The sequence below is a fragment of the Haliotis cracherodii genome, unplaced genomic scaffold (genome assembly GCF_022045235.1).
Source record: "Haliotis cracherodii isolate W230 unplaced genomic scaffold, xgHalCrac1.p SCAF_2, whole genome shotgun sequence".
Classification (NCBI taxonomy): Eukaryota; Metazoa; Mollusca; class Gastropoda; order Lepetellida; family Haliotidae; genus Haliotis; species Haliotis cracherodii.
In genome coordinates, this window is record NW_027266275.1 from 25,516,130 (window position 1) to 26,092,845 (window position 576,716).

The following is a 576,716-nucleotide window of genomic DNA, read 5'->3' on the forward strand; positions in this document are numbered from 1 at the left end:
AATCTCAGTTAATAATCATTCACTACCGATTAATGAAATACACAACTTTTTACATCGAAATTTGTGAATTAGTTCTGTATCTTTTTAAAAGATAACGAATAACGTGAATTGGCATCGCTAAAAAGGTCCTTAACTGTTTTTACACTGAAATATTGATCCCTGGTAATGAGTGAGTATGGTTTTGCGCCGCTTTCAGCAATATTCCAGCAAAATCACGGCGGGGGACACCAGAAATGGGCTTCACTCATTGTACCCATTGTTTTCGTATTGGAACAATGGCATCGCGCTAATAAGGAAAAACGTGTCATGTTGTCCAAATATCATCAACAATATTTAAAATTGTTTCAAGACATGACTTGGGTTAGAGTTTTAGGAGCTTATGGTGGATTGTTATAAGCTCCTGTTGCGGTGCCATGAGCTTGCCCAAGAGCAGTATTGAGCTCATGTAGTGAAAATACTTCATTGTATTCTTCACCATTATCAGAACTCAAATTAATCTTCTTTTCTTGTATATGTTGATATTTCTGAAACTTAGGATTATAATTGGATGATGAAATTCTTTTTTAGTTTAAGTTACACCCAACTTATTTGCAATGTCATATTTATCAATTAATATATTATTGCCATCTTTAAGATGATGAACACCAGAATTACCTTTGCCTTTGATTTTCTATATCATGTTCCACACTTTAGTCATAGGTGAACGTGATTTTATCTTTGATACAATTTTTGTCTAAGGCTGTCGTTGATTTTGTTTAAAAGTACGACGAGCATTGGCACTATTGACTTTTACATTATTTAGATTATGAACTGTAGGATGGAGCGAACATACACTGTTCAAAGTAAGAATCGCACAGGTAGATTTTTAGTAAATTTGTTTCTTCCTACACGTCCTAGCCTGTTTGCAATCAACATTAAACAATGGTTTGAGAATGTGTTGGCGAGCAGAGGACTTAAGAATAGGAACATAAGCTGTAAAAAGTTTGTCTGAGAACAACTGGATCAAGGACATTGATAAAAATCAGATTTCAATTCATCAGTACAAAGTGTCTGAATTAATGGCCAGTAAAATTCCACCTTGTTGCTTGTGGATCATCAGTCGGGTTAATAGCTGAAAGTATTGTATGGAAATGATCACTTCCACGAGGTCATCGTGGACTTACCATTCAAATTCGTTATGAATATTTGGATTTGAGAACAATAGATCAAATGCAGAATAACTGCCGGTAGCAGGATGTAAATATGTGTCTGATCCATCATTAAATATACATAAAATATTATTTGAAATGAAGTCTTCAAGGTTTTCCCCTGAGCGTTGGTACCAGCACTTCCCCTCAGAGGGTCATGTCCACTTAAATCACCCATGATCATACAGGGTCTGGGGAGCTGGTGAAACATATCCTGAAGATCAGACTGATGAAGAAGGGAAGATGGGGAAATATATAAAGAGCAAATTATGAAGGTTATGTGCAAAGAAAGACGGACTGCAACAGCTTTGAAGGTTGCATTTGGGAGGAACAGGGCTATGGATGACACCCTGCCTCACGACCAATGGCTTTATCACCTTGAGGTGAAAACGAATGGTATGAATTGTACTGACGAATATCAAATTTAACCTATTTTTCAGGTATATGTAAGTCTCTTGAAAACTAAAAGCTGATGGTTTTAATATCAAGAGTAGGTGTTGACAAGGGAGAAGATACCTCTAAATGATGGATAGCTTTTGCCCTTCGCAGCTGTCTTTTCTCTCTTTTTGTTCGATTGATTGATTGATTGTTGTTTAACGCCACTCTCAGCAATATTACAGCTATTTGACGGCGGTCTGTAAATAATCGAGTCTGGACCAGGCAATCCAGTGATTGATATCTAAGCATCGATCCACGTAATTGGGATACGATGACATGCATCAACCAAGTCAGCAAGCCTGACCACCCGATCCCATTAGTCGCCTCTTACGACAAGTATAGTATGGGCATCAGCATTGACTATTGCTGGTTTTGAAGTGGTTCTGGTTTTGGATTTTCTTTTGTCTCATAGTTTTTCTGTCTGCGAGGATGATGTGATTAAGTTGTGCTCATTGTGAGAGATTTGAGGGAGATGACCATCATCTGCTCATTTTTCACCCAAGCGATGGCTGTCTGTCATGAGGTTGAAACTTTCATAATAGGAACTGAAGCAGAAGCAAAAACAGCAGCTGAATACGTTCGAGTTGTAGGAACTCGAGAATGAGTGGGAATTAACTGTTTGGCTTCATGGTAGATTATTTGTGATTTTGGTTTTAAGAATTTTCAGCATTCAAAACATCGGAGTGGATTGGGTGCATGTATCTCCACTCCAATGCCTTGGCATTTCAGTTCATTCACAATTTCTTCCTCTGTCATATATGCCAAGTTCGGTCTCGGACAATACAAGAGTTCAGTGTCCTGTGCACTGAGACAGCAACCTGAATGTTAACAGATTGCTTTAATCCTAAAAGGTTAACAGATTGCTGCCTCTTTGCACATTCCACAAGTAGTGAAGCGGAACGAAGCCATGTGACTTTCTTCACCTCTCCACAGAAACCTTTGATACCCACGGTGATAGCAAAGGGGTATATTTTCAAAGGACTTCAGTCCGCAGTTTCGATGACCAAGATGCTTGGCCAAGAATCTGGAGCTGTTGGAGAGACTTCATCAGAAGAAGACGTAGAAAGATGTCTACGTTTATTGGTCTTTGGTCTTTGAACCAGAGGGTATGTTAGTAGCCATGGAAAAGTAATAATCACCCCTGCTCTCCACCCGCCATCGAGTGTCAACGAGAACGACGTTGCAGTGGAAGCTACAGTCCGTTTGACTCCAAATGAGAACGATGAATTGCAAAATAACTCGAAATCCAGAAAATTGTATGAAACATCAATACGGTACTTGACCATGAATACCCCGTACCCAACAAAATCTGAATTTTGTTTAATTTAAGACCCATGACGGATAAAGTTCTTTAAGATACTATCATGTAATTTTGTATAGAAATGTGTACATGACACGTAGGGGGACAAACCGTGGAAGGCACAGCGCAAGCACGGTCTGCACGTGCTACACAGTGACCGTGTTCATTCAATGACAAGATGCTCTACTCAGCAGATGTTAAACAGTTGATGTTGAATGTGTATGATTTCTTTAGAAGTAAAGCAGAAAGAGCAAAGCCTTTTTATGCAATTAATAAAGTCTTGAAACGAGCTTCAAAAGCTCTTGGTATGTCCCCTCAGAAACTTAAAAGATGCAAATTGTCAGGCCAAGGAGGTAGGGAACATGTCAAAACCACGCAAGGTTGATAAATTAGACAGTTTTCAGAGGGATCAAGTCAGACGTGCAATTGTTAAACTGCACTCAGAAAATAAGTACCTGTCCCTAAGAATTTTGAAGAAACACCTTGAAACGGACCATGATTTACGTGTTACAAAGTACAAACTATGGCAGCTGTTCCATACATTTGGTTACAAATACAAAAAGATAACTGGAGAAAATAGGGCTGTGTTGTGTGAACGGTGTGACATTGTTCGTCTCCGAAATCATTATCTTCGTACCATCAAGCAGAAACGTGAAGAAGGATATGAGCCCGTCTTTTTAGATGAGACATGGGTAAATGCGTCACACACAGCCAGCAGTCAGTTGGTACCCAGTGGTGACTGTAAGGAATCTGGTAGAAAGTTACCAATGGGAAAGGGTGAAAGACTCATAGTTCTCCATGCTGGTTCTGCTAGTCAGGGTTTTCTCCCAGACTGTGACCTCGTCTTTAGAGCCAAGGCCAAAGACAACAGGGACTACCACACAGAAATGAACGGCAATGTATTTCTGGAGTGGGTGAAAGATAAATTAGTCCCTGCTTTGCCTACCAAGTCTCTTATTGTCATGGACAATGCACCGTATCATAGTGTGCAGGATCCAGAAAGCAAGACTCCAACCTCTAATAACCGTAAAGGAGACATGGTTACTTGGCCGCAACGGAGGAACATTACCATTCTTTCTCGAGCGACGAAACCACAGCTCTATGAAATCATCAAAACTATGAAACCTGAGCCCGTGTATAAAGTTGACAGTTACATCAAGGGTCAGGGTCACGCTGTCTTACGACTGCCACCTTATCACTGCGACCTGAATCCAATCGAGTTGGTATGGGGCATCGTCAAGGGTGACGTTGGACGATCGAACACAACGTTCAAATTACCAGACGTTGAACAACTCGTAAAGGAATCCCTCGGTCGGGTAACAGTAGAAACATGGAGGCGTTGTGTGGCCACAGTCGTTGGCAAGATAGAGCCTCGTTATTGGTCACGAGATGGACTACGGCCAGCAACAGTCCAACCTATAATAGTGGCAGTCGGTTCAGGCACCAGCAGTTCCGACAACGAGATCTGTGGCATGAGCGAGTCAGATTGCGACTGAAATTATCATGAGACGGCCCCTCTAACGCTCTGTTATTTCCCCTACCACAGAACGTGCAGTGCTTGCGCTGTGCCTTCCACGGTTTGTCCCCCCTACGTGTCATGTACACATTTCTATACAAAATAACAAGATAGTATCTTAAAGAACTTCATCCGTCATGGGTCTCATATTAAACAAAATTCAGATTTTGTTGGGTACGGGGTATTCATGGTCAAGTACTGTATTGATGTTTCATACGCTTTTCTGGATTTCGAGTTATTTTGCAATTCATCGATCTCATTTGGAGTCAAACGGACTGTAGGCTGCAACACCAGGGTTACAGGGATGGTAGACTCCAGAAATAAAGACATGAATAGGTGTCGTTTATAAAAAGACAAATGTCAGGCTAGTTCGGACCATGTCATTTTCCTCAAAAACACAGAATTCAGCCACCGCCTTCTGGCACAGGACTCTAGGTAAAATTTTACTTTACATTTTCAAGGTTTTATAACCTTTTAAAAACTTGTGTTATATGATATTTCTAAATTAGCAAGTATTCAATGCACAGGGCATAGGTGACGTAAGGGTCAAAGTGGTTTGTTGGGCAAAAGGAACACTTGCCCTCAACCACCAGAATCCCACCCTCGACCGACACAGGCCAGGGGCGCAACCCACGGCAAACGGGTTGCCCATTTCGGTCGCCTTTTACGACCAGCACTCTTTCACCTATTTTCGTTATTATTACGACCTTTTAGTCATTCCTGTGAACACTATTGGTGTTCCTCCATGTTGTATGTGATTCACGTGATGAAGGAGTCAATGTCTTAGGGGTATCCGAAGAAAGATGAAATAAAATTAAAGCGGAAATTCAAGAACCTACACTCCGAGCTGGTTTGGTTTAACGACATTTTGAACAGTATGGTGGTATACGTTTAAGACTTTCCTCTCAAATCAAGCAGACACTCCGTCATAAAGCAAATTATTTATCTAATGTGGCCGTCCGGGTTCACGTTCAGATTTATTGCGATTTTACGAACGCATCAGTAGAAAAGCTCTGCTTTGCTACTGATTTTCCCCTTTTGATGAAAGTTCTCAGTACATGTTCTAATAAAGTATAATTTAAACTGAATGTTTCTGTAATGTTCCCGTCTGCTTCTCGAGTAATTAACTAAATGATGTATTTGGAACTCTTTGGGCACATGTCCAGAGGGGTCACACGTCGCTTGAGACGTCTCAAACTGTTGCTTAGATCTCTTGAACGTGGCAGGATCCAATCATCGTGGTATAAATCCCAAATTCACCCAGCTGATGATCCTATGGTTTTGTCATTACCATACCCTTGCGTGTGGATTCTAGAACATTTGGTCCTGCCAAACTCGTTACACGTGGTCCTTTGGCAAAGAGTATCAAAGAGTCGAAGATGCAATAGGTTTATCAGCGGTGCCGTAAACGACTTCATGTGACGGTTTGCTTGATTCGAAAATGGAGATGGTCGAAATACATGAGCCGTTTTTAAAAATGAATATTTTCTATAAAAAAATAGATTTGCAGATGTACACTTGACCGATAACTATTTGACCAAAGACATTTCGGAGAATGTGAAGACTCCCTAACACTGCAGCCTTCTGAATTTCCCAGATTGTCAGAAGGGCTGTATTCCTGGCATCAAACCCGGGTACTCACCCAATGTCAGTCAACAGATTGGGAGGTACCAAACCTAAGGCACCAAGAACGAAAACCTGCTACTTGAGATGCCATCGTGACATTTCGAAAGTGAGGTCCGTATATTGCCATATTTTTCCTGAAAATTGTCAATCACATTAGTATCAAAAGGGACAGAAGATTCAATGATATAAATGATTTCATTGGATTTATCAAAAGAGGACAAGATCAGGTTTGTTGGCCTGGAAAGGTCTGAGGCTGTACACGGGCCTATTCTAAAGAATTTTGTATTTATCATTTTCCATGACGCCCTCTACATATTCTGGGTCGTACTATGGATGGACCTCTGTGTCAAAACCACAACCATGGCGAAGACGGTAATAAATGATCGAGCCACTCCATCATGTCGCTTAAGATATACCAAAGCTGGGAAGTGGTCGTTCAGATAGCCTCTCCCTGAAAAACTGCCAAATTAACAATTTAATGTAAAATGTGTTTCATCTTCTTCATTTCCGTTACATTAAATTCAATCAATTTAGGGACCCTATTAATGCATTATGACAACGATCGAAAAGGTTGGTCACCAGACCCTGGTATTATGGTCAATTGTCAATATAATGTTAACTTTAAGAAAGTCAAAAATAGGATTTATATGCATATGCATTTTTTATTGCCTGATATTGTGTCGCATACCTTTAATGTATGTCATTCTAGTGTGTTCTGAAACACAATTAGACAAACAGAATAATATTTTTATCAACATATAAATTTAAACCTATTATTTTGTAACATGGTATAAACATTTAACTGTTTTAACAGTATCACAGTTTAACAGCTCAAATATAAGTAGATGTTTTAAGACTAGAAAATTAAATTGTTGCATTATAATGATTTTGGCTAAATCGTGATTGTAGTAAATTTGTATTGACAGTATAATGCGTCACATACAATGACTGTTGCAATACAAATTGAGCACTGTGAAAAGAAAGCGTCTTCTTTTTCAAAGGAAAATGCTGACATTTTGTATGGCTACATCATTATTTTGTTTAAATATATTAGTGACAAAACCTTTCCGTAATCATAAGAAATATCCGTTATATCATAGTAATCATGTGGTTGTGGTTCAGTATGAAATAGTGACGATACCAGGTCCATTCCCTTACCCGGCTTTGCACGTTGTTGCAGTAGAATCATAAATGAAAAGCACATGTCAACGTACGAGAATAATATAACTACGCCAAATTGTTTTTGCTCTCTCTCTCTCTCTCTGATAGTCGTAATCAGTGCTCACATTCTCAGACCAGGACTATTTCAGATATGGCTACTATATTTAGTAGTGCTGGGGTATTAGTGTACGTTGGCGGATTTAGAACAGATAAGGATAACACGTATTTAGGTTACATTTTCGTCTTCAGTAAGATAAAAATATTGATGTGATATACATGGTTAAATCAGACTACCATGGGCTTGTTCTCTCGGACCTCGAGTTGGTATTTTCATGTTACCTCACATGCAGCATTCAGGTTTGGGAAGCAACTCTGCTTTGTGTGACACGTCATCTCTTTAAATGACAGAATGACCGATGATGAAATCTTAGCGAGCTACTGTTTCTTCCAGGAGAAGAGAAGTCTTTACTTGAACAAGCCACAAAGATATGTTTTTTACACTATTACAATAGCAGTTGGACTTTGTGCCAATGGATTTATCATTGGTGTGATATCTGCGACGAAAAGCCTCCGAACAAAATTTAATTTCTACGTTGTCAACCTTGCTGTTGCGGATGTTCTTGTCGTAGTGTTTTGTTCATGGATTCACCTTGTCAGTGACCTAAAACAACAGTGGATTCTCGGATCGTTTATGTGTACAGCAAATACCTTTGTACAAGGTAAAATGTATTACTTCACATTTTCCTTTTATGTTATACTTCAGAGATTAACCAGAATGACTCAAACACTAATCTTATCGCTGTTATGATCTGATCAGTAGCCTCGAACTATGTCTTCTTCTAGTAGTAGTAGTAGTAGTAGTAGTAGTAGTAGTAGTAGTAGTAGTAGTAGTCGAATTAATGATGCTGTTGCTGTGTGTGTGTGTGTGTGTGTGTGTGTGTGTGTGTGTGTGTGTGTGTGTGTGTGTGTGTGTGTGTGTGTGTGTTGTTTAACGGCACGGTATATACTAAGTGCCCCCGACGCATTAGTTTGCAATCAAGCCCTTCGCCTCTCTCAGTTCGAAAGAGATTAAATCTAATAGATTTTCAAAATATCCCATCTCATACAAATATCTTAGAAAAGGTTAAATACTCTGCATACAGATCAGCGAACATCCTTAACACTCTGTTTGTAGTTGATCGATATTCTAATCGGCTTTACATGATTAACATTAACAGTGACGGTCGTATCAGCCAGAATTCTTACTCTTACAATAACTGTGGTTAACCGATACTTGGCTTCCAAGCATCCACGACTTCTACAATATACTCAGACATGTCAGAGCGGGGTGATCCTCGCCATCTGGACTGCTGCAGTACTGGTAGCCCTCCCCTGGGCGTTATATGTCAGACAAGTAGAATTCCAGGGGCAACTTGACTTGAAATTGACTGTGAAGATTTGTTTCCATCCCAGGATATCAAGAAAATGTACATTACTTTTTTTGCAGTGGTCCTGTATGTGATACCACTGTGTACAATGTTTGCCCTACTGTTCGCAATTTTAAAAACTCCAAAACTACCAACTTGAATCAGCGAACAAAGTTTACCACGGAACGAGTCGCAGAATGAGCACAAGGTTTCTATGACACGATTTTCGGACCAAGTGCACGAAAGAAGAATTAGTCTCAACATTGAACTACACCAAATGCAAAAAATGAGACAAAACGTAGGTCATAATTTGATACAGACTGCCTTTATTTCTCAAATGATACTGCATTCTCCAATGGTGATTATACAAAGCGCCATTCACAAACACACGCAAAGGTAAGTCAAGAGTCCACTTTACCAAATGACGCAAAGCAAAATAGAGAGTGAGTGAGTGAGTGAGTGAGTATGGTTTTACGCCGCTTTTAGCAATATTCCAGCAATATCACGGCGGGGGGACACCAGAAATGGGCTTCACAGCAAAATAGAGAATTGGACACATTCTGCTGTTCTGCACATTCTGAATTTCCCCATTACCCCACAGACGATTAGATTTCCTTGAGGTGTTCCTTAAGTTATTTCTTCACATTGTACGTATAATAGAAAAAAAACTTGGTTTTTTTATCAAAATGTCAACATGTAAAAGAAAATATTAGTGAAGAATGCCCTTTTTGAGGAAAATACAATAATTAGTCACTGCAAAACATGCGCTACCATTCTTTGTACCGTCTGACACTTGAACATGGTGCAGTGCAAGATTACGCGGGAATATACAGTGCCTGTATACATACATATATGTTCACCGTATGGCTTTTCAGAAACCAAATGGAATTGCCGCTTTTAAATGCATTGCCTTATACCTGGCCTACTCCTCCAGCGCAGTGTACCCAGTGGTATATATGATGTTCAACAAATGTTTCCGAATAGCTGCTTGGAAATCGCTACGCTTCTGGAAAAGGGGAGAACACTCCGCATTTACTGTTAGCCCATGCAAGTACCTTTCAAACCAGTTTTCTGGTATGTGTTGACGGAGTGTTTGGAGTGTGTTGACGGTGTCATATTTCAAGCGCTGTAGCTGGTTGTTGGTTGGTTTGTTGTTTAACGCCGCACTCAGCAATATTCCAGATATATGACGGCCTTCTGTAAATATTTGAGTTAGGACCAGACTATCAAATGATTGATATCATGAGCATCGATCCACGCAATTGGGATCGATGACATGCATCAACCATGTCAGCGAGCCTGACCACCCGATCCCGTTAGTGGCCTCTTACGACAAGCACAGTTGCCCTTTACGGCAAGCATGGGTTGCTGAAGACATATTCTACCCCGGATCTTCATGGGTCTCAAGCACTATAGAGTGTAAAGTAGCACTAAGTGTGGTGAACATGCACAATTCTCGATATCAGTTATAGTAATTGTTGAGTTATCTGATGACAGTTTCCATTTTATTTCACAAGAGACTAGGCAGTGATACTGAGTACCAATATTAACTATAGTTGTTTAATCATTTCAGCTGACCAAGCTGACACTCCATTGTGAAGAAACGAAACAATTTCAAGAACAATGGGTTACCAGTCTCATGTGCGGCTGATTCGAAAACCATCACCGGGATCGATTTCCTGCGTGCTGAATGATTAGGTTGTCACAGAATGCGATATAAACTATTACGATATATGAAATATGATATATTTGTTCAAATTTCCAAAGAAATGGAATGTGGTGTCAAACCAAGTGAGCATCTGTGGGATGAGCTAGACAGACAGGGTTTTTTTCAACGTGAACCAGGCTACAAGATCTGTAGCAATTACACCAGACTCGGGGAAAATGGGCTGACATACTACAAGGTGTCCTCCTCAGGCTTCTTGGTTCCATGGGCAGGAGGTAGGGGCAGTTATTTTGTCCAATGAGGGACTCACATGCCGGCACATTCAATAGCTTCTCCGTTAACATGAACTCTGTTTGACTTTGTAATCTTCCAAGCACATGCATGTTCCGCTATCGTGTATCCTGTAGGGCATACACAGTCAGATATCCTTATCTTAATTGTTGCAATGGTCACCCGACATCTTTGGGGATACAATTTTGAGTAAATACCCGATGGCATCTTCCAGGAAAACGGCGGTCAAGACACTACCCCTTTTATGTGCTGTTATATTGTTCAGTGGTTGAACAAGCAGAAATCAAAGTGTACGAGTTTTAATCTGGCACTGGAGAAGAAGTTCAGTTAGATTAATTGCCCAAAGATACCCTACCCTTTTAGTGCTACATACACAAGCAGAAACATAATGTGAATTAATGTGTATGTTTTGACAAAGCGACCACAGTTGTTGGCATGAAGAGGGTTGTCTTATACATGCACTGCTGAGATCAATATGTGCATCTTCCCCTTAACTTTCTGCCACGAAGTACGAAGAGTAAATTGTATGTCCAGAGGGTCGGAATTCATCAATGCACATCGTACTATTATTTAGAGCCTTTTCCCTCGCCCTTCTTCGGCCTGAACGTTCTCACCTCTATGGCAACAGAGTTTCGACTGGCAAATAACTTGGCTGATCAAAGAGTCCGTATGGCTGCCTTTCAGTCAATAAGGCTTCCGTCTTGTATGTTTGCGTGTTCGTGCTATATACTGATCCTTTCTGTACCTATTTCAGTCACAAATATGAAACCGATATCTCTGTGCAGTTAATATGTATCCAGCACTGGAATTCAGTTATGATTTAAAAAGACACCATACCATTTAATATCAATTTTATTACAAATTGTACATTTTATTGTATGCAAACAAATTGGTAAGAGGAACTTAGATCAACGTGCATGTATTAAAATATACATGTATTTGAGTTTGCAGTGAATTTCACAGAATTAAAACTTGAAACTAAAACAACGCATTTGAAACGAAATATGTCACTGGGCAATTTATACATGTGTACATCAACACCCGGAAATTATTTCGAGTTACATGTTACATGCGGGGTGTACGGGATGTTAGAACCTGAATGGGCTTCTGCAAAATGACACCGAAGGTCGAGGGGTGCACACGAACGTTCAGATCTTATGACCCAGTACACTCCGCTAATGACACATGGAATTTATCGTTGCGAGTTCACAGGTTGAAAATACATTTCTTCGGTGGCATACATGTATTTGTGTGTGCATGACAATTAGATCTATCATCTTATATATATATATAAAGTCATAAAGCATACAATTGCATTGGAAACATAGTTAGTAAACTCATTACCCAAATTGCTGTATATATCAGCTCTATTTTTGTAGAACATCTTGTCATTACTTACTCATCGAATGTGGAAGATTGAACATTACACTCTTAGTGGATGGGAAATGCACTTTATGTAATAGTCAGGTCATTGCTGACGAATTTCATTTTATATTAAAATGTAACTATTTTAATTCCACCAGACAGTTGTATATACCATTACACGTTACTGTCAATCCCTCACGGAATCAACTTATCCAGCCTTTTCAATGTAAAAAACATATCTCAATAAAGGAACTAGCCAAATATCATTATAAGGTTAACGCTTTTTTTTCAGGGCACTATCATTTGCAGAAGCCCGAGGTCTTCCATGAACTGGTTGAAAAAAACGAGGGTTTCTGCAAATGAAAATGCCCTGAAAAATAGCGTTACCGTTATTATAGCTAATATGGATAGAATTTGTTATCATTTAAAAAAAAAATATCGGTTTTGAAACATTTAGTGCAATCAACATGAATTTCACTGACCCACTTTACAAATATGGAAACGTCAAAGAACAAACAAGATGACGACACTATTGAACGTGACTTCACCTATTCCTATCCCTATGACGTCAACTAACATCGGGCGTGATAATGGCCCGTCATCAAGCAATATGAGGGCATTCACAAATTTACAGTGGCTCGCTCATTTCTGATAACATGCGGGTGGTTTAATGATAATTCTATCCATTTTAGCTATAAAAAATAGTAATGGATGCATTCAAGTCAATATTCCGATCGCCATTATAATTCTGATCTCCTGTAAACCCCAAAGATGTTGGGAGTAATAACGTTCTGCTCTGTTCTCTGACTTCCACCGGACTTCCGACCGCCTCCGTGGTCTAGTGGTAGAGCGTCCGCCCGGAGAGCGGAAGGTCCGGGGTTCGATCCCCGGCCGCGTCATACAAAAATACGTTAAAAGATTGTACCTGTTGTTACCCTGTCTGGCGCTCAAGGACTGGTCGGCTCGGAGTCAGTATACTGTGTCTGAGTGGGGTATTCATGTTAAACTGTGGCATGGTATCTCAGTGAGCTATAAATCGGCATCAGTCCGGACTAGTACAAGCAGCTACACAAACACATACACGTGCATGCACGTTGCTATATAAGTGCAATAATCTTGGACGCGACGTTAAACGTTAAACCCAGTTTCACCTCACCTCACCTCCACCGGACTTCCATGATCAGTATGGTAACTAAACCATTTCTGGGACCCGTGAAGTCTACCCGATACTTTAGCAGAATGCTGTGGAAATCAACCTAAATTGTCCACATTTTCTGATATGTATTAATCGCCGCAACATATAAGGACTGCGATAGTCATGTCGCTATGCCCAATGCTACATTTTTCAAATGAGACAGGCGAATATATTCATACGCGGTGAAAAATTATTTACTGGCTTCGAATCACATTTAAACAATGTGTCTCGCCCCCATTACAATTTCGTTTGACTACCGTTCATGTTCAAATATTTTAGTACATTGACTGTCAGTCACATTTCAAGTTCATTTTATTGAAGTGTTTGAATACTTTGTCACTATAATAGTCACGACACTTATATCTTCTAAATGTTCATTGGATGTGAAACACCACTAAAACAGTATACACCCATCCTGATCAAACAGAAATATGGCATCGTTTCTTATATAAATAAATTATCTTGATAACAATATGTATATTTGGTAAAATATGATAATAAATTTGCTATAAATGTACAAACAACAATCAACTGGGTACAAACAGGTAAATATAAGTTTTCTCACAGACAATGCAATATATGTAGGCTATATGTACATGTATTCAATTTGCGCCCTAACATACAAGATGTGTTCATCCGTAGAAAATATATAGATGTCTCAAAGGTGTGCATTTTCAGACTCTGTCCACCAGACCGAACAAAGGAAAACAATATTATCACTTTTTGCTGGAGTTCATATTCTGGTTCAAAAAGGTTTGCATTTCTAGGATAATCATTGACAGACGTTTTCCTGACCATATTAATTATGGTTTCTTTCGTCATTCGCCCAAACCTAATCTTCTACACATATAATGTTGAAATTCCCAAAGGATGTTTTCAATGTTGAAACCTAACCAGCGTAATAAATCTGACTCTCTTAGTATTCCTGTGTTAAACATAACTATTCCATAAACATAACTATTCCAAAACAAGAGATTATCATGGGACCACAAAACCATTACCTCCACAGCAATAATCTCAATGTTACGTCATAAGTCGGTAAGTAATACATTTTAGAGTCTACATACAGGCAATGAATAACGAATAATATTCTGTTTTAGGCAGCGAAATTCCCAAATGTTTACTTTGTCAGTCCTTCCGATGATATAAACTAACAATTGGACGATATTATAATATCACCCGAATTAGTTAAAGTGCGCAAAGTAAGTATTTGAATTGCGTTTATGTCTGTAATTAAAAATTTGAGATAGGACGTTACCTATTGGTGATTTAGTTAACCTGTACCATTGTGATAACTGCGTTTACTGTATCAGAAAGATCATTGTGTCACTGTCCTGAAATGAGATTCTGCTTTTGGAATATTTGGCAACGGTGTAGGTGATTATTGTTATAGACAAAAAAGAATGGTAATGTAAAAAATATCTCAGGTAACAAACATTCTGATTCGCATACACAGTTATACTCATGGAGAAATACTAATATAAATCTTGATACTGTTACGTTCTCGCCATTGCTTATTTTGTTTCTATTTTATGGAGACCAATTTGAATACTTTCTTTTAAGCATTTGTCTATCTTTGCGAAGCACCACATTGTTAAATGTGCCATTAATTCATAATGAACAAGTATCCTGAAATTACAGTGTGTTACTAATTATGATCACTGACTATTATAAACAATACAGGGTATTGTCCTGGTATATCATCTAGTGAGTTTTATCACAGTGTGTCATTTTAATTAGATGTGGGTGGAAAGCCCGAATAGATGCAGGTCATAGACGTTTACCACTTTGATGGAACCCACGGGCATGGGTATGGTGCTGACAAACATACAAACATAATAATGCCGAATCACGAATCGAACCTGCCAACACAGATGTTTGGCACGCTTAGGGACGCAGCTCTGCAAAGCGTATTGCGCCGCCCTCGACAACTGTGCCACCCGTGCCCCCGCCTGATATCATAGGTATATAAATATTTCTTAAAGTATCTTAGAGTGAGTAGATTAAATCGCTGTTCATATAATTAATAAATTTTGGAATATTGACAGATGAGTACATGAAATTGAACATAATTGATACCAGTTATCAGTTTGACGAATATTCTGAGAACGTTGACAAAAACTATGTCCCAATATTCTGAACACGTTTCTTACGATTGACCTTATATGTTTGTGACAGTTGTGGTTTATCACAACGGGTCCTCTGACTAAGACCGTGGTGTGCTAATAACGCCTTTTGCCTTATGACTGAAAAAGTCCAATTTTACAGTTACGGAAAAAATATCGATTTTTTTTATGTGAATAGCAACTCAACTTTTTTTTTCTCACTTGCTAATTTCTGACAGAATCAAATGTATAAATAAAAAGGTTGAAAAGGTTGATTTTACGATAAGCAATTGTGAATTGAGTGCATGTTGTTGAACGACGGAGACCGCATCATTCCAGCTATATCACAGCCTAGAACAATTAATGATTAAGTCAGGACCGGGCCAAAATCAACATCAATCCAAGCAGCCAGGGTCCGATGACACGCAATAAGTAAAGTCGCCGAGCCTGACCACTCGATCCAATTTGGTCGCATCTTTCCACCAGCATTGTCCACTGGGAGCCAGTACCACCGCTACTCCTCACGGGGATCTGAGAAGGCTTTTCACTACATGTTTGTGAACTGGCTTTACAACTTCGCATCACTACTTGTGTCAAAGGCTTGATCATATACAAATAAACTGGCTTCATCAAATCCTCTAAATCCTATAAATCTAACGTTTAGAGCGCATTTTAGTCTTACCTAGAGGCTAAAACATGGAAGTGGTGGAAAGTCTAATTCACATTCATTTGAACACATCTATAACTAACTCGATCTGGACACGTTCATTATTTCTTATGTGCACATCTAGTGGACCGATCGGGTCCTCGTCATGTACGTTGTCTTTTAGAAATGAAACACTTTTTTAATACATGCACGTATTCGATCACACTGTATGAAGTGCAACTGACGTGGGCGCAATGACAACGTCAGGTATAGTTCACATGACAGTGTCAACACCAACCGTCTATGTATGGTGTTACCTCGCACACTGTTGCCCCACATACATGGCGCACACATCACCCTGTTCATTGTGAGACGATATGTTAACAACAACCTACTGTGTGCACCTAAGCAAAGACTCCAGGTGATAGTAATCGGAGTACAACATGTAAGGGGGCACAGCTGCAGGCTGGCGATGGTGGCCTGCAGTGACTGCCGCAGGAGAACGACTGACTGGCACACATCCCAACGTAAATGATATCCCAGACATCGTGGTGCCAGAGAGGTCTTTTCTCACACTATCTCGGGTATGGACTTCTTTTTGCATATGGGTCGTATGACTCTACTGTATTCTTGGCCCCCCTGTCTCTTTGAGATGCACACTGGAATTTCGTCATCGAGGACTTGGGCACAGTATCAGTCCATAAAGGAACTTGGGGCTATTTTAAACCTTGTTTTCCGACATCAAAACGGCCCATATGAAAACAATAGCTGGTTGGCGAAGGTCATGAAATCTGCAACAACAAAAATGCTCGTAAAGTTTTTTTCCATTTCGTTTGGACTTTTTACGTGATGCTAGAACTACATAGACATAATTACAACCACAATGGTATAGCCATACAAATAAAACGCGGCAGCAACCAGTTTTATAATCAAAAGAAAAATCAGCTGAAAGCATAATCCATTGTACGATTCCGACTAGCATGTCATGAGCATGTGTTTATGAATCACTATCAAATAGTGATGACACCAGGTTTTCGCGAACGGCTTTGGGCGTCATTCATATTGCTGTAATATTGGCGTCAACAGCAAACAAACTGCCTGTTTGCATCAACAATGACATCGGGTATTCACAAAATAGTCATCTCGTATACAGTTAAGGAATGTAAATCCTTTCCCAGTAAGACTCATGCTTCAGTTCAAGAAGGTTCATACCTGACCTGGGCGGTGGGGTAGCTCTGTGGTTAAAGCTGTCGCTCGTCACGCCGAAGGCACGAGTTCGATTACCAGAGATATTGTCGGAATAATGGTATTTAGCGATGTGCAACCAGCTCATTCACTCATGCCTGTCGCTGGCTACAAATACTTCTTCTTTGCATCACTGTACTGATGTATCGAATAATTCAACACATAATCCACCTTCCCACACGTGTGAACTATGAGCAATATTAGTCGGGGTGCCGGAATGCCGGGGTTTGATTCACGGCCATGTTATACCGAAAGACTGAAACGTTTTGTTAAACTGCCCGGCGCTCGGCATTGAGATGCTTTGGACTGGTGGGCGAGCACTACAGAATCGGTGTAATCTGGATTTGTACAAACACACACACACACACACACACACACACACACACACACACACACACACACACACACACACACACACAGAGAACGCGTCACTTCACTTCACCTCACCTCACCTCACCTCACCTCACCTCACCTCACCTCACCTCACCTATGAGCACTGTTCTTTGGGAGTATTGACACAGCCAAACACATTAACTATCGCAACAGGGAACAAGTACTGATGCTGATCATTGTCCCTTGGAGTTTTGTTTGCAGTTTCATCCCGCTAACAATTCGCTTTAAAGTATCCTCTTACAGTCCTGAGTAGAAACAAATAGGCTTTTTTAAATTTCAATCATACCGTTTTCCAGTCACAGTTTATTTACTTTTATTTAGAATTTCAATTCTTGAAATAACGTGCTGATGTACTATGATTTTAATGTCTCGGTGTGTCGAATACACAATGTATTAATGGTTCTCATCAGCGGTTTAACTGCCGATACTCTAATGCGTTAATGTGCCTTTTCATTAACGGACATTTATCAGTCGCCTATTCCCATCTGTGAATCGACCAGCAATACAATTAAACGATAATACCATAGCCTATTCGTGTGAAGGAGAATACGTACGTGAGTTTCTGTGCTTTGCAGTTACAAACAAGATCGTATTAAAGTGTTGCCTTATCGTTTGTCGATACGAATTCTTGACCAGAACTGCTTCAGGGTTGCCGCAGAGGCATGTACTCAGAGCAGGATGGTTTACAGATTCTGTTTCCAGGGCGGTGGTGGTTTCCTGTTGATCGTAGACCAACCTTTTGCATATAATTGCACTTGGATTTTCATGTGAGAAGTTAGCGGTGTTTATCACATTAAGTTTTTGAGAGGCAGGCCTATTTATCCTATTTATCATGATTGTATTTGGGATTCCTAGGAACAATGGTTCCTCAGCTGCGGGTTGGCTAAACCTTGTCATCGTACCCCGACTAGAGGAGGTGTTTTTTTATCAACCATTATTGTTTCTGGCCCTGACAGGTCCCAGTGAATAGTCGGAATATTACGACGTAAAACAACACTGACTCAATTTCGTATGTAAGAACATTCGTCCGAGTAGACCGTGAAGTCAATTCGGAGACTGTTTGCACGTGCATTTTCAAATAATTGTGGGTTTCTTAAGATCAGATAAAAATTAAGAATAAAGTTTGTACTTGTGTATGTGAGTTTGCTAATGTGTAAAGATGCGTCATCTTAAGACACGGTGCATGAAGACCCTTAAATCTCTCCAGGTTTGTTTGGCTAACATATTGCAGGGTGTTATGTCAACAGTTATGCCCTGTAGATGCCATTACCAGATGTCATTATGACCTACGCTAAAATGATTACACAGATTAAATCAATGTGCTCATTGGGTGTATGGGTGTGGTGACGGAGCGCTCAGCCAATAATGAGAAGCACAGCTTCGGCTCGTAATCACACATATTGTCATTTGCCCTGTTGTGTCAACTATGTACCCTCATGGATGGGACCCATATTCCCACTGGGTAGACACAAGCCGTTTTTGACAATATTACACTATTTTACACTGTTGTCGCGATGCAATACGTATCTCAGGGTGTGTTAACGAAAGGATACTGAAAACAACTCAACAGTTGTGATACTAAGAATCAATAGTGACACAACCAAAACACACTGAATTACCTTAGTGAGCGAGTGAGTTTATGCTTCACGTCACATCGGCAATATTTCAGCCATATCGTGACGAGTTGAATTACCTTAAAATAATGAAACAATATATGTTGATGAAACATGAACATGCCGTTTGAAAATAATGATATACAATTTGCGTAAAATATGATATGTCCTCGTTGTTTATAAAAACGTATCGTTTTGTATTGATGCTACACCATAACATACTTCGGCGGTCCTGGGTCTTGTATTTTCCTTTCCGGCTACAGCTGCCAAACCAGATCTTTTCTCATTTTTGAATTAAAACTATGAGCGTAAAAGAAAAAAATTAAAACCGTTTTGCAACAATGTACTTTTGGTGATATTTTTTAAGCATTAATATTTTGTCGAGCATTATCTGGTTACGATTGATTTTTTCGATACAATCCGATACAATTCTGTTCGGACCCTAAGCTATCAAAGATAATTGGATTCTAAAATTTTAACAACAGTGACGTCACACAGATGTCGCCATACGTCATTAAATGTGAAGGACAAACACTGTCACTGATGTGATAATATTTCACTGTCGAGGATACACGACTTACGAATTCCCCATCGGACAGGAACTCGGTCAGATAACGGCGTTAAATGAACTTCATAAGCGCATGGAAATGATGTAAACACTGACATACTTCTTCCAGATCCCTGGGGAAGCCCTTGGGATTTCCTAGCGTCAATAAATTCATTCAGCAGCATTGTTCATGATATCTTTAAGATGGTTATTCATTCAGTAGCATTGTTCTTGATAACTTTAACGTGGTTATTCTTTCAGTAGCATTGTTCATTGTAACTTTAAGGTTGTTATTCATTCAGTAGCATTGTTCTTGATAACTTTAAGGAGGTTATTCATTCAGAAGCATTGTTGTTTTAAGGTGCTTATTCATTCCGCAGCATTGTTAACAACCTTAAGGTGCTTATTCATTTATCAACACTGTCCATGATAACTTTAATGTGCTTATTCATTCCGCAGCATTGTTAATAACTTTAAGGTGCTTATTCATTTAGCAACATTGTCCATGATAACGTTAATGTGCTTATTCATTCAGCGGCATTGTTCATGGTACTTTAAGGTGCTTATTCATTTAGTAACACTGTTCATGATAACTTTAGTGTGTTTATTTATCAGTAGCATTGTTCATAATAACATTTATGCGCTTATTCATTCAGCAGCATTGTTCATGATAACTGTAATCTTGAACTCAGGGGTTTTGCATACTTTTTGAAAAGGTTCTTTTACTTTTGATTTTTGTGTGAATGGCGGGTGCTCCCAGTGGGGCAGGACATGCTTACCTTTTTCGCGAACACCTGTTGCCATCACTGATTTCAGTGGTCCATTCAAATAATTTTCTCAGCTTATTTGACCTTTACGCCAAATTTTAATGTTTCGCCGGATAATCTAGAAATTTACAATTCAAATTTATGTCCAATGATAGAATATCTTCACAATGACAACGACGAACAAAATGAAGACATACATACATAATGCGATCGACTACCTACTACTGACAGCCGATGTCTACAGTGCACTATGATTGCACCTCTCGACCTCATCTCCTTTTTTGACCAAATCTTCCCAATCACCTTTAAATGATTGGCATGTGGTGACTTACAGCTTTGGCACACATTCTGTGACTGCACTTAAAAGTCCCTACCGTCGCGTTTTTCATGTACTCAATGTCAACACGATGCACTGTCCTTGACGTACTAGAGTAGCACAAAACACAAATCACCCATCTACTGATGATATTACTTATATCTGTTTGTTTTAACCTTACTATCAAGGAAATTACTGCAGGGCATTTTGTGCAAACATACTCTCACAATGTAGCACTTTTTGATAAAGTGTTTTTGTTCACCGGTACAGAGATTGGTGTAGGAGTTTTAATTAGTTATGACACCAGGTGTTCGCGAAAAGGTAATTATTTATCCTGACACGGCCGTCACAAACACATGCAAAAGCAAGACAATTGTTCACAAGAGGTCGCACGTACCAAATAGCGATTGAAAAAAGTAAGATAAGTGTGAGTTCATTGGGGTATGAATCTCCATAGATTGAGGTCCAAACAGTGTATACCTATCTTAGGTTTCGTAAAAGAAAATATCGAATTCATATTGTTGACAGATGAATGATATATACCCGAAAACACCGCAAATAATCAATTACATAATCATATCTCATATCGAGTTCAAACACATACTTTGCATACTTGCAGGCTTAAATCAGGATTGGGTGGGCTAAATATGTTGAATGGCTAATAATGTGTCATCGTACCCCTACGGTTTTCATCGTTGCTCATGCTGTCAACCACTGTCGTGCCTTGACGAGACTCGAATATTTACAAGCCGAAGTGAATTGCTTGAATACTGCAGAAAAAGGCGGTAAATCATTTTTTGCTCATGTACTCCTGGAATAGGGCATGTCCACAACTAAAAGGTCACCTACTAAAATGTATTTATAAATGTTGTGTATTAAATATTCATTATCAGTTCATTTAAGTAGCTTTGGACGATTGCAGTATCCTTTCCTTTCACTTTTAAATCCGTTTTTCAGCTGTCTTTTTTTTGGTGCACGTGAATAACAACCTGATACGCAGTGTATTAAAAATCCCGATTACAAATGCAATGCTTTTATCATGACTTCATGGAAATAGACTACATGTGCAATTCAGACAAATACAATACCATTATATAATTAACTATTTCATACGATAGGTGAATATGACACTTAAGCACTCTCTGCGGGAGTGGAAAATAACCATCACGCTATTGGTCAATAATGACATAAATTACCAAACGGCGTTCGTAGGAAACTATGTATGGGACGAAGATAATAACAATGGATGCAGTTACCGTCGTAGCTGATAATTCCATCACCGTCAACGTCAGCCTCTTTAATCATTTCATCTACCTCTTCATCGGTTAACTTCTCTCCTAGATTTGTCATAACATGCCGCAACTCAGCGGCGCTGATGTAACCATTTCCATCTCGATCGAACACACGGAATGCCTCCCGTAACTCCTCATCATTATCTGTCTCTTTCATCTTCTTCGCCATCATTTGGAGAAATTCCTCAAAGTCGATGGTGCCATTACCTGTGAAAATGCGACGGGAAGAGGATACGTTTGGTTTTCCCATCCTATTACACGGACAAGTGTGACACAATTCTAACGGGATGACAGCAGATTTGAGAAAGTGTTTATTATTTACATAATTCGGATCAACTTACGCCAATGACATTTAACTGAACATGTTTCAACTGATTGCCAGAGGAAGAGATATAATCCATGACGTCAAACAAACACCAAAATATCCAATATTAGTTAAGAGCGGCATTTGATATTCCACATGGATAATGCTCAAGAAAGCAATTTAATTGACTATAGATTTAATCTGAATCAAATATCACAGTGCAAACGCCCACAGATTCGGTAAAATCAGGAAGTGTGATTTTTTGCTAACGTTTTTCATAATGTAAAAAATTGGAATAGAATACTAATAGATTTATTCAAGCGCATGGTCATTATAATTTTCAATAATATGGACGCCAATGCTGAAATTCCAATAATATCAAATATGACTAAAAATACTTAACTTTTTGCTTCATAATGTTGTAAATAAAATAAATGATGCATGTCACCTCAGACATAATTAAGCATGCTGGTTGTTACCTAATCTCTACATTTCTCTTGAGATATGCCTCAATTAATTTCCTCATTGCTTTGTGCGGTCTTTCCTGAGTCAACTGAAATAGCTGAAGGGAAATAGTTTTAGAAATGAATTCAAAGATGCCCTTGGGCATAACTTCGATACGTCTGTAGCCCGTGTAATAATGTAATTAAATTAGGTGAATTAAACCTGATTTTTTTCTGAAAACCATCAGCAAACCTTTTGACATATACGGCATTATTCTCAATCAGTTCTGTAAATGTATGGTTTGAGGACGTATGTTATTAAGTTCAAATTTTTTCAAGAAAAATAAGAAGGCCAGGAGGACGTGGCTATATACTTTTTCTCTATTTCTGAACCAAATATTTACGAAGACTGGTTGAACATTTCTGGGCCTAACAACGAAGGATGCATGTTACACCCGTAACAGTCTGCATGTATTAAGGACGTTTGAACCAAATAAACAACCAGGCTGCATATCTCTGCAGGAATTACATTGACGTGGCATTCACTGTTGATGAAAATTTACCAAATTGGCGCCCGCGCAGTCATCACGTATCTCAAATTGAAGAGCTCCAACAGCCATCTATGCGGATATGGTGTCAACTTTAAGGGATGGTGCTCCTTCCTTTGCCCCAGAATTAAGCAGCGGGGTTCAAGAAGGTAAATATGAGCCTCGAAGTCAATCCAAGATCAGGAAGACCTTCAACTGCCAACGCTTAGGAAAATGTTGATTAAATACATGGTATGATTATGGATGCTGGATGACTTACTCATATGGGCACATAGCCAATACAGTTGGCATATCTCATGAAAGAGTTGAGAACATTCTGAGGAATGAACCATGACGAAGGTTTCAGCACACTAAGTTCAAATGGCACCAGGTTCATTATCTCTCAACTGATTTTGTGAAGCGATTTGTAATCATAGAAGGGTCTTGTGTTCACCACCGTCAGCCAGAGACAGTGGAACAACAGTCAAAGAGTGGAAACATCCAAAGTCTCTTCCATCATTTTGGTAAGGTGATGGCTTTGGATTTCTGGGTTCCTACTGGTGGAGGGGCGGTCGGTAGCCTAGTGGTTAAAGCGTTCGCTCGTCACGCCGAAGACCCGGGTTCGAATCCCGACATGGGTACAATGTGTGAAGCCCATTTCTGGTGTCCCCCGCCGTGATATTGCTGGAATATTGCTAAAAGCGGCGTAAAACCAAACTCACTCACTCACTCCTACTGGTGGACTACCTCCCAAAAGGTCAGGCCGCAAGTGGCCAATATTATGCTTATCTGCTTAGTGAACTATGTGAGTGTAGCATCGTCGAGGAAATCTCACTTGTAGTTAAAGCGTTCACTCCTCACGCCGAAGATCCGGGTTCGATTCCCGACATGGGTACAATGTGTGAAGTCCATTTCTAGTGTCCCCCGCCGTAATATTCCTTGAATATTGCTAAAAGCGGGGTAAAACCATACTCAATCACTTAAGGTATGATGTTCCATCAAGACAAGGCACTTGTGCACTTGCTTGATATCTCTCCAATGCATGACTGTGGCTTTGAACTCATAGAACAAAATATTCAAAAGAATCGGCACCATCAGATTTCCAACTCTTCCCAAACTTGAGGAAAGAACTGTTTGACAAGCATTATGCAAATGATGATGATGTCATTTCCGCTGGGTATGACACATCACACCACCAGGGGGACGCCTTCCAAACCAGTAGGATCCAGGCACTCCAGCATCGTTGGCAGAACCTCGGAGAGGTTATGTATAGGAGAAACCATTTCTACGAGGAATTACCAGCGACCACAATCGCTGGTAGTCCCGAGGAGAAATGGTTTGTTTAACTTATAAACCGACTCATCGCATAGACAGCGTTTTTAATGAAATAACTGGAATAAAATCTCTCAAATGTATAACCTGTATCGGAGATGAAATGTCGCCTGCAGTCGCAGTTCAATGAAACCGGTGACCTCATCACGTGGGTTTCGCAAAGGTGGGAAATCTGTACGTGCGTCTCGCAATGGCACGAAATCTGCACGTGCGTCTCGTAAGCTGAAACTATTACACGTTTTGCTTTGACTGACGCTCATTCATTGTACAGCCAGTGACGAAAGAGGATGTCTGACAGCGAGACAGACTTATTTTTGACTCAGTCAAAATTTTGATGCCAGGAGAAAGATGATTTTCAATTTCGTTTTGGGGAACCAATGACGGAGGAGATTATAAGAGAGAAGTTAAAAGGTACTGTTTCTAAGCGAACTAGAATCAAAAATGACTGGGCTGTGGGTATTTTCAAGCGATGGCAACAGGAGAGAATGCAACGCTCAGTCAATGAAAATCTTCGTTTGCTTCCCAGTTGTTTGACACAGCGTTTGCGGGATATGGAGAAGCCGGACTTGAACACTGCCTTGACGTACTTTTTGTTTGAAGCCAGGAAGCAGAACGGGGAAGTTTATCCATCCACGACGTTATATGGAATATATGCAACGGCAATTCTGAAAGAAAATTCTGCATTCTGCAACCTTTTTGATGACGACGTATTTAAAGAAGCGAGAAAATCTCTCGATGCAGTAATGAAAAGGATTCGGCACGTCAACACGCAGGTCGACAGAAGTTATATCCCAGGAAGAGGAACAGCAATTATGGGAGAATGGGATGCTTGGAGACTCTACTCCTCAGACACTACTGGATACAGTTTTATACCTAACTGGTGAGTGTTTATATCGTACTAAAGGGCAGCGAACATCTCTGCTCAGTTGAGTCGAAAATAGTCTTTATTCTCTAAATTTTTGTCTGTCAATTTCGAATATGTATTTATTTATTGAAATAAAATTGAGTGGTTAATTTGAAATTTGTTTTAGGTCTCAATTTTGCATTGCGGGGAGGAGAGGAGCACCGCAATTTGAGGATGTTTAACCAACCTCGGATAACTGGTCCCTTCCCTGACAGCAAATGTCGACGTTACCTGCGTTACTGTGAAGATATCTTTTAAACCAACCCTGGTGGAATCCAACAACACAAGGTCAAACCTAAGGACGCGAGAGGGTATGAGAACAAGGAGAGACCTGATCAGACTGTACGAGAAGAATAAGTCACTTTGGTGAGTCGAAACTATCTTTGATTAAAAATCTTTCTGAATTCTGAAAAAACTTCAAATACTACCAATATTGAAATTAAATGTCTTAACTTTGATCGCTTTGTCTCGTAAAGTATTCGGTTAAATTCCAAGTTGCACATTCTTAATGGTTTATTTTATTTCATTTTTATGTCTCCGTGTTATTTTAATCTATTTTAGCCCGAAAACTCTCCCAGAGAAAAGGTATGCTTTTTAATTGACACCACTTAGGAAGCCTGTCGACTCGCAGTCGTACCATAGTATGCCGGTTTGCCACAACACATTTGGGGTACAATCAAGAAGCTGTGTGTCAAGGCTGGCATCGTTGGGAAGAAAACTAACCACTCGCTTCGCGCGACTGCTGCCTACCGTCTATACCAAGCTAACATAGACGAGCAGACCATTTGTAACCAAACTGGGCCTCGTAGCGAAGCCGTAGGTGTGTACAAGCGTGCAAGTGAAGATCAGAAAGCGGTTGTTTCCGAAATTCTGTCGAAGGCCAGTAAAACGAAGTCAGCTCCCTCCGCAGCATCTTCAACTGTTTCTTCTGGTGTTGACCTGGGTGAACCCAGCACAGCAGGCGAAAACCTGGAACCTCTCTGACATTCAGCTTCCTTTGAAGTAAAATAAAGCTTGGCATCTCTTTATGTAGTTTTTGTTCTATCAAGGGTTTACAATGATTGTAAGCCCTCCTGCGAGCTGTTACAATCGTTGTAATACCTCCTACGAGGTGTCACCACAATTTCAAAACCTCCATATCGAGTTACACAAATAGCCAGAAGGTTTATAAATGTTGCAAAATAATTAGCAACCATTTCCATCAATGCAGTCCATCATAGTTAGGCCCAGAACTATTCAGCCACCCGACCCCTGAAGATCCGTGACAGAATTAGGCCTTCAGCAACCCATGCTTGCCGTAAAAGGCGACTATGCTTGTCGTAAGAGGCGACGAACGGGATCGGGTGGTCAGGCTCGCTGACTTGCTTGGTCGATTATTTACAGACCACATTCATATAGCTGGAATATTGCTGAGTGCGGTGTTAAACAACAAACTATTCAGCCACCTCTTGTAATTGTCATATGCGACTTATTGTTTCATTTAGGATGATTATATTAACTTACGTCACGGCACGTCAAAGAATGAGTGATTCATTGCTAGGCTTGGACCAAATAGCCTTTAAGCACATCTTCTTAATAGTTTTCCTAAACACATTTTAGGATGTACATCAAATTAGCCGCTAATTGCATACAGACAATGTTTCAGGTTCACACGTGATATTTAGTACAATGTCTAGACCTTGACTGGAGTGAGCCATAAAGGGCAAGGTTGGTCAACGCAGTTTTAAACAGTGCTTCAGTCATATCACGGCATGTCAGCTTGGTGTTTAAGGAAAGCCCAGACTTATGCAGGTCTTTGGTGAAACCTGCGGGAACGGGTATGGTGCTGATAAATCTAAAAACATAACCAGAGCAAATCTGGGAGTCGAACCAACGATCATAGGTTTCTAGCACACTTAACTAACGCAACTCTGCACAACCTATTGCGGCGCCTTAGACAACTGTGCCTGCCATGACTAGAAATGGACACCAGATTGGAGCCTTAACAGGCTCATAGAGATCCCTACCATCAGCGTCCACCTCATTGATCATCTCTTGCAACTCCTCCTCCGTAGGGTTCTGGCCCAGTGACCGCATCACAACACCTAGCTCCTTGTGGGATATAGTGCCATCCCCGTCTTTGTCGAACAGAGAAAACGCCTCTTTAAATTCTGAAAAGATTCAATTATCATCACATCAAAGACAGTGTTTCCAGTATTGTCAAAACTGAAGGACGTCTCTTAGGAGCCTTGATTCAAATAAGCTGTGGTCCTGATAAGAGTTGATATTAGTTTAAAAGGATAATTTGTGTTAATAATATAGTCGATTTGGTTGACATAAAAAAGGCGACAAACCAAGCGACAGACCATTGGACGATTCCGACTTTATCATTAGTATGTATACATGAGCCACGATAAATTAATGATGATACCAGGTGTTAAACACACTACCCAACTTAAACGTATTAACCATTGAATATAATAACTGAGAATAGCGAACGGACAGGTGTATGTTGAACAACAATTATATAACACAACATATTTACAAAATATGTATGTGACCTCATGACAATTTCATTTATAACTGGTTTTGTTCAGTTCCAAAGTTGAATACGAATTGAAAAATCTTGTTGAAATATAAATTTGATAAGAGGACATAAAACAAACCTCACAATGTCTCGAATGTCTTGTATCACTATCTGCTTGATTTTCGGTTTGGATACACAAAAAATAATACATCGTCATAATTTTTCAAATTTGAACGTCAAATACATGACACTGTGAAAAACACACAAGGCACGTCTCTGATGTTGTATCTTAGAATCCGCCTCCGTTCAGTGGATCGAGCGTCTGCCAGGAGGGAGGAGGTCGGTGGTTCCATCCCCGGTCGCGTCTTACCAAAGACGTTAAAATGGTAATTGTTGTTGCCCTGCCTGGCTTTCGGCGTTAAGTGGATAAAACAATGACTGTTTTGAAGTCAGTGTACTGTGTCATTGTGTCTTTGTAAGCTAACACTATAAACACCAGCTAGTGACCTAATACAAACAGCTACACACACGCACGCGTGCGCGCACTATAATAGATGCAATATTCTGAACGCAACGTTACACCCCATTTTCATCTCACCTCACCTGTATCCTAAAGGTGCGCAACATGACCACATAGGGTTATCATTTTGTTTAAACCCCACCAGTGACACCCGACAAATGCAAAGGTCAGTTCAGCTTAAAAGAACGGGAACATATGGCACAAGATAAATTAGGAAATTGCATCCGGCATCATTTTTGTCACGGATGCGTATGATTTGTAAATGTTCTCCACATTCGTCCATAAAACGTTTTGAAAGCTTTACTAAGGCCTTGATTGTTTAGCAATTTTTGTCCAAGATTCAAATGATGCATTTCGATGAAAGGCCATGATCGGTTGTACCTCCAAAGTTGTGAAATGTAGACACCAAGGTCTGGAATATTGCTCGATATAAGGGGAAAGTTGAAGTCATCCCTATTGTCATACAGTCTTATCTCATTTTGTCAATCTGAGTCTTTAAGCATATATCTGAATATATGAAATAAATTAGGCGGTTTCGCTGGCCTCCCTTATTTTTAGCTCAGGTCTGTAAAAAAACACACAACATACATAAGGGCTTTATAATATGTGTGTAAATGTCTGTTTTACATAGGGAAAATCTTTACAGTTTCTATGTCCCTGCCTCGTTAAACGGCTTTGTAACAGGTACGTTTTTATTCAATCCAAACTTATTGTCAATATATGATTAATTGAATTGCAATGGCAGTCTAACGATTGTCCTTTCCTAGCGAAGGACGTATAACTGAAGAGGAGTGATTAAATTCTCCGCTCGATCAGTCACAATGCGCCTGCGAGACTGCAATATAATGTCAACTAATCTGATTTACTGTCTGTGCTTTCATAACGAAATCGGAAAATATCAATTTCATATTACTTTTAAAAAAACCTCATTCTTTCTCGTTAGCAGAAAATCCGATTGGTTGACGTTCTTGCGAAAATCATCAATAGTGATTGATTGTCAAATAATAATTTAATGGACATGAATTGAAATAACATTTCAGGAAACGACAGCAATAGATGGATGGCTCTTTATGACCCTGTTATTTGAACTTATTTTAAGAACGCATCCATCACGGTTGTTTATACGGAAAGACCGTAGAACATGCTTTGTTAAGAAATCTGTGAAGGAATTCTCATTTTTCAGGGAACATTGATCCTATATATATATCCAATCGGAGCTGAAAGCTTTCATAACATTACATTGCTACTCACATTCACAAATTAATCAGACATGTACACATGCCAAATTATCGAGTCAAGTGTGTCATAGACTGTCCATACTTTCATTTACGACCCGTGAAGATCCGAGGTAGTATAGGTCGTAAGAGGTGGCTAACGGGATCAATCTCTTGATTGTCTGGTCCAGACACCATTATAAACAGACCGCCGTTAAATATATATATATATATATATATATATATATATATATATATATATATATATATATATATATATATATATATATATATATATATAAAATAAAATAATAAAGTCCACGTTAGTCCATCAATCATAATATAAACTATGTTTGAAACTGATATAAAGAAGATGATGGACTAACGTGGACTTTATTATTTTATTATATATTACATGTACACCGAGTAAACATTTACCTCATTTTTGTATATATATATATATCTATATATATATATATATATATCTATATATATATATATATATATATATATATATATATATGCTGGAATATTGCTGTGTACAACAAACAACAAAAACTTTCATTAACATTTTAGTCTGGAGAGACATTTAATAGATTTGTAAAACATTTCTTCATAAAATCTCCCTTTTGGTGCTTTAGCATTTGGTCCACCACAATCCGATTCCATAAACAGCTGTCTGTGCAAATATGTGGAAAAAAAGAGTGGGAAATGTTGCTGGAACGGCGTGAAATTCAATTTATTTACGGATTACCCCAGTAATCTATTCGTGGACTTGCATGACCATTAGTCAAATAAAATCTTGACATTATATCCTTATAAAAGGACTGAAACTGTTCACGTAGTCCGACGTTAATACGATAAATTCATCCAATGTTTCCTTGTTGAAAGGTCAGCCTCATCAGCAGTAATCTCCCTGCGCTGAAACGGAGCTGGAAAGACACAATTCCTTCACAGCAGTGCAATAAATTTAGCGTTTCATTGGTGTGTACAATAAAAGACACAACTCCTCTTGCATCTCAGGTTTATATCTGTGTCAGGTTAAACACTGGTTGTACCATATCTGGATCTACGAGAAACGTCAAGGTTCTTTAAAGGGAGCATAATTATCATATTAGGTATCTGAAAATACACAGCTGTACGTTTTTATAATTAATCATCGCAGTACGGTGTATTTTGGGGACGCATTTATAATGGGAATTTTCAATCGTTCGGCTGGAATTATGGCCGCTCGATCTAAAATAGGGTTTGTACATTTCATCAATCAAAACTGTTTGACGTTTAATCATGCAGTGACGAAGAGAACGTCGAACTAATGATGCTGACAGACTACAGTACCGAGAAGGGCGGCTTCATTATTGTCGCCGTTTCAAACATACTCCTGTTCAAGAAGGTATGAAACATATTTGGGATAACAACTTCTCTTATTTGTTTTGTTTTCTCGCGACGTTTCTACTTCTTGTCCCCCCATCAAGAAGGTATTATTCATCACCTGATGAAGGGGCACGACGTCGCCCTGAAACTACTTGACAAACAAAGAGGAAGTTGTTATCCACTATAGTTAGTGAGTGAGTATGGTTTTACGCCGCTTTTAGCAATATTCCAGCAATATCACGGCGGGGGACACCAGAAATGGTCTTCACACATTGTACCCATGTCGGGAATCGAACCAGGGTCTTCGGCGTGACGAGCGAACGCTTTAACCACTAGGCTACCTGACCGCCCCTTATCCACTATACGTTTCACGTCCCCGCGCTAATCCAACTTCTAAATGGACAATGAAAGATTTTTCACCCCGATTGGTAGGGATGATCCAATGGTATAGTATTAGTTATGGTGTCTTTAGTTGCCGTATACGGTTTTTATATTAGGTCAAATATTAGGAAAATATTTGGCGAGGCGTGAGGCAAGACCAATATTTTTTCTGCTACCCTAATATGACACCGTTTACGGCAACTAAAGACACCATAACGAATATATTATGCTGACAAGTGTATACTATGTGGTATCCTTGTCGCACATGAAATGTCAAAACGAAAACTTGACACTTACAACCGGTATAAACGACGGGACCACTACATATGTTTCCGATACAACGCTTTAATGTAAACATGAACGTTAACAATGGAATATATATAATGCACTAAATGTGACCGTTTAAAGTATTATAGCTAAAATGGATAGAACTATCATAAAAATGCCCGCATGTTAACAGAAATCTGTGGGACACTGTAACTTGATAGCAGTCCGTTTTTCCCTAACGATAGGCTGCTATCTATTCTATTGCTATATAACGTCATTGGCGTCACGTTTCTTGTTTGTGGCGTCATCCCATAGTATGTTCTATGACGATGCTATTTGTAACTCCGCTGTAAGCTTTTTTTCTATATTTTTATAAATAAAGTCACGAACGTGGTTTCTTTAATAAATAATGTCTCAGCTCATCACAACTGATGATATTAAAACACTAAACAGTGTCGAATAACGAATTTCTGTACAAGAATTTCCATGTGAAATGTGTGAGGTGAACCTCTTTCAGTTCATGTCCGGTTCAATGTTCGGTCCAACATCCAGTGCCATGTCTGCTGCCATATTTGGCACCGAGTAATGTCTATGCAATTAGTAAAATGACTTTGTGTTTGACCTAATTGGACATTAAACTAACGTTCATAGTTCAATATTCCAGTATTTCGGATGAAGGTTTGGGTAGCTTGGGCATTCCATCTGTTGATCGAAGAGTGTTTTCCTGGTATTTATACAACTCCATGGATTATTGAGCGTAAGTGACATTTGGCAACTAAACGTGTAAGCAGTGACGATAGGAATATTAGGATTCTTGAATCTCTTTTAAAAAGATAGCCGTAATAATTCCGATGCGGCTCAGAGCAAGATTTATTCACTGACTCGTTACAAAAATGAATATTTCTGCAACACGACGTTTCGATAAGCATATTGCAATGTTTGACAAATGGATGAGATACCAGTTGCGAAAAGCATACGGCAGTCTCCAGAAGTGGTTTGAACAATCACCAGATTGGCGATGGACATTAGTTTACTTCTCTACTAGTTACAGTTAATTTATATCGCTATCTGTAACTGCTTCTGTTTGGTTAATTCATAATAAATAAAGCGACAAAACCCTTTCCATATCCAATAGAAATCGCTGCATAAAGGAGAGTCGATTGTACAATTCCGACTATATCATGAGCATGTGTTTCTGAATCACTATCGAAAAGGTGAGCGTACCCTGTCACAAACACATGCAAAGGCAAGTCAATTGTTCACCTGAAAAAACATGGGAACATATGGTACAAGTCAAAGTAGGGAATTGCATCGGACATCATTTTTGTCACTGATGCGTCAAATTTGGAAATGTCCTCCACATGTCTTCCATAAAACCTTTTGAAAGCTTTCCTGAGGCCTTTAATGTTGCAACCTTAATCAAACAACTTCTGAGCAAGAGTCGTATGACGCTCTTTGAAATCTTGGTGGAAAGAGCATGCTCGATTGTATCTCAAAAGTTGCGAAATGTAAACACCAAAGACCGGAGCTGCTGGAATATTGCTCGATATGAAGGGAAAGTTGACAACTGGAAAGTTGAAGTCATCCCTTGTGGAGAGTGTTTTGGCACTCTGAATCTTTATGCATAGATCTAAATATGAAACAGATGAGGCGGTCTCACTGGTGTCCTTTATTTCTAGTTCAGGTGGGTAAATCAGTGGAAGGAAATTTGCTATTTGATTGTTATTGAACGATATCAGATCATCGATATACCTGCAGTATATGTACTCGCGTAACTCCATTGAAGATTATTGCACTACACAGCGAGTCTTATAGCGGACTTATGCTGGTTTTATGCAGTGCTAGCCCACTGAGTTTAACGTGGATACCCCAACACATTATACAAACTACGGGCCAAACCTTAATGCCTAGCGCCAGGCGGAGTGCCATCTTTTAACGCCTTTAGTATGGGATAGAACCATCGACCCATCTTAAACTGAAACACTGTAATCAGTGATTCTATCAATTGCATTGCAGGTACACCATACTTCACATAGTGTGTTACTACATTCGTGGAAACATTACATAAAACCCCATGTGTAATGCAATGTATGCACAAGTATGACATCAATTAAACTTATTTTATTAAATGGCATTGTGCAATGAAGAAATGTATTGGTGTAGAAGGGGAAAATAATAAGCTGACGGCCAAAATAACTTAGAAATTTTAGAAATTGTAAAAATTTAAAAGCACAACTTCAAACTCAATAAGTGCAAAACACATCGTCAAACACAACAATGCTCACTGCAGAAAGGGGTACACATACACGGCACTATATGTTTGTAGAAAATGCGAAAAAGTTTTTTTAAAAATCGCTTGAGCTGCCGAAACTACACGTGCAATAAGGGTATACTAATTATACGGGTGGAATATCAGACACACATGCTAATGAATATCCACCACAGAAATGACACGACTAACACCCGAACAACGCGAGTGGGCATTGGGTATGCTACAGATGGAAGCCACCCATGCTACGTTTGGTTTCACCCGTGTTGCTGTAACTAACTTGATAAAACCTTACAGACAGACCGGGAAGACATCATAGATCAGACGAACAGGCAAGCCCAGAGCAACTACGCCCAATGAAGACCTGGACTTGCGTGCTTTCCATCTCTGGAATCAATGCCAGAGAGTGACGTCATCAGCGACAAATGCTTTAGAGCATATGGTTAATCGACAGACAGTGGCCGGGGGACCCAGAGCTCAAGGATTTGGGGCTTACAGACCTTACAGAGGACTGTGCAACATCGTCGTCAGAGAATGGGATAGGCCCGGACTGTACGTCGTTTGCAGCGACTTGACTGACAGAGGATTATCATCACTGACGAAAGCCGGTTCTGTCTATTCAGAGCTTTTAATCGCCGAAAGGGGAGAACGAACGGCGACATATTGCGTTCAGGGGGTTGTGTCGTATGGTGGAAGGGGTGTTATGGTGTGGTGAAAGATTTGTAGGCAGGAGAGAACACCACTGGTCATTGTTAACGGAAATATGACAGCTCAACGTTACATAGATGACATTCTTCGATTGTCCCACCATGTCTACAACGGCTGCAACATGGTCTCCTTCATCAGCATGACAACGCCAGACACCATACAGCCCTTGGAGCCAACCACGTCAACGTGTCGCCGTGGCCTGCACGCTCCCCAGACATGTCCCTCCTCGGAGAACACCTCTGGGATGTCACAGATCGTCGTTTCCGACAGCGACCACATCTTCCAACCAACTGACAAGAACTGATCGAGGCACTCCAAGGAGAATGGCGACGTGACGTCATCAGACGAAGGACTTGTTCAGTGCATCGGAGAGTTTTTGCATGTCTTGTAGCATGGGGTGGTCATACACGGTATTAAAGTGACGTGTCATTGAACTTGAGCGATATGTGTGCCCTTTGTCCATTACGTTGAAACTTGTTTTTGCTACCCCAACTCAATTCTTATACTAGAGTAATTTAAAACTACAGTAAAGTATATTTTGGCCTCCAGTGTATCACACTCTGACGTATTCACATGAGGGTTGGTTGGTTGGTTTGTTGTTTAACGCCGCACTCTGCAATATTCCAGCTACATGCGTTTATAACGGCGGTCTGTAAATAATCGAGTCTGGACCAGACAATCCAGAGATTAATATCATGAGCATCGACCCGCGCAATTGGGAGCCTGAAATCCCGATCCCGTTAGTCGCCTTTTACGACAAGCATAGTCACCTTTTACGGCAAGCATGGGTTGCTGAAGACCTATTCTACCCCGGAATCATCACGGGTCTCACATGAGGGATATTGTAACACTTCTTAATGGAAATTAAGGACAGTGATGGAAAGAAAATGAAGGAGTACATTAACATATTGCCAAATGTCAATTACTGGGTTTTTGTCGACCAGCACAATGCTTTGTATCAACATACGTCGTATCTAAATGAAATATTAATAACCAGTGTGTTCCCTTTGTTTTCACACAAAATCTTGCGGTATACATACACAATTACATGTAAAACTCATGCTTTCAACAATATGTATTGCAGTTTCTTAACTTCGGTGGCGATTCTTACTCATTGTAGAATGCCAATATATGATGTATAAAACAGTATAGTGTGAGACATATAACATGGACGAATAAACATGTCAATTAGATATTTGATCACAAATTGTGAATCAAGGTGTTTTGACTTCCGCATCACAATACATATATAATTATACAATAACTATTTAAAGTGGTAAAAATACATTCCTAGAACAAGATCATGTCTATATTCGTTTAAGTCCAGTTCTCAATTAGTCAGAACAAGAACCAAACAATATCATTTAGCATTTATAGAATCTGACTCTCTTCGTCCTGAATCGTTTCACGATTATGAGACATATTCTAACGCTTATAACTGCATGTATGTGTCACCCTGTGACAAAGGAAGACACAACTTGCTATAGAAATAGATCTTTGTGACATACAAGAGATATTAGATGATCTGCTTCCATCCAGTAATCGATGGTGAATAGCCTGGCCGTAGCAATGAAGCCAATAATTTGAAATTATAACCAAGATATCAACGAAACTCAATATGGCTACCTTGGGCTGTGTCGCCAATTAGCCATGGTTCTATTCCATGATGTTTCATTAAGGTATATGCAAATGGGATTTATATATACCAACCTAATAGTGATGTATTTTCATGACCACACAAACATATATCTCACGTCATACAATGTAAAACGTTCTTCTTTCTTACGTTATTATTAATGCAGGGTAAACGCAAGTATGACAGATGTAAAGTGTGCGCTGGATAGAATACTGGAGGTTAACAAATACGCCATGTCAGATCACGCTATGTAAACATGCAGCTATTTACGACGTAACATTGCCCTCGAAGTCTAATGCGATGACGATCGCAGTGGCTTTTTAAATTGCTACTTACAAACGCACAGAATAAACAAGGGGCACTATCGCGTATTTGCTCACGTTTCTCATCGACCGTAACTGAAATCAAATAAATGCATGCGAACTGATTATAAACTGACGTCCAAAAGAAACTTTACCAACTGAAAATATAAATTTCAGACAAAGTATACATTTTTTTCGATGAAATCTATCTAAAACACATAACCTAAATACAACAATAGTGTATGCAGAAAATAATAATCGTCTGTTACATGTTTGCGAGATAACACTCGAAAAAGTGAAGAACTCGTGCACCACGGACAACTGCAAATGCACGTGCGGGTAAGGGTATAAAACGATTGCAACGGTAAGTCAGACATCCACAGTGATAAAAAATAACACAAAAGAAATGCCACGACTCACAGTCGAACAACGTGAACGAGCCTTGGGTATGGTACAGATGGGAGCCACCCACGCACATATTGCACGAACCTTCGGTTGCTCCCGTGTTGCCGTTACCAACTTGATGCAACGTTACAGACAGACAGAGCGGACCGCTGACAGGCCAAGAACAGGCAGACCCAGGGTGACCACGCCCCATGATGACCGGTACTTGCGTACCTTGCACATCCGAAATCGCTTCTTGACAGTGACGTCATCGGCGACAAATGCCTTAGGTCACAGGGTTAGTCGACAGATGTCATTTATCAGCGTTACATGGATAACATTCTTCGTCCAGTTGTCCTACCATTTCTCCAACAGCAGCCACGTGATGTCATTTATCAGCATGACAGCGCTAGAGGCCATACAGGCAGAATGGTCACTAACTTCCTCGCAGCCAACAACGTCAACGTCCTGCCGTGGCTTGCACGCTGACCCGACATGTCCCCCATAGAACACCTCTGGGACTTGATGGATCGTCGTGTTCGACAACGACCACACTCTCCAGCCAACCGGCAAGAACTGATCTTGGCCCTCCAAGAAGAATGGCGTCAAATCCCACGTGACCTCATCAGACGACTGACTTTTTCTGTGCGTCGAAGAGTTTTTGCGTGTATTGAGGCATTTGGTGGCCACACACGCTACTAATGACTTGTTATTGAACGTGAGCGATTGTTGATGCACTCTGTCTATTGTCCATGATTCTGAAAGCTCGAGTTTTGTACCACACCCAACTTTGAGGGGCTCTGACGTCATTCTTGGTCGCGGTATGATTGTCATTTTCAGTGTTGATTAGGTTATTATATTGATCTTCTCAATACACTTTACTTCATGCATGTATGTACTTTGGAGCAAGAGTGATTTCAAACTCTGGTAAAGTTACTTTTGGACGTCAGTTTATATTAAACACATTATATATGGGAACGAATTGTTTTCAAACAAGAAAAACGAAATCAACGTATCACAAGAGTCGGCATACAATGTATCTATCTGTGATGTATCGTTGATTGGTTGTATAATGAGCGATAGCATTTGTAATGATATAAGCAGCGGTGCATCTGCGTTGGTTCCCGGCGCAATGTGCGCTGCGACAACTTGTAACACACATGGATGGAGCCTAGTTAAAACGATAGCCTGTTACACCTTTATTGATAAAAGGTGTTTTACAACTGTATATCTTAAACTAGCACGTGTTTTGACAATAATTAGTAATAAAAAAAATCAAATCTACCATGCATCTATCAACCATCTATTCAGTCAATATAGACATACGAATCATCATGGTATGAAAACATACTGTTCTGTCCCTTTTATTAAATGTGTCTGTCATTTAGTCTGGATGTCGTTACCGGTGTCATTCGAGGTGAAGTCATTAATTGATTCATTTTCTACAACATTCTTATACTCATGTTTTAAAATTGAAGAAAAAGTAAGAGTTTCGTCCTAACATACAAGAAATAATGGTAACAAATTTCTCCACAAGATGTGTATGCTGTTACATAAATGGATGTGCTATATATGCTATGTGAAGCTTCTTCTTGTATTGGTATCATTATTTTGTTGTCTACATTCCTTACAACCCATTCAGTATCGTGCTATCCTGATTTTCATCACACAAGACCTCAAGACAACTGCTATGTTAAGTCTATTTATTAGTCAAGGTTTTGCAGACTTGATTTAAAAGCGTTTACAATTAAATTTTATTTTACGACAATTTAATATCAAATATTATTTATCATGACATAAAGGCAAACCAAGTCTTTAAAAGGCATTTAGAAGTGATACACATAAGGAGGAGAATTTATGGATGTCAACTTCTTTATTATGAGGAACACAACGTTTCGGGGCATATGCTTACTCCTTCATCCGGTTGTACTTCCTGGCAGCTTGGGTTGTATACTCCCCGGGGACCTGAGAATGAAAATCGAGTCCTCACTCATCCATTGACCGGGGTAATAATGGTGTAGCGCCATTTGGTGAATGCAATCTAACGCATTATAAATGCTATTATTATTATAATTATTATTCTTATTTACAGATTAAAATAAAAAATGCAGCAAAGAGGGTTTGGGTGATCCTAGCACAGTCAGACGGGTTAGGCTCATCATCAGCTCAGGGCCCTTGCCCCCTCTACACGCAGCCCAGACAGCGAATGGAAAATGTGAAGACACCCCAACACTGCAGCCTTCTGCATTGCCCGGGATGTCAGAAGGGCTGTATTCCTGGTAGCAAACCCGGGTACTCTCCCAATGTCAGTCAACAGATTGGGAGGTACCAAACCCAAAGGCACTGAGAACAATGGGGAGTCGTGACATTTCAAAAGCTATTATTATTATTATTATTATTATTATTATTATTATTATTATAGTATGAAGATATATATTGGAGTAAAGATAAAAAAAGAATAACATTATTGATTTGTTTGTATGGCAAATTGAGAGATTGTAGCGATTTACAAGATGGAAAGTTGACAGAAAATGGGGTGGTCTCATGACATTCAATGTCTAATGTAATCATCTGATCATTTCCAAGGCAAACTGGATGTAGATCACTTGAGGATCACTTGAGGATAAAAAATATCATCATCCACATAATAAAGAAAAATAATACACATATTCCTTTCTACTTCATGAGAGGAAAAAGACCACCAACCATCCATATTGCTAATTCCAAAAAGATTTCGATGATTTATTTCCATCTCTTTTGTTTTGAACATTATATAGTGATATGTAGTTGATGACATAATGTGTTTGTAACTGTTTCTTCCATAATCTCTTGGGCATATTTGCCCACCTCTTTCAGAAATATACCTTTCATATTCTTGTGTTGCTGTCAAAATTCACAATTTCTGAAAAACTTTACAAGCTGCAAGAGACCTTCATATTTCGCGAAGCATCACCTAGCCAACGTTCTGAAATTCATGCAAACAGCCTAATCGGCGATTATACGACATACATATGGACACGCACACAACTAATATATATGTCATGTTTAAAGGCGTTGAATTCAAACATCAAGAATCAGTTGATCCCACTGCCTCGTTTCGGGCGGCCTTCAAATGGTCTACTATCAGAATATAAGCAATCATCGCCATCCGTGATGTATCACTGGATCACAAAACATAGATTTCTGGACAAGTTAATAGATATAATAGATCATTTTTCACTATTTCAATACCAACCGACGGGTTTTGCCGAGTCTTTGGCAAGGCAAAAACCGATTAACAGGACATGGTTCTTACTTCCCAAAAGACAAGTGGCACAACGAATGTGTTGAAATCTTATGATACATTATACGTAGAGATACATTTATTCCTTGACATCGTGAAGCAAAACAAATAACCTCATTTGACTGAGGAAAAAGGAGATTAATTGTTATGTTTTAGACAGTTACATAATCAAAAAACAAAGTGCTAACGCCAGCAGAAAAATGGTTAATTTGAGTTTCCAGACAGATGCCTCCTTGCCACTGAACATAACATTATGCATGGGCCGCTATTTATGCGACAAATCTAGCTGTGATGTTCCTGTATTCAATGTGTTGTAACCAATTATCTGCATGTTTTGCGTTGATGGAGCAAGTGTTGCCATTCAAACTTTAAACGTACGCGTGTTGATGTCTGTAGCCTGAATGCTTTAACATAACAATGAATAGTTTAAGTTTCTCTGTACGGTTTCCAATAAACCCTTGGCCGCGACACATAGGTCTCATTGTTCAGCTGAGGTAGCCTTTCATGATGTGCACAGTTCTTTTTAAAAATCACTTTAGTTAGCTGACATAAATACACTCAGCAATCAGTCAACGCATTATCGGCTAATCCTTTGAACAAAGCATGTTGTTTTTACATAGGCACTTGAAGCCCAGGAATGGGTTATTCCGTCCGCTTTAGTAAACCTACATATATTAACACTTACTTTTGACAAATCCACTGTGCAAGATTACAGTAATTAATCAACGTATTATCGGTTAACCCTTTGATCGGTGTATTTTGCAAATAAGCTGACAATTCCTCTCTTGCTGCGCTGCCACGTGCATATTACATATTACATACCCATTTTTAGACAAGTTGGTCAACGTCCTGCGAATGAACCGTCAAGGATATATAGCAATCAGTGGTTCGCATTTGGGATCAAACGCAGGACGGTGACCAAATGCATTTTCACTAACTGGGACGTTGTACGAACTTTTGTCGAAATCAGTCATGCAGGTGTCTTGCTTAATACGGATTAAAAGGGGGTCGGCTTTAAAGAGAAAATAATTGAGTGTTCAACAAATTAGATGTTTTATTACAGAAGAAGATGATGATTTTTCACGCATTGTGACGAAATATTTTGGATGCAAATGTACAATGCCCGGACAATACGACTAATGAGACATTAACATGTGTAAGAACATGAAGAGCTAAAAAAGAAACTCTTAAAATAGAATATTGACATACGCACAATCTCTCGCTTGTGTTGAAGATTAATGTTGGTGTTTGGCACAACATTCGTGTGGAAAATTAAATAACAATATTTTCTTAATGGTGTGGGGCACATCATTCGGTTGTGTTGAAGAATGGTGATAGTATAAATAAAATAATACGTCGTCTAATTTCACCATATTTTATATTTTCTGTTTTAATCAGGGGCTTTTATTGCAGTGGGACTTATATACTATTTGGTATTATGTCCGGGTGGGCTTTTGACCTATGGCGCTTTTGTCCAAAGGGGCCTTTTTGTCCTACACTCTAAAACTCTAAAAAAAAATCCAAGTAAATTTACACATTTCGCCCGAACCAATTTGGAACGTTGTACGTTTGAAGAATTTAGTTCTAATCCATGTGATGCATTTATTCCCATCCAAAGAAACATGGGCAAAGGAATCATATTCGATTCTAGAGTGATTTCTTCATGTAAAAAGTGCCAATGGTTTACACAGACGGCCAGACAATTTCACATGGGCAATAATCTAGTGTAGCATTCTTGATTTGGCGTCCTCACTCTGAGGCACAAAGGCAATTATATATCTCTGTACAAAGACATTTGGGACACGGCCCTGGTACGCTTGGCCTTCTGAAAAGCAACCAACATCAGAATCGATTAGGATTTAACAGACTGACTGGAGCCATTTCGATACATCTCCAAATATTCCTTTATCATATTAGGAGCAGCAAGTTTACCAAGATGGAGGTCATCTTAGTTACGTAATACTGCAAAACAAATGTCTTAGCACCAGACATGATATATCAGCTATCTTCAGATGTTAAAGAAATTACAGCCGGTTGTACGCAACACGAGAGGTTTAATTTAATTTAGCCATATCAAACACGAGGATAACTATATCATGTTTCATAAAGAGGAGGAAATTAGATTTAATCAGTTATAATGATCAGACCTGGTTGTCCCTGCAAGACATGTTGTGTCAAGGAAGAGCACGTGTAAACACATGCAACATCACCATGATCATATTTTAAGTACTATAACCCAAAGAGGCATTATGGACACGCCTTCACGACTATTCTGATTACTGTTTTAAATGTATTAATACTTATATATACTGAGGGAAACAAATAAGGGAACACATGAAAATGCAAGTGCTCCTTTATTGTTTTCCAGGTTTTGTTCCCAAGCTATGGATGGCAAGGTATGGATGGCAAGCTATGCATAGCAAGCTATGGATGGCAAGCTATGGATGGCAAGCAATGGATGGCAAGCTATGGATGGCAAGCTGTGGATGGCAAGCAATGGATGGCAAGCTATGGATGGCAAGCTATGGATGGCAAGCTATAGATTGCAAGCTATGGATGGCAGGCTATGGATGGCAAGCTATGGATGGCAAGCTATGGATGGCAAGCTATGGATGGCAAGCTATGGATGGCAAGCTATGGATGCAAGCTATGGATGGCAAGCTATGGATGCAAGCTATGGATGGCAAGCTATAGATGGCAAGCTATGGATGGCAGCTATAGATGGCAAGCTATGGATGGCAAGCTATAGATGGCAAGCAATGGATGGCAAGCAATGGATGGCAAGCTGTGGATGGCAAGCAATGGATGGCAAGCTATGGATGGCAAGCTATGGATGGCAAGCTATAGATTGCAAGCTATGGATGGCAGGCTATGGATGGCAAGCTATGGATGGCAAGCTATGGATGGCAAGCTATGGATGGTAGCTATGGATGGCAAGCTATGGATGCAAGCTATAGATGGCAAGCTATGGATGCAAGCTATGGATGGCAAGCTATGGATGGCAAGCTATGGATGGCAGCTATAGATGGCAAGCTATGGATGGCAAGCTATAGATGGCAAGCTATGGATGGCAGCTATGGATGGCAAGCTATGGATGGCAAGCTTTGCATAGCAAGCTATAAATGGCAAGTTATGGATGGCAAGCTATGAATGGCAAGTCAGAAGGACGGAAGAACAATGACATCTTTATATTTATCGTAAAACATGTGTGCAGCATCGCGCAGTCTTATTCATTGATTGGTATTGATTTAATCTGCATTGAAATATCCGATAACTGCGCTGTACCAATAAAACAAAGAATAATGTGAAAGTAGTAACTATTTACTGTCCATTTATAACATCAGTTCCAGGCTTAAACTACACGCTTTGAAATTGTCCCTGGTGCCGAGAGCGATCGAAAAACAACTAGAAATGCCATTAGGTTATCTCCATAGATAAAGTGATTCTCATTATCATTAGACGAGATTGAGTTTTTGTCCCCGAACCCTTTGTGTTGTCAGCTTGCTCTTGTCACAAAATTAATATTGTACATGTTTGGTGACATTAGAATTAGTTCGACCCGTGTGGATTCCGGGTAACAACCTATGCTGGGGCGACTAAATGGATCGGGTGGTCAGATGACTTGGTAGGTGACGTGTCAACGTACCCTAACGGCGTGGGTCATTGCTCATAAAGCCAGTCATTTGACTGTCTCGTCCAGCCTCGATTATTTCAAGACCGCCATCAAATAGCTGCATTTTTTAGTGAGGCGTTAAACAAGAAACACACACACAGTCACATAAAGTCGCACACACACTCAAACACGCAACCACTCACATACACACTCGCACAGACACTCAACCACACTTACACACACTTACTCACAACTTCTTTGATAGGCATTTAGAAGTTGGAGTACTAAGTAAGGATAAGAATCTGTGGATGAACAAGAGCGACGTTTCGGTGTAGGTTCTTACACCGTTATCAAGCAATTGTGCTCACAGTCACACACTCACTCACACACACATTAACACACTCACACACACATTGGCACGCACGCAAGTTCACTCACACTCACACACTCTAACACACACACGGATGTGTGTACTCATCTATCTCTGACAAATTACAAATCACTAGGTCTGTGATTTGTTAGCGAATAGACATTGTCATATGAATTAAATACACCTTTGCCTATATGGTGTGACTAGCAGTCAAAACATATAAATATACACATATATACTGAATGGCGTGTATTGGGCTTTTACAAGGTCTCAATATGAGCACACTCGAGCAAATGCACCATGTTGTCAAAAACCATGTAAAACTGGTTCAGTTGGCGCCAAAATTAGATATTCAAAGCACCTTTGTGAAGAGATGTGAACGTGTATCGGCAAGTGAAAGGCTTCAAGTTTAATTAATTTCTCACTCAATCATTTCCTCTGAACTGAAGTCCCTGGACACCGAAAATAGAAACCTAATCCCTAAAAACAATAAAAGCAAGCTCCTTTGTGATCATTAAGTTAGTGGCGAACTGTAATTGGCAATCTGATCCAGTACGACAGCTCCTCATATCACCTGATGTCAAACTGACCCAGACGCTATCCAATGCGTCTCAGTATGTAGGCCTGAGGACCGTCTTCACCAATGATATTATCATATAACATAAACTCATAAGCATGATTTGGAGGAAATGCAAGGCAATGCCATACACCACTCCCGACCTATGCATTTCGGTATGGGTTAATATTTTTCCATCCGTTGTACAATGTGTGGTTGCTTGTCAAATCGATTAGAAAAGACACAATCTAATTTGCATTGGCAGCGTTGTAACATGATCTAATGATATCTGTCCTAGTATATGGCGGATGAATAGAAACATAGGTCATATTGCCATTAGAATAGGTGTTGAGATGTTCAGTCGAATCCCAAAGTCAGGACACAGCCAGTGTTAATATATTTATATGAAATATATATTGCAACTATTGCAACTCCCAGTCCTTTCGATACCTCAAATGTACTTGATTTGATAACTAGATTCATGCGACCAAGAACATCCCTACTTCAGCACCTACGTTAAAACAACCTGAACGAGTGTAAATGTTACATTAAACATCTTTCGAAAACCTCCAAGCCAACAAATAAATGTTCTACGATTGCAACATTGCTTCTGCAGCATTAAGTCTAAAACGATCTGTGACGAATTAAATGCCAAATACCTGAACGCAAACCAAATCCAATTTCTAATGAAGGAAACGGCGCCTTCCGGTATAACTCGGCATGATTTCAACAGACATGACACTCAGCGTTTCCCATTTAATCAGCATTTGACAAGAATAGCACACGAATATTCATGTGTGAATATCTGACTCGCTTAAACTCTTTCTGTGCATTGATATCTAAATACACGCTCGTTTTCTTTATGATTTCTACCCAAAAAAATGAAGTAAGCACGCGTGCATTCTATCTGTTGATAATCCTTGGTTATACACTGTAATGTTGTAAGAGCCATCAGAGGGAAAGACGTTAGTAAGGACGTAAGAAAGAAAAATCAAATACAAGTACTTGACAACGACATATACCTTGGTCTGTAGTAAGGACACTAGGTGTTCACTGTGTCCTACGTGTTAAGTATTGTTTGAACACAACATAATACATTTGCTTTTCTTTAATTATTCCTCAGCCACACACCGATAATGAAAGAATAGAGAGGCCAATACCAGAGGTGGATGGTACAGTGATTAAAGAGTTGGCATGTCAGAAGGCTGAATACCTTGGTTCGATTCCCCACAAGGGCACAATGCTTAAAGTCATAAGTGGTGTCAAAGTTATGGATGATATAGATGGAATAAAGTTAAAGCAGGGTTAAACACGCAAACTCAATGTCTCATTCAACGTTTAGTTTGATTCAATTATGCATTCCGATACTTTGGTTAAAGTTAGAGTGAGTGAACTGGAGTGTATTGAAAGCCGCTTTGAAGAGCATGTCAGTTATATAAAAGGCTGTCAGTGTCATCGTCATATGGGAGGAATGGTGAAACCCCTAATATTAGTATCAGAAGAAGAATGAATGAAGGCCACATGGCCCAGAGTTCATTTACATGAATAATATATGCTGTGCACATGTTCATATTTTCTTACAGCAAACGTTCATATTTTTTACATTTGTATTTACATAGGTAAATGTCTTTTCAAATATATAGACAGGTTTCTAATAACAGAATCTCTGGTAGACAGAAGCCTGATCAATTTTGGAACAAATGGTTGCACATGGTAACATTTCGGAATTAAACTTTCTCTACTACTTTTATAAAAGGGACAAGTTATTTATTAACAAAAATGGTATTTTGTATTTCATAGCGGTTACATTTTGTACATAAACTAAAGGATGACTCTGTGGTTGTATTAAATCGAGTTTTCTGTACAACTAGATTATGACTTAAACAACGGAATTTACATAAAGCTCTAAGAAGATCTCTTTCACATGTTAAAGTGGACAGATATTTTTCTGGTTCGAGTATTGATTTATAAGATGAATAAACATCACGGAATTGGTGAGTTTGTAAGGCCAGTTTTGGAATTCTATATCTTTACATCGTTGTTTGAATATAACCATAAAGCATTTCATATCGCCGCAATCCTGAGACAACAACACACATGAAAACCCAGTTTGAAACAATAATTGTCTTATATAAGAAACCCAGTTAGTTTGATCATTTTCGTCAAATGCTTTTAACAAATGGTAACATGCATACGGATGTCTTGTTTCATGTAATCTAAGTAGTCGACACCAGTACTTAATACAACGACTGTAATAGTGTACACACAATGATGTGTAGTATCATAGCATTGGAGTTAGGGTATTGACAACATGTATCAGTATTTGTCCTGCCATTATTTGAACGACGTATGTGCTAGTTTGCCCAAAAGGGACATAGTTTTACTAAGGGATTCTTCTTATCTCACAAACCTACATTGACATACATGTACCCCTGATACATTTCATAGGCCAACTGTTTTGTATACGAACTAATTATCAGATAATATCAATGTATTTTAAGGATAAATCACAAACTATTTTTGTTGATTTATATACTATTATATGCTCTTATTGTTGTATCAGTTATGCAAACTCATATAAATATGTATATGCAGCTAGACAATTGGATGGCACGGATTGTATTGACTGAAATTATGAAATGGAGACACGATCGGATTTGCTTCAGATGCAATTCAAATAGTATTTCGAGAACGCGTTAAATTTCGTATGCTTTGTTTCACTTGATCGAAACCTCAAGTTTAATGCAGATCATCAAACATCACAGTCCCCATTTTAGTAGACTCACACGACAAGTTTGACATACTCTGGACCATTTTGAACCAGGAATCTACTTGGATTTTAGAGATCCGGGTTGATTGATAAGTGTTGAGCCGCACATAAGCTTGACCTAAAGACATTAAAGTGAAGTATTCTTTTAATATAATCTCCCTCCAAATTGGTACACTTTTGCCAATGATTTTGGAGGGATTTTTTCTCAGTTTCCTTCTCTTTGGTTTTCATGTTAACGTTTTTCACAACCTTTATGGCGTAATCATTCGAGTCGAAATTAGATCCAGCCTGAGCTTTCGTCATGTTTGGGAACAGATGAGAGTCTGACGGAGCTAGAACAGGAGAATAAGGTGAGTGCTGAAGGAGTTCAAGGCCACACAAGTGGATTGAAGCCATGGCAATGACTGATTTGTGCACATGGGCATTGTGCAGATAGAAGAGCATACGCTTTCTCGGCTTCCCACTTCTCTTATGTCTTAATTGCAGCAAAGGCCAGCAAGATATGGTCCGTTTATTGTCTGGCCACGATACCACGATGACACCTTCGACATCCCAGGGGGCGGTGTGGTAACCTAGGTGTTAAAGCGTTGGATCGTCACGCCGAAGACCCGGGTTCTATTCCACACATGAGGATTATGTGTGTAGCCCATTTGCCGGTGTCCCCCGCCGTGATATTGCTTGAATATTGCTAAAAGCAGCGTAAAACCAAACTCACTCACTCACTCGTAATCCCAGAACACGGAGGACATAACCCTTTCTGCTGATGGAACATTCTTTGCCTTCTTTGGTCGTAGTAATGTCAAATGCTTCCACAGTCTTGATTGTTGTTTGGACAAGAGACATGTTGTGCCTTGGTGCGTTTTTTGTATCAGATGTCAGAAGCTTTGGAACCCAACGATCTGATACTGTCTTCATTGCCAAGACGGGGATCGTCTTCAAGACGCTCACACGCTTATACCCTGCTACCCAGCTCTTTACGTTGGCATAGGAATGGGCATCCTTCCATAGTTTTGAAGTTATAGCTTCATGGATGGCTGCATGCACTTGATCACTGTCCGTTCCTGAAGTTTGTCCATTTTCCAAAGATCTCAGACCCCTTTTTATTTTACTGATTTGCAATGGGAATATCTTGTTTTTCGAGCTGATTGGACTTGTGCACCTCGAAACTAAAGGTCGGGACTCGCGCAACTCTTAAACATCCGTACACACCACTTGTGACATATGTAACGAATGGATCATTTACAAACAAAGTGACCATTGCCAGATTCTTTAACTAGTGATAATAGTAATAATAGTTCCCCTAAATGATATATGTATAATACGTAGTCATGCGAACCATGGGGTAGATGATGTCATATCTGCATTCATGTATTAAAGAAGTAAACAAATAGTATAATATTTCTATAATATGCCTATCAACCTCTTTATTTTGAGGAACACAACGTTTCGGATTATATGCTTAATTTTTCATCAGGCGAAAAGGAGACAGCGAGCATATGTATATACATGAACAAATAGAAAATATGATAACAAAAGGTGGAAACTTAAAAAGGGAAGCCAACAGATAATTGGCGCTGATAGGCGATTAGCAAATGAATAGACAATTGAAGCCAACACTTTTCAGTAATTAGCGCTGATAGTTATGGACAACTTGAAGCCAAGACTAAATAATCGTTGTGTTCCTTATAATAAAAACCAAAAATTGTCTTCCTTATGTGTATCACTTTTAAATGCCTTTCAAACCTATAATATTTCTATAGCTATTTTTTCCTACTGACTCATAATACGGTTATCAATATATGCATTTGCATGTTGTGACAGTAAATGGTATTTTCATTTTCATGTTTACCCTGAGAACATTCTAAACGTAGATGACTAAACGGGATATAAGGATAGGTTTTCTTTTGTGTTACATAAATACTCTCGTGTTTCACTTATTTCAGAACCGCCTTCTTTCTTTAATGGATAGAGAGTTACTTCGGAGATTGGAAGGTCGGTGGTTCTTTCACACCAAAGACGTTCAAAAGACGGTACTTGCTGTTATCCTGCCTGGCGCTTGTCATTAAGGAGATAAAACAAGGACTGGCCGGCTCGGAGTCATTACCAATGAGCCTGAGTGAGGTATCCATGTTAAACTGCGCATTGTAGCTCAAAACAGGGTTATGTCCTTGCCAGTACAAGCAGCCACACACACACGTGCATGGACGTCGCAATGCCGATGAACGCGACGTTAACTCATTTCACTTCACCACTGACTTCAGAAGTAAACGTTGACTGTATCATATTCAGAAACGCATGCACGAGTGATCAATATTTAAGAAATATGCACATTTTTTAAAAAGTGATAGGGACAGGTTCATTTGTCATTGGTGTGTTATAATTTGTTATTACACTTACTTAAAATCATAAAGCTCCCCTGTACAATTTATATATCAAAGTATACTACATACTATCGAAAAGGCGACTAAGGGGATCGGGTGGTCAGGCTCGCTGACTTGGTTGATGCATGTCATCGATTCCAATTGCGTGGATCGATGCTCATGATATTAATCACTGGATTGTCTGGTCCAGACTCTATTATTTACAGACCGCCGTCATATAGCTGGAATATTGCTGAGTGCGGCGTTAAACAACAAACCAACCAACCAACCATCATACTATCGATGGGGCACTCACGATCAATTAATGTAATTAACAATATGAAGATGTGTAGTGATCTCGAAAACCATGAGTCATACCTTTAGATAATCCATCTGTATGTAGCTGAACTGTCAAACGTAGATTACAAATGCAACACCAATAGTTAAAAAAATAGTATTTGAAATTGCAAAGTATGACTTACTGTTGCTAATACCACATAAGATAGTGCAATGTCATTGCAAATGTGAGATTTGTGTCATTGCCAATGTTCTAACATCACTACATAAAAGCGAAAGGTTATATAATCCAGTGAACATTTTCGATGTCATCTGAGTTTTAAGAGGTATCCAATGGAATTAACAAAGAACATAAATGTACCTCTAAACTACAACACTTACCAGAAACCTGTTCTTCTGATAATGGTATGGGTTCTGGGTTCTGAAAAAGTAGAAGATCAATATTTTCAGGCTATTTCTGGTAACACTGCATTCAAGCGAAAGCTATCGTAAAACATGGCGTCCTGAAAATTAGACAGCTATTTGTCAAATCATTCCGAAGTTCCGAGAGCAGGTTCAGTGTATCGATAAACTAATTAAACCCGCCACTGACTTTTTGCAGCATCTGTTGACTCATGTTAAATGTTGCTGTCTCATCACTTGAAGTGTCCACGTAATACAGGGTTTGAAAAAGGCATACTATGAAGTAGATTTTTCTGCTTTATTTCCTTCTTTCTCCGATCTACACGAACAATGTAACACTTTGTTCGGGAAGTAGAGAGTGTTTTGTTTCAAAACCAGATATTTTTAACCATACTAAAAATATGTTAAAAGCAAAGCTGGAAAACTCACACACTAGAAGGCAATGTGAAATACGTTATTTTCGTTCCGTTTTGTCCCGTTAATGTAGTGCCAAAATTTCCCTATCTTAGTTAACCATAGCCACAAATCACATTTCGCCAGATATCTAGATAAATTATATTGATTATGATAATCACATCATATTACATTGTGAAGCTCTACTGCAGGAAAGAAATGAACTGTTTTCAATTTTTATTGAGCTGCTTGATGTTGAAACCTATGTCCAGTTGGAATTACAAGATGAAGAAGCTATGTTGTCATTTATCTTTGATGCTGATACTCACTTCTCACAATGTATTGATATAGTTACGCGGGAATCTGTTATACTGATATTTTCTGCTTATGTATTTACACTAAAGCCTTACCTGGATTATGTCATCTGATCTAACCTTTTGTACTGTGTGAATGGCATGACACTGGTGCTACTGTCTTGTATTGTATACATGTACAGGTAATATGAGTTTCTGTGAATACGTTTGATTAATTATGTATAATCTTCGGATTGACTCCTGGAGGAAATAAAGAAATAAAGCCACATATCACATTTCGCCAGATATCTGGATAAATTATATTCTCCACATGATCAAATAACGACCGCTCATTGAACATAATCGGTAGATATTTGCAGACGCCAGAAGTGACGGGATAATACGCTCATTAACGTATCTTGTTGCATACAAAAGAAACAATGACATCGAATTCACAGGAAGCAAACTCCTTTCAACCCATATCAATTTGATACAGTTATTCCGAGACAACATGTGGCCACACGATTCAATCAGACTCCCGCATCGTTTATTATCAAGCTAATGTACAACCTGGTCTTATTGTTATTGTCTTGTTAAAACCCATGACAACACTCCAGTCGGAGGCCTCTTGAGATTGACAATTTCAATTGCCTCCTTTGGGGCTACCAATTCAATTTGTAAACATATGTCCATAAAATATAAATTGCGCCGAGAACGTAACATCACATTCTATTACTGAAGCTAGACAGCCAACACTAACAGTGGCAATAAATATGAACATATACATACATGTATATGTATGGAATAATTTAATGGTAAGATATTCAATGATCCTACATGAAAAGGGGATGCGTAGCCTGTAGATTTAAGGTGTTGTGTGTCACAATAGCCATGCTGGCATCCGGCTGGATAATGTTCAGACAATACTCTACCCGTGATCGTTGCTTTCAATAACGTTGTAACCGTCTACGACTTGGTCCTCTTTTCATTTTTAGTGACATTAATAAAATGAATACACCTTCAATGTCAAACCAGTGTAACATGAAACATTACTCTCCCCGGGTGTTTCGAAAACTAGGGACTGACCGCGGATCCTTACAATGTGTTTGAGTGGGTTTACAACTATCATTGTGGATCGTTTCTTGTGCCTTTAACCAATGAAGTTTTATGTCGAGACTCGATAATTTACATGTCGTATTTCAGTCACATGTGGATCCGTCAAATGTTAACAATGCGCAGTTCAGCAGAATCAAAATGTTATATCAACCTGACCTATCATAGTTTAGCTTTCATTATATGGTCTTAAATCTGCCTAATATTGGACGTGATATGTGACATATGAAGATACCCATCACACGCTATATGTTGCGACCTTTGATCTATTTGATAGAGACCAATTTATCTGGCCATCGATTTGATAGTAATTATCATTCACACACCCAAATGTCAACAAAACTGCGGCCAAAATCTGTCTGTGGAAAGCTCAAAAGTTCTTTGATCACGGATAAAACATTCAAGGCCTCAGCATAACTCCAAAATGTGATATAACAGACACGCGTCATTCCCTACACGTGGCTATAAATTTGAGGCTTCAGTAAATAAAAAGTTGTCCGGCGAAATTAACTTGTACCATGTTCTCCGGTTTGCTTGGATGGATACTTGACTTGCCATGGCATGTGTTTGTGACGGTGCCACCGATATGGTGTAGGTACGCTCACCATTTCGCGAACACCTGGAAAAATCACTGGTTGATTGTGGTCCATAAAGATATGTTCATTATATAGCTGGAATCGTACAATTGTCTCTGCTTTTAGCAGAGAATTCCCATGTTTATGGAAACGGTGTTATTGCTGTTATATAGATGATAACAGGCATTTTCGTCCCTTTGTACAAATTCAACATCAGATACATGTACGTTAACATTTGTGATGGGAGGGATTTTTTCGCTTTCAGCAGAGAATTCCGATGTTTATGGAAACGGTTTTATTACTGTTATATAGATGATAACAGGCATTTTCGTCCCTTTGTACAAATTCAACATCAGATACATGTCCGTTAACATTCGTGATGGGAGGGATTTTTTCGCTTTCAGCAGAGAATTCCGATGTTTATGGAAACGGTTTTTTTGCTGTTATATAGATGATAACAGGCATTTTCGTCCCTTTGTACAAATTCAACATCAGATACATGTACGTTAACATTCGTGATGGGAGGGATTTTTTCGCTTTCAGCAGAGAATTCCGATGTTTATGGAAACGGTTTTATTACTGTTATATAGATGATAACAGGCATTTTCGTCCATTTGTACATATTAAACATCAGATACATGTCCGTTAACATTCGTGAAGGGAGGGATTCTTTAATTTTCAGCTTTGAAAGCATTGTACTGTTCATTTACATTAAACAGCGATATGAAGATGACGTAACAATGACGTTGACGTTTTCAGTGGTAACAAGCTGTTTCACGCACTAGTATACATGATCGCAAGCCAACGCCGTTTATGTTGATGGTAGCGATCCCCTAGCGATTTTTACTAACAAATATCATGACAAACAAATCATGATTTAGGGAAATGTTTCTGTATGTAGACGTTCACCACAGCAATCATCCAGTGGACGTCGTTTCCAGATTTGAAGGATCCTCTCCGGAGGTAAGATGGGATTAAATGGGGTTTAACGTTGCAAAGATTGTTATACTTATATAGTGACATGCTTAACGGATTATATGATGCTAACCCACTGAGAAACCATGCCGCCGTTTAGCATGGATACTCGGGGTCAGAGTCCAGCAGTTTTAGTCCGTTAATACCGAGCGCCAGGCAGGGTAACAACAAGTACCTTCCGACAACGTCGTTTAGTATGACGCGGCCAGGTGATCGAACCATTCCGCTCGCCTGACAAACGCTCTATCCACGACACCACGGAGGCGGGCTAACGAGGTCTTACAGTTTATAACATAATGCACATCGGCGGAGTAGAAATTGCTACATGGGCACTGCTGTGTCTACTGAAACCCATTCTATTTAGAAAGCGATTCGGGCAATCTGGTCGTTATTTGTGAAGAGTATCGACTTTTCCAAAAACAAATATTCAGTAATGCTTGTCGAAGGCAAAACGTAGATAACAAAACCTTGCCACCTAACGTCAAAGAGGAACGTTATCGTGACGGTTCCGATCTCTCCATCGATGCTAAAACCATGTTGTGTTTATTCTGCTCCTTCATTATACCCTTAGGGGTGATCTGGTAGCTGTTTTTGGAATGCGAACCATTGGAATTCATTATCATGTACAATACACGAAAAAACACTCCGGGGGTATGGTAAACAACCTGTCAAATTAAGCATGTAGCAGAGAAGTAGTCTCACCTACGAGTATAACTGCAAACTCTCACTGATCTCCTCTTACTGTTCATATGTAATGTACTATTTCTTCAATAGCTATAACAGGCCGTTGCTAGGAGACACTAGTGCTTAAGTATAACTCACCCTTCAATCAGAAAAATGAAGTGCACTTTGGGTTCCAAATAGCTGGCTAACGAAGGATATGTAGTGTTGAAACAGGAGAATCGAAGTTCTTGATTATCACATATCAAAAGAGTACCATACATTCCGAGACCCGATGTATGTCTGTAGTTATATATGGCATGCTATCCTACTTCCGTAAACGGCAAGTGTTTGACCACATTCATTACAGTGTATAGATTTCCGAAAGGTAATATCGGTGTTTTGTGTCGTGAACAAATACAGCTTGCCATCTTTGATAACGAAGGCATTGAACAAGATGTATCAATTGAAAGAAACATTTTGAAGAAAACTTAGAGTTCTTTTGTACCTGTACCGAAAAGGAGAGAAAGAAACATGTATACGTACATGTCTGCAGACCAAAGGGACTAAAGTAAATATTTGTTGTTCACTTAGACGGCTCATAGTGAGTGAGTGAGTTTGATTGGGTATTTCAATTAAATCACCGAAGTAATGCAAGTTTAGACGTTTACCACTTTGATGAAACCCACGAGCACGAGTGAGTATGGTGCTAACAAGCCTAGAAACAGAATCAGGCAGAAACTGGAATTCGAACCTACTATGCACAGTGCCTCAGACAAGGGTTTCAGCAAAGGGCATGATGTGACAAATAACAACAATATGTGTCACAGACACATGAAAAGGCAAGGCAATTATTCAAATGAATGAACACGGGAACATATGGTTCAAGTTAAAATAGGGAAGTGCGTCATTTGAAATTTGGTAATGCCCTAAACAGGTCTAGCATAAAACATTTTGAAAGCTTTGGTTGGGCCTTGAATATTGTAACGTTGATCAAACAACATTTTGAACAAGAGTCGTGTGACGTTCTTTGATATCTTGGAAGAATGAGAAGAATGGCAGTTATTGAACGATATCAGATCATTGATATACCTGAAGCTTAATAAAAAATAAATAGAAGCGACAAACCCTTTCCATATTCAAATAAATAAAAGCGACCACACCGATTTCATATTCATAAGATATCCCCGCAATAAGCAGAGTCTATTTTACGATTCCGACTATATCATGAACATGTGTTTATGAATCACTATCAAATTGTGGTGCCAGGTGTACCTACACCATCGGTGGCACCTCTCACAAACACATGCAAATTCCTGTGTTTTTATTTCACCCATCCAAGATGAAATTCCTAATGTATTCATATGCATAAATAACTATATTAGCAAGGGGAGCACAATTGATGGCCATGTGCATGCCAATTGCTTGTATGCATGTTTTTCCCCTAGATTTCACATAGATGTTATCATTTTGGAAGTCACATATTGTTTTCTCAGTAAACTTCAGACGACAGTTGCTTTCGTCCTTGATAAATTGTCCTATGCCTCACAAGAAAGATATGTAACTATATACTAGTATATGGTTACAACGTTTAATAACGAAAGCCCCATGGATCAAGGAATTAAGTTTTTCCTTAAGTTTGGCATGTGGGATAGTTATGTACAAAGTTGAACATCAAAATTGTTTACAGAATTGAACCTGTGTACTTTTCTGAGATTGCAAAAAATCTAGTTTCTGTTTACTCCACACGGTATAAATTCAATTTGTAATCTAATACTTTCGGTGAACATAAAGAAAGTACTTGCTTCATCGTATAAAGGATTATGGGTAATCCTTGAAACAGGGATTTTGGTTGCACATTTGCTGGACCCAACAATATATCACTCTTCGTACGGAGTGAGTTGGTCATAACGCCGCTTTGAAAAGTATTCCAGTTATATCACGGCGTGTCAGCTTAAAAGGGGAGAAAAGCCCGCATTGATGCAGGTGTCAGACATTTACCACATTGATGACACCCACGAGCACGAGTATGGGCCTGACGAACATAGAAACATTATCGGGGCGAACCGGAATTCGAACCCACAATAATATGTTTCAGCGAATTGCGGCACCTTAGACGACTCGGCCACCCGTGCCCCTTCTTTGTACGGATTTTAATGGAGCTTTGGAATCCAGTACAAAAGAAAAATGGTCTTCAGGTTTTTGATTCAACTCAAAAGTGGAAAGTGGAAACTGATGCATACTTTGGCAGATTCCTTCCTCACCTACTTTGTATAACACACTGGCCATATATGTGGTATTTTTTAATTGAAGGTTTTTCTCATCTGGCCCAGTTTTGTGCTTGTGCTTTGAATATGTATTCACCCCTACTTGTATTAAACATTCAGTATATAGAAATGCGTATACACCTACACAAGAAATAAGGTATTTACCTACACATATGCATTCAAGTCAACAGGCACTCTGTATTCCCTTGCACGATTAATATGTTTTCACCGACACAAGCAATTTCTATTCACATACATCATATGTGTCTTCTTACACGGCCAACATATATACAGCTATATTGGCAATAATCATTCATGGATACATGTATTCAATTACAAGTACAGAAAGCATCCATCTACGCATCAGGTATGTATGTATATGCGTAGCAATTTACTCTATATCACTATATAACCAGTATGTATCTAGCTACAGGATGAATATATATATGGTTGTCCATTTACAAAATACTACATGCATATCAACTATGTACAAGTCTACACAATATCTATGTATACTTTCCTAAGCATCCGCGATGAACTTGTCTAATTGCCTACATAACCATTATCAAAATACAAACCTGTGTAAATAATACGAAATTGCTTTCAGAATTTCCAGCTTCGACCAAATTAAAATCCACCAGAGCGCTTATTAACTTTAAAGAAAAGGTAATTTACAGTGTTTTGAGTTATGTAGTTCTTTTCATGTGGATAGTTGACTTGCCTTGACATGTGTTTGTGACGGGTGCAACCGATGAGGCAGGATACGCTCACTTTTTCTCTGCCATAGAATATTTGTATCAGTTGTCATGAAAGTAATTAAAAAATGTGAGCATAAAGAACAATAGTACTTTAACGTTCAGAACATGTTTCTCTTCCGCTCATGTTTCAATTCCATTTACCATATTTAAGATATTTATCAATAATGTTTTAATGTGTAATTAACACAATATACGGATTATTTCTATAACTGACGTTCATTATCAGGTGAAGAACACATTTTGACTTTCAAACATTTTGTTCAAGAGGCTGTATTCTTGAAATGACGGCCACACTAATAGACAACTGCCACATTCCTGGGAAATCCCCTGGGAACACTCCCGAGCACGAATAAATACAGAAGCATTGCTAATCTTGAACTCAACGTTTTTTGGTTGTTGTTTTTTCAAACAGAGGAATGACTGCCCTCGAATATCCTCGCTTCGACCCATTCTAGTGAGCAAAATGTACAGACGAAATTGCACGCCCAAATTGTCGACTCAATCCGTGCCTAGACTGACAGTGACAGTCAGAATATTCTACAGCAAGCCATGAATCTACTTCAGCACCTGTCCCAAACATCTTTATAATCAACTCTAAATGATTGGCCAGTTGATCAATGATGGCTAACACGTAATCGCCATAGGTTAATTAACAATTTCGGTCGTCTCATTGATCATGCCATCGGGCACTTTGAGGTCCAGCAGTTGAAGTAAAATGTATTAGGACGCACTGTCACTGTGACTAACAAGAGATTCTTCTAAGCACTGTCAGGCATTTCTCATCTAATGACGATTTTATTATGTATTCGTTGTGACCAAACTACAACATATTTAATTGTAGAACAATTAGACATGCGCTGAAGGAACTACTTTGTCTGCGAGACAGTTAGTTGTTGTAATGGCTGTCATTGTAAACATGTAGAGCCAAATTAAATCGTGTGCATACACACTTGGAAGTACAAAATAGGGATATTACTAGTTATGGTGTTTTTTGTTGCCGTATACGGTGTCATATTAGGTTAGCAGAAAAAAAACTATTGGGCGAGGCACCATAACGAATTTGTTATTATGAAAAGTTTATACTATTTGGTATCTTTGTCGTACGTGTCATGTCAAACTTACACTTACAACCGGAATAAACGACAGGACCACGACATACATGTATGTTCCCGATACAGCGCTTTAATGTAACCATAAACGTTTACAATGGAATATATAATGCACTAAATGTGAACGTTTATAGCTACAATGGATAGAATTATGATAAAAATGCCCGAATGTTATCAGAAATCTGCGGGCCACTGTAACTTAATAGCAGTCCGCTTTCCCCTAACGACGGGCTACTATCTATTCTATTGCTATGTGACGTCATTGGCGTCATGTTTCTGGTCCGTGACGTCATCCCATATTATGTTCTATGACGATGCTATTTGTAACTTAGTGGCCTCCGTGGTAAGCTATTTTCTATATATTCTTTATAAATAAAGTCACGAACGTGGTTTCTTTAATTGATTATGTCTCAGTTCATGACAACTAATGATCTTAAAACACAGAATAGTGGTGAATAACGAATTTCTGTACCAGAAGTTCCATGTGAAATATTTAAGGTGGGTGTTACTGACGGTATATGGTCTCATGTGGGGTCAGCGGCTCTGCTCTCTGATTGGTCAATCTCACTTTGAGGCATAATAAAACTTAATAAAAGACTTGACTTGAGGATGAAATTCATGAGTGAGTGAGTGAGTTGGGTTTAACGCCGCTTTTAACAGTATTCCAGTTATATCGCGGCGTGTCAGCTTAATGTGGGAGGAAAGCCCAAAGTGATGCAGGTCTCCGACGTTTACCACTTCGGTGAAACCCACGAGCAGGGGTATGGTGTTGACAAACCTAGAAACATAATTGGGGCGAACCGGGATTCGAGCCCACAAGCATAGGTTTATGGCGTGCCCAAGGGACGCAACTCTGCACAGCGAATCGCAACGCCTTAGACGACTGGGCCACCCGTGCCCCCTCAAATTTATGAACGTCGGAGCTTCACTGAAGGTTCACACTAAGTGGAAGTCAATTCGTAAATGTTTGCAAACTCAAGTGTCTCTTGAAAAAAAAATATATAGTTTCACATTTACTCTCACGATGTGAAGTTGATCTATTCACATAATGCATATATATATATATATATATATATATATATATATATATAATCACATATACACCTCTTCCTACAACGTTGTTTGTTCGTTTGTTATTTACACGACAATCAGCAACAATTCACCTTTATCATGGCGACCTGTAAGTAATCGAGTACGAATCAGGCAAACCCTTGGTTGATGGCATGATCAATGCTCCACGCGCAAACGAAGACACTTAATAAGCCAACTATCAATGTCTCATCACCCGATCCCTATTACAGTCATTTGAGGAACTCGGGGCATATTTTTGGAGATGCAACGTTACGACTGTATATACATCTTTATAGCTAAAATGGATAGAATTATCCTTAAACCGCCCGTGTGTTATCAGAAATGAACGGGCCACTGTAAGTTGATAATGCCCTCATATTGCTTGACGACGGGCCATTAACACGTCCGTTGTTAGGTCACGTCATGGGGATAGGGAAAGATGAGGTCACGTTCAATAGTGACGTCATCTGGTTTGTTCTATGACGTTTCCGTTTTTGCAAAAGTGGGTCAGTGAAATTCGTGTTGATTGCAGTAAATGTTTCAAAACCGATATTGTTGTTTATTATTATTTGGTAACAAATTCTATCCATTTTAGCTATAATAACGGTAACGCTCGTCGGGCAGTTAAGGGAAGACCTCTGGCTTCAGCAAATGATAATGCCCTGAAAAATAGCGTTACCCTTATATTAATGCACAGTCAATATTAACTTGCATAAACATTCAACATTTTCTTGCATAAGACGTGCTTGCATATACACTGAACGACTTTCATATACAACTCATACGACGCTCGTTCAAAAATTGTTTGATCAGGGTTAAAGCTTTCAAGGCCTCAGTTAAGCTTCAATAGGTTTTATGGTATCCAAGGAGGAGGACATTTCCAAATTTGACTCATCAGTACTAAAAATTATGTCCGATGAAAATAAGTAGTTTCCTAATAGTATGTTTCTGTTTTTGCTCGCGTGAACACTATATTTATATTTGAATAAGTTAGTGAAGGGTGTCATAGGGAGTGGGTGGTTGTGCGGGTCTTTCTTTACCTGTACAATATGTTTAGACAAAATAGTGGTCCAGACAATGTGTATATTTTGTCAACGTTCGGCTTATTCAAGTGAATATGCATTTTGTAAAACTTGAAATTAATGCGTGTGACACGTACGCGCATTAGTAAAGTGATGCATATTTATTTGGACATATTCTACGCATGTTATGGTCAAATTCAATTCACTACACATACTTGAAAGTAGAAACAATGACATTTATCGCATAACAATGCTCCCAATAAATGACGTAATTTAGCGCTCATAAAAGTGTTTTTTCCCTTTGTACCGTGTCAAGTTTGGTCATGATTTGTTCATACAAATTTCTCGAACAGATATAGCAGCTGCCAACCATGTTTAACGGCGTCATTGTACTTGGCAGCCTTGTCAGATAGTTTTATAATCATAGGGAAAACACTGCTTATCCACGTCGTGAAAATGTCCAGTTGAGTAACAACAAACTTAGTGATGCTTAGGGAATGTATCAATATTGCTTATTTATGTTCAAAGATCATGTTGAGTCTTGTAACACCACTTGGGGTCATTATATCATCTGTCGGCCTTTATCATGTTATAATGCCACGCTTGGCATTTCTTGTCATTGATTTCATGAAAGTTAGATCGCATTTCAAGCTCGAGAAAAGTAAACGATGCTATTCACTAGAATTGTTAATACTTAATATTTCATCATGGTATTCAACATCCCTTGTGTTTGCCGATCAATCAAACATCCAGTTTAGCTTTCAAAAATAGGGCTGCTTGCTTTAATTTCGTGACGCATTTCAAACTATGGATCAGTACTCGCATTGCTTAAGTTTCCTGATTTGTCTCAAGGGTAACGTCGACGGCTAAACACCAGTCAGTATGTCACTGTCAACAGCCATCGTACTTATGACTTCACATTCACTTACTTACCGCAGTCGCGATACATATATCTGAACAGTAACCTTGTCAGCCCATCCACAGTAAGTAAGTCAACAGTCAGCGTATGTATGACTTTCATGTTCACTTACTTGCGTGCATAGTGAGTACGCAGCTGTTCGTAACCTGACGTCGAGAGGGCCCCATTTGATTAGAGTTTTACGTGGAAACATGCCTGCGCCTATTTCTACACTGACCATATTCTCCATGTCCTCCAGATGACATTCCGAAGGTTTTTACGACAAAGTAATCAATTACACATGGTTAACACAATACGATAAAATGGCATAACATACGTACAACTTCCATCGACTTGTCGACTTATATCTATATATGGAGACAGATATAGACTAAAACATAAATGAACTGAAGCTGAAGGACATGTTGCTCCCCCGAACGGAATTACTGCGTCCTACCAGACGATTAGGGCGAGTGGGTGTCGCTACTGTCACGTCTCAACACACACCAATTACTAATAAACTCACAGAAAGATCTATGTAATATATTTCATGATGTCAAAGTGATAGCAACAGTCCAATAATGCTCCACATCACCAAATGTGTTGTATAACATAACGGTATATCATGATAAATATCATTGTAGATGACACATATCCAGATCAATGTTATGGTTTATGCAAACCCAGGGGCATCCAAATTGATTTATCACTGTCACATTTATCCTTACAGACAACATTAATTATCGTAACTGCTCCTATTGTCATAATGAAGTAATGAGACCCCTAGGTAGATACTGGAATATATCAATACATTACTAAATACAGTAATTCACTTAAAATGTCAGTTTATAATTACAGCTCATTTATATTACATTAGTTACCTAACCCACCTATTTTAGTAGAATATAAACCTCTGAGACACAAATTAAGTCCTAGGTAACCGTTGTGACCTGTTCATACGTGATATTGTGCCAGCATAACATATAAACAAATATTTAACATGCAATACATTTTAATATATCCAGAAAACAAAAGGTGACTATTTACAATCCCTCTGTCTGGCTTTTTATAAGCATATAAGAACATCCATTATGGAGTTTGCTTTACGTGATATTCAAAGCAGTGGGATCTTAGCGTCTGAATTCTGTAAGACTTTCTCTGGTGAATAGACACATAATCCATTCACACATCAACTACGAGGCCATAGCTAATGATTGATAAGGACTAACGAGATACATTATTTCATGGTGGTAATGAAAGGAGCCTGACTTTGACGATAATTGGGTGTTCATTCGCCTATACAAATATTGCAATGGTTAATACCACCAGGGGACCGAAGCACAGAGCCACATTATCCAATGAATGGACAAAAGTTGTAGATTGAATCAATATATTTGATACTAGATGCGAGAACAAAAATCGATTTCTGAACAGTTTCATTCACACTGGGTGTCTAATAGAATCCTGGAGACAATCAGTTAACACAATGATAATTTAATCATGACAAAGATGAATGATACTGTTATCGTACTTACCATACTATGGTGTGCTTAGAGCCTTGGCTAATTAATGTTTTCCAATAGAATCAAAATGTCCAGAAGAGTGTGTCAACTCTTTGCATAGTTGCTCCAACAAGAACTGTCACCACTTACTCCAGGTACTGTAGGGGTAATCCCATAATCGCTTCAGCTTTGCTCTATATTTTCCAGAGAGTTCTTTGCGAATTTGATAGAAAGTGCAATAATTACCATTTGCACAATATATCACCACACGATGCTAATTTTACCACCTGTGTAATACGCATCCGATACACGCCATTATTAGATCATGTCCAACATGCAGCACAGCAATGAGCATGCACACGTCGACACCAATTGCTTCTGCATTATCATCAGGAACAAGTCACGGGTAAACATAGAACTGGGGTCATTGGGATCTCAGGTTACAACTGCAACGGGAAACTATATTTCCCAGCTCCCGCCTGCCACGTTGGTGCATACCTTCCATCCGTTGTTCCTCGTATATATATCTGCCACTGACAAAACAAGACGCAACCATCTCACGGCAAGTGTCTGTCGCAGCATTGGTTCCAAGTCACTTGCGGCAGCAATGGAACGCTGGTTTGTTATCTTGCATCCAAACTTCCTAGTTACTCTTTCCCCACTGGCTTGTGCGTTCCTAAGAAGGGCCAAGCTTCCACTATGGCATCATTAAATCCAAAATCAATACTCACGTCGGAGAGATGTAAAAGCATAGCGCCTATTTTCCGCCAGAGCAAATGCTAAAATATGTCCACTGCCGAAAGGTGTACGATACGCCGACTTAACCTTTGGAATATCTCTTTATCTAACGAAACAAACGAGCTTTTCATGGACCCAATTTTGGTTTCGGACATTGTACGGTTTCAGATTTAACGAAACCTATACGGACCAATACATAGAATAACGCCTATCTTGAACTGTGTGGTATATTCTTGAAAGGAAATTACAGACGTTACCTTTAAGCCGTATGTGTAAATCGCAACATGGTATGTATGTGAGTGAGTATGGTTTTACGCCGCTTTTAGCAATATTCCAGAAATATCACTGCAGGGGATACCAGAAATGGGCTTCACTCATTGTACCCATGTCGGGAATCGAACCCGGGTCTTCGGCGTGACGAGCGAACGCTTTAACCACTAGGCTACCCCACCGCCCCTGTTATGTATGTCGTTTCTTACATTATTACTCTATTAGTTCTTCTGACAAAGGTCTCCCATCTTCATTATCAAAACGTTTATAGGAAGCAATTAATTTGCAAACTATTTGAATGCAGAAAAAAAGTTAATGGAACCATGTGCATGTGTGTAATTGACCTGTAACAGTTTTGGTAATATTAATGAAAACATCCATTTTAATTTTTTAATTTTTAATACAAATAATTACATGTTTGACTATGAGCACCGATTTCTGTCATAATTTGTGTATGGCACCAACTCTTAATAAACAGTTTATATTTAGCGCTGATCAATAATACAGAGCTCCTTGTTTGATCATCAGATCATAAAACTTAATGGAAAATATTTTAATAAATGTTCTTCGTGAAAACGCAGCGTTCTATATGGTGCGAGTGATGATGTCCGCATTTGTAAATAGATAGATCCGTTATGTGTGTTTATAACTTTGATTTGTTTCCTTTCCGGCATCACGGCGCGACATGGTGACGCTGACTGAAAGGAAAAGACTTGTTTTCATTACGCCAGGTGTACATTACATTATATAATGACGAATCGCATAGCAACGACAAACCTCAGATGATCTAAATTCGTATGAGTCATCTATCTCGCTGATATATCTCCAGCTTACGCACCGTGGCAGTCATGCATATGACAGTCACTCATCGTACCCTTTCAAACAATGCGTTTCGTTGTTATATATTTTCTGAAGATAATCTTTCCCCAGCGACTATGTAGAAATAGTATCTAGCTATAGCGTATTGCAACTCTTTGTGAACTGGGTTCCTTTATGATCATACGCGGGGAGTCTGAAAAGTTCTGAGCATAACTATTATGTATTTCGTTGATGGATGCTAATTCTTTTTCATCATAATCCTTGGATCTTGAGGCTTTCTCTACCTCTCTTGACCACTGCTGCCCACCTCTCAGAAGTTGGAAAGGAATCGAAGGAGCATCATACCCTAAAGTTGACACCATATATGGCCTATAGTGTTACACATATCAGTTGGACATACTTAGCTACATTTTGTCCTTTTTCATGAACGGAGAATACCCAGTCTAACTTGATTCCTGCAGAAATATGCCGCATCTTTGTGTATTTTAGTGTACTTAATACATGCAAACTGTTAAGGGTGTACTATGAATACTTCATAGTTAGGCTCAGAATGTTTCAGCCAGCCCCGTATTCCAGTCAGGTAAAGAGAACGTCAGTACGTTAGGGGCTAAGGACACACCCTTTCTGAACGACACCTCCATGCCAGGGGTACTTGGTCAAAATAAAGTTGTTGTTTTTAACAACGTTGATAAACATTCTCAAAACAAATAGTATCATGTAAAATGAATGTATATAGATTGTAATTACACAATAGTGTGTGTGTGTGTGTGTTTGTGTGTGTGTGTTTGTGTGTGTGTGTGTGTTTGTGTGTGTGTGTGTGTGTGTGTGTGTGTGTGTGTGTGTGTGTGTGTGTGTGTGTGTGTGTGTGTGTGTGTGTGTGTGTGTGTGTGTGTGTGTGTGTGTGTGATTCTTCTGTTATGACACGTGTATGTGTCTTGTATCCGTTATGTACACTCGCGTGTATGTTGTATTTCTGTCATGTCCTCTGTACACGAGTATTTTGGTGTGTATGTTATGTACCCGTGCATGTGTGTTCTGCCTGTTATGTACATGTGTGTGTATTTTGTGTCTGCTATGTACACGTATATGTGTGCTGTGTCTGTTACCTACGTGTGTTGTCTGTGTACACGTGTGTATTTGTTTCATCTCTATTATCTCCACGTGTATATCAGTTTCATCTCTATTATCTCCAAGTGTATATATGTTTCATCTCTATTATCTCCAAGTGTATATATGTTTCATCTCTATTATCTCCACGTGTATATATGTTTCATCTCTATCATATCCACGTGTATATATGTTGCATCTCTATTATCTCCACGTGTATATCAGTTTCATCTCTATCATCTCCACGTGTATATATGTTGCATCTCTATTATCTCCACGTGTATATATGTTTCATCTCTATTATCTCCATGTGTATATATGTTGCATCTCTATTATCTACACGTGTATATATGTTTCATCTCTATTATCTCCACGTGTATATGTTTCATCTCTATTATCTCCACGTGTATATATGTTTCATATCTATTATCTACACGTGTATATATGTTTCATCTCTATTTTCACGACGTGTATATATGCTTCATCTCTATTTTCACGACGTGTATATATGTTTCATCTCTATTATCTACACGTGTAAACATGTTTCATCTCTATTATCTACACGTGTATATATGTTCCATCTATGCCATGTACACATGTGCATTTGTTGCATTTCTATTATCTACACTTGTATATATGTTTCCTCTCTATTATCTACACGTGTATACATGTTTCATCTCTGTTATGTTCACGTGTGCATTTACTGCACCTCTATTAACTACACGTGTATATATGTTTCATATCTATTATCTCCACGTGTATATATGTTTCATCTCTATTTTCACGACGTGTATATATGTTTCATCTCTATTTTCACGATGTGTATATATGTTTCATCTCTATTATCTACACGTGTAAACATGTTTCATCTCTATTATCTACACGTGTATATATGTTTCATCTATGCCATGTACACATGTGCATTTGTTGCATTTCTATTATCCGCACGTGTATACATGTTTCATCTCTATTATTTACACGTTTACATATGTGCATGATCACTATTATCTACACGTGTATACATGTTGCATCTCTAGTATCTACACTTGTATACATGTTGCATCTCTATTATTTACACGTGTATACATGTTTCATCTCTATTATCTACACGTGTATATATGTTCTATCTCTATTATCACCACGTGTATATATGTTCTATCTCTATTTTCACCACGGTATATATGTTTCATCTCTCTTATGTACACGTGTGCAATTGCTGCACCTCTATTATCTACACGTGTATATATGTTCTATCTCTATTATCACCACGTGTATATATGTTCTATCTCTACTTTCACCACGTGTATATATGTTTCATCTCTATTATCTACACGTGTATATAGGTTACATCTATGCCATGTACACCTGTGTATTTGTTGCATTTCTATCTACACGTGTATATATATATAATTTTATATGTTTCGTGTCTATTATCTACACGTGTGCATCTGTTGCGCCTATGCTATTTCAACGTGAGTGTAAATGTGTTGTTATGTATATATGCGTGCATGTGTTGAATATGTGTGAATAAACGTCTCTAGCTGTGTTATCTCTCTCCATTTGTACAAATCTATGCGTGTAAAAAAAAATGTAGTGTGTTTCATCTTTGTATCTTCGCACGTGTATGCGTGTGCATTTGCCACGTCTTGCATGTGCATGTTAATATGTGTGCACTGATAGGTACGTGTATGTTCCCCATGCCTGTTCATGCAAACATATGCGTGTATTTTGTTAAATGTCAGTGTAATTTACTGTTAAACAATGATTGTAACTGTATGACATTGTTTCTGTTCCATTGTATTTGAGTTCTTTCCATTGTATTTGACAATGATTAGTTGTCAGGTATGTGGTACTATTTATATATAATAGTGGTTAGGAACATATTCTATTTAGATGCTCGAATTATTTGTAAACTTCCAGAAAAGCATTGATCGATGTCAAGCGTTATAGAAACATGTGGAATATTATGTGACGTTCTGATGACACTAGACTGGTCAAGCACTGTGTGGAAAGTCCTGGAAGTTAGTTAGCCTATATAAGTCGAGCGGGTGCGTACCTGTCATCTCACATTTCATCTCACATTTCATCTCACATTCTATCTCACATTTCATCTCACATTACATCAAAGATCACTCTTCAGGTGTCCAGCCTAGGCCTATCCCGAAAGTTTGACAACTGTTGAGGCGAGATAATTATTATTCTTGTCATTGTCATTTCCACTGCTCTCACATTTTATACTGCAATAATCATTGAATATTGTACTGCCATTGTAATTGTTGTGCGGTAATTTGTTTTGATTTGTAAACCTAGTTATTTGTGTAATACAATTGTTGATTTAAACCATTTGTAGGTTTCACATAAGGTTTCTTTTACGTACAAATTTATGGGTAATCATATTGTTCCAATTTGGGAATCAACCTTTAACATTGTACCGGGGTATAAACATGTATGTTTTTGTGCTTTCTTTATGCACATAATTTCATGAAGGTAGCAGCAGATGTGTGCTCAGTCTGCATCTGTGTCTGACCTAGTTATACATTTAACGATGCAACATTAATGATATCTCAACCTGTTAACCCCGTCACACTCCACACTCCTTGGCCCACATCCATGTTCTAGTGGATAGAGCGTCTGGCTGGAGAGCGGAAGGTCGGTTGTTCGATCACCTAGCCACGCCATACCCAGGAGACGTTAAAAGATGATACTTGTTGTTACCCTGCTACGGTAAGCAGGCCTCACCTCACCTCACCTCACCTCACCTCACCTCACCTCACCTCATTGCTGCATTGCCATTTCACATTGTCAGCAGATAATAAATATCATTGCTAACCATAATGTCATTGCGGTTTAACAATTAGTTTAGTAATAAAATATTAAATTATATGTTCTGCATCTATACGTTCTCTACGCAGGGTGTAACCACTCAAAAGCCAATTATGCAGACACATGAGCCTGAATGCAGAAGATAGTACATCAATAGTCATGATATAAGATAATAAACCAGGAGTGGCATAGTGCTGAAAACCATACTGAAACGTAAAGACCTATTTACCTGATGGAAATTCCCTCTACTCTACATTTCCACAACAGCCTTATAAACAACTGGTACACGTGATTAAGAGCAAACGGTGTAACACTGTATGCCTATCGGTTGTTGGCTTTTATCGCCTAATGGAATTATTACGTGTTCCATTACACCGTGGATATAGTGCATGTCCCTCTTCTGCTATATAGCACACAATCCGCTGCCATGGTGATAGTATCGTAAGCTGACGCTGATAGGGTTAACATGTGTAATACGACTTGCTGCTTTGTACACGTCAACGCTCATAGTATGTTTGACAAAAAACACCCACTTGGAAGCTTGGAAGTTTTTTTCTGACACACACGTTTTTACGTCAACGATATACAGTGGTGACGTTGTACCTGTCGCTGGCCTTCACAACACATACGTAGACAGATACGTAAAGGGTAACCTTTTGTGGGGTACTAATACAGTGTGAACTATAACATGAAAAATCCAAACGCAAATGTTTCACACTGATATTAACGCCCAAACTATTTATTGAAGCGAATTAAAAATACCACATGTCAATTGTTGTAATGATGTCTTTGTAGGGCATTTAGAATGGGTGCACATGCGTATTTATGGATGTCAACTTCTTTATTATGAGGAACACAATGTTTCGGAGTATATGCTTCCTCCTTCATCAGGGGAGTTGTGAATTCTCCCGGTGAAGGAGTAAGCATATGCAATGTACTCCGAAACGTTCCGTTCCTCGTGATAAAGAAGTCGACATACATAAGTTCTCTCTCTTATGTTGTAATCATGATTACAATAAAAATGTTAGATAAAAATTAGACATACTATTCTGTTAACCAGAGAATATCCCAACAACCAGGGTAACTAAATATATAGTAATTGTGTCAATGTTGAGACAGTAGAGTAAGTGTCAATGTTGTTCTCTGCCGGGGGGTGGGGGGGGGGGGGAGGGAGTGAGACCATACGCAGTAAGAATTTCAAACACAATACCATGATGAGGTCTTTGAAAGGCATTTAGAAGTGATACAAATATGTATCTCGACAGCAAGGTATACCATACCAATGGTACAAAGTCCATCATAGTATTAAGGAAGGGAATATATGGATGTCAACATCTTTATCAATCTGACGAAGGAGTAAGCATACACTCCGAAACGTTGCGTTTCTCATAATAAAGAAGTTGACATCCATATATTCTCTTCCTTAATACCATGATGGACTTTATACCATTGGTATGGTATACCTTGCTGTCGAAATACATATTCCATCGCGACTAAGTATAATATAGTGTTATATTGCAAAAACACATTGTTTGTGTCTTCAGTGTGTCAGTATGCATCACACTCCCGAGACAAATAGTTTATTTGGGTCATTAGGTCTAATGATGATATAAATGAGGAGGAACCGAAGCTGTGGTTCTCATTATTTGCTGAGAGCTCTGTTATAGCAGCTAGAAACACTATAAGCACTTTGCTTTGCTTTAATCTGGGTAATCGGTTTAGCGTAGATCCTAATGACATCTGGTAATGGCATCAACGGGGAATAACTGGTGAGATGACGTACACGCTGCAATATGTCAGCCAAAGCTGTATAAGTAAGGAGTTCTTTATGCGCCGACTCCAAAGATGACACATATTTACATACGGGCTCACTCAGAAACGCACACGCACACACACACACACACACACACACACACACACATTGTGTGTTTCATGTGGTACTTATATTCAAATTATCTGACAGAAAATATGTGTCAGAGTTTAGATGACATGCATCATGAAATGTGAGTGAATGCAAACCAATGCTGTCTACCGCTGCATTCAGCAATATACCTGGTATATCATGGCGGACTGTAAATAATCTATGTATGTGCCAGACAAACTAGTGATTGATATTATGAGCAGCGACAGACGCCGTCAGAATACCTCACCTCACCTCACCTCACCTCACCTCACCTCACCTCACCTCACCTCACCTCACCTCACCTCGCCTCGCCTCTCCTCTCCTCTCCTCGCCTCGCCTCACCTCACCTCACCTCACCTCACCTCACCTCCCAGGTACTCGGCATGACGATTGAACGCTTCAACGATTAGGCTACTGCACCGCCTCCGGCCAATTAAGTGTATGATAGTGACTATCTACTTGCACAGCCTACATCGAAAACAAAACTGTTGATCGTTGTGGCCATTTGACGCTTTAAGTACATGTGACGTCAGTGAAGATAATGCAGAATCGTCTCTCTTACATGCGACTTCATTTATCTACTTAATATATATTCTCATAACAACACCTAAATATACCCGTTTTTCCTATATAGGGAGTTATACAGATAGACAAAGTGCCATTTTGGTATTGATAATGAAACACATGCATGTGGAGCTTAATGGTTCCTTTGTCAGTGAGTTTGACATGCTATCCTTTGTAACCTTTAACCTTTAGATTAAAGAGCAGAGACAAAATTGAATGTTATCTTAATGGAATGATTTTTTTATGTAATACCGGATAAATAGCATGCAAACATTAGAAGTCAGTGCAGCCAGATGAAAACCAGTCATTGTTCCAATAACAAAACATTATAAAACTGTTACAAAAATAGATGCTCAGTTTATTTGAGAGAAAATCAATCTGTAGGTTGACGGAGCCCAAACATAATGTTATTTTCTTCATCAAGGCCAAAGGATGGTCACAAAATTTGCAATAAAGGCATTCCTTTTGACAGTTTACGTTGCATTCCTCAACTGTGGCCATCCAGCATTGACGAGGAAGTGATTACTTGTGAAGAGCCCGTGACAGCTCTTACGGAATGCCACGTTCACGCATAAAGCAGTCATTTGCAATTTATCAAGCGTTTGATCTAACCAGTAATTACATTCCCTTCCGTTTCCTTGAACAGAGTGAACATCTTTGAATTTGCACTGGGGACAGTGATTAATCTGTGGTCCAGTAATCTGATTAGGCATATTGACTTTGGTTGGTCGAAAATAAATTAAGCTGACACGAAGCCAAACCATGACCTACAATATTGTTCTTTATGTTTTAAATAATGATATGTTGTTAAACCAGCAAAAATAAATATTTTAATATGAAATGAATGAATACGTAGTCAGGGATATATCCGAATTTCTGGTCCATTTAATAGCTAGTGGTCTATAAATCTATACATTTTGCAAGATTCTAATATAGACAGAATCTGTTCAACCAAAGATATGCTAAACCATACCTCATATACCTGTTGTGATTCCGGGTTAGAATGCTTCCCCAGTAACCGATGCTGATCGTACGAGGCCACTTAGTGCATCTGGTGGTCAGACTTTGTGACCTGGTTGATTGCACGCCATCGTACAGCGTTGTGTGTGGAAGTTGCTCACAATATTAGTTACTGGATAGCCTGGTGAACATGCCACCATCATATAGCTGAAATAATAACACGGCATTCAACAACAAACTACACATGGCAAAGCATTGGGGTACTTAGGTTGAATTCTTTCCAATAAGGCTGTATGAGCCATCTTACCCCTAAGGCTTAACTTAAGGTCTAATGTTTCAACACAATTGCAGAAATTGTCAGAAAAATGCCCGAAACAAAAACATAATTCTGCTAGATTTGTCTACATATAATAATTGTGCTAGCTCTACCAGAACGTCATGAGCTTTCCAATGATTTAAGATTTGTTAACGTTTTGTTTGTTGTAGAACGCCGCACTCAACAATATTCGTGTTACATGAATATGACTGTGGTATGTAAATATTCGAGTATTGACCCGACAATCCAGTGATTGATATCATTAACATCAATCCACGAAATTGGGATACGATGACATGCTTCAACCAAGACAGCAAGTCTGACCACCCAATCCCTTCAGTCGCCTCTTACGACAAGAATAGTCGCCTCTTACAGCAAGCATGGGTTGCTGAAAACATGTTCTAACCCGGATCTTCACGGAACTCGATTCCTTCTGTGTTGTCAAGTTCGAACTGCTGGTCATTCCATTACATTCATCCCATCCTGCCTTCGCAGCAACTGCAACATCAAACATGAAACGAACGAATTTCTCATGATCAGATTCATTCAGATATTGTTTCATGTTGCAGCCCGCCAAGAAACATATGTCCTCAATGCCTCATAGCCAATGCTTTTCACCTGGTGAAGCAAATACCTACATCTGATCATCGTTGATTACGATTACTAACATTAATAATAGCCGTAATCTGAACTGTCTGTCGTGTCTGGGTACTGTTTCTCAATTGGATTAACTCTTGCTTCTTACTTCAATAAACCACCAGTCTCAAAGGTTGCCATAATGGAAAATGTAGCTTGCGGATTCAATGTTTGGAGAGCGTGTTACGTTACAGAAATAAGTGTGAATGATTGAAACTAGTAACTGCGTGGGCAGTACATCACCTCATTAGACTGTCTACAACAAATGAGACAAAGAGACTCACCTTAACACGAGACATTTGTGACATATGTGTATCATGTCCACACTTGATCAATCGGAATATGTTTCTCATTTTGAGGGGGTGGGGGTTAGGGGTGGGGCACGGATAGCACAGTCAGCGCCGTAATTCGCTTGCAGAGTTGCGTTCCTTGGGCACGCCAGAAACCTTTGAGTGTGGGTAGGAATCCCGGTTCTCGCCGATTATGTTTTAATGTTTCGTGTTGCCTGGATCTTATTCCTACGTGGATTTTGAAAGGTTGTCTGGAAACTTGTATTCCTGCAATCTCATCCTTGCTGAACACCTCACAAGCGAATGGATCAGTTCTGACTACCTTCATGCAAGCTACTGCTAAGGCATCATTAAAACACAGATGTGCTCAAGAACTATCGTTCTGTGTCCATCTTATCATTTGTGTCCAAAGTACTGGAAAAGTTAGTTCAAGCGGGAGTAAACCAACATCTGTTTAGTCATAATCTGAGTGAGGTATTTCAATCATCATACACTCTTTGCCACACAACTGAAACTGCACTGGTCAAAGTACACAACGAAATGCTCAGATCCGTTGATAAACAGGAAGTTTTTCTCCTTGCAATGCTATTCTGCAGTAGTCGATACGTTGACCATAATATCCTTTTGACTCGCTCAGTGGTGAGGTGAAATAGGGTTTAACGTCGCGTCTAAGATTATTGCACTTATATAGCGACGTGCATGCACGTGTGTGTGTGTGGCTGTTTGTACTTGTCCGGACTGATGCCGATTTATAGTGCTAGCCCACTGAGATACCATGCCGCAGTTTAACAAGAATACCCCACTCAGACACAATATACTGACTCCGAGCCGACCAGTCCTTGTTTTAGCCCCTTAATGCCGAGCGCCAGACAGGGTAACAAGAAGCACCATCTTTTAACGTCATTTGGTATGACGCGGCCGGGAGGACGCTCAATCACTAGACCAGGGAGGCGGTCGACTCGCTCAGAACACTCTCAGGAATCAAGGATACGTCATTATCCTGGTTCAGATCTTACTTCAGAAAGATTCATGCAAGTTCAGGTAGATTGTATAAAGTGTGATTCTCACAGTGTGGCATGACATGACATAGGTATGCTGATGATAATCGGTTATAATTTGGTATCAAACCCGTCAATGTGGATACATGTAAAAAGAGTCTGGAAAGTTGTGTAATCGAGTTCATCATTCTAGGAACTCATCAACAACTCCTTGAAGTTCCACAATTATCACTGGATTCCACTGATTCCACTGTTCAACCTTCTCATCAACATTGGAACATTGGAACATTGGAAACATCCGTCAATATCCTTATGCTGGAACCACAACGATACTTGTCTCAGCAATGTTCTGTCTAGGCTAGAATTCTGTAACGCTTCGTTACACGGTGTATCTGCAATTACCCACTTGCGGTGTGTTCAGAACACTGCACCCCGTTTCATTACCAGAACTAAATCTATAGAGCACATCACATCCGTACTGCAGAGTCTTCATAGGTTGCCAGTTAAACAACGGATAAAGTTCAAACTGCTTAACATTACCTACAACGCCATTCATGATCCTCAGTCTCTTCAAACTCTAAATCACAAGCCAAGTCGCAACCTACGCTATGTCGGTCAATTGTATTTCACTGTACCTGATACAGTTGGGTGAAAGATCTTTCTCAGTCGCTTCTCCCACTCTGTGGAACTCACTACCTCTCTTCTTGAGATCTTCCACTTACTCTGACATCTTCAGTCCTTTTCTTACCTCTTCAGAGAAGCCTATTGGCAATAGACTCCTAACTGCGCCGCTGAGCAGCATTTTTATTTGGAAGTCAGGCGCTATCTAACTTAATTGGTATTATTATTATTTCTAGGCTTGACAGCACTATACCCGTGCTCGTTGGTTCACCAAGTGGCAAACGTCTGAGATATACATCACTTTGGGCTTTCCTCCCACATTCACCAGACACGCCGTGATATGAATGTAATAATGTGCAAGGCAGCCTAAAACCCATCTTACTCACTCACTCACATTTTCAGTATTGATGAATTGTGTGTTTGTGTGTGTCACTTTGTGCTGATTCGCTCACAAGGGACATGGTTGGCCTTGTTGTCAAGCGCTGTGCATAGTTTCGTCCCTTATCTGTGCCAGGATTCATTGATGTAGGTTGGAATTCCTGATTATCCTCGAGTGTGATCCTTTGTCTGCCATTGATCTCATTGGTTAACGTATACATTAGATTAAACATTTCCCCAACGTAGTCTAACACATTTTGGCATTATATTTGACGTGACAAAGCAGCGTTAGAAACCAAACTCACCACCTAAATAATTCTACAAAGTAACTAGCACAGTACATGCCGCACAAATGATACTGAAAACATCAACATCAACACACCTTATCAGCATGGGTATACTAGAGAAAGCCACTTTAAACACATCCAAAAGTGAACACTTCCAAGCATGAAAACACAATGCTAAGAAGTCCCAGGCATTCGGCATGTTGAGTATGGGAACGCTATGTTGTCGTGAGTTTAAATGGTTAGTGTTCGGCTCAGCATCAGACGCCCTAGACTTTGACTTGTACCACATTTTCTCGTAGCTTCAGATAAAAAAGTTGACATGCACTTGCATGTGTTGTGACTGGTGCCACCGGTGGGGCAGGATACGCTCACCTTTTTGCGAACACCTGGTATCATCACTTTTTGAATGGGATTCATGAACATATACTTATGATATAGTCGGAATCATACACTGGACATACTCTTTAGTGAGATGAGATTTCTTATGATCATGGAAATGATTTGTCGCTTTTATTTTCATATCAAAACCTCAGTGATTACAGGCGTGAATCAGGATGCGTGGTCAACACAAAAGTTTCAGGCTGAAGTTAACTGCGTCTGTGTTCAAGGCGTTTATGATGTTATCTTCAGTAAAGTTTCATGATAATACCACGCCGCATCATATTTCATTTTTCTGGACGTTGTAGACAACCAAAAAGTGTAACTTAATAGACCCTGGTTTGAACCTGAAGTTGCGCTTCAACATAGTCTTTTAGTCTAAAATCAGGCTGATGATTCATCAGTGTTCCTAAAATTGGAGTGTGTCTGTCACGATGAATGTCCTCACTCATCTGTCAGATAACCTCTGCGGTCATGCCCCATATACGGCAACATTGGAAAGCTTCTTGAAGCTTCTCCCCTCTCGCCATATATGTGCTAACCCAAGGGAAATCAATAACCTCACATTAATATGGTGTATCTTAGCGAAATACATAGTGCTTTCCAATGTACCAAAGGAACATTTCGTAGGGCCAGTTTGTGACAACAACGCATTCATGTTATTAGTCAATGGATAACTTCTACGTTCATCCCTCAAAAAGTGGTGATGTGTCTGGCGACAATGAAGTGAGAATGCGAGTTCCGAAAGGATTACCCAAGGCACTGGTGGTCGTTCGAACAAACACAACAAGTCTGATGGTGATGTATGTGTTTGTACGAGAGCATTCCAATCCGTCCGGAACTATTTCTACGAACTACATGGTACAGGCTCGATGTAAGATCTATTATCCAAAGCGCTGTTAGTGGAATGAATGAAGTCATCACTTTCAGGAAGTAGCTTACTTCATCCCTGTCTGACCTCAGTGGAATTCAGACGACCACTCTGAATCTTAACATGCTGGATGACTGTGTGTATGTACAATGTATGTGTATGCGTGCGTGTATGTGTGCGTGCGTGTGTGTGTCAGCGTGCGTGCGTGTATATGTGCGCTCTAAGGCAAAGCAGACACTACCGTAAACCATATACAGTAAACTACGATTAAAACGAACTCAAAGGGACCACTAATTTTAGTTCGTAATAACCGTAGTTCGTGATAAGCATATATACAGCATTTATCAACAAATGCCCGGAACTAAAACATAAGTTCGTTATATCGGCCAGTTCGTTATAAGCGTGTTCGTTATAAACGTAGTTTACTGTATATTTACTTCTCAAAATCAATTAGATGTATAATCAAAAGCAATAATGTTCAAGTGAATTATTATTAACTTACAAACCTTTAAATGATTTTTAGGATTCGAAACAGGGAAAATGTAATTCCACCAAATAGTATTCCCACTCTAATGAATCTTCGAGAGAGAAGAGTTAAGAAAAACACTGCTACTGATCATTTTGATAATTTTCTACATGCCTAGCAAAGTGAAAATGGCAGGTGGCGACAGATAACAATGTTTGAATCTGCTACCTCGCCTCGTGACCTCATACGTTTATTTAAAGTCCACAGGAACACAACCGAACAAGTCAGACACCGTCCCCGTAGTGGTAGGTAGGTAACACCCCATAGGCAAGACATATAGATTCTAACCACGCTTCATAGACATAGATTCTGGGCAGAAACTTTCACAGCTCTACCATCCCTGGCAATAGATGTGCATCGTCTACGCATCTACGACATCCTCTACGCGAATACTAAACCTGGCGGCAGAACAATAATAGGACCCAGAGCAACGTTTTCCCACAGCATGATATTTGTTTGCTTGTTGTAGAACGCCGCATTCCGCAATATTCCAGCGATATGACGACGGTCTGTAAATAATCAATCGTGTCTACCAGACAATCCAATGATTGACATCATGAGCATCGATCCACGCAATTGGGAAAAGCTGACAAGTATCAACCAAGTCAGTGAGCCTGACCACCCGATCCCGTTAGTCGCCTCTTACAATCATAGTCGCCTTTTACGGCAAGCTTGGGTTGCTGAAGACCTATTCACGGATCTTCACAAGTCGAGTCTCCACTACATAAGTACACGGACCGCCTCCGTCGTCTAATGGTAGAGCGTCCGCCCGGAGAGCGGAAGGTCCGGGGTTCGATCCCCGGCCGCGTCATACCAAAAGACGTTAAAAGATGGTACTTGTCTGGCGCTCGGCATTAAGGGGCTAAAACAAGGACTTGTCGGCTCGGAGTCAGTATACTGTGTCTGAGTGGGGTGTTCATGTTAAACTGCGGCATGGTATCTCAGTGAGCTAGCACTATAAATCGGCATCAGTCCGGACAATTACAAGCAGCCACACAAACACACACACGTACATGCACGTCGCTATGTAAGTGCATTAATCTTGGACGCGACGTTAAACCCCATTTCACCTCACCTCACCTCACCTCACCTCACCTCACCTCACATGAGTACACATTACATGATGTATGTATTGCTTAAAAAAAGTGAATTAATTATACAGAAAAAAGTCTTCTTCGTATCTTTAATACATAATATTATCATATATTTGTTTTGTAATTATAGGAAATGGGCTTGGTTCGGGGGACTTAGTTTACATAATTATATATTGATCAACAGAAAATTTTCAATGTGTAATGATCACGTTGATATCCTGCTACAGATGACACACCCATTATCCAACATGGAGCCTTACAATGTATCGATTTTTCGAAATATGTTATTTGCGTACAATGGTGGTCTGAAACATAGCATGTTCTGTCTGACACATGTACATATTTCTATGAACGTTGGACAATAGTTATCAAGAAAACTGGAAGCAATGTTCAGAAATGCCTTGCTTTGTGAAATGCAACAACGTTGTTTATTAATATACCCTTAAATCCTTCAATAGTAAACACAAGGATAATACACACGTCAAACAATCACACTCTTGTATTATGCTGTATCCAACGCAATGCCCCCACATCAAGCTGACTTCCTATGATACATAGGTGACTAACGGGATAGGGTGGTCAGGCTCGCTGACTTGGTCGATGCATGTCATCGTATCCCAATTGCGTTTATCGATGCTCATGATGTCAATCACTGAATTGTCTGGTCCAGAATCGATTATTTACAGACCGCCGTCATTTAGCTGGAATATTGCTGAGTGCGGCGTTAAACAACAAACAAACAAACATAGCGGTACTGCCAAACCCTAGCTAGGCTAAGGGTGAGAATTCCATCTTCGTCTCTGGACCAAGACTTGTATGGCAAGGTGCTACAGTAACCTGACACCTGAGAAGTGACAGATGCCTTCTCATTCAGGTTGGCTGACAGTAAATGGGCGACGTTTTGCATACGGTGATAAAGATTAACAGTTGAAATGCGCATGTCATACATCTGTGGACTTCACCTTGACCTACACCACAACACAGGCATCTGTCTTATCATAATCACCTGACTCTTCATTTGTGTCGAGAGCATTAGTGTTGCGTACTCACATTTCAACGTACAGGACGTTGTTGGACAACACACGACTAACGGGTCGTATTTCGTTTCATCATGTCCGTAAGTAGACTGTTTAAAATGAAATTCATGTTATAAATTTTATGAAATGAGACTGAGGTTAAATTACCAACTGAATTACATGTCCAGCTGGTTTAGCTGAACTCTACACAGTTTTGTACGTCACATAACACCTCAACTTCATCCTCTGATCTGGGTCATTTTATTACGAGTTATCGCTTCTATTTCTTATTGCTCATGATTCTCAGGGATTACGCCTTAGTCTCCTCAATGGTGAGGTGAGGGGATATTAGATTTTAACGTCCCGTGAACTTGTATAGCGACGTGCATGCATATAAGTGTGTGAGGGGGTGGGGGGTGGGTGGTGGGGGTTGGGCTGCTTGTACACTGCGATACCATGAATACCCCACTGAGGCACAGTATACTGACCGCGAGCCGACCATTCCTTGTTTAAGACCCTGAATGCCGAGCGCCAGGCATGGTAACAACAAGTACCATCTTTTAACTTTTTTTGTATAACGCGGCCGGGGATCGAACCCCGGACCGAACCGGACCTTCCCCTCTCTGGGAGGTCGCTCTACCAATAGACCAGGGAGGCGGTCACTCCTCAAAGGTATTGTGATAGCGGCCGATTTGGGACAATCTGAATGAACAGCCATGACATGTATATGTCTTTAATCACTCAATTGACGTTATTTTTAAGATGTTAATCCCAAATTGTTAATCCCCATTGTACTGTTTATTGGCAGTCTGCCATCCTGAACGAGCTGTGCAGCTATGTCACTGATTAAATTCTGTTGCTTATCGTTATGACTTAATCTATGCCAGGTGACCTTAACTGTATAAGCCTAGGTCAACACAGAGAGAGGCGGGGTAGGTGGGCCTTACTCTCAGCCTAGCTACCGTGGACGTAGCGAATAATCCATGAGCATTATATGACCCTGAAATATGATTTCTAAACTTGTATTTCAAATGAATTAAGTTTTCGTATCCTTTCAGAAACTTCAAGATTTTTGGGTTGAGGGCACTATTACAGCTCCCCTGACACCGTTTAAAAAGAACGGGTAATGTATAAAAGAACCCGTACCTGACATCTTCAGGGGCTACACATGTTCCTTCTTATCGCGGACACCTGGTGCCCAGCATGTGCAGTAGTGTTGTCTTGTGTCAACTGTTTAGTCGTCTTGTGCAACGTTACAATACAGATATTAAAGTGATATTTCTGAATACAAATGGCGAAATTCATTTTAGTATATGTAAAATAAACTAATATCACTTGTTATCCATCACACCTACATTATCTGACATCAGTTGCCTCTATATGGCGTCGTCTGTAGAACTTGGGTAGATGGACGAGTAGCGCTTAGTCACGCGAAGTAGAATATATCTACTCTCGTATTATGTTTTGGTGAATTACTTTTTTCAAGCTGGGAAGGTTTTGCACACTTTGATCTTAATCTCCTTCTACGCAATATCAGATGCGCTTTAGAGTTCTGGACCACTGGCAAACGGACAGGGGAGGGCGGAGGGTGAGGTGGGGTAGCCTAGTGGTTAAAGCTCTCGATCGTCACGCCGAATGCCCGGGTTCGATTCCTACATGTGATATGGCTGGAATATTGCCAAATGTGACGTAAAACTGTAGGCACGTACCCACTGTGAAACAGACGTGGATTAAACTATACTGGGCAATTAAAACCTATTGCATTCGCATTGTGTTGGTAGATGACCTGTCGAATTGAACAATAGCCAACGACATATTGATTGATCCGAATTTAAAGCTAGGCTGCTTGTTTAACAGCGATCTCAATCCAGACATATTGGACAAATATGTGGATTTTCTGGTCAACAACAAAATCGATGGTGTTTTCGGTGAGTTAATACTTTATCACATGTTGCCTTTTAGTAATTGTATTGTAAATGTGTCTTTGTCGTCATGTGCAATCTACCTACAAATACAGGTGGATGGATGTGTAAGCTGTATGCATATGTCAGTCAAGATAGTTTCATGTATAATGTACAGAGTGAAAATGAATGTATTCGCCTCCCTGAATGTATATACCATCCTGTATATCATTACATCAAAGTGTCCGTGGATTCTAGATGTGCGAGGCACTTTCCAATTTTAACTCGTAACATGTGCTCCGGGATGTTTTCAGGAGAACATTTGACTTGCCTTTGCATGTGTTTGGGACAGTTTACACTTAACTTTTCTCGAACACCCGGTATCATCACCTTTTTATAGTGATTCACAGACTAATGCTGATCGTAATCGTCGTAAACGTACAATTGGTTCTGATATGTCTTTTGAGAGTGGAAAGGAATTTCTCGCTTATGTTTAGTAACAACATTAAATTGCACGCCGTATTAAAAGTACCACCGTGCTGAAACTTGGAATAATGGACCCTATCTTCCAAGTTTTGATAGGGATTAAATTAACAAAATGACGCCTGTGAAAGGACAGCCCTCGCGTGATCATCACTAGGACAGTGACACATTCGACTTGACGCATGAGTCCTTGACACCGACGCGTTCGACCAGGTTCGACAGTCCCTGATTGCCGACTTCATAAAGACCGCTATTTGGGTTCTTGGGCAGGTCCCTAGTCCCCCCTTATAATGAGGATCGGGGGGCTACTTGGTCCAATCGGGTGGAACCTTGCATATGATGTAACCTACCGATTTGTTTGCGAAGACTCTATCACTCAGTCTGTAATATTATAACATAGTTTTAAAAAGGCTGATTGTGATGTAAACTAACATTCACTCACTGTAGAGTCTAACATGTTAATGTGCTCGTGAAGATTTGTCTCCAAAATTATATTAGCAATCGTTCCAATATATAATGAGAATAAACAGTTACGTAATGCGACCTGGATGCCATAATTATTCAGTCGAATTTCTCCCATTACCCAATAACCAAAGCGCAGAAGGCAAGTAACTTTAATCTTACTCGGGGGTTCATACCGACCTTGCACAACTGATAAGTCGCTGCTGTAGGCTGTCACAATTGACGTAACCACCGTCACACATACAGACATTGAGTCAGCTTATCGCCTCATACCGCAGTTGTGCCTGTCATACACACGCCCTTGTAAGACCTTGCTTTTTTCTCCACAAATAATGATTGTATTGTTTCCTCAATGACACATGGGAACATTTGAAATCCTGCAAAGTATGTGTGGTAATGGTCAAATGTCTGATAGGTAATATTTGAGAAAATGCTGATTCCAACCTGATATTAGCTTCACAAGCGCCGCAATATACAATTATTTTTGTAAGAAGAGCGTGTCCTGTTTTACAGTGACGTTAGATGTATGGTTCACATTTTACGGCCGATTCGACGAATAAATGCTTAACGTTGTGTCGTCTGTCAATTAGCGAGAGAGAGTGAGAAGGGTTTTACCCCGCAACATTTTAGCAACATTCCAGCTACATATCGCGGCAGCGGGACACCGGGAATGGGCTTCACAAAATTACCCATGTGAGGAACCGAACCCTCTTTGTCGGCGTTACGACCCAACGCCTCAACCACAATCCTACCCTAGAGTTCCTGTTTCGTCTGTCATCTCTGAAATAACACTTACATAAATGTATCGGTATAAATAGTGTCGATTCCCAAATTGAAACAATATGTTAATTCAGAAATATGTACGTTAAAGAACTAAGTGTGAAACCAACAAACAAAAAGCGGTATACAATCAACAAATGTATTACAAAATTCAATGTTTACATATCAATACAAATTACTGCACGGCAATTTCAATGGCGGTAAACATCAGAGTGATAGTACAATATTCAATGACAATAAATAATATGATGGCAGTAGTCAGTATCAAATACAAAAATATAGTGGTGACAGCAAAAGTCAGTGATAATAATATATATTCACTCAGCGGTGACAATGGTCAACCTTCCGAGATGGACTCGGCAGGGAATCAGGGAAGATGAGCGTTCCTCACATGAAAGCTGGTCTTGACGTGATGAAAATGCGGGACAGACGAAATGTGTGAGAGATGCGCGAGGCATGCTCTTGTCCCCTTATATACCGTCCAACTAGCTTCCTCACTTTCTAGACAGTGCTGTAAGGCGCTGTACAATGCTGGACGAGTCTCGCCGTTTCCGGAAGTTACCACACCACTCTTGAATCTAAATATAGTAACTAACTGACGACTGCTTCCAATTTACTAGTACTACATTCCTGACGACTAATCACTGCCCAAATACAAAGCAATGAGCGTCTACCGAATATCTGTACAGAAACAATGTAACGCAATTACAATCATTGTTACCCAATATTGATCAACCATTGTTCGTCCGTCAGCATTAATTCGCGTAAAATATCCCGTGTCAACATTTCTACATTTCTGGGCTACTTTGCTCACATATGTCCATTCACTTAAGGGAGGGGCGGTGGGATAGCCTAGTGGTTAAAGCGTCATTGGTACAATGTCTGAAGCGTATTTCTGGTGTCCTGCTGTCGTGGTATTGCTGGAATATTGTAAACGAACGACGTAAAACCATACTCACTCGGACCTCGGACGTGTATAGTCACGACGCCTCCATATCCTGTTGTCTTTTGTTAAGAGAGTGAGTTGAGTTTAAGCCGCTTTTCGCAATATTCCAGCTTTTCATCAGAAATGGGATTCACACATTGTACCCATGTGGGGAATCGAACCCGGACCTACGGCGTGACACGCGAACTGTTTTACCTCTAGGATACCCACCAACCCTTTCCTTTCTTGTGTGCTCTTCGTTGGTCCCAGCCGCCGTGATTAAACAAGCAAACAGATAACTAGACAATTATCTGTCCGGAACGCTAGGCGGTTTAATAGTGTACGATTCGATGAGGTCATATTCCTTCGAGTGACCAATCAACTTTAAGAATCGCTAAAATGCTTGTATTCAAATATCGTTATCTTTCAAACCTGATGAGTAATACTTTCTGTTTCAATAACTAGCCGCGGGCACTATGGGGGAAGGCATGTCACTCACGGTAGCAGAAAGAAAACAAGCAGCGGAATCCTGGGTTCGAGCCTGCAGGAACAAGTTAGTGTCCCCCGATCTTCTTTGTAGTTCTTCATCATCCTTCAATTGTCTCTCAAACGCTTTACATCCTCTGTAGCTACCGTACTAGATCTATAAGGAAACATATCCAATTCCTCCTTTATGTTTACAGATGTCACAATGATCACGCTGTCTTGAAATTTAGAAACCAATTATATCCTAATCGATATTTATGGAAAACTCTGTTTGAGCATAACCACGATACAGGAAATGGTGTATAAGAGAACCCATTGTATCCAGTAACTGACAAAAATCAACACACTGATGACTACTGTAATCTTTCTTCCTCTGACACATGCCTAATTATTGACCGTTGTACTCCAGATTAAAGTACGTCATAGTACAAGTTGGCACAGAAAATCTACGATCTAGCAAGGAACTGGTAAGTTTTCGTCCGCCGTGTTAGTATCTTATCTACAATAATCCGAGATTATTTTCCCTTGCCCGTGGTATATATGTTCCGAATGCTTGAAAAGTTCCATGCCAGCAATAATTATCTCACAATGTATTTCCATCCACGATGATGTAAATGTTGTCACAGTACAATACCAGTGTTTCATCAAACGGGTAGACGTCTCCAATCTGCGTTAGATTCAGCTTGCTTCCACGTTAATTTCTATGAACATTCTGAGTGACTGGTGCTACTGGTAGAGCAGGACATACTTATACCAATTACCCTTTTCAAGAACACCTGGTGTCATTTCCAGTGCTCCATTCATATGTCAATATTTTGTGTTTTATCGATAGATAATCGAGCCTTATTCTGGCGCGGTCATTTCAAATTTGCCCAACCAACATACCTTTTAAAAAAGAGTTATCCCCAATACACGCACGGGCGTGGGCGATTTTTGTCACGTGAAAACCATGGGTTACATTCAACTTTCAACTTTCATTTGATAGGCCCAGCATTGTCAGCAGGTTGGCGTGACGGCCATTGCGTGTCTTGCACCATCGTACGTCAAGCCAGACTCTGTTGGTAAGACCTGATTTCACATGTGCATGAGTGTCCACTCGTCAGATATATGCTCGCACAGTTTGTAATTGCTTGTTACACAGGCGGAAGTTATAGTATATATAAAGCGAACATTAAAAGGTTTCGATATGTACGTTTATGTAATTCCCATAATCGACAAATAAGCATGCACGATCGTTGTACGCGATGTTTCACATTTTTTAGATGTTCACTTTATTTTAATCGTATTCACATGTTTACATTATTCTTAGATGTTCACTCGTTTCGGATCATATGTTTCAGACTCCCTACGTCGATGTACATGTATTTACATCTTTCAGATGCGCTTGTTGACTACATGGAGCAAGTGGCTGCATCTGCACCCGACCTTCCATTCTATCTTTACGATATCAACTTCATGACAGGAATATACCGTAAGTAAACCCAAAAAACAAAATGATTGAAGATAATAGTAATTCTCTTTGTGAAATATTCGATTATGATTGGTCAATCAGAGGTATCAAATCACAATAAACTCCCTCTGATTGAAACAGCCAATTTGACGGTTACTACAATATCCAGGATGTGAGGCAATACATTTCGTGAGGATCCGGGGTAGAATAAGTATTCAGCAACCCATGCTTGCCGTAAAATGCGACTAAGCTTGTCGTAAGAGGCGATCAGGTGGTCAGACTCGCTGACCCAAAGGCGGGGATCGATGCTCATTATGTCAATCACTGGATTATTTACAGACTCGATTATTTACAGACCGCCGTCATATAGGTTGAATATTGCGTAGTGCAACGTTACACAAACAAAAAACAAAATAGTTCGTGCAGAAAACATGAACGTAATCTTCAAAGAGAGCTCGCTATTTGACGCATTTCTATATACGACAATGACGTCATATCTCTTGCGTCAATATGAGCAATATACCGTTATAGTGATTTGCGGTGCAGAACGAAACCTGTGGAAGGCTTGCTTAGTTTTCTTTGGCGGTGCCCACCTCATCTTAGCTTACGAAGTTGCCGTGCAACATGCAATCAGTGTCTGTCATAAGTTCGAATGGAGTTTTGCGGTGTGAACAAACTGCTTGTGCATATAGAGCCATATTTTGTTAAAAGGCTGTTGTCAGTGATTCCGTGAATTCTGATTGACAACCCACCCAAAACACCCGACTCAACCCGTTCCGCATCACTCAATGTATTAGGTAACATCAAAGAGTTTGTGTTATATTTAATCATGTTAGAATGGAGTTCATTTAACATTTAAAACCGGTTCAAAATTCAATTTTGCACGGTTAATCTACAGGTAACCTAGCTCTTAAATGTTCATGTCTTAACTATAACGTTTTAGCTTTAATTTATTAACTTAATTTCAAACTGGTCATACTAAACGTGTGCGAACTCAGTCAGATATTGACCCACATGTTTAGTTTCAACCACCGAATTGTTTTCAGTGAACAGTGCCGAGTTCCTTGAGAAGGCAGGCAGTCGGATTCCCAACCTCAGAGGACTCAAATTTTCATGCAGGGAGCTTCCATATTTACTGGATTGTAAAAGTTGCTGTGGAGGAAAGTTCCAAGTGATGCTTGGCTCTGATGAGGTAAAGGAGTAAACAACGTGAGTGAGTGTACCTTTGAGTGAGTGAGTGGACTTACGCCTTTTTTGTAGTGCTCGCCAACGGAGATACCATGTGGCGATTTATCATTATACCCTATACAGAAACATTAAACTGTCTCCGAGCCGGCCAGTCCTTGTTGTGTGTCCTTTGGAGGTGGTTGTGTGTGTGTGCTCGGGTCGAGGCGGAGCTGAAAACTACCCTCGTCATATGTAAAATCCGTAGGCGTACTTGGTATAAAGATGGGCCTTGACGCGGTGTATCACGTAGTGAACATTGATCCCTGCTCACATGACACTTCAATTCTGAAACAGATGCGATTTGTATTATATCATACACCTTGAAGTAAATACATTGCAAGTTGAAAGCTTAATGTGATATGGATGTTATCACATTTATGTTCTGCCACTCACTTATAGTCGAATGGATTTAAAGTCTTTGAAAGGTATTCAGAAGTGGTACACACGAGGAAGACCATTTATGGATGTCAACTTCTTTATTATGAGAAACACAATGTTTCGGAGTATATGCCTACTCCATCAGGTGAAGGAGTAAGCATATACTCGGAAACATTGTGTTCCTCATAATAAAGATGTTGACATCCATAAATTCTCTTCCGAAAGGATTTAAGTAAAAATTCATGTCAATAAAAATCATGTAAACCGAGATTCAATGTCTTCCTTGATGTATTGTTTGACGCGGTATCCTGAAGGCGTGGGTGGCTACGTGCGCGATAAACCCATGGTGACATTAATGAATGCGACACAAAACACTATTTCCACCACACTTTATTACGCACTCACGTAATTATAAACTCCTATGTTTGAAAATCAACAGAATGTGTCTGTGTTAATATTTTCCAGCAATTCCTCACAGCACTGTCTATTGGAGTAGACGTGCCAGTACTGAATGGCTACATTGGACCTACGTTTGACAAACTCCGTACCGCATTTAGAAACGGAGATATGGACACGGCTCAACAGCAACAGGTTTGGATAACCTACCATTTCTTGTGCATTTTGCTAAATTACGGATTGTTATACTCATATTAGTTTCGTTTCAGCACCCATTACATTTTTTATTAGGTATAGACTTTTTCCATACACAAATTGTAATGCATCTCATAAATAACTGTTACTGTTACTGTCAATTATATTTATATTTATTTTCGATTTTTATAGATCTCTATTCATACAGTAGAATATTTACAACAATAAGACGAAAATGTGCTTTTTGCATGCTTAAGTTAGCAGGTGTCTTTAGAATTACATATTGTTTTCCAATTGTGGATAAATTAATATGGAGCGGCGGTTGGATAGCCCAGTGGTTAAAGTGTTCGCTCGTCACACCGAAGACCCGTGTTCGATTCCCCACATGGGTACAATGTTGTTAAGCCAATTTCTGGCGTCCAGCGCCTTGACACCTTGGTATCGCTGGAATATTGTTAAAAGCGGCGTAGAACAATACCCACTCAATCATTCGATATGGAAATAACAAATGTGCATTTTAAAAAAGGTTAGTTCAATGCAATGTAATTTCTAGTCCAGGGAATACTTAGCGTACTTAGATTCTGGTAATACTGGCCTCTGTTGATAACCGATGTTTATCGGTTTGTTATGCTTTTGTATATAGAACAACAGTTTCTTTGGTTTTGAAGGCAGTACGTAAACAATATGTAATCCGTTGATGATTATTTTTCAGAAATTTGCAAGGCAGCTTGCACGGATAACTGCAAAGCACGGTGCGTACGTTTTAGTTCGGAATCACGTTTCTTTCTATCCCGTATTATACTAACACAGAATAAGCTAATCTATCATAAATTCGTGTTACTTTGCAAGTACCACCGACTATTTTTCCATACACATTTTGTTTAAGGAGGCGGGATACCTGCTGTCAAAGCTATAATGGAACTGCTTGGATTGGATCTTGGACCTGTCCGTCTTCCACTTCTTCCAATCACAGCACAACAGAAGGAAGGACTTAAGAGAGATCTGCAAAACATCGGCTTCCTGTAACTGACAATAAGCAGTATACATACTCAGTTATTTGGTACTTCATAGATCAATTATTATACTATTTTATGTAAACCAGCAACTTACTGCTGTTCAGGGCACTGGCCCATGGTGCGTGTTGCAGTATTACAAATCTACACAGAGGTATAATGTAGCTAAATATGAAATGATCGTGCTGTGATCATGAGCATGCTTGTTAAATGTCATTTTAATTTGATACAGTGATCATCATATACAGTATATTGTAAAAAAGCTTCAAGCCAGTAAAGTTATTGCATAAAATGATGTTTTTTTTGTTGTCTTAAGAACAACTTATTTCTTTTAACTGACGGATCAGGAATACATCTACAAGTATCACAATAAGGAGGGTTATGCTCCATGATAGCAGGGCTCATTGACTTGTCTTAGCATGTGTTTGTGATGGGTGCCATCGGTGAAGCAGGATAAATGACACCAAGTGGCACTTGTTATAGAAATTGTAGGACAATCGGACTAAAATATCATCCATGTAACGCTAAAATGTCAAATTTCCGTTAACGATGACCATTGGTATTCTCTCCTGCCACATTCGTCCCTACACCATAACAACCCCTCCACCATACGGCACGACCTCCTGAACGCAATATGCCGCCGTTCGTTCTCTCCTTCGGCGGCGGTAAAGACACCGTCTTCCATCAGCTCTGAACAAACAAAACCGGCTTTCATCAGTGAAGACGACCCTCTGCCAGACACGTCACTGCTAAAGACGTACACCCCGAGCCCATCTCAATATCTGACGACGACGTTGCGCATACGATGTTAATGACTGTCCTCTGTAAAGTCTGTAAACACTAATTCCTGGAGCCCAGGATCACCTCGCCACTGACTGTCGACTAATCATATGCCCTAAGGCATTCGTCGCTGATGACGTCACTGTCAGGAATCGGTTCCGGAAAGTACGCAAGTGACGGTCTTCATTGGGCATAGTTACCCTGGGTCTGCCTGTTCTTCGCACGTCTGATGTCTGCCCGGTCTGTCTGTAACTTTGCATGAGGTTAGTTACAGCAACACGGAAGCAACCAAAAGTTCCCATCTGCATCATACCCACGGCCCGTATCTTTTATATACCCTTATTGCACGTGTAGTTTGGGCTGCACAAGCGGTACGTGCTTTTTACTTTTTCGCATTTTCTACACACACACAAAACGTGGAAGTATTTTACTTTCTGCAAAGAGCATTGTTGTCATTTTTAATGTGGTAAAGTTTCTTTTGGCCGTCAGTTGAAGTTGTGCACTTTCTCATTTTCTAGATTGCTAGACTTTCTTGTATAGTCCTGACAATTGTTCTTATTTTTTGCGACCGCCTCCGTGGTCTAGTGGTAGAGCGTCCGCCCGGAGAGCGGAAGGTCCGGGTTTCGATCCCCGACCAGGTCATACCAAAAGACGTTACGTTACTTGTCGTTACCCTGTCCGGCGCTCGACATTAAGGGGCTAAAACAAGGACTGGTCAACTCGGATTCAGTATACTGTGTCTGAGTGGGGTATCATGTTAAACTGCGGCATGCTATCTCAGTGAGCTAGCACTATAAATCGGCATCAATCCGGACTAGTACAGCACACACACACACACACACACACACACACACGTGCATGCACGTCGCTATATAAGTGCAATAATCTTGAACGCGACGTTAAACTCTATTTTTACCTCACCTCACCTCTTATTTTTTCCCTACATATGTACATAATATTCGCCGCTATTTTGCCTTTTAAGCCCAATGGAATAGGGTTCGGCGGATAATATCGAGACTGGTTATTTTCTAGTGTTGAAGTTAATATTTCAAAGTGATAGAAAGTAAAAAAGGTTCTTGGCAGCCGCATGACTATGTCCGATCATTTTTATTTCAATATTTCGTAGTTTTTGTAGGCATGTAGAAGTTGGATTTACATATGACAAGGAATCGTATGGTAAGCAGCTTCTTCATTGCATCTACACGACGTTTCGACTAATGAAGGGTCAAGAACTAGCCTTGAAACGTCGTGTGGATAGAATATAGAGGTTCAATAAGAAGTCCATGAAAGTATTCCTGTTTACAAATATTTCGGTGACTTGAAATTTTCCATAAGGCAATAAAGGCCAGTGTAGCAAAGCTCGTTGTTTACTCGATTCAGAAGTATGATTTACGTTATGTCATATGTGATAAGCATAAGTTGATATGATTTCTGAATATTTCAGTTCCACAAATGCATAAACAGGTACTTGTAGCAATAGCTGTACTTATAGTGCAAAGGTATCTCAATAGTGTTTTAACTATTACAATAGTAGAAAATGACCTGTATAACCACCCCCTAATGGTAAGCTCCGATATATCTCATCGGTTGATGGCAGTAATCAATGCATCTTATCTAAAAATATATAAAAGGAATTATTCACAATGTATGATATGGTGGTTTCGGTATTTTTTACAAATCAACAGTTACTATGCGAAAAGCGGGAATAAAGACAGGTTTATTCCAGTATGGACACAATGTGTGAACATCTGTTTCTGGTACCCCTGCCGTCAGATGACAGGAATATTGCTTGAGACGGCGTAAGCGACTACCCTGGCCTGTTTGTGAGGTGAAATAGCAGTGAAATTTTCGTCGTTTGTCATTCGCCATTGAGTTACTGTATTAACTGTGAGAGCGTGCTGTCTCACGGTAATTTTTCCTAAATATAGAATGGAAGAATTGAGAATAAAAGATGACATCAGAGCTGCTAGCGTCCCAAGATTTATTCAGGTGCAGTGTGTAATAAACATTTCAATTCAATTAGTCACATAATCATATCTAATAATCATAAATTATATCATTACAAATAATTGTCATAACGTCGTGGTTTCTTATGACATAACTACTCAGAATATAATTCAATAAGCATTTCGCTTCAATCTTATAACATATCAAATAATCATCATTACATTATACACAAATAGATAAGGATGGAACTTTAAATAACGGCGCAATACAAATACAACACATATGATTCACAATACCAATGTCAGCTGAAATAATGCAACATTAATGATAGACGTATTTGTAGATATATTACGGTAATGCAGTCTCGCGCATTACCGTAGTTCTTCTAATACAATTTTTTTTTAGCTACTTTATGCAGAGCTCGCATATGAGCATTGTGCATTCAACTATTAACATCAAGTTACAGGTATTTCATTCCCTTTCAAGAACAAAGCTGACTGACTATTAACTAAGTCCAGCATTACTGCTAGCAATGAATCTACACATATTGACATATTTTACTTTACGATGTTGTTGATACTTGTACTAGATTTCTTATTTATCAAACGGTTATCAAGATGTTGATAAGGAATAATTAATTTCATATTTTGGTGATCGAAATTACTACAACCTACATAAGTGATTACAACCTTCAGAAGTGATACCTATAGTGGCATAGTGCGCATTGAAAACATTCCTAATCGTTATTTGAAGATTTAAAATACATTAAACAATAACTTAACAATGAACCAACGCATGTGGTTGAAAAGATACAATGTTCCAGAATTCTAAGACAATAATCATGAAATACATTCAACATATTTGAAAACAACAATTAAAACAATCTGAGACAATAATCATAATACACCCTCAACATGAATGAAAACAACCATTGAAACAACGCATGAAAATGTCTTACCTTAATATAGAATGGAAGAATTGAGAATAACTAATGACATCAGAGCTGCTAGCGTTCCAAGATTTATTCAGGTGCAGTGTGACTTGGTAGTCTTACTTACTTACTTACTTACTTACTTACTTTGTAGATTTAACGTGCGCGTTCCGACTGATGCGTATTTCGCACTCGGGTCCAGCAGGCCATTTAATGTGTTTCCGAAAGGGGCGAAAGTGGTCTGTGCAACCCAAGATGGGGGTTGAGGGGCTGCTTATATAGAATTTGGGAATTTTGAGATTTGGAATAGATGCCGATGGGGTTGGGGAGGAGAACTAAGGGAGCTTGGTATGGCGGATGTTTGTTTGTTTATGTGATTTTGATTTGGTAGGTTATTGTGTTTTTAGATGCGTTTTATTAGTTCCGTTTTGATTAAGAATACGCCTAAGGCCTTGAAGTTTTCTAGTTTATTTTGTGGGTTTAGTATTGCTTCTAGAGTGAGAGACTTGTTTAGATTGAGGGTGGTTTGTAATGCGGTTCGATGTGTTAGGTAGTGTGTGCAGTGGATGAGTGCGTGTTCTGGGGTTTCTGGTTGTTTGCAGTGTGGGCAGATACCTGTAGTGTGTTTTTTTAATTTGTTTTATGTGGTTATTTAGGTTGGTGTGTCCTGTTTGGAGTTTAGTGATTACTCTGTCGATATTTTTTGATGGCTGGAGAATTTTTGGTTTGGTTAGTGGTTTGCTGAGCACTTTTTTGATTTGGCTATTTGAGTTTAGATATAGGTTATGCTATTTTGTTATGATTTTTTGCTTGTTTACACTTTTAATTTCTGATTTTGAGATGGGTGAGTTTAAGCTTATTTCTGGGATTTTGAGGGATAGTTTATCTGCTTTATCGGCGTTTTCATTACCGTATATTCCTACGTGGGCGGGTATCCACTAGAAGGTTATTTGTTTGCCTGCCTTAGTTAGGTCGTTGAAGCTTTTAAGTATTTGATTTATTAATTTAGGTCGGTGTTTGGTATTTTTGTTTTGGAGGGCTTGCAGTCCACTTAGGGAGTCAGTAAGTATTAGGATTTTTTGTGGTTTTTGGATTCTTGATTATGGAGGGCTGAGGCCATGCCCATTAGTTCTGCCGTGAATATTGATTGGTTGTTTGGGAGTCGGAAGGATTGTGTGGTTTTAGTTGGTTGTTTGGTATGGACTCCGAAACCTGTGTGTTTGGAGGTCGGATCTGAGGATCCGTCCATGTAAATGTGACACCAATTTGGCCAATTTTCGTGTATGTATGCTAGTGTGGTAGTTTTAGCTATGTTTGGGTCGGTTTGTTTATTTATTTGGCTAGCTAGTGTTGTGTCTATTTTTTTGGTATTTTAAGTTTAGGGGTTTACTTGGTAGTTAACCTGCCCCTACTTATATAGTGGAGCCAAGCATAGCAAACTCTGATTGGTTTAGTTTTGAAAACATTATTTTAATTTATTGTCACAATTACTTCCTTTGTTATTTCATGTGTTGTTCCGGGTTGAGACAATATTCGCATAGATTACCTAACTAATGTCTACCTATAGTGGATAAGGTAATAAAAAAACCAAAGGCTGGCATTTCGTTGATCCGTCGGCATTTTAGACTGACCGCCGACTTGTCACGGGGATTACCGTTATTGGTCAGCGAGTCAATCTGGAATTGACACGCAGCCGGTGACTGTAATGCGAACGGACATCTATTGTCTAAATTATGTCTCGCGGCATGCTTTTACAACCTAAGTGAGTTACTGCCATTTATGTGAGATGTGCGAGATTTGACTGTAAAGATACGTGAGTTAATTTTATAAATTTTGAATATTATTTTTATATTTTGATATGAATTATTAAGCAAGTTTGCGCACTATAACAACTGTTTCGATTTTCAGAAGACGAAAAACCGAATAATTACTTTATTCGACTTTCAAATATCACTGCTGAATGGACAATATATTTTTCATGTTTCGTCCATACATTTTTCATCAAAGTAAGGAGTGATTAGATGCATATTTCATTTTACAACACTCGGCAATCTCAGTAGAAACTCACTGGTGTTGCATATGGAGACCTGTCCCCCAAAGCACACTACATCTTGAAACGTTGAAGACATTTAACATCTCAGCAATGTTTCCCTTCTTCAGAAATCTAAACTCTACCAAATATATAGAAAAAAGGTCGTAATATATGTGAGAGCAGTCACAATTGATTGGGAGAATCATCTTCAGCATAAACCTATTGGTAAACGTTTGAATGGTTCGTGATTCGTCAATCGTCTTTCAAACGCCTGAGTAACGAACTAAGTTCAGGTTGCCGGACGAAACGCATTGTACATATTCTCTAAACCACACCTGTGTTTCTTGTTAGATCATTTGCGCAAAGTTAGAAAATGGCTTTGTCACACCCCTGTGACACAGGACGCTATCATATGAGCTTCCTGTCCTTGAAACTTAACATATAAACGCCATTGAAGCTGCTGTTCCACATGTATGTTTGTACCCTGTAAGGAAAGACTATGACCATATAACTCAATTGTATTTCTCACATACCTGTTACAAAACATGTGTATACACAATTGACTTTTTTTCGGTCGCCAACCTCTTTGTTTTCTATCCGGTACGTTTATGAACACATAAATTCAAAAAGATACCTTTCCATTAATTGTTTTCCATATTTTATACTTCAGTTCGTCTGTAACTCTATTGGCAGATATCTTTGATCCATTTAGAAAATCTCCAGGGTTGGGCGCCATTTCATAATAATTTGTAAAGCCGTTTACGTGATATTGCTTGCAATTACATCCAAAGCACACGATGCCAGTGATAAACGCATCTTCTATGGACACGTATCGGAACAATCTGGCAGTTTGAACAACGCATCTCCCCAGATCCATTGACATCACATAAGTGTTTCCCGATGCATAACGAGGGTAAAGTGTGAAAGGATAGACATATACCGAAACAGCCCATTTACCAGTCCTGAGTACAGGAGGGGACAAGTATATATGCCCAAGTACGGAGTTTACAGGTCGCAGTTTCTTCAGCAACCTCACAAGAACATCAACATCCGTGAATGTGTCCTCATCCGCCTTCAAGACGTACTGTGTAGAAGGGTAATACTCTGAAACGTAATTTAATCCCATTAGCACTTTCAGCGTTAGATTTCGATAAGTATCAATAAAGTTTCCTTGTAAAATATCCCCATGGGCGACATTCTCTTCACTAAGAACAGCCTGTCCTACTTCAGACCGTGTACGCCCCAAAAGAAAAATGAGCTTGGCATTCAAAATTATATTACTTCCAGGCCACCTTTTTCCATGGAGGACGCTGCCGTATGTCTGTCTAATTGCTGTTCTCTGATGCTTTGCAACCGATAAAACCATTATGATCAGGTATGGACTTTCACTTTCAAGTCGTATAGGCACTATATCATACGAAAATGAATATTTCGTCAATATCTTGTTTCTCTTAGTTACAAAATGTACCCAATAGATGAACGCCGTGTAATCCTGCATTTCTGAATGATACTGGAAAGGACGGACCCTTCGTTCCACATATCCACCTCGAACAAGCTTAACGGCTTGTGCTGGAGAAAGTGGTTCACTTCCGTTGTTCCTCTGTATCCATCGACTACTTGGCTTCTTGGCTTGAGATCCTTGCTGTCTGAATTCGTTGAAATCCTCTGACAATAATGCTTCATCCCCAGATATCAGCTTTCTGTCAGAGTAGATGCTTCTATTTGTGGTTACCATGTAACCCTGTACAGCACATTCCCTTTTTGTACATTCCCCGAATAGAGTTTTGATATATAGTACATCTAAGCACCAAACGATAACACAAATAACAACTACGACATGACATCTTCTCAGGTTTCTCCTGAATCTGGAAACAGAAAACATGTGGTATTATAGTTATCGTGTTTTGCATGTATTGGTAGTTCATTAGCTGGAAACATTAACCAATACAGACATAAGACACATTTGCCATCCAAACTACAGTCAAAATAAGACATTCCATCTGAAGATATGTGAGTTTCACCATCACACAGGTCCTTAGTCTCATAGATCTAAATAAATGGATTGCGACCTATTCAGTCATGACTCTGCAGTAAATGAGACCTGGGCCCACTTGCACTTGCGATCTAGCGCTAAGACTATCGTAAGCCTATGTTAAAGTACATGTATGGGGCTACGATCATCTTAGCGCTAAGATCGCTTTGTGCAAGTGGGCCCTGGCCAACATGACAAATCATGCTTCAAACCAGAACTGGAAGTGAGTGGGTGAGTTGGGTTTACTCTGCTTTAAGCAATATTCCAGAAATATGTTAGGCAATACTAATAGATGTTTTGAAATTCGCATTATTCCAGACATAATCATGCTGGCAGACATCTGTACTAAGTGTTCATTGGGAACTATATTGCTGAACGAAGTGTATACATTGTATTATTACGTTTCACATTATCTCATTGTGCTCTGGAAAACGTCTCTGGCGTAACTGTTAATCACACCCTAGATGGTTCTCAAGGTGCGACCTTTCATTACAGTGCGCTGCTCTCTCCGACATCAATAATAAAAAAAACGTACATGCAGATTCTAAATACATTGTGTATAATATCGAATACCATCAGGATACTGACATCTGCATTCAACGGAACATCTAGCTTCGCAATATCATATTTGATTCGAGTCAGAAGATGGTTTGAATGTGGTGAATTATTCCACTGTTAACGTTGGTCACCTATTTTTAAGGCTGCGAGAACAAGACGCCCCTCACCTTCAGTGAAGATTCAATCAAGAAACTACACGTAGAAAAACTACACGGTCAGATAGACAGTCAAAAGACGATTACTGGTGTTTACTATGCTGATTTGCTTCATCGCCTGAGAGATTCTATCAAAGGAAAGCGACTGCTGGAATTCTACTACTTCATGACAATGCCTCTTTTCACACCTCTCAACTTGCAAAGGCTGCTGTGCGACAACGTGGGTTCGAAGAGCTTTCTCACCCACCATACTTATCAGACCTGGGAGCAAATGATTTCCAGCTGTTTTCTAAACAGAAAGAACACTTTCGTAGAAAGCGCCATGACGACAACGATGACCTCAAAGCTGAATGGTTTTTTTCAGGATGTCTTCAGAAAAAACTTTTCTTACTGACTGGAACTGAAAAGCTTCACTATCGAGGCGAGAAGTGTATTGAGAGGGAGATTATGTTGAAACATTTAAATTAAAAACATTTTTACAATTGTTGGTTCCTTTTGTTAGGCTTAGAACGTTTGGACCAGTCAACAATGCATTTGCATGGCGCCGCTGTATGAATTAGCAAAATGGTCCCTTCAGCACATGTTATTGCAGGGTGTGTAATAAAGTTTATTCTTCAAATCACCAACGGCGGTACATGAGAAATACATAATAATACACAATGTATACAAAATGTGTATCAAGATGGCAGATATATGCAAAATGTTCAGTTTGACTTTTTCAATTTGTACTAAAGAGTCGATAACATTACAATGGTATGGGCCACTTAGACATTATAAACAGATAAAAACCTATTGGGAATTAAATACAGCTCAAAGCTGCATGTTTAGTAATCACTGGCATATTCAGATGTTTAGAATCATGCGGCACACATCATGTGAAAGTTTAAAAATATAATCAAAAGCATGAAATTGATTAAAAAAGTCCCGTAGGTAAGACACCCTGAACAATGACCTGTAATATAATTCGCTTATAATAATATACTTGGACTCATTTATTTCATGGAAATCAGTATGACATCTCCCAACGTAAGGGTCACATGTTGTAGCCGACATGAAGAATGCTCATTTTTGTCAAAAAGTGGTCAGTGTAACTATCGTTAAATTAATTGCATGTGTTCTGATATAGATGTGATCGTGTTCTTGTACAACGTTAACGTACCAGTTAGTGACAAAACATCTGGTAACGTTCCAATATCGAACTTATACAGTTCCAATGGGTAGGCTATCGATAGTGAGTGATTGAGTGTGGTTTTACGTCGCTGTTAGCAATATTCCAGCAGTATCACGGCAGGGGACACCAGACTACATGCAACACGAACTTACTGACAATTCCCCGAGGCTAAAGAGTTTTACAGTTTTTTCGAAATTTCGTTTCCAAGTAAAATAATTGTTATGACTGTGTGTAAAATCCTACTTGCATGGACACATATTAATATTATCGCAATTTATTGTTCTCAATCAACATACGCACAGTGTTCTTACTGCTTATCTATTCTTTCCTTCAATAGGGTATTGTTTACGTTTAAATTATGACGCATCTGGACTAGGTCACGCTGACGTTTTGACCGCTTTTCATTGCTGTATGCTATGGGGCATGCCAGAATCGTGGCGACCGGCTGATCCACCTTTTTCTTCTTGCATCGATAACAAAGTAGTCTGTTCTGAACTACAGTGATAACCAATGAACGGTTAAGCTAGTTTGTCCATGACATGCTGACATGTTAAACGTCAAAGGGGATTCTGTACAGAGCTGATATTTTATGAAATGTTCATCTCCCCCTTTTCTCTGATCATGTAAACAGAAAGGAGTGAGTGAGCTTTTACGCCGCTTTCAGCAATATTCCAGACATTTCACAGACGGGGGCGGGTGGGGGGGGGGGTGGGGGTTGGCACCAGAAAAGGGCTTCACACATTGTACACATGTGGGGAATCGACCCCGGGGCTCCGCCGTGACGAGCGAACACTTTAACCATAAAGATACCCAATCGCCTTCAACAGGAACGAATATAATACAAGAAACAAGGTGTTTATGTTCAATAATATAAAAGAAAGATCATCTGACTTCTGCAAAGAAATCAGTTATCGGATGGTGCTCCATTAATATTATTTAGCATGTTACAGGCAGAAAACTGTCCGTCACCATGACTGCCTATTTCTTTAGAAGTAATGAGCACATGTAAGACACAAGACGGAGAATAACGTTCACTCTAAACTGCATAATAACCTATGAACATTTGTTTGAAAGGAATACCGTTATAATGAAAATAATAGTTCTTGTCCATGGCTGCCTCTGTGGCATACATACAAATTCATCATAGGTGATGCATCGGATATAATTACATGTGAATAGTTGGGGTATTTCTATTAACGAGCTGTATACATGAATACCCGAACATGGCAGACTCGATCGTTCGATAAGCAAAGGGATTGAACAGTTTCTAGGAGGTTGGTTGAACCTTGATAAACCCTACACTGGCCACCTGTACGAGCACATATTGAGTACAAAATATTGTATTTGACGTACCATTGTATAAACAGAACAGCTCAACAATACATGCGGTGTCCCAGTATCAAACAGGGTGGTGTCATAGATCTGGAATATTGCTGAGTAAGGCGTTAAACAACAAACAAACAAACAAACAAATCAAATCAACGTCAATCTTTGAACTTTTGCTGGTAAATCGTTTGGACCTGTCGCGTTAATGAAATGGAATAAACTTCCAGACTGTCTCAAGAATGAAACATTTTTTGCATTCAAATCCCAGCTGATGACACCTATTTTTAAAAAAAGCACCTGCGACTTTTATATGTGTGTTTGCATGCGCTTTGAGCGTGCTGAGCCCTGGTGATAACCGCGATATAAATAGACCTGCAGATGACGCGGCCATCTCCTCGCCGGCGGGTCGAGAAGCGGCCTTTGCTTCGCTTTCCACTGTGCTCATGAACATTCAGGTACCCAGCAACAGGCATTGCCACCATGGGAGACATCAACATACAATATCAGAGTCTATAGATGAGAAAGATGTCTATAAAGTCTATAAAGTTGAATTAAACATTGGTACAATGTTAATACAAGCTAGAAAGTGCTGTCATCTTCCCTTTTATAACATCTTGCAAACCAATGATGCTGATACGTTCTTTTGTAATTCAAGTTGATTTTCACGTTGTTGTAGCTAACCCACGCTATGCAAAAGAAGCTCTGTACCTGACTAAGACGGCAGGTGTTACCGGTTGTTACACTGTATACAACAGCTGTCAATGTGAGATCAATATAAGACACAAGGCACTGATGTCAACATGTTGAATTGTATAATACATTTCCCGATTTCGCCGAGCCCAATGATAAACTTAATTGGATCATTTGGTCGGATTGGGATTTTAGAAATGACAGCAGAATAGTGAGAGTTGTCAACTGTATTCCATTTCGACGTAAACGCTGAGTCACAGATCCAATGTGTCGTTTCAAAATCGTTTATATATGTTAATGAATCCTGGATGTTTGATTGTACGGAAGCTCTTTAGGATAGAATTGTAATGTGTACTTTTGGATATATAAAGTGAATATTGGTATAATATTACCTACATGCGGATGTAGAGATAGCAACCTGGTATTCTTACTGCTTACCATCGACAGCCACAAGCATGTTATTCCGTGGATAGGATATGCCACAAACAGAACATACAATGGGCAGGATATATTACGAGCAGGTTATTCCGTGGGCAGAATATGCTACAAACAGACTAAACTATGGGCAAGATTAACTACGAGTAGGTTATTCCGTGGGCAGAATATGCCACAAACAGACTAAACTATGGGCAAGATTAACTACGAGTAGGTTATTCCGTGGGCAGAATATGCCACGAACACACCAGGGCAAGAATATACCATGGACAAGACTTACCATAAGCAGGTTATTCCGTCGGCAGAATATGCCACAAACAGAATATACCATGGGCAGGATATATTATGAGCAGGTTATTCCGTGGTCAGAATATGCAACGAACACACCAGGGCAAGATTTATTATGAGTACGTTATTCCGTGGGCAGAATATGCCACATACAGAATTATAGTATGGGCAAGATGTATTACAAGCAGGTTATTACGTGTGCAGAATATGCCACAAATAGTCTATACCACAGGCAGGATATATTACGAGCAGGTTATTCCGTGGGCAGAGTATGCCACGAACAAAAGATGTCGTGCGCAAGATATATCAAAATATACAGAATATACCATGGGCAAGATATATTACGAGCAGGTTATATCATGGACAGAATACGCCACGAATAGAATATATCATGGGCAGGATATATTACGAGCAAGTTATTCCGTGGGCAGAATATGCCGCGAGCAGAATATACAATGGGCCAGATTTATTACGATCAGGTTTTTTCGTGGCCGAATTTGCCGTGCGCAAGATGCATGCGGAGGATATACCGTTGCAGGATAATAAGAATTAAAAGCGACAAAAATAATTTCCATTTTCATAAGAAAATACGCGTAGCATATACCAAGAGCATGCTATACCCAGTGAAAGAAAAAACACGGGCAGGATACATCGCGGGTAGCACATACGAGTAGGAGGGACCGTCGATAGGATATACCACTACCAGGATGACCCACTTGTAGAACACGTCATAGACAGTGTTTACGTCGAGAATATAGGATGTATAAACACTTTCCATAAAATGTAGGGGATCAGATAATATAAATGTTATGATCGACCGTCAGAAGTGAATGACTACAAGGGAGAGGTATAGGGAGTTATTCTAGATAATTAACACAGTTAATTGTCAAATCGATCTAAGCCAATAGTATTGTTGATTTCCCAGGCCAAAAATGGTAAGACTGCGTGTCACTTTCACAAGCTTACGTACTTCTGTGAAGAAAGATATCTGTTTACGACAGTTAATTCTTAGACTTCCCTATAAAAAGCGACTTTGGTATAACATTATCTACAAGCAAGAAAATTGTGATGTCTTCTCACCTGTTAAGCATCTTGATATGATGATGCAGGTATGTTATTCTATAATTCAAGTTTATGTCCACATTGATGAAGCCACAGTATGCTATGTAGTTCCAGAGAAGCTCTTTATCTGTCGTTACACCGAAAACAAATTTCAACATAAGATCAATAAACTATATATGGCGCTGTTGTTAAATTGTCGATGCTGATGTCTCTGTGACGTTGCGTACATATATTCATGAGTAATGTTAAATCAATAAAATAGGCTTTGTCGGCTTGGGATTTTAGAAAAGAGAACTAAATGTACGTGGAGGATGGAATGATTTGTGATCAGATACATTCAAGCATTTGATCATGTAGACCAATCAAAACCTTGAAAACTACTTGCGTGTTTGACGACAGCTGTTCTGTGTTAATGTCTTCTGTCATAAGCTATATTCATAATATACAAATATAAAGTTATAATTAAGTTTAAGTCGATACCTGAAAACTACCCCACGCCAGTAAATGCGCTATCATGGATTTCCTGGTCCATCACTTGATTGTCTGGTTTCTTTTACAGGCGGCCGTCGCAAGGCAGGAGTATTGCTGTGCAGCGTCAGCCAACAAGCAAACACTTTTTGTAAGTGTGCTCTAGGTAAGACAGGACATGCTTACCATTCTCGCGAACACCTGGTGTCATCGCTGATTTTCAGTGATCCATTCATATACTTTCCACCGCTATTCTGCTTTTAACGCAAAATGGAAATTCAATTATTTATCTGTGGATAATCAAGACTGGTTATTTTCTGGCGGAGACGTTTTATATTGAAGTATTTCCCCATCGGTAGGGGAGCACGTTTGGCCCAGTCGACGTGGAGCCGCAAATCCTTTGTGCCGTTTTATCATTTAGGCACCCCAAGACCAGAATCCCAGATTTGCCCTGGTTATTATTGGTGATTTGTCAGCACCATACCGGTGAGTGTCACCTACATGGAAATGTGAGGCCTGCATCACTTCAGGACTCACGCCAACCACACACATACACATTTGTCTGACATGCGGTGACATAACTGTTCAAAGTAGATTTTACCGCCTCCGTGGTCTAGTGGTAGAGCGTTCGCCTGGAGAGCGAAAGGTCCGGGGTTCGATCCCAAGCCGCGTCATGCAAAAAGACGTTAAGACGTTATGGTTCATAAGTACTTGTTGTTACCCTGTCTACCGCTCGGCATTGAAAGGCTAAAACAAAGACTGGTCGGCTCGGAGTCAGTATATTGTGTCTGAGTAGGGTATTCATGTTACACTGCGGCATGGTATCTCAGTGTTATAGCACAATAAATCGGCATCAGTCCGGACTAGCGCAATACTCTTGGACGCGACGTTGAACCCCATTTTCACCTCACCTCACCTCAAAGTAGATTTAAAACCAAACTCGTTCATCAGTACAAGGAAAGGAAAGATGCTGTCGTTTATCAAGTGCTCTTACCGGATCCCGTTAGTCGCCTTTAACGACAAGCATAGTCGCCTTTCACGGCAAGTGTGGGTTTCTGAAGATCTATTCTACCCCGGATCTTCGCAGATGGAATGCATACCACGTGATTGATGTGCCAAATATGGAAGTGGTACCACAGCATATTAGACTTTCACTAATAATCGAAATTGCTGATAAATGCACACGAACGTGGTTAAAGGTAACTGAAGCATTCCTAAAATGACTTAACTCTGCATTCTTCTTTTTTTACTGTAGTCTTAATTAAGAGAGATCTGCAAAAATGGCTTCCTGTAACCTTCATTCGTGCGTTATTATACCCAGTTATTTTGATAATTCATTTTGATAATTTATTTTGATAATTCATAGATCCGTGAAGATTCCGAGTTAGAATAGGTGTTCAGCAACCCATACTTGCCGTAAAAGGTGACTATGCTTGTCGTAAAAGGCGACTAACGGGATCGGGTGGTCAGGCTCGCTGACTTGGTTGATACATGTCATCGATCCCAATTACGTGGATCGATGCTCATGATGTCAATCACTGGATTGTCTGGTCCAGACTCGATTATTTACAGACCACCGTCATGTAGCTGGAATATTGCTGAGTGCGGCGTTAAACAACAAACAGACATGAGTGTTATCATTTTGATAAGTATACAAAGTAGACCGATTCCTCTTCAGTAGCAGTCAGGGCCGTATCTGTAAGTGTGTAGACACATTCAGTGTCAGTAATGTTAAGACATTCAGTGTCACTAGTATTAGCAAATGTCTCGTCATTGTTTACATTTTCATCATAATTAATGTCAGCTCCTCTAAAGTCAGTGTTACGGCATTCAGTTTCATAATCATTAAAATGCATAAATATAGGGTCAATATTCAAATATATCAGATAGATACGCAATAAATCGGAAAGAACAATGAAGAGCGAACGTGGTTTATTTCACGATAAAACAGTGTTCTATCATGACGTCATTTCTGGAGATTCGAACTTGATGACGTCATAAATTGGACGACGATACTTTTTATAGAGAAGTGTCTTGTGAGTTGTTCCCATAGATGAAGCTGGGCAACGTAGATAAACGCAATGCTCGAACGATAGCAAAAGTAAAGAGATATGACAATCGGTATTGGAAGAAAAGGAACAGATAATCGACGGGACAATTGTGAGAATATCCGGGAAATACCAAACTTTTTCAACCTGTTCATAAAATCTCCTTGTCCGACATTGCATTGGTCAGATTGTATTCAGGGAGACATCATTATTTAAATACGGGTAAATTCTTTTAAAGCATGTACATTTATTTTAACATCCTTAAGAGGCTGTACATATGTTGATATCTCATATTAGATATAAACGACTCGTTGTCGTTGTTAATCGTACAATAAAACAAAAAAGGGAGAATAAACCACGAGGGGCTGCGTTTCTTTATTAACTCAGGCACCGTGCAGCTGATGTTCACTGTGGGGTCAATATTCACACGGAAGACAGAACTCTCGCTGGTTTGACCTACTGTTATTTGACTCATTGACTCATTTTTATTCCACGCCCAACAAAGTAGGCGGGGGATATAGAAACGGGCTCCGTCCGTCCGTCCGTCCGCACGTCCCTCCGTCACGTTTCGTTGCCGGAGCATAACTCAGAAACCGTTCAATATTTTTTCATCAAACTTTGCAGGTCTGTCAAGTACATGCTGAACTTGTGCCTATTGCTATTTAGAACTTTAAAAAAATATATATATTTTACGTTTCCATGGCAACAAGATGGACTTAGGTTCTGTGAGGGTAGGGTTCGTTTCCGGAGCATAACTCAGAAACCGTTCAATATTTTTTCATCAAACTTTGCAGGTCTGTCAAGTACATGCTGAACTTGTGCCTTTTGCTATTCAGAAATTTTTGAAAAATTTTTTTTTACGTTTCCATGGCAACAAGATGGACTTATGTTCTGGGAGGGTAGTGTTCGTTTCCGGAGCATAACTCATAAACCGTTCAATATTTTTTCATGACACTTTTCAGGTTTGTCAGGTACATGCGGAACTGGTGCCTTTTGCTATTTAGAATTTTTATTTTTTTACGTTTCCATGGCAACAAGATGGACTTAGGTTCCAAACTCTTCATTTTTCACAATTTCCATGGCAAGTTCCACCTCAGTTAAAAAAGGTTAGGGTTTGTTTAGACTTGATTATGTCATAAATTCTGCAACAGGGGCGGGGGATATAGCCACGATAGTGGCAAACTCTTGTTAACTTTCGGTCGTACATGTGTTGCACCGGTCTTTTAACAATCGTAACATTTAAAATATTGACGTTCGCCTTCCTGTGCACAATACGCTATTACGATGAACTATCGTCTTTCAATTTCATCGCCAGATCAATATACCATTACGGACGTGTAAAATGTCTCATTTATTCAGTCCTCAGTGAGCGAAGTTTGTTGAGTAGTGGTTGGCGTTAGAATGCTCCAAGCCGTCGTGGTAGGATGACACGCAATTAACCAAGAGAAGTAACCTAAAAATTTAATTCAAATTATATTTTTAAAAATAAAACTATGCAGAAGCATTCTTTGAGTTCTGACTAAGCGCCAGTACAGTTAATTGTTTTCATATAATATCGCTAACTTATTGACATATGAACTTGATATGTGGTAGGGAAGAACATATTCCCTGATATGTGGTAGGGAAAAACATTTTACCTGATATGTGGTAGGAAATAACATATTCCCTGATATGTGGTAGAGAGAAAAAGTGTTACTGATACGTCGGAGGAAGACACATATTACCTGATATGTGGTACTAAACAACGTATTCAATTAAATGTGGTCGAAAGAAACAAACAAGTATTCCCTGATATTTGGTGGGGAATAACATATTCCCTGATATGTGGTAGGGAATAACTTATTCCCTGATATGTGATAGGGAATAACTTATTCCCTGATATGTGGTAGGGAATAACTTATTCCCTGATATGTGGTAGGGAATAACATATTCCCAGATATGTGGTCGGAACAAACAAACAAGTATTCCCTGATATCTGGTAGGGAATAACATATTCAATTGTATGTGGTAGGGAGAAGGGTAGGGATATCACCTTCGGTACAAACAACAAACCTTTGAATCACAAAGCACAAAACTCTTTCGTGTTTCATCATTTGTATTTCACATTACTGAACAAAGTTCTTGTTGCCAGAGAGAATACAATGTAAATGCTCTGAAAATAAATGACACAACCCTTTCCATATTGACAAGAAACCTCTGCCGACAGCAGAGTCAATTGTCAACCACGCCAACATTGGCTGGTCACAACGCTGGATCACACAACACCAGGATCCGTGAAAACGAATGTTTCCATGTGGTCTTCCTTTCCTCGAACATGTATTAAAAATGAACAAAACAACATTATTACAGCTGTCGCTCCACATGTATATGCGTACACTGAAAGGAAGGAATATGAAGATGTGACTTACATTCGTTTCTCACATCCTTGTTACAAAATCTCACACTCTTGTTACAAAACATGTACTTGACCTAATTGGATGTATTTTGTGCTTTTAAACTGACTGAGATTCTCTGTTTCGACAGTCTACTTAGCAAACGTCATTGTCTTCTATCCGCTATTTTTATTAAGACACAAATTCAATACGACCGCCTCTGTGGTCTAGTAGTCGAGCCTTTGCCCGGAGAGCGGAAAGTCGGGGTTTCGATGCCCGGCCGTGTTAAAACAAAAGAGGTTAAAAGATGGCATTTGTTGTTACCCTGCCCGGGGCTCGGCAGTAAGCGGCGAAAACAAGACATGGTCGACTCGGTGTCTGTATATTGTGTCTGAGTGGAGTATTCACGTTAGCTTTGCGGCATTGTGTCTCTTTGGGCTAGCACTATAAAACTGGTATTCGTCCGGACTAGCACAAGCAGCCACAAACATTCACACACACACGTGCATGCACGTCGCTATATAAGTGCAATAATCTTCAACTCGACGAAATACCACATTCCACCTCACCTCACCTCACCTCACCTCAACTCACAAATTTAAAACGATATTTTTCCGTTATCTTTTTCCATATGTTATACTTGAGTTTATCTGTCACTCTATTGGCTGATATCTTGGATCCCTTTAGAAATTCTCCAAGGAAAGGAGCTCTTTCAAACCAATGTGTAAAGCCGTTTACATGATATTGCTTGCAATTACATGCAACACACATGATACCAGTGATAAACGCATCTTCTATGGGAGTGTATGGGAACAAACTGGCATTTTGAACAACGCATCTCCCCAGATCCATTGACATCACATAAGTGTTTCCCGATGCATAACGAGGGTAAAGTGTGAAAGGATAGACATATACCGAAACAGCCCATTTACCAGTCCTGAGTACAGGAGGGGACAAGTATATATGCCCAAGTACGGAGTTTACAGGTCGCAGTTTCTTCAGCAACCTCACAAGAACATCAACATCCGTGAATGTGTCCTCATCCGCCTTCAAGACGTACTGTGTAGAAGGGTAATACTCTGAAACGTAATTTAATCCCATTAGCACTTTCAGCGTTAGATTTCGATAAGTATCAATAAAGTTTCCTTGTAAAATATCCCCATGGGCGACATTCTCTTCACTAAGAACAGCCTGTCCTACTTCAGACGGTGTCCGCCCCAAAAGAAAAATAAGCTTGGCATTCAAAATTATATTACTTCCAGGCCACCTTTTTCCACGGAGGACACTGCCGTATGTCTGTCTGATTGCTGTCCTCTGATGTTTTGCAACCGATAAAACCATTATGATCAGGTATGGACGTTCACTGTCAAGTCGTTCAGGCATTATATCATATGAAAATGAATATTTCGTCAATATCTTCTTTCTCTTAGTAACCAAATATGCCCAGTTGATAAGAGGCGTGTACTCCCGTTTCACTGAATGGTAAGTGAACGGACGTATCCTTCTGTTCATGTGTCCTCCTCTAACAAATTTAACGGCCTGTGCTGCAGAAAGTGGTTTACTTCCGTTTTCCGCCTGTGTCCACTGTCTTCTCGGGTTATGGTCGCGAGATCTTTGTCGTCCCAAATTGTCAGGGTAAATGCTTCTATTTGTGGACGCCATGTACCCCTGCATTGCATTTTCCCAATTCGTATTGGATGAATGAACCATTTTATGTTTTGTAGAGTTTTTTTCTCTTAATAAACTTTCGGGAGATAGTACATGCAGGTAGCCAACAATTACCATAGTTACAACTATGGCATGGTACCTCCACCTTTTAAGTCTTCTCCTGAATCTGGAAAAAAGAAAACATGGTATTAAACGTATCGTGCTTTTTATGTTTATCAATTTCTGAAAATGTGTCTCTTAAAAGAGCCATTTTTCCTTACTTTCAAAAAGGAAATATAAGAGCAGCATTTCCGTTGGATCACATGTTGTTCAATAGTTTTGTTTTGTTTGTTTGTTGTTTAACGCCGCACTCAGCACTATTCCAGCTATATGACGTCTGTCTGTTAATAATCCAGTCTGGACCAGACAATCCAGTGATTAACATCATGAGCATCGATCCACGCACTTGGGATACGACGAAATGCATCAACGAAATCAGCTAGCCTGACCACCCGATCCCGCTAGTCGCCTCAAAACTTAGTTGATGGGCAAAAAATACAGGAAATGTTACAAGATCGAAATTTATCAAACATGTTAATGTAGCTCTAATTATTTATTGTTGTTGTTGTTGTTGTTGTTAAATTTAAACGCCGCACACAGATATATTCCAGCTACATGATGGCAGTCTGTAAATAATAGAGTCTGGACCAGACAATCCAGTGATTGACATCATGAGCATCGATTGGGATACGATGAAATGCATCAACCAAATCAGCGAGCCTGATCACCCGATCCCGTTAGTCGCCTCTTACGACAAGTATAGTCGCCTTCTGGGCAAACACGAGTCCATAACACTAATGATAATATCAGGAGGGATGTAACAGTTATCCTGTCCATAGATTCCTCAAGTCCCCCACATACAATAGATTCAGGAAATAAATGGGACTAATATCATGGATATCAGCTTCTTGGCATGGTACGAATCAATCTGAGGTGGCCTCTCAGCGCCTTGCCAAGATCGGCTAACGTAGCGAGTAACATTTGTACCCGATATAATTACAGACCCACCCAAAATCTGTCATGTTGCCTTTATGTTCGATGCCTCTTGACTGATCTGAAAACATTACACGAGATCTAGATTCCCCTAGTTTCAACGCTCTAAACACCATTGGCGCCTGGATAAAATGTGTCGATTCGTAACGCTGGTACAACACGTGGTCGCCGAGCATGAGGACGATTGTTAGTGTGATTGTTTTGGGGCGGAATTTGTGGTCAGGAGATGACCAAACTAGCCATTATTAACAAAAACCTGAATTCTCAGCGGTACAATGATTAAGTACTTTCTTCGTCCTGCCTTTCATACGGCACAGACATCTAATCTGAAGACATTTATCAACATGGAAATGGGTGAGTCGTATATAAAACATGTAATATGAGTGTATAAGGTTTAATCATATGGTTGGGAAGTATGTAGCAACTCATTGTTCATACAAACGTGTTAAACATGACAAAGTATGCTGTGAATAAATCTGGTATGACGCTCATCTTTGTTTTTGTTTTGTTTGGGAGTCCCCAGGTCGCCCCTTAAGAATTCAGGAGTGGGCTCTCCAATACCCACATAACCTAACTTGATAAACCCAGTTCAGTAATAAGTTCAGATCACCTGATTAATTGTACCTCTCACATTGGTAATAGTTAGGTGTAGTGGGTGGAGGCCATTTGAACAAATAGCAATATTTCAAGTTTTCGGTAACATTAACATTTCTTTCAGAAGATACATGTATATCCTTGACTTTCGATATGCAAAATTATGCTTGTGTGTATATATCCTATAGAGATCAGTATTGGACAATGAAATGACGACAATAAAAGACAACTTTTTCAATCTTTAAAGGACATTTAATTTAGAAACGGACAATTAATTATGTTCATCCTGGACTCCCTTTCACAAATTGTTTGGGAGGAGTATGCTCTTACTCCGCATCCGTTCATTCCTCAGATATCCACCAACACACCTCGGCGCCACGATATATATTACCAAGCTTACGAGGGGCGGTCGGGTACCCTAGTGGTTAAAGCGTTCGCTCGTCACCCCGAAGACCCGGGTTCCATTCCGACATGGGTACAATGTGTGAAGCCCATTTCTGGTATCCCCCGCCGTGATAGTGCTGGAATATTGCTAGAAGCGGCGTAAAACCATACACACTCACTCACTCACTCACTCACCAAGCTTAAGTACTCCCAACAATATCCGAGTCTGTTTAGAAGAAAGATATCAGATAATGATAGTTAATTCTGAGACTACCACATAAAAAACGGACATTGATATAACATTACCTACCAGCAAGAAATTGTGAGAGTGATGTCATCTTACCTGTTAAACATCTTGAAATATTTATGCAGATACGTTATTCTATAATTCAAGTTGATGTTCTCCTTGACGTTGCCATGGCACGATCTGTAGATCTAGAGAAGCTCTTTACCTGCAGGTTTCTATCTCTAACACCTGTTACACCCTTTACAACAATCTACAATATAAGATCAATGAACGATAATAGGCACTGTTGTTAAGATGTTGATTTCTAATTTTCCGCTAACATTAGGTGAATATATTCTTGGGTAATGACAAAATCAATGAAAAATGTTTAGTCTGCATGGGACATTAGAACTGAGAAAAGGACGAGGAGGGTGGAAAGAATTGTGTTCATCTGTCAATCATTTGATCTCGTGGACCAATCAAAACGCTGAATTTGTGAATGTCTTACACCATAATCAACATTCATTATGTGCAAATATATTGGTATATTTATAACATATTGGTTTGTTTACAAGCCATCCGTTCATATTACTTTCACGCTATTTTAACGCTATTTTACCTTTCACGCCTGTTTCGGTGGATTAACGAGACTAGTTTTTCTCTGGTGTTGACGTTTTGTAGTCGTTCCATCAGTAGGGGAGCATGGTTGGCCCAGTCAACTTGGACACCGCAATTCTCTGTAAGGTTGCGCCTATTGGGTCCGCAAAGGCCCGAATCCCAAAATAGCTCTGATTATAGGAGATTTGTCAGCATCAAATCGGTGAGTGTCACCTACATGGAAGTGTGAGATCTGTATCACTTCAGGACTCAGACAGGCAATGATATAAACATTAAATGTGGATTTCAAACCCAACTCGTTCATCCTTTAAACGAATGAGTTTTAATGTATGGCTACGGAAGGTACAAGTTAAGGGGAAATGCTGACGTTTAGCAAGTGCAGGAACTTAGCAGTTTCACACACACAGAGGATCTATAAGTGTATATTCTATACAAGCAGTCGCCAACGTCATCAGAACGCCATAGGAAGGGAACATGGCCCAGATTGAAGCATAACAGTGATGTATGTGTGTTCTTTAAATGGGTTGATGACAACTATAGGTAGTGCATTGATCTTGATCAACTCTGTGCTAACAAGGACGTCTTGGTTAAGACTTTAAACAAAATGGTTATGAAAACAGGGCCTGTTCTCTCCTTGGTTCATCGTTGCAATTCTGATTATTATAGCAATATATGTTAAAGCCCCATCTGCGGTAGTAACTACCGCACTCTAGTGGGCGGAGCTTATACAAGTGATCTGACAGGTCAATATGACGTCATGATAACACATACATTTCATTGGTTAATGCGTAAACGGGTGACGGCATGTAAACACCCACCCACGTGGGTCGTTTGACAACAAGGACGTAAGTTTTAATGGTAATATAAATATCTACCAAACGATTCCAAGACTTTTCAACAAACGCGTACGTCTATGGTTTCAAAACCTACCTGCCATGTCGTCTTCACATCTTCATAAAATGATGCCGTAGAATGTCCACGATTTATCCAACACACAAATTATAGTTCTAGATCTCTGGACTAGAACGAAATACGTTTGTCGTGATGCATATGAGCAGTGTAAATGAAGAAACATAATATGTGTTGGGGCACCAATCGCTATCCTGTTGTGTACGGTATATCTGCAGTTTATAAATAGCATTTCTCACAATATATACAGTAATCGGTGATTTCAATGTTTTTCTTCGTTGTGTTCGTCTTGCCTCATCTGGAATCTGGACGACAACGATCGTGTAAAAAAACCTGGTAATGGTCAAAAATATTTTCAAGTGATCAAAGTAGTTTCTTGTCGTTTTTTCATTGCCCAGTAGCAATGTTAATGTATTTTGGCAAAGTCTCACTTGTCCGATGAAGCTCCTCATGCCGAAGTAACTCGATCCGTGAAACTTGGTGGGTCCCAGTGACCCAGATCCCTGTTGATTGGCATGCCAAGTGTCATTTGCATAAAGCCATCCATATTTTTTGTATGTGTTTCTCCCCTCAAGCCTCAACTAATCAGAGACCGGGCGGACGAAATAAAAAAATATGACTTAACAAACAATGTCTTTCAATAATTGTGTAAGTTATTTGATGACATTTTAAAAAAAGGTTCAACACTTGGTACTAGAATCTAGTCTATGAATTAATATATGATGTAGATCGATTCGCTTTGCTTCGGAAACGAATTTTTGATAAACAACGGAACAAAGATAAAGTTGACCTGGTTCTTTTATGACGGTGCAATTGTAGATCTAGTAGTATTTCTTTTATTAGATCGGTGCGCAATTTTTCACACCGGCAGCAAAATTGAGACACGAAGACATTATATTATTTCACGTCGGAATGGAGATAAAAATATTCAAATACGGACAGCCTCACAGACTTCGAAACGATGTTCAGATAAATATTTGTTCACATTAATTCTGTCATGTGCGTGAAAATGGGTTTCAACATTACTTTCATCAAGCTTACATTCAGGTCGCTGGCTACTTCGGCATTAACACATGTTTTGTCTCGAAGCTCAAAGCAACAATGTTTCTCTCAGATACATTTTTCTCTCCAACCATGACGAACATCTGTCATAATGTCAATGCCTCAACATTTCTGGGCAGCTGATTTCAACAATGTAATACACACGGCCTCATTGCAAAGATTCCTTCCAAATACCCACCACGTGATCAGGGCTACGACCTTGGGATAAATTAATAAATTATTTTGCATTTTTAGAAAAGATTTGTTTTCGTGAATATTTAAAAAATAAAATATCCTGTACATGGTACTTTTGGATTGCACTGGGCATTTATTTTATTACTTTCTAAAACTTTTTATTTTCGCCTTTCTGACCACGCGATCTCCTAGCAACCACGCCCCATGAGCGCATCGAGTTGCTGCTTACAACTGTCAAGAACTTTGCAATTTCGCTTGTCTTCAATATGAGCGACAAAACATTTTCATGTGAAGCCTAATTTGACGAAGAATTGTTCGAGATAATCAGGGAGCCTTAGGTAATTTCGATTATGACATTGGTGACTTTATCGTGGAGAAAGTTCCAATTCAAGATGACATCATTCCGATTCACAACTCGAATCGACAAGATGGCGCCTCTCTTCCCGCCCTTGCAAGTGCAACAGAAACTTTGATAAATTCAGTGCCGATTCTTGGGATTAGTGAATCAGTGTCACAGCTAGATTTCATTGTGGAACCAGATTAAGCCGAATATGTATGTTCACATTTCTTTTGTCAACCATGCGTGACACGGCACAGGCAATCGCAGTTAGGGAATGGTGCGGCCACCATGTTGCAGAAATTCGTCGATTCAAACACATTGCTTCTGGACTGAGCTAAATAAACGAAGTGTTTGGAGAGATCGTAGATACTTAGACTTGAAGAAACGGAAATAAACGTTGCAGCAGATGAAGGATCGGTGTGGACAAAACGGGAAAGGGATCCCAGATTATATTTTAAAACTTGTGCGCGAAGTGTATCCTAATACCCAGAACAAAAAATACATGGGACAAGTGTGGAGCTAATGATCAAACTCAGTTTTGTGTGTGAAACTTTTGTGATAGAAAAGGAAATTCATAATTAAAGTTGTCTTGGATTATGTGTATTGGAGTTTTCGTTTATCGTAAGTACAATATTATCTGGATACGCCTTCAGTAGGTCAAGTAAGTACGCCTTCGTTACTTATTTACCAGTTGCTTACGTGCATTGTTATGTTGATACACGTGACATATTCATCTATTGTAGTCAAGCTGAGAAATATTGGCGCAACTTCTGGTGCTTCAAATTAGGCCCCTTCCTAAACACTAGTTGAAAAATCTGTGTAATAATTTAGGTTTTATAAATATAAACTGATTATTGTGTGGCACAAATCTAACTGTTGAATGCAAATGACCAAAACTAAACAAATATCTGTAATTTTCGGATTGAACTCAAAGAATCGCGTCGTCAATTTCGTATTTAAATATCGTTACTGTTACATTAACCGAAACTGATGTTCTGCTGCTGTTCTGCCGTAAAAATATGCAACACAATTCACTTTGACCACAAATGCATTGAATGTGTCACATGTACACATGACCATGTGCTTTGCTATTTATAGCGCAACCGTAAATAAGCTCCGCCCACTGTGATTGATGCAGACGCCAAACACGATCGATACGATTTTTTATGATAAAACTACAGAAAATCTAGTGACTTATATCTTGATATGGAGCCATTTGTTGTATCCATGGTTTGTCATTCAAGTTGATACGAAGTTTGACGGTCAATGGTGATCTGGTTCCCTTATGGTTTTCAAAAAACGTCTCCCGACACTCGGTTGTGTTTTCATTGTCAGTCATTGTTCGAAACTGAAACACCGCCACCTTGCGGGCTATTTATAGTCAGGGTGGGATCACACACGAATAATTCGGGGTAATGGGAATCATCAAGACATATCTTTTGATCTATATGGTATTGGCAAGTGGAAATTATATCAAATGTGTTGGCGCATGGGCGATCTAATTGGTTCTAATGGTTTATGTGATGAGATGGTGGCGCACTTGGTCGTTAAAGAGGCCGGTGGTCAAATTCGAAATTCGCATTTTGCCAACGCCACTTAAATAGGGTAAAACCACCTCTAGACATTGGTATATGGCAGTGTATTTTATTGTTGAACAATGATTGTAACTGTTACATTGTACATGTTTGTGTAGAGATTCGGTAGACGCTCATTGCATTGTATTTGGGCAGTGATAAGTCGTCAGGAATATAGTACTATTTAGTGTAGGCAGTCGTCAGTAAGTTACTATATTTAGATGCAAGGTTGGTGTGAAAACTTCCAGTCCAGTATATCGAGGACGGTGATAGTATGTTATAGAAACATGTGGAATGTTCCAGAGCCGTTGGACTGGTGGGGACACTCTGTAGACATTTCCAGTAGCTTCTTAGGCTGTATATATAGTGGGACAAGAGTGTGTTTAGGTATCACTCTCACACATTTCTTCACACATATACATCTGAGAATACATCAAGACCAGCTTTCGTGTGAAGATCACCCCTGATTCCCTGCCTAAGCCCATCTCTGAAGCTAGACTACCGTCGCCGCTGGGTAAATATACTATCATCACTGATTTTTGCTATCACAACCGTATTTTTGTATTTGATACTGACCACTGCCATCATATTATTTACTGTCATTGAAAATGGTACTACTACTCTACTGTGTACTGCCATCGTATTTGCTGTGGAGTACTTTGTGTTGATTTGTAAATCTAGTTAATTTTAGGATACATTGTTGATTGTATACCACTTGTTGGTTGTTTTTCTTTTACGTACATATTGCTTGTTTAACATATCTTTTCAATTTCGGAATTGACACGTAACAAAATACACGCAGTATTCGAGGAATGCTTCTGATGAGTCGACAAATATACGCTCCACTCATGTTATTCCACTCATCAGTGAGAGCAACACCGAGTTCATTGAGAGTCGTGGGTGGATTGTTACGTTTACGTCTGCCAATGACGTCCCAGACGTCTTCAATGGGGGAAACGTCATGACTGTGCTGGCCATGGCATGACAATGGATGTGTCACTGTTGGAGGAATTGGGTCACAATCCTGGCAGATGAGCACGTGCATTATACTCTCAGCCTAGCTACCTGTATATAGTAAGCCATCGTCTTGATGTTGTCACTTCCTACCGAGAATGGTACACCAACCCCTTGCATATACTGTAGGAGTATGCAAATAATCTTTAGAAACGTAAAGGGTGCAACCTACTCCTTTGGAAGAGTATATTTGGAAAAGTCTATCTTTGACATTCAAAAAAAAATAAACGGTATTGCAATGTTCATCTCAGATGATAAAAAATCAACACTTTTGAACACAACATTGACAATTCGTGAATTATACCGACGGAAGTATGTTCATGTTCATTAGACACAGCATTTTGTGTTCATGTCTTCAAAACATAATTTAAAATATAATTTATTTCTCCAACCTACAACACATCTTTTTCAGGACGTCCGGAGATGAATTAGTTTTTGTGTAAACCTCCAAGCCGTGGACAAAACCCGCAACCATCGGGCTCTGGTACGGCTAAGGGACGCAACTCTTTATCTCAGAGTGTCAGATTATAAATAGGTTTCATTAACGTCATTTATGGTCCTGAGCCACCCTAAATCAAAATGAAAAACAACAGATTATGTTCTCAAACGTCTTTATTGTGTTTGACAGCTTATAAACAAGACATAACAGCTACAAAGAACGTATAGTAGATGTAAGCAAAATTTAATGTGTGCGTGTTGAGTGAAGTACTCTTTGTGTGAGCTTGACATGATTATAAAACTGAGGTTGCATATAACTAGAGTAAATATAACCATGTTCTACCGAGTTGTTGATTATCTTTACAGTAATGTCGCTTTGAAATAATATAAAATGTCGATCCTGTAAATTCTGTCTTCCTTGGTACGCCAATTCTTAGTGCCACTTAAAGGTAAGGTATTGTAGGAAGGAATCTACCATGCACATGCGAAACATCATAGAGATCAGTCTTATTTAAATTGGCTTCAAAGATGCTCACGGATACAGCTTCCGCAACGCTTTCCAAATCTTATGCTTTAGTTTATCTAGCACGCCATTGCCAGATATCTTTCTTCCTTTCACAAACTGTATGGGGAAAGGAGTACCTTCCTCCAAACCTGAAAACCCATCAACGTGATACTGCGTGGCATTACACACAGCGGCCATTATGCCAGTTATGAATGTATCCTCTATGAAGACGTATGGAAGGAACTTGGCTTTTTCAGCAATACATTTTCCCAAATCCATTGCTAGAACATAGGTATGACCCGCTGCGTAACGCGGAAACATTACGAAAGGGTAGACATCCTCTGTGAGTGCCCGTTTGCCCACTCTAAGAACACGAGGAGACATAATGATATTTCCAAGAACTGAATTCACAGGTTGCAGACTCTTCAGTAATCTCACAAGACGATCAACATCTGTGAAAGTGTCGTCGTCCGCCTTTAAGACGTACTGTGTATCAGGATAATACTCCGCAACGTACTTAATGCCTGATAAAACCTTCAGTGTAACATTGTGAAAGGTATCATCAAAGTTACCTTGTAAAATATCTCCATATATTTTGCTTTCTTCTTTAAGAACAGCTTCATAATCATCTGAGAGTGTCCGACCAAACAAAAATATCAACTTTGTATTCAAAGGTAGATTACTTCCAGGCCACCTTTGCCCATTCGCAACACTGCCATATGTTTGCCGTATTGCTGTTCTGTGATATCTGGCAATGGATAAAACCATTATGATCAGGAAAGGATGTTCATTCCTTATCTGTTTTGGAAGTATGTTGAATGAAAATGAATGGCTATTCAAAATTATATCCCTCTTGGATGTAAAATATGCCCAGTTTATGAGTTCCGTATATTCCCGTGTAACTGTCTTGAAGCTAAACGGAAGTAAATCCCTGGTTCCCTTTTTGTTTTCACCTGCGTTTTTCTTGCCAACGGCCTTCAATGGAGACATGTGTTGTGAGCTGTTGTGGACATACACCAACTTATCCCTCAGTCTGTATGGCGTCTTGGACTTTGAACTGTTGTCCAAGCTGTCTGACTTTCCGGGAGCTGCCTTTGTGTCGTTGTGAATTGTTTTGTTTTGGACAACCATGGGCTGAATGACAGGTAGTTCATTTTTTCCGGGTACATGTAAATGATTTAAGGCTTTAATCTCTCTATCCAGTCCGACAGAGGGTGTTTGGTGTTGCGGAACAAGCAGGAAGCCAATTAGTACAATCCATGCAAAAATGATGCCAAAGCACCACTTTCTCCGGAACCTGGAAAGTAAGACGAATGTAATATTAAAGTAATATCTTTTAAATAGTGTTGGCTCATATAAATTGTGTTGCCTATTGCTGTGCAGATATTTACACTACTTCGGGACAGATTAATACTGCGAATATCAGATTTCATATGAAGTGTATTGTGTATCTTTAATTATATAATAAACGTCAACACCAGAGAGTAACCAGTCTCGACTATCCGACGGATCAGATTCAGTTGGACGTAAAAGGCACAATAGCGATGAAAATATACGAATGGATCACTGAAAATCGGGGATGACACAAAGTGTTCACAAAAAGAGTAAGGATATCCTTGCCCTACCGGTAGCCCGCGCCATTCACAATTTGCAGACAGACAAAAGTAAGATACTGACACCACACAGCAAAATGATTTTGTTTATTGCATTAGAACGGAGCGCTAATAAAAATTCTTGACCTTTTGAACTGAAAATGCTTCTCTTTGTATTGAAACGTTGTCATATTGGAACCCAGTTTTGGCATGCTGAGCGTAAATTTTGAGTCAATTGAAATTTTTCGAAAAATAATAAATGATAAGCCATTGGACTGTAAATACATACTAACATAAATATCTGTTTTAATGTTGTAAAATCAAACTCTTAGCTCACAACGTAACATGCACAGTAAAAAATTAATATCATCTGTGTCGTCATTCGTCTTGAACAAAAATTCAAATTAATTTACACTTGGAATGGATGGAACTAGTTTTTGTTTTTTTTACATTTTGACAAGTGAATGATTTCAAATTGTGTCGGAAACATGTGTCGCGACTTGCTAGCGGAATTTGAACACGCATAGTTTGAATTGAGGACGTCTCATTGTCGACCTCAGCTACTGCGACACATGACGTTATTTGTATACTCCTTAAACCCTTAAAATGTGGTATGTACTTGATGTTGTGTTACAGCTGGTTACCTGGTTAACAATGTTCATATTTAACGAAGTTAGATATAACTTTGACGAGAATAAAAAAATCAGGTAAATAATATATCCTTGTTCAGGACCCGTCAGCATGTATTTAGAAAGTGCAAGCGATTGATAAAATACTGGTTCAGGACCCTACGAAATTATGAAGAGCCGTGTACCATGCATTGTAAATATCAGCTCGCAAGGGAGCTTTGTGTACGCGCAACAGCGGCAGAGAACCCATTCTTTGTGCATCACGCAAGGCGACCCCCACAGTACAAATTCAGGTTACAAAGTTTAGAAGGTTGTTTCAAATATTTTCAACAAGATAACGTTTCGTCAAAGTGTAAAAGAAGGGATGTGTTTCAAGTTTAATTCTCGTAACTCTCCATTCTTGAAGAACAATGGGCCACCTCTATCTTATTTTTAAGGAATGGAGAATTACTCGGACATTCCCCTCTACAGAATTACTTATATTCCGTTTTATGATGTCCATAGATGTTTATGGATCGCATCAAAGAAAGCTTGCGATTGGTTAACATTACGCTAGTGCTGTTCCATGACAGTTGTGCTATAACCATGAAAGAGAAATAATCATTATATCTGAATCTTCAATAAGGCAGACTGATGGCGAAACAACATAACATCAAGCTTACCTGATAGTATTCATTGCAACTGGTGCAGATTATAACTACATTACCGCGATGGTAAATGTGATGAAAACACTCAGTAGTTCTAGACCTTTAATTGTCCGTCTTACAAGTGTTGCACCTGTTGCGGTCCTTGCAGATTATCACAATGAGATATCAATAAAATGTAGCATGGCATTGAAATTATTGACTATTACTTTTCCGTTAACTACAATGACTTCGTTTGGTGGGTCAACATGACATATTAATTGGATAGGACGTAATGACACGGACACGTTGCTGTATTCTATGTGCATAAAGCATGTAAGCTTGTGAGGATACAAGTCCTACAAAAGAAAAATGCTACTCACTCTGTGCAGCATGTTCGTTATTGGTTTCATGTGTGCAAGAAATCACGATGTAGTTGAACAAATATTTATTACTCTGAAGTCTTAAGATCCGGACGTTCAAATTGGACTTTTATTAAGCTTACAATAAGTGTATTAGATATGGAGCGGCCATAATGCCTGGCAGGCCCAGGACTTCATAGGGATGGTCTACTAGTATTGGAGAGGGATGTAACAATTCTATGTCTGTGTTTTATGATGCTTAAGGTACCTTTTGTACCTTGTATTGTACGTGTGTTTACCAATGCATTGGTGACAATTGAAGCAACGAAGAGTATTTGATCCTTAGTTGTTATCAAGAATCAGTCAATGGGTCAAATATATCAATGATACTTCCCAGCAAATTGAATTGTGACTGAGTGAATCAAACAAATGATAAAGTGACTACGTTTTCAGTTATTCAACAACTTTACTGAATTTTACATTGCCTGTAACAATGTACTGTGCCTTTTTAAAGGAGTAACTGTGCATGGTAAGTATATTTCCTCACCACCACGTGAACTTCCAACATGGAAATCCACAATCTATAGTCACTGTGCTCGAGAGTTCCATTTCCAACGATTTAAATGATTAATGAAAGATTTGTCCCCCAAATGGGTTACAATGTAAATTGGCGTTCATGGTTCAAATGAGAGTCTTTCGGCCTCCGACAATTCATTTACAAGTGCTTTCAGTCATCTGGTAATATAACAGTGTTCAGTGGCCTCCATTACATACTGAAATCTATATACTGGCCTCCATTACATACTGAAATCTATATACTGGACTCCAGTACATTCTATATACTGGCCTCCAGTACGTTCTGAAATCTATATACTGGCCTCCATTACATACTGAAATCTACATACTGGCCTCCAGCACATTCTGAAATCTATATACCGGCCACCAGTACATTCTGAAATCTATATACTGGCCTCCAGTACATTCTGAAATCTATATACTGGCCTCCAGTACGTTCTGAAATCTATATATCGGCCTCCAGTACATTCTGAAATCTGTATACTGGCCTCCAGTACATTCTGAAATATATATACTGGCCTCTGGTACATTCTGAAATCTATATACTGGCCTTCAGTGCATTCTGAAATCTATATACTGGCCTCCATTACATACTGAAATCTATATACTGGCTTCCAGTACGTTCTGAAATATATATACTGGCCTCCAGTACATTCTGAAATCTATATAATGGCCTCCAGTGCATTCTGAAATCTATATACTGGACTCCAGTACATTCTGAAATCTATATAATGGCCTCCAGTACATTCTGAAATCTATATACTGGCCTCCAGTACATTCTGAAATCTGAAATGGCCTCAATTACACTGAAGTCGGAACTTGGCAAACCAGTGACAGATAGCATGAGCATATATCGATTGATATGGGCACACATCTTGAGCCGGGTCACACATTTAACCACCATCTTCTCTTTTTAGCTCGGTTTTTTTATAAGAATTTGGAACTGGAGATTAATAGTTTTCTGTGCATGACTGCCCAGGGTGAAATTAACATTTGTAATTTGTATTTTGATCAGTGGATTTAGTAGTTGGTTCAAAGTTGAACTTCTGATATATAACGCATCTTCACACAGTCTATCAAACTTTATTAAAGAGGAAAACACATGAGTCATAACCTTTTAGTAAATAGTAATTAAGAGACATTAGGCACAATCCATCAGTATGGAATTCACATGACTTGACACCTAACGACGACATGAATTAATATGAGGACCCATAAAATAGAAATCATACTCCATTGTCACAACAACGAAAACAAGCAAAACCCACCACGCGTTACTCCTCCAATAATAGCATCATCACACCTTTACAATAGTGTACGCTTACAGGTTGAAAATCGCAGAAACTACAAATACAATACAGGAATACCCCTTGATCTAGCTCTCCCACCACACAAGTGTCCTGTTTACAGTCAGTTTCCATCACAGTCCATTAGACAGACAGCAGGTCAATGTGGACCAGATTGTAGATTTTTCAGGGGATTACAGGATGCAAAAAAAATTGCTCATTCACTTGTTAGCCATCCGATTTGTTTGTTTATAGTTATGTGATACTGCCTTATGTGAAGCGTGGCAGAGGTTGAGGAACTCTGGAATGTCTTCTGACCACACATGACTCACCTGCTGAAAGTTCCATTACATTTGCTGCGATCTGAACCGTGGCAATGGAGACTTAGTTTAACGTCGCTTTGGCTCTGAACCATAAAGCGTTTACAGCGAAAACAAACATTCGATGGAGATTGTGACATAAGGCGTTGGGAAACCTATCCATATAAATCTAATAACTGGTCCCATATCTCATGTTTTATTTCGTCCTTCACTCTATTTCCGGAAATCCTTTTTCCGTCCAGAAATGATTTGGGAGAAGCCGCCCTTTCCTTCCAGTGTGTGAAACCTTCTACATGATATTGTGTACCGTTGCATAGAACACACATTATGCCAGTTATGAATGCATCCTCTATGAACATATATGGAAAGAACTTAGCATTTTTAAGAACACATTTAACATAATCCATTGTCAGAACATATGTATTTCCCGCTGCATATTGAGGGTAGAGTGGGAAAGGGTAAACAGTCCTTGAAAGGCCCCATTGGCCTCGTCTTTTAACAACAGAAAACTTGTGAATGAAACCAAGAACTGTGTTCACGGGCTGCAGTTTCGACAGTAATCTAACAAGACGGTCAACATCTGTGAAAGTGTCGTCATCCGCTTTTAATACGTACTGTGTGTCAGGAAAATACTCCGCAACGTATTTTAATCCTGTTAAAACTTTCAGTGTAAGATTCTTGTAAGAGTCAGAAAAGTTACCTTGCAAAATGTCGCCATATATTTTGCTTTCTTCCTTCAGAATGGCATCATGTGCCTTGCTCCCTGTATCTCCAAATACAAATATCATTTTTATGTTCAAAGTCAGATTACTCCCAGGCCAGTTTTGTCCATGTGCGACACTCCCATAAGTTTGTCTAATAGTCGTTCTGTGATACAGAGTCTGTGATAACACCATGATGATGAGGTAAGGGTGCTCGTTACCAACCCAGGTCGGTCGTATGTTGAAGGAAATTGAATGATTATTCAATATTTTGTTCCTGTTATTAAAATATGACCAGTCAATGCGTGGCGTGTATTCACGGAGGACCCGTTCATATTTGAAACTGTGTAATGGGCGCTCTCTTCTTCGGTTTCTTTTGCCAGCAAATACAACAGCCCTCGAAGGTTTCCTGGCTTTTCTCTTGCGTTTAAATGCTCTCTTAGCCCTGAACTTATAAGATAGTCTTGCTTTTTTGGTTATGGTTTCTTTTTTGTTTTCTACTACACCAGATATGGGGCTTCTGTCAAAGTTGAGTTTCCTGATGGCTTCAAGGTTTCGAACATTCTTATGTTTTGCAGCTTGAATATTTCTGTTTGGAGCTTCAGTCGATAGCCAGTATTTCGAAACAAATAGGTAACTAGTAATAAGAAGACCTGCAACTGTTGCATAAGAGCGCCAGTTTTTCTTAAACCTGGAAAAACAAAAATGAGGTAAATAATCAAAACGTAGTTCACAAATGACTCTATGCAGTCTTGGGCAGGCTTCAACTTGTATATCATCACTGTGTGGTAGTAATTCTAAAACACCTTCTTATGATGTAGTCGGAATTGTACAATAGTCTCTGCTTTTTTCTAATGAGTGAGTGAGTGTAGTTTTACGCCGCTTTTAGCAATATTCAAGCAATATCACGGCGGTGGACACAGGAAAATTCTAATGATCTTGGAAACTAGTTTGTCGTTTTTATTTATACATAACCCCATTTTAGTATATCGTGCAACAAAAGTCGTCCTTGGATGTGGGTTCGAATCCCAGTTTTGTCTTCATTAGGATCATTGGTATGTCGGAACCATACCCTTCGCCATTGGTTTCGCATTATTGTTAATAGTCTATGACAAGCGTTATTTTTCCACACATACACCTAGCACATCCTTGTGTAACTGAAATACTCAGCAGGTGAAGATTAAGCTCAGAACAGCGTAAAACCTAACTCACTCTCGCATCAGAGAAACCAATGCTCATGTAATGTTATGTATGCACACATTTACAGTTATGTGTCGGGGGGAACCCAATCATGCAAAGAATCTACCCCGAAGAAAAGGTATGTCTTGATCCAGGAGCCATTTCATGCAAAGAACTTATCCCGAAGTATGGACACGACTTGATACAGGAGCCATGGCAGCAAGAACCTATCCCGAAGTATAGGCAGAACTTGATACAGAGCCATGGCAGCAAGAACCTATCCCGAAGTATAGGCAGAAGTTGATACAGGAGCCATGGCAGCAAGAACCTATCCCGAAGTATAGGCACAACTTGATACAGGAGCCATGGCAGCAAGAACCTATCCCGAAGTATAGGTACGACTTGATACAGGAGCCATGTCAAGCCAAGAACCTATCCCGAAGTATAGGCAGAACTTGAAACAGAAGCCATGTCAAGAAAATAACCTATGCAGAAATATAGGCACAACTTGATACAGGAGCCATGGCAGCAAGAACCTATCCCGAAATATAGGCAGGACTTGATACAGGAGCCATGGTAGCAAGAACCTATCCCGAAGTATAGGCACGACTTGATACAGGAGCCATGGCAGCAAGAACCTATCCCGAAATATAGGCAGGACTTGATACAGGAGCAATGTCAAGCAAAGAACCTATCCCGAAGTTTTAAATAGTTTTTTGAGTTCAATACCCGTGTATATGACAAGTGATGACATGCTTAATGCGAGTGAGTGACATAGGATACCACACGTATTAATCACAAAATGATAATCGAAAATACAACATTACCAAACATTTCAGAATTGTTATGTAGGATTATAAAATAATATCAAGATCAAGTTAAATTAAACGAAATGGAGTAAAAATATAATGAAACACGCCATAACTAAAGATTGGTAACAATATGCCTGAAATACTGCCGACGCTGGTGCGGTAAATTGATTAAGGCTACATAGGTTAATATAAAGTAGACAAACGCCAGTGTTTATAACAGAAATATGCGTATATTTAGAACCAAAACATGAAACTAAATATAAATGCGAAAACACCTCAATTAACGCTTGAGCATCTTCCTGCCTGTAGAAGTCCAATTTCCACTGAACTAGTATAGTCAGTTTACTACGTTGTCTCTGAAAAATGCCCTTGAGGGATACCTAATCAGCTTAATGAAAAACATTTACTTGCATGACTACATCTGAAATTGAACACACAAACATTGATACAAGATCACGCAAAGAGTACCTGAAAGTATTCATTGAAGAATGAGGCCGATTACAACCGTCCGCAATAAAGGTGTTGTAAACTGAGGTCGCTCTCCGGGCCTTGCTAGCCTGTAGTGTCGTTGAATATATTGATTTCTAGAGTGTACTTTAAGGGACCATAATGGACAATGAATAGATTTTCCATTACATCGCGAGATCAATAAAATATGTTAGAAAGGTTGGAGGTTGATATTACGACGTGTTTGATCATTTATTTATTTATCTATTTATTTATTTATTTATTTGATAAACAAATACAGTTGACCTATTAGTGTTTATAGGCATTGAGAAATAGGATGTAAGCATGACAAGGAGTATTAATGATAACAACTTATTTATTAGACATACACAGTGTTGTTGTGTATCGTAGAATAAATCACTGCAGGGAGAAAAAACCATGAGGGGCGCAGTCCCCACTGCATTATTCTCCCTGCAGTGTTTTATTGTACAAAAAACAACGACCACGAGTCATTTATTTCTTATGAGATATCAACAGAATGTACAGCCTTGACAGCCGATGACTGGCTACAGTGTCTCTACCCTGCTGACCCCACTCATGTGGATGACTGGCTACAGTGTTTCTACCCTGTTGGTCCCGCTCACGTGGATGACTGTCTACAGTGTCTCTACCCTGCTGGTCCCGCTCACGTCGATGACTGGCTACAGTATCCCTACCCCGCTGGTCCCTCTCACGTGGATGACTGTCTACAGTGTCTCTACCCTGCTGATGCACCTCACGTCGATGACTGGCTACAGTGTTTCTACCCTGTTGGTCCACCTCACGTGGATGACTGGCTACAGTGTCTCTACCCTGCTGGACCTGCTCACGTCGATAACTGGCTACAGTATCCCTACCCTGCTGGTCCCTCTCACGTCGATGACTGTCTACAGTGTCTCTACCCTGCTGGTCCCGCTCACGTGGATGACTGTCTACAGTGTCTCTACCCTGCTGGTCCACCTCACGTCGATGACTGGCTACAGTGTCTCTTCCCTGCTGACCCCACTCACGTCGATGACTGGCTACAGTGTCTCTACCCTGCTGGTCCCACTCACGTCAATGACTGTCTACAGTGTCTCTACCCTGCTGACCCCACTCACGTCGATGACTGCCTACAGTGTCTCTACCCTGCTGGTCCACCTCACGTGGATGACTGTCTACAGTGTCTCTTCCCTGCTGGACCTGCTCACGTCGATGACTGTCTACAGTGTCTCTACCCTGCTGGTCCACCTCACGTGGATGACTGTCTACAGTGTCTCTACCCTGCTGGTCCACCTCACGTCGATGACTGGCTACAGTGTCTCTTCCCTGCTGGACCTGCTCACGTCGATGACTGGCTACAGTGTCTCTACCCTGCTGGTCCCTCTCACGTCGATGACTGGCTACAGTGTCTCTACCCTGCTGGTCCCTCTCACGTCAATGACTGTCTACAGTGTCTCTACCCTGCTGGTCCACCTCACGTCGATGACTGTCTACAGTGTCTCTACCCTGCTGACCCCACTCACGTCGATGACTGCCTACAGTGTCTCTACCCTGCTGGTCCCACTCACGTCGATGACTGTCTACAGTGTCTCTACCTTTGCTGGTCCACCTCACGTCGATGACTGTCTACAGTGTCAAATAACCGCCCTCAGCTTGTGTCAGGATATCGACACTTCTCACACTCTCTCACTTTTATAATATCAGGGTTCTCATCCTATTTATCTCTAAATGCTGATTATGTGTCAAATCACTGGCAACTCCAATCCCCATATTCTTTAGGGTGGCTCTCATACCAACTATCTGCATCTTGTCCACCCGGTAGGCCAGTCTCACTATAAGTGGACGTGGTGTCCTGTTTCCTAAGAGGGGAGCCTGTGGGCACGTGCTAAATCTTTAGCAGATAGACGAGGCAGACCTGGATCTTTATCTCTAACTCTTTTGACAATGTCTAGTGTTTTATCACTGCACGCAACGTTGGCTTCCGTAGCAGATTCCGGGTCTCCAAAGAGAGTGTTTTGTCGACTGAAACGTTACACCCTACCGTATAACTGAGCTTCACGGATGCTATAAAGCCCCTAACATACAGAGGCATAGAGGGTTCAACAGAGATAAATCTGTTATGGTTCACTTCAGACAACATGGTATTAACATGTCTCTTTAGAATATTCCGTCTTTCATATGACATGGTGGTAAGATGAAAACATTAGAATAAAAGCAAGCTGTATGTGAACTTGCAACGTCTGCACGTCGTGTTCCCAGTGCACTATACTCGATGACCTGTGATGATTTCACATCTTTATACGACCCGTGAAGATCCGGGTAGAATTGATATTAAGCAACCTTTGCTTGTCGTAAGAGGCGACTAACGGAATCGGGTGGGCAGGCTCGCTGATTTGTTTGATGCACGTCATCGTATCTCAATTGCGTCGATCGATGCTAATGATATCGATCACTAGATTGTCTGGTCCAGACTCGATAATTTTCAGGCCGCCGTCATAAAGCTCGAATACTGCTGAGTGCGACATTAAACAGCAAACAAACAAACATCTTTATACATCTCAATTGCGCAACCAATATTGACCTGTGGTTCTGGGATATGGAGCAGAAAGCAAATAACCCAGTGCTAAATAGAGACTAAAATAAGGACTATCTGGTAGAGCCAGTTGACAGGTTGGTTGTTACCCTTGACCACATACTGACAACCTAGTAGAGACAGTTGACTGGTTGGTTGTTACCCTAGACCACATACTGACGACCTAGTAGAGACGGTTGACAGGTTGATTAGTACCCTGGACCAAACACTGACTACCTAGTAGAGACAGTTGACAGGTTGGTTTGTACCCTAGACCACATATTTACTACCTAGGAGAGACAATTGACAGGTTGATTAGTATCCTTGACCACATACTGACAACCTAGTAGAGACAACTGACAGGTTGGTTAGTACCCTGGACCAAACACTGACCACCTAGTAGAGACAGTTGACAGGTTGGTTGTTACCCTGGACCCCATACTGACTACCTAGTAAAGACAGTTGACAGGTTGGTCACACACTGACCACCCAGTAGAGACAGTTAACAGGTAGGTTTGTACCCTGGACCACATATTGACTACCTAGGAGAGACAATTGACAGGATGATTAGTAGTACCCTAGACCACATACTGACGACCTAGCAGAGACAATTGACAGGTTGGTTTGTACCCTAGACCACATATTGACTACCAAGGAGAGACAATTAACAGGTTGATTTGTACCCTTTACCAAACACTGACCACCTAGTAGAGACAGTTAACAGGTAGGTTTGTGCCCTAGATCCCATACTGACTACCAAAGAGAGACGATTGTCAGGTTGGTTAGTACCCTGGACCAAACACTGACTACCTACATGTAGCAGAGACAGTTGACAGATTGGTTTGTACCCTAGACCACATACTGACGACCTAGCAGAGACAATTGACAGGTTGGTTTGTACCCTAGACCACATACTGACCACCTAGTAGAGACAGTTGACAGGTTGGTTAGCACCCTGGACCACACACTGACCACCTAGTAGAGACAGTTGACAGGTTGGTTAGCACCCTGGACCACACACTGACCACCTAGTAGAGACAGTTGACAGGTTGGTTTGTACCCTAGACCATATATTGACTACCAAGGAGAGACAATTGACAAGTTGGTTGCTACCCTAGACCACATACTGATAACCTAGTAGAGACAGTTGACAGGTTGGTTAGTACCCTGGACCACATACTGACAACCTAGAAGAGACAGTTGACAGGTTGGTACCCCAGAACTCATAGTTACAAGGGGCGTTCAATAAGTTTTGCAACTTCAATATAAGATCAAGTCGCAGAATATCTTTTGCACTTTTATTTTTCAATATAATCTCCATCCACCTCAGTACACTTATTCCATTTGTCCTTCAAGCTTTTAATACTCCTTTTACAGAAATCAGCAGATTGGCCCTCTAACCACGCCTCTGTGGCAGCCTTTATGTCCTCGTCATCCTGGAAGCGTCTTCCATTTCATTTGCCGGAACAGGAAATAATCACTGGGGGCTAAGTCTTGGCTGTAGGCTGGGTGATTTAACTGTTCGAATCCACATTCACATATGGCGGCCTGTGCAATTTTCGACTTGTGAACCGGAGCGTTGTCATGCTAAAAGTAGAATACCACGTGTTAACATCCCACAGGGTTTCTGGCGCATAGATTTTCCCAATTCTTTCATTACATTAGCATAATACTGTCCATTGATTGTAGATTTTGGTGGCATGTAATCTATCTGTAACATGCCTCTTGCATCCAAGAACTTTCAGTTCTCTGCTGGCGATCTTGAGCTCTGAGGTTTCTAGGTACCTATCTTGCAGATACCTTGGACATACTAAGATGCTCTTGAATAATGATTACAACAGTTCCAACTGATATTTGGAATTCCCTAGAAAGTTCAGATACTTTCACTCGTCGGTCAGAGAAAATTCTTCTTTCTATAGCAGCAATGGTTTCCGGTTGGGTGGCATCTGAATACCTGCCTGACCTTGGATCATCGTCTATGGACTCCCTACCCCTTTTAAAATTGACATATGCGTTTTCTTTTGCTTTGCATCCCTCCTTGGTGAGGAACTTTATTACAGCGCGATGTTCATGTTTGAGAGAATCCATGACTGTAACCACCCTTAGGTGAATGAAGCCATCTAACTTATTGTTGTGTCTGGAACTTGTTATGTAAATTTATGACTTGTGTCACACCTGCCACAAGTTGACATTGTTTGTGTAAACAGAAGTGCCCAAGTTGCAATTTGAAGCGATACACTCGAGAATTATAGATTAAAAGTCAAACCGTCAAAGATAAGGCGTTATCTATGAAGTGAAAGGAAACCAGGTCGCATTATTGTTTGGGGCAAAAGTGAATGAGAGTAGCGACGCAACGTTCATCAGAGAATATATACACCATGCCTTAGTTACCTGGTGATGATACCTGGTGTTCGAAAAAAAGTGAACGTACTGTGCAAGTCAAAATAAGGAATTGTACAGGACAGAATTTTGGGCACTGGTGCGTCAAATTTGGAAATGTCCCCCCACATGTCTACAATAAAGCTTTAAAGCTTTTCTAAGGCCTGGAATGCTGTACCCCGATCTAACAAATTTAGCAAGAGTCTTTGGACCTTAAATCTTCGACGAAACAGCATGCTTGATTGCACCAAAAAGTTTTGAAATTTAGATACCAAAGGCTGAAGCTTCTAGAATATTGCTCGACATAAAGTTAAAGTTGACTATTGAAAAGTTGAAGTCGTGTCTCTTGTCAAACACTCTTGTGGAGAGTTTGCTTTCATTAGTAATGCATAGATCTAAATATGAAACAGGCGAGGCTGTTTCGCTGTTCTCTTTTATTTCTAGCTCAGGTTGGTAAATCAGTGGTAAGAAATTAGCTATTTGACCATTGCTGGAACGATTTAAAACAACGTTAATGTGATCACCCGTAAAAAATATCAGTTCCGTTTATTGTATTGTGTTAAACTCAGTGAAGGTTTTATTTACATTTAACAGATCTGTTTACATGCGATACTCTGTGCGACAGAACAAATAGCAAATATCGTGACTGAAATATTATACATGTCCGTAACGGTCAGGCTCTAGTCAGGTGCAACACGAGTTTATCTATCTATAATGATGCGCGCATTGAACAACATACATCCATAACATGGACAGCCCCGAGTTGAACAGTGCGCATATGTACAGAGAGGTCCACAAAGCATAGCTATAAATACTGTACTTCCTAGCACAAACAATCAGCCAATGAGATCGTATCTGTCGCAGGCGCGAGGTCACAATGAGCATTTTACTTCCTGCTCTCTGTACCGTCCTAGACGGGAGTTGCATCTGACGCGAGAAGAGGAGTTGTGTTCACGTTGTCAACAGGATTGTACGTGTGCATGCGGGTGAGGGTCAGTGTCATCGTACAACTAAATCTTTAACCCTTCGTCAGTTCCGATGTGGTATCGTTAAAGGTAATTGTTTTCTATTCTTTATCAAGGTTACAGGTGAACGGTTCATAGGTATGAATTGATTAGTGCATCAAACATATATATGTCAGTTGTAGTACTCCTTTCCTAATCTGACACAGTGTGTGTGTGTGTGTGTGTGTGTGTGTGTGTGTGTGTGTGTGTGTGTGTGTGTCTGTGTGTGTGTGTGTGTGTGTGTGTGTGTGTGTGTGTGTGTGTGTGTGTGTGTGTGTGTGTGTGTTATGTTTGGCTGACGTATGAATGTATGTGTACATGTCTGTTTGTCTGTCTTTCTGTCGGTCGGACTGTCGGTCGGTCGGTCGGTCGGTCGGTCGGTCGATCGGTCGGTAGACTCATCATTCTAACTTTGTCTGTCTGTGTGCGTCTGTCTGTGTCTATGTCTGTGCCTCTGTATGTTTGTCTGTGTGCGTGATCATCTCTGTACGACACAGTAAGTGTGCGGGTGCATGTCCACATATAATGCTCCAACAGGTAACATGTATATTTTTTATAATAACTTATCGAATGAAATATTCTGCCTACATAGATTGCGAAGATTCGGTTTTGTGCAATTTATGACGTTCGAGATATCCAGGGGACTAGGGAGATAAACAGAGATGTGATGGCGTATCACATTTATTAATTGACACCGTGTATGTGTCTCGAACACAAATATCGTTTAATGACTCCAAACAGAGACTAGTTCCAAAAGATAAATATGCATGTTGAATACAGGTCTCGGTGTCTGTCTCGTCTCTGCGGTAAACTGATATCAATGTCAAATGACACAGGAACAGGTTACGGCATATCAAACCATCAGGAAGGATGCAATTTTGCCAGGATGTATGTCAGTCAATATAAGCTTTACATTTGGTAACGTGCATGTTGATACAATGGTCATCGCGTTTCAAGTCTAGGAAGTTGTTTCGTGTCTGATGTGTTGCTATAATTGCCACACAGACATAGTACATGTACCTGGCACAGGTGTATTCATTGAGTAATAGTATACATGTTGTCCTACATTCTGCATGTCAACACGTGACTCGATCTACTTTTCAGCCAGCCCTCGTAGCTCACATGCCGATACACGAGCAACGAGGGGAAAATCCCCTCTGTTTCCCATGGCTGACGTCGTCACATTTCTCGCTCTACTTTTCAAATGCCACATCACATTAATTTATCGCAATTCTCGCATACATATGGGATGACTCGTTCTGCTCCTGTGTCTCTATTGAAATTGTTTTTAAGGAAATCAGGAGGGTTTGTTAGCTATATGAATTAGGAATATTTGTGTAATAAAGACAGGCATATTTACATTTTAGGGGATTCCCCTACTGAAGTTTAGGGGATTGTTAATTTAACCTATCCTCTAGTTTGGTCATTCATTGTTTTCAACCCCTTCCACGCTGAACACACAGCAATACCCATTCCTCCTACTCCTCCTTTTTCCTCCTACTCCTCCTAACCCTATTCCCCCTACACCCATACTCCTCCTACTCTCCTACTCCTCCTACACCCCTACTCCTCCTACACCACTTCTCCACCTAATCTCCTACTCCTCCTACTCTCCTACTCTCCTACTCCTACCCCTATTCCTCCTACACCCCTACTCCTCCTACACCCCTACTCCCCCTACACCCCTACTCCTCCTACACCACTTCTCCACCTAATCTCCTACTCCTCCTACTCTCCTACTCTCCTACTCCTACCCCTATTCCTCCTACACCCCTACTCCTCCTACACCCCTACTCCCCCTACACCCCTACTCCTCCTACACCACTTCTCCACCTAATCTCCTACTCCTCCTACACCCCTATTCCTCCTTCCCCCTACTCCTCCTACACCACTTCTCCACCTAATCTCCTACTCCTCCTACTCTCCTACTCTCCTACTCCTACCCCTATTCCTCCTACACCCCTACTCCTCCTACACCCCTACTCCCCCTACACCCCTACTCCTCCTACACCACTTCTCCACCTAATCTCCTACTCCTCCTACTCTCCTACTCTCCTACTCCTACCCCTATTCCTCCTACACCCCTACTCCTCCTACACCCCTACTCCCCCTACACCCCTACTCCTCCTACACCACTTCTCCACCTAATCTCCTACTCCTCCTACACCCCTATTCCTCCTACTCTCCTACTCCTCCTACACCCCTTCTCCCCCTACTCTCCTACTCCTCCTACACCCCTACTCCTCCTACACCACTTCTCCACCTAATCTCCTACTCCTCCTACTCCCCTATTCCTCCTACACCCCTACTCCTCCTACACCCCTTCTCCCCCTACTCTCCTACTCCTCCTACCTCTATTCCTCCTACATCCCTACTCCTCCTACACCCCTTCTCCTCCTACTCTCCTACTCCTCCTACACCCCTATTCCTCCTACTCTCCTACTCCTCCTACACCCCTATTCCTCCTACTCTCCTACTCCTCCTACCCCTATTCCTCCTACACCCCTACTCCTCCTACACCCCTACTCCTCCTACTCTCCTACTCCTCCTACCCCTATTCCTCCTACACCCCTTCTCCTCCTACTCTCCTACTCTCCTACACTCCTACTCCCCCTACTCCTTCTATTCTTCATATTCCCCCTACTCCTCCTACTCCTACTTCCCCTACACTCTTACTCCTCCTATTCCTCCTACTCCTCATACCCCTACTCCTTCTATTCTTCATACTCCTCCTACCCCTACTCCTCCTACTCCTACTTCCCCTACACTCTTATTCCTCCTATTCCTCCTACACCTCATACCCCTACTCCTTCTATTCCTCCTACTCCTCATACCCCTACTCCTTCTATTCTTCATACTCCTCCTACCCCTACTCCTCCTACTCCTACTTCCCCTAAACTCTTACTCTTCTTATTCCTCCTACTCCTCCTACCTCTACTATTCCTCCCAATCCTCCCCACTCATTCTATTCCTCCTACTCCTCCTATTCTTCCTACCCCTACTCCTCCTACTCCTACTTGCCCTACACTCCTACTACTCCTCCTACCTCCTCCTACTCCTACTACTCCTCCTACCTCCTCCTACTCCTCCTACCTTCTACTCCTCCTATATATGTTATTTCTACAGAGGCAACACTTCCACACAAATCTGTGAAGTGATGTCAGTTTGGCATATTCAAAAGTGTAGTTTCACCCATGTCATGTACATAGTGAGTTGCCTCTGTGACATCTTACTTCCTAGTTTACGTACCTCTAAAACATAAGTATGACAGTTTTATTTTGAGAAAGGGAAAGAATAATGTGCCACGGGTTGTCAAGCACTTAAACTCGTTGTTTCAAGTAGTTCGTCATCTGTCTCAATCGTACTTGCAACTCAGTCCCGACATCCCACAAAGCCCGCCCATCCAACACGCCCCGTCCAACACTGCCTACACATCCCACACGCCCCATCAAACACTGCCTACACATCCCGCACGCCCCATCCAACACTGCCTACATCTCCCACACGCCCCATCCAACACTGCCTACATCTCCAACACGCCCCAACCAACACTGCCTACATCTCCCACACGCCCCATCCAACATTGCCTACATCTCCCACACGCCCCATCCAACACTGCCTACACCTCCCACACGCCCCATCCAACACTGCCTACATCTCCTACACGCCCCATCCAACACTGCCTACACCTCCCACACGCCCCATCCAACACTGCCAACATCTCCCACACGCCCCATCCATCACTGCCTACATCTCCCACACGCCCCATCCAACACTGCCTACATCTTCCACACGCCCCATCCAACACTGCCTTCACCTCCCACACGCCCCATCCAACACTGCCTACATCTCCCACACGCCCCATCCAACACTGCCTACACCTCCCACAAGCCCCATCCAACACTGCCTACATCTCCCACACGCCCCATCCATCACTGCCTACATCTCCCACACGCCCCATCCAACACTGCCTACATCTCCCACACGCCCCATCCAACACTGCCTACATCTCCTACACGCCCCATCCAACACTGCCTACACATCCCGCACGCCCCATCCAACACTGCCTGCACCTCCCACACGCCCAATCCAACACTGCCTACATCTCCCACATGCCCCATCCAACACTGCCTACGTCTCCCACACGCCCCATCCAACACTGCCTACATCTCCCACACGCCCCATCCAACACTGCCTACATCTCCCACACGCCCCATCCAAATCTGCCTACACATCCCACACGCCCCATCCAACATTGCTAACACATCCCACACGCCCCATCCAACACTGCCTACATCTCCCACACGCCCCATCCAACACTGCCAACACATCCCGCACGCCCCATCCAACACTGCCTACACCTCCCACAGGCCAGGGCCAACACTGCTAACACATCCCACACGCCCCATCAAACACTGCCTACATCTCCCACACGCCCCATCCAACACTGCCTACATCTCCAACACGCCCCAACCAACACTGCCTACATCTCCCACACGCCCCATCCAACATTGCCTACATCTCCCACACACCCCATCCAACACTGCCTACACCTCCCACACGCCCCATCCAACACTGCCTACATCTCCTACACGCCCCATCCAACACTGCCTACACCTCCCACACGCCCCATCCAACACTGCCTACATCTCCCACACGCCCCATCCATCACTGCCTACATCTCCCACACGCCCCATCCAACACTGCCTACATCTTCCACACGCCCCATCCAACACTGCCTTCACCTCCCACACGCCCCATCCAACACTGCCTACATCTCCCACACGCCCCATCCAACACTGCCTACACCTCCCACACGCCCCATCCAACACTGCCTACATCTCCCACACGCCCCATCCATCACTGCCTACATCTCCCACACGCCCCATCCAACACTGCCTACATCTCCCACACGCCCCATCCAACACTGCCTACATCTCCTACACGCCCCATCCAACACTGCCTACACATCCCGCACGCCCCATCCAACACTGCCTGCACCTCCCACACGCCCAATCCAACACTGCCTACATCTCCCACATGCCCCATCCAACACTGCCTACGTCTCCCACACGCCCCATCCAACACTGCCTACATCTCCCACACGCCCCATCCAACACTGCCTACATCTCCCACACGCCCCATCCAAATCTGCCTACACATCCCACACGCCCCATCCAACATTGCTAACACATCCCACACGCCCCATCCAACACTGCCTACATCTCCCACACGCCCCATCCAACACTGCCAACACATCCCACACGCCCCATCCAACACTGCCTACACCTCCCACACGCCAGGGCCAACATTGCTAACACATCCCACACGCCCCATCAAACACTGCCTACACATCCCACCACCCCATCCAAATACTGCTAACACATCCCACACGCCCCATCCAACACTGCCTACACATCCCACACGCCCCATCCAACACTGCCTACACATCCCGCACGCCCCATCCAACACTTCCCACACCGCCCACACGCCCCATCCAACATTGCTAACACATCCCGCACGCCCCATCCAACACTGCCTACACATCCCACACGCCCCATCCAACACTGCCTACATCTCCCACACGCCCCATCCAACTCTGCCTACACATCCCACACGCCCACACGCCCCATCCAACATTGCTAACACATCCCACACGCCCCATACACATCCCACACGCCCCATCCAACATTGCTAACACATCCCACACGCCCCATCCAACACTGCTAACACATCCCACACGCCCCATCCAACACTGCCTACACCTCCCACACGCCACGGCCAACACTGCCTACATCTCCCACACGCCCCATCCATCACTGCCTACATCTCCCACACGCCCCATCCAACACTGCCTACACCTCCCACACGCCCCATCCAACACTGCCTACATCTCCCACACGCCCCATCCAACACTGCCTACACCTCCCACACGCCCCATCCAACACTGCCTACATCTCCCACACGCCCCATCCATCACTGCCTACATCTCCCACACGCCCCATCCAACACTGCCTACATCTCCCACGCGCCCCATCCAACACTCCATACATCTCCTACACGCCCCATCCAACACTGCCTACACATCCCGCACGCCCCATCCAACACTGTCTGCACCTCCCACACGCCCCATCCAACACTGCCTACATCTCCCACACGCCCCATCCAACACTGCCTACATCTCCCACACGCCCCATCCAAATCTGCCTACACATCCCACACGCCCCATCCAACATTGCTAACACATCCCACACGCCCCATCCAACACTGCCTACATCTCCCACACGCATCATCCAACACTGCCAACACATCCCCCACGCCCCATCCAACACTGCCTACACCTCCCACACGCCAGGGCCAACACTGCTAACACATCCCACACGCCCCATCAAACACTGCCTACACATCCCACACGCCCCATCCAAACACTGCTAACACATCCCACACGCCCCATCCAACACTGCCTACACATCCCACACGCCCCATCCAACACTGCCTACACATCCCGCACGCCCCATCCAACACTTCCCACACCGCCCACACGCCCCATCCAACACTGCCTACATCTCCCACACGCCCCATCCAACACTGCCTACACCTCCCACACGCCACGGCCAACACTGCCTACACATCCCACACGCCCCATCCAACACTGCTAACACATCCCACACGCCCCATCCAACACTGCTAACACATCCCACACGCCCCATCCAACACTGCTAACACATCCCACACGCCCCATCCAACACTGCCTACACATCCTGCACGCCCCATCCAACACTGCCCACACATCCCACACGCCCCATCCAACACTGCCTACACATCCCGCACGTCCCATTCAACACGCCCCATCCAACACTGCCCACACATCCCGCACGTCCCATTCAACACTGCTAGCCCACCCAACACTGCCTACACATCCCACACGCCCCATCCAACACTGCTAGCCCACCCAACACTGCCCACACATCCTGCACGCCCCATCCAACACTGCTAGCCCACCCAACACTGCCCACACATCCTGCACGCCCCATCCAACACTGCTAGCCCACCCAACACTGCTAACAAATCCCACACGCCCCATCAAACACTGCCCACACATCCCACACAACCCATACAACACTGCCTACACATCCCGCACGCCCCATCCAACACTGCTAGCACATCCCACACAACCCATACAACACTGCCTACACATCCAACACGCCCCATCCAACACTGCCTACATCTCCCACACGCCCCATCCAACACTGCCTACACCTCCCACACGCCACGGCCAACACTGCCTACACATCCCACACGCCCCATCCAACACTGCCTACACATCCCACACGCCCCATCCAACACTGCTAACACATCCCACACGCCCCATCCAACACTGCCTACACATCCTGCACGCCCCATCCAACACTGCCCACACATCCCACACGCCCCATCCAACACTGCCTACACATCCCGCACGTCCCATTCAACACGCCCCATCCAACACTGCCCACACATCCCGCACGTCCCATTCAACACTGCTAGCCCACCCAACACTGCCTACACATCCCACACGCCCCATCCAACACTGCCCACACATCCTGCACGCCCCATCCAACACTGCCTACACATCCCACACGCCCCATCCAACACTGCTAGCCAAACCAACACTGCCTACACATCCCACACGTCCCATCCAACACTGCTAGCCCACCCAACACTGCCTACACATCCCACACGCCCCATCCAACGCTGCTAGCCCACCCAACACTGCCCACACATCCTGCACGCCCCATCCACCACTGCTAGCCCACCCAACACTGCTAACACATCCCACACGCCCCATCAAACACTGCCCACACATCCCACACAACCCATACAACACTGCCCACACATTCCGCACGCCCCATCCAACACTGCCTACACATCCCGCACGCCCCATCCAACACTGCCTACACATCCAACACGTCCCATCCAACACTGCCTACACATCCCACACGCCCCATCCAACACTGCCTACACATCCCACACGCCCCATCCAACACTGCTTACATCTCCCACACGCCCCATCCAACACTGCCTACACATCCTGCACACCCCATCCAACATTGCTAACACATCCCACACGTCCCATCCAACACTACCCACACATCCCACACGCCCCATCCAACACTGCCTACACATCCCACACAACCCATACAACACTACCCACACCTCCCACACGCCACGGCCAACACTGCTAGCACATCCCACACGCCCCATCCAACACTGCTAGCACATCCCGCACGCCCCATCCAACACTGCCTACACATCCTGCACGCCCCATCCAACACTGCCTACACATCCAACACGTCCCATCCAACACTGCCTACACATCCCACACGCCCCATCCAACACTGCCTACACATCCCACACAACCCATACAACACTACCCCCACCTCCCACACGCCACGGCCAACACTGCTGGCCACCCCATATGCCACAGCGTGTAATATTTGAACATATCTACAATGAAACTCCGTTAATCCCCCTACCATCGTTCGTATCAACAAGGTTTCGGATAATCGAGCTATGGTTACAGAGTACTGTACATGTGAGCGTTCCCAGCAGTAATATGCTGGAAGGAGGGGTTTTCGGATTAACGTTGTCCGGACTATCGCGGTTTTGCAGTAATCTCTTTTAGCAGCTAGAGACATATCCTTTAAAACATGGTGATGTCTCCAACAGGGAAGTTAATTTAAGTTATAAAAAGAATTTAAAGCGTCTTTGTCTGCTTAAGTGAATAATGTACATCGACACAGCTGTTAATGTTTATCTCCCCATTTGACAAACAGCGTATAATCATTAGTCCATCGGCTGATACGTTTCCAAAGCAATAAACCAACCCAGACAAGGTAGGATACTAAACGCAAATAATTATATAATTATAAAAAATATATATTATTTCATTTTCATAGCATATTATTACATCCCCAAATTGTGTAAATAAATAGAGCATGTTCTCTATTTTCAGTACATTTATATTACGTTATTGACAACACTCTCAAATAGCAAAGAGTATTTTACCAAGATAGAACATTGACCTCATTACCTCAACGGAACCTTCTCAGTTCTGGCGTCTTAATGTAAATGGAATAGTGGTCAGGCCCTGTGACTTGGTTTATTGCGCGTTATCAATCCTGACGGCGTGAGACGTTACTCATAATATCAACCACTGGTTTGTCTGGGCCAGACGTGACCACTAACACGCCTCCGTTATACAAATGGAAAATGTCTTAATGCGGCGTTTGACAACATTCACTCACTCATTTTATATGTCTTAACAATACCACTAATGAATTCCGGTTCGAAAGCAATTACAATTGGGTTTTTTCCAACAATCGAAAGGGCAAGAATTAAAGTTACATAAATTGGAAATACCGTTTGACTGTTTTGGTTTTGGTTTTGACATTCATATCGTATATATTCAGAATGAGATCTACTCCAAACAATAAGGAAATATATGATGGTCTATTAAGGTCATGGGAAAGACATTTTATGTTTCTAACATTTGGATTAAGCAGAATCAGGTTGGCAAATTTTGTTTCATAACCTTCATTGACTTCTGGGGCGGTCGGGTAGCCTAGTGGTTAAAGCGTTCGCTCGTCACGCTGAAGACCTGGGTTCGAATCCCGACATGAGTACAATGTGTGAAGCCCATTTCTGGTGTCCCCCGCCGTGATATTGCTGGAATATTGCTAAAAGCGGCGTAAAACCAAACTCACTCACTCACTCATTGACTTCTAGAATATATATACTTTTCCCGGCTTTTTAAAACTCACAATCCGTATTTGCCGGACCAGAATTGCCAGCACTGTGAAACAAAATGCTGGTCCTCATAAAACACCACACCGTAACGGAACGGATTTAAAAACTGGGTTATGCCTTTGGAATATTTGATTAGTATGAGTTTTCATGTCGACAAATGATCCGAAAAATAGAGTGTTCATGCGAACGAACACAAACCGTGCCCTCTCAACGAGCAGGTACACTGTCTTCTCAATACGCTTGCCTGACAAACAGCGCCAAGTACAAAGTACATGTATAGGCTTTCTGTTGATTTCAGTCCCTGCGTGCGAGGTCTCGTAGGTTATTTAACAACTCTAAGACTCCTGGCAGGTTTGAAAGGATTGTGACGTCGAGCTATAGAAACCCGTACACGTACATACACATGCCAACAGAGGCGTAACCAACAACAGACGTTTTGTAAAGGGGATAGGGGGTAGTCAAGATGTTGGATATGCAATGTGCTAACCGGGTAATATTAAGTCAGGTATATACCATGTAATATTAATTACTTCGATCATGCATGAAATCGTAAGTTCGAGATCTGAGATCGTAAAATCTGATTAAGATATAGTCATAACAGCAATGCACGAAACTGTAGAAAAGTAAAATTAAATTTCATCCAATATATCCGTTGATGCCATTTAAATGTGTGGGTGATGCATATGGCTAAAGCACAAAAGGTCATTTTCACACGAAACAAAAACAGCTGCACATACTGCTGTGTAAAGGTTCGAGAGCTGCTCGTTCAATCAAGTCTTCACATGCCTATGACATTTTCCAAAGATCAAGTGCAGATACATAACATGCTCCGTCCATGTAACATAATTTATTAAAAACATAATTAGGGTTTAAACCAAGAGTGTTATGTTTGTTTTTTCTGTGCTCAATCTGTCATTAACAATGGATGGCGTGGGATGGAATGAGGTCTTTATGAAAAGCTCAGGAATTTTCAGTCGACCAATTCCAATGCAAGCTTCGTGCAGGGGTATATTACGCAATGAATCTGATGTGTCATGCTTGTTAAGTGCATTGTTGTTGTGACGGTAACATTTAGAGACAGAGACAGAGAACCGCCTGGTACACCTCAAAGATCAGCTGCAGCAGGGTGACAAGTCTGCTATTGAGTATTTAGATGCTTGTGGGCACTTACGTAGTCTGGGATAAATAAACTGTAAAAGTTATTAAATGTAAAGTGTACATAACCAAAAACTGTCACAAAGTGTTGTTACAAACTGTATAAAATTTATCAAATGTAAAGTGTCATTAAATGTTAAGTATAATATTAAAGTATCTATTTAAAGCTGCTTTTCTTCGTTTGTCAGATCTTATCTGGACTATTCCATTTGGCTGAGGTAACAAGCATAAGGATTAGTGTGCGCTCAACCGTTTAAAGTGTTGTTATAAGCTGTCTAACTATTGGGACGTCTAACTAATGGGAGGACACCAACAGTGCAGCTATTTTGCTTTGTTTGTTTGTTTGTTGTTTGACGCCGTCCCCAGGAATATACAAGCTACTGGTGGACTGTGAATAATCGACTCTGAACAGTCTAATGATATATATTGTGAGCATAGATCTTCGCTGTCGGGGTACGCTGACCCACTATCATCCAAACCACCGACCCTGACCATCTGATCCATTCGGTCTCCTCTTATGACTAGCATAGGTTGCTGGGGATTCTGTCCCAGGGGTCACCTATTAGAGGTACATGTTTGGGGGTCATAAGCCGTCAACAGCACCAGTAGGTGAGCTGAGGTGTGTTGAAGTGAGGAAAGGTGTAACGTCGCTTTCAAGATTATTGCACTTATATGGCGACGTGCAGCCACGTGTGTGCGTGCGTGCGTGCGTGCGTGGATGCGTGCGTTCGTGCGTGTGTGTATCATGGCAGCTTTAAAGTGCTAACACACTGAGATACCATGCTGCAGTTTAACATGAATACCCCACACGGACACAGTATACTGACTCCGAGCCGACCAGTCCTTTTTACATCCCTTAATGCCGAGCGCTAGAAAGGGGAAAGCAACAATAGATTTTGTATACAGGAAGTGCATGCTGACGAGCATTTTTCACTGATATCACCTTTCCCTTGGTAAATCTATCTGTATATGCGTGTCTGAATATACATTGTGTTTAGCATCAGAGTACATTGATTACCGTACTAACCAGGAAGAAGTATAGAGCTAGCGTGCTGTGGTAGGGGGCTTGGTGTGAGTGATGTTTGGGTATCACATACGCGAGAGTTTACATGTGAAGGGCGTTTATTGGTTTTGTATGACTGTTGACGTTATCGTACTTCGTTCGTACATGTACGTGAACAAGATCTGTTGATGATCAATTACTTATTTAAATATATGGCATGGACTGATAATTTAAATTTAGAGATATCGTGCACATGCTGGATTTAGGTTGATAGAGTTTGTCTTATATAGGTGCTGGTTGGTATTTGAAGACTAGCACAGGAGAGTAGATGGTTGGAGATTGACGGAGTAGAGTAGATAGTTGAAGATTGGTGGAGTAGAGTAGATGGTTTGAGATTTACGGAGTAGAGTAGATGGTTGGAGATTTACGGAGTAGAGTAGATAGTTGGAGATTTACGCAGTAGAGTAGATAGTTGAAGATTGACGCAGTAGAGTAGATAGTTGAAGATTGACGGAGTAGAGTAGATAGTTGAAGATCGACGGAGTAGAGTAGATGGTTGAAGATCGACGGAGTAGAGTAGATGGTTGGAGATTGAAGGAGTAGAGTAGATGGTTTGAGATTGAAGGAGTAGAGTGGATAGTTGGAGATTTACGGAGTAAAGTAGATGGTTTGAGTTTGACGGAGTAGAGTAGATAGTTGGAGATTTACGAAGTAGAGTAGATGGTTGGAGATTGAAGGAATAGAGTGGATAGTTGGAGATTGAAGGAGTAGAGTAGATAGTTGGATATTGACAGAGCAGAGTGGTTAGTTCGAGATTTACGTAGTAGAGTAGATGGTTTGAGATTGAAGGAGTAGAGTGGATAGTTAGAGATTTAAGGAGTAGAGTAGATAGTTGGAGATTGACAGAGCAGAGTGGATAGTTTGAGATTTACGTAGTAGAGTAGATAGTGAGAGATTTACGGATCAGAGTAGATGGTTGGAGATTGACGGAATAGAGTAGATAGTTGGAGATTTACGCAGTAGAGTAGATGGTTTGAGATTTACGGAATAGAGTGGATAGTTTGAGATTGACGGAGCAGATCGGATAGTTTGAGATTGACGGAGGTGAGTAGACATTTAGATTGCAGATTGCTAGCTAGAGGCAGACAGTGTAAACGAGATAAATGAAGATTTACAGTGTAGATTAGATGGTTAGAGTAGAGTCAAGTAGATAAGATAGTTGGAGATTGACAGAGCAGAGTGGATAGTTTGAGATTGACGGAGGTGAGTAGACATTTAGATTGCCGATTGAGAGACAGACAATGTAAACGAGATAGATGAAGATTGACAGAGTGGATTAGATGGTTAGGGTAGAGTAAAGTAGAGTAGATAGTTGGAGACTGAGTTAAGTAGATTAGATGGTTAAAGTAGAGTAGATAGTTGGAGACTGAGCTGAGTAGATTAGATGGTTAGAGTTGAGTAACGCAGAGTAGATAGTTGGAGATTGACAGAGTAGATTAAATGGCTAGAGTGGAGTAAAGTAGAGTAGATAGTTGGAGATTGACAGAGTAGATGAGATGGCTAGAGCGGAGAAAAGTAGGGTAGATAGTTGGAGATGGACAGAGTAGATGAGATGGCTAGAGCGGAGTAAAGTAGGGTAGATAGTTGGAGATGGGCAGAGTAGATTAGATGGTTTGAGTAGAGTAAAGTAGAGTAGATAGTTGGAGATTGACAGAGTAGATGAGATGGCTAGAGTGGAGTAAAGTAGAGTAGATAGTTGGAGATTGACAGAGTAGATTAGATGGTTTGAGTAGAGTAAAGTAGAGTAGATAGTTGGAGATTGACAGAGTAGATTAGATGGCCAGAGTGGAGTAAAGTAGAGTAGATAGTTGGAGATTGACAGAGTAGATTAAATGGCTAGAGTGGAGTAAAGTAGAGTAGATAGTTGGAGATTGACAGAGTAGATTAGATGGCCAGAGTGGAGTAAAGTAGAGTAGATAGTTGGAGATTGACAGAGTAGATGAGATGGCTAGAGCGGAGTAAAGTAGGGTAGATAGTTGTAGATTGACAGAGTAGATTAGATGGCCAGAGTGGAGTAAAGTAGAATAGATAGTTGGAGATTGACAGAGTAGATGAGATGGCTAGAGCGGAGTAAAGTAGGGTAGATAGTTGGAGATGGACAGAGTATATTAGATGGTTAAGGTAGAGTAAAGTAGAGTAGATAGTTGGAGATTGACAGAGTATATTAGATGGTTAAGGTAGAGTAAAGTAGAGTAGATAGTTGGAGATGGAGTCGAGTAGATTGTAAGTTGTGCTAGAAGTACTAACAGTAGTAAACCACAGTGAGATATACAGGTATAGAGAGATGATGAGATTTGTCCCACTTATTCATAAAGTTTCAGATCGATATGGAATAGGCAGAATCGACAGATAGATCAATAGAAAGATAGACAGACAGACAAGATAGATTGACAAATAGATAGACTGACAGATATATACCCAAATGTATAGCCAGGTAGATATATTATACAAGTAATAGATACACAGTGATTGTTAATGTGTTTACAATGCGAGACGTCTGTGTATCTGCACGTGAACACCGAGGCAACCAGGAAGTTGACTGCCAACCGATACAGTGATGAACGACCTATATTTGAAAGTAGGTCTGTTGACTATAGGTCATCAAGGAAAACAGTTATAGACTTCTGGCTGTCACGCGGGTTTTTTTTTTAGTTATGTCAATAAAGCTATAATATTAAATTTACAGTGTCTGTGGATGTAATCACACGGTCCACTCCTTCTGCAGCGTCTATATAAAACAGAAGTAGTAACAGACTGTATCGCTTTAGACTATGTCATCTGGTTGGTTGGTTTGTTTGTTGTTTAACGCCACACTCAGCAATATTCCAGCTATATGACGGCTGTCGATGTCATCTGGATGTGTTCATCACAGCTGACATCGGTAGGGTATCAGCAAGGACCATCGTTTAACGCTGCAAGGGAATCGACCACCTACATCGCGCTCTCCGGCCAGACTCTGTCCACTACACCACGAAGGCGGTCACATCTTCTGTGCATGTATTTTTATTGAAGGACATGGTCACTTCGTAAAGCCACATGCGAAGTTTGATGTTGACAAATCTCTCTGTTTATGTAGTGTCGGCCTTCTGTCATTTGGAAAATAGTGTCAACGTCTATACCGGATGACGTCACTTGACATTGTCAACTTGGTACACGCCACTGTCATTTCATTTACTCGATATTTAATAGATTGACATATTAGGGTTTACGCTTACTTACAATCGAACGAATAATAAAGCGATATTTCTCCCATGGTGAGTACATGCGTTCCCACTTAATGTACGTGCTGTTATGCGACATGAACTGTTAATACATTTGTCAATTCCTATAAACCTACATAACAAACAAAGGTAACCAACCTAAGCTAACCCCTTCTTGATTATCTGCAGATATGAAAAGCGCCCATGGAGTGAATTAACCTTCACTTTTGCACTTCCTGAATAATCAGGAAGATTTATCGTATCATGAATCCATGTCATTCCTGGCTGACATGTAATTTTAGTGCTTACTGCTCTAACTCGTTGTGCCTGGGTCAGACATTTGTGGGCGTGGGGTGGCATCACTGCGCGTCTCATGTACATCTAGGCAGAGAAGGTAGGGCCTGTTTCATATATGTGGTTGTACTGAGACAAGGCATAGTTGGTAGGATATGTTTCATATAAGTAGTTATACTGAGACAGGGCATAGTTGGTAGCATATGTTTCATATAAGTAGTTATACTGAGACAGGGCATAATTGGTAGGATATGTTTCATATAAGTAGTTATACTGAGACAGGGCATAGTTGGTAGGATATGTTTCATATAAGTAGTTTTACTGAGACAGGACATAGCTGGTGGGAGCTGTTTCATATAAGTAGTTTTACTGAGACAGGACATAGCTGGTGGGAGCTGTTTCATATAAGTAGTTTTACTGAGACAGGACATAGCTGGTGGGAGCTGTTTCATATAAGTAGTTTTACTGAGACAGGACATAGCTGGTGGGAGCTGTTTCATATAAGTAGTTTTACTGAGACAGGACATAGCTGGTGGGAGCTGTTTCATATAAGTAGTTATACTGAGACAGGACATAGCTGGTGGGAGCTGTTTCATATAAGTAGTTTTACTGAGACAGGACATAGCTGGTGGGAGCTGTTTCATATAAGTAGTTTTACTGAGACAGGACATAGCTGGTGGGAGCTGTTTCATATAAGTAGTTTTACTGAGACAGGACATAGCTGGTGGGAGCTGTTTCATATAAGTAGTTATACTGAGACAGGGCATAGTTGGTAGCATATGTTTCATATAAGTAGTTATACTGAGACAGGGCATAATTGGTAGGATATGTTTCATATAAGTAGTTATACTGAGACAGGGCATAGTTGGTAGGATATGTTTCATATAAGTAGTTTTACTGAGACAGGACATAGCTGGTGGGAGCTGTTTCATATAAGTAGTTTTACTGAGACAGGACATAGCTGGTGGGAGCTGTTTCATATAAGTAGTTATACTGAGACAGGACATAGCTGGTGGGAGCTGTTTCATATAAGTAGTTATACTGAGACAGGACATAGCTGGTGGGAGCTGTTTCATATAAGTAGTTATACTGAGACAGGGCATAGTTGGTAGGATATGTTTCATATAAGTAGTTATACTGAGACAGGACATAGTTGGTGGGAGCTGTTTCATACAATTGGGGTATTGGCGCATCATAACTGGAAGTATCTGTTTCATATAAGTAGTTGTACTGAGATATGATGTGTTTCATATAAATATACGTAGTTGTGATGTACGAAAAGACAATTATGATTCAGACCGCAAAAACTTAAAGCCACAAAAATGCATTTTGCATAGTGATTTTAACAAAAAATGTTTCAAATGAAAAACAACTGGTTTGGTGTTTTGTCAGCATCCAATCTCATACAAACGAATCGTCGGTCCCTTAGACATATTATTGTTCCGTTTAAAATACGCACAACGTTACATTTCAAGTAGGCCCACACTGTAACACATAATGTCACCGCTATGTAATTACATACTAACACTAATATCCGGAGACATTTGATGACATTTCACAACAGGGGGAAGTAAAACTGTATGATTAATGCATGGCTCTCCATCAAGTTCAAATATAGACACAAGTGTACGTCATTCGTCGAAAGGAATAACGGAAGGAAAATATGTTACGTGTATTTTAATGTACATGTTGTGAATTCTGTTTCTTCACTAAAATGTATATTTCAGATGATGGCGGCTTCTGATGACGGAGGACAGATGGTAGATGTCCAGTAACACGTTGTTGTGATTAGTACTAAAAGGCAAGTATACGCATTCACATATCTTTCTGTGTCATCTTTTCTCTGGATTAGTACCAGAGAGACCCGAGAAGATCCGGGGTACAATAGGTCTTCAGCAACCCATGCTTGTCGTAAAAGGCGACTAACGGGTGGTTGATACACGTCAGCGTTTCCCAATTGCGTGGATCGATGCTCGGGATGTCAATAACTAGATTGGCTGGTCCAGACTCGATTATTTACAGACGGTCGTCATATAGCTGGCATATTGCTGAGTGTGGCGTTGAACAACAAACAAACAAACAGACTTGTGGTGAATATGTTCATCCTATGATACATTATCGTCACTGTCAGGAACAAGAGGAAACAATCAAGTAACGGTGTCATTTCTACTGCCCTCTCCTGTTCAATACCTATGTATGACAAGTGATGACATGTTTAATGTGAGTGAGTGAATGAGTTAACGCCGCTGTGAACAGTGTTCCAGTTATAGCAAAGCGTGTCAGATTGATGTGGGAGGAAAGTTTGAAGTGATGCCACAATCATAGGTTTCTGGCACAACTAAGGACGGCGATATTTAAGCGTGAAGACGAATGGACCACCCATGCTCCTCCCCGCAGGGAATCCTTTTTTGTAAAATTGAAATAGAAGATTAATGTTATTTTGTACTCCCAGAAAACGTAGCTTTGTAAATATTTTAATTCTACGTATTTTAATGCTGTCAACACCAAATCGCATTTTTATCCAAGGTCCCATTTTTATGCTCACACGTGTAAGACGCCATGACGTTATCAAACCTCCAAGAGTTACTTCGCTCTACTTTTAACATACAGGAAATATATGAATGTTGCAGTGTAGATGGAACAGAAGCCCCTAGTACAAATGTACATTCTTTTACTTGGAACCTGGGGTGTCATAAGCTACTACTAGTGTGGATCGTGACTCACTGATTATTGTAAATTGGACATTTATATTTAACAGATAAGGTTGTACATAATTGGGTATTTTTGTGAAAATCCTTAGAGTTGAAACGTATCCTACTCACCTTGTCATTTGGGTAGTCTTAACACAGTTTCAACAAGTTCTTTATCACCCGTTATGTGTCGATCACATACTCACGTATCGGCCCAGCCATGGTATGCAGTTGTACTGTCATGGTGTCTAGTAGACGTAAAAGGTGCAATGTTGCTAATGTAATGTTATACCATAGCCGCTTGTTTTTGCAGAACGTGGAGACTTGGCATCCAAGATGTCCAAGTCGAACGACATTGTGGTATTCCACGTCCAAGATGCAGCAGAGTGGAGTTCGTACCTCATGAGACTGTTTGCAATGAACAAAACTCTCAGAATCAAATCAATGGACTTAGACTCAATGGAGTATGAAAACCCCCCAGAGGTGGATATGGCTGTGAAGGACTCCTATCTCGTCATCATTCTGGCATCTCCAGATATGCTGCAGTTCATGGCAGACAAGACGTGGTTCAGTGAGCCCTTCAAGCAGTTGCATGGCAAGACCACAGTCGTAGCGGTCTTGTGCTATGTGGACAGTGGGCAGTTTGATGATGCTGTCGCTGAGAATTATAGAGCATCGTCTTCGTGGAAGCATTATGTGATAGGCACCGATTACAATGACAACAGAAACATGGTGGCTGACATGATGGACATTGTGGACCAGAGTGACGCTCCGCCCCCAACTCCCCCTTCCAGGCCAGTGAGAGGGAAAGAATCTAAGTCCGGTTTTGATGTGAAGCTTAAAGTGATCCCCACTCGCGTTCATGGAGTATGTTTATGATTTTCTACATTGATCGTTACCATTGTTATTTTATTATATGTAATGTCTGTTGATTAATGATATTCTATGTTACTTTATTGTTTGATATATTTTAAATGCGATTAAGCTCGTCAGACTGAGTCAGGGCCCGATTGTCCCTGTGTAAAAATGTTCTCTTCGGAAACCACTGGACCAATGAAGCTGAACCTTGTCATGCTTGTTCTAATTGGACCTCCTCTAAGAGTTGCTCTATTGATTGTCAATAGGGCCGCCACGGCAATAGTGATGGTACAGTTTGTTATCCCCGACATTTCTGAGTTGACTATTCTCACCTCGCTTTCAGCCTCAGGATGACATTGTAATAGCTCTCAGAGAAGAGAAAAAGGGGACAATTCAAGTCAGCTTCAATGATCCTACAACCAAATACGACACCAAGAAACTTAACCCTTATACAGTCAAGTTAAAAGCACCAGGTACTTTTCCTTGTAATGTCAGCAACAATGTTATATTTTGCGGAAGTTTTGGATATAAACTTCCGTTGTTCTCCGTGAACCTGCTTGATATTGTTATGATGTCGATAACCCGGGCGTCGTCTCTCTAGATAAAAGTGTGCTTTGTTGTGATTCTATATACGTAATGCAAAACGCCATCATTACGTTAGGTACTGACGGTATAAACTAATACTCTTTTACGCCACACCGAGTTTTATCGTGCAAATCAGTGTTTAATAGCATGGCAACGATAAAGTTATGTGACAGGCTGACACATCAACCAGATGACACATTGTTATCATTCGTCCCTCATTATTCGGTTCTCTCATGGAACAAAATACAACACAAGTTTCAAAAGTCGAAATAATATTGAACATAAATACTCCGATCACTGAAATATACTACTGTAACGGTAAACCTTCAATGAATGTATTTTCTTCTCCACAGATCTTGCACCCGGGAACTATGTCATTCATATATTCCAGGATGCCAAAGAGATTTACAAGACACCATTTTACTACACGGCACCACAAGAGACCGCGTTCCATTCAGTGGAGTATCTGTCACAGGCACTGCAATGTGAAAACAAAGCGGCTCTGGACCGAAAGTTGGTGGATGCCCTCGAATTTAGCATTCCAGAGGATGATAGTCTTGAGTTCCTGTTTGAGAAGCTCAAGACCACCCTTTCTTCGGGTAATTTGCCTAATTGAAACTTATAGCTTAATCGTATATCTAAATTGTGCTGTGACTTCAAGAGAATAAGCAGCTTATATGAACTGGCATCCGTCCACCGTGGCATGTTTGATATCACTGAAACCCCAAGATTTATGTAGGACTTATCTTAACAAGTGCTCACGTCCGATCCGATTTTCAACAACGACAGCCATATCATTAAAGAATGTTATTCTCTTAATACCACAATGAGCACTTAACGTATCACCGTACAATCCTGAACGCAGTATGTATATATCATGTAATAACATGACTTTTGATTTTTAGTCTGCTTTGGCCGTCATGTATGCCCACAAATCTAATTTAACTACCAATTTGTTAATGAAAAAGAAATGTGTACGTGACAGTTAGTGTCTCTGAACCCTTCCTTTACACTCTCTGGGCAATTCGCTGTGCAGAGTGGGGTCCTTGAGCACACAAGTGTGTGCTCGAATCGCGCTTCGCCCCGAGACCACCTCCGTAGTCTAGTGGTAGGGGGTCTGCCCGGAGAGCGGAAAGTCCGGGGTTCGATCCTCGGCCGCGTCATACCAAAAGACGTTGAAAGAGGGTACTTAAAAAATAAAACAAGGACTGGTCGGCTCGGGGTCAGTATACTGTGTCTGAGTGGGTATTCAGTGGGTACTGCGGCATGATGTCTCAGTGGTTTAGCACTATAAAATCGTCATCAGTCCGCACTAGTACAAGCACACACACACACACACACACACACACATGCACCTCGCAATATAAGTGCAATAATCTTGGACGCGACGTTAAACCTCACCTCACCTCACCTCACCTCACCTCACCTCACCTCATCTCACGCTTCGCTCCGATTTCTATGTTCGTCAGTGGTAAACGTCTGAGACCAGCTTATAAACCTTGTAACTCCAACTGCGGATGTATTCATTCCCCAGGAAACCCCGGGCATACGGACGGAAATGCCCAAGCTATAATTGAATTGTGAGACCAAGGTTTTACAGATGAATTTGATAAACTTGTCTTTTGATATGAATATAATGTTGAGTTTTGATTGATTAAAAGTATATTTTTTTCTTATGAAACTACCAGCCCATGACGTGAAACGAACCTTGCATGCAATCTTACATATGGCTTTGTAAACCGCGGTTTCCCACTAGCTACGTCATCGGCGTATATATCATTGTGTGCGGAACTTTGCAATGTCCTTATGGAAATGTGTGAACCACGAGTGTATGATTATTCATGTACATCCGTGTGACGCAAAACGAAACTTCGGATGGAGACGGAAGATGTTTTGTGTAATCCCAGAAATGGCGTTATTGAAAGTCGATTTCCTATTCTCAAACAGTTTGACGATATCAGTCGTACTGGAAATTTGCCTCAACTTTTTCGAGCATCATTGTCTGATTTAAGCAACCCTCAGTGAGTATGCAGGATGTGCTTTCGTGCGATATTTACTTTAGATATTTTTTTATCTGTGACGTTATTAAACTACAGAGTTTTTAGAGAATTTATATTAAAACATCAGGACAATATTAGTCTAAACTAATTTCCCTTCAATGTTAAAACTGAAGAGCATCCTATTCAAAGTTAATGTCTAATGTTTCCTCGTGTTTCCTCAAAAAGTACACGGGAAGGGTGACGTTTTTCCTTCCTCTTTTTTGCTAAAACCTATTGACATAACCAGTCAGGGTTTTCCTCAAAATAGTACAATGACTTAAAATGTAAGGATTAATACACAAACAAACCAAAATAATGAATGAATAAATTGATTTACGCCTCATCAGCAAGATTTCGCGGCTAAAACAAAATAAAAAATGACATTATTTATCAATAAGAAAGCAGTAAGAAATTAAATGTCTTATTTTCTCTGACACGTTTTAAAGCATGTATTATCTTATGTTGCTCATTCGAACATATTTTGATTAATTAACTTTTCTAATAAAATATATCTCATACTTAATACTAAATATGTTAATTACTTTTTTATGTAAAAAGGTTGGCATAAGAAAATAATCTTACCCTGAAACTTATTCTTTGCAAAGTTGAAGTAAAATGTATTATTCTCGTCTTTCAGGAATCACTAAAAGCAAGAGCCAGTACCCCACCATGCTTCACTTCGCAGCTGCAAACGGTCTGAATGAGTTTTGTTCTTGCTTGCTCGATGTTCCGGGGTCACTGATAGCCTTCCAGGTGGAGAACTGTGATGGGCGAGACCCAGCCGACCTAGCAGATGTCTACAACTACCCGGAATTGGCTCAGTATATACGAGATTTCATGGTAAGCAAAATTGTTCTTTATGATTTTTTTTGTTTTGTTTGTTGTTTAACGCCGCTCCCAGAAATATTCCATCTGTATGACGACGGTCTGAAAATAAGCGAGTCTGGACCAGATAATCCATTGATTGACATCATGAGCATCGATCCGCGATGAAAAACGATGGCATGCATCAACCAAGTCAGCGAGCCTGACCACCCGATCCCGTTAGTCGCCTCTTACGACAAGCACAGTCGCCTTTTACGACAAGCATGGGTTGCTGAAGACCTACTCTACCCCGGATCTTCACGGGTCTTTATGAATATACTACTATAATGTAAAACATCAACGTCAGAGAAATACCAGTCTCGATTATCTGCCGAAACAGATTCCATTGCGCGTTAAAGTTAAAATAGAGTTGGAAATGACGGATGACTTCAGGTGTCCGCGAAAGGGAAAGAGTGTCCTGCCCTTCCGTCGCTCTCTGAGAGGTGTGTCCGTTTCTTTATTGGTCATTCGTGCCCTGGTGACATGGGTTACGGTCAATGCTTTAAGTCACTGGTTTGCTTGGTCCAATGTGTCAGAGGTCGTGATGTAACTGACATGTTGCTGTCAGTGCGTTAAACATTCAATCACTCTCCCTAATGGCTCCGTGGTGTAGCGTTAGATCTGCTTTGCGTAAGTTTATACAATCACTGTGAATTCACCGGATGGATTTTTGGATACAGAGATATATACCTTGCTCGTGGAACTGTCATTTTCAACTCTGCTGTATGCGTTCTCACACACAGTTTCAGATAATTATAAAAGTATCATCGTAAAGTCGTTATCTTTCACTCTCAAAGATGTATGTGTCTCTTACTGGATCCACACCAATCGAACTGCGCATGTTTAGTGCCTTAGGCGGCTATAATTCAGCTCTTCCAGGAAGCAGCAGTGGTTGACATACAGGTGTTTTACATATTGTAAACGGGCGGTCGGGTGGTCTAGTTGTTAAAGCGTTCGCTCGTCACGCCGAAGACCGGGCATCGATTCCATATTCACAATGTGTGAAGCACATTTCTGGTGTCCCCCGCCGTGGTATTGCTGGAATATTGCTAAAAGCGGCGTAAAACCATACTCACTCACTCACATATTGTGAACACAATAGCATGATCCCATTTCTTGGACGATCATTTGCTTGTCTTCCTGCAACCCTTCTGTAGCACACATGTATGTTAATTTGTGCTAACAGCAGAGTCCATTGTACGATTCCGACTAAATGGTTATAATAAGCAGGTGTTTCTAAATCACTGTTAAATACTGAAGCTACAAATGATGATGAAAACTTGTCCCGAACCTTTGCAGATGAAGATGTAACTGTGGGGACCAAATGTCCCATGAATCAAGGAATGAATTACTCCTTATGTCTGTCGTGTGTGTGTGTGTGTGTGTGTGTGTGGGGGGGGGGGGGGGGGGGGGCAGTTATGAAGGCAGAGTTACAATGTACAGTAAACAACGGTTATAACGAACACGCTTATAACGAACTGACGGATATAACGAACTTACTTTTTTGTCCCGACTATCTGCTGTAGTTATGCTGTATATATGCATATAACGAACCACGGCTACAACGAACTAAACTTAGTGGTCCCTTTGAGTTCGTTATAACCGTAGTTTACTGTAGTTAACTATTGTTCTCTCATATCTGTGCTTGTACTTCACATCCAAATGAAACAGGGAGGTACTTAAGTAACACTCGGCATGGGACTTTGGGAGTTACGATTAAACGTCATAATTCATTTCCCCATCTGGGTAAAATACACTCTTCCAAAAAAGAAAAGCACAGGTAGATTTTTAGTAATTTGTTTGTACCTAATAAATTCTATATAATTAATTTAATATCATAGATACAAATATGAAATTTTGAAGCTCGATAGTCACATGGTGTCATTGTATAAAGGCATTGAAAACTGTTCATTGTAATGTCACATAAGGCCACAAGGTAGCGCTGAACTCAGTATCTCGTCTGACCGCCCCAGGCTGCAATCACGGCATTGCATCTCCTCGGCACTGACTGGATAAATGTACGAATTCTGTCCTACGGAATTCTTCGCCATTCTGCTTGTAACGCGCTGGCCAGTTGTGGGAGTGTCTGCGGCGTGTTCTGGCGATGACGTACACGTCGATCGAGTTCATCCCAGAGGTGTTTGATTGTGTTGAGATCTGGAGATCTCGACGGCCAGGGCAGGGCGTTGATGTTGGCATTATGCAGGTAGTCTACCGTGACACGAGCTGTGTGCGGTGGAGCGTTGTCCTGTTGAAACAGATCCTTCTGGCTGCCAATGACTGGAAGAAGGTGGGGTTGAAGAATTTGATTCATGTAGCGATTTGCTGTCAAATTTCCCTGAACCACAACCACAATCAAGTCCTTTGCAGGGGTGGCAATTCTTGGTCGGCCGGTTCTCGGACGGTCTGCAGTAATAATGAAATAAGTGTAGTAGGATTGAACACAGTTTTATTAGGCTAGCGCTTTTAACTATATATATTGGTTTTGTCACGTTATGAAACTTTTAATACACTGACTGCAAATGATGTGACTATATTTGCATAATGATTATTTGCCCTTGTGTTTGCAGGAGACGGCCTATCTGGCGGACGCCTGTGATCTCTACACCCACATGGCGGCGGGGGTACCAAAACAGGATTCCCGAAGAAGCAACTGAAACTGAAAGTAAGTACTTTCAAACAAATTATTGATGACCTCCCATTACCACAAGTTAAGAGTATAGTCGACCACTGGGAAGAGAGACTTCAGAAGCATTCTCATAGGTATCCAAATGTCAGCCCTGATGGTTTCTACATTATATTTGTCTCTTCACGCTATGGAGAGAAAGACGTCTCAACAATTTAGTTCTTTATCTTTTGCCGTTATGTACTTGTCTAAAGCATGCAGGGTTACTATACGCGTTAAACAAGACGGGGTATGCCAAACCTCTATCAGCTGCTATATAAGTAGTAAGCATATGTGGCCCAGCCGTGTAAGGCGCCACAATTCAGTTGCGAACCTATGATTGTGTGTTCGAATCCCGGTTCGTCCCGATTATGTTTCCAGGTTTGTCAGCACCACACCCGTGCTCGTGGGTTCCACCGAGATCTGCATCACTTCGGTTTTGTCTCCCAAATTAAGCTGACCCGCCGTGATATAACTGGAATACTGTTCAAGCGTTCTAAAACCAAATTCACTCACTCACTATGAGGAGAATTTGTCGCATGGATTAACAATGTACCGGGCCATGTTTTGTACAGTTATTGAATGTTCTAATATTCCAAGACTTTTTGGAGAATTTACGATTTTTTCGTCTTTTTGTTTGCTTTTGTAAACAGTTCCTTCTCTCTCAATGTATCCTATAGGTTTCTACATGGATATGCAGGGTCGGAACTCTTCAATTCAAGAAGAACCTGAGGATCCATATTCCATGGCCCTTCCCCCCAACCTCGGTACCGCTCCCCCTCCCCCTTTACAGCCACGGGCGACCAGACTCCCCCCAGTACCCAACAGGCCCAGACGTCAGTCAGCAGATGGTAGGTACTCTTTCGTCAATACCTTATGTGCCACCATAGGTACTATGTTCATCAGTATTAAACGTCAAACAGTCAGAATAAATGAATTCTTTCATTATGATAAAACATGAGATCCACTGCTAGGACTTTGCGGAAAATATACCATGATTGTTTATCTTTGGCAGATAAAATTGTCATACGATTAGGGTTCACTATCGGAATTTTCTGAAATTTCCCCTATATGTGAAAATTTCAAACGTTCCAAAGGTACACGCACACTTGCCCATACAATACAATGTTAAAATACCCAATGTATTTGAAAATATGGCCCTTTTTCAAATTAAGGGGCTAAAAGCACAAGGCCCAACCCTAGAATCATCCCTGAGTTGCGATATTTCCTGTTATCTCGTTATTCTAAACCAAGGTTATCCGGGAACGTCACTTTCGGAAAAGGTCCATATTTCCTGCAAGCTCGTTATTCCATAAAGAAGTAATTCATTGAACATTTATAAATTAACTTTCTCGAAGGTCCCTATGTAATCTCGTTCCATAGAAAAATAATTGATTAAACATTAATAAATTGTTTTTCACGAAACTGCTTTCGGTGGTATTGATTAATGGTATTGAAATGTTAGAGAAGTTTGATGGTTGTTCTTGCCTGGCTGCAATGTCTAAGACCTGCATCACTTCAGGCTTTCCTCCGACATCAAGCTGACGTTCTCTGAGATGCTCTCTGTTTACGTATTTCACAAGTCGGAATGGAAGAATATTTTATCCAATTGTTTGCATATTAAAGATAAACAGAAATAATTAATGAATGGTTATTTCATGGTTTAATAAGACAGTTTGACACTGATCACCATAGAGTGACTTGGTATATCAACTGTCCACGTACTGATAGACACCGTTACAGGGAACGCAAGGCAAGACACCTGAATTGATCATGTAAAGACGATTAACTGTCGCATGATGTAAATATTTAGCTTCCGTTTTTAACACTTCTACTGTAGAGTTTGATTCGTGTTGTACCTAATTACGTAAGAAGAACTAATATCAAAACTTTTAATAATTATTGTTTCCATTTCCCGTGTGTTTGCGCTGAAGTTTATAACTTGCCTTGCGTCGGCATTGTTTTATTGTGCGTTTTTGCAGTGAAAGCTTGTTACCTTGATTTTGCTTACCATTGTCGGGACACCTGGTGGCATCACTGATTTTTATATAATTTTCGCCGCTATTTGGCATTGTACGCCCAATGGAATCTGTTTCGGCAGAATATGGAGACTGATTATTCTCATACGTTGACGTCGTATGTTTGATCGATGCATCGTTTTGGACGGTATAAGGTCAAGGACACGGCAGATACATTTTCTGACCTAGCATTGACACTCGGTTGTCTCGAAACCATGGATATCTCAGTGTGTTTGGTGATGCTTCAAGGTAACGTGATGGTGCTTTATATATATATTTGTTTTGTCACGAGGTAATATTGTGATATGTTGTAGACAGAAGTGTAGAATGTAATGTCATGCACATGTATGTTGTATTCGCACATTCATATTTACCCCTGTATACACCATTGCTTATGTTATTGTTTCCTTTGTTTCTACGTTTTTTTGTTTTTCCGTTTTATTTTTCTCCGTTTTATTGTTTCTACGAGTAAATTAAGTCTCAAGTTACCTATGTATTTATTAAAAGTTCAAATTAAATGTGGATCGGGTGGGTACAATGACTGAGCACTACTTGAAAGTGTATCCACTTGCGAACATCAACAAGCAGCTGGAACTAGCTGATTGTACTACGTATCTATGCCAGCTATATCGTTGATTGTTGGCAGAAGGCCACGCTATTCATGGAGGGCCCGGATCAGTTATAATATTGCTTATGTTTTAATACCTATAACGTGGGAGCTATATCAATCTCAAGCTTTATAAAATCATGGCTACGGCGGGGACTGGGACCCCAGTAACACACGAGGAAACCTAATATACCGGAACATCATAATACCATCATGATTAATAAACCTCGTACGTTACACAAAATCAGAAACTCATATCTCTCAAAGCAATTTTAATATCAGGAAACATGTTGGTTAAGTTATCACCAGATGACCACTGCTGAAGTCCACGTCTAGCTATACAATGGCGTGACAACGTATATGTATGGCTCACGTCCTTATATACTGAACAAACTATGTCGGGCGCCTTGAATATTTTTGGGGATATTTTGGGTTGTGAAGACTGAGCACATAATTTCATAAAAAAATGTCCCACAAAATATTCATGATCCCTAACCGTTTGTGTTCAGTATATCTGGCACATGTCTGGATCGACTGAAACAGCTTCTTATTTAGATCATTAACTGCAAGGATGTGGCAACAAACGTACTGTTATGCCAAACATATCCAATATGATGAACTACAGGACATGCACTAAAAACAGACATGAAATGTGTTTCAGTAAAACGGGCGACAAATCAAAGCACGCCTGTAGTGGAACCTAGTACGGATAGTGGTAGGACATTTTTTGTGTTTCAATTCGTCAAGATGATTTTCCTTAATATAATTAGAGAATCTCACTCAAGTGTCATCTGAGATCGAATATATCAAGACGAATTGATAAAAGTTACGATATGGCTTGTTGACGATGTTTATACTTTTATCAATAAAGTATGAATCTGGATATATTTGAGCTTGGAAGACACATGAGTGAGATTCAGTTTATCATCCAAGATTATTCTTCCATTTTTTTGTTTGTAAACAATAATAGCCAGGATGTTGCGTGTAAATAGTACAGCTTCAGCGCCAGAGACATTAGTGATATAATTGGATTGTGACGTCATGGTAACGATGACGTCACAATGGTCAGTAAAGCATAATGGTGCAATTTTACCAGAGCGATATCTCCTGTGGAAGCCAATTTTGGATGATAAACTATTTCAACGCCATATACAAACGTAAAGTGATTCTTCAAAACTATAGATGATATCTTTCACATTATGATCTAATGCAGAAATATACATTGAAATTATATCCAGTGAGCTGACTATCTACACACACCTCTAATCTATTCTGTTCCTGTCTTAATCACATCGGGATAGCTGAGTTGGTAGAGTGTCTCCCGGCACACAGAAAACCACATTTTCATTTTCCGCCTTGAAGACAGTTCTTGATATGGTTCGTCATTTTATTTCAAGCAGTTTACCCTACACTCTGCATGACGTTGTATCTTTCTGAATGGGCATCTTAAAACTGGGCGAATGATTTCTTGTGTATAACCCCGTCATTGCTTTGACAATGTTCCTGCACTTTCTTTTTCACATCAAACCTGTCATCACAATTCCTGCCATTCTTCGGAATTACCTGATCACCCGTCTGCACTTGCCTCATCTATGTCAATGTATAAGTTTCACTCATGCGAAGTTTCTGTGTAATCAAAGGCAAAAGTAACAGTGATGATGTTCACCTTTAGTCACGAAAACGAAAATCGTACATGTGTTATTTTTCGTTGAAGGTTTCATTTGAACTGGTGTTTAATTGAGGTGAATTTTGACCCCTTAAGTTTTATAGAGATGTAAAGCTCTAATAACTCAAAACATGACGATATATTTCAAACGGGCAGCAAGCTTTATGTTATTTAAACTATCCATGGTGTCTAATTGTTTCAGTTTCCATCATATTGTTCATAATATTGAGTGAGTGAGTTGGGGTTAATGACGCTTTATACAGTATTCAAGTCACATGACCGCGTGCCAGCTAAATATGGGAGGAAAGGCCGAAGTCATGCATGTCTCAGACGTTTACCACTTCGATGAAACCCACGAGCACGGATGTGGTGCTGATAAACCTAGAAACATAATCGGGGTGAACCGGGATTTGAACCCACAATCATAGGTTTCTGGCGTGCCCAAGGGGCGCAACTTTGCCTTAGACGACTGGGTCATCATCATATATACACATATGATTTACAATATCATAATTATTACAAAAAAATATTCTTCAGTTTCCAATAAGTGAACATGATCTCAGTTACTTTTGCTTCTTTGTATTCCTAACCGGTATATGCACTTCTCGACGCTGTAGCATCTAATCCGTGTCCTGTGTTCGTCTGCACGTACCCACCTGCACACCTTGCATCACTCTGCTATTTCGTTAGCACCTGACATATAGATATGTTCTCTGGGCGACGTCAACGTTTCTCTTCTCCTGTAGCGGCGTGTTCTCCAGCATCACGCCCCTCCCCACTGACCGCACCCCGATTGACGAGAGTTAATTCTGAACGAGCTTCAGGACATCCACCTATTCATGATTCTGAACCAAGGTCCATGACACTGCCAGCAGGATTAACACCCTCTGTTCTTATGGGTATAGTAGAGGACGAACGTACGTATCCATGACGTGTCTATTCATCTGATTGTCCAAAGTTCACTTTCCACACATAGGGGATTGGCTGGGTAACCTGGTGGTGAAGGATACCCACGAGATCCGTGTTCATTCTCTTGCAATTCGTTAAGTCCTTGTGTTCCGCATTGAAATTCATGAACAAAATCCCGAAAAGGCATATAGAACCTTCTTCGGCCATTCATTTCATTATAAAAATCCATATTTAAAAGGATCATCTACAGCTCTTATGGTCTAAGTTTGTTTTCCCTTTTTATCCAAGATATGCAGCTCAACCGTCAACCAATATATCGTATACATAATGTTTATTCCATGAGCATGAATTATTACTCAACTCATCACACATTACAACCCTCTGAAACTAAGCACTCATCCACTTATCGTCATTACCTCATGCAAATGGAAAAAGGACGTGCAAGTTTTAAAATCTCCATGATGTTTGCAGAGGCGCTACCACGAGTTGCAATGGGTTCCACAAGTCAAAATGAACTCTTGGAGATAATGGACGGTGTTAAGGAAGGTAACTTCAACCCTCACGAAGCCCTCATGCTGTTCAAAGCCTGGCAACAAAGGAACGGGGAACGACAATCCAAGTCCTTCAAACAAAGACAGGTAACGATAGACAGAAGTAGGTTGGAGGTTTTAGGTTTTAGCTTGGAGGTTTTAGGTTTTAGCTTGGGTTTGGAGGTTTTAGGTTTTAGTTTGGTTGGAGGGTACAGATGTTTGCTGGGAGGTCGGAGGTTTTAGGATAGAGCTTGGGGGTTGAAGGTTTTAGATTTTTCGCTTTGGGGTTTTAGCTGGAGGTTTTATTTTTTAGCAAAGAGGTTGGAAGTTGTTTGGTTTTAGCTAAGGGGTTGTGGTTTTAGGTTTTAGGTTGGAGGTTTTAGCTTGGAGATTGGAGGTTGTAGCTGAGAGGTTGGAGGTTCTAGCTTGGAGATTTGAGGTTTTAGCTGAGAGGTTGTAGGTTTTAGGTTTTAGCTTGGGGGTTGGAGCTTTTAGGTTTTAGCTTGGCTGGAGGTTACAGATTTTTGCTGGGAGGTCGGAGGTTTTTGGTCAGAGCTTGGGGGTTGAAGGGTATAGATTTTTCGCTTTGGGGTTTTAGCTGGAGGTTTTAGGTTTTAGCATGGAGGTTGGAAGTTTTAGGTTTTAGCTAAGGGGTTGAGGGATTTAGGTTTTAGGTTGGAGGTTTTAGCTTGGAGATTTGAGGTTTTAGCTGAGAGGTTGGAGGTTTTAAGTTTTAACTGGGAGGGTGGAGGTTATAGATTTTAGCTGGGATGTCGGATGTTTTTGGTTAGAGCTTGGGGGTTGGAGGTTTCAGATTTTAGCTTGGAGGTTTTAGATTTTAGCTGGAAGGTTTTAGGTTTCAGCATGGAGGTTGGAAGTTTTATGTTTTAGCTAAGGGGTTGGGGGGTTTAGGTTTTAGCTAGGAGTCTAAAGATTTTAGCTGGAAGGTTTATGATGGATGTATGTATTTATGATTTATACAGCCCTTCTTTCCATACCTGTGTGTACGCGGGGTGATCTCCCTATGTACAGGGTCCGTGCAGGTGTACCTGTATATTAACGAACCTTTCAGTTTCCTCATAGGAAGAGGACGGGCAGTGGGACTAGGACTTACGTTTATGACATTTTTCTCCAAACTGATAACACTTATAAGGAAAATTAAACAGCCATTATTCATTTGCTGTCCGCGTGCTGTCTCCTCTAGCTTGGGAATAGTAAACCTTTGCCCTTCAGGGTGTTATCAGAGTGTCAGATCAGTCTGTCCAACGCAAGGATACAAATGTCGGCCTGAGATAGGAGATCCACTTGAAAGATTCATTTCAAAGTTACCCCTGAAGATCTGAGTCAGAATTGTTCACGCTTGTCATAAGAGGCGACTAACGAGATTGGGTGGTCAGACTCGCTGACTTGGTTGATGAATGTCATCGTATCCCCATTGCGTGGATCCCAATGCACGTGGTGTCAATCACTGGAGTGTCTCGTCCAGACTTAATTATTTACAGACCGCCCTCATATAGCTGGAATGTTGCTGGGTGCAGCATTAAGCAAGAAACAAGGAAACATGAGGTTGTAGCAGATAGGTTCGTGCATTAACATCATCTAATATACATTCGACGTGTCAGCCTAGCATTAGAGGTCATCTTAGGGGAGTTAGTGAGCCGTTTTTATCAGAATTACAGTTACATAACTAAGTGGCGGATGAGTATGGAGCACTTGAGCTCCAAGCTGATGGTAGACGTTTACAACTTTGGTGCTGACCCACCAATGATCCTACTTGGCGCTCATCTTGGGTTCGATCACACATAACTGGGTTAATGGTTAAGGCGATGGCTCGTCCAGAATCCGTGGGTTTGATTCCCAACATTGGAACAACATTTCTGGTGGTGGAGAAACTCTACTCACTCACTCCCAGATATAGATAACTCCTGTCAGTTGAGGCTACTTCTCATGTTGATACATGCATCATTATGTTCATCAGAATACTCTGCGGATGATGCGCGAAGAGTACAACACTGTTATCGACACCGTGACGAAGACGGCCGATCAGATGTCCAAGAAGACCAGCAAACATGGCTTCTTCGCCAGACTCATCAGCAAGCGTCAGAAAACGCCAAGACACGTGCCTCAGATATCAGTACGTATGTGTGTGTTTGTTGGTTTGCTGTTTAAACGCCGGACACAGCAATGTTCCAGCTATATGACGGCTTGTAAATAATCGAGTCTGGGCCAGACAATCCACTGATTGATACTGTGAGCGACAATCCACCTTATCGGGGTACGATGACACGCAATCGACCAAGTCACCGAGCCTGCCCACTCGATCCCGATCAGTGCTTGCTGTGGTCCGGACTAATGCCGGTTCTATTGAGCTGATCAACACAGCTGCCGCAGTTTTACTCCAAGCCGACCAGTCTTTGTTTTATCACCTTAATGCCGAGCGCCAGAAAAGTACATTTCATAAGGATCATATAGATTGCATGCATCGCTCCAATGTTGAATAAAAATGTATGGATACAAGGTTGTATAGAAACGTATTGGTACAGAGTTGCATAGAAATATATGGATACATAGTTGTGTTGTAATGTATGGTACATATTCCAGCAATATCACGGCGGGGGACACCATGGAATATATGGTACATACATGTAGTTGTATAGGAATATATGGTACATAGTTGTATAGGAATGTATGGTACATAGTTGTACAGGAATGTATGGTACATAGTTGTATAGGAATGTATGGTACTTACTTGTATAGGAATATATGGTACATAGTTGTATAGGAATGTATGGTACTTACTTGTATAGAATGTATGGTACATAGTTGTATAGGAATGTATGGTACATAGTTGTATAGGAATGTATGGTACATAGTTGTACAAGAATATATCGGGACAGAGTTGTATAGAAACGTATGTATACTTTCATCATGATGGGAGTGGTATTAGGAACATGTCATTGGTATCTGCCACGTGTTGCAGGACCCGATCGTCTCCCGGTCAACCCGAAGAGGAAACACCATTTCGTCCAATGTCGTGTCGGGAACCCGATTCAGCTCCTTGAGCACGACTAGTGAGTACATCGTCTCAAAGACTCGTGTTGCAAATAGAAAGAAACAGCTTCTAGAAAAGCGCCTGCCCGTAGCCCCGTGTCAGGTAGATCTTGTGTCGGCCCGTAGTTCTTAATGAGGGCCTGAACAGATGGTCGGAGCCGGCAGCTTCTTAAGTTTGCGCACCCTGATGGCTAATCGCTTTGCAGATACAGTAAACTACGGTTAAAACGAACACGCTTATAACGAACTGACGGATATAACGAACTTACTTTTTGTTCCCGACTATTTGCTGTAGTTATGCTGTATATATGCCTATAACGAACTACGGTTATAACGAACTAAAATTAGTAGTCCCTTTGAGTTCGTTGTAACCGTAGTTTACTGTACATGTAATCACTTGGCCAACATCTACCCACTCGAAGTGCACTCGGTGACGGCAGCTGTATCAGGAAGTCGTTCGTGCACAGTTCAGGTAGTAAAAGTAACGTTGTCACTTGTGACAATATTGTGATAAATAATACTGCAGTGAGCAGTTTATACAGGCGCAAGATACCCTTCAAGTTTACAGGATCAGCAATAGTAAGATTGGAGACTGCTTGCCTGTTTGCAGAACACCTGATGTCATCACTGGTTTCCAGTGGTCCTTTCGTGCAGTTTTCACCGCTGTTTTGCCTCCTGTCCCCACTGGAATCTGTTTGGTCGGATAATCGAGACTGGTTGTTTTCTGGTGTTGACGTTGTATATTTACCAAACAGTTTAGAACTGTCACGTGATTAATACTTTATTGGTTAGCTGGGAACTGTTTATAAACTGTATGTCCATTTCACGACATATTGTTTATGTATAACAACAGCATGCTATTTTCACAAGTAGACGGATTACCAGTACATGTCCCGTTGTACAATCAAGTCCCGTTAATCCGACGTTGTTGGTTGCATATTATGTCGGATTAACGAGTATGTCGGATAAACGAAATTAGGTAGTATCTACGTTCGTGATCGAAAATTAGACAACTACACGATAGATAATGATACGAACACGTGATAAATAAAAGGAAAAAGGAAATAATCATATTGTTGTGGTACACTGTCAGCAGAATATGTTTTCTTATCATGCAACCTCTAAAGTTTAACACAAAACTACTGTAACGGACTGTATGACTGATTCAAAATACTTTTTAAAGCATAGTTTGGGGTGGAAGTCACCAATTTGAAACTAGTGTCGCAATGTTTAAGAAAGCTGGGGTTTAGTGGCTAATGTCGACTTCCTGTTAGTAATTTCATTGGTCGGTCAGTTCGTGAAAGGTCGTTCTGACGTGACCTGTAATGGGATGTCCTCAGCGGAAGCGAGAACTTGTATCCGATTTTAATGAGATTGAGGTAGTCTAGGCATGTGATAAATTCTGTTTATTTAAAGCAGTAATTGTTTATTGTTAAGTATGTTTATCTCTGCAGCCGTTGAAATATTCAGCTACTCGCCGACTCGTCTCGCAACAAAACACGGGGCTGTGTACTAGTAATTTGGTCTTGATGAGTGAGTGAGTGAGTGAGTATGGTTTTACGCCACTTTTAGCAATATTCCAACAATATCACGGCGGGGGACACCAGAAAAAAGGGCTTCACACATTGTGCCCATGTGGGGAATCGAACCCAGGTCTTCGGCGTGATTAGCGAACGCTTTAACCACTAGGCTACCCCACTGCCCCTTGTTCTTGATGAATAGTAGCCCGACCTCACTTCAATGCATTCATCAATAAATGTTGTCATTTTTCAAGGGTATGATTTAGCTTCGTCATTGCGATATCTATTTTTCAAAGAGTCCACAGAAGTAATGACAACATGATACATGCACATGTAGCTAATGGTATGTAGTCTGCACTTTCATACACAGATAATATTTTGTGTCTTACACCAGTATTCAAACCTACAAAAACAAAAGCGACAGAAACCATTTCCAGCGACAAAACCAGATTCCCGCCATATCCTAAACAGGTGTTAATGAATCACTATCAAATAGTGGTGATACCAGGTGCTTGCTAAAAGGCAAGCGTATCCCCTTCCACACGTGGCAGCCGTCACAAACACATGCAAAGTCCAGTCAATTGTTCATCTTAAAAAAATTAAAAAATTAACCTTCTTAGCCTCACCAGTCGTTATGGTAATCTGAAGGCACGTGACTGACGGACTGATGAATCACACCAATGAAGTGTCTCTCTAAGGTCCCGGATGTAGGAGGTTATGCTGTAAAAATGTATTTCATTGGGGAAAATTATAGTTAATACTTGTCTATGTAAGAAAGTCACAGTATGTAAATATAACTGTTTTTGTATATCTAGTATATTTAGGTTTACATACTTGATATATAGTAACAGTTACAATAACTGGGGCTTAACTTCACAGTCTCAGGGCTTTACTGGGTCTTTACTTCAGGTATGCTTGAGTACTAAATGTCCTCCTTATTTTCTTCCATAGGTTCATCCAGTTCTTCGTCCAGGGATAGTGCAGCCAGCATGGACAATACTGACCCGTTCAGCACCAGTGATGAGAGCGAGGTAGTATTTTTCATTTCAACATTTGAGTACCTGGGTTGTACGGACTGTAACGATTCACCGATATATCGATGCATCGTGATACTATGTATCGATATAGATATCAGGTGTAGGCAGGGGAAGGATATTCTATGGCCTAAAAATAAAATGTAAATGATTTTTACAAACTTTAAAGAGGAGATGAATATGGAATTACGGTAGCACTTCGGAAAGACTTGTGTGGTGTTTGTGTATTGTAAGGTGTATCGTATTTCGACACAGTGGGTCGTTTCAGTCACAGTACACTCAACATTGGCATCATCCTGATTTACTTGCAACGTTTTATCTTATTGCATTTGGTGGTAATTTGAAATCGGTGTAACTAACACTTGAGATATACTCTGCAAAAAAAGAAACGCAAAAGTAGTAAAATCGTAAATATCTGACAGTGTTTTGCCGACATTCATACAAAGTTAATACCACAAATGAATTGGTCATTGCTGCTTGGATTGGAATTGATTTGTGTGGAAGAAAATATAGGTACTTGAAAAAATTGGTAAAAGTTGAAAAATCGAAAAAACACAACGTGAGAGCCTGGCGCCGAAACACACCAACATGACATGCACGTGTAACATCACTTGTTGGGTTTTCATTTGCATGTCGGTATTCGGTATTCGCGCTAGGCGACCAGTTCGAGGTCTCATTTTGACGGACCTGCATCGTCGGCGGCGACATCAACGGTGTCAAGGTCACAGAGTATGGCCACAAGTTTGGTTCAGTGACGAGTCACGTTTTATGCCTCGCCGTCGTGTTTACAGGCGTCTCGGGGAACGTTATGCACGAATCTACATACAGGAAGGGGGGCGGTCGGGTAGCCTAGTGGTTAAAGCGTTCGCTCGTCACGCCGAAGACCCGGGTTCGATTCCCGACATGGGTACAATGTGTGAAGCCCATTTTCTGGTGTTCCCCCGCCATGATATTGCTGGAATATTGCTAAAAGCGGCGTAAAACCATACTCACTCACTCACACTCACTCACATACAGGAAGTGTACAGATTTGGTGGTGGTAGTGTGATGATGTGGGCAGCCATCTCCTACACTGTTAGAACAGACTTGGTGCAAGTTCTGGGGAATTAAACGGTACAATGTTACACGGATGAGATTCTTCGTCCACACATCCTTCCCTGTATGCAACAAGCGAAAGTTATATTCCAACAAAACAACGCCAGACCTCACACGCCAAGACTGACAACAGCCTTTTTCAGGAATCACAATATCCAGGTTCTGCCGTGGCCCTCCACGACTCCAGATTTAAACCCACTCGAACATATACAGGATGCACTGGATCAACGACTGTGAGCATGTCAGCAACAATCACAGAACCTCCGGCAGTTGGCACAAGCACTGCAGGCAGAGTGGGTGAACAATCCCCAGGCCACAATTCGGGATCTGATTGCTTCCATGGGACGACGATGTCAGTCAGTTTTAGACTCTAATGGTGGCCATACAGTGGGAGAGTGAGTGAGTTGGGTGTAACGCTGCATTTAACATTATTCCAGTTATATCACGGCCTCTCAGCTTAATGTGGGAGGAAAGCCCGACGTGATGCAGGTCTCAGACGTTTACCACTTCGCTGAAACCTACGACCACGGTATGGTGCTGAAAAACCTAGAAACATAATCGGGGCGAACCGGGATTCGAACCCGCAATCATAAGTTTCTGGCGTGCTCAAGGGACGCAACTCTGCACAGCGAATCGCGGCGCCTCAGGCGGCTGGGCCACCCGTGCCCTCGGCCATACAAGATATTGAGAGCAGATTACCTTCACCTTGAAAATATACTGTGCCATATGGAACGTGGGTCAATGCCAAAGATGTGTGCCAGTTTTGAACAATCGATTACCATCTGATGATAATTTGTATGATATATAACATATACATCTAAAATCAATTTTGCGTTTCTTTTTTTGCTGTGTATATTTCAATTTGCGCATGTGCATGATGGTTTATCATTCATTCGTAACATTGCTTTTAATGAACGTTACACTCAAGCGCTATCTAATGTCAGAATATAATCACAGAATTATACACAGATTCTTTGCATGGTCAAAATCGGTTATTTATGTATTTTCTTGTCTCAATATGATATGCCTGAGGTAACATTGCAAGTAGTCCAACACAGTCCCCATACCCACATTCAACCTAGCAACTCCGGATCACATGTTCTGTCATTAGTCATGTCGTGATAAAAATAGGTTAGAAATCATCGTCATGAAGAGAAATTATGTTCGTACTTTTTCTTTATATATGTGTATAGATTTATAAAGTATATAAATTTCCATCAATAATTGAATTGTGACGATTAGGAAATAAATATTTATGACTACTTATGACTATTGAAATATGATGCTGTCAAGTTTTGACCTGAAATACAGCAACCAACTTAGCAAGGGGTACAGCAACCAACTTAACAAGGGTTACAGCAACCAACTTAGCTTTCTTTCGTAACATTGCTTTTCGTGAACCCCAGACCTCTCCGGGCGGACGCTCTACCACTAGACCACGGAGGTCTGGGGACGATCTTGGTCTGGGCTAAGCAAACCGCTGATTAATGATATGATTCACAGGAAACGATGGCACACAATCAGCCAGGTCTTACATTTTTAACCACCGTCTATGTCGGCTCTTGAGACAAGATTCGTATACCGGGGCCCGTTGCACGAAGCGATCTAAGCGCTTGACTATCGTAAGTTTATGTTATGGAAGTTACGATCATCTTAACGCTAAGATCGCTTTATGGAACGGGTCCCTAGGACCTCATCAGCCCACGAATCATCACGGAGACACCGATCTTAGTGGATTATTTAGTATATGTCATACATTAACATACCATCCAAAAACTTGTCATTAGAAAACAGCGGCTATTACGCTAAGTTGACAAAATGTAACTAAACAGCTAAACATTCCCACTTTACCAACAGTCTGAACAAAGACGTGGTGTAACTTATCGGAGACAAACCAACTCAACGAGGTCCCTTAACCATGAAAAGGTGAGGAGGGGACAGTGGAAAGACCCCAAAGTTACAGGTGTCACACAAAGTCCTTATTAACTAGGCCACGTAGGAAAAACATATTTATGTTTGCATTTATGATAGAAAATGTTTCGCAAACCAATCAGATGAGAACTATTGTCAGTTACGGATCCGTTATTTGTCATGATGATGAGCCAGAGAGTCAGTTATGGTGACGATATACAATCATTCTTAACCTGTGCTCATGTTTATCTTCTAAAAGCATGCTGACCACCTAGTACAATCGCCACAATGTAGGAGGCGCTCAAAGGTCATTATGGTGGTGTTGACTGATTACATGCCAGTGATTAAACTGATCCTACAACCAATATCTATAACGCCAACATTACGTACATTTCCAATGCTTTGAAGGAAGCGGGCGTTCAGGTAGATTACAATGGCCTCCGTTACTCTGTGTGTGACCCCTGGGGCGTGGGCTTATAAGTGTCAGTGTGTGTCCCCCTTTCTGTCGGTGTTACCTCTAACATGTCAACGTCCATACATGTATTCTTCTCAATGCACACCAGTCTCCGGCTATCTGAACACTTCTGATGGCCCCCTTCTTCCTTTATACGACCGTGTATGCGTCAATATCACGTGTAACGCACAAAGTTGTATATCAAAGTTGTATATTTTCTTATCTCAGGTTTTATCATATCGATCGTTCTCCCTCTATTGTAAAATTGCATATGAACACCTTCATTTCATCAGAGCACGCTTACAATAACTGTTTTCATGCTTTCATGCCTGCTATTATGCATCATAACCTGTATATCTGCTTCAGTGATCCTGCTGGCGAGGCTAACTATGTTAATTGCTGCATGCGAGCTGTGTACTAGACCAATTGTATCGTGCATTTGAACTAAAATGTCCTTTATGTGTGTTTCCCCCAAAGAAGTCCCATGTTTAACATGGGAAATAAACGTCCGTCTTGGTTTGCTCACAAACGGTCCCAGGTATGCCTCATCATCCGTTAAGTTGCTGCCGCAGGTGTGCTTTACTTCGAGCACGTAATTGGACAGAATTGAGGCCAAAGTGAGTGAGTGAGTGAGTATGGTTTTACGCCGCTTTTAGCAATATTCCAGCAATAGCACGGCGGCGGACACCAGAAATGAGCTTCACACATTGTGCCCATGTCGGGGATCGAACCCGGGTCTTCGGCGTGATGAGTGAACGCTTTAACCACTACGCTACCCAACCGCCCCGATTTGAGGCCAAAAATCCGTCTTGATCGGATTTTATCACACTTTATTTTTATCAACTATATATTGTGCTTATTTGATCTTAGGGCCCTTTATAAGTATCACCTACATGGTGAGAGAAAATCTCTCCTTTATCGTTATCTTTTCACAAAGAAGGCTTCCCTACTTTAGCTCGTGAGGTTACCACCTGTGACAGATGCTCGCCTTTATCAGCGGCGTTTGCTTGGAGTGAACCTTCGTGATTACCTTTAAGAGCTGCTGCACATACATGTTTTGTGTGAATACTCTGACCTGTATTTCTACTCAACCTCATTGAATTACTACAATAATCAGAACATTATGTTATCTTTCACGTCTGTAGAGACTTGTGAAGCTGTGGTTAAATAGTAATGTTCGTTATTCATGACATGAACACATGCTATGTTAAGACCAGTTTGAGGAAATACAAGGTTGTTACCAAGAGAGAACAACAATAATTACAATTGTTTCTACATTATCATTACCCAGTCTTAATGTCTTCCTTTTTCCATATATATTGTGACAGAAATACGAATATGTACACACCGAAGTCCGCTTGTTTCCTTATTTAATCTGCTAAGAGGATACTTTATTGTAATTACTGGGCACAGATGATGATGATGATTATTGTTATTATTATTATTTATTATTATTGTTGTTGTTGTTGTTATTGTTATTGTTATTGTTATTAATAAATTCCAGCGTCAGTCACACCGGATGGAGTTTCTGGAACAGACTGACAACATGGAGACACTACCCCCTGTACCGCCTCGCACCTACACCCGCACCGACACGGCGCGCCCCGTCCCTCAAACACGTCCACCCAGATGAGCTAATCACCGCTCTTCCAAAGTCCATCTAAGTTATGTCCCATGTCCATGTCCAACATGGAATGTGAATACGTACAGTGGGGATGTCTATTTATAGAGCCATATATTATTATATGATGATTCTAGTTTATATAAAAGACGACGTCTAACGTTGCAATAAAACATGCCTTTTTCTGGGAGAAAAACGTTCGAATACAAATTGTAAGAAAGCATCGTCATGATGAGAAATAATGTTCGTACATTTTCTTTATATACTTAGCAAGTAGTACATTAACCAACTTAGCAAGGGGTACTGTAATCAACGTAGCAAGGGATACACCAACCAACCTAGCAAGGGATACTGTAATCAACTTAGCAATGTATTCAGCAACCAACTTAGCAAGGGGTACAGGAACCAACTTAGCAAGGGGTACAGCAACCAACTTAGCAAGGGATACAGCAACCAACTTAGCAAGGGGTACAGCAACCAACTTAGCAAGGGATACAGTAACCAACTTAGCAAGGGGTACAGCAACCAACTTAGCAAGGGGTACAGCAACCAACTTAGCAAGGGATACAGCAACCAACTTAGCAAGGGGTACAGCAACCAACTTAGCAAGGGGTACAGCAACCAACTTAGCAAGGGATACAGCAACCAACTTAGCAAGGGATACACCAACCAACTTAGCAAGGGATACAGTAACCAACTTAGCAAGGGGTACAGCAACCAACTTAGCAAGGGATACAGCAACCAACTTAGCAAGGGGTACAGCAACCAACTTAGCAAGGGATACAGTAACCAACTTAGCAAGGGGTACAGCAACCAACTTAGCAAGGGATACAGTAACCAACTTAGCAAGGGGTACAGCAACCAACTTAGGAAGGGATACAGCAACCAACTTAGCAAGGGGTACAGCAACCAACTTAGCAAGGGGTACAGCAACCATCTTAGCAAGGGATACAGTAACCAACTTAGCAAGGGGTACAGCAACCAACTTAGCAAGGGATACAGCAACCAACTTAGCAAGGGGTACAGCAACCAACTTAGCAAGGGATACAGTAACCAACTTAGCAAGGGGTACAGCAACCAACTTAGCAAGGGATACAGTAACCAACTTAGCAAGGGGTACAGCAACCAACTTAGCAAGGGATACAGTAACCAACTTAGCAAGGGGTACAGCAGCCAACTTAGCAAGGGATACAGCAACCATCTTAGCAAGGGATACAGTAACCAACTTAGCAAGGGGTACAGCAACCAACTTAGCAAGGGATACAGTAACCAACTTAGCAAGGTATAGAGCAACCAACTTAGCAAGGGGTACAGCAACCAACTTAGCAAGGTATACAGTAACCAACTTAGCAAGGGGTACAGCAACCAACTTAGCAAGGGATACAGCAACCAACTTAGCAAGGGATACAGTAACCAACTTAGCAAGGGGTACAGCAAACAACTTAGCAAGGGGTACAGCAACCAACTTAGCAAGGGATACAGTAACCAACTTAGCAGGGGGTACAGCAACCAACTTAACAAGGGATACAGTAACCAACTTAGCAAGGGGTACAGCAACCAACTTAGCAAGGGATACAGTAACCAACTTAGCAAGGGATACAGTAATTAACATAGCAAATAGTACGTTACCGGTAACGAAGATAGCAAGTGGGTGCAGCAACCTATTATTATACATATAGTATGACAGTCAACACTTTGGCAGACCATGAGGTACCACCATGAGGTGTGTGTGTGTGTGTGTGTGTGCGTGCGTGCGTGCGTGCGTGCGTGCGTGCGTATGTATTATCTTACAGTCTATGTTGTTTATATACAGTACAGATGCTGTGATGCACTTTGAGCAGGTCTCTCCGTGGTGTTGAACTTAACACTGTAGAGCTAGCCTTATTATTATACCCCAATTTTCTTTCCACCTTTAAAATGTGATATGTGCCCCAACATTAGACAGAATGTGATAATTCGAGCACCATGTGCAAACTCATTCATTCATTATTCACTGGAATATATATTGGTTTATACTGATCTGTTATTAAAAGCATATGTATATTATTGTAAATGTTTTGTATATAATTGTACAAAATTAAATATATATGTATATAGCCATTTACTGTTCTGCGATTGACAGATCTTGTCGAACGTCTCCATTAGCTTCAGCTGCTGTAAAGAATAAGCCATATCTTAAAGGGACTCTTCAAGCTTTAAAATAATCTTCCTGTTTTAGTTTGATACTATTGCTCTTTTCTATACAATATACAATGCACAATTGAGTTGTATGTATCATCAATGATATATGATACAAAAACATTTACCCGCAAATGCATTAACAGTGAAAACATACAACGTATGATAGGATCTAGCTCTTGAAGAGTCCCTTTAACATACTGGTGGCAACACTCTGGTCGCTGTTACATCTGTGTGATAAAATGTGATATGAATAAAAGCTTCATGGGCTGTTTGCAATCAGGATGTCTTATTCATTGTATTTACTCTCAAAAAACAGTAAGTGATCATGAAATATGGTTGTCATGATTGGTCGTCAGAAGAAAGATCAGTTGTTATAAATTACTTCCAGACTTTAGAATGGTTTGGGAGCCAAAATCCAACGCTGCAAACACCCGAAATATTGCATGTGGACCATGCAGTTCCTCTGTGCACGTGGGAAGGGGGGTCATTCTTAATTTTGATACTTCAAGGAAAGGTCGCCAACTCCCTATGATGTATTAGTATTGTTGATTTTCATTATCCACAGTAAGAGGTAAGACAGGGATTGTGATCTACAATGTGATCAACGCCAAGAGGCTGTTGACATGATCAAACTTGTGAAAGTCAGTAAGAGGTAGCCAATATGTTCAAAGTGTCTCAGTCTGTGATTTGCAGACTTTGGAACCGTTTTCTGCAGACGCAAAATTTTAATGACCCGCAACACACAGGGAATTTTATCAGAAACAAGGCTTTAATAAATGAAGCCCAAAAGCCAATCAGGTCGGTGTTCAATTGCGTCAGGCCACCTGAGTTTAAGTTACAATCCAGACCATCGTAAATCGTCTGCATACTCAGCAACGGGTTGCACCATCGTTAACAAATCAAATTAACACATTCTAGCCAGACGCCAGTGGCGTTTAGAGCGTGGAAACTGGAGGAGCCGCCGATGGTCTCGGGTAAGGTTCTCGGATGAGGTCAGATTTACTCTGGACTTTCTGAGGTGAGGTGAGGTGAAATTGGGTTTAACGTCGCGTCCAAGGTGAGGTGAGGTGAGGTGAAATTGGGTTTAACGTCGCGTCCAAGATTATGGCACTTATATAGCGACGTGCATGCATGTGTGTTTGTGTGTGTGTGTGTGGCTGCTTGTACTAGACCGGTCTGATGCCGATTTATAGTGCTAGCTCACTGAGATACCATGCCGTGGTTTAACAGGAATACCCCACTCAGACACAGTATACTGACTCCGGGCCGACCAGTCCTTGCTTTAACCCCTTAATGCCGAGCGCCAGACAGGGTAACAACAAGTACCATCTTTTAACGTCTATTGGTATGACGCGGCCGGGGATTGAACCCCGGACCTTCCACTCTCCGGGCGGACGCTCTACAACTCGACCACGGAGGCGGTCTGGACTTTCTGAAGGTGTCCTGACGAACGTCATGCGAACGTCAACGTAAGGCAACATGATAGATTGAGGGTGGATCTGTAATCATATGGGGCGGGATTACTATCACTACCGGAATGCCACTGCATATTGTCCATGGTAGAGTCCCAGGGCAGTAATACCGAGACAATATACTGGCGCCAACAGTTGTGCCGTTTGCGCACCATGCTGGTCCACATTTGTCTTTCCAGACAATAACGCCCGTGTATCGTAACTATCTCCAGTAGCAAAACAATCAGAATACAATGGCTAGCCATATGTCCTGACCTTTCCTCCATAGAGCCCGTCTGGGACATGCTAGGGAGACGTTTGTTGGCAATATATAATGTAATATATGTAGGTTAGTCACATTCGTGCAACAAAACAAGATAGAAGTGATGCTCTTCCTGTCTTCTTCTTTAATACCTTGTCCAAGTTCGTAATCCCATTTAGTAAAAGAGTTATTGCTCTCACATATTTTTTAATAAGTATTTTAAGGAAATACTGTGAACCTTTTTTCTGTTTGTTCAGATGATATATATGAAATGGTAAAAAGGGAGATTGCAGGATATTGTCAAAATTTGGCAATTCGTTGGCTTACCCTTTGTTTAAGAGCGTGAAGAACCGTCGTTGTAACAGGTTTTTATAGATCTTTTTAACTGAAATTGCAAAACCAAAAATAGTTTAGTGTTTCGTCTATAAATTCCCAATCAACTGCCTTTACAAACTCTACAAGTGATAATAAACCTGGTATCTGATATGTATCGGTTTGGTCCAGTATATCATATATTTGTCTTGTTATTTCACCCATGTATCTTCCAGCCAACAGTTGTTTTTTATCCTCGTTAGTCAGGAGGTTTAACACAGATTTTACACTTCGCGATATTGCTGTTGATGAGGTTTTATACAATACTGATAGTAAGCTTATTGGTCGCCAGTTTTTCATGTTGTTTTGGGATACACGTTATTAGTAACTGTCTTTGTGATATTAAAAATATTCCATTTGTATAAACGTCATTTATGGATTTTATTAGATATTTGCCCAAGGTCATTCCAGAAAAAAATATCAATTCCTCTGTATATCCATCTGGTGGGTTTAGTGTAAATATTTTTTTATTCACAAATGGAAAAGGACTAACTTATCCAACTTAGGTCACCCTCACATTGGTATTTACGTACATTACATACAAACATACACATGATGACGTAGGATGACAAGTACAATAAGGAATGATAAGATTAGAAAGAAACAAATATAGAAGAAAAAAGATAAATAAGACAAAGCGTTTGGTCTGATTGATGTTAGATTGCACTGCCTTGAATACATATATCATGATTTGTTGGTAGGTCTGCACCTCCCTCTAACCAAAGTTTCACAATGATAGAAACACTTGCCATTTTGCAAATGTTGAATAGCTTCTTGTACATCATTGTCGGTCATGCATAGTTGACAGTGAAGAGGACGTCTGTTGAAAATCTGTGATTGCAGCCATAATACAGAATTTATGGCAATGATGTAATAGAGGAAGAGGATTCGCAAGTATAATGTCAAGTTGTCAAGTTATACCTCCTTGCATTTCTGTGGTCAATTGTTATTTTTGAATGTCCCCAACGTTTTTGGAGAGTGTGGTTTTATGTGGCCCCTGTTAATGACACCAACTCAGAGCTGGCATGTCAAAGGTGTCATATTATCAGGGCAACTCGAAGCTTAATGTCAGGTCAAATGAACATGTCAACTAAACCTACAATATATGTGTAACGAAATACCTACGTTCCTATTACCATGTCAACTTGGTACAGAGTCTGACGAAAGGTCATGTGTTTAATGTTAAGTTCACACTTGTTTGAATAATCTGAGCGCCTAACACTGTCCCATCGAAAACCAAACAATGTATAGTTAGACTGGACAATGTTCTTACTCACGAGGGCCTTGTCGTTAGAGGCGCTTGGAAGAGGGGGGGGGGGGGGGGGGGGAGAGAGAAGAAGGGGTAAGGATTTATTGTGGTAAGAGAGACTCTGGCAGGGGAGAGGATGTTGTGGTGGTGGTGGTGGTGGTGGTGGTGTGGGAGGGGGGGGTTGTTGTGAGAGACTCTGAAAGGGGGCAGGATGTCGTTGTGGGGAGAGGCTCTTGGAGGGGTTGTTGTTTTGGGGAGAGACTCGGGGGAGGGGGGTGGGGGTCGTGAGAGACAGGGAGGGGGAAGTGTGTTGTGGGGAGAAATTCTGGGAGGGGGAAAGTGTTGTTGGTTGAGGGACTCTGTGAGGGGCAGGATGTTGTTGTCGTGAGGGGCCGGGAGGGGGAAGAGTGGTCTGAGGAGAGACTCTAGGTGGGGGAGGATATTATGGTGAGAGGCTCTGGGAGAGGGGATGGTGTTTTCATGGCAAGAGAATCTGGGATGGAGGCAGGTTGGCTAGTTGTTTAAGTCTTCACTTGTCATGCCAAAGACCCGGGTTCGATTCCCTACATTGGCACCATGCTGAAATATTGCTCAAAGCAGTGTTAAACATACATACTCACCCACTCACTCACTCACTCACATAATGAAGCACACGGACACAGGGTATATTTCTCTACCTTGAGTGTTTTATTCACAGTTAAAGCATACGTAAATTCTGTACAAGACACTGATAAAAAAGACAATGTATAATATGCCTTGAACAAATGAGAATGTACATGAAATTATACTACACAATTGCTAGATCAGACTGGGTGAAGGAAAATTGCTTGAACACATACAACTGGAGCTAGGCCATACCTATGGTAGTTGTCTCCCTTTGACACTATAACACAGTGGGATGCATCGCATAAGCTCCTATCTTTTATCAGTAATTCAGCTTGTGATGTTAATTTTGGTGCAAGTATCACACAAAAGAACATAACCTAAGAGTGCCTTGTAAAGAGGTGCATTGATTCCTTTTAAGAGACTACAATTGTACAAAATTTCCATTTAATTATTATTCAATCCGACAAAGTCAAAACAAAATACGCATATCCTAAACAAAAAGATACCAATATTGTTGAAATTATCCACCGAAGAGACCAAAGTTATTTCTTATACAATTAGCTTGATTTTTGGCCATAAAAATAACAGTCCTTCACCAGAGCATCCCACTGCATTAACAACCATTCACGGGAGATCATAAACTTTAAAACAACCAAACTTAACATTTTCAAACAGCATTCGCTATTGTGAACTTTTGGCACATTGTAAGAAACAATGAAACAAACTTCTTCTTCTCCAACAAACACCCATGCTAAAAACAGCATAGCTGCCTGCATCTACCTATTGCATCTACCACCTTATAGACTTCCACCCTCCTTCCTGGCTAAATTCTCTCAAAGCTACAGGTCCCTTACTCATCATACAGTAGTGTTTCAAAAACTAGAAAAGGTTTACTAAAACCTTGAGATCAAACTGGATGAAATATTATGGTAACATATCATAATGATTACTTTCTTCCAGAACATATCAATACCAGAATAATAGCACGAGAGGTTCACATCGTGTAACTGTCTGACATACCTGCACGAAATTGTTGTTGGTAAAGAGTTAAAAAATGTAGTTTCTGTATCAAACAAATGTAAAAATGAGTAAAAAGTTCAGTTTCTGTATCAAACAAATGTATGTCTTGAAGACATTTAATCTGTTGTTCACATCCTTAATACAAATCAAGAATTTGTCCCAGATACTGCCAGAGTACCGGATACCATTAATGACAACAGTCACTGTTAACATGATGTATTTATAAGAATGAAACCTCTTTTCATGAAATTGAATATGCATATGTAGTTCTACCTCTCATTTTGGGAAATACACTTTTAACATTTTAAAAGCATGTGCTTGCAAATTAAATGCTTCTCCGATCATTTGTAAAGTAATGGAATGATTCAAATTGCTTTGTTATCCTAATTTCGTATTTTCAGTTACTTGCTGATTACTTATATAAAAAGATACCACTCTTTGCCAAACAACATGCACACGCTAAATTAAACCCCTAAAATCAGCTACCATATCGAATAAAAGGAAATTCTACTCAGAAAGTATCCCTTTATAGACTAGATACTCAACCATACATCCTTACATAGCGAACACAAGATCACACGGTCAATGTTTGATGACTGAATGATATACATGACTTGTATGCCCATGTCTGTCATATATGACTCATTAAATGCTGTAGAAATGCAGTTCTAATCAAGCTACAAGAATTGTACAGGAAGAACCCAGTCAGAATGGTGTCTCAGTACTGCTATAGCCTACATATCTAGTCCTGAATGTTAGCTACAGAAAGCTGAACAACTCAACATCTTTCATTCCAGAAGGAAGACAAATCATACTTTAACATAACTTCTTCTATGTTCAATGGCAAGAACATTTTGAGTTTTTGATAGTAGAATATCATTCTGCAGGAGTCATGATTTCCTTGAGAATCAAATATTGTTAATTTATTAGATCATATACATAACCATGTTAGGACAGCTTCTCAACCCTGAGAAACACAGAAGCCGAAACTATTCCATCATTTATGACTTAAGAACTCTACTTTTGGTGGGAATGGTGTTCGACTGTAGTCGGAAACAAATCAGATTTATTCCATCCTATTTAAATGATGAGAATAAAAAATAATATCTTATTATAATGATAATCAAACTAAATTGATCCCGTAACATCAGAAACTAATGTCCATTGTTTTTTTCCATACAACGGCAACTGTTCAGATCACCACTCCAGGTTTTAGTGACATTGGTTTTATCTGTATACTAATACATAGTAGCACAGTTGGAATTAAGAATATGAGATATCTGTACATACATGTGACCAAGTTTGCAAGTTTACAATAAAGATACTACATATAACTTTGAAATATTTCATGTCTGATACCAAAAGATTTGTTCGCTTCAGTTTACAAAAATATTACGAATTTCCCATTTCTGCATCATCTGGCTGATAGCAATCCGAACAGTTTCCATTATAGGGTTAATCTATATAAATCAATGATATAAAAACAATTCTAAAACTCTGAACATCTTTGCCCATAGGCGTGGCCCAGCCCTCCTTGATATCTTGCATAGATTTGCAAGTGTAATGTAGTTTGCTACAATGTAACAAACAAATGCAATATCCCGTCTGGTATGTGAAATGACTACATTTAGCGAGCAGACAGTCAATCTGTACATAATGCACTGCCCAAGGTCATCTGTTGTCCCCGCCCATCTCCCGCTTTTATTGTCACTGATAATGGTCAGTCTGGACCATGTCCAAAGCTGTGAGATTCATACCAATGTTTATCAAAGGTTTTGATTTTCAAAGTGTTCAAGGGGAGATAACCCTTTCAAATACTGTCTCAAACGGCCATTTTGCTTCATCATACCACCATGTGGTGAGTCAGTGGCTTCAAGCATGATCATTGTTATCAACTGTTGCAAATTTAGCTATTTGCATAAGTAGGCTGCAAACATGGCCATTTGCTGCTTTAAACCTGTCAGTCAACAACAGGAGGCTCCAATGAGAAAACTGTGTTAGCACGTTAGATAGGTGGAGTCCATTCAAAACAGTATTAGTTCCGAGATCCTTTAAGGTTATAAGCCCACACATAGCACAAAACACTGTCCACTGACACGTCACAATCCTTGGGCTAAGAGTCTATGATGAGTATACATATTTCTGGAACAGATCCACAATGTTTCTCTGTTCTTTTATTTACACACACACCATCACAGAGTTTCCCCACGCCGACACAAATTCCGTATAGAAACATTCCTACAAGGTCAGCTGCTTGCGATGAGTTGCAGGCTGAGAACTGTACATAGCACCGTAGTATGTCCCCTCCCATCCAGGTGGGCAAACTGTTGTCTCTCCCCACTCTCTAGGATGGGTGAACCATATGTCCCCTCCCATCCAGGTGGGCAAACTGTTGTCTATCCCCAGATTCTAGGATGGGTAATCCATATGTCCCCTCCCATCCAGGTGGGCAAACTGTTGTCTATCCCCAGATTCTAGGATGGGTAAACGATATGTCCCCTCCCATCCAGGTGGGCAAACTGTTGTCTTTCCCCACTCTCTAGGATGGGTGAACCATATGTCCCCTCCCATCCAGGTGGGCAAACTGTTGTCTATCCCAACCTTCTAGGATGGGCATATGTCCCTTCCCACCAGGGTGGGTAAACTGAAGTCTACCCCTACCCATCTAAATGGGGAACTGAAGTCTGTCCCCTGCCCATCTGTGTGGATAAACGGTTGTCTGTCCCTGTCCACCTGGATAGGTAAACCATGTGTCCCTGCCCACCTGGGTGGATAAACTGTAGTCTGTCTCCGCCCACCAGGATAGGTAAACCATGTGTCCCCGCCCACCCGAGTGGTTAAACTGTAGTCTGTCCCTGCCCACCCGGATGGGTCTGCCATTCAGGCTCCATGGCTGTGGCTTGCCAGATTCGTGTGACAATTGAGAGATGGAGCCACTCCGCCGTGCCAGTTGTATCACAGATTGAAAAGAATTGCACCATTTGGGTTGTGATATACACTGGCCTGGTCTTCATACAGCAGACACTTGTTCATCCACATCTGAAAGCAGGAACACAACACTCAAATGAAACATTCACTTCCCTTTTTCATCAGTAGCATTCCAAATCGGTCCAAACCAAACTACTAAAATTGACATTGCAATAATCATTACATTCAGAAAGGAGGTTGAACAACACTGACATTTAGCATTCAACATGGAATAATAAAAATTAAAGTTGTCAATATGAAATAATTATCAAAGCACTATAACACAACTGACATAACCAACATGCCATGACAACCATCTGTAACAGTAATGCTCTAGTCTGTCATTGACAACATATCCACCAATAAGCCTCAACATTCATGACATCCCTCATGCATCCACAAAATGGTCCACTCAATGGTCAAAATTATCAACTCAATGGTCAAAATGGTCGACTCAATGGTCAAAAGGATCCACTCAATGGTCAAAAGGATCCACTTAATGGTCAAAAGGATCCACTCAATGGTCAAAATGGTCCACTCAGTGGTCAAAATGGTCCACTCAATGGTCAAAATAGACAAAATGGTCCATTGCACTGAGAGTACAAAATCAGCAATAGCCTGAAACACTCATAAAATCCTTAAATCCATCAGTCAGAAGCAGCAATCATTGACTGTCAATTGTCCCTTTGCATACTGACTAAATTGCACATGCTCACCTATCATACATCATCTGGGATGGCATAAAATATTCTTTGATCAAAGTTCATAGCTTTTAATTTGTATTATTTGGGAACATATAGCTTTGATAAACTAACCACAAAATGCTAAAAAATTTGAAACATGTCTACTGAAATTATGACACACTTCATGACAGACATCGAAGCACAAATACATCTGTGGAGTGACCCTCAACCAAACAATCAGTACACACACATATAACAAGCAGCTCCCAACAAGTATAATCCTTACTGCAGCACAAACATGCTAAACATATTCTCTATTGTCTCCCCTTGACTACTTCCCATCATGTGCATCTGTACACCTGGTATGAACATCTCCATACCTTTCACCCTGTCTAAAACCTCAACACAAAACAGCACCAATACATCTTTGTATCTTTTCAACACTCCTATAGAAGATACAAAACATCCTCCTTTTGGAACCAAATAAGGCAAAACTAATCCAAAATGAACACAGCTCTGAGGCAAAATCCCACAATAAAGGCAAACTTAGCTGCATTGGGCCTTTTTGCTAAACAAGCACCTGTCATCTGCTTTCTCAAACAAACATGTTCCTGGTTATCCTTACAACACAGAAAAGAGACTATTATTTCTAGAACCTTTTTTCTCTGAAGGCAGCATAAAACAAACATTCTTCAGAACACAACCACTTGACAAACTTGCAGTAACACATCCTCCCTAATTGCTAGAACCTGTTAGAACCTACTCCCTGATGCAAACATAAAGACCTCACTAAGAACACTACCCACTAACACATCGTCTGTTATTGCTAGAACCTATTCCCTGATAACGCCCTCCTTAAGAACAGGACCATTTGACACATAGTAACACATCCTCTGTTATAGATAGAACCTACACTCTGAAACTCGTGTAATGCCCTCCTTAAGAACAGGACCCAGTAACACATCCTCCGATATTAGTAGAACCTACTCTCTGACACCCGTTTAACGCCCTCCTTAAGAACACGACCCACTGACAAATTGTAACACATCCTCCGTTACTGCTAGAACCTACTCTCTTATACCAGTGTAACGCCCTCCTTAAGAACACGACCCACTGACACACAGTAACACATCCTCCGTTATCACTAGAACCTACTCTCTTATAACCATGTAATGCCCTCCTTAAGAACACGACCCACTGACACACAGTAACACATCCTCCGTTATTGCTAGAACCTATTCTCTGATACCATTGTAACGCCCTCCTTAAGAACACGACCCACTGACAAACAGTAACAAATCCTCTGTTATTGCTAGAACCTATTCTCTGATACCATTGTAACGCCCTCCTTAAGAACATGACCCACTGACACACAGTAACACATCCTCTGTTATCACTAGAACCTTTTCTCTGATACTCATGTAACGCCCTTCTTAAGAACACGACCCACTGACACACAGTAACACATGCTCCATTATCACTAGAACCTATTCTCTGATACCCGTGTAATGCCCTCCTTAGAACATAATCCTTTGACACACAGTAACACATCCTCCGTTATCACTAGAAACTATTCTCTGATACCCGTGTAAGGCCCTCCTTAGAACATGATCCATTGACACACAGTAACACATCCTCTGATGCCAGCATCAAACTCGTCTTCAGAATACGACCAACTGACACACTCTCACAGCCATTGGACACATACCCTGTGTTGAACTAGGACACATACCCTCTACTGTGTTATCATAATCCCCCTCCTCGTAGAACCCTACCCCCTCATGTGAGCGGGAGCGTTCTGCCTGCCATAATTGTTTCTGCCGTGCAAGTGCCATTTGAGTAGCCGCCTGGTAGTCTGGGAGTGGCAGCCGCCGGCTGGGATACGCTGGGGGATTGTAATGGCAAGACGCTGACAGGACAGGAGGAGAGAAAAGGCACGATGTTATTACATATCTCATGCTTGTTTCATGTTCAAGACATACATAAGCTGTGAAAGATGAACACCCACAGAGTAGAGAGCCTTACTTCATTAATCTCCTCATTCCTATCACATTAAAGACTTCAACCATCCTGTTCTTACATAATAAAATGGTCACCAATTTACAGTTACCATAAAATTCATAATTGTAAATCACATTTTTAATTTCTACATACATTTTTTCAAGCAAAATTCAAAATGAAATATGAACGATGCAGAATGCATGATTGGTAAGCCATGTTTCGATGTCGCTAGTAGCCCAAACCAAACACTGGTAGTAGGATATACTACAGAAAGTGTATGTGTAAGTATTGCAGCCAGCCTGGTTCTGTGTGAAATACAAGTAAACTCTCTGTACTGTGTCAGGTGTCATCTGGGTGTCCACGACACCTGCATGCATGGGGGTGGCGTACGCACGTCTCTATACCGGTCATGCAGGGTGTTACAGCACTCACAGGGGCAACACGACACACTAGGAATGGCACACTACATCTAGTACATCAGGAAAACATGGAACCTTGCTGAGCAAGTAACAAATCTTTGTGATCCCTATGAAAAATTCTATGTTGGTTCTTTGTGTTCAGAAATAGAAAAACCTTTTGTGACTAACATAATCGAAAGCTAATGATCCATGTCATGATACACATCACACCAAAGACACAGATCATCTGTGTGAGCACCATGGTGCTCGGAGGTAACTCATAGGAATTTTCAGTATTGACATACAGTATATGAAACTTTCAAACATTCTTAAAAACTACATATCATTTTTATCAACCTCATGAACATTTATGAATTTGATATACATTACTCAAAAGAAGTGAAAGAAGAACGGATTTCGTCATGTGACTAATGTGGCCATGGTATGACATATTAACTATAGTCATATGATAACAGAGTGTGCTCTCAACTTCTTTTGAGTAGTATATGTTAATTTGGCAAATTAAACAAAACAAACTAAGTACTATATATAACGCATATTATTGCCTAGTCATCATCTACTCACACACATGTATACATTGGGGTTGACCATGCATGTCTGTTGGTTATAAAGAGAGTGAAATGTTAACATCCCTCCCTCCAGCACATGCAGGCTGCTTGGTTGGTGGGTGTGTCTGTGCATGCCACGGGACTCACCTGCAGGGGCTGACAGCGGAGCATTCTGCATGACGGTGTGGTAGGAGGGGAGAGGGGGGCGGGGCATCTGGGCCTGGGGGTAGGAAACATGGTGGGGGTGGAGAGAGTTCATCGGCGCTGTAATCAGACAGGCAAGCATGAAGTTAGTCAAAGTTTGCAAAGAACAGAGAGAAGACACAAGTGCATGCTGCCAGAATGACATGTCTGAGAATATGATGTATAATAGAGAAAATATGTTAGTAATGTCCTGTAGCACATTGCATCTGGGTTTGTGGGATGGACACATTTGTGACGAATCAGCAAGTGTATCAATTTAACCTGAGCCTCAGCCTCAGTCTCAGCCATACAGAATAAGAAATGACAGAATTCTATTTCATCCTCGTGTGGAGTGCACCGTTTTCAAAGAGCAATACACAATTGATCTTGGTTCACACAGAAATAAACAACCATTGACAACTGTCTGCCACACTCAGCAATATTTCAGCTTTAAAATGGTGGCCTGTACATATTGGGAGTCTGGACCGGACAATCCAGTGATTGGTAGCATGAGCCATGCCCCATGCTGTCAGTGTACTATAGCATGCAACTAACCAAGTCACTGACAACCAGATCCATTTAGTCTATTAGGAGTTGCTGTGGGCCTATTCAAACACCTACAGGCTTCGTCTGACTACATTCCCATCCAAAGACTCCGTCTCAACTTGGTGCCGACTACATCTCAACCCACAGACTCCGTCTCACTTTGATGCCCAACTCCATCCCCAACCACAGACTCCGTCTCACTTTGATGCCCGACTACATCCCCACCCACAGACCCCATCTCACCTTGATGCCCAACTCCATCCCCACCCACAGATTGCGTCTCACCTTGAAGCCCAACTCCATCCCCACCCACAGATTCCGTCTCACCTTGAAGCCCAACTCCATCCCCACCCACAGATTCCGTCTCACCTTGATGCCCAACTCCATCCCCACCCACAGATTCCGTCTCACCTTGATGCCCAACTCCATCCCCACCCACAGATTCCGTCCTACCTTGATGCCCAACTCCATCCCCACCCACAGATTCCGTCTCACCTTGATGCCCAACTCCATCCCCACCCACAGATTCCGTCTCACCTTGCTGTCCCTTCCTGAGTACAGGTGGAGAGTTGTAGGACCCCACAGAGCTGCTACTGTGACTGTCGAAGCAGTGTCCGGAATCGGTCTCTGAGGAACTCTGGTGCTGGTAGCTGTTGACGCTACTGGTAGGACTGGCAGAGTCCGTGGAACCTATCGAACCTTGGGAGGAAAATCAGAAGTAGGTTAGTTGGCTACATCGGCAGCTTCACATCAGCAACACACATCTGTCGGACATTACAAAGTGCTCTCACATGATGTACTGAACAGACTTGATAAAAAGCTATCACCATCACTTGAAGAGAAAGAGTAACGTGGGCAGTGCCTAGAAGCATATTTAATAATACGTGAATTTATTAGGTGTAATGTTTGTCAACAAAATTTATCAGAATATTCATCATAGTACTTCACAGGTGCTGTAGACACAAATTATGCAGAAATATCATCTAAACTTTTTGTATGTTCTACATAGTGTTCCTGTTGTGTGTACGACTGAGGACAGTAAATGCCCACATCAGACTAAGCAGAAGACAGATCATCTGGATGTCGCCAGTCAGTGGCAGCGTGAAGTATTGTCAGCAGTTGGAAGATAAGACATGACAGACTTTCACCCTTGTTGAAACAGAAGATCAAACCCACAGAGCTGTCAAGGACATTCACTGAATTTCATTAGTCCTATCAGAGAATAAATTCTATCCATAATATTGAAAACATACAGCAATAAACACAACTCAGACACTGGCATTATCTGCCGACTTGTTTCAATGCTTAAAAATTCTTCTTATTTTTCTTGGAAATCATAAATCTATTTGAAACTCTACCCTTTTCATTACATCTTTGGAAGAATTCTTGGCGATAACAAATTAGGTCGCTCCACTAAACTATTTGTTCATTCCAACGATATCACATAAAATCTGCAAGGAAATCGTCAAGATTAGGATTCAGTAGAAGCAGGTCAACACAAACATTCATGACAGGACCACGACAAGGACATGACACATGACAACTACAGACGGAAGCAGACACACAAAGCTGACAGAAAGCCACACAGAAGCTGTGTATGACATGCATGCCATGCCCACACCCATCATAGCAAATCAACTTAATATGGCCAGGTTAGGTGAACAAATTTGCATGTACATGGTGAAATTAATATTAAATTGCAACTATATCAATATATACAGATAATGATTTCAGGAATGAAACCTAACAATGTGTGATTATGTAGGGGAAGTGATATGATTTGAATTTATGAAAATTCAAAATGTAATCAAATTTTATCTATAAGTCTGAGCAAACATACATATTTTTTTTCAACATAAAGAGCGAGTAGAAAAACAGCGCACAACATCAGCAAAGTTGGTTGCACATGTATATACGCAGAAGACTCAAGCGGCAAAACTACCGCCTACGTAATTACGGATACTATACAAAGAGCAGCACTGTTCAAGTACGTAAACTAAAAGCAACACTGGCCATGAAAAGTTAAAGCGCTGATTGACGAGGCGATGGGCAGACAGACGATTGACTCATCCTTACCCGTCCGACTGGGCTTGCGTATATGCATATTACTGAGACTGACAACAGAGGAGCTCTCAGACGATAGGTGGACGTGCTGCATAGCCCGAGCATGGCGCGGCGACGTTTGCCGACGACCAGACAATGGACTAGTGACAGGCGGGAGAGGAATTTTGGGGTTATGAGGACGAACTTTGTCGGTTAGTGCCATGATCTTTCGTACAGCCCCCGGAGATTCAGCACCTGATGGAGAACACATTAACTATGACGTACGTATGCATTGACATACGACGCACGGACGCACGCACAGACTTGCTAGCCAAGCATGCATGATCCTAAGCTGCCACCAAGATTTGCAAATATAGTAAAAACAACGGTGAATCTACATGGGATAAAATCAAACTGAACTTTTCCTGATAAATGCAATCAATTGTGATTTGACATAAAATAATTCTTTTTTCATGTAAAGTTGCATATAATTGATTAGGCAGCTAAGTGCAAAAAGCAGAATTATTTATTGTTTTCAGTGAGGTGATTTTCATAAAAGTACCTCCACAACTTTGCGAATGTTCAGTAATGTAGTGCAGTGAAACAAAAATCAATGAATTTCAAACAAACTAAAATCTTATTTTCCCCTTTCTCATTGTGACTAAACGGAGGCAGCTAAGGAAGTCAAAGAATGTCAAGGTCATTCGAAAATTACTTCAGTGAGTGAAACTAAAAAGATAGAGATGGTCACAGAAATTTACTAAACTCAAATTAAAGTGAACATTGATTATAATCAAACTTTAGCATACATAATAAAACTCATGCGTTGAGGTGAAATGATAACAATATGCCATTCCCAATCCCAGAGGAGGTCTTGTGAATAAATGATTAAAATGGACTAGTAAGAAACTAAAAATGTCGAAGATTTCATATCAACGTGTTAAATACAAGGCAGTATACATTCTGAGGCGATGATTGTGATTATATGGATGCACCAATCAGACAAGGGGATGCAGACTTACCAAACTTGGGCCCTGTGTGAACTGGAACCTTGTTCTCCACCGTGTGGTTCGGGGAGCCAGTGTTCACCCCTGGTGAAGGGTCACGTTTTCGAGCTGCTGAGGATAAAGGATTGGGACAGTCATACTCTGGGCCCGCTTGCACAAAACTATCTCAGAACTACCATTGTTGGAAACAATGTTTTGACAGGGGCAGTAACTGAGGAAGAGGAGGTTTTCATATCTGAGTGTATATAAACAAATAAACACCAAAATTAATCATTTTTCAGAAGCTGACCTTAACAAATGCTTGGGTAGTTTTCTTGACGCTCTAAAATTATGTTAAATTGGTAAAGGAATCCAAAATATTTTATATTTTGACCAAAAAATAACTCTCCATTTGGATCATGTGTGTCTGTATGTTCGTGTGGTGTGTGTGGTGTGTGCATGTGTTCGTGTGTGTGCATGTGGTGTGTTTGTCTGTGCGTGTGTATTTTACAATGGAAGCCCATTGAGATACCATGCCGCAGTTTTATCATGAATACACCACTCAGGGACAATATACTGACTCCGAGTCAAACAGTCCTTGATTTAGCCCCTAAATGCCGAGTGCCAGGCAACAAGTACCATTTTTTTTTACATGTTTTGGTATGATGCGGCCGGGGACGCTCTACCACTACACAATTGAGGTGGTGGTAGTATCAGCTTGACAACTCAGACTGCAGTCTCACCAGGTATTTCACAGTGGTTAGACAGATCCTTCAGCTTCTCCTCATCTGTGATAGTCTGCATATTACTCAGGTACGACTTGACTCGTCTCACCATCTGGGCCTGCAACAACATGTCCCTCTGTTATACCTTCATATTCTCATTTAATTATGTATAACTAAGGGTGATCGATCAGCAGCCAAATTTTATGAATCGATATGTAGGCTATCGACACTTAAAGGCTTAATATATATAAAAGGGGTTCCTGTAGCAAAAGGAAACCTCCAGTCTTATTAACAAATCAGAATCAAGCATTCTTCAATGTCATTGTAGAATTGTGTGTACGCCACTTTGAACATTATCCCAGTTATATCACAGCGTGTCAGCTAGATATGGGAGGAATGCCCGAAGTGATGCATGTATCAGACGTATACCATTTTGGTGAGCCCTACGAGCACAGGTATGGTGCTGACAAATATAGAAACATCTAGGACCCGAAACATTGGTTTCAGGCAAGACCAAGAGACACAATTCCACACAGTGAATTGTGGTGCCTTAGATGACAGGGCCACCCCTGGCCCCCTATAATTGTATGAACCAGAGGGATTAAATGTTTAAATGTAATTTCAGTAATATCACGTCCATGCTAAAGCAGCAACACCAGTCAAGTGTGGTGCATTAACCAGAGTCTGCTTGCTTGTTTAGTTAGAACCAAGGACTAGCTAGAGTCATGGAAATGAGTCAAGGCATCAAACGTTTTGATGACAAGTACATCAGAACCTCAGACTCAATTCTAAAGTCGATTTTCATCAAGCATACAATGAACACTGGACATACCTCTTCATACATCTTCTTCAGGTTGGGGAGCGTAGAGCCACGCCGGTTCTTGGTGCGCTTGAGTGTGGCTACTCCGGACACCAGCGTGCTGGAGAACATGGAGCCAGTGCCCAGGTACATGGTGCTAACATCCTGCAGCGAGAGACATAGTGGTCAGGGGGGGTGTTTTATCATTGGAAGCAGCATAGTCATCATTGGAAGGAGCATGCTCATCATTGGAAGGGGTGTGGTCATCAGTGGAAGGGGTGTGGTCATCAGTGGAAGGGGTGTGGTCATCAGTGGAAGGGGTGTGGTCATCATTGGAAGGGGTGTGGTCATCAGTGGAAGGGGTGTGGTCATCATTGGAAGTGTGTGGTCATTTTTGAAGAGGTGTTGTCAGTGTTTGAAGGGGAGCAGTCATCATTGAGGAAAGCATCAAGAATTTTACTAAAGCACTTGCGGAATTGTGCAGTATGAATGGGACACGCGATTAGCATTACACATGTTACACATTGTATCAATGTACAATCAGCTATATAAGAAGAAAAACAAATTTAACATGCCCAACACTTACATATCTAGCTGACGACATGTTGCATATATGTCTAATTTCTTTGGCAATCATGCGGAGCTTCTCAAAGTTGACCAGTCCATCCACCATTGTGTCATTGCCAAGGTGGATAAACGTCAGGTCCTTCTTCACCACTGGGAAGAACGGCAGCTGCAAAATACACATTCAACATTTGTCAGAGTAATTCAGAATTCAGAACTGATTATGAAAATTTACACAGTGTGCACATCATTTTTTACCTTATTGCCTCCACAGATTCAAAAACATATTAAGGTCAATTCTTATAAATAAATAGGTCAACTATCTAACATAACACAAATAAATGTAGACAACAATAAGAAATAAGTGACATAGTTCAGAGCCATAATGCATCTGAAGCCCTGTCCATTCTATTATCAGCCAATCAGGAAACAGTAGTCTCTATTAGTGGGTGAGGCCTTTATTGTCGGTTTGTGAACATAAACACAAAAATAATTCTTTGGTTAACAAATCAAATGCCACAAAATCACTTGAAATTTATTTATCTAAGGTGGATCAGATGTTTTATCTTTATCATCAATAACAGCTTAATTTTGGTTCTAGGTCATGTCCATTATTTGTCTTGCCAGTGCTAAGAAAACTATATACTATATCATTACTAAATTATAATTATTATACCACTACATTCACAGACACAAATATGTATGTCTACATCACTACTTACCATGGGAGGTTGTATGTGCTCACTGTTAATGAGATTTCGATATTTAGCCATGTTCCGAGAAGGATCCATCAAATTTTGAAGATCCTGAAAACATAGCAAGGAATATCAAACTTGGTTTAACAAAGAGTTAGTTGTGTTTTATGCCACTTCTAGCAATATTTCAGCAATATCATGGCAGGTGATACACGAAAAGAGCTTTACACATTGTATCCATGGGGGAATCAAACCTGGGCTTTGGCAGAACAAGCAAACGCTTTAACCATTAGGCTACCCTACTGCCCGGTTTTAGAAGAAGATGAAGTGACACAGTCACGACACAAACAGGAACTGCCACAAGTCAGGAGTTGTTATGTACGTACCTCGAACATCTTGTAGTACTTGCTAGGCAGTCTCTCCCATGTGTTACGTAGTCGTGATACTGACTGGTGACCCAAACCACTTAAGATTGCAAACATAGAGTTGAAGTTCTTGCAATCTTTACAATGCTCTGAAACATTAAAACCTCAGCATTAGGTTGGTTTCATCACTTTCTTTGATCTAATATTATGAAAACATACATCAGGCTGAAATATTCATTTTCAGTAATGACTTCAATATTTTTTGCACAAAACAGATTCACACACTGTAAATCTGCAAAGCACATCTGTTTTCCATTTATAACTCTAAGTTAAAAAATATATGCATAAGAGTGAGTGAGTGAGTGAGTGAGTGAGTGAGTGAGTGAGTGAGTGAGAGAATGGTTTTAACCCGCTTTAAGCTATATTACAGCAATATTACAGCAATATCACAGCGGGGGACACCAGAAATGGGCTTCACACATTGTACCCATGTCGGGAATCAAACCCGGGTCTTCGGGGTGACGAGCGAACGCTTTTAACACTGGGCTACCTGACCACCCCTTATGAATAAGAATTCATGCAGACTTCACATATGATTTGTGAAGTCATAAGAAAAGGTATTTCTATTCATCTCCAAAGCAGATGCTATTTACAGGTAGTACTCACTGGCTATCTTGATGAAGTGCTTGAGGAGTTTTGATCTCTTGACTAGACTTCCCTCACTACAGATCTCCGTCACCACCCAGAACATTTCCCTGTTGACCAGCTGAAACAAGATCAGTAACACTTTGTCAGAACTTTAACAACAAATAAGAGTTTTGATGAGAATACTTCCTTCACAGGTGAGGCATTAAGATCGGAGATACTTAAATCATTATAATATCAATACTACAGAAGGAATGTAATACAAGAATGTAAAAAGGAAACCATACCACAACTTTCTACCGTACATCGCCGTCAATAAATCGACTCCACGTATAAGGTGACCCCCCTGTACAGCCCTTCAAAATCGATGCTAATTTATATACCCCCATCTATAAAGCGAGTCTGAATGAAGCATGTCATCAGCGTATACACAATCCCTCCTTTTGCAATAAAAACGTGTTTGTCTTCTGCAGAAAAAAATTACATTGAATCCCTTCAGCGATCAGGGAAACAAACTGATCATAACAATTAAACTTGGTCAATACAAATTTTAAATTTGAGATAAAACATCATGATGAATTATTGATATATTTCCGCATGAAACTCAGAAATCTCTATCTACGCAAACGCAAACAAATTCTTTCATATTAATATAGTTAACATGTCATGCCATGCCATGACAGATCAACTTAATTAACTGGGTGGTCCTTAACTTCTTTTGAATAGCATATTTTTCAAAGGAAAATTGCTTAAATGTGCTCTTTGTAGGCAGTGAAAAGAAATATTTGATACAGGAACAGAACTATGTGACAAGTTGAACAAAAACCCTCAGATGATGAGACCCATGAAGATCCGGGGTAGAATAGGTCTCTAGCAACCCATGCTTGCCGTAAAAGGCGACTATGCTTGTCGCAAGGGATCGGGTGGTCAGGCTCGCTGACTTGGTTGAAGCATGTCATCGATCCCAATTGCATGGATCGATGCTCATGATGTCAATCACTGGATTGTCTGGTCCAGACTTGATTATTTACAGACCGCCGTCATATAGCTGGAATATTGCTGAGTGCGGCATAAAACAACCAACCAACCTCAGAGGATGATGTACACACATTCCTACAAGGCTTACACTCAGTTACACTCAGTTACACTCACCTCAGCGAACTTCTTGAGAGCAGGACAGCCATACTTGGAATCAAGCCCGAAGAGTTCGTCAATATACTCCGTGGGCTCGATTTCCCGGAACACCTTGAAGTCCTCGAGGGTGAGCTGTGAGGCCACCTCCGCGGAGTTGAGCTGCAGCAGGCTGATCTGGCTCTCCTTGATCAGCTCGCCACGCAGCTCATCGGGGACTAGAGAGTCGGTACTCATGTTGTTCTTTAAATAGTACCTGAGTACACGTGGACAAGTACGCCTGGATGAGTATGGGGGAAAGGGGAGAAAGTTAGCCCCGAGCAACGGCCTGTCATTGTTGTCATGGCAACGCTACCTACCAGTCTCCCAATATGGTGCTTGTGGCGTCAAGCTTTGTGCGACCCAGCTTGGATGTTTCTTGTTGCTTTGTACAAGTTTGTGTCAGTTGTGGCACATTCCTACACTCATGTGACACCTGGTTTCAATCAGCCATTACTTGCTTCACATTTTGTCAACAACCTTCTTTCACTTTATTAGGATCAAAATATTTTCAAGCCAAATCTGTCACATCTGTAGAAGGCCAGGGGTCTGTTTTCAAAGAAATGAAAGCATACTGACTGTTGTAGCTTCCATACTGTAACATAGATTTACAACAGTCATAATGCTAAGATCCCTTTGACCAGGAGCCCATGACTTGGGAATGAATCTCCGTGACACAGACTTAAACAAGCTCAATGCATGCACAAATGCCCACGGCCACAATGATTCAAGATATGAGAGATCAGTGATTTTTCTGGAGTCAAAGGCAAAAGGTTTTGATAGAACATTCTTCAAAATCATTACCAAATTTGGAATAATTCTTCAGGCCATTTTGGATGACAATCAGTCAATGTCCTAGAAAATGTTCTTATTTGTAGGCCTGAGAGATTATTGAAATTTACAAACAATGAGTAACTTAATAACTGCATCCAAATTATTTTAATTGTGTACAGAAACTGATTGCTATTCTCTCACATCTTAGTCCTGAGAATGAAGAAGGGAAGAGTAAGAACTGAACTGCTTCATTACTAGACATATAGTTCCATAGCATTTTCATATTTTATATAAACATACCCACAAGAAATTATAAGGTAACATGGTCTAAAAAAGGTACAATTCTCTTAGGCGCAGGTAATGTGATAACAATTTGCATTACTGATACAATTTCTTGCACAAGTAAAAATAAGTCTTTGAAAGGCATTTAGAAGTGATGTTCCTTTTAAGTTGACATCCATAAATTGTCTTCTTTATGGTAAAAATAGATAAAAGATGTTTCAATTTTTTTAAATATTAAAAGTGTTTGTTGCGTAGTTAAGAATAGCGAGATTAAATTCAGAAGCGCCTGCACACCTGCTACTGAGTAGACAATTACTGTCATTCCTACAATGGTACATCTATACATGTCAGCAGTCAGTTGTTACTCTTCGTATAAAGGTATGAATGAGGACATGCAATGACATACGGGTATTTAAGACTAGGCTACAGAAACAACTGGACACTGGGATTATTCAGTCTTCAAAGGCAGCTTTGCATCACTCTGATTACATAGTAGTGAACAGTGGACACTGCCACATGGAATGTCTTGTCTTAATACAGTGCTATAAATATGAAATAGTTGCAGCATTTAACAAGTAAGTATTCATCAAGACTTTGAAGACTGAATACAAGCATCTTGACATGCTAGGGAGATGGCAAATATTAAGTACCAACTGGAAACTGAGGGTGGAGGCCGAACACTTGTATGAATAGATAAACGAAGGGATTGACAATGATGGGAGTGGGGCATTGGACTTGATGGGGTGGGGCACTAGGCTTGTAGGTTGGGGTGGGGCACTAGATTTGATGATGAGTGAGTGAGTGAGTATGGTTTTACGCTGCTTTTAGCAATATTCCAGCAATATCACGGCGGGGAACAGCAGAAATGGGCTTTACACATTGTACCCAGATTTGATGATGAGGTGGGGTACTAGACTTGTATGGCAGGATGGGGCATTAGACTTGTATGGGGGTGGGGCAGTAGACTTGTAGGTTGGGGTGGGGCACTAGATTTGATGATGAGGTGGGGTACTAGACTTGTATGGCAGGATGGGGCATTAGACTTGTATGGGGGTGGGGCAGTAGACTTGTAGGTTGGGGTGGGGCACTAGACTTGATGATGGGGTGGGGTACTAGACTTGTATGGCAGGGTGGGGCATTAGACTTGTATGGGGGTGGGGCAGTAGACTTGTAGGTTGGGGTGGGGCACTAGACTTGATGATGGGGTGGGGTACTAGACTTGTATGGCAGGGTGGGCCATTAGACTTGTATGGGGGTGGGGCAGTACACTTATTGGTTGTGGTGGGGCACTAGACTTGATGAAGGGGTGGTGTACTAGACTTGTATGGGGTTGATAAGAGTTGTGTTAGGTTTGGGACATTCTGTGATCTGGTTAATTCACAACACCCCAGTTTCCCACTGATCTGCACAATATTGCCATCTCAGATATGGTTATAACATACCATACTAAAAATATCATAATTATTATTTTCGAAAAATAGTAACAGAAATAATAATTATGAAAACGTAACAAAACTTCCAGGGGATGACCAAGGTTATTTCACGGCACATTAGTAGTGCATACAACAAGTGCAAAACCACATCCGTGCAAACAGAACTACACCTCCCGGCTACCATGCACCACCAGCCTATCACTGTCCTAGCATCCATGCAAGTCTGTAGATTACCATCGACGTCTTGAGCACCTTCCATGCTATCATTCCACACTAAAACAGCTTGTTACATGATTCCACATCACGACGATACAATACACAATCTATCCCATTTATAGCAAGCTATGTGTGTATTTCCAGACAGATTAATATGTACTACTCTACAGAGTGCATGACCTGTGTACATGCCAAAGCATATCATCCAACAGCAAAGCCAACAGTAAAACACTGACAATGTTTGCATAAACCCAATCAGAGGACACATAATCTCAAGACTTGCATTATACAGACACTTAAGGAAAGATAACCCCACAGAATGCATGATCTCTTTATTAATACAATAAAGCTAAAAGATATGGTATTACTTTTCTTGATATTTTTTCTTTTTTTCTTTTTTAATCCGTATCATGCATTTTGTAGACCTGGATTAATTCTGATAATGTCAATACTATTGTCCCTTTGAACAAACACCACAATGGAGGCCATGTTATTCTCTTGAAAGGAGGCACAAATTGTCTATTTTTAGTATACCATTTTTCAATTAATCACTTTACCAAATGCACTGCTACAGTGTGTTTGTTTCAAGCATGACTACCCATTCATATTAATAAACTGTTCACTCAAACGTCAAACAATCTTACAAACTGGTCTTGATTCACAAACTGTCAATGGTGTGCCTCCCTCAAGCTTAAAGTGACCTTAAGAATCACATTACGTAAGTTTTAACGGAACTCAGTGTAGTGGAAGAGGTTAGCCAGACCTGGTAAGATACTACTCCCGTTTCCATGGTAACCATGTTTAGTGTGTCAATGACGATTATGGTGTGGAGGGTGTAATGATGATTAATGGTCAGATGACTGATGATGTGGAAGTACACAATGAATGACGACAGGGATGATAGGGTTCAAGGGTAGTCCATGCATACAGCGAAACGTTTTTCTCAAAAAGCAGCGAAAATCAAAATTATAGCCAGGTACATGCCAAACGTTGTACAAAGATGTACACTTGTACATACAACATCAAGAAGCACGCTTGGAGGCAAATTTTGGTTGTCAATTTTAGAACTACCGGTCGCTTCGACACTCTGCTCGGGGCTTTCATAGGATTCTGCAAAACGCTCAAATAATATGTTTTGAAATGTGACTCAAGGTGAAATGTAATATTACTTGGTGACAACGTGATAGACTACAATGTAGGTTTCTAGGCCGGACTCCCCACAGAAACAAGGCGGAAGAGTATAAGCTTAACTCCTAACCCCATATGGTGAACAGCACACAGTGTGGTGAAAGGTGTTGGTTTCGACTGTGATTGATTATATAGGTGAGATGGAATGCTGAAGAAACAGACACTAAGTCGTGAACACACGTTAAAACATATCTAGACATATTGTACCTCGCAGTGCACAGGATCTGTAGCAGTTTAACCACAACCTCAACCCATGAAAAACACATTTCACTATGATCTTTAAACATTATTATTAAAATACAGTGTTGTAAAAACAGAACGTTCAAATGTTGTTTGAATGTTCATCAGTACATGGTTAAGATGTGCATTGGCATACTATTAATGGTTTCAATGAAAAACACGCAAAAATAGCCATAGAATACCAAGGCGCAAATACCAATGTGTGCCAAGGCTCTGGTTCCAACTGCTACACATACAAGCAGCCTACCACTGAGGACAACCCCTTACATCTAACCTCCTGCAACTTCTAGAACACCAAGTCCCTGAGACACCACTCCTATACATCGAGGCCTGTTCCACACAGTGATCTAAACGATATGACAATGGTAACTCCCATATCTTCACAATGACTTACGATAGTCATACCACTAAGATCTCTTTGTGGAACAGGCACCTGTCTGAGGTAACAGATGACTGAGACGCCCTCTCACCTTCCGTTGAGACCCAGTCGGTCAGGTAGGTTCGGCAGTGTGTCCGGCAGTCGTTTCTGTTTGATTACTTCCTCGTTCTGAACTGTTACCTCACATAAGGAGTAGTTGCTGAAAGTATTAATTATGTATGAAAAGTTTGTCATGTAATGCCGCTCTCAGCATCATCATATCATGACAAGAAAGGAAAAATAAACTCTGGAGTGAGTGCATTGTGTTTAACACGACCTTTTGAACAGTATTCGAGTTATATGACGGCATTGATAACTCTGGAATATAGAACTGACTCTCATATGTGAACACTTCATTTCTGTTAGTTTTTCATCATGGAACAATTCATTTCTGTTAGTTTTTCATCAGTCCACTGCTGAACAATTCAGACAGATCATCGATACTGTAACTTAGTGATCCCTATCGTTTGGATCATAACCAAGAAATCGTCATCATCTATGTTACCAAATACTCCTACTCCTTTAGTGTTCATTTGAAGCATGTTAAAGTTTTGAAACAAAGATAAAGTATTGTCGAGATCACCTCTAGTTTGACACATCACTATGCTAATATTACTGTGTCTGTGTGGACACTTGCAGATCAATGGCGTCAACTCACCAGCTGGGATCTGTGATACCAAACTCTTGCAGGGCAAGCATAACCACTTCTTTCGAAGTTGTTTCCTGCAATAAAAATATCCCATTATTCCACGGTAAACAGAATTATCTCATGCTAAGAACAAAATGTTTTATATTAATAGTTTAAATTAAAGAACTTCAATTGAATAATCAAAATTGTCTGAACTTACAAAATACATGTTTGAGTTTTGATTTAGATTTAGATTTAAGTTTACAGAATTTTGGTCAAATTAGCAACAAATAGCAATGTGGGTCACTAATTGGTAACTGTCAAACAGAATATATCAAATTGAAGATTGTGTTTACCTTATGAATTGGCAAGTACTTGAATGACTGGTCAGCCTTGTAGACTTTGACGACGTGTTCAGGGAAGTCGCTGGCAGCATCGTTGACGGTGAGCCCGGCCAGGGAGAGGTCAGGGTTGCTGGCACTGAGATGGTTTGTCATTGTGCCGGTGTTGGAGGACGAGGTAGAGGACGTGGAGGACTTGCGTGAAGGGTTTGGGTACAGGCTCTCGTCGGAGTGGTTCATGCTACCATTATTACTGAAAAGTCATAAAAAGAGTGAGTGAGTGAGTTGGGTTTTATGCCGCTTTTAACAGTATTCCAGTTATATCACGGCGTGTCAGCTTAATGTGGGAGGAAAGCCCAAAGTGATTCTGGTCTCAGACCACTTCAGTGAAACCCACGAGCATGGGTATGGTGCTGACAAACCTAGAAACATAATCGGGGGGAAAAGGGATTCGAACCCACAATCATAGGTTTCTGGCGTGCCCAAGGGATGCAACTCTACACAGCGAATTGCGTTGCCTTAGACGACTGGGCCACCCGTGCCCCCATTAAATAGATGAAACATGTCGCATTGGTCATATGTGCAAAAAGTTTCATTGATGTTAATAATCTAAAATGGACAATACAAAATAGAAATAAACATGATGACTGAAATAATAAAATGAACTTCCACAATGTTTCTTCCCCAAGTATTTTCTTATAACTACCATTCCACTAAGCTGAAGTCATTTGCTTTAAAAACTATACCCACTGTTACCATTTTCACAGGAACAATTGATCATACATACCTGTTATTTAAATTTCTGGGTATTAAATTCATCTTCATAAGTGCTTTCTTTAATCGAGGCCTATTTCCCAGTGCCATAAAACCTTTGTCCTTTTTGTCATGCTTGTTATCCTTGGTGTTCACTATCACTGGCACAGACGCATCCAGATCAGGGGCAGATAACCTCTGCTTCATCGAAGGCATGATAAAATCAGCTTTTAATTTCCTAGGTGTATTCTTGTCAGCTGCCTGCAGCATTTCCTTGAATTCTAAACAGGAATGGAAAGAAGAATTAATCTTTAAGCATAACTATCAGTCTGAAAAAAGATTAAACTCAAGCAAAAGATGTACATGAACTTGTTTAATAGTTTTGTTGTTTTGTTATCATATTTTTATTGCTGTTGCCAAGGCCTTTCATCTGGAATCTCTGATGAGTACTTTTGAACTGCAGTATAAACTAACAATGCATACTGGCTTGAATCAATGACTCTACTACAGATTATGACGAGATCTACAGAAGGATGGACCACATGCACTGACCATGTAGGTTGGACTTGACTGTGATAGACAGGTGGGTCGTCCCACGAAGGATCTCTAGAGCTTTGTTGTGGGAGATCTGGTGGAAGTTTTGTCCATTCACCTCAAGTATCTGGAAGCATGACACAAGGGAGGTAACTCAACTAGTCGCACAATAAGGGCAATCATAGATCTGTCAGTGGTCAGTCTCCTTTCTAGTATTCCAACATGATTCCATTATCAGACTCAAACATCACATCATATTAAGACACCATTGTATTCATTCAAATTAATATCAAATAAAAAACTAAAAGTAAAACAATAATAACTGTTTACTAAAACATGAACAAGCTTGTTTCCCAAGACTAAGTAAGAACACAAAATTTAACAAACAACTGACATAACAAGACAAACACCTACAACGAGAACTGATTACCTTCAACAAGCCATTAGTTCAGGGTTAACCCTACACATAACCCATGAATATGTACTGTATGAGTTCAGAAAACAAAAATTATGAAACAAATGTGTGAAAGTGAAGAAAAAAAATCCCCCACCCAAACTCACCTGATCACCCCGTTTGAGACCAGCTTCAAAAGCTTTAGAACCTCTCTCAACTTTAGTAATAAATATGCCGTGACCTCGTTCACAGCCTCCGAGGATCTGGAACCGCAGGATCTCCTCTCGTGTGGCTCGGGTCAGCGTGATTGTTCGTACACGCGCCTTAGCAGCACATGCTATGTTCAGTAGACGCATTTGACCAATCATTTTCTGGAAGGAGGCAAGATGAGTGGAAAGGTTAGCCTGGTTAGTACATTAGTGAGCAGATAAAGGTTAGTTACGTACAGCGGTTACAGGTCGGGATGCACTGTGCAGCTCCACGCACTCGTGTCATGGCCATAAGCGAGCATACCTAGGGTTCAGAATTAACACAAGTCCACTCGACTGAGACCAGTGCCATTCAGTCTTACCAGTCTCGCCATTAAGTGGATGGCAACTACTATATCATTTTTGCGGGCTAGTAAAAATATAAATTAATTCCTAACAATGCCTACAGGAACGTGTGCAGTTTATTGAAATACTACCCAGTGGCAAATATATATTGTGAACTTGCATAATATATGTGCACAACAAAAATTAATTTTATACTATTAAGTTATGTTGTCTTGGTAAATGACGGAATTACGGAATTCAGTACTGACATATACAGGGTTTCAGTTGTAAAATATGAGGTATATTTCATATATAAGGAGGTTTATTTTGTATATAAGGAGGTTTATTTTGCAAAAGACCTATCCTGTAAACATATCTCTATGAAAAGCTTTAGAATACACAAGAAGGTGTTTTCATGAACATGATACCATCATTATTTTCACAGACATGTATGTACAGACACACAAGAGGAAGTATATAGTGTTTCATAATTAGCTCAAAAGCACTTGCATTAAGATATACATTAAAGCAGCATTGCAATTAACACTCAAAAAAGCAATTATGAGAATACAAGATATTTATGAGGTAAAACGCCTTGCCGGTGAAACAAATATTTGAAATTTAAAACATACAGACAATTGTTTGTTATTGCACAGAGGTCATCCCGACCTATAAGAGTGAAGGTTTAGAACAGAGAGAAGTTCCAGTTGACCCGATATGTCCCAGAATAATGTCTTACCTCAGAGAGAGCATCAGGCTGTAAAACATCAAACAGTATCTGTCATGTGTCTATACGAAGTACTCTCACAAAGAGTCCTGTACTCTTTGTGTTAGATTCACCCAAACATCTGTTATAAATAACATGATAATTAAAGGGACACCACTCACCTCCTTCTCCAATAAAGTTTCAAACTCTTCAAGGAATTCACACATTGATGTGTCTGTCTCGAAGTCGTTGAAATGATTGTTTACCCACAATAGTACAACTCTTGTAACCTGTAAGAAACAGCTTGATCATGAATTTGTAAAAATTTATGCAACAACAACAAAGTCCCAGACAAAACCACACGTAATAAGCCCTTTAATATGTCATAAGGTTAAAGGAATAGACATATCTTAAATTTCGAAGTGAATTTTTCATCAGCTTGTAACAGATGTGGTTAAAATGTCAGCTCACAGTTCCACAAAGCAAATGATGGGCTATAGAAAATACTTTAATTTCTTTTTTGCCTCATATTTAACATTGAGCAAAAATGCACCATGCTTAATCTATGACACAAATAACCTCATTCAGTCCCTTAAGTAACCCTGCTGCTAATGCTCTATTACTAACTGGAATATTGCTGACTGCGGCATCAAACAACAGTCACTCAAAGATTCAAAGTAGAAATTCATCTTCTCAGCGGGAAGAATCCAGGGTTTGAATGACAGAGTTACCTCCCTTAATACAGTGAATCTGCAAGTAATTTACCTTTGATCTGAGGATTGGTTGACCAAACCACTCCAGGAGCTTATGAGCCAGGAAGAATGGTGTTTCTAGAAATGTTCTGTATGTGAGCAGGAAGTCCTCTACATAGGTAGGGTCTATAGCCGAGTGGTCCTCCACAAGGTGCAGCATCAACCTCTCCGACGTGCCCTGCAAACACAGAGGAGCTTTCAGGCAACTATCATGGAAATCTAAGTCTGAAAAACACTAACCATGATACATAATCTGGAACAAGCCATTTTAACAACTGATTAGAAAATAACCACCTTGATTCCATTCTTGGGTTCTGAATGACTGGTCGAGATCAATAAATATCCAACAGAACTTGTTATCAACATAACATCTACTGACCCTGGACACAGTGTCTAAAATAACTGCTTGCACACCTGCCCATGGCTGGTAACTTTTCTGCCAGGCTGCACGAAATTTTCCTCCACCTACCTGACTGTCTGGCAGAAAAGTTTAAGACTACTTACATATTCAGATATATTATAACTCCTAATAGATTATCAAGTAATTGTTTGAAATATTTTAACTGCATCAAGATGCAATTTGAACTTATTTTTCACAATTTTTAAATATTTATATTGTCTGAATGCAGGCAGGTAACTTTGAAGAGGGGCAGGCAACATTTATGGGTCACCTGCCCGACTGTCTTGTTGGGTTTTTAAATTATTTTTGGAAACCGGGCTGGACACAAATGACAGCTGTATCTGTGTATCTGAGTGCTCACCCTGATGACTATATGCCCCCTCCTGTTGCCCCCGTCCAGCTCCCGATGCTCCGTCAACATCACAACATGGCCTTCCTCTTCATGTCGCTTCGTGTTCTCTTCTCCCTACAACATCAACATCATACATGTATTGGAGATTAAAAATGAATCACAATATTTTGCGATGCACAAGGCCGTATTGCCATACATATCACGATATATTGTTTAATTGTAAATTTTGAATTCAGAAGCAATGTAATACTTTAAGGTATGGATTGTAGTTCAAACATGGAACAAAACAAAATGCTGGTACAACATAATGTTTACTCAATCACTAAATTCACGACCATCTTGGGGCAGCGAAAGGCATTTCTCAAGTATACAACATTAAACATATCATAAAAATCGCTATTAGAAATCACCCGATATATCGAGCATGAAAAAATTATATTGTGATACGTACCGCGGAGAATATGAACCTCAATTTACCGATATACCAACAATACTGCATACCCTTAGTACTAAGTCATGATGAACACATTATGGACGCCGCACATTCTATCCTTTACAATTACACTAAGTAAAGCATCTTCAGGGCTGAAAATCATTTCAAAGTGGACAACCTTATCACTATGAATTGACTGGGAGATACATTTTGCACATTTCAAGGTATTTTGATGGCGCTAGCTACCTGGCTGAGGATCCTGTAGTAGGCCTGCTGTTCTATACAGACGAACTGACAGTCATCTACAAGGGTCTGCATCACACCCTGGTGGTACATCTTCTGCATAGTCGGGGTGATCCCGAAGCTGGAACACGAGGAGGGGTGACAGAGTGAGTTTTGAGCCACTTTTAACATATCAGCAATATCAATGTTTGATTACTAGGAGGAAAGGTTTATTGACTAAGGTTCACTAGCATGGATAATATGGTGCTGACATGCCAAGGAATATAATTATTGCAAATGTGGAATACCTTAACTCACAATAAGCAGATCCTGACATGGATAATGTGGCACATAAGACCACCTAGCCACCCATGCAACCTCAGTATGAAGAACAGACTGAGGAAGTGAAAGCTTAAAGAAAGTCTTAATCCTTACAAAAAAATATTTGTTCCTTGGAACAGAAAAAGACTCAACTAAATGGTAGTGATTTCGTGATTCACCGGTACACCAGTGCATCGTTGGCAAACTTTGCACGATATCTGATACACTTCATAAGGCATCGATTCACATTTAAACCCATATCGATTGTCTATGTTGATCTCACATCGATATCAATAAGCAAGTTCAAACTATTTTTTAAATTCCTCAAATTCCTGCCATGGTTGTCTTTTGGATGCAAAACCATAATACAGAATGTAAACTTGTTTGTTTCCTATTGTTTTCTCATACAGAATAGTTGATTTGTCATGTTCTTCACTTTTATGCATGAGTCTATGGACTTATATATGCAGTATTGAGATATGTATCATATCTTGGCTTCTGCATCGAGATATGTATCATATCTTGGCTTCTGCATCGAGATATGTATCAGATCGTGGCTTCTGCATCGAGATATGTATCATATCTTGGCTTCTGCATCGAGATATGTATCAGATCGTGGCTTCTGCATCGAGATATGTATCATATCTTGGCTTCTGAATCGAGATATGTATCATATCTTGGCTTCTGTATTGAGATATGTATCACATCTTGGCTTCTGTATTGAGATATGTATCACATCGTGGCTTCTGTATCGAGATATGTATCACATCGTGGCTTCTGTATCGAGATATGTATCACATCGCGTTACACCTGATTGTGACATCCCTCCTCAATGGTTGCTTCAAGACATTATGGCTTCAACAAAGCGCACCTTCACAAAACAAAATAAGGCCTAACTGTCTGCACCAATTTTTAAAGAGATATTGCTTGAGTTCCAATTATGCAGGGTGACGGTCCTGACGACCAATTTGAGTACCTGTCTCCCATGTGCAGCACTTCCACATCCCCGCTCATGTGCGAGACCTTCACCTCTCCGTTGACGATGACGGACCACGAGTCCAGCTCCTCTCCGTCCTTCATCACGATAGTACCTGCCTTCTCAATCACTGCGAACACCATAACTGCCGTCAGGGCCCGCCTGGTGGCTAGAGTCATGTTCGCAAATGCCTGCAACATACAACCAGTATATAAATAATGAGGTCTAAAGCAATCCACGTATTTTGAATATTCAAGTTTATAGCTGTATTGCAAAATGACAAGAAAAAACTTATTCTCATCACATAATGAAGTTATACTCACTCTGAAATGCTGCATAAAATCTAAGAGTATTTCTATATCATCCTCTTTTCTGTCTGCTGGTTCTTTCTCCAGACATTCTCGCACAGTGTCTCGAATCGGTAATGACTGCAACAAGTAATAAAAACTCATAAGACAGGGTTCAATTAAAATTAAATTATTATTCACATTTTTGCCAATGAAAACAGTCATGAATATCAATTTACCATACCAGATCAATTTCTATGACAAAATAGGCAAAAGTGCCAATAATCTGCCACATTGAAGCATGTTTACACCTACCTCAGTCGATTCGGCATATCCTTCCTCCTCATCCGAGTCCACAAGGCTCTCCTGCAGCCCACTGTAGTCCATCTCGGCTGCATCCTGGTCATCAATCGATGACTGCATCATGTCGGAACCAGAATATGCACTGGAAGTGTCGCTGGCTCGCGAACTGCGTTTGTAGAACTGCTCATTCCGGGGGTACTGCTCCATCCTGTACATGGCATTGGGCACTTGCAGGTCTCCAGCCAACTGAAACACAGACAGCAACATATACTACTGCAACACAGACAGCAACATTACCACCTGCAACACAGACAGCAACATTTCCACCTGCAACACAGACAGCAACATTACCACCTGCAACACAGACAGCAACATTACCACCTGCAACACAGACAGCAACATTTCCCTTGCAACACAGACAGCAACATTTCCCTTGCAACACAGACAGCAACATTACCACCTGCAACACAGACAGCAACATTACCACCTGCAACACAGACAGCAACATTTCCCTTGCAACACAGACAGCAACATTTACCACTGCAACACAGACAGCAACATTTACTACTGCAACACAGACAGCAACATTTACCACTGCAACACAGACAGCAACATTTCCCTTGCAACACAGACAGCAACATTTACCACTGCGACACAGACAGCAACATTTCCCTTGCAACACAAACAGCAACATTACCACCTGCGACACAGACAGCAACATTTCCATTCGTCACAGACAGCAACATTTCCCTTGCAACACAGACAGCAACATTTATCATTGCAACACAGACAGCAACATTTCCATTGCAACACAGACAGCAACATTTACTACTGCAACACAGACAGCAACATTTCCCTTGCAACACAGACAGCAACATTTACCACTACAACACAGACAGCAACATTTCCCTTGCAACACAGACAGCAACATTTACCACTGTAAGACAGACAGCAACATTTCCCTTGCAACACAGACAGCAACATTTACCACTGCAACACAGACAGCAACATTTCCCTTGCAACACAGACAGCAACATTTCCCTTGCAACACAGACAGCAACATTTACCACTGCAACACAGTCAGCAACATTTACTACTGCAACACAGACAGCAACATTTACTACTGCAACACAGACAGCAACATTTCCCTTGCAACACAGACAGCAACATTTACCACTGCAACACAGGCAGTTATGACATATGTTTCCATTTTTTGTCAACTAAGGTTCATTTCAAGGTGTCAAAAGCAGTAATATGAATGTGGTGGCTGTAAGTAACGGTGAGTTGGTAGAGCGGACCTTATGGAACAGGGCAAACGGAAGTTGTGAAATTAATGTAAATATTTTTGAATGAAAGTTTGATTAAAATTAATAAAATAGATTATGTAGATCATAAACATAAGTCCAGATATACAATTAAACACTTTTTATTACCGATGGTGTAGCGACAGGATAAACTTGAGTAATTCAATACGGGCATGTTGATCTTCTATTTCCAATGACAGATCACGACGAAACAGTTTCAAGTTGGGGGTCCAGCTTATCTACCGCACATAACATTTTGATAGGACCAAATTAATACCTCGGCTAATCTACAGTCATATATGGTAAACCTTTCGGCCATTTAGCCTGTGTCAATGTATAGTTTTTCATCTTTGTCGGAAACACAGAATCACAACTTCCTTGACTGGCTCAGCTATGTAAGTAGTCTGTTTTATTACATTCAATTGTTGCAGCCTGATTATCACAGTACACAAGTGTGAGTTTAGAAACAGGATGTGATCACTGGTTGACTCAAACATGGCGTAACCTAAGTCCACCCACTTTCACACTTCCTTTCCCTGTAATACAATCACAACAAAGCTTGCACTATTGACATAGTAAAAGTTGATTGTGTTCCACTTCCAAATCCCAGACATCAACATTGCATAACAAGGGCATGTCTTCTTGACGTGGTTTCATCTAAAGGCAGATAAATTAGCATCATGAAAAATTCATGCACGTTTCGATAAATTTACAGATTCTTACAAGAGGCACTCCCCAGAATTATCATTGACTAAGTTCTCATTTCCTCTTCCTGGTGTTAGGTCAACGTTTCTAACAATCTTATCATTTAATAAAATTGCAACAGATATTTCTGCTTTTGAAATTGTTCAGAATTTATTTTTCATACGACTGAATAATGTTTTAGAAACAATACAACAGGGAAACTGACTGTTATATTATTAGATTCGATATTATCAGATAACATTTCAATTCCTGAAACCATTTCAAACAAACAGAGTACGTTACTCCTATTTTTATATTCAGTAACAGTGTCTATATGCTTACATCCACTTGGTTCCTATATCAGGATGTTAGAAAAGATTCATGGTATATCATCACACAATGGTTGTTTCCGGACATGCTGACATTTTACATTGTATAACAGTATTTTAGTTATATCTTTCATGTCACAATCAACTTATATCCTGTAGAACATGTCACAATCAACTCATACCACGTACATGTCACAATCAACTCATCCCACGTACATGTCACAATCAACTCATCCCCTGTACATGTCACAATCAACTCATACCACGTACATGTCACAATCAACTCATACCACGTACATGTCACACTCAACTCATGCCACATACATGTCACACTCAACTCATCCCACGTACATGTCACAATCAACTCATCCCACATACATGTCACAATCAACTCATCCCATATACATGCCACAATCAATTCATCCCACGTACATGTCACAATCAACTCATCCCACGTACATGTCACAATCAACTCATACCACGTACATGTCACAATCAACTCATACCACGTACATGTCACAATCAACTCATACCACGTACATGTCACAATCAACTCATACCACGTACATGTCACAATCAACTCATACCACTTACGTCACACTCAATTCATCCCACGTACATGTCACACTCAATTCATCCCACATACGTCACAATCAACTCATCCCACGTACATGTCACAATCAACTCATCCCACGTACATGTCACAATCAACTCATCCCATGTACATGTCACAATCAACTCATACCACGTACATGTCACAATCAATTCATCCCACGTACATGTCACACTCAACTCATCCCACGTACATGTCACACTCAACTCATCCCACGTACATGTCACACTCAACTCATCCCACGTACATGTCACAATCAACTCATACCACTTACATGTCACAATCAACTCATCCCACGTACATGTCACAATCAACTCATCCCACGTACATGTCACACTCAACTCATCCCATATACATGTCACACTAACTCATCCCACGTACATGTCACACTCAACTCATCCCACGTACATGTCACACTCAACTCATCCCACATACATGTCACACTCAACTCATCCCACATACATGTCACAATCAACTCATCCCATGTACATGTCACACTCAACTCATCCCACGTACATGTCACACTCAACTCATCCCACGTACATGTCACACTCAACTCATCCCACATACATGTCACACTAACCCATCCCACGTACATGTCACACTCAACTCATCCCACATACATGTCACAATCAACTCATCCCACGTACATGTCACAATCAACTCATCCCACGTACATGTCACACTCAACTCATCCCACATACATGTCACACTAACTCATCCCACGTACATGTCACACTCAACTCATCCCACATACATGTCACAATCAACTCATCCCACGTACATGTCACAATCAACTCATCCCACGTACATGTCACAATCAACTCATCCCACATACATGTCACACTCAATTCATCCCATGTGTATAACTCAGTCTAATTGTAAACTCAATGCACCAGGCCAGACAGTGAACAGTGGCATGGTAATGCACACTAACACACCCAAATAGATCCATGATACTGTCAGGAAAATCAATATGCGAATACACATTTTCTACAATTTTGTCTGAGTAGCTTACATTATTATGGAGTATGATGAAGAGTCTGTTGGATCAGACAATGGAAGTGGATCGACGGCAAGATTTTGTTTGTTTGTTGTTTAACACTCAAGTCAGCACTTATAATTCCAACTATATCACAGCAGTCTGTATATAATTCAGTGTGGACAAGACAAACATGTGCCTGATATTATAAGCAACATTCCACACAACTGGAGTACGGTAACATTTCAATCCACAAGCTATTTTAATATATTAGACATACCCAGAAAACCTAATATGAAGACACAGAAAATGTTCTTGGCCACATTACAGCCGCAGTTAGTTTAAGTGACATTATTCACAAGATGTAAATTTAGAGATACCCCATGAAGATCGGAGTTAGAACTGATCTTCAGCAACCCATGATTGTTTAAGAGGCAGTGAAAGAAACTAACAGTATTAGTCCACTGGTCCTTATAATGATAACATATAGCAAACCACTTAAAAATGGCAAATTTCAACTAATCCTTATGATACCTTAACTTTTGGGTAGTTTGGCAAGGACTAAAAGACTAGTGACAATTTCTAACGCTGAGAGGTGACTAAAGGGATGGGGTGGTCAGGCTCGCTGACATGGTTGATGCATGTCATGGTATCTAATTGTGTAGGTCGGAGCTCATGATGTCAATCACTGGATTTTCTGGTCCAGAATTGATTATTTACAGACCGCCGTCACATACCCGGAATATTGCTGAGTGTGGCGTTAAACAACAAATAACCACGAGAGATATGACACAAAGGGTATAAAAAGAAGCTGACACTATCTTCTTGTCTAGTATATGAATTGCTAGTCTGTCCTACAGACCCTGAAACAATATATATTAAATACAGCCCATGCAAGTCCATAATGTTTGGCAAGTCTAGATTTCTGCAGAGAGTCTTTGGGCTCCTTTTTATAAAATTTGTATTAAGATAATTTAACAACTATTTTTTTTCTGTACGATATCTTCATTTCAGAGACTAGATGTTAGTCTAACGAAATACCAGTCCTGTCAGAAACATATCCTATGTTTCATATATCCTATACATATCCTAAGGTTCATACTATACATGCATGAACCATTCCAAGTCTATCCAAACTGACATGCAAAGGGACACATTGAGAGCAACTATTTTTTCCAGGTACAAAAGAATAGAAATTCATAGCAAGCAATTTATCCAGGAATGTTGAAATGGTGCTTGTGAAAGTCTTGTGAAATTTCTTGCCTCAAAGGCACAATAACAAATAAACAAACTTCAAAGCCGTTTTTTACCAAGACACACTTTGTAGGCTAACCTGGATGCCTCCAATGTTGACTGAAGAAATACCTACCTGTTCAATGCCACTGTCCATTGTTCGGATGCGGCTGTCTTGGTGGGGGTCTAGAGCTAAGAGTCTGTCCAAGCTAGCCGTGGGGCAGGGCAGGCGGTGCCCAGACTTCATCAACTGCACATCAGGGTAATCAATCTGAAAAGAAGGCAGTCAATTTCTTACACGGACTCCATGTCAACCAAGCGCACGACACTCCCCACCATGTTGCCACAGTCTTCATCTCTGTCTGGATCAGGTTTTGGAGAAGTCATATTAAATTTTCAATCTTTCTCTTCAGCATAAAACTTAATCTAATGGAGAATAAACCAAGACATTGATAACATGTTGACAATAATAAAAAAATGTCCATGAACAAATATTTCCATTTCACCCCTGTCATCCCATGTTGTGAGAGACAGAATAGGAGGAAGTGTTTACATGTGGCATTGGCTAACTGTGCTAACATACTAAACAATCCAGGACTGATTAATTAGTCATATCAACATGTACCACATGACGACAATCAAAATAGACATCAGAACAAATGTTTATGAGATTATTTAGGAAACATTAGTCATTAAAGCAGTGTTTTCTCATTTTCTCCCAATACTGCCCCTATGTCAGATGATGCCACCCTCTCCACTCCACATCATATAAACCCAACAAGGTTCTGTTGCTGCTCTATCCCCTTGCCTTTGACCACTTTGACTTAGTGATTAGGCCTGTACCATGTCTACCGTGTTCCATATCTCACACGTGCTTGTGAGGTTCAACAAAGCCACACAAACTTATCCAATGATATGTCTTAACGTTCTACTAACCTTCGACATCCTTCTTGCATAACGCAACATCTTTCAGAAAGCCAACACAAAGATAATCCAGGGTTTAATCCACAAGAAACAACTCCTCAAGAATAATCGAATTCCGAACACGGCATATTTTCCACCAAAGTGACCACAGATTTACCACATTCCACTACTGGACTCCGGTTTGTGACCAATATGTTAAATCCCCAATACAGGACTGAAACAATCGAGGCAACATTCGACAACACCAAGAGGATGTTAAACTAGGCTATTGTAAGTAGGCATCTAGGAGTGTGTGGCGACATGGACGAAGGAAGCAGCCCCCTGCCTACCAAGGAAGACTAGGATGAACTCACTACGAAGTCTATTTCATACAATTTGCCTGTTCTGGCCCACAACGGAACTAAGGGAAGTTAGTTCATCCATACACTGTCATTGTGTGGACTGAAACGGAACTGTGATGTCACAAAGTTTGAATGTGAAAATTAACGAAGTAAAATCTGACTATGAATAGCAAAAACAGATTTCTTAGAAATTCAATTGCATAACATCCAATCACAGCATATCAAGATACATAGCTGCTTCTGGGACATCCAAAGTGAGTGAGTGAGTGAGTGAGTGAGTGAGTGAGTGAGTGAGTGAGTGAGTGAGTGAGTGAGTGAGTGAGTGAGTGAGTGAGTGAGTGAGTGAGTGAGTGAGTGAGTGAGTGAGTGAGTGAGTGAGTGAGTGAGTGAGTGAGTATGGTTTTACGCTGCTTTTAGCAATATTTCAGCAATATCACGGCGGGGGACACCAGAAATGGGCTTCACACATTGTACCCATGTCGGGAATCGAACCCGGGTCTTTGGCGTGACGAGCGAACGCTTTAACCACTAGGCTACCTGACTGCCTGCACCATGACTGAGGAATACAAGTATGTTATGACAATAAAAACAATCTAGGTTGTACAAAAGCAAGTCTAGCTACGAGGGGTGTTCAACAAGTTTTGCAACTTAAGTATTTGTCTTTAAGTCTTTCCAAAGAAAGATGTGTAAGAAAATGTCTTTACGGGAAAATATTTTTTGGAACTATCATGATTGAGATAAAACAACACATGCTCTTATAGACAGAAAATATCTCACACCAAACTGAACCCTGAAAGATACACGAGTTAGAAACTATTGTCAAATATATAGTATATATCCATTTTTAAATATCCTGACCAGCATCAATTTGGAAACAAACAACCTTGGAAATTAGAGATTGAAAGCAACACAATCCAATCCAAAGATGTCAGCAAGATCTGTAAAAACACATCAAAAACTTTTTGGAGATTGCGAAGTAATTTTTTGTATAAATTTTCCATTCATATACTCCAGTTTTCAAATATTTATCTTAATACAAGGAACAGCAACTTCCATGTCTATGATGTGACAAGTTCAATCAGTAGGGCATAAACTGATCTCCTATAATCAAATGTCACTGAAGCAACAACATGCTGGTTACTAAAGAATGGATCTGCCAGAAAGAGGATCATCAAAATGTCAGGCGTAAATGTCAACTTCATTTTCATGTTTGTGTTTTTTTTAATCTGGCCTGGTGCCAGTTCTATATTGTTTGATGCAAGAATGTATAATGCAAGCTTTACTAATTCATACTAATTAGGCTGCAAAAACATGGCTCCAGTTGGAGACATTTGGGTAATGTATTTGTGAGTGAGTGAGTATTGTTTTATGCCACTTTTAACAATAATCCAGCAATATCACGGCGGGAGATATACCAGAAAATGGGCTTCACACATTGTACCCATGTGGGGAATGGAACCCAGGTCTTCGAGCAACCACTCTAACCACTAGGCTACCCTACTGCCCCTAGCGTATTAGCAAAGTCATCTTTCTATTCTAGCTAGTATCTAGCTAGTGCTCTGTCTGTCCCTCATGCAATCCATCCACTAAGACCATTTTGGTCATCAAATCCTCTGAAGCGAAATTTCCACAATGTTTCCAAGTCCTCGTTAGTGGTTTAACATGTATATAAGAACAGAGTAGGTCTTCTCCGTCCAGTTAATCAGAGCACTATAGGTAGTATGTTTTCCCTGAGGTATTATCTTGAAAATACATGGCAAAACCAGGGTCTATTTCAATCTCTAGAAATAACACTATTAACAGTATTTGGTCTCAACCCTGCCTCCTTCAATTGCATTGTCTAATGCTGCGGGCCATAAATCCTATATCGCCACATCAAATCAAGATCACGGCAGTCAGATCTCATTTATACCATGCAGTCAGATCTCATCAATAGCATGCACACATCCAAAAACACTTCTTGTTGTCTTGCCATCTACAGTTTGTAATTTCTGAAATCAAACCTTAGTCACTCCACAGTGTAAACCACCAGCTGAAGATATTATATATGTTAAATATGGTAAGTCTATTCAAAAGAATGGGATTGAAGATAGTCGTGCCACTGGGATTACTTTGTGGAAAATATCCTGATGTCACCTTCACAATATCTGACAAATTAAAAAATCCATTGGTTGTCTTTAGGCGAAGCTACCAAAAATCAAATGTTCAACACATTTGAATCTGACCTTTGGACAGGTGGGACCTTCACAGATGACAACACTGTACATACCACCTGGTGATTCACCTGGTAAAGGAGGAAGGATATACCAGGATACACTACACAGCAAGAGTTGAAAGCTATCAGCAGATTGACACACATATTAGGTGTAACTATATGATCATATATCCCCCACAGAACTGGGGGAACCAACCAAATGGTCTTATTAAGGTGGCACAACTTGCTTGCTTCTTGACTTATTGTCTTGTGATTCACTCATTTAAGTATTTGTCTCAGACAATCTATGCTTGTGCGATTACCTAGATCTGCTTTCACAACCTGCACTACACGCAACATCAAAAACTAACCTTTGCCATGGGATATGCTGAACTGATGTCTGACAGCTGTGTTCAACATCAAAACACTTATTCACTCAGTTAATCAATGTGATGTTTGTTTGTTCTTTTGTTTGATTGTTGTTTAACGCCACATTCAGCAATATTCCAGCTATATGACGGCAGTCTGTAAATAATCGAGTCTGGGGATCAGTTAGTCCAGTGATTGACATAATGAACATCAATCCACGCAACTGAGATACGATGACAGGCATCAACCAAGTCAGCGAGCCTGACCACCTGATCCCATTAGTCGCCTCTTATGACAAACATAGTCGCCTTTTACAGCAAGCATGGGTCGCTGAAGACCTGTTCTACCCCAGATCTCCACGGGTCCAATCAACATGTGATAAATACTGAAGAGAGTATGTACAACTTTTACTTACTGCTATCATCTCGGAAGGCTCGAGAGTGAGGCACTCGCTCGTCCGGCGGGCACATCCTTGTGTCCTCTTGCCAAAACTGCAACAAACAATGAAGCAATTAGCACAATTAACAAGCAGGCATAACAGAGAACAATAGTAGATGCATCACATTTCCACTCGAAACCCTGCAGTGTGTGTTCACTACACTATGTACTGTTATCAACAAGGAAGGGCTCCCAATGGGAAGGTATCACCACTGTGTCAGCTGTTCCAGAGAAATGTTAATTTATTGATACTACCTTTGAACAAGTCATGAATGAGTGCAAGAAGGACGAAGTTTACACCAAGTACACATTATCATGTAATGGGGCAAACATCTTAATCTGTTTATACAAACATATTGATAACTCTGTCCAAACCATAAAAAGTAGGGGAAAGTATTCAAAAACACTTGTTTATTTTTTTTTAGGTTAAGGTATAAATGCCATGAATGACCCAAATACAACTGTGGCTCTCCAGGTAATAGTTCGACAAATAAGTTAAAACACTGGTGCGAGTCAGTAAGTGGAGACAAAATTACTTGTCAATTAAGAAACAACAAAAATGATATGGCTGTTTGGGTTGTGATTGTACCAGTCCCAATTGGTGTATTGTTTATGATTGACATCATCAGTTGGCCTCGAAAGCTACGTATCAAATTTATCCCTGACTTTATCATCAAAGGTCAATTTCAGATAAACTACCATTATGTCACGTTTATCATTATCTAATCATGCACACACACTCATTTTCACAAAAAGTATTATCTGGTAGATCTATAAAAACAATCTTCCCAAACTGACTGATGAAAGCTATACAAATAAATAGTTTATTTCAAAACTATTTTCTGATTTCTGATTGTCCTGCAAAGCCAGATTTGTGTGTGTAAATCCTGATCTAACTTAAGCATAGTGACAACATACTGTTTTCTGACCCTTGCAATGCCCTAGGATTAACCTTCCTTAGCTTACTTCCGACTTCAAGTGCACGCCCACTGGGCAGGAAACAGACATCAGACAGTATAAAAATAGTATTTTACTGCAATAGTATCCCACAGTGGCCTGTATTCTAAGAATGCAGGAAAAGTGGGATTGATGTCATATATCGGATAAGATGATGCTAATCTTAAATGCAGGATCTTTAGATGTTACCATAAATAGCGATTTCAGCAATCAACACCAGGAATTTCAGTGCACTGTAGACAAGTAGTTCTTGATAATCCTTTCTAAGAAAACCCCATGAATAATATCAGATTTCAATTATTACACCCTATTCAAACATTTTCGACGCTAGTCTGAAAAACTTTCCATGCTTCGAACATGTTTAAGGAGCAGACATAATCTATTAAACATATCCAATTTCAGGAACCCAATTTCTAAACCTTAATTTTAATATTAAACTTGTTTAATAAAGCTCTCTTCAGCAATATGATCAGCGTTCTACAACAGGTAAACATGAACCGTTACGAGAGGTGAGAGCCAGTGGGTACTTGTGTGATTTTCCCACAGCAGCTGTCACTGAAATATTGTATGTAACAGATAAGACCAACAACCAACAATATAGGCAGCTACACCACGACTGTACACCCAACTTAAACTGGCAAACAAGTTAAACGCTTATTCAGCACTGAAACGGCTGAATGAACAATATTAAGTCCCCGGAGAAAAGCTGACAGTTTTATTCCCACGAGATACATCAAGCGGGAATCTGGTAGAGAACTCCGTTTTGTTGACCCGTAGCGTTCAGATTATGTGAAACATTTCCACATTTTGTATGCCAAAAATAACAAGACTCTAAAGAGATTAAGCTTGTTATTTCAAAATAGAATACAATATCTGCTTTCTTCAGTGGTTTATAAAAAATATTTTAGATATGAATTTCCTTCACCAAGTATGTCCTTCAACAAGGAATATACTTAAACCCACATCCATCATCAACATATACAGACAACATACACATATCATACATTGAAATGGTGTCACATCCTCAAAACCTCCACAGCTTCATCAAGGTACACATATCAGTCCTTTTTCAACATCGATCTTACCTCCCGAACAAGAATAAAGAATCGAACCACCCCAATCAAATCCACCCTGTCCAGTGTCCACCAACTCAGACTGTAAACACTTAAACCCTGGCCCCAATCAACAAAACCCCCTGTAGTTCCACACACTTGTTTGGTGTGTGATCCATATGTTACAAGATAGGTCAATGTTTGTGCTAGTTGGTCAAGCTATTACCACGCTTATTTGTCCCAGTCATGAGCTGTGGGCATGTGTTGATAAGGGCTAAACACACCTACAAGCACATCAAAGACCAAGAGTAGGGGGAGGTGAGGGGGATGGGGTGGGTGGAAGAGGAGCCGTCCCGCCTGATTAAACATCACTGGCCCTGGTTCTGATGTCCAGTCATGTGCTAATCACTATTGTGTAACGGTGGTAATAGCTATTGCGTCACAATAAAGTAACACTAGGCTGATCAGTGTCTGTGTTGACGACACAAATATGATGTCTACCAGGATAATTTGGCCTCAATAAACAGTTCTTAGGGCGACCTATCCCCATGGAGACTTGCAAAACACAAAACTTTCTGAAACTATAGAATCCACCAGGTATCTAATCACTGGAACGAGGTACTTGGGTACAACAAAGACATCCGTATTAACATGATTAAAACATCACTTACATATTTGACTTCTAAAATACTTTTTAATGCTCAAACTTCTTAAAACAAAGCCGCATTTCATGTAATTCAAGTTCAGAATGGAATATCTGCATCATTTGACACTAATTGATGCCTACCATCCTTAGGAGTAAGTAAAAACCCCTTTTGACATCATGCAGTTACTTATGAAAGTGACCAACCCCACTTGGGGCTTCAATCTGTCCTTGTGAAGTTCGTCTTTGTCTCCACATCTGCATACTCAAAATAACAAGAGAAATATCAAAACAGCAAGAACCACAAAAAGTCTTCAGCCTCAATCCATCAGTAGGCGGTGATTATGAAACATGTGGAAATTACTGACTCATCAAAACCAGAACAGCAACAGCATATGGGAAAGATGACATTTAAGACATAATGACATTGTAAACACCATCCAGAAAGGTGGGAAATCGATCTTTATCTTCACAATGTAATAACACCTTCCCGATCACAACCACTGCTTTCACTAATGTTTATTCTGGAAAACAACCACCAGAGATGGTCACTGCTGATTATTCCACCCAAACCTTTGAAATGATCAAATTATCTGTACATTCACGTTGCCGTGTAAAAGAACATGTAAGTAAAGAAGGGCTAGAGCACCCTATCATTATGGTGTGGGTTGCAAGCCAGCATTGTGTGAGCTCCTCCAAGAGCGTACCCTGCATGGGTCAATACCAGTCCCACCTGGCTATCTCGCTATCTGGGGGTAACTTGCCAACACCCTGGGGTTCAAACTGAGATTATCACTCACAACCTGGATCGTTTCTTGAAATGATATACCTAGATTTGATATGCCCCGATGTATATCTAGTAGGTAAGTGGGTTGGCTGACAATCAATAGGGGAGGGAGGACAAAGGTTACAAGTTCACAGGGTTCACTTTATCGACATTAATCAAATGAGCGACGAATTGGTCTTTATGGACATTCCAATGTAATTACAAGGCAGGATTAAACAAATTGTCAAGCATACAGAGTGAGAAAAACCTGTGATTATTTATATCCAGTGTTAGAAATTGGCACTAGTCCTGTAGTCCTTGCCAAACTGCCCAATAGTTAAGGCATCATAAGGACTAGTAGAAATTTGCCATTTTTAAGGGGTTTGCTGTATGTTATCATTATAAGGACGAGTGGACTGAAAATGTTAGTTTCTACAACTGATATTCACAAAGAAATTAGTTACAATTGTATGCTGTGGTGCAATTCAAGATGTGTCCTTCATAACATACACAGAGAAAGCAGATGGGTGATTTACCCAGTCTGAGAGTCTGATGCTGCTTTGAACAGCGCTTAAGTTATGTGATAGATTGTCTCCCAGTCTGTCAGCTCGAGGCGAGGGCAAAGCCCCAAGTGTCACATGTCAAGTTTGGTGAGTGGGTGAATGAGCCATCTTTTTATCTCTTTTTACAGTGCTCAAGCAAATCATAGCAAGGGACACAAAAGTCACTTTCACTGGATGTAATATATCAAACAAATGGTTTAAACACTTGGCTCCATCATGGTCTGTGATGATTTTAGAAGGTATCACTGATTAGAATAACATAAGTTGGAACATAAACTTAACATCAGTTTATAGTTTTTTGGCAAGCCATTTTTTTTTTATCTTTGAGTTGTCCTTTCAAGTAAACCATTGCAAATATAAAATCATTGTTAACCATTGCAAATATAAGTCATTGTTGACTGTTGCAAATATATGCCATTGTTGACTGTTGCAAATATAAGCCATTGGTGACTGTTGCCAATATAAGTCATTGTTAACTGTTGCAAATATAAGTCATTGTTGACTGTTGCAAATATAAGTCATTGTTGACTGTTGCAAATATAAGTCATTGTTGACTGTTGCAAATATATGCCATTGGTGACCGTTGAAATATAAGTCATTGATAACCACTGCAAAAATAACTGATTTATAGCCATTGTAAAAATGTCATTGTTTAGATTACACTTATAACCATGATAACAGGAAATCAGGCAGCACAATATTTTCTAACTGTAATCCAACAAGACACCAACACAAATATCCTGATATCCCAAAGGGAAGACGCAGTGTTTGTTTTCACTATTTAAGGCTTAGGAGCTTGTTGATTCCACTACACTAAACACCAAGCTTCATCCCACCGCCATGTCACTTGTCATGTACATGTCATGAGCTATACTTGAGTCATGTTGAGGCATACCTGACACCGGCAAAGTGTCACGCCTCAGAAATCACCTATACCATCTCGGCAAGTTGGCCAAACACTTCAAATATATACGTGAGCTTCCCTCCTTACAAGAGATGAGGTGAAACCACGGTGCAAGGCTAGTCCTGGACGGTTCAGCCTTTTTAAACAATAGAAAGCAATAGAATTCCACTTTACTTCTCCGAGGGGGTAACCCTGGTGACATTATACGGCAGTTTGTGTCGTGTCATACGCCCCATGTTTGTTTATTATTTTGCAGTTCGGATACTTCGTATATCGGTCTATTTAAACTGATGTTTGAAAAGCGTGACATTAGTTAGTGACAAAGTAATGAGCTTCTGAACCGTTTATCAATATCTGCGGTCATAATCTGAAAGTCAAACTTTATGAATCACCTGTCTTATTCCTTATACATTTTTTTATAGAAGATTAACAATACTGATGCAATGAATGATCCTTTTCTAAGGTTTTTTTTTAAGTGATTTATAACAATGTATGTAGGTGAGATAAGTTTTTGCAAGTTTCCTTGTTAATCGGGGGTACATATTACATATGCTGGATACAAATTTAGAACTAATCATGAAATCCTTATATTCTGTAAATTTAACAATGAATGAGAATAGCCTAAGCCAATAACTACTCATAAACTCCAAAAACATTCCTGACAAGATTGAGTCCACTGAGAACTAAACTGATGCATTATCACCATAACGAGGACACCCAGCATGCATCATCGACCAACTTACCCTAATCCTATAAGTGGACATTAACCTAGGACCTGCTTAGAAGCTGATATTCGACCCCAAGTCTAGAGCAAATGTCAGTAAAAACCATAGATGGAATTAAACATCCCAATTCATGATGTTAAATTTATAACTAAGGTTACGGCCTTGTAGAGGTGACTTGTATTTCACTGATAACAGTCAGGCCCAAAATACAGGGAAAGGTTTTCATGTTTAGTTTTTCATCATTGCATGGAATATTATGCAATGTTAACATTCAATGTATACTTCTTAATTTAAGAAAATAAGAATATTAAAGAAAAATCCCATTCATGAACAAAAACGATTTTCCCCTAATTTGTCTGTCAAGGGCACTTAGTTTGGAATCTGAGCTAAATCCCTGATGTACCGACCTGTCCTCTTCACCTTGTATGTATCCATGCCCACTGCAAGGGTCTGCACACTCCAAACACCCCTGCCCCTCAGGGTCCTGCCCCTCCACCCCTGGGTCACTAGGGTCATTTGTAACCCCTGGGGGAGGGACCAGCACCTCCGCATCCTCCTGCTCGGAATGTCCAATCAGGTAAATCAGCATGCTCAATACTATGATCTATATGAGGATTATGCACCCAAATCCGTTGTCCTTCATTGCCAGAGTCCTGATTTTTGAAATTACAGCAATTTTTCTGGTGTACTAATCCAATTTGTATGATCCTCTCAAGACAAAATGCCAATGCTTGATGTCAAGATTAATTCTTCCTTTTTTAGCCAAGTTTGTGCAAAGGCAATGTTGTCGGGCAATGCAAGTTAGACACTACCATCGCTTGTGTCATGTGCTTCACTGTTAACATAGCTTGTAGGCTGACAACAGTTTTGTTGTATATCACCTGGATTATCCTCTGATGTTAAGAGCCTTTATAAACAATGATAAAGTGTAAGCACTTTTTGTCATCTCCAGGCTCCCAAATCTGCTCCTCAAATGTTACCAAATCACGCACCAGCAGTTGCACTATCAAAATATCCTGCCCAACAGAACACAGTTGTGACTGTGAACACAAGGTGATAAATATTAACAACAATCAGCCTTGGTAATTAGAATCTGTCAGTTTAAACCCAGTCACATGAAACAGTACGGTACTGTAGCACTCCAAATGTTTCTCTGGTGACAGATCATCCCAGCACTATAACTTAAGAGCATCCAGTGTTGAGAAAAGACTGCCTATACCCGTCACAACAAAGGCCCGTCTGTTCAATGTTTATAAACATGACCGTATGTCCGAAGAATCCCATCCTATGACATCCCTCCAATGTTGTCGACTGTCATGAACTGGGGATGACACAGCAACATGAAATGAATGACATATGTGCAAACAAACCTCCATATTGCACAAAATTATGAATCATTCTTCATGTTTACTAATTATCTGATAACAGAGCCACGCGCCATATGACAACACCTCGCTCTAGTAGCGTGAGTCACCAACTACAGTGACCAATTACACCACCACAATGGGCACACACCCACAACACTGCATATCGATCATGCAGGTGGATGAAGACACATCGGTCAGTCAGTGGTCACAGAACTCTCCAGTCCCAGGTGTGAGCACCAGACTGACTCGGATCGAAGGTTGAAGTGGAGGTGAGCTTAGCCTACTACAATACCTGGCTGTCGTCTGCCACCTGACAGACCGAACCATTCATTCGTGATGGGCTGACTCATTCGGCCTCAGGGGGTGGTGGGCGGATTGGGCTAATTGATTATGAGCTCACAGGATGAATTACAATTGTATCTCTGCCATGGTGTACTCTAACAATGAACTTTGAAACCCAATTAACCCATACAGGCATCTTTATCTACACATACAGACATATTTGTTTCAAATCCGCCCTGCTCTCACCCCCTAGAGAAGACCAGATTACTGCCGTCTGTTCTTGCTTAAATGGATAAGCACTAGGCTGACACAAACTGGACAAATCATGCAAAGGTGAAATTATGGCCTCCACAGGAGAGACAGCATGTCATGTGAGAGACTAGTTGAGCTCACTTGACAATAAAAAATCATAGGTTATTCCTGACTGAAAACAATCAATTATAGGCCTGTTACTTCAGATCAGTTACAGTGTAAACTGAATTGGCAATGTCTTTACAATTTCACTTCAAAATGTTGCCTTGGCAGAAGAAAAGCTTGGCTGAAGCAGTTTAATGTTGATACTGGTGCTTGTATTTCAAGTAACATTTGGATTGAGAAAGAAACACTTTAATGTACATATACTAGTCTCTCTCTTTTGTACATTTCTTGTTATCTTTAAACTCATCTTCTTTTCTGTTTTCCTTGTATATGATTTACTGTACAAGCTTTGTAAATACCATGGAGAGGGAGTCCTAAGTTGGATAACTTGTTCCAAATCCATTTCAATCTGAATAAAATATGTTTAAATCAAATCAATAGTCTTAAAAAAAACAGATAAAGAAAATAAATCATTGTGATATTTTCTACAACTGTACCAATTCTCTGAAATACTTTTACAACCTCAAATGATTTCAAACATCCAATACTCAACAAACCCAAGTTTTTCCTGCTATTAACCCAGATAATATTGTTTTCTTTATTCAACAGTATGAGTCAGTAAAGCCCTGATAAGGTTGAATGCATATTAGAATATTCCAAATATCGCCTTTCAGTATGTGATATTACCAGGTGAACAGCCTGAACCATGTATACAGTAATTATTATCTTTCAATTTTTGATAATGTTGGTTGAACAGGCTTCATAAAGCATATATACAAAATGTTATCTTTCCATACAACTTAACCTGTTCTGCCTGACAACCCAACCACAATGAACACGTCACCCTTCACATCTCCCCCATGAGGCCTAGTCAAAAGGCAACCAAGGATTAGAATTTCATCAGGCAGTATCCAATGTTACACACAATGGGTTTTTTCTGTTAGATGCCAGCCTGCATGTCTTTACCTCTACACACATGGTCTTGCAGCACAACTGCCACCCATCAAACAGCCCCTCCTTACCATGGGGCATGTCTTAATACCTTAATCCATTAATCCCTGACACAATATTTTCCTCCTAATGTTGGATCATTACTGTTTTAACCTCATCTCATGACTAGGACTGGGACAATAGGAACTACAGGCAGGAGTGTTTCAATATTTAATGTTTCCTGAAACTCAAGCAGACCTGTTTTCCAGCATGGTATCAGTTATTACACTCAAGGTATTGTTTTACAGCTTTGATATCCACTATATGGACAGGATACTTTCAGCAGGTGATGTTGTTTGTGGACATTATACTAATCTTTGTATTTATGTACAAGATAAGCACTGGGAGACATAGGAGGTTGTCAAGTGCCTATCCCTGGTCCTGTTCAACTAGATTACAGCTATTGTCATATCCAGTGTCTGGTTTGTCATATACTAATATACATGTACAGGAGTGAGTGAGTACGGTCTTACGCCACTTTTAGCAATATTCCAGCAATATCACCGCAGGACACCAGAAATGGGCATTGTACCCATGTCGGGAATCGAACCCGGGTCTTCGGCGTGATGAGCCAACGCTTTAACCACAAGGCTACCTGACCGCCCCTATACATGCTAAACAGCTTCAGTGTGTGAGTGAGTGAGTGAGATTGGCTTTATGCCTCCTTTAGCAATATTCCAGCAATATCACGGTGGGGGAAACTAGAAACGAAAACAGCTTCAGAAAGTCATGCTCTGAACACATGCAATCCTGCAAACCTCATTCAAGGATTGCACCTTTCAGCTGAACTTCACTCTTTGTACAAGTGTGAGCGTGAACACGAGCATGTGTCTTGTTTGATGCCGCACTTTGCAATATCCAAGCTTTATGACAGTGGCCTGTATTTAATCAAGCCTGGACCGGACAAGCTATCACCCAAGTCACAGACAGAGCCTGACCCTGAACTCCCGATCCATTCGCCTCATATGACCAACCCAGCATCCCCCTTGGGTGAGTGAGTGAGTGAGTGAGTGAGTGAGTGAGTGAGTGAGTGAGTGAGTGAGGTTTTATGCCCCCATTAGCAAAACCTCCTGGCATATCCTAGAGGAAAACAAGGAAGGCTTCACACATTGTACCCATATGGTGATGACAGGCCAACACTATAACCACTGCACTTCCCCACTTGCCTATCTGACAAGAACTTTGTACCCAAGGGTGGCAACAAATACTCATCATGTATTAATATGGCTGATTGTATCAGGTAATAACACAGCCCTCTATGTTTATCAACTGCAACAATTACATCATGAAAAAAGAAACCGGTCATCATAGTGACGATGCTAAATGAGTTACAAAGGTCTTTCAAATGCAGTCTGTGCCGAAACGTTTGAGTCTACTCGTCCAAATCTGGCTCTCAGCATCATTTTTTGTACAGTTTAGTGTTATCATATGGTACATTATTAGCTGAGCTGCAGGATCAAGCAGAATTTTACATGACTCAGACTTATGACTAGTGGCTAAAGTCTCAGACTACAAATCTGTTAACTGCAAAACAGTAATAAACCACCTGTATGTAAAAACATCAACAAGATTTAGCACGAAGCAAAATGGTAGCTGCTAAACTGCACCAAAAAAAATTAACATTACCTGCCCACAAGATAAAGCTTCTAAAAGTCAATAACACAATAAGATCACAAAGTTGACATCAGACCATCAAACTAGGACTCTAAAAAACCCAGCGGGCTGTGTGGGTTCTGACAAAGGGATAGTTTCTGTACATGATCCACACACCAGTGGTTTCAGGCAGTATAAGATTGGCTAGATAACTACACACAAAGGACATCAAATAAACACATTTGTCATTGGTGCTGTGTATGAAAGCTGTCCTATCACCAGGAGTTGATAGAATACCGAGACAACTTATCATAACACATGGTCACATGTGGCCCAACAATGCTGTAATATTACATATTCTGTCAATATCAATCATAGATAAACATCATGCATTTAAAATACTCATAATGCATTCAACATAATTTCAAAACGATTATCATGTATTTAGATTATGAATACAGAAAAACAATTTGTGGTTTTGGAAGTCACCACAGACGCATTTGAGTAAAACAATCAAGTTATCTCTTTTGAAATTCATGACATCCTTGTTTTGTTTGTTGTTTAACGCTGTACTAAGAATATTCCATCTTTGTAATGGTGCTCTGTAAATTATCAAGTCTGGACCAGACAATCCATTGATTGACATGAGCTTCAATCTAGGCAATTGGGAAACAGTGTCATGCATTAACCAATCCCGTTAGTCATCTCTTATGACAAGCATGGGTTGAAGAAGACCAAACCTATCGCGGATCTTCATGGGGAAATTACATCCTTGTTGCACACAGGTTTTACATTACATCGTCATCACACCCATAAGTTACTAGTAACACTAGCTGACAAACAGGCAAAATTTATTTGTATTATTTTGTTACACCCCGACTGAGATTGATGGTGGGAAACTAAACACAAGTCGATCCATTAACTATCAAACACATTATCCACTCACCCACCTCATCTTCCCTCAACAGTTTTGTCCGAAAATCCTAAGCTTCTCATGGCAATAACTACTGTACCAAGCATTTGAAATCTAGTGCTGTGTCCGACTTTAACTCATACTCTTAGAATCAATAAAACAAATTTGGCCTCTTTAACTTTTTTGTCCTTGTGAAGATTCACTCAGCTAGTGTTAATCCCATGTTTGAACATCAACACATGGACTGTAAACCCTAGCATAGTATAGTTTATATTGTACTTTTTCAAACAATGCACAATAGGCACGACTTTGAATCAATGTGATTAATAACCGGAGACATACACTGTATGTCTGTACCCATCTCCACTGACCCACTACCCTACAGGATAAAACACTTGCACATGTAGGATTCATACACAACACACATACAGTTAAGTCTGGTCAGAGAATGCCGGTGCTTGTTTCCTGGAGCCTAAATATAACATACCTATAAACACAACAGTGGCTGTCTTTGTCAAAGGCTCATGTGAAGAAAAATGAAGCTCTTTTGATCATAGTCATAAAGGATGTAGAGTTATTTCATGCTTCAGATGTTAGTTCTTTACTAAAAGTTCTTTCTCAATAAACTGTTTGTGTCTTAACAAAACACGTCATAAAGTAAATCACATTTAGTCCATAATATTTGTTGGCAATCAAATAGCCACTTGACAGTTACTACTCAAAATAAGTTCAAGAACACACGATTCTTTCATATTACCATAGTTAATCAAGTAATATGAAAGATTGGGTGTTGTTTAACGTCTTTTGAGTAATATATTTAGTCAAAAGCACTATAAACAACTAAGAACACAATCAATGAGCAATAATGAAAGGACATGTGCAGAGATACAAATAATTTCAAAAAAGGTAAATTCCTGTACATTTTGACTTAATAAGCATTATCAAATCTTAACAATGAAAAATCTTAACTTTTGTAAGCAATAAAAGATGAAATGTTTGCAACTCATTATAAAGATGAATGGTTTACAGTTTGACAGCAGATGAAGTCATTGTATATTCATCCCTGATCATTAGCCACCAGAGATGGGTGAGTTCACTGACCAGTCAGCTCTGATATTGATCACAGAGTGTCATGTACAGTACTCCTGGTCTGTTACAATACGCTGTGTGCTGGGTGCTGCCCGGGGACCTCAGTGCCAAGTGTATCTATAGAGGTAGCAAATACAGGATCAGGGAGAAGATTAGGATGTTAGTCAAGAGAATCCTCACAAAGATGGCCAGGCGGATAGGCGAGGTAGGAAGTCAAAAATTACTTGGATAAATACACACCTTTGAAATGGAGCAAGTCTGACAAACAGTCTAAGATTTGGTAAAAGAAACTACATGGACATGTATCAAGCTCAGGAAGAAATTTCCATCCACCTGTATTGAACACTGAGTTCAACTTTATTCATTTTATACAATAATAACTGTATGTCCAAGTAAGAAGGCCATTAGGGCAGGGACAAGTCCAAATTTACTATCCGGTAACCCACACCCCTATTACCCGACCCTACCCGGGTACCCGCTGTTGGTTTCAAAATATAGGTTCAAAATGTCCGATTGGGAATAGTTTGACAGTAGCCTGAGCAAAATGTATTTAGATACACGTATAGAATGATCTGGTCATGCATATACACTGAAGTTGACTGAAGTTTTATCTTTATTCAAACACATATAAGTCAGAAGGAATGCGATCATAGTCATGAAGAAATGCGAAAATAAGTGATTTGTGTAACCATGTAGTTATAGTGAACTTTTGTCATGAAACAATATATCATGTGACTAACCTCAGGTCCGGGTAGTCCTTTGGGTACCCGGGTACCCACCCAGCCCAAGTACCCGAGGTACCCGTCCCAGCCCTAAAGGACATGATAGGGAAGTATAATATTCAAATGTGACACTGTTAAACTTACATTTTCAGAACTCAAAGAGTTCATTTACAATGTTATCAAATGTTACACACACCTAGATATGACTTTTTTCTTCCTAGTAAATGATATATTAGCAACATTGTCTATTAATATGGACAAAGGGAACACCAACTATCTCCTGGTTGATTATGGAAACAATAATTAGCTACATTATCATCAAACAAAGGCTAATGAAGACAGAGCACAAAGTGTCAAGCCCCAAACTTGTCATAGTGTATTTCAATTAGGTGCTTTTAACAATGGTATGTACCGAAGTGTCCTCAGGGTCAGGCATATTTAGTTTAGGGCGACTGCTGGATTTGATAGGACTGACAAGGATCATATGAAGGTCCTAAATGTCCAATATGGCAACACTTGATTGACATCCAGCCCAGTCCAGAGTCATGTTCCTGATTTTGAAACACCCCACTTCATATTAACATTAGGCCACTGTAAACAACACAAGATAGTGATGTGTGAAGGGAACCTGGAAGATGTTGGATGAGGGGTATGGATGGAGAAGTGTACACTTGAATGGTGAGGTGAGGTGAAATGGGGTTTAATATGGCGTTCAATATGAACATAAATGAGGTTTAATGTCACACTTAAGATTAGCCCACTTGCAAGGATTATACTGAAAAAACTTGACTACGACTACATATACACAAATATAATCTGCAGAGCCCTGTCCTGGTGCATTCAAGTAGACACTAGGAGAACACATTGGTCAGATATACCAACCAGCAGGGTAGTGAGAAGCACAATGTCAGGACAATTTGTTTGGATGCAATCAGGTTGAATACATGTTGGAACCAAAGCTCACATCCAACAATGATGATATTTTCTCCTGCAGACACCCAGTGAGGCTTTGTGGGATCTTCGTGTTCAACAAGGATATCGAGAACAGTGAGGACAGTATGTGGACTGTGAGATCTGGTGGGACCACCCATTCCGTCCAACAAGGATACCGAGAACAGTGAGGACAGTATGTGGACTGTGAGAGCTGGTGGGACCACCCATCCAACAAGGATATCGAGAACAGTGGGGACAGTATGTGGACTGTGAGAGCTGGTGGGACCACCCATCCAACAAGGATATCGAGAATAGTGGGGACAGTATGTGGACTGTGAGATCTGGTGGGACCACCCATCCAACGAGGATATCGAGAACAGTGAGGACAGTATGTGGACTGTGAGATCTGGTGGGACCACCCATCCAACAAGGATACCGAGAACAGTGAGGACAGTATGTGGACTGTGAGATCTGGTGGGACCACCCATCCAACAAGGATATCGAGAACAGTGAGGACAGTATGTGGACTGTGAGATCTGGTGGGACCACCCATCCAACAAGGATACCGAGAACAGTGAGGACACTATGTGGACTGTGAGATCTGGTGGGACCATCCATCCAACAAGGATACCGAGAACAGTGAGGACAGTATGTGGACTGTGAGATCTGGTGGGACCACCCATTCCATCCAACAAGGATATCGAGAACAGTGAGAACAGTATGTGGACTGTGAGATCTGGAGGGACCATCCATCCAACAAGGATATCGAGAACAGTGAGGACAGTATGTGGACTGTGAGATCTGGAGGGACCATCCATCCAACAAGGATATCGAGAACAGTGAGGACAGTATGTGGACTGTGAGATCTGGTGGGACCACCCATCCAACAAGGATATGGAGAACAGTGAGGACAGTATGTGGACTGTGAGATCTGGAGGGACCATCCATCCAACAAGGATATCGAGAACAGTGAGGACAGTATGTGGACTGTGAGATCTGGTGGGACCACCCATCCAACAAGGATATGGAGAACAGTGAGGACAGTATGTGGACTGTGAGATCTGGAGGGACCATCCATCCAACAAGGATATCGAGAACAGTGAGGACAGTATGTGGACTGTGAGATCTGGTTGGACCACCCATTCCATCCAACAAAGATATCGAGAACAGTGAGGACAGTATGTGGACTGTGAGATCCAATCTCATTCAAATCAGACCTTAGTTCTCGCTACCGCTAAACAAAGATCTGAGGACATCCCATTACGGGTCATGTCAGACCGACCTTGCGCGAACTTTGACCGACCAATGGAATGACCAATCAGAAACCAGCTTTCTTGTGCACAAATTTCAAATTGGCGACTAGGCTTTAAAACATATTTTGACAAATTCTCGATTAAAAAAATTTGAAACCTGAACAAAAAAACATTCGGGAATGACTAATAGATGGTCTAGAATGTAAGGATTCAGTTGTTAAACCCGTAACTATCGTAACTATAAGTTTTCGAGATTGCATGATTAGAAATCACATTCCGACAGTCACTTTCATAATCTGGTAAGCGACGCACTGATTGGTCGGATGAAAGGTTGTTCTGACGTGACCCCTAATGGGATGTCTTCAGATCTTTGCTTAGCTGTAGCGAAAACTAGGATCTAATATAAATGAGATTGCTGTGAGATCTGATGGGACCACCCATCTCATCCCACCCAACAAGGAAGACAGTGAGGAGGAGCCCCATGAGGACCAATGTGAAGGGATCCACCCATCCTATTAGGAAGACCACATGGACGAGGAGTCACACAATATCTTCCTGCTTGCCCACAAGTGCACACATAAATCATTTGAAGTCAGATATATTCAAGTTTGTTCACATCAGTAATTACTGTTTCTGAAAACAGTTTGTTTGATGTATTATATTGATTCACTGCATTTAGAAATCCTGGTGGTAATACATGTCTGTTGCCATGGCACCCATAAAAAGTATATTTAGGTTACAGAAAGATGTGACAGGGACTGCTATGTTATGGTTTGTATAGAATACAAGCCCAGTTATCAATCATGACAATACCTACAGAGCATATATATGTGAAATGCCACCAAAGGCTGAACACAAACAGCTGGCAACATTAAAATAAAAGCAACAATTGAATAAACTTACAATATCAATGTTACACTTACAAATCAACACAAATAAATATTCTTCTGCTGACAAGATTGATCGTGTTAATTCACCCCGACTGATTTCAGAAGTAATACAAACAATATCTCCATACTCGTTATAATAAATACACAACAAAAGTCCAATAAAATTATCCCACCTTTACATCATCTTCAGCATACCTGTGATGTGATTCTCTCCATATACCTAATGCCAGGTAGATCCAGATTCCAACACAATACACAATATTTCCAAGGTGGGAGACAACTTTATCTTAGTATCTCTCACAGAACACTCTGCAACGTATAAACAACACTGACTTGTGTAGATGCCATCTGAAAGTGTCAATCTCCCAGAAAACATGCAGGCTATTATCTTAAGCTGTTGCATGCCATGGAGGCCTTTCTCTCTGGCGATGCAGATATGTCAGATACCCCACTGTAACCACAGTGAAATGTAGCCTCGGCATTCCCTTTACCTCCCATCGCAGGAGAATATTTAGTTAACGTACATTCATTGTTAATGCTCAACATTGAATGAGGAAAAAATCAACACTTACTGCTCAACACAAAACAAGACATCGGGAAGATGAGGGTCAAAAGTCCATGTGTCTACAGTGTGATGAAAGTTGTCTTTATTCTGAGGTATGAAGGATGGGGTTTGGAGAACATGAGTGTCCACTGGACATGCCTGATGTGATGAATGGACATGGGATGTTTTTTTGACGACCAGACTTATTGACAGGTACTTGAGTCTACTTGACTTTTCTCTATAGATAGATGTTATGTTTCATTAAGCCCACTAAGTCAATGCAAATAAAGATTTTCTAACACACTCTTGCAGTACCATGTAACATTAACATCAGGTGTACATATGTTTATAGACATATGCCTAAAATTTTTTTACTCAGATGACTTCAAAATGGTAATAGTCACAACCAAATGTCAAACTAATTAAGATCCACTGTTTTATATGAACCACATATGTCAAAGCCATTAAACATTGTTAAATCACAATTGGAGTAATAACGCGGTCATTATTCCAGCTGTTCACAGCATGAATTAACTGGCCAATATGTTCAATTTCATTACTGGATACATTTATATTTAAACACAACTGGTCTTTCAAAAACCACAAACCAATAGTCAAAGGGAGATAACTCTAGCAGTATTACACCTGCATAGCCACAGAAGCATGGTGGCTAAAATGTGACACAAGATGGTTCATACAGTAATGGAACAGGAACTTCCTCTTGACAACACAGATATTTAGCCAGTGTAATAATGCACTCCAGCCCTTGGAAAACAATAAGTCAAATGATGCCAGTGGTGTGGGCACCAAGCAATGGTCCACAAATTAAGGCTGCTGGCGGGAAGAAAATGAGAGATTTTCCCGAAGGCTGTCCTATTGTGTACCGACACTGACGTACCATGTTCCCACACCAAGACATCCATCGCCCTCGCAGGCATCGCACTGTCCACTGTACTGCTTACTGGGTTAGACGGGAAGGCAGACATTTATTTTCCATCAGCGCCAAATGGCATCTCAGGACAAAATCACACAAAGGCTTAAGGGCCTGCTGGGGGAATCTTGCCTTGATTAAAGTCAAAGTTTAAAGTTTGTGGCGGGATAATTAGGGAATGGTGGTGCTGCAGGGTCTACTCAAGAGTTGTTTTCAGCTCACCAGCCCTTGGGATGTAATGGCCATCTCTGACATCAAACGTGAATTAAAGGCTTGTACAGCACAATGGCGATACACAATGATCACGTCAAATGAAAGATGGAGATGTTCAGTGTATGATTAAGCCAGAAATGTCAGGGTGCACATTACTCCAGTCTCCTTAAGGATAACACGTCTGCTAACATTTCTCAATGTCATTTTTTCCTTGCTGACATTAACAAAACTTGCAGTACCGAATCTCTCCATTGTCAAGCATCTCAGATGATAAAACAAACCCACAAGACAATTCATGACCGCATATGTAAGATGCCATTGTATTCAACCTTGTTAATGATTGGCGCGTTGTTAAAATGTTCTTCATCACATGTAGAGCAACCTTCAGAATTGTCTCCATATCTATCAAAAGTACTGCCCGACTTACGCCTTCGTAATCTACTACAAATACTTAGAATTAGTGCCTTCCCATCTATCTAGTCCTCGGCTTCAACAGAATGAAACATTCTTGAAACAATAATGTTCCAGATTCTGACATTGTCTGCACCATGTCATATAGGCCAGGATTCCAAACTAATACCCCCTTCACATGTCCCTCTATACATGTGTGTAGAAATACATATGTGAGTATACTTGTCATGTGAACGCAATTGTATATTTACACCAGGGACAAATTTGCATCATGTCTGGAGCAGGTGCAAATGTAAATGTAAATTTGCACTGTGTGTATATGTTGCAATGTGAACGTTTATGTCAATGTAAGAGGATAATCTAATTAATATCTGTTCTTTTGCCAACACAAAACAAATTGTCAACAGCTGCCAACTTTTATGCGTATATACAGAGTTGAGAGGACAGTGTTTTCTTTTGGTTTCAAGGAGTCAAAACTTTGTGTACAAATTAAATCAAACACATGTTGCTTCAAGTAGAAATTTTCGGTGAAGTTACTCTCTTCTCATTCAACTTTGATTGGAAAACAAGCTGTTTTGTGTTGAAAGTCGTAAACAGATTGACGAATATATGTGCCTTAGACAATTTACATACTTTATTTATACACCTAAGACGCTTTTCGTGTGAATGCATAGTAAATTTACATATACGCACGTATGTATAGTTACACATGTGTGAAATTACTTATGTTATGCATATGAGCGGGGTATTAATTCCCTTGGCATAGAAAATTTAAATTAAAACATAATTTGCTAAAGATCCTTATTTTCTTATATTTAGGGGTGTGTTGATATTGCATTGAATGCAAAAATGTAAAACTAAACATTAAAGACTCTACCTGTTTATTGGTCCAGTTGTCAGTGAATGTTAGACACCTCTGAAATGTTATTACAATAATAATTTGACTTGGAATTTTTACTGATATTTGCTTTAGACTTGGGGCTGAATATCGGCCTCTGCGCAGCCATAGATATATCCCTGCATATCTAATTGTGTCTGGGCATAGTTAAACTTGGACTGTGTCTGAATGCAGTGAACCCCCTGTCCCGGATCAGTGCCAGAACAAACATCATCAACTTGAGTAATGGTTGTCTCCCTTTAAGGACAATGCATGCACAAACAGCTTCCATTGCAATAACGATCCTCTCCAGGCAATGTTCACGGAGAAAAAGTACAAAAGAGGCTCCTGGTAAAATACATTACAGATTCTGAGACAGGAATCCCATAAAGTTTGTTAGCACCTCATAACTACATCAATATCGATCTGGCTAAACACATGACAAGATATATGGTACAAGTTTAGTCATGCCATGCAATTCATAATAACTGTGATTCAGGACTGAATCCCTAGCTTAGCTGACCATTTTAAATGATTCACAAACTGCTTTCAATGAATGTTTGAATCTATTCAAGTTTGGAAAGTAAGCATGCTGTGTTTGGTTAGCCATGGGCGCTGGTAATATACGTGATTTATACAACAGTTACTATTTCGAACTGCCATGCAATAAAGATCTGTCTCAATGGTCTGTGTATGACAGGCTTCATTACTTAATAAAGATATACGCTTGTTATAACATTCCAGATTTGATAAGAAATGTAGGCCATTATCATTAGTGTACATATATCACCATTACCAGGTCCCAGCAGTGGCGTTTACAACAGATTCTCCAACTGTGCAACATAAATGTTTATATTCAAACGTGATGCAGGCTGGCTAAATATCTCTCATGTCTGATCTGAAGTGTATTGAGCCTATTCAAACAGTGCTAGCAGTTGTTGGAACTTTAACTTACACAAGTCTCTAGTTTTCAGAAAGATTACCATGATAGTTATGATAAATTATTTTCTCTTTTTTTTTGTTCATTGCTACCATTTGTGTTGTGTTGAAATGTTATAAGCACCCACCACAGCTTCTAAGCCTGAAAAGGTCAATATGATGCCACCCTAATTGACAGTCAAGAAAAACTGGAAAGGTAATCCAAAACTAGAGTTAAAAAATCTGAACTTAAGATGTTCCTTTGTTCAAAGGAATTCCTCTTAGAAGAAGAATATAAGTCACATGTGTAAATAAGACTACATATTTGTGTGAGTAATGAACGGTAATTTCATTCCAACCAATGTTTACCCAGCCATGACAGATGTTTTCACTTTTAAGGCTCTGTGACCTGATAGTATTCTCTGAAAGCCAGCAAACTAATCTATTTCACTAACTAGTTTCTCCTATCACAGCCACGGAAAAGCACATATTTTGACCAGATACTAAAAGTACCATTTCCCCAAAGGCTTGTAGTCATCAGCATGGAGTGAACCAATCTGCCCTGACAGTGTGTGATTAATACATGTGTAGTTCACAGAATGACCCTGTACATGTCTGGCTACATCAGTAGTAGCAGGAAAACAGCATCACTGGCACCTAGGGACAGCTTCAAAGAGGCCTGTTGTAGGAATGGAGACACTTGAGGCCGTACTTCAACATCAATTATCTTTGAAGCATTAAATCGAACTGGAACTGCTTTGGGAAAGAAATACACTAAATGGTAATTTTGTCTTGCAAAAAGTGTGTGCATCATTCATGTACTTACAGAACTTAAATTAAATTCAGAAATAATTCTTCTTTGCAGTGAATCTCAAGAGAATCCTTAAATTGCACCAGGAATGTTTTTGGTACTTAAAAGTAAAACTAAATCAGTCTTCAGTTTCATCCCTATCAACCATGTCTGGTTGCTGGGGTCCTACTTCCACTTCTTACCCAACACATCTTGCTCCCAATGTGGTCCAGTTTTCACCCCCTACCTCTCAGTTTCATCTCCCACCACAAACAACATGACCTCTGACCCCTCAATTTCACCTCCAGTCTGATCTCAGACCCCCCAAATTCATCTCCCATCCCACAGGACTCCCCACCCCTGCAAACACATACACCACCCACATCCAAGTCCATACTCATCAACTTGATCAAAAGAGCTCGTTGAACTTTTGATGCAAAATCCTGCAGGCTATGTCCCCAGATAAGCAAGCATTGGGGCCAGGCTAATAAATACCCTTGTATAATAAGGGACCAAATGATGCCAGGGCCAGGCAGTGCTAGGTGTGACATTCTCACACATAAGACTGTGCAACTATTCCCTGCTAATTACTTAATGAATTGCCAACATGTTCTGGAGAGAGTTGAGATTATTACAACATGTGAACAAAGGTCATAGCTAAGATGGAAGGAGAGGACAGACATGTTGAGGGTTATTTATGACTGCAAACTAATCAACATCTGGCTTTGCGTTTTTATTGTTCTTATTGCATAATACAATCTTCCATGAAACTCCAACCTTTAAATAGGAAAGAGCCAACCCATGCAAGACAACATATCCCCTACAAAATCCATCACATATCTTAAATTTGTGCAGCAGCATCTCTTATAGAAAACAACAATCCATTCATCTCCAATCCTTATGCATAAATCCTACATCACAGTTTACTAGAAGACTCAGGTTAAGAGCTAAATCTCTAATAAAAGCTGTTACTTGACCAATTGTATAACAGATTTGTTTGTTGTTTATGCCACACTCAACAATATTCAAGCTATATGAAAATAATCGAGTCTGGACCAGACAATCCAGTGATTGACGTCATGAGCATCGATCCATGCATCAACGAAGTCAGCGAGCCTGACCACCCTACCCCGTCTAGTCACCTCTTAAGACAAGTATAGTTGCCTTTTACAGCAAGCCTGGTTTGCTGAAGACCTATTCTACCACAGATCTGCACGGGTCTCGTATCACAGAGGAATCCTTCATAATCCAGGAAAGGATACGTTCCGACATGTTTGAAATACCAGATTAAAAAGTATGCTGGTCAAAAACAGGGAACTTATGGAAGCCATCTCAAATGAATATTCTCACTGTCTACTACTTTGCTTAAGAACGAGTTTATCCCAAGTCTGCATTATAAGGCAATTACACTGATATCAGATGATATCATTACACACAAATTCTGTCAGGGAAAACAGAAAACTGAGTTTTCATAAAAGAGTAAATTACTGAATTATAGCAATATGCTGGCCTTTGATGACAAATTGACAAGTTGGATTGAAAAGACAATCATCACAGGCAATCATATTGGAATCCAGTTTGCTGGGAAGCCAGTTTCTTCAAAGACAGCAGTTTAATGGCAAAAATCAAAGAGAAGCCATCCAATCCCAAACCACTAATTTGATTCCATCATGAAGAAATTCTATCACCCCAAGGGAGATTACTCAGACAAAAAAATATGACATTTGTGCAAAAATATCTAGAAGCTTTATATAAATGGGTCAGCCTCACCTGAAGTATCAAGTAAATATCATATCCTTTTCTTTCCTTCATTAATGTTATCTAACTATCAGAACAGAGGTGACGCCTCGTCCATATTGTCTCTCATTGCACAATATAAGCATAATCTATCCTGGCAGAAGGAACATTGAATATCAATCTTTCTTCAAATTAAGAAACATATTTAGTCATAAAATCATAAACTAGTTGATAATTTTATTATGTATTGAGTACATAACTTAGTCAGAGAAAATAATTCAAACAGGTATACTTGGTATCATATTCAATAATAGTTTTTGTAAATGTCTACTTGATTCATATAGAGAATAAAAAAAATATAAAAATATCTAATAATCTTTGTGTGACAACATCAAATTGATCAAAATATTTGTTGATTAGATATGGGTCAAAACCAAATGCAGTTTTGTTGCACAATTGATTCTCATAGCTATGATTACATCAATCTTGGACATGTTTCTGTTTTCCATACTGCATTAATTATAACAAGAAACTTTTCAGCTGAAGTATTCAGGCAGCTCAAATTCTAATTCCAAGGAGCATAGTATAATTAAGTTGAGGAAACAGGAAGTTAGCCTCCCCCCACATGGCTTGCTTCACTGAGGAGCACATGGACGAACTGGAGGAGTTAAATGTTCCAATAACACCCTCCACGATAACAATGCATGTTTAATACACAAGTATGTGCAGCATAGTAGAGTGCAGCCATACAGTTTTATACATCAAGTTATTGAAAGTCATTTCCCCAGACCTGGTCTCCATTGAACCTGATCGGTGCCAGATGCTTTCACTGGCTCAGCCTGGCACTGAAGGCATGCCAAGTCTGGATAACAATGTGTGGAAATATGCTGTCAGAAAGCCTGACCGTTTTGAATCAGAACAGTCAAAACTCACCTTGATAACTGAAGGATATCCAAACACAACTCTTCACACACAAATAAAAGTACAATCCACAGAGAAAAGGTTCATCGAATCTCTGAAATGTCACAAAACACACTTGGCCAACATTTCTATCCCACTTTCCCTGCCAGCAACAAAGGCAGTAGTGTTGTTGAGAGTTGCCTCCCCTTGGCCTCCTGCTGCCCTGATCACAACATGGCCAGTGCCAGCTGTGGAGAGGATTGTGAGCTGTGTGCTACCAGGGCTGAGTCATCACACACATCTGATAGCTCACTCTCTTCACACCCGCTGGCTGGACACAGCACCATTAATTGTCTCCTTGCTTCAATTTGGGGGAATTTCAATGGAAAATCAATTTTGGTCGGGTGAAATTCTGACGGATGAATTACTGTTGCTTTTGATATTGATATGATTACTTCCTGGGTTTCTTACACCACCTAGTTTTCATGACCTCATATATTGTCTGTGTACATACAAAAGTGATTATGCAAAAACATTTTCCTGATCACTTCCAAAAATATCAGGGATACACAAATTGGCTTGTCAAAATAAATATCTAAAAAAAATATTATTTATCCTTTTTCTCACCTTCCCAAGGAAAATCTTTCTAAATAATATTTACTCTTTCTCTTCAACATTGTAACCATAATACGCTCCACCTAACCCTACTAACACTATTCATAGATTTTACCTATTAAACATGAACCTTGGAACTCATACTGTTATGTAAGTCTTTCCGGACATCTGATTCAACACTCTGGACATCCAACAGGTTGAACACTGCGTCCAATGTAACCATATCACCGTGATCACACAATCCCAGTATGTTAAGAGTTAAGCTCAAGTGGACTATTTCCATCCCTCCCCAGAATGGCAAACTGAATTCCATGCAAAACCACAAGGTACTTGAAAAGCCCTAGATCCAACACAAGGTGATCACATAACAACTGCACCCTTATTCAGCTCAGTATCGTGTGGTGTTTAAGTAAGTGCAAGGACTTGTGTTCCACGTCTCGGAGGAAATATTCCCCAACACCATTAGCTGTTACACACAGGGAGAGCTGTCACTATCGTACCACTATACAAACTGAAGTTGGTAACGCATTAAATATTCAACAATGGCTGTCCCTTAGGTTCAAACCCCATTCAGAGACAGATTAATCTTCAATCTTTTAAAGGGGAGGTGTTTTCAAGAGCTTGAAATATAATATTTCTTGAATTATACATAAAATGTTGGTAGATGAAGTTCATATTAGGTATCAAGGGTTTTAAGAGTACATCATCAAAAAGTTGTACAAGGACATGTATCATATAAAAGACACAAGTTCTATCAAGGAGATATGAAGTGATCCTTCAAATATAACCATATCAGACTAACCTGTGCCACAATTCCATTTTAAGCCTGCATAAAATGGTCAGATCTGGTCACACATGATGAGATGTTTTCAAATACTTTCTGTCATCCTTGGACACAAACTTGAACCAACAAGACAACTGACATTATTTTAACTTTTCTTAATTCAAACCTATTTTTTGTAACCTTTCACATATATTACTTAAGTACCTATACTTTCTCTACCCACAGCATCAATATTTGCATAATATGACTTCCAGGATAACAGAAATAGAAGCAGGCATTAGCACAGAGACAATGACCTTTCCCATGTCTGACAGACACCATATCAGATGTGTCTCCTACTCCAGCAAGTACAAAGCTGTACAGTGCTAAGTGGTTGTATTCTCTGATCTGTGATAGACAATAGCTGTAAGCCAGGCAACAGACACTGGGATCAATACTTCTTACGCAAAACACTCAGCGCAACTTCCTGGACAAACCCAGGTCAAGGCAAAGAAGCAACACAGCCATACCAGGAGGATGGACCAGCATTTGGGAAAAGTACTGACAAGATGAAATATCAGTAAAGCATTTTTTTCTCTAAGAGCAGCAGTCGACATGAATATTTGGAGGGAGTGGGGTTTCAAGAAAAGGTCTTAGCTATTTTAGTATGCTAGGGAGTGATGTCACAGAAAGACATTCATACAGAGAATTGAACCCATCAACTACCACATTAACCACTTGGCCACCCAACAACTCCATACATATTGAGTAAACACAGTACACATCATACTGAGGACAAGCAGCAGATTTCTATACACATTTCAATCAACAAGCCCTATCCAATATGATGGCAATGACATACATTGTATACTCCTTATCAGCATCTGCTGCTCTGGTGAGGCTCTGGCCACTCACTGAAAACTTCCTATCGACATACCAAGATCAAGATGTCCTGTATTTCCACATCTATCCCTGTCTGATCTGACACTATGATAACAACCATGCTGGGGTTCTCCCCTGTGCACAGCCACTGGGGAACCGTCCAGGGACCCGTTCCACAAAGCGATCTTAGCGCTAAGACTGTCGTAAGTCAGTGTTAAAGAATGGGAGTTACGATCGACTTAGCCCTAAGATCGCTTTGTGGAACGGGGCCCTGGCCTTCTTATGTGAAGATCATGCACACAACTGTCCATACCGCTTTAGCAAATCGCAAGGGTAAACAGACCATTGACTGTATCACCAGCCAAAGAGACACCCGGGACCAATTCTGGCCTTCTGATACAGCAAAGACATATATTTCATCATACCTTCCCATTGGAGTAAAGAAGGCATAAATAAATTAAGGTAGTCTCCGGTTGCTGAGTGAGTAAAAAGTGGTTTTGTCCTTGCAGCAACTGACTTCATTATTGCAGGCACTAACACCCAGCTTACAAACTGTACCCTTGAGGGACACTGAGCCAAGACCTTCATCCTCAGAGCCAAGGAACTAATCATCACTGTAGGCTGTTCACCCACCTCTCTGAGCATACCTCTGTCTTCATTCAATATCCATAGGGTTGTGATAATAGTATTGATCCACCCAATTACATCTCAGTCACAGACAATCAGAGATGCAAGTCTAGTCATCATATGCAATGAAGTACATCAGAGTCAGCAGGTGGGCAATGTTTATGATGATGGAAGCAATACACCAGCAATATAACAGTTGGGCTAAACCTAGTCCTGCACCAGGGCCCACTTGCACAAAGCGATCTTAGTGCAATGATGATTGTAAGCCTATGTTAAAGTATGGGAGTTACGATCATCTTAGCGCTAAGATCGCCTTGTGCAAGTGGGCCCATGGCTGTGGGAATGAGTATGGTTTTACGCCACTATTAGCAATATTGCAGCAATATCATGGCGGGGGAGACCAGAACTGGGCTTCACTCATTGTACCCATGTGGGGAATCGAACCCCAGCCTTCAGTGTGACGAGTGAACGCTTTAACCATTAGGCTAACCGACTGCCTGCACCATGACTGAGGAATACATGTATGTTATGACAATAAAATCAATCTAGGTTGTACAAAAGCAAGTCTAGCTACGAGGGGTGTACAATAAGTTTTGCAACTTAGGTATTTGTGTTTACACAAACAATGTCAACTTGTGGCAGGTGTGACACTAGTCATAACATCAGGTTGACAAGTGTCATAACAAGTGCCAGACACAACAATAAGTTAGATGTGATGGCTTCATTTACCTAAGGGTAGTCACAATCATGGATTCTCTCAAACATGAACAACGCGCTGTAATAAAGTTCCTTACATGCTCAGTTCACAAGTCAAAAATTGCACAAGCTGCCATATGTGAATGTGGATTCGAACAGTTAAATCACCCACCCTACAACCCAGACTTAGCCCCCAGTGACTATTTCCTGTTCCCGCAAATGAAATCAGCCCTACGTGGAAGACGCTTCTAGGATGATGACAAGGACATAAAGGCTACCACAGAGGCGTGATTAGAGGGCCAATCTGCGGATTTCTATAAAAGTGGTATTCAAAGCTTAAAGGACAAAAGGAATAAGTGTATTTAGGTGAATGGAGATTATATTGAAAAATAAAAGTGCAAAAGATATTCTGCGACTTGGTCTTATATTGAAGTTGCAAAACGCCCCTCATATCTCTATTTCACAAAAATCACCATATAGAAAAACATGTATAGAGGTGACAAAGGTATCGTGTAATTAAAAAATTTCATAGACTTTCATATATGTTAGTCAAGGCTAAACCATGAGAACCCTGACATTGTTACCTTGTGGGAAATCAAACCCATGTCATCAGTTTGAAACACCACCCACTAGGCCATCTCACCCTCGTCAAGTCAAACATCTATAATGTATGTTATTGTGACCTAGTATGTTAGACTGTTCAAATCAATGTTATGTATGCATGCATCATTAAAGACAATCTACTAATTACCCATAATCCATTAAGAGCTGCAGAAGAGACTATTTCTCATGCAACTGTCTTGCTGACTCGTCAGTTTCATTTCCTCTAGGCAGGCTTGTTGGAACTTGTTGAGACTAATAACGCTGACAGTTCATTTCTTAACCTTCAGCAACATTCGGGATAGAAGTGATTTGGTCATGAGATGTTCCAAAGGAGAATAATGAAGTACACATACAGTGGAGAGTAAAAAATAATTACCAAGAAAATGTGACCTATCATATTAGGTGAGTGAGTGAGTGAGTGAGTGAGTGAGTATGTTTTTACGCCGCTTTTAGCAATATTCCAGCAATATCATGGCGGGGGACACCAGAAATGGGCTTCACACATTGTACCTATGTCAGGAATCAAACCCGGGTCTTCGACGGCCCCTCATATTACATGAAAACACATTGATACCATCAGTATTCTGAGATGGTCTGCATCACATCTAACATCAACAGGGTCAATGTAATGCTGTTCCACGATGCCACAAATGTCTATTACAAGTGAAATGAACATTTGTTGCGAGTGTCCCTAGAGAAATCATTCAGTACCTTCACCGAGTGCATGCCACTGACAATATCGATCCACATCAGTTGGTGAAATCATTCACCCAGATACACAACAGAATCACACAGCTTACTATCACCAAGCCAGGCCAAGCAGGGACAGGCTGTGTCAAAGGTTTATCATTGGATTGCCACTAGTGGCAGATCAAGCCAACTCCTATTGGTTTGTGAGGTAATGAGACTCAGTATCTGGCTTCTGTATAGGAGAATCAAATTAGCCTCCTATTCTTACCAAAGGCTGATATGTAAAACATTCATACAACTGAATCAGATAGGATCAAAGTGGGAAACAATATGGCGAATCATGTTGGTCTTACCATGAAAAGGTTGCCTAATTTGTAAGTGATACATAAGAATTCCACTCTCACCCATACAAAGCTGGAAAAGATGTGTGCCAATTCCCTCTCTTAATTGCTGGAGTATCAAAGCCACAATTTGTTTCAAAATCACTCAAAGATTGTGTCATTTTCTTCCAAAACTTGTAGCAGTGATTCAGAGCATCTATCTAGTAGCTGGAGATTGGCTTTCCTCTCTTGATACATCAACCACCTCCTCTGACCCAATCAAACTATCGTTTCTCAGGTTATCTCACGAAAGAGGTTAGGGTGTCATAGGTTATCGGGATGTGTAAAACATGGCCAGGAGATGGAATGCTTTCGGTTTTGCCTGATAACTTCCCCTTCTCTCTGACATTTGTTGTGGGCATAAAACACCAAGACCAGATGCACACACCAATCAGTTGGTCTCATGACTGAAAAAGTGTTATCTTCAATAATAGATAAAGTTCTAAGACCTGCAAAGTGCATTGAGGAGGGACAAGGAAAGGGAGGTTATTCTTTCACATGCTATTGTTTATAATTTGGCCTGAAGTCGTTAGAATTCTCAGGAACATGATGAATCAAGATCTGTCTAATAGAATCCTGTTCTGATTGTAAAGAAGGTCTTTTGGAACTTAACGCTTTGTTTCAAGATAATAATATAAAAAAACCTGTTTGTGTCAGCATGATCAGTGAGTCCTACATTCAGTTTCATTCATTCTTTCAGAGACACAAATATAATCACGAGTGAAACTTTGCAACCATTACCATTATGCGCAATTCTCCCTACAAAACAATTGATATTCAAAGTTAACACATGCACACATTTGCATCAAGATTTCAATCCAGGGCACAGACAGACAACTGCTCCAGTGGTTCGACAGACAACTGCTCCAATGTACAGACAGACAGATAGATGGACAATACAGACAGATAGACAGTGGAAAGGTGTTTTCCTAACAGAAAAGCAGCATCAGTGTGAGATGATACTTCCTGCCCGTCACACAGGGAGAGGGAGAGGATCTGGCCATCAACACAGCCCCAGCAAGCAGACCCATACATCCATCAACATAGATGTTCAACTATCAACACGCTTGTTGTATTCGGCTTGTGGCCTGATGATCCATACTGAGTTTGTGAAAGGACCAGCTATATAGATACAGAAAGCTGCCTCTCTTTCCTGGATATCCTATTAGAATCATATCTTGTCTATGTGGAAGTGGATGCCTTGCCAGGTTATATATAAGTCTGCGAGTCTGGGTCCATAGGGAACGAAATAACAGTTCCATTCACTAGACTGAATAACTCTTCATTATGTTCATCATGGAGAGATATCACCGTGGTCTTACAATGTTGTTGTCATGAGCCACAGCTTCCTAACAAGAACATTGCAGTTTATACACAATCTGGAATATGAAATTACTTTGCTACTAAACGTACATCAATGATTTTGTCAAGAGAATTTGAAATAAACTGAACTTTAGGATATCAATTCAAGAAATATCCCTTTTTGTAGCTTATAGCTGCCAAGTTGTCATGATCTGTCTCATTCTGCTGGCTCATCTACACAGAGTTTTATCATTTTTCATCAAGTTATCAAACCTAAAACATGTCAATGTCTTTTCGTGCTCTGTTTTGTACATTTTAATTTCCTTGGAGTGCTGCAAGTACTGCAATGGTTGTTCCATTCATTTTTATCAAATCCAAAACTTTATGGGATTTTTCCAAGCACAAATTGAACCAAAGCATCCACACTAAACTGTGAGCCTAATTATTTCTTGAGCTTGACTGATTCCCCCTTGATGCTCAGCTATCATATGCCATACCTTCATTCTTATTTCTCTGATACCAAACAACTTGGGATAATTTTTGGATGAAATTCAGGTGAAAGTGTGTATGGGATCCCCATTTCCTTCTTACAAAGAGGTGTGTTGAACATGCTGAAAGGTAGTCTGGCATGATGGGATATATTGTGGCAGCTCACGTCAACCACTAGATCAGATCTGGTAGAGACAAGCCATAGGCTAGAAGTCGACAGATATAGACCTTCAGTGTTTTATCTTCGTACCATCACACTTTCGAAAACAATGGTTGTACAATGTATACAACAGAGTTAAACCCAACGACTATTGAATTTCTGTTGAAATATATTGCAAGTACCTCAAAAATAAACCCAAGTTCTGCCCCATGAACAAATAGAACAAAAGGATGTTCATTGTTCAAACAATCAGTGTTTGAAATCAAAAAGGATCCTCGTCATAAACCTTACGCTAAATATGAGTCAGTGAGTGAGTGAGATTTTACCCCGCTTTCAGCAATATCACTGCGGGGGACACCAGAAATTGGCTTCACACATTGTACCCATGTCAGGAATCAGCCCCAGGTCTTCGCTGTGACGAGCGAACGCTTTAACCACTCGGCTACCTGACTGCCCCCCCAAAACATGAACCATTGAGATGGCCCCAACAGTAAACACTATAGCAGCAAACATCATGGATCCCAGGATCCCTGATACAACTTCTAAACACTGCTCAGTACCAAATTTAATCTCTTACCACAGAATATAATTTTCCATTTTGTTAATTGTTTCTTCTCATGATGTGTCCATGGCAGTTCAACCTACAGAATCCAACCATCCGATGCTCCCCATCCTACAACCGTTTGGCTGCTACAATTGTCTTCAAATCAGCCCAATTTCCACCACACTTAGATCTTTATCTAAGCTCGTAATTTACCACACCAGGCTAACACACAGCAATTACAAACCCCTCTTTACAATTGTCAAACACTGTAAAACATGGCCTTCATTGCTTCCACAGGTTCACAGTTTGTTCTGTGTTTCCATGATGATCATGGGAAACAGCTTTTATTGTGGTTGTAAACCTTCACATCCAGCCTAGCTTAATCTGGACTGACAATGAAGTTGGTGGGATCATAGCATGGGCATGTAACATATTCCCAATTGACACATCTAATAGCATTTTAAACTGATTTAAACAGAGTTGTTACAGAATAAAATCAACATAAATAAAAAAATCACTCTTTTTCAAATCTGATAAAAATTTCAAATTTCCAACCCTCGTAAACTTCAAAGTCCTGTCTGTAAATTTTCAATCTGAATCTGATTTTAAAAACACAAGAATTTGAATATTCAATTATAAAATACTTTCAAAGAGCTCCCCAAAGGCTCATTCATGCAGGTTGTGTACAAACACTAGCATATCCCGTGGCCACGAGTCCAGATCTGGCATCATCTGGGACTGCGTGAGTCACTAGTGGGACTGCTGGGAAGCATGAGTGCTAGTACACAGTATGGTAACCATCCTGACCAGCTCACTCGGTTCCACGTCACTGGAAACTGTGATCCTAGCCAGCTGGTTCTGACTGAGGAGCTGACGGAACAGAGAAAGTCCCTGTGAAATGAATCACTGCATCTAACAATGCACTTGAGTCTTCACCTGGCCACTTTTCTCAATAGTCTTCACAACCAAGAGAGATTTCAAATCAATCATTGAAATGCTTCTAGCCTCCAATCTGCACACACCACCCAAGACCTGTTTCTGTTGACTCAGTGACAACATTTAGCCATGAGATTTAGCATGTTTAGTGTCCACAGTTCTCAGACGATCCCCACAGTGACAAGACGTTCACAACATCTCGTGTAATTTTCCTGACTTACAGCTTCTGTATGGAAACCAATTTGAGTGTAGTGTGAAATAACCACCCTACAACAGAACAATGGTCTCTCCCAGGAAAAACATCATTGAATATTTCATTATTCAAATACATTTTACACAAATAGCTCCACAACCAAATATTATTTGAAAAAATATTGTTATTTTGTTCAAAATTGAGATTCTTTTTTCTGTTTTAAGGTATTTTAACATTGTGATGTTACATTGCATTCAATGCAGTCATGTCAAATTAAGCATTAAAGCCACTTCCTCTTGATTGGTCTTGTTATCAGTAAAACATGAGTCACCTCAACCAAGACAGAACATTAGCAATTAAGAAAACTTAAACTTTATGGATAAGAACTTTTGGTTTATAGCGACATTTTGATGTAAATTCTAACACAGTTATCAGGCTGGAGTGAAGCTGTTATCCATGAAGACATAACCTCTAGAATGTCAATCAAACAGTTACCATAAGTAATGTTTATGTTGACATGAATTGGGCCATTTTTAATTTCCACTTGGGAATTTTATTGGCACTTGCTGCAGACTTGGGGCCGAATATCAGCCTCTGAACCCGTCTAGATAAATCCCAGTAGATTACAGGAGAAGGCACCTAGTCCTTCCAGCCTCATATTCAGCAGTTCTGAGGTGTTTCTTTGAAGGAAGAGAAACATTAACCATAATAAATACAATCTAAACCTACATAAACTGTCCAAATACCAAGCAAATATTACTCAAAATAGGTCCTTTTCAACCCAAACAGATATTTGAAACATTCTACTCTGCTATTAAAAAAATATTCCTCTTCAAACCAAAAAATATATTTGAAACATTCTACACTGCTATTCAAAAATAAGTCCTTTTCAACCCAAACAGATATTTGAAACATTCTACTATGCTATTGACAGGCATGAGCCAATCCTCCTGCTATTTAGACAACCAATACATCTGACGATAGTATCTAAAATATAGCCATAACAAGCACCTGTCACACAGCTTAGGTGCAGCCATCATGACTAGCAGGCCGGTATGGGTCTTACAAAAGTACACTCCTTGATTACTTCACTGAAATAACATGAGCCTAAAGAGTGCATTACCAGCTTTAAACACTGTAAACTGTAACTAAATGTATTGTTACAATGTACAATGAACAATGATAAATCTATGCATTCTTGACTTAAGATAAGATAAGATATATCTATTGCAAGAAACATTCCATTACTGAACCGAGGCAATTTTGTAGATATACACACAATCGATTGACATAAACATACATGTAATATTTAGAGAGTATTTACATAAGAAGCAAAAGAAACAAAATATGATTTATGTACATACATCTACTAGACTAACATGTGGAATAGAGCTAGCTTGAGCTGGCTAGACTGGCTTTTGTATGCATTTCTAGATTATTATTTTTCCATAAAATAAATATATTCCACGGTCATGGTGCAGGACTAATACATCCACATACATATCTATATCACTTGTCAGATAGGTAATTTGGCACATCATTATAATGACTTCCAACTGATGAATAATATTTGTCCTGTTGACATTATACACAACGGAAGGTGTGACAAGTTCCATCCTTTACCTATTGCTAATTTGTCTGGGATGTATAAGACCCTTATTAAACATGTCTGGAACAAGATCCAACTGTGGTCAGCATGAACTCTTGAAGTCTCTAGGCATACTGTGTGAGCACTAGACTTGACCTTTGGATGCTGTCAAAGACAGACAATATCCCACAACCTCGGCTATAGTGTCAGACACTCCACACTAGAGATAGTCATACTGCCTACACAACACAATACAGTATTCACAGGGATCAACTCAAGTACTCACAGTGTTGACTGAGTAAATTAGCCAACACAGTCTTGCATGGTAGTTACGAAGGTGGAGTGTATCAGGGAAAGTTGTAATTTCAGAGCTGATACAACAGAGATGCTTCATAAAACATTATGTTTTACTCATCTTATTGTTTAGCCGTTAAATTGACAATGCAAAAAGACAATATTGTGTATGATATTACTTGTCAATACTCTAATTACATCTCACTAGCAGTGAAGCAATGTAAGTAGCATTGATTTGTAGCTTAGCCTGGTAGACAAACGGATGGCCCTCTGACCTCAAGTACAAACCACATGCGTCCACATTCTCCAATAATCAATATATCTATATTAAGCATAGGCCTAGCCTATTGTAGTGGGGTTACCCCGTTAAAAGTAGACAGAAGCAATGTTTCTATGAACACATTTATGACAATGCATCTAAGATTGCATGCATCTCATTAACAAGAAATGTGGAAACCATCAAAGATGAAGATTTAATATGAGTCTTTATCAACAGGGTCAGCAAGTGGGGAATGGAACCCGGGTCTTTGTCGTGGTGAGCGAACGCTTGAACCACTTGGCTCCCACCTCCGATGATTACGGGAAGTAATGTTTCAAAATTACCATAGTTCTTTTTTTCTTAAGTGTTTTTCACACAAATCTGCTCACATAGACATGTCTCCATGACCCAATTTGCCAATAGTTGCTAGGTTTAAAAAAAAAGCATAAAGTTCAGAAATACGTTTCATCTAATCAGTAGTGCCACACTATTTAATTGAAACATTAAGAAAAAAGTATCTGTTCTCACACAGAAACTGCGATATGTCATTCCGTGCAACAGAGGTTTTCTTTCCAACAGATGTTGACTCTTGCTTGTTGATAGCATGTATGTTTCACATATGCTTTTATCATTACTTTCAAAGCGGGAACAGGAGTGATGTGAATATGCTTCCATTTGCTATTTAATTGCCCAAAAAGTATGCAATCCCTTTGGTGAAAATAGTCCTTAACATGCTGAGTGCCATTGCAGCGTGGAACCGAACAGTTTGTCTTAATGTCAAAGGATGTAAGAGAACATTCAGCAGAGACTCCATGCTAGCCTAGTCAACCTTTCGAACAATCTGAAAGTGTCACTTCAAGGTTTGAACTAAAACATATTTTCACAGCTTTGTAGTAGCTTTTTAGTGTAAGCAACATAAACAGGTTTCTTTCGGTCATTTCTTGTTAAACAGTGTTTAGATTGAGAAATGGAATCTGAGAAAAATCAGAATACAGCTGAGTGTATGCTGCATCCAGCCATATTTCAGCAAGCTGAGAGTGAATGCTGCATCCAGCCATATTTCAGCAAGATGAGTGAGTGAATGCTGCACTCAGACATATTTCAGCAAGCTGAGAGTGAATGCTGCATCCAGCCATATTTCAGCAAGATGAGTGAGTGAATGCTGCACTCAGACATATTTCAGCAAGCTGAGAGTGAATGCTGCATCCAGCCATATTTCAGCAAGATGAGTGAGTGATTGCTGCACTCAGACATATTTCAGCAAGCTGAGTGAGTGAATGCTGCACTCAGCCATATTTCAGCAAGATGAGTAAGTGAATCCTGCACTCAACCATATTTCAGCAAGCTGACAGTGAATGCTGCACTCAGCCATATTTCAGCAAGCTGAGTGAGTTAATCCTGCACTCAGCCATATTTCAGCAAGCTGAGTGAGTGAATGCTGCAATATTTCAGCAAGAAACCAATGGTTGATATAATGAGCAATGTCCATCGCCTTCAAGGTACGATGAAACACAATCAACCAAGTCAGCGCACCTCGCAACCCAGGAATATTTGGACCAATTCTAATCCAGAATCCTAAAGGGTTAATTTATTTTTTGTTAGAAATAGTAGATGAACACAATGAAGAGTGAATGTGACAGTCTGCACAGCTCATAGCAATATTCCAGCTACATCACAGTTCGAGCATGCCAGAATTTGGCTTTGCAATGTAGGGAATCAAACACAGATCTTCAGTGTGTAAGCCGGAGCTTTGCCCACTAGGCCCTCCACGTACCTCCTCCATGATGAAAAGATACGAGTGAAGTGACTATGAAAGTCATGTCCAGCAGTACAGGTGGAGTCACCCCAAGTACTTCAAGTGCTTCCTGTGGCAGTACCTAACGTATCATGTCCTGTTTACAAGACTAACAAGGAGGAGTTTCTAGTATCAGACAGATATCTCATCCACATACCAGGAACATGGTATATCAGCCTTATTATACCCAGTAATGGCAACATAGAAGAGTCTTGGGTGCTCGAGGTTTGCTGCAATAGGATTTCACTGATAGAAACAAATTCTTAAATTCACTAGTCCATATGCTACATACAGTAAAGTATGTTTATAACGAACACGCTTATAACGAACAGACGGATATAACGAACTGATTTTTTTGTCCCGACTATTTGCTATTGATATACTGTGTATATGCTTATAACGAACTACGGTTATAACAAACTAAAGTTAGTGGTCCCTTTGAGTTTGTTATAACCGTAGTTAACTGTAGTAATCACCTACCAAATGGTAAAGTGCTAGTCAACAAGGAAATGTGTCCATTGAAATTTACTTGTCGACAAATGAGCTTATGTAAATTTCGAACCATGTATTTAAATATATGGATGCCTTCTCCTTCTCTCTTTACGTTACAACATGAGGCTCATGCCCAGAGCCCTGACTTTCATGCCAATAATACTTTCAAACACTGGATACATAAACATCTATCTGCTAACAGCATTATGTGGCCTGCTTTCACCCTACATAAATCACCTTTTTTCATTGTAACTGTAAGTGTGTGCTTTTGAACGAGGTAACAACCAATTCTGATGGCTTAAATAAACTGAACTGAGTGCTCTCAAAGACGGTGAGCCCAAACAAATTATTGCCAATAGATAATACCCATAAAGAGAAGCTGTGAAATGCGCCCATACAATCGGGGCTGCGGAAATGTTCCAGGCATTGAAACTTGCAACAATAAGATTATTCGTCCGTGTATATGATCCCTACAGATTGAGAAGCATAGCTCAGAGGAATCTTGACAACATTACATGGGATGCGTGTTTGCTTATGTGAAAATATACTGTATTCATGGTGTTACCATTTCACAATTTACTGTGACTATACCATGAAGGGAAAAGGCTGATCCTGACTGGATCTAGCCACGTCTTTTGTGTCACTCTCTTCCATGGTAGCTCAGAGTTGGTTCTGGAGTTGGAAACAACCTTTAGAACATGACCAGATACATTAAAGGGAAATCTTTTCACTTTCAGAATTGAAGGCATAAATCATGTATATATTCTCACCACTGTGTAATTGTTGGCATTAACATCAAGAGCGGTGATCTAAAGTGCAATCCTTTCATTTTCAAATATATGACTGATTTAGTGGGTTCATAAGATGATCTGATAAAACTAAACTGAAAACCGAAAAGAACAAATTTTACAATCCAAATTGAATTTCAGCCAGATACTACAATCGACATGATTGAACATGAACAAGCTTTTCAAAGTAGCACTGTTTGTTACAATTTGTAAACGTCACAAGGTAAAGTAGGGAATACATGGTTGTGTGTGGCCACTGAACGACAACCTATTCTGCCCCTTCCCATATATCATACCTGTGGCCCCCAACTCTCCTGTCAACATGGCCAGTAGTCACCTCACTATACCACTCCAGAGATTACCCTGTTATAACACTCTGGACACAGTTCATGGCCATGTCACAAAGTGGACTTATGAAAGCTTGTTTACTTCTTCAACAGACATCTAATTTGATGATTTCAAGTAATTAAACAGATGAATTGGTTTCTTAATGTGGTAGTATTTTTTCTTAGGTTTGTCTGGATATTTGAGATATACTTTGGCATGTTTGATACTTTGTAAAAAGGAAAAATTCTTTATCATTTTTACCAACAGTTATATATTTCTTGTACAACATTATTAGAATTTTGCTCAATTCTCATACTGTTTCCATATCATGATAAACCATTACATTTGTGTATCCAGAACGTGCCTGTGCATATATTTTGTAGTTTGTAGAATACTGCTACATAGTAATCACCTACCAAATGGTGCCACTGTTTGTTCATGGGATGTTACGCAATAAATATCTTATCTTATCTTATCTTTGAGAAGAGCTGGTTAACTGATGTCATTGTCCCAACGGCAAAATGAACCTAATGATGAACAATGAATTATCACAATAAATCTGTCTGTTAATGTTAACGGTGATAAAGGGACATATGTGGTGTTCCATATATCCTTATAGCAGCTTGAGTCTGCATGTGTACATTCATTTGAACATATAATAGGTAAGGTGAGGTGAAACAGGGTTTAAAGTTGAGTTACAAGATTATTAGTAAATAATACACTTATATAACGACGTGCATACATGTGTGGGTACGTGGGTGTGGCTGCTTGTACTACTCAAGAATAATGCCGATTTATATTGCCTGCCCACTGAGATACCGCAGTTTAACATGAATACCGCACTCAGACACAGTACACAGACTCGGAACGACCACTCCTTGTTTTAGACCCTTACTGTCGAGCGCCAGGCTGGGTAAAAACAAGTACCATCTTTTAACGCCTTTTGGAATGACGCAGCCGGGGATCGAATCCCAGACCTTCCGCTCTCCGGGCAGACGCTCTACAACTAGACCACAGAGGCGGTTATAATAGACAATACCTGTAATTTCAATCTACTAAATCATGATGCATACAAGAGCACAGAGAATATAAACATACGCCCTGAAGAGCACTTAAACACTGTATTGTTTTTACTGGGTTTTAATGTGGGCAAAGGTTACCTGAATGTACTGGTGGATCTCATACACGAGCTAGCCTTTATATCAACACGAACATGTCAATACCTACGCACATATGACAAGTAGTGCCCATATTTACTGCTGTATTCAGTCTGTGTGAAGGAAAAAAACAGACATATCTCCCCAGCTACAATGAAGCCTGCTAACCATTCATGTAAGCTTGTTATCTAAGCTAACTCCACCCAGCCTATCTATTGACAACTTGAAAGCCTTCCGTGAACCAGAAAGCACTTATTTACACTGAAATATCTGCAACCCTTCACGGTAGCATCCATTATAAAGTTACCTAAATTCATACATTGTAACACTCAAACAACCTTACACATGACATGCTGATTGTTGAAAAGGTTGAACCATATTATACATGTCAGAACCCAAATTACACATCCCAAGATAGGCCAACACAACAGCAAACGTCATATGTCTCCAGCAACACAGTACAGTTATAACAGGTGTCATCTGCCTGGAGACAGCTCACAGCTCTTGCCAGTGGTTGCTGTCCACAAACTGACCTTCACCTTCAGTGCTCCACTCCCCCTCCTGGTACAACCCCCAGTACCCCCAGTACCCCCAGTACCCCCTGTACCCCCTTCAGTAAATCGGTGGTCAAACACAGTAATCCTGGGTCCTCTGTGGGGTCAAAAGAGACCCAAATGGACAATTTCTCTTTGAACTTCAGACCAACACTGACATCCCGACTGGAACATAAATCTCCACCAGCAAGATTTATGTGTCCCCCTGAATGTATGGGTGCCTCCTGTCTGTGTAGAACTCTACTTTATGTTTTCCCCTGTTGCACCTGGACTTGTGATCAGTCCAGGAAGAAACTAGCAAATTCACAGATGCTACAGTCTTTCTGAATCACAATGCCCTGCATTTTCAATTATTTATTTCAGAAATAGTCAAGTCTGAATATAATCAAGTAAATGAAACCTGTGAAAGAACTCCACTCAAAATGAAATTTATTTTTAGGCGAACAAAAACAAAAACATGAAATTGTTTGCATGAAATTGACTGATACACTTCAAATTCTCAAAAGTTAAAAAACACCTGATTCTTTCATATTACTTTAATTAATCTCCCCTAGATAATTACTATAGTAATATGTGAATATGAAACAATTGGCTGTTCTTAAACTTCTTTTGAGTAGCATAGATTTCTAACCCCAAATCAAATCCATGCTGATAATTATATTTTCATTCATAACCATATGACACAAATCCTCATATAATAACAGCTCAATTACAACAGCTAATTGATTATTCATATTGAAGAAAAATTCAAAGAAATCAATTTGCAACCACAGGAAACCAATGCTCTCCCGACATGCAGAAATCAATGGACTCCCAAGGAACACATCACTGTCATGCAGTATATCAGATAAGCTGTTCAATGCAGTACCCATGTCTATATTGATACCACTACATAGTTACAAAACACTGCACTGTCATGTTCAACTCCTTGCATTTCCTTATTGATTTCCTGCCAGAGACCTAAACTCAATGATTAAGTCACTACAAACAGCTGTGGTTTGACCACTTGCCACTAGATCATATCAAACAGTCATCACGTGACCCAGCTTATCTTTCCAACAATCGTTTGATTAGTGATCCAGCAATTAAAACCACTGAGACGTGTAAGCCCCTGCCAACACACACTTGGAAGTGTTTTATTGCCTCTGACCTGAATACCATTAACTGGTACAAACTTCACAACCTGTATAGAAACAATGCACAAAGCCTTAGGAAAGGTCACAATTTGCATATACAAATATTGAACCTGGACATGTTAATATGGGTTCAACAGACCACGAAAGGTCATGTCCATTTGTCCATCGTGTCTATTAATCTTCCAATGAAGTCATGTGGTCATAAGGGCCATCAAGATTGTATGACCCCAATAAAATGATTCTCTTTGACATGCATGACCAATAACCACACAATCTTTAAATACAGTTTCTACTCCAAAGAAGAAAAACTACTTTAAAAATAACAGATTGGCTTCCTTGCTTGACTTATAACACTGCAAAGTAAGTAAACTTATCTTGTTTGTTGTTTCAGCAATATTCCAGCTATATGATGGCGGTCTGTAAATAATCAAGTCTGGACAGACAATCCAGTGATTGACATCATGAGCATCAATCCACGCAATTGGGATACGATGCAAGCCTGACCACCCGATCCCGTTAGTCGCCTCTTACGACAACCATAGTTGCCTTTTATGGCAAGCATACTGGTAAATATTTTGTGCTATATTAACACTTCGCAATGGGAAATTTAGAAAGTGACACTTGTCTCATGGAGAAGTAAACCAGTATCGAAAATCAAGAGCTTCATGGCCTAAATACCACTAAATAAATGTAGGAAATATCTCAGTGTCTGCAGGCAGTTTAATGTCTTTTTTGAGTCATTATCATCCGATCAGAACATCAACATGCTCCTCGTTGTAGGTTTATCAAGCTTTATCACGAAAAGTTGGACATATGCCGATGTTCTTCCTTTCAAAAACTGTTAACTTCTAAATCAATGGATCCCATATGAGACCTTCAACAGGCTGTTGGAGGGGATGTGCAAGGCCTGTATCCAGCAGCTTCAAATTGTGTTATCACCTGATGTGTCTTCCCAGGGAGACAGCAGTCTTGTTTGAGAGATACCACCCATCTCCAGCCTCCTGTTCCCCAACAGCCTTCTATCACAGCTAATGCCCCACTCTTATCTCCTTAATCACGTCTCTGTCTTAAACATTTCAATTAATCTTGTGTAGAAGGATAATAGGAAGTCTAGGACAAGAGTCATCCACATCAGGCTTGCAGAGATCTGGTGGGTCCGCCTGGACTCATGCTCTGGTCTGCTGACCAGCACATTGTAAGGATTAATAGCTGTCGGATTAGGTACAACTTGATGAGGATATAGACTAGCACCTATGGGAGGTAACACTTGGTGAAGGGCACACATCATAAGTACTGGATCAGATAAACATCTACTGTCAGATTAGGGCAATAGTGCAACATTTCCTCTTTCTAGTTCCCACAAGGTTTCAATATAGTTTTTGATAGTACTGAAACTGATGCATCTACATATTTCAACATTTTCAGTAAACCTCAATTTCATTCCTTACAAGAAGCTAAGCATCCAAAAGAAACCCTAAGGTTTACATTTCCACAGATGTCGACAATAATGAGATATTAAAGTAAATCATCTTCACCTAAACAACCAGTCAAACTGATGATGCAATGATACAGGTTTCTTGACCGTACAACATACTTATGCAAAATCAAAATATCCACATTCGTCATTGACAGAACCCACAAAGAAAGTGATAAGCAGAAGCCACACACTCCATGTGACATAATGCTTTAAGGAGCATTCCCACAGCATGTCATTACCCTTCACATTACCTTCAGAAGTCCAATGGCGGAAAAAGGCACATATAGAAGGCCAAAGGTCAAAAACGCTTAAAGCTTTGCGGCAATGAACAAATACATAGGTAAACTTCCAAAAACTCCACAAACCCTACAAATTTTCAAGACTGCATTCTTCACCGACGCAGACATGAAAAAGTTTGAAAAACAAACAACGGTGAAACGCCTTTCTGTGTTTTGTAGGTGTGAGCATAATGGGGCTGTTGTTTCTCGTACCCTAGGTGTGAGGACACAAACCCAGACCAGGTAGGTAAGACCTCGTGGGGAAGAATGCACAGGCAAGTAAATGCTAAACACACATGTTCTCCTTTAGCTTCCTGACCAATCTAAGTACAGTGCAAATATGTCTCTTGTAGCCTAACCTTTAGACAATGATGGCCGAATTGTAGAGAACTTTTTTTAGGGAAAATGTTGATCAGTTTATTTTGTGAGAAAACTTTACGCTATTTCTAAAGGATGCTAGCTGACAGATACTGAGTACACAAGAAAGAGGGCAAATAGGACATATTGACATACAGAAAGCAGCTTTCTATTAACAACGGAGTTCATAAACCACAACTGTATTTCATACATAATTGACAATGATTAATATTTTGAATATGAAAATCAGTACTGAGATGATATGATAGAATAAATATATGCAAGTGGGTATGCATATGAAAGAAAATTGTTTTCTTATTTCAAAATCATATTTTAGTTCTATATTATCATTGAACCCATTTGAAAAATAACATGTTGTCCTGTGAAGTTATGTGGTCAGTATCTTTCCAGCACTGAAGGCATTCTGGCTACTGTGGCAGGCTGTGATTGAAATGTCAAGACCCAATGGCCTTCAGATCAATCACCTCACATATGTCTGGGACAGGTTCTGCTCAAATGCTCCCCATTTTTCCACTTGGGAGGCAAACACCCTATGATTGGCAAGGAGGACGCTAACCAAGATCTTGTACTCATTAACATTATTGATCTGCTTTGGACTAAACTTTGATGTCAATTTGTCGAAATAAATGACCGAGGGAGAAGTCCAAACAATTGCTTCTCCACACAAACGATAACCTGACTTGAGTTAATGCTATTTTTGTGCAATTTCTTTGTTTCCATGTGTTTGGGGAAAGGTCAGGGAATCTAAATGACAGCTGTGGGCAGCCAGGAATACAAATATTTATTTTCTCAGTGTAAATCCTAATCATGTGTTAACATCATTTATGTTGTAGGAACTGAAGTTTATTACTTTCACAGTTACAAACTACGGGAACCAAACATAGCAACAACAAAAAGTGCCAAATTAAAGTTGGGAAACAGCATGGACAGTGGTAGACATTTGCTGCTGGGATATTGGGGACTTGGCAATAGTATTACCGTATATCGCTGTGTATAAGGCGACCCCACGTATAAGACGACCCCCCTGTACACGCCTTAAAAATCAACCCAAAATCCTATACTCCGTGTATAAGGCGACCGGGAATCAAACACATCACAAGTCTGACTGATATAGAAGATTTAACGTGCGCTTTCCGACTGTAGCGTATTTCGCACACGGACATCACAAGTTAGTTAGTTAGTTACTTTGGAGATTTAACGTGCGCTTTCCGACTGATGCGTATTTCGCACACATCACAAGTGCGCACACAAACCTTATATATGCAATAAAAATATGTTTATCTTGCGTTGTTTTTTTTCTACAATGATAGGTCGCGTGTGTAACTCCAGCACACGTCGCCATTTTGTGTTTACACGGTACGACACCAAATTGGTGCCCGTAAAATAAAATTCATTTATGAAGTAATAACATATAAGAGACAATGGTGAGTAATTTAATCGCCAATTAACTATGTTGTAACTAACTAGGCTTATGTTTGCTTCACATTCAGCGTGTTTATTCCACAATCACTTGTACACACCGTCTCCAATACTTGTTAATACAACTGTAAAAACAGCGGGAATTGATTTCAGCTTCACCGGTTATCACATGTTAGGTCACATGTGCAATATGCAAATGCTTACCGGTACTTCCGGCTCTCTGCTCACGGATGTTGATTGTTTTACCGTGTCAGGTGGTTTGACAATCTGCATCGAGGCGAGGGTCATTTCAACTTTATTTGCAGAAATTATTAAACTTTATTCAAGGAAAAGAGATACAAATCATGTTTATGTATGGAAATAGTTATTGGAACAGTTATTTAGGACGAAATGCGAAGTTTTATTGTCAAATGCTGGGCTGGCTATCGGACGCCGGTTGACATCGCCAGTGGAAAAAAATGTGAGATCTTCGACTCCGTGTATAAGACGACCCCCCTTCTTAGCCCCCTCATTTTAGGTACGAAAAACTCGCCTTATACACAGCGATATACGGTAACACGTAAAGGGTATACATTAAAACTATAACAAGGATCACTGATGTCCTTTTGAAATGATGACTGAATGATTACAGAATTCACAACTAACCATTTAGGTACCTAAATTTACAAAGATGTTTAAACAAATATTTATGAACAATTAAGCATCAAGTATAACACCAGGTGAATTAAATGTGGAATCATTCTTATTGGATTATTGACTATGTATCTGACATTAGGGACCCCAAGATCTTTGATTTTATACATTAGGGCCATTACAAGGACCCCTTGACTTCCAAGCTTAATTTCAAACACAAAGTAACAGACATCAACTGACACACAACAGACTAGCAACCCAGGTGACTGTTTCAAGTCATCCATGACATAATAGTGGGTCTTCATGCAGAAGTAAGGTGACTCTTCATGCATCTCTACCTCAGGTTCTCTGCCCCTGCTAGTGTATCTGTTCCGCCTCTCTACTGTTGTGTATCTGTTCCGCCTCTCTACTGTTGTCTATCTGCTAGTGTATCTGTTCCGCCTCTCTACTGTTGCCTATCTGCTAGTGTATCTGTTCCGCCTCTCTACTGTTGCCTATCTGCTAGTGTATCTGTTCCGCCTCTCTACTGTTGTCTATCTGCTTGTGTATCTGTTCCGGTTCTCTACTGTTGTCTATCTGCTTGTGTATCTGTTCCGGTTCTCTACTGTTGCCTATCTGCTTGTGTATCTGTTCCGGTTCTCTACTGTTGTCTATCTGCTAGTGTATCTGTTCCGGTTCTCTACTGTTGTCTATCTGCCAGTGTATCTGTTCCAGCTCTCTACTGTTGCCTATCTGCTAGTGTTTCTGTTCCAGGTCTATACTGTTGCCTATCTGCTAGTGTTTCTGTTCCAGGTCTATACTGTTGTCTATCTGCCAGTGTATCTGTTCTGGTTCTCTACTGTTGTCTATCTGCCAGTGTATCTGTTCCAGCTCTCTACTGTTGCCTATCTGCTTGTGTATCTGTTCCGGTTCTCTACTGTTGTCTATCTGCTTGTGTATCTGTTCCGGTTCTCTACTGTTGTCTATCTGCTTGTGTATCTGTTCCGGTTCCTTTGCCTCTGCCTATCTGCTTGTGTATCTGTTCCGGTTCTCTACTGTTGTCTATCTGTAAGTGTATCTGTTCACTTTCTCTACTGTTGCCTATCTGCTAGTGTATCCGTTCACTTTCTCTACTGTTGTCTATCAGATAGTGTACAGGTGTTCTTGTATTCAGGTAAAGAAGGGCCAGTGAGTATGTTTGTTCGAAGCTGTGACAGTGAGGAGGTTTATCTGTGTAAATATGATATCTAGGTCGCACAGTATTTTTATCTTCACACCTCAGTGGATGTCAGGTATGAGATAAGAAAAGAATGTCTAAACCTGCTAGATAATATGACAAAATTAGTTCTTATCAATCCAGCATCTTGACACTTATGCAACCCAGGAAACAACTTCTAAAATCTATCTGAAACTGATTATTTTTCAAAATGCTTTGAGACTGACCCTGCATTAAAGTTGTTGCTGTTCACTGGACGTGTTTGTCTGTTTGTTTGTTTGTTGTTTAATGCCACACTCAGCAATATTCCAGCTATATGATGACGGTCTGTAAAATAATCGGACCATCCAGTGATTGACATCATGAGCATCAATCAACACAATTGGGATCTATGACATATATCAACTAAGTCAGCGAGTCTGACCACCCGATCCCGTTAGTCGCCTTTTACGACAAGCATAGTCGCCTTGTACACACTGGACGTGTATAATGGTAGAAATGGATCATTGTGATAACAATATCCATAAAGAAAAGGTTCAATTCCTAGGTTTCTTGTAATGCATGAGATTGTATGTTGGTTGAACTGGATCACTGATTGACAACATTACAGTTCACTGCTTATATGACATGCTTTGTCACAAATACACCTATTTTAGGACACAGGTGTTAAAAGTAGGTCAAATAAGAACTTCAAAACAAAACATCCCACAAAACATCCCACAAAACATAAACAACCACACATCTTCACATGGTTATATACAACACAGAACCACACATATGAAGATCTATTCCCCATCACTGATCACTACTCAAAGTACGCTGTACATCATACTTACCAGTAATAAATCCAAGTACTGTATGTAGACAGAAATGTAATTGAAAGCCGACGCGGTTAGTCTTGTTTTAATCCCGAAGTATCTGCTCGTTCACACACAAGAATCCATTAATGGTATCACTGATCCTAGAATGAAGAGGACAATCCAGCATCTGGTCGCCTAGTGACAACACATAAATCTGTCACCGATATCGACTTCTCCTCTGGTGCAGTAATGACAGTCACCATCCCTAATGCACCATGTGTAGGAAGAAGAAGAAGGGCATGTCTCAACCACTGAGTGTCCTAGATATGCCTGTGTCACTTGCTTTCCTTGACGTCTGCTCACTGCGCTCCAATATAGTATATCCTGGCTATGGCAGATGTAGGTCTGCTCAGTGACAACAATGGTTGACAGTGGAGCACACACCGTCTAGTCAACACTCTCAGTCTCTATGCATTAGCAGTAGCGGCTGACCCCAAGTAGGTCACTGTGGACAAACAATAGCCACAGTCCAGCTCTCAGTCTGATCAAGGCTCCTAGATGCTACACCATGTGAAGGAATGCCTACTATCCTGTTTTTCCATATGTAACACTCCACTGATCTTGAAGCAGCAGTCCTTAGGACCAGTTCATTATCTCTACAGGTGGGTAAGGATATGACAGCACAGCGCCACACACTGGATGATGGGGCTGGTAAGATGATACCCCAAAGCCCGGCTGCTTAATTAGATGTCTGCATGGACAAAGGACTGCTGGGTGATTAGGAGAATCTGGTGGGGTCTGACTCATATGAAAAATCAATATTTCACCCCTATCAAGCAATGGACTCTCCCATTTCTTACTATCCACTACACTGGCTTGTGACACTCTTCAATCAATGAGGGGAACATGGCCTGGAGGCAGAGATGGAATGTAAAACATGACAAGCTTCTTACTCCTGAAGGTAGTGGACAGTATAGTGACCTAACTTTCTCAAAACCAGCCATGTGTGACAGTGGGCCCCGTATGGCGGAAATATAGGACCAGAGGCTCAAGTTTCTCACTAAACACAAGGTGCCTATTCACGTCTGGCTGGCTTACTGTGTTGTGTAATTTAGGTAGCGGAAATATTTATGTTTGGGATTTATGCCTTTGGTGTAAAACTCACTGTTTACTCAAAAAGGATAGAATCCCTATTTAGCATATTCTGACTTCAAAGGAATGCTCTAATACAAACTGTAAACTCAAGTTGACTTAATGAACAAAGTAACAATCAGTTAATTAGTGTCATAAAACATGAGACATTTTTTTTTTTTACATTAGTAAATACCTCCATTCAGTTCATATTAATATTTTGATATACCTTTAAAATTAGTTTTAAATCTGTAAATATACCATTTATTTATAAATAGCTATGTCAGAGCAGGTTTACAGAATCAATAATAATTTATAATTTTGTTTATAACTAAAAGTTGTTCTTTTAAAACTCAAAAATAAATCAATAAATGTTCATATTTTTCCATAAGCTCCACATAAACCCAAATCACATACCACACAGATCAACACTCAAAACAGATTCAAACCCAATGACCCTAACACTTTCTCCATGTGGACTCAAGTCAGTATACTGTACACAAAAACCATCTTGCATAGTCAAGAAGTCCAAGTCACAAGCAACATGACAGATAATATGACATGTCCATCATCCTTGCATGACCTCCCTGTCATGGAAAACACACAGGCTCTTCCCTGGTGGTAAGTGCGTGAGCGGAGCAGCCAACGGTGATCAGCTGATAAACTGTAGCAGAGGTTGGAGGCAATGACAATGGCTTACAAAAGCCGACAACCACTGGTAACTCTTCAAAGGTTGGGTGTAATGAATGTCGTTTTCAGAGCCATTCAACCATGACAAATCTGGTTACAAAGCCAGGATTGTGGGGATAGCTCAGTGTCAAGGAATGCCTGTGGTTGTACGTGACCTAGCAATATGAAACATGTCAAACAGCTATTGCACATATTTTTTAAAGTCCATTTTTGATGTGACACATTGTACTCAGTTGGCTATGAGGTATGTCTATTTCTAAACATGTTAGGCCAATCCTTCATTTGTCACTGATTCTGACACCAAGTTTCTTAAATTGAACACTTGCAGAAACACAACTTCCTTGAAGTAATTAATTTTTACTTCTTGTGAAACACATCACTTCCCTCTTATTATCACAGACACTGGTTTTATTTCTTGTTGTTATGAAAAGTTGCCATGACATCCCTCACTCTGTATTAATTAGCACACAACTTCAGACTCAGAAGAAACCCAGTTTCCCCGAGGAGATTAATCTTGTTCTGAAACTTACAAACTTTAAACAACCCAATCTTAATGCTTCTTTGTTGTTTATCTTCAAACAGTGAACAAAAGAAGACATGTGTATTACAACCAGATAGATGTAAACATGGCCGTCAGACATGGCCGACTGTGCTCCACAAAATGTGCTTGTCATTAAACATTGACAGAGACATGATATGCGGTACATTTCACTTACTTGTGTTTGTCTACATATGTGCTTGGCTACAGAAAGCTAAATTTATATCTGAACAAACCTGTTAAGATTTTAGGTAAACATTCCTGTGTAATGCAGAAAAAAACTTATTTATGTTTGCATTGTGAGGAAATAATGTTCAGAGTAATGCACAGTGAACATGGGATGGCCTTACACTCGCATGTCTTCAAGCATAAATCGATGTGCCGCAGGTTAGGACTGCAACACAAAGGTTATTTCTTTTGTTTATTAAACTTGTAGATACAAATTAGATTGAACAAATTGGACATCAGGACTTGGTGGAAGTAGGGGCACAATGTATGTTTGTTTGTTTGTTGTTTAATGCAGCACTCTGAATTATTCTAGTTTAAATGACAGCGGTCTGTAAATAATCGAGTCTGGACCAGACAATCTAGTGATTGACATCATGAGCATCAATCCACACAATTGGAATACGATGACATGCATCAACCAAGTCAGCGAGTCTGACCACCCGATCACGTTAATTCTCTCTTACAAGAATAGTTGCTTTTTACGGCAGGCATGGGTTGCTGAAGACCGATTCTACCCCTGATCTTCACGGGTCAGGGGCACAATGGTTGAATGGTACGTTTCACACTTTCCCCTGGTTCAGACCTAATTCTACAGTATCAGTGCCATAAATGTGTTCCCACAACCTGAGTTCATCAAAAGAACAACTTTTAACAGACTGATCTTAATCCAAATCTTTTCCTAACATCTAAATTTTAAGCAATTAAAACAATTGAAAGATTGTACAAAGCTACAATTGTGTATGAACAAGACAACATTAAATCTTCCATGCCACAGGTGGACATTTAACCATGTGTATTGATAAGTAAATGAGGTCACATAGACTAATATTTAGTCTCTGAAATCTTATACTACACAATATCCTTCTTGACTAAAAATAAAAAAAAATTCCCTATGCTAGCTTGAGCTGGCTAGAATTGCTTTTGTATGCATTTCTAGATTATTTTTTTTTCATAAAATAAATATATTCCACGGTCATGGTGCAGGACTAGAGGCCACATTACTTTCATTCATTTCCCTTCTCCACATGGTCATGAAACCATCCTTACATTGGACACAATAACCCTGTATTCCTGTAACCAAACAGCTAAGTCAAACACTCCACTCATTGTGAGATACAATGGATGCATATGGCATGTGCCTCACTGACTCTTGTACTGTGTAAACCAAATGACCCATCTCCAGGTTATAATGTTGTGGATTTATATATGCTTCTACACTGCTGCTTGTATATACAATGGTCAGTCATTATGGGTGTCTACCTCCCTCCTGGGTGTAAAACCTCCAGATCCTACACATTAAACACACTTTAAGCTACAGCAGGTGTAGAGTGAGTTCCTGACCAGTGGGCATACCTTCAGAAAACGGTCATATTCCCTGTTCCCTGATGTACCTAGGTCCATTCTTGACCACTTGGTATACCTACAGTCTACAGTCGTATTCCCTCTTCCCTTATGTACCAAGGTCCATTCTTGACCACTTGGTATACCTACAGTATACATTCATATTCCCTGTTCCCTGATGTACCTAGGTCCATTCTTGACCACTATGTATACCAACAGTATACGGTCATATTCCCTGTTCACTGATGTACCAAGGTCCATTCTTGACTACACAGTATACCTACAGTATCCAGCCATACCTAGGTCCACTCTTGACCACTGGGTATGCCTGCAGTATACGGTCATATTCCCTGTTCCCTAAAGTACCTAGGTCCACTATTTAACTACTTGGTATAACTACAGTATAAGGTCATATGTCCAGGTGTTCTCTGATGTACCTAGGTCCATTCTTGACCACTCAGTATGCCTACAGTATCCGGTCATATTCCCTGTTCCCTGATGGGGTACCTCCAGATGGCCTTGGTCCAATTGTCTGATTCTACACTACCTCATTAGCAGAGAAACCCTGTGATTAATTTGGTAAGATACAGTGTTTGAAACTAAGTGGGAAAGTCAAGAGATCTTTGTCATCACCCTAATGTTGATACATTGTAGTTAGAGATTCATTGAGTCTCCAGATTCAAATACCAAGCGAGAAGACCTCAGGGTCCCTGGAACCCCTTGAATTTAACACTGAAGACAAAAACATGTAAACTCCCAGTCACTATTCTACTCAATTTCCAAAGCAGAGAAACACCCAGAAGAATTTGGTCAGACATTGTGTTGGCTCCCAACAGGATTATCAGATTCTACCAGGTTTGACATAGTGTTACTTTTTATTGCAGCAGGATTGTCAGATTCCACCTTGGCTGAAATCCAGGCTCATAAGTTGAAAAACATATATGCATTTCGATATTCAAACATCATGTAAGCTTCCTGCAGTGTTGTCAGATTCTGCCAAGGTGGATGTGCAGAAAAACCCAGATAAGGTTGGTTGGACAGTGTGTAAGCTTCCTGCAGTTTTGTCAGATCCTGCCAAGGTGGATGTGCAGAGAAACCCAGATAAGGTTGGTTGGACATTTTGTAAGCTTCCTGCAGCGTTGTCAGGTCCTGTCAAGGTGGATGTGCAGAGAAACCCAGATAAGGTTGGTTGGACAGTGTGTAAGCTTCCTGCAGGGCTGCATGGACAAACCCTGGCTGAGGCCCTCAGCTGAATGTGATGAGATGGAATGTTAGCACCCAGCAGGGTGGCTTGCTCTAGCCTTGACCACAGCACTAGCTGGTGTAGAATCCCAGTGGGTGGGAGAGGACTGATCAATATCTGGCAATCATGGTGTAACTAGCAATTAGATAATTCATTGTAATCCAAACACCTTTGTCCAATCATCCTTAAGTAACAAGTACCCCATTCTGTGTTGCCACTGTAGATCCTGTAAGACTTATTGATATCCGTGTATGTCCCTCCAACACCTTCACAACTCACTAAGGGTGCGTGGTATTACCGTAATATCGGTAAATTGAGGTTCATTCTTTCCTCGATACGTATCACAATATAATGTTTTCATGCTCAGCAACCAAATTAAGACTCAGTTGCCATAATCTGGAGATTGAAAGAGGCCGATACACTAACACACCTGTCGACCAGAGAATATGTAAATTATGTAACCTAAATAAGATAGAAGATGAAAAACACTTCCTTTTGTACTGTCCAAATTATCAGAATGAAAGGCAGATACTTCTTCAAACACTAGAATTACAAAACTGCCAAAATGATAATAAAATCTTAGCAAATATCCTGAACCCCTGTCCTGAAAAAGCAAAACATGTTTCACAAATTATCTCCGACATGTTTATTAAAAGAACCTCTCTTATAGACAACATCTAGATATGACCTTATGATTATTATGTCTTATCAATACAGTATAAACATCATTAAAGTACACGCTGCCAGCTACCTCATGATATATATATATTAAAATGTTTATACACTATGAATGAAAATAATATGCAATATTTATATGTATAATGTACATTATGTATATCTACCTTTCATGTTGATAGTTATATTTATTCCATATGTAGATAGTTTGTACCCTGCCCTATGAGGGTGTTCTGTACAATAAAAATTCTTGATTCTTAATTCTTGCTCAGTGTATCGGGTGATTTGAAATAGCGACTTCTATCCCATGTTTAAAGTTATACACTTGCCAAATACCTTCGCTGCCCCGCAGCATGCATCCAGGGACCCAAGATGGCTGCATATTTTTTTTTAAATTTTGTTGTACCAGCATGCTTTTTTGTTCTATTTGTGAACTTCTATCCATACATTGATGTTTCAGATTTTTCTGTATTCAAAACTTACAATTATACAATATATCATCACACATATCACATTACAGTCTTGTGCATTACAAAATATTGTGATACACTTTAAACCTCCAATACCCATCCGTACAACTCACACACTATTGTTGATAACCAACTAAACCCACATAAATAAATTTTTACTTGCTTCAGTTTGTTTGTTTATTACACTGCACTAAGCAATATTCGAGCCTGTAAATAAACCAGTGATCCATATTTCAGACAAACCAGTGATCGATATTGTGATCCACTTGGTCCCCTTTTACAACCAGCAAAGGTTGCTGTTACACCTATTCTACCCTGGAATACCCATGGGCTCCCTGCTTCAGTAGTAAACTGTGAAATTTGTGCAGTGGCACAAAGACCAATTGATATTACATTCGGACAGACAGATTTATTATCATGAGAATAACCATGTCATAAAAAGATATATACACTGAGTATGCTTATTCCAGCTGACATTTGAGGGAGAGATGATCTGGCTGGGTGTGGATTACATGTGTTATCTACATCCTACATCTGTCACACACACTTCCCACTTCCTTCTCTTGGATTTAGTCACTGCATCTGTCAACATGAAATGGACGCCCTTAATTTGTCATGTTCTGTTTGATCAGCTCTAGGATGATGGCCGACACATGTTAGATGTTGGACTGGATGTTGTCCTCATCCACAAGTTGATGGTTGTAGTCTCACAGCGAAGACATTCACATGATGAGGCCCCATTAGATACAAACATATTATCTAAGAAAACAACTTTCCATGTGTTAGTGTGTTTTGGTTTAAGCAAATGGATAAACTTGAATATTTCTATATTTTTTCTTAATCATAAAATATTGCAGCATTTAAATGATGATGTCAAAACAGAGTTGTGATATCCTGAATCCCAGTTAGAATATAGAAATCTGTGCTAAAGAATTTTGAGTCTACGAGCCCTATGAGGCTATAAACATCACTTTCTGTAGATTTTGATGTTATTATTAGGCTTTAAACACTGAACCTTTAAGACCGAACAGAATTTACAAGACATTGCATTGGACAAGTGATTAACATTGCAGACTGATAAAGTGACATCACAGTAAAAGAAAGTTCCAGCACAACTAACATTCACACTTGTTGTAAGCACAAGGGTATTATTCACTTGAGTCTTGACACAAATGTCACATCTGTGACTGTGACAATTCATCTGTGAGTCGCAGCTGCACTGGTTCACATCAGTGACATATAGACTTGAAATACACTGTTAAAGCACTTACATCTGCAATGTCTACAAATCAGATCAGTTTTTTCCATCTGCCTACTTGAGATGATCCCATGTATTATGTATGATATACTTAAGATGCCATGGCTACCATCTTTCATCCCCCAATAGATCAATAAAAGTTGCAACAGTCAGTAAGTTAGTAAGTGAGCAGACATCCATGCAGGTAATGGGTGCAACCACAGAAGCTGCTCATGTCATCACACATCCCAGTATAACACATACAACAGGTTTCCTCATCTACTTGGTCAGGTACATAGCTTCAGGTGTTTCTGTCCATACACCATGTGAACCTTACTTCTGTCTGTATGTACAGATGCATACCATCTCATGATCAATGCTGCATCATTGCATCCTTACAGCCCTCAAAGACAATCTGCAGCAGGATCAGCCTTCAACATTTTCATCCTGTGAAGAATGAGTGAGTGAGTTTGGTTTAATACCTGTTTGAACAGCATATTTGTTACACAATATGACCATTCAATTCGGAAGGAAAGACTAGTGATGCAGATCCTTGACAGTGTACTGTTGATAAACCAAGAATCATAACAGGATTATATCCAGGATGGAAACCCATATGATCCTGGCATGACAAAGGGAAGTAACTCAGTGCATCAAATTGCAACACCTGCAACCACTGGGATTTCTGTACCCCTCCATAATAAGAAAAGATAAAATGAGTATCAATCATTTATTTACGCACATCTGGACTGACTGTTATCAGCACCCAAGAAGGAATTATTCCAGGAAAATTTGAACCCCACTGTTCCTGCACATACTGTTTTCTGTAACCATAAAAATCATACCCTAATTACTTCGAAATACTAATTCATGAACCAAATAATCTTCTGAAAAGTAAAAACCACAAGCCAAAAACCTTTATGTCCCAAATCATAAATCTATCACTAAAAATTACCATAACTTGCAGACAATGTTAATGTCGACTTCTCCGATATGTCTGACCTTCTAAGTGACAAGTCAGATGACATTTTCAGGAAGAGGCCTCCCTCATATACGTACAGTTATCCATAACATGTCATAATTTAATACTCTGGCCCCATGACGTCAATGAGCAGGAGGATCTTCACTCCGACCCTGGCAGTCACCGCTGATCTGGCCTCCAGTAACCATCCTTTGAGCATGTGCAACATGTATTCAATACTATTCACGTCAAATTGGATTGGAAAAATCCAGATTACCATATTTGGTTAAAAGGTCAAATATTTCCCACATACATTGTAACCTATTAATCATTTACAAGTAATCATATTATTTAGCTATGATAATGTTGTTTAGTCAAACTGACATGTCATATAGACTGCAGTCATTGACACTGAGAGACTCACTTACACAAACATTTTCTCAGCAACACGTTTTACAATATGTTTCAGAATTAGGTTGGCCAACACTGTTGAATAAACAATTAAAACACAATCATATTTCAAACCCATGACCACACGATCCTGGCACAGCTAAGGGAGGCAACTTTGTATATATCTATACACCTACACACACATATTCATTGCTACTGTTAATACAGCTGCTTGTTTGTCCTGTGAGGCATCATATGTGCCTGTAATGGTGCTTCCTTGGTCTATGACAATATGGAAGATACCTGATCAATACGTAACTTTCAAACATGTTCCACTTTCCTGAACTTTAACAAGTATAATTTGACAGAAACATGTATAATTTAATGACAAAATGGACAGAAAAAAAACATTCATATAAGGAAATTAACAATGACGACATCAAGGATTCCCTTTAAGCCTAATGACTTCCAAACAAGGATATCCCACATTAAGGCTGAAGTAAACAAATAGATAACAACCAGTACAGATGATATGAAATGGACAGCCAACAGCTGATGTGAGAATCAGGATGTAAACCACAGATGAAATGATGACATCAGGAAGGTGACGTTCAAATATCACCGAAGGATTCACCACAAGAAGGAAATGGCTTCCTAACCAGCAGGATATACGTAATACGTCAAATAGATGATCATCAGCTGACCAGCTAGTCACTTTCTCAAAAAGGAGGGAATTTGAAACTTGAAGATGCTTTGCAAGTTTAATGCTGTTTCAAACACTATTCCAGTCATATCACAGCATTTCAGCCTAGTATTGGAAGAAAGCACAAATAGATGCAGGTTGCAGGTGTTTCCTGCCTTGGTCAAACTTGTGACAAGCATGGGCATCATAACTAAGGATCATAATCTATAATTCAAGTCCATGAATCCCCCATCCTGGCATGATAAAGGGGCATAACTCTGCACGACAACTAGCAGTGAATTTAGACAACATGTTAAAGTGAGTGAGGTAGTTTGGTTTAACGCCGCTTTTAACAGTATTCCAGTTATATCACTGCATGTCAGCTTAATGTGGGAGGAAAGCCCGAAGTGATGCAGGTATCAGACATTTACCACTTTGGTGAAACCCACGAGCATGGGTATGGCGCTGACAAACCTAGTAACATAATCGAGGTGAACTGGGATTCGAACCCACAATTATAGGTTTCTGGCATGACCAAGGGACCGACTCAGCACAGCAAATAGCGGCACCTTAGACGACTGGGCCACCCGTGTCCCCGACAACATGTTATGTGGTTTTGCTGTGACTGATGACAAGGGAGATAATGTTCTACATCTCATGGGATCCGGGTTAGAATAGGTCTTCAACAGCCAATGTTTGCCGTAAGAGGTGACTAACGGGATAGGATGGTTAGGCTTGCTGACGTTATTTATCACATCCCACCTGCCCAAATCGATGATCACTGCACTGTCTGGTCCAGAATCAATTATTTTCAGACAGCGTCATATAGCTAGAATACTGCTGCTTGGGACTCTAAACAATAAACAAACACACTAACAAACAAACATATCATGCACTGTACCTTAAAGACAATGGGATCAACCAAGCAACCTAACAATAGTTCATGAAAATATGGCATCACAAGAAAACGAATGAACTAACCTGTTGTGACACTGGGACAAGGAAGTGATTTGTCACTGTCCTGGACGTACACTGTACCCCCCCCCCCCCACAAACACACACACACACAGATGTAAATATACAAAGAGAAGAAACTGGGTTGATTGGGGGGAATTTTGATAAGCCACAAGAAAAATAGAGTTTAAAGTGTTTTAGTTTTATTTGACAAGAAAAGAATAGAAATTGTGTTTCGGAACTATCATTGTGTTCTCTTAAACATAGTCATCCCCACAAATCCTCCAAGATGGGGCCCATTAGTCTTGCTGATCAGAGTCTGTTTTGCTGAGACGACTTATTCAAACTGAAATATGCTTATTGTCTATCCTTATAACTTTCTACTGACAGAACATAACACAAACAATCAGAAATGAATGATCATACAACATTTTAGATAATTGTTAAATATCTTCCCTCACAGTTAAACAACTTTCTCGTGTCTTTATTTACAGAAATTGAAAAGTACCTCACCTTCAGTTGCTGTGACTGAACCAAAATACCTAATATAACTCGAAAGCAGAATTCAACAGAAACGTGAGAAACTGTGCTCTGTTGAAACAATCCCCGCATCCCCCTCCAATTATAGATATGAGTCATCCGCAAGTTTCTGCACCTCATTTCTCCCCTTTCTGAGACAGTCCTATATCTGCTATTTGGAAACACACAACATTTTTTTATGTCCCGTGCAACAAAAAACACCCTCATCAAACATGTAAGGTACACCGCGTGGGAATGTATTACTCCAGCCGTGATTTCAGAGACAAACTGTGAAATATTAATGCTTTACCACTGAACATTAGGCCCAAGCTGTGAGCCTGGTCCACAGGCTTTCTGCATCTATTCTTGCAGCATTAGACTAACAACTAGTCTCTGAAATGAACATATCGTACAGAAAAAACAGTTGTTCAGTTATGTTAATACAAATATGATAAAAAGGAGCCCAGTCACTCTCTTCATTTCCTGATACTGCAGTGATCTAGACTTGCCAAACATTAAAGACTTGCATGGGCTGTATTTGATATATATTTGTATCAGGGTCTGTAAGACAGACTATTGCAGCATCACAGTCAGTTGTTACAGCCATAAGTGGCAGGAGACAGGGGATAGGGCAGTAGGTCACAGCAGGTCACAGTAGGATAAAGTAACAGGTTACAGAGGATATGCCTGTAAGGAACAGCAGGTTAGAGAGGATATGCCTGTAAGGAACAGCAGGTTACAGAGGATATGGCTGTAAGTTACAGCAGGTTACAAGATAAATTAACATGTAACACAGGATATGGCTGTAGGTTACATCAGGTTACAACAGAATATGGCTGTAGGTTTTATCAGGTTACAACAGAATATGGCTGTAGGTTACATCAGGTTACAACAGAATATGGCTGTAGGTTTTATCAGGTTACAACAGAATATGGCTGTAGGTTACAGCAGGTTACAACAGGATATGGCTGTAGGTTACAGCAGGTTACAACAAGATATGGCTGTAGGTTACAGTGGGTTAAAACAGGATATGGCTGTAGGTTACAGCAGGTTACAACAGGATATGGCTGTAGGTTACAGCAGGTTACAACAGGATATGGCTGTAGGTTACAGTGGGTTACAACAGGATATGGCTGTAGGTTACAGTGGGTTACAACAGGATATGGCTGTAGGTTACATCAGGTTACAACAGGATATGGCTGTAGGTTACAGTGGGTTACAACAGGATATGGCTGTAGGTTACAGCAGGTTACAACAGGATATGGCTGTAGGTTACAGTGGGTTACAACAGGATATGGCTGTAGGTTACAGCAGGTTACAACAGGATATGGCTGTAGGTTACAGCAGGTTACAACAGGATATGGCTGTAGGATACAGCAGGTTACAACAGGATATGACTGTAGGATACAGCAGGTTACAACAGGATATGGCTGTAGGTTACAGTGGGTTACAACAGGATATGGCTGTAGTACTAGTAGTCAGGACTAATGTCGGTTTTAAAGTACTAGCTCAATAAGATACCTGCAGTTTCAATATGGATACCCACTCATACACAATATACTGACTCCATTTAGCTGACTAGTGTAGACCAGGAGACTACAGCAGCATGTTCAAGTCCCCCTGCAGTCAGCAGTATTCAGCCGGAAGTAGCAAGCAGCATTTTCAGGAAAACATTTTCCCACAGAAAAAGTTGGAGCAGATTGATAAAACATTTATAATGCAACATTCCTGAGTGTGGCATACATTTCATGAATTCCTGGAAATGTACAACTCATTTATGTTATCCAGCTTTAATCAAACCAGAAATTTATCTTTGGTGTAAAAACGTAAAAAGGCTCAGTAAAGTATCCTTTACTTGGCCTCCTTGAAGCAATCCATATTTTGTTGGTCCTGTCAAATCTTACATGTACTGATGAACAGTTCAACCAAGCTAATATTGACCTTCCTCTGGTCCATTTTCATCCACGGTACTGGGGACCTAAATTTCAAACCCTTCAACACAACAAACAGAAAATACTTAATTTCTTTTTCACAAACAGCCATAAAAACGAAAAGAAAAAAAAACTGTTCATGCAGGTTATACACATGAAGCATGTCCCCAGAAAAACACCATGTCTGTAACAGGGTTACACTGAAGATAACATCTGGAAGTACTTGGTTCTCCATCAGATTTACCCTAATCTCATCAGACACTTCACAAGGAACCAAACCCTAACAATTTAAGACTTGAGCATTTAGAAGTCACTCGACTGTAGTTATGCCTGATGTATACCTACTTCAGGCAACGGGGCCTGACATGATGCAATTGGAATCATGAGAGCAAAAACTCGATAAGCAGAAACAATTTTTTTAACTAAAAAAAATATATAAGATATTGAAAACAAATCAAAGTGGTGATCAAATGTCAGGTTGACAAAGCTGTGGCTTTTCTGGAGTCATTTTCCATTGATTTTGTTCAAAAACAGGGGAGGAAAAAGCAGCTGAACATCTGCAGGTCTGTATGAATGATGGAGAATCGGCCTTCTGGAGACAGAAAACAGCTGAGTCGGAGACCAGTGCCGGTACTACCCCAGCAGAACAGTTGTGTGAGACAATACGCTCCAGCTGAGAAGATGTTTGGACAAACACACCATGAACACAGCGATGACACGGTCTTATATCTTGGCATACAATACAATGAATTACTCATAAAATATTAACTCATACTTGCAGGGGGCAGGTCACAGGGCTTACAGAAGGTTGTCCATCGGTTCACATGATGGTTAACAGGGTTTGGATAGGGGATCAGCAAATATTCTTGTCTGTTTTCATCGAACACGATGAACTCTTTCTCATCTCGGAACAAACAAAAAGCTTAAATGCTGTGTAGGACATGACTGATATAGAACTATTAAATGTGACATCATTTACGAAACATCAGTACAGTCAATACACTGACAACTGAAACCAAAATTTGACATTTCATTTTCACACTTTTGTAAAGATTTAGAAATCAAATGTGAAACTAATTGTTGAGAAAAACTTCAATGCTTTTTTTTCAAACTTTAAGAAAAATATCTTAAATCTGTTTACCTAGTCTGTCATACAGACCCTGATACAAATATATCCAATACAGTCTATGCAAGTCTATAATGATTAGCAAGTCTAGATTACTGCAGTATCAGTATCTAAAAATGAAGAGAGGCTCTGGGTTCCTTTTTATTATAATTTTATTAAGATAATTGTTTACAGTATGTTGATTGCAACTGCATGTACTTGGTGGGAGGTTAGCCTAGTGGTCAGCACACCAAACACCCAGGTTCAGTTCCCTAAATGTGTACAACGTGTGAAGCACATTTCAGGCATCCTCTGTCCTGATATTGCTGGAATATTGCTAAAAGTGGTGAGAACCAAACTCGCTCACATATAATAATTGGTTCAAACAACCATATGAAACATAAAATTAAAGTGAAATTTAAGTCATGGTTTGGGTTAAAAAGTTTATAGTATTCTGCTTTAAAATTAAAAATATCCTGCCATACCTTAATCAAAGCGAAGTTTCTCTAGTTAATTTAAACATTGTGACTTTGTTTGTGTAAATCTAAAAACCTGCTGTGTCAGGTAATTCTTCACTGTCAAATCACGACTCAGTTAAACACAGCACGAGACACATTATCACCACAATGGTGCCAAATCTAGCATATAGTCCATCTTCCAGGACAGTCTTCTCTCCACATCACTGTGCACAAAGAAAGAACGGGAATCCTGATTGACAAGCTACATAAATCCACACCATTTAATAACTGCTTGAACATTAAGAACACAGAGCCTTTTATTAAAGGTGTGGGTCATTAATCCTGACAACTTCGGTATCTGACATGTGATTAGCCAATCAGTTAACAGCTTTACAACAACCTACCAATCAAATCAGACCTTGGTCACAATTAACCAATCTTGACACGTCATTGATTGTAATGTGACACACTTGTATTATCAACTTCCCCACTAATGAATTTCTACATCAGATTTGATTTCCATTTTACAACCACAGTCTTGGGAAGCAGAATCTCTGTCTATCATGTCTGCAGGAACGGTTAAAATGCTGACAACAATATTTATGTCACAAATAGGATCAAATGAACTAAATCCCTTCAGAGTAATACATCCATGAAGACTTATGTTTATGATTGCAATTCTTTAATGTAGAATAGTGAGTGAATGAGTGAGGTTTAACACCGCTTTTAGCAATATTCCAGCAATATCACGGCAGGGGACACAAGAAATTGGCTTCACACATTGTAACCATGTCGGGAATCGAACCCGGGTCTTCGGCATGATGTGCGAACGCTTTAACCATTAGGCTACTCGACCGCCCCTTAATGTTGAATAAGTAAGGGCTACCACAATGTTAATGTAGATCAAATCACATAGAAGTCATGATACAGTTCACCATAACAGACACTAAAACTGACCTCTGTGTTGACATGATCGATTTGACACTCACACTTTTAAACAACTAGAGACCCATGGAGTCAAAAGAACCCCGGATTGAGATTCAGAATGAATTCAACACCATGGCTTCACCATTGATACTGCATGGCTCTGTACATGATACTGACATAAAACAATTGTTGATAATGCATATGTCTTAGAAGCCTGTGATGCACATAATTTGATATCATGTGATGCATGTATCTGGATATCATGTGATGCATATATCTTGATATCATGTGATGCATATATCTTGATATCATGATATGCAAGTATCTTGATATCATGTGATGCATGTATCTTGATATCATGTGATCCATATACTTTGATATCATGTGAAGCGTGTGTCTTGATATTATGTGATACATGTATCTTGATATCATGTGATCCATATACTTTGATATCATGTGAAGCATGTGTCTTGGTATCATGTGATGCATGCATATGTATCTTGATATCATGTGATGCATATATCTTGATATCATGTGATACATGTATCTTGATATCATGTGATGCATATATCTTGATATCATGCGATTCATATATCTTGATATCATGTGATACATGTATCTTGATATCATGTGATTCATATATCTTGATATCATGTGATGCATATATCTTGATATCATGTGATACATGTATCCTGATATCATGTGATTCATATATCTTGATATCATGGGATCCATATACTTTGATATCATGTGATACATGTATCTTGATATCATGTGATACATGTATCTTGATATCATGTGATACATGTATCTTGATATCATGTGATTCATATATCTTGATATCATGTGATTCATATATCTTGATATCATGTGATACATGTATCTTGATATCATGTGATGCATATATCTTGATATCATGTGATTCATATATCTTGATATCATGTGATACATGTATCTTGATATCATGTGATTCATATATCTTGATATCATGTGATGCATATATCTTGATATCATGTGATACATGTATCCTGATATCATGTGATTCATATATCTTGATATCATGGGATCCATATACTTTGATATCATGTGATACATGTATCTTGATATCATGTGATGCATATATCTTGATATCATGTGATACATGTATCTTGATATCATGTGATACATGTATCTTGATATCATGTGATACATGTATCTTGATATCATGTGATTCATATATCTTGATATCATGTGATTCATATATCTTGATATCATGTGATGCATATATCTTGATATCATGTGATACATGTATCTTGATATCATGTGATGCATATATCTTGATATCATGGGATCCATATACTTTAATATAATGTGATACATGTATCTTGATATCATGTGATGCATATATCTTGATATCATGTGATACATGTATCTTGATATCATGTGATACATGTATCTTGATATCGTGTGATGCATATATCTTGATATCATGTGATGCATGCATATGTATCTTGATATCATGTGATGCACATCACATGTATGATCATGATACCCATATCTGAATATACCATGATAAACATGTCTTGGCATCAAAGATTTAAGTGAATTCTTACAGTTCTCCATTGTTCAATGTTCAAGTCTTGAACACATTATCTAACAACCAACAAGACTGAAGGCACAAGCAACTTGATTTGCTGGTGATAAAGTCTTTGGAATACACTTCTGGCAAGATGAAAGACATGGAAGGGGATACCTGTGGAAACGGGATCAAGCGACTTGTCTAAACATACACACACATGCTTATCTCCTTCCACAGCAGACAAAGACTCACAAGATGTACCGCATTCAATCCCATAACTTCACAATCCCTAATTCTCAAAACATTTAACACACTTACTGTGTTATGGAACAAGAATTCAGGCATATAACAGCTGAGTGATGGTATCATGTAAATAACTAAGTCTGGAACAGGCAATCCAGTGGTTGATATTATAAGCAATGATTGGGTGTCACATGCAATCAACCTAGGTACCAGGTGTAACCATGATCAATCCATTAACTCACTCCATATATGACCAGCATTGATTGAAACATAAAAACAGGTGTGGTTTGGTTGTTTGGTCGTTTGTTGTTTGACACTGCACTCAGCAATATTCAAGCTATATGACGGCAGTCTGTAAATAATCCAGTCTGGACCAGACAAACCAGTGATTGATATTACTAGCATCGAGCTACATGATTGGGATACGATGACATGTATCAACCAAGTCGGCAAGTATCACTACTTGATCCTGTTAGATGCCTTTCAGGACAAAGATGGGTTTGCTGGAGGCCAATCCTATCCCGGATGTTCATGGAAGCCTTCCTCGTATAACGAAGATAAATAGACTCAATGCTTACATGGTTTCATGCAGACCTTTTAACTACAAGGGCAACCCAACCTCCCCTTTCCTAGTTACAAAAACTTCTGTTAACAATCAGTATGTTATTCTATATTCCAGAACAGTTCCAACAGATCACTGAGTGAACCAAGAATGCTTCTTATACAGTCCACTGAATGAACCAAGAAGGCTTCTTATACAGTCCACTGAATGAACCAAGAATGCCTCTATACAGTCCACTGAATGAACCAAGAATGCTTCTATACAGTCCACTGAAGGAACCAAGAACGCTTCTATACAGTCCACTGAATGAACCAAGAATGCTTCTTAACAATCCACTGAATGAACCAAGAATCACCTTCTTATACAGTCCACTGAATGAACCAAGAACGCTTCTTATACAGTCCACTGAAGGAACCAAGAACGCTTCTATACAGTCCACTGAATGAACCAAGAATGCTTCTTTACAGTCCACTGAATGAACCAAGAATCACCTTCTTATACAGTCCACTGAATGAACCAAGAACGCTTTTTATACAGTCCACAGAATGAACCAAGAACGCTTCTTAAACAGTCAACTGAATGAGCCAAGAATCACCTTCTTATACAGTCCACTGAATGAACCAAGAACGCTTCTATACCATCCACTGAATGAACCAAGAACGCTTCTATACAGTCCACTGAAGGAACCAAGAACGCTTCTTATACAGTCCACTGAGCGAACCAAGAATGCTTCTTATACAGTCCACTGAGCGAACCAAGAATGCTTCTTATATAGTCCACTGAATGAACCAAGAATGCTTCTTATATAGTCCACTGAATGAACCAAGAATCACCTTCTTATACAGTCCACTGAAGGAACCAAGAACACTTCTATACAGTCCACTGAAGGAACCAAGAAGGCTTCTTATACAGTCCACTGAATGAACCAAGAATGCTTCTTAAACAGTCCACTGAATGAACCAAGAACGCTTCTTATACAGTCCACTGAAGGAACCAAGAAGGCTTCTTATACAGGCCACTGAAGGAACCAAGAACGCTTCTATACAGTCCCCTGAATGAACCAAGAATGCTTCTATACAGTCCACAGAATGAACTAAGAATGCTTCTGTACAGTCCACTGAATGAACCAAGAACGCTTTTTATACAGTCCACTGAATGAACCAAGAACGCTTCTAAACAGTCTACTGAATGAACCAAGAATCCTTCCAAACAGTCCACTGAATGAACCAAGAACGCTTCTTATACAGTCCACTGAAGGAACCAAGAACGCTTCTATACAGTCCACTGAATGAACCAAGAATGCTTCTTTACAGTCCACTGAATGAACCAAGAACGCTTCTATACAGTCCACTGAATGAACCAAGAACGCTTCTATACAGTCCACTGAATGAACCAAGAACGCTTTTTATACAGTCCACTGAATGAACCAAGAACGCTTCTAAACAGTCTACTGAATGAACCAAGAAGGCTTCTATACAGTCCACTGAATGAACCAAGAACGCTTCTATACAGTCCACTGAATGAACCAAGAACGCTTCTAAACAGTCCACTGAGTGAACCAAGAACGCTTCTTATACAGTCCACTGAATGAACCAAGAACGCTTCTTATATAGTCCACTGAATGAACCAAGAACGCTTTTTATACAGTCCACTGAATGAACCAAGAATGCTTCTAAACAGTCCACTGAATGAGCCAAGAACGCTTCTTATACAGTCCACTGAATGAAGCACATGCAAGTTTGATAAGCTGCAGTGAGTGAATGGAATGCCAACATATCAACAGTGCAATACACATACACACCACACATCTTGTCACCCCACAGCAACTTGGAGATTGCAGTGTATTTATTTGAACTTGACAAGCTACAATTTATTTTCAGTTTAAGATTCCCAGTGGCAGTGAGTGCATCAATTACGGTATGACTGCCACATGTGTGTGTGTTTATGTGTGCAGTCTAGCCCAGGTGCGAGGTGTAATGTGACAAGCATCAATTACGTGCAGATATTGTTATGCTTGAAATGCCACATTTACAGCCACAGCATTTACAGCTAGGAGGTTCCCTTACTCTTGTCTATTTCGGTAATTTCTGCAGGCGGATGGCTAAACTTACCTCAGTTTATGCTAACCTTGCATACTGGTGCATACTGGTGATGAAATCTACATCATTAATGTCATGGGATTTTAACCGCAATAAATAGTATCCTCAGAGAGTCTATACCTTTAGTCGTCTACATCTTCAGCACTGAAGGAAAAACTGATTAATAAGTACCTGCAAAACACCTAATATTCCACTTATTCAAACAGGGGTTCTTCGCCTTGTTAAAGGAATGTAGTCTTTGTCCTGCAAAGACAAAGCCACAAGTTTCCTCCTCCAAGACTTGTCCAACTTTTTTCCCCCACATCATTTCATATAAATTGAGGTCCAGCAAGATCGCCACCTAATATGACCATACTGTCACCAGGCTGTTCCCAGGGTGAAGATATAGCTAGGGTGATCTGTGTTTCAGCATTCTGGTGTTCATGGTGGTCTGTTTCTAAGTGGAGAACCAGCTGTAGTTCTTGTATGCATTGTCATTGCTGTATAAACACATCATCGGTTTGGGAAGCTTGACTTGGACGACCACACTGGCAGATTATTGTTTGTGTATCCTGTTTTAGTTGAACTATTAGTTTCACTTGCTTACCTTGATCTAGAAAGGTACCAGTATTAACCCCTATAGAAATTGAGCGTATTACAAAGATATTTTTTTATCTGAAAATTATCTCCTGAACTTTTCAAAATTGAGAGTCTTTAGTTTACTTTTTCATTATTATCATGTATATAGATACCTTTGAACATATCTTACCTTACAATCAATAACATATGCAAGTTTACACTGAGCAAACAGTTACTAAATACATAAAATAATTACAGTCAGCTGACCATGGTTGAGGCATAAAACAATGAGATAGAAATTTACCTTTTTGAAAGTAGAAATAATTTCTTATTCAAGTTTTCTCAGCTAGCATTTACAGAACTATGATAGCAGATTCCTGACATGCTAAAACAAGTTTCAAATATAACATACAAGTACTTGCTTCTTCTACATTACATTTAGTCTGATCAGTTCAACTTGAATTTCACAGTGAGTAAATTTTAGTGAAAAGACACTCGTCTCTTGATAATTAGCAAAGAAATGGGTTGACAGAAGAAATTTTCTTCCATATTAACTCAAATACAAAATAACTGTGACTATATGGATTTATTGATACTTAACATTAATTATGATGATGTAGATGGAATGACTTTATACTGATTGATCTTCAACCTGGATGTAAAAACTACCTATCAACACAGCCTATGTTCCTTTGATGTCACTTAATGTGTACATTGGTATAAAAGGAAGCCACGCTTCCAATTTCCTTCTGTGTTATATGTGCTGCTGAAAAATCAAACAACATTAATAAGAACATAATCACAAATACTTCCGCCTTTGAGGTTTTAGGTAGCAAAAGAGATTTCAAGGTGGCACTTCTGCTACTTACAACCACGAATGTCAAGCCCTTGATCATCAATAAAACCTACGAAGCTAGCCATGCTCCAACCCTTAGACAAACCTCTCAACAAAGTGACATAAAATCACAGTGCTTAGCATACCTCAAGCACTTGTGTCATACCCATGATTGATTAGCCTGGCTATCTACATCACAGAATACCTTTCCAGTATATTAGAAACCACACCTACAGTAACAGACAAAGCTGGTGATATTACCTCGTATATCATGTCTAGCCATGTACATAAACAGTAAATCAACCTACTTGGAAAAATCTTTTCTGACTTTGAGCCCTAAATGACAACGGCAAATCGTTAACATTTTAAGGTGTGTTCCTAAACATTTAAAGCGATTTTAACACCTTTCATTTAAAAATACATACCGGGGTACAATATAAATACATACATGTATCTAAAATAGGATAATAATACCTGATATCTCAGTGGCTTTAGGTCTGATGAAGACATATCAAGAATCACTGATAGATGTCACATTTTTATAATTGTTTATGACCTATTATTGATGGGAACTGATTAATCTGATGTATTAGTTGTGTCCAACACTGTGTTAACAATGTCTGGTTTCGGGAATTCTTTTTCATGATTTTGTGTTAACTCCATAACTCAAACTGACATGTCTCAGATGTACTTCAATAATATTTTAGTAATAAATTTTAAGTCAATCTATTGCCGCTATAAAGCCGAGAATCAAAAAGCACACACACAAACATAGAGGAAGATTTGCTTGTTTGTTTGTTTGTTGTTTAATGCCGCACTCAACAATATTCCACCTATATGACGGCAGTCTGTAAATAATCAAGTCTGGACAAGACAATCCAGTGATTGATATCATGAGCATCAATCCACACAATTGGGATACGATGACATTGATCAACCATGTCAGCGAGCCTGATCTGGGATCATTAGTCACCTCTTACGACAAGCATAGTCGCCTCTTACAACATCGCCTCTTCATGCATATATAGGTTGCCTATTCTACCCGGATCTTCACAGGACCACAGAGACAGAAATTATTATGATATCTTACAAATAAGATTTTTCCTACAGGTGCTGTACACATCTAGAAAGGTAAAATATCAACCAGATATCAGATACCATAATGCATATGTGATTTCCCTGCATATCTCTAAAGTAACTATGGCAACATTTTAATTTGACTTGTTAATAGATAAGAGTGCCTAGGTGAATACAATGCATAGCAAACCACATACTATTTTCTCAACATTGCATATTTTATACATCCCATTGAACATTCTCAACGAACATTTTTAGTGACAGTTTTGACATTAGAATATGAAACATGTACATGCCATTGCCTTATGATCAAAGGAGCAAAACCTATGTCAGCACCCAAAATCAGCAAAAGCTTAACACAAACAATTTACCTAACAACAGATTGAAGGAACAAACATCTTGATTTGTTGGTGATCAAGTCTTCAGAAAATTCACTTCTAAAGCCATATAATTTCTTTTAAGATCCATAGGTTTGAGAAAGTAAAATCAAATAATTCATAATTATTCGTTTGATCAGAAATAATGCAAACTTTGAACATAATGTTGTACAAACTTTTGTATTCACTTTAATAAAAAGCTGTATCTAGGAAATAAAATCAACCAAACGACCATTTTTATATTTTATATTTTTCCTCTTTTATTTGTCTTATTGATTATGAAAATCTACATAATAAAAATATATTTGATCTGGCTTAAGACAAACATAAAATTCTGTTGGCTTATTTGACTTTGAAAACAAACAACATGGAAGTATGCTTAGAAGCACAACATGTCTGGCTCCATGATTGAGTGTGACATGTAATGTGCAGGTGCTTCAGCTGTCACTCAAAGTGACTGACAGGTATATGCACATTCATTTAACTGAACAAACATTCCAGTAGATGTGGAGAGAAAGGCAATTACAAGCCATCACTCAGCAGCCATGGTCGCCCTCTACATTATGGCGCATCCACCTTCACAAGACACTATCTGCCAATCTGATCATGTCGACCAAGGGATACACATTGATGTGTAATGAACAAGCCCATGCTGGCATTTCAGGAATGTATGGTCTTCTAATGAGTGGAATTGAAAGTTAAAATGTATGCTTCACAATGATAAACTAGCCATGTCACATCTGAAGACATCTGCCTGGAGAGATTCATTACATTATTACATATGAGTGAATGAGATTTTTCAACAAGTAACCAATTTTGGGAATCCCAGTATTTAATTTCTCTTGGACTGTGGCGAAAAATCAATGCTGTAATTCAGCTTTATTCCTTCCTAGAACTACAATCAGGTGTCTCCAGTGCATTGTTCAATAATTAATGCCCTCAAAAATAATACAGAAAGTGAAAATGCACTTGTGTTTAAAGTTATAACATGATTTAAATCAAACATTTAAAAAGGATAGACTTCCTGTCTTGCTTTCTTTCCTTGTTTTGTCATTCCCTGGAAGATCCATACACAGAACCACTGCAAGTGATTTGCTTTGACCAGTACTTCAGTGATACCATAGCAGGTCAGCTTGATGTGAGAGAAAGCCCCAAGTGATGCAGGTTGAAAATTACCAATTTGGTGAAGCCCTCGCGCTTTGGTATGGTGCTGACAAACCTGGAAATGTAATCAGGGCGAACTGGTTTGAACCCACAATCATGGGTTCTGGCCGCCTTAAGGTGGTTGTGTTTGATTTGGCTGATTGTCATCAGGATAAATAAATGATCCCTCCTTTTTCAGACCACTGATCTATCTGGTCCAGACTATCACAAGCCACTCTCTTCCAAATGTTTCTAGGTTTGTCAGAACTATACCCATGCTCATGGGTTTCACCAAAGTGGTAAACGTCTGACACCTGTATCACTTCAGGCTTTCATCCTCCCACATCAAGCTGACACGCTGTCATATACAGTAAACTACGGTTATAACGAACTCAAAGGGACTACTAATTTTAGTTCGTTATAACCGTAGTTTGTTATAAGTACATATACAGCATGACTACAGCAAGTAGTCGGGACCAAAAAGTAACTTCGTTATATCCGTCAGTTCGTTATAAGTGTGTTCATTATAACCGTAGTTTACTGTAACTGGAATACTGTTCAAAGCAGCATTACCCCAACACACACACTCACTCACTCACCTGAGACTCATATTTACTACACTAACTGGGCTATAAAGTATCCTGATGCAAAACCAAAATGGCAGCTTTTCGAGTTTCTTTTCTCCCTAACCACATGCTCTAACCATGTTCAATATACTTCTCTTATAAGTATTCCCTGCAGCAGATTGATATCCTGCATCCCTTCAAGCACCCCTAATTAGCACCTCACCTAGTCACATGTACATCTACTTCACCTGCAATCCAAGGGTCATGATGGATCATCAGAAAGTGCCCCCGAGAATATAAAAGGTCAAGGTCCCAAGTCATTGTTTGTGGAGACGCCATGATTATTTTTAAAAAATATTTACAAATCCTGGTTGGTACTGAATCACTGTTTTGGTGCTAGACACTTGATCATCATCTAAAGATTTGTATGTATTACATTACACCAATATTCTTATCTTTATACAGTCAAGTCTCGTTAATCCGACATCGTTGGTTGCACATGATTGTGTCGGATTAACGAGTATGTCGGATTAACAAAATTAAGTGATTTGTGATCGAAAATCGGACGTCTTCGCGATAGATAATAACCGTGTGTACCTTGTAATAAAATCATTAAAAACGAAATATTAATATTGTTATGTTGTTTATTCATTCATTCCTTAATTTATAATTAATGACAGTGCAAAAATAATAATAATTTTCCCATTTATACATAACAATAGAGACATTACTCACTGAATTTATCACATCAATGACACACGTTTCCTCGTGTAAATGCAAGTGCTACTGTCTTAACAACTTGCTCATCTACTTAAAATAATCTGTCAGTGTTTTCTGTTTCTAACATTTTGAAGGCACATTTCTCAAAGTACCCTGCTCGCTTGACGTCAACATTGTCGAGGTGTAATTTCATTTGCTGTTTCTTATAATAAAGCTTGAAATTCTTTATGATCCCGGCATCTAGTGGCTGAATGTGCGATGTGGTGTTTGGTGGCAAAAAGTGACATTTCACATTAGTTATGTCGACAGTAGCATGGGATGGGGCGTTGCCCAACAGCAATACCACGTGGCGTTGCTCCAATCGCATTTGCCGATCCAATATCAGTAGCCAGGCTTTGAATATTAATGAAGTCATCCATGCTTTCTTGTTTACATACTAGTCGACCATGTTTTATATACCTGTTCGTATTTTAAACTGGCTTCATGCACATTTATCTGGCTTCAATTTGTAAACTACATTTGTATAGCTTTATACATACAGGTTTGAATAGCTTTTCCAGTTAATTGTTAAGTTAATCTCTGCAGCCAGTGTGTGTCAAAACACGGGGTTGTGTACTCGCGGGCAGATGACCACGGAGTACGCTGACCACTGTGTCGGATTAACAAGACTGATTAATGAGTGATTTCGGTAATTCGTTGCAAATTAGGTGTGTCGGAGTCGGAGTGCGAGAATGTCGGATTAACGGGACTAAATAGCACTGAATCAATCGGTTCCCATCATTTATGTCGGATAAAGCCGAGTGTCGGATTAACGAGTGTCGGATTAACGAGACTTGACTGTATTTATACAAGGAAGCACTCCTTTCACAACAATACCTCAATTAATGAAAACATACCAGTTCCTATATCAGGTCAAATGACTTATTTAATGAGAATATTATAACTTCCATGTGATACCTCTGACCAATGTTCCATTCCTTCAATTGGTCATCAGACCAGTACAACATACACTGCGAGCAGATCAGAGACTGTTAGTCTCGGCTCACTGTAGAATGTTGCAGCCACCTGTTAGACTATCACTAACCCCTGCTATATCTGTGATATCATAATTCACACTGTACTTCCACACCCTTGCTGCTTTATCTTTCCTTTGATGATTTCTGCACGGATATTCAAGTAGTTCCTTTCATCTAGCTCAATGTTGGACAACTGTTATCTCTATCAAGTAGCAAGTTGTAAGACATGAAACAGCTTGTTACAGACAATGTGATATTGTAACGGTATATATTCTGTGACATGAAGAATTTCAATACATGCATCATAAAACTCTCACTCATCTAACAGCAGGTGAGGTCATAATTTCTTCATCACTTTCAAGTGCATTCAATTTTAAAATGAGACCCCTTCCGTGGTCTAATGGTAGAGCGTCAGCCTGGAGAGCGGAAGGTCCAGGGTTCGATCCCCAAACGCGTCAAACCAAAAGACGTTGGAAGATGGTACTTGTTGTTACCCTATCTGGCGCTCGGCATTAAGGGGCTAAAACAAGGACTGGTCGGCTCGGAGTCAGTATACTGTGTCTGAGTGGGGTATTCATGTTAAACTGCGGCATGGTATCTCAGTGAGCTAGCATTATAAATCGGCATCAGTCTGGACTAGTACAAGCAGCCACACACACACGTGCATGCACATCGCTATATAAGTGCAATAATCTTGGACGCAACGTTAAACCCCATTTCACCTCACCTCACATTTCAAAATGAATTGTTGATTTCAATCTTTCACCTCAAATCTTTTACACAAATATTTGATCAAACACAACTTCACAGCATAATAAATGCAACATACTGGCAGCAAAAGCATTCTATTCCTAACTTCTATCACATGCATGATTTCTTTTTCCATATCTGGCAAAAGAATTGCTTTCTTTGTTCATCAGCTGGTTAAGATAAAAATATGAGAAGAACAACAGAGTAAAGAAAAAATATGGATATTAAATAAACAAATCCATGATATGTTAATCTCTAGATTCGAAAAAATATTATCCTTTGAAAACGGAAGTAGGATTATGAGAGACTAGAAAATTCCTCAGTGAATTACATCAATGGAAATAGGAACAGCATTGCCCCCTGTTGCAGACCATTATTGACATGTTACTTAGCGAAAGTGTATGTACAATGTCTTTACATTAATGCCTGCACCGAGTGAATCTTTGACTTCATGATGCAACTGATCCAGCTGTATGTCCAGGTAACCAAAGTCTACACGACGCAGACATATAATCTTCCCACCAGACAAACCATCTCCAACATCTCTTGACACACAACAAAACCTCTACCAAAATATTTGCATATACTTTCACACTAAAGTTTACGGTATACAAGAGTAGCTGTCACAATAAACGAGTAACATCTAAACCAACTGACGAGCATCCCCCATCATTTTCCACCTGTGGCCCTCCCTATAACAACACAGGTAGATAGTTACTGTCAACAAGCTAAGCAAAGCACATGGTCCGTTGCTACGACCACCCAAATCTCCCCGTAACATGGATTGCCTATAATTTGGTTCACGGTCTGAGTAAACCTGGGGCCACCCACCATCCCGTTGAACAACTTGCCAAGTTCTTGCACGTTTTTATGAAGGGCCAACTGAGCATGTGCAAATAGTCCTTCTTGGGTCAAGCGTGTTATAACGAGGGTCAAGTGTGTTGAAACGAAGAGGCAAAATGATGTTTTTCTTGGCAAAATATGTCTCACTGCTCAGCAAACAAAATGAATCACTGTGAACACCTTTTGTGTCTCTGTGGACATTGGGAATCTGCCGCCAGAATTAGAACTCTAGTACCAAGTTCATATTAACTTTACACACACCATTTTTAATTAAGTGATACTTGTTATCATTCATACAGAAGCCAGGACTTGCTCATCAAAACGATCATAATAATGTTGTTAAGGAGTGTGCAGTGTTATATTTATGAGAACGCAGCATAATAAGAGAAGCCCCTTACAGATGCCTTTCCATATTCAGAAGCAATCTCTGCTGGAAGCAGAGTCGACTGTATGTTTCAAACTATGGTGAGCATATCCTGCCCCACCGGTGGCACCCGTCACAAACCACATATCAAAATGTAAATATGAAACGTCAACACCAGAGAATTTTCTCGATTATCTGCTGTAACACATTTCATCAGGCATAAAAGGCAATATAGGACCTTTCCCTTCAGCAATCTGTAATACCATGAATTATACATGATTACTACACTACACAAAAACAGTATCACATTAAGCTTCTACTGTATCGAGATCACCATAATAATAATTTTGGAATTTCAAAGATAGGTGACATAAATTTTAGTTTTATTGATACATAATATTTAACAGTATCAGACTACAATTTTTGATCTCACTGCTCATATATCACTCACAAGCCCTTTCAGTAAACCCAATTTAAGATGAAAAATGCATTAACCAAATGCATGCACGAGCTTTGATTTACAGATTAAAATCATCAATAATTTAACGAGCCGTACATGTGTCAACACACTGCATAATTCACACATCAAACACACATCCAAGAGATTCCAGCATATCTGAGTGTAAGCTGCAGATCTGCCATATGCTGTCATGTTAAAGCAGGGCAGCCATTGACAACACACTGCAGATTTGTTTACAGAGTCACTGATTTCGTTTGACATACATTTGATACTTGGCAGCATGGGGACACATCCTGTTGACAAAACACTTCACATCTGCTGGCATAATCACATTAATAACCATACCAGATTGTAAATGTGCCTGGATAAGTTACAATTCAACATTAATTTTACAACAAAGCACTTCTGTTATGCTGGAAGGCCATATGTTCAAAAGTTAATGATTTGATCTTACCTGTCAGGAAGGTTAAAATATCATCTTTGTACCTCTGGCAATCATTTCTTCTAGTTTTTATTGGTTTTAACTGAAGTACCATGTATCACTTCACATCATCAATGGTACACAACGCTTAATCTCAATGACCAGGTCGACCTGTATAGTTTGGTTATGACACCACATGTATCATATGTATTTTACAATGTATCACCTTACATCATCAATGGTACATAACATATCACATATGCCAGGTCGACCTGTACAGGCTGGTTATGACACCACATGTATCATATGTATTTTACCATGTATCACCTTACATCATCAATGGTACATAACATATCACATATGCCAGGTCGACCTGTACAGGCTGGTTATGACACCACATGTATCATATGTATTGTACCATGTATCACCTTACATCATCAATGGTACATTACATACAATCTCATAGACCAGGTTGACCAGTATCATGTACCTGATTGTGGATCATGTATCCTCAATATGCCTTCCTATGTATCATCAATGTATCATCTTATGTATGAATATGTATCATCAATATACCTACCAGTACTGGAAAATCACATCCACGATCTCCTCAGAGACTCCTTCGTCCCAATTCATTTCGAAAGATGGCATCAGAACCGAAATATCAAAATCTTGATTTAATGGCTTATCAGATTCCAGATATGTCAGAAAACAGTTTCATATCCACCTCTGTCATCATCACTCCACTGCCTTGAATCTCGTCATTCACCAATACATTCACGTTTTCAGGTTCAGTGGGTTTCACGTTATTATACCACGGCAGAAAAGGTACAGAAATATATCAGTCTGGCTTGCTAAACACAGAAGCCTTTCATCTCATGAATGAATAAAGAACACAGTGTGCCCCTCCACCTATACACAGGGGTCTCAGTTTCATTTATAATACATGTGCTCCTCAATGACAGTTATTGTCCACATCAACATCCAGATCAACAACACATGTTACCAGCTACTGACGTAGTGGCACTCGCTGTCACGCATTAGTTCTGGCTTACCCACCCTATTCTGTCATTAAAGGAGCAGTTCCGGTTCGAGACTCCTTCCCAATTGGCAAATTGATTGGCTTATTTATGAGGTCAGATTCTGAAACACCACAACAATCAATATTCCTGGAAATGCATCACGTTTTTGTGAAGTCTACATTGTTGATGATGCAATCAACGTCAGCTGCAGTCTCGATCATCAATCACATCCACTGCTTGCAACCCTTCGGAATTAGTAGGAGATTGAGGAACTGGAGTACAGTTGCATGGCTTTAAAAATCCAAAATATCTGCCAAAAATCACAAGCAGGTTACATATGCATTCTGTATGGCAAGGTTTCAAGTGGCCAAAAATAGTATTCAAGCCCTCCTAGGATGTGACAAGCTCTGAGCTCTGTCTATCTTCTTCACAAGCACTGAGTGAAGGTGTAAGAAATCTACCAGAGCTCAGACTGTCAAGTTCAGCAAGCCACTATCCATCATGTTTGTCACCCTCGTAAAATCCAAACCTTGAAAACCTTGACACCTTGTGGACAAATCTGTGCCTTTCGCTCTTCAATAGAGAGATAGGAGGGAAGAGCTGAAATGTGACAACAATGTGCACAGTAAATGTTGAACTGCCATCCCTGCTGCTTCAAAACTCACATGATTGATTGAAATCTCTTCCAGTAAACACTTGTCTCAAACATAATCCATGTAGATGCCTACTTCATATCTCCACATCATTTCTTCAAATATACATTCTTGTTATCATGCTGGAGTGATATCAGTAAGTAAACCTGCTAATTCTGTTCATCTGTCCATAGATTGTCCAGCTCAAAATGCACAATACCAAGACTTGCTCCTTTTGGTGTTACAAAGTGCACAGATCATTTGGTTGAGTACGCGCTGCTCTTCTGTTCAATGTTGACTGACTGGCACCATTTCAAACACTTGGAGACGCTTTCACAAATAAAACGGCCCCGTTTGTCCAATCATTGTAACAGCGATTCAGTTGTCCATTTCAAATAAATTTCAGAGAGACTTGATTTAACCTCTTGTCAATTTCACACCTCCAGGAATACATTTCTCACGAACCATTAGAACCGACAAACCATCATAGTATAAAGGTAGAACAGGATTTTGTGATACACGCCTTTAATCTCAGTCCCATCTTAAGCGCCCCTTGACTCAGGAGAGGACCGACCCCTGACTGTTGACTCAGTGGCTACCCCCAAAAGGCAGTGCCCCTACAGATATGTGTCGTGATCAGCAAACTTCCCCAAGCTACATCAAACTTCGAACTGAGCAACGACAAACACATCATCGTCTTAAGCTCATGTCATGTTGTAATCTAGGTACTGAGGTGTTCGTCGACAGTCGCTCCAGCAAACTCATCATGGCACATGTGAGCAAATAACAGGCCTTTATTTGCGCAACAGAAAGTCAATTAAGAAACTACTGCGTGCACCTTTTTCTGCTGGATGTCCGAGCTCCACTTCCCACTCGGCATGAAGGAACTGGGTACAGAGGAGAGGTCAGGATGAGCCAACTGATTTTATTGGTCACATGTCACGACATCAAGGCATATAGACCTTGCAGCCGACATAAGGATATGCCATTCATACTTTCTACAAACCTCTCATAGTATCTCAATTTACACACTATCTAATACGTTGAGCTAAAATTAATAAATACTTCAAACATATACAAACTTTCATACAATAATTCCTGATAAAAACAACTCTGAACAGTTTTCAGCGATTTTCAACCAAAAAAGTAAAGTTCAAATGGTTCATATTCTGATTATCCTTCATGTTCGGAATACATGTATTATTAACAAAATTGGTGAAAACATTTTTGGATAAATATACCATATAAAATTTATGAAAAAGTTCAAGAGTGTCCTGTCATTTGACTCTAGCCCCTGAATTATCATATTACATGATTTACCGACAAAATTCCTAAGTCTGCAGACTATCGTATTCATTACCTGCTAAGAAGGTTCAATAAGATTTGGCCATGTGTGTTTCAACAAGCACATGAATGGGATGACTTCCCAGGGCGGTGTTGGTGGGGACAGACTAGCCTGTATTTACCTAGACTATCAACTGTAGCAAGATTAGATACTGCCACACAGATAGCTAGGTGCTGGGAAACTAGACTCCAAACCCTCACATCACAAGCAGAGCTATACTAGAACTGTGTGACAATTGAGAAGTTGGATGATGAGAGATATAATCAGTGAAATTCAGTGTTACATAATTCATGCCATCCTCATAAATCATTGTACAAGGAAGTAGATGATGTAGCAATGTTGCCTCGATCCAACATGGCCGTTAATGATGAAGCTGTGTCCCACTAATGATGTGCTAAGATGTACCTGCGCCAGTCCAACTAATGATGTGCTGGGATATACCTGTGTCAGTTCCACCAATGATATGCTGGGAAATACCTGTGTCATCCAAATGATGTGTTGGAATAAATCAGTACCTTTTTCAATAAAGTGCTAGCATAACTGGATGTGTTGATGGCATCCAACAAATCTCTATCAGTTAGTAATCACTAAATTCTGACACAGGGATAGAGGCTTAAATTTAATATTTAACTTTAAACTTAATTAATTCCTGTAATTCATACAACATCCCATGAATCATCATGTCCCTTGGTATAGGTTTAATTCAGGACCTATACATTCAATACACCACTGCTTTCTTCATAAATCAAGATGAAGCTCAAGACAATATCTTATTATTCTAAAGGAAAACATAACCTGAACAGACCAAAACCCAATGAAAATTAGGATTAATAAAAAACTGCATGATGTTCATTCATTGTAAAAAAACCGACAGTAAACACATTAAAAGTTCCCTCTTTGAGAAACTTATTCACAAATACTTGAAGCCCATAGTTCCCTCTTTGAGAAACTTATTCACAAATACTTCAAGCCCATAAATGATATCTTACAAACAGGAAATTACCATGTTACCTTCTAACCATCATGTCCACCAACACAGCAGAACTACTCTACACCTCCAATCATTTGCTTTGTAACAATTATAAACAGAATCCTGTATTTGTTTTGACAAAGTATCTTACACAATCAACAGAGGTCAAACACTGCCCCTATGTCTTAAACTGCAGCACAAGGGGAACGTATTACGTCAGCTTGCTAAATCGTTAAACCTTGAGCTTCTGCAGAATTGGGAGTTTCCAATTGGAGCACTCTAATCCCAACTCAAGTAACTTCTGGTCTGTCTGCCCTGATAACCTTTCAGCAATTAGGGATGGCCTTGATGAAAAACCAACATAAATGGATCATTTTCGCCATAATCATTTACACAAGGGTTTTAGTAATTCCACCTCAACAGCCAATTACAAGGGGAACATTCAACCGGTAGGACGGTGCCAATAGCCTTAGATTAACATGATACACAGTGGAAGGAATGACATGCATTCATTGTATCCTGAATTTGTTAGCTTAAGAGGCAGAAGAAGAACATCTTTTTATAGCACACAAAAAAGCACATCACAAGCAAAACTCCTTTTTAAGAGTCGTTTTCTGTATGAAAGGAGTTAAACTCAGTACACAGAAGTCTTTTTTTATATGTCAGTTTATTTTTACATAAACTGTTGCTGGATAAATAGCATATTAGAATAATCAACATCTGAGATTCATAAATAATTGATGCTTGTCAGATAAGTGCATTGGAATTTATAAAACTAAAATTAGAGCGGAATGGCGAAAAGATAAAATCAACCACCAACAGAATCGCTTTGGCTTGACATTAAATAATCTTTCTCTCATGCACATATCCGCTTATCTCCAGACTGTTACATATATATATACTACTCAAAACAAGTTAAAGAACACCCACAATTGGAAAGCTGTGAGTTGCAATACCCACCAGCCATGACAGATCTACTAGTCATATGAAAGAATTGGGTGTTCTTCAACTTCTTTTGAGTAGTATATATATCCATATATTACTATCAATCGTAGACATACAATTTATACACCATGAGATGCCAGATAGAAAGTATAAAATATAAAATTATCTCGTTCCGTTGCCATTTGCAGTTAAATGTATCGTCACATCACCATGCCTCAACTATCACATTTTCCACAATTTCACTTTCAGGTGGTAGCAGATAGGGGTCCCACAGAATTCATCCTCATCTCAACCCATTGCTAGTCTGCCTCAAACAAAAATGTGGCAATGTTCAAATAAGACTTTCAGAAGACTCCTTGACATCCAATAGGAAGACTCGGCAACGTCTGAGAACTGCTGGAAATTTTTCTTCATTTCTCAGATGGTCAGCGAGTTTTCTGGACATTTTGTCAAAGTTTACCCCCTGGCCTTGAATGTTGCAGCAGCTGTAAGGATAATCCCGCATCACAGCGCTCCCTTGTAAGAACACTGAGACTCCTGTGTTGAAGCTGCAGGGAGAATGCTCAACATGCCTGACAAGGGAATACTCCGGTGTTGACAAATTTGTGCAGAATGTGCCCACAATTGCATGTTGTGACTGACAAGAAATCGCCTTGTGGCCTACCTTCGTCTATTTTGGTATCAAGGAATAGTTCAAGCAGTGAATTGTAAAACAAAAAGGAGAGGTTATCTTCTGAATAGTTCCCTTAAAAAATCGGAAAGCAATAAGATATTTTTCATTACAAACATACTTTGTGATGAGTTTCTTAGAGATCTATTCAAATATACCCACATTTCACACAGATTCCATTTGTTCTAGCCTTCCCTCCCAGAACTTGAAGACAAAATATGCAACCTCACTTTCCAATGTTTTGCATCACAGTATAAATATCTAAGAAACAAGTGTCCTTTTATCACCGGAGAAGTAAATACTCCACTCATCTACTGTGAATCAAATGAGCAATAAATACAAATACTGCATTTCCTCTGTGAAGAGCCCAGTGTAGACCCCATGTATCCCCAAAATATACTTGCAATATTTCATGTACAGCACACAGTTGGCTGGACGAAAAGGATTATCTTTGGGAATATATATACGTCTGATTTTGAAAGTTCTGAATTAATTGACCATATGGAATTTTGAACTGTACAAAACTGCATCCATTAGAAGCTAATAGCTGCTGAAAACAATATTCGCTTTCTTTAGTTGATTTTTTAAAGCATTACATATTCAAAAATAAAAACCTGCCAAATATGTTTATATGTTGACATAAATCACTGGACTGAAACATTCCAGTGCAAATGGCAAATTCCACATGTCAATTAAACTACAACTGTGACACTAATTAATAGGCAAGTGTTTGTGTTATTGGAAACTGATACTGTCCAACTGGGAGTGCGGCAGTCCTGAGGGCAGGCACCATCAACACCACCATGGCCTCTTGAGTGGCTGGGGATATCAGGCGAGGTCCAGGGCTCAATGTCCGATGCTGACAACATGTGACAGTATTGTTTGCTACTGTTCTCCTATTGGTTTTTCCTTCTTTATAATTGCTGTGTAGCGGAGAGTGACCAAGAACTGACAAGGTGTGATGCCACAGTTACCAGTTTAATGTGTGTCTACACATAGACTACACCATGTTCAATCACTGCACCTCTGTATCATGCTTGGCCTTCACGACAGAGTGAGTGAGTGAGTGAGTGAGTGAGTGAGTGAGTGAGTGAGTGTTTATGCTGCTTTTCCAACATTCCAGCCATGTAAAGGCAGGCCACCAAGAATGGATGTCACATATTTTACCCACGTGGGGGAAATGGGTTTTAGCACCCCACTCCAATAAGTGCCTCCCCGAAAAGGAATCCCTTTTAAGCATCCCCTACTGAGGCTAAAACTTTATATGACTATTTCAAATTTTTGGTGTGTAGTACAGATTTTAAAAAGAAAACAGAAGAGTAAAAGGAGTAAAAAATACCTTGCATGTAACTATTTGTGAGAAAGTTTTAGTTTCATTGAACTAAGTATGTTCACTACTGCTTCATCTCTGAAAATATATTTAACTCGTGTATGGTTTTAACAGGCGCCCCTTTTGTCAGCTTTTAAGTGCTTAAGGTGCGAATTACAGCGAATATGGTACATGACCGATATCACGATGAATCAATTAACATTAGTTGTATCAAGATATATATAGTTACATGTATGTATATATATATTAACGCCTCATGACATATTGACATGCCATGACACATTTCATTTACATGTATGACATACTTCATGCACATGGCATGGCCTGTGTACCATTTTACCACTTGCCTAGGGAATCAATATACCAAACTACCTGACAGACAATCAAATGTTGCTCAATAAATAGGGTCAGTGGAAGCAACTGTTTTCAGAAAAGGTAGACAGCAAGCTTCGATGTCATCTTGTCAGGCTGTACACTAAATGACCATCCACTGCTCGTGGAGCACCTCCTCCCTCCAGTGAGACACTGGAGGAGACACAAGCCTTAAGGTGAGACTCCCCTCATCCCTGGATCAGCGGCACTAGCCATGTACATGTTGACCGGGCCCCCCACAGGGGTACGGCACACACAAACACAGCCAGGAAATGGGCAGAAGTGATCTGTGTGTACCACATGTAACAGTACCTGAACATTTCCTGCACAAACTGAGCCTGACCAGGATACTGGCCTCTGTAGATGCAAGCTACATGTATATGCCATGGAGAGACTGTTCATCTCACCCACACTCAAATAAAACCTATCACCATACACTGAAGGGAAGATTGAAAAGTCATACGAAACCACTTCCTTGCTTATGTTCTTTAACTTTTCATTTCTTGCAAAAATCAGTCCAAGGTTGCCCAATTGGTAAGATATATGTTTTTGTTTTGTTTGTTGTTTAAAGCAATATTCCAGCTATATGACAGCGGTCTGTAAATAATCAAGTCTGGACCAGACAATCCAGTGATTGACATGAACATCGATCCATGCAATCGGGATATACAAGTGACAAGCCTGACCACCCGATCCCGTTCGTCGCCTCTTACGACAAGCAGGGGTAGGTGAAAACCTCTTCTACCCCGGATCTTCATGGGTCTAGATAACTTTAATGTTTCACATAGATACCATTAAATCATCACGCACTAAAGGCAGTTGTGTTATTGCTGTGGGCGTGTAGTGTCTTCCGGTGCAGTAATAAGAAAGAGGTCCAGAGTAGTGCAACAATGTCCTCAAATCAGGACATCTCCACCATAATGTCAGGGAAGGTCTTATCAACCTCCGCATGCATACTCTCTTCCCGTTTGTTTAATAAAGCTTTACAATCAATTTCAACCCACCAATAACACTAAATATACATAAGTGAGCATTTTCACAGGAGACAACATGATGGTGGCCTCAAGGAATATGTGCTTTAGCCAGAGAACGAGCTTCTAGCTACGAGGAATTACAGATTATCTGTCCCAAGTGAACTGAATTTGAAACATTATTTCATGGGGGAAAACCACAGTGAGGGAGTACCACTAACACAACACTGACACGGCAACTCAGGTCAGTGTCACATGGGGACATCACAACCACATCACATCTTTTAGGACTTGGTTGATGATTGTTTGTTTGTTTTTTAACACCACACTCAGAAATATTCCATCAATATTCCAGCTATATGACAGCGGTCTGTACATAATCGATTCAGGACCAGACAATCCAGAGATTGACATCATGAGCATCGATCCACACAATAGGGATGCGATGACATGCCATTTACTGAGCCCAACGACCTGATCAACTTAGTCGCCTTTCATGATACAGGTTTTGGTGTCGCTATTGGCCAGTGATTTATTTTAACACCAAGGGAGCTCAATACACTAAATCGGAAAATACAATGAGGCTATTGCTTGTAATAATCTCAATATAATGAAATATGGAAAAAAAGGTCCATGATGATTAACTTAAATTTCCCAGGAGATTCTGGCCTAGAAGAGACAATCAACACTTGCTGTACAATTCAACGAGACCCGTGAAGATTCCGGGGTCTTCAGCAACCCATACTTGCCTTAAAAGGCGACTAACAGGATCAGGTGGTCAGGCTCGCTGACTTGGTTGATGCATGTCATCAATCCCAATTGCGTGTATCGATGCTCATGATATTAATCACTGGATTGTCTGGTCCAGACTCGATCTGTTCGACAGATCATATAGCTGGAATATTGCTGAGTGCGGCGTTAAACAACAAACCAACCAACCAACAATTCAACGAAAATTATCAGGTGGTCTGAGTCAGTGATTTTGTTGATTGCGTGTCATAGTACACAAATGGTGTGTAACATTGCTCATAATATCAATCACTGGTTTGTCTGGTCCAGGCTCAATTATTTCAGGTCTTCATCATACAGCTGAAATATTGCTGAAGTGCCACATTAAACAAACGATCAAACTTTCAGTATTGAGTTCTCCATCCTGACATTAACCCATCACATCCAACAACCACCCCTTCACAACCCTGTTAACATGATGAAACACTTCATCAACACGTCCCCTCTCTGTCGGACCACACAACAACTCCCTTAAAGGACACAGAATCTGTCCAGGAGATATGGACACTGTTCTAAAAGTTTAAAAAAGTCCGATGTTGTTGATAGTGAAATAAGACGCACCCCCTCAAAGAAAATGAAATGTTTCATGTGTAAAACACAATCCTAAAAATGCCTTTGAGAAATGAGTTATCACACATAGTGTCAGTACTGTGAGTCATGTGAATCGGTGGAGCGTGTACAGAGAATGGTGCCGCTACCCACAGCTGGGGGAACTCACTGAGGAACTGTTCACACTTACACAGTGTGATAACAATGGAAAAACTCCATGATATACAATACTGCTACAAAGAAATAGGACCAAACAAAATTTTAAATAAGTTGTGATCAGTGCAATAATCGAAAGTAAGCAAGAGAGTCGAGGTGCCCTTGTCATAACCTTAAAGTTAAAGATTAAGAGGGCCCCTGAATACAACAGGGGGAGACCTCAAGGACATAAGGACCCAAGGATCCACCTTACTTTCAAACGCTGTCAGTGTAATTTATTTCCAACATTGTTTTACATCCCAGACAACAATATTTAGCCAGTAAATAGTCCAGGGATAGACTCAGCACCAGTCCCTTAGTCCCAAACTAGTGAAAATCTAGATGGACGGATTTTCTCCCCAAATCTTGTTATTTTATATAACCACTAGTCCAAAGTGAACTGTGGACAAGTTGGACATGACCATTGGTGTCTTCCCTTGAACACATGTCCAGACAGGACAAACCAGTGGGGGATAGCACGAACACCATGAACACCAAACCATGTAACATCAATAGACAATCTGCTGAGTCAACATTGCAATAATCCCCAGCCTATGAGAGTTGGCTTTTACTACAAGCATCAGACACCGGATATCTATTCAACTCTTAAATCACAATGATTTAAAGACTTTTTTATAACAATTATCAAATGTATACTACTAAAAAGAAGACAAAGAACACCTATTTTGTTTGTTTGTTTGTTTGTTTGTTTGTTTGTTTGTTGTTTAATACAGCACTCAGCAATACTCAGCGATATCACGGCAGTCTGTAAATAATCGTGTCTGGACAAGACAATCCAGTGATTGATATCAAGAGCATTGATTCATTAAATTGGGATACGATGACATTCATCAACCTAGTCAGCGAGCCTGACCATCCTATTTTTTTCTGTTAGTCACCTCATATGACAAGCACAGTTGCCTTTTATGGCAAGCATGGGTTGCTGAAGACCTATTCAACCCCTGATCTTCATGGGTCCAAAGAATACCTGATTTTTTCATGGCTATTATAGTTAATTTGTTAGACAGATTAACTAACAATAGTCAATTGCATGTTTCTGAGTGCTAAGACATGTGTGTGTCCATTCCTATGGATGAGTGCTCTATGTGGAAGCTATAGTTTGGCAGAAAATGTCACCTAAAACGCTTCAAGCATGGTTTGTGAAACAAAGCTAAATTCTTGTTCAAAATTAGAAACATGTGTTCAACAGGCTTGTGGACCTGGTTGATGCATGTCATTGTATCCCAATTGCATAGATTGATGCTCGTGATGTCAATCACTGGATTGTCTGTTGGGACTTGATTATTTACAGACTGCCATCAGATAGTTGGAATATTGGTGAGTGCGGTGTTATGACAATCAACATGACATTCAAACATGGAAATGTGAGATGTCAAAGGACACAACAAAAAGAAGTGACAAGGATCAAAATAAATAGCCCGATTACAATCAGTTATTGATTAGGTATTTTGAATCCAACATCAATGTTCAGTTCCAATCAAATCATGCCCCCCAGTCTTGTATAGAAAGGAATAATTGCGTAACATATTCCGACAGAAAATATTGTATTTTTCTCTCTCCTCCTCTCACTACAAAAGGTCATGACAAAAAGAGGATTATTGCATGAGACGAATAATAATCACTCAAATATTTCTTTCACCATTATGAATAAAGCTACCGATCAAACTCTCCTTCAGTGTTACTTGAACTTAATCCTGAGAAAGAATGGCATTAATATTCATTTTTAAAGAAATGAAAAAACATCAATTCACATCAAACATAATGCAATTACCCCCTCAAAGAAGTCTAACTTTCAATCACCCAATAACGAATATTTACTCATAAACTGGGCAATAATTCAATGAGAATCACCAAAATCGGAACAAAAATTGCCAACACAAAGACCGCCATATCAGCCTACCAGTCTAACTGTCTCAGATCCAACCAAATTCTTCAGCTAATTTTGGCCACAGGAATCCCCCTAGACTATCAGCTTGCCTCCATAACTTAAAAAGTAAATCAAACACAACAATCATTTAAAATAATGCAAAAATAATCATGTCTTTGAGAAAGGGCTTCAATGTATGTTTGCACAAGAAGTTGAAGTAGGTGATCTCACAGCTATAGCGTTGACAGTTGAGAGTGGGTTATAGGCTCTGTAGAGCCTTGGGGCCGGGGACCAAGGCTAATATTCCCCACGTGGGGCTCATAACATGGCAAGAGCGTGGTGGCCTGGTTCAGTCAGCTCTTGGAGACACGGATGACTCATGCTCAGTGCCATGCTAACACACACTTTGGTAATTCAAACGAGTTCCTGTAACAAGATCTCAAGTGTTGCAAACAAATATAAAAACCCACGTGTGACATCGTTATTATCAAATTCCCATATCGGTTAATGTCTGGGATTGCTGGCGACTCCACCGCCTTATGTTGATAAATATGGGATGGAACCATCATGACAGGTCGTCTTTTCGCACAACTATGCATCAATAACATGGTGTCGAAACAATGAAAGAATTATTCAGTGTATGGTCGCCATTTTTTCAAAGCATCCACAATCAAGTGGCTTTCAACACATGTTGGAAATAAATTGTGGAATGTGAAACTGATGCAAGTGTCCTTACAAAGACGTCATTATAAGAATAACATTTATCACTGTAAGACAAGTAAGTGCATGCAGAATTAAAACAACACATGGAAAAGGATTTGTGCATTAATCAAATTAATGACACGATATGCTTTACAGTTGGAAATGCAAGTAAAATGTATGCAAAGCATAAATAGCTACACTTCCGTCAAATGTATTTCAGTGAGTGAGTGAGTGAGTGAGTGAGTGAGTGAGTGAGTGAGTGAGAAGGGTTTTACACCACGGTAGCAATATTCAAGCAATATATTACATCAATGACACCAAGCATAGGCTCAACACATGTACCCATTTAACACGACCATAGTCCTTCCATGTTTGTTTATTTGTTTTTTGTTTAATGCCAACTCAGCAATATTCCAGCTATATGACGGTAGTATGTAAATAACTGAGTCTGGACCAGACAATCCAGTGATTGATATATCATGAGCACTGATCCACTCAACTTGGATACGATGACATGCATCAACCAAGTCGGCGAGCCTGACCACCCGATCCCGTTAGTCGCCTCTTGCGACAAGCATGGGTTGCTGAAGACCTACTCTACCCCGGATTTACACGGGTATTCCATGATGTAGTACACAAGTATGTACAGCAGAAATGAAATGCCTCTTCAATATCACACCGATAGATGTGTCATAAATGTTTTGATGCCTCTATGCCAGTTTCCACCACTCCATCACCCTGCAAAAACCCATTGGAATGGCACGAACGTGAACTCTGACAGTACCAGATAGGACAAACTGTGAAACAGCTTTGAATCAAAATCACAAATACATAATTTACTGGTCTTCCTTCCACAGATTTTTCAATCCTAGCAAAGAATATTAGTATGATATCATAATTTATGATTGTCTATATTTGCAATATGTTTTGAATGTTTGATGTAAAGGGAGTGGATTTTGAATAACGTATAATTTTTGAAATGTTACACATTGTATTTCATTTGAAATGTGAATACAGATTTAAATTTTTAAAAATTGATTTAAAAAAATAAAATAATTTATGATGTAATTGTAGAGTAGCTGATTCAAACTCACTAGCCGAGAGAGACCGCTGATATCATTTCTGACCCAAAAGCTTGCTATAAATATACTTCCTTATAAACTGATCAGAATCATAAATATTAGGTTGTGGCTGAAATCTACCTTGGTTCATCATGACAAAAAAAGAACTGTATTAACACATAAAAATAAGCTGTACTTTCAACAAGTTAAGTGGAGAAAATGTGTCAAGAGTTGAAAATTGTGTTATATATCCACATGGGCCACAGACTTCAAATGCCAGCATGCCCTCTGCTGTTTCTGCTGGCCACAAGCCAAAGGACCAGAAGCTACACCAACCCCTGAACCTGATGACATTGTTTTACAACTAAAATTAGTTTCACTAACGGGTACATGCAGGGGTCCGGAAACCGTCATATGCGCCGGACATGTCCGATTGGGAATCTCAAATGTCCGGTTTAAAATATTGCTTACCGGACATTTTAAAAAGTATTGTCCGGACATTCTTAAATTTTGACCGGACATGATCAACAGTTAGGACTGAGCAGTTTCTGTCTGCAGTTGCAAAACAATGAAGATTATCTACACTGACAAGCTTTGTTTGTTTTGATTGCTGTAAATACATCGTCAATCAATAATTTACCGGTCAGTAGGGCCTATTAAGCAAGTTTAAATATCCTCGTATGGGTGCTTATTATTTAAATAACTTTTGTTGTTAAACCATTAATACTGCAGCAATTGAGAGATTTAAAGGTATTTTACTGCCACTTCATTTATTCAATCACGAATCAACACACATTTTGGAGATACATGTAAACACAACAGGACACAAAGAAACAATAAGGTTAGAAGAGTTATCCCCCTTTAACAACACCTTGCATTCATCGTGAACCTTCTTTTTCTGATTATGAGCAAGTAAAATCTTCGATTTGTGCATCATTTTTGGCAATAATGCAATCATTGGTGGACAGGAAATACCCAAAATGGTTTCTCACATAGTAGTACATTGCCATGTTGGGATTTGAACCACAGAACAAGACTGTACACATATCCACTGAGCTATGCTAAATGTGTAAAAGGATGACATCACAAACTGAAATAGTCTTGCACATCAGCAGGTTCATGTGTCTAACGTAAAATAACCATTGTAAAGAGAGACCATATACTCCACAGTTTCATGCAGGGCCCATTTCCAGCCATGTTGTTTGTTTGTATATTGCACTCAGCAATATTCCAGATATATGATGCCGGACTGTTAATATTAGAGTCTGGACCAAACAATCCAGTGATTGACATCATGAGCATCGACCCACACAAATGGGATACGATGACATGCATCAACCAAGTCATCGAGTCTGATCACCCGATTCCATTAGTCGCCTCTTGCGACAAGCATAGTCGCCTTTTACGGCAATCAAGGATTGCTGAAGGCCTCTTCTACCCCGTATCTTAACAGGTCAGCCATGTTGAATGAGTGACTTGTGTAAATAACACTGAGGCATTGCCACTGTGTGAATGGGGCAATCATTATTTGATAGATTCGCATACATGATAAATGTTGAGATTGCAGAAAAAGAAACTGTGTTCTGGATGATTGAATCAAACTTTCTGTGACTGTCAAATGTCCCAAGACTTCTATTTTCTGGTACCATGTTTGTGTGGAAGTGTCCAGTTGTTTCCTCATGAACTACTGGTTCTGAGTACTAGCATGAAGCTAATGCAGGCTTCACTCTAGGAATTTTCTGACATGGGCCCTTTACGTGAAAATTTCACATATTCCAGAGGTACGTCCATACAGCACAATGTTAAAATGCCCCAATGTGGGCGTTTTTAAATTTTGGGTCTGAAAACACAAGGCCCCACCCTAGAATTATCTCTGCAAATGGTCTGCTGAGAGGAGTGGGAGGTCTGTCTGGAAGGAGCAAGTGGTCTGTAGACAGCGATGAACACCTGCAGCAGTATCTATAACCATGTACCTACCTGGCTCTGGGCAGGAACATGGCTCCCTCGATGAACACCGACCCTGACAGCAGGATGTACCAGCAGATGGCAAGCTCCCCTTGGCTGAAACACAGAGCTTCTGCTAGTTATCAAGTTATCATTTAATCACCAGGAATAGATCAGGATTTATCTAGGATTCCAAACCAAGTACCCTCTGTAAGCAAATTTGGAAAACATGTAATGGGTGTTTTAACACAGCATTTTAACATTGCATTGAAAGCAGTAATCTTGAATTAAGTATTGAAGACTTTTTTGTTGGTCCTCTTATCAGTGAAATACAAGCACCTCGTCCAAGCCGTCACATTATTTATAACTGTACAAACATGAATTGGGAAATTTAAAACTACGAGTAGTGTGTTATATCTACTGGAAGAAGTGTCTTGATCTTGACGGGCTGTGCTGTCAGCTTCAACCAGTGTGACATATCTACTGGAAGAAGTGTCTAGATGTGGACGGTCTGTGCTGTCAGCTTCAACCAGTGTGTAATATCTACTGAAAGAAGGGTCTAGATGTGATTGACTTAGGCCTGCGATTCCACGATATTCTCGCAAAGTTGTCATAGATATCGCATCAACATTCAATTCAGCATGATTCAAAATCGAGTATATCTTTCAATAGTTTTATCTGCATTAACACTCTCATTTTCACCTATAAAAATAAAAAATGTTGTATTGCTAGAATAAATTTATCCACAGTACCTATAAATATATAAATGTCAATAAAAAACTTACACGCTGGTTTATTCAATCATCCAAAGTTGTCAATTGAAACAGCGATTTGCATACTAGCAACATTGCATGCTATCTCTTACTGTGCATAACCGATTCCTATATCACTGCATGGAGCTTTGCATCAGCTGACAATGGTGGAGTGCGTAACATTTTTTTTATCCCCGATTGGCAAAACGAGTGTTTGTTTTTACAAACTAAACACTTTGGTAGCGCATGAAAATCATATTCCGTGATCTACAACTCCAAGTCATTGAACATATTTTTTAAAGACTTAAATCCTAGCAGAAATCAAATATGTTGATCTCCATGTATGTGCATCTGTGCAGAATTCAAGGGAAAAAAAAGGCAATTACGGGTAAAGTTTCAAAACATGAGCAAATTACGATTTTGGAATGACAGCAAAACAAAAACTAAATGAACATACATACAACTCCATCTCCATAATAATCTACAAATTGTAGATCAGAAAGGATCGTATTTTAGATGAGACTCACCTAGCCAGTGACGGCACCAGTGGAAGAGTTTTCATGAACGTACCCTTGTGCAAGAATGGCCACCATGAGTGAATTACAAATTTTGAACTATTTCTACTGGCCAAACAGCAAGCTGGATTTAGAGTTTTTAGAATATGCTACGAAATGTTTGCTTCCAGATTTGTCCATTAAAATTGAAAACTGTGACTTAATCATTCAAATGTAACTCTTAAACATTGTGAATGTCAACAGTCTTTTCAACTTCCGGTTACTGGTAAACATTTTCTGGCTGCCTTCTAAGTGAAATAAATGACTTAATGGTTGCTAATTAAACAAGAGGGTGAACCTGGAGCAATAGTCATTGTATAATGAACTGTCACTTCCAATTAATTGAAAAGTCCAAATTGATAAGATTTCATTTGACTACCGGCCTCTGATATGGTACACACTTCAGATGAAAATAAGATGGCGAAATTGACGAAAGCACTTGAATGTTAATAATATATTTTTTGCCAACAAACTGTAATACCCTTTACAACAGTCGCTATTTCATTTCACCACTCTAAATATATTGAATTACGATCAAACACACATTGTCAAAATTTGGTAACTGCAGATTGTTGTCTCCTGCATACCAACGAAATGAACAGCTGATGGTGGTAAACATGCCTCCTAAACGGTCTATAATTGTCCTCCCGAATAATTCCCCATCAAGTCGACAATGAATAGAAATACATAAATATTAGTGTAATTTCTCCTCAAGTAGACGATGAACAGAAATATAAGTCGAATGTAATTTTTTGTTAACACTAATAATATTTTTATATACATGTATTCGCAGTGGAATAAATAATGTTCGAAAATAGGATATCCGAAGATATATCAAAAATCAAATACGGTTTCCCCACTGTGTGAAGATGGAATATCTCTGAAAATCAGCAAAATCTCATCACTCGGCAAAAAATCTCATTGCTCTTGGACCAGGGGAGATTTTCTCTCATAGCTAAAAATTTCCAGGATAATCCCTGTGGACGTGCAGTGCTGTCAGCTTCAACCAGTGTGTTTATCGACTGGAAGAAGTGTTAAAATGTGGACAGTCTATGCTGTCAGCTTCAACCAGTGTGTTTATCGACTGGAAGAAGTGTCAAGATGTGGACAGTCTATGCTGTCAGCTTCAACCAGTGTGTTTTATCTACTGGAAGAAGTGTCTAGGTGTGGACGGTGTGTACTGTCAGCTTCAACCAGTGTGTTGTATCTACTGGAAGAAGTGTCTAGGTGTGGACGGTCTATGCTGTCAGCTTCAACCAGTGTGACATATCTACTGGAAGAAGTGTCTAGATGTGGACGGTCTGTGCTGTCTGCTTCAACCAGTGTGACATATCTACTGGAAGAAGTGTCTAGATGTGGACGGTCTATGCTGTCAGCTTCAACCAGTGTGACATATCTACTGGAAGAAGTGTCAAGATGTGGACAGTCTATGCTGTCAGCTTCAACCAGTGTGACATATCTACTGGAAGAAGTGTCTAGGTGTGGACGGTCTGTGCTGTCTGCTTCAACCAGTGTGTTATATCTACTGGAAGAAGTGTCAAGATGTGGACGGTCTATGCTGTGACTATAACCAGGAAGTACTGTCAACATTAGCTTGTGATAGCCAGCCTCATAACATAAAAACGTCAAAGCTGTTCATGATCACTCAAGAAAACAGTTTGAGCTCAGTGATATTGGACAACTCAATTGTGTGATAGGTTGGGAGGCTTTTGGCACACATTGGTAGCAGAGCAAACTAGAAAATGATAAAAAATACCATTTTTAAAGAAATCGAAACTTTCCAAACAATCTCAAAAATTAAAAAAATCCATAATTACATTGCAAAAAGTGCATGGCATATTCTCTATAATATTATTGAAAACTCTTCAGTCTGCAGACTGCTAGTCTTGTATTGCATTGGGAGAGATGTCTTATTATGCTAAAGATCTAACATCTAATTCTATACCTCACATCATTCTGAATCCTAATTGTTTTCAATAAAAATTGTCTGGGAATAATGGTTATAACTGATGCAAGTCATGCCAATCCTTTTAACAAGTTTAACAGCATAGTCTATTTTAGCCAGAGTCACACCTCAGGGGCAACACAGGCATTCCAGCCTGAGAGTTTCAGACATCCTCAATTTTCTCGGTCCAACACTTGAATAATCTTGACTAACCCTCTTACTCATCATGCAGATCATCAATGTGTCGTCGTAACAAAGACTTAAATTAAAAGCTGTTTCAATGACAACACTTCACAGCAACGAAGTCTCCAAAGTATTTAATAATTGCAGGAACAGTGCAGCTTGTAATTATTTGTGTAACAGAAGGCTCAGTTGAGCTGGTAAATCAATGATTTGATACAGCTTCAAAACACAACAAAAACATTCCTCATTGCCATGGTTACCACAGCTTTGAAGGCTCAAAGATTGAAAATTAACCCCTTAAATTTAGAAAATAGTGTCCAGATCAAACTGCAATACCTTAGCTTCTCTGATTGATCCTCTTCACAGGTTAAACATAGGACATTTGGACAAAAATACAGGCGACCTTAGAGTAGTCTAACACTTGTAGCAAACTGTTCAACATGCCTGGTGCATTAGAACTAAATACCAGAAAACTAAGTCACACAAAAATAGTTTCAAGAACTTCAGAAAACACATTTTCTTTGCAGTAACATAAACGAAAAACTTCACTGTCATCTTTGACACAAGTAGGGCACATGTATCCATGGTTTTTTCAAGGTCATTCATTCTACTTCAATAACCAGTAGCCTGAAACTTCAATGGTACAATTTCTTCCAGGCTAGTAACTTCAAACATACTTAATGTTCAGTAAAATATAGAGTTAGGTGAAATGGGGTTTAATGTTTCAAAATTTTGCACTTATATAGCGGAGTCCATGTAAGTGTGTTTGGTTGCATGAACTAGTCCGGACTTATGATAGCCTACTGAGATACAATGACACAATTTCACATGAATACCCCACTCAGCCACAGTATACTGACTCTTAAGTGACCAGTCCTTGTTTTAGCCCCTTTTTGCTGATCGAGCACCAGACAAGGTAAAACCAACTACCAACTTTTAATGTCTTTCGGCATGATGCGGCCAGGGATCGAACCCCTTATATCTTCCGCTCTCCGGGTCAGACACTCTACCACTAGACCACGGAAATGGTCAAGTAAACTATAGGGAGAATTATCATGAAAGACATCAAATACTACTCCAAAGAAGTCAAGTACCACCTTATTCTTTCATATATGTATTACTTCAGCTGAAGCCAGTCACGTTCAGGGAAAGGATGAGTACTGCAACAGTCTGCAACTTTAGCCACACGTTGAAAGCCCTAGTCTAGTAAAATTCTGTTGGGTCTCGTAAGCTCAGCTAATAATAGTCCATATAATAACACTTATTTGAAGGACTGCACAGTATTAACGGTATACCGGTCTACTGCAACACGCTTTTCAAATGATATGTATTGCAATATTTTGTGCATTCTGGTATATTGGGTTTCGTTATTATTTGTATCCTTTCACCTAAGAATTTCACTCATAAAAGAAGTTAACCTTCAAAATTGATAGACAAAATGCAGAAATACGCAAGTGACATTTTGCTCGCATTGTTATCTCGCCTGTATCCATGACTACAAAATCTAGGTGACTGACCATGCTACGTAATTTTTACTGTTGTATGTAGAAATTAGGATCTGCATGTACAATCAGTGCCAATCACTGTCGAACACTTTAGCTCCCAATATATAGCAATACATATCGCAATATATGGCAATACAATCTTTTTGCCAATACATAACCCAACTGAATTCTACTGAATATTATGCTAGGGGCCATATTCGGGCTACAAATAGACTCAAACATTTTTGGCACAGACCGTTGCAAAGGCATCTTCCAATTTTTTTTCTTGTGGTAAATAATGTCTCCTTTATAACCTTTATACAAATATCAAAAGTGCCACATCACCAGATAAATTTTCTATGTAAAATACCAGGAGCTGTCAGAAGACCAAACTAAGCAGGCTGAGCATGGGTATGAGGCTGGCCAATGCAATAAGCCATCAGGATGTTGCTACTCACAGCCTTAGATGAACCTGTCCCCTCCTTCACTTTCTACACCGCTATTATACCAATACAGTATGTAATCGATCCAATGGAGCAGCCGTCTATCAGCCGAACCCAGTGCCTTGCATGTGTGCATGTGCATTGCAGTCTTTCATCCACATGCTCATGGCGCACGTCGAAAAGTGCAACATGTGCGTAAGAAACGTCATAAAAGACCTAGGATCGTGTTATTTCTCTTTTCTTGAACCAAGGTATGAGAAACAGCCGGGAGGAGTTTTTGTGTAGCCAGGAATATCTTCACCACTCTCAGAATAGATGCCAGAGAGGACTTGAGAACACGCTTTGGCGTCTCATACATCTCCTTAAGGCTTTACTGTAACAATGCTATTAGCTGGTGCAGTACTTCACGAATTATACCTGATCTACTTAATGTATACAACAATCCTTAACAAGTTCACTTGAGTACTGTGCCATTTTACCTGTCACTGAGACAAATTTATAATGCGATCAAATATGCCGTTAAGTGCAGTGAATATTGCATCTCTCTCAGAAGGGGAAGTGGCCGATAGATCATGGCGCGAGGATAATGAATTAGAAATGATAATGAATTGCCGTGTGGCGAAGGATCCGTCTCCTTTTGCCAGGAACAGGCACAGCTAATCTAGGATTATCTTTCCAAGTTTATTTCAGGAACCTACTTGGCAGCATCCCCAACTTAATTGTCCGCTGATGTTATGATGTCAACAACTCCACTTAATTGTTTGTGTGGTGGCTTGAAAGCTTGGTTTGGCTACATGCCACACCAGCTACTTATAGCCCCATTATCAGCAGTCAGTTATTGCATTCCATAATCAGTGATAACTTCTTCTGGTTATTGACAGCAAATCTGTGTTGTGACATCAGAAGCTGAATTCAGGGATACTGAGAGTGTCAATCATTAAGCATCCTTGCTCCCTTAGTGAACACCCACGTCGGTATAGGTCGGGCAAATCATGCATGTTGTTTTACACTGAAGTGGGTGCACTCCACTTAGCAATATTCAAGCTAAATGAACCGGTCTGTAAATACTCAAGTCTGGACCAGACAATCCAGTGATCGGCAGTGACAGCAATGATCCATGCCATCAACCAAATCACCAAGCCTGACCATACGTCCCATTAAGTCACCTCTTACAACCAGCATAGGTTGCGGGGGACCACCTTGAACTCGGAACTCCCAAGGGAGTTTATGCTCAAGTCAGCAATTAACCCGTAATATCATGGCAGACTATAAATGATTATGTCTGGGACAGAGAGACCAATGGTTGATAGCATGGACAAATATCCATGCCATTAAGGGCTGCAGTGTTGTGCAATCAGTCGTCAGACGGCCAAGGCACAGTTTAGGATTTATATACACCTGCTAAGAGGTCGATATTCAGCCCAAAGTCAGGAGTAAGTGTCTACAGCACATATTTCCAAATTGGAATAAAATAATTCCAAATTCATGCTAAGGCTAAAAAAAATAATAGTTGTGGTTCTCAGGCACCGCCCACATCATCAAAAAGTCTGCTGCACATTTCATTGTATTTCCATTTTCCAAAAAATATAAAAATCCTAATACTTAAACACAACGTGATCCAATATAGCACACAGTTACTTCCCTTTACATGTGCACTGCATTACTGCACATCGCGTGTCATGGTCATGGCAGTGATGAGGTCGTATGCTTGTTTATACAGGGAGGTCCTTTTCCAGGTTGACGGTACACAACTGTTTATTGGTTACATACTAGTTTGAAAAAGCAAAAAAAAAAATACCACCACCCACACGCACGATATTTTCAAAAGTCATTGCCGGAGAACCAATTCTTTTATTTTTTTAAGCCTAATATAGTTATAAGCAATATGATGGCTCTAGTGAGAATACAGGACCAATAAAGACAAACAGGTTTAAATGCTTAGTTATATATTTTTCATTGAATGCAATGTTGAAAATACAATGTAAAGATACATCTGAATTTAGGAAAGAATATTTTTTTTAAAAATCAATTTTTTTAACAAAATAAATCTTTTTCATAATTTGCCAAGGGCACTGAGTTTGGAATCGTAGATTAATTCTGCGGGTCACGTTTTGATTTGCTTTTTTCATGAAAAATGTTTGTGACTAAATGTATCTGAAAACGACAAATGTCCATAGTCTTAAAGTCTAACAATGTGTTTCATGGTTCAATATCAACTTCAATGCTTCACAGTTGTAATAACATTAAATGTTGATGTCACATCTCACAGCAGTGTGGCAAATTTTGCCTTGGAAACCTCACACGATCCTAAACAGAATGACAACTCAATCATACATACCAATAAAGAATATCATTTGCATCGTGGAACTCATATCTGACAGTGTGACAGAGGGATCGGAGTGCTGGTTCCCGCAGAGTCGACAGAGCTTCCATGCCATGTAGGTAGGCATAGATAATGTTGCAGTCCTGGAACACAGAAGCAGAATGATCAATAAAACATACCTGCAGTCTTTTATTTGTTTTTAAAAAATCCTCATTGCATGTTAAGAATTTCAGTATGGTGAGTTAGTTGGGCTTAATGCTAATTTGAAAAGTCACAATATTTCCCGAAATCATCTCCAATATTTTCTGACATGAATCAGTATCAAATTAAGTTGTGAGCTCTAAATTGTGAGGAAGGGACTATGCATGATGCTTGCTCAGTGTCAATGTCCTTTTTAAGCCCAGACAATGTAATTAGAGACTGGACCAACAAAGATCCGGGATAGACTAGGTCTTCAGCAACCCATGCTTGACATTAGAGGCATCTAGCAGGAACAGGTGATCAGGCTTGGTGACTTGGTTGATGCATGTCATCATATCCCAATTGCGTGGATCGATGCTCATGATGTCAGTTACTGGACTGTCTGGTCCAGACTTGATTATTTACAGACTGCCGTCATATAGCTGGAATATTGCTGAGCGTGGCGTACAACAAACAAACAAACAATTTTTTACTAAAGGTAGTCAGATTCAGACTAATTGCCCAATTGATACATTCCATTAAAAAGTCTACAGATTGGTATTGAAAGACTTGAAATACATTTGCTGTCTTCTAATTTTTCTGAAGTCTGGCTTTCCTTTCAGAAATAGATTTCGATTAATTTTCAAATAATACAAACCTAGTTTCAAATACAATTTTCTTACATCAATACAGATTCCAAATCAGATGATTCCTTGAGCATGTTGAATGCAAAGTGAAAAAAAAAGATTTAGAAAATCTATGAGGTATATTTTGAGACGTCAACATGATCAACAAAAGCAGCAACTGTTTGTGCAAACCTCCAAACATGCAGGCTGGCCAATAAAAAAATGATCAAACATAAAACCTCTTAACAAACACAACTAATCAACATGATAATTACCTTGGTATATGTAAATATTTACAAGTCCTGTGTAACTACACAGTCCGTGAGGTGTAATGATCAAAGGGAGGTAACTCTGAGGGTCATACACCTCCATAGCAAACAAGGTCATAACAGCTGACTGTTTTCACTCCAATCTCCACACAACTAAATAATTAAATAACAATAAAGGAACCTCAACTAATTCATAGATGCATCAAGTGTAACAATGTTGAATCGGTTTACGAAAACTCTGTCCATTTAGCAATCAGCAACAGCAGCATAACACGAAATAAATCAATTACTTAATCTACATGTGTCAGATTTCTGAAATCCCGCAATCCAATTTGACCGGCAATAACAAGCCCATCACACTACATGACTCATAGATGACTTGTGTACATGCTGTAATAGTTTCACTGATCCTAAGCTGTAATGATGTAGACTTAATTAGACTCTGGAATGTTGCAGACTTTCTCTGGAAAGCGAGAATTTCAACAGTTGATTGGTCATAGACGCCAGTTTTATCATCATGTCCTGTATTGTCTCCTCTGATGTTGAAGTATAGCAACTCTGGAAGCTGGTAAGGGAAGTTTTAGATCACGTTCATATTGTGAGTTTATGAATAAAAAATGTGCTTCCCTGCATTACCCATTCATTTTATTATGGTGAACAAGTACAAGGTGATTGAAAATGCAAAAAAATACCCTGATGAAAATGAATTTTTCATGAATCATTGAAATAGCATGTTTATGTAATCACCTTCAACAACTCTGACTAACAAATGAGAAAACACCAGATACTGAATGTTGATTTCATTGATGAAAGGTTGAAAGAAGTGTTGACACTGTTCACCCCTCGCACCAGCCCATGGTGAACGCTCCAAGCAAACATGTTCCCTGCACAGGTACATGCACTGCAGTCAATGAAGCTCTGCCAGGGTGGATGATACCATTGTAGAAGGTTCACACACAACACCAGGATTATCAATCACGGGATGAAGTCATCAGACTTGTGGTCCATGTGTTAGCAAACTGTGCTGAATACTCAATATTCCATTCATTAATACTATATTATTACCAATAATGGGCACATTGTGTCAGTCTCCACAAACACTCAATTAAATGCCGACTTTCAGTAAATGAGTTTATTTTCTCATTTTCATTCTGACAAAAAACGTACTGCACTTTTCATTAAATGTTTACTGACTTGGTACCTCATTAAGTTATTACATCCAACATTTGACAAGAAATACATTTAAGTCAAGTGATAATTTTCTTGTCAGTACTCTAGATCAATAATAAAGAAGTGAATTTTTTTTTCCATTTTTGAAATTAACATTTTAATTCATTTATCCTATATATTTGAAATCAAAGATTTAGGGGTTGCAAGATAAAAAAAAAAAAAATCAAGGCCCTTCGTCAGCTTCATGGGGTAATTGGGTAGCTTTGTGGTTAAAGCGTTCGCTCGTCACGCTGAAGAACCGGGTTCGATTTCACATTGTGTGAAGCCCATTTCTGGTGTCCCTTGCTGTGATATTGCTGGAATATTTCTAAAAGCGACATAAAACCAAACACTCACTCACTCATAAGCTTCATACAAGCCTCTTCACCCTTGATAAGGCATTTGTCTGAACTGCTAGTCTACAGGCCCAAAACAAGTAAAAATTGTGTTGGGCTTGCACATACAGGGTATACACCACATACAGCCAAGTCAAGTCTGCAGTAGTTCTAGTAATACAATGCTTTGACTGGAAGAAGGAAAGACATCATCAAGCTGACAACATACAACTAACAGCCACTCATGACCGTACGGCACGCAACCTCTCTCAGTGTAATGCAAGCTGGAAAACACAACATTAACATTCATTTAGCAGATAAGCTCCCATCCAAAAACAGCACCAATCACATTGGGCTAATCCCCTCCCACATAACCTACGCATGTAAATTGAGTTTAAGTACATACAACCTGCCTGTCTGAGGTGTTGTACAATTTTTGTTACAAGCGAGTCGCTGGTTCATCGTACCAGTCAGACATCCTCATCTAAGGGGCTATATACCCAGCTAGGGCTCAGTCATTACATACCCACTCAATGCTGAAACCTCTAATGCACAGGTGTGAGTGAATACCCTGGTTTGGCTGGTAGAGGCACCCTCGGGTGACGGTTTTGCACCATTGAAAGGGATACCAGAAATGGATAAACACTTAACCAACAGGCTACGCAAGTGCTTATCTAATGTAAGTGGAGTCCATAGAGTTCCTATAGCTGGCAAAGACCAGTGTTTGATCATGGCAAGTTTCACATAGCTTTTTTTTTTTCTCCATGCCCAACCTGAAACTTTCCTTCTCTCCATACCCAGCCTTAAACCCTACTTCTACATGCCTAGCATACAAAACCCTCCTTTGTGCTCTGCATAAAAATCCCTTCTCCACCTCTACCAAACAACCTTGACTTTCTCTCCATCTTTACCCAAAAACTCTGACCATCTCTCCATCTTTACCCAAAAACTCTGACCATCTCTCCATGTCTACCCAACAACCCTGACTCTCTCCCCATGTCTACCAACAACCCTGACTATCTCTCTCTATGTCTACTCAACAACCCTGTTGTCTCTCAATTCTACCCAACAACCCTGACTCTCTCCCTATGTCTACCAACAACCCTGACTGTCTCTCAATTCTAACCAACAACCCTGACTGTCTCCATGTCTACCAAACAACCCTGACTCTCTCCCCATGTCTACCAACAACCCTCACTGTCTCAATGTCTACTCAACAACCCTGACTCTCTCCCCATATCTACCAACAACCTTGACTGTCTCCATGTCTACCAACAACCCTGACTCTCTCCCCATGTCTACCAACAACCCTGACTGTCTCCATGTCTACCAACAACCCTGACTGTCTCCATGTCTACCAACAACCCTGACTGTCTCCATGTCTACCAACAACCCTGACTGTCTCCATGTCTACCAACAACCCTGACTGTCTCCATGTCTACCAACAACCCTGACTGTCTCCATGTCTACTAACAACCCTGACTGTCTCCATGTCTACCAACAACCCTGACTCTCTCCCCATGTCTACCAACAACCCTGACTCTCTCCCCATGTCTACCAACAACCCTGACTGTCTCCATGTCTACCAACAACCCTGACTGTCTCCATGTCTACCCAACAACCCTGACTCTCTCCCCATGTCTACCAACAACCCTGACTGCCTCCATGTCTACCAACAACTCTGACTGTCGCCATGTCTACCAACAACCCTGACTGTCTCCATGTCTACCAACAACCCTGACTGTTTCCATGTCTACCAAACAACCCTGACTCTCTCCCCATGTCTACCAACAACCCTCACTGTCTCCATGTCTACCCAACAACCCTGACTGTCTCCATGTCTACCAACAACCCTGACTGTCTCCATGTCTACCAAACAACCCTGACTCTCTCCCCATGTCTACCAACAACCCTGACTGTCTCCATGTCTACCAACAACCCTGACTCTCTCCCCATGTCTACCAACAACCCTGACTCTCTCCCCATGTCTACCAACAACCCTGGCTCTCTCCCCATGTCTACCAACAACCCTGACTGTCTCCATGTCTACCAACAACCCTGACTGTCTCCATGTCTACCAACAACCCTGGCTCTCTCCCCATGTCTACCAACAACCCTGACTGTCTCCATGTCTACCAACAACCCTGACTGTCGCCATGTCTACCAACAACTCTGACTGTCGCCATGTCTACCAACAACCCTGACTGTCTCCATGTCTACCAACAACCCTGACTGTTTCCATGTCTACCAAACAACCCTGACTCTCTCCCCATGTCTACCAACAACCCTCACTGTCTCCATGTCTACCCAACAACCCTGACTGTCTCCATGTCTACCAACAACCCTGACTGTCTCCATGTCTACCAAACAACCCTGACTCTCTCCCCATGTCTACCAACAACCCTGACTGTCTCCATGTCTACCAACAACCCTGACTCTCTCCCCATGTCTACCAACAACCCTGACTCTCTCCCCATGTCTACCAACAACCCTGGCTCTCTCCCCATGTCTACCAACAACCCTGACTGTCTCCATGTCTACCAACAACCCTGACTGTCTCCATGTCTACCAACAACCCTGGCTCTCTCCCCATGTCTACCAACAACCCTGACTGTCTCCATGTCTACCAACAACCCTGACTGTCGCCATGTCTACCAACAACTCTGACTGTCGCCATGTCTACCAACAACCCTGACTGTCTCCATGTCTACCAACAACCCTGACTGTCTCCATGTCTACCAAACAACCCTGACTCTCTCCCCATGTCTACCAACAACCCTCACTGTCTCCATGTCTACCAACAACCCTGACTCTCTCCCCATGTCTACCAACAACCCTGACTCTCTCCCCATGTCTACCAACAACCCTGACTCTCTCCCCATGTCTACCAACAACTCCCATGTCTACCAACAACCCTGACTCTCTCCCCATGTCTACCAACAACTCCCATGTCTACCAACAACCCTGACTCTCTCCCCATGTCTACCAACAACCCTGACTGTCTCTCCATGTCTACCAACAACCCTGACTCTCTCCCCATGTCTACCAACAACCCTGACTCTCTCTCCATGTCTACCAACAACCCTGACTCTCTCCCCATGTCTACCAACAACCCTGACTCTCTCCCCATGTCTACCAACAACCCTGACTCTCTCCCCATGTCTACCAACAACCCTGACTGTCTCCATGTCTACCAACAACCCTGACTGTCTCCATGTCTACCAAACAACCCTGACTCTCTCCCCATGTCTACCAACAACCCTCACTGTCTCCATGTCTACCAACAACCCTGACTCTCTCCCCATGTCTACCAACAACCCTGACTGTCTCCATGTCTACCCAACAACCCTGACTCTCTCCCCATGTCTACCAACAACCCTGACTCTCTCCCCATGTCTACCAACAACCCTGACTCTCTCCATGTCTACCAACAACCCTGACTGTCGCCATGTCTACCAACAACCCTGACACTCTCCCCATGTCTACCAACAACCCTGACTCTCTCCCCATGTCTACCAACAACCCTGACTCTCTCCCCATGTCTACCCAACAACCCTGACTCTCTCCCCATGTCTACCAACAACCCTGACTCTCTCCCCATGTCTACCAACAACCCTGACTGTCTCCATGTCTACCAACAACCCTGACTGTCTCCATGTCTACCAACAACCCTGACTGTCTCCATGTCTACCAAACAACCCTGACTCTCTCCCCATGTCTACCAACAACCCTCACTGTCTCCATGTCTACCAACAACCCTGACTCTCTCCCCATGTCTACCAACAACCCTGACTCTCTCCCCATGTCTACCAACAACCCTGACTCTCTCCCCATGTCTACCAACAACTCCCATGTCTACCAACAACCCTGACTCTCTCCCCATGTCTACCCAACAACCCTGACTGTCTCCATGTCTACCCAACAACCCTGACTGTCTCCATGTCTACTCAACAACCCTGACTGTCTCTATGTCTACCAACAACCCTGACTGTCTCCATGTCTACCCAACAACCCTGACTCTCTCCCCATGTCTACCAACAACCCTGACTCTCTCCCCATGTCTACCAACAACCCTGACTCTCTCCCCATGTCTACCAACAACCCTGACTCTCTCCCCATGTCTACCAACAACTCCCATGTCTACCAACAACCCTGACTCTCTCCCCATGTCTACCAACAACCCTGACACTCTCCACATGTCTACTAACAACCCTGACTGTCGCCATGTCTACCCAACAACCCTGTCTCTCAATACAATGTCTCTCTAGCTAACATTCCGATATGTTGCTGCAACTCTCTATCAAAGTCTCTCGATACAATAGATACATGTGATAAAGTTGGTCATTTCCCATGCTTACACAAAGTGAGAGTTATGAAATAAGGTCTATTTGCGGTATGCAATCATTCATCTCTCTATGCCTAGAAATCAATAACCCAAGTCAGCCCTCTTCCTGCTATCACAATTTGGTTCTTCCACTGCTACCCTATTCAAGGATAACTTGACATTGCATTTTGTCCTTTCTGTCCAGCTCTAAGTCACTGCAACCTGCTGTTCAAACGATTATTTCAATTTTATTGCTTTCATTTTCATCAAACCATAAATCTCAACAAAAACTCATCAGAATCTCAAAGGACTATTTCTATTCATTTACTGAAAACAAATTGAATTCTCTGTAAGGCCAAACCACTGAGTATGGAGCCACTTGCTCATTCCTTCTGCATCATTTAGCAGGCTGCAGTGACACTGAACCCTTGCCACAGCTTCTGCTGACTTTCACTGCAGGAATTGATTGCTTCATCTAAGATGAAATTAAAAGATTTTACATCAAATGTATTGAAAATACATCAATCATGTTTTAATCAAACATCCGGTATTTTTATCACATTCACAATTCTGTCACGTCATTAATCATATAAATTGTTCAAAACCAGTTCTATGAGGTTCCTCCAAATATCACAGAGCTCGATTTAGCTCTATAAAACATGCACCAGTGCAACATATTATTGAAAAATGCATCCTAATATTAATGTCTACATGCACCAAGTGAATGTCAATTTTTTTCAAATTTGTCTCTAACCTTTACATGTTCACACAACATCGATCTTTGAACACATTCAATAATTCTAAACTTATTTTCCATACTAAGTCAATAAACCCCTTTTAATGTGTAATTTGTCTTGCTTTTAGTGGCTTGATGTAGTCAAAGTGTGGGTAAATCAAGACTGTGCATGTTCAACTTTGATAAATTAATGGGAACAGGGTGCAACCTGTTTTTTATAGGTGCAACTAGGTTTTCATGTCAACATGCACCTGGTGCAATTTAAACCAGTTTCCTTCAATCGAGCCCTGTATCACTTCCATAGAAAACACCATGTTACGCTTTTGACACAGTAGTACTTCAATACATAGTGACATCTGTTAAGCTATCATTTAAAAATATAGTATTCCTTTTTAAATCGTGATCCTTGAAATGCTGAATAGGAACAAACAGGAGCAAGCTACATTCAATGCCTCAGGAAAGCCTTCAAAATGTTTTATAGTAGACATGCAGAGGACATTTCCAAATATGAAGCATCAGTGACAAAAATTATGTCGGATGTAATTCCCTATTTTGACTTATACCCTATGTTCCTATGTTTCTTTAAGTGAGGGGGCGGTCGGGTAGCCTAGTGGTTAAAGCGTTTGCTCGTCACGCCGAAAACCAGGGTTCGATTCCTGACATGGGTACAATGTGTGAAGCCCATTTCAGGTGTCCCCCGCCGTGATATTGTTGGAATATTGCTAAAAGCATCGTAAAACCATACTCACTCACTCACTCACTCTTTAAGTCAACTACTGACCTGCCTTTGCATGTGTTTGTGATGGATGCCACCTGTGGGGCAGGATACACTCACCTTTTCGCGAACACCTGTCATCACCACTATCATAATGAAAGTGATTCATAAATACATGCTCATTATATTGCTGGAATCGTACTATGAACTGACTGCTTTTAGAAGAGACTTCTTATGAATACGGAAAGGAATTTGTCGCTTATATTTTCAGCCCCGGTGAGCCAAACACGACTTCTAAGTATTTATTAAGAGTATATTGTAAATGTTTGTGTACATCTGATAAGGTGAAAGTGGTTTACAAGTACAAATGGTTTAAAGCACATGATGATCCCCAAATGTATTGTCTACAAACTGTAATACTCGTTCTATTGATGATGCGTTTTATTTTCTCTTGGAATGTTTTTGCCGCCTTATTATTATACTAATCCTTCCATTGATAAATTATCCCAGCTTCTGTCATCAGCGAACCCTGCAGTTGTTAAAAGTATATCTATATATCTGAAAAGTAACCTACCCAGATAAGCACCTTATTGACATAATATCAGTAATAATAATATTAACAGTGCATTGTATGCATTTTCTGTATATGCAGCACTAGGGGCCATGTGGCTCAAAATTTAAATAAAACTTGTCACATGTCACTTGTCACTTGTCACTTGTCACCACCAGCTGGTGATGAACCCCTTAAAACACTGACCTCACTGCAACCAAGAAATGTTTCATCATGCAAATATTTTAGTCACATGAATTGCAAAAACCACATCACGATCATAAAAAGATCACCCCAATTAACCTTGAAAGTCATAATAGTAGAAAGAATGTGCAGCATCTGAGTGCTTCATTGCCTCATGTGTGGACATGCTGTTGAAGCTCTAAAGTCACTGCAGTTTGGTGATGGCGCATGTTGGCCCTCGCTGTTGACACTAGCTTTTGGCCTGAATAAAGTTAAACAACCAACAACCAGAGTAAAGATGAGAATCACATTTCAACACTTCCTGATTGGCTTGGCATTGATTTCTGTTGGCGCCTCTCAAAAATCAAATATTCTCCTCAGATGAAAGTCAACTTGGGAAGAGTATTTCAAGTCGTTATTCACTATAGAAGTAAATGAATATCATTTGTGACATGGAAACAGTTCCTCGCTGAGCTATTTACCATGTTTACCATGAATCATACAATAACTTAATCCAAAAGTGGCGCTGCAAATGTGAAAAAAAAGCTGACGGAAAAAGATGTCATTAATTCATGACCATTTTTGCTCTTTAAAACATTACATAATCAAGTCCTTTATCATCATTAAAACAAAAAAATGCTGCCAATGTTTTAATTTCCACACTGTCTGCAGTCAGCAAGAATTCAAGGACTGGAACCATCAGTAGATTACGTAATACTTCCAGATGCTGTGTGTGCAGGATTCAGTCTTGTTTCAAATTTGGCACTTTGCAGAAATGTCGATGAGTACACTTGGAGATGGATGGGAGATTCTGGCATAATTCCTTGGGATTTGGATGCAATTGCCAATTGCAACATGCATAGTGTTGACATGGATCAAGCAGTTAACATCGTGGTAGACAAGAAGCAGATAACAATATGTCTGCTGCACCAGAGCTTGGCAAGCCGGCCCACACTATTGATCCTGAGGGGGTGGTAGGGACAGGGATGGGGGAGAAAGGGACAGAGAGGTAGGGGTGAGGAACTTGAGGTGGAGTCTTGCAGTAGTGGTTGATGTAGCTTGGGGCACTGACTGGGTTTGGGTTGAAGAAGGTGGACGCAAGGTTAATATCAGAAGGTGGGGGTGGTAGGGACAGGGTAGGGGTGAGGAAGTCGGGGTGGAGTCTTGCAGTAGGGTTGAAGTAGGGGGGACACAAGGATAATATCAGAAGATTGGGGTGGTAGGGACAGGGGTAGGGGTGAAGGGGTAGGGGTGAAGAACTTGAGGTGGAGTCTTGCAGTAGTGGTTGATGTAGCTCGGGGCACTGACTGGGTTAGGGTTGAAGTAGGGTGGACACAAGGTTAAAATCAGAAGGTGGGGGTGAGGTGGAGTTGAGGTAGGGGTGGTAGGGACAGGGATGGGGTGAGGAACTCGGGTTGAGTCTTGCAGTAGGGTTGAAGTAGGGGGAACACAAGGGTAATATCAGAAGGTGGGGGTGGTAGGGACAGGGGTAGGGGTGAGGAAGTCAGGGTGGAGTCTTGCAGTAGGGTTGAAGTAGGGGGGACACAAGGGTAATATCAGAAGGTGGGGGTGGTAGGGACAGGGGTAGGGGTGAAGGGGTAGGGGTGAAGAACTTGAGGTGGAGTCTTGTAGTAGTGGTTGATGTAGCTCGGGGCACTGACTGGGTTAGGGTTGAAGTAGGGTGGACACAAGGGTAATATCAAAGGTGGAGTTGAGGTGGGGGTGGTAGGGACAGGGGTAGGGGTGAAGAACTGGGGGTTGAGTCTTGCTGTAGGGTTGAAAGAGCTTGGGGCACTGACTGGGTTAGGGTGGAAGGTGGGTGGACAGAAGGTTAAAATCAGAAGGTGGGGGTGGTAGGGACAGGAACAGGGGTGAAGAACTGGGGGTGGAGTCTTGCTGTAGGGTTGAAAGAGTTTGGGGCACTGACTGGGTTAGGGTGGAAGTAGGGTGGACGCAAGGTTAAAATCAGAAGGTGGGGGTGAGGTGGAGTTGAGGTAGGGACAGGGGTAGGGGTGAGGAAATCAGGGTGGAGTCTTGCAGTAGTGGTTGATGTAGCTTGGGGCACTGATTGGGTTTGGGTTGAAATAGGGGGGACATAAGGGTAATATCACAAGGTGGGGGTGAAAGTTTGATGACGTTTGATGGAGAGAGTAAGAGTGAGTGATTGAGTTGGGTTGGGTCTAATGCCACTTTGAACAGTATTCCAGTTTTATTACGGATTGTCAGCTTAAAATGGAAGGAAAACCTGAAGTGATACAGGTCTTAGACGTTTACCACTTTGGTGAAACCCACGAGTACGGGTATGGTGCTGACAAACCAAGAAAAATAATATAGGAAAACAGGGAATTGAACCCATGACCATAGGTTTCCAATGGTGGCACCTTAAACAATCAGAAATGTTGTTTCAAGCTACAGTCCGCAATATTCCAGCAGTATCATGGGAGGGTGTCAATAATCAAGTGACTGAAAGCGAGCACAACAAATCAACAGGGCATGTTGACAGCCAATCAGAAACGTCACAGCCTTACCACCCAGTCCTCATGTCAAATGGCTCTTCAACCAGCATCACCTTCTCCGGACCGTTCTAAACTGGAATACAGTCACCATGAGATAGACCTAACAAATCTCCTGACCACCCATGTCTATCTCACACATACAAAACACGTGAAGATTCCGGGGTAGAATAGGTCTTCAGCAACCCATGCTTGCCATAAAAGGTGACTATGCTTGTCGTAAAAGGCGACTAACGGGATCGGATGGTCAGGCTCGCTGACCTGGTTGATGCATGTTATCGATCCCAATTGCGTGGATCGATGCTCATGACATTAATCACTGGATTGTCTGGTCCAGACTCGATTATTTACAGACCGCCGTCATATAGCTGGAATATTGCTGAGTGCGGCATTAAACAACAAACCAAAACCAATCACACATACAAACATGGTCACAACCAAGTCTGCTGTAGATTATTCAAGGCTATGCGAACTGGGCAAGTGGGGAACTTTGTTCTTTACACTACAAAGTACTTCATAACTGGTTAGACTAATCTACGCTTATCTATTTGCTATTGTAGGAAACCTGATGGTTTCCCCAGTCAGGATCATCTGGCAGATCCTTCCAGCTCAGACAGCCAAGCCACACTGTGATTAGTGTAAGTAGCGCAGGCTTCACTACAAAGGTACAACCAAGTCCAATTATCTCAAAATTGCCATGACCAAAAGGAAACTTCGGGATATCCCTGAACCAAGATCAACAGGATCATAGAGGTTTATCTTTGAGATGAGTGAGTGGATGGGGTTTTGTGTCATAATCACAGTTCAGCTGCATCACTTCTGACTTTCTAAAATATTGAATGTAATCAGTTTGGAGCAGACAAACCAATAGCTTTCTTGGTTCAACAATGATCTAATGCAGCCAGGCCCTCGTACTCCTTCCCAGGTGGGACCGTAATCCATCAAATGCTAGGACAACAGAATCGGAGGTCATCCGATGTCCATTTACCGTAGAGTACGCTCACAACAAACACTGGGAACACACGAGGCCCTGTCTGAGGCAATAGGCCCAGTATTAAAAGTATCCTTCGGACAAATAGAAAGTTGTCATTTTAATGAGCATGTCTTTAAGTTATCTTTTTTTTTCCAAACAGCGCTGAGGAGAAAGTCATTGTTTTTTGGTTTGAATAAAGAATTTGACACGTATCATTCATCAAGTCTTATGAACAACAGTTATAAGTTCTTGAGGTTTTTTTTTCATTTCCTGACAAAACAAAAATTGATTCTTTTTCGTTCCAATTTCAGGGATGGTCTTGAGTAAAATCATGATATTTTGTAATTAACCGAGAGAGAGAGAGAGAGAGAGAGAGAGAGAGAGAGAGAGAGAGAGAGAGAGAGAGAGAGAGAGAGACAGACAGACAGACAGACAGACAGACAGACAGAGACAGAGACAGAGAGAGAGAGCTATTAATGTTTCTAGCATCACTTCAGTCATATCATGGCCTAGGGGACATCAACAATATACTTCCACAAACTGTGCCAACGATGGAAGAATAGAAGTCACATGCAGCCTCTGAACAAGCAGCAGGACCCATATACTTGTATCAATGTGGCCACACTGTCTTGTGTATGGCTTCAATAACTTGCCAGTCTTCAAACTACATGACGCTGCCTACTCATTTAATTAAGTCTGCTACTCCATGGCATATCACTAAAGATTGCGGTCTTTTAGAGTATCCAACGGACCCTGATGTCTCAAAATGGCCCAAAGAGAAGAACCCTTGTAGGACAATGTAGGAGGCCTCGTTTCATACCGAGATGGTCTGCAGTTACATGTTAAGGCTAGGAGAGGGAAATGATATCATAAATGTTTGATGTGCGTGATAGCATGAGGTTTTATTTTCAAACAACAGACTTGACATGCTTGAAGCCCCAATCTAGGTAATCTGGAGCTGGAAAACATGCCTAGCAATATCCTATATATATATATGAGGAGTAAAGTCTGCCAAATTATAGATACAAGTTTGGTCAATAACAAAAGTTTTAAGAGTGCAATAGCTAGAGGCTTACCTTTAAACAACAACCTTGAAGCTAAGTTAATCTAGAGGTGGTGAAATTGCCTAGCAATAGCCAATACATATGTGAGGAATAAACTATCTTCAATGATAAAGTCAGGTTTGGTTAATAAGAAAGCACCACACAATACCAAAGACAAATCAGTTGAACGAGACACATTTGGATGAATACTGAGGACTATGAAGGTATCAGAATTTCGGTATCAACTTGATTACTTGAGCAGTAGGGAGACACTGAACCCTAGACACAAGATATGACCAAAACAACAGGTGTTACTATCATGACCTGGCAGACCACTGATCAACCTGGGTGTCGTATTGATGCCAAGAAGGATGGGATAGAAATTAAACTATGCAATATTTCCATCCAGACCTTGACGTAGTGGCTTCGATGACCAAACTCTGGCGGAATAAATCAATAATATTAATAGAATCAGGGCTGTTTTCTGGTCTCCCTGAGCAGCATGTGCTAGTGAATGTACACACAATAACAAGCAAGCAGCTCACCAATTATCTCAAGATATCATCGGACACTGTGTCTGTTTTAATGTGGAGTGTATCTCGTGTCTCTTTACTGAATCTGTGAGTGTGTACTTAAGCCCTGTAGACAAATATTGGCTAGACTTCTCATAAACAGTAATATGACGGGATTGTGTGAATGAATATTCATACTCTGACGAAAACAGGAATTATTTTACACAAGTATTTGCAGTTCATACGTCATATAAACAATCTTACAAAGCTTTCAAATATAAATCACTATTGTCAATAACGACACCTACAGAAACCTACATGCAATATAATATCTACATTGTTTACCACATGCCCGTCCTTGGCTCACACATATGTGACTGTCCCTCCCACGTTAAACCAATACAAGCAACAAACCATCCTTCATAATCCGCACAATCACAATAGTCTTGGTTCTCAGGCGCCGCCTGCATCATCATTAAGTCTGCCGCACGTTTCGTTTTTATTTCCATTTTCCCAAAAAAATTAATAAATCCATATATTTAAAAACAATGTGATCCAATATAGCATGCAGTTACTTCCCTTTATATGCGCACAAGTTTACTGTGCATCTTGTGTTATCGTCCTGGCGGCAATAGGAGTTTGTATTAAGGCTGGGACGGGTAACTCAGGTACCCGGGTCGGGTGGGTACTGAGTGGGACCCAGGTACCCACAGGACTACCCGGACCCGTGGTTAGTCACATGATATAATGACAAAAAGTATCTAGAATTCAATGGTTACACTACAAGTCACTAATGTTCCCATATCTTTCTGACTATGCACCCATTCCTTCTGATTTTTCATATGGTTGAATAAATATATAACTTAATCCAACTTCATTGTATGAAAGACCAGATTGTTTAATACATGTATCGAAATAAGTTTTACCAGGACTATGCTAAAAATGTTCCCAATCGGACATTTTGAGACATCCCCTGAGACCTGCAGTGGGTACCTGGGTAGGGTCGGGTATAGGGGGTACCCTGGTAGAAAATTTGGACTCGTCACAGCCCTAGTTTGTATGCTTCTTTATATATAAGGAGGCCCTTTCCCAGGTTGATAGTACACAACTGTTTATTTGGTTACATACCAGTTTGAACAAGCAAAAAAAACAACAACAAAAAACAACCCACACTATATTTTCAAAAGTCACTGCCTGAGAACCAATTCTTTTTTCTTTTTTTAAGCCTGATTGAAATATTATATATCTTTCCATGATACACAAAACTGATTCTCATAATATGTCAAGTGTATATAGAATGACATATCTGATTATCGTAATCAAAAGTTGAGTGGTATAAATCCTTCCCCATCATACACATCAACTAAGTTATCAACAAGGCTACACAAATTATCTAAAATTGATAACACTCCACTGTGGGCACCAGTCACTCAACACCCAACAGCATGAACAGGGCACATATTTGCAGGCACCTATTGTGGATGAAGCATAGCCACTGTCAATATGTTTTCCCATCTCCCAAGCATTTATACAGTCACATATCATGAAAATGGATCAGCTGTTCCAAGTCAACAGAGTGAGTGCTGTAGGCTCCAGTGATTGTTGGGCTTATGGGAACCTTAGAACTAGGTGAGGGTTATGAATATGGAAAACACCCTGTGACAATGTGTTGTAATTTTCTGGAATGCCCTATTGTTTACACTCCGGCCCAAAGTCTGTGTGTCCACGCACTTGAAAGACCACGATCAATTGGTATTTTATCAGTTGTGACCTGTCAACTTTGTTGTGGGGGTTGAGGTCGCGGCACGTCTTGTTCATTCACAGGTCAATATTAAGGTATTAGTTCAACTAGACCTGTTAACTCTGTGCAGAGATATGATTTTCACCTCAGTGTTATCTTTATATTTTGCCATACAATCAAATGATGAGTTTTAGAATCATTTCCAAGAGGTTACAGCAGAATCTCCAATCACTGATAGCCAGGATTAATGAAGTGTGGACGAAAGTGTGACGAGGAGTGTTGAAATGGCGTCTAACATCACTTTCAAATCTGTTTCACTTAAATAGTGACATGCATGCTGATGTGTGTGTGTGTGTGTGGCTTCTTGTACTACTTCGGAGTTATGCCAATTTTACAATGCTAGCCCAACTAGACACCATGCTGCAGTTTAACATGGATATCCCACTCAGACATGGTGTAATGACTCCGAGTTGAGCAGTCCTTGTTTTAGCTTTAATGCTGAGTGCCAGGCAGGTTAACAACAGGTACAATATGTTAACATATTTTTAACAAGCATGAAATACTCATATCCCCCACCAATATGACATGTCAGGTTGTGTGCAATGTGAACTATGTTCACTGGACCTTTTTGTAAATGGTCTAATTGCAGTACTAAAAAAAAGTTATTACTGGTGTTGTTTTGCCATCTGCAGTTTATGATAGAATAAGTAACTGTACTTGTAATGAGTAAGGATGAGACATATGGACTAACAACTTCTTTATTACAATTAGGAATGGCGTTTCGGTGTAGGTTCTTACACCGTTATCAAGCAAGTGAAGTACAGAGTATGGTTGACAAGAATATATACAGGACAGAAGGCAGTGTTTATACAGCTGAGTAGGTTTGAGATCAGTTACACTGTTGTATTTGTAATGAGTTGTGTTATTACTTCAACAATAATCAGAGAAGTAAGGGAGTTCCTACTTTACTTAGAGATCAATGAGACCAGGGGTCACCATGAGGTGTACTGAGAAGTACAGCACCAATCATCTGATAATATGAGTGGTAGACTGAAGTCTGGAATGCTACAGCACTGGCATGATCAGTGAACAACAAGTCCAGTGTAGCTCCAAGACAGTGAGTTGGAGTGTGAATGAGTTGAGTCATTTTTAGCACATTAAAGAAATCTTCAAGTTTCAGTTTTTCACTCAGATCACAGTTAAAATCTCCAGTATCTAGGACATGTTCACATTCATGCTGCTTGGAGAGATCCTGAAGTTTCTGCAAGAAGTTAGTAAGTGAATCCGACAACTGTGTCCATGACACTTTTGGAGGAACATACACACGAGCAATGCAGAACTAGCCAACAAGAAAGGAAATGTATTCAATACTGAGAGATGACATTATGTGCCAAGTTTGGTGAAGAAATATTGTACAGTTTTCAAGATCTGCTCCGGAAACGAGGACTACTGCCATATCAGTCTAAGTCAAAGTCGTTGCCATGGAAACTCGAAAAATAATTTTTTTTAAAATCCCAAACTATCAAAAGGCACCAGTTCACCACTAGACCTATCTATGTGCCAAGTTTTGTTAAGATATCGCTCATGGTTTTTGTGTTCTGCTCCAGAAATGAAATATGACGGACGGACAGAAAGAGTGAGTAAGTGAGTGAGTATGATTTTACGCCGCTTTTAGCAATATTCCAGCAATATCACGGCGGGGGACACCAGAAATGGGCTTCACACATTGTACCCATGTCGGGGACCGAACCCAGGTGTTCGGCGTGACGAGCGAACGCTTTAACCACTAGGCTACCCGACCGCCCACAGACGGAAAGACAGATGGACAGCACCCATTCCTATATAAAAAATAATGCGGTCAGGGGATTGAACCAACAACCTTCCTTTGTCTTGGTAGACACTCTATCCGCTACACCACAGGGAGGATTTGTCTCCGTTTTAATTATCATAATGAAGACATATTTATCTTGTTTTAGATAGTTTTGTGTAAGGTGGTGACACATGTTTCACTCTAAAGGTGACAATTCACAAAAAGAGTGAGTGAGTTGGGTCAAATGCCACTTTTAAAAGTATTCCAGTTATAACACAGCGTGTCAGCTTAATGTGGGAGGAAAGTCCAAAGTGAAGCAGGTCTTACACGCTTACTGCTTCGGTGAAACCCACGACCATGGGTATAGTGCTGATAAACCTAAAAACATCCTCAGGGATAACCGGGATTCGAACCAATAAAAACATAGGTGTCTAGCAGGCCCAAGGGATGCAGCTCTGTTAAGTGAACTGCAGTGTCTTAGATGACTGGGTCAGCCATGCCCCAAATTACAATTAGATAATTAAGATACTTTTCAATAACATATAAGGGCAAGCATGATCAAGCTTCGTAAAATCAGAAAAGCACAATGCTTCAGATAGCCAGGTGGTCACTGAAACCTGAAAATAATTTCAGAGCAATACTGTCCTCTGTCCATATATTTCTGAAACCTGGCCCATCCTTTAGCAGGTAATGTGTCACTTGATCCAGAAATATTCAAACCAGTCTGCAGCTCTGAAGGCAGCTTTGTTCCAAACCAGTAACGTGTAATGAGAGAGCAGTGGTGCTATATTATTACAGCTAATTGTCATTGTTCACTCATTGATGACATCATGTGTTCCACAGCACTGACATCACAGTACTGTCCCCTCGAACCTAGCCTTGACTCAAGCAATTTCTTTATTTATTTATTTTTTTAAAATATAACATTGCTGTAGTATTGTCCGTTTGTTGTCAGCAATATTACACCTATATGAAGCCTGTAAATAATAAAGTCTGGACCAAACAATTCAGTGATGAATATTTGAGTATGAGGACACGCTATCAACCAAGTCACCAATCCATTTGGTCGCTTGGGACCAGTTCTGACAGGAATCTAACCCTGAATACCCACGGGGTGATCTGTAGTAACTAGAATATGTTATTTTGTTCAACAAATAACATACAAGGGGTAACATTTCACCAACACATTGAAACACCATATTTAACTTATGAAGCACAAAATGCCTGATATGCAGTGATATCAAAATACATATTTCATTAGAAGTTGTTAACTCTTGCACTGCTGTAAATTTTCCGATCACAACATTTACCACTAGTCTGGATCACCATGACCTCTTCCACACACCAAGCTGTATCTAGAGGCCGATGTTCAGCCCCCAGTCTGGAGCATATGTCAGTAAAACTTCCAAAATTGAAATAAATAAATTCCCAATTCACGTTAATATAGAAACAAATAATGTTTTGGCTTGTTAGAGGTAACTATATATCACTGATAACAGACCATTAAAGAAGTGGTGGCTTTAAGGCTTATTTTTACATAATTGCAATGTATATATACCTCAGAATTGAGGAAAACAAGTGCTTCTAAAATAATCCCAACCTGGAGCAAAATAATTACTTTTTCCCAATTTGCCTGCCAGGAGCACTTATTTTAAGATTCTAGATACAAGTCTGATACATGGATTGGCCTGGATGTTTACATCAATTATCTATCACACAGATTCACTGGACAGTATGCAATGTATGTGGAACCTGTTGGTTGGGAGTTGTCACATGCCACTGTATGGTACACACCACGACACACACAATGTCATAGTATCATGGGTTAGATACATCTGATACTTAGCCTAGTATCACTGCAGTCTTAGTTATTAGATTTCCTCTAGCTTGTCATATATCAGCAAGTAAGTGAAATGCAGGAATGACACACCTGGGCCCTGTTCCACAAACACGACAAAGCGATCTTAGTGCTACGTTGATCGTAAGCCTATGATAAAGTATGGGAGTTACGACCAACTTAGCACTGAGATTGCTTTGTGGAACAGGTTCCTGGACATTAGGACATTCACTGAGAATGAAATCTCATAGTTTCGTTTCATCACTTTTATCATGTTTATTGAATTGTATGAAAGTATTTGATGGTATCAAGGGAATTGTACTGATCTAATAATAAAGTGTAGTTTGAAATGGACCCCATATAACATCCTCTATACCAAAAAATAATGTCTAAATAACATTTTCCATGATATTATTTTGAACCAATTTCTGTTTCTCAATCATTTTTAGGTCATTCAAGTGTAGTACCTAAACCTACAGTCTGAAGTTGATTAAAAACAAATCCTTTTCTAGAACTTCCACAAAACAATTTTGTGAATGCTAACAATCCCGGGCAGGCACACCTAAAACCGATCTGACAGCATCGTCGCACCTTTCCTGTGTGAACTAAGCCTAAAGGTGTCCCACAATAAGTAGCAGCACCTGAAGCCACAACAGTGATGTAAGTGTAGGTATGCTACACCTGGACAAAGCAACGCAAGACGTCTGGATGTGTACACTAACATCCCTCGTCACGGCTTCTTTCAGCTGCCGTCATTCGGGTGTCTCCTGATCCTCATCAAACATAGCATATGAAGCCGGGGCTGTACCCCCTCTCCTCTCAACTGGGCAAACACAAGGATGACAATCTCGACCTACAGACACATCACACACCTCCTGCCCTGTGTCTGGCAACCCTTGGACCCTCTATGTCAACTTGAGCTAGACTTCATAACACACTGGGTGTATCCATTGGCTGAAAATGGGGTAGAGAGGTCAGGGATGTGGAAGTGATTGGTTTTTTCACCACCAATAGCGTGTCAATGTACATGTTGTAACTGGGTAAACCAGACTGACGACTCGGCTGCAATCAACAGTGAGTTTGTCTTAGTGCTGGTGACAAGGCACGTATGTTTTATCTGGACATGTGCATGCCCTTGTCGGTGTACTGGTAGTGGTAGACATGCAACATCTAGTTCCTGAGGTGTCAGTGACAATATTTAACATGTTCAATCATTCAAGTTTGAGTCAAACTGAAACTAGGATTTTTGGGGTATTTCAGTAAAAAACACACAATTAAAGAAAAAACAAAGAGCTGCCTGCAAGACAGAGATTTTTAAGACTAGAGCTCAATTTTTTTTTTTTGGGGGGGGGGGGGGGGGGGGTGAATGTAATATTCTTAAATCAAAAATATCTAAAAGTTCAATTGTAGCTCAAAACATTTTCTGATGCATTTTCACGACAAAACTGTTTATTACAGAAATGAGCCACAAACAATACAATTGTTTATCTAAGAAAAGCCTCATCCATGCACAAAGTCAAGCTCTCACACTCAGTGCTAACTCATCTCTTCTCACCAGTCAGTGCTGACACAGTTCAATAAGCCTGTTCATCAATATCTTTGGGTTAAAGCAGTTTATTCTCACTCACAAAAACTGAAGACCCTCGTAACTTATACACATAACCAATATAAGCAGTACCAATATTAGCACCATCTGTGTACAATAGACTTTACCTATCAAACCGAAATAAGCTTCATAACACCAACACAGAGCTGTACGTAATCCCATTATTCCCCAACACAGCTATCAGCATAATACCAACATGACCTAAACAGCAAATAACCACCTCAGCTACAGCTGACAGCTAAACACGTCCTGCACAGCTCAGCACTCTTTAAATTCATCCTGCTTCCTCTCAAGCATGCAAGAACCTGCATCAATCTTGTATGTTAAAATGCTTATCCCTGCCTAACTGTTCAGCCTTCATTCTCCACATACACCAAATTCTAACATTTCAGTTGCTCAATGCAACACACAGCAAAGGTGCAGTGTATTCCGGCTAATGTCCCCGGTTCGTCAGTAACAACGCGCAACTCAAACATCGTCAACCAATTCACCAGCTTCGTGGCACAGTCGCAATGTCTGTGTGGAAAATACCTCATTGATCTCGGTTGTGTTTTTCAGCGACAAAGCTTTCTCACGACACACAGACAGAGCAGTGTTGTACATGGTCCCCATCAACTGCAGCATCAAGCTCCATCACATCCAAGTCAGGAGTTACCTTTGTGACCCAATACTCTGGAAATCTTCCTGATCATCATACTGACATATAAACTTCACAAGGGGTAATTGATTTGAATGACAACAGGATATATTTAATGAGGATAATTGTAGTTTTCGGATATAACCCCCTCTGCTAACAGCCAGCAAGGGCTAAAAACTTCCTCTCATGAAATATCATCAAACAGATGTGCTGTATTTATATAGATACCATGTTACAGACTGAGTGCTTTGTTTATTGGGGAGACGAAAGGAAATGATTAAAATAATTTTCTCCTCAATTTCACATTTTCTAATCCATTTATAGTTTGCAACTTCAGCCACTAGCTTGAAGCTCGGGTCTAGTAAGCTCAGCTATCAGCATCCAAAATATCAACTTCTGAATCTACTGAAAATGATGTCAAAAGATGGGTTCCAGCCAGTAGAAGAGTAGACTGGTACAAACAGCATATCAAGTTCTGATATAATTAAGTCAGAATAATGGAAACACAGTTGTAGTGATTTTCTGCTACAAAGAAGTGATTGTTTAGGTATTGTTATATTTGAGAAGAGTGTGTATACGACTAGAAAAGGTAAAGGACCACCAGATTCCTTCATATTACTTTTGTTACTCAAAGGAGGTATTGGGGACCTGAGATCCCCCACAGAACACAACCACATAACACCCCTACAAGCAGGAGGTATTGGGGATGTATTACAACCCTAGATCCCCCACAGAGCTTGACCACACAAAACCCCTACAAGCAGGAGGTATTGGGGATGTATTACAACCCTAGATCCCCACACAGAACACAACCACACAAAACCCCTACAAGCAGGAGGTAATAGGGGATGTATTATAACCCTAGATCCCCACACAGAACCTGACAACACAAAACCCCAACAAGCAGGAGGTATTGGGGATGTATTACAACCCTAGATCCCCACACAGAACACAACCACACAAAACCCCAAAAAAGGAGGAGGTAATAGGGAGTATTATAACCCTAGATCCCCACACAGAACACAACCACACAAAACCCCAACAAGCAGGAGGTAATAGGGAGTATTATAACCCTAGATCCCCACACAGAACACAACCACACAAAACCCCTACAAGCAGGAGGTAATAGGGAGTATTATAACCCTAGATCCCCACACAGGACACAACCACACAAAACCCCAACAAGCAGGAGGTAATAGGAAGTATTATAACCCTAGATCCCCACACAGAACACAACCACACAAAACCCCTACAAGCAGGAGGTAATAGGGAGTATTATAACCCTAGATCCCCACACAGGACACAACCACACAAAACCCCAACAAGCAGGAGGTAATAGGGAGTATTATAACCCTAGATCCCCACACAGGACACAACCACACAAAACCCCAACAAGCAGGAGGTATTGGGGACTTTTTATAACCCAAGATCCCACAAGGGAGCTGAACAAAAAGTTGATTGCAAAAAAATACTTTCAGCACTTCATAACCTCTTCATTCAGTATAAAATACTCATAACTGTCTCCGTAATGTCCACTCAGATATTAATTACCTCACAAACACAATACTTGCCCTAAGAGGATATTACTTGACAGACCATGCCCCGGTTCAGGTAGCTTGAGGTCAACCTGCATCTATGCCCTTGTTGAAAGCATTGAGGACAAATAGATAAGAATTGCCAGAGTTCTTGGTGCTTTGGTCGCCATGCCTACTGATATGGTAAAGGGAGTTTTGTAACAAATAATACCTGACTTGCTCTCTAGATCGTAACTTGATCTGACCTCATATATCCTGCTAATCATAAAATCACAAAACTCCTCAATAATATCAGAAAAGTACTGAATTTGTCGTGATAAAATAGAAATCGATTTCGAACAGAATGAAAAAAAGATCACTCTCTCTTGTTCCTGGTGCAACCTTTAACGTGTTTAAGTTCAAAACACATTGGTAGCTTGTGTGTTTTATAATCTCACAGTCCCATTGTGCTTTCCTTATGAAATCCTGATAAGGAGACCCCAACATTGTACATACACACCCTACTGAAAACTGTTGACAGTTATTGAAAGACGATATAAGCCTTTTGAAGGAACACCAACAGCAACTGTTGCCCTTTGACAGTCAATACATGACTTCTTCAATGCAGTAAAACTCTGACGAGACCTACATATTTTGGCTTTGTATAACCAAGGTTAAAGAGCGACGCAACTGACAAATTCTCCACAAAAGACACACACAGAGATTGTCGCAATTTACAAGATACACATTTGCTTGATTGACAGCCTAACAATTGCCGACTCGTAATAGTTGCCTTCAAGTCAACCCTGTCAATAGACCTAACCATGCTTATCTACTTACGGCCCAATCAAACCTGCGACATTGCAACTGCCATATAATTGACAGCCACTAATATAATGAGGGCATGAAATGATGGTCACCCCCAAACTTAGCACATCAACATGATCCTATCATTACATGCTTCATGAGACGCGAGGAAATTGTATTCATCCCACTGTTGTTAGAAATAACCTTGGCTCCAAACTGTAAAACATCTTCAAAATTAAAGACACTATCTGAACGCATTGTTTTGTAAATATTCAGATCAGATACTAAGATAAGGTATAACATACTTCTCCAAAGAGTGAGTGAGTGGGTATGGTTTTACGCCACTTTAAGCAATATTCCAGCAATATCACAGCAGGGGACACCAGAATGGGCTTCACACATTGTACCCATGTGGGGAATCGAACCTGTCATAACTCTGTCATATACATAAACATGAAGTGTTGGTTCCTATGACATTGGTAGAATCTGACTAATATCATGTAAGATTTTCAAAACATTTAACAAATTGGTTATAAGCACATATTAAAGAACTGTGAACACAGATTACAGAACACTTTTTATAATTACGAATTGTCAATTAGTTTCTAAATGACACTTATTTATAGTTGTGTACAAAAAGGAAATGTCCAGGCGCTGTGTAAATCTGACACACTTTGTATATGTCATTCACAGCACAGGTTATGACATAACTTTATCATAGAAGCTAATATTTTTTACAATTTTTTCCAGGGGTGTGTGTGATGGTGGCCTGGAACTAATCAAGTCTGGACCAGATAATATCCATTAACTTGCCTCATTTCGATCAGCTTAGGTTGCTCGGGACCAATTCTAAACCCGAATCTGCATGATGGTCACGGCAACTTGATAATCCTCATTACAGACCTATCAGGTTGGAACCGCTATGAATTGACGTCTCCTTCACGTTTCATTTATAACATTGATACATTTACATAAGACATATTGAAGATAATTGGTCTGGCACTTCTTCTTTTTCTGTTATTTAACATATACATGTACAAATACAGCAATAAGTGTCATATACATTGCAGAGTATTCATACCACCTTAAGCATTTTTATGTAGATCAGAGGGTATTTGTACCAACATACCACAGGCACTTCTTAATCTATCACTATTTTTCACCATCAATTCTATACATTTCGCATACTGGACAAACACTATTTCCGTATGTAAAACCCTGTCTAAATAACAGGCACTAAGGGACCAACAGGCTAAGCAACGATTCCATGTCAAGACTTAACTGCACATCAACTTAAAATATGAACTTCACAAATATTTCACACTATCGAATGAGATCCAATGTTTAAGAAATGACAGAAATAACTTGAGAAACAAACATGACAGTTAGTTCCTATTTCAAAGGAATGTCAATTGTAGCTAGGGTGTCGTTTCCTTGGACCCCTTCCACAAACCATCTCCTGAAACAGTTCAACTTTTCCCTGTTTGCTCTGTAGTTCATTCCCACTAGTATCAATTTAATTAGTGAACAACTTAAGCCGCACACTTCAAACAGCATGACCTAATGATTTTCAGAATTCCATCTACCAAGATTTAACATGTTCAGACAAATTGATCCAGCCTTCCTCGTAGGATTAAACCCAACCACAATCTCAGAACAAACACACGGTTCAAACATGCAGCCTTTTTAAAGAAAAGCAGCAACGTGAAATGTCCAAATCTTCAGATTAGTGTGGTTTCAGAGAAATCTATATTGAAAAGGAATACAGAAGCACCCTCGAACTTGAAGAAATGATCAAAAGAATTTCAGGACTTTGTGTGTTTCTTTAATTTTGACTTCAAATCTGAGTCAACTCTGTTACGCAAAGTCAACCAGACTAAAGTTGGGCCTACCTGGCTTAAAGCTACATGGCTGATTTTGCTGAAAAATAACCATTAAGTTGGAAGCCGTCTGAGTTTACACTGACAAGGGTTATCTGTATCTCTTAAAAAACAAAAACATCCTTCCTGTCTCCAGCATGGACCTATTTGCCATGGCTAACTAAACGTTTATCTTGTATTAACACAAGAAAGCTTCATGATACAATAAATACACAAACTGATGACTCAACTAGGGCATTGATAAAAAGTAAAAATACTCAAATAGAAAATCAAGACCAATCTATAATTAGACCAATCAGAAACACTAAATACTTAGCTCCGCTGTAACTGTCCTCAGAATAGGATTAAACAGGTTGCAGAATTCTGCATCCCACATGCTTTACATTAATGAATGAGTTGTATTTGATGTACAATAACTGTGAAATATGGTGAAACTAATAAATAATATGATAGTTGGTGGCATCTTGTTTGATCAGGATTTTATCTAAGATTTCAAACTAAGTTCCCTTGGCAGCCTAATTCCAAGGGAATTCAGGGGAAAAGTTGATAGATTTTATTCAAAATTGGATGTTTTTTACTGTTCATCTTCGTAAATTCTGTGGAAATAAAAAAAAATCATTCAAATTGGAAATTTTTACTTTCATTTGCTGCAGACTTGTGGCCGAACATCGGCATCTGAGCAGATCCCTGTTTATACTAGTAAAAAGTAGTTAAAGAACACCTGATTTGTTTATCTGACCATAGTTAATGACTATAGTTTATCTGTCATGACCATGACTATAGCCACATGAAAATAGGGCATTCTTTAACTTCTTTATAGCGGTATATAATGAAGACCTGACATCAGCTGAACAAAACACGACAAAATGAACAAACAATAATGAGTAACATTTCTTGTGTGACTCCAACCCCAAAAAAGTAAAACACTCAGTCTTTTCTCAACATTTTCTTGACAAGTTCTTGTTTTTCAAGTAACGTCTTTCTGTCTACTCTTGTTCATATCGTTTCTATCACAATCAGCATGTATTCTGATAAATGTATTGGCACCCAGTAATAATTAAACACATTTTATCGCAATCCCCAAAGCAATTTGTCACATTGGAAGAAAAAAATGTGAGAATGTGAGTTGAAATTTAATGTTGCACCTGCAATAGTCCAACAACATATAGCCACAGAAAATTAAAAAGGTATCAGGCTATATTGTACCGTGACTATAGTTATGATACACTGCCCTATTTCTATTACCGTATTCGACGTAATAAGCGCCCAGGGCACTCTCAAAATAAGAAATAGGGGGCTCTTATCAGAATATTATTTTGGAGAAAAAAAGATAAATTTTGTGGTTTATGCTGACTGCCTGAAATGTTTATATACGACAGATATGTTTTTCCAGAATTTAATTGCCCATAATTAAAGGTGAATATAACACACGAGTGTGTATTGATACGCGAATAAATAAGTCTTGTGCACTTTGATCAATCGGAAGGGGTGCTAATTGGGATTGTTCACTTACCAATATATTAGCAAATATCGCTGTGGGCGCTTATTAGAGCTGGGCGCTTATTATGTTGGATACAGTAATATGACTTTCCGAAAACAGGGTAGCATTTTGATGGTTCGTCCTAAAAGAAAGATTAACACATCAGAACAAATTACAGGAAAGCAACATCGAAACGTGCATCCTGGTAGTGTAATTCAATTTGTAGTTCCATGTCTGGAGGAGACCCAGAACCACTCTACTGCCCTAATTGTAGTCCTCCACTCCTGGGAATATCCCAATTGGGTTATTTCAAAGGCTGAATTTGCATGCAAGAGCATAATATTTCACCCAGACATAGAAAAACAAGGAGAGAAGTGTCTACAGGTAGCACTGCCTGCTACTGATCTGATACAGATAGTGTTGATCACAGCATGGTCACCAACAGCTGAGACCCCCAGGGGAGATATACACGATACCCACACTGCTTGCCGTAATCACCCAGCTCTAGCATGTATTCCTCTCTTTTGTTTCAATCATTATTTCAAAATATTTGCAAACCTGTATACTCATTACAGACCTAACATGGCATAGTGGCCTATCAGTTTCCAGAATATAACATTTCAAAAGGATCAACAATATATGGGTTATCCAATTAATTCACATCTTCAGCATTTGTATCTTGAAAACATCCTTACTTCTACACTATCTTCTTCAGGCTAATATTAATACATCTATAATTACAATTATATCACACTGCAATTAATATCATTTCTTTTTAAATCAGTAAGTTTGTTAACCTAACAACAGATCATTAAGAATAACTACTGTCAGGACAATTATTTTCTTATATTTCTGTTTCAAAACCCCAAAACTCAAGTAGCATCATAATGATAATAAATATCAGAAAACCCTTCAAGTACAAATTGTTTCCATCTTTGACAAAGCAGATTATATAACGTGTTAATCAGTGTGCATAAATGTGTTCTGGAGTGTCACCAGAAATCTAGTCTTAAATATTCAATACAGTACCTGTTCATTCCTTTGATAAGGATGTTTCTTCAGACAGAGAATAAACTGCCTGTCTCCGTACGACGACATTGTTACTGGCTGTCTAGTCACCAAGTCCTCCGCAAAAAATCCTACATCATAGAAATCAAGCACTCATCCCGTTAGGCATAGTTATCTTCATTAAGTCCTGGCGTACAAATCATCAATTATTCCACACAGCTTACGTAATCCGGATCATCTTCCACAGCGAGAGACTGCCGTCCCACAAATGAAACACATGACACATTTTCCGCGATTGTAATATCCAATAATCCTTGTAAAAAATGGCATCATACGAAGCAGCACATTACATGAAGACTGCTGCAGTGAAGTGGTCAGAGGCCTTATCATCCTGGTACGAAGCTAGGCGCTGTCTGCAAGTGCTGGACCGGTCTGCAGCCATCATTGTGGGTATCTGAAAGATGGAGAGATGGGAGACTGTGAATGTCATGCTAGTTAGGCTGGGAACATTGCATCAATACACGCTGCACTTTGCATAGAGTTATCCGCAGAGCCATGCATACATCATTGCAGCAATTTTCAGGGTTGCAATTTCAAACATTATTATTAATGCTATTTCATTCATATGCATCATCAATAAAACCTTGCAGCAACTCTGGATGTCTTTATTTAGTTGATTACATTATATCCTAACAAATGCCATGCATTCCAAATGACTCAAAGGTGATTTTTTATTTTTGTTCAAACATTTTAAACTAAAACCCATGGAGACTTTTCTTGGAATTTCAAGCAAAATATCAACACATCTAATCATTAAATGAAGATAAATGTCTAAAGTCAAGACTATATTCTCAACAGAGAAGTCCTAAAGCTTTATATGTAAATTGATTTCATGCACGAGTTAGCCATGTTTCCAACTGAATTATCTGTTGCGTATATATTTGCAAGAGATATTCCCAGTAAGCACGAACACAAAGCTCTCGACTATGTTCAAGATGCATAACCACACTCCCCAAGGGCTCCAAACAAATTAAAAAATATATCACTGCACAATTTGGGGTAAAATACAAAAGAGTAAATGATTCATCAATCAATAGTTTCTCATCCTGATTCATCGAGCTCCAAACCGATACAAACATTTTCAGATCTTTCCTTGAAAATTGATATGCTATGTATCATACACTGATCAATTATGGTAGGACAGAGAGTCAGCATTAACCTCCATTACTAATATTTCAGGCTGAAGCAAAAAATTCATCTTCAACAAGAACTTTCACAATTCTCAGGCAGCTGACAAAAACAAAAATACAGGACCAACCCAAAGAAATTGTGCAAACATAATTTTATCATAAATTATCTAGGTTTTTTAAAAAGTGACAAATTTGTACTACAAATATGCATGCAGCCCTCCAGTAAATTTTTTTTGTCAGATATTAATGTGCAAAATATTGGTTCAAATGTCCCTTGTTTAATGAAGGGCCGACCGTTTGAAATCACCAACCCTCTTTAAAGCGCCTTATGCTAAAATTAATCCAGCAGGCAGGGCTAAGAAGTGAGAAAACAGTTCAGCAGGCTAAAGGTTAATAAACATGATAAATCAGGCCACAAACTAGTATTCATATGCCTAACACTCAAGACCACTTGCATGAGACTATAAGTGCTCTGGCATATTTTCACACACAAAATATACTCGATCATACGAGACATCAAAGTCAAGAGAATTGACTCAGAATTTACTTCTACATCACTGTATCACCTGTTATACAGCCGGACTGACACAGACATCGACTGACACAGCTACTGCTTGTCCTGGAGATCGTGTCAGTGATAGATGGTGATAACACCATAACTGTACACCCAGATAATGGCATGCACCGTATTGAGTGATATCGCCTATAGGTCAAATAGCAGGGAATCGCTTGACTTTGGTTTCACTATGCTTTTAGCAATATTCCAGCCATATCAAGACAAGGTACGCCAAAAATTGGCTTCACATTGTACCCAGGTGGGGAATCGAACTCAAGTCTTCAGTGTGACAAGCCATGTTTAACCACTGGGCTTCCAAAAGGCCAAAGGACAGAAATCAAGTTGACACTGAAATAATTACAAGATATAGATGCACTCCCTTACAAGCTGACCATTCTATATACACCTCAGGATAAGCTGGACAGTGCTATAGACATCTCTGCCTGAATGAATATTGTTTTATACATACCACAGTCAGTAATATTCCAGCAATATCACTGGTGCCATCATTACCTTAAGAACTACTAATATTTCGTCTTTGAGATCAGCAGTTATTTCTTAACCATGTTTTAACTCAATTATTCAACGGAGTAAGTCTGTCATGAAAACATCCCAGATTCATTTTCTGAAATCAATTCTGAATGCACTGAAGGCTATGCAAGCCCTTGAGTTCCTGGTTCCGTAAGATCCTTCACTAAAGCAGCTGACACTAATCAAGGATGCTAAACATGAAGCAAAACAAACTGATTGTTTTGTACAAAACATTTCACCTCGAAATTACCTCAGTCACAAACCAGCAAAACCCCTATTCATAACACCAGCATCGACAAAATCTCATCAAGCAAAAACAACATGGATGTAACTCCAAAACATCCCTTGATGTTCGTGTAGGCAGCAAGGCCAAAGGTCAAGCACAAGGGATACAACAGAGGAGAGTAATCCTATTCTAATAATCTCCCCTGTAACCATGGTGATGGGGAAAACAATACTGGAAGCTGATTTGAGCAATTGTCTGTGGCATGAAGACACAAAGACTTCAGTGAGGATATCTCTCCTGCCCGTCAAGGCATCTATCAAATAACACAAGCCAGGCAGGTCTCTTTGACAGGGCTCCTTGACCATTGTGATGGACACTGAGCTATTATACCTTAAAACCCTGGAAGCATTTAGGCCCAATGGACTTCATAAAGAATATGTTAACAAGGGGCTTAGTCGTGAACAGATGATTTCTTCAAACTCTGCCAGAACACACTGAGAAGGTCTACTTAATACACATACATGCAAGACGATATCAGCTTAAACTAAACTACAGTAAACTATGTGTATAACGAACACGCTTATATTGAACTGACCAATGTAATGAACTTATTTTTTAGTCCCGGACATTTGTTGTATATATGCTGTATATTCAAAATTATTTTTTTCTCCAAAATACTGAATGCACATTATACTTGGGTGCACACTATGCTCAAGAAAATACAGTATATGCTTATAACGAACTACGGTTATTGCAAACTAAAATAAGTGGCTATGAGTTTGTCTCAACCGTAGTTTACGGTATCATAATATAATTCAGTTATTCAATGGTTGCTGGTTAGAATTGTAGTATTCTAGTAGAACTTCACTCAATCTACTCAAGTCATCTACTCATGACAGCCCATGCTTGAGGAGTAAAATCTACTTAAAAACAAGCGGACTGACAAGTTCAGACCAGCGTACTCATAAGATATCTGATAGTAAACTGGATAGTAATGTATAAATTGTAAGTAAGTTGCTTCAAAATCACAACTAAACGCTAAGTTCACATCTGCCCTGCTTTGAAAACATCCTTATTCATGTTTGTTTAATGTTTTTTTAGGTCTGATTTGTTTTTTAGATGGAAAACATAATATAAACATGTGTAGTTTCATAAACTTATCTAACTGTGAGAAAGATATTATAAACATGATAAATAAGAATAACTTCCGTGATAAACAACAAAATTGCTATTGATGATAATGAAATTGCCACAACAAAGAAGATGATTGTGAGCCTCTAAATTAAGTCCAAAATCAATTTTCTCTATCTAGGCTAACTGAATAGCATAGTTATCTTATGCATGGTTATAACACATAAAAACATTCGGACACCTTGACACATATACACACCCAGTCCTGTGTTGGTAGCTTCATGGACATGAATACGTTCGATTGTTGTTTAACACCACACTCAGCAATATTCCAGCTGTATGATGGCGGTCTATAAGAAAGGGTCCAGTGATTGACATCATGAGCATCGATCTACACAATTGGGATATGATGACATGCATCAACCAAGTCAGTGAGCCTGATCACCTGATCCCATTAGTCATATGGGTTGCTGAAGACAGATTCCATGAATAGCTAGGGATTACAGGTATTAACAAGCTTATATTTGACCACCCAGTGGACCCAGTGGATACATAATAACTTTACGCCAATACTGACAGAGAGACAAATGGAAAGAGAATGACATCTCCGGGTACAACATAATGCGTCAAAACAATTGTTTGCAAAATTGATTTCAGTTTCTTAAGGATGTATGGAAGTATTTACGTTTTTGCAAGCTTGAAAGGAGTCAAGCAAGTTAGACATTACATGAGACTCTGTAAACAGCCTTCCACAATTTCCTGTTATGAGGATTCAGACACAAGAAAAACAAATTAAGAATGACTTCAGTAAAAGAGAAGAAGGCATTACTTGAGCCATAATGACAAAGAAGCATTACTGAACCACAATACGAGAAGGAATCATCACTTGAGCACTGTTGAGTCACAATGTGAGAAGGAAGCATTGTTGAGTCACAATGTGAGAAGGAAGCATTGTTGAGTCACTATGTGAGAAGGAAGCATTAGATGAGCATTGTTGAGTCACAATGTGACAAGAAAGCATTACATGAGCATTGTCTAGTCACTATGTGAGAAGGAAGCATTACATGAGCATTGTCAAGTCACAATGTAGCAAGAAAGCATTATATGAGCATTGTTGAGTCATAATGTAAAGAGAAAGCATTACTTGAGCATTGTTGAGTCACAATGTAGCAAGAAAGCATTACATGAGCATTGTTGAGTCACAATGTAAGGAGAAAGCATTACATGAGCATTGTTGAGTCACAATGTAGCAAGATTGCATTACTTGAGCATTGTTGAGTCACAATGTAAGGAGAAAGTATTACTTGAGCATGGTTGAATCACAATGTAAAGAGAAAGCATTACTTGAGCATGGTTGAATCACAATGTAAGGAGAAAGCATTACTTGAGCATTGTGGAGTCACAATGTAAGAAGAAGCATAAATGGAAAACAATTGTGTAAGAATGTATAATACATGAGATGAACAACACCAACACGTCCAGAACCATAAAAGAGAGCATATGTCTGCACTGCCTTGCTGAATCTTCTGTAGTATTTCTATCACAAAAATACTTCACAGGCGCAGACCAAGTTGAGATAGAGAGAAAGTGCAGCATGACACAGAGCATGGTGCCATAATCAATACATGGAAGAGCTGGAACATGAGTGCACTGCTTCTATTTTAGCCACTCAGTCACCAGTTGTCAAAAATGTACACTAACATTCTGTAGGTAGCCAGGACGTTCATATTTCAACCCAACTCTGTCTGCTCTCCCTTTGTATGCAGAGCTCTGTCACAGTAACACTGCCAGCTTATAAATGGACGCTAGTTCAAATATCTTGATGATATTTCTTTGTCTGTTTTGTTTGGCTTTATATACATAATGTACAGATTGTCCCAAAGTTAACCTGTTAAGATGGACTCAGGTTTGTGCTATGGTTGACCTGTAAAAATGGACCTGGGTTTGAGCTACCGCTAACCGGGTAAGATGGACCTGTTTTTGTGTTATAGTTAACCGGTAAGATGGACCTGGGTTTGTGTTATAGTTAAGATGTGAAGATGGATTAGGGATAGAACTGCCATTAACCTGTTAAGATGGACCTGCATTTGAGCTACTGCTAACCTGGTAAGATGGACCTGTTTTTGTGTTATAGTTAACCGGTAAGATGGACCTGGGTTTGTGTTATAGTTAAGATGTGAAGATGGACTAGGGTTAGAGCTGCCATTAACCTGTTGAGATGGACTTGGGTTAGAACTGCCACTAACCTGTTAAGATGGACCTGCATTTGAGCTACAGCTAACCTGGTAAGATGGACCTGTTTTTGTGTTATAGTTAACCTGTTAAGATGGACGTGGGTTAGAGCTAAAATTAACTTGTTAAGATGGATTCGGGTTAGAGCTACAGCTAACCTGGTAAGATGGACCTGTTTTTGTGTTATAGTTAACCTGTTAGGATGGACTTGGGTTAGAGCTAAAATTAACTTGTTAAGATGGATTCGGGTTAGAGCTACAGCTGACCTGGTAAGATGGACCTGTTTTTGTGTTATAGATAACCTGTTAAGATGGATTTGGGTTAGACCTACTGCTAACCTGGTAAGATGGACCTGTTTTTGTGTTATAGTTAACCTGTTAAGATGGACGTGGGTTAGAGCTAAAATTAACTTGTTAAGATGGATTCGGGTTAGAGCTACAGCTAATCTGGTAAGATGGACCTGTTTTTGTGTTATAGATAACCTGTTAAGATGGATTTGGGTTAGACCTACTGCTAACCTGGTAAGATGGACCTGTTTTTGTGTTACAGTAACCTGTTAAGATGGACGTGGGTTAGAGCTGCTATTAACCTGTTAAGATGGACCTAGGTTTGTGCCATTGATAACCTGAATGACAAGCACAATTATAAGTAATCAAAAAAGTATTAAAAAAAATAGCAGAACTTGTTAGAATTAACACACTATCAAGCAAAGAGTATTTTACTAACTACTTAAAAACTCAATGGAAAAACAAATATATATCAACACTGTTTAGAATCTTACATACATATCTTACAAATATATCTATAGGCAGTTGTCCGCAGTACTTTAGAAACTGTGAAGAGAGATTAGAGTATGTGTCTACAGCCTAGCACTGCACACATTGTGGTGTTTTTCTATAATTCGGTACAAAAATTGGTTTGTCTCTCATGCGGTCCGACACTCCTGTGTACCCTGTCAACTGCATATATCAACTCTCTAGTGCAACCTGCAGTCAATACACATCCCCTATACACCCTGGAGAGCTGCTAATTAGTTGCAGCAGTAACTTACAGTAAGCTGCCTGACCCACCACACTGATTAGTTTAAGCTGGCCATTATGTCAGGAGAGCTGTGCCAGGGGTGGGGGGCTGATCTGAATGTGTTCATCCACCACATACAATCTCCAATATGCCATACAGCAAACATTTGCAATACAGGTAACCCAGCAGACCTATCAAGGAGTTGTGACACAACAGTTCACATATCATGTCTAAAGTGATAGAAATTAACAGTCCATGGGGCTTGCTGATTGAGGGTTGAATTTCCGTTATCTAGACCCAATTTATGGATAAGAACTTAAGTACATTGAGGAAACTGTATATAAATTGTGTCTGCTTCGTCTTCCCACAACTGGGGCAGTCGGGTAGCCTAGTGGTTAAAGCGTTCACTCGTCACGCCGAAGATCGGTTTCGATTCCCGACCTGGGTACAATGTGTGAAGCCCATTTCTGGTGTCCCCCATCGTGATATTGCTGGAATATTGCTTAAAGTGGCGTAAAACCATACTAACTCACTCATTCTTCCCACAACTTCTAAGAAATGCCTAAGAAACAATTGAATCTAGGTACAAATAAAACTTCGATTTTAAATGTTCAGGCTATGAAAAGGATCCTTTAACTTTTATTCTTAATTTCAAACAAGGCATATATATGTATCAAGTTATTGGCATATTCATTAGGAATAAGTGTCACAATAAGCTTGTTTAACTAAAATTACAATGAAAATAACTAACCAAAACCTTAAAAAACCAAACTAGAAAATAGTAATTCACTACATACCAACCAACACTTGTCTGAGGCACCCTAGACAACTATTAGAAGAAGGGGCCATATACTACTCACTGATCTCCCTGATAAACACTGGTCTCATTTATCTACTCCAGACATTCTCCTCTAGTATATATAACAAAAACAATTGCCAATACGCATCATATGAACACTGGTTAACAATCCCCAATAAACACCTCATTGACTTTCAGATTGTGGAAACCATCTCTTGCAAATTGTCTATGAATATCTTAGGTTTTATCACAATGTTTATTACGTTGTTTTCTGTATATTCATTTTGTATATAGATCTATATGATGTGATGTTGCTGCATGGATATATCTTATATTAAACATTTTTGACAGCAGCATGAATTTGCTTCTATATTCTCCATACCAATATATCATTTGATGGTGGGTTGTTTTCAAAGTGGCATCTACCTTAAAAGGATGATGGACTGTCAATTTTTACACATTTATAATTAGATTATCAACTGATTCATTACCTATCAATATTTTCATACATAACAATGAACATTCTTTGAATGAAAAAGCTATTTCAAAATTATGAATAATACAATGGAACGGCATCATAACAGTAGAGAAGTGAGTTAATGTTTTTTCTTACTCGACATCAATGCTACAGTCCTATATATGACAGTCTTGAAGCAATCATATATGGACCTGATTTAACCTATGGTTGATAGCAGATATTCAATTTCTATAACTATTCCATCCAAGATTAAGACAGCTCTAATTTAATGGACTTATAGGCCCATCAGCCCCATAAAAATACAAAATTACTTCAATTCTTTTTAACATGCTTACCTAAAATATATTCGTAATTTTAATGTTGACGCAAATATAACTGGGTCTTTTAATATTCGAATAACAATAATATAACATGCAGAACCTTCATAGGCGTTGGGACAAAATAATTAAACATAACCTACACACGAGAAACGACTCGGTGATTTGAATGGTTAACGTACCACGAACTCCTCCAAATATATTTGTTTAAAAGGACACTGTTTTTCAACATCATTAAAAACGCAATGTGACATTTGTGAGTTGTTAAACGGTAAAAGATTTCCCCCACTAAAAAGTCAAACTAACTAAACAACGAAAGGCTGAAATGTTTAGGAACCCAGGAATAATTAATTCACAAGATCACTCAAGCATCGGAATAACAATTTCTGGGGCAAGTCCACAGCTGAGACTGTTCCACTAAGTTTTAGATCGCGCTCCACGTCAAGGAAAGCGCCAGAGAACTTACCAGCGATCCTGTTGGACAGTTTGAAAATACGAGTATTCAAAATCAAGTTTGTATAACTTACAAACAGTTTTACCTTATGGATTATCACTGAAAACACAATACATCCAAGTCACCGAGGTGTCACACTCCATTTCGATGGCCTGTCATGTTTACAGCCAAAGCGAGGCGCACATCCGGCGCACCTGTGTCATCGTGACCCATATCGATTTCACACGTGTAAAGGGAGACGAACAGAAAGCGAAATTGTTTCTTCGGTAGAGTGACCTCAACGGAGGATGACTTTACTCTTAATAATGTTTTACGCGATAACTATTTCAAGGTTAACTAAAACTAATATTATATTTCTAGAAAATTACAGTTAATATCTATAGGTGGATGAAAGAGTGGAAATATATAATTATTTTAGGTTCAACCAAACTTTAACTATTGCAAGCTTCAATTAAGAAAGTGATCAACTGTAACAAGTGCTACTTAAGAGATAAGACTTCCCCAGTATCGTAGAAATTACAGAACTTTTTTTGTGTGTTGAGTCCCATCTGAGAAATACTGTTAGTGCCATAGCCAGCAAGGGAGGAACTTTTATAGATATCAGTTTTATTTGAATCAAGTTGGGGACAAGTGATATAATACTTGCCTTTAATGAGTTCATTTGTAAATTATTAAATAATTAAACTGTGCCCGGATTCATACAGTTTGCACATCGGTTTTTCTTTTCATACCTCAATGAACAAAAAAAAATACACAGTCAATCATTAACTCTATAATAGTAGGCTGTTCTCATAATCAAATATTAATGTAGTACCACCTTTGTGCTTATATAATGAAACATATGTAGGATACATGTATGTGTAAGCAACTATACTTCTGCCACCTGCCTCCAAACTTGTGATATCTAAAGGAATAGTGTCATTCCACAGCATAATTAGATTTCTGTTGTACTGGGTAACAGTTTTTATTTCTGAGCCTTATTTGACTAATGTTCTGTTATCCCTGTTATAGTCATACCTTACATAAATTGTCATACCCCCATTCCACATCCCCCATTACAAACCCCCATTCTCCATCCCCCATTACAAACCCCCATTCTCCATCCCCCATTACAAACCCCCATTCCCCATCCCCTATAGTATAAACCCCCATTCTCCATCCCCCATTATAAACCCCCATTCCCCATCCCCTAGTATAACCCCCCATTCTCCATCCCCCATTATAAACCCCCATTCTCCATCCCCCATTATAAACCCCCATTCTCCATCCCCCATTATAAACCCCCATTCTCCATCCCCCATTATAAACTCCCATTCTCCATCCCCCATTATAAACCCCCATTCTCCATCACCCATTATAAACCCCCATTCTCCATCACCCATTATAAACCCCCTATCTCCATCACCCATTATAAACCCCCATTCTCCATCCCCCATTATAAACCCCCATTCTCCATCACCCATTATAAACCCCCATTCTCCATCCCCCATTATAAACCCCCATTCTACATCCCCCATTATAAACCCCCATTCTCCATCCCCCATTATAAATCCCCATTCTCCATCCCCCATTATAAACTCCCATTCTCCATCCCCCATTATAAACCCCCATTCTCCATCCCCCATTATAAACCCCAATTCTCCATCACCCATTATAAACCCCCATTCTCCATCACCCATTATAAACTCCCAGTGACGTCATCCTTTTGTTCTCCAGTCAGGTTAAATCTCATAAACAGCTAGGGGTGTTATGAGGTCTGCAGGATTGTATATAATATCCCCGGGATTTTATAGGATATACCAGGCATATTTGCTCTATTACGGATTATAATATCCCGGGTATTATTATTTCAACTTCCGTTCATATTAATTTGTAATGTGTAATGAAATGTAAAATCAAATGACAAATGTTCTTTATATTCCCAAGGATTGAACAAGTAACATCACATCTGTATCCCATTGAGTGTACCACTAGGCTACAGAGACACTGATATATTGCAATTCTTTTTAGAATGTCTTTTTCAGGAACTGTACACCAGCAACAGATATTTTACGCCCGTTTCCTAAGTCTCATGGAAAATATGTTTGAAATATAAAAATGTTGATAAATGTTCTTTTAAGTCTCTTTTTGGGGTTTATAGGTTAGATAAAACACTTCCTCTCAGGGTCATAATTATTTTCAAATCTGTTGTAACATGGAAAGGAGATACTCGGAGATACTCCAATAAGTACACTACCATATTCCCTGTATTAACCACTACGTTCTGTGATCCAATAAGCATACTACCATATTCCCTGTATTAACCACCACGTTCTACGATCCAATAAGTACACTACCATATTCCCTGTATTAACCACCATGTTCTGTGATCCAATAAGTACACTACCATATTCCCTGTATTAACCACCATGTTCTGTGATCCAATAAGTACACTACCATATTCCCTGTATTAACCACCATGTTCTGTGATCCAATAAGCATACTACCATATTCCCTGTATTAACCACCACATTCTGTGATCCAATAAGTACACTACCATATTCCCTCTATTAACCACCACGTTCTGTGATCCAATAAGTACACTACAATATTCCCTGTATTAACCACCATGTTCTGTGATCCAATAAGCATACTACCATATTCCCTGTATTAACCACCACGTTCTACGATCCAATAAGTACACTACCATATTCCCTGTATTAACCACCATGTTCTGTGATCCAATAAGTACACTACCATATTCCCTGTATTAACCACCACGTTCTGTGATCCAATAAGTACGCTACAATATTCCCTGTATTAACCACCATGTTCTGTGATCCAATAAGCACACTCCCATATTCCCTGTATTAACCACCATGTTCTGTGATCCAGTAAGCACTCCCTATGCAAGCAACTGCTGACCAATCAGTCAGTAATCTATATAATTGCCCCATACAGAGAAAATGATACTTGACAGTGAGTATTGTTTTGTCTACATTACAGATTTTGTAACAAATGTTACTTAGGATAACACTTTCTTAGTAAAGTACAGCTTCCAGTACTTTTGGGGTTGAGTCCCATCTGGGTTGAGTCACAAGGGGTAAATAACAGACTAGTAAATTTGTAACAAATTACTTTTTTCATCAACATTTGAACTGTTTGTTCACTACCACAAAAAACAAATCATGGTTTTAATAAGCTTCCCACAATGTCAATTTTCTGTGTATCCAGGGTCACTTATTATGGCGATTACAGTACTTAAGTCTAGAACAATGATGATATCATGGGGGGAGAAATAAAGATAGTTTGACTTTATGATGGGTCCCAACCCTTTACAGTAAGAACTGGAGGTTCACAGAGAAATAAGGATAGATTGACTCAATGATTGGTATAAACCTTTTTGAGTGAGAGCTGGAGGTTCAAAGAGAAATAAATAAAGATAGATTGATTCAATGATTTGTATAAACCTTTTTCAGAAAGAACTATGTTAGTTTCCTGTGAGAGATGACTAACCAAAACCGAAAACCTGCTTTCCAGAACCTTCTTCCAGAAGCAGATTCAGGGTTTTGAAAACAATCTACACAAGTCAGAAAATTCACAAATACATGATAGAGGGACAGTGGGATGCGGACATGGAATGAATAGACAGTTAGTTTTAAATCAAATTATATTTAAAAATGAAACCATGTGGAAGTAATCTTTGATCGATGACCATGTGCCAGTACAGTTAATGTTCTGGATATAATATCGCTAACTTAAAATATTTTCGATTGAAAATAAAAAAATATTATAAAATACATTGAGAGGTCTAGATCTTTTTTGCTCCTCAGTTTATGTAAACATTTCTCCCCTGTCACAACTGAAAAAAAGTGAACTTAAGAAAATAAGACTGATTTCTATATAAATGTTTCCACTTGTTACTCAGCTTTGACTCCCTACAGTACACTGGTTCTGTAAGTGACAGAATCGGTTTGATTCTGACTCTGATTGAAGTTCAAATCTTGTCGAAATTTGCTATAGCAGGTTTCTGCTGGCTGGTGCTGTTGAAAAATGATTTCTCTCACTGGACAATGGAGCTAAGTCCTCCTTTAAGTCAGTACTCCAGTGGTCCTAGGCAAATGAAGAGAGTAATTTCTCTTCACAAATCAGTTCATGGTTGTTTTTGTGTTTGTAAACAGACGTTCTATACCATTTTAGAAATAATAAATATTTATGATTTAAAAAAAATATTTTTCATTCATTTTTTGTAGAAAAACATTGAATGTGAATGTAATTTATTTGTATCAACAAAGTTGATAATTGCATTTTGTTAAAGTCACATTTGCACAAGCCTTCATATACCAGCTTGTGTCTGATGAACACTGTATGAAAATATTATTACATCAAAGTAAATAGGGCAGAGTTTCTCTTCACTATGTTTACTATTAATGATTTCAATTTGCATGATTATTGAAATCATGCTTACAAAAACTGAGTTTTATATCATTGGAAAGGTCTTTAGAGACCTGTGCTGTTGAAACAGGGAAAATAATATGATTGTTTCAACATAATCAACAGAAAAAAGGTAAATACATTCGCATATTTTACATTTGTGTAAAATTTTAATTTAATTACAGCTTTTTATATGTTAATCAATAAATGTATACATAGCATGTATTGAACAAAGTTTATGGTTATATTAAAAAAAATAAGATATCATTTGTACAGTTTGCAATCCAATAAAGCCAAGAGATAAGTTTTACAAGGGGAGATAACTGCATCTTTAGCTTGAAAGTGATGTCCAGAGTGATCTTATGATCCCAGCATACAACTAACTCCCAAATGTACAAGTACCCTATGCATGAAAAGAAAACCCTCAACATTTATCAACATTTAACAACAACAACAACAATAATAATATGCTTGTAACACCCATAACTCCATACACAATGCATGTTGAAAGTGCTGAATTTTTATTACTCTGGACTGTTGATCAGAGTGCGCTCCATTTTCAATTCTCAGCTCCCTGAGGAGTATACAACCCAAGCTCCCTTTGAGGTGCTCGATGGTTAACAGTCATCCCACCGGGTACCCATTCTCTGCTGTGTGAACAGAGGCATATTTCAAACAATGTCACTTGCCCAAGGAAACGCCACATCTGCTGCAAGTTCTTCAGTGTGGGGCGGGACAGAAGCCCTAGAAACTCTCAGGAGAACAAGCTGCTGAATAGTCACCCATCAAAGGACTCTCCGAGATTAGCCTTGCTTTACTTCGCCAGATTTGTGACCTGTGCACTGTGCATAGAGCTTGTCCCGCTACTGAATGAATGCTTGGTTGAAGTGGCCTGTAATAATTGTTCCAGTGGTTAACCAATTGGGAGGTCAGGGCACCATGACACACAGACATGTATGTCACAGGTTGTAACAGTGAGTGAGTGAGTGAGTTGGGTTCAACGCCACTTTTAACAGTATTCCAGTTGTATCACGGCGTGTCAGCTTAATGTGGGAGGAAAGCCCAAAGTGAGTCAGGTCTCAGACATTTACCACTTCGGTGAAACCCACAAGCATGGGTATGGTGCTGACAAACCTAGAAACATAATCGGGCCGAACCTGGATTCGAACCCACAATCATAGGTTTCTGGCGTGCCGAAGGGACGCAACTCTGCACAGCAAATCTTAGACGACTGGGCCCCCCGTGCCCCCACTGATGTAACAGAAGTTTGGTATTCATTACAAATATTGCACAGCAAATCGCGGCGCCTTAGACGACTGGGCCACCCGTGCCCCCAACAGGTTGTAACAACCCAACAACATCAGTCTGCACTTACGACAAGCCTGGGATGTGTTCCCACCAGCTGGGTGATTAGTTACAGTGAAAGTGCCATTGAATCCATGTCCAAAAGAATAGATGGATCGATGAATGTATAAAAGATGAAACAGGGCTCTAGGTAGAATGATCGTCATACCACACATCCTCCACCCTCATCTGGCCTGGAGCAAACAAACCACTCTGTTTGTTGTTTAACCTAGCAATATGTAAATAATCAAGTCTGGACCTCCCAAACCAGTGATTGATATTATCAGCAACGATCCACACCTTTGGGATGTATTGACATTTTACCAGTGAGCCTGAACACCCAATCCATTAAGTTATCTCGTACAACAAGCTAGATTGCTGGGGACCAATCCTAAACCAGAATCTCCCCTGGCTGTGACAAACCAGTGGTCGACGGTGTGAACACTGTAATGACTCAGCTTGCAAATAGGAGCTGCTGTTTCCATGTGTTGCCCTACTGTGTAACACTTTGTTCAACAAACAAACTGAAATTAACAACACCAACTTACTCTGCACATCTTAACATGATGACAGCCAAAAAATACAGGATTTGTGTCACTGATTTAACAGTGTGTGTGAGTTGGGTTTAACGCCGCTTTTAACAGTATTCCAGTTATATCACGGCATGTCAGCTTAATGTGGGAGGAAAGCCCATAGTGATGCAGATCTCAGACGTTTACCACTTCGGTGAAACCCAAGAGCACGGGTATGGTGCTGACAAACCTAGAAACATAATCAGGGTGAACCGGGATTCGAACCCACAATCATAGGTTTTCTGGGGTGTCCAGGGGACGCAACTCTGCACAGCAAATCTTAGACGACTGGGCCACCCGTGCCCCCACTGATGTAACAGAAGTTTGGTATTCATTACAAACAATTTTGTAAATGTATTTACTTCTCTGTTAACAACAATCATAAATAAAGTTCAAGTTAAAACTGAATAAATCAGTAAGTTGGTAATTTCACCAGTACATGCATAAATAATATAGTGACATTATGTTTTAGATATACACCCTGATCTCTACCAAGCCCATCTTCTCGGGGGCAAGCATGTCCACTAACCTATAGCCTGGGATCTGAACCCACACTGCCGGGGTGAGGCACCAAGCCCATCTTCCCGGGGGCAAGCATGTCCACTAACCTATAGCCTGGAATCTGAACCCACACTGCCGGGGTGAGGCACCAAGCCCATCTTCCCGGGGCAGGCATGTCCACTAACCTACACCCTGGGATCTGAACCCACACTGCCGGGGTGAGGCACCTAATCGCCAGGACACAAAGTCAGCGATCTAACCCACTCTGTCACGAAAATGAAAGTCCGACAACTGGTAGTCTAGATCCTGTACTTCATGTACCCCTGTCAAGTGTAAATTTGTATGGATCCCATGGCCGAAAGCTATGAACACACAATGCCATTTAGAAGGTTGTCAAATGTAACAAATGTGATATTTGGGATAACATAATCTTGCTTTTAATTATTTGTTACTTTTGTCACATTTCAAATATTTTCAGTCGACAGATTCGTAAACCAAGTTTTAAAAAAACCTAGCCTTAGTATAGTAATGTGCCCCGATATCAACTACTCCTGACAGGTAACCGATATAACAAACGGATATAAATGGTTGAATATGATATAAAACTGATATAACAAAATGTTTTTATTGTTCAAATCTGATATAGTTCACTGAATTTGTCAGAATCAAACTGGATATTTTCTTCATAACTGACAAATATTCACAGTGTGATTGATACATGGTATATTGCTGAATCTTTTGCTGTGAAACATGTCAAAATGTCAGACACAAATAAATAGCAGTGAGTGAGTATGGTTTTATGCCGCTTTTAGCAATATTCCAGTAATATCACAGTGGGGGACACCAGAAATGAGCTTCACACATTGTACCCATGTCGGGAATAGAACCCCGGCCTTTGGCATGACGAGCGACGCTTTTACCACCAGGCTACCTGACCGCCCCTAAATAAATAACAGACAGTAAGAGTTGCATTATTGTTTTATTTCCATGGAGATGACTTGACAGAGCTGTAGTGATCTGCAGTCATGTAAAATGAAACATCTACAACAAAACATAAAGATGTATTCTCGTGATTGTTGTCTCCATTCCTGAGGCCGGACAATATGCTTCCTTCTCTTACAGATCAGCCTTTATTGAATATGGCAAAAGTAAAACTAATGTGTTTGATGGAACACATGCTAATGTTTAACATCTGTTTGTATTCATTTGGAAGAATAAATTATCTCAAATCAACTTTGAAACTGATTTAATGTTAGGCTTGCTGCATGTTTGTAAATTAGCCTGAAGATATGAAAGAAGAAATATTGTCCTGGCCTCCCTGTACTAATGTATTTGTGTGTCACTGGGGAACTTCCTCTCTACTGCATAGAAATCTCATTCTCATTAAAATCAGATCTATTACTCTGATACGATTCCTCTTTGCGCAAGTGAGTGAGTGAGTACTGTTTTACACCACTTTTAGCAGTATTCCAGTAATATCTTGGCGGGGGACACCAGAAATGGGTTTCACACATTGTACCCATGTGGGGAATCAAACCTGGGTCTTCGGGGTGATGAGTGACTGTTTTAACCACTAGGCTACCCCACCACCTCTCTCTCGGCACGAAGATGTGACAACCCTTGCATAGATTGCATCAGGGGAACCCTGAGTGAACATGGCAGGTACAGTCAAGTCTCGTTAATCCGACACTCGTTAATCCGACACTTGGCTTTATCCGACACAAATGATGGGAACCGATTGATTCAGTGCTATTTAGTCCCGTTAATCTGACATTCTCGCACTCCGACTCCGACACACCTAATTTGCAACGAATTACCGAAATCACTCATTAATCAGTCTCGTTAATCCGACACAGTGGTCAGCGTACTCCGTGGTCATCTGCCTGCGAGTACACAACCCCGTGTTTTGACACGTACTGGCTGCAGAGATTAACTTAACAATTAACAGGAAAAGCTATTCAAACCTGTATGTACAAAGCTATACAAATGTAGTTTACAAATTGAAGCCAGATTAATGTGCATGAAGCCAGTTTAAAATACGAACAGGTATATAAAACATGGTCGACTCACCATGGTCGACTGGTATGTAAACAAGAAAGCATTACATGGTACACACGGTTATTATCTAACGTGAAGACGTCCGATTTTCGATCACAAATCAATTAATTTCGTTAATCCGACATACTCGTTAATCCGACACAATCATGTGCAACCAACGATGTCGGATTAACGAGACTTGACTGTATCTTAATGGAGTAAAAGATCTGATCATAACGAGATTGCTATAAAACTTATTGTGTGCCCATGTGGTCAGTACCAATCACTCTGTGCCAGTGTAAGTATAAGTGAATAGGGTGGTAAATGATTTACTTCCCGGCTACCCACACCCATATTACCCGACCCTACCCGGGTACCCGCTGTAGGTCTCAAGTGATACCAGTACAAAATGTCCGATTGGGAATAGTTTGACCATATCCCTGAAAAAACATATTTAGGTACACTATGAAACGATCTGGTCATGTACACACTGAGGTTAACTGAAATTTTATCTGTATTCAAACATGTGAAAGTCAGAAGTAATGCATGCATAGTCAGAAATAATGCAAACATTAGTGATTTGTAGTGTAACCATGGACTCATAGTGACCATTAAACAATATATCACATGACTAACTACGGGTCTGGGTAGTACTGTGGGAACCAGTGTCCTACTCAGGACCCCCCAACCCGAGTACCCGAGTTACCTGTCCCAGCCCTATTACAAGACAGACAGCAACATCACCAGGAAGGACAACTGCTGTATGGTACTGGCGATGTGCCACACTAAATCAGCCAGGCCAACTGAGACTCACAGTCCCCCTCATCTGACACAGTGGATGTCTGATCCCCATTCTGGTCACCGCTAAAACTAAAAAGTACTGGTTGCTGGGCAACTATGTGCTGAGGTTCCCAGTGACAACAGGCAACTACACTATTGAGCTTGTGGAACACACACGTCTTTGATAGGCATTTAGATCTTGGAAGACATGAATAACACGTTTATGGAGAACAACTTTGTTATTGTTTGTGAGGACAGTTTAGGGCTACCTCTTGCCCAGGTGAAGATCCATTGGCTTCCTTGGTATAGTTGCATCTTTGTACTTACACCCTACTTGTGTAAAGATATCAGCATGTACATATGTAAATAAACTCATTACCAATGATCAAAAAGTTGTTACCCATAAAGCGTCATGTCTGGAATACATCAATTTGTCATGAGGAACATAATGTTATGAAGGGTTTCACAAGACCAGTTGGCTGAATTACTACCACAAACATTCAGTTGACCAACAGAAGCACTTTGCTAAAGCTGTGAGCTCCCATTGTCTGGGAACCGACAAGGTGGGCTTATTAGGTGAACAACAGTATTGACATATTTGTGACTTCAGCGGATTAGTCAAAATTTGTTCATATTAGCACATGTCATACATCAAATTGTAAACATATCTCAATTTTTCATAGCTATATCATAAAAAATGTAAATATATCATATAAAAACAAAACATTATTTGAAAAAGGTTATTTGTATTTGTCTGGAGAATTTATCACTTAAAGTATTACATCTCATGTTATTTTCATACACATTCATAACAGGTATGGTCATGATGATTGTCTCCCCTGAAACTCCCTTGGAGTTCTCACAATACATGTACAAGCAAGTCGGAACATCCAGCTGTTAAACAAACTGGCCTTTGAGACCTTCAATTTCAGTCATCACCTATCATGTAGACATGAGAATTCAAATGTCTTATAACACAGTAGGTGCATCTCCGAGCTAGGAAATATTTACTGGGTAGATAAAAAGATTTTACTGTAATCTCACATGTTCTCTGAAATCAAACCCTCACTTATTCCCTAAACCTGTTCAGGATGTATTTCAGTAAAGATGATGGTTCAATAATGTACATGTCTAGTGAGTGAGTGAGTATGGTTTTACTCCGCTTTTAGCAATATTCCAGCAATATCACGGCGGGGGACACCAGAAATGGGCTTCACACATTGTACCCATGTCAGGAATCGAACCTGAGTCCTCGGCGTAACGAGCGAATGCTTTAACCACTAAGCTACCCGACCGCCCCACCTATATACGAAGTATACTACTCAAAAGAAGTCAAAGAACACAAGTTTTCACATGACTATAGTTCAACTGCCAGGTTGTGATTTTCCTACAGTTTGTTTAGCACATTTGTTTCAACACAAAATATATGGTCCTTACATCAGACTATTGTACAGGTTTCACAGGTTTCAGCATTGTGTGGCACATACACTTGAACACAAAATGTGAAATTGCATCGTGGCAGAAATGATCAGGGTGCCCCAATCATTTAATGAATCCTTACAGTCCTAATGATTGAAGATGCTTATCTCACTAATCAAAACTGTGAAATACAAAATCTTATTGACAAATTATACAATGCATATCAATATGTTATCACATGTGGGGAATTACAGTAAACAATTCCTATGATGTCATCACAGTACAGCAGTAAACAACAGTTATATACAACAACATCTTGATACACATCACCACACCATCACATAAACAGCATGATCAAAGACAACTGCACTCATCAAACAGATATATACATGATATACACTTACATACAAACTGTGGGAATGATGTCGTTCTTTGTTTTTTTTCTTGAGGAGGATAATTAATCCCAAATTGTTAAGAAATGTACAAGGGATTCAGAAACCATCCATGAATATGTGTTTAATTGACTGCTTTAACTTTGTTTGTTGTATAATGCAGCACTCAACAATATTACAGCCATGACGGCATCCAGTAAATAATTGAGTCTAGACCAGACAGTCCAGTGATTGATATTGTGAGCAATGAGCCACGCCTTCTGGTAGCCTGACATGCACATGGTGTAATGTGTACGTGAAAGTATCTACCTTCCATAAATTACTGCTACTTATTATGACCACATTAATAAATCACAATTATGTGTATTCAGATGATTTGGCCAATGAGGTCAGAGCATGAAACAGATGTGAACATGATTTATGCTACATATGATTAACATGAAAATCTACTGGATTCCATGGAGAGTTGGCAAACCTCTGAGTGCAGTATTGCTTCATTTCTTCTCATTATCTGACCAAACCAAATGTATTGTCATCCCAAACAGAAGCCAACAACACCAACATGAACATACACTGAGATAAAGGAAACCTAACACTAAATGGGATGTTTCCAAGTTGCTGCTCTGAATTTGTGGAAAACTTCACCTCTAAACATCAAACTTTCCCCTGCACTGGACATTGTGTAATCCTACTTTACGACATCTACTCACTTTTGCTAAGTTATAAACCTCTCTTCTCGGTGCACAGTCCTACACACCTTACAGTCTTATGCATATATGTATATTGTATTTCTCAATCTCAGCGCTGTGGATTCAAGCGACTTTATAAAGACAAGAAACATCAAAATAATACCAATACATATTATGTGACAAAAGAGAAAACTGCATAAACATATACAGTAATATAGTCAAATGTGCATATCTACACGTTGGACAGCCCAACACAAGCATGTACATCATAAACATACCTATATACGCAGCTGCACACACAGACTAGATGCAGAAGAGCATGTGACCACATCTTTAGAGGCTTCTGTTGTATTGGCAATGATCTCACATGGGGCACAAGTACATTTATACAGTGATCACTCTGCTGTAGACAGGGCAATATGACAGGATTATACATTTCATGCAAAATGTCATATTTGGCTCTATTTGGTTAGTCGTCACAAGCTACATCAAACACAAGATACAATGTAAAACATTTCTTATAGCTGCTGAGAAATATTAACTTTGCAACCTAAAGTCACATTTCAAAGTGCTTTTCAGGCAGATACCATATCAAGCAAGTCAGAATCACAACTTTTTTCCTACAAAAACTTGTAGCTCTTATATTTTATAATATTGAAAAAATATTAGCCTAAATTCAGTAAATGTCTTGGAAAGTGGCTACCTTGAATTATTTGAACGCCCAAAACTAATCATCCAACATTATACCCACTGGGTTATTATATTCCAATTCTACAACAGGTCACTTTATATATTTGTTCATGTTCGCATTAACAGCATGATTACAAAAAAACCCAGCACTGTTCATTGTTTGATCATACTATGTGCCACTTTGGCTTTGATCATCAAGGACATCAGCATACCATGTGTGGTTATAACCTTTATATTGTTATAAGACCCCCTTTTATAACATTAGCATATTTTTCTGAACAAAACAATCTTAAACAAACATTGAAATTTAGCACCATGGGGCGCACATTAAAATATATGCCGCTCATTTTCCCAAAACTTTAAAAAAATATATTCTTACATATTTCTCCAATGTATGCACAAATGTCCGTTTTCATTTAATCTAAACTGTTTTACATGTCTATACATGTTCTTTTGTTATTGTGATAAACACATAACTGCTCAGTTTGTAAGAATTCCTGCGTTTCATTACCGTATATTTGACTGATTAAGTAAAAAAAATTTGTTGTTAGCGATCAAGCAGTAGTGTAAAAACTTGTTTTACGTGGCAATTATAAACCCTTTCTACACTGCTGTTTTCTGTCAAAAACATCTGTAATGAGGTCAAAGTGTCCAGGGTGAGAGAAGGTCCACCCAGACTGACCCTCATCCTTTGTAATAGTTACAGATAATCAGTCAGTTGCACACAATGCATTTGTGTATAGATGAGAGAGTGTCCAGGGTGAGAGAAGGTCCACCCAGACTGACCCTCATCCTTTGTAATAGTTACAGATGGTCAGTCAGTTGCACACAATGCATTTGTGTATAGATGAGAGAGGGTCCAGGGCAAGATGAGGTCCACCCAGACTGACCCTCATCCTTTGTAATAGTTACAGATGGTCAGTCAGTTGCACACAATGCATTTGTGTATAGATGAGAGAGTGTCCAGGGTGAGAGAAGGTCCACCCAGACTGACCCTCATCCTTTGTAAGAGTTACAGATGGTCCAGTCATGGTCAGTCAGTTGCACACAATGCACATGTGTACATAGACCCGTGAGGATCCGGGGTAGAATAGGTCTCCAGCAACACATGCTTGCTGTAACAGGCGACTATGCTTGTTGTAAGCAGCGACTAAGGGGATCGGGTGGTCAGACAAGAGAGGGTCCAAACAAGAGCTGGTCAACAATCAACAGTTTTCTGTAGGCTCACCCATTATCAGGTTTCACATGAAAGAAACCAGGTCATAAATACAACACAGAATTAGTTTGATCAGGAACCAAACCCCATTTGATTTACATGAAGCTGAGTCACAAATGGTACTGATGGAGGATATTCAGTCATGACACAGCGAGGGATAAGCACCTCGAAACACGGCAGCATGAGAACCAACAATGAGAACAGTTCAGTATTAAGCTGGGGGGCACACAGACCTGTCTGCCATCAAACATGTGTAGCACCATACCATACCATACCATACCATACCATACCATACCATACCATACCATACCATACCAGCAGTTTGGAGAGATCTTCATACTGTACATTACACAAATTGTCAATACAAGTACATAATCAGACTGGAGCAATCCTCATACAGTATATTACACAGTACAAGTACCTCATCAGACTGGAGCAATCCTCATACCGTATATTACACAATACAAGTACCTCATCAGACTGGAGCAATCCTCATACCGTATATTACACAATACAAGTACATCATCAGACTGGAGCAATCCTCATACCGTATATTACACAATACAGTTACACGATCAGGTTGGAGCAATCCTCATACCATACATTACACAATACAAGTACACGATCAGGTTGGAGCAATCCTCATACCGTACATTACACAATCCCGGACAACCACTTCCAACGCTGAAGACACCAGTCCTTTGTCCACACCAAAAATATGACTGAGCACCTTTTGAAAGTCAGTAGTAATGTTGGTCCATCATTTTATGGAATGGGGTGTTACTGTATGAGTTAAGAGGGACTTGTTAATTTCAATTACGTTTTGGGTGTCAGTGAGTAAATGCGTGAATGTTGCTTAGGTCCAGAATGCTGTTTATAACCATGGTGTCCATCTGTCATGGGTCTTAATCCCAGCTTATTAGCAGTTATAATTCTTTGTTGGCCCTGTATTACATTAGGATTACAACACTCATGATGATAACATACCGTGACAGAACCAATGTGATCTTTTACTTCCATATGATACCTCTCATCACATTCTGAGGACACCTCCTCAGTCAAACTGAACTCTGACCGTCCAACTAAAATGAAGGATGCTTGGGTTCCTGAGGGTTTTAGATGTCAATTTTTTTAAACGATTCGGCTTCATTTTTTTACCATCTCGATTTGTAAATTTAGTACTCGTCAAAAAGAAAACAACGCCCCCGAATACAAACATACCCTCGATAGTACAATTGTTTGGGTATAACATATCCACATGTTTTACCTTTTCCCCCCGATTATATTTGATTTCGAGATACAGAAATCAGATATGCTTGCCTGAATACTTTGCTCACTCTTATTGAGAACTTAAAAGCCAAGACGCTGATAAACAGATGTATCGTCAGTTCTTCACACAGAGATGTATCATATCGGAATACAAGATTTGATTTTAATGACACTGAAAGAGAATACTGTTCAAAAACCAATGTTACAAAGGGACTAGCCGTGGCCCATGGGCAGTGAAACAGGCTTAATTCAAGCCTTTCAAAGACACATTTTATTCGTTTGACAACAAACATTTGTATTTAGTTTTCAAAATTTAAGCTAGTGATAACCTCATTTGCACCGAGACGATATGTTTGTCTCACACAATGCAGTAATTACATCACCAAGCCCTTGACCATCTTCCCCGAGGCACGAGAGTTAACTGACTTAAAAAGTCCAGTTTCTACCCTTGCTGAACTAGTCTGGAATTCTAGGGCTCGATCGAAGCGCCACCAGTGGTTATTACGAGTTATGTCCCTTCTAAGTCTTTCCTATGGACCAATCATATTCCACCTCTCGTATCACTTGCATTTGCTTGAAACAAAATGACGGTGCCCAGTCAAGATTATCTGATCGATAATCAAGATCTATATTGTGATAAAACGGGTCTTACATCGCAAGGTGCATCAAATCACGTGAGCACCTTGATTAAAAACATGAAGAGATTTGGAAAACATCTGTTGACAAAGAGTTGGCGGTGCACATGCTTTGCAAATCCTGCATTCGACCGAATACTGCACGACAGTTTACGAACGGGATTTCGATTTCGTTGCACAATTTTGATTGGACTATGACTCATTAGTCCAGCCAAAATGTAACTCCATAATACCAGCCTAGTTCGGCAAGGGTAGAAACTGGACTTTTATAGTCAGTTAACTTTCGTGCCTCGGGAATATGGCCCTAGACTGGGAGCCATTCAAGGGAGCATAGTCCCTCTTTTAACTCACCCACTTAACTGCTAACTACTCAGGGAAAGTTTGGAAAAGTTCTTCATTTCCAAGATGACTCTAGCAAGACATCAGATCATGGATAAGCTAAATGGCAAAATTTGAATGTAAAAAATATATAGACGAAAACCAATTCAAAACTTTTTGGTATCAATGTAAAAAGAGGGGAAAATACAGTTTTAATTTTAAATGTGGTAAGAAAACAATCACAGGCCTCCTCGGCCCAAGTCTGACAAACACCTTACAACTGTGAACAATGTTCAGTATTACACAGCTGGTTGGGGCTAAACATAAAGATCACATCTTCATAACATTTAACACATATTCAAACACAACATTCAAGCTTCTCACCACAGATGCAGCTGTAATATTGTCAATTTCATAAATACTGTGACATTAGAATCCAAAATCTTTGCCAACATACATTATTAGACAAAATAATGCTGCCTGTTTCAATACTTCTCACAAACTGACTTTCACATACAAGACTTACATGAGCCCCTTGAGGACACTAGACAAGACTTACATAAGCCCGTTGAGGACACTAGACAAGACTTACATAAGCCTGTTGAGGACACTAGACAAGACTTACATAAGCCTGTTGAGGACACTAGACAAGACTTACATAAGCCCGTTGAGGACACTAGACAAGACTTACATAAGCCTGTTGAGGACACTAGACAAGACTTACATAAGCCCGTTGAGGACACTAGACAAGACTTACATAAGCCTGTTGAGGACACTAGACAAGACTTACATAAGCCTGTTGAGGACACTAGACAAGACTTACATAAGCCCGTTGAGGACACTAGACAAGACTTACATAAGCCTGTTGAGGACACTAGACTCACTCTATGTAATGACTAATCAACGATTAAAGCAAACTTGTATCACATGTGGAAAAAGCCAAACTTCAGTGACATGTAATAGAACTGCTCCCAGTCAAGTTCATTTTCTTATTATTCATTGCATATAAATATGAAGCCATAAAATTTATATCTATGAAATAAGGATAGGGGTTATTCGTCAGAAACATCATAGATTTATACATTTATATGTACCACATGATGCAATAAAATGTGCATTTCTTATACATTCATTTCCTTCCCTAAAAACGGATTTCTTGCAAAAGGTCTTCTACCTAACAGAAAATACACAACATTCATACACTTCTCCATAGACGTGAGAACGTCCACATTTTGCTTGGGTTGATAGAACGTTGTGAAACCATTCCCAACCATCCGGAATTGAAACAGTAGTAAATTCACCCCCCAGAAGATGGAGGCCATGTTGAGTCCCATGAGAGACAAATGCCACGCATTGCTGTGAAACAGAGTCATGCCTACTTCAAATATTGTTAATTTGGGGTATATTTCAAACAGATGCGATGTTGAGATGGCTAGAAAGATCACCATGGCGATGATGTTGAGAGCGATGAACCAGAGGAAACGGAGGTGGTTTTTCTGTGCGATACACTGTAGGAGGAACAGGCAGTGGTGATCCATGTCGCGGAAACACTTGTTGCAGAGGCGGCAGTGCTTGGTTCGGGGTGGACGCACTATCTGTAGGAAAATATGAACTGTGAGTTAATTACTAGAATTTGGGAATTTCGCAGATCATAGAATCAATGAGTGAGAGGAAATGGGGGTTCATGTGGCGTTTAAGATTATTGCACATATATCAACATACATGTGTGAGTGTGTGTGTGGCTGCTTGTACTAGTCTGGACTTAAGCCTGTTTTATTGTGCTAGCCCACTAGATATCATACCACAGTTTAACATGGATATCCCACTCAGACACAGTATACTGACTCAGTCTACCAGTACTTGTTTTATCCCATTAATGCCGAGCGCCCAGCACGGAAACAACAAGTACCATTTTTTGACAACTTTTGTATGATGCGGCCAGGGATCAAACCATCGACCTTTAAACGTTCAATCCTCTCGACCACAGAGGCTCTATCCTCTCGACCACAGAGGCTCTTTCCTCTCGACAACAGAGGCTATATCCTATAGACCACAGACCTCTATTATGGATTTGGAAAACAATTTCATAAGGCTACAGAAATTATTTTCTTAATTTTATGCATATGCCTACCATACATGATACAAATTATAACAAATGAAATAGGGTGTAAAAGAAAGTGTTTCTCTGCAATCTGGAGTGAGTGAATGTTGTTTTATGCTGAAGTCAGCAGTAATCCAGTAGTATCAGCAGTCTTCGACTGTAGCCACCAGTCCAAAGCCCATGTCTCGTAAAAATTCTGTTCGATCTAGTAAGCTCTGCCAATAAAAATTCCATATAACAACACTAACAAAACACTGACAATGATGTAAAGAGCCATGTTTTGGCTTGTGGACTAAAAGGTTTGGGGCACTGACTGTATCAGGGTGGCTTGTATATAGTTTGGGGAACTCACCTCACAGAAAATACAAAACTGCTCCAACTTTTTACCAGGAAGACAAAGGTCAACGATAGTGAGAGGCTTCAGTGTTTTCTCATCTACTTCCGACTGGGATACAGAACCTGAAGGAAGATATACACACCATGCAGCAGGGAGGTCAGTGCTACAAGACAGGCCCAGTCAATACACACAGACAGTGATTGATTTAAAACTTTATCTCTGCAGGTAAGTCAAGTGTTAATTCAGGTGCAGCAAAGAGGCTCTCTCTGCATGATGGTATAGATGTTTTCACTTGGACTTTGGATGTTGTTGTCAATGAATAGGTTTAACATAAAGTACCAATCTCATTGAAATCAGATCAAAGTTCCGCTATACAAAGATCTGAGGACATCCCATTAGGGGTCACGTCAGAACGACCTATCATCCGACCAATCAGAGCGTCGCTTACCAGATCATAAAAGTGACAGTTGGAATGTGATTTCTAATCATGCAGTCTCGAAAACTTTAAAACAGGGTATTCCAAACGATAGTTACGGGCTTAACAACTGAATCTCTACAATCTAGACCATATATTAGCCATTCCAGAATGTTCTTTTGTTCAGGTTTCAATTTTTTAAGCGAGAATTTTTCAAAATATGTTTCGAAGCGTAGTCGCGCCGTAAAGCACAAGAAAGCTGTCTTCTGATTGGCTTTTGTCAACTTCTTGTCAGTAATTCCATTGGTCAGTCAGAGTTCGCGAAAGGTCGGTCTGACGTGACCTGTAATGGGATGTCCTCAGATCTTTGTTTAGTGGCAGCGAGAACTAAGATCAGATTTCAAAAAGATTGCATAAAGTACCAGATAGATACACATGTCAACATAGGTAACAAGGAAGAGAATTTATGGATGTCAACTTCTTTTTTATGAGGAACACGTTTCAGAGAATATGTTTACTCCTTCACCTGATGAAGGACGTTATGATCCTCATAATAAAGAAGTTGACATCCATAAATTCTCTTCCTTATGTGTGTCACTTCTAAATGCCTTTCAAAGACTTAACAGAGATAATGCTAAAACACTGCAACTACTTTTCAGTGAGTAAGTTGGGTTTAACGCCGCTTTTAACATTATTCCAGTTATATCATGGCGTATCAGCTAGATGTGGGAGGAAAGCCCAAAGTGATGCAGGTCTCACACATTTACCACTTCGGTGAAATCCACGTGCATGGGTATGGTGCTGACAAACCTAGACACATAATCGAGGCGAAACGGGATTCGAACCCACAATTATAGGTTTGTGGCTTGCCCAAGGGACGCAACTCTGCACAGCAAATCGAGGTGCCTTAGATGACTGGGCCACCCGTGCCCCCACTACTTTTCAGACAACTGAAATCATTTAGTGGTAATTTTTAACAAACAAGTATTCTTCTCAAGCTTTTGTATTTTATATTCAAACTTTACAAGCAGTAAACAAGATGAACAATATAGTGTTCAGCAGAGGTTTGTGTTATCATGGTCACGTTGAAATTAGTTGTTAGGTGTATAGTATCGTCAACAGGAAGTCTTGTTACCCGTATTGTATTTCGTTCTCAGTTGTTAACTAAATGTCTGTCTGAATGCATGTCATCTTGTGTCTCTGTATGTGCTGTTGATAAGTCTAGTCTTCAACAAGTATTGCGTCTTGTCCACAAAATGTCTGGAACCAAAACGCTACATACAGTGTCTAACATGGTGGCATGCCATCAACCAAATCACCTAGTCTGACCACCCAATCCACTGAGTCACCTCTTACAGCAAACTTTAAGTTGCTCAGGAGCAATTCTAACCTGGAATCCCCAAGGGATCCAGTTGATAATGACTTACCTGGATCATTGAACAATACTGTCCAGTAGAGGTAGACGAGGCCGACTGCATACATCGGGGTGAGGCACATGATGTATAGATGCTGTGTCATGTCTGATGGAGAGTCAAGGCTGGCTGTTGGAAGATACATTCCAACATTGCTTCCCAAAAGAAAAAAACCCTCACAAAACAAAAATAGTAACACGTGTTACATCCTGGCTTGGTCAATGAGGTTTGAACATCCCCTTTTAAGAATCGCAATTGGTCACCAATCATATGAGCAATATACATGATAAGTTTAATACCTTTGTATTATTGAAATTCACATGTCCATTTAAATAACTAACAGGACATCAGCATGCATCCAACTCAGATAAGAAAAAAATATTGAAAACTGCTGGGGATGGATGAAACCTTTTAAAATGTATAAATACATGAAATGCAAATCCTATAGAGTGAACAGTGAAATCCTGTCTATCCAGACAGTACAGATTCCGCTGAAATCGCCAAATCAAATTTCTGGATTAACGTGTTCAAATATTGGCCCTTTAAATATGTGTTGTGTTCCCCCAAAAACGTCCAAGAGAGTCTTGCATAAACCATATCACAACTGGAAAGCCATGTCGAAATCGCCGTTAACACCAAAATGCTCTGCATATTACTGATCTGTGCCAATGTCATGGCTTCAAACTTTCATAAAATGTATTATCATGCATGTTACAATCATGTTATTTATGCACACAATTTAACCCCTCTTTACAGTTTACAATTTTACCTCAATAGATATGGATTAACTTTGCTATATTATTTTGTTCAAAGTAAAGTGAAGGTATTTGTAGATTTATTGGTACAGGAAACCTATATGAACGAAGAAATGTCGACACAGGCTACATTTACGAGACGTACATTTACTTTAATTCTTGTAATCTAAAGCAAATGTTCTAACAATACTACACTGCCAACAGAGGACTGTCCGATGCCTGCAATATTTCTTGTTTTCTGTGCCTACCGGTATAAACATCCTTTTAATATGCATCGAATGTTGATTTTTAAACTGGTTGAAGTCATGACTTTAGTACATGAAATTCCATTACGGAACCTGCAACCTTACATATCATGTATATTAGTGTACCCCACAGAGCCACCGGGGCAGGTGATGAATAGGTGTTCAGTCTTACATGTCATGACTTCAGTTGTCTGCAAGCTGCAAGTTGTCTTTTGCGCTCGTCATCATCAAATTCGTTCGATACCACAATGTCCTGATGTTCTTTATTCTTTCTGGTATTTTTTGCATTTTGACTGTTCATAAGTAAGTTGAAACACTCCTCCGAGGTCTTGGCTAAAATGTAGCATGGGAAACGTTTTCACTCCCTCATAGTTAACATTTTCAAACAAAACCTCTGAGGAGTGTTTTAACGGAAATGAACAATTTATTCAGGGAGGTAAAACCTGAAGACAAAAAGTTATTTTACAGTCCTGTCATGCCTACAGTAAAACCCTCAAATGATATGGACTGATACTCAGAAAGTGAAATAAAATCATAAACAATATGGGCTGTTGGCACAGCATCGGTTAAATGTGCAATACATCACTGTGCAACACACTGTATTTAGACAAGTTGCTGATAGAGTTGAACATCGCTTGTTTCTTAGGTCAAACAGTGCACACCTATAGCAACATGAGAGCAAAATCGGTTTTCCGGTGGATCGTAACTAATATATTCAAGGACCCCTAGACTAATGAAGTTTCAGTGTGCATGGATCTCCGTGTGAATGTTTCACATGAAGGATACAAGGCATGATGGCGACGAAGAAGTAGAAGGCGGTGTGGAAGAGGCCAGCTGCAAATGTCCCTGCATGGACAGGGTTCGGCCATCTGTCGACACAATCAGGCAAAATTTCAGAATGGGAACCACAAACTTGACACATTTTAAACTAATCCAATCTGTTCACGGATACTTTAAATAGATTAAATGTTTTGGAATTTAAGCCAGATCAGGTTATATTCTTGTCTTGCATTCTACCCTAATTCATGCATATTTGTTTGATTTGTTTTATGCCTCCTGCCTCTTACAATTTGACCCAAAACAAAATCAAATAATCAAGGAATTAAATTGGTCTTGAGTATTTAGTTAACTGAGCAAAGATCTCTCCACCTCACCTGCTAATATCTGTGAATCTATGCATCTGGTCTCTGAGATGGAACAGTAGTGCACCTAGGCCCCCAAACACGACCACGCCCTGATACTTGTCCCCCGCAAGCTTGGACACCAGGACTGACACAGCGAACGCAGCAGCAGGGAGAAGCAGGTAGAAGTACCACTTCAACACAGGGCCACGGGGGTGGGCCGTGGGGGCCCTCCGAAATTGCTTCAATAATGGAACAAGTTCTCTGTGCCTGGTTTATAGAAAGACGAACATCAACCAGTGTTATAGAAGTTTTTTTGTTTGTTTGTTTGTTGTTTAATGATTCACTCAGAAATATTCCAGTTTAATGACCGAGTCTGGACCACACAATTGGGATATGATGACATGTCAACTGAGCCACCAATCCTGACCACCCGAACCATTTAGTGGCCTCTTACAACAACCACAGCTTGCTTGGGATCTATATTCTCATCTTTTAATGCCATTGGGAAGTTATACACATAAGGAAGAGAATTTATGGATGTCAACTTCTTTATTATGAGAAACACAACATTTCACAGCATATACTTACTCCTTCATCAGGTCAACATCAGATCATCTTTGCCTCCCCAGGGAGCTGAGAATGGTTCACCGAATGAAAAACATCAGCTCAGAAACAATTTCTCCAGAAAAGTCATGATCATATAGAATATTTATATCCTACCCTGTCTTGTCCCTCATTGTTGCGAGGTCCCCAGGAGTGTAACCCTCGTTGTTGGTGACATTTAACACTTTGGTCCCCATGACCTCCAGCAGCAGCCAGGTCATGTAGCTGTGCCCCTCCTGCACCGCCATGTGCACCGCCGTGTTGCCCTCACAGTCCGTCGCATACAGGTTGCATCTCTGTGGGAGGAACACACAAGTCACAGATCTATCTACACAAGGGTGGATCTAGCATTTTGAAAAGTAAGGGGTCCAAAATAGAAAAAATCTTCTCTCAGTGTCTACAAAACTGCAACATACTATTTGGTTCTCAAAAAGGGGGATGGGGGTCCGGACCCCCTTGACCTCCCCTCTGGATCCGCCCATGGTACACCTGCTTAGCAGCCAATAATGAGCCCCAAGTCTGCAGTGAATGTCCACAAACATTCCCAAATGGGACTTCACCATTTCCCAGTTCAAGCTGATACCATGAATACAGTCAAGACAGTATAACTAATGTTATCACTTTGTGGAGATGGCTTGTATTTCACTGATAACAGGAGGGGCAGTCGGGTAGCCTAGTGGTTAAAGCGTTCGCTCGTCACGCCGAAGACCCAGTTTCGATTCCCGACATGGGTACAATGTGTGATGCCCATTTCTGGTGTCCCCCGCCGTGTTATTGCTGGAATATTGCTAAAAGCGGCGTAAAACCATACTCACTCACTCACTCACTGATAACAGGACCAATGAAGAGGAAGAGGCTGTGATGCTTATTTTACATTACTACCAATAACATATCATATCGACAATCTCTACAAATGTTATAATTTTCATTGGCGATAAATAAACATATGAATCAGAAGATGTCCCCATGGTTACAAGTTTAAGGCAATATTTTTCTCATTTTATTCAACTGACACCGTGTACACAGATTAAGAACTATTAAAGAAGTTACCCCTTTCTTGAGAAGATACTTCAGGGAGTCTACTTGGCCATGTTTGCACACAATATGGAGAGGTGTGAGATGTTTGGCATCAGGGTCTGATAAGCTGAGTTGCTGAACTTCCCACAGATAGTGGAGCATGTATCTGTGGACACAAGGACGAGTGATATTCATCATGCATATACTACAGTGCTCATGGAAACACCACTCTTTACTCTGACCTACTGAACCAAAGTAATCTATAACATGTGTAAATATGTGTATGTGGTCTCTTATGTATTGTTTTATTTATAAGAAGATGATTCGTTGCAGAGATATTTCGAATGCTTAGCCTTCACATTTTTACTGAAAATAGTAATGCAATATGCTTTAAAGCCAAAGGGTTTATAATCTCAAGCTAACAATTCCAAATTTACCATGAACCACTTGTAAAATGCCAAGTCTGTCTTTGAAAGTCAGTACATAAAAGTTTAGTATAAGGGGAGGTAACTTGTGTTACATGTGCAGCACATGTTCCTTCTCAGTGTGTGACACCTTCGTTACACTCTCTGTAACATCTCTGCCACTAGTGTGGGCGTGGCCATTACAAGAATCTTGAAATTTGGCCTCTAACCCCAAATGTAATAATGCACATACTTTTGTTTATGTCTTTGGGAATGCCATCATAGTTCATTTTGAAAAGGTTTACGGCGGACCATATTTCCCAGATGAATTTACCTTTTTGCTTGTTTGATCAGATTGGTTCGAGATTGCAGACTAAAGGAAAATCCCAAAACTTCTCCTTTACATTCTTACTATAGCAATACATGATAGTTGAAATGAAACCAAAATTCAAAGTGACAAACAAAGAAAAATTCAGCTTGGGTAAGCACATTCGGCGTCACGGCAGTCATCACTTGATTGTAAACATAGCTGTCAGCATGATTGTAGACATCTATATCACAGTGGTGAGCTTTGACTGGTGGCTCCACGAATGGGCTGTCACTGTGAGGAGCTTGTGTACATCAGTGTAATGGGGGATAACTCTAAAAGGATGTAGAACGAATGGCGAATGAAGGGGATGCGTAGCTAGGTAAGCGGGTGCACGGTAAGAATAGAATGACTGACAGGGCAGTTAGACCGGTTGGACAGTTGGGCTTGTACAGTAATGGCATAAAGACGTGTGTTGATTGTAGCAGTGACTTGGGTGTGTTCTCTAAAAACGTTTGATGATTTCAATATCTTCTGTGCAGAGAAGCAGCCAATCCAAAGCTAACTGGAAACCCAAGGAAGGCAAATTACATAGAAAAATCTGAACAAGTGTTCTCGCAAACAGCTTTGAGATTTACAAATGAGAAGTCTTCTACTCACACAGTCCCAGTCTCGGCGGAATGATGGATCATCCCTTTTCCATTCTTGTCCGTAAGTGTTGCATCCCCTCCAAACTGAACCAACATCTGGAAAACTTGCAAGTTTCCTCTCTTGGCTGCATAGTGTAGTGGTGTCTCATCAAAGTCATTGGGCTCATTTGGATTACTTCCAGCTTGCAGCAGCAGCCCAACGATGTCGGAATTCCCACCAAGGCAGGCTCTGTGTAGAGCAGTCTGGCCATGCCATGCTGATGATGACAAAACCATTAACGTTTACTCATTAGAACAATAGTACATCCAGTGTGGCCAGGGGAAAACAAAAATGTCTCGTTCTCAGAGACAACGGTATAAGGATCTATACCGAAACATTGCTTTTTACGCTTTTTTTTTATTAAAGAAGTTGTTATCCATAAAATTGTGTCTATCTTGTTCTCAGATCTTGTATCAGTGTCACACTCCTGCCTTCCCTCACCATACTCATTCATTTTAAAAGTATTAAAGAAAGTTAACTCAGTGAATAATGTGAGGACAAAAACATTTTGTTTACAGGAATTGTTGACTCCTTCACGATCCCATTTTCTGACATCCGGGTCTATACTGGAACTTGATAATTAAAATTTATGTTCATAATTCCGCATTTTGACAATTACATTGGGCGAAGAATATAAGATAAGTTCATTAATTTGAATGGTTCAATCCAGCAGCTGAGACTCAGTTTTAGAATGCAGGTCAGTCAAACATATCAACCGAATGCATATTTGTTCGATAACTATGTATGAACCGAACAAAGTTAATATTATTGTAACACTTTCTGGCTGCAGAACAACTAACCACTAATCATGCTAAAACATGTAATTTCACACACACTGGTGGGGAAACAGTGAATTAATAGCCACCCCCAATGCATAGACACAATTTACAGTGAACTTGTAGACAAACCTGGTGTGAATTCATGGACACATTTTTTTATATTGGAACTGATTGATAATAGTTACTAACAAGGGCAAAAGTGAGCATGGCTCACTAATACCACTGACCCGCCTAGTGTGTCAGTAGTTTCAAATTAAATAATGGATAGGGTTAGGGTTTGTAAAATTCATAAAAAAAATGAAAAATTAATCGAAACAATTTTTTTTCTTTTGACTGCACCCCTCCATATGACACAGATTATATGTACTAAGTTTGAGATGAATCCACTGAATAGTTTGAGAGAAATCGCGCGGACAAAGTTTTCAGATGGACGGACAGATGGACAGAACCTTGGTATAACTATACACCCCCTTCCTAAAAGGTCAGGGGTATAATAATTACTATCAGGGTCATTTACTTACCTCAACAACAGTAAGATAGACAAGAGGTTCATGAGGATATTGGTGAGTGGAGTGGATTACAGTATTAATATTTTGTTTTGACAGGATTTGCAGGATTCAGTGTAACTATTAGAAATAAATAATCAGGCAAGCATATTCAAGACTGAAGGACAATTAGCATGATTGGTAAGTGGAGTATGGGATTACCCACAGATTGAAGCTGAGAAGGGATTAATTAGAGCTTCTGCATCCATCTCTATTGGTTTAGTATTATTGCAACTACTAGGCTAATGTGCCTACAGCCCAATGTGCCTACAACAACATGTGTAGGCACTTTTGGATACTAGTATGCCTCAACACCCCTTTCTATACACAAGGATGGTGTCAATCAAAGTACCAGCATTTCTATGTACGAAATAACAATAAAGTAAACAAATAGACATTTCAAATTTATTTTATTCCACTAATAATAACAAGAGAGGCTGCAGTTGATCAAGTTGACACAAGGTTCACTGACAAAGTTCATTGACAGAAGGTCACTGTTATTGTTGCTTTATCAAACGTCAGGATGCATCGAGAAACTGCAGTGCTGTTTTTATTCCACTCATAAGATGCTCCTTTAGGCTCATCAGATGCTGGTCAAGGTCGTGGTAGACACATGGTCATCTCCAGGATGCAGCTCCATGATCCAGTTGGTGGCGCTTAACTCTGTCAGCATATTCCACCTACTTGATGTGAGTGAGAAACTGAAATACTGGTCAGGTACTGGTCCCAAATTTGAGCTATACGAGCATCATAGTGCAGCCAAGCGGTGGTCACATAATCATTAAACTCTTCAATGTTCATGACATATAACAAGGCATCTTGAACTAGCTCTAGTGGTAGGGGAAACAGTGCATCACCTCTTCTAACATGGCATTGTACTTGAGGATTGTCCTTGTATTCTTGGGAAAGTTCTTTCTCTTGACACATGTCACTACAAAGCCTTGGTGTAGTGTAAAAGCACCCAAGTATCTCAGCATCAGGGCAAACTTCTTCAATACCACCTGTCTGGGTGGCATCTTTTGGAATCTTGAAGAGTTGCCCGTAAGTCTGTTTGGTTTTTTTAGGCAACAGAGAATATGCAGCAGGGTACATCACACCATCTGCCATGCAATGAATAGTGTAAACCTGCAGCCACAAACTAGGACAAACATGGAATGTTCCATCCATGTACAGCGTATCAATGTCACTTAACATCCAACATTTCGGTTGTCAGTATCTTGTTTTCGTCACCATTATCGTTGTAAAGGAAATGACGACTTTCAGTGGTCTGAGTTTAGGAACCATCCAAGGCAACCTGTGCAGATGTCTGTGGCAATGTTGGTATATTCTTCCACTGATGGAGGCTGGACTTGACACTTGGGAAGGAATTTAAGCTATTCTTGCTAAATATATTTCATCAAAACTTGTACTCAATGTCGTAGTCAGCTACGGAAACGGATTTGTTCCTCGGGCTCTGAAGGCAGATGGCAGTGGTCTGAAAATGATGTGATGTGTTCTGCAATAGTGCTGCATTTACCCTTGCACCCCTTCTGTATCCATTTCACAGATATTAACATTTTTTTAAGATTTGAAATACAATATTTATGTGTTTTGTCTACAAGTTCACACTGAATTTGTCTACAAATTGCGAGTGGCTACGAATTCTAAATTGTTATGAATTTCACCTACAGCCCACTCGTGGAATGGATTATATGATATGTTTCATGGGTCATCTTGCTCTCTTGTTATGGAGACATTATTTCCTAGGTGACTCCCAGGTTGCCTGTTGTCGAGAGCTGTGATGGGGTGCAGTGAAGACATGACCCTTGTGGTCTATATCCTGGTCATGACTTCACCGTCGCATCCAATCTGATGCATCTCATCTATTAAGTATTATCAGTGAAGTTTGAGTGCATTTGCTAGACAGGCGGCTACGTCCGCTAAACCGTGTTCTTGACGAGCAACTCAAATTGTTCTACTACCATAAACAAGACATTCACCGTACCCTTTAAATTCACCAAGTCTGGGTTCTGCTTCAACATTTGATGAACGACCGGCCCCGAACAGTTTGAGATGGCATTGGCCAATATATTATAATCTGGAGGTATGTTTGGATTTGGTATCAAGCTGTGGGCAAACCTCATCGGATCGTCCGTCATTTTGCACAAATAGTGTGTCAGCTAATTAGAACTGTCAAAAGAAAGAACAAAACGTCCCTACGCAACACTAAACTTATCATTTACGTCGCCATTTTGAATAAATACAGGAAGTGCATAATTTATTTGCAACAATGAATCTCATTGGTTTAAAGGATCCCGAAAAGCCAATGAATAATGAGATAACTGAGAGAAACTTCCCCGGCGCAAGCGCGGCGATTTGTTTACCTCCTTTACTGAAGAAGTTGAAGTACAGCCGCAGAAGATAAGATTTTTGTCAGCTCTTTTAACAAGCTGAACAATTGTTTGTTGCTGACATGGATTTAAAGGTATAACCATTTGTAAATTGTTTTATCCCTATGCGTAAGTAGAAAACATATAGGTGGTGCATATTTTTTTACTGACCATTAACAAGTTCCTGTTCTTGGATCCCCTTTCCAGATAAGTGCCCCTCGATTCTTTGGGTTATGTGCCATTTACAAGTGAGTTTATGAGTTGGATATCTCATTTCTTTTGAAAAATTAACCAAATGAAGTTTGAGGAAAATCCATTCAATTTTAACAAGTTTCGAGTTTAATCGAGAAATTTGGGTACCATGCATGTGAATCAAGAAAAACAATCTGGTGCTGCTAACAAGGTACACAAGCACTAATTATTTGTGATGATACCCGTGGCTTCTGTGGTAAAGCTAAGTAGACTGACTCATTATCTTAGCTGCAAGCTGGCAACATATGAATTGATGCATCACATGTTGCTCTTTGAAATAAAAAAAAATGCAGCTGGTAAAGTGCAATACTCCCCAACATACCATATACTTCCATCTATAAAGCGCCCCCAAGTATAGGGCGACCCCTCCTGTACAAGCCTTCAAAATCAATGCTAAGTGTTATACCCCGTCTATAAATAGATGAAAGGATGGACTGAACTGGTCATATTTAATTAGCTGTGGCATCAGGATCTATAACTGAATAATGCCAAATAGGGGCATCTTGCTTATTGTTTGTTAGAAATGTACATGTATATTGCTGTTGCGATTTTATGCAACATGTTACACACTTAGAACCACATTTAAACAGACCCTAATCTGAGGTCACCTAAAATAACTTTTTAAGCAGAACTATTTTAAGAAATGTCAACTCATTGGTGTAGATATACACAATAGACTGGATCCAAGGCAGCAAAAATACCCAAGGAAACCATCAATACCCCAAACATGTTCGGGAGCCCTGGACATGTAAATTGTAAAACACATTCACTTACTGATTCTTATGTGGAGTTACCATGGTTACGGTGTCAAGTTTTGTGGACCAAATCTCAGATAAAAATTGATATCATGATATATATTGACACTACGGAAAAATAATGTCAGTTCACTGTAACCATGGTAATGTGTTGTTGCTAGATCCCACCACTCTCGACTGAGGATACAAATGATCAGGATGTTGCTGCTGCAAAGACCAAGAAGCCAAGGAAAAGGATGAAAGAGATGAGGAAGAAAATCCAGTCTCAGGTTGTCTGTTGCTCCTAATTGCATCCTTTAGACTGTCGATGACATTTGAACAATTACATGAGCATGTACACTTAGGCCGTAATGCATGTAGATTTGATTGTTGATGTACATTAGATTTTGAGTGGTACAGTATTTCTATTGCGTGCAATGCATATTTTGATTATTTAGCAGTATATTTGTTGGTTGTTTGGTGCAACTTGATTTTCATGTCAACATGCAACTGGTGCAAGTTAAATCAAATTCCTTAAATCAATCCTTGCATTGTGAACTCATGATCCCACATTCATTTTAGATGGAGTTCTACTTCAGTGACTCCAATCTACAGAAGGACAGATTCTTGAAGAAAGAGATTGGCAAGACTGACGATGGATGTAAGAGTATTTGAATTCCACATGTGTTTCTTATATAAGATGCAGGACTGTGTATTGTATGGAATGCTAGTTGAGATTGACACTGTATATATGGTACATATAGTAGACATGCTGTGCATGCAGTACACGTGTTACTTAGTGCACAATGAATGTATGGTACACCAGACATTTTTATGCGTTAGGGACACGCCAGGGTAGAGGGAAACTAGTATATCTTTCTGATTTGTTTGGGGCCATGGGTTGCCCAGTCGTCTAAGGCGCCACAATTCGCTGTGCAGAGATGCGTCCCTTGGGCACACCAGAATCCTATGATTGTGGGTTCGAATCCCGGTTCCGACCTATTATGTTTCAGCACCATACCCGTGCTCGTGGGTTTCACATAATAGTGCACAATGAATGTATGGTACACCAGACATTTTTATGCGTTCGGGACACGCCAGGGTAGAGGGAAACTAGTATATCTTTCTGATTTGTTTGGGGGCACGGGTGGCCCAGTCGTCTACGTCGCCGCAATTCGCTGTGCCGAGTTACATCCCTTGGGCACGCCAGAAACCTATGATTGTGGGTTCGAATCCCGGTTTCAGCACCATACCCGTGCTCGTGGGTTTCACCGAAGTGGTAAACGTCTGAGGCCTGCATCACTTCGGTGTTTCCTCCCACATTAAGCTGACACGCCGTGATATAACTGGCGTTATAAATACTGTTAAAAGTGGCGTTAAACCCAACTCACCCACTCACTCTAATGCATTTATGTTATTTTTTTGTAAACTAGCATGAACAGGGCCAGCTTCCAGTCTGTGTATGTTGATGATCTTCTAAAATGTTTTCAACTCATTATTTATTTGGCCAAGTGACTGTACAGAATCAATTTTTGGTTTCAGACATAGACATTTCTATATTTCTCAAGTTCAACAAGATTCGCCAGCTGACAGACGAAGTCAAGACAATAGCTAGGTCTTTAAAGAAATCGAAATTGTTGGAGGTAAGTTACAGAGTCTGTGAGCTTGTCCACTGAATATCACTCATGTATGCATCCTCCCTAAATCATGTTACCATGACTATCTAGTTGTATGCATCAGTCCTGCCACATCCTTCCCATTTTGGTGTTTCTGGTCAACTTTTAGCAGGTACAGTTGTAAATTGGTTAAAAGACCCTCAAGCCCAGGGTATATTGCTGTGCAGTTTTATCATGTTTATGGGGAATGTTTGTGTTTTGCAGGTGAATGATTTATGTTTATGTTTTGCAGGTGAACATGGTGAATGATGAATGTTTTTTTTTTTTGCAGGTGAATGGTGAATGTTTGTGCTTTGCAGGTTTATGGTGAATGCTTGTGCTTTGCAGGTGAATGATAAATGCTTGTGTTTTGCAGGTGAATATGGTGAATGATAAATGTTTGTGTTTGCAGGTGAATGATGAATGTTTGTGCTTTGCAGTTGAATGATAAATGTTTGTGTTTTGCAGGTGAACAGTGAGGAGACAAAGATCAAGAGAACTGAACCATTGCAGAGTGTTCCTGACGTTGACGACCGAACCGTCTATGTTGTGAGTCCTGATGTTAGCAATCCTTTCATTCTTTTGAAGTTACAAAATATTCTCCCACAAATTCGAATAATCATTTTTTCATCTGAATGTACAAGGGGAGATAACTCATGTGTACCATGTTGTTGTAGTAATGTTGATAGGGTGCATGGTGTGGGTCACTGGTGACCCTTTAACACCCAGTGGGATGCAAGTTTGTCCAAAATTTATATGGTTGACTCGTGCAAATAAGATGAAAAAGTTTTTATTTAAAAAACAATTTCTTTTAATGGTAAATCCTTTTAGCCTTTAAATCCCTTTTTGGACATTCCAGGAGAACCTGCCACGTACCACTGATCACGAGTGGGTAAGAAGTCTGTTCGCGCAGTGTGGCAATGTACAGTATGTCAGTCTGCCGAGGTTCAAGAGTACGGGAGATCTCAAGGGATTCGGCTTTGTTGAGTTTGCCTCCAAAGAAGAGGCTGCCAAAGCCTGTGAGGTGAGACTGCAGGCTTGTTAGCTACTGTATTGTTAACTGCAGGCTTGTTAGCAACAATATTGTTGACTGCAGGCTTGTTAGCTACTGTATTGTTGACTCCAGGCTTGTTAGCTACAGTATTGTTGACTGCAGGCTTGTTAGCAACAATATTGTTGACTGCAGGCTTGTTAGCCACAGTATTGTTGACTCCAGGCTTGTTAGCTACAGTATTGTTGACTGCAGGCTTGTTAGTGACAGTATTGTTGACTGCAGGCTTGTTAGCTACTGTTTTGTTGACTGCAGACTTGTTAGCAACAATATTGTTGAGTGCAGGCTTGTTAGCTACAGTTTTGTTGGGTGCAGGCTTGTTAGCTACAGTATTGTTGAGTGCAGGCTTGTTAGCTACTGTTTTGTTGACTGCAGACTTGTTAGCAACAATATTGTTGACTGCAGGCTTGTTAGCTACAGTATTGTTGACTGCTGGCTTGTTAGCTACAGTATTGTTGAGTGCAGGCTTGTTAGCTACAGTTTTGTTGACTGCAGGCTTGTTAGCTACAGTATTGTTGACTGCAGGCTTGTTAGCCACAGTATTGTTGACTGCAGGCTTGTTAGCTACAGTATTGTTGACTGCAGGCTTGTTAGCCACAGTATTGTTGACTGCAGACTTGTTAGCTACAGTGTTGTTGAGTGCAGACTTGTTAGTGACAGTATTGTTGACTCCAGACTTGTTAGTGACAGTATCGTTGACTGCAGGCTTGTTAGCTACAGTATTGTTGAGTGCAGGCTTATTAGCTACAGTATTGTTGACTGCAGACTTGTTAGCTACTGTATTGTTGACTGCAGGCTGTTTAGCAATAGTATATACTTCTGTGTAATCACTGCGAAGTATTCGATATATGATATGAAAAGTCCAGCTAAGTTGTGTGCCAGTATCCAATGATTGGGTCTGTACTTCTAGATGTTGCACAACCCACCGCCGATGTCAGGCAAGGCCGGGAGATTCCCCAAGTGGAACAAGGTGCTGTACCAGCTCAAGAAGAAGTCCGGACAAGGTCAGCTGCACACTGTCACTCAAAGTATTGCAGGCCTAGTGGGCTAGCTAGCCTTAAAAGTTAATGGCCATTTTCAAATTTCACCCAATTTCATTCAATGAAAATTCATTCTGTGAATGTATCAATAAAGTAAACTCAAATTGCAAATCAGGAATCAAATATTATGATAGGGGTAACTCTGAGCTCGTAACCTGGCAACATCGCAAACCTTGATTCCTTGTAGATATTCAGACGCCACTGTGCTTCAGTGTCGGTCAAGCTGACAAACATGGTCACCCATCCAACTACTCTCCACAACTAATGTTGCGTAACTTCATTGAATTCAGTAGTTTAAATATAAAAACTAATAAGCAAACAATAGCACCAAGACAGTGGACTTGATATATTATGGGGTGATAGCAGTTCCATTGAATAATATCTGTCATCTTCACAAACTTAACTTCAACTGCTTGACAAGAAATCAAAAGAAGGAGATTCCAGTAGCCCAAATGAGATAGATCGGGACACAAAACAAGATTGTGCAAGTTCCAAGTGTTACACGAATTAGAGCAATCTTTTGATGGTAAATGAGAGTGTTAGGTATTCACCACCAAATACAAGGGAGGAAAAATATTTTGGATACCCCAAGAAACTGTCAATATCCAATGTGAATTTTGATGATTGCATGTGAGTAAATACTGAATGACCACACAATGTTTTCGCTACTGCTAAACAAAGATCTGAGGACATCCCATTACGGGTCACGTCAGACCGACCTTGCGCGAACTTTGACCGACCAATGGAATGACCAATCAGAAGGCAGCTTTCTCGTGCTTTACAGGACTAATTTCAAATTGGCGACTATGCTTCAAAACATATTTTGACAAATTCTCGATTTTTCGAGGTTGCATGATTAGAAATCACATTCCGACTGTCACTTTCATAATCTGGTAAGCGATGATCTGATTGGTCGGATGAAAGGTCGTTCTGATGTGACCCCTCATGGGATGTCCTCAGATCTTTGTTCAGCGGTAGAGAGAACTAAGGTCTGATTTTAATGAGATTGCACAATTTTTCTGGAGCCCTGACATGGTCTTACTGTCATGTTATTTAGAGGGTTGTATGGCTGCACTGTGTCAATATATATATATATAACCTTTCCAGACTCCCATGAAGATATGGAGGCCACTGAGAAGTCGAAGGAGAATGATGAACCTGCACAGAAACAATGCAAGAAGCACAAGAAACGTCGGCGTCATACTAGTGAGAGCAGCGTTGATTGCTCCTCTGATTCTATCCCAGCTAAGAAGAGGAAGACGGAGTCAAGTGATGGCAGAGAAGAGCCTGAGAGGAAGAAAGAGGTCTGTAAGGACTCGGGTAAAGCTTCATGCAGTAAGGAACAAGGTAAACTGGATGAGTCTGTGTCGGATGGGCTTAAATCAGAGGAAGATGATAGGAAGGAAGGGAAGAAGAAGAAAAAGAGGAGGAAGCAGAGACTTTCGGATATTAATAAATCTCTTGAGGAAGATTCTGAGCACACAGACTCCTCTTTTGTGGAGAAGGAAAAGTCTGAAAGAGGGAAACGTAAACGAACATCAGACAGTCGAGAGAGTGGTGAGTTTTCAGCCCCGCAAGCAAAAGTGTCGAAACCAGAAGATTCTGGTGTTGATGTGGAAACAGCTGATGTCAATACGAATAAGAAGAGAACTAGAAGGAAGACGAAGAAGAAGAAGAACAAGGAGAAAGATGTCCCACCGCCACAACTCAAAGTCATCACAAAGTAGGTTTAAACAAAACAATCTTTTCAATTATTAGATTTTACTTATTCAATCAGTCATAACAGAATTTTGAAAACCTTGATCTGTTTGCCATTTTGAATGTTCAGACTATACACTTGATATTATTTTTTCATATTACTTGACTTCATTGTCTTTGGCTGTAAATGATGGTATAAGAATAGTGACAAGATGGTTAAAGCTTTGAAAGGATGTTGTTGCGACTCTCTTTTTTCTATCATTCAAAACTGGCTTACACAGGAGATATCACTTGATCTCACCCAAGCAATGTCTCCTGGGATATATTGCTATAATTATTGTGCATAACAATGCTTTGCAGACCATTGTGACATCATCGGTTACCATGACATCACAATCAAATGACATCACTAATCCCTCTGCCAGTAAAGATGGTTAGCCTGTACCTTTTACACTCAATACCGTGGCTATTTCTGTCTACAAACGGAAAAGTTGGAAGAATGACTTTGGATGATAAATAGAATCTCACCCTCGTGTCTTTTGATATCAAATATGTCAAGGCTAAGAGTTTTAAACTTTTATTGGCTCATGTTGGACAAAAGACACTTGGGTCAGATTCTTTATGTAACATTTAAGTCTGAATATTATCTGTGAGCATGTGAAGACTTTGTGAGTATTTTCCAGGCAGGAGTGGCTGAAACTGAGAGAGGAATATCTGAGTCAACAGAAGGCCAACATGGCCGCCCTCAAACAGTCACTACGGAAACAGCGTCTGGAGAGAGAAGCACATCAGAACAAGATGGAGGAACAATGTAAGTGGAGAATTATGAATGCTGTTTGATTAGGCTTTGATTTGACATAAATATATGGTATTGTTTGATAATGGTAATGTCAGATTATTTCTTTGTTATATTTGAGTATCTTCATGATAGTTCCCTCTGCAGAAGTACTGCTGAGCCATGGTGATAAATTGCCCTATTGAATATGATCATTATTATGTCTTGTAAAATGAAGTATAAAAGGTTTATCAACTGGTATTGAATAACAAGATTTCCTTATTACTGACATTCCCTTCTCGATCTACCTCTACAAATGTAAACAGGTGTTGATATAGATGGTTCACTAGAGGTTGTTGCAGGATCACATGGGGCACATGCGTTTTACGTGTCCCATGTCAAGCCGAAAATTGATAGAAAACAGCTGTTAGATTGAGCTGTGGTTAACTTGTGTTGTCACGTGACTTCCATTAACTGAATAAGCAATGCAGCTTTTGCTTTGAAGCGGGGTATAAGGGATTTATTCTGCCTCTGAGAAATCCACATGCAGCTTGTATTGTTCATGGTGGGGTATAAGAGATTAATTCCCCCGCTATGAGAAATTTATTACTCTTCAGCATGTTCAAGGTGGGTTGCACAGTATTTTAGCAAGGCATCACATGGTCCAATCAGATCTAATCATTCTGACATGGATGTATGAGAAAACAGTTTCTAGTGGTTCTAAAACTCAGTTGTTTGGAACTTATTGTTTGGTTTTAAAAGTAGATCAGTGTGATTTGATAAGAGTAGGATAGTTTGACCAGATTTTGTAAAAGTTCTCATATTTTACAAATTAAAACGGGTAGATATGAGGGCAGTGTCAGAAATGACCGATTTTGTCTATGTTGTAATCATGTTACATTGAGGATGAGTATTTCTTGTTTGTGTGTTCATTTAAGATTACTCAAAATTGATGACCCACTCCATAATGAACAGGGTTGGTTGGTTGGTTGGTTGGTTGGTGGGGGTATTGATTCATTTGGAATTTGCACAAATAATACTGATCTGGCTGCATTGAGCATGTTCATGAACTCTTCCTTGATTTCAGATGGCACTAAGGGTGGCGTGCGACCAGCTATAGAGTATGTACCTGGGGTCATAGTGAAGGTCACCTGTAACGACCCCATGAACAGGAGGACACTGAAGGTGAGGAGAGAGAAGACTGTCATTATTTTGTCCTTCTAGCAAAGAATGTAAAGTTTGATTATTTTTTAGAGAAAGGAGTTATCAAACTGAATGGTTTCTTTGGTAGAACAGTGCATTACCTCTTTCATATTGAGATTTTTCACTCAAGAGCAAATAATTATTCGATGTACATTATCAGGAAATGCGCTACACACGCTACTTTGTTTCAATGTTGTCTCTCATGTGACATGTCTTGTTCACCATGTCTGCAGGAAAAGTTGCCTGGTGAAGTCAGTGTGGCCTACTTCGACATAAAGGACGATGCTTTGTCTGGCAGCATCCGCTGTAATGATGAGGAGAGTGCAAGGAAGATCTCTGAGTTGCTTCTAGAAAACCATACTTTCAACCTGCTTACTGGTAGGTCATGCTTCACAGACACCTCACCTGTATGAATAGACTGGATGTTAAACCCTATATCGTCTCACCTTGGGACGTTAAACCCCATTTGACATCACCTGTACACACAGACGTGACATTAAACCCCATTTTAACTCACCTCACCTGTACACAGATGGTACATAAAACCCAATTTTGATAGTTTGGGATTTAAAAAAAAAAGAAAAAGTTTCTATGGCAACAACTTTGACTGAAAATGTCAGTAGTGCTTGTTTTCGGAACAGATCTTGAAAACTACAATATTTCATCACTAAATGTGGCACATAGATGGGTCTAGTGGTGAATTCGTGCCTTTTGAAAGTTTGGTTGTTGGGTTTTTTTTCAAGGTAATTTTTCGAGTTTGGCAGCAGTTATCCGGAGCATATCTTGAAAAGTTTCCAATATTTCTTCAGCAAATGTGTCACATAGATAGGTCAAGTGGTGAACTTGTGCCTTTTGATAGTTTGGGATTTTGTAAACAAATATTTTTCGCGTTTCCATGGCAACAAGTTTCATATGTTAATCCACGACAAATATTTTATTTTGGGGGACATCAATGACTATGTCCTCTTGTTAAGATTGCAGACTGTATGTTGTGAAAAACGTTAAAACAAGGGAGTAAAATAGGTATTCTATTAGGTGTGTAACAGATATGTTGGTACTTGTAGGGAAGACATACAAATACATTTATTTGTTTTGTGTTGTCCATAATTGTCAATTCAGGAGGTTTGGTATGTGGTCTCTTATTTACATTTATGAATTTATAAAGACAATGATTCACGTTGCAGTTGACTTACATTGGTTGTGATTTACATTGCGGGAGACTTGCACACCGATTCTCTTGTTGGGAGAAGTGGTTGTACATGTATTCACATTTCAACCCTAATTCATATTTCAGGGGACAGTGAGAAACAATACTGGGAGAAGCTAAAGGCAGACAGGGACGAAAAATTCAATAATAAGACAAGGACAAAGAAAAGAGGAACACAGAAGGTCAGTTGCATCAATGATATTGTCAGGAACTTTTCTTCTGTATGTAAGACCAAAGGGGTATTCTGCTGGTACACACTTTCATCCTTTTACTGTAAGAATGCAAACTGGTTCCAAACTGACAGAGGCGGGTAGGTGACCTAGTACTTGTCAGGCACTATGATTCAATGTGCAGAGTGTGGCGGTCGGGTAGCCTAGTGGTTAAAGCGTTCGCTCGTCACGCCGAAGACCTGGGTTCGATTCCCGACATGGGTACAATGTGTGAAGCCCATTTCTGGTGTCCCCCGCTGTGATATTGCTGGAATATTGCTAAAAGCGGCGTAAAACCTTACTCACTCACTCACTCACTCACTCAATGTGCAGAGTTGCATCCCTTAATCGTGGCAGAGTCGGGTGATTGTTGGTGTGAATCCCACCATATCACTTGTCCTGGGTGTCTAGCTACATCACTTTGGGGAGTTTGGGCTTTCCTTCTACACCATCTAACTCAAAGCTGATATGCAGGGATATCATGGAAATACTGTAAACGTCGCCTTCAGCCATACTCCCTCACTCACTCTATACTGAACATGCTGAAGTTTCACAATAATGATACATCATCAACTGTTAATGGTGCTTTTCCATAATAATAATAATAATAATAATGATGATGATGATAATAATAATAACCACAGAACTATCTTGTTTTGTTTTTCCTCTCACACCAGCACTATCTGTTTGTTCCAGCTTATAGAGAAGGCTCACAAGCACAATGCTGAGGTGATTGCGAATAAGAAGCACATTGTGTTTGAAGACTGATACAAGACTGTGTGACAGTGTGACAGGAGAGTGAATGAGTGACTGAACCCAAGCCTAAAGAAATAAATATTGTCCTATTCTTATGCATGTTCTTTCATTGTGTTCAGTGGTACCGTGTATGGTGTCCATGGAGGCATATCCTCTGAAGATTTATACTACTACTACTACTACATGTACTACTACTACTACTACTGGGGCGGTTGGGTAGCCTAGTGGTTAAAGCGTTCGCTCGTCACGCCGAAGACCCGGGTTCGATTCCCGACATGGGTACAATGTGTGAAGCCAATTTCTGTTGTCCCCTGTCGTGATATTGCTGGAATATTGCTAAAAGCGGTGTAAAACCACACTCACTCACTCACTACTACTACTACTACGCCGTTCTCAGCAATATTCCAGCTATTTGACGGTGGTCTGTAAATAATCGAGTCTGGACAAGACAATCCAGAGATTGACATCATGAGCATCAATCCACACAATAAGGATACGATGACATGCATCAACCAAGTCAGTGAACCTGACCACCCGATCCCATTAGTTTGTTATTAGTGAAACATTGCTGGCTGTGGCATGAAATCTAAGTTGCTGACACTTTCACATTGTCATGACCTTTCTTTCAGCACATACCAGATATGTGATTATGAAGTTAAGCACGCTTAGTTCTTGTTAGGAGTTGCCACAGACACGACTGCAGTCAGTGATTAACAGTCTGGCTTTTACAAAAGCATGGCGACCCCTATCAGATTACCTTCCACAATCTACTAAGTGTTGAACAAAGGCATTAATTGAATGGCTTTATTATGCTGATTGTTACTTTACATACATACATGTAGAGTATACAGCAGATCAGAGATGCTGTAAGCACATTGCTACAGTTGAGTATTATCTTGCTGGATCACACCAAGTTCCGACACTTACTAGGACACAGGCACAAGGAGTCCACATAGAGATCCGACACCTACTAGGACGCGCACAAGGAGTCCACATAGAGATCCGACACCTACTAGGACACGCACAAGGAGTCCACATAGAGATCCGACACCTACTGGGACACTGGCACAAGGAGTCCACATAGAGATCCGACACCTACTAGGACACAGGCATAAGGAGTCCACATAGAGATCCGACACCTACTAGGACACAGGCACAAGGAATCCACATAGAGATCCGACACCTACTAGGACACGCACAAGGAGTCCACATAGACCATGTTAGAGGGTGCCATTCCCTTTTGCGATGCCATATGCTGTACGCTATTAAGTGGTATTCTGGATGACACAGTGCAGTACGCTGGATGCTATAAAATGTTTATCTGCATGCAAATATTTCATTGTTGAAGTTCATTTTACGTATGTTTTTTTCTTGCAAAAAGTGATAACTCGACAAAATATTTAGCCCTTAGCTTATGAGCAACCATGGTCATTCATTCCATGTGAAAATCCCTGTCTAGTTTACCAACTGTGTACACAAGATTTCTTAAGTTGGATCTGAAGACAAATTAAATGGTATGTCGGATGCCTAGAGTGACAGGGAGGTGGCACCCTCATGTTAGCATGAATGGAATCGGTTGGAGTGGAGCTACTGACCAGGAAGTAACTGGACACCTTAAGTTATATATACAGGAAGCCGAAACTTTTCCATTATATCTCCACAGTTCAAGGGAAGTAACTCTTTGGATTGACGAGGGCATATAACAAAACATTCAGCAAGAATCAAATAACTAAATTTCACATTTGTGTTAATGAAAATATTTACATGCTCAATTTCATGTCTAGTTGACAAAATGGTTGGATTCGAGACTGGCTACCTGATATGGAAATAGGTTTCTCTTAAACTCTTGCCCAATATATACAATACAGTATATGGAGATTCATAAAGGATCAATGATATGACAATGGTATGAATACTGTCAGGTCGTGTATACTTAGAGGTAGATAGGTCTCGATCTATGTGTGATCATCAACCATGATAGAGAAATACATGAGTGACTCGAAATCCAACATTTACAGTTTCAGAAAGACATGGATGAAAATGTAAAGTAGGTGACAAAACTAAGCTGATGTTTTAATCACTGTGGGTAATCATTACAAGTTTGCGATATACTGACGTTCTGAGAAGAAAGATTGTGTAAGTTTGTAATAACCTAGTTATTGAGGACAAATAACACATTTTACTGGTATGTCCATTTTACTCCACATTAAGGAGTAAATATATACCTGTGTATTACATTAATGAGGCAAACATAAAATTCAGATGTTTGTTGAAGAGTAAAAGTAAGTTAATTATATATAAAAAATGTCCATATTCATATACCATGCATTGTACTGAAACAAATTCAGATTTCCCACATCACACAAAACCCTGCTACCTAACACAATACATAGAACTGGGATCCTTTATCCTGAAGCACACATTCCACATGTAACAACAATGTCTGTACAATGTTCCTTGTTTGCATAGAAGCTTAAACAATGGTCACAACATGCATTTCCTCAAAATATACAAGTACGTATCTCATGCCAAACAATCGTATACACAATATACACTGTTCCTCATATAAATAATACCTAACTGTACACATAATTAGTTTATACATCATGGTGGCCAAGTTACTACTGAATATACACAGAAAAGGCACAGTCTTGTAAATGGTTAACAATACCGGTTTTGATAACATATCCATAAATGCAACATTTGAACAATAGCAAATCTGTACTCAAAAACTGAAACAATTATATTCCCAATTTAATATCTCATTAACATTTCTTGTATACCTCGAATATCCTCAGCTTCTGACTGCCTTCTCTCATAGCTTACAAAGTTTTATCAACAAGGAAACAGATGCTGCCTATTTAAACATAACAATTTCATATTAGAATTATGTCCTAACTTGTGTGTATTGAGTGCATGAAAACATGGACATGAGAAAGATGGACAATGTATATCAGTTGCAGACAAAACAATACATTTATAAAGTTTATGAAATCACATATCCTGCACACTTAATTGCACAAATGCACCTGAACAACATAAAACAATACATTGAAACACTTGCAGAATTATGCAACAATCTGGTTACTTTGTAGCACTCTGTCCTGATTATGACAACGGGAGCATAGACACAGAGGTGTTATTGCAGGATGATTAAGTCACGGTAGGGACAATAAGTTATGTATAAAATATGGGAATATGGCTTCATACATCCTCTTAAATGAAGATGTACAACATTTGGTATGTACGTTTTGCAAGCATGTTACAAGTTCTCCACTGTCAGTGGAAAGTTTGGCCTGAAGAGACCTATAGTATGTCCATGGCAATACTGAGAGCCAGCTTCACCATGATAGCCATTGTAGCTTGATATTTTGCACACTCTGCATCTCAGTAGAGAACACATCTCATGATCAAAGGTCTGCATCAACTCTCTGCCTAAATCCATTGCCTCCATGAACACCTGCGGGATCTGTAGAATTACATCCTCAATGGCAGCCTCACGCATTAAATCTGCAGGTTACCACTCCATGGACCTAACCTCCATTTGCACATACATGGTGCTGTACTTATATTAATGCTGCATTACTGCTAATTATGCATCAAACTTCCGTCCCAGAATCCATATGATTTCCATGTATTACCTTTAAGTTCACTTCTTTAGCTTTAACTAAATTTGATTTTTCCTCTTGGGTATTAAGATTCCTCCTGGAGTCTGTCATCCTGAGACTCCTGCGAGAGCCCTTCCACCTGTTGGTGGTGATACCACTGTCTGGAGTGTCTACCAGTGTCACTAGATTGTTGGGTTTCACTGGCGGCTCTTTCTTCCGTCGCCGCCGCCGCCGCCGTATCACGACTATGATAATAACTATGATCACAATAATGAAGAGGAGTCCACCCACAGCTGCAGGGGCTGCAACATGGGGGACCAGTGGGAATGGAGAGTCAGGTTCAGAATAGACATGTGCATTGTCAAGGTGAAGTAGTCGCATGTTGGTGCCGTTCTTTGGCTCATCAAAACTGTTGGGTGCTCCTGAGGCATCGCGTCTGAAGCGTAGCATTGATGAACGACGGAAGCGTTTCCGGAGTCTGTCAGAGGGTCCGATGACATATATGACCTGGAGGTACCACTGATGTCCTGAGTCCACCTGTAGGAAAGAACAGAGGTAGTGATATTTAAGATGATTGCTGCATGTAAATATTGTTTGTGATTAAGAATTGGACTTAGGACAAGGAAATCAACTCTCTCCAAAATAAATCTGTAGTGGTAAAACATTTTAAAAATGATATGCAGATGTTTCTCTGTTAGTTCAAGCACAGAAGTAAATACAGACATGGGAGTCTTTACAGTTGATTCAAAAAACTTTGAGCGATGGCACCAAGGCCACAGTTGTCCCACCTTGTAGAGAGGGTCTACACTCATGGCGAAGCCGTCTACCCCTGGCATATTGGTGAGGCCTATGTAGTCCGGGTTCTCGTAGGCCAGCTGCGCTTCGAATGCTATGTCGTGGAAGTTTGTCTGGACAGCATCAGGATTCCCACGATCCTACAGGAAACAGTTTATACTTGTTACTCGATTTTCTAGTGATTTGTGTAGGAAGATGAAACGTGGTGAAATATAAGTTGGTAACAGGGCAAAGACGTTTTAGTTTTGGTCCTACAAACTATTGCATCAGTTGGAGAACACCACAAAAGGAGCATCTTTGATTGACAGGACACTGGTGGAGGCTGGGATGTGTCAGCCTGTGTCAGTAGTGCCTTTTACCCATGTTCCGGCCTTCATTTCACAAAGCAGTCTTAGCACTAAGACGATTGTAACTCCCATTTTTTAACATAGACTACGACAGTCGTAGCGCCAAGGTCGCTTTGTTAAATGGGGGCCTGGTCACTCTGTGACTTGGGTAGTGTGCACCCCACCTTTTCAAAATCTGCCTCAGAATAATAACAAGAAAATACTGGTATTTCTATGAAATACATGTGTCCAAATGTTAAACACATTAGTACTGCATAATGACTGCGTAATAAGTGCATTTAAGTTAATCAAACCCAGTGTAGATGATTATAATATGCAAATGGAGCTGGCTACATTCCATGGCATTTTAAAAAACCCAACTTATCTTAAAAGAGAAATAATTACAAATTTCAGAGATAAAAAGTCATGCTTACAAGAATGAGGAACCTCTGCCTGAGTTTGGGGCTGGGCTGCATACAGCCGAACTGTGGCCCTTCGTTGTACTCCTCCCCTGTGGGGTCATATGTGGGGATGTACCCATCACTGCCTGAAACATAGGGAAGGTATGGCTAGACTGGGTCCTCAATGGAACAACCCTCATTTCATCTAGCATATTTTCTTCTTAGTTTTTTTATGATGTTTTTTTCTTTTATCTTTCTATTATACCGATCACTTTACAACATGTTTAGCATATTTGTGATATTTCCTCATCTGTAAGCACTTTTTAAAAAAAATGTCACACTGATTTCAGTCGAATCATATTAGAACTTTACCTGTACAAAGATACACCTTCTCTATTCCCAATTTGTATGCTGTTTTCAAATCCTGTTCTGGACTCCATAAGACCCTGGCATAGATCTTCTGGCCTGTAATCAAAGGGTAGGTAGGTCTAAAATTAAATGTATTTTGAATACCACTGATAGGTTACAAAACCCTGATTCTCCATGACTACCTGTGTGTGTATTTACCTGGAGAGCACCTAGCTACTATTTACCTGGGAAGAATACCCCGTTGAAGTCACAATCATCCTGCGAGACCTCTGTGGAGTTGAGACATGTCTCTATGACTGTGTAGCTACTATTTACCTGGAGAGAATGCCCCGTAGAAGTCCCAGTCATCCTGTGAGACCTCTGCAGAGTTGAGACATGTCTCTATGACTGTGTAGCTACTATTTATCTGGAGAGAATGCCCTATTGAAGTCCCAGTCATCCTGTGAGACCTCTGCAGAGTTGAGACATGTCTCTATGACTGTGTAGCTATTATTTACCTGGGGAGAAGGCCCCGTTGAAGTCCCAGTCATCCTCTGAGTCCTCTGCGGAGTTGAGACATGTCTCTATGACTGTATAGCTACTATTTACCTGGGGAGAAGGCCCCGTTGAAGTCCCAGTCATCCTGTGAGGCCTCTGCGGAGTTGAGACATGTCTCTATGACTGTGTAGCTACTATTTACCTGGAGAGAATGCCCCGTTGAAGTCCCAATCATCCTGTGAGGCCTCTGTGGAGTTAGGGCTGAGAAGAAACATCTTGAGGTTGTTGGTGAGCTGGAAGTCTGTGTTGAGAGAGTACACCACAGGGACAGGCCGGTTGGTCTGCTGGAAGGAGATGGGCACCTCAAAGCTGCAACACAACACAACATGCGTGAGTGAGGTAGTTGGGTTTTACTCAGCTTTTAGCAATATTCCAGCAATATCAATTTGAGGGACACCAGAAATGGGCTTCACACATTGTACCCTTGTGGTTAATGGAACCTAGCCCTCTGGTGTGATGAGTGAACCCTTTAACCAACTGGCCATCCCACTGCCCCAAACACAACATGAGAACACATTAGGTATCAACCTAATGTTCAGTTGGTCACGTAAGTGTGAACAAATATTATATATAGCAAATCAAAAGTAAGGACTCAGGATATTTGTAGAGGCAAATGGGCAAAGGTCCAGCTTAGGAAACTAACTACACTGACATCATCCGTCTTGGATCAAGCTAACACAGGCCTCTTGACCAGTGGCCTGTTCCACAAAGCGATCTTAGAGCTAGGATTGCCGTAAGCCTGTATTAAAGTATGGGAGTTACGATCATCTTAGCGCTAAGATCGTTTTGTGGAACGGGCCCCTGGTCCATCTTTGGCCAATGCAAACTTCCAGGAGCCATTTTCTTATCTCTGCCTATTAAGTTTCCTTCCTTGGTTGGGAATATGTAAGTAGTATTAAGACTCAGTAAGTGTAGATATAACACATATATTACACAATAACTAAAGATATGTATTTCACAAACGAGTAGTTTTGCAGGCATTAAAGTGCCTTACCTCTGTGGCTGTGAAGCGATGCAAGGTATAGGGTCAATCTTGGTATATCTCTGAGTGGCCTTGACACTGCAGGGGATGAGCTCTATGGTGTAACGCCCTGTGTAGTCCTACAACAACAACCAACAAGCTTCAACCTACAGCCTAACAAACCATACAACATCATACAGCTAACATCAAATGCTTGGCTACCTGTAGGCAAGGGACTCGTTATCGATGTTTGTAGTACCATTCAATGACAAGAAAATGTCCAGAGAAATGTGTTCAGTCAGGTGAATCGCCTCTTCTGTATCCATCACATCCATGTAACATAATGAGGGCCTTGAGGGTCAAGTTGCTAGTTAACCCCTATAACCTCTACCTTGAGGTTCAAGTTCCTAGTTAACCCCTATAACCTCTACCTTGAGGTTCAAGTTCGTAGTTAACCCCTATAACCTCTACCTTGAGGTTCAAGTTGCTAGTAAACCCCTACAACTCTAGCCTCTACCTTGAGGTTAAAGTTGCCAGTTAACCCCCACAATCCTTGCCTATACCTTGAGGTTAAAGCTGCTTGTTGCCCTCCAGAGCTGACGTGGACTGTCAAATGTCTGTTGGCTCCACAGCAGCTTCAGGTCAAAGCCGATGGCCAGACTGGAAGGTGGTTTGATCCTGCTCTCCAGTGCTGGCAGGGTGCTGTGACTCAGCACATACTGACCTGAAGGACGGGGAGAGGGCTTCACATGAATGTCACTTGTAAATATGTTAGTATTGTACTGCCTACAAGTATTATCAAGACATACATATACTTAGTGAAATACCTTCAGACAAATGGCATAAGGACAGTTTTATGATTTTGTAAATTTATGATAGGACAGGGGCGGCCGGGTAGCCTAGTGGTTAAAGCGTTCGCTCGTCATGCGAAGACCTGGGTTCGATTCCCGACATGGGTACAATGTGTGAAGCCCGTTTCTTGTGTCCCCCGCCATGATATTGCTGGAATATTGCTAAAAGCGGCGTAAAACCATACTCACTCACTCACTCACTGATAACAGGACCAATGAAGAGGAAGAGGCTGTGATGCTTATTTTACATTACTGCCAATAACATATGATAGGACATTCTGGTAGGTCATTACAAATAAGAAAAAAACACAAAACATTTTAGGACATATTGAATCATAATCAGTCAATGCCCTAGAAAACGATCTGATGTGAAACCCTGTATACTTTTCATAAAATTGTCATTTTGACACATTGTATAAAAATTGTATAAACTACTATGACACTGCATGGTGTCTATGTCACAGAATTAACCAATCAAAGTCAGTTTATGTAGTACAACCAGGGATAACCTCATTTGAACATATCATGAACATAGACTGACATTTTTATATCTGTTACTTTAACTGAACTGTGTTACTCTCACAAGTCCTCCTGCAGGTGCTTTACCTCTAAACTTGGCTGTAGTCCTGAAGTCAATAACAAGTTTGCCATCACTGCCAATGAGTATCCTGAGAATCTGCAGCTTGCCACCCAGGGTGCCCTCAGTTTCCAGGCCAGACTTCCACAAGATGGTGTCATAGTAGAATGAAAACTCCATCTCCGTGCGATGCTCAAGGGAGCCCCACCCTACAGGTGCCGTGGCGTACAGGTAAGACACGTACAGGGGGACCCGCACTGTGAGATGGGACTGCCCTGTATCCTTCACCTGGAAGTCCGACACGATCCTTCCACCGCAGATGTCCACCAACTCTGTCATATGGTACCAGGCATCAAAGGTCCAGATGCAGCTCTTCAGGTTGAGGTGTTTGTACAGAGATAGAGTCTTCTCCTCTCGTAGGTCATCATCAAACTGGTAGGGAAACTCATGACCTGGCCCGTAGGGCAGAGAGTCACCAAGCTTCCCATCAAAGAAGCCTTCATCAATGAGAGGTTCTCGTTCCTCGGCTGTGATGATGTTGGAGCAGACGTGCTGCTGGCGGTAGATTGGCTCTGCCAGCAAGAACCTTAGATTGTGTAAGGGGAAGGTGGAGATCAGAGGCAGCATGCCATCCTGATGGGGAATCTTCACTGAGATGTGAATTGTGTTTGGATGGTCAAAGTCATCAGGCCCCACATATTCAAGGTTTGCTAAAAAGGACTGAGCTTGGTAACTGTAAGGATTGCTGCCAAATACTGGCGATTTACAGATACCATTATCACTTCCTATAGTGACAGCTCTGCTCTTGAGAGGGACGCCTGGGTTCCCGTTCTCATGTCTGGGTTGGGCAATACATCGGACCTGGAAGCGAGAGCGGAAGTACACGCTATCCAGGACAATCTTGTTGACGTCTGTGAACAAGGTGGTGTCCGAGACCTGCATGAATGGTGGCCTTGATCCGTCCTCCTCCTCGGGCAGAGACACCTCCCAGGTGTATAGGAGGCTGGACTGGTTGATGCCTGCCTCCTCACACAGCATGTGGGTCTTGGTGAATGTGGGGTAGTGCTCATCACAGGGCTGCAACACACATTTCACATCAATCATCCTACTGTGAGACAAATGTTATAGGGGGACCTGTTCATAATTACACTTTCAAATGGGTACATTGCTGAAGGTTGATATGTCCAAAAGGCAGAGATTTTAACAAATGTTTTGACCATGAAAAAATGGCCACTATATTATTATAATGATTAAATAATGGTATGTAAAGAAATCCAATGCGGGTCACTTACTGTCTTTTAACAGCTATAATATGGACTATGCATGCACAACATATTGTTTCAAGTTTATTCCTGAGGTTTGTGACACTCACCGTTATACAGACAAGAGGATACCCTGGAGATGGGTTGATTTTAGTTCCAAGCTCAGCATCATCATAATTCAGCAGAGACACCACCTATAATACAGCCATCAGATGCTATATATTGTCAGTTTAGAAGGGAAACAGTCTACAATACTTTAAGTCCAACCCTGATGAGCATACAGGATGTTTCGACAAATGCAAATACAGAAAAAAGTGATATTTAGGATGACATCAGTTTGTAATTACAAAACAAGTACACACAACTGAGGCATTTGCACCACATTGTTTTCAGAAATAAATAACCTAATAATTCTTTGGAGTCTCGTGTAAGTGATTGTTCAGTAGTTTTGCCACCTGCCACTGACTCACATGAAAGTGTTCTTTGTTGTTTAACACCACACTCAGCAATATTCCAGCTATATGACGATGGTCTGTAAACAATCAAGTCTGGACCATACAATACAGTGTTTGATATCATGAGCATCGATCCATACAATTGGGATACCAAGTCAGCGAGTCTGACCACCTGATCCCGTTAGTCGCCTTTTATGGCAAGCATGGGTTGCTGGAGACCTATTCTACCCTGGATCTTCATGGGTCAAAGTGTATGACTTACAACAGGAGGGGCTGGTAGAATGATGCTCCCTGAGACTTCATTGTCCAGGATGGTGATGGTGGTTGTCTTGACTGGCCCAAACACAGCTCCCTCAGGGTCTTCAGGGCCTAGCATCAGGGTGAAGGACTCGTGCCACTCTATGTCACTGTTGTACAGCACGTCCACAACAAAGTCAAGCTCACTCACACCTGAAGAACAGACAGTTATGCAACACTCAGGCGTTTCTCTTAGGACGATTAAGACTTACCTTTATTTGTACATAAAGATTCAAGATTAAGTTACAGCACTAATTTTGTTACCAAGTCATAATAGATTTTGCACTGACTGGAAAATGCTAATGTCTAATATATATTGTCTTCATGGTCCTTTTCAAGGATAAAGTGACCAAGTGTCCATCATGTTCCAAGAACACTTTGAACACATACTTATCATGACAAGGAGTTTTATGGACAACTTCTTTATGTTACAAACACAACATTTCAGGGCAACATGTTGCCCATCCATCAGGTGATATATGGGCAAGAGGTAGGCCTGAAACGTTTGTAGGCATAATAAATAAGTTGTTATTTATAATACTCCTTATCGTGTTTACATCCAACTTCTAATTGCTATCAAGACTCTAAATTTTCAGTTGAGATCCTTGACCACAGTGTGTAACATTGCAAATCCCACTGATGTTGTGCCCACCTGGTTTGAAGTCAAGCACCATGCTCTTGGGGTTGTAGTCCATGCCTGACTGTGCCGAGCCGTCCCTGGTGCTGCATCGGACAGACGAGGACTTGTTCAGGTCCCCACTCCTCACGACCTTCACCTCAACAGACGTGATCTGTTCAGTGGCACTTGGCTCATGGGTGCTGTAGGCTGCCTGGGCAAACTGGATTGTCGGCACTGGGGACATGAAGCAAAGCACAACCTCAGGACCAATTTGTTGCAAGGGTAACCCTAATTTATGTTTTACTCTATGTAGCATCATGTTTCATTGCAACACTTTCCCTGTGATGATATCAGGTTTATTCCCTGTGATGTTATCAGTTTTATTCCCAGTCATATCAGTTTTGTTCTCTGTCAGTTTTATTCCCTGTGATGTTATCAGTTTTATTCCCTGTGATGTTATCAGTTTTGTTCCCTGTGGTGTTATCAGTTTTGTTCCCTTGGGTGTTATCAGGTTTATTCCCTGTGATGTTATCAGTTTTGTTCCCTGTGGTGTTATCAGGTTTGTTCTCTGTGATGTTATTAGTTTTGTGATGTACCCACCATCATCGTGGTTGGTGATGGTGATAATGGTCTCCTTCATGTCCCCCAGCTCAGCCTCGCTCTCCCCACTTCCCCAGGCACCACTCAGTCGAAGCAGGAAGTCCTCCTCCGGCTCAAACTCATCATCATTCACTATACCCACAGTGCAGTTCTTCAGCTGGACGTGAAAGACAACATTTAAACTTATTATTGGAAACATTATATTACACTAGTAATATAGAAAATATAGAAAACCCTCTCTTAAGGGTACTTGCTGTTTGTTTTCAGATTACGTTTATAGAATCTCGGTGTTTTTGCCAAAAAGCTCCACACATCATCCCTGTGTTGGATCATCATCTATTTCAAGTTCACTGCAGGAAACATTATCAACAACAGATGCAGCACCATCAATATCCCTGTAAAAGGTACTTGGCGTAGGTTATCAAATTCATGAATCTCTGTGTTTATTGCAAAAAGCACAACTTAGTTAACCCTCCCAACATCATTGGGACACATATTGCCAAAGTCAGGACAAAGATGTAATGATCATTACATAGGACTCATTTCAAATGTATGGTAGGCTACATATCAAGATATAGTTTAGAATGTTTCTTCTTGAAAAAGGTAGAGATGGGTTGAACCTAGGGTGGTCTATGTCCTACTAAAGTAACATTTCCATCACAGCACCCACCCTCTCTCCTGGCTGGAAGGTTATCCTGGAAGCATTGGTGAGGATTCTCTCATCATAGTCCATCATCACCTCGGCTGTCTTCTGTCGCGTGTAGCATATCACAGATGACGTGTCCGTCAGGTCCCCGTATCTCATGATGGTCACGTTCACAGTCTTGTTTTTCTCATCTACATAGTAGCGATCTTGGACAAATGTCATCCTTGGAACTGAGGAAAACAACACACAATGTATCAGCAATACCATGAATACAGTATTATAAGCTGTGCAATGAGAGCAGTTAGATTAGAGCCAGGCTGGAGACTGGCAAAACTGTCATAATACAGCATAGTGAGTGAGTTGGGTTTAACGCCGCTTTAACATTATTCCAGTTATATCGCGGCGTGTCAGCTCAATGTGGGAGGAAAGCCCGAAGTGATGCAGGTCTCAGACGTTTACCACTTCGGTGAAACCCACGAGCACAGGTATGGTGCTGACAAACCTAGAAACATAATTGGGGCGAACCGGGATTCGAACCCACAATCATAAGTTTCTGGCGTGCCAAAGGGACGCAACTCTGCACAGCGAATCGCGGTGCCTTAGGCGACTGGGCCACCCGTGCCCTCTCATAATTCATCATAAGCTTTGCAGGATCAGATCATATGATACTGATGAATGTAAAAAAACATAGAGTGTATCTTGTAACTTTCTTACATACTACTCAAAAGAAGTTCAAGAACCTTCTGATTTTTTCAGTGAGTCATGTTTTACACCGCTTTTAGCAATATTCCAGCAATATCATGGTGAGGGACACCAGAAATGGGCTTCACACATTGTCCCCATGTGGGGAATTGAACCTGATTTTCGGCTTGATGAGTGAACACTTTAACCACTAGGCTACCCCACCCTCCCCGATTTTTTTTCAGATAGAGTTATAAAATAAAGTTAAATCCTAACAAGACCAGACCAAGGAGACCTACTATCCAGCTTTGTGTCGCTGACAATGACGGTAGAGATGTAGGGTTCTGCGAGATTGCTGCCCAGAGCGGAGCTGAGGAACACTACAAATGTCTCGTTACCCTCAAGGCGAGGGTCGAAGTCATCATCCAGCACAGTCAGCTGGCACTTCTGTTATAGAAAATACAAAAATGAATTGAAAATCAACATGTAAGTATGAATACACATAAAACAGGTAGCAGTCTGGCTGGATCAGCCTGTACTGCTACAGTGGACTGTTAACCTTAGGAGCGGAACCCAGGATAATCCAGGATAACTGTGTAGGTTTCAGGGCAATGTTTGTTTTCATGGTACTGTAGGTTTCAACGGTAACTTTACATTTCCATGGACTGAAGCAATACTGATCGCAATTTTTTTTATCTCACCTGTGAGATCTGCCCCGGGCCGAATGTCATCTGACTTGAGGTAGGTACATAGTCCTGTCCAGGTGTGGCCGAAGCAGGGCTGGAGAGTCGTGTTGCACACCACACTGTGGTCGAATGACTCAGGTCTGTTCCACCTCGCACAACCTCCACCTCAACATTACCAGCGTTCTCTGCAAAACTGTAGGATGGTTCGGACAGGAACACTGTGGACTCTGGCAGGAACAGAAACATGAAGAGATGTAATACGATATTTATTCCCCAGGGGAAATTTTTGCCAAGGATATTATTTCCACAGCAAGTATCTTACCAAAACTTTTTTCCCATATGAATATTCTTTCCTCCGGAATTCTTTTGACCCAGAAATGTTAACATACTGGAGACTACAGTTAAAATGAACTCAAAGGGTCCACTAATATTAGTTTGTTATAACCGTAGTTTGTTATAACCATATATACAGCAAATGGCCGGGGCCAAAACATGAGTTCGTATTTTTATGTCAGTTCAATATAAGAGTGTTCATTATAAACATAATTTACTGTATATCAAGACACTGGTCACCCACAATAGCAAATTCAAAGTATGACATTTGACCTCACAACGTATAAAAAACCTTGATTAATTGTGTATTGGTCCTTTCATCAATACAATATGACAATTTAGTAATTATAAGAGCTTCAGTGAATAAGTGAACGCACTTAATAAATAAACAATGTTGCAATTTTTAAATATTTGGGAAAGGTAGCACAATTTTTGTATTCATGCACCCTTGGATTGGTTTCAGCCAAAGGTTGCGACCTTCACAATAGGACTCACGGTCATTGGGTCCCTCTATGAGGACATTGGCCTTGGTGAGTGAGCCCAGGGACGCCGGGATGGAAGGATCTATCAAGCCAAGCTCGAACTGCTCTGATGTCTCGCTCTCACTGTCATCAATGATCTGCACACAAAGGACAGACTCACATCAACATCAAATACAGATGAACCTTGTGTCAAACTTGTGGGGACTGGAATTTTTTTGGGGTTATCCAGGGTTTGCGACTTCTGAAAATCTTAAACTTCATTTGGATACTTGGGATTTGCAAATGAGTTCGAGACAGTTCGACACAATGAGGTTCAACTGTAGATAACATCCAGTTAAACATGACATTGAACATACAGTGTGGAATGAACACAGTTTCAACATGCCCAACATCACTAAAGTAAAATAATCCATGGTTTTGTCAATCCAAGGTTATATCTATGATCATAACAGGCCCCTATTAGGCCCCTCCATTTCTCTGAATCATTAGCCTCTATTATTATCTATCATACTGATGTTTGTCCTTGATGGGAGCCCATACCTGGACCTCAGCACCCCACTGCTAGTCGTAAGAGGTGACTAAATTGTGAACGTCTGGTTTGTCCCTAGCAACCTATGCTGGTTGTGATAGGGGTGGTAAAGCTCAGTGACTAGGAAGATGTACTGTCAATATACCCCTACATTGCTCACAACATCAATCACTGGATTGTCTGGTCCAGACTTCATTATTTACAGGTTTCCATCATATAGCTGGCATATTGCCGAGTATGGCATTAAACAAACAAACACACAGTCCATACCTTGACATCACAGGTGGCCTCTGACACGCCGGAGGGGAAGACAACTCTGTAGGAGTTGCTGCGTCCGCGGGAGATGTAGTCGGAGCCTGACTCCAGGCCGGTGAGGGAACTGCCCGTGGCTGTGAGGGCTGTGGTGTAGCAGATCACGGACACCGTCGTACTCAGGTCACCTGAAGCAGCCCAGTAGGGGGTTAGTACACTGCAGCTGATCCATGCCAACTGGCAGGTGAGGTAGTGTTCATAGCAGCATGTAGGTGGAGTTATCAATAAAGTTCCTTTTTGTACTCGAGTTAGATTAGGGGTTTAGTTCACCACAGTTGAACCATGCTTTGTTGAATTTCATATAAAAATTTGCTAATGATCCTATTCTTAAGGCCTGGTTATCAAAATAATTTCCTTTTTAATTTCTAATACTCAGCTTCATTACTGAGGCGTCACACAGAAAATAGAGATAAAAGTAATTAAAAAATGTTGCATTTTGAACTTCCAAGAGTGCAGTTACCCGGTAAGTAGCATCTGGATTGATCCATTTTATACCCCTATTGACTGCGCCTTGTCATGTATTGCACATGCATGGGCTGAACCACTGGTTGCATTAAGGGGTGTGTTTTGGGTAGCTTTTTCCATCACCCTCAAACTTTCACTTTTAATTGTTCTTAATATGCCTTGTCCATTTGTCCCATTTCATAAAAAAAACATCCAATCAATGTGACATAGGTATAAACAACATGTTCTTCAACTGTTAATCACATTGTCAAAATACTCAGACCTATCGATGCTTGTTAGCATATGTTCATGTTTGACACCTACATACCTAAGTGTCCCTTAAATAATGATGCTGAGTATATATGCCTCAAGATAAATATTCTATTAACTTGAACGAATATTTTGTTATTATTATTATGCAAAAGTTGAACACATTTTTATGAAAAGTTAACAAAGAATCCAATGCTTGTGATGCAAATAGGACTCGTACCTGTTCTTGTCAACTTGGCCATCACATAGACATCAGATTCATTCACATGGTAAAGGCCCTTCTCAAACTGGATGGTTGGTTCTGAAAATACATGTCTAAAGTAAGCCCACTAATCACTTTGTACCACCATCATAACTCTCTACTGGAGAAAAAATTCTGAAGATATCCAACTGCGAACTTCTTACCATCCTCTGCATCAACCAGTGTGACAGCCATCTTGGCAATGTTTCCAAGTAGGGCATAGGAGGGACTGACAAGCTCTATGTAGAAGGTTTCAGGGCCTTCAAAGATGGAGTCATCGTTGATAATGATGGTGCATGTTTTGGAATCTTGCCACTCATCAAACTGAACCTACAATAAACATAGTAATATTAAATACTATTTACCATAACAATTGCAAAGATTATTGAACAAAGGCTTAGAAAAGATTAAAGATCATACAAATTAATATCTTCATCCTTTCATTCAACATCTCTTGCGAGGAATGATCACTGACCTGTCCTGAGTGTTCAATGAAATCCTTCTCTCCTGGCTTAGCCCCAATCATCAGAGATGTAGAAGAGCCAGGTATGGTCTTGCAGGTCACAATGGAGTACTGGAACACAGAGCAACAAGGCCTCAAACAATGGTGAGAGTGAGTGCAGCCATAGAATTATATTTTGTTAAAACTAGTCCTGAGGACTAGTGGAAATGTAATTTCACTAGTCTTTAAAGTCTTCAGCTAGTCCTGCTTGAGTTAGACAAAAATGTTTACTGTGTTTACATATCTGTCAGTTTTATTCAGTTCCAATTTGTAGCAAAATTGAAGCATTGAGAACTGGTTCAGAATTACAGCCCTCAGATGCTACCAGTCAATGAGGATACTGTCAATTGATTTTTACTGGATGTTACGATAAGAATGGGGAAATGGTGACACATCTTGCACTGGAATTTCCACGGCACAGGGTTCCATAGATGATCCTCTCAATAATGAGTCAGAATGAACGGAATGGTTTTGACAGTTTCTTTCTACAGAATCACAAAAACCTTTTCCTCTCATGGCAGCCATTTCATCCATTCCTTTTACATCTTTTAGGATCCACTTTGCTATGCAGGTGACTGAGCATTCTATACTTAGCTTGATGGAGCTAATCTCTATTGACAATTGGGTAAGTGGGTAAGATGATCATTTCCACATGGAATTAGTTCTATCCAGGACAAATATTGCCAAACTGAGCACATGCATATGGAACACATTTTCACTGATGCAAGGAAATCAACTTTCTTATTTAATGTCCAGATTTACATTAATAAATCACGCTTAGGAAACATTTTCACTGGGACATTTATACCAGACCTAAAACACTTGAAAATGAGTGGAAACAAAATCCCTGGTCATGGAAAAGAATTTCAGGTAAAAATTGTGCCATGGTAATAATTTGCCAAGAGAAAATAGTACAAAGGAACATTTTCACTACAGGGACAGAAACCCTTCGACATTATTTGTTGTCCTTGGAATAGCTGCCAGTGATGAACATGACCCACCTGCTTGAGATTGCCAACTCGTGTGACTGGGACCTGAATCAGTCCCTCCGTCTCTGACACGTTCATCAGGGGATGCTGGAAGCTGATCACTGACCACATGATGTGGAACACGTTGCCAGGGACCACATTGGGCTTGGCATCCATCAGGTCAAAGGTGAAGCTGTCCTGATACCCAGTAGTCTGGTCAGTCAAGACGTACCTAACTCTGCCAGTGTCAATGTCATCTGGATAACAGAGGAGAAGTGTGTGAGTAGTGTTTCACTCAGCTGTGCTATCATTTGTGGGATCCTGAATGAACACATCAAGAATTGGTTCATGCAGTGACCAGTACTGTTATTCTAATTAATAAACACACAAACCTTTTTACAACTAACCAAAGGATTTATCTAGCATTCTGATGAACTGCCTTTGGAAAGCCAACTTGGAAAAAATTGTCTTCAGGGGTCTTTTAAGATTGTATATTGACTAAACATTAAAGCCTCTTCTCTATTGGCCCTGTTATCGGTGAAATACAAGTCACCTTTACACAACCATCACATTAGTTTTAACTCTAAGGTATAGATGTAAACATGACATTGGAACTTCTCCATTCTTAATTTGGGAATTTTTACTGACATTCACTGTTGACTTGGGGCCAAATATCAGCCTCTGAGCAGGTCTGAATAAAAAACTGTACCCCCATTGCAAATAAGCAACAGCATATGTACCAGTTCCAACACTGAAAAGTGTTAACATGTCCAGTTACATACAAGGTTCTACAATTAACTTGAACAAGTCAAAGATGGGTCATTGACTCCATCTGAATTATTTACACAGGACACACAGAACAATGGTGCTACACTTACTATTGATATCTTAAACAAACTTAGAGTCATAATCCTTTCTTAAGAGGAGATGACAGAAAGATTATAATTTCTTCAAATAAGAAAAGAGTTTATACAGGTGAAGGTTTTCTAGATATCCTCCATCACTTCCAAGTTATCCTGTCATGACAAGATTCTCTACATATATACTACTCAAAAGATGTTAAAGAACACCTGAATATTTCATATGACAATAGTAAATCTGTTCCTTCACTTCTTTTGAATAGTATAGTTTGCTTCCAGTCCAACTCCTCAATTACCCTGTGTGAAGGATCCCAGTGCGCCCCCTGGATTGGCGGTGTACTCAAGGCGTCCATGTTTGGGGGACTTCTTGATGACATACACGATGTTCTCCACAAGGGAGTCCTCATCTGTTGACTTCAACTCTCTGCTGGTGATAAGGTTGGACACCTGCAATAGCAGCAACATTGTGTCATTAAGGGACTACACTACAATTACACATATGTGCCTGTGTTCACTATATTAAACTTTTTGACTTTATTAGCATTGATAAAGAATGTAAACACACATTAGTAAAAAAAATGTATGTTTCATTTATATTACAGCAGCAGAATAATTTGGTACTGCTGAAATGAAACAATATCTGTCATGGTAGGGTTGATCAACCATATCAGAGGTGGATCAAAGATTTAAAAAAATGGGGTGCACATAATACCCAAGTCACAAAATGATTTGCTGAGGATGCAGGTAACCTCTAAGGTATCTTAAAAAAGGGTGGTGCACATCCCTGCACCACCCTCTGGATCCGCCAGTGCACATCAATCATTACCAAGGATATCACATTGTTATTCGGACTGTGCTAGCAGGCATTATGTCCTGAGCAGCATCTCACCTCTGACCCGGAGAACTCCAGGAACTGCAAACCCACGTTGGTCTCCAGGATGGGACTGCCATCATCAAGGGCCAGTACATTGATCTCAAAGTCCTGAAATATGACAGTTTGTCATTTTCACAATATTCTTCACATACATACATACAGTTAATAAAGATTTCAGGTGTTTGCAGCAATAATGAGGTTGTAACAACTCCAGCACATGTGTTGCTAATACCTTAAATTGTGGATAATACTACCCAACAAATTAAAAATTTCAACAAAGTAACGAAGTAGCTTGTTACAAGTACATGTCTTCACTACAAGGCTCTCCTCCCACCATCAGCAACATGGCCTACATGTGGGGTACTGATACAAGATGTACCTATACGTCCTCCCAGCTAAACTCTACCTGTGGAGTAGTGATATAAGTGATATGTCCTTCCTGTGGAGTAGTGATATTAGTGATATGTCCTACCAGTGGGGTAGTGATATTAGTGATATGTCCTACCTTTGGAGTAGTGCTATTAGTGTTATGGCCTACCTGTGGAGTAGTCATATTAGTGATATGTGCTACCAGTGGGGTAATGATATTAGTGATATGTCCTACCTGTGGAGTAGTGCTTTTAGAGTTATGGCCTACCTGTGGAGTAGTGATATTAGTGATATGTCCTACCGGTGGGGTAGTGATATTAGTGATATGTCCTACCTTTGGAGTAGTGCTATTAGTGTTATGGCCTACCTGTGGAGTAGTGATATTAGTGATGTGTCCTACCTGTGGAGTAGTGACAGGCTCAGTAATTTCGGCTTGGTCTCCCAGCATGACAAACTTGTCGTTAGTGCCGTCACTGACAACAAAAGAGAAGTTGTCTTCCAGTGTCTCACTGCCATCATGCTTGTAGCTGATCCTGTTTTCGTATATGTCCTCCATGCTGAACTTGTCCGTCGACTCAAATATCTCCTCCCTTGTTGCCATGTCAACTGTGCCATGAACAGGGGGTTGCACGATTTTGAAGATCACCTCACTTTCCTGTGATGTATATTTAAAACATTGAGATACTTGTGGATTTCTTACTAAACATAGGCTATAATATCAAAACTTGCACCAGATTTGAATTTATCATCTTGGGACAACTGCTTAACATTTTGCAATCATGTCTTATATTGAAAATCTGACAACTAAAATGAAATATTGCTGATCGTGGCATAGGCATATTAGTATTTGGTCAGTAGACATGGCATAAGAATCATCTACCTTAGTATCATCATCCGTAGCCTTGAGATCAAACTCTGTGATGAGTTTCCTGACACCCTCTTGAGCAGAGAGCCCCCTATTGGTGACCATCGGCAGGGCATCATCCACAGGGGAGATGGTGATGTAGAAGGTCTTCACCATCTGGGCAAACCACAACATCGTCAACTTATCACAGTCCACAGAGACAAAACATGTCCTAATCTCAGGTCACAACGAACATCATGCTGTTACAATACCTGGTACCTACATTTTTGCTTTCATTTCCTGCCAGTGTCATCACATAATATTCCAAATGAAGGGGCACTCTGTTTTGCAAACAAAATTTGATATAACTGAATATTAGGATATGTCAATGTAACTGATGCTTCCATATATTTCAGATAATATTTTTTTCTGACAGAGCAGAGTTTGTGCATGTCTTACAGTGTTGGCTCCGTCAGTAACAGAGAAGGCAAACTTGTCCATGTAGACCTCCAGGGGGCTGGTGTGGACATACACCACACTACGGGCAGCCAGGTCAGCCTGGCTGAACTCGGTCACTGGAACACCTGGTGTCACAAGAGAGTGCATGTCAGAAAGTATATATCTCTTTAGGATACAAACTGTGTAAACCATAGACACCTGGTGTCTGAAGAGAGAGCATGTCAGACAGCATGTCTCATTTATAAAAGTATCATGATACAGCTTATGTTTACTTACAATATATGATTTAAAAGTATAATTATGATGTAGCTTATGATCTCAGGCTTCACAAACTTAACTGTATACCTGTCGTACAATATAGTCCCACACAAAAAGTGTACATATTTAACAGTCATTTCACTAGCTACCGGTAATTTCTACTGTCCAGTGTCCACATGACACATTGAGTGAGTGAGTGAGTATGGTTTTACGCCTCTTTTAGCAATATTTGCCCTCAATATCACGGTGGGGAACACCAAAAATGGGCTTCACACATTGTACCCATGTCGGGAATCGAACCTGGGTCTTTGGCATGACGAACGAACGCCCCAGACACATTGAGAAAACTTGACAAGAATTTACATGAAGACAAGTTATATTATAAATCTACTGTACAACTCCTCTGATGCCCCCTTACCTCGCTCTCCTGTCAGCTCCAAGTGCCCCAGACTGGGCCCCTCGAAGATGGTGTACTTGAGACTCCCAGGCTCAGAGTCGGCGTCTGTGTAGGAGAGGAAGGCTGTGGAGATCTTCTTCCTGCGGCCCTCCTGCACGGTCAGCTCCTTGTTCACCTGCTCCACTGGGGGCTGCCGGTCCTCTGTAACACACACCAAAGGTGACAACAGGAAAACTCAAACCATCTTAAATGTTCATGCCAAAATATCTTTTCTTTGGACCAATCCTGTTTTGTTTGTTAGATTTGTTGATGTTAAATGCCAGATTCAGCAATATTGCAGCTATATGATGACAGTCTAAATAAGCAGCCTGACAATCATGAGATTGACATCATAAATAGCTGGTTGTGTTTGTTATGTTTGTTAATGTTTAACACCAAATTCAGCAATATTCCAGCTATATGATGACAGTCTGTGAGTAATTGAGACTGGACCAAATTTCCAGAGATTGACATCATGATTATCGATGTACACAATTGGAATACGATGATATTCATCAACCAAATCATCGAGCCTGACCCCATTAGTTGTCTATTAAACAAGCATGGATTGCTGAAGACCCATTCTAAACCAGATCTTCATGGGGATTTTGCATGAGTGAGTGAATGGGAAAGTTAAATGAATTTGTAAGGAAATGAGCATCTGTATAGTTTCTAATCACTTCTTGGGCTACACTCAATAAAGTGTGGATTGGGGATTAGCAAAAGACAAACATGAATATAATTGCAACATTCTTACCAAATATACATCTACTTTACTGTATAAGCTGGATAAAAGTACATCATTCATACCTAGCACAGTGATGTAGAAATCTTGGTCGATGAGCTCATTGCCCTCTGGGTCTGACAATTTGAACTTGAAGATGATGTTCCCCGTGGGATCACCAAGCTCATGGCTGTACAGGATATAGCCTGGAACACAACCACATGGATATTTCAGAACAGCACTAAGAAATTCAGTTTAGCCTAATGTCCTCCCCTCTTGAAATGGAATCACAAAATATTGCGATGATTTATTAATATTACATATATAACTGCTCGCAGTCACCTGACAGTTGATTGTTACCCAGATTGTAACCATGTGATCAAAACTCAATGATCATGATTATCACAAAAAAATGGACATTTTTTTTGCAAAAGCGACCATTGCAATTTTGGTCAATTCTACAAGTAATATTCCTTATCAGCAGAATGGCTTCTTTTCACTTATAAATATTACCACACATGAAGCGTTAATAATAATAATAATTTATGCATTTGTATAAGCGCAGCATTCACTGTGCATAAGTGCTCTGTGCGCTACAATGAAACTTATAGTCAGTGGGAGTGTTTTTTGAACAGGTGGGTCTTGATGAGTTTTTTGAAGCAAGAGAGTGATGAGGAAGCGTTCTTCGTTAATTATTTACTGCAATATTTCATGATTCCAATTCAAGTGGTGAGGATAGTGCAAAATCAGACTTCAAGCTAAACTTGATAGACACAGAGTCATCAAATGGAGAGATAATACCGATCTGTTTGCTCGAAAAGTCAATATATAAACTCAGAATTTCTGCTGCTCATTTCTGCTATTAAAAGATATTTACAATTATCAAAGTAACAATATAGACCACTAAAATGGCACTACCTTCCTACACACCTCTCACCATCATGTTTGAATTACATATGTAAGAGGTTTGAATTAAATCCTTCCTGTACAGTTAGCGTTACACATTTTACAACGATCCATACCATTATCAATGTCCGCTTGGGTGAAGGACCTGGCCCTGCCCCCTGAAGACAGCCGATACTGGGTCCCGCCCTTCTTGTACAACAGGTGCCCCGCACTGGGGTCTCGCCGTAGGGTGTAAATGATGGCAGCATCGTCACTGTCAACATCAGTTGCCTTCAGGATGTGGGGCCTTAGGGGGGTGGTAGAGCCTGAGTTCAGAAGTGAAAAGAAGGAATTAAATAATATGTTCCTGAGCTTGTACAAAGATTAGGCAAGAGGGATTCAGATTTAGAAAATGATAAGGTTCAATCATGTATATTTGACTTCCTTGTGAAATTCCTTGTTATCAGTGGGTGTACAGTGAAACCTCTTTAATGAGGACCTCGTTAGTCCACAGACTCGACTTCCAGACAATTACTTTAGGGAACATAACATGTTTCAGCGTGACATACATGTATATACCAATGATTAGTTAATCCAGAAAAGCAATAATCTGGTTGATTTTACAGATGGATACGATACCATCTGGATTAACTGGATGTTCACTGTATCAGATAACGCATTCTCAAAACAAAAATATTGGAAACAGTTCGCCCAAGAACTAATTAAACTGACCAAAACAGTCAAAGCAGTGCCTCTTCATAGTACTGATTTTACCATAATTCTGTGTTTAGGGCTGCTGGTTATGCATTCCCTCCTACCTGACTGTATCCTGAGGCCTCTGTTGATGGTCATCCTGGGCGTCTCATCATTGATCAAGCCAATGATGACATTCAGAGACTTGGTGTCATTGAAGTCCCCATCGGAGAGATAGAGGGTGAACATGTCTGTCATCGCCTCTGTGTCGTCATGGGTATAGACAATCAGCTCATTTAGGATATCCTGGAAATACAACAATAAAGAGAATAGAGAAACAAAAGAAAACAATTATGGATAGGTTCATCAAATGTTACTTTAAACATGTTAGAAATAAGGTAACAGTATTTCAAAGGGATTCATTCTTTTAGCATAAAACTTTGCAGGTATGAAAGTTATGCAACAATGTTTCAATATAATTCCTTATCATACACCTCCATGTCAGAATGATGAGATCTGACTGGTTCATGTGATCTTGATAAAAATACTATGTATTCCGCCTTAGAGGGAAATAAATTCATCAGCAGAAGAATAAATCCCTTATACCCCGCCATGAACAAGACAGGCTGCACATGGATTTCTGAGAGGGAGAATAAATCCCTTATACCCCACTTCGAAGCAAAAAGCTGCATGCTTTTTCCGAGTCAGTGAAAGTCACGTGACATAGGACAAGCTCAATCGAACAGCTGTTTTTTAATTCTTTTACAATGTCATATTAAAACATGTCGGTAAGATAAATTTGTTGTAGCAGTATCACTCGGGGTACAAGTGGTTCTATGCATCCCTTATTAGTTTTTATTACCACAAGCCTGTATATATTATGGTTTTACCAGGTACTGTTTTGTCCATACCTCGTATGAGAAGATGGCTCCATCTGGCAAAGCCATAGCATTAAAAGGTTGCTCGTTTGGTAGTTCCTTTACTCTCAATGCCCCTGCAATTATCAGACAAATCATGACATAAGGTACTTAGACATATAGAGCTCTGCTCAGTTGGAGAAACAATACTGAAACATAACCTCAGGTCTGTGAATGTTGTGAATGACAAAACATTGTGCCAGTAGTCAGGCACTCTCACATATTGAATCAAACATATTGGAAAACAGTGCAACAGGGCTGGAGGGATCGGTCAAGACCAGTGTACATGTTTAAAAATATTATATTTAAATACAAAACAAATGGGACAGTTGGCAGCTATGCAAGTGGGATTTAAGGTGATGAAAATAATATTTCCAGAAGGTCCTGTGGTCCTGAATGAATCTATTGTGCAGATATTTATGTGCAATAGAGTGTACTACTGACAAGTCCAAACTAACCATGTGATGGGGGAATCTGCAGGGTGAAGAAGAGATCCTCTGGGGCTGTGTCGATGTCGATGACGTACATGGAAGCGTTGGTGAGAGTAACGGCCTTCCCTTCCTGGACAAACAGCTGCTCAGTGATGATGTGAGGCTGCTCATCATTCACAAGCTGCGGGGAACACAGAGGGTAATGATGCAAGTGTTCCCAGTCATCAAAGCATGGTGATAATTTCAGTACAGTGTCAAACATAGACAGATTGATACAACATAATATATCTGTGTCTTTGTTTTTCAGTATGAAATACCCAGGTTTCGCGTGTGTGTGTGTGTGTGAGTGTGTGTGTGTGTGTGCATGTGCGTGTGCGTGTGCGTGCATGCAGCTGTCTGTATGCATGGATTTGAGGTGAAATTGGTTTTAACATCTCATTCAAGATTATTGCACTTATATGACCCGGACATGACCCCTGGACACTCACAGTAATGGAGATGTTGAACCTCTGTTGTGGTGAGACATTGACGCCATCACTGACGTAGAAGAGGAAGTTGTCCCACACTGGCTCCTTGTTCTTGTGGTCCTTCTGGCTGTAGTAGACATGACCATCCACCAAGTCCTGGACAGTGAAAGACTTCACCACATGCACGGGGTGACTTTCTGATCCCTCAACTGGTGGACAAATAGGACAATGTGTCTATAGTAACACCATGAAAGACTTCTCTACACGCCCAAGATGACTCTCAGATCCCTCAACTGGTGGACAAATAGGACAATGTGTCTATAGTAACGCTATGAAGGACTTCTTTACACGGCCGGGATGACTCTCAGATCCCTCAACTGGTGGACAAATAGGACAATGTGTCTATAGTAACACCATGAAAGACTTCTCTACACGCCCAAGATGACTCTCAGATCCCTCAACTGGTGGACAAATAGGACAATGTGTCTATAGTAACGCTATGAAGGACTTCTTTACACGGCCGGGATGACTCTCAGATCCCTCAACTGGTGGACAAATAGGACAATGTGTCTATAGTAACACCATGAAAGACTTCTCTACACGCCCAAGATGACTCTCAGATCCCTCAACTGGTGGACAAATAGGACAATGTGTCTATAGTAACGCTATGAAGGACTTCTTTACACGGCCGGGATGACTCTCAGATCCCTCAACTGGTGGACAAATAGGACAATGTGTCTATAGTAACACCATGAAAGACTTCTCTACACGCCCAAGATGACTCTCAGATCCCTCAACTGGTGGACAAATAGGACAATGTGTCTATAGTAACGCTAAGAAGGACTTCTCTACACAGCCAGGGTGACTCTCAGAGTGGAGAAAAACTTCATACAAGGCTTTAGCATATATTTTCCAATAACACCATCTCACCTTCTTCCCAAAAAATCTCATATGGATTCAAAATTTGACTGACAAGACAACTAATTTCCCTGGTTCATAATTTCAAATGAAAGAGCTCTGCTAGTAGAGTGTCTATGGGTATGTTAAGACTAATCTCCCCATGAAATATAGCAAGTACACAGTTTTACTGTGACAGTCATACCTGGCTTTGTGTTGAGGATGTCCCCAAAGCTTGGTGGAGACTCGATGGTGACCATGAGGGAGGCCAGAGGGCTGTCTACATCCAACACCTTGATGGAATCCACAGTGAGCAGGACACGCCCACCTTCTTGCACCTGTAACACACACAGTGTCTTTGTTAGTCTTGCTCTAATGCTGTACAAGAGAAACCCCATGTAATGCATGTTATTGATCTTGGTAATTTATGTTTTGTTTGTTGTTTAATGCCACACTTGCAATATTCTAGCTATAAGGTGGCGGACTGTAGGTAATCAAGTAAGGACCAGACAAGCCAGTGATTGATATTGTGAGCAACGATCAATGCCGTGGGGGTATGATGATACAATATCAACAAAGTCTCCAAGGCTGACCATCCAATTCAATAAGTCGCCTCTTATGACCTGCATAGGTTGCTGGGAAGCTGTTCTAACCCGACATCACCACAGGGGCGGTAATTAGCAACAACTGATTTATCACCAAAAAAAGAAGCTGATAAATTGTTGATCAGTTCAGATCTAATTGTCATAGTGAGTTACAGACTTATATCAGTCTTTGTGCGAAGTTTCATATCCCAAAGTGAATGATGTGGGATGCCATTTAAGCCAGGAAATTTTCCAGTCCAGTTTCAAAACTTTTTTTTTCAAAACTCACTCAAGTTTTATTACAAAGAACAAACTAGCAGTTTATGCGTACAATGATAACAGAAAGACCCACGTTCACAATGGGCATTAATTACAAAGCCTATGAACCCAATTTAGAAATGGACCCCAGTTCATAGAGTTCATGGTCCCCCATCTAATGATAGTGCATGCTGGGTGCATCACCTTAAGGTCTGGCCCAACAGAAACCAGTGGCGACTGGTTGTCTGTCGGAGTGATGAGGACAGAGAGTACTTGGCTTGGCAGCAGGTTCCGACTCGAGTCTGTGATGTTGAAGTACACCAGTTCTGTGAGGGACCTACTCCCTATCTCCTCAACACTCTTATAGCTGAAGTACAACCATTTAAGAAATAATTAAATTTCACCAAGATTGTTGAATTTACTTAATTGTTGAATGTCATCTTTAAGAATAAGGAGCCAAATATGCTGTCTGTATCCATTCAACATTGTGCATGTGCATGAACAGTTTGTGTTTCTTACGTTAAACGTCCATTGTTGATGTCGTCTTGGGAGAATCCTCCTCCAACCCTGAGTGGAATGTTATTGAGGAGTAGTCTCCCCTGGGCTGTCTCACTGCTGAGGATAATGTAGATTCCTTCATCATACTCATCACTGTCGCCAAATGCCAGATCGTCTCGCGTGATGGTCACAGTGCCACCTGGTGGACAGATCAACTTTCACATGTGCCATAAAGAGATTGAAAGATTCACATCACAATATTTACATTAAATCTAGAGAGAGTATGATTTGACACTTTTTGTTTTACTGGTCAAGAAAAGGAATTTTAACCACAATAATCTTCACAGAATTTATGAGTTTCATGCACTGCTCAAACAGGGAGACCAAGAACCTAAGCGTGGAGCTAGTTCATTGAACCAGCAGAAGAGAAGTAGCCACACGTATAGAGAGACAATTTTCGGCTAGGAGAATCAAAGTATTCAGCACAGACTGATGCTGCATAACAGTTTATGATAAAAGCATGAAGATCACTGAAAGAGGCACACACTCCCTACCTTCGGACACATTGACGTGACAAGATGCGGATGTGAGCATGTACGGGGCTGCCTTGTCCACCTTGAGGACCTCCATTTTGATGGTGGAGGTGGCCTTGTGTTTGCCGTCTGACACAGACACAAGGAACTTGTCTGTGAGGGGGAACTCAGTGCCGTCATGCACGTATTGGATCAGGCTGCCTTGCAGGTCCCCGTAGGAGAAGCCATCACCTGGACCACATGGACAGTTTCTGTGTCACTACTCAAAGATCATGATCTATATGCAGCTAATTTCTAGTTCTTCTTTGTCTTTACAATCACAAAGAATTGTTCATAAATTCTAAAGGCCTACAAAACTCTCTTGATTAAAATCTGTCGTTATATTTTCATATTAGGATTTTCATGTCGGATTTCATTTGATCAAAAAAGTAAAATAATTTACCCCTAAGAGTGAATGAGTATGGTTTTATGCCACTTTTAGCAATATTCCAGCAATATTCCAGGGACACCAGAAATGTGTTTCACACATTGTACCCATGTCAGGAATCGAACCCGGGTCTTCGGCGTGACAAGCGAACGCCTTAACCACTAGGCTCCCCAACCGCCCCTTACCCCTAAGAGAAGCTTGACATGAGCAAGTGAGTGAGTTGGGTTTAACACTGCTTGGAACACAGAATGTAAGTTATATTACGGTGTGTCAACCGAATATGGGAGAAAATCCAGAAAAGATTCTGGTCTAAGATGCTTACCAGTTGGGTGAAACCCTAGGTCACAGGTATGGTGCTGATAATAATTATGGTGGTTTGGGACTTAAATCTACAATCCTAGAAACCTGGCAACCCGTAGTGACACAAGAAGCGTGACATGAATCTACAAACTAAACCTTGGCCAGAACTTCATACTGACCTGCCCTGAGTGTCACCTTGCCCCCATTGGTGTCCCTCTCCAGTCGGCCATGAGTTGGGGCCTGTGTGATGGCGACCACGAGGTTCTCCACCTTGGTGTCGGCATCAGATATCTCGAGGGTTGAACCCACAGGAACCAGCCCACCCTGGGCAACTGTAACCTCTGCGTTGGGCACACGGAAGCGAGGGGCTGCATTATTCACTGGCTTGATTGTTATCGTAAACTTCTGCTCAGGAAGACGTCTCTCTCTGCCGCCATCAGTGACTGGCAACAAACACATTGAAAGTACTTGTACAAAAATCTTGAGAACACATCTTACTACCTTTTTAACTACTTGCTAAACCTTGTTGATCATAAATTCAACATTATTCAATATCCTTGTATTGGTGGTACAGACTTTTTTCATAAATTGAAGAGTTCGCAAATGTGTTCTGAACATTAACCTAATTCCCACAGTATCATTTCATTCAGCCTTAACAGATTGTAGATCTGCAACAAATGATCCCATATATATAAACAAACACAATTACGTTAATTATGACATTATTGGGAATGACCACTGATTGACCTATCTAGTAAAAAATATCATATAAGCAATGAATTGCTTATGTTATTGTCTTTTTTTAATACACATCTTGTATCATGTCATTTCAAAATGTTTGTTTGTTTGTTGTTTAACTCCGCACTCAGCAATATTCCAGCTATATGACAGCGGTCTGTAAATAATCAAATCTTGACTAGACAATTAAGTGATTGACATCATGAGCAGACAGCCTGACCACCCGATTCCGTTAGTTGCCTCTTGCAACGAGCATAGTCATCTTTTACGTCAAGCATGGGTTTCACAATGTGATATATGTAACATTATATATAGTTTCATGAACACATACAATTCAATAGGACAGCACCAAGAAGAAGTGCTTCATAGGCCATGACACCATGCTACTCACCAACAAAGCTGAATGTGACCTTCTTGACTGTGAGGCCCACATCAGTATCAGGAGGCCTGTAGATAATCCTGTTGTTGTTGACATCATCCTGGGAGAAGCGCAGGACAGGTTTGAAGGGGGTGTCAATGTGTTCCAGCATACCCTCCCCCTCCCCAAGCAGTGTGGTGATGGCGTAGATGACGTCAGTGGGACTCGTGTCCGCATCCTCGTACAGGAGACTGTCCGATCTCACGGGCACAATCTGGTTCTCCAACACCTAAGGAAGAAAAAGACAAATCAAATATTGATTCACTTTGAATCTGTTCAGTTCAAAACTTGTACATTCTTTTTATATAGGATGACTGAAAGTCAGATGTAGGAATGTATCCATTTTTATGTCACTTTTCCATGTTGGATACCATGCTCAAAGTGCACAGAGACAAAAACAAAAATCGGTCAAAGGCTTGGCGGAAGAGATGGATCCTGAGGGGAGTCCTGAAGACAGAGTTGGTTGCAGAGTTGTGAATTTCGAGAGGAAGATTGTTCCACTGATAGGCTGCTGCTTAAGAGGAAGACGGCTCTCCATAACTACGAAGTTTAACTTGCGACGGAAGATTTAGAAGTTGCAACTCTGAACGGAGAGATATGGATGGAGTGTAGGGTGGAAGAAGGTCACAGAGATATGATGGATCTCTTTGAGAGTGGCACTTATAGGCAATAAATAGAAGTTCAAAGTTGTTGTGTTCTTGTACAGGAAGCCAATGGATTATGTATACTATCAAACAAAGACCCTTTTCATAGAAGGCAAACACAGTGACCGCAGAGCACACACAGAGCTCACTTCATGTTAAATCATCATGACTCATCATTCAACATAATACTCAGTGATAATGTTATTTCTGTTGTTTCTTTATCAAGGGGTATGTAAATAGTATAATTAAATAAGACATTTTTTTCATCACCGCATGCATGAAGTTGACCAACTGGTCATGGCTCAAGAACCAACATACACCCCACCTCCCCCATATTCTTGGGCTACTCCCGTGGGGTGTCTTCTACTCACAGTCATCCCAAGCTGGATCCCAGGGGCCAGAGTGGGGCCAGACAGTTCCTCCACCACAGCCTGGGCAATGACGGTCACATGGAAGCTCTGCTCCTTCAAAATGTTGGGGGGCGCTGCTGTGTCGGCCACCTGGAGGAGAAGCATTTCTCCGAAACCTTTTGCTACACAATAATCCTTGCTGTTCTATTTTGTTCTTCCTATTTCAGGGTCAGTTGGGTAGCCTAGTGGTTAAAGCATTCGCTTGTCACGCCGAAGACCCGGGTTGGACTCCCAACATGGGTACAATGTGTGAAGCCCACTTCGGGTTTTCCCCACCGCGATTTTGCAGGAATATTGCTAAAAACGGTGTAAAACAATACTCACTCACTCTTCTTATTTCATAAGTAGTATATAGCTAGCCATGACATTTTATCATCTAGATTTTGAGTGAACTGAATGCTGATATTCTACATGGTGCAGGACTGCATCAGCTAAACACATCATCAACCTGGCGTTAGGGTAATACAGGGCATGAGTTGGAGGACAGTAAAGGACTACCAGTCTATTCTGTATCACAAATTACACATAATAACAAGAAGACTATCACAAAAACAGGAGTTACAGTGGTCCAAGAATCATGACTGCAATGTACAAATGGACAAGCCTGTCTTCCTTGATGGTCTAATGAACCTTGTATCGGCATCCATTGTGGGCATACAATCCCCATCTTAGCTCTCATGGCAAGCCTCCGGGACCTATTCATCTGGGATGCCCACAGTACAGGACCTCACAGAAGGAACTTATGAGATATGGATAAACTGTTTATAGACAATGGAAAGTATGAAGAATAAAAGTTAACACGGCTGACAGAATGGGGAAAACACAAAATCACAATACCAAAGTTTGAAATTTTGTACAAAACACAACTGACCTCAAATGTGAAGACATCCGAGGTTGTGCCACCCTTCAGATGCCTGTACCAGATGCGAGAATCATCAATATCTCTCTGCATGAACCGGTACATTTTGGCAGCCATCATACCATCCCCCACATCCTGCCACCCACGACCTGCACCGCTTGCTGGGATAGGCACGACCATGACAAGCTCACCTGTAGAAACAAAGGTAATGAAGAAGATGAATTTCCTCACTTTGTGGTTACGTGGGAGAAACATATATCCCACCACTGAACAATAATATCTGAAAACTCCCAAGCAAATACAATACTTGGATCAGTCGAGATTTTAAAGAAAATAATGAAACTCTGTGGTATCCATTCTATCATATATTTAAAGCCAATTTTGCCAAAAAAATCTGAAAATATTTTCATTTAAGTCCAGAGAGTACAGACAGTGTGAGTACCATGTTTGGGGTTGTTGACAGATGGTATGAGTGTATAGATGAGGTCGCCTGTCCGGACGTTATCAATGTCCATGGCCTGAGCTTGCAGCATCTCCTTGGAGAGCTGAACCATCTCCCTGGACACCACCTGGGTTCCCCGGTTGTTGATCAGTACTGGCAGGCGGCTATTCTGTGAGTTAAAACATGACATGAAAAACTACTTTTTAATGTCTGTTACCAGATGAAGATGACAGGTGTGTCCATTAAGGCTGGGACGGGAAACTCGGGTACTTGGGTCGAGTGGGTCCTGACTTGGACCCGGGTACCCACAGGACTACCCGGACCCGTGGTTAGACATGTGATATATTGTTTAATGTTTAATAAAAATTATCTAAAAGTCTATGGTTACACTATAAGTCACTAATCTTCCCATTTCTTTTTGACAATGCACCCATTCCTTCTTACTTTTATATGTTTGAATAAAGATAAAACTTCAGTGTGTGCATGACCAGATTGTTTTACATGTGTATCTAAATACGTTTTGCCAGGGCTAAGGTCAAACTTTTCCATATCAGACAGTTTGTACCTATCTCTAAATATCTAAAGCGGGTACCCGGGTAGGGTCGGGTAATAAGGTGGTGGGTACCCGGGTAGTCAATTTGGACTCGTCCCGGCCCTAGTGTCCATATTTGGTGAATGATTGCTACGATGTTCACAGAGTGGGAGGAACGATAACAACTTCCACATTTTCCTGTCTGACACAAACTGTGAATGCAAGACGAAGGTATCATTTTAATAATAGGTTTGTATTTATGTCACTGAAGTTCATGCATGTGGGAGTGAAGTATATTTATTATGAAAATCAATTACTGATTGTGCAAATTGGTTTTTGTACCTTTTGTACCTTACTCTTGAGACCTACATCGGGTACCGGGTAGGGTCAGGTAATAGTTGGTCAGGTACCTGGGTAGTAAATTTGAACTCTCCCAGCTCTAACATTCCAGAAAATGATACAGTACTCTTACCTCTGCCCTGACATTGATATTGATGATGGTGTTGAGAATGCTGAAGTCATCAGACACCTGTAAAACCATCATGTCCGACACTGCTGTACTGTCACTGGAGTGCTCGTAGGCGATCGCCCCTGTACGCAGGTCTCGGAGGGAGAACTGGGTGACAGAAGCCTCTGTTCTGCGATCAACTAGACGACCTTGCAGGGGACCTGTACGCAAAACAAGAACAAGATAACGGTCTGTTTCGAAGTTCGATAAATGCAAATCTAATATGTAATTTGACTGTAGAAATTATTATTAAAAATATTCAAAGCTGATGAAAATTCTATAAGAAATTAGATTATAAGATAGAAAGTAATTTTTTTCCAAGTAATTTGGGGGAGCTGGTCTTCAAAGATGATACTGGAATGTAGCCATACTGGACAAACGTTTCTGTGAATGTAATTCATGTCCAAGTCATGATTATTGTTTCAATGGTCTTTTTACAAATATTTCATCCACAAATGCTTCCTTAAGTGAGACAAAAGCTTGCCCTTACCCTGCACCACTCTGATGGTGATGGTGTTCATGTCGCCAGATGTCTCGTAGTCCAGGACCTCCCTGTTGAGTACAGTCTTGCCCCCTCCAACCACCAGCAGGGCCTTGTTCAGCTTCTCACTCAAGGAAGAGGTGGGGAACGACTGCAGCTCAAGGTTCACCTGGTCACTGAACAGGGTGCCATCAGTGGCCTTCAGTACAACTTTGTCTGGAACATCATGTCAACAAGTTCAAGATAGTCATCAAGGTATACTTGAAGGCTGGAAGATATAACATGTGACCTAACTATGCTACAATGGAAATCCCACACATGAGCAGTACAGCATCTTGTACATACATTAAATGTAGCGTGCAGAACAATTTATTTGAGTAACCATTGCATAATGCACTTGGTTTATTACATAAAGCCAACACACTTGTCTACCAAGATAGCATGAGAGATACATACTGTTTGTTTGTTTGTTGCTTAACGCCACACTCAGCAATATTCCAGCTATATGATGGCGGTCTGTAAATTATCAAGTCTGGACCACACAATCCAGTGATTGACATTATGATCATTGATCCATGCAATTGGGATACAATGACATGCATCAACCAAGTCAGACAGCCTGACCACCTGATCCTGTTAGTCGCCTCTTACAACAAGCATAGTCACCTTTTACAGCAGACATGGGTTGCTGAAGACCTATTCTGAGATACATACTGACTGACGGTTTGTTGTTTAAAGCAACATTCAGCAATACTCCAGCTACTCGTATAGATTACATAAATAATCAAATCTGGATCAGATCAGATCTGAACATGGGATTGAGCAATGTCTCATGCCATTTGGGAATGTTGCCACACAATCAACAATGTCAGTGAGCCTGACCACTCAATACATTTAGCTGCCTAGTGTAACAGCATAGGTTGCTGGGGAACTGTTATAGCCTGGAAATTTTCAAGCACGGTTATGCATAGTGATGCATATCACAGAAGATTTGAACATCCTGTGTTTTCAAGAGGAAGAGAGCACATGATATGATTCATCTGGTCTTAAAAATCAAGTAATATTAGCAGAGACTTCCAAACATGGCTCTGAATGAACTTACCATGTTCAAAATAAAAGAGCTCCTGGGTCCCAGCTAGAGTCCTTGCGTTGTCCTATGGCATTTGAATCTAGGGACCTGGGTGCCGTTGTACAAAACAACCTTAACGCTACGACTGTCCTAAGTCTGTGTTAAGGTATGGGAGTTAAGATCCCCTTAGCTCTAGGATCGCTTTGTACAAAGGCACCCAGGTGGGGATTCTGGGTTCGAATAGGAACAAAGCAACAGATGCTTGTTGTAAGGGGTGACGAAATGGATCGGATGGTCAGGCTTGGTGACTTGGCTGATAGCGTGTCATCGTACCCAAATGACAAGCAGTGGTTTGTCTGGTCCAGCCTTGATAATATATTTGATAATTTACAGGCTGCCATTATATAGCTGGAATATTGCTGAGTGTTGTGTTTAACAACAAACACTCAATCTTGTGACCCCTGAATCATTAACGTTCAGCAGCAGAGGAATGACAATGGCTCCTTCACTTTCACACTAAAATTGAACACTGTGCTTACCGCTAGTCCTCCCGTCCTGTCCACTGACATATCTGATCTTCCCTGTGCGAAGGTCATCCAGACTGAAGGGGTCCTCCATCCCCAGCAGCTGATCTCGGCCTTGGGTGGCCCTCACCAGGACACCTCCCGATGGTGGCCTCATCACCAGGATGCTGAGGAGGTCATCGGTGGTGTCGCGGTCCTCCAAGAACACAAGGTCGGACGGGATGGTCGTGATCCCAGAGTCAGATGTCTTAACGGGGCCCATAATATCCAGAATAGGAGGATATTTATTAGCTGGAATTAAATAACAGATATATGTATTCCTGATTTTATTAATTACTAATTATTTTATAGTTACATGTTCAGAAGACAAATTTGTAATTTCCATCACACCAAAGTGCTGAATCCATCAAATTTATATGATTTTATATCCTTGTAAGGCAGGTGATTCTTCTGTCAATTACATATAAGTCTTTTGTTTCACACGCCAAAGACCCAGGTTTAATTCCCGACGTGGGTACAATGTTGTGAAGCCTATTTTTGGTGTCCTCCGCTGTGATATCACTAGAATATTGTTAAAAGCGGCGTAAAAACCATACTCACACATTTCAGCTTCTAATCCAATGGTAATTGACATGCCCCAATCATAGCTGGGTTTGCCATTTTCCATCTTTTGTGACAATAGTCATGACACTCGATCCCAAAGTTACCAAGGTTTTTTTAGCAAACAAATAAAATATCCACTTGTGAGCAGTGTCACTGAAATCGTTGTAGAATAAATACACAATGTAATAAGTTACCCAAGATATGTTGGATTGAATGATTGAAATCTACTCAGACCAGTCTTGGTTCGACCTGACAGACTGACAACGGGACTAGACTGACCTATGCATCTCCTGAGCTCCATGTCCGTTATGTATCCCTGTCCACACTGGCCGACGCATGAGCCCAGGCGCAGGTAGGTGCGGCTGTCACACACCACACACTGGTCCTCACTGGAACACTGCAGGCAATGGCGCTTGCAGGCTGCAAGGAATACACACAATAAATACAGTCACATCATATATTTTTCAGGAGCAGTGGGGAAGCCTAGTGGCTAAAGTATTTGCTCATCACACCGAAGACCTGGGTTTGATTCCCCACATGGGAACAATGTGTGAAGCCCATTTCTGGTGACACCCATTACAATATAGATGTAATACTGCTAAAAGGGGCGTACACTCATTGTGTTATGTAATTTCCAAACACCATACACGCCATGCTTGGTATACCCTTTGCTCTTACAGATTCTGACATCTTGCATAACTTCCAACCCACAAGATCTTCACTTGAGTGAAATCACCCTTTATGTCAAAACAACTTTGAGTCTGCCTCAATAACACACTATTTTTAAGAGAAAGATCATGAAGATTCGTAAGAAAATATTTGACAGTAGAACATTTGTCTTTTTTTTTCAAATAAAGAAAAGTTTGACATTTCACTCATGATGAGAAAAACATGGTATCTGACAAGAAAAGACAAATATTCTTTCTCTACCTTAGGTCCAACTGTGGTCTATATTCTACTACTCTCTGGTCAGAATATCTGACAACAGACTCAACATACCTTTGCAGACATTCTTGTAGTTGGTGAAGCTGTTTTGTCCACAGTGAGCCACACACTGGGATTCATACAGCACATAGGGGGCTCTACAGGCTGAACAGGTAGACGGTCCCTCACATCTCTCACAGTGTTCATTGCAGGCTGGAACACAAGGGCATCCATTTCATACAGGACTTCAAAATGTTTGGAAAGCTTTTAGTTATTCCACTATGTTTCAATATCATTATTGCTTATTGTTAGTTCTTCAACATGTAGTTTCATTATGGAATGACCTTCACCTCAGTAGTTGAAAATATAGTGACCACTAAACTTTGTGTTTCACTCAGTCATGTATCATTATTTGATGGTAAAGGTATTGAAACACACGACTGAATGAACATACTTGCTGTCTTTCATTAACTAAAGTAGTGGGCAAAACTGTTGAAGGTCTTTGAAAGACTATAGGCATAGCATGCTCACAATCATGATATGATAAAACCAGATGATGTACGTGTGCTCATCAACATAATGTTCATTTGGGTAAATACAGATGCGCTTCGTACCTTGCCCACCTTCAACAGGACTACAGTGAAGAATTGCCTCATGTAATTTAACATAGACCAAGATGTAATGTGTTTTCGTATTGTATGTATAGATGGCTAAATGTCTCAAAAACTCTGAAATACATGACTGCTTACTTTTACACAGATCACGAATGAGGTATGTTCCAGCAGGGCATTGTGGGACACATCCCCTTCCTGCAGGTTTGAGTCTACTATCCTCACAACTGGTGCACACTGAGCCTGCATTCTCACGGGCAGGATAACACAAGGAGCATCCAGACTCGCATGCTGGATGAGATTAAATATCAATATCACCATGTTCTTAACACAGACATTCCTAACAGATGTAAAAAAATTAGCTTTAAAATTAAAGTACACTAGCATCATTTAGCAGTTCAGAAAACACACAGCGTAAGTTTGATACTTTAATAAGTATCTTAAGGCTGAATCAAATGGTGAGTGAGTGAGTGAGTGAATAGGCAACATCCAAAGCTATGTATGATGAGACACAGATATATAAATCATCAAGTCTGACCCAGATCCAATGTATTTGCCTCTTATGAAGCAACAGTCACACTGTGATATGACTGGAATACTGTTAAAAGCGGCGTTAAACCCAACTCACTCACTCACTCATGAAGCAATAGAATGTGGGAACCCATTCTAATTGGGGACCAATATATTATAATAGATATCATAATAAGGAGATCAATACAAGTGAATACAAATGTAGGGTTTACATGAAATGACAAATGACAGCTTCCTACCTTGACAACTACCAGCTGTATCTATATATTGCTGTGTGGGGCAGGGGGACACACAGGCCCCGCCCTGCAGCTGGTAGCCCTGGGGACAAGTCAAGCACTGACTCTCTCCGCTTCCTTCACAGGTCAGACATCCAGGGTGGCATTCTGTTGGTGTATAACAATTTATATCAACAAAGAATAAATATATTGCAAGCTATTCCGTAGCAATATAGCATAATTTTTTTATGGTTAAGTTTCCATGAGACAAAAACATTTGGCCATGCCCACTAACAAACTGTTTCCTCATTGGCTGATAATAGGAAGGACGGGGCTTGTGTTGCATTATAGTGCTGGACGATGTCACAGATTTCGTAGTGTTGTCTACAGATTTGTGTGTTAATGATTGAATAAGCACTCCGCCAACTTATTGTTGTCATTATTTCTTTCATGAATTGACTTCAAAATACATTTGCATTTATGGAGTTATAAATGTAAAAACTTATGTGTACGAATTTGTACACTATTTTCATTTTCATAATAATTGGTCTGTTGATAGATACTCATCTTAAAATAAATTGCAAAACCGAGACACATTAATTACCGAGTGTGCAAATTAACAGCTTGGTTCTCACTTAGACCAAAGATGTATATAGAATATACGTCCGTGCTTAGACGCACACTGAGAATGTGCTCTTTGAATGGAGTTATCTGAATTTCTCATAACTTCATTGTGTGACTGACATTATTATGACATTATGATCTTAAAGATGAATACATCCTCGTAATGCCAAAGGTGACATACTATACAAAAAGAATGCATTATTTATTTTCTTACATTATCTCGATAGAATAATGATATAAGATGTTACAGTCAATAGAAATAGGTCAAATGTTCCACTTCAACAAAACAATATAGGCATCTTCTTACACCTACAGGTTTAATGTTTCTATTCATGTGACCTGACTCACGATATATCACAGATACACTACACTGAATGTTTTGCCTGCTCACCAAAGGTGAGATCCATTTAACACAGAAGAGTCACCGAACACTTCACCCTAATCTCAAATCTTGTCACACACATTCTCCTCCAACACTGACTTGAGCCCCAGCTACAAAATACAGCCTCATTCACATCACCAGTCAATGATGTTATATGCAAGTAGCAGTAAAATACACACCAGCACAATGAAGCCGTGCATGGTGCAGTCAATGACTCCAAATCAATCAGACTGCAATGGAAATTTGAACATGCCTAATGTATTGTCGGGACTTTTTATTCATGCTTGGCCTCCTTCAAACATAGTCAACAGTGGACAATTCTGTCCTTCCAACAGGTGACATCGTGACAGTCTAGTCAAGTATTCATGCAGCTGACTTTATCAATGGCTGGAGCGCATGACGAAGTAATTTGGTGGTGTAACACATGAAACTGAATACCTTCTACTTAGGAGGAGAAACCAGACACCAGCTATTACTTTGTGCACCCAGTGTAGTTGGGACAGAGAGCCTGATACCATGTTCAGTACTCACTGGGTAATCTGCATGAAATCACTAACACATGTGTGCAATACTCCATCTATACTTCATGCTCCTATCATGTCCTCATGTTGTCCCAATCACCTACATTTCGTGACTGGACACATTGCGATTCAAACTGAAATGTTAATAATTCTAGATATGACAAGTTATGCGAGTATTTACTCACAAGTCATCATTCACATTGGGTACTGATAGTTTACTTTGGGGATTCACTATATTTTTACTTCCTAAGTGTAATGGGTTTTTTGACACCACCGAATTGGTCTTTTTATACAATAATTGGTTATATGCTGTTTCAGGTGACTAATCTCCATCTGTTCGTGTGGTGCTTAAACTCAACACTGATATATATGTCTAATTAACGATAAGTGAGACATAACACCTTTTTATGCATTATACACTGCAGTAGAGTTCATGTATGTACGACGTAAATATAGGTCTGCAAAGAAATACTCATAAGAAAGGTGATAAGGATACATTGCTTAATTAAACAGGGTTGTTGTTACACAATTGGTTTTCTAAAGTTTTCATGTCTTTTTGTACACCATTTTTTTTAATCTGGTACTGGTTATATATTTTGCATATTTTACGCAAATGCGCAGCTTATCTGGAGCACTGAAGATTATGTACTGTAAATCTTCAAACTAAATCACCAAATATAATGAGATTGCAAACCTCTAGCCTAAAACGAGTCATGAAATTAAAGCTAGTAGTGTTCCTATTTTACACAATAATTTCATGGTCACTTTAATTTCTTGATGTACAGTATTCAAGAAGTGCTACAGCCGTGCTACAGACCTGACCATGCCATAGTGGGACTTTACAACATTTGCTGAACCTTGAACAATGATGTTACCTGTGCAGGTGCCCTGATGTTTGTAGTACCCTCGTGAGCAGGAATCAAAACACTGGCCATTCTGTAGCGTGTAGCCACTGTGACATGTGGCACAGTTGGGGCTGTCTGGCAGACAAGTTCTACAGTATGGTGGACACGCTGAAATCATGACCCATCAAAGGGATTCACTATTGATTACCAGTATGCATAGTGTGTTACCCAGAGTAAGAAATGTGTCTTGAAGCAGATATGAAAGCTGATTTTGGGTCTACATGCATGAGAAGTAAGAGTATTGTTCAGCCATGGAATAGAATAGAATTTTATTTCACAAAACGATCTCATGGGGCAGGGTACGTGTATGAAACAACAATTGCCAACAGTAATAGGTTCAGAATAGGACTTTCCCTATAGATTAGGCAGAGATATTTGATACTTATTAAAATGGTGGTGAAAGTAGGCAAAACATGGCTACCTATACATTCCTTATCCTTGAGGTAGTATCTTGAACCGCAGTTGTCGACACATCGGCCTCGTAACAGCACGTGTCCCGTGTATGAACAAGACACACACTGGCTTCGGCCCGATCCGACACACGTATCACAGGTTTGGTGGCACCCTGAAATATCATGACAAAGTGGTATTGTTTCTATTCCAATTATGGTTGGCACAATTAAATATAAAAATGAATTTAATATTCTACTTAACACACTGAATCCTAAATTGATTACCTTAAGAAAACGTGCAAAACAATTTCAGGTTTCTAAAAGGGGCAGGCCAGCAACAGGTCATAATTTCTCCCCATTATTGAATACCATAAGGTTTACTAAAAGTCATACTTAAGGTATCACTAAGGACATGGCAAGCAGGTGTGTATAGGTATTTACTTCTGTAGTTAGACGTTAAAGGTAACTATGCTTGTCGTAAGAGGCGACTAACGGGATCGGGTGGTCAGACTCGCTGACTTGGTTTATGCATGTCATCATATCCCAATTGCGTGGATCGATGCTCATGATGTCAATCACTGGATTGTCTGGTCCAGACTCGATTATTTACAAACTGCCGTCATATAGCTGGAATATTGCTGAGTGCGGCGGTAAACAACAAACAAACAAAATGTTTGAGGTTTCATGTACACTAAGTGCATTCGTTTTCCTTCTCAGCTCCACCAGCCCATTCTCATCCCCTTTTCAGCATTAGGTATTAAGAGTCTTGAGGGCTCCCTAATAATCAAAGGTTCCTTTATAGAATTATTTTTATTAAACCTTATACATATCAGACACTACATGTAATCTAAGCATACACTGGAGTATGATCTGCCATAGTCCTGCACCATGACTGTGGAATATATTTATTTTATGGAAAAAAACCCGATCTAGATATGCATACAAAAGTAAGTCAAGCCAGCTCTATCTAGTTCTATATTATGAAATCAGCATCAATTAAATTATTTGTATAATTTTAGATTCGAGAAGGGTATTGTGTAATATTAGTAATTTCATAGACTGAATGTTAGTCTAGACCTACCAAGGCACTGTCCATTATGAAGGTAGTATCCCGATGTGCAGTGGTCCACACACTGACCGTCCCTCCACAGCAGGCCAGGGGGGCATGTGGCACAGTGGAACTCTGTCCGAGCAATACACGACTCACAGCTGGCGTGGCACGCTGTCAATAGAGGATATATAAGTTACACCGCAGTTCCTGCATATTTGACATGATTTGCATCCAAAATACTCCTAATATTCTTTATGACGAGTCACATATGCTGCAAAATATTGTATCATTCACTACTAGTTGCTACAGAACTTCCAAGCTGCAGAAACAAAATTTTTATTTTGCTATCATTAAATGATTCAGAAAACAGAATTTTCATGATGTTATATAATGTTATCCGTATGTTGTAGACATGGCAGAAAGTGGCTGAGCGTGACTCTCTAAATTGAGATCAGGACTTGCTAAAAATAAGCAGTCATGATCCTGAATTGTTTGCTTTGCATTTCTTAGAATAGCAACGTTTTGGTATTGATACTTTTACCAATTTGACGCAAGACTGACTAATGAACAGCGTACATGATCATGTTTTCATAGGCTATACCTATGGGATATAGGCTATACGTGCCATACCATTCCATTAATTAGCAACAACAGTGCTCATACAAGTGATGCTATGCTAGGTAAATATGAAGATTTTAAGACACCTTTATGTATGTTTCTGTCAAATCAAGGGACACCAAGAAAAGAAGTTTTCTATGGCCACCCAAATGTTACGGTCTATTATGGATGTTCTATGAAGTTAATGTGGCCTGCACTGGTTGACATTTTCACATGTACCAGTAATATGGAGCTTGTAATTTTAATGTATCTCAAAAATTCCATTTCTAAACCATCACTATAAATTTATATGCATTATCCTGCCTTTTCTTATCTACACTTACTAGTATACGCATTCAATATAAAGTTCGCCACAGCTTCACAGTTCTTGTATTTTACCCACAGTGCCCTACTTCCTTTAACTTCGAAAAACACATTTCCCAAAACTAGCTCATTTTGCTTTTGCTCAAACCAAGTTTACGATACGGCTCATAAAATGTACCTAATGTGCAGTTTCTCATTAATTTTAATGACTGAAGCAAACTCTCTGTTTGTTGCTTCAGGTGCAGTGCAATTATAATTTCATCACATACACTAAAAGTCAACCTCTCTGAGTTGTTATCATATTTATACACTCCAGGTGTCCATTCTGTCATCATAACTGTTATATACACCAAGCGGGTGTCAGATAATGAAGAGTGTAGAAGGATACATGTACAGTGTGTGTAAAACACATGTCGTAATTAGTTTCTTTAATGAACATTCTTTCAACATTGTGGCAGCAGAAAGTGTGGCAAGGTTTTAATCATATATACATGATATGTATGTAATAACTAGCATACACACTGTCTTAAAAATCTTGTACAAAAACATTTTTACATTTCTCTCTTCAACAGTGTTTATCTAAGGGTTTTGTTTCCTGTTGCACATATGACTGTACCTGAAATTTCCTTAAATAAAATAAAATGTATATATGCTATATTCTAATGAGAATATGCATATTTCAAACCCTAACAGGCAGGGAGTTAGCTTTTTCACTTTCATGCAAGACATTTTCAAAAGGAGATAAAAGGTACTGATAGAATCAAAATATAATATCAAAACAATATTCTGAATTATGTTGGTGTCAATTTTAATTATTCGGCTCCTTCATTGTAACAGGCCTTTAGTTAATCAGGCATCTTAAGTAACTGGCATAGAAAATTAATAAAACAAGAACTGGAATGGTTTATTCTTAAAAATAACGCATCTGTTTCTAATTATCTTACATTACTCCAAACACACACAATGAAAGGAGAAGACATCAAAGGATCACAACTGAAAAGTTGCTAAAGTAGACAAAAATGTTCAGTTGCTTATGGGCATCGATGTGTTTGTACTGTGTATATCGTTTTGAAGTAAATGATGATTCATGTAATTAGAATATAATGTATATAATGCTCCCGTATAATCTGTTTAATGGGAGCAAATTAGTGTGATTAAAAAATAAATTGACAGCATGATAAATCCAGTGTATGATAGGCACTTAGAAGTTAGAAAAGCATGAAGAGATGAAATGTTTATGGATAAAAACTTCTTTATTGTTTGAAGCAACATTTCAGTGCAATTTTATGCCCCTTCATCTGGTGAATACTGAGCACGCTAGATCAATCAATATATCTTAAGTTTTGTCTTTGATCATTTTTGACATATGTAATGTACCTTGTATGTGTCAAGAGCAAGTCGGTAGAAAAGGGAAAATATGACTTATTGAGTATAAAACTTTTAAGCGCATCTTCAAAGTGAGTGAGTATGGATTTTATAATGCTTTTAGCAATATTCCTGGAATATCAAGGTAGGGGACAACACAAATGGTCTTCACACACTGTACCTATGTGGGGAATGCATCTTAATAAATAGGCATATCTATAATACCAATCTATTTTCTCTCAAAATAACTTCTCTAAGAAAAAGACAGTAGCAGGCTATTGCAAAAGGTTTCTATAACTTGAACAATCAGATGCAACAGATTCTGAAATTCCACTGACACAAGATTTTTGAGTGTTTTGGTTTGTAAAGTTGGGTCCCTAAAGTTGGGTCCCTAAAGTTGGGTCCCTAAAGTTGGGTCCCTAAAGTTGGGTCACTAAGGTTGGGTCCCTAAAGTTGGGTCCCTAAAGTTGGGTCCCTAAAGTTGGGTCCCTAAGGTTGGGTCACTCAAGTTGGGTCCCTAAAGTTGGGTCCTTAAAGTTGGGTCACTAAAGTTGGGTCACAAAAGTTGGGTCATGTCAGCAACCTAGTGTTAAAAGGTAGTGTTAGGTTTGTACACACTCAATACTTATATATGCCACACAGATATGTTTACTGCAATAATTTCACCTTGACAGGTGTTCTCCCTTGTTGGGTAGAATCCAGTCTTGCACTGTTCAACACAGCGGCCATCTTGTGCCAGTTTACCAAACTCCTTGCACCGTGTGCAGTGTTGTGGATCATCAGGCAAACAATGACTACAGTCGGACGCACATTCCACTGGAAGGAAACTTTGCAGTTAGACTTGTGGTTGTTCATGAGTATTTGATACCTGGAAATATTATTTGGAACTGCCGGCATTACTGCCTGAGGTTTCAAACGTAAATTGACATTGGCATTGAATACTCAGTAACACTCAGTAAATAATCACATACCTATCTGAAAACAAATCAGTTAGCAGTAATAATCTGTAGCACTCTCGTTTTACATGAACTCTCACAGTTGTGTTTATTTGTTGTGAAATGCAGCACTCAGCAATATTCCAGCTATATGACGGCGGTTTGTATCGAGTATTGACCAGACAATCCAGTGATTGACATCATGAGCATCTATCCACGCAATTGGGATACGATGACATGCATCAACCAATCAGCACGCCTGACCACCTGATCCCGTTAGTCGCCTCTTACGACAAGTATGGGTTGCTGAAGACCGATTCCACCCCGGATCTTCATGGGTATCTCACAGTTGTGGTACAGATATAATGTCATTCTGGAATGCTATGTGGTCACTCTGGAATGCAATGACATCATGACCCAATAGATGATATCACATGTTTCTGTGGTAACTGAACTCACCTGGGTAAAAAAGAATATTTTGTTTCATTTGAAAAATCGAGGATGTTCTCATATTGATCAAAATGAGTATTCAATTCATGTGGTAGCCCTTTTCGCCAAGTCGAATAGCACATTTTACAAATTTAGGATAGAGAACAAAAAAGAACTTATCAAGAAAAGTATTCATAAGAATGTGTCAAAGTGGAGTTACCATATGGTGTTTACCCTTTGTCATTAAAAACCAATTAAATTGTTTCCCTTGTATGTCAATCCACATTAAAATCAAAATGTCTGCAAAACTATACAACTCCTTTATACAAGTGAATCCACATGTGAGATGTTGTACAAAGAAGTAGATAATTTTGATCTAAACATTATGACATAAGTAAAAGATGGAAAGTACACTAAATCTACACAAAACTTAAAAAGCAAACATAACAAGCAAAAGTAGTTGTACACAACCCCCTCCCTCCATCTAGGCGTGTGTATTCTGTGACATGCAGTTCATTAAACAAAGCATCTCCGTTTGTGTAGATAATAACCCATGAAGAACACTACACGGAGTAACCCTGGCCAGGAGCATGAACAAATAGGTCTCCTTAAGGTCTCCATGCTGTACATGCAGCTTAATGGCCACTCAAACATCATTGAGATAAGTCCACAATGACAGAACTAATTTAATGGTGTACAGTGTGTGACTGGAAATATATCCTACACAATAGACATGCATATCTATTCAAGTCAACAGGTGTATTGCATACAGTTTCCATTTCTTTGTGAGCAAAAAGCTAATTAGCTTCAATAGATGTGGAATAGTCTTGTCCATAAAGTCCTGTGGTGGGAATTGACCTTCTGATCCGAAGTCAGAATGGCCACATGACTAAGAAGGGTAACCCCATCAGCAAGCTGCCAAGGTAAGGATGTCATCTGTGGGATGACTCCATGCCCTGCTACATACTCCCCCACCAACAGAAGGCACATCCCAGGTCACATCGCAGGGTACTGAGACGTATTTTGCTCAAATTCAATATGAACGTGCTCAGCCCCACCCTGGGCGCCAATGTAGTGGCCATAAAATTTCCGAGTCCTGTGATGGGATAGCTAAATATTACACTGAATTCTGTAATAAAATATATTTTTATGTACAGATATTTGCACCTATTATGTGATACATCTCTCACTGTGTTCTACTGTCAAAGATCCAATCATTTAAAGCAAGATGTAAATATTTGGCATCATGATCATGATTCGGCACTATTTCCATAATTCCCTATTGAGATGGTTCTGGTATGGCCTCCTGATCAACAGTAAAGGTATGCTCAGCCAACATGCTGCTGGAACTGATCACCCATCTCCTACCATGTTGTCCCAAACAGTTCCTGTTTCACCTACTGGGACAATTTGTCATCCTCTACTTTGTTCACATACACCATAGCACTGTCCTGTAGGTGACCTATCTTGCCCACATGTTCCACATCACTGTCCTGTAGGTGACCTACCTTGCCAACATGTTCCACAGCACTGTCCTGTAGGTGACCTACCTTGCCCACACACCACAGCACTGTCCTGGAGGTGACCTACCAGGCCCCCATGTTCCACAGCACCGTGCTGGAGGTGACCTACCTTGCCCACACACCACAGCATTGTCCTGGAGGTGACCTACCATGCCCCATGTTCAACAGGACTGTCCTGGAGGTGACCTACCATGCCCACATACACCACAGCACTGTCCTGGAGGTGATCTACCTTGGCCCCATGTTCCACAGCACTGTCCTGGAGATCACCTACCTTGCCCACATACACCACAGCACTGTCCTGGAGATCACCTACCTTGCTCACATGTTCCACAGCACTGTCCTGGAGATCACCTACCTTGCTCACATGTTCCACAGCACTGTCCTGGAGATGACCTACCTTGGCCCCATGTTCCACAGCACTGTCCTGGAGATCACCTACCTTGCTCACATGTTCCACAGCACTGTCCTGGAGGGACAGACATATAGTTGCCAGGAGGGCAGGCTGGGCAGTTCTGTTGGTAGCACACTGTCTCCCCTTCCTCACAGTTACACACAGTGCAGGGCCCTGGGTGCCAGCTGTCCCCATCCTGGAAGACATGAGACCACCATGACACTAAATACCACATGCAGCCACTCCGTAGAATGCTTGGTGTTAATACGAAGGCATGATAGATTCCTAAATTCTGCAAGTATTGAAATCTGCTTGTTTGTTTGTTTGTTTGTTGTTTAATGCCGCACTCAGCAATATTCCAGCTATATGATGGCAGTCTGTAAACAATCGTGTCTGGACCAGACATTACAGTGATTCACATCATGAGCATTGATCTAGACAAATGGGATACAATGACATGCATCAACGAAGTCACTGAGCCTGACCACCCGATCCGGTTAGTCGCCTCTAATGACAAGTTTGCATTGCTGAAGACCAATTCTAACCCAGATCTTCACAGGTATTGAAATCTGTCAAATACAGGAGGCAATGATTTATGTAAGACTGTGAGTGTATGTATGTAGCCATTATAACTGCCATTACAATAACCATTTCGAATAGGTTTTCTCATCCTTTAACCTATAGACAGTAACCACACCATAATACACCCTACTATCCAACAATTCTAATCCTCCCATCAATCTCTTTAGAAATCATTCAAATGACCATCCATATGTTTGTATATGATAAATCTAAGACCTATTTTCAACAATTTGCTGACAAAGCACAATTCATGCTGACAATTGTTTGTACGCTGTTAGAAGAGGGTACATCATCCAAATGGTTTCCACTAGACACCCAGGAAAGATAAAACTTGATAGCCATATACCTAAGATGTATAACAAAAAGATGTTCATGTTAAGCTTGTGTGGTAGTCAAATAACCAGCTTATAACGCTCTAATTGTGACCCGCCCATTTCTTGTTGCTTGCCATCAAAAGGGAGGGGCAAAATAAAATGGGATTTAGTACAAATAAGGGAATATTGAAAACACTGTTTGAAGATAATACTTCAAAAACAACTTCATTAGTTTTATTGTAACTTTATTAGCAAATTTCATGCCTGAAGACACCAAATTTGATAAGGGTGGACGAAGAATAGAATGTAGAGTTAAATAAATAAAGAGACACCTCAGTTCATTGAAGCTTTAAGTCAGGTAATTATCTGGTTGAGGGAACAACAAAGACTGATATGTATGGTATGCTGGTCAACAATCTTCTTATGTTAATATACCCCACAGGAATACTTGTACTTCAAAGCAAACTTAATAACACAATGATCCAACTATGTAGAAGCTTTAGAGTGAGTGAGTGAGTGTGGTTTTAGGCCGCTTTTAGCAATATTCCAGCAATATCACGGCGGGGGACACCAGAAATGGGCTTCACACATTGTACCAATGTTGGGAATCGAACCCGGGCCTTCAGCGTGAAGAGTGAATGCTTTAACCACTTGGCTACCCCACTGCCCCTAGAAGCTTTAGAACACAGGTTGATGACAAAGATGCTATGCTTGCAGTCAGCACTAATCTGTCAGGGTGATAATGATGGATGAATCTGCTTCCAGCTGAGTTTAAAAGATGAAGGGAGAAAGAAGTCCAGTAACTGGATACATACATACCAGTAATAGAAAACCGATTCCTATACATTGGCATCTCTAAAAGATTAGCTTTAATTATTTCAAAAACAAATTAATGCATATGTTTTGTTGTCATGTCAAACAAAATAACTGGTGTAGCTTATCAAATTTCAATGCGGATGCATGTTTTCTTTGTTTGTTTGTTGTTTAACGCCATACAAAGAAACAAAACATGTATCAGAATTGAAATTTAATAAGCTGATACATGTTACCAATAGGATATCAGTTGTTGAACAAGAAGCAAAATAAGGCCCTCGCTGACAAATGCAAATGAGTAGTTATTGATAGTTGAAACTCCTACCAGATACACTTCCCCCTCAAACTGGCACTGCCGAGGGGTGACACAGTCTGGGCAGCACTTCCCAGGGGACTGCTGTAATACTTCATTCTGTAAGGATAGAACATATGAGTGAGTGAGTGAGTGAGTGAGTGAGTGAGTGAGAGTGAGTGAGTCTTTCACTTTGAATAATATTTCAGTTATTTACAATATTCCTTGTGTGGGAGGAAAGCCTGAAGTGATTCAGGTCTTAGATGTTTACCACTTTATTGAAACCCACCGGCACGGGTATGGTTCTGACAAAACTTGAAACATAATCTGGGGAACCGGGATTTCTAACGATGCTTTCTGGCATGCCCAAGGGATGCAACTCTGCAAAGCGAATTGTGCCACCTTAGACGAGTGGGCCACCTGTGTCCCCTTGTGTGTTAATGATTTAATAAACAATCTGTAAAGTTTTTATTTTTGACAAATATATTTATAAGAATTGATTTCAATATATTTTGCATTTATGAAGATATAAATGTAAAAAAACCCGGTATGCACACATTGCATAAATTAGCTTCACACATAAACCTAAAATTTGAAGTTAATCCTTAAGTAAACATTTGAATCAAACCTTCCAACAATATGTTCATCATTGACCCAGAAATGCTGCAAGAGTATTGTATACTTTGAACATGTTTAAGTTATATGACTTCACTTTACATCCATGACATAATTTGACTACCTTGCTTTTGTAAATCTCAGATCAAATAATGGAACGGCCTTGACATAAAACATGTGTGGCTTGTTGGTCAGTCTAGCCAATTGTGAAATATATATGTTAAAAACATACAGGTATCCCAGAAATGGTGTATCCATCTGTACATATTTATATTTATCAGCTCAATTCATGTAACCAAACATGCCATAGCATGAGCCAAGATTCTTAGACGTGACAACTTTTGTTGTTGGTTAGACAGTCATATTCTTTTTTACCTACAGAGGTAGATGTGTACTGACCCCAGCTATGTTATACATGCAAAATGAGAGTGCCTCTTTCTGTACAGGCGTTATCACATTCTGAGCTTCAAGATTCTTGACAAGTAACAGAAAAAGCAACTGTGTATTACATCATTCGGTTATACTTGTACACTCTTCTCTCTACAGATACATCCCTGGAGCATTACACCAGCTGCTTCTTGCATAATATGTGGCACTATGCACCTAACACATCCCTGTAAAAGTACAACCTTTGCACTCTGTAGCTCTCCTATTTCATATTCATGGAATCATTTTGTATATGTAAAGGTCATAATGTATTTTCTTTGGATTTTTGTTAGTTTGAACCACTTTTCTTGGAGACCTCAAATGTTTCTTGTAATGTCGCCCCCAGTGGGCCGCAGTTAATCTTTTGCAAAGATCATGGACATTCACAAAAAGCTTTTGTTCTCAACATAATCCTTACAAATTGGAATGGGGATTTATAAACATCCTATCTTAAAACAACAATAATTCACATTTATTGTCAACTAAGTTGACTCTCTTAATGTGATGAATCAATATATATGCTTACAGCCAAAAGAAATGCAAACCATAGAAACATATAGAGAAGTATGTACGTTAAGAAGAGATGTTTCCCATGTGTGCCAATTCATGACCACAATCAATCAAGTGGTACCACAGTGTCTATTCTTATCATGAAATGCTGCACATGATTTCAAGACTTTACACACTAATCCTGCACAAGACAAATGGTGCCTCTCAAGTCATGGATCTATGACGTCACAGGTGATGTGTTCATGAGCATCGGCTCACACAACATACCAGTATGTTCATTTGTGCCCTGAACCAATCTGATATCTGTTGAATACGAGTATGTCTTCATATATTAGCCAACATGTATGGTATTCGTGTTTCTTTTGGCTGTGAGTATAGTGTAAAGAATTGCATAATAAGAGCTGAAGCAAAGAACAATCAAATTGCATTTACTTTGTAAATAAAAATAAATTCTGTGTTTAAAAAAACAATAGCCTCTCCAAAGTGTTAAATACACTAATCACAAAACAAATTGCTTTTAAATCTCAAAACAAGGTTCATCTATGGTTGTTAGGTATCACCTAATAATACATAAGGGGAAGCATATAGCTTGATCCAGACAGGCTGAACTAACTGGAGCATGTCTTCGGGGAATACACCCTGATCGGAATACTTACCTCTTTACACTGTAGACGTTCACACGCTGCAGTTCGACATTGCACTTTCCCTTCATTACAGGAACAGTATTCACAGTCACCGATGTTCCAAATATCTCCATGGTAATGCTCTACCTCGGTCAAACATTTGCCTGCAAAATGAAATAAGGTGAAACTTTATTAGTCTTGCATACAAATCCCAGAACCACCCTCCAACATAAAATGGTCTGCGGCTACACTCACAAGAATCAAATTAATGGATTTATTTATTTGTATAAGCAATAAATTTGATTAATTTTTTCATTGCAAAACAATTCTTGACTACATTTGAGAGTGCAATAACGGGGGGTTACAAATGTTTATTGATTTTATATTTTTCTTCCAGTACGGCCATAACCATAAATACAGACTAATAGAAAAACTACTAAGTACCTTTTTTAGGAACACATTCATGACAACATTGACCAGGACGTATGATCTTTCTTTGATTCTGCAAAGTTAAAAAGCTATTAAAAATCCATTTCATCCAAGCAAAATATGAAATTAAAACCCAATTCTTTCATACTACTTCTCTCATGGCATTACAGATAAACTAAAGTAATATGAAAGAATAGGATGTTCTTTAACTTCTTTTGAGTAGTATATATGAAAAGAAATGTTATGTTATGTAAAGAAAGAAAATTAGAAAGATATGTTTCCTTCAAAAGACAAAGAATAATGATCACATTGGGAGTGGTTGAACAGTACAAGTTTTCATTTTCTCCCAGTAAAAAAAAAGGAATTTCTTTGAGCACCATGGGTGTTTTTGATGTGCAATATGATCCACTTACTCTGTGACAAATCATGGAGGTGTCGCACTGCTGTGTTCGACATTCCACACTGCCACTGACGCATGTACAGTATGTGCACGTGTCTCGACTCCATTGTTCACCATGCTGAAAATTAGATGCAGAGTGCATTACCTAGGGGCATTCAGTTAGCATTCTATTCATCTCCGCAGAATGGGCTACCCTTAGCTTTTATAAGTTGCTTTCTGAACATATATGTGCATTCACCACAAACCTCTATTTCAAATGCTATTTCTCAGAACACAAATGTCATAACAGAATGGATGAGTGTTATCAAAATGTATGTGTTTGCAAGGACTTCCACAACTACCTCAATTATAATCATGTTCAAAGAACACTGTATGATACAAAAATGTGGAATATTCAAGTCTGACAAATTTATGGACACAGCTTACGTTTCATTACTTGCACCAACTTTTTAAGAAAAATATACAATTTCTGGCACACCCAAGTGGTTTTCATGACAGGCACACATTATGGCCTAGCATCTACTTTAAGTCATGCCTGTGTCTTATCATAAACATATAGCAGATATTAGAAACAGAATGTACAAATGTCCTTGATAACTGATTGACTTTTTAGTGATGGCACACTGGTTTGCAGCCTGAGAACTAGAAGAATTATCAGGAAATCTTGTTAGGGCATGAAGTGTGAATTACAAATTATCCCTCCCAACGGAGAGATTTGGATTTTTTTACATCCCTAGAGTAAACCAAACAAACAAACTTAAGTGGAACTGCATGCATATGTGTGGATGTGTGTAGCTGATACAACTTTGTTGCATTCATGACAACAAACAAGAAATGCCTCTTAAACTTGAAACAACAAGCTCATGTTTGTGAACAACTTTCTAAGTTTGGACATACAGACTGAAGATTAAAGACAACTCACACAGATATAGTACCAAAACTACTTCTTGACATAGCTACTGACAGCACCCAAAATTATGTCCAGAATGTTATTTTGATTATATCTGCATCTGTTCCGAGGTTTTGATGGAACTAAGAGCTTTCTCAAAACGGTTTTTAATGGAGGGAGGTGCCTCAATCAACATGAAACAGGTTCAGTGAAGCAGTGTATTTTAGTACATGAAACTGGCCCTAATGTTAACCAAAGACTCCGTACACAGAACAAATAGGGGAAATATATTGCGCACAATGCTGTGCCGTATTCCTATATTTTCTCAAGTACAGCTAGGACCTTAATGATCCTTAGATAAGTATGAACACTACCGGTATACTATTGTACAAGTCAGAGCATCCTGTTAGCAGCATGAACCTACAGCTAATTGGATTCAAGTTGCTCAAACACTCTTAGTAGTCTCATCAATTTTATGATGTAGATAATAATTACCTTAATTACACAGAGACACTGTCTCAGATTCACACAGTTTGTTTTGTTGTTTCAATTCCACCTGTAAATAATCGAGTCTGGACCACACAATCCAGTGATTGACATCATGAGCCTCAATAGATGCATTTGGGATACGATGATATGTATCAACCAAGTCAGCGAGCCTGACCACCCGATCCTGTTAGTCGCCTCTTACGACAAGCATAGTCACCTTTTACGGCAAGCAAGGGTTGCTGAAGACTGGATCTTCACGGGTTGGCACTAAGTACATTGTCTGGACCTATAATGTCAAGGTCTGAAACCACAGTTCCAATATTCCATCTTAACCTGAAATGTGTCCATATCAGAGGGATCATGGATATTTTAGGGGATATTATCATAAAACTGTGAGCTCAGTCTTCACTACCAAAAAATATCCCCAAAAATATTCACCAAAATAAAATTTATATTTACCTTATATGACATCCCTCGATCTTCACATTGTTCACTTTTACACTGCTGACAGCAGCCATCAGCTGATTTGGCAAGGGTTTGGCCCTGAAATCATAACATTGGCATATATATATATACATGATATTGGAATACATGAAACTTGAGGTGAACAGACAACGTGACAGAGTACATATGGCCAGTTTATTGTACTCTAAAAGGATTCACACACTGGTAAATATGTTGTTATTAAATAAACTGTTGCTTGGGACAGACATGTGCAGATGCTTGAGATGATAAAACATAATAAAGATAAAACTTCAAATCAACTAATAAAAAATCTTTGTTTCTTTGTTTCTTTCTTTTTTGTTAAATGCAGCACTCAGCAATATTCCAGCCATATGATGGCAGTCTGTAAATAAATGAGTCTGGAACAGACAATCCAGTGATTGATATCATGAGCATCAATCTACAAAATTGGGAAACGATGACATGCATCAACCAAGTCAGCGAGTCTGACCACCCAATCCCGTTAGTGGCCTCATGACAAACATGGGTTCCTAAAGAGCTATTCTAACCAGGATCTTCACAGATCGATTAAAACATGAATCTTTCATAAACCATCAGTCACGAAACCTTACAATACTAATTATTGAAATATACACAAAACTCATTTTCACATAACATTTTTTTCTTTCCAAAACCCAGTAGATTAATTTGATAACTTGAAAAATCTAGGACTACAACAAATAACCACTGGGCCCTAGAAAACAGAATGTTCAACTTTTGATAGGGATATTCCTATCATTCTATGCCATAGCAAACTTATCACCTATATGTACATGATGTATATGTACACATCTCAGCATCCCTATCCACAGTGGAGTAGTATAGGATGCAACCAGAAACACAAAGTTGCCTGTACCAAATAAGTTACTGGGTTACATTTGAAAACAGGCGAGAAAACTGAAATAAAACCCTGTCTTTGTTTGATTCTATGTTTGAATTGTGTTGTCAGTCTCTCACCCTTCCTGACATTCAGCATCTGTTTGAATATTATGTCAGATCTAATCTGGCCTTATCTGTTTCACCCCTGGCTGCCAGTTGATTCCAAAACATGCCGCCTCAATGGTAATATCTATAGTTTTTTCTGCATCCTGATGTAATAGGCCATATCGCTATTATGTAGCCGTACTGGAGACTATCGCAGGAACAAAGAATGCTGTATTCCCCAGTCAATATCCTTTATTTATTCACCAGCTTCTCATAACATATATTTACCATACATGTAATATACACTGCTTATTCTCTGAGAATACATGAACTTAATAGTAAAACTCTTGGTTCAGCTTATGTTTGTTTGTTGTTTAACATTGTACTCAGCAATATTCCTGCAAAGTGATGCAGTCTGTAATACACTTATCTGTACATGACAAACCAGTGATTGATATCATGAGCCATTCACAATGAGCCATGCAAATCAAATAGGGTTTGAACATGACCACCAGTTCCATTTTGTCACCTCTTACAACAAACATTGGTAACTGGAGAGACATTCAAAGTAAGAATTCCCAGTTGAATAAATACTGAGTAAGCTCTTTTCAGATTAAATATCTACAATTGAATAGATATCATGTTATTTTCTTTCTCTTTCTTCCCTAACACATTTCCTTGTTTGATATGAAAGCGGCATTCTCTTGATAATCACTTGCAATCAAAAAGCTGAATCCCCTCCGTGCAGTGGAACCGCAGTTCCAAGAGAAAGTTCACTTCCCATACCTCCTCCCTCCTTGACATAGTGTACAAAACAAACAGAATGCCAACCATTCTTCACTTGACATTCATCTGCTTTGTAGAATAAAAACACCTGACATTTTTTATCAGATGGCATGCTCAGCCCTTAACATCAATTATTACATATCAGATACTTGGTCCTCCTGATTTCCTCACAAACAAACACAATGCTGGTATACAAGCTTGTATAGCTGCGCTTATTGATGCAGGCGCTGCATGAGAGGGTGCCACCCAGGAGATGAACATTGTGAGGCAGGCAGGGTGAGAGTCAGCAGCAGCTGCCGATACGATACGGAACAGGGGTAGGCTGCATCCATCTCCACTGCACTCACCAGGAAATGGACTTAGTTGGTATGTTTGTTTACACAGAGGTAGTTACGTAATTCATTAGCAAGAGACTATGCATGCAAGGTGAGAATTCTGGGTTAGAACAGATCCCCAGCAGCCTATGTTTGTGGACTACATGGACTTAGTTACAGGCCTCTGTCATATAGCTGGAATACTGGTAAGTATGGCCAAAACAACAATCAAACAAACAAAAAGAAACTACAGGCAACTTGATTGTTAACATTTAGGAAATGATAGTTAATATTTCTTAAACTGAAATGAACAACACATGTAGCCAAGGCAAACTGGTATCATCATTAAAATAATCATGAAATATAAAAGCCCTTAATCCTCACAGTAAAAGAAATCATAATTGTTTTATGCCAATACAAAATAGTCACTCTAACCAGATATATTGAAGCAGTCCAAAATCAGGTTACAGTGAGTGATTGAGTTGGATGTTATTGGACACCAGAAATGGGCTTTACACATTATAACCATGTTGGGAACTGAACCTGGGCCTTCAGCATGACCTGTGAAAAGGCTTTAACCACTAGGCTACTCCACTGCAGCATCAGATAGCAACAAACAGCTTACAGATGCAATTTCGAAGGACTAATTCTTCACATACCACCTTACCAAATCTTGACCATGATGGCATGTCCTAATCTGTTGTGCACACTATTATGGCTATTTACTTGAAGCAGGGCGGTCGGGTAGCCTAGTGGTTAAAGCATTCTCTCATCACGCCAAAGACCCGGGTTCGATTCCCGACATGGGTACAATGTGTTAAGTCCATGTCTGGTGTCCCCCGCCATGATATTGCTTGAATATATCTAAAGGTGGCGTAAAACGTCACTCACTCACTCACTTGAAGCATGAAATCAAAGAACGAGAAAGGTTCTATTAGGCAAGATATCAATTTTGTGTCATAGATAAAAGACATGCTGGAGAAAGCAGCCTTGGTTCACACAACAGTTGCATAGAACTTGTCCTTTCATGTGCTTCATGTTTTCAGATTCGTGATCATTTGTATTAGATATATAAATGTGACCTTCTTAGATCAGGCCATCTGAATGCCAGTAGGTTACATTGCAAGATTTGCAGGGTAAGCACTGGCTGTAGTGAGTGAAGAATATGAATACGAAGAAGCTTATTTGCATAAAGGCCTCTAACCCATATACAGTAAACTACGGTTATAATGAACACGCTTATAACGAACTGACTTTTTTGGTCCCGACTCTTTGCTGTAGATATGATGTATATATGCTTATAACGAACTACGGATATAACGAACTAACATTAGTAGTCCTCTTGAGTTTGTTATAACCGTACTTTACTGTACAAATACAGGCGACAAAACCCTTTCCAAACTCATATGAAACCCCTGCCAAAAACAGAGTTGATTGCACAATTCTAACTACATAATATGCATGTGTCTATGAATCAGTATCAAACAGTGATGGTAACAGGTAGTCATGAAAAGGTGAGCCTATCCTGACCCACCGGTGGCAACTGTCACAAACACATGCAAAGGCAAGTCAATTGTTCACCTAAAAAACATTGGAACATATGGCACAAGTCAAAGTAGAGAATTGCATCAGACATTCATTTTTGTCACTGATGCATAAAAACTTGAAAGAAAAACCAAAAATAAAAAAAAGAGGTTGTACAAAAAAGGAAAATATAAAAACCAGAACTGTTGTTTTTTACATTTTACAATTTTTGTTACATGTAATTGCATTGCAATTCAAGAATAATAATGTGATGAATCTATAAAAAAAATGTTCATTGGTATTGCAGTGGTTACAGTGAGTGAACCATGAAGCTGCATCATTATTAGCATTGTAATTACTAAGTGACATCAGTGAGTCAGAAGACCCTGTCATGGACCTTTGAAGAATAGATCTAATACCTGTGTAACTCTGTATGCCAAGGATCACACCCAGTATGTGCTGCCATGATCAAAACTGATAAAACAAGACGATTATTAAGGAATGACTAATTCTGCAGCCTACGTCTGGTTTGAAATTTGAAACTGCATGTTTCTTAAGTCTATAAATAAGGAGTCATTTCACTTTCCACATCCTCTTATCAGCATCTCTCCATCCACTTACGGCGCTCCCTACTGAGGACAAACATTTGTAACTTCCTGCAGAGCTTTTTTCCTTTAAAAATGAACTTAACAAATAAACTGTAACAACTAATTTGTTAATAATTGGGTGGAAAGACCAGACTGGCCCAGAATAATGCAATATTCCCTCACACCAGTGCCAAGATAACTCCTGGCAATGGTCCAGGAGCCGACAGCAGTTGGCAGCCATTTACAGTGACTGATTACAGTGGCACAAACACCTGACAAAGGATCTACTTAGGTGATACCGCAGAAAGGTGTGCTGCTGCATATCTGGGGAGGGAACACGATGACTGTACTTGGAACATAGGCCAGGAATTGGGCCATGCATTGCTGCAGTTAATTATTCCATAATTATACTCTTGGGGTCTAGTGGTTAAAGCATTGGCTCATTAAGCCATAGGCCTATGTTCAATTCTCCACATGGGTACTTGGTGTGAGGTTCATCTCAATTGTCCCCTTGCTATGATATTATGGGAAAATCGCAAAATGTGAAGTAAAAGCCATTCTCACTCTTCAAGGGGAACCAACAGAAACCTATCAAAAACAAGTCAGCTGAATTTTTTGTCAGATTTTTCTATAAAAAAATGATTTACAACACAATCTTTGTATAGTTTTATGCTGAAAGTGTGTTGGCAGCCGGGGACATACTTGTGTGTGTGGTTCCTGATTAATGAGGCTGCCAACCCCCTTTTTGCAGGATTCATGAGTCTATTCAGGAGTCAGCAGTGTGGAAGTACCATGCACAGGGCACAAATAACATGAAATTTGGTATGCAGATTTAACATTTAAAATAAACATTGGCATACGTAACAATTTCCTTTAGAAACATTCTATCCTTTATACAATATATTTTTATTCGATATTTTATTTTAGTAATTCAACTTCAAATCGCACCCTTTTCTCAATGCTTTCGAGATTAATGTTAAGTAGTACTCAGGATTCAGTGGTGAGCAATGAGACTCAGAGTGGAAAGTTAGATGGTATTGGGGATTCAGGAGAGGAGATGGCTAGCACCCTCATTTATGAGCTTGGCGTAACAGCATTACCATGACTAGGAAACTGTTGCCGGTGAAGTCAGCATCCACAGGTGTCTGTGAGGTATCTAGAACTATGTTTACATGATAAACTCTCAGTAGTTTGGATGTAATTCTCATTGCCATGTTGAATGAGGAGCCATGTTGTTTCAGCTCCTTACAGAGAAGTGCAGCGGCACCACATGCTACATACATGAGCAGCAAGTGGCTCCAGAGTCATACAAATAGGGTGAGTGAGTGAGTGAGTATGGTTTTACGCTGCTTTTAGCAATATTCCAGCAATATCACGGCGGGGGACACCGGAAATGGGCTTCACACATTGTACCCATGTCGGGAATCGAACCCGGGTCTTCAGCGTGACGAGCGAACGCTTTACCACTTGGCTACCCGACCGCCCCTCATACAAATAGGGATCACCGGCAGAATGTTTTCAGGACCAACCACACACACTTGTCTGTTCACTACCTTGGTGAGCTTGCTTTTGTAAACATTTATTCCACAGGTGAAATCTTGATATCTCATACCTAGTTTTCTTGAAACATTTTAGTTATCCATGATTTTTGTTTGTTTGTTTGCTGTTTAACACCACCCTAAGCAATATTCCAGCAATATGATGGCAGTCGGTAATTAACAGAGTGTGGATCAAACAATCCAGAGATTGACCTCATGAGCAACAACCTACACAATTCGGATACAATGACATGCATCAACCAAGTCAGTGAGTCTGACCACCGACATCCTGTTGGTCACCTCTTCCAACAAACATGGGTTGCCCAAGCTATCGTCTACATCTTCAATATTTAGGTTAATCTTGCTGAAGAAAGCTTTGTTCCTATGAGGATATGGGATATGAAAGAATCGGATGATCCTTACCTTTTTGAAGTAGTGTATAATGTTGCTAAGTCAATCTGAATGTGAACTGTTTGATAAAACTCAAGAGGCCAGTGTGCCAGTTTTTTTACAAAGTTTCCCCAAAGTAAGAGAGTGAGTTAACATTCAATGTTACATCAGAATGTTTCTACCAATAATAAGAAGAAGAAAAAGAAGAAGAATATTAATAAAAGTAATAACAAGGCTTGCATTCTACTGGTAAGTACCAAGTTGTCCAACGCCCCATTGTTCTCGGTGCCTTAGGTTTGGTACCTTCCAATCTGTTGACTGACATTGGGAGAGTACCTGGGTTTGCTGCCAGAGATACAGCCCTGACGATCTGGGTAATGCAGAAGGTTGCACTGTTGGGGAGTCTTCACGTTCCCCCAAAAGTTGTGGGTGGGTTCAACTAGACAGCACTTCCAAGGAGAAGTCCCATTCGCTGCCTTGGCTGCATGTTGAGGGGGCAAGGACCCTGAGCTGATGATGAGCTTAACCAGCCTGACTGTGCCAGGATCACTCAAACCCTCTTTGCTGCATTTTTTATTTTAATCTGTACATCATCATCATCATCATCATCATCATCATGAAGTTGATGGGTCTCTTTCTGCTGGATATCAAATCAAACTTGGAAGAAAACTTGAATCTGATTGGTTCATTGGAATACTAAACAGACATCTTTTGATCTACTGATGTATTTGTAAGAACTATTTTGCTGATGTAACAAAATATTAGTCTGTATGCAAACTGGGAATATGTGTACATGTCATCATTAGTCAAAATGTGTACTGGTAGTTTAATGAGTATGTATCCACGAAATTGAGCTCTCAGATGCAGACATTAAACACATAATTGACTGACTACATACGTGTAAGAGCTTAGTGATGATAACTAACTTACGTCTGTTTTTCACTATTAGTTTACGATAATGCAGGTGTGTTCATGGTACACCCATTTGGTGGCGTTATGTACTACTTACTGGAATCACACAGACTTTGTAAATAAAGCCCTTGCACTTCATACAGACAGAAATAAACTGGTGTGTTTATGTACTTGGTAACATGAATACATTTTGGAAATCTTAAATGTTAGCTTGAAGTGGTTCATCAAAAACAAAGTTGCGCAAAGAGACATGCTACTCAGAACGATACATTTGGTGGCCGATACCATACACCATCTTTCACACTTGTTGATTGGCCAGAAACTGTAACAGCTGCCTGATGCAGCTAAAGCGCAAAGATACATATCTCCTCTTGGTGCAGTAGACCCATTACCATATACACACAAAAACATCATGTCTCTGCACAACTTAAGGTATATTTGCATGTGAGGTAATTTTGCACATGCATATAAGTCAGCCAATGTTGAACTAAATATATTACAAATATTTCCTTTCAGTGACAGCTGTCATTCATTAGTTATATTTCTTTATGAAATGTACAACATAAAAATTTATTCATATAGCCAGACTTGCTCAAGTCTCTAAGGCAATAATTATTAGTTTAAAGAATAATTTCTAGATTATATAAATAATAAGAAAAAGTTTTCCCCATAAAAGACAGGTCCGCCTATCAAGATTTGCCAATTATTAAGATAGAATAACTATACAGCCATGGACTTATCATTCAGTACAGCCTTGAAAGAAGACTATCCCTTAGCCTACAATTGAATAAATTTTATCATTTAGCTTATCCTTACTAGTCAACATGACTATCTTGACTAGTCAACAAGATTATCTTAACTAGTAAACACAGAACTATCTTGATTAGTCAACATGATTATCTTGACAAGTCAACATGATTATCTTGACTAGTCAACAATATTATCTTGACGAGTCAACAGGACTACCTTGATTTGTGAACATGATTATCCTTACTAGTCAACAGGACTATCTTGACTAGTCAACAAGATTATCATGGCTAGTCAACAAGATTATCTTGACTTGTCAACATGATTATCATGGCTAGTCAACAAGATTATCTTGACTAGTCAACATGACTATCTTGATTTGTCAACATGACTAGCTTGACTAGTTAACATGATTATATTGACTAGTCAACAGGACTACCTTGATTTGTCAACATGATTATCCTTACTAGTCAACAGGACTATCTTGACTAGTCAACAAGATTATCTTAACTAGTCAACAGAACTATCTTCATTAGTCAACATGATTATCTTGACAAGTAAACATGATTATCTTGACTAGTCAACATGATTATCTTGACGAGTCAACAGGACTACCTTGACTTGTCAACATGATTATATTGACTAGTCAACAAGACAATCTTGACTAGTCAACATGACTATCTTGACTTGTCAACAAGATTATGCACCTACTAGGGATTAAGAGAGATCAACAAGCTAGTCTTGAGTGTAGCAATTGCAATACATGTATATGGAAGCAAGTATATGTTAGCTGCTGTAGAAGAAAATGAGCCAGCCTTATATAAAGGCTGCCTGCACACATATTGCATCTTTTGATCGCTAATCACTTGCACCTCTGATCTCTAAAGAGCAACCTGGAAACATGTATGTGTTGACAGCAGGAAGCACCCATTGCTACAGCTTTCAGAAGGCAAAAACATGTTTGGGCTCTGATTACACAGTTCTGTAAACGAGTGCCAGAAGGCAAGCAATCTTTCATAGACTTAATTTCGTTTTATGTCAAGATAAACTATGCAATGTGGGTTTATTTTTCATGTACTGGATGATATTTTGTGGTTGTCATGGAACACACGAGGAATGTAGGAGTTCAGAACTGTGTCATATTGTGTAATGGCCTCAGCACAATATATCTGAAAATGATTTGTCTGCTTTTGATAGTTTGCCAAGTTCATGTGCTCCTACAGAATATATTCAGGGACCATTGTGTGATGTGGACAGTTTGGCATATACACTAAGCCTAACAGGCACAGCCTGTGTGAGAATTTTAACTTTTACATGTCTGAAGATGAAACTGTTATTTGACATGAAAGCTCTAAATATTCTAAGCATCATGTAGTTGGTTACTGATACTAGTTTATAATCAACAGCTTGAGTATTGATTATATGTTTTAAGACAAAAATCTTTCCAGAATTCTCAGATAATAAGGGCTCATACATGACACTTAAATCTACTGACAATGATGCCAAACCATAAGTTTCTGGGAAGTAGACTTAATATCTACACATGTGTTCTATTGGATTCCTTGAGACAGCATGCCAACATATATGTGTCTTCTATAAGGTTCATTAAGGCAACTTGCCAATACACGTGTCTTCTATTCTATATATCGAGACAGCTTGCCGGTATATGTGTCTTCTATAAGGTTCATTAAGGCAACTGTCAATACACGTGTCTTCTATTCTATATATCGAGACAGCTTGCCGGTATATGTGTCTTATGTAAGGTTCATTAAGGCAACTTGCCAATACACGTGTCTTCTATTCTATATATCGAGACAGCTTGCCGGTGTATGTGTCTTCTATGAGGTTCATTAAGGCAACTTGCCAATACACGTGTCTTCTATTCTATATATTAAGACAGCTTGCCGGTATACGTGTCTTCTATTAGATTCATTGAGGCAGCTTGCTGGTATATGTGTCTTCTATTAGGTTCATCGAGGCAACTTGCAGGTATATGAGTCTTTTAGAGGATTCATTGAGGCAACTTGCTGGTATATGTGTCTTTTATTAGATTCATCAAAGCAGCTTGTTGGTATATGTGTCTTCTATTAGATTTATTGAGGCAGCTTGTTGGTATATGTGTCTTCTATTAGATTCATTGAGGCAACTTGCAGGTATATGTGTCTTCTGTTAGATTCATCGAGGCAGCTTGTTGGTATATGTGTCTTCTATTAGATTCATTGAGGCAGCTTGCTGGTATATGTGTCTTCTGTTAGATTCATCAAAGCAGCATGCTGGTATATGTGTCTTCTGTTAGATTCATTGAGGCAGCTTGCTGGTATGTGTGTCTTCTATTAGATTCATTGAGGCAGCTTGCAGGTATAGGTTCATCAAGGCAGCTTGCAGGTATATGTGTCTTCTATTAGGTTCATTGAGGCAACTTGTTGGTATATGTGTTTTCTATTAGATTCATCGAGGCAGCTTGCTGGTAATATGTGTCTTCTATTAGATTCATTGAGGCAGCTTGCTGGTATATGTGTCTTCTATTAGATTCATCGAGGCAGCTTGTTGGTATATGTGTCTTCTATTAGATTCATTGAGGCAGCTTGCTGGTATATGTGTTTTCTATTAGATTCATTGAGGCAGCTTGCTGGTATGTGTGTCTTCTATTAGATTCATCGAGGCAACTTGCTGGTATATGTGTCTTTTGTTAGATTCATCAAAGCAGGTTGCTGGTATATGTGTCTTCTATTAGATTCATCAAAGCAGCTTGTTGGTATATGTGTCTTCTATTAGATTCATTGAGGCAGCTTGCAGGTATACTTCCATCAAGGCAGCTTGCAGGTATATGAGTCTTCTATTAGGTTCATTGAGGCAACTTGCTGGTATATGTGTCTTCTGTTAGATTCATTGAGGCAGCTTGTTGGCATATGTGTCTTCTATTAGATTCATTGAGGCAGCTTGCTGGTATATGTGTCTTCTGTTAGATTCATCAAAGCAGCATGCTGGTATATGTGTCTTCTGTTAGATTCATTGAGGCAGCTTGCTGGTATGTGTGTCTTCTATTAGATTCATTGAGGCAGCTTGCAGGTATAGGTTCATCAAGGCAGCTTGCAGGTATATGCGTCTTCTATTAGGTTCATTGAGGCAACTTGTTGGTATATGTGTTTTCTATTAGATTCATCGAGGCAGCTTGCTGGTAATATGTGTCTTCTATTAGATTCATTGAGGCAACTTGCTGGTATATGTGTCTTCTGTTAGTTTCATCGAGGCAGCTTGTTGGTATATGTGTCTTCTATTAGTTTCATCGAGGCAGCTTGCTGGTATATGTGTCTTCTGTTAGATTCATCGAGGCAGCTTGCTAGTATATGTTTCTTCTGTTAATTTCATCGAGGCAACTTGTTGGTATGTGTGTCTTCTATTAGATTCATTGAGGCAACTTGCTGGTATATGTGTTTTTTGTTAGATTCATCGAGGCAGCTTGTTGGTATATGTGTCTTCTATTAGATTCATTGAGGCAGCTTTTTGGTATATGTGTCTTCTATTAGATTCATCGAGGCAACTTGCAGGTATATGTGTCTTCTGTTAGATTCATTGAGGCAGCTTGCTGGTATATGTGTCTTCTATTAGATTCATCGAGGCAGCTTGTTGGTATATGTGTCTTCTATTAGATTCATTGAGGCAGCTTGCTGGTATATGTGTTTTCTATTAGATTCATTGAGGCAGCTTGCTGGTATGTGTGTCTTCTATTAGATTCATCGAGGCAACTTGCTGGTATATGTGTCTTTTGTTAGATTCATCAAAGCAGGTTGCTGGTATATGTGTCTTCTATTAGATTCATCAAAGCAGCTTGTTGGTATATGTGTCTTCTATTAGATTCATTGAGGCAGCTTGCAGGTATACTTCCATCAAGGCAGCTTGCAGGTATATGTGTCTTCTATTAGGTTCATTGAGGCAACTTGCTGGTATATGTGTCTTCTGTTAGATTCATTGAGGCAGCTTGTTGGCATATGTGTCTTCTATTAGATTCATTGAGGCAGCTTGCTGGTATATGTGTCTTCTATTAGGTTCATCAAGGCAACTTGCTGGTGTATGAGTCTTCTAGAAGATTCATCGAGGCAGCTTGTTGGTATATGTGTCTTCTATTAGATTCATCGAGGCAGCTTGTTGGTATATGTGTCTTTTATTAGATTCATCAAAGCAGCTTGTTGGTATATGTGTCTTCTATTAGATTCATTGAGGCAGCTTGCTGGTATATGTGTCTTCTGTTAGATTCATCAAAGCAGCATGCTGGTATATGTGTCTTCTATTAGATTCATTGAGGCAGATTGCTGGTATATGTGTCTTCTGTTAGATTCATCAAAGCAGCATGCTGGTATATGTGTCTTCTGTTAGATTCATTGAGGCAGCTTGCTGGTATGTGTGTCTTCTATTAGATTCATTGAGGCAGCTTGCAGGTATAGGTTCATCAAGGCAGCTTGCAGGTATATGCGTCTTCTATTAGGTTCATTGAGGCAACTTGTTGGTATATGTGTTTTCTATTAGATTCATCGAGGCAGCTTGCTGGTAATATGTGTCTTCTATTAGATTCATTGAGGCAACTTGCTGGTATATGTGTCTTCTGTTAGTTTCATCGAGGCAGCTTGTTGGTATATGTGTCTTCTATTAGTTTCATCGAGGCAGCTTGCTGGTATATGTGTCTTCTGTTAGATTCATCGAGGCAGCTTGCTAGTATATGTTTCTTCTGTTAATTTCATCGAGGCAACTTGTTGGTATGTGTGTCTTCTATTAGATTCATTGAGGCAACTTGCTGGTATATGTGTTTTTTGTTAGATTCATCGAGGCAGCTTGTTGGTATATGTGTCTTCTATTAGATTCATTGAGGCAGCTTTTTGGTATATGTGTCTTCTATTAGATTCATCGAGGCAACTTGCAGGTATATGTGTCTTCTGTTAGATTCATTGAGGCAGCTTGCTGGTATATGTGTCTTCTATTAGATTCATCGAGGCAGCTTGTTGGTATATGTGTCTTCTATTAGATTCATTGAGGCAGCTTGCTGGTATATGTGTTTTCTATTAGATTCATTGAGGCAGCTTGCTGGTATGTGTGTCTTCTATTAGATTCATCGAGGCAACTTGCTGGTATATGTGTCTTTTGTTAGATTCATCAAAGCAGGTTGCTGGTATATGTGTCTTCTATTAGATTCATCAAAGCAGCTTGTTGGTATATGTGTCTTCTATTAGATTCATTGAGGCAGCTTGCAGGTATACTTCCATCAAGGCAGCTTGCAGGTATATGTGTCTTCTATTAGGTTCATTGAGGCAACTTGCTGGTATATGTGTCTTCTGTTAGATTCATTGAGGCAGCTTGTTGGCATATGTGTCTTCTATTAGATTCATTGAGGCAGCTTGCTGGTATATGTGTCTTCTATTAGGTTCATCAAGGCAACTTGCTGGTGTATGAGTCTTCTAGAAGATTCATCGAGGCAGCTTGTTGGTATATGTGTCTTCTATTAGATTCATCGAGGCAGCTTGTTGGTATATGTGTCTTTTATTAGATTCATCAAAGCAGCTTGTTGGTATATGTGTCTTCTATTAGATTCATTGAGGCAGCTTGCTGGTATATGTGTCTTCTGTTAGATTCATCAAAGCAGCATGCTGGTATATGTGTCTTCTATTAGATTCATTGAGGCAGATTGCTGGTATGTGTGTCTTCTATTAGATTCATCGAGGCAACTTGCTGGTATATGTGTCTTTTGTTAGATTCATCAAAGCAGCTTGCTGGTATATGTGTCTTCTGTTAGATTTTCATCAAAGCAGCTTGCTGGTATATGTGTCTTCTATTAGATTCATTGAGGCAGCTTGCAGGTATAGGTTCATCAAGGCAGCTTGCAGGTATATGCGTCTTCTATTAGGTTCATTGAGGCAACTTGTTGGTATATGTGTTTTCTATTAGATTCATCGAGGCAGCTTGCTGGTAATATGTGTCTTCTATTAGATTCATTGAGGCAACTTGCTGGTATATGTGTCTTCTGTTAGTTTCAGCGAGGCAGCTTGTTGGTATATGTGTCTTCTATTAGTTTCATCGAGGCAGCTTGCTGGTATATGTGTCTTCTGTTAGATTCATCGAGGCAGCTTGCTGGTATATGTTTCTTCTGTTAATTTCATCGAGGCAACTTGTTGGTATGTGTGTCTTCTATTAGATTCATTGAGGCAACTTGCTGGTATATGTGTTTTCTGTTAGATTCATCGAGGCAGCTTGTTGGTATATGTGTCTTCTATTAGATTCATTGAGGCAACTGTCAATACACGTGTCTTCTATTCTATATATCGAGACAGCTTGCCGGTATATGTGTCTTATGTAAGGTTCATTAAGGCAACTTGCCAATACACGTGTCTTCTATTCTATATATCGAGACAGCTTGCCGGTGTATGTGTCTTCTATGAGGTTCATTAAGGCAACTTGCCAATACACGTGTCTTCTATTCTATATATTAAGACAGCTTGCCGGTATACGTGTCTTCTATTAGATTCATTGAGGCAGCTTGCTGGTATATGTGTCTTCTATTAGGTTCATCGAGGCAACTTGCAGGTATATGAGTCTTTTAGAGGATTCATTGAGGCAACTTGCTGGTATATGTGTCTTTTATTAGATTCATCAAAGCAGCTTGTTGGTATATGTGTCTTCTATTAGATTTATTGAGGCAGCTTGTTGGTATATGTGTCTTCTATTAGATTCATTGAGGCAACTTGTTGGTATATGTGTCTTCTGTTAGATTCATCGAGGCAGCTTGTTGGTATATGTGTCTTCTATTAGATTCATTGAGGCAGCTTGCTGGTATATGTGTCTTCTGTTAGATTCATCAAAGCAGCATGCTGGTATATGTGTCTTCTGTTAGATTCATTGAGGCAGCTTGCTGGTATGTGTGTCTTCTATTAGATTCATTGAGGCAGCTTGCAGGTATAGGTTCATCAAGGCAGCTTGCAGGTATATGTGTCTTCTATTAGGTTCATTGAGGCAACTTGTTGGTATATGTGTTTTCTATTAGATTCATCGAGGCAGCTTGCTGGTAATATGTGTCTTCTATTAGATTCATTGAGGCAGCTTGCTGGTATATGTGTCTTCTATTAGATTCATCGAGGCAGCTTGTTGGTATATGTGTCTTCTATTAGATTCATTGAGGCAGCTTGCTGGTATATGTGTTTTCTATTAGATTCATTGAGGCAGCTTGCTGGTATGTGTGTCTTCTATTAGATTCATCGAGGCAACTTGCTGGTATATGTGTCTTTTGTTAGATTCATCAAAGCAGGTTGCTGGTATATGTGTCTTCTATTAGATTCATCAAAGCAGCTTGTTGGTATATGTGTCTTCTATTAGATTTATTGAGGCAGCTTGCAGGTATACTTCCATCAAGGCAGCTTGCAGGTATATGAGTCTTCTATTAGGTTCATTGAGGCAACTTGCTGGTATATGTGTCTTCTGTTAGATTCATTGAGGCAGCTTGTTGGCATATGTGTCTTCTATTAGATTCATTGAGGCAGCTTGCTGGTATATGTGTCTTCTGTTAGATTCATCAAAGCAGCATGCTGGTATATGTGTCTTCTGTTAGATTCATTGAGGCAGCTTGCTGGTATGTGTGTCTTCTATTAGATTCATTGAGGCAGCTTGCAGGTATAGGTTCATCAAGGCAGCTTGCAGGTATATGCGTCTTCTATTAGGTTCATTGAGGCAACTTGTTGGTATATGTGTTTTCTATTAGATTCATCGAGGCAGCTTGCTGGTAATATGTGTCTTCTATTAGATTCATTGAGGCAACTTGCTGGTATATGTGTCTTCTGTTAGTTTCATCGAGGCAGCTTGTTGGTATATGTGTCTTCTATTAGTTTCATCGAGGCAGCTTGCTGGTATATGTGTCTTCTGTTAGATTCATCGAGGCAGCTTGCTAGTATATGTTTCTTCTGTTAATTTCATCGAGGCAACTTGTTGGTATGTGTGTCTTCTATTAGATTCATTGAGGCAACTTGCAGGTATATGTGTTTTTTGTTAGATTCATCGAGGCAGCTTGTTGGTATATGTGTCTTCTATTAGATTCATTGAGGCAGCTTTTTGGTATATGTGTCTTCGATTAGATTCATCGAGGCAACTTGCAGGTATATGTGTCTTCTGTTAGATTCATTGAGGCAGCTTGCTGGTATATGTGTCTTCTATTAGATTCATCGAGGCAGCTTGTTGGTATATGTGTCTTCTATTAGATTCATTGAGGCAGCTTGCTGGTATATGTGTTTTCTATTAGATTCATTGAGGCAGCTTGCTGGTATGTGTGTCTTCTATTAGATTCATCGAGGCAACTTGCTGGTATATGTGTCTTTTGTTAGATTCATCAAAGCAGGTTGCTGGTATATGTGTCTTCTATTAGATTCATCAAAGCAGCTTGTTGGTATATGTGTCTTCTATTAGATTCATTGAGGCAGCTTGCAGGTATACTTCCATCAAGGCAGCTTGCAGGTATATGTGTCTTCTATTAGGTTCATTGAGGCAACTTGCTGGTATATGTGTCTTCTGTTAGATTCATTGAGGCAGCTTGTTGGCATATGTGTCTTCTATTAGATTCATTGAGGCAGCTTGCTGGTATATGTGTCTTCTATTAGGTTCATCAAGGCAACTTGCTGGTGTATGAGTCTTCTAGAAGATTCATCGAGGCAGCTTGTTGGTATATGTGTCTTCTATTAGATTCATCGAAGCAGCTTGTTGGTATATGTGTCTTTTATTAGATTCATCAAAGCAGCTTGTTGGTATATGTGTCTTCTATTAGATTCATTGAGGCAGCTTGCTGGTATATGTGTCTTCTGTTAGATTCATCAAAGCAGCATGCTGGTATATGTGTCTTCTATTAGATTCATTGAGGCAGATTGCTGGTATGTGTGTCTTCTATTAGATTCATCGAGGCAACTTGCTGGTATATGTGTCTTTTGTTAGATTCATCAAAGCAGCTTGCTGGTATATGTGTCTTCTGTTAGATTTTCATCAAAGCAGCTTGCTGGTATATGTGTCTTCTATTAGATTCATTGAGGCAGCTTGCAGGTATAGGTTCATCAAGGCAGCTTGCAGGTATATGCGTCTTCTATTAGGTTCATTGAGGCAACTTGTTGGTATATGTGTTTTCTATTAGATTCATCGAGGCAGCTTGCTGGTAATATGTGTCTTCTATTAGATTCATTGAGGCAACTTGCTGGTATATGTGTCTTCTGTTAGTTTCAGCGAGGCAGCTTGTTGGTATATGTGTCTTCTATTAGTTTCATCGAGGCAGCTTGCTGGTATATGTGTCTTCTGTTAGATTCATCGAGGCAGCTTGCTGGTATATGTTTCTTCTGTTAATTTCATCGAGGCAACTTGTTGGTATGTGTGTCTTCTATTAGATTCATTGAGGCAACTTGCTGGTATATGTGTTTTCTGTTAGATTCATCGAGGCAGCTTGTTGGTATATGTGTCTTCTATTAGATTCATTGAGGCAGCTTTTTGGTATATGTGTCTTCTATTAGATTCATCGAGGCAACTTGCAGGTATATGTGTCTTCTGTTAGATTCATCGAGGCAGCTTGTTGGTATATGTGTCTTCTATTAGATTCATCGAGGCAGCTTGTTGGTATATGTGTTTTCTATTAGATTCATCGAGGCAGCTTGCTGGTATATGTGTCTTCTATTAGGTTCATCAAGGCAACTTGCTGGTATATGAGTCTTCTAGAAGATTCATCGAGGCAGCTTGTTGGTATATGTGTCTTCTATTAGATTCATCGAGGCAGCTTGTTGGTATATGTGTCTTTTATTAGATTCATCAAAGCAGCTTGTTGGTATATGTGTCTTCTATTAGGTTCATCGAAGCAACTTGCTGGTATATGTGTTTTCTATTAGATTCTTGAGGAAGCTTCCATGGCCTGGGAGCTCTGTGCCAGTGCTTGTTGAATGAAGGGAATAGTAACAGATCAACAGAAACATTAAATATCCTTGACATTACTGAAAAATACATTTCGACACACCAATACCAACAAGAGTGATGTATTTCAGGTTGTTTGAAATGTTATCCAACCCTCCTGGGCGTCACAGATGCACTTTGGAAATGGCAGTAAGTACAACCATCCGATACAGGGTGGGAGTTACGTGAACTCTACCTATGCAAATATGTGATTGATAATCAAATCTTACACAACTGCCTTTCTACGGCCATTTCTTCAAGGTCGAACCATGGGCAATGTATACATGTGGACATGCAGCACTCACATTAAAAGAACTATTTATTAGGTTGGTCACCAAATTATGATAATGTTTTATTTGGGGTGTGACTTTGCAACTATTTGGTGGAAGTGTAGGAAATGTCATTGACGAATGTAATATAACATCTAGTCCTTAGCCACAACTGGAATTTATATTCTTAAAAACATTTTTTTTACTGAAAGTCAAGGCAGGTCCAGATCAAACTAAACAGCAGAGGAAGAAAGGTTCTTTTGAACAAAAATAAATTAGAACTATTTGAAAGAAATGTTTTCATAGACTAACAACATCATGTAGACACAGTTTTCTGAAGGAAGTTGAAGAAGGACTCTGTCTGTTGTTTATTTACATTAGCAATAAGCATCTATGGTCATTGCTTGTAAATATGTTTAGTTTCATGTAGGCTTATTCAGATCTTTTACTCTGATGCAATACCTCTCTTATGTGATGAACAGGGGATAACTCCATGGAAGGTTGTGGCAGGTGTTAAATCTGTTGTATACTAAAGCCAGACTTCTAAATTGTTTTGAATTTGGGATACACATTTGTATAAAATCTGGTCAGTAAGTGGCGAAAAGATTCCTTTTTCTTGAAAAGGTTTTCTGTATATTTGTTCACATGTTGTTATGTTGGCAGTGTTTATAAAGCTTGTCTTGTCAGACTTGCAGTTTAACCTCTTGTATGTACATCTGTGTTGTAATTGGGGTTTGTGGGGTGTATGGGGAATGTGTGACGTGTCCGTAGAGGGTTGGTGATGTGGTGAACACATATGTTTGCATTTGGTGGAATAAAGTGAACTTGTTTCCACTATTTTAGGGGAAGTTGAATCCCAAGACACCATACACTTTTCAATGTTAGTGTTTACTCAGATTTCAATACATGGTCTCTGACAAGTTTCTGAGCAGTCTTTGAGGCATTCATGTTGCTGATACATACTATGAAGGCACTGGTATAAATTAATGCCTATACATATTAATAAAAACTTGTAAATAAATAATCAGATTTTGATAAAGATGGCAAATAGCCCATACACTGATTGGACATAGAGGACTTAGTTCTTGAAGTGAGTGAGTTTGGTATATGACCACCTTCAGCTTCATGTGGGGGAAAAGGGATATACAGGTCTTACACGTTAACCACTTTCTTTAAACCAAAGAGTATGGATATGGTCTGAGAAACCTACAAACGAAATCAGGGACATTTGTATTATCGGATTAATGATCAGTCCGAGCATGGAAAATTTAGTAACATTTCATTATCCTATCCACGTATGTGAAACTGTTGCCAACAATTGTGTCCAGAGCTACAGATAAGCTGCGTATTTGCGTAAAATACCCCCCAAAATATTCAAAACCCAACGACTTTCAATTAACTTGCATACAGAAACGCATGCATTAAATGAAAAACTCAAATGTATAAAAACAGCATGTGTAAATACCCAATAAGGCTTTTCAGCATGCATACAACAGAGCTAATTTGCGAAACACAATTTCGAGCTAATTAAAAAAATTACTTTCCCCCAAAATATTCAAAACCCAACGACTTTCAATAAACTTGCATACAGAAACGCATGCATTAAATGAAAAACTCAAATGTATAAAAACAGCATGTGTAAATACCCAATAAGGCTTTTCAGTATGCATACAACAGAGCTAATTTGCGAAACACAATTTCGAGCTAATTTAAAAAATTACTTTCCGAGTCAAGCCTATACTTAGAACCTTTATATACATCTAAAACATTATTTCATTGTGTTTTAAATCTCAAAATGTTTACTCCTTTTGGAAAAAAACCCAATAGAGTGATGAATAGATGAGTGAAAAAATATTGGCTACCCAATGAAAAATGTAATAACCCAATTAAAATAGAAACCTTTGAGTGAAAACTCAATTGCTCAAAAAGTTATCTGAATACCTCAGTCCTACTTGTTGCTCCTCTGAATCCTGTGATTCTCAATCCCTGATAACTGCACCCACTTTACCACACATTGAATAGTCAGGACATACACTTTCATGCTAATGATATGAACCACTTTTGATCCAACAGGCAAAGTTTCCTGAGAAACAAGATCATTACGTGTTTGTTATTAATTACCTCCCTAGCAATTCACACTTAACCCCTCCATATTTTCTCCCCTTATCACAGCTGCTGTTTCCAACACATCGAAGAAACAAGCTACGAGAGGACATTTATGTAACAGCCGTGGGGTAGACTCAGTGCATGGAATCCACTAACCGCACTTGCCATAATAAGCACCATGGGTGCTTAGAAAATAAATCCATACACAACAAGTTAAATTTTGTTTTCAGAGATCGTGAAGGGGCGGACAAACTTATTTCAAATGTTGATGAAACTAAAACTTTTTTAATTGAATACTGTAAATCTTGAAATTAACAGGAGCGTGAATTAAATGCAAAAAATGCAAGTGATCTTACTTCGCAATTATAATATATAAAGATATGTATCCTTCCACAGGGGATGGGATCGGGGGGGAGTTGTTGCATTGATATTGAGTTGCATTTTTGGCTGGAGGTCAGCAGTCGTATTAATTTGGAGACACATTAATTTCAAGATTTACAGTATACATTACTTACAGATTGGTCAAGAAGTTGGCCAGGGGGCCAGCAGTGTTATATTCAATATTATTTTCTCATACAGTCACATGTGTCTATCATACAAGGCAGACGCAGGCTATTGATTTATATAATACAGCTACATGATTAATTGCAAAGAACAATGAAGAACGAAGTGTGGTAATGTCTAGTGAGATGTTTTCCCTAATTACAGAGATCTAAGAATACAGGTTTTACCAGAACCATACTTATGAAACTGCAGATTTAATAAGTTCGTGACCTTTTAACATTGAAAGATGTTACCATACAGCATAAAGTCCTTTGTATTTATATACTACTCCAAAGAAATTAAAGAACACACAATATTTTCAAATTGCGATAGTTTATGTCATAGCACAAAAATAAGGTGGTCCTTAACTTTTTGTGAGTAGTATAGTTCCTACAAAACAACATCCTATGATCACATTAGAGACACCAACCCAACTTTGGACAAAACCCAGTGGTGCTTGTGTTACTAAAAAGGTAATATGAAAGAATTGAGCTTTCTTTAATTTCTGCCGAGTAGTGGGGGCACGGATGGCCTAGTCGTCTAAGGCGCCACGATTCGCTGTGCGGGGTTGCGTCCCTTGGGCACGCCAGAAACCTATGATTGTGGGTTCGAATCCCGGTTCGCCCCGATTATGTTTCTAGGTTTGTCAGCACCATACCCTTGCTCGTGGGTTTCACCGAAGTGGTAAACGTCTAAGACCTGCATCACTTCGGGCTTTCCTCTGATATTAAGCTGACACGCCGCAATATGACTGGAATACTGTTAAAAGCAGCGTTAAACATAACTCACTCACTCTGTCAAGTAGTATACCATGCCTTCATGTTGCAGCTGATACTAGTATACTGACATCAATGTGATCCATGTGACATAAATAATGGCAAGAATGCAGTATACCGGACACCTTCCGCTATTTTGGTAAGGGATGTGCACAAGCTTATTCCTTAGGAATGGTTTCTTAGGTTTTCAGATGCCATTTTTGTCACCTCGCTAAAACAATAGAGGGTTTGGGGGCTTGCCCCTAACTCAACGGCTTGAATTAAATGCTTTTGTTAGTATATGAAATGTTTAATTACCAAAGTAGATACAAAATATGTGTTCGCTGAAATGTGGCTCTAACGGATGTCACTGATGAGGTTGTCGCGCTCCATGATGGAACTTCTATTTTCAAGTACTTTTTCAATGTTGATGACCAATTTCCATGGTTTAGGCATTGCTATGATGTTCAATTTCAAGGTTTAATCAAATTAAACCATACAAATGCAAGCGGGGTAATTTTTTCTGCTTATTTTGAGCTTTATCGCTATGTTTTTCAAATAGTGATGCTGTCGAGTGCGACTTTATTAGTAGCATCAAACAAACATGGCAGATTGGTGTCCGGTATAATGCATGTGTACCTGAACAACATGGTTATATGTCCACATAAGAAATTGGTAACAACTGTAATAGAATAATAAAGGTCATGAACTGTTTCAAGACAAATTCCATCAATGGACATGCTGGATATTCTTAACAATATTGTGATGTGGGGCCAAAAAATTGTTTGACTCCAGTTTCCTTTCTTTTTTGAAGTGCTGACTGAAATTATACTCTGTCTCAAACAAAAATCCCAGCCCCCTACACCCATCCCTAAGGTCCCTTAGGCCTTTTTTCACAAAGAATAAATACACTAAACTACGGTTATAATGAACTCAGAGGAACCACTATGTTTAGCTTGTTATAATCATAGTTTGTTATAAGCATATTTACAGCATATATACAGCAAATGGCTGTCATAAACATGTTCATTTTAAACATAGTTTACTGTATAAATGATCTGACATAATATGTACTACTCAACTTTTGACAGGGATAACAGATGTCATTCTATTTAAATATACACTGACATATAATGAGAATCAGTTTTTGTGTATAATGGAAAGATAAAAAATAACCTTATCAAAAGGGGAGCAGTATATATATCCAGTCCTCCACACTCCAGCTATAGACATAATGCTCACTACTCTCCTACCAGGGACACATATCCAGGAGCTCTCTTTTTACCATACACATATCAAGCAATAGATATACATGCATTGCTCTATCCCTAACATTTAATTTCTAGAGGAAGTGGGACTCCTTTTTACCATACACATATCAAGCAATAGATATACATGCATTGCTCTATCCCTAACTTTCAATTTCTAGAGGAAGTATGACTCTCTTTTTACCATACACATATCAAGCAATAGATATACATGCATTGCTCTATCCCTAACTTTCAATTTCTAGAGGAAGTATGACTCTCTTTTTACCATACACATATCAAGCAATAGATATACATGCATTGCTCTATCCCATACATTTAATTTCTAGAGGAAATGGGACTCCTTTTTACCATACACATATCAAGCAATAGATATACATGCATTGCTCTGCCCCTAGCATTTAATTTCTAGAGGAAGTATGACTCTCTTTTTACCATACACATATCAAGCAATAGATATACATGCATTGCTCTGCCCCTAGCATTTAATTTCTAGAGGAAGTATGACTCTCTTTTTACCATATACATACCAAGCGATAGATATACATGCATTGCTCGATCCCTAACATTTAATTTCTAGAGAAGGTATGACTCTCTTTTTACCATACACATATCAAGCAATAGATATATATGCATTGCTCTGTCCCTAACATTTAATTTCTAGAGGAAGTGTGACTCTCTTTTTACCATACACATATATCCGGCATTACATATATATCATGTGCATATGGACATGATGGAGTGATCCATTCTCTGCTATTTAACCTAAATTTTGTTCAGTCAGTTAAACTCATCAAATAGTAGTCCTTAGAATAACAATAAAAATCTACTGAAAATGATGCCAAGAGCCATGTTTTGGCCAGTATTTGCACAGCTTGCTGACAACCAACTTCAAGCGGTGCATGTGGTGTTTGGCCTGAGTATCTCTTACGCTGCATATAGACAAAGCTCTGTATGTTTATGAAATCACTTCCTGGAAGAGCATGTTTCCATGAACTGTTTGTTGTTGTTGGCTTCTAGTTATTAAATGATAATGGATTCAAAACAATGTTGATCAGATAATTCTATCGTACAGGATGGACATAAATAAACACTGCATGTGTGCATGTTTGATAAAGAAAGATTTGTCGTAGCAGAAAGGCATTATCACTTCTACACTTCATCTTCACGTTTACCTTGATGAAGAAATAAGAACATGTTTGTGTTGTTAAGGACACGTGTTAAATCAAATAGCATGCACTTTGATAAACGACACAAATGTCATCTATTTTAAAAATATCATCAAACTGCATGTGTGACGCTTAAAGAAACATTAACAGTTGTTATCTTCACACACAAATGATTGTAAACAAATCTACAAGAGCAGTCTGCATAATAACACCTGTCCATTCATTGAAACAACTTGTAATGTTCACAAGAAATACTAAGTACATCCCACTTTACAGAAACATAATATACTGATGTCTGTTGATATCATTGAAATTGTTAGACATTTGGCAATGCTTGTATAGCATGCAATGCAATTAAGAGACAATAATGTTAATATGTAATTTAAAGATTTCTAGTTGGCTGCACTGTAACTAAAGCTGGATTCGCTGATGATCTACATCTATGCTGAATAATGATGATGATTATGTATATAGCTAATCATGCTATAAGACCAAACAACTGATTATTTTTGTTAGAGCACTGTTCTTGTGTCATAAAATGTTTTCTGTTGAACACCTGCTTAATGGTTATTTTTTTCCATTTTTAACTGGAGACACACAAGTTTCTGTTCGGAATATAGAGGCCAACCTACCTGAGGGCAGACTAGAGGAGGACACTGTCGAGGGTAGCATGTTGTCTGTCCGTCCTTACACGCACACTTGGTGCAAGCAAGGGGAGACCACTCTGAACCATCAGGGTAGTGAGTGCCAGTCGATCCAACACACGATCCTGCAAAAATAGAAAAGCAGAGTTCAAGCTGCAGTCGGAACATTCTGTCCAAGGTTTTGTGGTTAAAGTATTGTGTGACCTGTACTGATGATATGCATTGAACAAGATCCAATAAAAGATCATTATGTTAACAGCTTATTCAGTTCAAACACTTTATAATAATGCAAATTCTACCATGACATTGAAGAATGCTTCTGATTGGTTAATAAAATTTCAATTTTCAAATTTATTCCTCTATTGAATTAAGCCTTTTCACACAAAAAACATGTTTATGAATACATTGATAACCTACATATCAATCCATAAAAAATGGCTGCTGATCATCCATTGTTTGATATTGGAATGTTTACATATATCTTAGGCGACAATTGTTTTGACATCCATGACACTCAGGCCCAAATTAAAAATAGGAAGGCATCAATTTTACATTCTCAAATTGCAAAACACATCTCCTAAATCAACAACCCTGACCAACTACAAAATTCCTTGTCATGTAGAGAGCTGAATAACACGTAAATAATTTTACAATTAAACAATTGTAACATGACTGTTATGACAATATCCGACAAAAGCAATAAACAAACTGTTTCAGTTCAGCCTTCAAAATTACTACACCATATCTAATCTTGAGATAAAGAGAATTAGTAATATATCCCAAATAATTCACCTACATACAACAAGCCACTATCAGGCAATTACCACCCAATCAAGATTAAGATGAAATTTCTTCCAGCCAATAGTGACTTGATTCATATCAGTCTATATATACACCAACTCAACTAACATGGAGGCTCTACAGTAAGCTGGCATGAAATACTGTCCAATGGGTAGGGTTTCACTGAATTAGTGAGTTGGCTGCCCTATAGAGATGAAAGGCTTGTTATCAGCTTGAAGTACCTGTATGTCCAATGGCCACTCACGCTACTTGTACTCACACAACACCTCTTGTGAGGCCAGCGATAGGCCAAGTGTTAGGAGAGTGGGACAAGTGGTTGTATCTAACATGCAAGTGGAGGATATATTTGTTATACCCTTCAGTGAGAGAGGTTATGATTTCTCTGTTTTTGGCATCAGCTGTAGCTCACTGGAAACCTTTAAGTCACATTCTAGAAGCTGTATTATAACTGAAGACACGATTAACTTCTGATTTCAACTTCCATATTCTATTAATGAAATAGTTTGGTACAGGTGCTTGGACCTTTCTTGCTATCACTGTCTTCAGTGTTTGATTCTGGTCCTATGATCAGCGTTAGTAGTCATGTAAATATTCAAAAGTGTTATTTTCCAAATATCTGACAGGGATATATTTTTATTAACTGTTTGAGTGAACTTATACATCAAGTGTTGGCGTGTAACAGTTGAATAATGCACTACATTATCTATAGTTTTGATACATGTTTAAATAATGGATATAACTACAGATGGTCAACAGCTGTAGTAAGTACAGCTACCAGGAGGTACAGGTGGCCCAGTGGTTCAAGGCCCTGTGCTAGGCATGCAAGAAACTTATAGTCATAGGTTCAAATCCCATATTTGCCATGATAATGTTTCAAGGTTTGTCAGCACCTAAAACCCATGCTAGAGTGGTAACTAAGACCTGAATCACTTCAGACTTTTATCAGACATCAAGCTGACATGCCTTGATATAACTGAAATACTGCTCAAAGCGATGATAAACCAAACTCACTCACACTCACTAGATAGTATTTTTTTGGTGTATGTTAATTCCATATTGTTTGAAGAGATTTGGGTTTCTAAGTGGGCACCCAAGTCCCCCAAAATATTGATTAATCCATACCTTATGAATGTATCATAAATGTATCACTGAATGTTTCTGTAATGCTTCAATGGACTGTAAGAGCAGTAAGCATAGACCCGAAAAGCCATTTATAGGTAGAGACATATACAATCACTCTTTGTACATTGGTTCACCAATGAAACCTGTGAAGAACCATAAACTGATTCAAAGGAGGTCTCGACACTGGCCAGGTGCTGTATTCAAGTTATTGACCACTTACCTCATTGAGACATGAAACATATCCCTTCTGAAATGACATCAGATATCAAAATGGTGTCTACTTTGTCATCCGTCAACTTCTAAGACATGCCCATGAAACAAGACTGATTTATTCAAAGCAAACAGTTGTTTCTATGGCCTCTGGTATCCAGGACTAACAATGAATGATGGTGCAGCCAAACCTGTACATTAACTACTACTGCTACTACATCACTTGTGGTCAAGTGATCATGAAGGTTATACACACCTGCTTACTGGTACACTAAAGTATGTAGCAAAGACGTGCGAAACCATTATAATGTAATCTTGTTTAAATATTGGTAATAAATATGTCAGCACTCAAATTTGGGCCTTCAAGTGGTTTGGGTTCTTGATTACCTGTCTGGTGGGTGCCAGGTATGTGGCTAGTACACAACCATCATGCACAAGAACTAGGTTTGATTCCCAGCCACATAGGTTTACATGTCAAGTCCATTTTTTTATGAGTGTCATATTGGAAGCATTATTTTTAGTTCAATGGATATGAGGCCTCTCTTAGGCTAAAAAAATATAGTCTTGGTTCTCAGGCACCACCTGCATGATCAAAAAGCATGTTTCGTTTTTATTTCCAATTTAAATCAAATAAATTTTAAAATCCTCAAATATTCCAAGTACAACGGTAGTCAAATACTGTATTCCAGTATTTTACTCACCAAGGAATACATTTATGTAGGGAGGCCCTTTCCCAAGTTGATTGTACACAATTGCTTATTGATTACACAACTGTTTATTGGTAAAACACTAGTTTGAACAACAACAACAAAAATAGCACTGCCTGCCCGCACTATATTTTCAAAACAAATTGCCTGAGAACCAATTCTTTTAAATTTTTTTAAGCCTGTCAGTATGTTGCAAAATGACAAATATAACAGTAAAAGTTTAAACTTCCACACTTCAATTGTTACTTTTCACATTTTTTTACATTTTTGCTCTGAAACAATGTGTGACAGATGGAAAGACAAACAGACAGAACATGTTTCTTTATTAACCTTGGCTGTGGCAGAATATATAGTATGACTCTATATTATCGTGGGCTCTATAATATAGCGGTACCGGCAAATGTTGTAATCCACAACCCCTGTCCACTGGTTTTGTTTTACTCATGCAAAGCTAAGCACGATATTTCATTGCTTGATGGAATACAGGACTTGTGGTATGTCACGCCTACTCGCAAGTACACACACTAACTTTTTTATGATGGTTTCTGGAATGTTTTTGAAGTGGAATTACCCCTACCTCCATTCAAAATTGATTAGAAAAGAACCAATTTGTTTAGACGAAGTCCCTTGACCCTGCCTTGGTCATATGCATACTGAATATGCATAATTCAAAACAGGAAGTGATGTAAACAACATAATCCACACGTATCACACCACAAAATAGCCATACCGTGATAATACAGAGTTGCCCATCCTTGAGTCGCTAATGCCAAGTAGTTTGTTTACCAAACTCGTTAACGAAAATCAGCATCGATCAATCCTAATTGATGTGTCATAAAATTTGAACAAAGAACTAGAAACATTTTCCGTATGACATATTAATAGGTCTGTAAGCGTGCAATAATACTACCGTGATAATATAGCGTACCATCCTATCAACAAGAGGCACTGCCCAGGAGACTCCCAACACACAAGACTTCATGTGGGATAAGATATGATACTCTAAGAATGTCATTTCATCCTTTTTTGTTCATTGTTCACATTTACAGACTCAATAGAACATTTTTATCAGCATATTCTGTTTTTCATTAATCAAGGTGGGTGTGTTTTAGAGGTGTGTTGGTCTGTTCAGTGTCGGCTGTAATGACTGCAGACTGTGTCCCAACATGAGAGCATGTGAGCTTTAATTACTGGACCATAGGGCACAGTTACATGGGTCACACCCCTGTAAGCTGATCAACATGTCTAAATACTATGCTCACTGGCATCCCTCATTATCTAAACCCTCCATGTTGTAATCGTAAATAAGATATAACTTTCAACCACTGAGATCAAATTATCTTATTTATATGTTCTTAACAACCAGCTTGAAGCTAAAGACTGTTATTTATTCTATCATGAACATCTGGCTAGCATTCATTTTTATCAAAATTATATACTTATCTCAAGCACATGATTCCAAAACCAATTCAATTAAGCATTTAAGATACATAATTCTAAGTGAATTTTAACTTATGATTTTCCATATTATCCTAAAAAGAATTCTCAAGATGAAGGGACAAAGGGGTAGCCTTGTGGTTAAAGTGTTCACTCGTCATGCCGAAAGTCCGAGTTAGAAGCCCATTTCAGATATACCCCGCTGTGATATTGCTGGAATATTGCTAAAAACAGTGTAAATCAATACTCACTCACTCCACAAGTGCATGATGAACATGCATGTATAAAATCTTTACTTGCAATAATTAAGGAATATTGGAAGCATTAAAAACATTACTTTCATTCCAGTACAAATGGTGCTAATACAATTTGACACCTGAACAAGACAGTGAAAACGGTGTATTGTAATAGTAATACTATAGTTTCAGGTTAATGATAAACACTTGGAATGAATATGAACGAGCCCTCATCAGGGAAAATGAAGTCACATGACAGCCATGACAAACTTGTAACAAAAACTGAGCTATATTCACCAGTTCATATTACACCTTATTCTATAATCCTTCATGATAAATTCAGTATAACAATCCCCATGCTGTTTAAGACATTGATCAAACAGGGGTTATTTTGAGCAGTCGTTTAATATTTGAAAATTCATATGTTCTGTCTTAATAAATCATGGATATAAATACTTTTCCCCCTGTCCTGTAGATTGTAACCAACAATTTATAGAGCTTCCCATCCTGGCTCCTGTAGGTGCCTGGCAAGGGGTAATCTGTCCCCCTGAATGCATTACAAGGGCCTGTAATAGATGGCAGAGATAGGCCTTCATAGTGGTATACATCACAGCCAGAGTTGAAGATGATTAATACAGGGTCAGAAGGTGAGGCTCTTCCCAGTCAGGGTATTGTGTGATGTTAAATGGTTTGGATGCACTGCAGTTAATTGTTTTCCCGGGCTACCATGGTTTTCACAGAGATCAGAAGGTGTGGTGAAGTTAAATGGTATGTGGAATATAGGGGGTGTATATCAGTGTACGTCATAGTGCTGTACAGTGTGCTAACAGAACAGCAGTACATGGAATATGACTCATATTGCCTTGCTGTAATAGGTTCGGAATAAATGAAACCATATTGTCCCAAAACAAATAAGGCCTTCCCTTTTTATAACTTGGTTTATGGATCTCAGACTAAAAAAAAGGTTTGTGCGACAGCACTGTAGCTCACCTGGACAACAGTTTAAAAAGGAATTGCTGTCAGCATTGATACTCAAATATTTCCTTTCTAAATATTGAGGAATAATAACTAACATTAAAATATGACCAAATATGAAGTCCTCACCAGGTGAAATATACATGCTAAATCTGAGTTCTCTCACTATGGCAATTTCAGGAGTGTACAGAGCCAAATATGCATTTTTAGAGAATAGAAGAGCATTTTCAAAACAAGGTTTACATTTAAAATATCACCAAAACTGGAACATATCTCTTGAAACACACAACTAATTATCAAATACCAAATTTGCCGAGGTGGCCATACTAAAAATCAGATTCAGGATTCAAACCCTTTGAACATAATTGTCGGGAACAAACATGTTCAGTTTAGGTTTCAATAGCCCAGTGGTTTGTGAGAAGATAATATTTAGTGCATGGAAATGCATTTTGAAAGAATTCAGGAGCATGGTCAAAGTGCAATGGTAAAAATAAACTAAAAAATGACAAAGCAATGGCCATAAACATCTGCCTCAATATGGCTGCCATAGCTATAACAAGAACCAGTGAGAGAAGACTTTTTATGTGTCCACCTTCTACTCAAATCTCATAGCACCCAAAACAGTCCAATTGAAAGCATTTTGCCCTTAATCTGACCTACTGACCAAATTTTTCATATATTCCAAAGGAACACAAAATGTCTGCCATGAAACCCGTGAAGATCCGGGGTAGAATAGGTCTTCAGCAACCCATGCTTGACGTAAAAGGCGACTATGCTTGTCAAAACAGGTGACTAGACTTGGTTGATGCATGTCATCTTTCCCAATTGCATGGATGCTGCTCATGATATCAATGACTGGATTGTCTGGTCCAGACTCGATTATTTACAGACCGCTGTCATATAGCTGGAATATTGCTGAGTGCAGCGTAAAACAACCAACCAACCAACCAATCTTGCGTCAGGAAGCTTTTCAAAAGAAAGAGTTATTTAGGGTCAGGTATACAATTCTTTATGAACAAAGAACACTTTATTCCAAGAAAATGTCATGACTAGATCCTCCTATCTATTACAGCATGATTCAAGGACAAATGAGTGAATTTGGTTAAAGACTACTGTGAAGAGCATTTCAGTCATATCACAGCATGTCAGCTTGGGTGGAAAGAATGAAGAGATGCAAGTCACTTTGGTGAAACTCACAGGCATGGGCATGGTGCTAACAAACCTAGAAACATAATCATGACAAATGTGGAATTCAAAACCACGATCATATGTTTCTGGCTTGCCTAAAGGACACAGCAGTATTTAATAAAGCATACTATAAGACACATGGAATTAATGTTTTTGGTATTTTAGCACGCAGACTTTCTTTTCCATTAACATTTAAACTAAGACTTCTGACTGAAACTGACCCTTGAATCTATGCATCAGAAACACAACATGAACATGTTTACACCTAAGGTCTTAACTCAAATTAGCAGAAATGGCTGCATCAAAACATTCAGAGCATATCCTTGCAAATCCAATACAAGGTTGTGTTTTCCTTAGTTAATTGGCAAGGATATTACAACTTGCAAGGTAATGTAAGACCAAGCCATTGTAATGACCTTTTTAAGCAGTGAAACAGTTGCTATGCATCTATCTTTAACTGTTCTAGGAAACCATCTTGAAGACATTTGTGGAAGAATTCCTTGGACCAACAAGGAATCAGTAATGTGTAATATGTAACACCCAATCCTTTCACTGTACAAAATACCACAGACTTGCAGACATTGTGTTTAACACTTCCTCCGATGACATGATAAACTCACAGTGCCTTGTAATCCAAACACCATATGTTATGTGTTTGAATGCTACCATAAACAACATGGCTACCATTGAAGCACTATTACAACACATTGCGTGATACTTTTAGGAGATAGATAAACTTGAGGTAGTCTAACTGTAGATTAGGTACCTCTTATGTTAATTTAGAGCCATTGTTATATGCATCGTCAAGTAGGCTATCAATAATGAAAGGAACTAAACCGAAAATAGATATACTTTTAAAACTACTTAAAAACATGTTTAGAATCTTATTGCTATAAAAAGGATTACAAAAATAACTTTAACAAAATATGGTCACTTTTATTCTCAGCATTTGATTCTTAGCTTTCTGTTGCTACATGCTATGTTTGAGTCTGATTGTGTGTTGCAACCTTTTCGGTTTGGAATAAGAAAATGTTTGTTTCCAAACCTTGACATTTTTAAAGAGTGTATTGTGTCATTCTATGCCATCCGAAAAATGTTTTTGAAGGAATACAGTATTCCTCTACAACTCTGGGAACAATATAAATTGAAAAAAAGGAGGCTATCAATATGTCAATGTATTCATTCACAATTATTTTGTGTGAATAGGCTTATGTTTGAGGTACCTGATGGAATTAGCTACTTCATATTTTGACTCATATCCTATAACCCTCTCAACCCATGAGTAACAATCTTTTGATAATGTACTTTTTCAGTAATTGGTTTACATGACAGATATTATTGCTGACATTTGACATTTATAGAAATATTCAAACCATTGTAATGTAACAAACCTAACTTATGGGCAAGCTAACTAAAATCACTAGTAGATTCATAGAAAGTTTACAACATTAGTCGAAGAAACACCCATTGTCTACTTCTAGCACCAGGTTATTGTGATGTCACAACATTGTATTGTTTTGTATTAAAACAAAACACTTTGTATGAATGAGGGACATACACTTATATGAGGCTGAGTCAAACATTAACAATGTTCTCAGGTTATCAACACTGTATGTCAAATCTGACTGGTCATAAACATGACCACACATTAGTTTGTAAATTTATCATCCAAAACTGGCTTCCACAAGAGATATCAGACCATTGTGACATCTTTGGTTACCATGACATCACAATCAAATGACATCACTAATTTTTCTGCCACTGATGCTGGTTAGTTGTACTTTTTACACAAGACACTGGTTATTACTTTTTACAAACTGAACAGGTTGGAATAAAACATTTTGGAAGGGGAAAAAATCTCACCCATGTCTCTAAATATCGAACATAGCTTTACCTCGTCAACTCATGTTGATATATTGGATATAAATACACACTCAGGTGATATTCTCTATATCATACTATCAATCTCATCCTGACATGACTCTGACACAGGTTTCAGCCCCTTCTATGTTATACTGAGGAATGTTACTCACGTCCAGCGGGTATACACTTGGGGCAGCACTGTCCTGGCAGTTTCTGGCTGACCTCTCCAGGCCGACATCGTGTTGGAGGGCATGTCTTGTTGGTGCAGGTGACATCGCCGTCGCTGCAGTAGCAGGTCTCACACTGGGACTGGGACCAGTCAGTGTTGTGCTGCACAAACAGGACTAACCATTAACAATGTTAGAAACATAGGGGTCCTCGGATACTTCAGGTTTTCTTCGGTTTCATTTGAATCTAGGGACCACTTAAAACTGTGACTGCTAACATTTAGGCCATCATAGCTATGACAAGGACCCTTCACTCTTAATTTTGAAAACTGATGGGCTTATTTAGCAGACAAATGTACGAAGAAAATTCACCCAACTGGAGGAAATCATATATTGCTTTTTACAACCATTCCCATGATGACTCTATTAATTCCAAAGATCAATATGTCCATGGAGAACTTATGGAACAAGCAAAGATGAATGGGATGGGTTGACTACTCAATAATGTTATCGAATACCGAGTGATTTCTTTCATCTCTTGATTTCTTGTAGAAAAGGGAGACAATTCTACAGCTGTATTTATCATTCTCCTAGAGGTCATGAAGCTGCTTCTGTTGCAACATCCATACCTCAACAATCAAGAAATCAGATTGTAAAACAAATTGTTTCTTTTTTCTCTCTACAACTGCATTGGGTAAGAGACTGCTGTACTCACCGGTACTGACTGTCCATTCATCTGACATGGTGCCATCCGTCCCACACACACAGGACAACAAGCACCTGCTGGAAACTGTAGCTGTTCACCCTGCAACGCCAAATACTCTATCAGACCCTGCTCTCACAGACTACTAGCCTAAATATGAATAACATGTACCGGAAACATTAAATTATTAATTGTTTTATACACATAAAATTTCTCTGCGATCTTTTTTTAAAATTTCGAATGCTGATTTCACATATAGCTTGCTAGACCTGGTTTTATCATCTAAACTTGTTTTGAGAATTATTAAGTAAGATGCAGATATTCCTTGATCATTGGATAAGACTGAAACTGCAATTTCAGCATTATTTTCACTTGCTTCTGTCACTGGATTTCTATGTAAGCCTACTACTAGGTAGTCCAAATGAAATGTAATACCAGGAGAAACATTTCCATCAATTCTCTATTATTATAAGACTTCTTTCTCACCTATTCATGAACACCTGGTATCATCACTATTTGATAGTGATTCATAAACACATGCTTATGATATACCGGTAGTAGGAATTGGACAATATACTCTGCTTTTAACAGTGACAGGTTTTGTCGCTTTTATCATATGTATTTTTAAACTTCATTCTTAAGAACATTTTGAAAATGTATCTGTCATGTCTGTCAATGGTAAAACATAGGCTAATATGAAGCAGACTATATGCAGACTTTAAACTAGTGACTTAAGACCTCTCTATCATGTTATATACAATTCACAATATAAAGTTCACAACCACCCGATACTTTCCTATCACTATAGTTAATTTGTCATGCCATGAACTATAGAAATATGAAAGAATCGGGTGGCCCTTAATTTTCTTTACATAACAATCACGTAGCCACAAGGTGACCACCTGTTAAGATTGAATGTAATGTCGTCCCCTGATGGAGCAGGCGGAGCTCGCCAGGCTGTCTGCAGAGAGACTAAAGGGGTCTTACACGCGAATTTGCATAGTGTATCTGGCTTGGATTATTGTTTGCAGCTCATGTTATCATCCACTGGTTTCTTTACTTCCTTCAACATCCATTTCATCCATGTACAGCCAGTGTTTAAATAGTGATAACTGGTGACTTCTCTTTACTCTCACTCATCCTAAATCTCAGTAAATGCAATACACACAAAACTCTAAGGAATCAAAGCGTCACATGTGACTGTGTTTCCATGTACAACTATGGTAATGAACATACAGAAAACAAACCAATGTTTCAACAGTACTTTCTATTAGCCCTTTGGCAGCACATTTCAAAAGAAAATCATTCCAAGAATGGTTTATGCTATTTTGAGCCACTGTGAGACTTAAATTTTATTCATTTCATCTTTTTGTAGGTTCTATCAGAATAACAGATGACTTATTCTGAACATTAGACTAACATCTAGTCTCTGAAATGAACATATCTTACAGAAAAAAAACAGTTGTTTAATTATCTTAATAAAAAATAATAAGAAGGAGCCTAGAGCTCTCTTCATTTCCCTGATACTGCAGTAATCTAGTGAGTGAGTGAGTATTGTTTTACGCCGCTTTTAGCAATATTCCAGCAATATCACGGCGGGGGACACCAGAAATGGGCTTCACACAATGTACCCATGTCGGGAATCGAACCCGGGTCTTCGGCGTGACGAGCGAACTCTTTAACCACTAGGCTACCCGACCGCCCCTGCAGTAATCTAGACTTGCCAAACATTATAGACTTGCATGGGCTGTATTGGATATATTAGTATCAGGGTCTGTATGACAGACTATCTGAACATATGTGACTCCATGAACAGCATCCCACAAGTCCCAGTTAAAGACAATTAATGCAGAATCTGAGATTGTATAACATTAACAGTCTATGGTACAACACTTTCTACAACACTAAAGAGTACCATTGAAGTGTACCAACACTGACAGTAGACTATTATATGATAAACTTGCATTATGGGGAATGTCAATACAAGGTTGATATTGACCATTCACGTTGGCACAATAGTCAGTCCAGCAAACAAGAAAGGTATCACAGACGTATAGACACTACTGTCTGAGAATGATAGGGGTCGGTGTGTTTGGATAGGTCATAAATATAGGTGTGGGATTCCAGCATTGTTGGGGTGGCAGAGAGGTGTTAAAAGGACACAGTGTATGAATACATTTTAGATGGTATTGTCATGACACTGTTCCGTGGGTGAACTGTGGGAATTGTTCTACACGCAAAGGCGACACTTCCTCCCCCATATACAATAACTCACTCTTATATTTGCTTACTCAGCAGAAATGATTTTGTTACAGTTATGTCAAAACAAATGGATATGTGCCAAATTTTCTTTACTCAGCATGCTCAGTAGTAACCCAAAACAAACAAAAGCAAAAAGGACCACATGCAATTCCTTTTATTGAAAGATATCATTGGTGAGATCAGTGTCTAAATAAAAGCAACAAAACCCTATCGATAGTCATAAGAAATCTCTGCCAAAAGCAGAGTTGATTGTATGACTCCAACCATATCATGAGCATGTGTTTAGGAATCATTATCAAATGGCGATGATACCAGGTGTTTGCGAAAAGGTGAGTGTATCCTGCCCCACCGGTGGCATCCGTCACAAACACATTTGTCTATTGTGTGCTTCAATACCTGCCATGCTGCATCCATTAACCCATTGTGGTTAGTCAGTCTGATAGACCTCTGAGCATATATTTAATAAAACAGTCATCCCCATTCCTTGCTCTAGCAGCAATAGGCTGAAAATTAGGGACTTGAAGGTTCAATTTTGGAATTATGTTTTATTGAGCTTATTCATAACATTGTGGTGTTTTGGGTGGTGAAGAGTGATCCTTACCCTGCGGCTATTACACTTGGGATCCATACACTTGATTCCCTCACACACAGCCACAGGGTCCTGGCAAGTACACACCGTGCAGGAGTCGGGCTGCCACACGGAGTTGTTCTGAAAATACATCAAATATAATCTAGGGTGAAAAATTAAATAAAAAGATGAATAATTATTGTACACATAGGGGGCTTAGCCATCTAAGGTGCCACATTTTGCTTAACAAAGTTGAATCCCTTAGGAGTACCTGTGACCATGAGTTCAAATTCAAGTTTGCTCATTTACCGTTCAAAGCAGCATTAAACCCAACTCACTCACTCACTCTAGCATGCGTAGAAAGTGCTTAATATTTGCTCATTTAGAAAATCATATTTCATTAACTAAAACAGGATATTGTTGACCTGAGACTCATCCTGCTGTCAAAATAGGATCTGTTTTTCATATGTCAATGTATCTGATACAATTGCAAAACAATTTAAAACATGGATAAAGTTCAAGTTGATTTTCTTACTCCGTATATATCATACTGTTCTATCTGATATATTAAAGAATTGTGCTGAATTCTCTTAGTTTTCTTACCACCTTTAAGAAACAAAGCTCCTACCTATGTTTGGGTATTTAGATTATTCATAATGACAGTTAAATATCATGTTTTTTTACTGAAGATATAGTTTGTTCTGCAATGAACACATTGTTCATTTTCAATTATAAACATCCCTTATTGATCACTGTTTGATAAATAAAAGACAATCAGAAGGACCTGTTGGCACAGAATCTAAGAAGAACATTCACCAACAAAAGGTTTTCCATTTTAAAATCATAAAACCTTCAGAATGAATTCATTCTAAATTTCAGTTATAACTCTCTCAGATACAGGAACAGCTACACATACATAGAACACAGCACAGTACTGCAAAACATCGCATTGTTCAAGTATCATGGCAGGCAACATCATACCCATGTTAGGAATTAAACCCATACCTTCTGAATGACAAGTCAGTACTTTAACCACAAGGCTACCCTGCAGTCCCCATGGGAGAAACAATAATTGTAGTGCTACTCATGTGTTTTTAGAGAAGACCAGGTGAGTGGTTGCACTGCACCTACCTTACAGTCACCATGGGAGAAACAATAATTGTAGTGCTACTCATGTGTTGTGAGAGTAGGCCATGTGAGAGGTTGCACTGCACCTATTCCTTCATCAGGCCTTTCCCTTATCAGCACTGTACTAGATATTCCACATGGACTCCTTCAAAGGAAGCTGAAAGTATGCCAGTAACTACGCACCTGCATCTCTCTAATAAATTAACACAGTACTGTTGGATGTTTACACATAAAGAATCAAGTCTTGAACATCTTTCATGTACACACGTTACTGAATCTATGTTATAAAGATCGTATACCATAGCTTCAGACATTAATCTATGTTATAAAGATTGTATACCATAGTTCCAGACATTAATCTATGTTATAAAGATCGTAAACCATAGTTCCAGTCATTAACAGTGTTTTGATGTGAACTTCTAAAGAGTTCGCAACAATGGAATGTTCATGGTGCAGTTGTGTGGGTGGAACTCCAATTAACTGATAAAACAGATTGGTACCAGAACATGTTCCACGTTTAGTAGGAAGGTAATAAAGCTTAAAGGAGTGTCCATTGTATGATTCTGACCATATAATAAGCATGTGTTTATTGATCGCTATCAAATAATGATGATACCAGGTGTTCGCAAAAAGGTGACCATATCCTGACCCACCAGTGGCACCCATCACACACACATGCAAAGGCAAGTCAATTGTTCAGCTGAAACATATGGTCAAATCAGGGAATTGCATCAGACATCATTGTTGTCACTGATGTGTCAAATTTGGAAATGTTCTCCACATGTCTACCATAAAACATTTTGAAAGCATTACATAAAGCTTTGAATGTTTTAATCCATCTAAACAACTTTATAGCAAGAGTCGTAATGTGAGAGCAACCAATATCAAGGGCGGGTACTTTGTGATCGCAAGAACCACTGAAATGGATCCAGGTATTACTGTAGGCCCACCGAAATGCTAGCCCTGGAGATATAGAGAATGCTTGTCATACAATCTTTTGCAAAAATACTTTTTCTCACTCTAAATTCTTTATGCATAGATCTAAATACTAAACAGATAAAACTACTTCTGTGTTTCTGGCTCTCTCTCTAAGGCAGTCATACTGTTTTGACTATACCCTCCCTAGACAGGAACTGAAACTCTATCCTCACCCAGTGCCCCAGTAGTTAGTTAAACAAAGCAACCTGACCCAATAGTTACAGTCAGTCCTTCCGAACTCCAAATATTACCTTGGATAGTACTTCCTTATGTTAATAAACTTAGCCTTCACTGAGGCAGAGAGGCATGTATTCCTGTAAGTCATCCTCTGTTACTGCAGAAGAAAACAGATTTGTGTTGCATCTTGTCTAGGGAGGCTGTGAGGTCCACGAGCCTTGCTACTAATAGTACCTCTTGGATGGGCTGTGCAAACATAGTGGCGAGCTTGATGGCTCATTGGTAATGTCTGAACATCATTTCACACATGCTAAAGGTGTTTAACACAAACTCAGAAGAATTCATAGGCAAATGATAGGAATGCTATTGTGGAGTCTCAACATGACAATGTTCATGCTGTATTATCCCTTACTGTAAAAAGAGCACTTATAGTCCCATTTGGCTTTCCAAATCAGCTAGATTTGCTCTGGTAAGCAGAGAAAATGTGCGACATAAACAATATGGGGTAAGTATCACGTCCAATAACAAACCATCCCAGCTTCACAGGATAAAGAAGGTAGGATCCCAGAATAAACCAGGATTTGCCCCAGCCTCCCAAATCTTGGGGTCATCATGACCCTTTGTCTGTCTTAAAGGGGGTCATTGATGTATTGTTGGGGTCATCATTTTCATCTTTAAACACTGACAGATTTATTATGTCCTCCATTTGTCTTGAAATCCTGTTTGACACTGTTTGATTCAAAAGATGTATTGTCATGATTAGGTAAAATAAGAGCCAAAAAACATGCCATAGTACGATTACGACTATTCATGAGCATATGTTTATGAATCACTATCAAATAGTGATGATGCCAGGTGCTCGTTAAAAGGTGAGCATACTCTCTTCCACTGGAGGCACCATCACAAACACATGCAAAGACAAATGAATTGTTCACTTGAAAAACATGGGAACATATGGTACAAGTCAAAATAGGAAAATGCATTACACATTGAAAAAGTTATTTATGACAGGCTAAATCATAATATTGTGTATGTTATTCAAAAAGGACTGACAACATGAGAATATTTTAAGAATTACTTGATGACAACTGGGAAATTATATTGCATATTTTCAACACAAACTGCATGCTGGTTTCTTGCATCTTGGCAAACCTTAAACATGTGTTAAAAAACTCCATTTGCTGTGATTTTTCATAATTTTCATGCAAGTAGAAGAATTTCTATAATGTTGTTAGAAATGTGTTCAAATCTTACACTAAATACATACTACTCAGAAGAAGTTAAAGAACACTAGATTCTTTCAGATGACTATAGTTAATCTGTCATGTCATTCTTTAACTTCTTTTGAGAACTATTTATCACAGGAGGCACTAGTTCTGAAACTTAAGTCAAAGAAAGCAGGTTAATGGCTCTGCATCTTATGTTATTGTATTAACAACTCCTGGCAACATCCCACTTATCAACTAGCCTGGATTTCCAAAGTTGTGAATTCCTTAATTTTTGTGATATCTGACAATTTTTTAAACATCCTGCACTGTTATCTCTCTTTTTTCGCTCGCTATTTCCTTGCCACATTGCATTGTGTACATTCGCACCACCATCTGCAGGTAGCAGAACGGATGTGCCACACAGCTATGCACATTTGTACAGAGCAGAATGCTGGCAGCCCGTCTGTTATCTGACAAAGGGATTAGGGTTACCCATATATGACTGAGGATATTGAACTGAAACATGACACAATAAAGTGTGGTTCCACATTACCCATTCTACAAATCCTCGTACCATTATGATTACATTTATGAATAAATTCTCTGAACTGAGTCTTAAATTTTAAGTTTTTCACTAATACATGCCGAAAAAAATATGATTTGATATTACTATAGTTAATCTGCCATGACATGACAAATTAAGTTGACTATGCTTGTCGTAATAGGCGAATTTGGGTATCCCAATTGCATGGATCGATGCTCATAATGTCAATCACTGGATTGTCTGGTCCAGACTCGATTATTTACAGACTGCCCTCATATAGCTGGAATATTGGTGAGTGCAGCGTTAAACAACAAACAAACAAGCAAACATGACAGATTAACTGTAGTTATATGAAAGAATCGGGTGTTCTTTAACTTCTTTTGAGCAGTACACACACATATGTATACATTCAAGCAAGTCATTTTATGTGCACATCAATGTTTCTGCAAGGTTCACAAATTTGACTGCTGGATTTATTCCAAGGTTTAAATGTTATTTTTTCCCTCAAAGAAAAACCATTTCAGCATACAGGCTGACAGTGGTAACCAGAGAGAAATGGCAAACTCTCAAGGTAAAAGTCAACATTCTTGTCAGGGTTCCAGACTTCAAGCGAGGTACAAATGATCAGCTGGCAACTTTCTCCTTTCGCCATCTATCTGCTAACTGTTTTACTGATATCTAGCAAGTGAAATGACATTTCCTTAACACCTGTAATGTTGAGGGGATTATCACTATACATAACATATTCATTGAGCAACACATGCTGTACGCTTCAAAGGTATTCATATAGTGACATAGTGGATTATGTGAAACAGGAGCTAGTTTAAACAACTAAAAGGGCTCTCGGTAAACTTTGGTAAATGTCTGAAGGTTTTCTACAATGTCGGAGAACAAGACCCTTAAGTCTTAAGACTTATGAGTCTCCAATCTCATTTAGTCTTTTCCAAGCAATTTACTAACACTTGTAAAACATTTTTCACTGCATAATAGGAGGTTAATGAGTGGAAATTGATTTTACATTATACTTATCAGTTCCATCGTTACTTAACCATATAAACCTTATGACTACAGAAATATCTACATTTATCACCTAAATTCTGTGTGTTCAGTATTTTACAAATATGAGACCCGTGAAGATCTTGGGTAGAATAGGTCTTCAGCAACCCATGCTTGCCGTAAAAAGTGACTATGCTTGTCGTAAGAGGTGACTAACGGGATCAGGTGGTCAGGCTTGCTGACTTGGTTGATGCATGTTATCGAACTCAATTGTGTGGATCGATGCTCATGATATTAATCACTGGATTGTCTGGTCCAGACTCGATTATTTACAGACCGCCGTCGTACAGCTGGAATATTGCTGAGTACGGTGTTAAACAACAAACCAACCAACCAACAAATATGACAAGTATGTGGCTGTGGCAACTCACCTCTGGTATACTAAGTAGACAACTATTAGGCTATACATATATTACAAGAACACCTGTTATTCATGTGGCAGTTATTTAAGCTTCTATATTCATTCACAACAAAGTATTTAATCAAGCATCCTGATTTAATGTCATACAATATATCCATCAATGTATCCCACCAGCAGCAGGAGTATTAGTCGTATCACCCCTTTATGCCTTCATAGTGGGAGCCTGAATAGGTGTGTGTCCTATATACCACTTATGCTGTATCATTTAATCACAGCATGATCCCACATCCCTACTATGGATAGATGTGTCAGAATACAAGCATCTCCAACAATAAATGTAAAAGAAAAACATGAGTTTTGACTATGACACAAGATATGACGAGGTCACATTTTTAAAAGAAAACTATTAGATAAGCCTGAGAGGAATTGTGCACTTTGTAAATACAGCTAGCAATGTGGATTCCAAACTAATCGCCCTTGGCAGACAGACTGGGACAAATTTATATTTAGAACAAATTTGCATATTTTATGAATATTAGAGTTATTTTCACATTGCATTCAATGCATATTGTAAAATTGAGCCTCTTCCTCTTTATTGGTCTTGTTATTTTGTACCTGTCATCTCTTCCAAGCCATCACATTTGTCATGTAGATATATCAGCATGAATTTGGAAGTTCTTTTATTCTCATTTGGGAATTTTTGACTGAAAATTGCAGCAGACTTGGGCTGAATATTGGCCTCTGAGCAGGTTCAGAAGAATCCATGAGTAGTTCACATTTGTGTAAAATAGAACCAATAAAAAAGGCAAGTTCAGTCTAAAACAAAATGACATGTATTCACTATTTTACAATTGTATTGTCACAAGTATCAAGCAGCAGCTGGGCTATAAAATACATTTCTTTATAAACACATAATAATATATATATATATATATATACCATACCGGTATTTCATACACTCCTCAAATATTTGTTGAGATTTTCATGTTATGTTTTTGGCTTGCAGCAGTACACTGAAACAACATAACACAAAAACACAATACTTACTTAATTATAGACACAGTGGGAAGGATGGGACAGGCACAAATGTATAGTAAAGAAATTCCCATTGCTGAAGGGAAAAAATAATTCTAAATTAACCTCAGTTGTGACATAGAATACCTTATACCTTAGTTCCCTTGAAGAATGCAAGTTGATACGAAGCTATATCACACTTGGTGAGCAAAGGAGGAAGCTGATATCACACCCCCTTTGACTGACAGTAAGTGCCTATATAGGCCATAGCACACATCAAAGAAAAATGTATATACCTTTACACAGACAAATATGTAGCTTATCTACCCAGTCTGGCATACAGAATACTCACATGTATGTATCATCAGCTATTTCCTATATCAACATATGCATTTGAATCATATTTGATAGTTAATAAATATTTCAAATTATGCACTTAGTTTTATTATTTTGGCAATGCGACTTTTGTTGACAGCAATATATTTTCAGATGTGATTCTCTTCTTTTATTTATATGAGAAGCCTTTCTATTCTCCATGAAATAACAAGAAAGTCAATGCAATGTTGCGGTATGAAATATGCTGATTTTTTGTGTGGAACTGTAGATAGCAAACTGCACTTGAAAATTGATTTTGATTTAGCTTATACATGTATCTGTTTTAGAAAAGCTTACGTGTGTTGATTGTACTTGTTTCATTGACACTTATCATAATATCATATCCTTTCATGTTTGCAATTATATTTACTCCAAAATGTAGCTAGTTTGTACTCTGCCCCATGAGGTTTTGTACTATCATCTTTTTGTGCTAATACAAATTTCTGTGCATTGCTAAAACTCTCAGGTACTGTGGAAACTCTGAACTCTGATGAGGCGTGTAGTGACCCCAAATCGTGTTACATACTACACCCATGTCTACACCTAACCCACCCAGCTACATGAGGCTAACAGAGCCACTGTACCATACTCCTGTGGTGATACTGTGATCAGGAGAGTACTATACCATGCTAAGCCCATGTCTACACCTAACCCACCCAGCTACATAAGGCTAACAGAGCCACTGTACCATACTCCTGTGTTGATACTGTGATCAGGAGAGTACTATACAATGCTAAGCCCATGTCTACACCTAACCCACCCAGCTACATAAGGCCAACAGAACCACTGTACCTTACTCCTGTAGTGATACTGTGATCAGGAGAGTACTATACCATACTAAGCCCATGCCTAAACCTAACCCACCCAGCTACATAAGGCTAACAGAGCCACTGTACCTTACTCCTGTAGTGATACTGTGATCAGGAGAGTACTATACCATGCTAAGCCCATGTCTACACCTAACCCACCCAGCTACATAAGGCCAACAGAGCCACTGTACCTTACTCTTGTGGTGATACTGTGATCAGGAGAGTACTATACCATGCTAAGCCCATGTCTACACCTAACCCACCCAGCTACATAAGGCCAACAGAGCCACTGTACCATACTCCTGTGGTGATACTGTGATCAGGAGAGTACTATACCATGCTAAGCCCATGTCGACACCTAACCCACCCAGCTACATAAGGCCAACAGAGCCACTGTACCATACTCCTGTGGTGATACTGTGATCAGGAGAGTACTATACCATGCTAAGCCCATGTCTACACATAACCCATCTCTGTCTTGAAAGTTTGTACGAGAGAGTGCCCACTCGCTCTGGTCCACTCACAATGTTAGCTATCCTCTAATCTCTGAACAGATAAACAGGGGTCATAGAGGATCACTTTAGCCTCTTTACACTGATAATATAGAAGTGATCTGACATTTGACTGGCATTATGTTTGCTAATTTGGACACTTGATGAAACATCTATGTTATCACTGTCTCCTTAGGAATTTATAGTGTCAAATTTCTGATTAGTCTAAGAGATGTCTGAGTGGATAGAAATCATTTACGGGCAGGCAGCTGATGAAAGTCAAGGAGGTTGAAAGTGGGTTTCTTGAAATCTTGTATCTAGTTCTTAAATCACATACATTGTACATATTTCATATCAGCTTTGTCTATACAAGTCACTGAATGTGTCATAATATAGAGAAATATATTATGTAGATATTCACAAACAATAAAATGATTTATGGTAAAGTGGAAAAATTCCAACAATTTCTATGATTTGTTACGCCCATAGCTTTCCGAAGATGATGTGGTCATTTTCATTTTGTAAATCAATTCACTGGAAGGATAAGAATCCTAATATCCATATATATATATCACAAAAGAAATAACTGTTTACTTTCCAGTTTCGAATGTTAGATAAGCTGGTAATCATTCCACAAGGAAACAAATATTGTATGGCAATAATTCAAGATGCATATAAAGTTGTTGTTTTAAATAAAAAGCAATGATCATGACTTTGGTGCCACTCACTATCAAATGAGCAGGGCTTTTATACCTGAAAGTTGGAGACACATGAACAGACTCATACAAGGTTGTCAGTTAACAACATTCTTCTTCGTCATTACTATAGGGAGGTATTATATTTTCTTGTATTATTTTCTTTAGTAACTTACAAATCTGTAACAGTTACCATAATTCTAATGTACCGAGGCTGGAGATGCAAAAGTTGAAATCCAGTGCAAAAATGAAACTTAAGTTAAAAGGGTTGTTTCCTAAAACAAACCCAACATCACAGGTTGGGACAATTGTTGTGTTTTGCTTGTTTGTTTGTTTGTTTGTTTGTTTGTTGCTTAACACTGCACTCAGCAATATTCCAACTATATGACGGACCAGACAATCCAGTGATTGACATCATGAGCATCGATCCTCGCAATTGAGATACAGTGACATGCATCAACCAAGTAAGCGAACCTGACCACCCAACCCTGTTTCTTGCCTCTTAAGATAAGCATTGTCACATTTTATGGCAAGCATGGGTTGCTGAAGACCTATTCTACCCCAGATCTTCATGGGTATCACCGACATAAGTTGAATTGTTTGCCAAACTTTATTACCACTGTCATGGATTCCTCACATACATCGCCAGAGATTTTTAATGTGTGACAGTGAAATTTATTTTCACAAGACTAATCTGTATTTCAAGATGTGTATTTCCAAACTGTCTGAACCTTAGCGAACATCATAATTGTGTTGCTGTGTAACATGATACAAATTTCCATCACCGTGACGACTCAAGTGGTGACACACCCAGACATGTTACCAAAAGTTAAATACCATTAAAGTCTTATCGACTGACATAAGCACTGCAGCATAACATTTCAAGACACTAACGCATGGTATGACAAAAACCTATTCTCATCCTGGACAACCACTTCTTCTAGAGCCCGATAGACCATCTCCAGTTACGTGGGTCTGTTTCATAGACTTATAGCTGAACATGCATCACTGTCAGAACGTGGGCTCAGTCTCTATGTCTTTGTACACATTCTATGCTATTGTTAGTTCCGTGCAATGTGATCTGTACTATGCAACAGGAAGCTGGAAGCAAACAATTGCACAAGTATGAAGGCTGGGACACCTTGCTTTTCTACGTGTTTTCACCAAATGTTGATTTTACGCTTACCTTTTTGTGTTGTTTGCAGTGTTGTATTAAGATGTGTGTTGTCATGTTTAGTAACCAGGAAACATGAAGCATGTGTATCAAAGGAACAACTGTCAGAGATAATTTGGTACTAACACAGAATCGTATGTATAATTGATTTGCAACTTGACATAGTTTCAAGAAAAAAGTGAGCGTGTATGTTTTAACACTATTTTTAGCTATATATCAGCAGGGGACACTAGAAATAGGCTTCACACACTCTTAGATTTGTACTAACATACAATCGATACAATTCTACAAATTCCATGTGAAGCCAGTTTTTATTTTTCTATAAGACAGTCTTGCATAATGTAAAAGGTATCCTGAGGGCCAGTAGAACATCAGGCTTTATATGTTATCATTATTTAGGCTCGTACCTGTATAAGGTGAGCTTGCCATCCACGAAATCAAAAGTCCTCTTATTCACAAAACCTTACCTAAGTTCTTGAAGGCCCCTCACTGGGACCCATGAAGTCTCTGGTTTAATGCAAACACACCGGTTTGAATGATTAATTCCTGTTGTATATGGACCAACCTATGTACAGAGATAATAATTACTGAGCCATCATTGATGACGTCTGTCAGTAATTATTATGTTGCCATATCATCAACCAAATTGTTTGATAGGCATTACTTAGAAGTTGACGGATGACAACTTTCCATCCAAATTGTGTCTATCCTATCATCAACCGGTAAGGATGAACCAAAGTGGTATATCTGTGTCCAGGGACTTCATATAAGTTTAGCTGAAAGTGATGTGGCACAACTTATTCCAAAGTGGGACAATTGACTGAGCTCAAGAATTCAGAAATTACTACTCTGTCTATATAAAACTAAACATTTGAACAAGATCAAGTCAGTCTTAAATGAAAGAATAAATCATGATTAATAATCTCCAGTCCAAAAGTCATCATGAACATGTGTCTCAGTTCTAACAGCAGTACAAGGGCACATGTAGACTAACACTTAGTCAATGAAAACATGTCTTTAAAATTATTTTTTTTCTTCGAAAGAACTTTTCCTCTTCTGCTGTTTTTATAGACTGTGGAATCAAGCAAACTAGACTTCGTTAGTTTGATCTAGACTTGCCTAAGCTTATACTAGTTTTAGTAACAAAAACATACATAAAAATATAAATTCCACAGACATGGTGCACATGTGGCCTTGTTGTTTGAGGCAAGACCATTCCCTACACAAGGTTTCCTCCCCCAAGTGTGCCACATGCCTATGATTGTGGGTTCGAATCCTAGACTCGTCCTGGTTTTACTTCTCTGTGTGCCAGCATGATACCCTTCTCATGGGATTTACCAAAGCGCTAACATCAAATACCAGAATCATTTCTGGCTTTGCTTCCACGATTCTGACACGCCATGACATAATGGAGATTCCATCCAAAGTGGCGTTAAACCCAACTCACTGACAGCTACACCAAGCACCCCTTCTTGTCACTTCAGAAACCCACTACAACAAGATGTATACCAATGTATTCTGGTATGGGCAAGGTGTCTGGACCACAGCTGCAAGCTGAGATAACACAACAGTGCTATGATAAAGGAGAAACTCGTGAAGACTGTTATGCTGAGGAACATCATACAGGAAATAAATAACAAGGTAGTATTGTTGTGGCAGCAACTTACATGCACCAAAGGCATCCATCAGCAATCTAGCATGTTATATTTGGTTAGTTTGCTGTGAGGACAAACAGACTTGGCATGTCAGGAGGGAACTCTGCCACATGACGTTTCTCTGGTGAAGAATACCTGGCTGAGGGCAGTTGTTCATGGTTTTAGTCTTTCACATTAAAGATTCCTTAGGATCACATCTTATATTTAATCTGTCTCTTGAAGAATATTCAGACAGTGAGTGAGTAGTTTTTAGCTTTTAGCCAAATTCCAGTGATATGGCGTGAGTGCCAGGGCTTCGGGGTGATGATTGAATGCTCTTACCATTAGTCTACCCCACCATCCCAAATCACTAAAGAGCATCTTTTTCAGGACTCAAATACTATACTACTCAAAAAAGGTTAAGGACGACCGAATTCTTTCCTACTACTTTAGTTATAGGTATCTCACTGATAACAGGAACAGTAAGCAAGAAGAACCTGTAATGTTGAGTTTTACATTTTTGCATTGAAAGTAATGTCAAAACACACCTAAATTAACGAAAATAAGGACTCTTAAGAAAATTCAAAATTTTCAACAAAATTACCATTTGTACCAATGTGTCTGCCAAGGGAGTCCTAGATAAATTAGTAGCTTTCAATTATCATGTTCATCAACAAAAATATATTCAAATGTTCAAGTATATTTGTTCAGCTATAACAGATTTATACAAGGACACTCTCCTCCAACCATGCTTACTTACACCTGTTGTCATGTACATGCTTGGCGCTGTCTCTCTCCCTCCTGTTATAAGCCCTTGATTAATTACAACAAGTGGTTATTACGACAATGCAATTACTCATCTCAACCACAGGCTTTACAAAGACAATTACAGTATCTTTTTCTATGTCACACATTAACCTAAAAGGGTTTTTATCATTATAAAATATTTCTCAAATGTAATTCATTACGTAAATTGTAAACATAAGCTAAGAACAATGTATTGTCTTTCTGAGATAAGAGAGTGTACAAATAGGCAACAGTTCAGTAGGAGCCTAAGACTTAATTAACACGAAACAGTCAAGAAAAAAAATGATTATATTCAATTTAAGGCAACTCCAATTTAATAACGTGTTATACAGATTTTTATCAATTTTAATTTAGCAAAATAATAGCACCATTCCCAACACACACATACATACACACAAGATAATATGTTAACAGGCACAATGTAGTAACAATTTTAGTCACTGTTTTTTATATATTTAAAAATGAAATAATAATAAAAATTCTGTGGCCTCCTTTAAGTATAAAATTCTGTAAAACAAAATGTTAACTTTGTCTGTCCTTAACCATTATTTGTACATTTGAAATGACTCATAGAAGATAAAATTGTAAATAAAGGCACAAAGCATTGTCAACTGATTCCACCCAACAAATTCCTCCATGTATAGAGAATGTTTAGCTTCAGAAGAGTGTGATAAGCCGATGTCAAGGCAGTGTATCCTACATAGTACACATACTTCCTGAGGAGATGTCCCAAAGAGACAAATACATCTCTTCAAAATAGGAGTCTACTTGACTGAACCCAAATAGTGATTACACCTCCTCACATCATCAAATTATCTGCTTCCATAACTTCACAGAAAGACAAGCCAAGGAAACATCAATCTGTGTATCACTTTGCAACTATGGTGACGATGTTATCACAAAATCGACACGCCACAATGTGTAGACAACTACACTGAACCTGCTCCTGCAGGATGAGCCAAGTGGCCCTGGGCCACCAGGGCTCCACAAGAGGGTGGTCCTACTGATGTACACTGATGCTGGGAGCTAGCCGCCCTGTCTCAGTCACACCTGTGTGTCGGCAATGAACAACTTCAAAGTACAAGGAGGTATTGATGTGTATTGCTGGGTTGTGTTATGACATAGGAAACTGTGTTTGTTGGAAGTTTCTTTACATCTTGATAGTCTTGTATTGTTTTCCACTTTCGTACAAAATGAATATTTACCCTCACTTGTGAAAATACACAGAGTATGGTTAGCGTAATCATATTGATGCAATCCTTAACATACACACATGGTAGTTCGCAATAGGTCCGTGAGATTGTAAAGCATCTGTGGGGGGCAACCTTCATTTTCAATTCAAGGATTCTCTGATAAGTCAGAAAACTACACCAAGTGGATAGCATATCAAGACAAAACCAAGTTACATTGTTCATATAACTACAGTTAATCTGTCATGTTTGTTTGTTTGTTGTTTAACTCCTCACTCAGAAATATTCAAGCTATATGACGGCGGTCTGTAAATAATCGAGTTTGGACCAGACAATCCAGTGATTGACATCATGAGCATTGATCCACGCAATTGGGATTCGATGACATGCATCAACCAAGTCTGCAAGCCTGACCAACGATGGGTATCTCTTTAAGTGATGGGTATTGGCCTTTCATTTCCAACCTCTTGCAATAATGATTCATTTATTGTAATATGTGCCATGACATATTGCAAGCATTCCTATCCTATTCCTATCTATAAATTGTTATCAACCTGAATAAAAATAGGTTGTTTGCACACTGTTTCCGTTGACTTTCTGATATGTTTTTCTGTAAGTCTGAAATGGTCCCATACATTTAACTTTCCCAGCACATTTTTGACAACTTCGCATTCATCCGCCACTTTAGTGTATGTTGCTATGGTCACAAAGCCAGTATAATAGGCACATAACATACAGTAAGTTGGTCACAATTAGTTCTCTTTTTTTATCAGAGGAATCAAAATAAAAATAAAAATATTCATGATTTTTTAAAATGCAATATACCAGTATTTTCCAAATGTACTGTACAGATTCATTATTATTTCAAATCGTGGTACGCCAGTTATACCACGCACCTCTACATCTACATATGTATGAATTCACCACTACCTGTTAATAAGATGAGATGGTAGATTTGTATCATTGCTGTCGATGGCATTGCCAGTGTGAAGCTTAGCAATGATAATACACTGCATTTCTCTTGATGCATAAGAGATAGGTTCCCTGCTGACTGAAGACCAACCATGCTGGTACAGATGCATTCTTTATCTACGACACAATTACAGGGCCTGCCCACTGCCATCACACAGACACTGATAAACAGCCACATCTGCTCTACACTTCATATCAGTTTCTGAATCGTTCAGGTGTCGCCAATCCTTTTTGTACTTTAACTGAAAAAGTATACCTTTGTGGGAAATGTAATTACTCATTTTCATTCATCACTACATTAGGGTGGGAAGTTTCAATCTGAAAAGCTGGTGAAGGACTTGTTGAAGAAATACCACACTGCATTGATCAATGACAAACATTTTTATCTTCTGTTTACACTATTAATCATTGTCAATAACTCTTTCGCTACACAAAGCCTCCCATAAGCATTGTTAAGTGACAATCATTTAAGTACTATGCCTTTTTGCTGAGATTTTCCAAACCCTCTATGCTTGATTGGTTCAACATAGACTTTTATCCCCTTATCTTATATATCTTATATTGTTCATATTGTAATTGTCATAATGCCATATTTCTTTTTTCAAGAAGTATTTATGATAGGATTGTTACAAGATCAAGACACTGAAGGAACACATTTGAGAAAGTAAATTCTTTAGAAAACTGACATAAACATCGACATTAAGACACTCATCTGAAATGGAAACAGTTCTGAGATTAATTCTGTACAGTAAAATTCATTTATAACAAACATGCTTATAACGAACTGACTGATATTATGAACTTATTTCTTGGTCGTGGCCATTTGCTGTATTTATTTGGTATATATGCTTATGACGAACTACAGTTAAAACTAACTGACATTAGTGGTCCCTTTGAGTTCGTTATAACCGTAGTTTACTGTAATACTGTAATATATGAACAAAACCTGGAACAGGTAACATCTCTGACTGACACAAAGTTCAGAGAAATACACCTTATTTTAACTCACTATTGAATAAGCTACATGTCAAAATGTTACTGCTATTATAATCACAATCCATGTGTGGAGCAAGTAGGTAACGCTGTCTTCACCCATTTCATAGGATACTGAATAACCACAGGGGGATGAGGAACATGACATGATCAGCACTGACGAGGAGGTAGCGAGAGGTTACATTCAAAGGAGGTATTATTGGCATGGTTACGACACCAAAACAACAACATAACAGACGTACAGTTATAGGAAAACCATATCTATCCTGGAACAGTACACAGCCGCAGACTACCCAGCGGTGACTCATGCAGGGACTGACATAGACTAACATGCAGTCTCTGAAATAAACATATCTTACAGGAAATAATAATAATTATTCTTAATAAAAATATAATAAAAAAAGGAGCCCAGAGACTCTCTTCATTTTCAGACACTGCAGTAATCTAGACTTGCCAAACATTAAAGACTTGCATGGGCTGTCTCGGATATATTTGTATCAGGGTCTGTATGACAGACGAGGACTGACAGTGTGCTGTGTTTAGTTGTCTGGTCCCGCTCAACCTTGTAGAACACAACACAGCTTGGAATGAGTGCACGCTTTTACGGGACACAAAATAGTTCATCATTTATATGTATTCTCATCATACTCATGACATTTTGAGAATGAACAACTTTTTGCCATGGAAGATATCTGGCTTGAGAGTCGTATGGGATTTAAAAAAGTATGTCAGTTTGAATCATTTAACAAACTCAAATATATAGCCATCATACTTTGCATTTATAATATCGTCTGTGTCCGATTTTCTTCATGCAGTCACTTTTTTTCATTCCATACAAGGAAATAGTTAATGTAAAGGTTCACAAATACTTTCTAACTTGTTAGTATTGTGGCCACTATGAGCCTCCCATTTTCCTGACTAGGACCCGCAAAAGCATGATAGAGAGTCTCCAGGACTTAAACATGGAAGGTGAAGTCCCCGGCATGTACCTCATGGTTCCTTGGCTTATGTTGGTGATACCCATGAAGATCTGGGGTAGAATAGGTCTTCAGCAACCCATGCTTGCCATAAAAGGGGACTATGCTTGTCGTAAAAGGTGACAAACGGGACGGGTGGTCAGACTCGCTGACTTGGTTGATGCATGTCATTGATCCCAATTACGTGGGTCGATGCTCATGATATTAATCACTGGATTGTCTGGTCCAGACTTGATTATTAACAGACCGCCATCATGTAAATTGAATATTGGTGAGTGCGACGTTAAACAACAAACCAACAAACCAACCTCATGGATCTCCTCACTGTGTGGTAGTTCCATCAACAAGGATGAGGAAGACTACTTCCAACATGTCCTAGGAGAGGAGAGCGTTACGACGACTGATCCCATGATAGAGATGGGAGTCTGGATAACGTATCCAAAACATTAGTCTAGTTCCATAATAATGGTGAAACAACACCCTAAATCAAACATGAAGCTGAGAATCTATGAAAACACACGTTTATCTGTGTAGCCACATTGCAAAGAAGAAAAGAAGTTTAGATCTTAATGTCTTAATGACCCAAACATACTACTGTTGGAGATTATACTGAGTATATTACTCAGTCTGAGATTATGCTGAACATAATATTATCATTGTAGGACATTACATTCAATTTGTATCACTGTAGGAGATAATAGTGAAAATATCATTGGAGGAGATAATACAAAATATATCATTGAAGGAGATCATACTGAATAAATCACTGTAGGAGATATAACTGAATATATCACTACTACAGCTGTAAGAGATCATACTGAATATATCATTGTAGGAGATTAAGCTAAATATTTTCTTGTTAAAGATTCTACTTTCTTATGGGTAGCCAGACAGGGGATATCAAATGTTCTGTAATGCTCTTAGGAACTACAGTTTTTCTATCAAATAATCAACTTTTTATATTTCTCGCCGGTACTACTTTTCATTCATTCATTCTCTCATATCATCATCTACATGCTGATATGGAACGAGAACAAGAGAGAATTCTGGATTCTGATTCCAAATAACTAACTGCAACTTAATGTCACATAATCTACATCCCTTCATGCATCATCAAGAGGTGGTATGCATATCTGGCATTATCTAACGTTTAAAAACTTTAAAATTGGCTAGTGAGCCGCTGTAACGTTACATCAACACTTGTGACATTCTCACACACACTGTTGACTTCTAAAATTGTTAACTTGCATTTCGGAAGGTTAATGAATACTAACTTCCACAGAAACACACATCTCATGTTGCAACTTCCGATCTCAGTAATATCCATTATCTCAGTTATTTATCCAACAAAAGACACACATTGATAGGATAACATGTCTAGAAACGTTCTACTCATCGTTTATTGAGTTAAACACTGAACACAGAACATAGACTCTTCATATCCATGAGATGGATAAGTCAGAACACGTCTTTCTGAGCACATTCTGAGAACAACATGGACTGTTGGGTGTTGCAGGTAGCCATAAAGGTGAAACGTGGCAACAAATGTCCATCAGTTCGTGCACCATGCCCGGATAAGGCATAAACAATCAACATCGAGTATTGGGCATGATTGAAGCTGGTATGATGGCAACACGAGCAGTGAGAGATCTACAGGTTCACCCCACTAAGATCTCCTGTATTATTAAGAAACAGTGCACAGGATTGCCCAAGAAACGGACGACCATGTGTTACGTCCAGATAGAGTTAGTGCATGATCTCACTTGCGTCAAGCCACCTGTTAACTACTGCCATGCAGACTGTTGGACCCCACCAGGTGGCGACGTCCAAATTTTGGGTGTGCGTTTCTTTTGGAATTGAGCATATTGAATGCAACAACAAGTTTCTAACGTTTTGCATTTGTTTTTGTACAAGTGTAACTGATACAAATATACTGTATTTAAAAGGTAATTGCAAGCTACTTTGCACAATCCAATGGGCTGTGAAAAAGTCACTTGTTTATGAACTGGTTCCACTGTTGGTATGTGCCACAAGCTTAGCGCTTTTATCACTAGTTTAGGTAGACAGTCACGCCTTTTAACTGTTGCATAGGGATACATTTCTTTAGGGTCACAGCTGCTAGAAGTTTCAAAGGAGGTGAGGACTAAGATCTAGAGAGGTTTGCACTAAATTTGATTATGGGTAAGAACAGAATACCGGTAACCAACTCGAAACTCGGGACATATTACATTTTCTCTTTCACTAGGCAATTAATGTCAATAATTTCCTCAGAAATATAAAAATTCATTGTAGCTTGTTAGTTATACTTATATTAATATACTACTGTAGTAAATTATAATTATTACTACAGACCAAATATATGAAGATTCACCTGCTGTGCATGCATGTTCTTCTTCAAATCTCAAATTCTATTTTAGGATTATCGTTAACTGGTTATGCCATCACACACTTTTCCTTCACACCAAATACATTATTTTACAAGTTACATGTGTACTATTACCATAGGTGAGTAACACACACACAGTGAAGGTATGTAACTTCAATTTAATATATTACAGGTGTCTGTACAAATGACTGAATGGGAATTAGTTCCTGCTTCAGGTATTTTTTAAGCAAATTGTTGTTTTGTGTTTCTCGTCTCCTATCAGCCCTAAATTACAGTCTTCCTCAAAATTGAAAAAGGGGTTTATATTTCCACCTATTCACCAGCCAACATATGTATAGCATTTATCTCTGGGAAAAAGTGATGCACTTCCTGTTTCCATAATAAAAATTCTTGCTGTATTTTATTGACAGGATATTCAAAGAAGTGAAGTGACTCTGCCTATAACCTCATTTTTGTTCCTTATATCTTGTTAGCTCTCTGCTTTTCCACTCTTTATGTTCTGCTGATAAACTGCTGCACTATAAAAATCACTATGTCATGCATTTATGAGCAAATGAACTTCTGAAAAATGTTTAAATTACATAACCAGGTGTGAACACGTTGAACTTTAGCAGTCAAGATTCAAATTGTGAACCATTTTTGCACATAATTTAGCATATAACAGTTGTATTCTCAAACACTTCATTTTTTTATTTTTTTTCTTGGAACCAAACCCTCTTTATAAAGTTGAACACTGAGATGAAAAATATACAAAATACTAAGGATTACTTTACAGGTTTTCAATTTTTGCAATAATGTTGGACTTTTTATTTGAACAGTTGCTGTGATCACTCAGTAGTTCCACTGAATAAAATAATAAAGTTTCTGTACATTTGATATAATAAATATGTCTATATTCATCATAACAGTTCCTATATGTAAATAATAAAGTTTCTGTACATTTGATAAAAAATATATGTCTATATTCATCATAACAGTTCCTATATGTAAATTATAAAGTTTCTGTTCCTTTGATATAATAAGTATGTCTATATTCATCCTAACAGTTCCTATATGTGAAAGCAATACAGATTCCCTTAAACATGTTGAACAAAGAATGTAAGTTGCATGTCAGAACTATCTCCACCATTGCCCATCAAACATCGCTGATGATGTTGTAAGGAAGTTGTCAGTTTCCCCAGTGTGTATCCTAATGCCTCCGTGGAAGGCAGAGCTTGTGTTACTAATTGGGCACTGTTTTCACTGGAACAAAACAGCAACTTAATTTTAGTAAGTCAGAAAGACTCTCAAATTGCCAGGATTCTATAATTAACTTTCTGCCCTGCTGAACACTGGAACGTTTACAAATTGCCTAATACTTGATACAGCCTAGCAGAGGGGTTTGGTTGTAAACTGAGCTGTCTGTACAAGAATGCTGTCCTTGGAGTCTATGTTCAGATCTTATCTGGTGAGGCAAAGCATAACAGCAAGTGAGGCTTTCTCATTATAGCTTCCATTTACCTCTGATGTTCTTAATAAGAAGAATCAGTTTAATGGACTTTACTTACTGTACGTAAGTTCCAGTTTCAAAACAGCTCATGGCTGACATCACTAGTCACATGTCCAGGGATTCAATGAGGTTTACATGAAGTCTGCCCAATGGGGATTCTGGCTCCACCGAGCCATCTAAGTGCTGAAGTGATCGTAACTCCCACAATTTAAAACAGGCTTACAACAATCGTAGCGCTAAGGTGATCGTTATTCCCATACTTAAGCATATGCATACAAAATGAGCTATGGTGATTGTAGCTCCCATACTTTAAAGTGCAAGTATCATGCAATCAATTTTTCTTACATCATTATGTAGCCAATATGATGTACAATACGATGGCTGAGAAAAAAGTGTAAAAACTTAGCACTGAAAAAACTTAGCACTGCTGCGCTTAATTGAAGAAAGCATGCTCATAATATCAACCACTGGTTTGTCTGGTCCGGGCTGCCATGATATTATCAACTCTGGGATTTAACAACATTAACTCACTACACAGAGAGAAAATCTACCATCTGCTGACAGTGTTATCAACCCCCATAGTAAGGGATAAGCACATGGGGAAATATCATGGTTCATTGAACTGTAATCTACTGTCCTGGGCATCCTTCCACAAAGTGATCTAAGCACTACAGTGATCGTAACTCTAATACTTTAACGTATACCTACCATCATCGTAGCGCTAAGGTGATCGTAACTCTAATACTTTAACATAGATTTACCATCATTGTAGTAACTCTAATACTTAAACATAGATTTACCATCATCGTAGCGCTCAGGTGATCGTAACTCTAATACTTTAACACAGATTTACCATCATCGCAGCGCTCAGGTGATCGTAACTCTAATAATTTAACACAGATTTACCATCATCGAACTGCTGAGATTGCTTTCATAAATGGGGCCCTGCACTTTTAATCAACTGTTTTGTAGCAGTGGAAAAAACAACCTATTTTCATGTCTGTTTTTCCACCTTTTTTCCTCGAGTCGGTGGACAATATAAAAACCATTAAAACACTGTTAAAAAGTCTGTCATACAGACCCTGAAACAAATATATCGAATACAGCCCCTGCAAGTCTGTAATAGTTGGCAAGTCTAGATCATGTAGATTACTGCAGTATCAAGAAATGAAGAAAGTATCTGGGCTCCTTTTCATTATATCTAATAACTGTTTTTTTCTTCAAAATAGTTCATTTCAGAGAACAGATGTTAGCCTAGGTCTTGCCATACAGAGGCTATAAGTCCTATGCTGAGGTTACAAGCCAGTATCCAGTCAGCTGAAAACCTCCCAACCCGACACACTGTTTCCTAATTATCTATATATATATGCTAGTGTGTATTGGACTGACAGCCTTGTCACTGTATTAAAACACCTTACACATTTACTGTGTTTACACTAACTCCACTGTGTCAATTCTAAAGTAAACAATGAAATAAAACCACTAGCTATAGAACTAATGCTTGTTCAGCTTTCAGTTGTGTCTGAAGATTGAAGAGGTCTTGGAAATTGGTTCAAGATTTGCAGGAACCATGGCAAACGTCCAGCACTCCAAGAGATCATAACACCGGTATGCCTCCCTGGTAATACGAATGCATAACACTGCCCAAGTTGAAGGCACCTGGTGAATAGTGTGTTTAACAGTCAGTATTCACATGCTACTCTGAAAGATCAACAAATGATACATGTGGTACGTGTCAAATTGCCTGCGTATTGGAGACTGATTCGAACATATACGACTGCTGATCACAAAACCAACACATCTTTGGAAATCTGTTCCTAATATACATTGTACTGATCTAGGTGATACTTATCAAAAAGTATTGTGAGAGGGTAACTCGTAATAATTTCATATATTTTTTGTTATATTTTAGCTCTTTACAATTGAACAAAGTGGTTCTAACTTGCCTAAGAAAAATGTTTCGATAAAAAAAATTATTTCAGAAAAATAAATTCCCTCATAAATAGTTCGGACTTTTAGTAATTAACAATGTGTCCACTGATGTCATGATATCAATCTCATCATGCTTATATCAGAATCTCTCTATAAATACACTTCATATGTAACGTGTAAGTTTCCACATGAAATCCAAATTCAATAAGGATTCATGGCTTTCAAACCTTGCCTATCTACTTATATTTGGAACCAAATTATCAAAGGAAAAGAAATCCACAATGAACAGTATGTGGGCAATTTAAATCTTTTGATACGTCACGTAAGCATATTACATTAACTTAAAAGGAACATCATACATGCGCCTGACGCCAAAGAAAGGTAGTTGTTACAAAATGCAAGTGGAAGTAATAAGTTATGTGTTCCAAGCCCCTCTCACCCCATACAGCAGGATAGACCAGACTGTCAGCGGCTTTTTGAAGTAAATTAAGTTTCATTGAAACCTACTTGGAGTGGCAGATTCTTTCTTCACACTACACAATAAGGAAATCTCTACCACACAAAAAAATGAAAATATTTTCATAACTCTGAGCTCGAGCACAGCGTCTATTGTCAATTAAGTGAGCAAGGGTATATATGTACATTTGGTGTATGCACTGGAGTTGCTCGAGTCCAAGGGCCATTTTTGGTAGGTAGGTAAAAGTGCTCCAAGCTAGAATAGTTGTTGATTTGATGTTCCTCATCATTACGAAAGCTGTTAATTAAGAGCTGAATACAGGACCACATTTCTCATTTAACTGTTAGTGTTAGAAGAAAGAAAACTGTCTCTTACACCCTGAAACAGCTGCTTCTTCATTTATGATGATGGGAGGAATTTGCCTAAATGTATAATACATGTATAATAATAATTGGAGAAGTGGGTGCTTTATCAAATACTGACAAGCCATTACGTTACATTATTTGTGTTTTAAGATATTGTTTCATCCCTTCTTGTATTTTCTGTGATTCTATCTGAATTTGAAAAAGGAAGATTAACACTATCTATCTTCCATCATCATCATCATCATCATCATCATCATCATCATCATCATCAGTTACTGTTCATTTTTCAACATATACTCCCCATTTTCATAATAATAACCCTAATTTTACACATGGCCTTATTTCTTTCATAAACATCAATGCTCAACTGATCACACATTACAAATATCTGATGAACTGTCTTTTATTCACTTACTGGAAGGGAGAACTACTGCAGGGCAACTGAAGGTCCAGTTGATTGTGGCCTATACATGTGCACCAAGTGTATCAATCCTGACCTTCCACTCCACCAATAGCCCCTGTTCTCTCTTTGTAAGGTGTTTTGTTAAGTCACAGGGTGCTCCAATTGTAGCGCTATTTTGGAATAGGAGCAAGGATGTTCATTCAACCAAATAATTTGATTTCATTAACAATAGTGTTGAATGTATTCAGGTGGCAGGAAAATGAATAGTCACATTAAGGAATTGTTTGAAGAGAGGGATATTTGAGCGAATACCGATACTCCATGCCATGTTGTCTGACCTGTGGCATAAAGGTGGACCATTAAAGAGGGATTTATAACTGGGCCAATGGACTTTATGTATATACTTGCATACAAACACTATACAAAACAGACAGATTTCCATTTCACCCTGATTTTAATTTTTGGTTTTCTCAATTGGTTTCTCAATTTGGATTATGTGGCAAGACAAATAGCCTGTAGCAGGCTTACTTTGTTAAATCTCCACTGTGACCTCTCTCACAATTTATTCACATCCAACATTTCATGGCTGGCTGGAAATTCCATGTGAGCAGAAGGAGTGGTGAGCAGTTAAAACTTCTATCATAAAAAAGGTGTATTTTCTTGATATGTTCCTCCATAGCACACAAAGGCTCTTTGTTCCTTACACTAAACATTGCTCAATCTTACTGGATGCATGTACATTTTTTTGACAATTAGATTTAAGATTATTGTCAACTATTGTTGACTGCTATCAACCCCAACAGTGACCAGGTAAACTGCCCCCACTGTGTTAACCAGTACCTTCCACCCCCTTCTCCAGATCCACCCCACCAGGTAAACTGTCCCCACACTGTAAAACACTACCCTCCCACCCCCTTCTCCAGATCCACCCCACCAGGTAAACTGCCCCCACACTGTAAAACACAACCCTGCCACCCCCTTCTCCAGATCCACCCCACCAGGTAAACTGTCCCCACACTGTAAAACACTACACTCCCACCCCCTTCTCACAGCCACCCCAACAGTGACCAGATAAAATGCCCCCACATTGTCAACCACTACACTCCTACCCCCTTCTCCAGATCCACCCCAACAGTGACAGGGTACACTATCCCCACGCCACCAACGACCACATCCAACTTAACACTGACCACGAGAGAGAGCAGTGGTAAGAACAGGTGTGCAGCCCAGCCCAGTAAATCGGCTCGCCCTGGTTGAACTAAATGCCCTGATCATTTGATGGTATCTTTATGATGAAGCAGCGGACTGTATGGCTTGTTAATTGGCTGCTGTTACCTGTATCCGAATCATCACACCTGGAGCGGTAGTTTGTGATTGTAAGCCAGGATGCGGTGTTTATGGACAGAGGTCATATACAGGTTGCTGCTTTAGCCGCACTCTCAGAGGAGTGGCACAGGAGATTTCAAATTGATCCTTTAAACAAATAAACAGTGATGACACCACTGCAATAATTCATAGTGTAAATTCAGTGAAAAAGTCCACAAAAAGGCAAGTCAGCTTTGTTAACTTAATAGTCACAAACGGTAACTGTAGTACTTCGCATACGAATTGTGTTAGTCCTTTCATAGCCATAATATGCAACCATGAAAGCACTTCATGTAGAAATGGTCCCTTCAATGGTAATAGGCGACTTCATCACAGACGTAAACCATAAACTTGGGATGGTGGTTACAGTGCCAGCATGGGACACTGTTTATTGCCATCAACACCTCGGGAAATGACTATGGGTTGACTTAATATTCAAACACACTAAAAGATAATTTCTTGAAAATGATAGTCATAAAAAATATGTAAAATGCTTTGTTGTTAAGTCAACAACAACAAAACCATCTAAATCAAACATTTGTCAAAACCACAGCATCACTACAAGAGTAACCATAGAATATTAACATATTTATTGAGCAATTACTTCTTTTTTAGTTACAAAACTATTTCCTACACATCCCTCCACACATCCCATCCCTCAACCAAATCTGAACTGTAGCAGTGGTGAAAAGCACATGACGCTTGTTACGAGTCGTATCATCACCAGTCACAATATATTCATTGTTTGTTTGTTGTTTAACGTCGCATTCACCAATATTCCAGCTATATGACGGCGGTCTGTAAATAATCGAGTCTAGACCAGACAATCCAGTGATTGACACCATGAGCATTGATCCACACAATTGGGATCGATGTTATCCCTGCCCATCTCATTACCAAATATCCTGCCACCCATGATCTCATTTCCCAAAGTAACTACAGACAAAGAAAATCACATTCCACTGACTTCAACCATGTTATTATAGTTGATACATGATGTCTCTATAATTTTTCATGATGACCTTTAGTTGCATCAGTTTTACTTGTTGACATACATGTTCAGAATGGCCAGTAAGTTCCTGACTCAGAAACAACTACAACAAGAATAGCGTGACGTGATCCTAATGGATTAACACACTGTCACACATTAAAAATCTCTGGAGATGTATGTGAGGAATCCATGACAGTGGTAATAAAGTTTGGCAAACAATTCAACTTATGTCGGTGATAACCATGAGGCAACAAAGGGGGTTGGGTGATCAGGCTCGCTGACATTGGATGATGCATGTCATTGTATCCCAATTGCGAGGATCGATGCTCATGATGTCAATCACTGGATTGTCTGGTCCAGACTTGATTATTTATAGATCGCCGTTTATATAGCTGGAATACTGCTGAATGCAGCGTGAACATGGTTGGTTAAACAGCAAACAAACAAAAAAAATTAAAAATATGTCAGTGAAGTGATCAATACTACAAAAGATGCATGAAATACCACACATATGTGGTAATAAAACACAGCATCAAAAACAAGGCAATAAACATCAGAGCTATTCCACCTGCAACTGAAGGCATTTATCTTTTAATGATAACAAATATGTAAAACCTATTCAACACATTCATTCTCAGAATTTGGACTTCTGTGAAGAGGTTTGTGCTGGAGGCAAATGTGAAGCATCTCATCCTTCACACATGACTTGAAGACAGAAAAGATCTGAGATCTTGACTCTATGAATGAAGTTAAACATATGCATCGAGGCATGCCATGCAGGTAGAAAGCCCAAGGCATTTGATGAATTGTGGCAGGTCACTTCATTATAAGGGAGCACAGACACATGGCTCTGTCTATATCCCATCCCAGGTATTAACATTGTAGTTATGTATTAACATTGTACAACACCATAACAATGAAGGCCTTTTGTTGTGTAATGTCTGTATCTCATACAGGGTTTGATGGGAAACTTCAACATGTTCAAGATGATATTGCTGTGTAATAGGAATTTGGGTTTTTTAAAAAACCAAATATGCTATTTATTTGGAAAGGTTCATCCATGCACATTGCACAGATTATTTCAGTTATCAACAAAAATGTTTTCATGAAGTGAATGATGAAACCAAGTACATTTTTCTTTGTTGTGAAAAGTACGGTAATGGAAAATATAACTTTCTAGGTTGATAAATCTCTTTCTGGTTTTGTTAGTTGTTTAATGTCGCAGTAACAATAAACATTCTTCTGCTTCAATGCTATGTTCCCTAATTTCTTCCAGTGGCATATTTTTACAATAAGTATTCGAAACAAAACAAATTCAATAATATATCTTTGTGGTGGAGTGAATTTTCATTTTAACACTTAATAGAATACTTAGAACCTATCACTGGTGTTGTCATTGTGTGGCTTTATCATGTAGGATCGCCTTCATGATCTACTGATAGAGTGTCTGCCCAGAGAACAGAAGGTCCGGGATTCAATCCCTAGCCACATCATACAAAAAGATGTTTAATGGTGGTACTTGTTGTTACCCTGCCTGGAGCTCGTAAAAGGGTTAAAGCAAGGACTGGTTGGCTCAGAGTCAGTATTATGTGTCTGAGTGGGGTATTCATGTTAAACTGTGGCATGGTATCTCAATGGGCAAGCACTATAAAATTGGCATTAGTCCAGACCAGAAAACAGCCACACGCACACATGCATGCATATCGCAATATAAGCGCAATATCTTGGATGCGATGTAAAGCCCCATTTCATCTCACCTCTTACCACAAGGACAATCTCAAATTTCAATCTTAATTTGATACAACAAATAATGATGCCAGCACCAGGGTGGTCAGGCATTTCCCCTTAATAATGGGGTTCCCTTTATGGAAACCACAGGAAGTCAAATAGGGCCCTTCCCCTACATGCCCTATAGAGAGTTCCCTTTAAGACAACACAAGTGCAATAGGGTCTTGGTGGGTCCCATCCCTGATATAGAGAGATCCCTTTACAGACAACACATTAAGTCCTATTGAGGCTGGTGAGTCCCCAAGCACAAACAGACAGGCTGCCAGCCCCAACTCTCAACTTACACGTATCACACCTTTGCAATTACCTGTACAGGAGTCTGTGGACTTGACCACTTGCTCATTAACTCAAGTTAATACCAATGTCAAAGGCCTGGCAGGTAATGTATCTGTTTGATTAGCCTAATCATTGATGTGTACAGGTAGAAATGAATGGGGTAATGATGTTTTATTATTTAGCCTTAAATGTGAAGTACTACAACAAGGGTATCAAATAAAAGCACTCGAGCTGAGAGCTGGTATTCATACATACTACTTAACATGATTAATATGGTTTACAGATTCTGATCACCCTTAAATAATTCTCCCAAATGCGAGGTTACGTATTCACCACAAAAATGTTTTGCATACAATAGGCTAATCTGCAAGGCTACAATAGCACGAATAGGCAAAAGTAATCTAGTTGGTTCATTATAAGAAGAGACTGGCATAAACTACCACTGCACACCCTTAATCATATTTAGATAATGTTTTGAAGAACAAATAAAAAAATATGAAATGTCTTTTTTATGTCATTTTCTTCTACCAACAATGTGGCATGGCGATGCTTCATTGTTACCTAAATCTAATCTTTAACTGAATTCCAACATTTCAAACACACTGTGATACAAGCAGAGTGTAAAGGGAATACAAATACAATTACATAGGGTAAAACGGATGATATTTCATGGGACAGAAATTCAGTTAATTTGACCGTATCGCTCCATCTTAATCCCATGTGATCCCTGGACACACTGAGACCACAGTATGTCACTGTCCAGCCATGTGTCAGCACAAGAGTGATGATAGTGGATTTAACTGATAGATGTGGAACATACACAACTGCCTCCCCATGCTCTAGCACACAGCTCCCAGTTCAGGGTCCAGTACAAGACTGATGACGGTGACACTGAACCTGGTAATTGAGCATTCACAGTTGTCTCCCCCCATGCCTCCTCTACCCTCACTATCACAGTCCCCCCACCCCACCCCCATGCCAAACATTCTCTACCCTCACTATCACAGTGCCCTCACCCCTCATGCCATGCCTTCTCTATCATCACTACCAGTCCCCCACCCCTCATACCAAACATTCTCTACCCTCACTACCATGTAGCCTCCACCCCTCGTGCCATACCTTCTCTATCCTCACTACCACAGTCCCCCCACCCCCCATGCCATGCCTTCCCTACCCTCACTACCACAGTCCCCCCACCCCTCATGCCATGCCTTCCCTACCCTCACTACCACAGTCTCCCTCACCCCATGCCACACCTCTTCTACCCTCATTACCACAGTCTCCCCCCATCATATTTTCTCTAACCTCACTATCCCAGTCCCCCTCCCCCTAACCATACCTTCTCTAACCTCACTATTACAGATCCCCACCCTTCATGCCATGCCTCTTCTACCCTCACTATCACAGTCCCCCACCCCTCATGCCATGCCTTCCCTACCCTCACTACCACAGTCTCCCCCCATCATACCTTCTCTAACCTCACTATCCCAGTCCCCCACCCCTCATGCCATGCCTCCTCAACCCTCACTATCACAGTCCCCCTCCCATGCCATACCTTCTCTACCCTCACTATCACAGCCCCCCTCTCCCCGACTTTCTCTTCCCTCACTATCACAGTCCCCCTCCCCCATACCGTCTCTAACCTCACTATCACAGTCCCTCCGTCAGTGAAGTTTATAGGCCTATTTCTACAACACTGGCTTCGCTCCAGTGCTTCTTCATTGCTCTTCGAAACAAAATCGGTGGTGGCAAGCCATCAGTCTTTGTTATCAAATTCCTAAGATCAGGTATGAAATATTCATCATGCCGGGGCTGTATGAAAAAAAATGCATTATTTTATACAATGTTTGTCAGTTTTGCTTTGTCAGCTTCACCGCAATTTGTAAAGCACCTGGCAATAAGAAATGACAGGGCTTGAGAATAAGATGAGTTTGTACATGGATTTCCACACAACTGGTAATTCACTGAATGTCAATAGATATATGTACAAAGAATAAACTACCTTACAAAAGATAAGCTGATGAGGAAAATAGACTGTTCATGTTGACAGAAAACACTGCTCAATTGAAGTATACAAGCTCCAGGTTTCACAGATAGAGCATGCTCCTTATATTCATAGACATTTCTACTGAGATACCAAACTCTATGTTCAGACTGTGTGTGTCAGATTCACTCAACCGCTAGGTTTTGGTTCAAACAAGGAAATGCCAATTCATAATACTTATAAGGCTTTGCAAGTATTAACATTATATTCATTGGTGGTACAGTCATCACCATTAGACCCTCAGTTTCAAGCCTGGGACCCCCTGACAATTACAGACTCACAAATTGACAGACCAAAGTAAGTCCCACCAGGCTTATATTTTAGTTCGTTTGTTTGTTGTTTAACGCTGCACTCAACAATATTCAAGCTCTTATGAAATCATTTTTGGATGAGACAATTATATGGTTGACATCTACTCAACTGGAATACGATGATATGCATCAACCAAGTCAGTGAGCCTGGCCACCCGATCCAGTTAGTTACCTCTTATGACAAGCATGGGTTCCTAATAACAATTCTAACCCATCATTTATGAGGTGTAAATTTATACATCTGTTATATTGTGAGGAGCGGACTTCTTATTCTTCACATAACAATTACTGTAGATGAATATTTATGCTACACACAAAATAACACCAATGAAGCAAGAAATTCTTTTAAAAAGGGATGCATACACATATTCTCTGAAACGGGAGAACCACAAAGTATGGATCTTCCCCAAGAACAATAAGTAATCATATAATTATTTTATTTTACAATTTCTCAATGCAGTTTACATTTTGGTCAAATTTACCCTCAGAAGTCCACAGACTACTTATAGTAATACCAGGGATCCGAAAACGAGACAGTGACTGTAAAATGTCCGATTTGAAGAAGTGCAAACCGGACATTTAAAACTTTGCCAACTGGATATTTTCTAGAAAGTATTTCCCAGACATTACAACCTGAGACCTATATCATAACGAGAGATATAAAATGAAAAGAGATTATACTATATGCAGAAACCATGATTACCATGTGTAAATAGTTAGATCGATGCTAAGAACAGCTTAAATCACACTGGTGCCAGCGGTCAGCAGTGCACACCAGCAGCACTGCACTATGTTGTCAGTAACAGCATGGCATATATCTTTGACCTTTTAGATAAGTCACAAACTATTAGGTGCATAATGACACACAACTGTTGACATGTTGAGGCAAGGGTGATAGAGAAACCTTGTTAATCTGGACTGTACCTTTCCCAGTGAATGTGTCCACATGCAGTCCCTGCTTAAGGTTGCTAGGCTGAATTTGGCACTTGGAATTATTTTCACTAGCTGTTTGTGTTATAACATGGACAATCATACTCAGCTTACAAACAGAATGTTACCAGATATGGACTTCGGACCAGTCTGTATTTGTCCGGTGAATGTGAAACCATGGACATATATTAATGTAAACATACTGTCAAAAGAAAATATAGACTATCTGATTCTTTCTCATTACCAGTGCTTTACCTTGACTTACAAAAGTGAGGTCATGGGGACCCCCTCTATAATTAATATTATGGGTCCTTTCGGGCAATATGAGGGGCCTTGTAAAGTAATGAAATGGTGTAGTGTACTGTACATTTTGAAAATAACTTTAGAATCAATAATCATATGCACAGTGGTCATGATTGGTCGATGAAATGAGTTGCCTTTGTTGCACTGTAGGTGCAATGAACATTATTGTGCATCCTTGGATGCAGTATATACTTTTTCTGCATCCAATCTCAACATTTGTGTGTACTGGACGTAGATTTGTGCATCACATAAAACCATGTACACCTGGGTGCTAATTGGGTGTTATTAAAATTCTTAACAGTGAAGTTCTGAATGGAAGGGTTTCCAGAAGTCTGTGTTTTTCACAGTACATGCCTTACACTTTAACAAGGGGCATCTTCCTGTCAGGTCAGTGTCCACCACAAAACCTATAACTCTGGCCTTAACATTATGAAATGGGACTGCCAACTGTGAACAAGTTACATGGATGTGCAGGAACATCCTACACTCATCTGTGGACCCTTCGCAGCAAACAAGACACATGATGCAATGAACACATCTATCGCATAATTATCACATGATCTGCATGCACATCAGTTTTCCAACTGTTATCCTTCTCAAAAGCTAAACATCACACAGGAGCCATTTCTTAATCATTCTTACAACGAGAAACATCAAATAAAGAGTCAGAGCCCAGACTTTGCGGAGGGACATTACTGACAGGAGGACAGAGCAAAGCCAATTTACACATCACCGCAATCCCTTGGCCACACTGAAGCCACTGTCTTAGCCAGCCCATTGGTCAAGCTATAGGCTGAAGTCGTGAGCGGCAATAGGGTAATACAACACAGGGCTCTTGTGTGAAACTTGGGCAAACTTGTCAAATACTCACCAAATACACAGCATCCATGTGCAAACATCCACCTGAAAACACAGAAAACACTTCAGCGATGCTCTCAAAATCACTTTTGTAACTGGAATGGGTATGAAGTAAGGCCAGGAATAAAACTCCATTCAAGAGGGGTTTGGGAGCAGTGCCTGTGAGTCTGTTGTAACACAGCCTGCGTGTCAACTTTATACTGTATGTTTGCACACATCAACACTGGGCACACATGTCTTTTCGGCTATGTGTGCAGTTTACCTATATGTTTCTCATCTTCCTCAAGTTACTTGGAATACACAGTGTGTAATATTACAAAGCACTTCTTTCCATACACGATAGTCTGTGGTCAGGGCACTAAGAAGTATGCCAGCATATGCTGTACTACATTTAGTCCAAGTGAGGGTTTTTCTCTGTTGTCAGCACTTTTTTCCATCCCTCCATAATGGACACGTGAAAACGTCTAACGATAAAATAATGCAAATATTTATTTCTTCCATAAGATTATGTAAACATTATATTTAATTTGTCCAAGGCGAAAAGAAGAGATAACCGATTTAATCATGAAAAAACTGTATGTTTTCCACAAGAAACTTTAAAACTTCTTTCTTAAATCCCAACTCCACAAAAAGCCTATGATTTGTTTGTACTCATTCTATCAAATACACTTCAGAGAAACCATGTAGAGTCATAAAATATCCACACACTCTGTGACTGCTTGGTTCATAAAACACTTAATTTGTAACCCTGACTTAAATTCCATATGATGTTTAATTGAATATGTATTTCATTACCAGTAACTGTATAAGACAATTGATTCAATTGGCTGTTTAACTTAATAAGAAAAGATATATCAGCATTTATCTGGCTATATAACTAAATACCAACTACATCTACACGAAACACATCAGCACCCTGTCTCACCATTGACAAATGTCGCCAGGCTGAGGAGTCCTACCACCAGCACTGGCCAGCAGACCCCCACACAGAGCTGGCCACTCATCGCTGTGAGTCCAGCTAGTCTAGAGGCGCTGTTCTGTGGACCCCATTCCCTGGTGCTCTGCTAGTACACTCCCTGGATCACACAACACAACACACATATATATCCTCCTTCTCCTTGGTTCCCCTCCTGAAGGAGGAGGCACTGACACTTGTCCACAGGTAATCCTTCACAGCTGTTCTAAAACACTATCCATCCTTTCACCCTGAAATTGGAAGACAACCTGTTGAAAGCATTTTTGGCAAAATCACATTGGTAAACAGTATGCTGTGCTTCCATAAGAAGTTAGGTATGCTTCCATAAAAAGGAAGGCCATCTTCAATATCATGCATTTTAACATGATTAATACTTAATACGATGTATTAATTCTGGAGGTTATAAAGTGTTATGTTTCGAACATTTGGAAACCCTTTAAGCTTGAGTTCGTATTAGTGACATGGGCTTAATTAACCATGTTAACACAAATACCAAATACATATTACTCAATGGATATAGCTCAAATAATATATATAAACCAGTGATTTTGCAAGTGAAAAATGTTACTTGGATGTTTGCTTGATTTGAGCCTATTTTGATGTTACATTCTTCAATCAATACCAAACAGTAACATATCTTAAGGTCAGTTTGGAAGACAGTAAATTAATGTCCTACAAAATTAACTCATCTGAAACTCTGTAAAATGTAATAGAATATCATACACTCTCATAAACAACTTATCAGTGGCTTCTAATCCCAGTGTAAGATGCATGTGTCTCTGTTAACTCCAGGGAGATCCCTGTCTGTCACTGTTGAGCCTGCCCATGCAGTGACCAGCGGGCAGTGAGTCTCCGGCCTATCTACAGTGTAGCCCTACAGGTACTAGCCGTCACCCTACCTGACAGTCAAGCTTACACTGTCAGGGAGATGGGAGCCTCCACATGGCATGCATTTAATCACAGCCACAACAGCCACTTGTTGAGATTTGCAATAATAATATATCACCATTTGATAGAGAACATTTGAATGTTTTATTGCAGTGATCCTACATGACTGAATGATTGCACAGTATGGTTTGTCAGAGGGGGAATGCTGTTAATATTCCTTTGTTTTCTACTATTAAAAGATCTATTAATTGCTTACTAAGGCAAAGGCAAAGGACCTAACATGTTCTACTGTGCTGAAAAAATAATAATGTATAATAATTCCTGTTTCCTAGTGATGTTTTTTAAATATCATCCTTAACACATAACAAGGTTTTTTTTTTAATAACTGTAATAAACACAGATAAGTTGAAACACTTCAAATGAAAGATACATAAACAAAAGGAAATGATGAAAGTCAAGACTGTATTGAACTCTGTTTTTTTCTGTGAAACCCTCACATAACAGCTGTTACATTGTCTAACCCGAGCAGGTGTTTCATGGGAGGGGCCTTGTAACCCTCCCACAAGAGGGGACTTGGCAGACAGCACAGAGGCTGTACAAATACCTCAATAACTGATCATAACCATGACATTTCTGCAACATATTGTTTACAGATGAACAAACAAAATAATTCACGACAAAGTTCATTATGATTTTTGGGGGTCAGGAATATGAAAAACTCTTGTATCATTTTCATGTCATGAACTAGAACCCTGCCATCATTGCCATGTTGAAATATAAGTACATCGATGCTAATAAAATGCACAACAGAAATCATAAAATCGATAAAAGTTCATACTTATTGCAGGTAAGTGTTAGTAAAAAGTTATAATGACACTAATTATGTTGATTTTTGTTTATTTAGTTCGTTTATGATTTGTCTACTACAGAAATTATATTTACTCTTCATTTTGATTATATCAGGTAAACTGTCAGGTAAAATTGGTGGTTGCAGTATGAAATAATTATTGCATAGATGGGCAAAATAGGCCTAATGATACCAATTACTGGCCAGAATGTGTCACATAGTGCAACCTTTGTATCTGTCTCATAGTTAAATATTGCATTAAAATGTTACATAAATTCCACAATGTTGCAAATTGTTACATTGCCTTCTCCTAGATAACAGGTGATAACAAGTGGTATAACATATACGAACTCCCAGGCCAGGCAACCCGCAGGTGATTCATAATCCACACATTGGGTTTTAGTTTGAAACCATTTCCTCATAAGAAGTTGAGACAATAAGAAAAAAACCACATTTAGTTACAGTACATAAAACGACAAATCTGCATTTGACTGCTTAAATTTCAAATGGTCTAATGTTATCTCAGCTGATAACGTTCACCTATAATGCATTTATGTATCTTAAAACATTGTATCAAATTCTTGCACACAATCACAACGAATTCGGGGAAATATGTAATCATTTTAAATGCGTGATCAAAAACAAAAATAAACATTTTCATTTAGTTTTCCATAATACAACGTATCAGACATAACGCAAGATATTCAAATCCCCCGACCAGCTCCATAAAACATTGCGACTACAAAATAGTGTCAACTTTAATCTATTGTTTCAAATTACAAAAGTAAATTAGACAACCCGTGAAAACAAAACGTTATTCCATCCGTTCAAACATTAAAACGCTGTACTTAAAACTATTATTACCTATGAATATAATTGAATTTGAACAAATAGCGCAGATCTTAACTCCACTCTTAAAATAACCAAACTGTCAAGTTAACTAAAGAAATGTAAACTTTCTAAGGTTATTATCTAAACTAAACTACTAAACACAAATAAGTAAAGGATTTACAAACTCCAGACGTAATTCCGATGTTTACACAAAACGCCGGGCCTGGTTTTTGGAGACTACAAAAGCAGACGATACACTGTCGTGCGTTCGAACCGCTCAGCTGTAGAAGGTATTTTCGCTTACCTGAGAAAGATGTAATACTGACACAACGACAAAGTTACAAATGATCGGTATAAGTTCCGGATAGGTCTCAAAACGGTTTAGAAATTCACCAAAAATGAGTTACCTGTCACATCGGTGGATAATCCGAACTGCGACATCACAGATGAAGGTAACATCCACTTGAATGTGAGTTTACAACTCTCAACACCGCACGATGGGACCGCCACCGCGAGCTCATTTGCATAAGGGAGCATTCCGTGATTCGTTTTTCGCCGAGGGCATTGAATACAGGCGGGGTTATTTTTAGCCAACGCTAAACTATCTGTGTGATTGTTTGGGTACAATGGTATTAGATATTATTTAATATCCAATATGTCGCAGTTAAGAGGGAGGAACGAGATGTGATGTTGGTCAGATTGTGGATATGGTATAGATACAAGGCGATGTGCGAGCCGTGGACGTGAGAGCACGTTTGCAATCTTGACGTTTTCACAGTGAGATTACTTGGCAACATCTGTGAATCTGCTCGCACGCGTCTCACTAACTATAACGGAATGCTAGCGTTTTCGATAAAGTAGCAAACAGCCGAGTTTAGAAGAGTGAAAAAGTCAACGTGAATTTAATTTTTGTGAACAATCCATGCTCAAACGTGCGCAGTAGCAGGTCCTGCATACATCGACATACATAGACACGGATTCTTGAAAACCAATGCCCAAGACCAGTCCTTAGGCTATATTCAGAGGTAAAAGATGAGTAGAATTAATGTTCCTTCGCACATGGAAGATGGTATATAGAATGATATAGATTGCTATATAGGATGATAAAGATTGCTTTATAGGATGATAAAGATTGCTATATAAGATGATAAAGATGGCAATATCGGATGATAAAGATTGCAAGATAGGATGATAAAGATTGCAATATAGGATGATAAAAATTGCTATATATGATAAAGAATGCTATATATGATAAATATTGCTATAGGATGATAAATATTGCTATATAGGATGATAAAGGTTGCTAAGTAGGATGATAAAGATTGCTATATAGGATGAGGAAGATTGTTATATAGGATGAGGAAAATTGCTATATAGGATGATAAAGATTGCTATAGGATGATAAAGATTGCTATATTTGATGATAAAGATTGCTATATAGGATGTTAAAGATTGCTATATCGGATGAGGAAGATTGCTATATAGGATGATAAAGATTGCAATTTAGGATGATAAAGATTGCTATATAGGATAAAGATTGCTATATAGGATAAGAAGATTGCAATATAGGATGATAAAAATTGCTATGTAGATAAAGATTGCTATAGGATGATAAATATTGCTATATAGGGTGAGCAAGATTGCTATATATGACGATAAAGATTGCTATATATGATGATAAAGATTGCTATATATGATGATAAAGATTGTTTTATAGGATGATAAAGATTGCTATATAGGATGAGGAAGATTGCTATATATGATGATAAAGATTGCTATATAGGATGGTAGAGATTGCTATATAGGATGATAAAGATTGCTATATAGGATGATAAAGATTGCTATATAGGATGATAAAGATTGCTATATAGGATGAGGAAGATTGCTATATATGATGATAAAGATTGCTATATAGGATGATAAAGATTGCTATATAGGATGGTATAAAAGGATAAAGATAGGTGTGTGAGTATCCTCATCAGTATTTTTGCAGCTATTCGCGGTTCAAAGAGGTAGCATCCGTATAATTACTAGCATAATTATATCAAATACATGTATATTCGTAAAAGACCCGTGAAAATCCGGGGTAGAAAAGGTCTTCAGCAACCCATGCTTGCCGTAAAAGGCGACTGTGCTTGTCGTAAGAGGCGCCTAACGGGATCAGGTGGTCAGGCTCGCTGACTTGGTTGATGCATGTCATTGTATCCCAATTGCGTGGATCGATGTTTATGATGTCAATCACTGGATTGTCTGGTCCATACTCGATTATTTACAGACCGCCGTCATGTAGCTGGAATATTGCTGAGTGCGGCGTTAAACACCAAACAAACTCATGCACGGGGAATGATGACATCCAAATGTAGATGTGCACGTGTATCAAGCGCAGGACCTGTTGACACCCAGGTGTAAATTTGCACGTGGGATAATGCCGAGTGCGGCGTTAAACAACAAACAAAACAAAACAAAACAAAACAAAAAAACATTCGTAAAACACCCTGCTAATTTGAACATAAGAGCCGATATTCTATTCAAATGAAATCGGTGGTTCCCGTGGACAGTTAATGGAAGCGTTAGCGGTCGCAGATGAAACAGTTTCAATTGTTTTTTTAAATTTAAACATAGATTCACACAAATTGGATGCAATGGATTTTAAGAACATATTAAAACCGAGATGACCCCGTGACGTGTTTGCTACGTGTGTCCTGAAGAACAGTAAATCTAACAAATCTAGCGACTCATTTCTTTCAAAATGTCTGCCACTATAAATGGGCGCTTGGACGTTGTTATCTGTCACGTGATGACGTAACTATGACGCCACGTGGGGGAAGTACAATAGGCGTTGTTGCGGATGCGGGAGGTGGTGTCATGGTAGATAAAGCATCTCAGCAGGAATTTCACTTAATGGTTCGTCAAAGTAGTCCCCAGTACTTAACTCCACATAGGATGCATTAATCATTGTGTTACATCCATTGAATCTTGTACATCGCTACATTTGACATGGTCGTTGATGATGATGGTATCAATTGGATAAAATAGGCTTAACAGTTCGTCAAGCATAATTTTAACCGTATATGTTGTATTCATCGCTAAGACCTGAATCGGATCCAGGGAAGAATATGTCTTCAGCAACCCATGCTTGCCGTAACAGGTGACTACTTGTCGTAAGAGGCGACTAACGGGATCGGGTGGTCAGATTCGGTGACTTGGTTGATGCATGTCATCGTATCCAAATTGCGTGGATCGATACTCAAGATATTAATCACTGGATTGTCTGGTCCAGACTCGATTATTTAAAGACCACCGTCATATAACTAGAATATTGTTGAGTGCGGTGTTAAACATCAATCAATCAAACATGCCGCCGTGATACCGGTAGAATGTCACTGACGCCAGCATAACGCAAACGAAAAGACCTATGTTTGGCTTTGCTGCAAGTTTGCTGTCGACGAGTCAGACGACCCTGTGTGAATAAGAATCATACGTCTGTCTCTTGTCAATGTGAACCTTATGTTTTGTATTTTAGGTATGTGAATGTTATTAACGCCCTTGTAATACCACCTGTAGGGATTCCGGGTTCGAATTGATCCCCATCCTATGCTGGTCGCAAGAGGCGACATAATGGATCGGGTGGTCAGACTCAGTTACTTGATTGATTGCGTGTCAGCGTATCCCGAAGGCGTGGATCGTTGCTAATAATATGTATCACTGGATCGTCTGGTCCAGATCCGATTATTTACAGGCCGCCGTCACATAGCTGTAAATTATTGAGTACTTCGTTAAATAACTTATGATTTGTCGTGCACCATGGGTGTTCTTTTGTAGGAATAAGAAGACAATATAAAACCTATAACATAATATCAAACCTCAATATTGAATATAGTCATTATTTTCTTGAAAGCTGAAGTCTGTGCCTTCATTACTGGACGTGTTTGCGATGAATTCATTACATGTATTGGTTATCTGTGTTAAAGGTGTTAAAGTCCAAGTTGTATTTGCCATCACACAGCGTTAACACCTACAGGTGAGAGGCGCTTTTTAAGAAACGAAGTGACTGCATGGCATGCATACCAGATGCCGCCGTCATATAGCTGGATTATTACTGAGTGCGGCGTTAAACCGAAAAAATAAGAAGAAAAAATGTATGCCAGGTGGATGCGTGTAAATGATTACCCAAAACGTTGTATAGATTAGGATCTGCAGAAACTCCGGTACTGTATTGGGACTCATCTTGAAATCCCCAAGCTCACATAATTCGTTCGATATTTTTTGTCGCATCCTGGTGAAACGGCTCCTGCAGCATATTTTACACACACATGGAATATAGCATAGACTATATAGCAGTCTCTATAATCATATATGCCATCTTATCTGTCATGTGTACAAAACGTGCACCGGAACATTTGATTTACTGATCTTTACCCCTGAATACCACACAAATAATTGTCCAATGGAATGTAGATGTTCCATGCGTCAACAGTGATGGTTCATCAACAACATCGTCAGCTATATTATCAACTACCAGCAACATAGTTAACAACCTTGATTGATTATCAGCAACATCGGTAACAACCTTGATGGATTATCAGCAACATCGTCAACAACCTTGATTATCACCAACATCGTCAGCTATATTATCAACTACCAGCAACATAGTTAACAACCTTGATGGATTATCAGCAACATCGGTAACAACTTTGATTGATTTTCAGTGACTTCGTCAATAACCTTGATGGATTATCAGCAACATCGGTAACAACCTTGATAGATTATCAGCAACATCGTTAACAACCTTGATTGATTTTCAGTGACTTCGTCAACAACCTTGATGGATTATCAGCAACATCGTTAACAATCTTGGTGGATTATCAGCAACATCGTCAACAACCTTGATGGATTATCAGCAACATCGTTAACAACCTTGATGGATTATCAGCAACATCGTCAACAACCCTGATAGACTATTAGCAACATTGCCAATAACCTTGATGGATTTTGCAATGACTCCGTTAACAACCTTGATGGATAATCAGCAACATCAACAACCTGGATGGATTTTCAGTGACTTCGTCAACAACCTTGATGGATTATCAGCAACATCGGTAACAACCTTGATGGATTATCAGCAACATCGGTAACAATCTTGATGGATTATCAGCAACATCGTCAACAACCTTGATAGATTATCAGTGACTTCGTCAACAACCTTGATGGATTATCAGCAACATCGTTAACAATCCTGATAGAGTATCAGCAACATCGCCAATAACCTTCATGGATTTTCAGTGACTATGTTAACAACCTTGATTGGTTATCAGCAACATCGTCAACAATATCACCACCAACAACTATAAATATTAATTTGACAGAAAAACTGTCAAACCCAAATACCCACATTATTTTGAATTATATTTGAACCACGTTTGACCTTCACTCAAATACACCCACAAGCGATTATTTCTGAAATACTATCAAAGCTAACAGACGATATCCACTTTGCATGTCAGCCCGGGAACACCTGGCGTTATGTAACTGCCTTTCAATGACCCAGGGATAATTTTCACCACTGTTTTGGTCTTTAGGTATCTGTTTTGGCAGATAATCGAGACTGAATATTTTCTCGCGTTCACGTTTTATATTTTGTATGTTACCCAGTCTCTATAAAACATATAACTCGGTCTAAATCAATATGCAAAGATAGATAACCTGTCAAAGACACAGTTAATGTACGATCATCTCCCAAATGGATATGAATGGACACATTCTTTATATCACCGTTGGTCAAGGTTTATCGTGCTTCTTTGAAACTGAGTATTTGAAGCAAAGACATAAATCCACCATCTTGAATGCCCCGCGAAGTGCAGGCTATCGTTCCAGACCACTAAAATGCCCATAAACTTGGTTGGGTTTTGGTTGAAAGAGAGGTCCGGTAACCAAATCCGGTTTGTGCCTAACAAGGAATCATCCAGGTAGATCAGTGTCGCACCTTCGCATAATACGCGGTCAGGTCTGGTTGCACGGGATTTAATCCCAGCGAGTGTCAGATGGACAGGACAGAGTTGACCAGTAGAAGCATGCAGGATGGGTGTATAGTAACGTATAGGTTTGTTCCAGATGTGTGGCTAAACACTTGCCTGTGTTCGAAATTAGTCGAGGGATTCTTGTCATAAAGATTTAGGTGTTCATTAAATTCAATTACTACAGTAACAAACATTAAAGACATCGCTTAATTTCTTAAACTGCTTGTGAGAAATGGCCTTGTTATGATGATGAAGATTGACACATTAACCCGATACAGGGGCGAGAAGATAGACACATTCACCCTTTACATGGGCGAGAAGTATTCCTCAAATATGGTGGAATATAGCAGAGTTGTCAACCATTTCAGAATCTGGCTAATTTTACGTTCTCGTGAATGTATCTGTTATATAACTATATGTCTATTTTGTGAGCAGAATTTCAGTAGACTGTGTTATATGGATATTAGAATACATACTGTTTTTGAATGTATCAATAATGTCAATGTGCAATATTACACGAAATCTGTTCGGTTTTGGGGTAAAATATTTCGAAGTAATATTACGCAAAACGTATCCTTCCTGCAATTAAAGGAAGCCACCATGCTAAACCGGAAGTGACACGTGTCCAGGACACGTACCAATGGAATTCCCTTTCTGCACAGGACGCCAGTGTTATAACTAAAGGTAAAAAAAAACCTGCGCCAAACATAAACATAGTACGATAATATATGCCTCGTTTGGGGATTAAGCAGCGCTTGGAATGGATGACTACCATTAAGTATAGGACGAACTTGAATGCACAAGCCGGCTCTGCTTTCAGGCACATTGGCATCTGCTCTATTGACGATTGTTAGGTTTATCCATTAACAATAATACATGTATATAAGTCAGTTTGAGTGAAGTTAATATGGCTGTTTTGGAGGCCAAATGTATGTGTTACATATAGATCTATAACGCTCGAATTCAGCGATGTCTTATATTTCCAAGGTTAAAGCGCTAATGTCTTTTTAATGCTGACATGCTATTTCATACTTCAGATTTTATATACATTGTATGGACCTATGACATGGCGCGACGTCCGCCGTCACCGCGATGTTTCCGTCCGTATCAAGGAATGAACTGAAGCGTAGAAGAAGAGTTTTTAGTACCACAGATCCTGGGAATGGGATCAGTTAATCGTACTGGAATGAAGGATTGTGTTGTTAAACACTTTTCTCAAAATCCCAAGAAACTTTCATTTGATAACGTTGAAACGTATAGCCTCAGAAACTGAGGGGCCTGAAGTTAGCAGCGGGTTTGTTATTCATTATTCGTTTTTCGAATAACGAAAAATAAGCCAGCACCGAGTTCGTTATTCAAAAGCTGTATATTAGACAACTTCAGTAATGTGTTCAAATGCAATGAAACACATTTGATATATGACAGCAGGTTCGTCTTACAACATCATCCAAAAACTGTTTAGTTATTCAGTACTTTTGAATAACGAAAAGCTAACCAGCATACCCGCATATATTAAATGATTGTCGGTGTATTTGACCACATTACTGCAGTTGTTTAATATACAGCCTTTGCATAACGAACCAGGTGCTGGCTTGTTTTTCATTATTCGAAAAACGAATAACGAATAACAAACCCGCTGCTAACTTCGGGCCCCTCAGAAACTGCAGCTTAAAACTGACCAACGTTAAGCATGTGTCACAATGAGTGTACGCCGTCTTTAGGTTGCATCTTAGAGGCTGAGTTGACTTAATTATTTTTTTTACTCTTTCAAAGGGACATTTCAGTACAGGTGCTAGTGCAATTTTGAAGCCCCAAATGCCGATGCACCTGCAGCGAAACGTCGCATTGTATGAATAAAGAAGTTGAAGTCCATCAGTCTCAGAATGTACCCGGAGAACAACGATTCCATGGCGCCATGTTTCATATTTTATCACAACATAGTGATCCCGATCTCCTGGCGTCAGTGTCCCTGTTAAGACGACTGTTTAGACAAGTCATATGATATTTATGCTTCAATATATATAGTCTTCTGGAAATGTGAACGACTTATGGCAAGTAAATGATATATCTTTAAAATGTCGTAGGTATTCTAGAATTGTCCACGTTCCCTTAAAGGATATATTGTGACAGCATTGATTTCTATTTACTACAATGATGCAGGCATTCCGGCTGCCTTTCATTCAAACAAGGTACAAGGTGTGGCTGAAATGTTCCGAGCCTATGTTATGCTTATTTTTTCGTGGCAAACTGAAAGACCATCACAACATAGTTAAATATAATTACAAGGAATGCCTGTTTCTTCTAACTGACACTGTATACCGTATATGTACAATGCGTTCAATTGTTGTTTGAAGAGAAAAATAGGTATATGTAAATTTGCTTTTTCTTATTTTTTCTATCCACATTTATCTATATTTTTCCCAAACCTGATCCATCCATACCCTAACCACGATATAGGATGTATTGTACAGTTAACATTTTGCATATATTAAGTACAATACTTGCCATGCTAATTGGCTGTATTTGAGCTAAATACACATCCAGGCAGCATATTTCTGCAGGCATCAAAGTGACTCGGTATTATATATGTTGATGAAAATGGACAGAATTGTCATCAAGACTTCGTATCTCCAAATGAAAGGGCAACAGCCATGCATGCGGACATAGTGTCAACTTTAGGGGACGATACTCCTTCCTTTGTGGCTGTTAAGAGGTGGGCATCATGTTAGCTGGTTGGTTGGTTGGTTTGTTGTTAAACGCCGCACTCAACAAAATTCTAGCTATATGACGACGGCCTGTAAATAATCGAGTCTGGACCAGACAATCCAGTGATTGACATCATGAGCATCGATCCAAGCAATTGGGATACGATGACATGCATCAACCAAGTCAGCGAGCCTGACCCCCCGATCCCGGTAGTCGCCTCTTACGGTGGGCATCAGGGGAGAAGATAGAGCATCGAAGATGATCCAATATCAGGAAGATCTGCAACAGCCACCACGAAGAAAAATGGTGATAAAATACATGGTATGATAATGGATGATCGACGACTCACCCAACGACAAATAGCCAATACAGTAGGCATCTCTCATAAGTGTCGAGGAGACACTGAGGAATGAACTGTGCATCACAAAGGTTTCAGCACAATTGTTCATATGTTTCTGATCAGAAATGCTCCAGGTTCATCATATCTCGGGAGAAATTACGTCGTTGTGATGCAGACCCGGATGATTTTGTTGAGGGATTTGTATTCAGGGATACGAGTCTTAGGTTAGCCACAATCAGCCAGGGACTAAACAACAGTTAATGAGTGGTAACATCCAACGTCATCCCCGAGAAAGACGGGACAGCAGCGGGCAAGGTGGTGGTTTCAGGTTTGTTTGTTTGTTTGTTTGTAGTTTCCAGGAACAAGACAATCCAGTGATTAACTTCATGAGCATCGATCGACGCAATTGGGATCGATGACATGCATCAACCATGTCAGCGAGCCTGACCACCTGATCCTGTGAGTCGGATCTCACGACAAGCATAGTCGCATGGGTTGCTGTAGACCTATTCTACCCCGGATCTTCACGGATTTTCTGAGTTTTCTGAGATTCCAAGGGATCCCCATGTATGAGAATCCAAGAAGGTTACAGTAAAACATATGGTGGATGTCATTAGTAAACGGCTAAACGTAAGCTGTGCTCCCTCTCTTTAAAGCAACACTCTCAAACTCATTTGTTTCATTCATCGGTGGGATGTTTTAAAGCAAGCTGTTCTTCCATTTTGACCGTTTGCATTTTACCTTTTACTTTAACTGGGACCTATACAACAATCTCATGCTACACTTATTAAATAAAGTCGTTTGTTGCAAGACACTCGTTTTCTAGCGTTACACCGAAATGGAAACTAGGCTGAGAGTTTAAGCTCTATTTAAACATACATGTATGTAAATAAATTGCAAGTGATTCCGTAGCATTCAATTTTCTAACAATAATTTCTGCCTTCCTCAAACCGAAATAAAATTAGGCCACGCTCACCAACAAACTGCTGTTTTCTGATTGGCTGATATCAGAATGGGCGGGACTTGAGTTATAGCGCTAAATGATGTTGTCTCCAGTTTGTTCTTTTTGCTAATCGTTAAATAAGCAGTCTCTGAAGATATAGTTGTTAACGTGTTTAGTTATAAGAATTGACTTCAAGATGTATTTGAATTTATGTTACACTTCGCGTAAATCCGCTACATAACAACTACAGTTTAACTACATTTTTTCCAACTGAAATTAACACGAAACAGATACAAGACAATAATTCCCTACTACACAATGACGAGGTACAGATGTTTTGTTGTTGTTTTTTTCTGGCGTCAAACGAATGAAAAAACAACCATTGAGCACAGTATAGAGGGTTCGCGGCCATGGCGCTACTTCTCGCACCCGGGGGCATTGGGTCTCAGATGGTATCGCGGTGTTACCGGGGTCAGGAGATGTCTATCAAGGGACGCTGACACAGGGAAATCTAAATGAAATAAACCGTCTTCTCACTGAGGACTTCGACAATCGGTGTATCAATAGTACACCCCAATTAGTGAGTTTAACACCGCCTTCAGCAAGATTTCAGCAAGGTCACGTCGGGGAACACCAGGAATTATGTCTAAGGTGCCACAATTCGCTGTGCAGAGTTGCGTCCCTTAACCGTGCCCGGATTTGCAGACGATTGGTTCAATCCAAGATTCGGTCCTATAAGATCCCCTGGTCTGTTAGTAACACATCCGTGTTCGTCAGTTTCATCAAACTCTGTAGAAAATGAGTTTTTCCACCCCTTGCACTGTAAGTGACCAATTCTTGTTTTACTCCCTCAAGGCCGTGCGCCAGGCAGGGATGCAACAAGTACAATATTATATCGTATTTTGATATGACGCGGCCAAGGATTGAACCACCGACCTTCCGCTGTCCCGTCACAGGTTCGATCCACTTGACCACTGAGACGGTCCAGTAAGCTGTGGGGTCGTCACACCATGTAACATTTGCACAGAGCGCCGTTCAACCTAATTTAAAGCATTGTAAATTCGTCAGTACTAATGAAGATATATCAATGGCTTACAAATAATCAAGTCTGGATCAGACAGACGATAGTGTGAGTAGCGATCAGCTCCATGTACAGGAGAGTTGGTCTGTTCTCTTGACACAACCAATCCACGTCTGGATCAGACCACGGACTGGTTATATAGGTCCGTGATCAGACAGACGATAGTGTGATTAGCGATTAGCTCCATGTACAGGAGAGTTGGTCTGTTCTCTTGAGACAACCAATCCACGTCTGGATCAGACAGACGATAGTGTGAGTAGCGATCAGCTACATGTACAGGAGAGTTGGTCTGTTCTCTTGAGACAACCAATCCACGTCTGAATCAGACAGACGATAGTGTGAGTAGCGATCAGCTACATGTACAGGTGAGTTGGTCTGTTCTCTTGAGACAACCAATCCACGTCTGAATCAGACAGACGACAGTGTGAGTAGCGATCAACTCCATGTAGAGGAGAGTTGGTCTGTTCATTCACTCCCCAACACTGACCATGCCTCCGGACTCCCAGGGCTGAGGTGAAGTGAAATGGGGTTTAACGTCGCGTCCAACATTATTGCACTTATATGCACGTGTTTGTGTGAGGCTGCTGATACTAGTCCGGACTGAAGTCGATGTTATAGTGCTAGCCCGATGAGATACCATGCCGCAGTTTAACATGAATACCCCACTCAGACACAGTATACTGACACTGAGCCGACCAGTCCTTGTTTTAGCCCCTTAATGCCGAGCGCCAGACAGGGTAACATCTTTAAATATCTTTTGGTATGACACGGCCGGGGATCGAACCCCCGACCTTCCACTCTCCGGGCCGACGCTCTACCATTAGACCACGGAGGCGGTCCGGACTCCCACAATATCAAATAAATAAATATACGGCTGTGAGACTGTATCAAGAGTTGTTCTGAAACATGAGATTATGATTCATGAAATATCACAATTAAATATAGTGAGATTTCAAACTTATAAATGAGTACTTTAAACGTTGGTCTGTTCACTTGAGACGACCAGTCCACGAGTACCTTAAACGTATTACATATACAACCTGCTCCCAGAAATAAACTGAAACAAATGTAGATGTATATACGTTCTCAAGAGGTAAACAGTTTAATAGCTTAAACGTATTAAACATTTCATTTCATTAGTTCAGATGCAAGTCACGAATGAGCTAAAGTCTTAATTTCAAAGTAAAGCGCGGTAACAGATATAGCGAGACCAACAACGTTTACAAAAAAGCTCAGAGCATTAACATGTTCAGCATGTCCGCCTCTATTGGGTTTCCTGTCGGATAGTGCATACTACTCGAGGCGCTGATGGCCTCCTCTCGGGCGTCTCTCAAGACCCTTACTTTGATACCGTCTAGAGGCACGAGTACACGCGATACAGAAGAGGGCAAGAGGAAATTATGGGAGAGATAACTCCTTTAACACTCGTGTGTCAAAATGAATATTATTGCTACAGACTTAAGCATCTTAACATAGTAGCCGTGCTAGGATGTAAATTGGTATGTATGGTTTAGACGCCGTTTCTACTGTTCAGTATGGTTTAGAGTGAGTGAGTTTGGCTTTGCGACGCTTTTAGCAATATTCCAGCAATATCACGGCGGGGGACACCGGAAATGGGCTTCACACATTGTACCCATAAGGGGAATCGAACCCAGGTTTTCGGCGTGACGAACGAACGCTTTAACCACTAGGCTACCCCACCACCCCCGTATGGTTTAGAGGCCGTTCACATGCGTTCACACGTTATAATTTATCGGCCCATGGTTTTTTTGTAGTTGACTCAGCATATTTGATAAATGCTACTGAGCTTATGATGACACTCGGAGACATCAGTCCACAAGCAGAAACAAACTCACTTCAAATAAATAGAAAACGTCAACGCCAGAGTATAACCAGTCTAGTTGCAAAAGTCATATGCAAACTAGTAGTTCCCTGAAAGTCAATGAGGACACCAGGTGTCGTCAACCTGTCCTGCTCTACCGGAAGAACCCGCCACTCACACAATTTGCATAGAAAGTAATGTTTATACTACGAAATAGTATCTCATGTGGCATTGATACAAATCAGATCTTTTTTGTCAGTCGAATCCCCGGATAGCCAAGGGCCAAACCTACAAAACACAAAATAAGAAGTTCATTGTAAAACTCACGCTGCCACCTAGTCCTGAGCCATGACTGTGGAATATATATTTTTTAGGTATTTTTTTTTAACTAAAAGCCAAGACAAATCTAGATCAAACTAACCAAGTCCGGTTTGCTTATGAAAACAGCAGTATAGGAAAGGTTCTTTCGAAAAAAATGTTATTATTTTTGTTAATATTATTTTAAAGACATGTTTTCATTGACTAAGTGTAAGTCTAGCTGCCAACATCTGATACACGGATATTTAATGTGACGTTATCAAGTAATAGTAATATACTACTCGAAAAAGTTAAGGATCACCAGATTCAGTCCGATTTCTATAGTAAATCTTTCATGCCATCACATGTTAACTGGAGTAATATGATAGAATCGGGTGATCCTCGGCTTTTTACGAGTAGTATATTTATACAATATCCTAGATCAAAATTCTTCAAATTCCTAGTGAGAGGTCATATTCATAACACCCAATGGTACCCCGCCGCCACCTTTGTAGTAATACACATGGTTCTAGATGGGTAATATTTCATAGTGCTAGGATACGGCTGTCACAATCTGATGGATCACTTTTTGCCTCTTAGTTCAACTTGTAAATAAAGCAGGGGTGTCTCACTCACCTGCCAAAACAACAAAACACGGCGTAACGGCGACAGGGACGGCATCTCACATAACACCGGGTCGACGTCCTGGGCCAAGCATGGCCGTCTAGCGTGTGGGTACATACATTGGAGGGATTTAGGTGGTCTTCTTCATATCCACATTGGATTCGTATATTCAGGTTTGTGTATTACGCAAGGTGGATTATTCAGACTGGTGTTATTTTATGCAATCGATGTAAGGTTAACTGTTGAATGGAAACGTCAGTTCAAAGGGTTTAATCCTAGTCCAACGCGGACAGAAAGACAGACAGTTTATTTAAGCCTTACCTTATGTACTGCAATAGCATGAACATGTTAAAACGTATGCATATGTACATAAGCCATTTTTGTAGAATTATGGGAAACTATAACATATACATTTTATATACCTTTCTTCTCATGAAAATAAAAATACATAATGTTTAAAATATGTACGTGTAAAAATCTCCAAATATAGGACAGAGGACATATGAAATGTATTAAATCAATAATACAATAAAGCTCGACATAGAGAAAGACAAAAACATGGGAATTTCGCAACGTTAAAACACATTTCTACGTTGATAATGAGCATTTTGTTTTGAAGGAGTGCATATACATGTATGTGAGCATGACCTATCGAAACACTTCCGACACAGCAGAGACTAAAGATAACCTGGCCCACCCCCGCTTACCCCAGCACACCCGCCAACCTTGTTTTTTGGTTTTGTTTTGTTTGTTGTTTAACGCCGCACTCAGCAATATTCCAGCTATATGACGGCGGTCTGTGTAAATAATCGAGTCTTGACCAGACAATCCAGTGATTAATAGCATGGGTACGATCCACGCAAATTGGGATCGATGACATACATCAACCAAGTCAGCGAGCTTGACCACCCGATCCCGTTAGTCGCTTCATGTCATGTAACAGGACATATCTATGCTTAATTCCCCCACAAAGAAATTTCACCCTAGCGTGAAATATGTTTTTTGGTGGGGGTGAGGGTGGGGATGGGCGGGTTGTGGGTGGTAGGTGGTGGGGGTGGGGACAATCATAGTGAAATAAATGCGACAAGACCATTTCCATAATCATAGGAAATCTACTAAAAGCAGAGTCCATTGGAGTCTGAATATATCATAGGCACGTGAAGCAATTTTCACTCTGCGACCTGTTCAAACACAATCTTCGGTCGTGGGATGTATTCCTGTACACCATGCATTGCTTGAAGTATGTTTGTCCCTGTTCGAGCAGAACCTCATGTCTCTATTGATTATGAAAACTCTCACTTTAATGATGTTGATAAAACATCCACGTAATTATGTCCAAACAGTCCACTAAACGCCTTTTCAGACCAAGGGTGTCTATAACTATTTCCTCACGTCTTTGAATCCACACCAACCACTAAATCTAAGCGTTAGTACAAATACGGGTATAAAAGCTACCACTCAATTATACGTGTCTACCCATAGCGGGGAGGTGATTTTGCCCACAATTCCCCATTCAACCGGAAGCTGTCGATCAAATATTGGAAGAGGAAAGATCAACTGCGTAATCTATGGAGAGGGTCGCCCATTGTCTGAAGTCTGGGGTCCCCCATTGTTGGCAAGAATGTCGGTGGGGAGGTCCCATCGAGAACGTCTTGAAGGGCTAGGGCGACGTAATCGTTACGATATCGCAACTGTTACAACGATAGCCTCGACATTAAAATGGCTTTCGACTTTTAACCATTCCTTTGTATATTAAACCACTCTCGTTTCTCATATTAAGCTGAATTGACGATAGAATGTACCCATTGAATTCCTCGGCCACAACAAATTATTCATTGTTCAGCCCGGAACAAGGGTAATCTTGGAGTTTGACAGCGATGCATTGGCACCACTGAAACCTCTTGCTTGATCCCTTCAAGTAGCCTGGCACATCAGGGAGCCACGCATGATGTTCAACAACGCCAAACGCCCACCCGAAAAACGAATTAACGTTTAAACGTATAGTCATATTTGTTTTTCAAAGATGAATTCATGTACATAAGAACATGACACATGATACAGGCACATTCCCAAACAATAAATAGGTGCCTTAACAAATTCAGCAGTCTGAAATTTAATTATCTAAGTTGTTTGCCATAATTTAAGCTGATGTATCATTTATCGATGAAGCGAGTTTCGTAAAAGCCACACGCGAAAGGAATGTCGCTCAAGAACTGGCTGCTGTACCTGCTATTTCAGTATACTGAGATCACCTTTCCATATCGCTCTGCGGCTATTTAACAGTTTAAGTGTATTAGCACTGTATGAGTGGCATGTGCCAGTCACTTCTTAAATACGCACTCTTGAGTATAACAGCTACACAAGTGCACGTCATGTGCATTGTTTGGCATTCTTCCACAGTGGCACAGCACTTAACGTGTTTACCTGCCCCTCGTTACACTGTTATTCTAGGCTGGGTCAACTCGCCCTGCACATTTAACACGTGCAAATTTACATCTGGGTGTCAGCATGTCCCGCGCATTTTACACGTGCAAATTTACATCTGGGTGTCAACATGTCCCGCGCATGAAACACGTGCAAATTTACACCTGGGTGTCAACAGGTTCTGCGCATGATACACGTGCACATCTACATTTGGACGTCATCATTCCCCGCGCATGAGTTTGTTTAGTGTTTAACGCCGCACTCAGCAATATTCCAGCTACATGACGGCAGTCTGTAAATAATCGAGTCTGGACCAGACAATCCAGTGATTGACATCATAAACATCGATCCACGCAATTGGGATACGGTGGCATGCATCAACCAAGGCAGCGAGCCTGATCACCAGATCCCGTTAGTCGCCTCTTACTACAAGCATATTCTCCCCGCGCTTGAAACACGTGCACACGTACACCTGGATGTCAACATGTCCCGCGCATGAAACACGTGCACACGTACACCTGGATGTCAACATGTCCCGCGCATGAAACACGTGCACACTAATATTAAATATAAATGGCACAGTGTTAACCCTGCAAAACTACCTCGTTGACATAAATGTTTTGCCTAACGGGCTTGTTGACATTACGAATGGCAGTCTGGGCAGGGATCAGCCCTAATATCCGGCAAACACAATTCAGCTTGGATATCAGCCGACCAACGACCCTTGTATAATTGTATATGATATCTATGTAACTCAGCCTGGAGTCGCCTGGAGTCACCTGGAGTCGCCTGGAGTCAATGTTTCTGCTTAGTATTTACGTGGGACGACATATTTGTGTTGCGTGTACCGTTAATATGGATGTTATTGTTTGTAATCAGTAACAGGTCGTGGACCACAGAACGAGGATTTGGGGGTGTTTGGGGGGTCCTGTTACTTCACAGTTATCAATATTCAAGCTGTTTCACAGCGGCATCTATTTGGTGGAATTTTGGCCGGGTGAACCTGTGGTTGTTAGCTTGAGCGACGATCCACGATCCACGTATAAGTCGGTACCCATGAAGATCCGGGTTAGAATTGGTTTTTAGCAATCCATGCTTGCCGTATAACGGGATCGGGTAGTCAGGCTCGCTGACTTGGTTGATACATGTCATCGTATCCAATTTGCGTAGATCGATACTCATGAAGCCGTTATATAGTTGGAATAATGCTGAGTGTGGCGTTAAACAAACAAACAAATAAACAAACAAACAAACAAACGTAGATCGGCTCCAGGGGATTCCTAACAATAATAAAGGTTCCCCGCGATCTTTGCTGGTCGTAAGAGGCGAGCGAATGCATCGGTGCACGTGGTCAGGCTCGGTGACTTGGTCATCATCAAAGGTGTCATCATTTGACCGCGTGGATCGTTGTTCACAATATCAATCACTGGATTGTCTGGTCAAGACTTGATTATTTACAGATCATCGTCATATAGCTGGAGTAGTGCTCAGTATTACGTCAAACAACACACGCACGCACGCACGCACGCACGCACACACACACACCTTTATGACAGGAACATATGGCACTGGCCGGAGCTGTAGACCTATTCGGCTCCTGGGGTAGGAACATGTGGCACTGACCGGAGCTGGGGACCTATTCGGCTCCTGGGGTAGGGGCATGTGGCACTGACCGGAGCGGGGGACCTATTCGCCTCCTGGGGTAGGGACATGTGGCACTGGCCAGAACGGGGGACCTATTCGACTCCTGGGGCAGGGACATGTGGCACTTGCCGGACCTGGGGACCTATTCGGCTCCTTGGGTAGAGGCATGTGGCACTGACCGGAGCGGGGGACCTATTCGGCTCCTTGGGTAGGTACATTTTGGCACTTGCCGGAGCTGGGGACCTATTCGGCTCCTTGGATAGGGACATGTGGCACTTGCCGGAGAGGGGAGCCCATTCGACTCCTGACATTATTACCATGCATTTCATGTAAGCAGTGTTCGACATACCTGCCCCTGACACCGTGTATCTACATATGTATACACTGCCTTTCATTCAGCTAAAGATGTTTTGGGACAGCAGTCTGAGCATTTATATGCTTCAGCTGTTTCTAACACTAGAAGGTTGTCATTGTTAATTGCTAGTTTGATTCATCATTTTAAACATATCCATAGGAAAGTATCATTTCATGTTAAAAATATTTTAAGCATCAAAAGTGTTGCATTCCACTCGATTATCGCGATAGCTTTACATGATTGTCGATGAGATATCTCAATATATTGAAGATATGAAATATTGGTTCTCGAAATTAACTTTCTAAGACATCAAAGATTAAAAGCATTTCTCATATCAAACATTAATAGCTTACAAAATGACGGAAGACCCATTGTTTAACGATTCATAATATGTTGTGGTCTTTCCCTGTCAATCGTGATTCTCATCCACACATTTTTTTGAATTTAAGAATTATCAATTCAGTCTCCTCCTCTGCAACATCAAAAATAATGTTTGAGTCAATATCGATATTCTTCAGCGCTTCAGAGCTACTCCGTGTTACTATGCCAACGTTACAATTCTTTGTGTGGACGTACCGTTCAGAGGCTTGGTGGCAGCAGTTAGGCGCAACAGACAACATTAAGATGAGTTAATGATCCGGAAAGGAAATTCAAAATCGCGAAGCATGGCCATAATTGATAGTGATACACCTATAATTTTGCACAATGGCTACACCCCGAATGGGCGACGCATGTCGACGGACGTTAGAAATGGGATTTGACAGTTGATTCTTAAAGATGAGGTGCTGACTTCCGGAGTCAAAGAAAAATGAAAAGATTAAGAAAAGTCACTGAAAGCGAACCACATTCTTATGTGAAGGGAGCTATCAGTACATGCATCTTGATTAAGGTCATGGACAATTTAGCCTCGGTAACAAAGAGACCACAGTTGCTCCGGGTCGCCGAGAGTCACATGTTAAGAACGTCATTCAGTGGGACACTTGTGAATAGAATTACTACATGGTGATCGTTGATGTGTCCCTAGATACATGTATGTCCCTCTCAAAGTGAATTACAGCATTGACTGAGGACGTCCTTGTGCTATTGTCTCATTTGGACAGGCATGTTCCGTGCCTGGGCAACTCATTTCCTTCTGAGGAACTGACTACGATGACCACGGGTCTATTAATGTCCGAGCTGGAGGCTTTGATTGTAGGTTACAGCTATATAAGGATATGAACCAGGGGTCAGGTATAATTGAAAGTCGTGAAGAGGTAAGGTATCCGTGTTTAGCTGATCGTTTCCTGTGATTCGAGGGCAGGTTTGTTTTTGGGAGAGCATCGGTTGACTAGCTCGGCTGCTTGGAGTTATTGGTTGGTTCTTTATAGGACTTAAATAAAACGAGGGTGATCGGTTCTGCTATTGTCCGTGTGTAACTCATGCATGGGGATGCATGTCAGCTCTCAATGGGAGTATCCACCCTTGTGTCCCACATTGACATATCAGGGTGTATTGCAGTTGTAATGGTTGTCGACATGAATCAAGAGCATTTATCGCATGTCAGTAAACGTACACTGTGTACACCTGTGGAATGGGACATGGCTGGGACATGGCTGGGACATCGCTGGGACATGGCTGGGACATCGCTGTCAACAAACAGGGACCACAAAGTGACCTTATCCTACAATTGTCCTCCATAGTAAAGTAGGGGTGTAACGATTGTCTTACCACTAAAATTGAAATGTGAATTGTGAAACGGGGCCCAGGTCTGGTTTCAACATTCCTGGGTTTATTAACTTATGAAATATGTTACTGGATTGGTTGCCAAGTCATAATGTACTTGACATTTCTGGTGACCCCCGCCGTGATATTGCTGGAATATTGCTAAAAACGGCGTAAAACCATACTCACTCACTCATAATGTACGGGACTCCTCTCGTCCAGCATCAGAGGTAACCAAGAAGCCACAACATTCAAACATAAATGATAATTCTTGTGTCGAGTGGCTTTGCAAAACGAAATCTCGATTGACGAGTTAAATGTGCAGTTTATAACGAAACATTTTCGAGAGAATAACAAACGACAAGAAGCGATATTAACTCCATAAATTACTATCTGTCATTATTTTGTCTTGTCAATATGGAACTAACGTAAAAGGGACGTCAACAGTTTGTCTACGGGCTAGGCACTTACGATGAAGGGAGACAATTTGAGGGGAGGTAACTCTAGTATGACAATAGTTCCGTCAAAGTGTTATGTTCGCTGCAGTGAAATATCAAGTGTTATGTTCAGTGCACAAACTCAATCTTTCACATATATAATACATATAATATATAATAATCTATAATATAAAATAATACATTGAATACCCATCTCTTTACTGATTCTTACATTATACAGCAATACAAGCAGTTCTTCCCGGGCCTGCTGTGGTCGTCTTCATCATTGCGTGATCCCAATTGATGTAGCCCCCAAAAGTGCTTTTAATCAGTTGTTTCAACAAGCGCTATACAGATGTCTAGTTATTACTATTTATAGATTAGTGGCGAGACAATGTAGGTAGGAAAGGACTTTATTTTAACAGTATATTATTTGATATTGGTACTTAGATCAGAGTACTTTCTGCTGGACAGCTATGTGAATTCTAATAATCATTACAACTATACTACTCAAAATTTGATAAGGATCGTAGATATTTTTCTGAATAAAAAAACAAAATAACTGCATAACTGGCAATATTGTGTTCAAGTGAAATCAAAAACGTCTCCAACACACGTGCACGTGCATTTCATGCCATGGGAAATGCGTTTCACATCACAGTTCATGCTTTTGCTACCATTGCACGATTTCCAATCAGGCAACGGTGTCTGATTCATTGTGAAACTGTAAACTCAATTGAGTGTTTACACTACGTTTATCTACGCAATGCCCCCTCAACGTGTAAGGCGTCGCCTGACGACAGAACAACTGGGCAGATGTATTGGAATGCTTGATGCTGGCTATTCACAACGTGACGTTGCCAATGCACTAAACGTCAGCCAGAGCGTTGTAAGGAGGGCCTGGTCCCGACAGCAAAATTTTGGTACAGCAGCACACCGACATGGGGGTGGTCGTCAGAGGTCGACAACCCAACGCCAAGATCATTTTGTGGCTCTTCAGGCACGACGCCATCCCTTCTGGACAGCAACCAGCCTACGTAACGACCTCCTGAACGCCTCGGGGGTGAATGTGTCCACTCAGACGATACGGAATCGTCTTCACAATGCAGGTCTCTACTCGAGAAGGGCATGTGTCCGAATCCCCCTGACTGTTCGACACCGGCGGGAGCGATTGGAATGGGCTGAAGATCATGTCACTTGGACACGGAACGATTGGGTTCCAGTTCTGTTCACCGATGAGTCCAGGTATTGTTTGGACTTTACAGACAGGAGGCAGCGGGTGTGGCGACGACAACGTGAACGTTTCCATGATGCCAACATCAGTGAACATGACCGTTATGGTGGTGGTTCCATCATGGTCTGGGGTGGAATCAACAGAGATGGAAGGACAGATCTTCATGTCCTTGAGAGAGGAACAATGACGGGGGTGAGGTACCGGGATAAGATCCTCGATGTGTACGTCAGACCCTACGCTGGTGCTGTTGGCCCTGTGTTCATCCTGATGGATGATAACGCCCGTCCTCATCGCGCCAGGGTGGTTGAGCAGTACCTTGAGCAGGAGACAATTGTCCGCATGGATTGGCCAGCGCGCTCGCCGGACTTGAACCCGATTGAGCATGTCTGGAACATGCTGCAGGTTGCCCTTTCACGCCGTAGAGCACAACCCACGACTTTGGCAGAGCTCGGACATGCCCTCGTGGAAGAGTGGAACAACCTTCCCATTGGGAACATCCGGGTGCTTATTGACAGCATATCTCGACGTTGTCAGGCCGTCATTGATGCAAGGGGAGGTCATACTCGATATTGACACTTCATCGACTAAGTGTAATGATGGACTATCCCTCATGACTGTGTAATTCTTTCTCTTGTTTGCTGTTAACATTTTTTAATGAAATGCCTTTTGGTGTTTGCAGATTTCAAACATTCCATATTGATACAAGTTCATGCCGTTCATGAATTTTCATTCATGACATGATTAAACACGTTTCTGAGTCAGAGTCATGTCTTTTGTTATGTTTGTGGTAACTTACACACATATCAAATTTTGAGTAGTATATTACAAAATAATACAGAAGAACATTATTAACGTTCTGTAGAATCGGATGACTAGTACAAGAAAACATTCGTCACAAAGCGACCGTAAAAAAAACAAGTACTGTATGTAGAGCCAGTTGTCATGGCTGGGAATACGGTATGGGAAGAATTCCACAGAATAGATAGAGAACAGTTGGTAAAGTAGAGTGTGGAGCGAGTCCAGGGTAAGTACTTGGGTCGTCGTGTAGGAGGATGGTACAGATATGTATCCCAGGTACTGGAAGGTACTCTAAACAAAATCGGACTTTCCTACCCCCTGTCTGTGACATCACTTCCGGTGACCTATGCACTTACTGACACATTGCTGTCAGATTTCACGATCTATTATCTCTATTATCGTTTTTCTCTCGTCACTAATGTATGCCAAGACGAGTCTATTACACAACGCCCGTAAACGGTGTCCTGCGCAGACTAGCGTAGTCTTTTTTTATAATCTAGTTAAAATAAAATATAATACTTATATTATACAGTCATGGAGAGACCTAGCAATATGTCAGCATCTGTCGCCACACACGGACGATATCCTACCCCTGACTGTCATTGAGACTACGTAAAATACATGACAGATATATCCCCACGTCCTAACGGTCTGTGGGAAGTACATGCATGTACGCTTGGTAAGAAACTACAGTAATTTATTACCTACCAAACAGTAATGGCACAATAGATAGACACAAAATGAGTGAACATTATTTCCAGATGGACATTCCAGCTACCTGTTGGTTAAATGACGTAGATCTGAGTGATGGTATTGATAAGCGGCACATAAACATTCGCCAGGTGTTAGTTCTCTCACGCCTCAGATCAGTGCCTGATATGACTGTATGATTCTCCGAGTCCGTAGACAAGCAACGGGCACCTGGCTCCTTGAAAAGCTGGAGTCCATCAGTGACGTTAAAGCCTTATGATGCATACAAATGTACTGGAATAAAGGAACAGATGATACGATTGTGTATAGCGAGGATCGACAATTCGCGTAGTAGGGGATGATCCATGAGAAGACCACTTTAATTTAGTAATGGGGTTTCAAATTATGTTTGTATGTGTTCAAAACGTGATGCTGATGCGAGAAGCTTTATCGGGTGGACATGCGCTGCATATAGAACAGGAAGTACTCATCAAGGTCTCGTGACAACGCTAGTAGCCAAAACCATGGAGCCAGCATCTAGGCCACGTGACTGAGTGCGCAGGACACGATGCTTTCATCTCGGCCACGTAACAAACAAACGTGTGAGCCACGTGACTGCTTGCGCAGAACATAAAGCAAACGTCTCGGCCACTGCGTGAGTACAACGTGACGTACTCCTGCAGGTGGAGTGACTGCTCTATGTGGCATGAAATAACACTCGAGGCCGAATGACTGCGTGTGTAGAACGTGAAGTGCTCATCCAGGTCTTGTTACTGCGTGTGTAGAACGTAAAGTACTCATCCAGGCCAAATGTCTGCGTGTGTAGAACGTAAAGTACTCATCCAGGCCAAATGTCTGCGTGTGTAGAACCGAAAGTGCTCATCCAGGCCGAATGTCTGCGTGTGTAGAACGTGAAGTGCACATCCAGTCCAAATGTCTGCGTGTGTAGAACGTGAAGTGCTCATCCAGGCCAAATGTCTGCGTGTGTAGAACGTAAAGTGCTCATCCAGGCCGAATGTCTGCGTGTGTAGAACGTGAAGTGTTCATCCAGGCCGAATGTCTGCGTGTGTAGAACGTGAAGTGCTCATCCAGGCCGAATGTCTGCGTGTGTAGAACGTAAAGTGTTCATCCAGGCCGAATGTCTGCGTGTTAAGTATGTGAAGTGCTCATCCAGGCCAAATGTCTGCGTGTGTAGAACGTGAAGTGCTCATCCAGGCCGAATGTCTGCGTGTATAGAACGTGAAGTGCTCATCCAGGCCGAATGTCTGCGTGTGTAGTACGTGAAGTGCTCATCCAGGCCAAATGTCTGCGTGTGTAGAACGTGAAGTGCTCATCCAGGCCGAATGTCTGCGTGTGTAGAACGTGAAGTGCACATCCAGGCCGAATGTCTGCGTGTGTAGTACGTGAAGTGCTCATCCAGGCCAAATGTCTGCGTGTGTAGTACGTGAAGTGCTCATCCAGGCCAAATGTCTGCGTGTGTAGAACGTGAAGTGCTCATCCAGGCCGAATGTCTGCGTGTATAGAACGTGAAGTGCTCATCCAGGCCGAATGACTGCATGTGTAGAACGTGAAGTGCTCATCCAGGCCAAATGTCTGCGTGTGTAGTACGTGAAGTGCTCATCCAGGCCAAATGTCTGCGTGTGTAGAACGTGAAGTGCTCATCCAGGCCGAATGTCTGCGTGTATAGAACGTGAAGTGCTCATCCAGGCCGAATGACTGCATGTGTAGAACGTGAAGTGCTCATCCAGGCCAAATGTCTGCGTGTGTAGTACGTGAAGTGCTCATCCAGGCCAAATGTCTGCGTGTGTAGAACGTGAAGTGCTCATCCAGGCCGAATGTCTGCGTGTATAGAACGTGAAGTGCTCATCCAGGCCGAATGACTGCATGTGTAGAACGTGAAGTGCTCATCCAGGCCGAATGTCTGCGTGTTTAGAACGTGAAGTGCTCATCCAGGCCAAATGTCTGCGTGTGTAGAACGTGAAGTGCTCATCCAGGCCGAATGTCTGCGTGTATAGAACGTGAAGTACTCATGTAGGTCACGTGACTGCGTGTGTAGGACGTGAAGTGCTCATCCAGGCCGAATGACTGCGTGTGTAGAACGTGAAGTGCTCATGTAAGTCACGTGACTGCGTGTGTAGAACGTGAAGTGCTCATCCAGGTCTTGTTACTGCGTGTGTAGAACGTAAAGTACTCATCCAGGCCAAATGTCTGCGTGTGTAGAACGTGAAGTACTCATCCAGGCCAAATGACTGCGTGTGTAGAACGTGAATTGCTCATCCAGGCCGAATGTCTGCGTGTGTAGAACGTGAAGTACTCATCCAGGCCGAATGTCTGCGTGTGTAGAACGTGAAGTACTCATGTAGGTTTTGTGACTGCATGCGGTAGGACATGAAGTCATCATCCATCTCATGTGACTGCGTGTGTAGAACGTGAAGTGCTGATCCAGCTCATGCAAGTGACTGCGTGTGGTAGGGAATGAAGTTCTCATCCATCTCATGTGACTGCGTGTATAGAACGTGAAGTGCTGATCCAGCTCATGCAAGTGACTGCGTGTGGTAGGACATGTAGTCATCACCCATCTCATGTGACTGCTCGTGTAGAACAATAAGTAATTATGGCAATAAGTAGCAGAGGAGGACAACAGACAGACATAACAGTGTAGTTGCCAACATCAACGTTCCTATTCAGCCAGCGACCCCTTGTGCCCTGGTATGTTGTGTACATCATTGAGGAAAACACAATCGGGAAGACAGACGCATGGTGCGTTCATTACCTCGTTACCTGTGTGATTTATGCGTCAGCTCTTGTAAACGGCTTGAATTAGTATGGTCCGATGTACATGTAGATGTATCTTTCCATCTTAATGTGATACGGAATGGCATGCATGTATGTCAAGGTCAGCTTGAGGAAGATTGTAAGACATCTACCCTGATGTGGGTACTACTTGAAGGGTCAGGCCTGAATATGACTGCTTAGATTATGTTTTCAACCTTGCCGAGTGTCGAGTTACGCCATACCACCCAACTACTAGAATATTATGTGATGCGTTACGCTGGAATCAGCGACATTCTACCGGTATCACGGCGGCATGTTTGTTTGTTTGTTGTTTAACGCTGCACTCAGCAACATTCCAGCTCTATGACGGCGGTCTGTAAATAATCGAGCCTGGACCAGACAATCCAGTGATTGATGTCATGAGCATAGATCAACGCAATTGGGATAAGATGACATGCATCAACCAAGTCAGCGAGCCTCACCAAGTAATCCCGTCAGTCGCCTCTTACGACAAACATAGTCGACATATTCTACACAGTCTTGATAGCGAATGGCATGTATATGCTTCACGTGGACAACGTGAAACAATAACGTGCAATTTCTCGAGAAATTGAACAGTATCGATCGACAACTTTTCCATATAATATAAATAAAACAATACGTTTTCACCAAGTTGAGATCAGACGTGTGGGTTAATTACTATAAAATCTCAACAAATGCTGAGAAAGTGGTTTCTGACGTACATATTTTGGCGTTTAGACACCGTGGCGTGAATTCCATAAATGAAACTGAAATACCGATGACGTTTCAACATTTCCCTCATGTATAAATGTGATTGTTGTTTTCTTTTCAAAGTGATGATAATTGTCTACATGTATCGAACAGTTTTAACACCGACAAACACTTTACATCAATATTGTCTATCAGTATGCATGTGTGTGTTTGCTGTTTAACACCGCTCTCATCAATAGTCCACCTATATGACGGCGGACTGTAAATTATCGAGTCTTGACAGGCGTTCCAGTGATTGATATCATGAGCATCGATCCACGCCGTCGAGGTACGCTGACACGCTACCAACCAAGTCGCCGAGGCTGCCCATCCATTTGGTCGCCTCTGACGGCCATTCTGGTCGCTGGTGACAATTTTTACCCGGAATCCCCTCGGGGCTATACTGATGGAAACAAATATGAGAACACACAGCAAGACGTGGTCATCCGGTACATAGCTTCATCCAAACATTGGACCATCAAAGGTTTCTTGCACCAGAAAGCATAGAACAGCCCACATTATCCGAAAAGTTAGTAAAGAATTGTCACGAAAGACATCCTACTTGAATAAGGATTGTCGTTAAGGGTCTGTATGTGTTTCTCTAGATCCAGTACAACAATAATCGTTCGTAAATGTTTAACGTTAATGGTTGGACAATAATTATGCTTTATCTAAAATGAAAAATTCAAAAATCAAATTGAAAATTTCAGATAAACATCTCGAACGTTAAGCCGAGTGCTTTATAATCGGGGGTGCTTCCTCAGAGGGGTGTCTGCCTCGGGTTTCCCATTACACACTGGACTTGTACAATCAGTCGAGTGTGTGTGATCGTCCGACCACGTAGCGAGTATTAAGCACAATCAGTAATCACATGTCCGCGTTGTCATCAATAGACGCGGAACAGTGATTGGAATCTTGTCCCTTTTGGTCAGGTGCCGACTCTCGCGAGCATTGAAGGCTCTGTTCGACTGAAACCCGAGTAGTTTTGATACAACGTGTTTGTCATATCAAAACCTTCGTTACACTTCGTTCTTTGGTTAACATAGGTTTCCCCAGTGGGTATACACTTAAACTATTTTCTGGAATCGAAAGTGGGTGAGTTTGGTTTAACGCCGCTATCAACAGTATTCAAGTTATATCACTTAATGTGGGAGAAAAGCCCTATGTAATGCAGGCCTCAGACGTTTACCACTTGATGAAACCCACGAGCAAGGAGATTGGGCTGACAAACCTAGAAACATATTCGGGACGAACACTGATTCGAACCACAATCATAGGTTCATGGCGTGCCCAAGGGACGCAACTCTGCAAAGCGATTTGCGGCGCCTTGGACGACTAGGCCACCCATGCCCCTTTGGGAATCAATACGTTGTCGGGTGAAAAAGACATTCTTATTATGTTTATGATGCTCATATACCTAGTAAGGTCTACATGTGAAAAGGTGACCGAAAATAATATTATACGCAACGAAAAATCTGCAAATAAACGAATCTGGCAAATAAGCCGTTTATAGAACGAACAACGACTGCCAGGATACGGTGACACACAATCAGGCAGTCATATTATCGACCATTGTGAACACCCAATCTTCATTTCGGTCGGCAAGACCAAGTAAGATACCACTCATCACACATTCAGTCATGGACAACGCACAAGTCACTGGACTGTCGTTATAAATAGTGTTCGAGCTAGTGATGCTGGTAAGTATGATTTTTTTGTAGCGATAACGTGGGTAGGGTCAGTCCATTTACCTGTGCGTTATCTGATTAAAATACAGTCTCAAAGTAACAAAATACTGCGTAATCAGATTTAAAATGAAGCAATGAATAAATTAAAATGATTACACCACAAATATGATGGAGGAAAATTATATGCAGTACTTTGGTAATATAAGGGAATCTTTAACTTCGATATAGTATTGCATTTCAACTACCCCGTATATTCGTACTGCACCTGAATTTTGTGCGATTTGATCGCTCTATCCACTACTTTCGTAATGCACGTGCCTAGAATTAATGCATGATCTAAAAAATTGCATTTCACGTAATATGTCAGCATTCTGTCATTTCGTTACACATAATGTACAAATGAAAAAAATAGAATGACATCATGGCTGTATTTTAAATCTCGGTAACCGAGGCCTACCAACACCATGGCGTAAACAAGGACTCCGGGCTAACGCCGCACGATATATATCTTCTAAAAGATGTGTAAGGTCAATTATCTTTTAGAGACATCTGCAATTAAATACCCCGACAAATAGTTTTGTCTTGAATGTTTTAATATTTTTAAGACACATTGCTCAAATGTGACACTCAAGTTTTAATCGAAAACAACACTGTTCTCTCTGATCAGTAAGGGCCAGTGACTCGATGATCCCCGCGCCCCTCCCCAGACAGTGAGTACACAAGGGGGATCTGGAACAAACCAAACAGAGAGATGTTGATCCGTATGGTTTGCTCTGGCCACTCAATCCCTCATCTGACCATTGTCCGAGAGGTTAATCCCCCCCAATAATCCTGACCCGGGGGTCGGCACCAAGCGTCCGGCAAATCCCACCCCTTTACGCTCCCGCCGGGGTTACGCGGGTCTCAGACATGCTCCAGCAACAAGACACAGGGGATGATGCCGGTAATCGAGGTCATCCCCCGTGGACATCTGTCACAATAATTACAGGCTCGAACCCAGGATTAGCGAAGCCATCCAACACGGGCACCTGCTGGTTAAGTCAACACTCAACAACGTGCTCTGTTATTATTTATCACCAAACAACTTGACAAACATGCTGATTATTTTTAGAATTTCATATTTATCTTGGTCCTCATCCATTCCGAGGACGGTGGTGATGTTTGAAATATAACACCAACACTTCATATTCCAGGTTATAAATCATATCAACCTAATTGAAAACTCGACAAACATGCTAATTATGTTTTAGGAAGGTTCGGTATTATTCTTGGCTTCTTGCTTACCGTTGGTGATCATTATCGGAGTCTGAGAGCCTAAATCAACTGTTTCTAGTCCAGCCTAAACAAAATCTGACTGAAATCAATGTTTTGTTTGTTTTTATTTAAGTAAACTACTGTTGATTTTCTACGAAATACATGTCTTTACACATATTCAACGCATGGTAACTATGGCAACATCTAAGCGTGGCATCATGTAATGATAATAATTAAAAATTGCCTCTAGATGTGAATTTTCAAATACCAGACTCAAAATATATTCACTCATTAAAATTTAGAAACGAGCCATAGAAATGCATTTATTTACACAATTACATGTTTTGAACTTTAATGGGGTATTTATTAAAAACTTTTCAGTACCCAACTACTTTTCAGTGCCCAACTAAAACGTGGATCTGAGAGTGACATTGTGTGACCTGCACGCAGCCCCCAGTAAACACTGACTGGTATCATCAGCGAGTGCAAGACTTAAAGATAAGTATCTACAGAGCTGACACCATGATTTAACACTTTCTACTAAAGGGTTGCTTTAATCGTGTTTAAAACCAGAATTTGCAATAGAAACCTCTATATTTTTTATGTCAAACTTCTAAAACCCAGTTAAAACATCCTACATGTAATCACTCATTCAGTGGTTAGAAGTCGCTGGTTAAATATTGCATACACTGACAGTCTGTACCGTGTGCCAACTAACAGTTGGCGATGATTTCACTACATACTTGAATGTCCTTACTTTCTGACACAAACACAGTGCTATATAAACAGTTATTATTATGTAAAACCTAATTATTTTTATAAATTACAGCAGTTATTCTCAAGTAAAAAGGTACCAGTATTAAGGAGGCAATGTAGATTGATACAATGTATTTATTTACATTTCCGATATATATTCACTGCCCACTTATACACTATAAACATATTGGCATATCCCATGTACCACGGTGTGTTGCATTATGACAATAGACGTTGAAGGTGATACAATACCATCAACTATTGGTTTGCCTGATCTGTACTCGAGCGTCGACGTGATGTAGTCAAACATTGGAGTGGTGTGTAAACAACATTCACTCACTCACTCACTCACTCATGTCAACCCATGCTTCAGCCATCAAACATCATCCAAAACATCAGTTACCTTTCAATCATTCTCTACGTGAATCGAGTATAACACTCTCAGAAATAATGTTGAAAAATAGACGCTTACAGAAAGCAAATCCATTGTTTGAAAGCAAAAAAAATACAAAAATACAATATACAATGTAGTCAACAGGAAAAATATGTATGGTGGCCGTCACCTTGACTGCACTTCCACCCCCTCTATACTTCACACGACATCAAGTACCTGGCGATGTGGTCAGTCACCTACAGGAATGCCTAATCTTTCCCTCCTGTTAATTATCCTTTCATCCCGGTGCCTTAGTCTGTTTTCACAGAGATGCACAGCATGTTTGGAAAACGTCAAATAAGTTTTCAAAGCGTGGAGATCCCTCCACAAACAAGGAACACTTACCCCAGCTGCACGACCCTCTCTGGTGGTCAACGGTCACGCTCCTCCGCCGGTACATGTACATGTAGACACGGATGCTGCCACGCAGGTTTTAAGTAAGGAACCCTTTGTCCTGATGTTTAACTGTTTAATGTCTGTTTGAAGAGTGGTACACACTTAATTATTAACATATACTACGATGTGAACGATGCATTTACTGTAACAAATGTTATATTTGGGATAACACTTTCTTAGTAAAGTACAGATTCTCGTACTGTTTGGGGATTGGGTCCCGTTGGGTCCCGAATCGGGAACTAACCCCTAAAAGTACGAGAATCTGTACTTTACTAAGAAAGTGTTATCCCTAATATAACTGTTACATTTGTTTCATTTGGCTACATGTACTTTCTAAATGGCAATGTGTGTTAGATGCATTGACTGTAATTCGGGTTTATTCATTTGGCATCACAGGTACTTTTGACGTCAATATTTATTATATTTAACCATGATTATTGTTCACTATTTTTAAAACGTTAAGTTCACACCATATACGACTTTCCCGCTTGGCGAAAGGCCGGTCACATGTCCGCGAAACTGACGTTCGTAAGCGTAGGAAGGACACATTTGTTTTGTTTATACGTTTTACGAGGCTAAAATAAAGTAAACTATGCCTGGCTACTTCTCAATCTCCTGCGAGCCCCTTGTAATCCCCTCGCATGGAAGACCGTTTTTTTATGAATACTAAGACACTTCAGGTTTTGAATCCCAATGGGCACAGGGGCGGTGGGGTTGCCTAGTGGTTATCCTGAATCCCGAATCCCGACATGGATACAATGCGTGAAAGCCCATTTCTGGTGTCCCCCGCCGTGGATATTGCTGGAATATTGCTAAAAGCGGCGTAAAACCATACTTGCCTGATGGCCACATGTTCACCAGAGATAAGGGATAACACTTTGAAACCACCTTCCGCCGAGTTGATCGTCTCGGCCATTTTGACGTCGTACTGGATTGGTTTGTTGTTTGGTTTGTTGTTTAACGCCGCACTCAGCAATATTCCATCTATATGACGGCGGTCTGTAAATAATCGAGTCTGGACCAGACAATCCAGTGATTAATATCATGAACATCGATCCACGCAATTGGAATGGATGACATGTATCAGCCAAGTCAGCGAGTCTGACCACCCGATCCCGTAAGTAGCCTTTTACGACAAGCATAGACACCTTTTACAGCATGCATGGGTTGCTGAAGACCTATTCTGCCACCGTATCTTCACGGGTCGTACTGGAAATGACGCAAGATACGACGTCATACAGTATATCCCTCCTCCTAAGTTTCATTTTACAAGGGACTCACACAACGTGAGGGTCAATTCTTATAAGTGTTTGACATGTTGAAGACATACTTCTGATCGATTCGTATATATGTTTGGCATATTGCAAGTATACCTCTGATCAGTTCGTATGCTGCCATGTCTCAACACCATCAATTCACCTTCAGACATATTCTGACTTTTGAAATGAGAAGCATGAGAAACCCATGCTTGCCGTAAAGACGACTATGCTTGTCGTTTAAGAGGCGACTAACAGGATAGGGTGGTCAGGTTCGCTGACTTGGTTGATGCATGTCATCATATCCTATTTGCGTAGGTCGATGCTCAGGACGTAAATCACTGGATTGTCTGGTTCAGACCCGATTATTTGCAGACCGCCGTCATACAGCTGGGATATTGGTGAGTGCGGCGTTAAACAACAAACAAACAAAAACAAAATCTGAAATGACGCCTGGAAGTCAGTTACAATCTTAGGTTATCTACGAGTAGTGTAGGTCTTCTAACTTGTGACTTCTGAAAGGTGTGTGGAAGTTACTTACAATCTTAGTTCAGATATGTTAGCAATACGACTACCGTAGGTCTTAGTACGAGAGTCGGAAAAGTCGTAGAACGTTAAGATCACTTATAGGTAAAATACCGCGATCTCTCGGCAGACAACATCCAGTCTCTCAAAATAACACATCATGTTATCCACACCAATGTCCCTGGTACACTCTGCACACATCAACTGCCCTTTCTTGGGTGTGATTCAGATAACACGAACCAGTCACTGCACCCTCTGATCTTCTTCTGAACGTTCTCCCTACAATATGTAACAGAGGTTTCAGGGTGTTAGGCATCAGGTAAATCAACTGTCCTCGATGGCGTAACTCGAGCAGACAGGCCCAGGTAATACCCGTTATTTTTCCAGAGTAAAGAGCATTGCGTTGACGTCCTTGCAAGACATTACGAACGTGCAACTTAAAACCCCGACAAGCCAGAAGACAACGTCAAACCTGCCATCAAGGCAGGATCGAGACATTCCCTGGTAATTATCGCTTAACGCAGGACTCCAGCAGTACAGTTGGGACAGAGCGTGTGGGATTCAGGTAGCTGTAGCTGTGCTCAGGAATAACTTAGAGACGACGAAGGTTCCCCCGGTGCTGCATTGCCCTTAGACTAACGCTTAGCCTCTGAACACATAATATTTTGATGGAAACAAGCAACAACATAATTGAAAAGGAGCCCAGAGAACCTGTAGAAAATCTAGACTGGCTTTATTAAGGGCTATAGGATTACAGTAAGGGCTGGGCGAAAGGGAAAATAATCTGTTCCAGAGACAATGTTGCCCTGCATGTGGTGACTCGGAGTAGGGTGGGGGCTTGCATTACGTACGGTGCTGTGGGAATGCTGAACACACAGACGTTGAGGGTAGGGAGGGTGGGAGCGTACATAACGTACGTTGCCGACGGAATACTGAACACTACACAGACGGTGAGGGTAGGGAGGGTGGGAGCGTACATAACGTACGTTGCCGACGGAATACTGAACACTACACAGACGGTGAGGGTAGGGAGGGTGGGAGCGTACATAACGTACGTTGCCGACGGAATACTGAACACTACACAGACGTTGAGGGTAGAGGAGGGTGGGGGCGTACATAACGTCCGTTGCCGACGGAATACTGAACACTACACAGACGTTGAGGGTAGAGGAGGGTGGGGGCGTACATAACGTCCGTTGCCGACGGAATACTGAACACTACACAGACGTTGAGGGAAGAGGAGGGTTGGGGCGTACATAACGTCCGTTGCCGACGGAATACTGAACACTACACAGACGTTGAGGGTAGAGGAGGGTGGGGGCGTACATAACGTCCGTTGCCGACGGAATACTGAACACTACACAGACGTTGAGGGTAAGTTGGTTGGTTTGTTGGTTGTTTTACGCCGCACTCAGCAATATTCCAGCTATATGACGGCGGTCTGTAAATAATCGAGTCTTACGACAAGCATAGTCGCCTTTTAACGGCAAGCATGGGTTGCTGAAGACCCGGATCTTCACGGGCCTTGAGGGTAGGGGAGGGTGGGAGCGTATATAACATCCGTTGCCGACGGAATACTGAACACAACATAGACGTTGAGTGTAGGAACGTACATTACGTACGTTGCCTAGGGAGTACTGAACACTGCATAGACGTTGAGGGTGGGAGCATACATTACGTATGTTGTTGTGGGAGTACTGAACACTAGATAGACGTTGATGGTAGGAGTGTACATTACGTACGTTGTTGTGGGAGTACTGAACACTAGATAGACGTTGATGGTAGGAGCGTACATTACGTACGTTGTTGTGGGAGTACTGAACACTAGATAGACGTTGATCGTAGGAGCGTACATTACGTATGTTGTTGTGGGAGTACTGAACACTAGATAGACGTTGATGGTAGGAGCGTACATTACGTACGTTGTTGTGAGAGTACTGAACACTTGATAGACGTTGATGGTAGGAGCGTACATTACGTACGTTGCCTAGGGAATACTGAACACTACATAGATGTTGGGCGTGGGAGCGTACATTACGTACGTTGTTGTGGGAGTACTGAACACTACATAGACGTTGATGGGTAGGAGCGTACATTACTTACGTTGCCTAGGGAATACTGAACACTGCATAGACGTTGAGGGTGGGACCGCACATTACGTACGTTGCCTAGGGAATACTGAACACTACATAGACCGTTGAGGGTGGGAGCGTACATTACGTACGTTGTTGTGGAAGTACTGAACACTAGATAGACGTTGAGGGTAGGAGCGTACATTACTTACTTTGCCTAGGGAATACCGAACACTTCAAAGACGTTGGGGGTGGGAGCGTACATTACGTACGTTACCTAGGGAATACTGAACACTGCATGGACGATGAGGGTGGGAGCGTACATTACGTACGTTGCCTAGGGAACACTGAACATTGCATGGACGATGAGGGTGGTGGCGTACATTACGTACGTTGCCGTGGGGATACGGAACACTTGTGATGTACCTATCCTTTAAGCTCCTTCTCATTGTATGTTCATTAGCAGGTATTTTGGGGTACTTGAATGTTGTCGTTGTTTTTGTTCATATTTTGTGTATATTTTATAATTCGTCTGTTTTCATCTCCATGGTGATGTATCCGTGCTCCTCGTGTCTATTTATCCATCTACATGTCTTGTGTTCTGACTGCCCACCTCCATGACCGATATAGCTCACATGACTTCATGCTTGGAACTGCATACTATCTAATTACACTCATCTATTTCAGGCTTGTGAACAAAAACCTTCTACCTGATTAAACTGACAATATAAGACACAAGCTGACAAAATGTGTGTCCACTAACAGACACACCTTAAACAAGCATGTCGTACACGCCGCGGGATCAAAGAGTTAAGCGAGGAATGACCATTTCAAGAAACATTCCAGAGAAAGTTAAACGACAGGTGAACGTTATTCAGCTCAAATTAACCAAATTACATATTCCCTGCTGAATACAAAAAAATACAGAAAAGAAATCGTTCTCACAAATATGCTGTCTTATCTAATTCCAAGATACCATTTTCCTAACTACAGTGTAAACTGCTATTTGCTCGTTTTAAGAACACCATATTTTTACCAGACGTCTCTCTTCTCTGACGCAATAGATGTTGCTTGGGGCAACTGTAAAACTGGCGTTCCATGTACACAACGTCTCCTCGTTATTTAAGGCACACAATGCCTGATATGCAGCAGACCCAGTTTGGAACCGATGGTTAGGAGGTTTAACACTCTGTCTCTAGGGGAGCAAGAAGCCTTTGAGCACTCTGGTAACGTAAACATCTTTTCTTCTTACAGGTATTTGAACATTTCATGCTGACTCTGGAAGAGCGGTTGAGAGAGATTCCAGCAAGCGGTACAATGTCACCCGCAATTTGCCATGCCAGCTTGTTTATTCATGGCTTGCCCGACCATCTGTGGAAAAGATATATGGACCTATAACTGAGTGATTTAATAAAAACAACAACGCCAGTATAAAAGTAAACCGCGCCAATCCTCACGGACCGCTGCATCTACAGAAACCAGACCACTGTGAAGTTTTGTCATTTGAAGACATAGTTTTCAATATCTATGTAATAAAAAGTAACTACAGAATTATCTTTATAAACTGCCGAGCAGAATTAGATGATGATGTAATTGACTGGGTGACACAGTTGTGTTTGAATCTTAAATTTGCAGTGTTTCGGCCACTGTTTTGAAATGTTTTTCTTAACTCCAATTTTTAAATGTATACTTTCTTTTATTTATATTTTATTTATAGTTACATTAGATGTTGATTCAGGTGTTTACGGTCAAATCGTCATGAGTTTCCCCGGAAGGGCGATGCGTGTATTGGAAGAGACGAATAACGTTCGAACATGTGTCTTACGAAATCTATTGTAGAGAAGAGTGTAGATGAAGAGTGAGTGAGAATGATTTTACTCCGCCTTTAGCTGTATTCCAGCAATATCACGGCGGGGGACACCAGAAATGGGCTTCACACATTGTACCCATTTTGGGAATCGGACCCGGGTCTTCGGCGTGACGAGCGAACGCTTTAACCACTAGGCTACCCGACCGCCCCTTTAGATAAAGAAGGTTAAGAGATCGATTTCCGAACTAACACGCCCCTGAATATGTACTGGAAAGAATATAAGTGTTTATGTGATTATTTGTTGTAATTTGAACATCCATATAGTTCAGCTATATGACGGCGGCCTGTAAATATTCGCATTTGGTCCAGACTAAAACCAGTGGTTCATATTATGAGCAACGGCCCACGCAGTCGGAATGAGATAATCAACTATCAACCACGTCACCGAACGTGACCATCCGATACATGAAGTCGCCTCTAACGACCAGCGTAAATAATATATAAACTGGAGCTGAAAATAATATATAAACAAATCACGGCAATATTTCTTTCGTAATTAAATTGAAAACAACAAAGGATTGCAGTAGAACCTTTCTTTAATAAACGAGATCTTACGAATCATGTGCTTGTGTGATTTCGGGAAAACGTTGTAAAGGAAAGAGACATGAACGAATTAGGTTCAAATCGAAATAAGATGCCATGGTACCTCGCAGGAATTGCTACAAAGATATACTTAAGGTAAGGTCACAACACTAAAGGTATCAAAAGGGGGTTTCGAAGAATGGAGTTTTTTTCTGTAATGTACAAAACTATACGATCCATCTCCCATTGTTTACATCGCCCATAGTACAAAGTAGACAATTTACGAACAACAGCTTCTCTATTATACTGTAATGGCGACGTTTTGGTATAGATCCTGATACCGTGTCAAGTCAATGATCCATACCGAAACTTCACCGTAGTATACTAAAGAAGTTGTTTTTTGTCATCCATCAATGTCTAAGAAATGCCTATCAAACAATTCAACCGTCCATAGTATTTATGAACTAATACATTTGTATTAAAATTCAATTAAAAACTTCAAAAACATTCCGGGTGATTTTTAAAGATTTTGCACTCTCAAACCGGAAACGCTTCATGAACGAAGGGCGCTCCAACGCCATCCACAGAGGCATGACCTGGATTTCCAAACATTTTCCTAACTAATATATCGCAGCCTGGAAACACCGTTTCCCTTGCACATGCAACTTTGGGTCAACACGATATCCACACATCTGCATCAGGGTATATCTTGGTGTTTGTAGCGCTGCTCAGCACCTGTGCCAATGTGCATCAGTCAGCTTACACTAGCGTATACAGGACTTGACACATCATTATGTTAACCCCCAAAACCAGTAACCACAATGCCCCGAGTGGTGTAAGGACGTCAACAAATATGTTCTCGGTTCTTGGTAAAGACAATAAACCCTTGTGGCCATACATTCCTCTGTTGTAGGAAGCACCTGTGTGTAGGTAACGAGCGTCCGGGGAGCAGGCTGTCATGTCCGACGTTATGTAAAGGATGGACTTGTTTGGTCGTGTTGACGCTTAGTGTTCTGATATAAAGTACTTGTAAATCACATACTGCAGTTAAAGTGATGTCTGTTACCTCGAGTCTGTTACATTGAGTACTCTGTGTGAAACCCATGCCATGTGACTTCATCGTATATTTGTCGAGCCGTTAATCAGGTGGTTGAATGGTTGAATTGAGTGGTTGAATGGGGTCGGTGGGTTAGGTGGGTTGGATGATTTGGATGGTGAATAGGTTGGGTAAGGTGAAGGAGTTAGGTTAGGTGAATGGGTTTGGTGAGGTAGGTGAGGTGAATTGGTTTGGTGGGTTTGGTTAGGTGAATGGGTTTGGTGAGTTTGGTGAGGTGAATGGGTTTGGTGAGTTAGTTGAGGTGAATGGGTTTGGTGAGTTTAGTGAGGTGAATGGGTTTGGTGAGTTAGGTGGGTTGGATGATTTGGATGGTGAATAGGTTGGGTAAGGTGAAGGAGTTAGGTTAGGTGAATGGGTTTGGTGAGTTTGGTGAGGTGAATGGGTTTAGTGAGTTAGTTGAGGTGAATGGGTTTGGTGAGTTAGGTGAGGTGAATGGGTTTAGTGAGTTAGTTGAGGTGAATGCGTTTGGTGAGTTAGGTGAGGTGAATGGATTTCATGAGTTTGGTGAGGTGAATGGGTTTGTTGAGTTAGTTGAGGTGAATGGGTTTGGTGAGTTTAGTGAGGTGAATGGGTTTGGTGAGTTAGGTGAGGTGAATGGGTTTGGTGAGTTAGTTGAAGTGAATGGGTTTGGTGAGTTAGTTGAAGTGAATGGGTTTGGTGAGTTAGGAGAGGTGGATGGGTTTGGTGAGTTTAGTGAGGTGAATGGGTTTGGTGATATAGTTGAGGTGAATGGGTTTGGTGAGTTTAGTGAGGTGAATGGGTTTGATGAGTTTGGTGAGGTGAATGGGTTTGGTGAGTTAGTTGAGGTGAATGGGTTTGGTGAGCTTAGTGAGGTGAACGGGTTTGGTGAGTTTGGTGAGTTAGGTGAGTGAGGTGAATGGGTTTGGTGAGTTAGTTGAGGTGAATGCGTTTGGTGAGTTAGGTGAGGTGAATGGATTTCATGAGTTTGGTGAGGTGAATGGATTTCATGAGTTTGGTGAGGTGAATGGGTTGGTTGAGTTAGTTGAGGTGAATGGGTTTGGTGAGTTTAGTAAGGTGAATGGGTTTGGTGAGTTAGGTGAGTGAGGTGAATGGGTTTGGTGAGTTAGTTGAGGTGAATGGGTTTAGTGAGTTCAGTGAGGTGAATGGGTTTGGTGAGTTAGTTGAGGTGAATGGGTTTGATGAGTTCAGTGAGGTGAATGGGTTTGGTGAGTTAGTTGAGGTGAATGGGTTTGATGAGTCAGGTGAGGTGGATGGGTTTGGTGAGTTCAGTGAGGTGAATGGGTTTGGTGAGTTAGTTGAGATGAATGGGTTTGATGAGTTCAGTGAGGTGAATGGGTTTGATGAGTTCAGTGAGGTGAATGGGTTTGGTGAGTTAGTTGAGGTGAATGGGTTTGATGAGTCAGGTGAGGTGGATGGGTTTGGTGAGTTCAGTGAGGTGAATGGGTTTGGTGAGTTAGTTGAGGTGAATGGGTTTGATGAGTCAGGTGAGGTGGATGGGTTTGGTGAGTTCAGTGAGGTGAATGGGTTTGGTGAGTTAGTTGAGGTGAATGGGTTTGGTGAGTTAGTTGAGGTGAATGGGTTTGGTGAGTTAGTTGAGGTGAATGGGTTTGTTGAGTTAGGTGAGGTGAATGGGTTTGGTGAGTTAGTTGAGGTGAATGGGTTTGTTGAGTTAGGTGAGGTGAATGGGTTTGGTGAGTTAGGTGAGGTGAATGGGTTTGGTGAGTTAGGTGAAGTGAATGGGTTGGATGAGTTTTGTGAGGTGAATGGGTTTGATGAGTTTGGTGAGGTGAATGGGTTTGGTGAGTTAGGTGAGTGGTTGGGTTTGGTGAGTGAGGTGAATGGGTTTGATGAGTTTGGTGAGGTGAATGGGTTTGACGAGTTTGGTGAGGTGGATGGGTTTGGTGAATTAGGTGAGTGAATGGGTTTGGTAATTAGGTGTGGTGGTGTTGGGTGAGGTGGATGGGTTTGGTGAGTTTGGTGAGGTGGATGTATTTGGTAAGTTTGGTGAGTGGATGGTTTTGATGAGTTTGGTGAGTGGATGGGTTTGGTGAGTGGATGGGTTTGGCGAGTTTGGTGAGTGGATGGGTTTGGCGAATTTGGTGAGGAGGATGGGTTTGGTGAGTGGATGGTTTTGATGAGTTTGGTGAGGAGGGTGGGTTTGGTGAGTGAATTGTGGTGGCGATAAGCGAGGTGGATAGGTTTGGTGAGGTAGGTGAGGTGAACGAGTTGGTTGAAGTGAATGGGTTTGGTGAATGAGTTGGGAGGGTGGGTTCGTTTTAGGTGACAAGACGAGGTTCGGTTGTGACTGACGGCTCGCGTCTTTCCAATGACAGCAAAGGTCGTGCTTGGCGTCTCATGGCATTACAAAAAGTCTCCTCAAACAGATAACTTGTGCATTAAGCAGTCACGTAACCCCGGAACTCAACCCGCCCCGCCCGTCTCATTAATCAGTGGGAGACGGAAACACATGTACGACAGATACACTAGTTATGACATCGATTGGTCCACCATTCCGTCATGTCCCGAACCCATCTTACCCCATCCCCAATTCATTCGTTCTTGGAAAATCGACTGATTAAGGATGGATATGTTCCCTTTGTTGTTTTGTTCATTCTCAGAATGTGTCAGTTTATATTAAATATCAATTGGTATAAAACGTACATTTGCACTTGAATTGACTTAGACACTATTCGTATAATGCGAGATACTCTATCACCAAGTCTCAACTACGTCCTGACGGGTGAAATGTCGTCATAGCTGACTAGGAACGCCGAGTCATAAAATTGTATTTGAAAATCTGAAATTTCATGTCATAAAATCTTCGCATATTTTATCCCCATTCGTCCGTCTTCTTCACCTTGACGGGCAACACCTGCCATCCTGCCGTCAGCACATCAGGTGGGCGGACATTGCCTGTGACGTCATCAGGAAGTACTTGGCTATTTCGCACTTTCCTTATTGTCAGAATTCAGACTAAACTTATTTCCAACTTTTATCATTGCTGTCCTTTCATCAAAATCTGTCAGTCATATATGCAAACAAGGTGCTCTGTTTAGTTTAAGTTTGAGTAGAAGCAATTTAAAAATGGCAAATGTCATTTTTTACATTAAAATTCACATTAATTATGTAAAAAGTAGGGTGGTATTGCGCATACATATCCAGGGAGAGTTTATAGGTTGTTGTGCGCCATGCAATATATTATATTTGAGGTATGATAATATGTGACCCTACCATCTCCTCGCAACCCAGAACAATGGGGCTGCTAAACGAATTACAAAGTCTGCATGGTTCCACCAATAACTATTCATTCACCGGTCTTATCAATTATAACACGATCGTTTGCCAATTGCCCATTGCCTATCACTTATCTATGATAACTTAAGTACTGGCTTCCATACCATCAGCGCTAATTACTGTAAAGTGTTGGCTTCTATTGTCTATTTCTAATCTCCTATCAGCGCCAATCATCTGTTTGCTTCCCTTGTTAGTTTCTACCCTTTGTTATTTTCCACCTTACCTGTACATATATATGCTCTCTGCTTCATGACATTCATTCACCTGATGAAGGAGTATGCATATACTCCGAAACGTTGTGTTCCTCAAAACAAAGAAGTTGACATCCATAAATTCTCTTCCTTATGTGTATTACTTCTAAATGCCTTTCAAAGGCCCCAACCATTATATTTTTCTGAAACTTTAAAAAAGATAAACAAGGAAGCAATATTCACCAGGACAGGTCGTAAGCATTAAAACGCAACGGAAACAACAACGAATTAGGTTTGGGTGTGTTCAGTAAAGCTTTCAAAATGTTTTATGGTAGACATGTAGAGGACATGTAAAAAAGTGACTCATCAGTGACAAAAATCATATTCGGTGCAATTCCCTATTTTGACTTGAACCATATATTCCCGTGTATTTTTTCAGGTGCATAATTGACTAGCCTTTCCATGTGTTTGTGGCTGGTGCCACCGGTGGGGCAGGATACGCTCACCGTTTCGCGAACACCTGGTATCATCACTATTTCATAGTGATTCATAACACATGCTCATGATATAGTTGGACTCGTACAACTGACTCTGCTTTGTGCAGAGGATATGGAAAGGGTTTTGTCGCTTTAATTACAAAATATGACCGGATGAATGAGTGCTGCCCAGTCAATAGTATGACAGCTGAAGGTTAAACTCCTGTAATAATCGAGTATTGACAAGTGGTTGATAGCATGAACACCACTCACGCTTTCGATTAGACAGGTGTCCGCCCGTTCCTTGTTCTGGTCCCACGGGGACATTTGTACTCCAGGATCGATTGAATGTACTTGTCAGTGTATGTGTCATTTTTGTTAGTTCAAGGTTTCACTCAGGAGATGAAACCCCTCGTCAACACTCGCCCCTATCACCTACAAGAAAATCTTTAGCTTGTCCAGGGATGACACGATTTGTCCCGAACGCTGAACCAACGTGTAACCCCCCACCCCCCACCCACCCCTCTCCCCTCCGCCCATTTGCTGTTGTGGTTGCAGGTACCCTGAGATACAAAATAAGTGCTTTAATGCAGGTGACACGGCTGTTGTGGTTGAAGGTACCCTTAGATACAAAATAAGTGCTTTAATGCAGGTGACACTGCTGTTGAGGTTGCAGGTACCCTTAGATACAAAATAAATGCCTTAATGCAGTTGACATTGCTGTTGTGGTTGCAGGTACCCTTAGATACAAAATAAGTGCTTTAATACAGGTGACACTGCTGTTGAGGTTGCAGGTACCCTTAGATACAAAATAAGTGCTTTAATGCAGGTGACACTGCTGTTGAGGTTGCAGGTACCCTTAGATACAAAATAAGTGCTTTAATACAGGTGACACTGTCGTGGTTGAAGGTAACCTCTGATACAAAATAAATGCCTTAATGCAGGTGACACTGTCGTTGTGGTTGAAGGTTACCTCAGATACAAAATAAATGCCTTAATGCAGGTGACACTGATGTTGAGATTGAAGGTACCCTTAGATACAAAATAAGTGCTTTAATGCAGGTGACACTGCTGTTGAGGTTGCAGGTACCCTTAGATACAAAATAAGTGCTTTAATACAGGTGACACTGTCGTGGTTGAAGGTTACCTCAGATACAAAATTAAGGCCTTAATGCAGGTGACACTGCTGTTTTTAGGTTGAAGGTACCCTTAGATACAAAATAAGTGCTTTAATACAGGAGACACTGCTGTTGTGGTTGCAGGTACCCTTAGATACAAAATAAATGCCTTAATGTAGGGGACACTGCTGTTGTGGTCGCCGGTACCCTTTAATATAAGTGCCTTAATGCAGGTGACACTGCTGTTGTGGTTGGACGTACCATTAGATGCAAAATAAATGCCTTAATGTAGGTGACACTGATGTTGTGGTCGCAGGTACGTCGGATACCGAATAAGCCCCCCTAAATGCAGGTGACACTTGCTGCAAACTAACTCCAGTGTATTTCAACCACACCCAGATAGTACATGCAGATAGATGGTTCCTGTGTAACAACGGAATTGGCGGTTAGTGGTTTCGAGGGAATCCGAATGGTGTTACTCCGAGCTGCGTTAACAGGTCCAAGCACCAAAGGTTCGTGAGAGACACGCGGAATGTGGCGTGATGTATGTGTTACTCCAGGCAAGTGGAACCAGGTGTGCAGTGTTGTGGCTTCATGAGTGGTCGAGTAGTGTGGAGGCAATTACCCACACATCGATAAAACACGAGGGGCTTCATTAGGGTACAAATGAGTTACTGTTAACTGAAACACTATCGATAATTAGACTTATTTCAAGGTTTATTCAGTAAGGTACATTGGGTATTAACGCCGCTTTTCGGTTAAATGACGGCATGTCCTTTGGATGAAAACCCCCGAAAGGGATTCGAACCGGCAAGGGTGCAGGTGAAGCGACTCCTCGACGCCCTGTGACCAAAAGGCCATCGTGACCCGTATCCAGTTAAAGTGTACGTAATATTCGTTACGTGCTATGAATCTCTGAATTGTAAGTAAAAAAATTGTATCAAAGAAAAAACCCATCCATTTCAGCAGATCCCGATTTTTTAACTCTACATCATTTAGTATACCCTTATTCAGTTGTAGCAGAGTTGCGTCCCTTGGGCACGCCAGCAACCTATCATGGTGGGTTCGAATCCCGGTTTCTAGGTTTGTACTCGTGGGTTCTGCCAAAGTGGTAAATGCCTGAGACCTGATCACTTCGTGCTTTCCTCCCAGTTTAAGGTGACACGCCCCAACTCACTCACTCACCTATTCAGTTGTTAATGACCATTCATGAACGTATATTACCCTGTGAGATTCCTGTTTGTGTATCATGGTGTTATGCTTGTACAGTTGGTATGGTGTACAACGCGCATGTCACGTGGTATTGTGTACAACGCACGTGTCACAAATCAGGTGACCTTGAACAATGTTCGCTGCGTTGCTGAATGGGCGACCATGTTCGACTCTCGATAGTTCCTAGGGCTTCGGTCCCACTCCACACTAAGTTTAAGCACATATAGCACATACGGTGTCTCCTTAGGCAGGTGAGTTTGTTCAAAGCAGTGAGTGGGTACCCGGTAGGATGAAATAGTAAAGTGCTGTATGTTCTATAGGAAGCTAAGAATGAAAATCGACCGCACACTGATCCATTGACCGGGTGATAATAGAGTGTTGCATCATTTCAAAGAGAGCTTCAACTGAAAGGACTGCCTTTAATGTTGGGGCTTGAGACTGGTGAATCTGCGGCATGTTTGGTTTCCAAATAGACTGGTGGAGAACCCCTTTAAGTGCTATGGTCGGCATGCATGTACTGATGCGCGGAATTCCTGGTGTTTCAGATAACATACTTCACAGTGTGGTCAGCCATTAATAGAGTCATAACCTCTTCAGATAGTGCCACGTGATAGGGGTGGAAGGAGAGGGCCTCTCTACTAAATCATACAGACCATGAAACAAACAAATATATAAAAAAACAGGTCTGTAATAGTTTGTCAGGTCTCTATTTCCTCAGTTTCAGACCGGGTTCCCTCATGTTGTGAAGGGTTTAGCAACGGTTCGTTAAAAAGTATCTTCAAACTGTTTTATTTAAATGATGGTGGAAAGGTTTATCTTGGCACCACATCACTGCTGCTGACATCGTCATCAGGCGAGTAGGAGGGGGGTTGTGTGTGTGTGTGTGTGTGTGTGTGTGTGTGTGTGTGTGTGTGTGTGTGTGTGTGTGTGTGTGCACAATCTCCTGCCCCGTCGGGGGCGGTCGGGTAGTGGTTAAAGCGTTCGTTCGTCATGCCGAAGACCCGGGTTCGAATACCAACATGGGTACAATATGTGAAGCCCATGTCTGGTGTCACCCGCCGTGATATTGCTGGAATATTGCTTAAAGCGGCTTAAAACCATACTCACTCACACTTGCTGCTTTGAGACATTTTCGCACTGTTTTCCACTTTGCATAAAGCTGAAGTGTGTTCATGAGACTATTGAAAACATCTTTTTGAAAATAAAAAATACCATTAAATTATATCTATACAACCCTTGTAAAATTATAATATTAAATAAATACATGTTTTTGCGGGCATAATGAAATTGGATGTGAAAAGTGCAATTCTTGATGCCTGCAATGTCAGTTCATTAGAACGCTTTATTTGGCCAATCTTGATTTTACAACACGAAGTCATCAGTTTCAAAGATGCTAAAGTAAAACTAATGTATTATGCGTCTCGGTATTTTAAGTCTCCAATTTCAAGAAGATGTATGAAAATAATAAACACTGGATATCAGTAAGCGCCAGTGCTGATGGAAAGATCGCTCTTAAAACATATCACGAAAAATACAACTGAGACATGCCTTTTACTTGGCAAGATAATATCTCGTAATCCATGTAGCAGGCCGCTGGTTCATAGACACACTTTGCTATCTGACAAAACACTGAGGGATATACATAAAACCATGGAAACCTCCAGTGCCTTGACTTGACTGGTTATTATAAATCTAAAAACTCGTTACATATTTATATATCGGGTCGTGACATAGTGAAATTCAGTTTTAATTTGGTAGATATTACCAAGGAAGTGTTTGTTTACTGATGTTTGTTTTTGTCCAATATGTGCTGTAATCATGCAACGCGAGACTGATGTATCCTACACGACATGTAGTGGGCGGTTTAAAATATCATGTGTTCGTACCCTCCCACAAACCGCTACACAAACACTGGGTAGTGTAGAGTCTTTTTAGTGGTATACATGTCTTCAAACTTAAAACAGATGGTGTTTGTTTTGAAAGGATTAGATAAAATGTGAAAGTTGTCCTTTTAATTGAGTTTTCCACGCCCTTTTAGCTTCATTGCGATGTCCACTTAGAAAACAGGTAATTCTTCCCCTGATCGTGTGACAGTCAACAAGTAGGGATTAGAAGAGTTTTGAACTTTAACAGATGCAGAATGCTCTTTCTGAGAAGATTTCATAGAGCGTCATGCGACTCCTGCTGAAAAGTTGTTTGATTAGGGTTAACACCTTGAAGGCCTCAGTGAACCTTTCAAAATGGTTTATGGTAGATATTTTGAGGTCATTTCAAAATATGACGCATCAGTGACAAAAATGAAGTCCGATGCAAATCCCTATTTTGACTTATTTACCGTGTGTTTTTATTTGATCGATTGACTTTTCATTGCATGTGTTTATGACCGCTCACCTTTTCACTCCTGGTATCATCAGTATTTGATAGCGTTATTCATAAACCCATACTTATGATACAGTCGGAATTGTGCAATAAACTTTTAGTGAGTGAGTGAGTATGGGTTTATGCCGCTTTTAGAAATTTTCCAGCAATATCACACATTGTACCCATGTCGGGAATCAAACCCGGGTCTTCGGCGTGACGAGCGAACGCTTTAACCACTCGGCTACCCGACCGCCCCAATAGACTTTTAGCAGAGATTTCTTATGATTATGGAAATGTTTTTTTCGCTTTTCTTTAGTGAGGAAAACTTGAGGCCGATGTGTCACGCCCTAAACGAGCATTTGAGGAATACTCGTCTTCAGTCAGCTTTGTGTTGAACAATGCAATGAATAATATAGCACAAAAAACCGTCGTATTAAAATAATTGTCATTAATGATCGCTTCTAAACAAAACATACTTGAGGTTGTTACATGATCGGGAATTCAAGGTAAATATTCGTCATTCACCAATTTTTAATTACATTTGTACTACTGAAGCATATTTATATCAATAAGGCGCGCACTTAAGTCCAGCCTAAAGATTCTTGAAGAACCACCTCCGCCGGGATTTGGACCGATGAAATGGATGATTAACAGTACGATTATTAATGCGGTACTACATTACTGCCTCACTCCCAAGACTGCTCTCCTGGGTTTGACAGAAATACAAATAACCTCTTGAGACACTGACGTTGTTTGTCAATCTGATACATATAATATATACGTGATCGAACTGGCGTTTCATTTTATTTCATGATATTGCTTTATGTCCAGTGTTGATTTATACTTGAAAAGAACATACGGACATCACTTTTAGTACCTGGATGTCAGCACGCATTACACGTAGGTGGTCGGTAGCCGGTTTGTCACTCAGTGTCTATTCACGCTAAAATATCTAGATGGACAGGTGAGTCCAGGTGAGTATTGACCATGCAACAAGACACCGACACTGACCATCTGACACGAGACATGCAGACATGGCATAGCTAGTAGTCGCTGGAAGAAAATATTTACCCAAACCGGCCTGCGACAGGGATATGTTTTACAACCGCTGCTGTTCTACCTTACATGCTCAGATGACTGTGTCCCATTTCACGGGCATTTATTTACCATCACAATAAATTGTTGGCATCCTGGTCAGGTAGATAAGGCCCTGGTGCGCTAGGGAACGACGTCTGTGTGGAACAACGCGGCGTTGTGTGTTCGGACAATCAAATAAGGCAGTGTATGTATCAATTTAAGTTTGTATCCAAGATAACCTTCCAGAAAAAAATCTTAAATTGCATTGAATGAAAAGTCAATACTTCGACTTCCGGGAAAAACAAAATTACAGTTTATTCATGACCACTTTCAGTGGTACTTCGAAGTTGGCTATGTAATTAATGACAAGACTGTATGAACGATCAATTAGTATTGCAATTGGTGTAGATTCTAAAATACAGTTTATCGTAGTGTTTATTTGTTTGTTGTTTAAGGCGTCACTCAGCAATGGGGACACGGGTGGCCTAGTCGTCTAAGGCGCCACAATTCGCTGTGCTGAGTTGCGTCCCTTGGGCACGCCAGAAACCTATGTTTTTGGGTTCGAATCCCCGTTCGCCCCGATTATGGTTTCGCCAAAGGGGTAAATGTCTGAGACTTGCATCACTTCGGGCTGGAACTGGAATACTGTTCAAGAGGCGTTTAACCTCACTCACTCACTCACTCACTCACTCACTTTAAGAGAAGGAAATGTTCGCATACATCATGTGAAAAAAGTTGTATCCTTATCGGTGAAAGGATCAGTCCCATGCCCCATCAAACAGACATATGCGTGATTTCAAAGGTTTAAAGAAATGCGAACAGTTAATATAGTCGCGAAGACTTATCCTCGGGTAAACCCTGAATGTCTCGGAGCTGTTAAAGTAATCACACGAATGTTGATCAAATAAATAAGGTTGTCAGCACTTGCTTTCGACACCTGCGAATGTTATTTTTTGTCTACCAACCTTTCAATGCTTATCTGTATTACATTCATTGAAGCCAATCACGACAGATAGAACACGTAGAATATACTCTGTTTATCAGAATTGGGGATCTCTGTGTCCGTTGTTTGACGTTTTCTGAACATGCCTGTCTGGTAATCCAGCTCTCCTCTGTTTGATGTTGGATGTTGGCCCGAAGGAACATTTCACGTTTTGATCAAATAGAATACACAGTTTATGCTGCACATTTAGTACACGGGTATAGGGCTGGGCGACCACAATCAACTTCAGTAGATTAGCATCATTCTGGTATGTTAGCTCAGTGGATTATTGAACCACCACATGGAAGTAGTTCTTTTTATTGACGTGCTAAACATTATTCTTAGTTAACTGAAAAAAGATTTGGGCGTGCCCAACATTGAAATTTCCCCATGGCTTGATCAGTGTCTTTTTTGTGTTTGAGAACATTGTGAATTTCACAGGATAATTAGCATGATATTAAATGATATATCAACACTGCTATCACTTTGTGCTGCATTAGGTAATTATCGCGCCCTGTCATATGTATTCTATATGCTTATTTTCATTTGCCTCAAAAACCATATATGATTTTGTTTTTGATACTGAGAAGAGAAACAAAAGTCTCTTTGTGTCCAGTACCGGTGTTGATGAAGTAGTAATGTTACTGCACTGTGGTTGGACCTGAGCATCTATAGAAAACGTATATCTACTCCACGGACACACTTTAGAAAGAGTGACGATCAATCAATGTCTGACCTGTGAGAAACTACTGATAATTCGGTGTACGGGTTCTAGAAGTTCGTTATATCACTAGTTTAATCTCTGCCTAGCCCACGAAGTTGAAGGGCTACATTTTTTAATGATGGATTGACTCTGCGTATGAAAGAAAGTGTTCTCTCTCCCTTGTGTCAGTTTTAAACCACGCCAGTATATAATAACAGCCTGCTTAATTTCTAAAGCGCCCATATCATGTCCTAAATTATAATCCCCATGATGTTTTCTCACGGTTTGAATACCTCCCTGTCATATAGCTGTGCTATCGCTCAGTGATATAGAGGCGCTTCATGGGTCTTCAAATGTCTCACATATACGCCAATAATCCATATATAAACTACAGGCATGCAGGTTTACACACATACTGGAAGACTTATATGGTCGGACCTAAATCTTTTGATCTAGGTTTATCTTGCGTTGTGACACAGGGAGGAAAATATGCCTAACGTAGAAGCGTGGTTAACACAAAGGCTCAGGTATCCTCAATGCTCCGTGTCATGTTTAACGCTAAACACAAACATATGCACACTCTCTGGCTCAAAGATACACCCAAAGAATACAATTTCAAGAGAGGAATATTGTAAGTACTGTCAAAAGAACTGGGTGGATGCAAGGATCTATACTACGTCCGTATCTTTTAATGTAAAAATGGCAAATATTCACTATGAGGTGAAAATAGGTGACACGTGATTGAAGGGGTTGGGTATAGATTACAGGTATTAAAAAAACACGAACAGTGTGTGTGTGTTCTCTGTTGTTGACTTAAAAATGATTTTTTTTAAAGCTTCATTCAAAACCAGGCTTCGGTTGGGTTATAAGCAAATCACTTTATTGCCACTTAAGTGGGACATTGGGCGTGAGTGTACCAACTGTAAGCCGTGGATCATATCTGACGAGCCCAAGAGGTCATTAACGAGTATATAATCATCCAAATAAAACAACCATTCCTTTCATGGAGTTTAGTATTACTCAGACAAGATACATTTACAACATGAAGTCAGGTAGCCTTTACAGTTTAAGAGGTACAGTGTAATATTAATAGTGATAGTTTGTGTTTATAGTCTGCTATGTCGCATACTGCGTACTGTCGAACCCCGTCTATCCGAAATTATCTGTTTACGTCGGATGGGTGAGAATTGGCATCTTGTTTTATGCCGCAATCAACAATACAGCTTCCTTTTAGCGAAAATAGGACCACCCACGGATGTTGTAGATAGCGGGATAACGACCACAAAATCAGGGTACAAGAGCATGGCATCAGCTACTCTTGGTAACCACTTTATTCCAACTTTAGGTGGCTTTATCACTGATTTTCAGTGATCCATTCATATTAATCATATTATTTTCACTGATGTTTTTTTTCCGTTTACGCTCAATGGAATCTGTTTCGCCAGATGAGTGAGACTGTTTTTTCTCTGGCGAGCATGTGTAACGTCCTGGCCTGGTGACATCATGAGACTAATTCCCTTTAGTTCTCTGTGACTGAAACAATGTATTTGGCTGTATAGGACATAACGCTTCCGTCATCATTTATCCCTTTGTGTCATGTTCTTGTCATGCTTGAACATTTATTGGTAGAGTCTTCATTTATTCTGCCTTTTTGTCTTATATTCATGGTGTACGGTATGGGTTAAACATTTGACTTTGACGACAACGAGATTGCCTGAAGAAGGAAATTTTATTTTCAATATGTTTTCTATTTACATTGCTACGTCAATGCGATAGGGTTTCATTGAAGCTCGTGGTATATTGGTAACGCTCTTAAATCGCTGCGGGAATAATCTTGCTCATTCTGAAAACTGTCACGATTGGTTGCGCGCATCAATGAATACCCTTCAAGTTTTTAGAGTTTATTTACACATATGTTTAGATCGTCAAATTACATAGATAGTATCATAATATATCAAAATATGCGTCAAGGGCCATACACTATCCACAAACTGGGTTTACACATTTATTAGGAAAGACAATAAAAGTGGCCTGTCTGCACGAAACATTGTTTGACTGATCAAGATTCCGAACGGTTGGCGTCCACAAAAAAATGTAACAGTTCGATGTGAAACCGTTTCACAGGTGTTAAAACAGGTTAATCATCACTTATATTGTCGTGTTCTATCAAACCTGTTTACAAAGGTTTACACTAATCCTCTTTACACCCATCCTAAAAGTTTAAACCACATCAATAAACAACAGTTTCTAAAACCATCAGCATTAAACTGTTCTCTGACATTGGCAATTTTCGCCTAAGACAGCATCCTACAACGACAGACAATATGGACTGTCAGATTTTATTGTGAAACGCTGAGATACAACCTTCGCCTGACCCCTAGGGTTTTGTTAGTATAGATGCATGTGTTTGCGCGACACGACATTAGGTCTCCAAATATTTTGTACACGCTTTCTGTCACTCTAGACGGCGCTGTAACGGTGGCAGCGTTCCTTGTTCGCTACCCATTGTCCTGGCTGCGGACATGGGGCCAGTGGTCACTATGGAGAACTATAGATGGTGAGCGTCCTGCTGAGCGACCAACTCAGGTAAATGCTTCTCGCCGTCAGATGTAAATTGGACTGTTTGCCACATGTAAAGATGGAATCGGTGGCTTTGATGTACGGTGGAAGAAGATTGGCAATTTCTGATATGATAGCTTGATGTCCCCTGTGGTAATGGAAGTCAAACATCACTTGGTCGGTTCAGTGAAATAAGTCGGTATGAAATGAAATTCACATTAAAATTTCATGTTGCTAGTTCAAGTAGAAAGTTCAAGCAAGAATGCTTGTGGTCATTTAGAAACAAAACCCCACATACTTGAACTCATGACCAAGCATTGTGCTTCTCAAGTTCTCAGGGTCGAGGGACATGGTGTTTGGTCGAAAATATAAAAAGGTATAAACACCCTAACCTACGACCTTTTTTCCAGGATTCGGGACATATTTTCTTAAGCACATGGATAATAATTCTCCTTGGCATGTAAGCAACGCTAGTGTTGCACTTGTATATGAAACTCAAAAATTGAAAGGGTTCGAACCAGGAACATGGTAATCAAAATTTGGACACGCCATCTACATGGTCGCCATGAACCAACTGTTTGAAACTCTTTTGTAGCCATGGTTACAATAAAACCACAAATCTACTAAATATTCCAAGAATTCGTCAAAAGAGAACATTGCCATCACAGTGTAACAAACATCATCTGTTTCCCTTATGATGCATCATTTATTTTAGTTAGGTCGGTGGTCCACTGGTATGATGCTTTGTAGAGTTGCTGCCCTTAGCTTTCCGGATCTAGTCGTCGCGGAGTTTGAATTTAAGATAAAAGTCGCTGGTTTGTCAGTTCCTTCCCAGTGCTGATGGGTTTCATCAAAGTGTCCCTCTCTCCCTGCCTCTC

General features: G+C 40.0%; 12 protein-coding genes and 1 pseudogene across 26 annotated transcripts; 5 read left to right on the forward strand and 8 right to left on the reverse strand.

The window, feature by feature from the left end:
* Window positions 1–14,624: 14,624 nt before the first annotated feature.
* Window positions 14,625–64,078, reverse strand: LOC139467885 (calmodulin-like). The gene is made up of 5 exons (XM_071249415.1): window positions 63,467–64,078; window positions 50,777–50,816; window positions 27,592–27,735; window positions 22,040–22,282; window positions 14,625–16,693 (listed from the first exon to the last, which is right to left on the reverse strand). The coding sequence occupies exons 1-5, from the start codon at window positions 63,467–63,469 to the stop codon at window positions 16,644–16,646; spliced, it is 480 nt and encodes a 159-aa protein (XP_071105516.1). The 5' UTR covers window positions 63,470–64,078; the 3' UTR covers window positions 14,625–16,643.
* Window positions 23,453–25,955, forward strand: LOC139468885 (transcriptional regulator QRICH1-like; annotated as a pseudogene).
* A 15,952-nt stretch (window positions 64,079–80,030) lies between the features above and the next one.
* LOC139468879 (N-acetylneuraminate lyase-like) lies at window positions 80,031–90,003 on the forward strand. The gene is made up of 11 exons (XM_071251013.1): window positions 80,031–80,129; window positions 81,087–81,151; window positions 81,886–81,956; window positions 85,045–85,132; window positions 85,475–85,532; window positions 86,051–86,126; window positions 86,444–86,536; window positions 87,562–87,707; window positions 88,586–88,711; window positions 89,424–89,463; window positions 89,598–90,003. The coding sequence occupies exons 1-11, from the start codon at window positions 80,124–80,126 to the stop codon at window positions 89,735–89,737; spliced, it is 909 nt and encodes a 302-aa protein (XP_071107114.1). The 5' UTR covers window positions 80,031–80,123; the 3' UTR covers window positions 89,738–90,003.
* Window positions 90,004–96,036: 6,033 nt separating this feature from the next.
* Window positions 96,037–103,219, reverse strand: LOC139467532 (beta-1,3-galactosyltransferase 1-like). Its single transcript, XM_071249067.1, has 2 exons — window positions 103,150–103,219; window positions 96,037–97,279 (listed from the first exon to the last, which is right to left on the reverse strand). The coding sequence occupies exons 1-2, from the start codon at window positions 103,158–103,160 to the stop codon at window positions 96,037–96,039; spliced, it is 1,254 nt and encodes a 417-aa protein (XP_071105168.1). The 5' UTR covers window positions 103,161–103,219.
* Window positions 103,220–107,773: 4,554 nt separating this feature from the next.
* Window positions 107,774–112,110, reverse strand: LOC139468882 (beta-1,3-galactosyltransferase 1-like). Its single transcript, XM_071251015.1, has 2 exons — window positions 112,041–112,110; window positions 107,774–109,853 (listed from the first exon to the last, which is right to left on the reverse strand). Exons 1-2 carry the CDS (start codon window positions 112,049–112,051, stop codon window positions 108,605–108,607), a joined length of 1,260 nt encoding a protein of 419 aa, XP_071107116.1. The 5' UTR covers window positions 112,052–112,110; the 3' UTR covers window positions 107,774–108,604.
* A 6,174-nt stretch (window positions 112,111–118,284) lies between these two features.
* On the reverse strand, window positions 118,285–121,500 carry LOC139467888 (beta-1,3-galactosyltransferase 1-like). Its single transcript, XM_071249417.1, has 2 exons — window positions 121,441–121,500; window positions 118,285–119,854 (listed from the first exon to the last, which is right to left on the reverse strand). Exons 1-2 carry the CDS (start codon window positions 121,452–121,454, stop codon window positions 118,585–118,587), a joined length of 1,284 nt encoding a protein of 427 aa, XP_071105518.1. The 5' UTR covers window positions 121,455–121,500; the 3' UTR covers window positions 118,285–118,584.
* A 654-nt stretch (window positions 121,501–122,154) lies between these two features.
* Window positions 122,155–175,249, forward strand: LOC139467887 (phosphoinositide 3-kinase adapter protein 1-like). The gene is given in 17 exon segments (XM_071249416.1): window positions 122,155–122,292; window positions 150,289–150,362; window positions 151,565–152,118; window positions 152,453–152,582; window positions 153,048–153,293; window positions 155,371–155,573; window positions 158,168–158,218; window positions 158,220–158,262; window positions 158,943–159,113; window positions 161,549–161,602; window positions 163,300–163,470; window positions 163,934–164,100; window positions 165,971–166,126; window positions 166,973–167,063; window positions 169,515–169,594; window positions 172,550–172,618; window positions 174,562–175,249. Coding segments are annotated over 15 exon segments (2,292 nt in total). The 5' UTR covers window positions 122,155–122,292; window positions 150,289–150,362; window positions 151,565–151,587; the 3' UTR covers window positions 174,691–175,249.
* Window positions 123,981–127,143, reverse strand: LOC139467889 (beta-1,3-galactosyltransferase 1-like). Its single transcript, XM_071249418.1, has 2 exons — window positions 127,106–127,143; window positions 123,981–125,337 (listed from the first exon to the last, which is right to left on the reverse strand). The coding sequence occupies exons 1-2, from the start codon at window positions 127,117–127,119 to the stop codon at window positions 124,101–124,103; spliced, it is 1,251 nt and encodes a 416-aa protein (XP_071105519.1). The 5' UTR covers window positions 127,120–127,143; the 3' UTR covers window positions 123,981–124,100.
* Window positions 175,250–182,619: 7,370 nt separating the features above from the next.
* Window positions 182,620–355,555, reverse strand: LOC139467890 (rap guanine nucleotide exchange factor 6-like). 15 transcript variants are annotated; one of them, XM_071249420.1, is made up of 34 exons: window positions 355,474–355,542; window positions 350,348–350,438; window positions 346,476–346,908; window positions 317,982–318,109; window positions 310,316–310,399; window positions 219,033–219,108; window positions 214,926–215,060; window positions 209,657–209,890; window positions 209,378–209,482; window positions 209,055–209,245; window positions 207,782–207,899; window positions 207,112–207,216; window positions 206,364–206,528; window positions 205,781–205,888; window positions 205,632–205,649; window positions 204,527–204,730; window positions 203,984–204,092; window positions 203,466–203,712; window positions 202,694–202,931; window positions 202,368–202,432; window positions 201,762–201,869; window positions 197,141–197,399; window positions 196,010–196,109; window positions 195,365–195,492; window positions 195,006–195,089; window positions 194,306–194,452; window positions 193,753–193,884; window positions 192,939–193,038; window positions 192,232–192,327; window positions 191,243–191,464; window positions 189,704–189,865; window positions 188,585–188,701; window positions 187,202–187,378; window positions 182,620–184,858 (listed from the first exon to the last, which is right to left on the reverse strand). In XM_071249420.1, exons 3-34 carry the CDS (start codon window positions 346,542–346,544, stop codon window positions 184,830–184,832), a joined length of 4,260 nt encoding a protein of 1,419 aa, XP_071105521.1. In that variant the 5' UTR covers window positions 346,545–346,908; window positions 350,348–350,438; window positions 355,474–355,542; the 3' UTR covers window positions 182,620–184,829. The 15 variants fall into 15 exon arrangements, with proteins under 15 accessions (XP_071105521.1, XP_071105525.1, XP_071105523.1 ...); XM_071249424.1 differs by lacking the exon at window positions 350,348–350,438 and having other exon boundaries at window positions 197,141–197,375; window positions 355,474–355,555; XM_071249422.1 differs by lacking the exon at window positions 350,348–350,438 and having other exon boundaries at window positions 192,232–192,324; window positions 355,474–355,555.
* A 16,158-nt stretch (window positions 355,556–371,713) lies between these two features.
* On the reverse strand, window positions 371,714–384,625 carry LOC139468884 (putative ZDHHC-type palmitoyltransferase 6). The gene is made up of 9 exons (XM_071251018.1): window positions 384,382–384,625; window positions 381,044–381,290; window positions 379,706–379,838; window positions 378,773–378,951; window positions 378,083–378,319; window positions 377,715–377,797; window positions 375,944–376,036; window positions 374,117–374,223; window positions 371,714–373,258 (listed from the first exon to the last, which is right to left on the reverse strand). The coding sequence occupies exons 1-9, from the start codon at window positions 384,533–384,535 to the stop codon at window positions 372,785–372,787; spliced, it is 1,707 nt and encodes a 568-aa protein (XP_071107119.1). The 5' UTR covers window positions 384,536–384,625; the 3' UTR covers window positions 371,714–372,784.
* Window positions 384,626–384,775: 150 nt separating this feature from the next.
* Window positions 384,776–395,410, forward strand: LOC139468886 (la-related protein 7-like). Its single transcript, XM_071251019.1, has 13 exons — window positions 384,776–384,861; window positions 385,935–386,042; window positions 386,335–386,413; window positions 387,295–387,395; window positions 387,876–387,956; window positions 388,267–388,431; window positions 389,369–389,462; window positions 390,606–391,221; window positions 391,880–392,007; window positions 393,059–393,156; window positions 393,408–393,552; window positions 394,469–394,563; window positions 395,287–395,410. The coding sequence occupies exons 1-13, from the start codon at window positions 384,850–384,852 to the stop codon at window positions 395,356–395,358; spliced, it is 1,794 nt and encodes a 597-aa protein (XP_071107120.1). The 5' UTR covers window positions 384,776–384,849; the 3' UTR covers window positions 395,359–395,410.
* Window positions 395,411–396,152: 742 nt separating this feature from the next.
* Window positions 396,153–523,834, reverse strand: LOC139467891 (extracellular matrix organizing protein FRAS1-like). Its single transcript, XM_071249435.1, has 66 exons — window positions 523,743–523,834; window positions 520,719–520,999; window positions 519,807–519,838; window positions 487,346–487,453; window positions 484,495–484,584; window positions 483,783–483,942; window positions 475,062–475,198; window positions 450,605–450,688; window positions 448,781–448,885; window positions 448,383–448,440; window positions 447,972–448,102; window positions 445,798–445,884; window positions 443,812–443,959; window positions 441,149–441,298; window positions 438,227–438,367; window positions 437,175–437,318; window positions 436,724–436,861; window positions 434,346–434,489; window positions 433,714–433,866; window positions 433,040–433,177; window positions 432,320–432,460; window positions 431,453–431,728; window positions 429,854–430,060; window positions 429,328–429,524; window positions 428,324–428,492; window positions 427,894–428,072; window positions 426,984–427,112; window positions 425,942–426,197; window positions 424,992–425,255; window positions 424,107–424,316; window positions 423,574–423,751; window positions 423,259–423,421; window positions 422,418–422,550; window positions 421,337–421,524; window positions 420,876–421,029; window positions 420,412–420,494; window positions 419,626–419,806; window positions 418,945–419,133; window positions 418,009–418,128; window positions 417,181–417,360; window positions 416,505–416,629; window positions 416,082–416,222; window positions 415,602–415,856; window positions 414,848–414,940; window positions 414,255–414,405; window positions 413,132–413,355; window positions 412,104–412,202; window positions 411,793–411,958; window positions 411,608–411,688; window positions 410,632–410,801; window positions 409,846–409,969; window positions 409,033–409,244; window positions 408,631–408,778; window positions 407,675–407,880; window positions 407,005–407,161; window positions 406,438–406,638; window positions 405,751–405,938; window positions 405,144–405,227; window positions 403,801–404,848; window positions 402,907–403,067; window positions 402,377–402,483; window positions 401,525–401,691; window positions 400,849–400,941; window positions 400,510–400,622; window positions 399,743–399,889; window positions 396,153–399,491 (listed from the first exon to the last, which is right to left on the reverse strand). Exons 2-66 carry the CDS (start codon window positions 520,795–520,797, stop codon window positions 398,946–398,948), a joined length of 11,031 nt encoding a protein of 3,676 aa, XP_071105536.1. The 5' UTR covers window positions 520,798–520,999; window positions 523,743–523,834; the 3' UTR covers window positions 396,153–398,945.
* A 39,331-nt stretch (window positions 523,835–563,165) lies between these two features.
* On the forward strand, window positions 563,166–563,783 carry LOC139467533 (homeobox-like protein HDP1). Its single transcript, XM_071249068.1, has one exon. The coding sequence runs from the start codon at window positions 563,166–563,168 to the stop codon at window positions 563,781–563,783; it is 618 nt and encodes a 205-aa protein (XP_071105169.1).
* The last annotated feature ends 12,933 nt before the right edge of the window (window positions 563,784–576,716 follow it).

Bases quoted from the DNA above. Each gene is read 5' to 3' on its own strand.
- LOC139467891 (XM_071249435.1), bottom strand. From the start codon at position 520,797: ATGAGTGGCCAGCTCTGTGTGGGGGTCTGCTGGCCAGTGCTGGTGGTA. The intron at 450,689-475,061 runs GTAGGTTGGCCT...TTATGATTTCAG, and splicing joins CTCCTCTAGTCTGCCCTCAG to GGCCAAACCCTTGCCAAATC. The intron at 410,802-411,607 runs GTACGAGTCCTA...GGGCTGCTTCAG, and splicing joins GGCCAAGTTGACAAGAACAG to GTGACCTGAGTACGACGGTG.
- LOC139468886 (XM_071251019.1), top strand. The intron at 386,414-387,294 runs GTAAGAGTATTT...TTTTGGTTTCAG, and splicing joins TGGCAAGACTGACGATGGAT to ACATAGACATTTCTATATTT. The intron at 387,957-388,266 runs GTGAGTCCTGAT...TGGACATTCCAG, and splicing joins ACGACCGAACCGTCTATGTT to GAGAACCTGCCACGTACCAC.
- LOC139468884 (XM_071251018.1), bottom strand. From the start codon at position 384,535: ATGACGGACGATCCGATGAGGTTTGCCCACAGCTTGATACCAAATCCA. The intron at 378,952-379,705 runs GTAACTTCTTTA...TTCCTCCCACAG, and splicing joins AGTATCTTCTCAAGAAAGGG to AGATGCAACCTGTATGCGAC. The intron at 377,798-378,082 runs GTGAGGTGGAGA...TTGTGTCGACAG, and splicing joins AGATTCACAGATATTAGCAG to ATGGCCGAACCCTGTCCATG.
- LOC139467885 (XM_071249415.1), bottom strand. The intron at 27,736-50,776 runs GTAAGTGTTGTA...GAATCTTTTCAG, and splicing joins ATCAGAAGAACAGGTTTCTG to AATTTAAAGAGGCGTTTTCT. The intron at 16,694-22,039 runs GTAACTGCATCC...TTGTTGTTGCAG, and splicing joins TGGAATTATCAGCTACGACG to ATTTCATGACCTTCGCCAAC.
- LOC139468879 (XM_071251013.1), top strand. The intron at 87,708-88,585 runs GTAAAGGAGTAA...AATATTTTCCAG, and splicing joins TGATGCTTGGCTCTGATGAG to CAATTCCTCACAGCACTGTC. The intron at 89,464-89,597 runs GTGCGTACGTTT...ATTTTGTTTAAG, and splicing joins ACGGATAACTGCAAAGCACG to GAGGCGGGATACCTGCTGTC.
- LOC139467890 (XM_071249419.1), bottom strand. From the start codon at position 346,544: ATGTCGTCGTACGGAGACAGGCAGTTTATTCTCTGTCTGAAGAAACAT. The intron at 202,932-203,465 runs GTATGTATGATC...ATGACTTTTCAG, and splicing joins CCCAGAAATTTAAATAACAG to TAATAATGGTAGCATGAACC. The intron at 194,453-195,005 runs GTAAGTAGTGAT...TGTATTTTGCAG, and splicing joins AGCACATACAACCTCCCATG to CTGCCGTTCTTCCCAGTGGT.
- LOC139467533 (XM_071249068.1), top strand. From the start codon at position 563,166: ATGAATGGGTTTGATGAGTTCAGTGAGGTGAATGGGTTTGATGAGTTC.